This window comes from Aotus nancymaae, unplaced genomic scaffold (assembly GCF_030222135.1).
Source record: "Aotus nancymaae isolate 86718 unplaced genomic scaffold, 86718_ANA_hifiasm-v0.15.2.pri h1tg000032l_0, whole genome shotgun sequence".
Taxonomy (NCBI): Eukaryota; Metazoa; Chordata; class Mammalia; order Primates; family Aotidae; genus Aotus; species Aotus nancymaae.
In genome coordinates this window covers 272,201-835,985 of record NW_026988445.1, presented here as the reverse complement: position 1 = coordinate 835,985, position 563,785 = coordinate 272,201, and the positions used below count along the sequence as shown (strand labels likewise).

The 563,785-nt window shown below is 41.2% G+C and overlaps 5 protein-coding genes, 1 non-coding gene and 2 pseudogenes across 12 annotated transcripts; 5 read left to right on the top strand and 3 right to left on the bottom strand.

The window, feature by feature from the left end:
• Positions 1 to 91,308: 91,308 nt before the first annotated feature.
• DTL (denticleless E3 ubiquitin protein ligase homolog) lies at positions 91,309 to 331,964 on the bottom strand. 4 transcript variants are annotated; one of them, XM_012459605.3, is made up of 19 exons: positions 331,029 to 331,963; positions 249,973 to 250,099; positions 227,667 to 227,709; positions 227,491 to 227,563; positions 164,108 to 164,199; positions 144,363 to 144,488; positions 142,999 to 143,097; positions 140,497 to 140,558; positions 140,291 to 140,411; positions 129,830 to 129,895; positions 127,859 to 127,971; positions 126,168 to 126,241; positions 124,395 to 124,498; positions 124,015 to 124,119; positions 120,788 to 120,900; positions 115,173 to 115,262; positions 112,653 to 112,788; positions 95,384 to 96,216; positions 91,309 to 93,291 (listed from the first exon to the last, which is right to left on the bottom strand). In XM_012459605.3, exons 7-19 carry the CDS (start codon positions 143,087 to 143,089, stop codon positions 93,193 to 93,195), a joined length of 2,007 nt encoding a protein of 668 aa, XP_012315028.1. In that variant the 5' UTR covers positions 143,090 to 143,097; positions 144,363 to 144,488; positions 164,108 to 164,199; positions 227,491 to 227,563; positions 227,667 to 227,709; positions 249,973 to 250,099; positions 331,029 to 331,963; the 3' UTR covers positions 91,309 to 93,192. The 4 variants fall into 4 exon arrangements, with proteins under 4 accessions (XP_012315028.1, XP_012315025.1, XP_012315026.1 ...); XM_012459602.3 differs by lacking the exon at positions 164,108 to 164,199 and having other exon boundaries at positions 227,491 to 228,997; positions 331,029 to 331,964; XM_012459603.2 differs by lacking the exons at positions 164,108 to 164,199; positions 227,491 to 227,563; positions 227,667 to 227,709; positions 249,973 to 250,099; positions 331,029 to 331,963 and adding an exon at positions 151,272 to 151,445.
• Positions 151,675 to 238,819, top strand: INTS7 (integrator complex subunit 7). Its single transcript, XM_064383482.1, has 20 exons — positions 151,675 to 151,874; positions 163,619 to 163,748; positions 164,547 to 164,693; positions 167,701 to 167,838; positions 172,798 to 172,844; positions 176,863 to 177,062; positions 177,797 to 177,919; positions 192,633 to 192,750; positions 197,832 to 197,966; positions 199,458 to 199,555; positions 202,449 to 202,688; positions 204,268 to 204,405; positions 205,564 to 205,770; positions 212,591 to 212,785; positions 213,341 to 213,445; positions 214,776 to 214,843; positions 227,836 to 227,968; positions 232,821 to 232,919; positions 234,558 to 234,743; positions 237,402 to 238,819. The coding sequence occupies exons 1-20, from the start codon at positions 151,781 to 151,783 to the stop codon at positions 237,687 to 237,689; spliced, it is 2,889 nt and encodes a 962-aa protein (XP_064239552.1). The 5' UTR covers positions 151,675 to 151,780; the 3' UTR covers positions 237,690 to 238,819.
• LOC105722232 (peptidyl-prolyl cis-trans isomerase A-like) lies at positions 159,181 to 159,761 on the bottom strand. The gene has a single exon (XM_012459607.3). The coding sequence runs from the start codon at positions 159,759 to 159,761 to the stop codon at positions 159,267 to 159,269; it is 495 nt and encodes a 164-aa protein (XP_012315030.3). The 3' UTR covers positions 159,181 to 159,266.
• An 11,154-nt stretch (positions 331,965 to 343,118) lies between the features above and the next one.
• LPGAT1 (lysophosphatidylglycerol acyltransferase 1) lies at positions 343,119 to 429,994 on the top strand. 2 transcript variants are annotated; one of them, XM_064383484.1, is made up of 8 exons: positions 343,119 to 343,190; positions 344,057 to 344,321; positions 381,898 to 382,016; positions 387,056 to 387,151; positions 390,943 to 391,216; positions 394,890 to 395,016; positions 422,411 to 422,517; positions 423,432 to 429,994. In XM_064383484.1, the coding sequence occupies exons 1-8, from the start codon at positions 343,119 to 343,121 to the stop codon at positions 423,581 to 423,583; spliced, it is 1,212 nt and encodes a 403-aa protein (XP_064239554.1). In that variant the 3' UTR covers positions 423,584 to 429,994. The 2 variants fall into 2 exon arrangements, with proteins under 2 accessions (XP_064239554.1, XP_012315023.1); XM_012459600.3 differs by lacking the exon at positions 343,119 to 343,190 and having other exon boundaries at positions 343,946 to 344,321; positions 423,432 to 423,543; positions 429,647 to 429,994.
• An 18,289-nt stretch (positions 429,995 to 448,283) lies between these two features.
• Positions 448,284 to 448,388, top strand: LOC135277642 (U6 spliceosomal RNA). The gene has a single exon (XR_010345251.1). It is a non-coding gene; the product is annotated as a U6 spliceosomal RNA (small nuclear RNA).
• Positions 448,389 to 488,461: 40,073 nt separating this feature from the next.
• On the top strand, positions 488,462 to 502,131 carry NEK2 (NIMA related kinase 2). 3 transcript variants are annotated; one of them, XM_012459596.3, is made up of 8 exons: positions 488,462 to 488,714; positions 489,567 to 489,784; positions 490,361 to 490,601; positions 492,792 to 492,874; positions 493,665 to 493,791; positions 494,720 to 494,939; positions 496,832 to 496,957; positions 498,631 to 499,324. In XM_012459596.3, the coding sequence occupies exons 1-8, from the start codon at positions 488,619 to 488,621 to the stop codon at positions 498,732 to 498,734; spliced, it is 1,215 nt and encodes a 404-aa protein (XP_012315019.1). In that variant the 5' UTR covers positions 488,462 to 488,618; the 3' UTR covers positions 498,735 to 499,324. The 3 variants fall into 3 exon arrangements, with proteins under 3 accessions (XP_012315019.1, XP_012315018.1, XP_012315020.1); XM_012459595.3 differs by lacking the exon at positions 498,631 to 499,324 and adding an exon at positions 501,017 to 502,131 and having other exon boundaries at positions 488,463 to 488,714; XM_012459597.2 differs by lacking the exons at positions 488,462 to 488,714; positions 498,631 to 499,324 and adding exons at positions 489,344 to 489,424; positions 501,017 to 502,131.
• Positions 502,132 to 503,617: 1,486 nt separating this feature from the next.
• On the top strand, positions 503,618 to 504,692 carry LOC105722228 (farnesyl pyrophosphate synthase-like; annotated as a pseudogene).
• A 14,912-nt stretch (positions 504,693 to 519,604) lies between these two features.
• LOC105721941 (heterogeneous nuclear ribonucleoprotein A1-like) lies at positions 519,605 to 521,215 on the bottom strand (annotated as a pseudogene).
• Positions 521,216 to 563,785: the final 42,570 nt, after the last annotated feature.

The following is a 563,785-nucleotide window of genomic DNA, read 5'->3' as shown; positions in this document are numbered from 1 at the left end:
GCACATAGTGCTTTTATACTTGCATATGTCAGTGATTTTTATCGTCTTTTGGAAAATAAGATAAATAAGATAAAATACAATTATTTTTATGCGCATGTGCAATTCTTATACGTATTTGCAATTCCTTCATGAAAAATTTTTAACATCCAGGTAGAATATTCTTAATAAAAATTCAATGGGATGACTGGTTGGAAAAAAGAAATAGTAGTATAGAACTGCTTCTTTTTCTTTGTGATTAAACTATATAAAACTTGCAGCAAAAAAATAGGTAAATGTAACCCACGCAATGAAAGTAAATAGCTAACGGATTGTAAAGCACTGAAAGAAGTCTTTTTGCAGGGAAAATAGCAATTTGGATGTAAGCTACTGGTTTTGCATATTAAACACAAGTCTTTGTCTCTGTCACCTCAGTAGTGGAAGAAAGCAAAATCTGATTTGATGGGGGGAAAGGAAAGACCATAAATAAAGGGTGTGTTGTTTCCTGGGGGACAACCTTCCTAATGGCATTCTGCCCAGACGCCCTTTCTTCTTGGCTAAATCCCTTGGCCAGGATAAGTTGAGTAATCAGATGAATGGTTGAGACCCCACAAGCTCAAGAGAGACCAGAAAGTTGATCAGTGCCTTCAGGGTCCAGACTTGAGCCAGTTCTGACTCTGTGGCCACAATGGCCAGTGCTGCTGTTGAAAAAACACAGTTATGGAAGACCCACATGTGATCTCTTTCTGGAGAAACTCAAGGTTAATGATGGGAGACCATCGCCAGCAGGAGTTAGCTAGTCATGAGTACCCCAGAAGTGTCTGAAGATGGGATCACCGCCAAAAACTATTCCCAAACATCTCCTGCCATGAGGAAAGTCTAACCTTGGGTGCAAAGAGTAACTCCTTTTGTTTTTCTCAGGCACATTGCGCATCAGTCATGACTTCTACACTTAGGAAGCGAATGCCCCAAAAGGCAAAAAGACAGATCTGTTTCTCATCCACAGAAATAAAGAAAGGTAAATGCTGGAGGTTGCCTTGGTGATTTAAGGAGTGATTGCAAAATGGCAAAAACCAATCCAACCAACTGAAGTTCAGGAGATGGTGAAAATCAACAATAAAATAGCTTGGGAGATACAGATTTTCCCAACATGCTATGTTCATTTTCCTCCTCTACTTATATATAGTCTCTCTAGCAGTGGGACCTTAATTATCTCCATTTCTTAACAATCTACCCATCTTTCAGGATCCATTGGGAATCCTACTTCTCCCACCAAGCTTCCTATAACCTTCCAACTCACAGGATTTCTGCTTACTTGCTGATATATTTTAAATGTGAATTTGAAGGCCGGGCGCGGTGGCTCACGCCTGTAATCCCAGCACTTTGGGAGGCCGAGGTGGGTGGATCACGAGGTCAAGAGATCGAGACCATCCTGGTCAACATGGTGAAACCCCGTCTCTACTAAAAATACAAAAAATTAGCTGGGCATGGTGGCGCGTGCCTGTAATTCCAGCTACTCAGGAGGCTGAGGCAGGAGAATTGCCTGAACCCAGGAGGCGGAGGTTGCGGTGAGCCGAGATCGCGCCATTGCACTCCAGCCTGGGTAACAAGAGCGAAACTCCGTCTTAAAAAAAAAAAAAAAAAAAAGTGAATTTGAACTGCTTTTTAATATATTTATATACGTACCTTACCTTCTCAACTAGACTGTAGGCACTTCGCAGGCAGAGCGGAGTCACAATGACTAGCTAGCTGAACACAAGAGCTTTCAAGAGGAGCCTGGAATAGCAGGCTCTCTAGCAGCCATGGTCCCTAGGCCTCTCCATTTCTGTTTCCCAGCATGCCCTGGGCCCCTCTGCTTCCCTCCCAGGATGCCGTGGGCCTCTCTGCTTCCCTTCCTAGCATGCCCTACGCCCTCTCCATGTTGGCAAGTGCTTTTTTGGTTCCTTCTTAGCCAGAGAACAACAGCCTTTCTCTGTGCAACTTCTTTCCTTACCAGAAGGCAAAGATAACCAAAGAGATGTTTATCTTTTTATACAAAAGATAAGGTATCACAGGAACAATGCATTGTCAGATGTGCAGGGAGGTTTAGACAGCAATTATCATTATTCAGATTATAGAAATTTTCTTAGAAAACTAAACCTTTTCCTGAACAGAGCTGAGCCATTAAAAAAAAAAAAAAAAAGCAAGACAACAAAATGTTCCATAGCTTTCCTTTGGGTGTGGTTACCAGGCATCTGATAACTTAAAAAAAAAAAAAAAAAAGACTAGGCACAGTGGCTCACGCCTGTAATCCCAGCACTTTGGGAGGCCACAGCGGGTGGATCACCAGAGGTCAGGAGTTCGAGACTAGCCTGAACAATATGGTGAAACTCCATCTCTACTGTAATTCCAACTCCTCAGGAGGCTGAGGCAGAAGAATCACTTGAACTTGGGAAGGGGAGGTTGCAGTGAGCCAAGATCACACCATTGCACTACAGCCTGGGTGACAGACTCCATCTCAAAAAAAAAAAAAAAAAAAAGGGATGTATATATGTTGTGTTTACATAGTCCACAAGTAAAATGTAGGTGGGCCCATAAAACAAGCATTAAAAATAAAAATACAGTCTGTACTGAATTGTACACTAAAAAATGGTTATGACAGTAAATTTATGGTATATGTATTAGATGAGGAATAAAATGACCATTAAAATTAACCATGGAGTAAAGGTAGGCATTTGTTAAGATATCAAAATTGAACTTGGAACTCAAATGAAATTGAATGTATAACTGAGTGCTGTATTTACTAGATGTCTGCTTTTATTTACATATTCTGTGCATCAGGAAAAGAATACGAGGTGGCACTGAAAACAATATTATATAGTTGAATGTGTAACTTCATCTTTTTTCCCTAAGTCAAAATCGGAACGTGCCAAGTACATAATATTCTAGCCAGACTAATGAGGTAATGAACAAAGGAAGGAAATGGCCAGCTCTGGCTAGGTGTCTTTGATGGGCACATCTGCAGAGAAAGTAAAACACTAGAGGCAGACCTTCCCTACTCAAACCCTTTTTCAAAACTTCCCCATTGTTTGTTGCAGCATTTCTCAGGCATATCTGACTTCATAACACTTTTTGTATACATAAAAAAATACTAGTAGGAGCTCATGAACTACATCATAGCAATGATAATAGCTAGCATTCACTGACTGATATTTACATGCCAACACTGTTCTAAGCACTAAATTTATAGACATTGCTGCATTTAATCCTTAAAGCAACCTGAAAGGTGGGCATTGTTAATATCCCTCATTTTACAGATGAGGAAATGGAAGCACAGACAGACACAAAGTAAATTGTTCAAAGTCGCAAAACTAGTAAGGGGTAAAGTCAGGATTTCAATCAAGGTAATTCAGCTCCAAAGCCTGCGGGTCTTCTCTATTGTTATGGACTTAATGTTTGTTCTCAAATATAGATTTTGTTTTCAAAATTTGTATGTTGAAGCCCGAACCCCCATGTGACGTTATTTGGAGATGGGACCTTTGGGAGGTAATTAGGGTTAGATGAGGTCATTAGGCTGGGGCCCTCATAATGGGATTATAAGAAAAGACACCTAAGAGTTCTCCTCAAACCCTGCATGTGCACTTAAAGAAAAGGTCATATGAGCACAGTGGGATGGCAGCCAAGAGAAGAGGACTCAGAATGAAACCTACCTTGCCAGCACCATCATATCAGTCTTCCTAGATATGAGAAATAATTTCTGTTTAAGCCACTAGCCTATGGTATTTTGCTATGGCAGCCAAATGGACTCGGATAACCACTATCCCACAACCTCCTTCTACTCACCATGGAATTTCAGGGAATGAGTATGTAAATATTTAGGCTACAACAAACACTGACTAACAATACATGCTGAAATCACACAACATAATGTGATTGACAAATACTACCCAGTCAGGTGATCATGGAGAAATGATCACTGATTCGTAAGTGTTGCCCCTTCCCTTAAAGCTCCCACTATGCACAGGCATGGATATGTCACCCACCACGCTTATGTGGACACATTTTTTTTTTAAGATGGGAGTCTCTGTCACCCAGGCTGGAGTGCAATGGTACCATCTTGGCTCACTGCAACCTCTGCCTTGTGGATTCAAATGATTCTCCTGCCTTTGCCTCCCAAGTAGCTGGGATTACAGGCACCCACCATCAGGACCAGCTAATTTTTTTATTTTTGTAGAGATGGAGTTTCACCATGTTGGTCAGGCTGGTCTTGAACTCTTGACCTCAGGTGATCCTCCCACCTTGGCCTCCCAAAGTGCTGGGATTACAGGTGTGAGTCATCACACTCAGCCTTGGACATATCATTTCTAAATATAGGCGGATACTATAGGGTAAAAAACACTTAAGTGTGTGCAATATCTTATTAAAAAATAGACATCGCCGGGTGTGGTGGCTCATGCCTGTAATCCCAGCACTTTGGGAGGCTGAGGCGGGTGGATCACAAGGTCAAGAGATCGAGACCATCCTGGTCAACATGGTAAAACCCCATCTCTACTAAAAATACAAAAAATTAGCTGGGCATGGTGGCACATGCCTGTAATCCCAGCTACTCAGGAGGCTGAGGCAGGAGAATTGCCTGAACCCAGGAGGCGGAGGTTGCGGTGAGCCGAGATCATGCCATTGCACTCCAGCCTGGGTAACAAGAGCGAAACTCCGTGTCAAAAAAAAAAAAAAAAAAAAAAGGCATCATTTTTTAAGAATTTTATTTACAGAAAAATTGCAAAGATAGTATAGAGAGTTCCCACATATCCACACTTTCTACTATTCTTTTTTTTTTTTGAGATGGAGTCTAACTCTGTCACCCAGGCTGGAGTACAGCGGGGCAATCTTGGCTCACTGCAACCTCCACCTCCCAGGTTCAAGCAATTCTCCTGCCTCAGCCTCCCAAGTAGCTGGGACTACAGGCATCCGCCACCACGCCCAGCTAATTTTTGTATTTTTAGTAGAGACAGGGGTTTCACCATATTGGCCAGACTGGCCTTGAACTCCTGACTTGTGATCTGCTCGCCTCAGCCTCCCAAAGTGCTGGGATTACAGGCGTGAGCAGTAGTGCCTGGCCATTTCCCCTATTTTTAATGTGTTACAACAGTATCATACATTTGTTACAATTAAGGACCCAACATTGATACACTGTTATTAACTAACATCCATACTTGATTTGTATTTTCTTAGGTTTTATCTGATGTCCATTTTCTGTTGCAGGACTCATCAAGGATGCCACAAAACATTAGGTGGTGTGTCTTTTTAGGCCCCTTTTGACCATAATGGTTTCTCAGACTTTTTTTGTTATTTTTTGTTTGTTTTGTTTTGGGACTTTTTTTTTTTTTTTTTTTTTTTTTTTGAGATAAGGTCTTGCTCTGTCTCCTAGTCTGAGGTACAGTGGTGCAGTCACAGCTCACTGCAGCCACATCCTCCCAGACTCAGGTGATCCTCCCGCCTCAGCCTCTCAGCTATTTTTTTAAAAAACTTTGTATGGGGTCTCACTATGTTTTTGATGACCTTGACAGTTTTGAGGAGTTCTGGGCAGGTATTTTGTAGAATGTCTCTCCGTTGGGATTTGTCTGATGTTTTACTTTTCTCTTTTTTTGAGATAGAGTTTCACTTTTGTCACCCAGGCTGGAGTGTAATGGTTCAAGCTAAGCTCACTGTGACTTCTGCCTCCTGAATTCAAGCAAATCTCTTGCCTCAGTCTCCCAAGTAGCTGGGATTACAGGCTTGCACCACCATGCCTGGCTAATCTTTGTATTTTTAGTAGAGATAGGGTTTTACCATGTTGGCCAGGCTGGTCTCAAATTCCTGACCTCAAGTGATCTGCCCACCTCGGCCTCCCAAAGTGCTGGGATTACAGGCGTGAGTTACCACGCCTGGCAAAATTAAATTTCCAAGTGAATCCCTCCCTAGCACTTCCAGTAAATGCCATTGAAGGACAAGCTAGGGTCCCCCGGAGGTAGAGGCCACTTGAAACTTTCATTCATCTGCTCACTCATTCATACGGTAAATGTGAACTGCACCTCTGTGCCAGGCCAGCTGTTGCATTAAACACTTTATCTGCATCATTAAGTCATTAAATTTAAAAAAAATTATTTTTTATTTATTTATTTTATTGAGATGGAGTCTTGCTCTGTTGCCAGGCTGGAGTGCAGTGGTGCCATCTCAGCTCACTGCAACCTCCGACTCCCTGGTTCAAGTGATTCTCCTGCCTCAGCCTCCCAAGTAGCTTGGATTACAGGCATGTGCCACCACACCCAGATAATTTTTGTATTTTCAGTAGAGACAGGTTTTTACCATGTTGGCCAGGCTGGTCTTTGAACTGCTGACCTCAGGAGATCTGCCCGCCTCAGCCTCCCAAAGCGCTGGGACTACAGGCATGAGCCACCATGCCAGGACTTTTTTGTTTGTTTGTTTGTTTTGGAGACAGAGCCTCTTTCTGTTGCCCAGGCTGGAGTGCAGTGGCTCAATCTCAGCTCACTGCAACCTCCACTTCTTGGGTTCAAGCAATTCTCCTGTCTCAGCCTCCAGAGTAGCTGGGATTACAGGTGCCATGCCACCGCGCCCAGCTAATTTTTGTATGTTTAGTAGAGACAGGGTTTCACCATGTTGGCCAGGCTGGTCTCGAACTCCTGAGCTCAGGCAATCCACTCACCTTGGCCTCCCAAAGTGCTTGGAGGACAAGTGTGAGCCACTGTGCCCAGCCTGTCTGATTTTTTTTGTGTGACTGAGATTATGCGTTTTTTAAGAGGAAGATCACAGAGATAAGGTGCTATTTTCATCACATCATATCAAGGGTATATACTATCAACACAATTTATCACTGTGATTTTGACCCTGATCACCTGATCGAGGTATTATTTTTGTCAAGTTTCTCCACGGTAAAGTTACTCCATCTCCTGCTTTCCACACTGTATTCTTTGGAAGGAAGTCAATACAGTTGGCCCTACAACAATGCAGGTTGGAACTGCACAGGTCCACTTACACACAGATTTTTTTCAGTAAATATATACAGCCCTCTGTATTCGCAAGTTCCACATTTGCAACCAAATGTGGATGGAAAATACAGTATTGGAGAAATTTGAAACCAGCAGATAGGGAGGGCTGACTTTTTGTATGGCTGAGTTCTTCCAGGCCCACTTGAGGACTTGGTTATGTGTGGATTTTGATATCCGTGGGTATATTAGGCTATCTTGTGTTGCTATAAATAAATACTAGAGACTGGGTAGTTTTTAAAGAAAAGAGGTTTAATTAGCTCACAGTTCTGTATGTTGTACAGTCATGGCACTGACATCCCTCAGCTTCTGGAGAGGCCTCAGGTAGCTTTTACTCATGGTGAGAGGCAAAGCAGAAGCAGGGAAATCACATGGTGAAAGAAGGAGCAAGGGAGAGAAAGAGTTGGGGGTGGTGGTGGGGAGGTACCACACACTTCTAAATGACCAGATCTCATGAGAACTTACTATCACAAAGACAACACCAAGCCATGAGGGATCCACCCTCATGATCCAGACACCTCCCACCAGGCCCCACCTCCAACATTGAGCATTACAATTCAACATGAGATTTGGACAGGAAAAAACATCCAAACCATATCATTCTGCCCCAGCCTCTCCCAGGTGACATGTCCTCAGATTGCAAAACATAATCGTGCCTTCCCAACAGTCCCCCCAAATCTTAACTCATTCCAGCATCAACTCAGAAGTCCCAAGTTAAGTTCAAAGTGTCATCTAGAGATGAGTTCCTTCACTTATGAGCCTATAAAATAAAAAAATTATTTACTCCCATGATACAATGGGAATATAGGCATTGGATAAACATTCTCATTCCAAAAGGGAGAAATCAGCCAAAGGAACGGGGCTACAGGCCCCTTTCAAAGCCCAACAGTTCAAAACCAAGCAGGGTAGTCATTAACACTTAAAGCTCCAAAATAATCTCCTTTGAATCCGTGTCCTACACCCAGGCACAGTGGCGTAAGGGGTGGGCTCCCAAGGCCAGAGCAGCTCCGCCTCTGTGGCTTTGCAGGGTTCAGCCCCCACGGCTGCTCCCATGGGTTGGAGTTGAATGCCTGCAGCTTTTCCAGGTGCAGGGTGAAAGCTGCCAGTGGATTTACCATTCTGGGGTCTTCCAGGTCATCACCCTCAAGTTCAAGCTTCCACAGATCTCCAAGGGCATAGACATGATACAGCCAAATTCTTTGCTAAAGTATAACAAGGGTGATCTTTGCTCCAGTTCCCAATAAGTTCCTCGTCTCCATCTGAGACCTCATCAGCCTGGCCTTTGTCCATATCACTATTAGCATTTTGGTCACAACCATTTAACAAGTCTCTAAGAAGTTCCAAACTTTCCCTCATCTTCTTGTCTTTTTCTGAGCCCTCCAATGTCTTCTATTTTCTGCCTGTTCCTCAGTTCCAAAGCTGCTTCCACGTTTTCAGGTATCTTTAAAGCAATGCCCCATTTCTGGTACCAGTTTTCTATATTATTCCATTCTTGGATTGCTATAAAGAAATACCTGAGACTGGGTAATTTATAAGAAAAGAAATTTAATTGACTCATGGTTCTGTAGGCTATACAGGAAGCATAGCACCAGCATCTGCTTCTGGAGAGGCCTCAGGAAGCTTCTACTCTCAGCAAAAAGTGAAGCAGGAGCAGGCACATCACATGGCCAGAGCAGGGGCAATAGAGAGTTGGGTGGGGAGAGGGGCCACACACTTTTAAATGACCAGATCTTGTGAGAACTCACTCACTATTACAAAGATAGCACCAAGCCATGAGAGATCCACCTCATGACCCAAACACTTTCCACTAGGATCCACCTCCAGCATTGGGGATTACAATTCAACACAAGATTTGGGCAGGGACAAGTATCCAAACTATATCAGTATGGGTCCTGGAATAAGTCCCTCTAAGATATCAAGGGATGGGATGACTGTATATACAGTCACACTTAAGAAGTGGGGATTTATGCTCCCCATCCTTTGAGGTGGAGTTAACTACATACATTATTTGAAATTCTCCTGCAGGGGAGAGTTATCTGTTATCCTCCATTTACTTATTCACAAGATCTTTTGGTCTTAAGTAGATTTTATTTATTTATTTTTTGAGACAGAGTCTCACTCTGTTGCCAGGCGCCAGGCTGGAGTGCAGTGGCGCGATCTCGGCTCACTGCAACCTCCGCCTTCCGAGTTCAAGCAATTCTCCTGCCTCAGCCTCCTGAGTAGCTGGGACTACAGGCGCATGCCACCACGCCCAGCTAATTTTTGTATTTTTAGTAGAAACAGGGTTTCACCATGTTGGTCAGATTGGTCTCAATCACTTGACCTCGTGATCTGCCCGCCTCGGCTTCCCAAAGTGCTGGGATTACAGGCGTCAGCCACCGCACCTGGCCGATTTTATTTTTTAGAGCAGTTTTAGATTCACAGTAAAACTGAGCAAAAAGTACAGTTACCAAAGCAAAAACTAAACACACACGCATACACACATAAATAACCCAACCAAAAGATGGGCAAGGGGCCTGAATAGACATTTCTCAAAAGAAGATATACAAATGGCCAGCAGGTTTATGAAAAGATGCTCAACATCACTATCAGAGAAATGCAAATCACAACCAACCACAATGAGATATCACCTCATACCTGTTAGAATGGTTATTATAAAGAAAACAAAAGATAACAAGTGTTGGTAAGGATGTGGAGAAAAAGTAACCCTGGACACTGTTGGGAATGAAAATTGGTACAGCCATTATGGAAAACAGTATGGAGGTTTCTCGAAAAGTTAAAAATAGAACTACCATATGATCCAGCAATCCAATTTCTGGGTATATATCCAAAGGAAATGAAATCAGTGTCTCAAAAAGATATTTGCACTTTCATGTTCATTACAGCATTATTTACAATAACCAAGATATGGAAACAGGCTAAAGTGTTTGTAGATAAATAGATGAATGACTGGATAAGGAAAATGTGTGTGTTTGTGTGTGTGTGTGTGTGGGTGGGTGTATACACAATGTATACAATATAATGGAATATTTTTCAGCCTGCCATTTACCACAACATGGATAAAGCTGAAGGACATTATGCCAAGTGAAATAAGTCAGACACAGAAAGACAAATATTGCATGACTTTACTTATATGTGGAACCTAACAAAGTTGAATGCATAAAGGCAGAGTACAACGGTAGTTGCTAGGGGCTGAGGGGCTTGGGGAAAATGGGGAGATGTTGGCCAAAGGGTACAAAGTTTCAGTTATGCAAGATGATACGTTTTTCAAATCTATTGCACAGCATGATGACTATAGTTAAAAATACTGTACTGTGGCTGGGCCCAGTGTCTCACACCTGTAATCCAGCACTTTGGGAGGCCAAGACAGATGGATCACCTGAGTTCAGGAGTTCTAGACTAGCCTGGCCAACATGGTGAAACCCATCTCTACTAAAAATTACCAAAAAAAAAAAAAAAAAAAAATCAGCCGGACATGGTGGCAGGTGTCTGTAATCCCAGCTACTTGGGAGGCTGAGGCTGGAGAATCTCTTGAACCTGAGAGGCAGAGGTTGCAGTGAGCCTAGAATGTACCATTGTACTCCAGCCTGGGTAGATGAGTGAGATTCTGTCTCAAAAAAATAAGGTATTGTATATTTGAAATTTGCTAAGAAAGTCCATCTTAAATGGTTTTCACCACACAAAAGGTAACTATGTGAGATACACATATGCTGATTAGCTTGTGGTAGTCATTTCACAATATATAGGTATCTCAAAACATCACATTGTATACAATAGGTATACACAATTGTTTTCAAGTGTACTTTAATTAAGCTGGGAAAAAAAAATACACAGTTCTCATACACTTCTGTCCTTTTTCCGCCAACATACAGCATTCTCCACTGTCAACATCCCACCCCCAAGTAATACACTGACACGATGCCATTACATTGACACCATCGTTACCATCCAAAGCTCATAGTTTACACTAGGTTCACTACTGTTGGTATTAAACCATACATGCTTCATGTTTGGACAAATATATAATGACATACATCCACCATTACAGGATCATATAGAATAGTTTTACTGCCCTAAAAATCCTGTGCTCCATCATCACTTTCTCTCCCTTCCTCCCTGACAATTACTTAGTTTTTTAGAGCCTCCATTGTTTTGCCTCTTCCATTATGTCATGTAGTTGAGATCATATGGTGTCTAACCTTTTAAGATTGGCTCTTTCACTTAGCAATATGCATTTAGGTTCTTATCTGCTCATAGTTTGATAGCTCATTTCTTTTCATCACTGAATAATATTTCATTGTCTGGACTGTTTATCCATTCACCTACTGAAGATGTCTTGATTACTTTCAAATTTGGACAATTATGAATAAAACTGCTTTAGACATACTTGTGCAAATTTTTGTGTACACATAAATTGTTGGTTCATTTGGATAATACCAAGGTCTTTAGTTGCTGAATTGTATGGTAAAAGTATGTTTAATCTTTAAGAAACCTCCAAACTGTCTTCTAAAGTAGCTGTACCATTTTCTATTTCCACCAGTAACGAATATGATTTTCTATTACTACGCATCCTTGCAAGTATTTGGTGTTCATTGTTTTGAATTTGGCCATTCTAATACGTGTATAGTGGTGTCTCATTATTGTTCAAATTTGCAATTCCCTAATGATGTATGTTGAATATCTTTTCATATCCTTATTTTCCATCTGTGTCTCTTTTTTGGTGAGGTGTCTGTTCGGGTCTTTTGTTCATTTTTAATCGGGTTGTCTTTTTATTATTAAGAATTATTTAATATTTTGGATAACAGTCCTTTATCAGATGTCTCTTTTCAAATATTTTCTCCTAGTCAATAGCTTATATTCGTATTCTTTTGACAATGTCTTTTGCAGAGGAGAGGTTTTTAATTTTATTGAAGTCTAGCTTATCAACTATTTCTTTCATGGATGTGCCCTTGGTATTATACCTAAATTGTCGTGTAGATTTTTATCTTATGTTATCTTCTAGGAGTTTTATAGTTTCAGGTTTTACATTTAGGTCTATGATCCATTTCGAATTAATTTTCGGGAAGAGTATAAAGTAGGTGTCTAGATTTTTTTTCTCCCACATATGGACATTCAGTAGTTCCACTTAACATTTTTTTTTTTTACATATATGTTTAAATAGATTTTAGAAAAAATTTTTGGCAATATTCTAGTAAATTCTTTTGGCACCAAGATGACTGCAGAGCAGTTTGGGAAGTGCTGATCTCCTAAATAAAGACCCTCCATGGCTTGGTCCCTCCCACCTGCAGCCTTGGCCCTCAGCCCTCCCTCTACACATTCAGTCCTCCAACCAGCCTGAGCTACCGGCTGTCCTTCCCACCGTTTTTCCTATTGAAATGGCCACTTTCTAAAAAACCCCTTCATTCAGCTTTTGCTGTGGAAACTTCCCTGCTGAGGTAATCTCTGTCTCCTCTGGGCTAACGCATATTCTACTTATGCCTCTGTTGTAGCACTTTTCAAATTGCATAATGATTGGTTCTTAATTTGTTTTTGTTCTCCCTTCTAGAATCTATATTTTCCTTTGTAATACCCCTTTTCAAGTTATGAAGTATATGTTCTTGTTTTTATTACAAATTTGGTAGGTGGGCTGTAGATAAACCCATCTGTCTTCCACAGTCCCGCCCTGCCTAGGAACCAGTTAATATGAGGAACGATCATTTGGGTCTCCTCAAATTTGTATACTTTGGGTTCAACGAAAACACTTGGAAGGTGTAGGAAAGAGCAGAAATGGAGTCACATGTACCATATGTCTAGATATTTCCAAGTCATAAATCAAGAGAACAAGCTGTTAAATAAAATATGTTTTATTCTCCTAGCTTGAAAATATACCTTATTTATTTATTTATTTATTTATGAGATGGAGTCTCACTTTGTTACCCAGGCTGGAGTGTAGTGGTGCGATCTCAGCTAATTGCAACCTCTGCCTCCTGGGTTCAAGCGATTCTGCTGCCTCAGCCTCTCGAGTACAGGCATATGCCACCATGCCCAACTAATTTTTGTATTTTTAATAGAAACTGGGCTTCACCATGTTGGTCGGGCTGGTCTCAAACTCCTGACCTCAGATGATCCGCCCGCCTTGTCCTCCCAGACTGCTAGGATTACTGACCTGAGCCAGCGCACCTAGCTGACAAATATACCTTTAGAATGACCTGGAAGAACAATTTCAAATGCAGATTCCTGAATTCCTTGGAGTCCTGCCCTGAAATGTGGTAGCACAGGACACAATGACTTCCTTCCTCTGCTTCCCTTCCTGCTTCTGGCTTTGTCCAAGGGACCTCACGTACAAGCCTGTGGATACTACAGAATGTGGTCCAACCTCTGTCTGCATGTCCTGCCAACAGCTGCCCCCAGGCCACCTCTGAGGCCCAGAGATCTCATGGTGGCAATGAGGCCATCCCTGAGGGGATCGGCCACAAAGCCTTGGGGGCAGGGTCAGAGAGGGCCAATTGTCCAGAGGATTCTGGTGTCCCAGCTACCTAGAGCATTATCTAGAAGGGAAGGTGGGCACTGTGTGGCCAAGTCTCCTTGGCCCTGAGGACCCTGCATCCAAGGAGGAGAGACACAGCTGGAGGAAGCACAGTTCTCTGACTGTAATGTATATATGAATCACGTGGGATCTTATTAAGTAGGTATGGGGTGGGGCCTGATATTCTGCATTTCTCCCAAGCTTCTAGGTGCTGTCAGTGCTGCTGGTACAAGGGCCACACTTTGAATAATTAAGGTCTAAAGCCTAGGCCCAAGGCAGGGGTCCCTTTCGCCTAGGCTGAGCAATACCATTAGCAAAAAAGGATGTGTTTGATAATGCAATCACTCCCATGGATAAATTACCAATAGAATTTAGTAAGCTCTTAAGTTACACAAAAGCAATATATGCACAACACAAACTTCAGTGTAGCACCAATGCCTACTGGAGAATTCCTTAGCACAACCAGGTGAGTCTGACAGTCTTCAGCCCTGTAAGTGATCACGTTCTTCCCCTTCTTGTTCTGACCCCTTCGTGTATGTGGTTCACCCTGCATGACTCACTGACCAGGTACTGACATTTCTAGTAGTCTTCATTTTTCCTTCTACAGATCCTTACAAACGCATTTCTTACCGTTTTTTTTTTTTTTTTTTTTTTTTAAGGTGGAGTCTTGCTCTGTCTCCCGTGCTGGCTTGCAGTGGTACAATCTCAGCTCACTGCAACCTCTGCCTCCCAAGTTTAAGAAATTCTCCTGCCTCAGCCTCCAGAGTAGTTGGGATTACAGGCATGCGCCACCATGCCCAGCTAATTTTTGCATTTTTAATAAAGACAGAGTTCCACCAGGTTGGCCAGTCTGGTCTCAAACTCCTGACCTCGTTATCCACCTGCCTCTGCCTCCCAAAGTGCTAGGCTTACAAGCGTGAGCCACCGCCACCCGGCCACATTTCTTACACTTATTCATTATTTGCGATGCTCTTTTCTCTCATATGCTTCATTGCATACACAGCACATTACTCCCGGCACATTCTGCAGCAGACTTGCTACTTTTCCAGACCCTTTTGCCCTCAGCCCTCAAGCCCACTGTGCCCGCTGGTTCTGGTGCTGCTTCTCCAGCAGCTGCTGCCTCCTGTCTCTCAGCTCCCTGATACTGGAAAGAACCCTCCCGAGGCTTCCTTCTGGCATGTGGAGGCATCTTCAGCCAATTCCATGTGGCAAGAGAATCTATTTATGTCTTTTGGAAACCTCATCATTTGGGCAGGAAGTGACCAACTTCCTGGCAAAGAACTCCCAAGAACATCTTCCCAAAGGGAAAACGGAGAAAACATATCTCTGACGTACATGTATGGTTTCCTCACTTTTAGCCGGTCCTGCCCCAGCCCAGCGGTGTGGCTCAAGGGTGAAGAGCCTCTGCTAGGGACAGAAGCCCACCCTGGCTCAAGGACTTGGACGCGGCACGTGTTGAGTCAGCTTCAACTAAATTGAGTTGAATTTCCTGCAGCTGGAAAACTGTTTCCTATTTACTTTCTGCTCCTGCCCATCCTTTCACAGAGCACTATCAAATATTGGTTAATGCATAAAGATCACTTTTTGAGGGCCAGGCACGGTGGCTCATTCCCATAATTCCAACACTTTAGGAGGCCGAGGTGGGCGGATTAACCTGAGGTGAGGAGTTTGAGACCAGCCTGGCCAACATGGTGAAACTCCATCTCTACTAAAAATACAAAAATTAGCTGGGCTTGGTGGCAAGCACCTGTAATCCCAGCTACTTGGGAGGCTGAGGCAAGAGAATCACTTGAACCTGGGAGGCAGAGGCTGCAGTGAGCCAAGATTGTGCCATTGCACTACAGCCTGAGCAACAAGAGCGAGACTTCATCTCAAAAAAAAAAAAAAGTCACTTTTTGCTACCACTGAGGATTCAGTGTATGTCAGAATGCTGACTGCTGACTCAAGGGGCTCATGTTATGGGTACAGAGAGGGATGCAAACTTTCTTCTAGAAAGAGGAGGGAATAATATGACATGGAGTTGGCACCCACCACCCCCACCCTAAACAAACTAACAAAAACCTCCTGTGTTGACTGGAACACACGAGAACTTTGTCTCTAGAGTATGTAAGAGATGACTTTAGGGATCAATAAACAGTCTGTTTCTACATGGTGATGTATGACAGAAGGACTGAAAACTAGTGCAGCCTCTGACTGCTGTCAGTGCTGTGAGAACTGATAGGCAATAACTGCGGGTGAAATTACTGCTTACACTGGTGTCCTTTTGAGTTTTAGAATATACATTTTTTTCTTTCTTTTTTTTTTTTTGAGACAGAGTTTTGCTCTTGTTACCCAGGCTGGAGTGCAATGGCGCGATCTCGGCTCACTGCAACCTCCGCCTCCGGGGTTCAGGCAATTCTCCTGCCTCAGCCTCCTGAGTAGCTGGGATTACAGGCGCGCGCCACCATGCCCAACTAATCTTTTGTATTTTTAGTAGAGACGGGATTTCACCATGTTGACCAGGATGGTCTCGACCTCTTGACCTCGTGATCCACCCGCCTCGGCCTCCCAAAGTGCTGGGATTACAGGCGTGAGCCACCGCGCCCGGCTGAATATACATTGTTTTCAAATCTGCCACACCAAATTCTAATAGTCAAAGATGTGCCTCCAACTCAAAAAGAAAAAAAAAAAAAAGATTAAGAACCACCAAGCTAGAAATACCATTTGACCCAGCAATCCCAGCACTTTGGGACACAGAAAGCACTTCACTGTCTGCCTGATTTGCCCCCTGTCATTCTCAGGATGGAAGATCTCTCTAGCCAATGGGGAGATGGCAAGATGTGTGAATCTAGCCCTGGGAGCAAAATCATGGAGGCTGTGTAATCCTCTCTACACGTAGGGGCTCAGTGTGGGTATCTCTGGCCAGTGTGGATGTTGAGCACATTGTTTTGTAACCCAGCCTCACTGGCTCCCCTCCCCCCTGCCTCCAGAACTGCCTATATAACTCATCTGTGGTGATGGAATGCTATTTCTTTCACATTACCCTAAATTAAGTATCATTAGAAAGGTAACTGCTGTGCTTAAAACAAATAAATCACCTAACACATTCCAGAGATGAATTCAAAGGATTTTTAGATAATCTGTCTTTTTGGATTGTCCAAAAAACTGCTGCTTCCCCTTGCAGGAATAATTGAGAACTGAGACAAAAAGAAACTTAACCAAAATTTAAGCCAGTTTGCAGACCAGCTATAATGCTTACTGTGGAAGAAAATATATAGTGATGGCATTTGGGAGTATGTGTCATCCCTAGGAACATGGTGGTGGTAATTTCAGCATTTGCAAAGCTGTGACTCATAGCAAACCATGCTGTGCTATGGGGATAGACCCAGCTCTGGATTGGACAGTTTCTGAGGCACAGTCACCCAACAGGCCCGGGAAGCTCATTAATCCTCATCAGGGTGTGATTACTGTTGCCAACCCAAGCCAGCAGTGAACACAAATGCCCTGTTGAGATTCCCAGGCTGGGATGTGTCGGGGCAAGACTTGTCCAGAAAGGGATATAGAAGAGTCTCTATACTATACTATACTACACTACACTACAGACACCCCTCTCAGGCTCACAGAATAGAAACAACCTAGTCCAGGGTAGAGCGAGCCCCAGGCTAGGATGGTGGTATGGGGGACGGGGATCAGAGGCAGGACGGATGGCTTGGCCTCAGCCTTAGAGTAGTCATGCCTGCCATTCCTCAGCACCACCAAAGTGGGGTAAAGCAGCTATGCCTGTACCTGCAGAACTGTTGGCAAAACTAGGAGGACCCTTGAGGGTGATTGGAGCTAGAAAATTCTGCTCCCCTCATCAACAACACTGAACACTGATTTTGGAGATCCTTGTGTCAGTTGTGGAGGCAACCAGGCAGAAGTACAAAGGAAAAGCTCCTACCTGCTAGGAACTGCTGCTGCTGTAATGTGAGGGGAATTCTGGGTCAAATACCAAAGCCCCAGAGGTGTTTGGGAACAGGCTGTGGAGGTGCTCCATGAACTAAAGGGCTCTTAAGTTCCTCCCATTCCTAACATTCTGTGATTCTAATTTAATGGAGGAGACTGGATAAACATATGCCGAAAATACACAAATGCTAAGCAGCAAGAAATGTAGCGACAGAGTGAAGCCTTGACTTCCTGCTTTGAGCATAATCTGAATAGGTTGTGGTCCTCAGCCAGGGCCCAGACCTCCAACAGCAAGGCTGAAGACGGGAAGACAGTGAGGCTGGACACGGGACGAAGGGCTGAGTGTGAGAAAAAACAGGTGGGTCTAGCTGAAAGTTCAGAGAGCTGTTGTAAAAGAGATTGGAAAGAGAAAACTCCAAAAGATGACTTTTTTTAAAAACTCTGAGGCTGAAAATCTCTTTTCTCCTGGAGAAGAGAAACTCAGCTGTTGTTTCATTCAAGATATGAAGCTCTTCCAGGCTAAGATGATTCCACTCTTCCCTCTGAAAAGGGTTTTTGGTGAGAGGGAGGTGGGTGGAGAAGATTTGGGGCTTCTTTGGGGGTTGTCTGCAGTGACTGAGGCATCCCAGGACCCTGCCTCCTGTGGGCCAAAAAACCTGAGATGGGTTCCTCTCCTGCAAACACATAAGCAGTTGTCATGTGGATGGACTGAAGATACTTTTGTGATTGCTCAGCAAATGTCTCAAGGGAAAATCATTTGGAGATTAAGCTAGGAAAGAGGAGAGGTAACTAGAGTGTTCTAAAGCTAAGCAGATGCCAGCAAGCAGGAAGGTTTTCTAGAAAGGGGGAGTTCAAATCTGCTTGACTGGTGAAGGCGAGCTGTTTTCTGTCTCACGCATGACCTGCAAATTCATCTCCATGTGTACTAACCTGATCTGCTGTGGTGGTAGGGCTCTTCAACATCCAAGTTGGACAAATCTCCTTTGACGGATTAGAGCAAGCTGAGGATGTTTATCAAGCACCTCCTGCCTGAGGAAGCTGTGCAGTACCTTGGAAAGTGCCTGAGTTCTATGGCCAAAAAGATCCGGGTACAAGTCCTGCCCGGGCCACTTATTAGTCACGTCTCCTTGAATAAGACGCTTGATCTCTCTGATCCTGCAGGATCCTTAGTTATGAAATGGGGACAGTCACTCACTTCACAGGGTTGGACTGAGAATGATATCTGACTAAGGCCCAGAGGTAGTGCCTCGGCCCTGACTGTTGTGTGTCTCCTTGGCATTCATGATAAGAGCTAAGAAGTGAAATTTCAAAAGGAGGAACAGTAGCTAAGATCACATGAATAAAACTTCCAGTAGATAGGCAGATTTTCATTTTTCTTTTCACATTTCTGTATTATTTGTAAGTGTTCTCGTATGAGAATGTGTTGGTCAGGGCTTAAATGTGTCAAATAAGAAAGAATCAGAGGAACCAGAAGTCTGAGTTTTTGCCCCGGCTGCTATTAAGTGAGAGAGACCTTGGGCAAAACCTTTGATCTTGTTGAGCCTTGATGATCTCATCTGTAAAATGGGAAGACTGGGGCCTCTCTCAAAGGGTTGTGGTTAGGATCAAATAAAATCATAAATGTAAAAGCCCTTGATGAACTGGGGGGGAAAGTGACACAAATGAAAGCTTTTTTTTTTTTATGTCAAATGCTCATTGATCATCTGCTTGAAGCACACATATTTGCTGGGCTGACTTCCAAGGCAGTCTAATCTGTATTTTGGCAGACATATGCACCTGCTTTTTCTCTTTTTTTTGAGGCAGAGTCTCCTCCCTTTGTCACCCAGGCTGGAGGGCGGTGGTGTGATCTCGGCTCACTGCAACCTCCGCCTCCTGGGTTCAAGTGATTCTCCTGCCTCAGCCTCCCAAGTAGCTGGGACTACAGGCATGCGCCACCATGCCCAGCTAATACTTGTATTTTTAAGCAAGATGAGGTTTCACCATGTTGGTCAGGCTGGTCTTGAACTCCTGACCTCAGATGATCTGCCCACCTCGGCCTCCCAAAGTGCTGGGATTACAGGTGTGAGCCTCAGAGCCCAGCCCGCCTGCTGCTTTTTCTTTGATCGTTCAATACCTACCTCAGTCTCACCCCTCCACCAGGTTAAAGGGACTGAGACACTGTTAACCTTATTTTGCCTGGGGCAGGACGGATGTTCCTGAATGGTCCTTAAGGACTCTTAGAACCATGAGGATGATCACCACTTGCTAGTGAAAGGGGCTTTTTCTGCTTGCCTGGCAAACTCTCTAAGGGCTCATGTTGCTGTAGCACAACACTCCTTTGCTGTTCCCTGCCTTTTCTTCATCAAGCATTATTTTAGGATAACCAAGGAAAGAAAAGATTCACAGGATGCAGGTAATAGGATGCAACCACTGTGGCCTCCAAGTTGCTCCACCCACAAACTTTGCCTAAAACACTTGAATACAACAACGACAAAATGGCAGTGTCATTCTCCAATTCTCTTTGCTTTTTTCCCTACGCACCCCCCTAACAAAAACTGCAGAGGCTGTAGAGAAGAAGGCTATAGCCAACCAGCATGAAAACAAAAGGGGAGTGCAATTCCCAATCATTCTGTGTAAATGTGATTTTACTGTCACTTGCGTGTCTTGCTTTGAGCATAAACTACCTTGTCCTATCAATTTATTTGCATTAAAAATTAAAACCTTTTTTGGCCAGGCACGGTGGCTCATGCCTGTAATCCCAGCAGTTTGGGAGGCTGAGGCAGGTGGATCACCTGAGGTCAGGAGTTCAAGACCAGCCTGGCCAACATGGCAAAACCCCGTCTCTACTAAAAATACAAAAATTATCTGGGCCATGGTGGCAGGCACCTGTAATTCCAGCTGCATGGGAGGCTGAGGCAGGAGAACCATTTGAACCCAGGAAATGGAGGTTGCAGTGAGCTGAGATTGCACCACTGCTCTCCAGCCTGGGTGACAGAGCAAGATTCCATCTCAAAAAAAAAAAAAAAAAACTTTTCTAATGATAAAATTATACATACTTGTAGGAAATTTAGAAAATAAAGAAAATGATAAGGAAGAAAAGAAGAACTACTTATAATTCCACCACTGAGAATGTCTAGGGGTTTGCAGTCATAAAATGTAGAAAATCTGTTCATAGCTTTCTGCACTTTTTCACTCAGTTTTATGACATGAAAAATTTCCCATAATGCTAAAATTCTCAGAAAAACATGGATTTTAATGGCTATATAATGTCCATCTTACTGATGAATCATAAGTTATTTACCAATTCTCTATTGTTCAACATTTTGACTATTTTTATTTTTTTCTCCATTAACACTGCTATTAATATCCTTGTACATAAGTGTCTATGTCTCTGATTATTTCCTTAATATAAATTATTAGAATAGAACTACTGGGTCAGAGTTGGAACATTTCTGAAAGTCTTGATATATGATGCCAATTTGCCCTTAAGGAAATATGTACCAATTTACCCTCCCACTAATAGTGTATAAAAGTACTCATTTCAGCGTCCCCCGCTAAGAAGGCTGCATATTATCTCTATTTTAGTATTTTCTATTTTGATGAGTGAAACTGATTTGCTTTGTTTTATGTGGCCACGCTGCCCTGTCACTCCAGTTATGGTACTTGTTTCTTTGTTACCTGTTTAAGTGTGTATGCCCTGTCTACTTCCAAACAGAATCTGAAGTGGTTCTGACTAAATAATAACCCCTTAAAGCCAGCAATTTCCCCTCTCTTTAAAGTTTCTGTGACTGGCACAGTGGGGTCTACATGTTCAATATTTGATATGTTTGGAGGTTATTTGTGAACTCTATAGAAATATCCACTAACAGAATATTCTCTCTTTCATGGATGCATATGGCTCTATTATATCCCCATCTCTCAACTCTCATCAGCCTTACAGGTATATTATGTAATTTAATGTTTCATTTCATAGGTGTATGATTATGCAGTAGTTTGTTGGGAGGAAAAAAAAGCAAACAACAACCCAAAAAACCCTGTCTCCCTAGCTGGGTTATCAGTTACTTGAGGTCAGGGAATATGTTATTTATTTCTCTTAGAAAAAATTAGCACAGGCTGGGCGCGGTGGCTCACACCTGTAATCCCAGCACTTTAGGAGGCTGAGGTGGGTGGATCACAAGATCAGGAGTTCGAGACCAGCCTGGCCAAGATGGTGAAACCCTGTCTCTACTAAAAATACAAAAAAATTAGCTGGGCATGGTGATGGGCACCTGTAATCCCATCTATTTGGGAGGCTGAGGCAGAGACTTGCTTGAACCTGGAAGGTGGAGGTTGCAGTGACACGAGATCGTGCCACTGCACTTCAGCCTGGGTGACAGAGTAAGACTTCATCTCAAAAAAAAAAAAAAAAAAAGTGAGCACAGTATTGAGCACATGCAAACACTTTGTGTATGTGAGTTATTTGATTTTTTTTTTCTTTTTTTTTTTTGAGACAGAGTCTCACTCTGTTGCCCAGGCTAGAGTGCAGTGGCGTGATCTCAGCTCACTGCAATCTCTGCCTTCTGGGTTCAAGCGATTCTCCTGCCTCAGCCTCTTGAGTAGCTGGGATTACAGGCATGCATTACCACACCCTACTAATTTTTTGTATTTTTAGTAGAGAGGGGGTTTCACCTTGTTGGCCAGGCTGGTTTTCAACTCTTGACCTCAAGTGATCTGCCTGCCTCAGTCTCCCAAAGTGCTGGGATTATAGGCGTGAGCCACCTCGCCCAGCCTAATGTTTATTAAGGCATGACTTATCAGTAAAAACTTTCCCACATTTATTACACTCATAAGGTTTCTCTCCTATATGGGTTCTCTGGCAAACACTTTTTAAAAATCCATTCATTCATCATTTAACAAACATGATTGTTTGTTATGTGTCAAGCACTGCACTCAAGTACTGAGGAAACTAGTGCACAGTCTGATGGAAGGAATGGCAGGTGGGGACACAAGGAATGTGATGAGAGCTTTGGGAGATACCTGAAACCCCAACTGGAGGAATCAAGGAGGACTTCCTGAAGTAGGTAGTGACTCACAAGAGCTAGTCAATAAATAATGCAGCTGAGGGATTGAGTTTTTCAGGAAGATAGAATAGCATATGCAAAGTTGCCGTAGACAAAAAAAGTATGGTGCCTGGAGGAATTTATTACTGGCTCAACATATTCAGAACAGAGAAAACTGCAGGAGTAGGACTGGAGAGGCGAGCAGGCTCCATTATGTGCACAGTGAGAATGGAAGCCACTGATTTTGGCCTTTATCAGTGTGTATTGTGGGGATCCCATTAGTGTCAATACCCAGCTCTCACAAACTCTTGAGTCTCACTGGCTTAATTAAAAGAAGTCAAGATCCAGGCAGGAAATCAAAGTGATTTTCAGGGTCTTTGCTACCAAATACTTAGGGGACTCTTTGGGGAGTACTTTATGTTTCATGAACCCATCTAGATCACCACTTGCTACCATGTCTATCCACACAGCAATTCTGCAGTTCCAAGGCTTATTGATTCAACAGGGTACCAACACAAGGATGGAACATTTTTTCTATTACTGGCATGAATACCTAGACAACTAGGTTCATCATGTTGAAACTGGAGCATCACTGCTGCATCTGAAAACCAGACTTTATTGCTACTGCTCTAGTTAAATGTGAAGGAAAATGCTCTGATTGGCTACAGGTCAACTAAGGGTTCCATGGCAAGCCTGCTTGGCTCCAAAGTAACAGCTCTTTAAACCTCCACACAAGCCCCTGCAATGGTTGGAATGTTTGTGTCTTTCCAAAATCCAAGTTGAAATTTAATCCTCAATGCAAGAGTATTAAGAGGTGAGGCCTTTGGGGAAGTGATTAAGTTATGGGGGCTTGCCCTTGTGAGTGGCAGTAATGTCCTTTTAAGAGAGATTTCAAGCCAGGAGAGGTGGCTCATGCCTGTAATTCCAGCAGTTTGGAAGGCCAAGGCAGGTGGATCACCTGAGGTCAGGAGTTTGAGACCAGCCTGGCTAACATGGTGAAACCCCGTCTCTACTAAAGTTACAAAAATTAGCTGGGTATGGTGGTGGGTGGCTGTAATCCCAGCTATTTGGGAGGCTAAGGCACAAGAATCTCTTGAACCTGGAAGACGGAGGTTGTAGTGAGCCAAACGGTGCCACAGCACTCCAGCCTGGGTGACAGAGTGAGACTGTCTCTAAAATAAATAAATAAAATAAAATAGGCTTCAGAGAGCTACGTGGCCCTTTTTGCCTCTCCATTATGTGACAACACAGCATTTTTACATCTTGGAAGCAGAAAGCAAGCTCTGTAAATCTGCTGGCATCTTGTCCTTGGACTTCCTAGTCTCTAGTCTGTAAGAAATAAATTTCTATTGCTTATAAATTACCCAGTCTATGGCATTTTGTTATAGCAGCAGCCCAAACACACTAAGACACCCATTTGCTTTCTGGACCCACACAACGTGCCAAAGCAGCTAGGTGAGACAAGTTCTAATACTGGCTTCCTCAGTGAACCCAGAACAACATTGCTGTTGGACATTCTGGCTGAAACACTCGGTTGGATCCAAGGGGCCAGATCCCTTTTGCTCTATGATGATCTACTTTTCAACACCCCCCTCACACCACCACCACTTTAATTATGCCTCCCTCAGGGCCACCCCAGCCCATCAGATGACTGAAATCCAACCAAGAACAAGGTTCAGACCTTTTCCTCAAACACTACGCTGTTTAATCGCTGTGTAAATCAATGTATGTAAATGGATACATGGAGAGAAAGGAGTTGAGTTCCCTAACTGTCCCTATCAAAGGCATCTGAACACCATCTCCTGCCCAGACAATATTCTTTACTTTGTTAAAAAACTTGGACTTTATTCTGTAGGCAAAGAACAGCCAATATATATATATTTTTTTGAGATGGAGTCTTGCTCTGTCACCTAGGCTGGAGTACAGTGGCATGATCTTGGCTCACTGCAACCTCCACCTCCTGGGTTCAAGCAGTTATCCTGCCTCAGCCTCCCATGTAGCTGGGACTATAGCTGTGTGCCACCATGCCTAGCTAATTTTTTGTATTTTTAGTAGAGACTGGGTTTCCCCATGTTAGTCAGGACTGTCTCGATCTCCTAACCTCGTGATCCATCCGCCTCAGCCTCTCAAAGTGCTAGGATTACAGGCATGAGCCACTGAGCCTGGCCTGCCAATAAAGTTTTTATGTCGTATACTAGTATGCTAATTGTACTATATTAATTGATGATTAATATTCATAATATACAAAAACTCTCAGAAATTGATTAGAAAAGACAAACTTAGTAGAAATAGATGATATGAATGAAATGTAATTCACAGAAGAGAAAATCTAAGTGTCCAATATTTATTTATTCATTTGAGACTAGGTATCACTCTGTTACCCAGACTGGAGTGCAGTGGCATGATCATGGCTCACTGTAGCCTCACTTCCCTGGACTCCAGTGATCCTCCCACCTCAGCCTCCCAAGTAGTTGGGATCACAGGCATGGGCCCCCATGCCCAGCTAATTTTTATACTTTTGGTGGAGACGGGGTTTCACCATGTTGCCTAGACTGGTCTTGAACTCCTGAGCTCAAGTGATCCACCTTCCCTGGCCTCCCAAAGTGTTAGGATTACAGGCATGAGCCACCCTGCCTAGTCAATAAATATATTTAATAGATGCTCAATATGACTATCAATCAGGGAAATGAAAATTCAGGTAATAACATAATATCACTTTTTACCCTTCAGACTGGTAAACATTAAGAGTGAAAACACCTACTATTGGTAAGAATGAGGAGGAAATAGGTACTGATACATTGCTGGGTGCAATATGAATTGCTACAAACCTTTTGGCAATCAGGCAAATACTATAAAATTTTAATACATTTGCCCTTCAACCTAGCAATCCTACTGCTGGGAATCTACTCTATAGAAATAAAAGCACCAACAGAGTCCGGAGATTCCCGGGCAGAAAAGCACCATCAATCTTAACACCGCTGTTTTGGCCGGCTCAGTGGATTGCTCAGATTTTGGCGCTGGGAATCAACAAGTTGGACGTCTGCTCAGAGACCTAGTTAGAAAGTCGGTAATTACAAAGACAACAGACGGATAAATATATAATGAAGGGAAGAAATCAGCGTAAAAAGGCAGAGAATACTCAAAATCAGAATGCCTCTCCCTCTACAGGGGATCGCAATTCCTCATCAGTAACGGAACAAGGCTTAATAGATTACGAGTGTGTTCCAATAACAGAAGCAGGCTTCAAAACGTGGGTGATAAGAAACTTCTGTGAATTAAAAGAACTTGTTCTAACCCAATGCAAAGAAACTAAGAACCTTGAAAAAAGGTTTGACGAAATGTTAACGAGAATCGACAATTTAGAGAGGAATATAAGTGAATTGATGGAGCTGAAAAACACAACACGAGAACTTCGCGAAGCATGCACAAGTTTAAACAGTCGAATTGATCAAGTAGAAGAAAGGATATCAGAAGTCGAGAACCAGCTCAGTGAAATGAAACGAGAAGACAAGATTGGAGAAAAAAGGATGAAAAGGAATGAGCAAAGTCTCCAGGAAATATGGGACTATGTGAAAAGACCTAATTAACGTTTGATAGGTGTACCTGAATGTGATGAAGAGAATGAATCCAAGTTGGAAAATACTCTTCAGGATATCATTCAGGAAAATGTTCCCAACCTGGCAAGGAAGGGTAATATTCAACTCCAGGTAATACAGAGAACACCACAAAGATATTCTTCAAGAAGACCAACCCCAAGGCACATAATTGCCAGATTTATTAGGGTTGAAATGAAGGAGAAAATACTAAGGGCAGCCAGAGAGAAAGGTCAGGTTACCCATAAAGGGAAACCTATCAGACTTACAGCAGATCTCTCAGCAGAAACCCTACAAGCCAGAAAAGAGTGGGGACCAATATTTAACATCCTTAAAGAAAAGAACTTTCAACCCAGAATTTCCTATCCAGCCAAACTAAGCTTTACAATTGAAGGAAAAATTAAATCCTTTGCGAACAAACAAGTACTTAGAGAGTTCACCACCACCAGGCCTGCTTTACAAGAGCTTCTGAAAGAAGCACTATACATCTAAAGGAACAACCAATATCAGCCTTTCCAAAAATATATCAAAAAGAAAAGAACATTAACACAACGAAAAATTTACACTAACTAATGGGCAAAACAGCCAGCTAGCATCAAATGCCAGTATTAAAGTTATATATATTCTAATTGGATAAAAAGCCAAAACCCATTGCTATGCTGCATCCAGACCCATCTCACATGCAACGATACACAAAGACTCAAAACAAAGAGAAGGAGGAAGATTTATCAACCAATCAGAGAGTCAAAATAAACAAATAAAAAGCAGGAGATGCAATTCTCGCCTCTGATAAAGTAGACTTTAAAGTAACAGAGCAAAAAAGGCAAAGAAGGACATTACATAATGGCAAAAGGATCAATGTAACAAGAAGAGCTAACGATTTTATAGATCAACGAGACAGAAAATTAACAAGGACATCCAGGACTTGAACTCAGACCCAGAACAAGTAAACTTAATAAACATTTATAGAACTCTCCACTTCAAATACATAAAACATACATTACCACCTCACACCTATTCCATAAGTGACTACATAATTGGAAGTAAATCACTCCTCAGTAATCGCATAGCACTTCATAGGTTTAAATGAAATATTGGTTGGCTGCTTGTTTGTTATTTTCTTCCCTTATTCCTTCCTGTTTACATCAAGTATAATTATTGGTATAAAAGAGGTTTTCAATACCCATTACTAAACTGCATTCTAGCCTGGGCAAGAAAGCAATACTCCTATTCTCTCTCTCTCTTTCTCTTCCTTTTTCCTCCTCTTCTTTATTCTTTTTCTTTCTTTCAAAAAAAAAAAAAAGAAATAAAAGCACCAAGACAAAAAATACATGTAATAGGTGTTTATTGCTGCATTGTTTGTGGTTGGCAAAACACTGAAAATCAAGTGAAGCCCATCATTAGGGGAATGAATGAATAAATTATAGTATGCTTATACATGGGGAATTGTGTAGCCACTTAAATAAATGTTAGATCTATATTAGTGGACTTGGAGGGATTTCCATGAAATGTGATTAAGTGGGGAAAGCTACATGCAAAGGTATAGATGTACTCTGAACCAGTTTTCAGAAAATGATGACATCTACCAATAGCAACAAAAACCCTAAAACCGTTTGCGTGTGTGTGTGTGTGTGTGTGTGTGTGTGTGTGTGTGTTTAGGTACAGCCTGCTAGCTGCCTACCTAAATCTATTATTTCTTTCTTCCTTACTAAGAGAACCTCCATCATTAGGGGTAGCAACGTGCTCAGACGTGTCTCTTCTTGCAGATAGGAATGACCAATGAAATTTAAGTGCAAGTTTTGGATGAAGTTTTGATGAAGCTCTTTTTTGCCCCTGGTCTTCCCTGTTTCTTACCTGAAAAGGATGTATGGCTGGTACCTTTACAGTCATTGTATTGACTTTGAAAATATGACAATGTGAAAGATGGCCAGGCATACAATTTGAAGGAAGCTGGCTCCCTGATAACTTTGTGGAGTCACCATAGCAGCCCTGGATGCCTACATACAAGAATAAACTCTAAAGTGATTAAGCCTGTGTTGAGTCACTATTATGGGGAGCCAAATGAAACAAATGATTATATGTACATGAAGAAAAGGCATGAAGGTACCCATACCAAGTTATTAGCACTGGTTACCTGGGGTGCAGGTGAAGGTGCAAGGAGTAGAAAAAGAGAGATGAGGAAAGTAAACAAAAAAGATTACTTAAATAGAATGCTCTTGTAGCAGATTATGCACAGTAAAAAAATATTAAAAAATAAAATGTGCTCCTCTTTAAAAACAAAACAGCATTATGATTGGAGTAGTGTATTTTCTGTTGCTTAAAACAGAATACCTGAAACTGGATAATTTATAAAAAAAAAAAAAAAAAAAAGGAGTTTATATCTTACAGTTATGGAGGCTGAGAAATCCAGAGTCAAGGAGCCACATCTGGAGAGGGTCTTCTTGCTTGTGGGGACTCTACAGAGTCCTAAGGTGGTATAGGGTATCACATTGCAAGGGGGCTTAGCATGCTAAGATGCTAGCTCAGGTCTCTTTCCCCCTCCTTTTTTTTTTTTTTGAGACAGAGTCTTGTTCTGTCGCCAGACGCCAGGCTGGAGTACAGTGGCACAATCTTGGCTCATTGCAACCTCTGCCTCCCAGGGTCAAGCAATTCTCCTGCCTCAGCTTCCCGAGTAGCTGGGACTACAGACGTGTGCCACCACACCCAGCTAATTTTTGTATTTTTTAGTAGAGATGGGGTTTCACCATGTTGACCAGGATGGTCTCGATCTCTTGACCTCGTGATCCACCCGCCTCAGCTTCCCAAAGTGCTGGGATTACAGGCATGAGCCACTGCACCTGGCCTCTTTTCCCCTTCTTATAAAGCCACCAGTTCCCCTTCCATGATAACCCATTAATCCACTAGGCCATTAATCCATTCATCCATGAATAATGGCTCTTCCCTCATGATCCATTCATTCTCTTAAGGGCCAAACCTCTCAATACTGCCACATTGGGGATAGTTCCCAACACATGAAATCTGGGGACACATCCAAACCAGAGCCATTAAATTATGCCATTTGTTTACAATTATATATAGCCTCTTTCTAGGCCTTCTTTGTCCCTAATTAAAATTGTTCCTCTTTCAAGGTCACTCTCTGACATCTGAATCCCAATGAAGATCAAAGTTTAGACCCTTTTCACATGTGACTGATCAACATGAAGAGGTACATGAAAGGATAATCACCAAAAAATTAATGGAAGAATGAGGGTATCTCAGGGTGGTGGGATTTCAGGTGATCATTTCTTTCTCCCTCTTATTTTTATGATTATTTTAGTTTTTATATTGACCTTGTCATATTTACATTATCAGAAAAAAACAATAAAGCTATTTTCAATGTAGAACAACAACAACCTAAGGATTGGAGTGAGGCAAGATTGGAGGCAGGATCAATTACAAGGACATTTAGTAATTCCCACCGATGATGGGCTGAATGCAGGTAATGACAATGGAGATAGAGAGATGTAGAAACATTTAAAAATAAGGCAGTAGAATCAACAGGACACAGTGACTGATGGGAAGGGGGAAGAAGGCAAGCTTTCTAACTTAAGTGAGTGGAGATGAATGCTATTCTCTGACATAGGGAACACAGGGAGAAAGGCAACTACTGAGTGAAGGACGTGAAGCATGTTCAAAATATTGAGGCCCAGTCCGCACTCTGAATACTTTAGGCAGTTATTTCTAGTGATTCCTTGGCACAGCCAGGGCTGAAAAACGCTGGTGAAAACCCCAACATGGGGCTCTCAGGGGGTCCCACACTTGAAGTGTAGACTGAGGATCAGGAACTTGGAGGCTAAGAAAACATGGCCAAGGAAAGAAAGGGAAACCAAAGAAAAGCATGTCCTAGCAATGGACAGAGGAGGAAGTTTCTGATGGTGCTCAATAAATATTGACTAAATGACAGAAGAAAGGAGAGTACAATGGTGTCAAATAATCTTGAGGAGTTGAGAAAGATAAGGGTTATAATGTATCCAATAGAGTTAGCCTCGAAGAGGTCACCTTATGACCCTTCTGGGATCTGTTTCTGTTGTCGAGTGGTGAGGAGTGAGGGCAAAAATCAATGGTTTGACAACTGAATGGAAGAGGACAAGTGATCCTATTGAAAAGTATGATAATACCTTAGAAATTACATTTACAAGCCAGGTGCAGTGGCTCACACGTGTAATCCCAGCACTTTGGGAGGCCAAGGCAGGCGGATCACCTGAAGTTGGGAGTTGAAGACCAGCCTGACCAACATGGAGAAACCCCATGTCTACTAAAAATACAAAATTAGACAGGCATGGTGGCACACGCCTGTAGTCCCAGCTACTCCAGAGGCTGAGGCAGAAGCATCGCTTGAACTCGGGAGGCAGAGGTTGCAGTGAGCTGATATTGCGCCATTGCACTCCAGCCTGGGCAACAAGAGTGAAACTCTGTCTCAAAAAAAAAAAAAAAAGAAATTACATTTACAAAACATAATTTGATATTGAAAAATACTCACAATATAACATTAAGTGAAAAGCAGGATATAAAACATTACTTATATGATTCCAATTCTGGTATAAATTAGAGGCATAAGGAGCAGGGTTAAGATCTCACCCTCTGGAGCCAGACTCCCTGGGATCAAATCCAGACTAGGCCACTGAGTGGATGTGCAGCCATGGTAAAGTCTCTCACTGGGTGGTGGTTAGCCTGGCACACAGAAAGTGCTCAGTAAAATGTTAGCTATTAAATGCTGAGCATAGATATATACACATAGGAACAAGATATCCTCAGGTGGAAAGATTACAAAATGAAGAACAGGGTTACAAAGTTTTTTTTTTTTTTTTCTGTACAGTTTTGTTTTCTAAATATTCTGTAATGAACATGTACTACATTTATAATTAGAGAAAAATATAAAACAGTATTTAACAAAAAATAAGCTTTTCTGTTAAAGGAAAGAGAAAGAAAGGGATTTTTGTCTGTTTTGTGCGGCTATAACAAGATATCACAGACTGGGTAGTTTATAAAGAAAGAAAATTTATTTCCCACAGTTCTAGAGGCTGGGAAGTCCAAAATCCAGGCGCTGGCTCCTGATGAGGGCCTTCTTGCTGCATCTCACATGGAAAGCAGAAGGGCAAGAGAGAACCAATTTCCTCCCCAAATCCTTTTATTAGGATACCTAATCCCATTCATGAGGAGGAGCCCTCATGGCATAATAACCTCTTAAAGGCCCTGCCTCTTAATTCTATCACATTGATAACATCTGATTTTTGGAGGGGACCCAATTAAACCACAGAATTAGGAAATAGCTTCAGGGTATAGGATTAATGTTTCATGTGCTCATGATGAGACTTCCTATTCATAGTTTTTGGGAAAGATCCTGAAAGGAGTTGAGGGTGACAACTGATGTAATGATGTTTTTGTGAGGAAAAAGGAAGACAGCATGAGTGTGGTAGGGGGAATTTGTCTTTTTTTTTTTTTTTTTTTTGAGACAAAGTCTCACTCTGTCATCCAGTCTGGAGTGCAGTGGTGCGATCTCAGCTCACTGCAACGTCCACCTCCCGAGTTCAAGCCATTCTCCTGCCTCAGCCTCCCGAGTAGCTAGGATTACAGGCGCCCACCACCACGCCTGGCTAATCTTTGTATTTTTAGTAGAGATGGGGTTTCGCCATGTTGACCAGGCTGGTCTCAAACTCCTGACCTCAGGTGACCCACCCACCTTGGCTTCCCAAAGTGTTGGGATTACAAGCGAGAGCCACTGCACCTGGCTGGAATTAGTCTTTAACAGGACATCTCTTTCTGTAATTGGGGAAGAAAGAAATTGTGAGTAGGTATAAATACAGTAATTTGTAGGTGCAGAAACAGGAGGCTGAGGAAGTTCATGACTGATAGTCTTGATGTGAATCACAGAAGCCAGCAAGGCTATCCGCTGAGAGGGCGGAATCTGAATAGCCACAGAGAGGATGAAGGGGAAAATGACATATAGCTGCATTGCCAAACAGCACTGAGAGCCCGGGGCCCTGGAGACATGACTCTCCTTTGGCCCTGACTTAGGTCACCCCCATACAGCAGATGCAGCTATGGTTCTGTCACACCATTCTCATGTGCTTGTGGCTTGCTCTAGATCCTTAATTGAGTTACTTCCCATGTGAATTCCACTCCTTCTCCCTCTCACATACAGAAATCCTACTCAGTCTGCAAGGCTAGCTCAGGTTTGTTTATTCAACTGTTCAGATATTAATTCGTCCAGTTTTCAGTTGGTCTCCCAGAACCCCATGGCTTCTGGGTTCAGGAACTTGCAAAAGCTCCATCTCTGTCTTTTCTCTTTGATACCTGTGCTATCTGATCATAAAAGAGTCATTTCAGGACAGAGGGCTTGCCTTGAAGTCTGACTTCCTGATGATTTTTGATTGGGGGCCAGAATTATATTCAGTCTGTGTGTGAGTGTACATGTGCTTCCTTTACTTCTGCTATTAGGGGTTTAATTTACTGGAGGGGAAGCACCTGTAATCCCTGTTTGGAAAAATGTCTGCTTAATGGCAATTCTCCCGGATGTGACCCACTTGATAATTAAAGTTCCAGTAGAATCGGGTCTCTCTGTAGCCCAGTTCATGTGAAGATATAATCAGACATTTGGCCAGCTATTTGGAAGTGGCTGCGTCCTCCAGATAGCTTAATCCTAATCATACCTATTCTTCGATTTTATCAAGATCTCCAGCATTTCCAGCCCTCCATTTTCTACCAATTCAGTGCATCTCCTGGCACTTTTTTCTTGTGCAACCTGCCTGAAACCCATGGCATCTTTTCTGGCATTCTCAGTATGCAAGCTCCCTCATCTTCCTGTCACAGCTACTTTACAGATTATCAGCTGTGAATCAATCCCGACATTCCTCCTGCTTCTTCACCAAGGCTACTGGGCCATTCCTCAGGATCTAGGCTTTGGCTCTAGCATGGCCAGTGGCAATTAGTGAGGGAAGAATTTAGTCCTGATGTCACTGGTGGGAAACAGTGGGGCAGCAAAACCAAAGACTGGCTCCAGAGTGGCCAGGATATTGGTTACAGGTTACATACAGGAAGACTAAGCAAATACGTTAATGTACGGACAATAATGAAAACTGATTCTCTCACCGTGAATGAAGAGAGTTACAAATATGGAAAGGGTCCTGCTGAGGAGCACCAAAAGAAATAAAAGTTAAAATTAAAAAGACAAAAATGGAAAGGTAAGGCTAAAATAAACCCTGCGATGTTGGATTGGAATTGGAGGCACTGGTGAGAGCTCATGGTTTTTAATAGATAGTTACAGAAATAGATACAGGTGTACGTGTGTAAATATATGTAAGTATATAGATATGTACATTTCCTAGCTCTGTTCACTGAGAGGACAGGGGGCTAGAAGTAAGGAATGATACTCTAGTAGCAATAAACACACTAGTACCTATATCTTGCTTTGTGAATATCACTTTCCGCAAAAAGAATCAAGTCTCCTTGGAGAAATGGCTGATTTCAGGAGAAGATCAGAGGAGTACAAAATGATTCTGGAACCTCTGCCTCCTGGGTTCAAGCGATTCTCCTGCTTCAGCCACCTAAGCAGCTGGGCTTACAGGCATGTGTCACCACGCCCAGCTAATTTTTGTATTTTTAGTAGAGATGGGGTTTCACCATGTTGGTCAGGCTGATCTCAAACTCCTGACTTTGTGATCTGCCTGCCTCGGCCTCCCAAAGTGCTCAGATGACAGGTGTGAGCCACCACACCCGGCCAGTTTGGAGGTTTCTTAAACATTAAACATACTTTTACCATACAATTTAGCAACTAAAGTTTTATGTTTCTTACCTTATATATGAAATAGTATAATCTTACTTCAAGATATACCTGTGATAAGTGATGGATGCATATTATAACTTCCAAAGCAACCACTTAAACAAACAAAAACCATGTGAACTAGCTCAAGAGTCAATAGAGGAGAAAAAAAGAAACTTGAAAATGTTCTTCTTGCTTTATATAAAAGAAAGTAGGAAAAGAGGCAAAAAGAACAGAGAACAGATAGGTTGAATTGAAAATAAATAGCAAGATAGTGGACATCAACTGCATCAATAATTACATTAAATATAAATTGTCTTAATACTACAATTAAAAGGCAGGCTGGATAAATAGGATGGTCTAGGAAAGCCTCACTAGAATGTGACAATTTAAAAAATTCTGTAAGAAGAAGAATCAAGGATGCAGATGGCAAGAATAAGAGTGTTCTAGACAGGTAAACACGTACAAGATCCTGAGGTGGGTGCATTCCTGGTATGACAGAAGAACAATGAGTAGGCCAGTGTGGTAAAGCTAAGTGAGTGAAAAGGAACGTACTAGGAGGTGAGGTCAGACAGCTAATGGGGTAATAGATTAAACAGGACCTTGAGGGCCACTGTAAGAACTTTTGAATTATATTCTGAATGAAATGGGAAATCATTTTTTATGGTTTTGATCCAATAAATAACATAATCTGATTACATTTTTAATTCTATTGCAATACAATTTTTTTTGAGACAGGGTCTTGCTCTGTTGCCCAGGCTGGAGTGCAATGGCACAACCATGTCTCATTGCAGCCTTGACCTCCCAGGCCCAAGCAATCCTCCCACCTCATTCCCCCTAAGTAAATGGGACTATAGGCACACACCACCATGTCCAGCTAATTTTTTATTTTTTTATTTCTTGTAGAGATAGGGTCTCACTATATTGTCCGGCTGGCCTCAAACTCCTGGGCTCAAGCAATCCTTCCACCTTGGCTTTCCAAAGTGAAGGGATTGCCACAGTAACCTTTCAACTCATCTCTCTGCTTCCATCTTTTACTCTTTCTCAGCACAGGATCCAAAGTAGGGTGATGGAAATGTTCTATATGACTATTGTGGGGTGGTGGTTACATGACTCCATACATCTGTCAAAACTCATCAAATTATACTCTTAAAATTGGCAAATTTCATTATATGCAAATTATATTGCAAGGCCAGTCTCTACTAAAAATATGAAAAATTAGCCAGGCATGGTGGCACGCACCAGTGGTCCCAGCTACTTGGGAGGTTGAGGCAGGAGAATTGCTTGAACCAGGAAGGAGGAAGCTGCAGTGAGCTGAGATCGTGCCACTGCACTCCAGCCTGGGCAAAAGAGGGAGGCTCTGTCTCAAAAAAAAAAAAAAGTTCTTGTTCTTTCTTACGTGAAGCACAAACATGCCTCACTGTTGTTACAACTTTTTCTGCGTCTGAGAGACCCCGATGAATGCCTTACTACATTTAGTGAATGAGACTCAAAGTGCAAGAGCTTCAATGTGACCCTAAGTTTCACTTTCATGGGGCCTGTCAAATGGTTTAGGTTTCAAAACTTAAGCCCTTGGCCTTCACTAAACCTTCCAATATCTTCTGTCAAGAGGCTTCCTGGACTTTTGAAGAGAAAGTAAACCAAATGAGTGTTTGTTTCTCATCAGTGAAAGCAACGTGCTTGCAGAGGCCAGCTGCTCTATTTTTGTCTGTGGGTGGTGGATGGTTGCCAGGATCGAGCAGAGGTGTTTGCCTGGGTAAAGACCAGAGATGGGGGTTGGTGGAGATGGTTCTTAATGCAGAAGGAAGATTCATGAACAGAATTCTGAACCTGGGAGCCTGTTGAGACGGTTCTAGGTCTATCTTCAAGCTCAGACCCCTCATTCGCCATGTCACTTGCATCCATTTTTCTTGTGCTCAGGACTGCTAAGACACTCATTCTTCCACTAATGGGCAGTTGCTGTGAGGCTTTTAATTGGGCCAGGTCTTGCAGGACGCTCATCCTTCTGTATGATGATCTCATTGCCGGTACCCTAGATCCAAGTGTCCCCTACCCATCCTCACTAACAGGGCCTGGCACTGCTTGTTTGGATGTAAATGTCTGGGGTGGGAGGATATAACCACCTATAGTGGCACAAAATGCCCAGGAGTCAAGTTAAGGATTTGGGAACTAACTCAGATTCGATGTCTGAGAAACGCCTGGTCCACAGGCCCAAAGAATGTCTGGGGTTTTAGAGCCATGGATTTGAGACCCAGTAGAGCTGGGATTAAATGAAAGCAGTTTGGGAACAAGCCAATGTAGGGTCCTGGGTTATTTTAGCATCTGCACTTTCTTTAAAGGCCCACGTGTATGTGGGATATTCACAAGTGTGAATTCAGGGTGGTTTTTTTTAAATCGAGATTTTTAAATATAGATAAAAATATGGATTTCTGGGCCTTGTCCTTAGAAATTCTGATTCAGTGAGTCTGAGGGGGGACTCAGAAAGCTGTCTTTTGAAAACTTTCCCAGTTTACTCGGATGTGTGTTTGGGAATCATCAGCTTAATGAATTAGAGGTGGGGCAGACACTTGTCTGTCAACATCCACATTTCCTGTCCTCAGCCTTGGTGGTGCGCTTGCCTTCCTGTTTCTTTTGCCTACCTGGATGACTCCAGCAACTCAATTACCTCCCTGCCCAGTCTTAACAATTCCACAGGGCTGCTGTGAGGCTTAAGTGAGCTAATGTGTAAAGAGTGCTTAGCATAGGGCCAGTACTTAGCAATCACTCAATAAAAGCAAGTTGTTATTCTTATTATCTGTGGTTAAAATGATATGACATGCCTGAGCTGTATGACTCACTGGACCAGGCAGTAATATCCCTTGAACACAGTGGAATTAGGTCAACCTCCTACCACCACTAATCCTGGCATCTCTCCTCCCCCAGCGAGCTTCCTGTTTGGCCCTGTTGGGTTCTGATTTTCTTGGGTTTGCTTTCTATTCTTTTGGCAGGACCCGGAGCAGGTGCAGTCCTCTTTGTGTTTGTTTAGAGGCTGCTCCTCAGCGGTTGAGAGGAGCTGGGCCTTGCATTCACAGGGTTTCGGTGGTTTGCTTCCATTCCTCCTTTGTGGTTGTGTTGATGACTGTGGAACAACTACTTGGAACTGATATGTAGTTTCTTTGGAGACAAGGGTATTCTGTAGACACAGTGAAATTCCTTGGACCTGGAGGGTCTCCAGAATGCAATACAATATCTCTACTGGCTCTAGAACTATCCCGAGTGAATAGGATTCTATTGTTACAACTAGAACCACGGTGAATGAATGCAGGATTTTTCATTTACTCATCCATTCAGCCAATGTGTGTGAGCACTTCTAATGTGCCAGGCTCTATGCTAATACTGGGAAGAATAAAACAACTCTGACCATTCCAGCCGAGATTTTCTCTGCTCCCTCTCCAGTCCATCAAGCACAATGCTGCCAGGTTAACCACACTCACACTCACAGGTATTCACACTTACTGTATGTTAGTCTAAAAAGTTGGTAGGGTATATAGTCCCTGTCTCTCAGGAGTGCATGATTTGCTGCTTTAGCAAGCTCAGAAATACAAAATTATCCTATTTTAAGGCCTGCTTGGAATGAGTGAAATATATTTATTCTACCAAGGGCTTGGGACTAGAATGGAGTTATAATAGAACTGCATGGAGAGTATAGGTGCATGAGAACTAACTCTATTTCAAAGGAGTCATTTGCTGAATGTCTACTATATGCCCAGTGACAGAGAAAAACAGCTTCAGCTTCAGAGCTGAGATATGTGGACTTTTGAGTAAAAGAAACCTGAGTTTGTAACCTGGATCTACCACTTAACAGCTGTGTGACCTTGGGTGAGTTATTTATCCTCTCTGAGCCTCACATTTCTCATCTATGAGGAAGAAATAATATCTACCACATAGTATTATTGGAAAGGATAGAGAGACTTTTTTTAAAAAGCATTCAGTCTGGTAGCCTTTTGTCCTACTCCAGCTGCCATACATGAGTTCATCTTTTGGTGCCTGACTGTTGCCCTAGACCATGAGCTTCCCAAGAGTGGCCATTGTCCTATTCAGTTTCATATCCACCGTGACTGTTGCTTGTTGAAGTGACCATTTCCAGCTCGCCTACCAGAGACCCTCACAGCCGTTGCTCATGCTCCCATGCTGCAGCCCAGGAGCCACTGGCTAGGCTGAGCCGATTCTCACTGCAGAGGACGATATCAACACTGGGTCACGGTGCAGGAAGCTGCGTCTGGTTGAGTGGCTCCTCCTCTCCTGCAGGTTTCTGATGTGCCCCTTCCATTTCAACTTCCACCCACACCAGGTTCTTGGACCCACTTGGCCCCAACCCTTCTCTTGGTGCCCATGTGGGCACTGCCTTGTCTGCCTGCTGCTAACTTCCTGCCCGGCCTGATTCACCAACTCCAAGGTCATCTGGCTCTCTGGCGGTCTGACTGACGGCACTGCGTGCTTCAGAAGTTTACGGTCACACAGGAGCCACCCCAACTGGGCTCTGGATCTCTCACCCTGACCCAATGACCTACTGGTCACTTTGTTATCACTTGGTTGCCCCAGTTGACTCTGGTTCCACCCTGACCCACTCAACATCCATGCAGTGAGTTCTGAAAGTGTACCAGGCCCTGTGATAGGGAACACACAGATGAATGACATGGATCTTGCCCTGAATGACACCTGTAACTGTCCCTATTTTCAACATCCTCAGGCTAAAAACGATATTGTTAGAAAAAGAGTCTGCAGCTGGTGAGAGAGAGGACTGGTTGGGGAAAACACCCTTTTCACAGCCACAATGAGGTTTCCTTGCCTGCTTTGATGAGTGGACAGCAGTGTGCTGTCTGGCAGAGACCTAGGGTGGGATTCTTTATCTGACCTGAAAGCAGGTATAATAGAAGTGAAATATAGGCTGGGTGTGGTGGCTCACACCTATAATGCTGGCACTTTGGGAGGCCAAGGTGGGCAGATCACTTGAGGTCAGGAGTTCGAGACCAGCCTGGCCAACATGGTGAAACCCCATCTCTACTAAAAATACAAAAGTTAGTATTTTTGTATTGCACATGTAATCCCAGCTACTTGGGAGGCTGAGGCAGGAGAATCGCTTGAACCTGGAGGTGGAGGTTGCAGTGAGCCAAGATCCCGCCACTGCACTCCAGCCTAGGTGACAAAGTGAGACTCTGTCTCAAAAAAAAAAAGAAAAAGAAGTGAGATATAAATTCTGCCGTCACAGAGTTTGGTGTCTGTGGTAAGCAGAATAACGGCTCCCGGAGATGTACATGTTCTTATCCTCAGATGCTATGAATATGCTATGCTACATGGCAAGGGGGAACTTAGATTATTGATAGAATTAAGACTGCTAATTAACTGACTTTGAAATAGGGAGATTGGCTGAGCGCAGTGGCTCACACCTGTAATCACAGCATTTTGGGAGGCTGAGGTGGGAGGATCCCTTGAGGTCAGACGTTCAAGACCAGCTGGGCAACATAGTGAGACTTCATTTCCACAAAATTTTTTAAATAAATTAACCAGGCATGGTAGCACGTGCCTGTAGTCCCAATTATTTGAGAGGCTGAGATGGGAGGTTTGCTTGAGCTCCGGAGGTCAAGGCTGCGGTGAGCTGTAATTGTGCCACAGCACTCCAGCCTGGGCAATAGAGTGAGACCCTACCTCAAAAAAAAAAAAAAAAAAAAAAAAAAAGGGAAAAAAAAAGAAAAAAAATCAGGAGATTATCCTGGATTACACAGGTGGGCCCAGTGGAATCACAGGGTCCTTAAATAAGGAAGCTCACTATCAAAGTGATGTGAATGAGAAAGACTTGGTCAGCCACTGACCGCTTTGAAGATGGCTGGGGAACTTAGGAACACGGGCAGTCTCTAGAGGCCGGAAAAGGCAAGAAACAATTTCACCCTTAGAGTCTCCAGGAGGAACACAGCCCTACTGACACCGTGATTTTATCCCAGTGAGAAGCATTTCAGACTTCTGGCCTCTAGAACTATAGAACAGTAAATGTATACTGTTCTAAGCCACTAAGTTTGTGGCAACTTCTTACAGCAGCAATAGGAAATAGAGTCCAGCTGGAAAGATGGGAATTAAAGAAGGGATTACAGTTCCAAGTGATGTGTGCAGGGACACAAGAAGTAGGGAATGCTGTGGGGATCCCCAGAAGGTCCTGCCCCCAGTCTTAGTGGGCACGGTGGTAGAGGAGTCAGCCAATGAGTTCTGGAGGAAGAGGGCTTAGTACCCTTAGGAGGAAGAAAGGAGTCAGGCAGGAATCTACTAGAACTGTGTGAGGAGGGCAATGACCTGATCCGTCCAAAGTCCAAAGAGCTGTGGGAGGACCTGGGCTCTGAGTGAGGAGGCATACAGAGCTACCTGGGTTGGCTCCTCTGCCTGGAGTTCCTCCCTTGTGAAGAGGAGTTTGGCTAGAGTTCAAAATGTCAAAGGTGGATGAATAAATTGGCATATTCATACAATGGAATGCAGTAAGTTTTTACAGCTTCCCCCGTAGGTTCTTGGAAACTGAGACTTTAAGCGAAAAAGGGTATAACGAAACCAATTTTACCATAGGCTAACGGGTATAAACAAGAGTTAAATTCCTTTGGCATATTTCTGGTTGCAGAAACAGCTTCTAAATAAAGACCCAAACGCTTCAATTATGAAGTGTTTAAATAAATGTGAGCTATACATACATTTAAGGAAGATTAATAAAATCAAATAAGATCACTATTTACCTGCTTATTCCAGTTCAGGATCTCTGGCTGCTAGAGCCCATCTCCACAGCTCAAGGTGCAAGGCGGGAACCCACCCTGGCCAGGACACCATCCCATCACAGGACACACTCACATACACCCCCACTGTCATTCAGACTGGGACCACTGAGGCACGTCAATGAGCCTAACGGGTGCAGCTTCGGGATGTGGGAGGAAGCCGGAGTACCAGGAGAAAACCACACAGACACAGAGGGGAACGTGCAAACTCCACACAGACAGCAGCCCTAGCAGGGAATCCATCTTTTTCTTATCAATGTTATAATGAAACAACATTGCTTGAAGATCTGCCATATTACACCTCAATTAAAAAGTAAATAAAAATATTATCTGGTGGCTCATGCTTGTAATCACAGCACTTTGGGAGGCCAAGGTGGATGGATCACTTGAGGTCAGGAGTTCGAGACCTGCCTGGTCAACATGGTGAAACCCATTTCTACTAAAAATTAAAAAAAAAATGAGCAAGGCATGGTGGTACATCCCAACTACTCAAGAGGCTGAGGCAGGAGAATCACTTGAACCCAGGAGGCAAAGGTTGTAGTGAGCCAAGACTGTGCCACTGCACTCCAGCCTGGGCAACAGAATGACACTCCATCTCTGAATAAATATATAAATCAAAAAATATTATTTTACAGAAAAATGTAAAAGGCACAAACTCTTTGACCCAGCAATTTTCACTGCTAGGATTTACCTTCCACATGTGCTCTCACAGTGGTTCAAAGGAATGAAGAAGGAGGCTACCTGCTGAATTGTTTGTAATAGTTAAAAACTAAGGGCCAAGCATGGGGTGGCTCATGCCTGTAATCCTAGCACTATGGGAGGTTGAGGTGGGCAGATTGCTTGAGCCCAAGAGTTCTTGACTAGCCTGGCCAACATGGCAAAACCCCATCTCTACTAAAAATACAAAAAGTTAGCCAGGCGTGGTAGCTCACGCCTGTAATCTCAGCACTTTGGGAGGCTGAGGCAGGTGGATCGCTTGAGCCCAAGAGTTTGAGACCAGCCTGGGCAACATGGCAAAATCCCATCTCTACTAAAAATACAAAAATTAGCCGGGCATGGTGGTGGGTGCCTGTAATTCCAGCTACTCTAGAGGCTGAGGCACAAGAATCACTTGAAACTGGGAGGCAGAGGTTCTAGAGATCACACCACTGCACTCCAACCTGGGAGAGACAGCAAGACTCCATTAAAAAAAAAAACTAGGAATAACAACTACCCATAAATAGATGATTAGTTACAGTTGAGGCATCTGGATGTGACATTCCATGAAACTTACTAAAAGCAAAAAGGCAGGTTCATGTTGCCTGATAAGTAGAGGAATGACTATGAGATTTATCTAAACCAGGATTCTTTTGAGAGTGGGAAGAGATTCTATTGTTAATTATACTGGGACAAAAGCTGTAAACCAGGACTGGCCCAGGCAAACTGGGACATATGTTCATACTACTGATAAAGAGTGATCACCAAAGAAAATTTTTAGGGAAAAAGAGCAAGATGTATAACAATACGTATAGCATAATTCTGTGTGTTGTGTGTTTTTTTTTTTTACAGAAAAGATACATTTTTATATATGCATACATATATTTTTTTCTTTTTTGAGACAGAGTCTCGCTGTGTCGCCAGGCTGGAGTGCAGTGGCACAATCTCCTGACCTCTGACTTGCAAGAGGGTCAGCCTTTTTCTTCTATTCAGGCCTTTCATTAATTAAACAAGGCCACCTGCATGAGAAGGGCAGCCTACTTGACTCAGTCTACTGACTCAAATGCTACATCCAGAAACACCTTCATGAACAAACCCAGAATAATGTTCAACCAAATATCTGGGCACTCCATGGCCCATTCAAGTTGACCCATAAAATTAACCATCACAACACAAAAATTTGAACAGGTGCATATATTATTTTCAGGGTTTTTAATTTTTTTTTAAGACTGAGTCTTGCTCTGTTGCCCAGGCTGGAGAGCAGTGCTATAATCTCAGCTACTGCAACCTCCACCTCCTGAGTTCAAGTGATTCTTATGCCTCAGCCTCCTAAGTAGCTGGGATTACAGGCATGTACCACCTCACCTGGCTAATTTTTGTATTTTTAGTAGAGATGAGCTTTCACCATGATGACCAGGCTGGCCTGTAACTCTTGACCTCAAGTGATTCACCCACCTTGGCCTCCCAAACTGCTGGGATTATAGAGGTGAGCCACCCTGCCTGGCCATATATATTATTTTCATAATTAAAACAATGCAAATTTAAATAAAGTAATGGAAAGCCAAATACACTTTCATTTAGCAGTGTGCCCCAATCTTTCTCTATTTCATAGGTTGGCTCCCTTGCCAATCTTTACCCTCTTAATCCCAGCCTCATCTCCTCACACACCACCCAATATGAATTGCAGCAGTTGCAACAGGAGATGATGGGAAAAATATAGCAAATAAATAAGCAGCTCAACCTCACCGATGATAAAAATCTCCCTAGGTTTCCAACTGGAACAATTTAAAAAGTAGAGGCTAAAATGTTCAGGGAAAGGTATCTTTAAAGCTACAGACTCGGCCGGGCGCGGTGGCTCACGCCTGTAATCCCAGCACTTTGGGAGGCCAAGGCGGGTGGATCACGAGGTCAAGAGATCGAGACCATCCTGGTCAACATGGTGAAACTCCGTCTCTACTAAAAATACAAAAAATTAGCTGGGCATGGTGGCGCGTGTCTGTAATCCCAGCTACTCAGGAGGCTGAGGCAGGAGAATTGCCTGAACCCAGGAGGCGGAGGTTGCAGTGAGCTGAGATCGCGCCATTGCACTCCAGCCTGGGTAACAAGAGCGAAATTCCGTCTCAAAAAAAAAAAAAAAAAAAAAGCTACAGACTCTTCACTCAGGTTATCCATTTTTAGAAAATATTTTTCCTCTATATTCTAAAAACTACTGCAGGACAGTAAATTCTTCCTCCCACTCGTTTTTTCCTTCTGCACTGAAAAGGGAGCACATTTTAAAGTTTTTCTCCTTTAGATGATAAGTTCCTTCCAAGAAGGGAAGGGTTGAATTTTAGGTCATGTGTCCACCTACTTCCTGAAAGGAGGTCACTTCCTTAGTCCTTATTATGTCCCTGCCTGAGAGCAAAGGGAGGGACTGTTTCTTGGTTTGGTGGTTTGGTGAAACTGCCTTAGAGGGGTCAAATTTGTCTGAAGACCTAGGCTGGAGTGCAGTGGCAGGATCTCAGCTCAGATTTTTTTTTTTTTTAACCTTGAAACCTCTCTCAAGGAAAAGGAGGGGCTAGAAACACCCATTTCAAAGGATGGAGAGGGTGGAGGTAGTTTGACTATTTCCCTGAATAACTTTTTAATAGGAAGAATCCCTGTCAGACTCATTCTGTTTCTGGCTTTTCCTTACTCCTCATGATCACTTAACTTTTCTGGCCTCAAAGATCTTTCCCTCACAATGAGGGGCAGGAGTTGGAGGATGGGGGTAATAGCACCAGTGAGTGGCTGAGCTAGGGCTTGACCAAGTCTGTCTTCCTCAAAAGCTTGAGAGATCTCCACACATCTGGCCCATACCTAGTTCATTCTCTCTTTTCCTTCCCCCCCGACCCCTTTTTTTAAAGACAGGGTCTGTCTGTTGCCCAGGCTGGTGTGCAGTGATGCCATCATGGCTAACTGCAGCCTAGAACTCCTGGGCTCAAGCGGTCCTCTCATCTCAGCCTCTTGAATAGCTAAGACTATAGGAGTGTGCTGCCACACCCAGTTAATTTTTATTTTTTAGAGACAAGGTCTTGCTATGCAGACCAGGCTGGTCTCAAACTCCAGCCTCAAGTGATCCTCCTGCCTCGGCCTCCCAAAATGATGGGATTACAGGCATGAGCCATTGCACCTAGCCCCCTCTTCTTCTCATGAGGATTCAGTGTTCCTCCCTTCAGGGCTTTCCTCAGCTCCTGAGTGTCCTGCACCTGCTGCCCTCCACACCCCATTCTCATGCTCCCACCCCAACTTCCTTCCAAATACCATCCATTTTTCAGGGTAAATAAGTTCTGTCTTCTCTTCTTTCATGAAGGTTTCCCTGAGAATTGATGTTATTCTAAAAAGAGAGATTTTAAAAACTACTTTAAAAAATGTGCAAAAGACATTTATGTTATAATTGATAACAATAAATGATAACATCGGCAGGCAGCCTGTTGTAGAAGCATTGGCTTCTCCAAGCTATTTTTCCAAACTGTGACCTAGAACAGCAGTAGGCAGGGGCCGCACAGCCTGATGGACCAAGGAGCTCTCCATTCAGGGTGAAAGCCAAGCCAGTCATAACTGGCCTGGATAGCAAAAAGTAAGGGGAGAGAACAGGCTGCAGTTTGCACATCAAATCCCAAGCTGTTTTGCAACAAATACAAAGGAGTCATTTTCTAAGAGGAAGTCAGCTCTTCCTGCTGCTTACCTGGTGCTACCAAAACAACTGTTGGTTGATTTATCAGAGCACAGGGAATGGTGTGGTCTCAGAACAGAACCTGGACACTCATCCAGCCTGCTTCTCTAATTAGAGCATTCTGGCCTTAACCACCCAAACCCTTGGGTTCCCATTTCCAGCTTTGTTAGTGGAAAAAGAGTAAGAGCTTGAGTCAGATCATAAAATATTAAGAAACAGAAGAAAATCAACAGGCATATTTGTCAGTCTTCCAAAATATGAAAATAAGAACAAAGTAGTCTCCTTTTATTTTTAGAATAAACTGAATAAAATAAACAGAATTTATTTAATTTAAAAGATGAGCTCTTAATTCTGATATCATGGTCTTCCTTGTTCTTAATAAAAAATGCCATTTCTTTTGTGAAATGATGTTGATCATAGATGGTAGCTGATTTTTAAAGCTCTTTTTTTTGAGATGGAGTTTCACTCTTGTCTCCTAGGCTGGAGAGAAGTGATGTGATCTTGGCTCACTGCAACTTCCACCTCCCTGGTTCAAACAATTCTCTTGCCTCAGCCTCCTGAGTAGATGGGATTACAGGCACCCACCACCACACCCAGCTAATTTTTGTATTTTTAGTAGAGATAGGGTTTCACCATGTTGGCCAGGCTGGTGGCGAACTCCTGACCTCAGTTGATCCACCCTCCTCAGCCTCCCAAAGTGTTGAGATTACAGGTGTGAGCCACCATGCCCAGCCTAAAGCTCTTTTTTTTTTTTTTTTTTTTTTTTAAAGTAATGACTAAACCCCCTCTCTACTAAAAATTAAAAAATCAGCCAGGCATGCTGGCCTGTACCTGTAGTCCCAGGTACTAGGGAGGCTGAGGCAGGAGAATCACTTGAGCCTGGAAGGCCAAGGTTGCAGGGAGCAGGCTGCAGTGAGCCCAGATGGCACCACTGTACTCTACCCTGGGTGACAGAGCAAGACTCTGTCTCAAAAAAAAAAAAAAAAAAAGTAATGACTATACTTGAAATCACAAAGTTTGGGTACTATAGGGTTAGGTAACTCACTAAAGACCATATATGTCTAGTCAGGAACAAAGCTAGATTTAGATTCCTGTTACTAGTTGTGTTCTTCTAAGCCACAGAAATACTGAATGTATGATTGGGGTGATTTTATATCCTGAGCTTCATATTTTGCTTCCAATAAGGGATAATGAAATCTGCCCTGTGTAACCAAGTAATCACGAGGCTAAAATGAGATAATGGAGATGAAAGAGTTACAGTAGTAGCCAAGCAGACACGAGCAGGGCAGGAGAACACAGTCCGCCACCCCCACCAGGAATGCCAGATCATCAGGTGATGGTCAGGCAGGTGTTAAGCTGTCTCTCTAAAATGATAATTGGTCACAGCCGGCACCAGTGAAAGGTATTCTCCCAATAGATAGAAAAACCTGAAACTGATGATCAGCAGCTTTCCGATAAGATCTCAGGAGTTGGGTGAGTGAGCTCAAGCATGCGCACTGAGAGGCAAACTGACGTTTTATTTTTTTTTGAAATGGAGTCTCTGTCACCAGGCTGGAGCACAGTGGTATAATCTGGGCTCACAGCAACCTCTGCCTCCCAGGTTCAAGTGATTCTCCTGCCTCAGCCTCCTGAGTAGCTGGGACTACAGGCACCTACCACCATACCTGGCTAATTTTTGTATTTTTAGTAAACATGGGGTTTTGCCATGTTGGCCAGGCTGGTCTTGAACTCCTGACCTCAGGTGATCCGCCTGCCTGAGCCTCCCAAAGTGCTGGGATTATAGGTGTGAGCCACTGCGCCAGGCCAAAAGAACGAAGTTTAACTGGCATATGATCTTTCTCTGGGAACACTTGACTGGTAAGGGAAGAATGCTCAAATGAGCATGTGTACAGCTCCAGTAAACACACTACACATTTGGCCCTCCCAAATGCTAGCAGGCCACTACACATGCAGACAGCACCCTCCCCCACAAAGGAGAATCAGGGGAGAAGTTCCCTGGAAGCATGCCAAGGTATAAAATCCCAAGTAAAATGTCAAACCATGCACTTGGATCTCTCAAGTCACCTGCTTGGCCCTCTTCCAAGTGTACTTTACTTCCTTTTGTTCCTGCTCCGAAACTTTTAAAATAAACTTTCACTCCTACTCTAAAACTTGCCTCAGTTTCTCCCTCTGCCTTATGCCCTTTGGTGGAATTCTTTCTTCGGAGGAGGCAAGACTTGAGGTTGCTGCAGACCTGTATGGATTAGCCGTCACTAACAAAAGGACTTTGAGAACTAAAGTTTTTATATTGTACAAGAGCTTGATGTGATTATTATGTGTCCATCAATCCATTTTTGAGGCTCCAGCTGTGTGCAGATTATTTGCTTTGAAGACTGTATTAGTTTCCTAGGTTTCTCCAAACAAAGTACCACGAAGCAGATGACTTAAAGCAGAGACGTATTCTCTGAGTTCTGGAGACTAGAAGGTGTTGGCAGGACCACACACCCTTAGAAGAATCTAGTGGGAAATACTTCCTTTGCCTCTTCCTAGCTTCTGGTGGCCTCAGGCATGGCTTGCCTCCAGTCTCTGCCTATGTCTTCAGGGGTCGCCTTCTCCCTGTGTGTCTGCCTGTTCTTTTCATAAGGACGCTGGTTGTACTGGATTAGGGGGCTCACCCTACTCCAGTATGTCCTCATCTTAACTTGAATTCATCTGCAATGGCCCTGTTTCCAGATAAGATTACATTCTCAGGTACTAGAGGTTAAGCCTCCAACATATCTTTTGTTGCTGGGACACATTTTAACCCATAACAAAGACGACGTAAATTTTAAGTTGCATTTTAATTAACACCATCTGCTCTGACTTTAAGGAAAACAAATTTCTCCCTACCCTTGTAAGAAGAAACACTGTGAGGCAGAAATAGAGGGAACTGGGGCTGGGGGGTTGAGTTTTAGAGGAAAATTGAAGCAGCTGGTTAATGAACAAACAAAATCCTTGGCTTCTGAGAGAGGAAGTGTTTAGAGACATAGTGGCAAATCAGTAGTGACCAAAGCTTGAAAGCAAACTCCAGGCAGCACTTACCCCGTGGAGAGCTCTCAGCTGGACATGGCTCCTCCCGATTAATCTGCACTGCCAGGAAGGGTGAAGGAACCACCGCTTCTTAAGTCAACACACTTGGGCCCGAAGCAATATTTGTTCAGGAGAATCTGAGTTGGGTTCTGCTTTGCCCAGAACTGGGCTGTGCAGTCCCACCTCGCCAGGCCCTAGGGCCAGTTGAATTGACACCAGCACTCTTCTTTCCTACATGCAGGCCTCCACTTCCTTCGCAGAGAGCTGTTTTGTTTTTCATCCTGACTCAAAGGATAAAGGCAGCTGTGTTCAGTTCTCCAAAGGACTGGGCCAAGGGAGGACATGGGCAAAGCAGAGATTCTGAGACCTTGAAGAAAAAAAAAAAATCCCCTTTCCAGGAAGTTTGTGGACCCTGAAACCTGTTACTTAAGGAAGAGAGGGCTGCATTATGACTTCTGCTAGCCCTCGGCACGTTTGCCTTTTATGTCCTTCCTCCATAAGAAAATATTAAATTATGGCCAGGTGTAGTGGCTCAGGCCTGTAATCCCAGCACTTTGGGAGGCCAAGGCGGGCAGATCACGAGGTCAGAAGTCTGAGACGAGCCTGACCAACATGGTAAAACCCTGTCTCTACTAAAAATACAAAAATTAGCCAGGAGTGGTGGCATGTGCCTGTAGTCCCAGGTACTCAGGAGGCTGAGGCAGGAGAATTGCTTAACCCCGGGAGGCAGTTGCAGCGAGCTGAGATCGTGCCACTGCACTCTAGCCTGGGCAAGAAGAGCAAAACTCCCTCTCGAAATAAATAAATAAATAAATATAAAATTATATTTTGTATAACTGGCATAAAGATGACTATAATCCAAGCTGGATTCATTATTATCTATTATGATTATGTCCTTTGTATTTTCCTGGTTTGAAATCAAAATTAAAAAACTTTTCTTGGCCCCTGAAATATTTTCCACACTGCCCACTGTGCCTATGGATAGGTCAGCCCTGGAGAGAGGCTATGCTATTTTTAAGTATGTGGGTATGGGGTACAGTAGGAGGAGTGTGTGTGTGTTTGTTAGATCTGGGAGATGATTTGAAATCAATCCAGTCTAGGCCAGGTACAGTGACTCACACCTGTAATTCCAGCACTTTGGGAGGCTGAGGCAGGCGGATTACTTGAGATTAGATCCAGAGTTCGAGACTAGCCAACATGGAGAAAAGAAACCCCATCTCTACTTAAAATACAAAACTTAACCAGGTGTAATGGCAGGTGCCTGTAATCCCTGCTACTCAGGAGGCTGAGGCAGGAGAATTGCTTGAACCTGGGAGGCGAAGGTTACAGTGAGATGAGATCGCGTCACTGCACTCCAGCATGGGCAACAAAGTGAGACTCCATGTTAAAAAAAAAAAGAAATTAAAAAAAAATCAGTTCAGTCTAGTTAGAGGGGAATGATCAAAATGACCATGTAAGCTGAAGGAATAGGGTTGAAGGTATGAAACTGTTTCTCTTCATAGTTAGATGCTCGCATTTCTTCCTATGGACCCAGATGTATGTACAAATGGAAAGTGCATCTACATTGTCAGCGGTTCCCTGTTATCCAACTGCAATATCTGGAAACCTTGCTCCATATCAGGACAAAAGTGTGGATGGGATTGTGCAAACAGGATGATGAATAGGGAGAAAGTTGAGAGGAAATACCTGGACCACTGATCTAAACAGGGGCCCAGGACCTGACATTATTGCATATCAATGCAAATTTTTCCTTGCTGGGGGTCCCAAAAAACATTTTTTTCATTAGGACTAGAACCATTCACAGTTTTGAGCACAAAGCATTTTATTTTCCATCTAACTTTGTACTGACCTCCCTTCTCCTCCATCGAGGAAAATTGTGTCAACTCTGCTGAGTCTAAGAAGCACAGATTGAGTCATTTTAGACTAACCTGGAGGTTGGGAAACTTTTTCTGTAAAGGGCCAGACAGCATATATTTTAGACTTCTCCGGCCTGATGATCTTTGTTGTAACTACTTAACTCTGCTGTTAGGTTGGACAAGCAGCCATAGAAAATATGCAAATAAATGGGCATGGCTGTGCTCCAATAAAACTTTATTTAAAAAAACAGATGGAGGGGCCAGGCGTGGTGGCTCATGCCTGTAATCCCAGCACTTTGGGAGGCTGAGGTGGGTGGATCACTTGAGGTCAGATGTTCAAGATCAGCCTGGACAACATGGTGAAACCCTGTCTCTACTAAAAATACAAAAATTAGCTGGGTATGATAGCACACACCTGTAATCCCAGCTACTCGGGAGGCTGAGACATGAGAACTGCTTGAACCCGGGAGGCGGAGGTTGCGGTGAGCCGAGATCGCGCCATTGCACTCCAGCCTGGGTGACAGGGCGAGACTCTGTCTCAAAAAACAAAGAACAGATGGAGGGCCAGATTTGGCCTGTGGTTTATTGTTTGCTGAACCCTGAAGTAACCTTTCACTTCCTGACCACATTATGTTCCTTCTTTCCAGAATATTTTTTGAGTGTCTTTTATGTGCCATGCACTATGCTAAGTACATTATGAGGCATACACACACACACACACATATATATATATATATATATATATATATTTTTTTTTTTTTTTTGAGACAGTCTCACTCTGGCTCACTGCAACCTCCACCTCCCAGGTTTAAGCGATTCTCCTGTCACAGCCTCCCAAGTAGCTGGGATTATAGGCATATGCCACCATACCTGGGTAATTGTTGTATTTTTAGTAGAGACAGGGTTTCACCAGCCAGGCTGGCCACAAACTCCTGACCTCAGGTGATCCGCCCGCGTTGGCCTCCCAAAGTGCTGAGATTATAGGCATGAGCCACCGCACCCAGCAAAGGCCTTGTAATATTTTAAGTTTTCCTGTCCTTTTTCTGGTTTCTTCAATAACCTTGATGGCCTTGTTTTCTTCCATATCCACCCTGAGGCCTAATACAGTGCTGAGCTGAGCATACTCGTTTCTTAGGATATTTGCGTACATTCTTCTAGTCTCCAAATCAGTGGGGAAGGCATTAAATTCACCAAAATCCACCTATTGGTTCTTGGGGTTCAACTACCTTTCCTCTCAGACCTCTGATTTCCTCATAGAGGAACCTCCGTTCTTGCCTACAAGGCTCATCCTACAGAGCTTTGCTGTCTGTTAACTATTTGCCATTCATTTATTTAGTCAACAAATATTGATTGAGTGCCTACCAGTATCCTCTGGACAATGTTAGTAAATATGAACATTTCCAAAATAGAAGATGCAATCTCTACCCAAAGTGTTTATAAACTGTGGTCAACATTGATGGCCCCAGCAAACCACATCTTCTACTAGTCATATCCTTTTGAAGACCGCATTGACTTGGGGGTTTGTTGTGTGACTTCTTTGGCTAGTGAGATACTAACAAACATGAAACAAGTAGTAAGTTCTTGCATATGGGATCTTGAAATACTCTCTTCTGGAATTCAGCTGCCATGCTGCAAAAAAGTCCAGGCTACCCTACTGGAGACAGAGGCTTCTGTAGAGAGTCCCTGGAGGATGAGACCCCACGTGGAGAGAAGGGACAGTCAACCCCTCCCTGTTCTAACCTCCTCAGCTGAGGTGTCAGACACGTGAATGAAGCCCTGTGGGTTCCTCCCATCCCTACTGAGCCTCCACATGACTGAAGCTGCATGAGAAACATCAAGCCAACTAGCAGAAGAACCAACCAACTGATCCCAGCCTAGTCAGGAGCAAATGAATAGTTGTTACTAAGTTTGAGGTGGTTTTTCATGCAACAGTAGATAATTGATAGACCAGTCAGGAAGAGAGGGGACACACGCACACAGAATCCAGCCAAGAAGCCACACAAGGCCATAGCTGATAGATCAAATACATGTACCAGCAATACAGAGCCCAAAGAATAGGGCAACAGAGGAGAGTAGGCTGGAACAAAACCATTGAAGAAGTGCGCCTGGCCCTGACTGACAGCTAGGATTTGAATATATGGAAAAGAACAACCTAAGCAGGGGACAGTTAGGGCAAAGGCTCATTGTCCCTGGATTATGTGCCTTTCAATGGAGATTCTGGGGGCTAAATGAGTCCCTAAGGACTGATTCTAATAATGGACTTTCAGGAATGGTGATGTGAGGAGGCATTTTTGTATGTGGCCGAGGCACCTCCCCGTTTCTCTCAAAACACACACATAAGTGGCAACCTACTCCACTTACTCATAAAGTCAGCCCTGATAAAAATAATGTAATATCATTAGAAACCTCCTAGAGCTAAATTCCCAGGACCCTAATAGAGGTTTCTATTAGGGGAAATAGAAACAGCTAGGTTTATACCTTCTACTGTATAAAATTGCCAAAGGCCAGGTCTTAGGGTCCCATTTTTCTCTCTCCTGGTCCATCTTATAATATGCTTTGGTTTCATGCTGTTAATCTCCTCTGTGAAGGCTAAATGCCTCTCTAACCCCTGACTGTTTGGTTTCTTGATGGCAACACCATCAACTGAGATGCAGAGTTGGACAATTACCACATTATATTGTAGTTGACTGTCCGCTTCTCTGCATCCTTATCAGAACACAAGATCCTTAAAGGCAAAGATGTCTTATTTCCTACTTTGTGTCTCTAATACTTATATAGTGGCCAGCACATAGTAAGTGTTCAATAAATGTGTAATAAATGACTGAATTAATGAGAAACCCAGAATACAACCACCACAAAACCAGGCAAATTAGGGTGGAAACATCACCAGGCACAAATATCACTAACATTGATTGGCACAACTTTGTTCCAGACTCTGTGCTAAGCAGTTTATGAACCTTTTGTTCTCTCTCTGTTTGTTGAGTGGGGTTTTAGTTCCATTTGGAGAGGTTAAATTATTTATCTGCTGAGCTGGAATTCAACTAAGTCCTTCTGTTCCCAAGTTCATGCTAGGTTTTCTTGCCCTCCTGGATACTGAATACTGCCCAACTGTTCCTATGTGAGGGGTCACCAAATAGGGGCAGGAGACAGAGGGGAGATTCATAAGGAAATCTGAGAGAATTTTTGCTTAGGCCTCAAGAAAGAACTTAATTAACCCTGAGTGCATGCTGAGGAGGACCAGGATGCAGACAGGAGAGGCCCTGAGAGTCTTTGCAGACCTTTGCATTGGCACAAGGAGAGAGGCCTTGGCACCCAGCCTCAGTGGGAATAATAAGGATGACTTCTTCCCAAGCTGCTCTTTTCTTTCTCAAGAACGAGTACATGCTCTCTGCAAGGACCAACAGGCAGGAGACGCCAGCCAGATCTGCCTATTCATAGGGTGGGGTGTTACCACTTAACCCTATTTCCTCAAAGGTTCATGATTAAGACCTGGAGCTAGAGGTGGGGCAGCAGCTTGGCACTGGGGATGGGGTAGACAAGGCACATTTGGGCTCATGAAGGGCAGGGCAGAGCTGGGCTGACTCAGTGGGGCTGCCTTCGGCAGGCAGAGGCAGATCTGAGGAAAATGTCTAACTGCACATTTGTGCCTGTAACTTTGCAGGTACCATTTGACAGCTGCAGGGCACTAAGGTCACCTGTGGCTTGATCTGTGACATCCTAGACTCAAATTTTAGCATGGCCATTTACTATCTTTGGCTCTTAACTTTTCCAAGCTCCCATTCCCCTTTTATAACATGGGACCAAAAAGCTGGGTCGGGGTGACAAATAAATGGGAAAACACACTGAGTATCAGTTTCCCTCCGTCTCCCTGTCCTGACCGGCTCCTGCTTGATATTAGCCAGAACCTTAAAGGAGAGCTGAGTCAGAGCCACATTGTCATTTTTATGGATCCCTTTCGCCTTCCTGGTTGCTTTCTCTATTAAAAAAAATTATATATGAATGCATTGGTATAAAGATGATTATAATCCAAACCGGATTTATTTATTAGAGACGGATTCTCGCTCTCTTGCCGAGGCTGGAGTGCAGTGGCACGATCTCGGCTTGCTGCAACCTCTGCCTCCCGGGTTCAAGCGATTCTCCTGCCTCAGCCTCCTGAGTAGCTGGGACTACAGGCGTGTGCCACTACACCCGGGTAATTTTTTGTATTTTTAGTAGACCGGGTTTCACCGTGTTAGCCAGGATGTTCTCAATTATTATGCTCATTTTTCTTCTGATTCTAAAGGAAACTGAAATATTTTTGTGGGCCCTTAAAAGTGTCAGGAGCCCTTGCTGCTAAGTTTCCTGTGCCTAATGGACAAAACGGCTCTGGTGTCATCAGGCCACAGGTTGCTCCTGCAGGCTCAGGTCTTTTCTTTCTTCCTACATCTTTGAGTCCCATTGCAATCCAAGTGGTTTAGGACGGTGAATTCACAAGTGAGGAGGCCTTTTTCCCCTCAGGTCAGTGAGTGTGTTGTTTCCCATGGCTGGCTGGCCGTGCTATGCTTCTTTTTCTATCTATGGTGGTTTTGGTGCAACTGCATTTCAGGAGGTAGCTGTTTTAGAGTGGAGTGGGATAGTGTGAATCCCTAAAGTCCCTGAAACTTTACCTGTTCATTCAACAAATTCTTTTGCATATCTACTACATGCCAAGCACTGTTATAGGAACTGAAGATATCCTGCAATAAACAAAAAGACAAAGTCCCTGTCCTCATGTAGGTTATATTCTAGCGGAGGCAGATAGATAGTAAACAAAAATTGACGGCAGGTGGTAGGTGCTAAAACAGGGCAAAGGGGAGTAGGGGGTGTGGGTGATAAGATGGGAGTAGTGGGCTGGGCGCGGTGGCTCATGCCTGTAATCCCAGCATTTTGGGAGGCCAAGGTGGGTGGATCACCTGAGGTTGGGAGTTCAAGACCAGCCTGGTCAACATGGTGAAACTCTGTCTCTACTAAAAAATACAAAAATTAGCTAGGCCATGCTAGTGCATGCTTGTAGTCCCAGCTGCTTGAGAGGCTGAGGCATGAGAATCACCTGAACCCGGGAGGTGGAGGTTGCAGTGAACTGAAATTGTACCACTGCACTCCAGCCTGGGTGACAGAGCAAGACCCTGTTTCAAAAAAAAAAAAAAAGATGTGAGTAGAGTTTGTTGTGACTTATGAGATGGTCTGGAAACATCTCTGTGTCAAAGTGATATGTGAGCAAAGTCCCAAAGAAAGTGAGGGAGGGAGCCATGTGGCTATCTGGGAGAAAAGCTTTCCAGGCAGAAGGAAAGACAAGTATATGGGGTCTGCGGCAGGAGCGTCCTTGGTGTGCCTAAGGAGCAGCATGGAGGCCAGAGGCTGGAACAAGGCCGGGGGAAGAGTGGCAGGGGAGGAGGTCAGACAGGTGGCCCGGCTCCAGGACACAGAGGGCTTTGGAGGCTCTCGTAAAAACTTTAGATTGTAGTCTGAGTGTGATGAGAAGCCACTGAAGGAATTTGTTAGAAAAGTGACATGAGCAGACTTAGCTCTTAACAGGATCACTTTGGCTGCTTGCTTGAAATAGATGGGGTGGGGCAAGTGCAGAAGCAGGGAGGCCAGATGGGAGGCTATAGTGTGTTCCAAGCGAGAGTTTATAGGGATTTGGACCAGAGGGTTAGCAGTCGATGTGCTGAGAGGTGGTCAAATTGTGGAGATGAAAGTAGAGCCAACAGGATTTGCTGGCATATTAGATGTGGGAGGCAGAGAAAGAGAAAAGTCAAGAAAGACTGCAAAGTTTAAAACTGAACAAGAAGCCTGTAATCCCAGCACTTTGGGAGGCCGAGGCGGGTGGATCACGAGGTCAAGAGATCGAGACCATCCTGGTCAACATTGTGAAACCCCGTCTCTACTAATACAAAAAAATTAGCTGGGCATGGTGGCGCGTGCCTGTAATCCCAGCTACTCAGGAGGCTGAGGCAGGAGAATTGCCTGAACCCAGGAGGCGGAGGTTGCGGTGAGCCGAGATCGCGCCATTGCACTCCAGCCTGGGTAACAAGAGTGAAACTCTGTCTCAAAAAAAAAAAAAAACAAAAAAAACAAAAAAAAACTGAACAAGAAAAATGGAATTGGCATGTACTGAAATGGGTTTAGGTTTAGAAAGAGAGACTCTAAGAGTTTGGCAGTGAACTTTGAGATGCTTTTTAGACAGAAGTGCCACAGTTGGAGGCACTGGGCAAGGCTTTGTAACCCCCTATGGACCAGTCTTTAAATGTGGGCTGCCCGCAGTGAGGGGGTGTAGCATTCAGCCAAGGAAGCTCCCTTCAGCTGCCAGCATTTGTCTAGAGAGGAACATAGCTGTGAGCCATAAAGAGTAAACATTCTTGGATGCTGAGGAGAGGAATGTCTTAGTTCTCAAGGAGGAATCTGGATGTTTTATCACAGAGTCCACTACGAACCACAAACCACTCCTTTCACCATTCAAATCCATTCTCTTCTTATAATAAATTCACTCTTTGGCCAGGCGCGGTGGCTCATGCCTGTAATCCCGGCACTTTGGGAGGCCAAGAGTTCGAGACCAGCCTGGCCAACATGGTGAAACCCCATCTCTACTAAAAATAAAAAATTAGCTGGGTGTGATGGCACGTGCCTGTAGTCCCAGCTACTGGGGAGGCTGAGGCAGGAGAATCGCTTGAACCCGGGAGATGGAGGTTGAAGTGAGCTGAGATTACGCCACTGCACTCCAGCCTGAGCAACAGAGTGAGACTCTGTCGCAAAAAAAAATAGGCCAGGCACAGTGGCTCATGCCTGTAATCCCAGCACTTTGGGAGGCCGAGGCAGGCGGATCACGAGGTCAAGAGATCGAGACTATCCTGGCCAACATAGTGAAACCCTGTCTCTACTAAGATACAAAAATTAGCTGGGCGTGGTAGCACACACCTGTAGTCCCAGCTACTCAGGAGGCTGAGACAGTAAAATTGCTGGAACCCTAGTTACTCAGGAGGCTGAGGCAGGAGAATTGCTTGAACCTGGGAGGCAGAGGTTGCAGTGAGCCGAGGTTGTGCCACTGCACTCCAGCCTGGTGCCTGGCAACAGAGCGAGACTCTGTCTCAAAAATAAATAAATAAAAATAAAAATAAATTCACTCCATCTGAGAATAACTTCTCTAGGATTCTGGTTACTTTATTTCCTTGGGAAACTTAAAGGTTGGCGGGATAAACTAGCCACCCCTCCCTCCATCCCCTCTACTGCAGCTTATCTTGAGGCCACATCAACATTCATTATCTCCCTCTTCTACTACCCATTCTAGAGTCCCCTCACCCTTCGCTAGTACCTCTGCTGTTCCAAGGGGCTTACCTTGTGGTGTGACCCATACCTTCACCGCTAAGAAGCCTGGGCCATGGGTCACCTTGCTTTTCTCAGATCAAGGCTGCACTTCTCCTCTTATCTCTATAATTAGGAAAGGGACCGGTCAGGAGATACCTCAGTGGATTACAGGAATCTGAAATTCTTCTCTGCCCTCACAGCATAACACAGCCTTATTGCCTTATGATCAGGGTCAATTACATCAGCCTGTGTGGTCACTCCCTTCCTTGTGTGCTGGTCTCTTGACATGAGGAGCTTTACTGAAACTACTAAACCTCCTCCTGGTGGAAGCATTCTCCCTTTGGGAAGTAGGACTTCCAGAGCCACAGAAGTCAAAGTTGCAGAGAAAGGACAAATTCCTCCAGGAGGTCACTGGAGTGATGGTAAGTGGGTCTACGCCTTGGTTCCTGGACCTATGTATTCTGCCCACTGGGGACACAGTGTCATATAAAGGTTGTTGATTTAGGATGATGCCCTGGAGGATGACACCTCAACTTTGTGGGATATCAACTCCAAGTTGGCACCTCAGCCGCATCTTTTTTTTAAATTGTTTTTTAATTTTTAATTTGTATGGACACATAGTAGGTATATATATTTATGGGGCACATGAGATATTTTGATACAAGCATACAACGTGTAATATTCACATCAGGATAAATGGGTTATCTATCTCAGCACCAGAGGAAAGGTTTTAAAAAATGGGGTATCTGGCACTTCAAGCATTCACCATTTCTTTGTGTTATGAACATTTCAATTGTACTCAGTTAATCTAAAATGTACAACAAATTATTGCTGACTGTAGTCACCTTGTGCTGTCAAATACTAGATCTTATTCATTGTATCTAATCATATTTTTGTACCCATTAACAATCGTTTCCCTCTCCCCGTCCTGCCACGACTTTCCCCACTACCTTTCCCAGCCTCTGGTAATTACCATTCTATTCTCCATCTCCATGGGTTCAATTGTTTTAACTTTTAGCCCCCACAAATCAGTGAGAACATGTGAAGTTTGTCTTTCTCTGCCTGGCTTACTTCACTTAACATAATGTCCTCCAGTTCATCCATCTTGTTGCAAATGACAGGATACCTCATTCTTTTTTATGGTAGAATAGTACTCCATTATCTATATGTACCACATTTACTGTATCCATTAATCTGTTGATGGACACTTAGATTGATTCCAAAACTTGACTATTATGAATAGTGCTGCAATAAACTTGGGAGTGCAGATAGCTCTTTGATATACTGATTCCCTTTCTATTGGGTATATACTTAGCAGTGGGATTGCTGGATCATATGGCAGCTCTATTGTTAACTTTTTGAGGAAATTCCAAACTGGTCTCCATAGTGGTTGTACTAGTTTACGTTGCCACCAACAGTGTATGAGGGTTCCCTTTTCTCCACATCTTTGCCAGTATTTCCTATTGCATCTTTTGGATAAAAGCCATTTTAATTGGGATGAAATGATATCTCCTTGTAGTTTTTATTTGCATTTTTCTGATAATGATGTTGAGGACCTTTTCATATACCTGTTTGCCATTTGTATGTTTCTTTTAAGAAATGTCTATTTAGATCTTTTTCTTATTTTTAAATCAGATTATTAGATTTTTCCCTATTGAGTTGTTTGAGCTCCTTATATATTCTTGTTATTAATCCCTTGGCAGATGGATAGTTTACAAATATTTTTTCCCATTCTGTGAACTGTCTCTTCACTTCATTTATTGTTTCCCTTGCCATGCAGAAGTGGTTTTTTGTTTGTTTTTTGTTTTTTAGAGATGGGGTCTCATTATGTTGACTAGGCTGGTCTTGAACTTCTGACCTCAAGCAATCCTTCCATCTTGGCCTCCCAAAGTGCTGAGATTACAGGCATGAGCCACTACACTCAGCCCTGCACAGTTTTTAACTTGAGGCGATCCCATTTGTCCAGTTTTGCTTTGGTTGCCTGTACTTTTGGAGTATTACTTAAGAAGTCTTTTCTCAGACTACTGTCCTGGAGAGTTTCCCCAATGTTTTCTTTTAGTAATTTCGTAGTTTGAGGTTATTAGATTTAAGTCTTTAAGTAATTTGATTTGATTTTTGTATATGGTGAGAGATAGGTATAGTTTCATCCTGCATATGGATATCCAATTTCCCCAGCACCATTTATTGAAGATATTGTCCTTTCCCCCATGTATGTTCTTGGCACCTTTGTCAAAACTGAGTTCACTGTAGATGTATGCATTTATTTCTGGGTTCTTTACTGTGTTCCATTGGTCTATGTGTCTGTTTTTATGCCAGTACTGTGCTGTTTTGGTTATAATAGTTCTCTAGTGTAATTTGAAGTTGGGTAATGTGATTCCTTCCACTTTGTTCTTTTTACTCAGGATGGCTTTGGCTATTCAGGGTCTTTTGTGGTTCCATATAAATTTTAGGATTGATTTTTCTCTTTTTGTGAAGAATGTCATTGATATTTTGATGGAAATACAGATAATTAATTAATTAATTCTCTTTCTGTGAAGACTGTCATTGATATTTTGATGGAGATATAAATGTTTCATTAATTAGTTAATTAATTCTGTAGATTGCTTTGGGTAGTAGGAACGTTTTAACAATATTAATTCTTCCAGTCCATGAACATTGAATATCTTTCCTTTTCTTGTGGCCTCTTCAATTTCTTGCATCAGTGTCTTATAATTTGCATTGTACAGATCTTTTGCTTCTTTGGTTAAGTTTATTCCTAGGTATTTTATTTTATTTGCAGCTATTGCAAATGGGATTACTTTCTTTTTTCTTTTTTTTTTTTTTAGAGACGGGGTCTCTCTATGTTGCCCAGGCTAGAGTGCAGTGGCTATTCACAGGTGCGATCCCACTACCGATCAGCACGGGAGTTTTGACCTGCTCCGTTTCTGACCTGGGCTGGTTCACCCCTCCTTAGGCAAACTGGTGGTCCCCCGCTCCCAGGAAGTCACCATACGGATGCTGAACTTAGTGCGGACCAATCAGCATAGTGCGCTACAGCCCAGAACTCCTGGGCTCAAGCAATCCTCCCACCTCAGCCTCCCGAGTAGCTGGGACTACAGGCATGTGCCACCGCGCCCGGTGGGATTACTTTCTTGATTTCCTTTTCAGATTGTTCATTGTTGGAATATAGAAATGCTACTGATTTTTGCAGGCTCATTTTCTATCTTCCAACTTCACAGAATTTATCAGTTCTAATAGTTTTTTTTTTTTTCCCAGCTGCATTTTTAAGCAGCCACTCCATCACTTTATCAGGCCAGCAGCTTTGGGGTATGAGATAGAACTAGTGCATACCATTGTCATGTGCCCACTTCCACACACCTTTTGCTGAAAAGTAAGGGCCTTGGTCCAAGCCAAGGTTATATTCAATTTCATGGCAGTGGAGCAAATGTTTTCTTTAAACCCCTGGATACTGGTGTCGGCTAAGGCTCTACTGGTAAGAAAGGCAAATTCAAATTTGGAAGATCAATGTGGAATATGTTGTTTTAAAATTAAACTTTTATTTTTGAGATAATTGTAAATGCACATGCAGTTGTAAGAAATAATATACACAGATCTCATGTACGCTTTATCCAGTTTCCCCCAATGGTAACATCTTGTAAAACTGCAGTACAATATCACAACCAGGATATGGGCATTGATACAACTACCCAAATTTATTCAGATTTCCCCAGTTGTACTTGCATTTGTGCATGTGTGTATATGTTTAGTTCTATCAAATTTTATCAAATGGTAGGCTTGTATATCCACCACCACAGTCAAGGTACAGAACAGTTCCCTTCCCGCAAGGATTACTGTGTTTACCTTTTATAACCACACTCACCTCTCCCTCCCTTTCCCTGTCCCTAACCCTTAACAACTACTAATCTGTTCTCCATTTCTAAAATTTTGTCATTTCAACAGTATTTTAGAAAACATTGTTATTTTTAGTTGAGGGGTACATGTACAGGTTTATTATATAGGTAAACTCATGTCACAAAGGTTTATTGCACAGATTATTTTGTCACCCAGATATTAAGCCTAGTACCTGTTAGTTATTTTTCCTGATCCTCTCCCTCCTCTCACCCTCCACCCTCAGGTAGGCCTCAGTGTCTTTTGTTCCCCTGGTTGTGTCCATGAGTTCTCATCATTTAGCTCTCACTAATCAGCAAGAATATGTGGTATTTGGTTTTCTCTTCCTACATTAGTTTGCTAAGGATAATGGCTTCCAGCTACATCCACATTCCTGCAAAGGACATGATCTCATTCTTTTTTGTGGCTACATAGTATTCCATGGTGTATATGTATCACATTTTCTTTCTTTTTTTTTTTTTTTTTGAGACAGAGTCTCACTCTATCGCCCAGGCTGGAGTGTAGTGGTGCAATCTCGGCTCACTGCAACCTCTGCCACCCAGGTTCAAGCAATTCTCCTGCCTCAGCCTCCTGAGTAGCTGGGATTACAGGCGCCTGCCACTGTGCCTGGCTAATTTTTATCTTTTTAATAGAGACAGGGTTTCACCATCTTGGCCAGGCTTGTCTTGAACTTCTGACCTCGTGATCCACCCGCCTTGGCCTCCCAAAGTGCTAGGATTACAGGCATGAACCACCGTGCCCGGCCTATGTACCACATTTTCTTTATCCAGTCTAGAATTGATGGACATTTGGGTTGATTCCATGTCTTTGTTATTGTGAATAGTGCTGCAATGAACATACATGTGCATGTAAGAATGCTTTATTTTCCTTTGGGTATATACCGAGTAACAGGATTCCTGGGTTAAATAGTAGTTCTGTTTTTAGCTCCTTGAGAAATCACCACACTGCTTTCCACAATGGTTGAACTAATTTACACTCCCATCAACAGTGTATAAGTGTTCATCCCTTTTTCTCTGCAATCTTGCTAGCATCTGTTATTTTTTGACTTTTTAATAGCCATTCTGACTGGTATGAGATGGTATTTCATTGTGATTTTGATTTACATTTCTCTAATGATAAGTGATGTTGAGCTCTTTAAAAAACATTTTTATGAAATGTTGAAACTATATAGTACAGAACTGACTTTTTTCATTCAGCGTAATTGCCTGAAGATTCATCCAAGTTGTTGCATTCATCAATAGTTCATTCCTTTTTGTTGCTGAACATCCCATGGTATGAATGTACCAGTTTGTTTAACCACTCGCCCACTGAAGGACATCTGGGCCGTCTCCAGTTTTTTTGGCTGTTATGAATAAAGCTTCTATGAACATTTGTATACAGGTTTTTTTGTGAACATAAGTCTTCATGTCTCTGGGATAAATGCCCAACCTAGGTCATATGGTAATTGCACGTTTGGTTTTATTAAAAACTGCTGAACTGTTTTCCAGAGTAGCTGTACCATTTTACATTCCCACCAGCAATGTATGACTGATCCAGTTTCTCCAAATCCTTGTCAGCCTTTGATGCTGTCATTATTTTTTTTTATTTTGTGTGTAGTGATACATCATTATGGCTTTAATTTGTATTTCTTTAATGGCTAATGAAACTGAACATCTCTCTTCATGTGCTTATTTGCTGTCTATATATCCTCTTCAGTATTTTGTCTGTAGATATCTTTTGCTTTTGCCCATTTTCTTTTTCCTTTTCTTTTTTCTTTTTATTTTTTGAGATGGAGTCTCACTCTGTTGCCCAGGCTGGAGTGCAGTGGTGCCATCTTGGTTCACTGCAACCTCTGCCTCCCAGGTTCAAGCACCACCACGCCCAGCTAATTTTTGTATTTTTAGTAGAGACAGGGTTTCACCATGTTGGTCAGGCTGGTCTCAAACTTGTGACCTTGTGATCCACCAGCCTCGGCTTCCCAAAGTGCTGGGATTACAGGCGTGAGCCACTGTGCCCAGCCTTCTTTTGCACATTTTCTAATTCAATTTTTTTAAACTGTTGAGTTTTAAGAGTTCTTCATGTATTTTTAGACAATAGTCTTTCATTGGATATGTGCTTTGCAAATATTTTCTTCCAGTTGTAGTTTTTCTTTTCATCCTTTCCACAGGGTCTTTCACAGAGCAAGTTTTTAATTTTGATGAGGACAAATTTATCAAATTTTCCCTTTATGGATTATGCTTTTAGCATCAAGTCTAAGAACTCTTTTACTAACTCTTGACAGAGACCAAAGATATTCTCCTCTGTTTTTTCTTTTCTTTTTTTTTCAGACGGAGTCTTGCTCTGTTGCCCAGGCTGGAGTGCAATGGCATGATCTTGGCTCACTGCAACTTCCACCTTCCGGGTTCAAGTGATTCTCCTACCCCAGCTACCCAAGTAGCTGGGATTATAGGCACGCACCACAACAGCCAGCTAAGTTTTGTATTTTTAAAATAGAGACAGGGTTTCCCCATGTTGGTCAGGCTGGTCTCGGACTCCCAACCTCAGATGATCTACCCGCCTTGGCCTCCCAGAGTGCTGGGATTATAGGCGTGAGCCACTGTGCCTGGCAGTCTCCTCTGCTTTTTTTTTTCTAAAAGTTTTATAACTTTACATTTTACCTGTATATCTGTGATTCATTTTGAGTTCATGGAATATGTTTGAATCCCTAGTTAAGGCAAACTCTTATCTCTTCTAGAGTGGAGAAGGCCTCAACTTGCCTCCGAATGACTGGATCATCTCCTCAAAGGATGGTGCTGTATTGAGACTAAGTAACAGTTTCTGTTTCTGGCATGTTGGGCTTTTGCAGCAGCAATAGCTAGACCAGTCTTCGAGAGTGGCACTAATGAGGCCCATGACAGAGGCTATCTGACATCAGCTGGCTGAGTCATTCTGCCTGCTTGGCTGATGCTTTCATGTGGGAATTAACTTGTGGTACAAAGATCTTCACACTTTTTTTTATTTTTTTAAAGATGGGGTTTCGCCATGTTGGTCAGGCTAGCTTGAACTCCCAACCTCAGGTGATCTGCCCGCCTTGGCCTCCAAAGTGCTTGGATTACAGGCGTGAGCCACCACGCCTGGCCCAATCTTCACACTTTGTCACTGTGTCTTCACACATACACCTCTCTCAGACCTCCTTGCCTCTGCCTGATCCAATCTTTTACCTTTCAGGACCCTGACCAATACAGTCAAGATATTCACCACGACCTATGAATCTCTCTGTACTTTTTACCTCATGCAACTTCTTTCCTCATCAATGAATGACAGATGCACAGGAGCGCTATCTACAGGGCAGATTTCTCCTCACCACTATCTTTCAGAGCTTCCCTGAAATGGGCTGAGATGCAGCACCATTTGCAGCTTGACCCATCTGTGAACCAAGGCTGGCACTTTTTCCTCCTCTATCAGCTGATCATAAGGGACCACCTAGGTGGTCACAAGTACGGGCTGCGGGAGAGGTGGTAGATGACATGGGTGTCTGGAAGCTACACTGCCTTTCCAACCTAGGCTCAAAGTCAACACAGCTTCATTACCATTTTCAATTGGCAGAAACAGTCATAAATCTTCCCAGATTAAAGGAGAATATTCATTGCAGCACTATTCACATCCACCTCTGGATGGGAATAGCAAGGCTGCAAGATTGTAACTATTGGTCCGTCTTTGGAAAATACACTCTGTGACAAGGTTTCTCTAGTAAGAACTTGAATGATTCAAGCCCTAATGAGTTCTGAGAATGTCGGGCTTACACCTCCTCAGTCATTGTTCTTTCCCCATCAGTCATTCTTTGGCCTGGCCTTGTGGAATGCCACCCTATGCATGCACTACTGGTATTCAGCTAGAGCCTCAATGTTTTATATGGAGCTCTTTGTGTAGCTCCCTCTTCACTGGTATTTTATCTAGCAAATTCTAGCTGATTTGGCTTCCCCATACTCCAGTCTCTGACTACTCAACTCAGGAAGACTATGGGGCTCTATGTTCTCCTTTCCTGTACTGAAATCTGGAAATGACCTCCACAACTGTGGGCTCACCTCATTTGTTACCTTCCCTGAGTGGTCACAGTCCTGTACTGCCTTTTGTCCATGTCTGGAAATAGCTGTTTTGTGTATTTGATCCAGTTTCTCAGTTGTTTAGCAGGAGAAAGTACTCCTGTTTCAGTTATTCCTCCATGGGTGGAAGCAGAGTCTGAATATATTGTGAAAATAAAGCCAATAGGGCTGGGTGTGGTGGCTCATGCCTGTTATCTCAACACTTTGGGAAGACAAGGAATGTGGATCACCTGGGGTCAGGAGTTTGAGACCAGTCTGGTTAACATGGTGAAACCTCGTCTCTACAAAAAATACAAAAATTAGTCGGGCGTGGTGGTGCACACCTGTAGTCTCAGCAATTTGGGAGGCTGAGGTGGGAGAATTGCTTGAACCTGGGAGGTGGAGGTTGCTGTGAGCCGAGATGGCCTCACTGCACTCCAGCCTGGGTGACAGAGCAAGACTGTCTCAATAAATAAATAAATAAATAAATAAATAAATAATAGGATTTGATTATGAGTTGGATATAGGTTGTGAGAAAAAGATAGTAAGGATGACTTCAAGCTTTTGGCCTGAAACTGGGAGAGAGGCATTGCCATTACCTGAGGTTAGATCAGATTTGGAATTGTGAGGGTGGGTAAAATTAGGAACTCAGTTTTAAAACATGTTAAATTTGAGATGCCTGTTAAACATCCCAGTGGGGATGTCTGCTTTGCAGTTGGATATACAGGCCAGGCATTTAGGCTAGAGGTCAGGCATTCAGGCTAGAGGCCAAGCTAGAAACATAAAATCGGGAATTGTCTGTGTACAGCTGGTATTTAAGGATGAGTCTGGATGAAATCAATAAGGAAGTAAGTGTAGAGAAAAAAAATAGAAAAGATAAAGCTGGGTGGCCCGGTGGCTCATGCCTGTAAATCTCAGCACTTTGGGAGGCCAAGGTAGGCAGATCATGAGGTCAGGAGTTCGAGACCAGCTTGGCCAATATGGAGAAACCCTGTCTCTAGTAAAAATACAAAAATTAGCCAGGCGTAGTGGTGTGCGCCTGTAGTCCCAGCTACTGGGAGGCTGAGGCAGAAGAATCGCTTGAACCCAGAAATGGAGGTTGCAGTGAGCCAGGATTGCGCCACTGCACTCCAGCCTGGGTGACAGAGCTAGACTCTGCCTGAAAAAAATAAAGAAAGAAAAAGAAAAGATAAAGCCAAGCACTGAGCCCTGAGTACTCTAATATGAAATTATTTGGAGAGATGAAGAACTCTTGATCTGTTTGTGCCAACTCTCCCCACCCATTGTCTCTTATACCCATGGCTCTTCCCATCCTGTTGGCTCGGTCAGCCTTCTCTTGCCACCTTTCTGGCACTGACTTCTGCTGACCTGCTTTGTTCTGTGGCCATTCAGCTCCAGGGCCAGTTCTGGGCCTTGGAAGTGGACTCCATCAGGACTGGTTTTCTGCCACAGTTACAGGCTGGGAATAAGGCAAATGGCCTGTGACTTCCAGAGTGAGCACTGCCTTGGCCGGAAGCCCTTGCCAGTCCATGGTGATGTCTCTCACGTTGAGCGCTCCAAAGCACAGGAAAAGGCAGATATATCACCCTAGACAGAGCAAGTAGTTTTTTTCTGCCTCAGCTTCTGTCCTGGACAATGTTGTGCTGTGATTGCTTAGTAGTTGCACTCCATGTTATTGACCTCAAAAGATTAAGTGTACATTCAAACATCCCCAGTTTCCCCATAGTAATTCATTACTGACTGGATAGTAGTAATATTAGCATCATTCATCCTGTCACATCACATGTAAAAAGAGCCAGATGAGGACGTCCGTTGTAGTGCTATTTATAAAGGTAAAAATATTAGAAACTACCTAAATAGCCAACAATGGGGACTAAGTAAATAAGTTATGACAAATCCACAGTATACACTTAGTAAAATAACTTTTCAGATATAGGAGATGTTTGTAATATGTTGCAGATTTAAACTTTTTTTTTTTAAGCGATGGGGTCTTACTCTGTTACTCAGGCTGGAGTACAGTGGCATAATCATAGCTCACTGCAGCCTCAAACTGGGCTAAAGTGATCCTACCACCTCAGCCTTCTGAGTAGCTGGGACTATAGGTGTGTGCCACCATGCCTGGCTAATTAAAATTATTTCTTTTTGTAGAGACAGGGTCTCACTATATTGCCCAGTTTGGTCTCAAACTTCCGGCCTCAAACGATCCTCCTATCTCAGCCTCCCCAACTGTTGGGATTACAGGCATGAGCCACCATACTCAGCAGATTTAAACGTTTTAATGGGGCAGTACAGTGTTTAAGAGCACTTTAGCATAAACAGACTTGAGAATGCCATGACTTGAACTCTAACAATTAATGACTAGATAGAGAAAAATGAACCTGCAAATGAGACTGAGCACGAGTGGTCAAAGACATAGGAATTAAGCAGGAAGAGTGTTTCATCATAGAAGACAAGGGAAAGTTTTTGTTTCTTTTTTTTAATAAGAAAGACAAAATGGTCAATCATTCAACAGTGTCAAATGCTGAAGAGCCAATATGAGTCCTGAAAGGTGACCATTGTATGAAACTACATGAACGTCACTATAACCATTGCAAGAGCTGTTCTAGGAGAAGAGTGAAAGCAAAAGTCAGATTGGACCGAGTTGAGGGGTAAATAGAAGGCGAGAAATGGAACTAGAGTGCAGAACTATTTTGAGGAATTAGAGTGCATAGGGACAGAGGATTTGTTTCATTTTTTATTACAGGGATATCAGCTTCTTTAACCATGAGATGGATCCAATAGAGGGCAGAGAGGAACTGGGTAATTTAGAGAGAAGGTTGATGAAAAGGTGGGAGAAGATGGGATCTAAACACCGTGGTGGAGCTGCTCTTGATTAGACAGTCAGAAGAGAAACTCTTCAATTGCAACAGGAGGCATGAAGTGGTGGGGGGTGCAGGTGTGGGTAGGTTTAAGCATTTGGTAACACAAGGAAGAACTCAAAGATGATGACATCTGTGGAGAGTCGGGGGTAGGGGGAGTGTCAGAGGTATCAGGAGAGTGCAGAAGGTTTGAAATAGTTGATTATAGTAGGAGTATGAGCTATAGTACTACATTTTCAGAGCACAGTAGTCATATTTTTGAGCATCCTTTGGTCCCATGTAGAATTGGTGATTTTAAATTATAGAGAAACCCATCTGCTTGATGGTGACTTTCTCTGGTAGTATTTGGTTGCCTTAAGCCAGGCATGGTGGTTCGTGTCTGTAATCCCAGCACTTTGGGAGGCCAAGGCAGGTGGATCATGGGTGGATCACTTGAGGTCAGGAGTTCAAGACCAGCCTGGCCAACATGATGAAACCCTGTCTCTATTAAAAATACAAAAATCAGCCGGGTGTGGGTGGTGCATGCCTGTAATCCCAGCTACTCAGCAGGCTGAGGGAGGAGAATTGCTTGAACCGGAGAGGCAGAGGTTGCAGTGAGTTGAGGTCATGCCACTGCACTCCAGCCTGGATAACAGAGCAAGACTCGTCTGAAAAAAAAAAAAAAGTATTTGGTTGCAGGAAAGAAGGAAGAAAATTGTTTCATTCATCTGGGGGTGGGATTTAGCCAGAGAGGAGAGAGAATTTCCCGCACTGCTTGGAGGCCTGGGTAGATGGAGAGAGCCAGCCGCTCAGCTCTTCTGTGGAAGCAGCCAGAGGAAAGTGGGAGAGGGTGGTTCTTCATCCCCATAAAAGGAGGTTCCCTGCAGTTCACCTTCTAAACTTCCTGTCCCTGGGAGAGCCCGCCCTTTGTTAAGCCTGACAGATTCCCCATGTGGAGCTCAGTTCCCCATACACTGTCTGCTAGTTTTGCAGGTTTGTCAGGAACAACCCTTTTTGGCCTTCAGAAAGGTCTTTCTTTGTGATCCACACTGTGCTTGGGAATGCACAGGAAGGCCAGAGGTGACCCCCTAAGGAAGGTCACTTATGTCTAATGAGGACAAAAGAGCCTTCTTTAATGCTTCTAGCTCACATGATACTCCAACACCACCCATAAGAAGCAACAGGACTTCTCTTTCCTATGGTCCTTTGCTTCTTGGGAAGCAAGAGAGAATGGAGACACTTGTTTTCCTCAGCTCTGGACTTCTTACCCAAAGAGACACACGGCAGCCAAGTTAGAATTTGGGAATGTGTGATGTTCCTAACCTGGTCTCTGGGCCAGAGCTGGTGCTGGGAAGGAAAAGGCTTGGGGAGGAGGATGGAAGGAGTGGTAGCATCATGTTCCAGCTCAGCCACAGGCTCCAGCCATGTTTCTACTGCTCAGGAGACAGAGGAGGGAGGATGAACATGGTGGGGAGCTACCGATGGCTCTGCTGAAAGGTGGACACTGTCCTCCAAGCAGGCTGGCCTTGGGGAAGAAGCCAGTCATGGACATACATACCCCAACGAGGGAAAGGCTGCCCTGGGTATCCTGCATGCCTCTGTTACCTCTGATCAGGGGCAACCCCATTTAATGAGAAGTCACTGGCCAACTGACAAGGATGGGGACCTGTCACCTCTGGGCCTGTTCCTTGTTTACAACCTGAAAGTTGAACAGGTTAATTTCTAAGGCTCCTTCACTTCTGGCTATTAGTCTCTGGTTGCACTGAAATGACACTGGATTGAAATTATTTTACAGTTTTTGGATATCAAAGTCTTCACATGATTCAACTGATAAGCAGAGAGTTTGGGCAATGATCCCAGGGCTGTGGGGAAGAGAATGATTTGGGAGGGCTCTGCCTTGAAGAAAGGCCCCGACTCTACTTTGTAGGCCTCAGTTTCCACAACTGTAAAATGAGACTCTGAAGTCTAGAAGATCTTTGAGGTCCAGTTGTGATTCTCTATGCTGAGTCTCTGTCTTCAGGCAATTTCCTGAGCTATTTGCTTGGCATGTGTGCAGTACTATAGTGGAACATGGTCCCTATCCTCAAGGAGCTCACAATATATTTAAAAAAATAATAAACCACATACATAGGAAACACTAGTATAATCCACATCCAGATGAATAATACAGACACCAGAGGATAGCTGTCCCTGGGCATATTGCAGGCTGGAGGAAAGCAGGCAGAGGCCATGACCAGAGCTTGCTCACCCCATGACTTCCTGCTAACTCGGCTCTCAGAGGGGCATGGTGGAGCCAGACTGTCTAGGTCTAGTCCTGTCTTCACCACTTGCAAGCTTTAGGGAAGTTACTCAACCTCTCAAAGACTCAGTTTCCTGATCTTTAGAATGGGCATAATAAAAGTATCGCCTTGCAGCATTGTTGTAAAGATAAAGTGAAATTATCCATGTAAAGTATTTAGCATAGTGCCTAACACAGAGTTAGTGCTCTATAATCATCCCTTCCCACTCTGACCCCTAAGGAAGCCCAGCTGTGGGAATGACCCCAGATTAGGGAGGGTTCAGTACAGCTGGCCAAGTCTGATATGACCCTGGCTTAGTGCCAGATCACTCAATTCAAAGCCTTAGTCCATGTCTAGGCAGGATGCCCAGCCACAGGGGTAGGAGGAGGATATCATTGTCCTCCTGCTTTTCCAGGAGAAACTCTAGGTGCAAATGTAATTCGCTTTTCCAGGAGAAAAATCTAGGTACGGATGGAGTCAAGGCAGGATGATAAGGACTATGTGTAAATCAAGGAGTGTCAGGGGCTGGGCGAGGTGGCTCATGCCTGTAATTGAGGTACTTTGGGAAGTGGATGTATTCATCAGGGTTCTATACAGAGACAGAACTAATAGGATAGAGAGTTATATGAACGGGAGTTTATTAAGTATTAACTCACACGATCACAAGGTCTCACAATAGGCTGTCTGCAAGCTAAGGAGCAAGGAGAGTCAGTCTGAGTCCTAAAACTGAACTTGGAGACCAATGTTCGAGGGCAGGAAGGATCCAGCACGGGAGAAAGATGTAGGCTGGGAGGCTAGGCGAAGTATAGTCTTCTCACGTTTTTCTTCCTGCTTTATACACCAGCCACGCTGGCAGCTGCTGATTAGATGATGTCCACCCAGATTAAGGGGGATATGCCTTTCCCAGCCCACTGATTCAAATGTTAATCTCCTTTGGCAACACCCTCACAGACAGACCCAGGATCAATACTTTGCATCCTTTAATCCAGTCAAGTTGACACTCAGTATTAACCATCCCACTGAAGGTGAGAGGGTCACTTGAGGCCAGGAGTTTGAGACTAGCCTGGGCAACATAATGAGCCCCTGAAACCTTGTCTCTGCAATAAAAAAAATTACCTGGCCATGGTGGCCTGAGGAACATAGCAAGACCCTACATCTATAAAAAAAAAAAGAAAAAGAAAAAGAAAAAATAATAATAATTAGCTGGGTGCACTGGCATGTGTCTGTAGTTCTATTCTTCTTTTTTTTCTTTGAGACAGAGTTTCACTGTCACCCAGGCTGAAGTGGTACAGTGGTGTGATCTTGTTTCCCTGCAACCTCTGCCTCCTGGGCTCAAGCAATCTTCCTACCTCAGCCTCCCAAGTAGCTAGGATTACAGGTGTGCATCACCACCCCTGGATAATTTTTTTTGTTTTTGTGTTTTTTTGAGACAGAGTCTTACTCTATTGCCCAGGCTGGAGTGCAGTGGCATGATCTCGGCTCACACAACCTCCACCTCCCAGGTTCAAGCGATGTTCCTGCCTCAGCCTTCTGCGTAGCCAGGATTACAGGCATCTACCACTATGCCTGGCTAATTTTTGTAGTTTTCGTAGAGACAGGGTTTTGCCCTGCTGGCCAGGCTGGTCTCGAACTTCTAGCCTCAAGTGATCTGCCTGCCTCAGCCTCCCAAAGTGCTGGGATTATAGGCAGGAGCCACTGCGCTTGGCCTTTTTTGTATTTTTAGTAGAGATGGGGTTTCACCATGTTGGCCAGGCTCGTCTCAAACTCCTGACCTCAAGTGATCTACCCGCCTTGGCCTCCCAAAGTGCTGGGATTACAGGTGTGAGCCACTGCACCTGGCCTGTAGAGCTCCTGTGTGCAAAGTTAGTTCAATTACTGGGGAGGCTGAGGTGGGAGGATAGCTTGAACCCAGGAGTTTGGGGTTGCAGTGAGCTATGAATGCAGTACCATACCACCACACCACCCACTGGGTGACAGAGTGAGACTGTCTCAAAAACAGACCAACAAACAAAAACAATGTCAGATATTGAGGAAAAGCGGCAGCAAGATAATGGGGTACACAGAGTAGAATCAGAACAGGGCCTGGAGCTTGCTTAGGTACCTAAAATAGTTGTCTGCATGTAGTGTGGAATCCTGGCTCCCTTGTTGAGTTCTAGTATTTCCTCAAACTTTTAGAGTTGCCCTATTCCAGGGTGACATGCCCATCAAAGATGTGTCTGCAATTGAAGTGGCCATAGATGATAGAGGACCTTAAAATTGTCTCCCTCCAACTTGATTTTTGACATGAAGAGATCTTGATGCTGTGGCCAGTGGGATCACTGAGTGTAAACAGCATCTGAATCTATATCTAGGCAGAATGAGGTAAATATATTGGCATAGAAGAAGATGCTGGCATCAAATTGCATCTGTATGTGTTTGTTTTTGTAACTTCTTTTTTCCTTTGTTGAGAAAAAAAAAAATCCCAGCACTTTGGGAAGCTGAGGCAGGCAGATCATTTGAGGTCAGGAGTTCAAGATCAGCCTGGATTTTTCTGTCACCCAGGCTGAAGTGCAGTGGTGCGATCTCGGCTCACCACAATCTCTGCCTCCTGGGTTCAAGTGAGTCTCCTGCCTCAGCCTCCTTAGTAGCTGGGATAACAGGTGTGAGCCACTGCGCCCAGCTAATTTTTGAATTTTTTTTTAAGTAGAGACAGGGTTTCACCATGTTGGCCAGGCTGGTCTTGAACTCCTGACTTCAGGTAATCTGCCTGCCTCGGCCTCCTAAAGTGCTGGGATTATAGGCGTGAGCCACTGTGCCCGGCCAGTGTTTGTTACTAACTTCTTAAGGAAGGTTTGAGCCTTATGGTAAATAGTATTTAGCACAGTGCTTGGTGCATAGTGCACATTAAATATATATTTTTTTGATAAATGAATAAATGAGCAAGTGGCTGCCTATCTTGGTTCATATCTTTAAAAATGGAGATATTATAATCGTGTGCTTTCTTCCATATATAAAGTTGATATTCCTGATTCACCATTAAAAGAACATTTACTTTGAATGTGTGGCATGACATAGGCTCTAGTCCTAACCCTGCCAGTAATTATCCCTATGACCTCAAGTAAATGACTAATATTCTCCGTGCTTTTCTTCCCCCCATTTAATCTATAAAAGGAGGTTGTTGAGCACATGTTAAACCTCCTTCTAGGTCTGAACTTTTGAGATTATTCTGTGGTTCTAAGATAAGAGCTCCCGTGTGCAGTTAGCTCAAACACATAGGGACCAAACCTACCAATCTTGTTCCATCAGCATTGTTCTTGAGGTTGAACTGGCTTAGAGTAGTTTAAGGCATATTTAAACAGAGATCTACAAATCTCCCAGACTCCATCAATGGGCTTTATAGGGTTTACAAGCTTGCAGCCCCTCCTCACACTCTTATAAGCAACATTTTGTATATAAATAAGCATTTTGTGAATTTTTCTGGGGTATGTGTCCTTAGATTTCAAAGCTTCTGAAAAATGTGGACAACCTCTAAAGGTTAAGAAATCCTTGAGCTGCTCTGTCACCCAGGCTGGAGTGCAGTGGTGCGATCCTGGCTCACTATAACCTCTGCCTCCCAGGTTCAAGTGATTCTCCTGCTTCAGCCTCCCAAGTAGCTGGGACTACAGGTGCGTGCCACCACGCCCAGCTAATTTTTGTATTTTTAGCAGAGACGTGGTTTCATCATTGTTGGCCAAGCTGGTCTTGAACTCCTGACTTCAAGTGATGTACCTGCCTCAGCCTTCCAAAGTGCTGGGATTACAGGTGTGAGCTATTGCACCAGGCCTATTTCCAACACTATTGCATTTAATCTGATAAATGAGTAAGTCCCAGTTGTAGCCACAGAAAAACTAATGGAATTCAGAACACAGATCTCTCACCATTTCTATGCTTTTGACATTCTGCCTACAGGTGAGCCTGAAACCCTCTTGATTAATCAATGACAGAGAAAAACACAGAATGTTCTGACTGCAGGACAATTATCTCTGGGCACAATAGAAATCCACCCAGTTGGGCTTATCATAGAAAGAAATCTGTCAGAAAGTTCCCTCAATGTAGTGATGACCATTACCCAATGCATGTCCAGACTGTCACATAGAAGGGGCCCATGCCTGTGATCATAAATGATTTGGGTCTTAGACTGGCACAAACCAGAGGTCAGCAGGTGGGGGGTGGGCCAACTGACAGAGGTAGAGATTAGGGCTCTAATCACTGCTATGCTATACATTTTTTATGACTATTCAGTGTAAACCACTCAATCTCATTGGATTCCCTTTTTCTCTCTCTCTCTCTCTCTCTCTCTCTCTCTTTCTTTTAGACGGAGTTTCACTTTTGTTGCCCAGGCTGGGGTGCAATGGTGCGATCTCGGCTTACTGCAACCTCCGTCTCTCAAGTTCAAGTGATTCTCCTGCCTCAGCCTCACGGGTAGCTGGGATTACAGGCATGCGCCACCATACCCGGCTAATTTTGTATTTTTAGTAGAGACGGGGTTTCTCCATGTTGGTCAGGCTGGTCTTGAACTCTCGACCTCAGGTGATCCACAAACTTCAGCCTCCCAAAGTGCTGGGATTACAGGTGTGAGCCACCACACCCAGCCCCAATTCCTTTATTTCATAATGATATTTAATATGAGAGAAATTGAATTCCTAAGAAAAAATCCCAAGGAATTAATAGGATATACTTTTAAAGAAAAAGATGGGTCGGTATATAGGAAATTAAGATATTAATAGGGACTCACCTAGAGTCCAGATTTGGGGGATCTGGGTGGGTCTAAGGAAGACTGGAGATTTAAGGGAACCAGATCTACTATGCAAGAGCCATGAGTATCCCCAGGGCTGAGTCTTTGGTTCTATCTGGTTAGCAGAAATTAACCCAAAGGCTTGTCTCCAAGGTTCACAGGGCCAGTTAGCTCAAGTTTCCAAAGCACTGTGCTCAAATGGTCACAAGTTTGTCCTTTGTATATATGCGACAACTAATGTCACTCTGTTTTCACATTAGACTGAGCCCTAGCTGTAGCCAGGAGCATCACTGGGGACACATGGAGGACTGGCTGAGAGAGTGTGGGTGGCATCCCTGCCTTTGGAAACCAGCTCTAAGTACACTCTAGCTCAAACTGCACACCTTGACACCTCAAGTTTGTATTGGTTCTGCATGTCATCATTTTAGATAATTTTCAAAGAACAAGTGAGCAGGGAAAGAAAACAAGTAGCACTCCTAAGGGACTTCTGGGTGAGGCACCAGCCCAGTTGAGATGACCAATGGGACTGATTCCTTCAAGAAGTATGGACTCCATTAAGTAGTAAGGACTTGGCCAGGTACAGTGGCTCACATCTGTAATCCCAGCACTTTGGGAGGCCAAGGCGGGCAGATCATGAGGTCAGCAGTTCGAGACCAGCCTGACCAACATGGTGAAACCCTGTCCCTATTAAAAATACAAAAATTAGCTGAGTGTGGTGGTGTATGAGTGTAATCCCAGCTACTCAGAAGCCTGAGGCAGGAGAATCGTTTGAACCCAGGAGGTGGAGGTTGCAGTGAGCCGATATTGCACCACTGCACTCCAGCCTGGGTGACAGAGTGAGACTCTGTCTAAAAAAAAAAGTAAGGATTCAATTCTCCATCTTTGGTGAAGCCACATAACTTGTCTTTCTCACAGGGCCTGTCACTTGGCACCTCAGCCAATGTCTGCAGGGCTGGTTATCCAAGCTCGCACCAAGAGCTGTCGCTGAGTGTCAGGCACACAGAACCAGAGGGCTGGGCCGACAGGAGCAGCTCCCAAAATAAGGTGCCAGGCTCTGCTTCTCACTTTCCCCTTGTGCCCTGTGAGCTGCTGGAATTGCCTTTGGAGCCATTAAGCAGCAGGCTGAATGTAGCAGAAATAGGACATTGTACTGACTCAGGAGCCCCGATCCTTTCTCGGGCTGAGTCCTGCAAGCCTGTCCCCCACACTGCAGTGGGGGGCCCTCTCAGGGCTATGTGGGGACATAACCTGGTCTCTCACTCTCACTTCCTGGCAAGGCAGTAATGCAGGACAGTGCTTTGCTGCTAACTATCCCTGGGCTTTTGCAGGTGTCTCTGTGCCCCTGGGCTGTACGGAACCAGCTATCTGCTGAACACCCTTTCCTTACCTCCTCCATTCTTTTCACACACACTCCTTCTCCCTTCTCATTCTAAATGAAAACCTGACCTGCCTCCAGTCCCCACCTCTCTTCCCTGAGGTCAGAACAGGCTGACATTCTCCAACCTCCTAACCTCAGCTTCTCCAGACCCGTTTCCAGACCCATCTTGGGCACATCATCCTGTTTTACTGCTGGCTCAGTCCATTCAGCTGGTCTCTGGTGTCCAGCACATTCTCTTGCCCTCCTCAGTGGCTTAACACCTGCTTCGAAGCTTTCATGGCAACTTCTTCTTCTGTCACCTGTTTTGTTACCCTTCTGGTATCCTTCTGGGATAATCAATGGGACTGACTCCTTCAAGAAGTCAGGGGGAAGGAGTGTGTGTGAAAAGAATGGAGGAGGTAAGGAAAGGGTGTTCACCGGATAGCTGGTGCCGTACAGCCCAGAGGCAGAGACACCTGCAAAAGCCCAGGGATAGTTAGCAGCGAAGTATTGTCCTGGATTACTATTGTAATTCATTATTGTTTTCTAAAAACTGCAAATACATTAAATTCTGCCCAACCTGTCATTCACTCTAACAAATATACTTTGGACATGGGCATCAGAATGGCCCATATGAAACCAAATTCTTACAACCCTACTCTGACCACAAACATCTTAGCTTCTTTCTACCTGTCTGCTTCAGGTCATTCTTCCTGACCTGCTCACCCTTTCCAGAATCTCTTGCATCCTCCACATCCAGCCTGCACCCCTTTGCCTGCTGTTTCCGGGGTACCCATGGGCCCCCCGCTGCTGACTTCCTACCTTGGGTAATCTCTATCTCAGTTTTCTTTGGCTCTGCTCCCAGACTGCTGAGTGCAGCTGAAAAAGTATAAGCTCTCTGTGGTGCTGGAGCCTTCAACACACGTTCCATTAAGACCATGTATGTCTGACTGTCTTCCCCACTATTTGCACTTTAAGGTAGGGACTTTAGCACCCCCAGGATAATCATAAAATGTTAAAACGTAGTACATGCCTAGCACTTTCCTAGGCACCTTACATACAGTAACTCATTTAATCCTCCAAAGACAACAGAGGAAGTACTGTTATTACCTTTCCTGTTTTTCAGTGAGGACACTGGAGCTCAGAGTAATGAAGTAACTTGCATAGGGTCACAGGATCAGTAAATGGCAGAGTCAAGATTACGGGATCTGGGTGAGACATTTATACTGTTCTCCTCATAAGAGCTCTGTGGAAAGTTTACTGACTTTCATCAGAGCTCTTGCTGCAGCTAGCAATCTTTTAGATCATCCCCTATTCACTTTTTTTTTTTTTTTGAGACGGAGTCTGCCCTGTTGCCCAGGTTGGAGTGCAGTGGCGCTGTCTCAGCTCACTACAATCTCTGCCACCCGGGTTCAAGCAATTCTCCTGCCTCAGCCTCCCGAGTAGGTGGGATTACATACACCTGCCACCATGCCCGGCTAATTTTTGTATTTTTAGTAGAGATGAGGTTTCGCCATGTTGGCCAGGTGGGTCTCAAACTCCTGACCTCAGGCGATCTACCTGCCTCGGCCTCCCAAAGTGCTGGGATTACAGGCGTAAGCCACTGCGCCCAGCCCCGCTTTCACTCTTAATTGGATGTATGTATATTTCAATTCTGACTCTTTAATATTTTGGGTCAATTTAGACCAGAGAGCATTGCTTGAGAAGTCCCAGTGGGCATCTAGACTCTCAGGGCATCCTTCCATTCTCTCCTTCCTTGTGTTTGATTGAATCAGCTACCTGATGAGTTTTCCTCAGGGCTCCAGGTACCACAACCCCAGATGCCTCCACTGTTTAGCTGTGCTGTGCTGCCCTGGTTCCCATTCTCTAGGGAGAGAAGACATTACAATTGTCATGATGGTTATTTAAAGTCATTTCCATGTCAACAGGCTTTGGAGGCTGGGACTTAAATACCCTCTCTGCTACTTTCTACCTTCCATGGGCAAATCACTTAAACTCAAAGTGATTTAGTTTCTTTCTTTTTTCCTGTTTTGAGATGAAGTCTTGCTCTGCTGCCCAGGCTAGAGTGAAGGGGCATGATCTTGGCTCACTGCAACCCCTCCCTCCAGGGTCCAAGCAATCCTCCCGCCTCAGCCTCCTGAGTAGCTGGGATTACAGGTACGTGCTACCATGGCTGGAGAATTTTTGTATTTTTAGTAGAGACAGGGTTTCGCCAAGTTGGCCTGGCTGGTCTCGAGCTCCTGACCTCAAGTGATCCAGCCCCTTGGCCTCCCAAAGTGCTGGGATTACAGGCATGAGCCACCATGCCTGGCCTAGATTTAGTTTTTTTATCTACAAAATGAGACCAATAATGATACTCTTAGTAAGGTTATATTTCTTTTTTTTAATATATAAATTTTATTGCACTTTAGGTTCTGGAGTACATGTGCAGAACATGCAGGATTGTTGCATAGGTACTTACATGGTGTAAGGTTATATTCTTAAAGAGCCTTGCACAGAGCCTGGCTCACATTAGGCACTGCAAATATTAGTTCTTTTTCTTTTTCTTGCCCCAGCACCCCTCTGTCTCTTCATTCTCTGTAGATGACCTTCTTTTATGGTGAATTCTCTCAATTCACTTTTATTTCTATCAAAAATTTCTCATTTATATTACAACTTTCTGAAAACTGAGTTCGCACTGTCAAGGCAATTAATTACCTTTATCACACCCTTTGTCATAGTAGTTCCACTTCTAGGAATCTATTATGAAGAAGTAGTCAGAAATGTGTATATTCTATGTATAATATTCTATAACATAGTTATACCACCTTATATAATCTGTAATATTTAAATGTTTTTCATAAGACTATATTCTGTGTGGTTTTTTTTTTTTTTTGGAGACAGAGTCTCACGCTGTTGCCCAGGCTGGAGTGCAGTGGTGTGATCTTGGCTCACTGCATCCTCTACCTCCTGGGTTCAAGCGATTCTTGTGGCTCAGCCTCCTGAGTAGCTGGGATTATAGGCATGCACCACCATGCCCAGCTAATTTGTGTGTGTGTGTGTGTGTGTATATATATATATATATATATTTTAGTAGAGGCAGGGTTTTGCCATGTTGGCCAGACTGGTCTTGAACTCTTGGCCTCAAGTGATCTGCCCACCTTGGCCTCCCCAAGTGCTGGATTACAGGCATGGGTCACTGCGCCTGGTCTATATTCTGTGTTTTTATACACACAAAGATGTTTGTTGTGAAATTCCTTATCTTGGAAAAAATACAAAGCCTCTTTGTATCTCTGCTCATTATTTCTTCATTTTCTCCTGCTTCTGAGAAATAAGTAACCTCTTTCCTCCCTAGTTTCAACTAAACCTTATTTTGTAAAACAACTTTTAAATTTTATTTATTTATCCATTTTTGAGACAGCGTCTCATTGTTACCCAGGCTGGAGTGCAGTGGTACAATCATGGCTCACTGTAGCTTCAACCTCCTGGGATCAACTGATCCTCCCACCTCAGCCTCCCAACTAGCTAGAATAACAGGCGCGTGTCACCACACCCAGCTAATTTTTATATTTTTGGTAGAGACAAGATCTCAACTATGTTGCCCAGCTGGTCTCAAACTCCTGGGGTCAAGTGATCCTCCTGCTTCAGCCTCCCAAAGTGCTAGGATTATAGGTGTGTGCCACTATGCCTGGCTTAAAATAACTTTTTAAAATTACAATATTAACATATGCTTCTTGTAGAAAATCTGGAAAATACAGACAAGTAAAAGAAAAAAATCACTTGTGGGCCCGGCCTATAAAAGAAAAAAATCACATGTGGCTCATGCCTATAATCCCAGCACTTTGGAAGGCTGAGGCCAGTGGATCAAGAGGTCAGGAGTTCGAGTCCAGCTGACCAACATGGTGAAATGAAACCCTGTCTCTACTAAAAACGCAAAAATTAGCTGGGTGTGGTGGTGCATGCCTGTAATCCCAGCTACTCAGGAGGCTGAGGCAAGAGAATCACTTGAACCCGGGAGGTGGAGGTTGTGGTGAGCTGAGATCATGTCACTACACTCCAGCCTGGGCAACAGAACGAGACTGTCTCAAAAAGAAAAAAAGAAAAGAAAAAAAGAAAAAAATCACTTGTGGTTTCTACTGACTATGATTATAGAATATTTCAATGTATATGTCTACATATAATTTATACCAAGCTTGTCCAACCTGTGGCCTGTGGGCCACATGCAACCCAGGATAGCTTAGAATGTGGCCCAACACAACTTTGTAAACTTTCTTAAAACATTATTATTTTTTTTAGCACATTAGCTATTGTTAGTGTTAATGTATTTTATGTGTGGCCCAAGACAATCTTTCTTCTAATGTGGCCTAGGGAAGCCAAAAGATTGGACACCTCTGATTTATACTATTTATTTATTCATTCATTCACTCACTCATTCATTCATTTGTTTAGAGACGAAGTCTCACTCTATTGCCCAGGCTGGAGTGCAGTGGCGTGATCTCTGCTCACTGCAACCTCCGCCTCCCAGGTTCAAGCAATTTTCCTACCTCAGCCTCCCGAGTAGCTGAGATTACAGGTGCCTGCCATCATGCCTGGCTAATTTTTGTACTTTTTTAATAGAGATGAGGTTTCACCATATTGGCCAGAATGGTCTAAAACTCCTGACCTCAAGTGATCTGCCTGCCTCAGCCTCCCAAAGTGCTGAAATTACAGGCATGAGCCACTGTGCCTGGTCGATTTACACCTTTTATAATAAAATAACTTATGTCCTATTTTAAAGAAATCATTGTAGTATCATTTCTAATAGCCACATTTTAATTAACATTCCCTAAGAATGTTTGGCCTGGCGAGGTGGCTCACGCCTGTCAGCGCTTTGGGAAGCTGAGGTGGGCAGATCATGAGGTCAGGTGTTCAAAACCAGCCTGGCCAACACGGTGAAACCCCATCTCTACTAAAAATACAAAAATTAGCCGGATGTCATGGCACACGCCTGTAATCCCAGCTGTTCAGGAGGCTGAGGCAGGAGAATCACTTGAATGGAAGTGGAAGTTGCAGTGAGTTGAGATTGTGCCACTGCATTCCAGTCTGGGTGACAGAGTGAGACTCTGTCTCAAAAAAAAAAAAAAAAAAAAAAAGTTGGAACCGTGTTACCCAGTGTAATACCTACATGAAATAGGAGATTTTCTACTCCAATACCTAAGATCAAAATTCCTCCTCATGACCAAATTGGCTAAGACTGATGGGATCAAAGATGGCACTCACTAGACCTCTGAAGTACCTCTAAGTTCATTATAATCTAATTTCCATAGTAAATGACACTCCCACAGCGCCATGACAGTTGACAATCACAATGACAAAGACCAGAACCCATACAAGGACAAAAAGGAAGGCAGCACTTCTTTTTCGAGGAGTTCTCCATCCATTCCCAGAAAAGACATAAATATTCCTCCCCTGGCTTTTAATGCCCAAACCTTTCATTAAAGATACCCTGTATCTATGACTTCCCAGCTCTCACAAGGTGAGAAATTGGTTTCTGAGTCAAACATCCACTTCTCAATTCCGTGGCCATCGAATAAAGCCTGCACTGCTAGACACTCACTTTTGGTTTTGTGTATTGGCTTTGTAGCATTGAACAGAAAAAGATCCTATTTTTGGGGCACCAGCTTCGTTGGTAACAGAAACATTTAAGCTGTTTCTATTTTTCCAAGATTATACATAACAGCTGTGATAACTGCAGCTGCATTTCTGGGCACTTTCTAAATTATTTCTTTGGTCTTCTCTGTTCCTGATGCCATCCCCCTTAAACCTCCATTTCTGGGACCCTGAACCACTGCTTCACCTCTCCTATAGCATGGGCCCTGCCTCTGGCTGGCTCCTTCACTTCTGCCTACAAACATCACAAACTTGCTGTGGGGTATCTATTCTTCCAAACCCTCCCAGATTCTTCTGGCCTTTCTGGGCATCCTCACTACCCCTTTGGCCTCACAGCAGGGGCTCCTCCTCCTGCTTAAGGCAAAGTCCCTTTCCTTCCTATTTCCCTTATTAACCCTCCATTGTTACCTGGATCTCTAAAACCTTCCTTTCTTGCATGCTTTCTTCTAGCCCATGAACTGATCTAACCTTTCCCATCCCCAAGTCTTTTCTTGACCATGACCCTCTCTATACCCTCAGTGTCTGTTCTTCTCACTTCTCTTCTTAACCAAATTCTCTGAAAGTGTAAACTGCACTTGCTATTTCCCATTCCCTGATACTGCCACTTGGCTCCAATCTTACCTTCCAGATTGTCAAATGCAATTGACATTATTTGTTCTTCATCCTGCTTGACTTTATTGTTTTAATCCCTGAAACTCTGTTCTGGAATCTTTCTTCCTAAAATAGCTTCTCAGTCACCTCTGTCAGCTCTTCTTTCTCTAGTCACCCCTAATTGCTGGCCTTTCTCCACACTAAAGGTTCCCAAGTATGGTCCCCAGATCTGGAGCATCAGCATGCTTGAGAACTTGTTAGAAATGCACATTTTCAGGTCCCAGCACAGACTTCCAGAAAAAAAAAAAAAAAAAAGGTGGGGTGTTTGCTCAAGTTTGAGAGCTACTGTGTTACAATCTCCCTGGACAATTTTCTCTATAAACTCCACTTTATTCTTTTCACACCTAATACTCCTAAAAATTCTTCCCACCCCAGACTACTCTCCTGAGTTCCAGTCCTATACATACGACTACCTAAAGGGCATCTCCACTGGCTATCCCAAGTGTCTACAAGGGAATAATTTCCTCCCATAATTTGGTCATTTCTACTATTAATATACCCCATTCCTCCAAATGACACCATCTACCCACTAACTGGTGCCAGGATCCTGGGACTCATTCCAGGTTCCTCTCTCATTTACTCACCTAAGAAAACTCTAGTTTGCCATTTCAGGAGCATCTCTCAAATCAGTAACATCCTCTCATGTGCACCATTATTTTGTTTCAGGCCCACCTTCCTTACTGCCTGGATTACGACAATCACCTCCTGAAATGGTTTGGCTGTGTCCCCACCCAAATCTCATCTTGAATTGTAGCTTCCATAATTCCCACATGTTGTGGGAGGGACCCATTGGGAGGTAAGTGAATCATGGGGGTAGGTTTTCCCATGCTATTCTTGTGATAGTGTATAAGTCTCACAAGATACAATGGTTTTATAAAGGGGAGTTCCCCTGCTCTCTTGCCTGCCATCATGTAAGACGGGACCTTGTGCCTCATTTGCCTTCCGCCATTATTGTGAGGCCTCCCCAGCCATGTGGAACTGTGAGTCAATTAAATTCTTTCCTTTATAAAAATTACCCAGTTTTGGGTATGTCTTTATTAGCAGTGTGAAAACAGACTAATACAACCTCCTAACTTGATTGCCTGCCTAATGTCTGGTTTCTTTACAATCTACCATTCACATTACTACATAACCACTTTTCTAAAATAAAAATCTGATTGTGCTTGTACCCTGATTGGTCAATCACTAGTTGTCTAGTGTCTCAAGATAAAGCCCAAACTCAGTATGGTAGCAATGCCAGGTCTTTGTGCCCTACCCTTGCTTGCCTCTAGTCTCATCTCCTGCTGTACTGAGTTCTCCAGACAGGCCATTCTTTCTCATGTCCTCAAACCTTTGTTCATGCTATTGTATTGTGCTATTTCCTTTGCTAGGATAATCCTTCACTTAAACATCTGGAAAATTTGTTCTTCTCGAGTTAAGCTCAGAGTTGGCTTCTGTATGCAAACGTCCCAGGATGCCCAGCCTCATTTTAATGTGCTCCAGCAGCCCCCAGATCATGTCTTCAGAGCCCTTATCATTGTGCTCTTGTGTTTGTCTGCCCTGTGAGTCCAGGAGCAAGTTGAGGATGGGCCTATGCGTTGTATTTGTTTAATGCAATGCCTGACACATAACAGATGTTCAGCAAATAGCTGTTTAACAAGAGAAAGACTCCTTCTCTTGTCTTGAAAGGTATTTACATTTACTGCTCATTTCCTAGCCACCCTGTATTTTTTTCATTCCCAGCCATCTTTCATATTATCATCCTATTGAAGTAGCTCTTGCGAAGGACAAAGATGTGCTTAATTTAGCCTTATTTAAGTTATCTTCATCAAGTTCTCTGCAGCAGTGAACCACCCACTTCTCAAAAACTTTTTTCCTGGGCTCCTGAGCTGACACTATTTGAATTCTCTTTCCTTTTGATTTGTACTTTCACTGGTTGCCTTTCTTCTTCATGCATCTTACAACTACTATGCCAAGCACTACAGCAAGTCCAGGAGTAGGCAGGTGGTGGTGGGTTATCTGCAGTGATGTGCTGGTAAGCTAGCTCTCCAGAAAAAAAAAATACCCTGATTTGCACTTTCTGCCTATTCCCATAGTGTAAATATTCTTGCCATGACTGAGTATTTCCTACTGAGTATCAGGCTACTAAAATTTTAACAGCTCACAAAATCTCTGAATATTTAATAACTGGCTGTCATGAGTATAAGCCAGTTCCAGCACAATACTGGGTCTAGAGAAATGAGTAAGACCAGTTGCCTATAGAGGAGACTAGTCTAGTGGAAAAAATATAGAAATAATTCCAAGACAAATCTCCTAAGCTCTATTATAGTGTTGAAACCAGACACTATGGGGCTGAGTGGAAGGAAGTTATATTAGGAAAATCTGTGAAGAGTTCCTACAGGAAGTGGTGGAGGGATTGAACTGGTTCTTTAAAAAAAGGGGCTTAAAGGTTGCTATAAGGTGGGAAAACTATTCCAGGCAGAGGAAACACTTTGAATAGCAAAGTATTCAATTATTCAAAATATTCAAAATACCAGCACAGCAAAGTATTGAGCATAATGGTTAACAGATCAAGAAGACTGGGTGCAAAAACTGTAGGATACCAGAATAGATTCTGCCACTATCTATTCCCCATTTCTGCATTGACTTCTATGCCCCATTTCTGCATTGATTTGATGGTTGATCTTGAGAAGAGAAAGAAAACACAAGACTGGGGAAGAGAAAAGAAGAAATGCATATGATGTGGAGCTTTAACAGGCTGCCAAATGCTGCAGTGCTGGCAACGCCGCAGGACCAGATCCCTCTGTTGGCCACCCCTTGCTGACTTCTGAGCTGAGAGATAGCTATGAAAATCCCAAACCCCCAGCCACAGCACTATTTGCTGAAGGCACAATTCTTTTCTTTTAAACTGAATGAATATACTGAATCCTGACAGTACATGGAGAGGCAACTTAGTTTATCCTTACAGAGGATTCTCCTGTTTTCCTTAGAAAGTATCAAGAAGACCCACGGTCTCACTCTGGTATTTCCCTTTGAAGAACTGTTAACAAGTCTATCTAGAACTCCCCAATGCCCACCTCTTATCTATCTTCTCTTGAGAACACTCTGATCTTCATTCCTTTTTTTTTTTTTTTTTTTTTTGAGATGGAGTCTCGCTCTGTCGCCCAGGCTGGAGTGCAGTGGTGTGATCTCAGCTCACTGCAACCTCCACCTCTTGGGTTCAAGTGATTCTCCTGCTTCAGCCTCCTGAGTAGTTGGGATTACAGGCACGTGCCACCATACCCAGCTAACTTTTTGTATTTTTAGCAGAGATGGGGTTTCACCATGTTAGCCAGGATGGTCTCGATCTTCTAACCTCATGATCTGCCCACCTCGGCCTCCCAAAGTGTTGGGATTATACGTATGAGCCACTGCACCCGGCCTGATCTTCATTCCTTTTTAAAAAACCTTTAAAAACATCATGAATCATAAAACATATATAGAAAAATGTATAAAACATAAGTGCAAGATATAATTATAGAGCAAACACCCATATAATCACTAGCCAGGGCAAGAGACAGAACTTTGCCATAACCTAAAAAGTCCTTCATGTTACTTCCCAAGCACAACCCTCCAGAGGGAACTACTGTTTTTATAATCAAATCATGATTTTGTTTTGCTGTTTACCACCCATATACATATCTGATGCTAGTTAGTATTTCCTGTCTTCTAACACTTGATCTGAATGCAGTCATACTGTGTACGTTACTATTTCTTGCTTCTTTTGCTCAATGTTCTAACCATTCATTGACACCGTCCTGTAGCTAGTTTATCCTTTTCCATCTCATTGTTATATACTGTTGTTATGAGTATTTCATAGTTTATCCATTCTACTGTGGACAGACATTTGGATTATTTCCAGCCTTTCACTAGCATAAACAATGCTGCCACAAACATCTTTATACGTGTCCCAGTGCACGTTGAGCTCCTCTCGGGTAGAAGGGTGGAACTGTTGGGTCACAGGGCACGTGTATCTTTATCTTCATTCTCTGCTGTCATATTTGGGGGCAAGCCTTTCTTCACTTTTTCTAATTTTAACTTCTGTGCTTTTGTTCCTGTTTTCCTATCACTGTGTTCATCAGTCTTCTTCCTGTCCTCCTATAACACACTGTCAGTACTGATTCTAGCTTCTAGTCCTGCACATATTCTTCCTTCTACAGTTCAGAATGGCTTCTTCTCCTAAGGAATAATATTTTTTCATATATTACTCTGGTAGAAAATGTATTTTAAGAGTTGTTCTCTCTTGAAGGTACTGACAGTGGAAAGCATGTATTTGATTGATAGGGAGGGCCAGGGGACACACACTCTAGGGTGGGAATTAAGACTGTGGGCTTTGAGTCAGACCAAATCCACAAGCTGCCACTTGCTACATATCCTTGGGCAAGTTATTTAACTTGTATTTTAGTTCCCTTATCTGAAAAAAAAATATGGGGATAATACTTATACTCATTTATAGAGTTGTAAGTGTGTATAGGAGTGTGCATTAAATGAAATAATCTGTAACTTTGATTATAAGAGGTTTATACATTTGGTCTTCAGACAGGAAGAGGAAAGACAGGCAGCATTCAGAATGCTTTCAGGTTGTGTAGTGAGGATACATACTATGAGTTTGTATCTAGCATTTATACTGAGTCTAAACTCTATCCACCCCTCCTGGTGGAGTGACTGGCTAGGGCAGGCATGTAAGACGCTGCCTATGGCCGCAGAATACACAGAATGAAATGAATTGGTCCATTTGGGAGTGAAACCCACAACCCTGGCTTCATGCACTACTCAACTGAGTCCAGTGGCCAAAATGACATAAAAAGGGAGAATATAAATGGGATTAGAAATGCTGTCAATGTAAACAGGAGGGCAAGAGGACACCACAGGATAACTCAAATTAGCAAGCTGCTCTAAACAGCATTCTCTCTTTGTGCAATTGATCGTGTAAGAGAATTGGCTCGAATAGAAACTATTCCTAATCATTCTAATTTTTCTTATCCTGTAGGCTGTCTGTGTATAACTTCAGACTTTGTCACATTTCTTGGTTTTAGGAGAGTTTTCCAAAGCCAGATACTTAATTACACGTGTAGCACTCCAAGGCCAATACCTCATAATCTAATTAGGGAGTTGGGAAGTGTTTATCATAACCACACTCAAAATATTAATGCTCGTTTTAACTTGTCTTCTAGTAAACCTCTTTGTGGAGACATTGATTTTTGGACTCTGAGTCTCTTACTCCCATAAAAAACTCTCTAAATCCAAGAGGGCTTTTGAGGAAGCAGCATTTCCAACTTGACATGAATGGTTGGGCTGAATGTTGCCTATTAAAGAGGCAACAATGCCCACTGGATTTTAATTTCTCAGTTCCTAAGCCACGAGTAAGTAAGTTATTTCACAGTTACATTTAATAAATCCCCCTCTTATGCTTCTTTTCAAATAATTCTTGGAAAACTGCGTTTGAACTTATTGCATGGGATGGGGGAAAGGTGGAAAAGAAATTAAGTCATGCCGAATGATTATCAAGTGACATGGTACAACAATATTTGCTAACTCCATGTCAACATAGCAAGGCCAGATGGTTTACTTAGTTTTGTTTCAGTAACATATATCATCTGATAATATATTGATAGAGGAAAGGGGTGATTTGTATAATTACTTTTAGACCTTGACTTCAGAAGTAAGTAAGGCTGTTATCAATCAAAAAAACAACCCAGCTCTAAACATCTTCATTTAAATTGATAACTGGCACAAAGGAGCAGATGCCAGCTTCTAATAAAGGCATGCCACATTCCGTAAGTTCCTGTAAATCGGAAACTAGGGTTCCTAATAGCATTAGTGGCAGCATAAATCTGATGCTCAGATGACAGCTGAAACCCCAATGCTGGATTTATCCACCAAAACATCAAGCAAACTTTCAGGGCTATTTTCACACTGATGTGACAATGGCAACAAGTATTATAGGTATCAAAAATAGGAGCCTGGGGAAGAATCTCATCAAATGAGAGCAAAGAATCTAGAGCCTTCATTATATTCCTCAATGAAATGTTTGAATTTTCTTTTGTATCCTACTACTAACAGATGCAACATGGCTTGTTTTGAGCTTTACCTATTTTGTCCACAGTAGCTTAACAAGTGAGCAAGAGTTGGCTCTTGGCTCTTAAGACCAGCAGCTGCAGCTTCCTCTCTAAAGGTACTCACATCTTAAACAATGCAGCAGAGCTGGGGGCAGCAGTCAGGAAATGGGAGGGTGGGCTTTGTGTGAGCAAAGGCTTTGGTTTGTTTAAGAGTTCAGGATACGGATTAGCAGATTATAGTCTCTTTGAACAGTGGCTACAGGCCACATATGAAATAGTCTCCATAATTTTCATGTACCAGGTGGTAGGACAGTCATGAATTTCAAACCTGAGATTTTCCCACAGACCCATGTGCTGCTTTTGAAAAGTGCTGGGACTGGGAGGCCCAGGCAACGTTTATGCTTTTGTTGCCTTCCACACTTGATAAGATTAACGGCTAACAGCAACTGTTTAATAAATATTAGGTATTATGTGCCAGGCACTGTCCTAAGAGCTTTACATGTAATAACCACATAATCCCATTTTAAGGTAGGAAACTGATTCACAGAAGGGTTGAATAACTTGCCCATGGTCAGTCACACAGCTAGAGCTTGGACTCAAAGCTAGAAGTTTGGCACTAGAGATCTTGTTTTCAATCGTTATTTGTAAACTTATAAGGAATATAATGAAAATATGCATCCAAAAACTATTTTACTTTGAGAAGTTAAAAGTTCTAAGCACAGCTGAATTAAGTTTCTGGAGGAAAAAGTAGGCTTCTAGATAGTACTGGCTACATAATAGCTGACTACAAACAACTTTATTCAAAGGACTTGAAATCTGATCTTTGCCATTTCTCTCAAATGCTGACTTTAGCCTACTGAGGTATTTTAAAGTGACTCCTTTGACAACTGGAAATAAAGAAAGGAACTCTTTGCAGACCAGGTGCCTCACACACAGGGCTTGGCACCCAGGTGATATGTAAATGTTGGCTGACTTAAATGCCTTCCAATCAAAGGCATTTTGAAACACGCTATTCATATTTCACAACATGGCTTGAATATAAATTATTCAGAATGTCAAAACAAAGGGGCATGTGGCAAGTTAAGGAAATTAAAGAGAAATGGAGTATAAATGGAATATGAAACCTTTTAAATTCAAAATAAAGAACGCGGTTACATACCCTAGAAATCCTCTTTCCTGGCTTAGCAAGGGATGAACTTCGGGGATCAAACAAGCCTATTCTTTAATAACATAATATCTCTCATTTGTGATGTATATACTTGCTGCAGGCATACCAATATATAAACAAGCTGCTTAATACGCTCAGGTGATTTCTTTTTTAAAGGCTGAATTTATCTTACATCATTTCTTAAGAAACCTTACACTTTTTAGCATGTATTCAAACACAGCTCAGAAATAAAACAGGTTTTGCTACCACTTTAGGGAACAAAATGGTTACCTTGTAACAAGCCAGGTTTGTATTCCTGACATCAAAGCATTAACTCAAGTCCAACAAAATGTGTTCAGCCTGCCTATAACTTCCAACTAATATCTTAAGAACTGACACATAATGCATTTTTTTTTCCCTAATCCCTAAGAATTTTCTGAGTAATGGGTTAATTGGTAATGTGGTATGATCCATACCTAGGGCTGGCAAAGAATTCCCCACGAAGACCTGTGTGAGAAGCAATGAGATCTGCTGATAAGAGCTCAACTGGGCCTACATATAGCCCTTTATGGAATTATGAAGCAAAAACCACTTGTGTTGAATTGTCATAGGGAGGAAATTAACTCAGTTCTTCTAGTATAATGTTTTCACTCAGTCTGTCTTCTGACACACATTTGTAAAATGTTGCCCACACTACCTAGTTGTGGAATTGATTTTTCTCTGTAAGACTACTTGGCCTTTGCTTTAAGAGCAATGTGAAAGGAAGTCTGGCTCTCTTGGGACTAAGAAAAGCAGAAAAACAGACTTAAGAGCAGTCGTGTATTGGCTATGACAGGCTCTCAAAAAGCATTTGTTGAACCCACACACGACGTATATTACGAACATGGCCATAGTCTAATTTCAAGCTAAGAGTTAAAACTGTTTTTTAAACTATTAAGGCTGGGGATGGGGATAATCGGCTGACCCCCAACACAAGGGTAGCTATGCATGGTCTTGATTCATCATCAGTTAAAATGAGCAGTCCAGATGATGAGACATTTGAAGGGACTAATCAGTCATCCTCACAAAAGTAAATTAAGGGCCTGTGTTAAAATAGCCAAAAGCAAACTCTAATAAAGCATCCTAGCAATAGTGCTTGAAATGTATTCACATGGAAAAGTTTGTGCTGGAAATACTTGTTTAGAAAAAGAACTACATCACTCCATCCTCCTTTATGAAGAAATCCAAGCCATCTTAAACGCTAAAGGTCTGACCCAAGCAAGATGTTTTTTATTAAAAGCTTTTTCAGCTTGAAATAGATTATAACTTTGGGAATAAACATTTTATTTAATGAACAAGTAGAAGGGATTCTTGACTACTATAGTTCTTTTGTGTAGACTGCTTCTAGGTAATGCAAAAAGCTCAGAGAAGGATATCAGATAAGGTAAAAGGCTTTATTATTCAGGATCAGCTCAAAGTCTGACACTGACACAGGCAGGGATAATTATCTCATTACAGTTGACCTTTGGCACCCATTTAAAGTACTAGTTTTCCATGTGGGACATGTTATGCCCAGTAGACTCTCAGTATAGTTTCTGACAGCCAAATTGATCCCAATTTCACTCAGTAGTGGTGCCAGGAGATGTGCAGGGATACAAATAAAATCATCTGCTTTATCAATCTTTTTCTTTTTCATGGATTTTTTTCCCCAATTGGTTTTCAAAGCAAGTGAAATAAACAGCATTACTGGCAGATATTGGTCGTAAATAACATCTTCCCAAAGCCCAACAGTCAAAAAACAAACACCAAATATAAGCAGATTTCCTAAATATTCAGTTAAGCCTATGGTGTGTTTGGTTTTGACCAGAGCAATTCTATGGCTTCCCTTTACTTATTTTTCTCCCTGGATAAAACTATGCTTACTTGACCCATGCAATTTCAGTTGTTACAGCTTTAACTTATAAGATCAAAGGAATTAAAAAGTTGTCAGTAAGAATTGATTTTCACCATAAAGTCTACACGGTCCTCAAAACAAATGAAGTTTCATGATTGGAAGGAGGCTCCCTTCCAATCATCTCCCTCAGTATCTCCCTTCTAGATACGAAGTACATAGTATCTAGAAGGTACATAAAGCCTCTTTTCATGAGGTTACAAAGGTGAAAAATATAAAACAATGGTTCACGATCACTGATACATAATTGTTGATTAAGGGGAGGGATGTTTAAGATATTTTGCACATTATTAACTTAGAGTCAGTCTATACACTCTCTGTATTAAATATCTAGAGAAAATTCTATTACTTTTTGGCTCAGGGTTATCTATACTAGAAGGCTATTGCTTTTTATGTACATGAAGATAACCTCAAGATTCATGTTTCTGGTTCTGGATTTTCAGTTAAGAGCTATATTCTTTTATAAAAATATCAATAAGAAATCATCGCTTTTTTCTTAAAATCTGATGACTTATTTTTTTAAAACACTGCAGCTCCTAGAGAACTGATGGCTGCACCTGAATTCAAACCCCAAATTGATTTTATAAAACATCTTCCTCTAGTAAATGGCAAAAATAATAACCTCCTGTAGAAAGTGATGTTGGGCTGGCTGACATAGTAGATTGCTTGGTGAAAACATGGGGACCTGAAATCTCATGTGGGAGATATACTGGAGAGAAAAAAGACACAGCTTTCTGTTGTTGCTCTCCTAGTTTCTCCAAAGAGCTGACATTTATCACTGCATTTAAAATAAAGATGACTTTAACTCAAGAAACTGCATTTTAACACTGAACTGATATAAATGTACTTATCTGAACATCACATTTTTACACATACTTAAAAAAACCCCACAAAAGCATGGTGAAAAGATTATGTATTTCAAATAAAATTATACATGTTGGCGGCAGAACAGAACCAGGGGTCTTCAGCAGAGGATTTCTTCAGCAGTCAGCCTCCATAGGCCTCATGCTGCGGCTGGCAGATACCTTCCACTGAGCATAGAAAGTTTAAGAATAATAAGAAACTTGTTTTTTGCCTCCTGTGAGCTGGATGTCATTATTGTAGAGAAGATGCATAATTTAAAAAGTGAAGACTATTCATTCAAAATGCTAAAGTGACAAATTAACTTTATGAAATTTAAACACAGCATTCATCCTGGGGAAGTTGCATATACATTATGGTAGTAGAACCAGATTAGGTATATTTCAGCATTGAAAATATTTTGTCTAAAAATGAAAAGGTAGCTTTCTTAAAGACCAGAGTTATAGAGTCACTCTTTTATTTTTCATCTTGTTTTAGTGGACCAAAGCTCAGTAACTCACTCAGATTTGAATCTATAATTCTGTTGAGTGTTCAGGACTACAGAAGTCCTCTTGGGACTTTCTATGGAAGTATGTGCAGATTTTCCTCATGGAGCTGGGAGTAATGGTGACCTAGAAGAAGAAAGTTTAGATTTCAGAGATTTGCTTAAAGTTCAACTGTTACCTCACCAAGTTACTAAGGAGTACCTTAAATTAGACTGTCTAGAAATTTGAGTGTTAGTCAGTTTGCTTTCAGCTCCAAATCCTTTTTTTTGAGGCGGAGTTTTGCTCTTGTCCCCCAGGCTGGAGTGCAATAGCGTGATCTCGGCTTACTGCAATCTCTGCCTCCCAGGTTCAAGGGATTCTCCTGCTTCAGCCGAAGTAGCTGGGATTATAGGCATGCACCACCACACTGGGGTAATTTTGTATTTTTAGTAGAGACAGGGTTTCTCCATCTTGGTCACGCTGGTCTTGAACTCACCTCAGGTGATCCGCCTGCCTCAGCCTCCCAAAGTGCTGGGATTACAGGCGTGAGCCACAGCACCTGGCCTCAGCTCCAAACTTTGAATTGCAATGTCTCTTTTGGCTGACTTGTACTGATTATAGTAAAAGCTTAACAGATGCTATGTAGGAAAAGAAGGCATAAACTTTTTATGTGGATAGGAAACATTTATTAGCTAAGTCTCCTAATAAGAAACAAAGAGGTTACAATTACTGTCCTTTTTGAAATAAATTAATAAATCAGCCCCCTGCAGTTTACAAACAAGATAGGTATTCAAATGGGAGCTGTTTACTCTCTTTTGAAGGTTGACATTATCATCATATAGACAAAGGTAAAAAATTTTTAAGAACTGTTAGCGTCAAAGAAATTACAAGACCAGTACACTATTTCTACTTTTTAAAGATTTTAAGATTTATATATTAGTAAAAATAGTTTTTCATTGAAATTACTTTTCTGCTAACACATAGCTGAGACCAGCTCCCTTGAAAAAAAATAGAAATTTTGGCTAGGGATAAAGAGCAGTCATAATTTTGAGAGAAGGAAAGATTCCTTTTAACTGTCTTTCCCCCTCACTTTCTATAGCAAGGTCTTGATTGCAGTTTGTATACTAAGTAGTCTTTAAAATATATCAGTTTATTTTTTCTAAAATTATGGGATACACCTTCATGAGAGCAGGTGGGGGATATGAACACTTTTTTAGTTTAATAAAAGTGTTCATATCCCCCACCTGCTCTCATGAAGGCCTAATGTTATCTAACTTCTGCCCTTTAAAATGGCAGATTATGCTGATGATTCTGGATTCTATTTCAATCATCTTGACACCACTTCCATAACTCATAACAAGAGCTACTGTGAAGTACAGTGCAAAGTTCCTTAACCTATCTCCCCTTAACATGCAAACAATAGAATCTTTCTATTCCCTCTGACTGGTGCCCACAGCTCACCCAATGATCTCAGCTACTTCTGTCTCCGCCACTGTAATGAATCTTGTTTTTCAAGGTTCACAAACCTATTTCTGGCAGCAATCTCTGATACTGATATTGTCTAATTTAAATATTAAATCAGTCAATGAAGTCCTAAAAAGATAAGGGACACTACACTGAATGTTAAAAAGAATAGATATAGGTGTCAAAAGTATTATTGTGGTGTGGCAAGATGATTATAAAAGATTGGGGAGAAATCATAAAAATCTAGAAAGATTCTGCACTGAAATTGTTTTGTAAGTATCTAAGTTTCAATGTATTTTAAATAATTATAAAATGTAATTACAAACTGGAAATCTACTTATGGATGTTGGCAACTTTCCCATGAACAACAGCTTTATCTATAAAAAGAGGATGGCATACTGTCTAACAGGAGAGAGGGGAGATATTTTTGAATTGATATCCTGGAGCATGATGAAGGCTTTAGTGAATCAGGCAACAGGGCTGAGAAGTACAGACCCTGCCTGACAGGAGGGATTTTAATGGGAGTAAACAGAATTGCCAGATAAAATACAGCATATCCAGTTACATTTGAATTTCAGACAAACAGAAATCATTTCTCAGCACAAAAAATTTTTAGTAAAAGTATGTCCCATGCAAAATTTGTTTTATATTTATGTGCTAAATTTGGCAGAACTAGGAATAAATAGATTTTTTTTAAAAAGCATTCTGATGAGAGATCTAGGTGTCTGGCCCCCTTTAAGTTAGGAAATGTATCTTCCCACTACTGCTGACTTACCGGGCCTGGTGATGTCTTTCCACTCTGTCTCCTGGAATTGGGTGTCTGAGATGATGGACTTCGTGGAGATGGATTCTCAGCCTTCCGTTTGGCTGCCATGGCCAACAACCAGTTTTTATTCTCTGGGGAACTGTTCTCTTTGCCTACCATTTCAGACCCTTCTCCACAGGGTCTCAAAGGAAGAGGTAGCGTTCCACAGCTTTCTGAAGCATACGGACTGACAGGAGAAGGAGGCTCTGAGATACTTGTACCAGCTCCTTCAATTTTGCTTGATTTGGTAGGACCTAGAGAGTCCTTACTAAGGTCTTCCTGGTTACCAGCAAGGCAGCACAGATCCAGATGAAGATTTTCAACTTGGCCATCAAGCTCAGTAACACAGTTACAACTCTTCACACACTTTTGTTTCACACTCTCCAGACAGCTTGAGTCTAGCCTCCTCTTTACTCTATTTCTAGACTCAGAGCAAGCCTCTGCTTGGGATGACTTCTGGCTCACGGGAATGAGGGCTTTTCTCGGAGACATGATCTTGGTCTCGGAAGCAGGTGGAGTGATAGGTGGTGATGAGGAGGGTGTTCGGGTCACCCAGTTTCTAATTGACATCTTGAAAGATGAAGGTGGCTTGGGAGAGACAGAGGAGACAGAACCTCTTCTGTTGATGGGAGATCGAGCCTTGGCAGGAGAGGTTTTAATAGAGAACGTAGGAGTATTTGAAGGAAGAGGGAGGTCTCCAGCACAGCTTGGAGCACAAGCTGCGGATGATGGGGAAGAAATGGATGGATTGCACTTCACCCTGGGGGCTTTGGCAGGAGTACTCTGGCTACTCGTTACTGTTACTGAAAAAGAGGAGAGGATCATGAAAATCAGAAATGAAAGCCATACAAAGTCCCTAAATTCTCATCAAGAAAAATCAGTTAACGTAATCATCCAAGGGTCAATTTGCTGGTAAGCAGGTTATATACATCGTTTGATTCCTACTATACCCCTTTATCATTTTCCTTTCTCTTTTCTAACTTGCCAACCTCCCAAGTATCCCAGTGTAAAACATATACTTGTAAAAATCAACAAAACACCAAAAAAATAAAGATAACAATTTTAAAGCACCTAGGTAAACCATGTTTAGCATATGTTCTATATTTGTGCATGTGATATATACTATATATCTCAACCTTTTTCTATACAAAAATGAGACTGATGTAAGGGGAAAGTGGCAGGTAGGAGGCAGGACTAACTTGCCATTCAGACAGACGGAACAGCATGTGGAGACTCACATCATGCACTTTGGCTCCAAGAACTACTGCAGGAACGTACCAGAAAAAAACAAAAGAATTCACGGATCCTTTTAAAGAAGCAGATTGCTGCTGCAAAATCTGTAAGACAGCAGAAAAACTGAGTGCCAAGAAGTGCGAGAGGGCTCCTGAAGCTGCGTGCTTGGTTGAAGAGGATGACCATCCCCGATAGAGGACCAGTCTTTGGTCAAGGGTATATGAATAGCTCCACTCCCCTCCTAGAACCTCCAAACGAGCTCTCAAGGTCCAAAGTGTGAGAGGGTGGCTGGTAGTGGTGGCTCACACCTGTAATCCCAGCACTATGGCAGGCTGAGATGGGTGGATCACTTAAGGTCAGGAGTTCAAGACCATCCTGGCCAACATGGTAAAACCCTGTTTCTACTAAAAGAAAAAAACTTAGCCAGGCATGGTAGTGTGCACCTGTAGTCCCAGCTACTTGGGAAGTTGAGGCAGGAGAATCACTTGAACCCGGGAGGTGGAGGTTGCAGTGAGCCAAGATCGTGCCACTGCTCCAGCCTGGCTGACAGAATGAGACTCCATCTCAAAACAAACAAACAAAAAACAGTGTGAGAAGGGGAAGTCCACCTCTGCACACATTCTCACTGGGGACCCTGAAAATCCAGATCATAGGAGGAGAACTGAAATGAATTTAGAGTGCCAAGCAAAATATAAAAGTAGAAAAAGCAGCAGGAAGAGCCCTATAGGCACTCCCAGTCCCCAGGGAAGCCATTTCTGACTTTATCTCACAGGGGTCTTTGGAGAGGGCAGCCAGTGAAACTGGAGAAGGATCACAGGGAGAAGAATACTTTCAGCTGAACTTTGTAATAATTTCAAATGAGCATGAATTTTCCTGGGCAGAATCTGTGGGGGGAAGGGACAAATGGGAAGTGTAGATATGAGCACAGAAGCTGTGGCAGGCAGATGGACAGGGCCTGAAAGCCCCGCTTGCTTTCTCAGTGGGGAGGCAGGCTTAGAGTCTGGGGCAATATCTCAGCCCTGTGCACTGGAGGCATGGATATAAATCTGCTTTCATTGGCTGTTGGGGGAGCATGGCAGGGGTGAGTCTGGCCTTGCTGGCTGTGGCCTGTCACTGCCGGTTTTCCCCTATTTCCCTGGTGATGTGTATGAAACAGCAAAGGAAGCCATAATCCCCCTTAGAACATAACACCATTGGCCTGTGAACTACCACTCCCATCACCCACAGCAGTCCCAGCAAGCCCTGCCCAAGGAGAGTCTGAGCTCAGACACACTAACCCTGCCCCCATCAGATGGTCTTTCTCTAACGGCCCTGGTAGCTGTAAACAAAAGACATAAACTCATGGGAGCTCTATGGCCCTGCTCATTGCCTGAGAAACCTGAATACTTACCCAGGAAACCTTAGGGCAAGCTTATATCCCCCCTATACTACCAGTTGATTCTCTCTTGAAAGCACCACCTCCTTGAACCAACCAGTTCAAGCCATTACAGCAACTCAACAGAACAACCATGCTCCAAGAAAGGAGAAAACAACTGCTAATTACACTGCCTGTAACATCCTGGACAACAAAATGTCCTGAGTCTGTCCATGTGATAACTTCAGTGCTAGTGTAACTTGCCTTCTAGGAAACCAGTGCACTAAACAAAATTACAACCAAGTACTCTAACACAGTCCACTTCACTCTCCTATTAATACCTCCATCAGATCAAGTGCTGCTATCTATGGCATACAGACCTAGAGACAGATCATATCACAGGACTCTTTGCAGACACTCTCCGGTACCACCAGCCTAGAGCCCAGTAGCTCTGCTGAATGGCTCAACTCAGAAGAACATTAACAATTACTGTAGTCTGGCTCTCAGGAAGCCCTGTCCCTAGGGAAGGGGAAGAGTACCACATCAAGGGATCATCCTACGGGACAAAAGAATTTAAACAGCAGCCCTTGAGTCTCAGATCTTTCTTCTGACATAGTCTACCCAAATGAGAAGGAACCAGAAAAACAATTCTGGTAATATGACAAAACAAGGTTCTATACACCCCTAAAAGATCACACTAGCTCGCCAGCAATGGATCTAAAACAAGAATAAATCTTTGAATTGCCAGAAAAGAATTTGGAAGGTCAATTATTAAGCTACTCAAGGAGGCATCAGAGAAAAATGAAAACCAACTTAAATTAAAAAACAAACAGAATACAGATAAAAATCTCCAGAGAAATAGATATCATAAATAAAAAACAATCACAACTTCTGGAAATGAAAGACACATTTAGAGAAACGCAAAATACACTGGAAAGTTTCAACAACAGAATTCAAACAGGTAGAAGAAAAAATTTCAGAGCTCAAAGACAAGGCTCTTGAATTAACCCAATCCAACAAAGACAAAGACAAAAGAATGAAAACTTCTCTGGCCTTGCCAGAGATCTAGACATCCAAATACAAGAGGCTCAAAGAACACCCAGGAAATTTGTTACAAAAAGATCATCACCTAGGCACATAGTCATCAGGTATCTAAAGTCAAGATGAAGGAAAAAAATCTTATGAGCTGTGAGGTAACCTATAAAGGAAAAGCCTATCAGATTAGTAACAGCAGATACCCTATAAGCTAGAAGGGATTAAGGTCCTATTTTTAAGCCTCATTAAAGAATTATTAGCTGACAAAATAATTATCAGCCAAAAATTTTATACCCAGCAAAACTAAGCTTCATAAATGAAAAGACAAAGTCTTTTTCATGCGTTGAGAGAATTTGCCTTGCCACTACCAAGCCAGCACAGTTTACAAAAACTGCTAAAAGGAGTTCTAAATCTTGAAGCAAAATCTCAAAATACACCAAAATAGAACCTCATCTCATAGTGGGGGACTTCAATACAGAAAGTCAACATAGAAACAATGGACTTAAACTATGCCCTAGAACAAATGGACTTAACAGGTATTTACAGAACATTCTACCCAACAACTGCAGAATATACATTCTATTCATCAGAACATTCATGGAATATTCTCCAAGATAGAGACTATGTGATAGGCCACAAAACAAGTCTCAATAAACTTAAGAAAATCAAAATTATATAAAATACTCTCTCAGACCACAGTGGAATAAAACTGGAAATCAACTCCAAAGGGAATTCTTAAAATCATGCAAATACATGGAAATTAAATAATCCGCTCCTCAACGTCTCTGGGCCAACGATGAAATCAAGACAGAAATTAAAAAATTCTTTGAACTGAATGAAAAAAGTGACACAACCTAACAAAACCTCTGAGATACAGCAAAAGCAGTGCTAAGAGGAAAGTTCACAGCATTAAGTGCCTACATCAAAAAGTTTGAAAGAGCACAAATTAACAATCTAAGGTCACAACTCAAGAACCAGAGAAACAAGAACAAACCAAACCCAAACCTGGGAGAAGGTAAGATATAACAAAGATCAGAGCAGAACTAAATGAAACTGAAACAACAACAAAATACAAAAGATAAATGAAACAAAAAGCTGGTTCTTTGAAGAGGTAAACAAAATTGATAGCCCATTAGTGAGATTAACCAAGAAAAGAGAGAAGATACAAATAAGTTCAATTAGAAATGAAACAGGAAATGTTAACAACCAATACCACAGAAATATGAAACATCATTCAAGGCCATTATAAACACATTTATGCTCACAAACTAGAAAACACAGAGGAGATGGATAAATTCCAGGAAATATACAACCCTCCTAGATTAAACCAGGAAGAAATATAAAATCTGAACAGATCAATAACCAGTACTGAGATTGAAACGGTAATTTAAAAAACTGTCAACAAGAAAAAGTCCAGGACCAGACGGATTCACTGCTGAATTCTATCAGACATTCAAAGAACTGTTACCAATCCTACTGAAACTATTCCAAAAGACAGAGAAAGAGGGAATCCTCCCTAAATCATCCTGTGAAGCCAGTATCACTTTAATACCAAAACCAGGAAACGACATGACAAAAAAAAGAAAACTACAGATCAATATCCCTGTTGAACATAAGATGCAAAAATCCTCAACAAAGTACTAGCTAACCAGATCCAACAGTATATCAAAAAGATAATCTACCATGATCAAGTGGATTTCAAACCAGGAATGCAGGGATGGTTTAACACACACAAGTCAAAACATGTGATATACCACATAAACAGAATTAAAAACAAAAATCAGGCTGGGTGCAGTGGCTCATGCCTGTAATCCTAGCACTCTGGGAGGCCAAGGCTGGCAGATCACTCAACATCAGGAGTTTGAGACCAGCTTGGTCAACATGGTGAAGCCTGTCTAAAAATACAAAAATTAGCTGAGCGTGGTGTCAGGCACCTATAATCTCAGCTACTTAGGAGGCTGAGGCAGGAGAATCCCTTGAACCTGGGAGGCAGAGGTAAGCTGAGATCGCACCATTGCTCTCCAGCCTGGGCAACAAGAGCAAGCCTCTGTCTAAGAGAAAAACAAACAAAAACACATGATCACACAGAAAACATTTGACAAAATCCAGCATCCCTTTTATGATGAAAACCTTCAGCAAAATCAGCATAGAAGGAATATACTTTAAGGTAATAAAAGCCATCTATGACAAACCCACAGCCAGCATTATACTGAATGGGGAAAAGTTGAAAGCATTCTCCATGAGAACTGGAAAAAGACAAGGATGCCCATTTTCACCAGTTCTATTTAACATATTAGTGGAAGTTCGAGCCAGTCACTGCCAGTCAGAGAAGAGAACTAAAAGGCATCCAAATTGGTAAACAGGAAGTCAAACTGTTGCTGTTAGTCAATGATATGATTGTATACCTAGAAAATCCTCAAGACTCATCCAAAAAGCTCCTAGATGTGATAAATGAATTCAGTAAAGTTTCAGGATACAAAATCAATGTACACTAATCAGTAGTACTGCTATACAGCAATAGTGAACAAACTGAGAATCAAATCAAGAACTCAACCCCTTCTACAATACTTGCAAAAACAAAACCAAACCTAGGAATATACCTAAGGAAGTAAAAGACTTCTATGAGGAAAACTAGAAAACACTGCTGAAAGAAATCAGATGACACAAACAAACGGAAAAACGCATCCTATGCTCATGGATGGGCAGAAATCAATGCTGTGAAAATGACCATACTGCCAAAAGCAATCTACAAATTCAATGCAATTCCCATCAAAATACCATCATCATTCTTCACATAACTGGAAAAAAAAAATCCTAAAAGTCATATGGAACCAAAAACACAAAAAATCCACATAGCCAAAGCAAGACTAAGCCAAAAAAACACATCTGGAGGCATCACATTACCTGACTTCAAACTATACTACAAGGTTATAGTCACTCAAATAGCATGGTACTGGTATAAAAATAGGCACATAGACTGATGGAATAGAATAGAGAACCCAGAAATAAAACTAAATACAGCCAACTAATCTTTGACAAAGCAAACAAAAAAAGTGGGGAAAGGACACCCTATTCAACACATGATGCTGGGATAATTGGAAAGCCACATGTAGGAGAATGAAACTGGATCGTCATCTCTCACCTCATCTCTCAAAAATCAACTCAAGATGGATCAAAGACTTACATCTAAGACCTGAAACTGTGAAAATTCTAGAAGATAACATTATAAAGACTCTTCTAGACACTGGCCTTACCAACACTTGTTAACATTTGTCTTTTTGATAAAAGCTATTCTAACAGGTGTGAGGGGATAGATATCTCATTGTGGTTTTGGTTTACCTTTCCCTGATGATTGGTGATGTTGAGCAGTTTTTCATACACCTGTTGGGCATTTGTATGTCTTCTTTTGAGAAATGTCTATTCAGGCATTTTGCCCATTTTAAAATCAGGAATAACCTGCTTCTAATATATCATGAATATTTTCCACATTAACACAGATTTACCTTACCATTTTTAATAGCTACAAAGTATTCTAAGGTATAGGTTATTCTACAACATATTTAACACTGCTATTAGCATTCTTATAAATACTCTTGAACAATGCTAGGGCAGAAAGGCACTACACAGGGGCTCTCAAACAGGAATGCACAGGTCTAAAACCTGGCACAATCACTTACTCTGTGACTTAGGCATAACCCTTTATCTCCTTCAACTCAGATTCCATATCTATTAAACGGAGATAGTTTTTCTTTTCACAAGAAGCAATTCAATCAATTACTTGTAAAGGTTATCAGGCCTCACATAGCTTCCCACTTTATTTTACAAATGAATGCTATTTTCCAGAAGAGAAAGAACATTCAGAATCTCAGTGTTTGCTCTCTGTAAATAAAACATAGTAGATAGGACTTCTCTTTGTGTACCTGTCCCTTTGTTTTTACATACAATGGCAAGTACTTCAGGCAAATTTTTATAAACTTCATGCTTCTTCCCTCTCAAGTCCTACCACAGACAACACTTTCTCAATTTCATTCTGAGCTTTCTAGATTTCTGAAATAGCATTCTTGTCTTCAAATAACAAGAAAGGGTGTTTATTTATTTCTCAGTTATAAAGCCTTTGAATTGTATCTGTGATTTTCAATTCAGTTTAATTACCAAATTGCATTTATATCCAGCTGAATTTAGGATGTGCTGATATAAAAATGCAATCTCTCTTTTAGCAGAAATAAAGATTTGCAAGAACTCACTTTATTCAGTTAATTATCCTGTCCTTTTTTACGTTGTGCTTTTCACTCCTAAAGTAATCTTGCCTTGAGAGAAATTCTACAAATTGACTTTTGCCTAAACTTTTCTCATCAACCATATGTTTACAACCAGCCAAAACGATATTGCTCTTTCAGTAAGGATCATTATTGAAAAACTCCATTTTGGTATAAGGTGCTATGGAAAGGACTTAATAACAGTGACCTGTTCATAAAGTCTCTGGTTATGGTTCTCACACTAATGCTCTAGAGCTTGGTAACAGCTATTTTTTCAGAAGAAAAGGAAGTTTTCGTTTGCTGCACTCCTCAGTGCAGATCAATAATCACTGCACAGCTGCCACAGTCATCTGTTCCATTTAGGTGGGTCAAAGTGTACATTTAGGGCAGAAAGTCCTAAAATTGTATGAATCTTATAATATGCCGATTAATAAGGCAGACTGGGGAAGAAGGAAGAGCTGGGACAGGGACAAACCAGGTATCTAGGTTTCTGATACTTGCATGGCGCACACTGGAAGTATTTACTGATAAGGTTGGTAGGAAATTGATGTTTGGGAAGTTGGGGCAATTCCTCTTCCTTCAGGATGTCATGATTAAGGAGGAAGGGGACCATGGGGGTCAAAGAAATTCTGTTAGCTTTGAAGGTTAGCAAACTCTGAGTCAAATTTAAGAGTGTGTGTATGTGTGTTTTTTAAATAGTAACTAGATTTTAACAGTATAAAAGTTAATGGTAAAAAAATTCAAGCAGTACAGAGGGGAAGAGGGTAGAAACATGAACCTCTTTTCAATTTTTTCATTTCACTTTTATGTTCTTGTGTATTCCACAATTGTCTCTGTGCCTATTTAGCACATTCAAAGTTACATATGTATCATACCTTTAAAACCCCGTAATACTAATGGATTATACTATATATATGTACACGTTCTGCAACTTGCTCTTTTTATATCTCTTCATGTAAGTACACATAAATGCACTGCATTATTTTTAACAGCTGCAGAGCATGCCATTATATGGGCCTACACATTTAAATATGACATGCCATTTTCTTTAGCACTTCATCTACTTAAGTGGACCAACTCCTTATTAACCTTAAGCAATATATGAGATCTGATGACATGGTAGCATAGACTAAGTTATTGCCCTACATGCTTCCTGAAAGTCAGTTCCTTTAAAGAATTATACAAAATATACTAATAGTTTGCAGCTTCTTTCTTTTCTTTTTTTTGAGACAGTCTTGCTCTTCTTGCCCAGGCTAGAGTGCAGAGGTGCAATCTCGGCTCACTGCAACCTCCACCTCCTGGGTTCAAGCGATTCTCCTGCCTTAACATCCCGAGTAGCTGAGATCACAGGTGAGTGCCACCACACCTGGCTAATTTTGTATTTTTAGTAGAGACGGGCTTTCGCCATGTTGGCCAGACTGGTCTTGAACTACTAACCTTCGCTGATCCACCCACCTCGGCCTCCCAAAGTGCTGGGATTACAGGCGTGAGCCACTGTGCCTCATCAGCTTCTTTCTATATGAGAGTCTGCCATCTGGCCTCAGCCTACCTTTTCAGTCTTATCATGTACTTGGCTATTCTAGGATGATGTTACAGGACACTACTAGTTGTTTCCTGAACAAGCTGTGCACTGTCACATTTCTTTGTTCATGTGGTTTTCTTGCCAATTCAGCTCCTTCTTTGCCAGGCAGAAATTCTTCTCATGTTTCAAGGCTCTGATGACAACGTTAACTCCATTGTGAAGAATTCACAACTTCTTTCCTCTTCTCCCACAAAGCTCTCCTCTCACAGAGGAAGTAGGTTCTCAGAGCCCTTTGTTTACACAGCTAAAGGCTATGTGCTAGTTTGTGAATCTGCCTCCTAGACTAGACTGTGAGCCTATAGGGTAGCTAATAATGGTTTATTCATCTTTAGGCCCAGTGCCCCTATAGTGCCTAGCAAGGAATTATTAAACAATGTTAAGTTTCATTATTGCTGACAAGGATACAGGTGAGGTTCTAGGCAACAGAAAACTTTCTCTATAATTATCCTGCTGACTTGTGAGACTGCAGTAAGCAACTGAGACAGAATAGGTAAAGTTTCCTTCTCTTTAAGATAAGGATAATCAACTTTCTCACTTAATAATGCCTAAACCAGAGGTTCTCAATCCTGGCTACATAACAGGCCTACATGGAGCTTTGTTAAAATATAGGTAGTTGGACTCCACACCAGTCCTATAATCAATCACTGGGGATATATAGACTTGAAAAGCTCCCCAAGTAGTTCTGATCATAGTGAGAACTATTGATTTCAATGGTGCTATAAAATCTCTGCCTAAAACACAGTGGAAAGAATGGTAAGCAACAGAGCAGGTGCTGGGTGGGAAAAGTAAGGCAGAGGGAAAAGAGGCTATGTCTTGGCACTTAACCCCTTCCAGTTAATGTGTTAACTGGGGAGTTTACACAGTCAAACCAGGGCCAGAAGAGAAGATATGCAACCCAGGACAGCAATGAAAGGTTGGCGTGGCAATTAGAAGCTTGGGAAAACAGGGGAACATGATTTTCAAGATGTCAGTGTGATTAGAAACAGCCAGTCTGTGGCTGGAAGCTGGCTTAGAGAGTCGAATGGCCAGTGTGCCAGCCTTTGGCACCCATGTCAGGTTGTTGTTCTGTAGTGCTCTTCAGAGTAACCCTAACATCACCCAGAAATAATCTAGGCATAACTCTTACTCTGATCTTAACCTGAACTTTTGCCTTGCTTTGTTAGGTTTTAAAGGAGGCAGTGCTACACAGTGGTTCTGAGCATGTGTTCTAGAATCAGACTGCAAGGGTTCATAGTTATGAGATCTTAAGCAAGTCTAACTTCCTTGATCTCCAGTTTCAGTTGTTTTCATAAATAAATGACATAATCCAAGTAGGTCCTTAGAACAATTATGCTAGGAGTCAGTAATGGCTAAACGTTGTTATTATTACAACTCAAATTTGGTCAAAATGTAACTTTTTTGGTGACTTGGCTTCTAATACTAAAAATTAATGGCATACTAAAAGTACACAATTAAAAGCAAGATATCTTTCATCACAAATTTTAAAAAATGGTATAGTCATTAAATAAGAATCCTACCTTTGGGAATCATTTTAATGGGAAGGGGGACGCTAAATTCAGGGAGGAAAAAACCCCAACTTTTAAAATATTGGAAACAAAATGTTTAACTACAATAGAACTGCTAGGTAGATTATGGAACATTTACTCAAGTGTCATATTTTAAACAGTGTTGCCAAAAAGATAACATAGAAAGTACCTAAGGCTGGGTGCAGTGGCTCATGTCTGTAATCCCAGCATTTTGAGAGAACAAGGTGGGTGGATTGCTTGAGCTCACAAGTTAAGTCCAGCCTGGACAACATGGTGAAACCCCATTTCTACAAAAAATACAAAAATTATCCAGGCGTGGTAATGCACACCTGTAGTCCCAGCTATTGGGAGGCTGACGTGGTAGGATGGCTTAAGAGAAATCAAATGCATATACACTATAACTATGGTTCTGTTAAAAAGAATCTCTACATATAAAGGGAAAAACCTCAAAAAATAACTGGAAATGTTTCTGATGACATTTTGGTCAGTATTCTCTAATGGCCTCATATGATACTTCTCTTTTATATTTTCTAAAATGAGAAAGAAAATGAGAGAAAGAAAAGTACATTTAAGGCAATAGAAAGACACCCAAGTTCATGGACCAGAAGACTTAACATTATTAAGATGTCAATACTCCCAAAACTGATCTACAGAGTCACTACAATTCCTATCAAAATCCTAGCTGGCGGCTGGGTGTGGTGGCTCACACCTGTAATCCCAGCACTTTGGGAGGCCGAGGCAGGTGGATCATGAGGTCAGGAGTTTAAGACCAGCCTGGCCAATATGGTGAAACTCCGTCTTTACTAAAAATAAAAAAATTATCTGGGTGTGGTGGCACATGCCTGTAGTCCCAGCTACTGGGGAGGCTAAGGCAGGAGAATCGGTTGAACCAGGGAGGTGGACGTGGCAGTAAGCTGAGATTGTGCCACTGCACTCCAGCCTGGGTAACAGAGTGAGGCTCTGTATAAATCATAATAAATCCTAGCTGGCTTTTTTGCAGACATTGACAAGCTGAACCTAAAATTTGTATAAAAGAGACCCAGAATAGTCAAGACAATCTTGAAATAAAAGAAGAAAACAGAAGAAGGATTTTTAAACCTACTACAAAGCTACAGTAGTGAAGACAATGCAAAACCAAAGTAAGAACAGACACATAGGTGAATGGAATAGATTTGAAAAGTCAGAAATAAACCGTCACATTTATGGTCAATTGATTTTTAGCAGACTTTTACCAAGGGTGCCATGACAATTCAATGGGATAAAGAATAGTCTTTTTAACAAGTGATGGTGAGAAAGCTATATATCCATATGTAAAAAATTAATTTGAATCTCTAAATCATATCATAACACAAAAATAAACTTGAAATGAATCACAGGCCTAAAACTAAAAAACTCCTAGAAGAAAGTATTAGAGTAAATCTTTGTTACCTCGGAACAGGTAATGGTTTCTTTGATTTAACAACAAAAGCACAACAACTGACAAAAGAAAAAAACAGATAAATCGAACTTCATCAAAATTATAAAGTTATGTGTATCATCAAGAGACACCATCAAGAAAGTAAAAACACAATCCACAGAATAAATCATTGCAAATCATTACATGACAAGGGACTTCATTTCAAATATATAAATGGCCAAAGCACATGAAAAGATGTTCAACATCACCGGCCATCAGGAAAAGATAAATCAAAACCACAATGGGATACTAAGTCACAGCTGCTAGGATGGGTATAATGAAAAAGATGGACAATAACAAATGTTGACAAGAACACAGAGAAATTGGAACCCTCATTTTAGGTGTTGAAAATATTCTAGAATTAAATTGTGTTAATGACTACACAACTCTAAATATAGTTGACTCTCTATGTCTTGAGTTCTGTATACTGGATTCCACAGTCATGGATTCAGTTAACCACAAATTGAAAATATTAATACAAAAACATGAAAAAAGATGGTTGTGTCTATACTAAACATGTACAGACTTTTCTTTCTTGTCATTATTCCCTAAATGATAACAGTACAACAACTATTAATATAGCATTTACAATGTACCAGGTATTTTAAGTAATCTAGAGATGCTAGAAGTATATGGGAGGATGTACATAAGTTATAAGCAAATACTACACCATATATAAGGAATCTGAGCCTCTGTGGACTTTGGTATCTACTGGGGGTTCCTGGAACCAATGCCCCATGGATTTGGAGGGACAATTGCATAATTAAAAGCACTAAACTGTATCGATTGAACTTAAATCATGACTCTGTATTAGGAGAATGAGGAGCATGAAGGTTTGGTAGTGGTGGGACACAGTAAAAGGAGTTAAATCCTTATGTTACAAAAATAGGAAGTTAATAAAGCTGAAAATTGTAAAAAAATAAATAGAACTGCACAAAATAATTTAGAAGTCTAGACATACATATCAAAGAATCAGGAAAAAGATTTGAAAGAGGCTGCCTCCGGGAAAGGGAAACTATGAGGCAGAGGGTCTGACTGCTATTTATATTATTCACTCTTATAGAACTAGTTCACTTATTAAACTGTAATACCAAAGCTGGGCATGGTGGCTCACACCTGTAATCCTAGCACTTTGGGAGGCCGAGGCGGGGATCACCTGAGGTCAGGAGTTCCGAGACCAGCCTGGCCAACACGGTGAAACCCTGTCTACTAAAAATACAAAAATTAGCCAGGCATGGTGGTAGGCGCCTGTAATCCCAGCTACTCGGGAGGCTGAGGCAGGAATCGCCTGAATCTGGGAGGCAGAGGTTGTAGTGAGCCCAGATCACGCCACTGCACTCCAGGCTGGGCGATAAAGGGAGACTTCATCTCAAAACCAAAACCAAAAACAAACAACAAATAAAAGAAAGCTAAAAGCAAAGGTAGCACCATCAAAGACTACAGAACCCAGACTTAGAACTAGACTCCTTTGAAGTCTAGTTCTGCAACTTATAAGCAACTAAATAAGTCATTAGAAAAATGAGTCTGTACATTTCCCTTTCTCACCTTACAGTAAACTTACCCCTTGATGGCTGAAGTAAAATGAATCTTTAAGCTTATTAAACCTCAAGCTTAAAAGTAAGAAAGTCTGAAATACTCAGTGAGAGAACATAAGAGTAAATGGACAGGGAAATATGATTTTGGCCAGCAAGAGACAACAACTTGAGGTTAGCAGTAATTAACTGAAAGTGAACACTCTACATGGTTGTGTGTTTAACATGCAAGTACAGGTATACAGCACATCTACTGATACCCTGAGGATCCACTTTGGCTGGCTCATTGCTTTAAGATTTTTGCTCTTGGTTCATTGTTACTCTCTTCAATGTTATCTGTCAATCTGTAGTGATTACAAAATCCATGTACATGATCTTTCCAATACCTTGGTTTCTCAGTTTCCTGACCTCTTTCTATAAAAATCATATCCTTTCACTCTCCTAAGCCACTTATTCTTGATCTTATCATTACCAGTATCTGGAAATCTTCCATTATCTTAATTTCAATCATCCCACTCATCACTACTTATTTTCCCAGCTCCCTTTAGTATTTCAATTCCAATAATCTTTTATCCTCAATCCATTGATACTACCACATGTACACTATCCCTCAGCCCCATTATGTCCTCCCTTCCCTCCTGATATGGTTTGGCTGTGTCCTCACCTGAATCTCATCTTGAATTCCCATGTGTTGTGGGACGTACCTGGTGGGAGGTAACTGAATAATGGGGGCAGGTCTTCCCCATGCTGTTCTTGTGATAGCCAGTTAAGTCTTATGAGATCTGACAGTATTATAAGGGAGAGTTTCTCTGCCTAATCTCTCTCTTTGCCTGCTGCCATCCATATAAGACGTGACTTGTTCCTCCTTGCCTTCTGCCATGATTGTGAGGCCTTCCCAGTCATATGGAACTGTAAGTCATTAAACCTCTTTCTTTTGTAAATTGCCCAGTCTCAGGTATGTCTTTATCAGCAGTGTGAAAACAACTAATACCCCTTTTTAGTAAGGTTAAATCCTATAGTCATAATCATCCTCTTTGTATCCACCCTCAACTTCCTTCTTCACTTGCATTGCTAAACCATACTCCTGGTTAAATCCAGCCCTCTACCTACAGTATACCTGCACTTGCATAGCAAACACATAACCATGTGGAGTGCTCACTTTCAATTAATTACTGCCAGTCTCAAGTTGACTCTTAAAGCCTAACAATCATATTTTCCTGTCCATTTATCCTTCTATTCTCTCAGTGACTATTTCAGACTTTATCTCTTCTAAAACCTCTAGTCCCTTTTTCCCTTATCCCTATTCATAGTTAATGACCCTGATTCATGTTTTGATATCAGAACAGAAGGAAACTTCCATGAGTTATGGCCATCTCATCTTTCCCCACCATCTCTCAGTAGCCTACCTGCACCATGCTTATATATTACACCTTTTTTCCAATTACTATGGATCAACTATTCACATTCCTGGCAAAGGCCTACCCTCCTACTTGTGTATCAGATAGTATCCCCTTCATGCTTACTTGACGACACTGCTCTAGCAAATTTCCCTGCCACAATTTCCCCCTCTCTACAGGATCCTGCCAATCACTATGAAACATTATATTCCTATTTAAAAAAACAACCACCAAACTTCAACCCTGCTTCTTTCTCTAGCTACCACTTCACTTCTCTTTTTTCCTTTATAACAAAGCTCTATACTTGTAGTCCCCAACTCATACCCATGAATGACACCAGTCAGGTCACCATCATACCACCAAAATGACACTCATTAAGGTCACCAAATAACCCCTACAATTGCCTAATTCATTGGTCAGTTTTTAGGCCTAATCTTATTTGGTATGCCAGAAATATCAAATCAAATTCACCCCTCTTATTTACTTGGCTTCCAGAATATAATATTCTCCTAGTTTTTGTCTTACTTCTCTGGTTGTGCCTGCTCAGTAGGCTTTAATGGTATTTGTCACCTCCTCATCCTCTAAACACCGGGGTACCCCAAGAACCCAGGCCTATTTTTTTCTATCTATAGCTATCTTCACCTGTGTGATAATGACCCTCACATCTACAACCTCAACCCTGAACTGCAGAATTAAACATCTAAATGCCTCCCTGACATATCCATTTGGGTGTTTAATAATTATATCAAACAACAGGTCTGAATGGAACTCCAGCTGTTCCCTCCCAAACCTGCTCTTCCTGCAGGGATATTTATCTAGGTTAATGAAACTACATCCTTTTAGCTTCTTAAGCAAAACCTCTGAAGTCATCCTTGATAACTCTCCCATATATCACCACATCTGATCCCTTAACATATTCTGTTGGTTCTGTCTTGTAAATATATCCAAAATTGAATGACTTATCATCATAGTTTCTGCTACTACTCTGGTCAAAGTCACCATCATCACTTCCTGAATTATTTCAATGGCTTTTTAGAAGCAGCTTTTTGTTTTTACTCTGATCCCCTTACAATTTATCCTCAACACAGGAGCAAGAATAATCAAGTTAAAAGTCAGATTATGACACTCTTCTGCTCCAAACCCTCTGGAGGATTTTTGTCTATCAAAATAAAAGCCAAAGTCCCATAAGAATCTCATTTTCTATTACTATTCTTCTCCTTTTCCTTTGCCTACTCCAGCCCTAGGGGCCAGCCATGCTAACCTTTCTGAGGAAGAGAAAATATGTCAAGCATGCGCCTGCTTTAGGGCCTCTGTACTTTTATCTGCCTGGAATATTCTTCTTTAAAATACCTATATGGCTTACTACTTCACTTTCTTTGCTAAAATGCCATATTTTCATTGAGTCTTCCCTGGCCACCTAATATAAAGTTTTAATAGCATACTTCACCACCCTTGCCCTTCACCCTTTCCTATTTCCTTTATTCCTAAGCCTTTTTTGTTATTTGACACAGTATATATTTTACTTTTTTATCTTGTTTATTGCCTCTCATATTAATATGTTAGCTATATTTACATGTTCAGGATTTTTTATTCTTTTGTTCACTGCTGAGTCCCTAGCAACTAAGAACGGGGCCTAGCACATACTGGGTGTTCAAGAAATACTTGTTGAATAAACCTACCACTGCAGTACATTGTGTAAATGATAAACATAGTAGTACTCGGGAGGTACTTATCAAAAAGAATGGCAAGAAGATAGTGCTTTTCTTTAAAAACATACCAATGCAAGATCAAATCTAGCTTATTACTCTGTACTGAAGGACTAAACCACTCAAACCACAAAAAACTTGGAAAGTAGATGATATTCTTACCTAGACCAGCTCTTGACTCTTTTTTCTTCTGAGAGGCCCAACCCACTGTGGAAAGTTTATCTCCTCCTGGTTTCTCCTCTAAGCCTCTATTCAAGCGCCAAATTTTTAGTGTATTGTCATCAGAACAGGTAGCAATCTAACAGGGAGAACAAAGAAGGGTGTTAAGTTTCAATCAAATATTTACAATACAGTAAAAAATTGATTGTCTTAAATGCTTGTGACTGGAGAATTATTTTGTCTAATAAATAGGATATAGAAAATAGTATCTGAAAGATCATATACATTAATTTCTTGCTTTCAGGAATCATTCCAGATTTCCAACAAAGCTGAGTTTCTAGTTTCTACTTCATATACCTTCTACTAGTATGTCTTTCGTTACTGGTCATTTCTTATCTAAATTTCTGATATAAAACCTGGCTCTTTATCATCTTCTGTATAAACACAAAATATGTAATTAAGACACCCTTTTTACTCTTCTTTTAAATGATCAATCAGTATATGTTACCAACATTCAATTTCTACAATTTTCTTCTGAATTCTGCATGTTGTGCCACATTACTAAAGTAAAGGCAACATTTGCAAGATCATACTTGGCCCATGACTCTAGTAGGCCAAGCAGAATGTGCATCTGTGACAAGTAGAATGAAACCATTCCTTTTGAGATTCTTTTTCAGATAGGTAAAGGAGCAATCTGGGAAAACAACAAGTTCACTAGGCTGAAAGAAGTTAAAAAATAACCTTTGCCCCTTTAAAAATATCTGACCATTCTCGATCTTGGTCCCAAGCCTTTTATGGCAGAGAAAGTCCAGCTTGAAGAGCTTGTGGCAAATGGCCACTGGTACCAGAGCTGTTCCCTAGCATTTGTTTATATAATTTCTCTATTTCAGTTACTAAAGAGAAAGAAAAAAAGAATACACGTTCTCTGAAGTCTTGGCCCCCAAGAGACTGGCAACTTTTTCCTTTCCTTACTGGGAGGCCAAAAGAAGATACACATATTTGACTGCTCAATATGAAATGTTTGACATCTCACAGTTCCTCTATAGTTTATTAACAATAGTTATTTACAGAGCACCTACTATGTGTCTGGTAGTTTACATTCTTTATCTTATTTAATTCTCACACTCTAAAGGCCTTGTACTCAAACAATCTCCTATGCAAAAGGGAATAAAGTTATTTGCCCAAAGTAACCACAATCAAATGGAAGAGCTAGGATTTAAACTCAGCTTTCTCCTATTCCAAAAGTTAGACATTAAAAAAATTAAAAGAACACAAACCATATTCTACTTTCCTAATTCTAGGCTTGAGATGAAATTATTTTTAAAAGACTTAAAAAAGTAGTCAATAAATTAGTATAGGTAAACAGCCCTGCTATTTCCTTTGAGCACAGGAAATAAGGATAATTAATATATGATGTTTAAGATGCACAGAGATAACGGTAATATATGATGGTTGAAAAAAGATAACAAAATTAACTAATTAAAAAATCATTCATCTTAGTAAGTTCTATGAAGATGCAACACTACATGTTAAAAGCAGGTATTTCACTAGAAATTATATGAAATCTCCAAGGAAAAAATATCATTAGCAAGTAATTTCAGGTGATTAAAGTAATGACTTAAACAAAAAAAGGTCTGCCATAAAGTTGAGCAAAGAAATGGTAACAAGGACAAGGAGAAACCCACAACAGTACTGGAAGCTAGCAGGGATGCCACAAATAGACCAGATCATGAGAAGCTACTGGAAGATAAAAAACAGATGGGAACAATAGGCAACAAAACCTCAAAATGTCATATGTGAAAGGGGAGACCTCTACAGAAATAAGATTTCCTGTGGAACCTAGAATAACTCAAAGACCAGAAGCAATGGGGGTTGGGAGAATGACTGGAACTTGAGCTGCCAATCTATGAAATTCCAATATATACATAGTTTTTAATGTTTCTGGCCTATCTACATTTTAGGGTTTTTTTTGTTTCTTAATGTGTCACTTTAAAAAAATTAAAAGGTGGGCATATTTTCTTCTTTCTAGAGTATCTAAAACATTTCAGACCTACTTACATAGTTTAGCAACAGATAACCTAACATGTTAAAACTTCACAGTAACCATTTTGTTAGCCATATGTGAAAACCCAAATTGGGCTGTTAAGATGTTACCTTTAATAAACTACATTGATAGTATCTAAAAAGTAAAAAAGATTAGTTCTCACCTTAGATTGTATTTTTACCTTAGATTTTAATATAAAATTTTAATTAAGTTAAAAACTTAATTCTACATTTAGGAAAGAAATAACTCTAGGGAACCAGAAATCTATCCTTATTTCACAGGGCATAATACCATTATAGTATGGGTAAAGAAAAGCAGAATATGTCTGAGTAATGTAGATATGGATCCTGGATGGCCTCTAGATCTTTAAAATCTCAACTTAAACATAAAAATCTGTATCAGTCTCAAAACAAACCTTGGAAAAACCTATAAACCTGTGATCTACATTTTAAACCAACTGTAAAAATTCATTTACAAACCTTTGTGAAGTCAGATGGACACCAGCACACAGAAGTGACCTCTTGAGAATGACCCAGGAGCACAGTAGGAGGTTGCCAGGGTGTGGAAACCTAGTCCAATCAAAAAGAAACAAGTCAGCAAGCAATGTTGGATCTCCCAGATAGAGGCTTTGAATTCAGAAATGTCTCTTAGAGAGCTTTAGGATTGTTACCAAAGGCCGCTAGACCTGCATAGTTATAGTTTGGGAAGAAAAAAAAGATTTCCAATGGGTATCAAAGTATTTCTGTCAATGATCTGAGAAAACACAATGAAAACAGCCAAAATAAGTAAACAATAAGAGCTTACATACAAGGATAGCTCTTATTTCATATCAGGACAACCTAGCCATACCTACTTTGCCTAAAATTCAAGACTGTCATTGTCCCTCATTCCTTAGGTGGTAAACTTTCTGGAAGAATGTTATTCATCCTTAAGTAGTCAACTTGACAACTTAGTCCTGTTTTTACAAAGCATAGACATTTTCAGGTCTGTAGTCAGCTACTTCTAGAAACACTAAATTAATTGTGAAACCTGAAGATTTCTGAAGCATGCTACTAGCTTTCTTGGGACAAGAGGACGGTCTTCCTTCCAAAAGACGACTCACTTTTACCAAAACCCAAATTTATACTCCTTCATTTTGAGTTGGATAACCTTCATTCTGAAGGGGTATAAACTATATTTTACATGGCACTTTGGTATCCTTTCTAGAAAATTTTTTTTCCTCTATAATTTTATTTCAGTTAATTTGCTGAGAGAAGTTTTGAATTTTCAAGTGTCATTCACATTTTAATATTTTAACGCAGAAAGAAGGGTCACATTATACTGTCCTGTACATGTGACTAAGAATCATATTTTTCCAACATCAGATGCACAGTTATGTGCATTTGACAGCATCGTACAGCTGACTCATTCAAGAGATGTCAATCTCTTTCATAGGCCATGGGAATTAATCAGCACAATAAGGAGTACAAACTCACATAACTATTATTAGTATGTGTGTTTCAAATGAGCAAGAAGGTTCAGGCTGAGAGAAGTTATTCTCCTTTCATTTTCCTGAGGCTCTGAATCATGGCTCATTTGTATGAAGAAAGTGGAGGTGACTCTGGAATGATTAAGTAAACTTAATAGGTTCCCCAAATTATAGTTAAGAGATTTGACACACTGATTTGTAAAGTTAACTCAATCATTAATACTCCTCTCTTGGCTCAAATGGTACATATACAGTAATTCAAAAAGCAGAAGAAGACAAAGAGCAAAGTCTAACTTGTCTTGCTGAGTTAATTAAAATTTAACAGAAGCAAGCTTTTTCTACATCTACAGGAATCTCACTTACTGCCTACTCCTACAATGCCACAGAGATAATTCATTCTTTCCCAAGGTAACATATTTTAGAAAAGACGTTTTAAGATTGTAAGTATCCCAGTAGTCACAGAAATTTTCCTTCCTCCTCCATTTGTGATGGTCCCAGTCTATTAAATTTCTCTTCACCCAAGGTCCAAACAGGTCTGGTAGCAGCAAATTAAAAGGGAAAGGAAATCCTCAAGTCCTACTGAGCATCCTGGTAGAAACACATTATTCTCTTCCATTGGTTCACCTTGCTTATTGCCTCTAGCTTTTATTTTCATGATACTGGTCCTTTCTCAGTTTCTGTATAATACCTAGAAGAACCTAAATGTGTACACAGAGGATTAAAATAAGTTTCAAAAACCCCCCTAAATAGCCGCCAATAGAATATATGCACATTTTTATCTATCGTGTTTCAGAGAAAAAAGAAAACATTTTAGAATATGATTAAAAGGTATAAATAATGCAAATAAAAGTCTAAGCCAGGTACTTTACATAGCATTAAAAGTGAGGGAAAGGTTCCTCAAAAAGTTAAACAATTATATGACCCAGCAATTCTATTCTTAGGCATAGAATTTTGTTCCTACACTCCCAGGAGAGTTAAAAACCTATATTAAAGAAGAACTTATACACAAATGTTCATAGCAGCTTTATTCATAATGTCAAAAAGCGGAAGCAACTCAAATGTCCATCAACTGATGAATGAATAAACAAAATGTGGTCTATCTGTACAATGGAATATTATTCAGTCATAAAAAAATGAAGTACTGACACATGCTATAACATGAATGAACCTAGACAATATTATGCTAAGACATCAGGGACAGAATGCTGATTTTGTACAACTCCACTTATACAAAATGTCTAGAATAGCAAATCCAGAGACATAATGTAGTTTAGCAGGTGCTGGGGAGGAACAGGGGATTGGAGAGTGACTGTTAAAGGACATAGGTTTTTTTACTGGTGTGATGATGTTTGGGAATTAGTGGTGATATTTGTACAACACCGTGATTACACTAGTAACTACTCAACTGTAAACTTAAAAATGGTGAATTTTATGTTACATGAATTCTATCTCAATAAGGAAAAGTCAGGGGAAGGGCGTGTTGTGGGTTAAAATGAGAAACTAATGTCTAACAAGTTTTCATGAACTTTTATGCTTTGATAGTTTAGGACTATCCTAGGGTACAGTATGACTACTTCAAGAAAGATTCATTTCTTCTAATGAGATTCAGGTGGTTTTTAAATCCTTCATTTTTATTCAAATAAATTTTTATTTATTGTCCATTATTATAAAAACATTATAATGATATAATCTCATTTTTTTAAGGCTTCCTTTCCCTTTTAAGTAGGAAAGAGACTATTAAGTCTAAGAGACATTTATATACATGCATTTTGGAGATGCTCAGACACAGAAGACTGTCCTCTCTTACATATTCTACTTTTTATAAAATAAAGACTTCAATTCAAGGCACAAGAAATCCTAAAGTTAAATCTCTTACAACTATGAAGGTATCTCTAGAAGTAAATGGCTCTAATCTACAGATCTCATAAAGTTATTTTGTATACTTAAACATACAAAAAATATCAGCACTTTTCCTCACAAAATCTCTTCTCTGCCCAGTTGGAAACCAAGTCTAATCTTTATTTCTGCCATGAGATCATTTACACTTCCTAAAGTGTCAGGCTTAACGTTTTGCCAGTCAGTGGTAGAATGACTATGCCAAATCAGTTTATTTATAACCACTTCGATGCTATTCAGTGGCTATATCAGAAACAAACCAGAGAAAAGGGGATGGTGTGGGGGTGGAACAACGTGTAGGTTAAAAAGAAAAGGTATAATATTAAATCTTTTTAAAAGTCTTGGGTTTCAATATCAGTCCAAATATATTATATTTCCCCTTTGCTGGGCAGTAGTGAGGATTAAAAAGCCATTCTCTTCTGTCTCAAGATACAAAACCTCCTTCTATTTTGTTTTCTTGTGCCCATGGGCTTTTGGCTTTTTAACATAGAAAAAATTCATACTTAAGAGAATTCTGACTTTTTGAACGTGTAGAAGAGAGTTAGAAGACAACCCAACAGTCTGGATACTCAGCTTGAATGGAATTGCTCTTAAAAATACCACTCCTCCTTTTCTTAATCATGGAAAAGAGAAACTGAGCCACCTCACTAGGCAAATTCAATTTTAGGATGTGCAAGCTTGCCAGGATCTCAAATATCAGAGTCTGTACACTGAGTTATGTGTGGACAGGCAGAAGAACATCACGTCTGAACCACGTCATTCAACACTGACATGTGACCCAGCCTAGGAAATAAAAAAGGGTAACCCATGTATTTGGTAGCTACCGATTGGTTGTCTGAAAATGGCTTAGAAACAATGGCCAACTATATTTAGTGTATATCTTTAAAGGGAGGAAGTATTCCCTCAACCTTCATTCTCTGAAACAAAATTTTAAAAAGGCCTTGCGCTAGAGAAGAGGAACTTTAAAAATTGTCAAGAAAACTTTACACACATAATATACAGTTGTACACATAATTATGTATATATATAAAATTTAAAAATTTATTAAGAATAATTTCAAAACTATAAAGAAAACCACACACACAATATATAATTGTATACATAATTATGTATATAGAATTTAAAATCTTATTAAGAATAATTTTAAAAGAATAATCAATACATGTTTTTTGAATTATTCTTTACATGCTTTTAGATATGTTTGAATTTTTTTTTTTAAGAAGAAACAAAGTTTAAAAGATACAGACCTGTAGTAGGAATAAAATCCTCTAGTTAAGTTGGGAGCCAAAGTAGAGAAAGAAACATAGGTAAGACAGTGAACAAAGAAGAAAAGAAAAATAAAGATAGCAAAATAAAAAGCATTAAGACCAAATTTGAAACTCAAAATTTAAAATATAAGACAGAAGCATTAATGCTAGTGATGTAACATTAAATCTCAAGTAAGAAGAATATTATAAAGAGGAAACTCCATCTTGTGATGGAGTCTCAAGTATATACTTTATAGGCAAATTTTCATTTAAAAACATAACAAAAGAAACATGCTTGTAGAAAAAGGCAAGCCCAACATAGAAGCAACTTGGATAGAGCAATATCTCCACCTTGTGACTATTTAGGATATTGTTACTAAAATTTTAATAAATTAGTGTTGCATTTTTGCAACTCTTGTTATATAGAAATCACTTTTTTGTACTGCCCTCAGGACTGGAAGAAATTAAGCTGAAGAATATGCTTCATATTGAACAGGTTTTACCTCTTTCCTAAAAAAAAATTGCAATATTACTTTCTAGAGCTTGGCAGGACAAAGAATGATATAACTTTCTTTTGAGAAGGGATTTGATACTATCAAAACTATGGCTCTATGAAGTTTTAGATGTTATGACTTTAAAACCCAAAATACGTGAATTCTGATTATTCAATTCACCAATGTCAAAGACATTTATGAACTTACAGAGAAATCTAGAAGATAACTAATTCTTAGTCATGGGTAAACAATGCCTTAATGATCGTTCTCTGAATTCCCAGAATACTTCCATAACTATTCCTTCGAGAGACATTTTTTCAGTGACAAGCAAGTGCTACCTGTTGTGCAATATTTTTATTTTCTCTACTAGACTTCAAATGGACAGCTTTAAATTTTTTAACTTATAGTGGACACTTTAGAATTACTGTTATTAAAAAAGTTAATTGAAAGATTATTAAATAATGCTATTAAATATATAAAAATTTGATAAAGCAGCCACTTCTACTTTAATGGCCTGAAGATCAGCTACTTGTAAGGAAAGAATAAAGAATAAATTAATCATACAAATATTTTTGAGTTTCTGTTTTGTACAAGGCTCCATGGGTGATTCGAGCACAGGATCCTAGGGATCAAAATACTGTATTCTGAATGAGAATTTGAAACCAGAGGGCAGAAAGTCAGTACAGCATGTTTTTCAGGATGCAGGACAAAGTAGCTAAGGTTCTTACTACTCTCTGAATTTCCTAATAATTTGTGAAACAGGATATGAATTATCAATTTCTGACAAGCTGTGGCCCTGAAAGTTTCATACATTCTGTAACAGAGTAAGGTCTCAGCTATATTAAGAGCCAAGAAGCAACCTTTACTAACTATCTGATGCAGGAACAGTATAGTTTATGTGGTTACATTAAACTTACCTCGCACTGGACAGAACAAATATTTGCAAGTATACTTCAGCCTAACATTTGTGGAGAAGTTTAGCAACTTACCTTCCATATATAAGCGGCTTCGTCACTTGAGCCACTGACTAAAAACTGGTCATCTGGACTAAGGCTGGATTTTACATAAAAGGTAGAGTTCTGGTGTCCATTGAAGATAGCCACTGCCAGAGGAAAAAAAACCAAATTACTTGGCTCTTGTTATTTCCAGTGGTTAAGTGGATATAGACAGGATATATATATTCTAACAAGTTTTATCACTATATTGCCTATTGAAGCAGATGGTCTAGCTTTATTCATCAAATAAAAGAAACTGGATATTGGCAGAAAAATGAAACCCTAAAAGGAGGCTTTATGTTAGATCCAATCTCATGAACTCAGTCTGAATACTTGGTATTAAAATGGCGATATCAAGAGGAAAAAATGTGATTTAAAACATTCCTTAAAAAAAAAAAAAAGAATGCAGCCAATGTCCAACTTGCAGAAAAATGCCTTTATAATACCCTCTCTCTCCAGCCCAGGGTAGGATTTTTCCATTGCATAATATATTCGTCTAATTTCCCCTTAGACTTCAAGCCTCTTGAGGATAAATTTCATATCTTACTTTTTCCTCTCTAGATTTACAGTGTTTTGAACAGAGTAGATCCTCAAACATTTGTTCCATGAATAGGAAAACAAAAATCAGTGAAAAGTATCATTTGAGTTCTGGTTAAAACTTACTAATAGCTTATCTAGGACGTGGGAATCATTTTAATCCAGCACTTTAAGTAAGCTGAATGGTGGAAGTTGCTACTGGGGTAAACTATGTTCATACATAAGGCACTAGGTTAGGTTTAGCCTTCTGTCAATGGCAAAAGGGCAATTAACCAAATCTAGCATAATATGTTCTTGACAGGTTCTTCTATCCTAAGAAGGTCAAATCCTGAGGCTTCTGACATCAGAACACTACGAGGAAATACAGGAGAAAAATCTCAATTATTGGAGAATTTAAGGATACCTTTAGGCAGGAAAAAACAATCACACTCCATCTTTTAACAAACAGAGAAAAGGATTAGTAGGGGCCTTAACAGGTTTCCATAAGTGCTCACAGGAATCTCTTCCATTTTCTAGAATAAAGCTGGAAAAGAACTTTGTATTTATAGCTTTTATGGAAAAAGCTATGCAGGCAGAGCAAATATTCCTGATATCAGACATTTTTACTGTGAAAATGAGGCAGGATATGAATCAATTTGGATACATCTATTATCACTGCAAAACAAAAAACTCCTTTATTCTGAACACTGTTCTAAAACTGTAATTTTTAATCTTCCTCAACTCTAAACTATGAATGGAAATCTCTGGCCAGAATTTCCCACAACACCTATAAGTATTTATTGCCCTCTGCTGGTCTAAGAAAGGCTGGTATGAAGCACACTGTAAATGTTTAAACCTTGCTAAAAACTCCTAAAACGTATGTTAGCTTTAATTAGTTCAGTTTAATCTTACTTTCGTAATCATCTGGGCTCTTAAAGTACTTCACAGTCAACCTTGTGAACATCACTTAATATAACACCATGAATATAAAGTATGGTAGATCAAGTATCAAATCCAAGATCCTTTCAGAAGTTTTGAAAAGAACAAGTAATTACAAGACGTTACACACTGCCCCCCTGACACACACACCCCCTGCCCCCCACCCCCCCACACGGTTGTCAAGTCTTATTCTGCCACCCAGGTTGGAGTGCAGTGGCAAGATCATGGCTCACTGAAGCCTGAAATTTCCCAGGCTCAAGCAATTCTCCTACCTCAGCCTTCCAAGTACCTGGGACTTCAGGTGCATTCCACCACATCTGTCTAATTTTTTGCATCTTTTTATTGAGATGGGGTTTCGACATGTTGCCGAGGCTGGTCTTGAACTCCTGAGCTCAAGCAATCTGCCAGCCTCAGCCTCCTAAAGTGCTGGGTTTATAGGTGTGAGCCACCATGACCGGCCATGATTCAATTTTTAAAGAATTAATCAATCTACTCATCTATCTACCTATCTGAGCAAATGAAATTAAATAGAAGCATAGAAAAGGTTTACTAAATTATTAGCAAAGTGTTTGATGGAAGAAAGACACTAAACTCAAGGCTCTTTTCAGTGCCACATTATAGCAAAAATTATATAGAAAGAGCTCTTGTACGTCCTTATAATATAATCAGGATTAGGCTTTATCTTTCAAGGAAACGATTTTGAAAAGTCTATTTTATTTGACTGACTAAATCAGCAGTTCTCCAAGCTCTGATTCCATTAAGGAATATAGCAAAAGAAACACCTCTTTTCTTTTCTAAATGCTATTGCTCTTGTTTAGAGAAAACCAGACCCAGTGCAAAGCAGCAGAAATGCAGACCATGATGCTGTTGCAGATACTAAAGTCCTAATAAGATTGCTTAGGGTGATCTTTGGAGACTTCTGTAAGATCTCATCTAAAATGACAAGTTCTGTACTTGAGATTTCTTGTTTATCAGCACATTTCACTGTAGTGGAAACTGGGTAACTCTGAAGATTGGTTATAGAATTCAAAGTGTTTTTGAAAGATCTACAGATGAGGAATAACCAGGCTACTAAGATGTTGCTTGCTTAAGAAATTGATAATGTTCTTTAAAATAACACAACCCAAATAACTCTCTTAAAGCATGCCTGAGGCCAGTGATTTGGAAGAAGGAGGGGAGAGGATTTAAAAAAAGAGGAAAATATACTTGAAAAACTTGGTTTTCTTTTTAAAACTATCTTTATATATTAGTTTTAAGTATCAGATTCTATTTTTATAGTGTTGAGGTAAAAAAAAGGGTGAGGCTGGGGAAAACACCTAAAGAGATAAAATGGCCTCTAACATTAAGGAGAAGGCTGAGGTAGGCTGAAATTATTTTGGGGTCTGAGAAATTCAGCCACCTCCAATTTTAACCAGCAGCCCCTAAAGAGGACAAAAGCTGAGCAGAAGCACTTTTTCTACTTCAGAGTTTATTAAATCAAAAATTGAGAGAATTCTAAATATAGGCCAAAAGGCTTAATTTAAAGAGATACCCTCTATTAAAATAAAATTAAGTCACCATGTAAAGCACGATTCAGCTTACTTGTGAAATCATCACAAGGAAATAGTTTCCTTCACTTATGAAAATATCACTGGAACTAATCAAAGATGCCAAAATTCTCATATGGCTTAGAAAGTTCAGTTTAGAAGAAAACCCATTAAACTATCATTACCAAAATAGCCCATATTAGCTTCCTGGTAAGAGAATTTGAATGACTAATATCTTACCTGGAGAAGTCTTCAAGCCAGTCATATTGAACATGTAGATGTTATCATCTGTGCAATTAGCAAACAAAGTAGAGCCAGTGGAATCCAAAATCAGACTTGAATATCCTGGAAAAAGGAAACTTAAGTTTAGCATGTCCTGATGATGGTGAGGTTAAAATGTAGAGGCAAAACCAGATCATTCCATAAGAAGAATCATCCAAATTCTTTGTCCCTAAAATATACACAAACCAAAAATAGTCTTCTGAGTTTTTATCTTTTGAACTTCATATATTAGAATTTTTCAAATCAATGTTACTGAAAACTAGCCTAATTTTTTTTTTTTTTTTTTTTTTTTAACAAAAATTCATTATCTCCCCCAAAAGACCTATATAAAGGCTTACCAAGTTTTCGTGTGCTGCTACCTGGGTACAGGAAAGACTTGGATGCTATGGGTTCTTGTCGATAAGCAGTATAATTCTTACGTAAATCCCATACTTTGATTATCCTAAAAACCAAGGCAAATAAATATTTTGTAGACCTTCTTCCAATTCCCAACAACTTCAATTACATTCAATGTGAAATGATTTTTAATCTAACTCCTCTGGCACATTAACTAGGTACAGTGAGTGAGGATACTTCATTGGGAAACGAATTAAATTATCTTATACTGTTGTCTCCAATATCAGGCTTATAATTCTGACAGAACGGAAACAGATGTGACTTGACCCAGTGTTGGGTTACTGGAGTTTACTCTAAGGGAACGGAAAAGGAAGATGAAGGTTGACTGCTGATAGTAACTGTTCCATTGTTTTTAGAAAAAATACTTCCTAAGCCTTTAATAATTCTGCATATATCCTTTGGTATCTTAAGTAGCAATTTCTGTCCCTGTGGTTGTATTTCCATACGTAACTCCTTAATTAATCTAGTCTAAACAAATTGTTCTGTGAAATAAAGTATTTTTTCATTTCATCTATTGAGATAATTGTCTCAATCCTCTACTTCCAGCATGAAGGCAACTTGAAAACACAAACCTGATTTGAAATGACAGTATCCTTGGAAACAAACAGAGCAAGGTTTCAGTCATTCACAAGCAGAACTAATAACCTTTAGATAATCCTTCATTCCTGCCTGAGAATTTGGTTCACATAGGGTTTTAGTGCCCAGAGGACACAATAGAAATCCTAGCTCGGTAAGCCATCATCTTTTAAATTAAAAATTTTAATGGAAGGATACCTTGAGAGATATAACAGGAAGAAGCTTAAAAAGAGTCTCCAGGGCCGGGCGTGGTGGCTCAAGCCTGTAATCCCAGCACTTTGGGAGGCCGAGGCGGGTGGATCACGAGGTCAAGAGATCGAGACCATCCTGGTCAACATGGTGAAACCCCGTCTCTACTAATACAAAAAATTAGCTGGGCATGGTGGCACGTGCCTGTAATCCCAGCTACTCAGGAGGCTGAGGCAGGAGAATTGCCTGAACCCAGGAGGCGGAGGTTGCGGTGAGCCGAGATCACGCCATTGCACTCCAGCCTGGGTAACGAGCGAAACTCCGTCTCAAAAAAAAAAAAAAAAAAAAGGAAAAAAAAAAAGTCTCCACACGCAAAGAATTTATATTCTACAAAGCAAGCAACCAACAAGTATCACACAGCAGACTTATTTGGAACTCAAGAATTCAGACTAATCATGGATGATAGGTATGTGAAAGTCATTAGACCTCACTATCATCAATCTAGTTAGACTACTCCCAGAAATGTCAACTACATCCCCAGAATCAGATTTCTTCCTTTAGGATATTCTTAAATCTGAAAAAGATAAAACCCAATGTCATAGAAATTTTACTCCTCAAAATAAGAATTAGTGACTAAGTTATATTGCATAAGGCAAGCAAGCAAGCTACCCATCCAGCTTCTTTTCAAAGATAGCAACAGCAGCTACCACTGCTCTTCTGTGCTAGACAATGTGCTAAACATCATACATATATTCTTTCATTTAATTATTTCAGCAAGAGTCCTTAAACTAGATACTTTCCAGTGTGATCTGTAGTCCCTTTTCTCATTGGGGTACTTGCTATGTTGACAGTTAAAACCACATACATTCAGTTATAATGGGACTATGTGACTTCCCTATTACAGCTCATAAAAACTATCTCATCGGAAGAACCAAGAAATAGACTCTTACCCATCCACCGCTCCTGCTGAGACTAACGTATTCTCATCTTGAAAGAGGACCACAGTAACACTTTGCTGGAAATCCTGATAGCACAAGAAAAGAAAAAGAAGAAAATTTTATCTTGGCCATCATAATCTTTACCATCAAGAGAATAAGGTGCTAAAAAAGGACTTTTCTCCCCAGACTCTAACTTAGATGAAATCTTCTCTAATAATCTCAATTGGATATATATGCTGACCAAAAGGTAATTTTAGTAAGAATCATTAAGTTTCAGTATATAGTATATAAAGTATACAGTGTTAATACTTTAACTTGTACTCAAAAAACAAACTGGTGACCAAAAGATTTTGCCTGTCAGAGCCTATGCATCTACTTAGACTCAGCCCTACTAATATGCTGTGTATCCTTAGAAAACTTATTTAACTTTCCTGTGCCGGTTTAATCTCTAAAATGTTGCTGTCTACCTAGATTATCACATAGGAGTATTGAAAGAATTATGGATAATAGATTATTACATGCTCTGAGAGAAAAAAAAAAAAAAAAACGCCCAGTGGAGCCTTACCTCCTAATTGCTATTACTTAACAAGATTAAATGTCTGAAATGTTACTCATTTTAACTTAATATGGCCTCCACAATCTGTTTCCATTCATGCTTGCGTCCTGTTCATGGCATATAGTTTTAAGTCTTAATGTCTTAGCAGTCATATTTCCCCCAAAATATTAACTTGTATCCTATACACCAGAAATATTTTTGAAAAAATATATTAAAGAGAGAAAAGGGCAATTTTTTTTTAAAGTAAAAGGATATATTACGGGCATTGAGCTCTGATTGCAAGTTAATATGAGTGGTACTATGTTCTACCCATGATCTCAGTATATTTAATAATATTTTGTCAAATGCTTAAAAATAAACAAAAAAACCTATCTTTCTGTAGTTTGTATTATGAAAACAACAGGGATTCTTTCCCCATAGAAAAGCACATCGCAGTACTTAATATGCTTCTTCAAACTACTCCTTCCCTACTTTTCCTTACGAATTCCACTATACCATAGGAGTGTGTATGTATAGAGAGAGAGACAAAGATTTCTAGGGATGAGACTTGGTAAGCTGAAATTTTAACATATGCCTCAGGCAACTCTGATGCACACAGTATTTGAGGTAATGGCTATCTCAATTACCCTGATTCGATCATTATACACAGTATACATGTATCAAGCTGTGTACATGTACCCCGCCAAAATATGTACAATCATGTCATCAATTTTACTTAAAAATTAATAAATTAATTAAAAGTAAACGGAGATAATCATCACTTTCTACTTAATGGCATCATGAGACAAGATGACCTTATGTTTAATGCAATCTAATTCTTCAAAACCAAAGTAAGTTTAAAGTAAAATAAAAGATATTCATCGATGAGGCCACTGTATAATATTTTTAATTCCATCAATAATATAAGTAAATGGCAGTAATATAAAATATAAGTAAATGGCATCAATAATATAAGTAAATATAAGTTCTTCTTATAATTCAGAAGAACTAAAAGAATTTGAGAACCACAATGTAGGTACTGAATAAGCAATAAACCACTGATATCAAATGAGAATCATGAAGATTCTCATTCACTTAATCAATAGTTCCCATTTATTCTATCCTACTGATAAGATCTCCACAAATGTATACGTCTGTAAAATCTTACCACAGAAGGAGCAAGTCCCTTTGAATTCTGTTTCTTCTTGGGTTTTGAAGGGGTTTGCTTGTCTGAGGTATTGTGAGCTCCACTGATTTGATTCACTTGCCTATAAAATCCATCTGAAAGATATTCCAAGGAAATTTAGGTTTCAGCATTCTTACATGCTGAATGTAACATGTGTACGTAAAACTTCAATATTAAGTTATTTTTGACCAAATTGGTGAAATTAGAAGCCAGCAGAACTACATTTCCCGTGAGACTATAATGTATAAAAAGGAACAGATGTTTTTAACAGCTTTAATAATTGTCAAAACTTGGAAACAACCAAGATGTCCTTCAGTAGGTGAATGGATAAACTGTGGTCCATTCAAACAATGGAATATTATTCAGTGCTAAAAAGAAATGAGCTTAATAAAGCCATAAAAAGACATGGAGGGAATGTAACTGGTTGTACTGGGCTTAGATTAGTTGTTGCCAGGGCTTAGAGGGAGGTAGCGTTGAATAAGTAGAGGACAGAGGATTTCTAGAGTAGTGAAACTATTTTGTATGATACTACTATGGTGGACATATGTCATTACACATTTGTCAATGTAACACTAATTATAAACTCTGAGTGACAGCCTGTGTTGAAATAGGTTCACTGATTATAACAAAAGTACCACTCAGGCATAGGTTGGATGTCAGTGGGGTAGGCTGTGTGTGGGTGGGGCAGGGGCTATATGGGAACTCTCTGTACTTTCTGCTCAATTTTGCTGTGAACATAAAACTGCTGTGCAAAATAAGGTTTATTAAAATTTTTCTAAATAATTTATTATATATTTCAAAATAGCTAGAAGAATGGGAGGCCCAGGTGGGCAGATCGCCTGAGGTCAGGAATTCCAGACTAGCCTGGCCAACATGGCGAAACCCCGTCTATACTAAAAATATAAAAATTAGCTGGGCATGGTGGTGCACGCCTGTAATTCCAGCTACTTGGGAGGCTGAGGTAAGAGAATCACTTAAGCCTGGGAGGTAGAGGTTGCAGTGAGGTGAGATCATGCCACTGCACTCCAGCCTGGGCAATCGACTGAGACCCCGTCTCAAAAAAAAAAAAAAAAAAAAAAGCTAGAGGAATTGTAATGTTCCCAACACAAAGAAAAGATAAATGTTTGAGATGCTGGATATCCCAATCACCCTGATTTGATCATTACATGTTCTATATGTATCAAGATATCACATATACCCCCAAAATATGTAGAACTATGTTATCAATTTTTAAAAATTCAGATACTAAAAAAACTTTTAAGTGAACAGTGAAATAATCACCACTATATGCTTAATGGCATCATGAGACAACCATGAGCTTATTATTTACTTCAAATTAACTTTAAAATCAGGCCAGGAATGGTGGCTCACGCCTGTAATCCCAGCACTTTGGAAGGCAAAGGCGGGCAGATCACTTGAGGTCAGGAATTCAAGACCAGCCTGGCAAACATGGTGAAACCCCGTCTCTACTAAAAAAATACAAAAATTAGCCAGGTGTGGTGGTGGGTGCCTGTAATCCCAGCGACTCAGCAGGCTGAGATAGGGGAATTGCTTGAACCCAGGTAATAGAGATTGCAGTGAGCTGAGTTTGTGTCACTGTACTCCATCCTGGGTGACAGAGACTCCATCTCAAAAAAATAAAAATAAAAATTCTTAAAAACTGAAATAAATTTAAATTAAAAGATATTTACCAGTGAGGCTGTGTAATGGTATTTTTAAATCCATCAAAAATGTGGGTAAATGGCATTATAATTCAAAGACAATACAAGATAAATACATGAATGTAATACTTGCAACAATCACTAAGATCTTGAGAACTGGAACAGTGAGCAGAAATGGGGAATTATGAGTACATGCTCCTGGTGGTGATCAGATGAAATCACTAACTCTTTCACTCAAAATTAAGTATAGGGTGATCCCAAATCTCTCAAAATTAAAATAGAACTAGACAACCTTTTTTGTTGCACCTGGTATCCCAGACCATAATGTTGCCATCTCTTCCACCTGTACAGAATACAGCTGTGGGGAAATAAACAGATTATTAAGAGGTTAACAAAACCAGTCAATGACACAAATTTCAATTTCAATTTCCTTATCTATTATGTGCTAGGTACTGTATCTGGCACAGGAGATCAAAAATGTAAAAATATATGGCTCAACAACAAATAGGAGAAAGGATTACAAAAAGCTTGAGATGCTAATGTTGAACAAAACTTTATAGAATCACCCCTCTGTAAATTTTTTAAAACCCATACAAAATACTTTATATAGCACAGTTATAGTAAGAATGACAAGCAAGAGCCAAAATACAGAGTGTTTGCTATTTTAAATGTTAATTACTATCCTACATGACTTATACAAATTATCTCAATCCTTGCTATCGACCTTATTAGGTAGGTAGCAAGAGAGGCACAGAGAGGATAAATAACTTGTAAAGGTACTCTTGGCAGTATGAATCTAGAGCTTATACTCCAAACCTCTAAACTGTATTGGCTCAATATAAAAATATGAAATTTGTCAGATTCATATGAAATTTGTCAAAGAGGTTGGCTCTGGGGTGCAATGGTATTGGAGAAGGCACTATAGGAGAACTTCAATTTATCTGTAATGTTTTATTCTTTAAAATTAAGCCAAAAAACCCCTGCTTCCTGTGTGAAAGAGTGAGCACTTAAACTAATCCACTTGTATAGGCTGTAAGTGGGATAAAATACAAAAACAGCTACCTGAGGACTCTGTGGAACTGGAACTAAAACATGCAATTTTTCTTACTGATAAACAATATTTTACATATTCATAGGGTATATGTGCTATTTTGATGCCTACACAGAATGTATTATGATCAAGTCAGGGTATCTGGGCTATCCATCACCTTGAGTATTTATCATTTCTATATGCTGGGAACATTTCAAGTTTTCTAGCTACTTGAAATATACAGTATTTTGTAAGGTGACAATTGTCAGATATTAAACAATGGAACTTATTCCATCTAACTTTATGTTTGTATCCATCAAGCAAACTTTCTTCATTCTCCCTTCATACCCACACACTTTCCAGCCTCTGGTTATCTATCATTCTACTCTCTACTTTCATAAGATTCACTGCTGTAGCACCCACATGTAAGTGAGAACATGTGAAATTTATCTTTTGCACCTGGCTTAACATAATATTGATGCAAATGACATAACTTAATTCCTTCTTATGGCCAAACAGTATTCAACTGTATATATGCTACATATTTAGAAACTCTATTTGTCCATTAACAGACAGGTTGATTCTGTATCTTGGCTATTGTGAATAGTGCTACAATAGTGTGACTGCAGTTATTCCTTTGATACACTGATTTCTTTTCCTTTGGATAAATACCCAATGAGACTGCTGGATCATATGGTAACTCTATTTTTAGTTTGAAAAATCTTACAGTTTTCCATAGTGGCTATACTTATTTACATTCCCACCAACAATGTACAAGAGTTCTCTTTCTCCACATCCTTGCCAGCATCTGTTGTTTAATACTAGCCATTCTAACTAGGCTAGGATGATATCTCACTGTGGTTATTAGTCATATGGAGCAGTTTTTCACATACCTGGGAAGTTTTCACCTGTTACTTTGTTTTTTTATATTTGCCTTCTGGGACACTGAAAATTCATATATTTGGCCATTTGATAGTGTCCCACATTGCCATGAAAGCTTTAGTCATTCATATTATTTTTTGTCTATTTTTGTCTGACTAGGTTATTTCAAAAGATGTCTTCAAGTTCTAAGATTCTTCTGCTTGATCTATTGCTGAAGCTTTCAAATGTATTTCGTAGTTCCAGAATTTCATTCTATTGTATGATACCCATCTCTCTGGTAAATTCCTCATTCATATCCTTAATTATTTTTCTGTTTCTTTGTACTGTCCTTCAGAATTCTCTTGTATCTCACTGAGCTTCTTTAGTATCAGTATTTTGGATCATTTTTCCAGGATTTTGTGTTATTTCTTTTTGATTGGGATTTGTTGCTGGAGAATTACTGTGTTCCTCTGGATGTGTCACATATCCTTGGTTTTTGACGTTCCCTGTGTTTGTATGTTATTTGTGCACCTGGTTTAACAGCTGCTTCTTCCAATTTTTTCAATTTGGTTTGTAATGGAGAACATTTTCCTGAAGATGTATCTATGGTGATGCTTGGAAAGGACACTTGGCTTTCATTCTGGATGCAAGTAGTGTAGTCTCTATCATTCCTTTTGACTGTAAATAGAGTCAGTGGTATCCGTGGTTTTGTTGGTAGATCAGTGTGGTTGTTAGTGTAGACTAGTTAAGTCTTGCCAGAAACTGAAATATCAAGTGGGCCAGTCTTCAGGCCCCAGTGATGGCAGCAGTGGTCTGAGCCTGCCTGTCCTTCGGCCCCAAGGCATAATACAATAGCACTGGTGTTAATGGGTCCAGGCAGGTAGATTCTTGAGCATTCAGATGGCTTCCTCAGGTACTGGAAATGGCAACAGTGGGCCAGGTGGGTGGGCAAGTTCTTGAGCCCCTGGGCAGCAGGTGTGGAGTGGTATGGGTGATGATAGTAGCAGTGATGGAAAAATCCCTTGGAACCCAAGTATTCTCTACTAGTGTTGGTGGTGTCTGTGATACGCTGGGCAGGCCAGTCTCCAGACCTGCAGGTTGCATGTACAGCTGTGGTAGTAGCAGGTTGAGTAGGCCCAACTTCAGACTCTAGAAGGAGTGCTCAGGTACCACTGCTGACGAACTGAACTGGGTGATCCTTAGGCCACCCAGATTGTGCTTGGGTGGTGGCGGCTATGAAGACAGGCTGGGTGGAACTGCCCTCAGGGACTCTGGTGGTGCACGCAGGTGCTGGCTATGGAAGGCAGGGGTGGGGTGATCCCCAGGCTTCTGGTGGAATGCTCAGGTAGGGGGAGCAGAAGCTATGCTGCAGTACTGCTATGGAGAGTGGGGTTGCTTTCCCTGGGAGCAGCCATAGGCAGGTAGTTAGGGGATTGAGCTTTGCTCATACCTCTGCCCCGCAGCAGCCCCTCTGCTCAGAGGAATGGGGTCACTGGCTCCCAATTCAATCTGAGTGGCAGGGCAGGACGTAGTCTGGTGGGGGCTGGGCTCTGAAAATCATGCTGTGTTGCAGCTGCTTAGGACTTAGGGGTGTTGTGTGGGATCCAGTATGATATCTCTCTGGAGCAAATTCTCCAGGCAGCTCCCTACGTTAGTCTCAGGGCCTGTGAGCATCAAGGGGGTCCCTCATGGGTAATGCTATTAGAGTTCACAGTGGGTATTTGGGCTGCTGAGGGTCCCACTTACTCTTCCCTTGCATAGGAAGCCTCTCCAGATTCCTAGCTGATCCCAAACAGGCTGCCTTACTTTTCTCTCCTTCCTTGCTTTTGGAGTTTCTTATCACTTCTCAGTTGAATTCCAGTGTTCTCTCTTAGATGATCTATTTGAAGTGTGATTACATACTGTCTCACTATCACTATAATTATCTCACTATTTTGGTTCCACTCTGTGGAAGAGGTAAGTACAAGAAGCATCTGGTCAGTCATGTTCAAACCCCTCCTTTAATTCAGCACTTTTAAAGTGTCAGGAACTATTCATTCCTTTTAACAGCTTTGATTGTACAGACTCTCACTCAGGTTCATTTTCCCCCTCTTTTGTTGGAATTCACTCTGCCTAAAATAGAAATTGTTTGGGGGTAAAATTTACTCCTCTCTTTAAGTTACCACTTTCCTCTTTGAGACAAGAGTCTCTCTCTGTCGCCCAGGCTGGAGTGCAGTGGCATGATCTTGGTTCACTGCAACCTCCGCCTCCTGGGTTCAACCGATTCTCCTGCCTCATCCTCCCGAGTAGGTGGGATTACAGTCATGTGCCATCACAACTGATTAATTTTTTATATTTTTGGTAGAGACTGGGTTTCGTCATCTTGGACAGGCTGGTCTCAAACTCCTTGACCTCAGGTGATTTGTCCGCTTTGGCCTCCCAAAGTGCTGGGATTACAAGCATGAGCCACTGCACCTGGCCCGCTTTCCTCTTAAACATTCGATGCTTGGAGGGGAGTCAACATTTTTAGCAAATGATTGGAGTGAAATTAAGTTACTGGGTGTTTTTTTGTTTTTTGTCTTTTTTGGTGGTTTTACCTTGAGGGCAGCCATAGTTGCAGCATTAATACCAGGCAGCAAAAATGTAAATTAAAAAATCTGCCATCTTTCAAGACAGACGAACCATGAAAAGGAAACTGGGAGCAATAAGAACAATCAGAGAGTGAGGGGATGGGGAAACCCTGGAGACGGCTAGAGAAAGGGAACCCATAATTCCATGTTTAAACTCAGTCCAAGTCTCTGGCTGACCCCTGTACCATATGGGCAAGAGAAAACTGAAAGCAGTTTGCAACTGAGGCTTAAACTAAAGAAAATAATTGAGGTAAGATCCACTGCCCTCTTGCAGGTGTGACAGTCTGCAATTTGGATCTAAACAAGTGAATTGTCTGTTAAAAAAGGAACACCAACTCTTTTCTAAGCAATATAACAGAATCTAGAATCCAACATACCATTTGCAATGTCCAGAATATAATCTTAAATTACTTGACTTAAAAAGAGCCAGGAAAATGAATTGTTCTCAAGGGAAAATAAATCAATGGAAGCCAAATCCCAAGATAATCCAGCTGTTATCAGATTAAGGTTGTAAAGGATATATAACCATGTTAGATGAGTTAAAGAAACATATACTTAGCCTGGGCAACATGGTGAAACCACATCTCTACAAAAAATACAAAAATTAGCTGGGTGTGGTGGTATGCACCTATAGTCTCAGCTACTTGGGAGGCTGAGGTTGGAGGACCGCTTGAGACTGGGAGCAGATTTTTGCCACCTCCAGCCTGGGTGACAGAATGAGACTCTGTCTCAAAAAAGAAAGAAAAGAAAAGAAAAAAACATATACACTTGCAATCAACCAAAAGATGATAAATCTCAGCAGGAAAACAAATACACAAACAAATGAAGGTCAGGCATCGTGGCTCATGCCTGTAATCCCAGTATTTTGGGAGGCTGAGGTGGGCAGATCCCTTGAGCCCAGAAGTTCAAGACAAGCCTGGGCAACATGGCAAAACCCCATCTCTACAAAAAATACAAAAAGAAATTAGCCAGGAATGGTGGCATTCGCCTATGGTTCCAGCTACTCTGGCGGCTGAGATAGGAGGACTGCTTGAGCCCAGGAGGTTAAAGCTGCAGTGAGCTGTGATCATGCTACTGCCCTCTAACCTGGGTAAAAGAGCGAGACTCTGCCTTAAAAAAATAAAAAATTTTAGAACTGAAAACCAGTATTTGAAATGAAAAAAATTCACTGGATGGGCATAAGAAGACTGGAGAAAACAGAGAAAGTAAACTTTAGGACAACTGAAATCATTCAATTTGAAGAAGAGAGAGAAAAACAGAACTGAACGTTATGCTAAATGAAAGAAGCCAGTCACAGAAGACCACATATTGTATCATTCCATTTGTATGCATGTGTATAATTGGCAGATCTAGAGAGAAAGAAATTACTATAGTGGTTGTATGGGGTTGAAAGGAATAGGTGAAAGTATTGCTAACGTGTTCAAGTTTCTTTTCAGCTGATGAAAAGGTTTTAAGTTTATATTGTGGTGACAGCTGCACAACTCTGTGAATAAACTAAAACATGTACTTTAAATGGATGAATTTTATGGCTTGTTTATTATATCTTAAATTTAGGATAACCGAAAAAAAAAAAAAAAAAAAAAGAAAAAGAAAACCTTAAGGACGCATGTGATAATTTAGAAAAGTCAAATATATGAGCAATTGAAAAAAAATATATATGAGTAATTAAGGTATCAGAAGAAGCAGGGAGGACAAAGATTATGAATAAATTAGGCAGAAAATATATTTCTTTCTTTTTTTTTTTTTTTTTTTTTTTTGAGACAGAGTCTCTGTCACCCAGCTGGAGTGTGGAGGGCAGTAGTGTGATCTCGGCCAACTGCAACCTCCGCCTCCCAAGTTCAAGTGATTCTTCTGCCTCAGCCCCAAGTAGCTGGGATTACAGACTCCCATCACAACGCCCAGCTAATTTTTGTATTTTTAGTAGAGACAGGCTTTCACCGTGTTGGCCAGACTGATCTTGAACGCCTGACCTCAAGTGACCTACCCACCTCAGCCTCCCAAAGTGCTGGGATTACAGGCCTGAGCAACCATGCCTGGACAGAAAAAAATATTTCAAGAAATAATAGCAGTAAATTTCCCTATTCAGTAAAAAGGAATTTACAAATTCAAAAAGCTCAGCAAGCCTCAAACAGGATAACTATGAAGGGAATCATGACTAGATGAACCACAATTAAACTGCTAGAAACCAAAGACAGAATATCCTGAAAGTACTCAGGAAAAACAGCATATTGTATGCAGGGAAATGATTTTAACAACCACAGAGTTCTCAATGAAACCACAGATGATAGTAGAACATCTTCAGGCAATGAAAAGAAAAAAAAAGCTGTTGACCCAAAATTTCATATCCAACAAAAATGTCCTTCAAGAATGACAATGAAATAAGGACATTTTCAGATAAAAGAAAACAAAGGTAATTTATTACCACCAGACTCGTACTATAAGAAATGTTAAGGGAAATTCTTTAAGGAAATGATACCAAAGAGGAAAAAGGTGGCATCACCAGGGAGAAATCATGAGTTCAGGGAGGAAGTTGTGGGTTCAGTTTTTGGCATGTTGAATCTGAAGTACTTGCAGAGAGGTTAAGGCTAGGAATACAGATCTGGGTCAACACAAGTAGAGTGAAAAACAAAACAAAACTAGTACAGATGAAACTGTCCAAGAAGGTATAGGTTGAAAGCAAAATAAAGGACCAAACACCAAATCCTGGGCCTTGATAACACTTCAAGCTAGGTAAAAGCAACTATGAAAGAATAAAGAGAAAGACAAAAGAAGAACCAAAACGGAGTGGTCTATCATAGATTCTAAGGAAAGAATTCTATTGAAATTTTATCAATGGCCTAAAGTGTAACATATTATACAAGCAGAAGAAAAGATCTGGAAAGTTTCAGGGTTTCTGATAATTAGATATGTTAATAACTTTAGCAAGAGTGATTTCATGAAGAGGGCTACTTTGAAAAGTAGATTAAACCAAATTAGAGGAGATAGAAAATATGAAACAGTAACAACTAAAAGAGAACACGGGGTTAAGATATTTGGGAAAATAGGTCACAGACATTCTTGAGTCTTTCCTGAGAAGAATTGGCCAATAGAGAAGGGGAGCTTGAAGATACAGGAGCCATGGGGATACATGTAATGGCAGAAGGTCTTGGAGAGGATCAAGAATGTTTCTCAATTTTAGCTGCACATTGGAATCCCTTGAGGAACTTAAAAAAAAATGCCTGGCCCACTTCCAAGACATTCTCATTTAATTAAAACTTGAGAATGAAGAATGAGAAAGAAGGTGAAAATTTAGGTAAGTTTATAGGAGAGGAAATAGAAATACATTTATAATCAATTTTAATTATCTCCCAAAAGTTCTAATACCTGCCCTTTTGCCACACAAAGCACTTATCTAGTTCATTTTCTTTGCTTTTAGGTGGCAGATATTTAGGGAAGGTGAATTCCATTAGTATTACTATGTCCAGTTAGGATTATTTACATCCTGCCCATGTAGGGTGGAAAGAACTGGACCAATGATCTTTTCTACCAAGCTATCTACGAAAAAAACCCAGAAAACACTAAGCATTTATATGGTTCTCTGACTGATTGATTATAGACTAATCGATTGACTTAATTTATTTTGAGATTGGGTCTAACTCTTTGGCCCAGGCTAGAGTGCAGTGGCACAATCGTAACTCAATACAGCCTCGATCTCCTGGGCTCAAACGATCTTCCCACCTCAGACTCAGAAGTAGCTGGGACTACAGGTGCATATTTACCACTGTACTAAGCTAATTTTTTATTTTCTTAGATATAGGGTCTCACTGTGTTACCCAGGCTAGTCTCAAACACCTGGCCTCAAGCAATCTTCCTACCTCAGCCTCTCAAGTTGCTGGTATTATAGGCATGAGCCACTATAATGAGCTCAGATTAAAAAAAAAAGCATTCCTATTTCACCTCATTTTTATGTCTACAATATTTTTGTGACCTAAATAGAATTGGTATGTATCTCATTAAATTAGGAAAAGAAGGCCCAAGAAGGTGAAATCACTTTGCCCAAGAGTCCAGAATGAAACAAAGGGTTTCCACACTTAGTTGCAAAGGTTTGCCCTGCAAAAGGGCTTATGGCTGATGGAGTGAGTGGAGCTAATATCTATTCCGTTTACCAAAAACAAACCACAGTGCTTGGGAATAGTATCCGATCAGACTAATTCACACTAGAGCACCTATGGCCTACTGAAAGCCATGAAAAAAGCCACCTGCCCCAATTTCTAACTCAGTGCCTTTCCTTCTAGATCTCATTGTCATAGACTGATTCACATGCAGAGTTGTAAAAATTAAGCAAAAGGACCAAAAGATATGATGTTTTCCATTACTCTTTAGTTAGGTAAATTTTCATTATCTTAAATTATTTTTACAAACTAAGAGTGAACTCTGACACAGGAGTGTCACATTTCCCCTTCAAGGTTCTAGTTTCAACTGCAACCACAGTAGATTAAAACTGACTTTCTTAAAAGTCCAAGCCAGGCTGGGCATGGTGGCTCATGCCTATAATCACAGTACTTTGGGAAGTTATGGTGGGAGATTACTTGATGTTAGGAGTTTGAGACCAACCTGGCCAAGGTGGTGAAACACTGTCTCTACTAAAAAATACAAAAATTTGCTGGGCATGGTGGTGTGTGCCTATAATCCCAGTTACTTGGGTGGCTGAGGCATGAGAATTGCTTGAACCTGGGAGGTGTAGGTTGCAGTGAGCTGTCACACCACTGCATTCCAGCCTGGGCAACAGAGTGAGACTTTGTCTCAAAAAAAAAAAAAAAAAAAAAATCCAAACCAGCTTAACCTTCTGAATGAGGTGAATAAATGAAAATACTGCTTTTTAAAATAGAGTGATAACAGAGATATTCAGTGATAAAGGAGATTATAATGTCTGTCACTATTATTCAGAGATTACAGTCAGATTAATTCAGACTCCTTTGCGATAAATGTTTGTTGGTTCATTTTAAAAAACTTATTTAGTGAGAAACAAATGGAAGGAGAAAAAAGAAAAATAGAAATGAAGAGCTCATTCAGATAACACTGATACATTTTTCCCTAGCTGCTACATTATTATTCTATTATATCACTCTAAAATCTTTCTTGTCTATTATAACAGTAAAATAAAAACAGGAAAATCAATTTTAAGTAATAGTTGAAAACATACTAGAAAATTCGGGCATTTAAACCAAATACATAAGTTTTTAGGCAGAAAATCACGTTCAGTCTATCAGCCTTATAGCTCATTTAGATTTTACGAGTAGAGTTAAAGTAACTCTGGGCTGGGCGCAGTGGCTCATGCCTGTAATCTCAGCACTTTGGGAGGCTGAGGCGGGCGGATCACGAGGTCAAGAGATCAAGACCATCCTGAGCAACACGGTGAAACCCCGTCTCTATTAAAAATACAAAAAAATTTGGTAGGTGTGGTGGCATGCGCCTGTAGTCCCAGCTACCTGGGAGGCTGCGGCAGAATTGCTTGAACCCGGGAGGTGGAGGGTGCAGTGAGACGAGCTCGCGCCACTGCACTCCAGCCTGGCACCTGGCAATGAAGTGAGACTCTATCTCAAAAAAAAAAAGTAACTCTGTTTTAGAAATAGAGTTAATGAGTGCCAAGTGCAAGGTTTTAACCTCAATGAACAATCAAACTAACAATGGTATTGTAGCTATTTATAAATTTTTACCTTATGTGCAAAATTATAGAAGAACTTACTGAAGACTCTTGACTTTTAGGGACAAGCTAGAGATAATGTCCAGAGAGTGAGCCTAAAACCAATCTAATTTTACTAAGGTTTTCAGTCATATTAGAATCTTAATCATCTGGCTGGGTGCAGTGGCTCATGCCTATAATCCTAGCACTATAGGGGGCTGAGGTAGGTGGTTGGCTGAGCTCAGGAGTTCTAGACCAGCCTGGCCAATATGGTGAAACTCTTTCTCTACCAAAAATAAAAAAAATTAGCTGAGCATGGTGGTACGTGCTTGTAGTTCCAGCTACTCTGGAGGCTGAGGCAGGAGAATCACTTGAACCCTGGAGGCAGTGGAGGTAGCAGTGGGCCGAGATCGCACCACTGCACTCCAGCCAGGGAAACAAAACGAAAACTGTCTCCAAAAAAAGAATCTTAATCATTTATGAAGGTAAAGTAGTAACTTTGATAGGGGAAAGTGTAGAAACAATTACAGCTTCTTATCTCCCCACTGTAAAGAAGGTCAAGGAGATGAAAGAGGATTAGCACAAACTTACCTTTCTCAAACTTAGAAAAGGCAACTGACTTGAGACTGCACTGATGACCTTTGCACGTTCCAATCAGCTCACCAGCTTTTACGTCCCAAAATTTGGCTGTTTGATCACCTGCTGCTGTAACCTTTCAAAAATAAGGTAAGCACAACTTAATAAAGCAATCCCTTATCAGTATTTATCCAGATCCTAATGAAATAAAAGTCACTTACAAGTTTAAGTTCACCAGGGACCCAGGCCAGGTCAAAGACAGCATTCCAGTGAGCCATCCACTCTAAACAAAGAAAACGGTAAATGTGAAATGTCTAAATTGTAATTTTTGGCTGCCATATCAATAGTAGTTTAAATACCTAGAAAGATGTAGTAGTAAAAAGATCAGTAGTCAATCATTTGAAAAATGCAAATCAAAACCACAATGAGATACCATCTCACGCCAGTCAGAATGGCGATTATTAAAAAGTCAAGAAACAACAGATGCAGGCAAGGCTGCATAGAGATAGGAACACTTTTACACTGTTGTTGGGAATGTAAATTTATTCAACCACGTGGAAGACAGTTTGGTGATTCTTCAAAGACCTAGAACCAGAAATACCATTTGACCAAGTAATCCCATTACTGAGTATATACCCCCCAAAATAGAAATCATTATATTATAAAGGTACATGCATGCATATGTTCACTGCAGCACTATTCACAATGGTAAAGACATGGAATCAACCCAAATGCCCATCAATGACAGACTGGATAAAGGAAATGCGGTACATATACACCATGGAATACAATGCAGCCATAAAAAAGAGGTATCAGAGATCATGTCCTTTTCAGGGACATGGATGGAGCTGGAAGTCACTATCCTCAGCAAACTCACGCACAAACAGAAAACCAAACACTGCATGTTCTCACTCATAAGTGGGAGCTGAACAACGAGAGCAGGTGGACACAGGGAGGGGAACAACACATATTGGGGCCTGTTGAAGGGGAACAGAGGGAGGGAGAACATCAGAAAAAATAGCTAATGCATGCTGGACTTAATACCTAGGTGATGGGTTGATATGTGCAGCAAACCACCATGGCACACGTTTACCTATGTAACAAACCCGCACATTCTGCACATGTACCCTGGAACTTAAAATAATAAAAATAAATAAAGATGCTCACATAAAAAATCAGTAGTCAGCACCCTAGGGTGCATGAGCCAAAGAGAATTTGTGGACTCAGACATTACACATTCCCTTAATTACCACATGAGAACTACTACTATCTGATGTCAAATTCCTTTCCATAAGTTCATTAGTATATATTCTCTAAAATAGAATCTATCTGAAACACATTCCAGTTCAAAAATCTTCATGATGCTGGCTGGGCAAAGTGGCTCACACCTGTAATCCCAGCACTTTGGGATGCCGAGGCAGGCAGATCACTTGAGGCCAGGGGTTCGAAACCAGTCTGGCCACATGGTGAAACCCCTCTCTACCAAAAATACAAAAACAAAAACAAACAAAAAACAAAAAGAACTTCATGAAGCTCTCTGAATGGAATATAAAATACTTCAGTTTGACATTCAAATTTCTGCATGCTTTAGCCTTTATCTTGGTTGCAAGCCTCATCTCTCACTGTTCTAGATATATCTTATTCCAATCAAATTGGTCACTTCCTATTTTATTATATCCTATGCCTTTTCTATCTCTAGATCTTGCTAATGCTTTTTCCTCCACCTGGAGTGCCCTCTTCCATTTCCACTGGTCTAAATACCATAGTCCAACTCAAATGGGGAATTTGAGTTGCTTGAGTTGGACTATGGTATTTAGACCAGTGGAATTTTATAATATATAAATTTTCCTAGCCTTCTTTATTATATGAGAGCTTTCTCTTTGACATCCATGTTTTCTTTTTACTTCTACATCATTTAGTCTTTATTTTAGTTATTTCAACACTTGACTTACGGGTTCCAAATTATCAGCTTCTTAAGGTTAGTAGAACTTTGCTTTATACATGTAAAATGCTTGATCAATATAAATACTTTAAAGCAACACTTCTCAAATCACATTAAGTGCTAAAGATTCAACTTTTTGAAGAAACTGTTTTTAATCCTAAAATGTATTTTTCTTAACTTTGAGTAAAGGCATTGTCACAGTTAACAGTTATTGACAGATAGGAAGTCTACCATTTACATCTAACCTGGTCCCTAAAAAGACTTAATCAGAAGTTAACATCATTGGGAATGTGTTATACTTTAGATGTTTGTCACCTCCAAATCTCATGTTACAATTTAATCCCCAAAGTTGGAGGTGGGACCTAATGGTTGGAGGCATTTGGGTCATGGAGGTGGATCCCTCATGAACAGATTAATGCCCTCCCTAAGAGGTGGGCAGATGAGTGAGTTCTCACTCTATTAGTTCCCTGGAGAGGTGGTTGTTAAAATAGGGCTTGGCACCACCTCCCTTCTCTTGCCATGTGACCTCTGTATTCATGGGCTCCTCTTTGGCTTCTGCCATGAGTGAGGACAGGCTGACACCTTCACCAGATGTCTAATCTTCTAGCCAGCAGACTCATGCACCAAATAAAAGTATTCTTCTATTTAATCTACCTAGTCTCAGTTATTCCTTTATAGCAACACAAGACAGACTAAAACAGATTGTGTTCAAATAATAATTCACTTGAGGATTTATAAATTGTTTTAAATGTTAAAACAAAAATTGTAGACCTAGACTTACCTTTGAAGCACTTCTTTCTGAAAGTTTGTGATTCAGTGTTATACAATCGAACAAAGCCTTCTTCATTGGCAACTGCTAGGATATGTTCCATATTGGGAGCTAAATCAGAAATAAAGAATAAAATATATAGAGTAATACAAATATTTTAAAGTTTACTCCAAAACCGCCAAAATTATCTTCAAATAATCTCTTATTTAGAGAAGGGCTAAATCGAGGGTACTACTTAAAACAAGAGTGGTACCGGCCAATGGTAAACAAAGGCATATGATGATGTAGGCCGCCAGCAGGCTGAGTCTATTAGTTTTATTTTTTATTATGTTTTTATTAATTTTTACCACAATCATGACTACATAAGAGTCTATTAGATTTGTTTGTTTTTGAGACAGTCTCGCTCTGTCACCTAGGCTGGAATGCAGTGGCATGATATTGGCTCACTGCAACCTCCACCTCCCAGGTACAAGTGATTCTCTTGCCTTAGCCTCCCCAGTAGCTGGGACTACAGGCATGCACCACTATGCCCGGCTAATTTTTGTAAGCAGTCTGTTAGCTTGAAATTTCCTTTTCACAACTTTTTCTTTCTTCTCAAACTATTATGGGTGAAGACAAATACTTCTATTTCTTTCTTTCTTTTTTTTTTTGGAGATGACGTCTCGCTCTGTCACCCAGGCTACAGTGCAATGGCATAATCTTGGCTCACTGTATTCAAGCAATTCTCCTGTCTCAGCCTCCCAGATTTCAAACAATTTTCTTGTCTTAGTCTCCTGAGTAGCTGGGATTATAGGTGTGCACCACCACACCCAGCTAATTTTTTGTAATTTTATTAGAGACAGGCTTTCACCACGTTGATCAGGCTGGCCTCGAACTCCTGACATCAAGTGCTCCACCTGCCTTGGCCTCCCAAAGTACTGGGATTACAAGTGTAAGTCACTGTGCCTGGACCTGCCTTGGCCTCCCAAAGTGCTGGGATTACAGGTGTGAGCCACTGTGCCCATCTGAAGTACTTCCATTTCTGTTCACATATTCCCCAATGAGTCACAGAAAGATACATTCAACCAGATCAAAGGGTATGTATCTACTTGGTAAAACAATTTCATAGTAGCTGCACCTTTGCAACCTTTTCCTTAGTATCACTTTTTAAAAAATGCTGCTATAAGAGTCTATGCTTTAGAGGAAATATACAGTTATGCTAATGATGCATAGAGATTAAGTCTATTTTATAAATCAGAAGATAATAGTCTAAAAAAAAACTCTAACATTCACCTAATTTACTTTTCTTTGAAAGGGAAATACTACAGCATATTTTCCCTGTAAGTGTGAAATAGATGATTTCTGTCCAAGCCTTGCCTAGATAGTAATTCTCTTACCAGAAGAGAAGGTACATCCAAAAGGAGGAACTGGGACTCCTGTTTCTCCATAAGAAGTGTGTTCATCATTACCACTGCACTGATAACCAGCCAGAAGAGATTGTAGAGGGTATTGTGAAGACCATCCTAAAACAAGACAATTCCTTATAGAATTCCAATAGAGCATTACATTTCAGCATTTTTAACAAATGCAGAGGTAAATACTTGTTCTTAAGAAACTTTTAGATATTAACACAGATCCACTTACTATTAATATCTATGGAAGAATCAGTTTCTGGTATTTTCTTAAGGAATCCTAAGGAAGAAATGAAAGAACACTTCCAACTTCTGGGGAGGTATAGCTTTGGGTTTACTATCTTAAATGGAAACTCTCGCTAGTTCATTGAGATAAGAAGAAACAAGAGGCCTTTGCATATTAAGAAAGATCTTCTCCATTCTCGTAAGAGACTACCACAAAAGCATTCTATTAAAATTGCTATTCCCTTCCATTAAATCCTTACTATGTTTTTGGAGTCACTAAATCAACAACATTACTATAAACTCTCAAGTTACTTGGAACATCATACAAAATCCAGTGGTCAAAAAGCCAAAGAAAATAATACGTCAATGCACCTACTACAGCCAGTAACATATTCACTCATACTAAGGTTAGTTCCTTTTTCCTTTAGTGCTGTAATTGTAGGAATCTAAAATGTTAATAGCAACAATCATAGTATCTTAGTACTGACCCCTAGAAAACATTTAGCTAGCCTGGCTAGCGGTAGTGGGTCAGGGAAGCCTTTACAGGAGGTCTTGAATGATGGGTAAATTTTCACTGAAGTTAGAACATAGAACAGGAAATTCAGGATGGAAGAAAAGTTTATTCTGCTTGGGTCAGAGACCTAATGTGCATTATGGTCCCACATAGTAAGACATCTTCAGAGATTTGTTTGTATCATACTGATTTGTGGTTAACACATTTTAAATATATAAAAGAAACATTCATTAAACAAGTAATTACTGAAAATCAAATGTTCATTAAGCATTGGCGGAAACACTGAGTTTACAATATATTAAAAGCATCTTAAATCATCTTAAATAATTAACAAACTGAATTTTGGGGTACTTTGAATCTCACTTTTCTTCAAAAGTACTATTTGGAGAATACATCTTAACCTGACTTAATTTCAAACAAATCTACATTTGGATGTTCACCCAGACATAACCTGAAAGAATCAGTAGAAGGGCAGCAAAGAAATTTAATCTAAATTTAATAATTAGTTCTGAAGGCATTATGTCATAATTTCAATATCAGATATCATTGTAAAAGAGCTGTAAAGACAACTAAAAGAATGCAATGATTAGTCATGTTGCGTTCACCCAAGTATCCACCTAGAGAATAAGTGTGAAAAAACAAAAGCCTCTGTTCAAAGGTTATGTAAATACACACTTGTGTTTCGGAATTTTAAAAAAAATCAACTGTAAAATACAAACTCAAAAGGGACTTTTGAACAACTTGGTTGAAATGAAGATGATACACTCTGAAAAACCTATAATTTTTTTATAATTAAACAATGACTCTTTAACTCTGGCTTATTGACTACAATTAACAACCCAATTGTTAATGGTGATGTGATTGGTCCTTGCCTACCCCTCCACTTCTGCAATCCCCGCAATACATATTTCACTAATGAACCACCCTAAGCTATTTCTGGATTCTTACTGTGTTATGAACATGAAAGCATAATGCTTTCTTCCACAACACATTTGGAAAAGGCTATTATTTCCTTATTGTACAACTTAAGCCCCTGGAAAGACATGCAGATATTCCAAGTAGTATACAATAACATGAGAGTTTTCAGAGTCTCAGTTTCCAGATACAGTAGTCACCCCTTATCCATGGTTTCGCTTTCCGTGGTCTCAGTTACAACGATAGTCTGAAACTATTAAATTGAAAATTCCAGAAATTAAACAATTCATAAGTTTTAAATTGTGTGCCATTTTGAGTAGCAAGAAAATCCCACACTGTCCTATCCTGACCTGTCCAGGATATGAATCATACCTATGTCCAGAGCGTCTATGCCACATACATTACCTGCTCTTGAGTCATTTAGCTGCTTTGTATGCCACATAGTTGGAAGGTTGGCAATAGCCTAATGTTATATCACAGTCCCTCCCTACATCATTCACCTCACTTCATCTCATCATGCAGGTATTATGTCATCTCACATCATCACAAGGGTAAGTATAGTATAGTGAGATATTCCAAGAGTCCACCTTCACATAACTTCACAAGTAAGTATAGTACAATGAGATATTCCAAGAGGCCACCTTCACATAACTTATTATAGAATATTGTTAAAATTGTTCTACTTTATTCTTATTGTTAATCTCTTACTGTGCCTAATTAAACTTAATCATAGGTAAATGTCTGTATAGCAAAAAACACAGCATACATAGGGTTGGGTCTTGGAACATATCCTTCAAAGATAAGGAGGTACCACTGTACTCAACTTCAATATACAGTAATATACCATGTAATGGCATTTTGGCCAAAGACAGACCGCATACACAATAGCAGTCTTACAAGATTGTAATGGAGCTTAAAAATTCCTATCGTGTCTTAGTTTTTAACAAAAGGTTCAAAAAGTTAAGAAAAATGAAAAAAACTAAAAATAAAAAAGCTTATAGAGTAAGAAAATAAAGAAATAAAGTATTTTGTACAATTATACAACGTGTCTGTGCTTTATGCTACCTGTTACCACAAGGGCGAAAAAGTTAAAAAATTTAAAATGTTTGTAAATTTAAAAGTTATAGGAGGCTAAGGTTAATTTATTATTGAAGAAAATATTTTTAATCAATTTAATGCAGCCTAAGTGTAGATTGTTTATAACGTCTACAGTAGTGTAACATCCCAGGTTTTCATGTTGACTGACCACTCACTCACTGATTGATCCAGAGCAACCTCCAGTCCTGCGAGCTCCCATTCACCATTCATAGTAAGCACTTTCCACAGGTGTACCATTTTTTTTTATCTTTTATATCTTATCTTTACTGCACCTTTTCTATGTTTAGATACACAAATACCATTGTGTTACAGTTGCCTACAGTATTTGATACAGTAATATGCTGTGCAGGTTTATAGCCTAAGAAAAACAGGCTATATATATAGCTTAGGTGTACAGTAGGTTACATTTTCTAGCTTTGTGTTAAGTACACTCTGTGACGTTTGTACAATGATAAAATCACCTAATGATGCATTTCTCAGAATGTATCTCCATTTATAAGCAATTGGATGACTACATACACATTTCCAAAACTCACCTGTCTGAAAAACCTGATGTCTTTGAGGAGATTGAGGTACCACTTTTTTCTTTCCCCTTCATTACTTCCTTTCTTCCACTTTACAAAAGAAAGACATTCCCATGCCCCAATCTTAAAAACCTTGCATTGATCCAAAGTATAAAAACTTTTCAGTGTCAAAATATTTTTAATTAAAAATATTTTATTTAAATAATATATTAAATAATGTTTTAAATACACTTCTGGAACCTTAACTAAGAGATAATAATTCCTTCAATAAAGGAACCATAAACACCCAAATTCATCTCTGTAAAAGATGTACTTCCAATAAAGGTTTACTTTTGGTTAATAATAATCGAAATTGGTAATCTATATTGCTTCAACCATTCATACAGTACTAATAATTATATTGAAAATTCAATCCATAAAGAAGTTTTAACACTTGGAGGCTTATGATGACAGGAAACAGCAATTTAAATACATTTTTTGACACAGAGGGGTATGATAGAGTGATTAGTAAAAGAGCTTTTCAAGCATAAAATTAAATTATATTAGGAGAAATTCTGTGGGAGAAATGAAATGGAAATAAATTCAAGAGGAAAAAGCAGCTACCTGGAATGTCTAGCAGTTAAAGAGGAGATTTATTTTTCTAAAAAATGGATGATGTGATTATCAAATCACTATAGTATTTACGTTATATTAGATACACTTAAAAGAGTGATATAGTATTTTTATTTTAAAATGTCAATATTCCCAATATGATCAGAAATCACATTCTTTGCATTTTAAAAAATTTATGATAAAAGCTTTTAGATATCAATTTAAAAATACACAGAAGAGTAATCAGATTTCCATTTTAGAAGAATCATTAGCAGCAATATGGAGAATAAACTGAAGAGAGAGAAACTAAGAGGCCATTTGGGAGACTTCTTACAAACCAGACAAGAAAGTATTAGGGCCTAACCGAGGGGAATGGAATAGTAAAAATAGAACATATCCAAGACACAGTAAAGATGCAGAATCAGAACAGATAGGAGAGGATGGACTCCAGGGATTTTAAGGAAATGTTCTCAATGTGTATCTATGAGGAAGATGAAGAGGTTTTTAACTGACTCAGGTTTCTGGCTGGGAAAACTGGTTTAAATAATGAAGCCACTCCCTAAAATCGTAATATACCAGGTTTAGGGAAAAAGTGAGTTCAGTTTTGGGCATTTGAGTTTGAGATGCTTGCGGGACTGACCATCTGGGTGAAAATCAACCCTCTCAGATTTTATAGAAATGAATCTCAAGCACACGAAGTCTTCCAATAACATCATTTTTTACAATATCATTTCCTCATACTGTTCATGAGAAAAATATCAATTCCTGTTTGAGGCCACTGGCTATATGAAGTTTGCACATGTTCTCCCCATGTTCATAGGGGTTTTCTCCAGGTACTCTGGTTTCCTCCCACATGACAGAGATGTGTATATTAGGTTCAATGGCATGTCTACGTGGTCCCAGTAGATATGGATGTGTGTAAGTGCTTCTTGTGATGAAATAGCGGCTGGTCCAGAGCTGGTTTCCACCTTGCACCATGAGCTGCCAGGATAGGCTTTAGGCACCCACAGGCCTGAAGTGGAATTAAGTGTGTCAGAAAATGAATGAATACAAATAATTGTAAAGTAAAAATTTGTAAACTCTACGATAATCATAGTAATGAATGATAGTATGAATGAATGATAGTAATGAATGCTAATAAACAATTTGGTATGACAGGGCTCAGTGAGCTGCCATATTTGTGACTGTTTTTGAACTGGGTGGTGGTAGGAGGTACTCCTTCCAATTTTCACTTTTCAAATATTTATTCCTTGATTTAGCCCACCACCACTATGACCGAGGTCATTCACTGATCCACCAAAACTTGGGTAAATAATAATCTCACTTGTTTTTATTAATCTTTCTCAAATGTATGTATAGCATAATTATTTCAATATTTAATATTACAGGTGTTTTGGGTCTTTAGGAGTTTGGTGGTGTTTGTGTGACCTATGTTATGTCACTGCAACTTAATTCTTGCTTTTATCAAGTAGCCTATGGTATAGTTGGTTTAGTTATACATTGTTTTCCTTAAAGTCACAGTTTCCAAGACCCTATCTAGATATTAAGTGAGGACTTACTGTATAAGAAATAGAAGGCTGTATGTAGAAGTGGAAGAAGCCCTGGTTATGGCTGTGACCATCCATACAAGTAGGTAGAAGAAAAGGGGCCAAGGATGAAACACCAACACTGAAGAGGAAAGGAGATGACTGTATAGATTTCAGTTGGCAACATATTATAATGAATGAATTTCAGTATGGAAAGAGAGAAGAGAAAGGTAAATACATGAAGAATTAGGAGAAAATCTGTCACAAAATAGAGGATGAACAGCTCCCCTAGGACACACATATAGCAAAGTGAGGAAGTATAATAAAACCCAGGCAGTTTAACTCCAAAGACAGAGCTCTTAACCACTTGCGTAGTCACTCTTAAAAAGAGGATAGAGAAGTTACTCAAACAAGGTCCCAAGAGAGACAGAAAGAGGAGCATTTAGAGTATAATTACAAAGATTATCTAAGAAGGAAATAAATAAGGATGGTATAAAGTTTTAGACTGGTAGCAGGAAGTTGAGGGACTACTTCTCAGTCTCCTTCTCAATATCATTTTCCTAGACATCCCTGAATGTAAAAATTGCCTTCTCGGATTCGTTTCACATGGTTTCAAGGGCAAAAAGAACTTCTGAGTATAGTCGACCTTTACATGAGTGAGATTTTATTTCTGTCCAAGGTTAGTTAGTCTGGGTAGTTAAATCTCTTATCAGAAGCTTATCAAAAAGTTTAGGTTGATGACACCCAAACCTGACCTCAAATCTCTTATTGCCAATGCTTTAGTGTAAGAACCTAACGAACTGTAGAAAATAAGTTAGATTTCTACATACAAACACGGGAATATATTCAACTTACAGCATTAAGGTGAAAAACATGACATTTTGATTCTATTTCTGAAAATAATGGATATTACGTCTAGCATGGAAAACATCTGGAATAATATACTTCAATCTATTAACGGGGTCATCTCTGGGGGATGTGGTTACAGGCATCTTTCACGCTATAATTTAAATTTTTATGACCATGTAGTAAACGTGGAAAAAAAGATTTTGATCCTGTTAGATAGAAGGAGATATCCTCTGCTTGACTGAGTTTCTTAAGAGCGCGTCATATTCACTGATACATATCCATAGCAAATAGCTGGGCTCACTAAGGTTCTACAAATGAATTAATCAATGAGTATCAGTTTTGACCATCTCAAATAATTGTTGAGAGAAACATATACACACAAACGCATGCATTTTCCAGTTAACGCTCAATGTAGGTATCCGCTGCAAAGGGCCTCGGAAGGCAGTTATTTCAACGTCCCTACTTACGTTTCGATTTTAAAACCTCGATTATGATTAAAAGTGCACAGCTTTCCTCAGTAGCCCCCGTTAACATTAATTTACCCTTGCCACGAGAGAACTCAGAAGCTGAGTTGGAGTCGGCCCTGGTAGGAGGTGGCGTGTGGGAGATGAATTCCGCCAGCCGCGAGCAGCGGTTGGGACCGTTAACTCACCATTTCTCAGGACGCCAAGCTGGGGTTGGCGGAGCACAGAATTGAAGAGCATCAGGGCCGGAGGAAAAGGCTCAGCTGAGAGAAAAGTCGCAGAAATGCCTCCAAGTCCAGCAGAAATCGTAGCTTTCGCCTCTCAAAACACGACTCGTTATCGCCTCCAACTCCCGCCACTGTAAGAAGCCCCGGCCGCCAAACTCCGCGCCAAACTGACGTCACGCTCTTTGATTGGCTTCCGAGCGGCGTCGGGGCGCCTTAGAGTCACTTCCCCCTTCGGATCCCCGCCTCCTTTTCTCCCAGCCGCGGGAACCTGGAGTCCAGGAGCTCCGTGAGCGCCTGCGCAGGGGGCAGCAGAGGCGCCGGCGAACCGCGGGGTGACCAGGGCGCATGCGTAACAGGGCTTGACAGCGCGCGGAGGCAAAAACCAGCAAGAAGGCGGCGGGAGAAGATGGCGGTCCTGGGGCTGAATTTGCAATCTTTCTGACTAGGCTAGTCGAGTAACTGTTCGGGTCATGGCATCAAACTCAACTAAGTCTTTCCTGGCAGATGCCGGCTATGGCGAACAGGAACTGGATGCCAACTCTGCCCTTATGGAATTGGACAAAGGTATTTGAAAGAGCGGGCTGAGTGGTGAAACGGCATGGGGGAAAGTGGCGCCACCAGGTGGTAGCAGCCTTGGGAGAGGCCGGGAAAGCGCATGCGCACTTCTTCGCTGGGCGGGGAGTGCTTTTGCTGGGGCGTGGCCTTTGACCCCTTCGGGATGTTGCAGGAAATTTGCAGGATTGTCTGATTGGCCTTACACCGGCTAACCTAGTAGCGAACTCTAGTGAGGGGCCCGTTTTGACCACTTGAGAGAACAGTCCTCGATTTTCTTTTCTTTTTTTCTTATTTGAGTTGGAGTCTCGCTCTGTAGCCCAGGCTGGAGTGCAGTGGCGCGATCTCGGCTCACTGCAACCTCCTCCCTGGTCCCGGTTCAAGCAGTTCTCCTATCAGCCTCCCAAGTAGCTGGGATTACAGGCACGAGCCACCATGCCTAGCTAATTTTTGTATTTTTTAGTAGAGATGAGGTTTCACCATGTTGGCTAGTCTGGTCTTGAACTCCTGACCTCGTGATCCGCCCTCCTCGGCCTTCCAAAGTCCTCCGATTTTCTAAGTAGTGACAGTGGCTAGGGTCTAAGAAACACTACAAAGAAATTGTGAAGTTGGTTTTCAGTCTGTTCAGTTGACCAGGTCTTTATCAAATGTGCTGAATAGTAATCTTGCACCGACTTTACAGCTATTCATTTGATTGCCGTAGTCCTGGTACCTGCGGTTTACAAGGCAGACTAAATATGGCCAAGTTCGTACAGAAAGTAAGGGCCGTGCTCATTCTCTGCAGACAAGTTCCAGGGGTTCAGTTTCCTTACAGGGAGCAGCTTGGTGTAGAAGGAGCTTTCGGGTTACACTGAGTTAAATTTCAGTGCCGCTAATTTTATGATTAACTTCCTGTGGCCTCGGTTTATCGTCTTCAAAGTGGGTACAGTACCATTGAGCTGGCAGAATTGTTGTATTAAGTGACTTAATGGTATGCCAAAGAAGCATTTAGTAAATGCGGAAGAGATATACCTTCCTTCTTTGATATGGATATGGGAGGCAAGGTCGGAAATTTGTCAGTGAAGAACTCGAGGAGTAGTATGAAACCTTTGTTTCCTATTAAGCATTTTTATTGCACGCGAGCCATTTTGGCAGCTGGTATACGATTAAATATGATTAACTGTAACCAGTGTATCATGTCGGAGAACTGTACTAGAACTCAGAAGGATGTGTCTTTAAGTCCCCTTTGAGCCACTTTCCAGTTTTCTGAGTTGGACATGTCTATTAACTTTTTGAGACTCTTTTTCTGTTTGTTTTATTTTTTAAACTGTAAACATTTTTAGTGGGTTAGTTTAAATAAGAATTTCTTAGGCTCTTAAAAAAGCTTTTACCTCCTTTTGATAAACACAAATATGTCACAACGCCCTAATGGGATATTCTCTTGGTTGAGTCTCCGTATCTTTACTGCAACCTCATCAACCAAGAAAATGATATTGAGCTTTTCTTCCTCTTACCAAATCTATAGGGTTTTTCTCCTCTGAAAAATAAAATTGTAATATTAAATGTGTTTTTCAAACACTTCATTCTGATACATTTCTTTCTTATTCCTCAGTGAAAATTACAGGTCAGGATAACATCTAATATCCCTACCAGTTCTAAGAACATTTTCTGCCATTCTGGTCCAGCTGAGTTTATCCCATGCTGACAGTACTATAGTGGTTGTGGAACAGGGATCAGATAGGGGACTGAAGAGGAGTCTAGAATTGTTTAATCTCTAGAATTTTGCAGTTGTAAGAAAAAGACCACAATTTTTCCTTTTAAAAGAAAAGTTGAAATGAAAATATTTTATATCTGTAAGAAAGATATCAGGTGTCAATCCTAGACACAAAGTAAGTGATCATTTTCACTCCTCCCAGCAATGTACTGCTTGAGTATTTTACAAATGAATCTCAGGCTCAGAAAGATAACTTGTTCTTTTTCACCTCGTGATACAGTACCTTTTAAAGCTGTTACGAAATTAAGTTATAGCCAGTTTCATTTAGAATATAGTCAAGTATTTTAAATATTGAGTCATTTCATCTTTTTCCTGTTAAAGTATTTGTTTTGTGAGCTAAAGGTCAGAAGGCTCCAAGTTCCAACTCTCTTTTCATTCCCAAACTCCAAGGAATACTGTTTCTGAAATATCTCCCTTACCTCTGCACACACACTCAGATACATGGCTTTGTACTAGGAACATGGTAGTTAATGAAACAAAACAAAGCTTCTGCCCTTATAGAGCTTACATTCTAGACAGCAGGCGCAGACCCTCAGCAAATACAGCAAACATATGACAGTTAGTGATACATATTATAATGGGAAATGAAGCAGTGAAGGGCACTGGAGAAAAGTGATCTGGGGCTGGAGTTGATTTCTTATGTTATGAAGGATAGTCAAGAAAGGCCTTCTCAATCAAGTGGAGGAACAGCAAATGCAAAGGCCCTGAGGTGGAAACCTGCTTTGCATGCTGTTATCTGGAGCAAAGTAATAGGCAATGAGTATAGAAAGATAACCAGAGTCCAGTTCAGGTAGGGCCATACAAACCATCAAAAAGACCGACTTTCATTCTGAGTGAGATAGGAGACCATGTAGGATTTTCAGCAGGTGTGTGAGATGATCTGACTCCTTTGAAAAGGATCAGTCTGGCTACTGTGTTGAGAATAGACTGAAGTGGGGAGGGCCTGGTACCGAAGTAGGGAGGCCAATGAGAATGCAACTATAACAATCCAGGGAAAAGAAAATAGCGACTTCGACCAGGGTGGTGACACTGAAAATGTGTGAAGTGCTGAGATTCTTGATACATTTTCAAGGTAGAGCCAACAAGATTTGCTAATGAATTAGATGAGGATATAAGAATAAGTGGTCAAGAAAACTTAAGAGGTTTTTGGTCTGAGCTACTGGGAGGGTGTATGTATTGCTGTTTACTGAAATCAAATCAGTTTGGACATGTTAAATTTGAGATGTCTCTTAGACATCCAAATGGAGATGCGTAGGCAGTTATGCATAAGATGTAACCTTCAAACTCTATTTTAAAGAAATATTTTGTGGCACTGGTGTCCTTAGAAACACACTCGGAAAATGCTGCCATCCATAACCTGTTATATATTTATAACCTATTGTACTTCATTCTGAGTCTGTTGAGCAAGCACTGGAAGTAAGTTGATTGTTTCTAATCTCTAGGAATAAGTGAACACTATTTTGAAGCTGACTCAATTCTATTACTTCTGGATGTAGTTAGTAACAGGAGAAGAATCATTTATATGATAACCATTCATTTACTCAACAAATATTTACTGACCACCTGCATTGTGTTAGGCTCTGTTCTCAGACTAGGGGCTATATTGGCAAACAAGACATGTTTAAGGAGCTTGCATACAAATGTAAGGAGACAGACTATGCTAGATCAAATGTGGCGCTGTTAGTCAGGACAAGAAGTTGAATTTTATGCAGAGTGCAATGGGAAGACATTGAAAGTTGTAGGCTGATGGCCATGCTAACTGAGCTTCTGTAAGGCTGAGCATACATAAGCAGAGTTAAGTCATAATCAGATACATTACAGCTTAGGTTTATCTGACACATCTCATGGTATAATCATTACACACAATTGGCAATATAAAGGATGCATCTCACAAAAATTAGTATAACTTTTTCACCAATATAACTTCTTAGTCTTAACATATTTAGATCAGCTGATGGGAGGTTATCCTGATGATTTGGGAAAACTTACGCAAGATCTCCTTCCCCCCTGGGAAAAGAGGAGTCTCTAAATGACATTGTTTAGCCTATCTGCTTTCTGCAGTGTTGACCTTGGAAAGGATAAGGTAAAAGCAGTGGGGAAGAGAGAAGTGACTCTCATACCCTTTCTTGAAGCTGGTGCAATGGGAAGGGAGGAAATGTAGAGGGTAGAGTTGCTACTAGAGATGCTGGTGAATGTAATGCTATGTGAAAAGCTTGATGGTGTGCTTAATGAACAATTTAGTTATGAAATAGAGAAACAATGTAAATGGGGACAACTATCTCTACACTCGAATTTTCCCCTTAGACAGTATCACCTCACCTGTATTCCAAAATACCCGAATTCTCAGACCATCAAAAAAGATTGTCAAAAAAGACCACAGATTGCTTTTACATTATTGATATGGCTCAGATGTTGTTGGTGTTGCAGTAAACAAATATGAGGCCTTTGGGGAAGTATCTTCATAGCCCCTCCTCAAGAGAAAGGCCTAAGCAGCCTGATTTGTTCCAGGTTACTAATTCCATGCCATAACTGACTGATTCAGAAGTAGTCATGTGACTCACACTGACTCAAATTATTTCTCCTGAGAATCTCTGCTGCCAGAGCACACTTAGTCTGAGAGTGTTGAGAAGTGGACCTAAATCATGTAGAATTAGGCTGGGCCTGGTGGCTCACACCTAGCACTTTGGGAGGCTGAGGCAGGCGGATCACCCAAGGTTAGGATTTCAAGACCAGCCTGGCCAACATGGTGAAACCCCATCTCTACTAAAAATACAAAAATTAGCCGAGTGTGGTGGCAGGCACTTGTAATCCTAGCTACTTGGGAGGCTGAGACAGGAGAGTCAGTTGAACCCTGGAAGCAGAGGTTGCAGTGAGCCTAGATAGCACCATTGCACTCCAACCTGGGCGTCAAAGAGTGAAACTGCGTCTCAAAAAAAAAAGTCATGTAGAATTCAGGCTAAAGTGAGACTCTGGGCAACTTAATGCCACGCTAAAAACTAGCAGCCTGGTTGGTAATTCCCTGATGGGCTATGAACTAATCCAAAAATTCAAGGGCCTTCTTCAATTTTTACTGAAACCCACAGACTCATTCTTTATGTAACTAAGATCTGTCTTGGAATTTGCAAAGTAGTTATTAAATATTCCTAAAAGTTGGTATTCATAAACTCAAATTTGTTTAGGATTATAAATTAGTATTTCACGTGTACAGGCTGGATAACATTGCATATATCTCACCCTGTGCAATTATAGACATTTTCTGAAATTTGGTGAATGGATGCTGCCTTATTAATGCATCATTAGTTTTTACTGTCATTTTACTTGTTTCTATTTCTGCTTTTTAAATATAAATCAAGGCTTTGCCATCATCAGTTTTTTAAGCCGTGGGTTGCATGCTTGTGTTCATATTTCTACCCATCTTCCCCCCGCCCACACATTTTGTTAATGTGTAGACTTTAAGATATGTATGTGTTATGGTTCAATTTTGAATCATCTTCATCTCTTAGCTAAAACAAATGTATCTCACAAATTCTCCTAAATTGTGTTAGTTTGGTAATGCTTTATTTGTGGTGGTCTTTGTAGCGGACGTTAGTTATGTTGATGGTTGCTTAATATCTTTTGAACACTCTTTTTGTGCTTAAGGAATGTCCCAACATCATGAACTCTGTCAAGGTAGAAGCAGAAACTCATTTCCTAGTTTCCCTTGCAAGAGTACAGGATCTGACTTAGGCTCTGCCAGTCAGGCACACCTCCTTCACACTGTGATTTAGAAGTTAGAGATACAAGAAAGAAGAGTTGAAGTGTCCACTGACAGTTTTGCCCTGGCAGCAGAGGTATTTCTAGTGTACAGTAGCAACAACAATGGCTACAATATTCCTGGATGACAACAGAGCTAATTGTTGCATCTGGTGTTTCTTATCAAAGGCAGGATTCCTCCATCCAATTGGTTTGGTAGTGTGATATTAGGTGTTCCTAGAAATTTAGCCTTAAAATGTTTCTTAGGCTTTTAATAAATGCATTTTCTGCCTAATAAGCCAGAGTTAGCTTCTGTGGCTTGCAGCTAAGAACTGCTGATAGATACTACTTGGAGATTTGTGCTGTTTTGAAAACTTGATTAATATATATCCCAAACCCCAAGTGTACCATAATTTATGGCATTCCTCTTTAATTCCCTCGAATTTGTCACCTCAGAATTCCACCATTTAATCACTAATTTAAATGCCTCATTCTTGAATCTTTCTCTTTCTTTCTAGTTGCTTGCTAGAGATGCATTTTAGCATAATTGTTAGCACTATAGCTTCTGGAGCCACACTGCTAGAAATTGAATCCGAACTTTGCCATTTATTAGCATTGTTGTTTCTTAGGCAAATTGCTTAACTGGTCTGTGTCTGTTTCCTCACCTTTCAAATGGGGAAAATAATGGTATCTAATTTATGTGATTTTTAGTGAGACTTTAATACATGTAAAGTGCTTAGTAGAGTGACTGGCACAGAATAAGCACTTCATCTGTATCGTCATTATCATTATGATTAACTGCTATTTTGGCTAGTCTTTATTTTCATTCAGACCTTAATATATCACCGCTCTACTTTTCTATACCTGTTTTACTTCTTTATTTAGCTTAGATTTCTTGGTCTCTTATTTTATTAACTTCATTTACTTTCTTACCAGTACTTTAAATTCTCATCCAGGGTTCCATTCTACTCATGTATTCCCAAAGGCAGTCAAAAATTGCTGCTGAAAGTAATACAGTGGAATACATGGCTATCATCATAAATGATGGCCAAACCTACACTGATCTTCAACACAGACCTGCAGTACTGTAATGTTTCTGCAGTACTACTATGTTTCTTTGATCAGGCACTGCTACATTCTTCGGTAACATTTCAGATCCTTTACTTTTCTAAAACAAGAGATCCTGGGGTTTTATGTGAAGTATGATTTGTAAAACTTGACAGTGTGTTCCAAATCTTTGAAAACATTGTGCCTTTCAGATAAAAGCATTCTGAGGACCAAATTCAGCAGCCTAGTAGTCTTCTAACTCCAGTATAATCAGTGTGGGCAGGCTAGTGAAATAAGTTATCAAGTGGCAGAAGTTAACTTGAGAATCTAGGTGCTGGCCGGTGCAGTGGCTCACACCTGTAGTCCTAGCAGTTTGGGAGGCTGAGGCGGGAGGATCACCTGAGGTTGGGAGTTTGAGACCAGCCTGGCAAACATGGTGAAATCCTGTCTCTACTAAAAATGCAAAAATTAGCCGGGTGTGGTGCTGCACGCCTATAATCCCAGTTACTCAGCAGGCTGATTCACAAGAATCTCTTGAACCGGGAGGTGGAGGTTGCAGTGAGCTGACGTCGCACCATTGCACTCCAGCCTGGGCAACAGAGTGAGACTCTGTCTCAAAAAAAAAAAGTAGGTTCCAACCTTTTCTTTTTTTTTTTTTTTTTGTTATTTAGTCTTTATTTCACAATCATAAACTTAACTCAACTCTGCAATCCAGCTAGGCGTGGAAGGGAACAAGGAAAACATGGAACCCAAAGGGAACTGCAGCGAGAGCACAGATTTTAGGATACTGCGAGCAAATGCGGTGGAGGGGTGCTCTCCTGAGCTACAGAAGGAATGGTCTGGTGGTGAAGACAAAACACAAGTCAAACTTACTAAAGTTGTCCACAGTCAGCAATGGTGATCTTCTTGCTGGTCTTGCCATTCCTGGACCCAAAGCGCTCCATGGCCTCCACAATATTCATGCCTTCTTTCACCTTGCCAAAGACCACATGCTTGCCATCCAACCACTCAGTCTTGACAGTGCAGATGAAAAACTGGGAACCGTTTGTGTTGGGTCCAGCATTTGCCATGGACAAGATACCGGGACCTGTATGCTTTAGGATGAAGTTCTCATCAGCAAATTTCTCCCCGTAGATGGACTTGCCACCAGTGCCATTATGGCATGTGAAGTCACCACCCTGACACATAAACCCTGGAATAATTCTGTGAAAGCAGGAACCCTTATAACCAAATCCTTTCTCTCCAGTGCTCAGAGCACGAAAGTTTTCTGCTGTCTTTGGAACCTTGTCTGCAAACAGCTCGAAGGAGACACAGCCCAAGGGCTCACCATCGACGGCAGTGTCGAAGAACACGGTAGGATTGACCATGGCTGATGCTACAAGGTCCCAGGCGGCGGCGTCTGCAAAGCCGGTTCCAACCTTTTCAAAGCAGTTAAACATGCCTGGGCTTCTGCCCCGTGTATTTAGTAGGTTTGGAGTAGAACCCCTAGTATAGATATTTTTGAAAAACTTAACAGATGTTTCTGATGCAGAACCAAGCTGAAAACCAGTAGCCTAGTAAAATGCTCTGCACATTTTAAGTGCAAAATAAGATTAGAATAATGAATGCTTTATTGCTGCCAAATGAATTTTGAATGAATAAATGATTTACGGCCTATTTTAGTTCCCCTGGTCTACATGCATGTTGCAACTGAGTTAAGCACTGTTTAGGCACAGAAAAGAAAGAGAGATCTGTCTTTTTTTTTTTTTTTTGGTGGAAGAATAAAAATTATAGATATGGCAATCGCATTCCTCCTTCTTAATCTTGTCTCTGGGCTTACAGTAGTATTCTTATGATTAGTGGTCTTATGATTAGGGCATTCTTCCTGTAGCAAGCAACAGAAATAAAATGTCTAACCTCTCTTAGACTAGAACCAGAATGTGCTGAGCTTCTATTTTCCTGTGCTTACAAAATTGGCCTAGAGCAAGGAAGATGAGTACCATACTACCCCAACCCAGGGTTGTCGCTAAATAATAGGCCTTTAAAACACTTCTTCCTTCTTTTTACCTTAGCTCCTATCCTTCAGAGCCAGCCTGACTTCTCACTTCCTCTTTCCTAAGGAGAGCTACCCAAAGTGATCTACAGAGTGCTATTACTATCAAACTACCAACATCATTTTTCACAGAATTGGAAAAAAAAAAACTCTTCTAAAATTCATATGGAACCAAAAAGGAGCCTAAATAGCCAAACCAATCCTAAGCAAAATAACAAAACTGAAGGCATCACATTACCCAATTTCAAACAATTGTATTTTTGGCCGCAGTAACCAAAGCAGCATGGAACTGGTAGACACACAGACACATAGACCAGCAGCATAGAGAACCCAGAGATAAAGCTGCACACCTACAGCCATCTGATCTTCAACAAAGTGCATAAAAATAAGCAATGGGAAGAGGACTCCCTGTACAATAAATGGTGTGGGGATAGCTGGCTAGCCCTATGCAGAAGAATGAAACTGGACCCCTAGCTTTCAACCTTTATAAAAACTAACTCAAGGTAGATTAAATATTCAAATGTAAGACCTCAAACTATAAGAATCCTAGAAGAGAACCTAGGAAGCACCATTCTTGACATAAGCCTTGGGAAAGAATTTATGACTAAGTCCTCAAAAGCAATTACAACAAAACCAAAAATTGACAAGTGGGACCTAATTAAACAAGAGCATCTGCGCAGCGGAAGAAACTATCAACACAGTAAGCAGACAGCCTACAGAATGGAAGAAAATATTTGCAAACTCTGCATCTGACAAAGGTGTAATATCTAGACTCTATAAGGACCATAAACAATTCAACAAGCAAAAAAAAAAAAAAAAACCCTATTAAAAAGTGAGCAAAGGACATGAACAGACATTCTCAAAAGAAGATATACAAGCAACAAATACGAAAAAGATATACAAGCAGCCAACAAACGTGAAAAAATGGTCAGCATCAGTAATCATCAGAGAAATGCAAATTAAAACTATAGTGAGATACCATCTCATACCAGTCAAAATGGCCATTATTGAAAAGTCAAAAAATAACATGTTGGTGAGGCTGTGAAGCAAAGGGGATGCTTATATATACACTGTTGGTGGGAATATAAATTAGTTCAGCCAGTGTGGAAAGCAGTTTGGAGATTTCTTAAAGAACTTAGAACTGCCATTTGACCCAGTAATCCCATTATTGGATATGTACCCAAGGGAAACTAAATCATTCTACCAAAAAGACACATGGGCCCATGTTTATCTCAGCACTGTTCACAATAGCAAAGATGTGGAATCAACCTAGATGCCTGTCAATGATGGATTGGATAAAGAAAATATGGTACATATGCACCGTGGAATACCATGCAGTCATAAAATATGAAAACACGTCTTTTGCAGCAACATGGATGCAGCTGGAGGCCATTACCCTAAGCAGATTAATGTAGGAACAGAAAACCAAATACTGCATGTTCTCACAAGTGGGACCAAAGCATTGGGTACACATGGACATAAAGAGGGGAACAATAGACTCTGGGGACTCTCAAAGTGGGAAGGAAGGGAGAAGGGAAGAGTTGAAAAACTACCAATTGCGTACTATGCTCACTACCTGGGTAATGGGATCATTTGTACCCCAGACTTCAGTGTCTCACAGTATAGCCATTAGCAAACTTGCACATGTACCCGCTGAAACTAAAATAAAAGAAAAATGAAAAAGGAAAGGGCCAGAGTGTTGTCAAAAGAGCTGTACAGTTTTACATTCCCACTACCAATGTATGAGAGTTATAGTTACCCCATATCCTTATTAGCACTTGACATCATCAGTCTTTTTAAAGTTTTTGCCATTCTAGTGAATGTGTAGTCGTATCTTACTGGAGTTTTAAATCTTCATTTCCCTGATGACACTGCTGAGCATCTGTTCATATGCTTATATTTGCCATCTATATTTCTTCCTCAATGAAATTTCTCAATTCTTGTTCATTTAAAAAATTGGTTTGTCTTACTGAGTTGCAACAACTGTGGATGAAGTCCTTTATCACATATGTGTTTTGTAAATATTTTCTTTCAGTATGTGGGTTGTCTTTTCTTCTTAATAGTGTCTTTTGAAGACCAGAAGTTTTTAATTTTGATGGAATTTAACTTACTACTTTTAATTTTATGGTTTATGCCTTTTTTTAATTTAAGAATTCTTTGCCTAACCCAAGTTCATAAAGTTTTTCTTTATGTCTTCTTCTACATAGTTTATAATTTTAGCTCTTACATTTAGGTCTGTGGTTCATTTTGAGTTAATTTTTGTGTATGATACAAGTTAAGGGTGGAGGTTGATTATTTCTGCCTATGCTCATCTAGTTTTTCCAGAATCAAATGTTTAAAAGATTATCCTTCCCGCATTGAATTATGTTGGTATCTTTGTTGGATCATTGATTTGAGAACTTTTTTCTTTCTTAATATAAGCCTTCAATGTTATCAATGTTCCTGAAGCACTACTCTAGTTGCATCCCATAGATTGTGCTTTTATTTTCATTCAATTCAAAATATTTTTCTAATTTCTTCAACTGTGGGTTATTTGTTATTTAAAAAAATTTTTTTGAGGTAGGGTCTTGCACTGCTGCCCAGGCTGGAGTACAGTGACACAATCACAGTTCACTGTGGCTTCTACCTCCCAGGCTCAAGTGATCCATCCACCTCAGCCTCCCCAGTAGCTGGGTCCACAGGTGTACACCACCACACTTGAATTTTTTTTTATTTTTATTTTTGTAGAGGTGAGGTCTTACTATGTTGCTCAGGCTGGTCATAAACTCCCGAGCTCAAGCAGTCCTGTCTCAGCCTTCCAAAATGTTGAAATTACAGGCATGAGCCGCCATGTCCAACCACCTATGGGTTATTTAAACTTGCATTTTTTTCCCCCAATTTTTAATTTAATTAGGAAAACATAAATTGTATGATTTCAGTCCTTTTAAATTTGTTGAGGTTTGTTTTATGGCTTTGAATATTCTTAACTCTTATCTTTAAAACATTTTTTTTTTCATTATTATGTATCTAAAAGTAGTGATTTCCAGATTACTATTTCATATACCATTTTTACTTTTAAAAGGGTAATGAATATAGTTTACCTGTTTCTTAAGAATGATTATTTCTTTATTATGTAGTAAATTAATATTTGCTTATTTTTGCTTTGTAGCCACAAATATGCAAACTGTTCTTCCCTCTCTGTGCTTTTCACAGGCCTAAGATCTGGCAAACTTGGTGAACAGTGTGAAGCAGTTGTTCGCTTTCCCAGACTTTTTCAGAAGTATCCATTCCCTATTCTTATCAATTCTGCATTTCTAAAGTTAGCTGATGTTTTCAGAGTTGGGTAAGTCTTTTTAAAGCCTCAATATCCTAAAATACTTTGTTCATATTTCTTGTTTTATATTGTGGTCTTTTTCTTTTTGCCTGTTAGGACTTCCACCTTGTTAGTTACCATTAGTGGACACACATGACTGTGCGAGATTTAATGACATTTAAAGCAAAAATGAGTATAATTTTGAGAATATTTATTTGGGGAACAGAATAAAATTAAGATAACCTTAATATTTTACTGTATAATTCAGGAAAATCTGTGGCTTTGTACAGATTGTTTTTGAGAACTTTTGATTTAATTTAATGATTTATTATATAGCATGAGATGCATGTCTGTGAAGTACCTGAAACATGTAAGCACTGAATACATACCTGTTTGCTTTTTCTCCCCCTACTGTTCCCTCTTCTGCTGCTTTCTGCCATTCTCTGTGCACTCATGTGCTCATATGTACACAGTACCACACCTGAAGGAGAAAAGAAGTTGTGGAATAAGCCCAAGAGAAGAGAAAGACCATCTGACTTCCTGGCCTTGGTTATAATTTGAGGAGATTTAGTTCTGCTCTAGAGCTTCTCTTTGTGTCACTGCCATTTTGGTGTCTTGCAGCAAGATTATAGCTAACTGATTGCTTATGCTTGGTGTCTACCTAAAGTACAAACTTTAGGTAACTCTTTTAGTAGCGAGACAAATAATGATAAAATTGAAAAATATTCGCATGTTGCTAAAATTGAATATCACTAGTGTTGCTTTAGTCCCTAATTAAATATTACTTTCTAAAGTGACCTAATTTATTTTATTTCTGTTTTTTTCTAGAAATAATTTCCTGAGGCTGTGTGTTCTTAAAGTTACCCAACAAAGTGAGAAACATTTGGAGAAGATTCTAAATGTGGATGAATTTGTGAAGAGAATTTTTTCTGTGATTCATAGTAATGATCCCGTGGCAAGAGCCATCACACTCCGGTATATCATATTATAATAATCCACTGTAAGATTATGTGAACTGTAATTATGTACAAAAAAAGCAACATATTTACATTTTTCATTTTGAATATTAGAAGTTGGTTTTGGTTTTTTGACTAAGAGTCAATGCAAAAACGTGATAACCATCCTGATATGTAAATGCTTTTTAGTTAACACATATATTACCGTTTTGTTTATAAATTGTTGCCTAACTTGTGTTTGAAATGCATCTCTATGTAGGTAGATGTTCTGGTCAAATAACTTGGTGGATCTTAATATAGCTTAGCCTCAGCTCATTTTGAACTTTGCCTTCCTGACCTTGTACTTACTGTTTTCTGTTAGTTTTCTATAGTTTTTCTTGATTATGTGATCATTTTTAATGTGATAAATCATATTTGATCTCATTGGAGGACATCAGATAAAACCACTATAGTTTCTTTAGCTTTTTCTTTTCTTTCTTGGCATATTTAAAAAAATGTATTTTTTAGAATTTCATTTTGTAAGCTTTATATCCAGCTTGAACCATATTATCTTTTTAGCTCTGCTGTTTATAGAGTTGTAACTATAACTTTTTATATTTTTTGCAATTCACTTTCCTAAATTATAGGGTTCATTTCTGACCTACCCTGCCCAGACAATCTTTTTAACTAGGAAGTTTGGGATGTCACATCGTCCCTGAGTGTCCTTTTTTCCACACCAGGAATCAGTTCTTCCTTCTTGTTCAGAATTTAGTGCTTTTGTCATTTCTTTGCCTTTTGAGTGATTAAACTGTGAGTAGTCTGTGATATTTTTAATTGATTTTTATCTTTTGAAAACTATATTCAATAGAATCAATCGATCGATCGATAGATTCTCACTCTGTCACCCAGGCTGGAGTGCAGTGGCATGATCTCAGCTTATTGCAACCTCTGCCTCCTATGGTCAAAGCAGTTCTCCTGTCTCAGGCTCCCGAGTAACTGAGATTATAGGTACCCACCACCACACCTGGCTGATTTTTGTAGTTTTAGTAGAGATGGGGTTTCACCATGTTGGGCAGGCTGGTCTCAAACTCCTGACCTGAGGTGCTCTCCCAAAGTGTTGGGATTACAGGCGTGAGCCACTGCACCTGGCCCAGAATTTAAATTTAAGATATTTTTACCCTTTACTTCAGCTAATAAGCCTATAGGAATTTTTAAAAGAAATAATTTTTTTAAGTTGGTGAATATGTGTATATAGATGATTATAGTATCATTTTTGTAGAGTGAAAAACTGAGGAAAAATCAACATGGTAATAGTTATTTGTGGACTCCTGTATAACTTTTAAAGAATAAAGTGAGTTGTGAGTGTACATATACTAAGGTAGAAAGATATTAAGTTTTAAAAAGTAGTCAAATAATATCCATTTTGTCAGTTAATACTAATATATATGTTTAGACTCAGAAAAAAATCTAGAGGAATACATACTGTTAACAGTGATTATCTTTGGTAGAGTCATTTGGTTATAGATTACAAGAGACTTTTCCGTTTTTTTGTAATGTTTGAATTGTTTTTCACAAATGTGTTTTTTTTTTAATATCAAAAGATAATAGAGAAGAATAGAATTTAACTGGTGGAATGAAATTCATAAATAATTTAGAGCTAGCCTGAATATTTTGATAAGAATGTAGATTAATATTTGGTTGTTACTCATTTTGCATGTTTTCCCTTCTTTAAGTTATGACAATTGAGTCTCGCCTCAATTCTTTTTTTAAGCATTGTGGTTATCCGTAAAACCAGCAATCTTTAGAAAGCTTCCAAAAAGAAGGATCACTTTAAAGGAAAAAAAAATAAGATTGAAATCAGATTTTTCGACAGAAACACTTGATGCAAAAAGTATTAATGGAAAATTGAGCTAAGAATTTTATATCTAATCCAGTTTTCATTTAAAAGAGTAGTAAAATAAAAAGACTCTCAGGCATACAAGGCCTTAGGAAGTTTACCATATAGGACCTGTTTTGTAAACATTCTTGGAGGAGGTACTCATTAGGAAGAGAAAAATTAAGCTGGAAGCAGTGGGAATACGCTGTTAATTGTGTCAGTATTACCATGGTCTAGTCTTTTCTGGTATAACAGATTAATAGTAATTTGTTTTCTTTTGAAAAATGTATAATTTCAAAACTTTTCAAATTAAATATAAATTACATATTTAGTTTTTAGTATCTTGCTTATAGGAACAGTACTACTTATTTTTAATTGAGTATAGTTCCAAGAAATAATTAGGTGATTACATGTCATGTTGGAAGGTTATTTAGGATGTTGACTTTGAAGGAGGTTGTCGTTGTAGGAAGATTGTAGGTTTTATTTACTGCAGTGTTTTGCAGATTGCTAAAATTTATGCCTTTCTGCTGAAAGGATTTTTCAAACTATTTTCTGTGGTTTATATTACAAACAATAGATTTGTTTCCCTTCTAAATGTATAATTTTATTATAATGTGGGCTGTGTTTTCCAAGCTTTACCTTCCACACCTTTGTGGATTCTAGTGTGATCCTCAGGGGTGTCCTCAATCTCTGTTTTCCGGATCTTGAGGGCATTTGAAAATCGTCATACCACTATTTACTGATGTGGAAAAAAAAAGATTGGGAGGTCTTACTTTTTTACTTTGTATATCTGCTTAATAGCAAAAATGCTGTCTTCTTAATGTTTTGCTGAAATAGACTTCTTTATGCAACATTGGAAAATTGATATTTTGATGCTTAAATAATTCAGAAGTTTCCTTTCTGGGCTCTTTGGTACCTGGGATGTACTTCAAGATGATTGTTAAGAACTTTGCTTTTTAGACAAGCCATTTTAATTTTTCTGAAATATTGAAGTATGTAAAAGTGTTTAAAATTTGAGTCACTGATTCCTAAAGTTATGCTTTATTAACTGGAGTTACATGGAATTACCTATAAACTTTAGTTTCGATAATCAGGCTTTGCCTTGCCTCTTCCGTTTCTGACCTTGACTTTATTGTATATCTGATCTTCTTGCGTTTCTCTCTTTCTGTAGGATGTTGGGAAGTCTGGCATCAATAATTCCAGAGAGGAAGAATGCTCATCATAGTATTCGTCAGAGTTTAGATTCACATGATAATGTAGAAGTTGAAGCCGCTGTTTTTGCTGCCGCAAACTTCTCTGCACAGTCAAAGTAAGCATATGCCTTTTAATAATTTGGCTTCCCAAGAAAAGTTTTTGAAGGAATAACTGATCAATGTATATAAACTCTAAGAGATACAGGAAAGTGTAAATGTATATTTACCTAGAAGATTTACCTTATGTTGGGGAAACAAGACTTAAATACTTAAAATAGAAAATGTAAGTACAAATGTTGGCATTAATTGTAAATGAAATGAGTTTCCAGAAGGACGAGATCAGCATAGATTAGCTGGGGAAGGCTTCGATGGGTAGCAGAAGCTTTGGTCACTGAGGAGCTTCTCCCAGACATATACATCTGTAATACTAAATTACATACTTACTGTCTTCTAACATTGATTTGTTTTGCATTAGAGCTGTACACAGTTTGGCAAAGACAATAAGTTGAATTAAAACCAATATTAACCTATTCAGAGTGTTGTGTCTTACACTGTTGTTTTACAGAATATTTGGCGGGAGGATTAAATGTTGACCATTGTTTTATTACCATGTTTGATTGGCTTGTTTATCCTCTGTAAAAGAAAATATAATATCCCCCCGACTGATAGGAAAAGTAGCATTGCCTTCTGGAGTGCGTTTTGGTAATATTTGACCCAGGAAATTCACTTCCAGAATTTATTCTAAGATGTCAGCAATATGTACTGATAATTATTTATATGGATGCTAGGTGTAGTGTTAACTTGTAACAACAAAAGAAGCAACCTAAATTTCTGCCATTGAGCTTAGATAAATTATGATATGATCATACAATAGAATACAGTAACAGCTTAAAACGAATGTTTTTAGAAACATATTTGGAAGCAGGTGTAATATAACAGGTTTGTTTAAAAAAAAATCCCTGACTGGGCACGGTGGCTCACGCCTGTAATCCCAGCACTTTGGGAGGCCGAGGTGGGTGGTTCACGAGGTCAAGAGATCGAGACCATCCTGGCCAACATGGTGAAACCCTGTCTCTTCTAAAAATACAAAAATTAGCTGGGCGTGGTGGTGTGTGCCCTGTAGTCCCAGCTACTTAGGAGGCTGAGGAAGGAGAATTGCTTGAACCCGGGAGGCAGAGGTTGCAGTGAGCCGAGATCGTGCCACTGCACTCTAGCCTGATGAGGGAGCAAGACTCTGTCTCAAAAAAAAAACACCAAAAAACAAAAAACCCTAATAGCTTATGTAATATAACAGATTTGTTAAAAAAAAAAAATGCCCTAATTGTATTTATGCAATAGAAAAAAAGACGAGAAGGGTATATATCAAAATCTTGTCTCTGGGTGGTAAGATGGTATACAATTGTTATTGTTATTTTCTTTTTGTTAACATCCTACGCCATGAACAAGTTCCAGTTTTATAACCAAGTGAATAATAAATTTTTTTTTAACATAAAAAAGTACTATTTGTGGACAGGCACAGTGGCTTATGCCTGTAATCCCAGCACTCTGGGAGGCTGAGGTGGGTGGATCACGAGGTCAGGAGATCAAGACCATCTTGGCCAACATGGTGAAACCCTGTCTCTACTAAAAATACAAAAAATTAGCTGGCACTTTGGGAGGCCGAGGTAGGCAGATCACAAGGTCAAGAGATCGAGACCATCCTGGCCAACATGGTGAAACCCCGTCTCTACTAAAAATATAAAAATTAGCTGGGTGGGCGTGGTGGCGCACACCTGTAGTCCCAGCTACTCAGGAGGCTGAGGCAGGAGAACTGCTTGAACCCGGGAGGTGGAGGTTGCAGTGAGCTGAGATCGCGCCACTGCACTCCAGCCTGGTGCCTGGCAACAAAACAAGACTCTGTCTCAAAAAAAAAAAAAAAATTAGCTGGGCATGGTGGCAGGTGCCTGTAGTCCCAGCTACTCAGGAGGCTGAGACAGGGGAATCGCTTGAGCCCGGGCAGCGGAGGTTGCAGTGAGCTGAGATTGTGCCACTGCACTCCAGCTGGGCGACAGATCAAAACTCCATCTAAAAAAAAAAAAAAGGTATCTTCAGCTATTTTTTTTTTTTTTTGAGATGGAGTTTCAATCTTGTTGCCCAGGCTGGAGTACAATGGTGCAGTCTTGGCTCACTGCAACCTCCACCTCCAGGTTCAAGCGATCCTTCTGCCTCAGCCTCTTGAGTAGCTGGGATTACAGGCACCTGCCACCATGCCTAGCTAATTTTTGTATTTTTAGTAGGGACAGGGTTTCAGTACGTTGACCAGGCTGGTCTTGAACTCCTGCCCTCAGGTGATCTACCACCTCGGCCTCCCAAAGCACTGGAATTATAGGCGTGAGCCACCATGCCCAACCCCTTCAGCTATTCTTAAGAAACCTCCAGAATTCCAGGAATTCTTATTGAAATAGTAGATAATGCAAAGCATATAATTTTTAATTTCACAGATCAAAATTAATAGATGTAGTAGTAATTGATGATCAGAAATATCTGAATAAGTACAGTTTCTATTCGTGCCTTTGAAAATAAGCATTTTGTTTTTCTTATTGGGAGAGAGTCATTGGTATTGAGAGGACTTTAAAAAATTTCAGTAACATGTCTCTTAACTATTAGGGTTCATTCTGAGAAATGCATTGTTAGGCAGTTTCATCATTGTGCAAACATCATAGAGGACACAAATCTAGATGGTATAGCCTATTACACACCTAGGTTATATGGTATAACGTATTGCCCTTAGGTTGTAAACCTGTTTCTGTGATGAATAACATAGGCAATTGGAGCACAGTGGTATTTGTATATCTAAACATAGAAAAGGTTCAGAAAAAATATGGCATAGAAGATCAAAATCGTATGCCTTTATAGGACACTTACCATTAATGGAGCTTGCAGGACTGGAATTTGCTCTGGGTGATCAGTGAGTGAGTGGTAAATGAATGTGAAAGCCTAGGACATTACTGTATACTACTGTAGACTTCCTAAACACAGTACACTTAGGTTTCACTATATTTTTAAAGTTTTTCTTTATTCAATAATAAATTAACTTTACCTTACTATAACTTTTAATTTTTGACTCTTTTATAATAACACTTAGTCTAAAATACAAACATATTGTATAGCTGTATAAACATAATTTCTTCATATCCTTATTCTATAAGCTGTTTTTGTTAAAATGGTGTTAAAATTAAAAGACAGCTGGGCACAATGTCTCACACCTATAATTCCAGCTACTTAGGAGGCTGAGGTGGGTGGGGGGGTTTGCTTGAGCTCAGGAGTTCAAGACCAACGTAGGCAACATAGTGAGACCCCTCAAAAAAGAAAAGACAGACATACATACATTAACCTAGGCCTGTACAGGGTCAGAAATCAAGACATCTCTGGCCAATATGGATTTTTCATCTCTGCTGTAATCTCGAGGCCGCTGTCATATATGTGGTTTGTTGTTGACCAAAATGTCGTTATGCCACACATGACTACTTTTATTGATTAGGAGTTGTACCTAGTGAATAAATATCATCTGATTACCACTGTCAAGGTGTCAGTGCTTCATAAGCTGTCAGATTAAATATGTACTTCCAGTGGTTCCAAAAATAGTTTTCTAAATGTAGTTTCTAAATTTGGATGATAAATTTGTAATTTAGTGATAAAATTTTATATATGAGAATCATTTTTAGTTCAGTTTTTTTCTTGTGTTATTATGAGAAGCTAATTTTATTTTAGCTGTGTAATTATTGGTCTTGGAAAATGATTAAGACCAACTAGCAGAAGCAGCAAGATTCTTCACCTTTGGAATTTATGATTATAAACATCTAAATTAGCAGTTGATGTAGAAACAGTTTTTAATATACATGCTTCAATATGATATGCTTGTAATTTATTATATTGAATAATACCAAATGAGTCTCTGTCACCTAGGCTGGAATGCATTGGCGCAGTCATGGCTCACTGTAGCCTAAAACTACTGGACTCAAGTGATCCTCTCACTTCAGCCTCCCAAATTGCTGGGATTACAGGTGTGAGCTACTGTGACCAGCTGACAAGATTTATATTTTTGAGATCAGTGTTCATGTCCTCTCCCAGAAATAATGACCTGGCTTGAGATCACATATCTCGGTCAGTACTGATAGATTTTTTTGTCTAGTATCTGTATTGATCAGTTTTGGATATTAAATCAGAGTAGCCAAATAAGACCTTTAGAATTTATTTAATCTTGTTCTTCCCCTGTCTCCTACCATAAACCACATCTGCCTTATTCTAAACCAGATACTTTTAAATTGCTAGTTCTTGGGTTGCAAAGCAAGAGTTACAAGATCAGATGCTTTCGGGGGCCAGGTGAACATTGTCAGTGAGAGCAGTGTCCCCTAGTGGCAACTGTGGTGAACTGAAGCATGTCCACACCATCTAAAGGAATGGATGCCCAGTACTCAGGTCTCAGTTTTTGACAAAGGAGAGCGGATCATCTGAGAAACCAGATTATTCTGTTTGGTCTCACTGTATTTAAATGTTGACGTTAAGAATTGTTTAAATGTTATTTTAAAAAGAATTTTTAAAATATTATTACACACAAAAAACCTGCAGTCTTCTAGTTTGCAGTTTTGTAACAGATTTTTAAATTTTAAGTTTTTATAAGAAGTCTTTATATGGTTATTAAATAAATATTTATTGAATATCCACCGTGTTCAGACACTTTTCTAAGTGCCAGGAATATAGGGGTGAAAAAAGGTCAGACCTGATTGTTATGTAAACCCAAAATAATTTCAGATGCTTGTTAGTGTTATGAAAAAATAACACTGTATTGCGATAATGGCCTAAGTGAGCTGCTTTAGAGCAGTGTTGGCAAAGCCCATTTGGTTGCTGGAGTTTTTGTTTTAGTTGTGTTTCTTACCACCTACCCTAACCCCAGCACCTGACCTTGGAATATTAGTTGCAGTTTGGAGTATTGCATTTTTTCTGTGCTAACGTTCTGTTTCTTTTAAGTACTTAGAAAACATAAGCAGGTTTAATTTTTTGGTTTTAAAGTTTTTTTCTGATCTTTTTTCCCAAAGGGATTTTGCTGTAGGAATCTGTAACAAAATCAGTGAAATGATTCAAGGTATGTATTCTTCAGTTAGTATATGAAGTGACTTCATGAGATTTATGATAGTTGCTAATACTAATTAAGTACTTACTATTTGCTAGTCACCATACATTCAAATAATATTTATTAAGTGTCTTCTGTGTGCCGAAACTGTTCTAAATGCTGAGGATACAGGAGTGAGCAAAACAAAGTCCTTGCCCCCATCTGACCTACATTCTAGTCTGGGGTGGGGTGGGTGAGGATAGACAAATGTGCATATGGCATATCTGGTGCTATGGTGAAAAAGTGAGAGAAGGAGAGTCTCAAAAGTAAGTCGATAGTGGGGTGAGAGAAGGGACTTTTCTATTTTGTATATATTGATCAGAGAAGGTCTCTAATGAAGTGATACTTGAGTGAGACATGAAGGAGGGAAAGGAGTGAGCTATGCAGATATAGTCCTGCATTGCTTAGCAATGGGATCCTTTGTGAGAAATGTATCCTTAGGCAATTTTGTTATATAAGAGTGTACTTACATAAACCTAAATGATATAGCTTACTATACACTTAGGCTGTATGGTATAGCCTCTTGCACCTAGGCTCTAAGCCTGTACAGCGTGTAACTGTGTTGAATACCATAGGCAACTGTAACAAAATGATAAGTATTTATATATCTGAGGTAGAAAAGGTAATATATTGCACGGTGGTGTTACAATGACTATAGGGTCTATGAGTTACTAGGAATTTTTCAGCTCCATTATAATCATATGGGACCACCGCCTATCATGTGGTCCGTCCTTCATCAAGGCATAGTTATGGGGTGCATGATGGTTTAGGGAAGACTATTCTGAGAAAGAGTAATGCTATTAGGAGCTCTGGGACTCTCTGCTAATGTCCCTCCAGTGTCTTCCAGTTGCAGTTAGAATCAAATCCAGATTCCTTACCTTACACTACAAACCTGGTTTTCCAGTCTCTTTTATACCATGAGTCATGTGTATTAACCCTATTTATCTTTTAACAGTCATTATGGGAGCCCAAGAGCTCCCATAAGGTTAATAAGTGTGTCATATCCCTATTTATCCTTATAACAGTCATAAAAGGGAGCTCTTGGGCTACAATATTGCATGACTCTAGAGAACACCACTTTGTTTATATTCTTATAAAGAACATTCCTTTGGAGTGTGCAACTTGGCAGCCTTGGATAGGTAATACTATAATGTTCATTTTACGGGAAAGGAAGTGGAGCCACATTAAAGCTGAATAATTGGTTCATAGTTATACACCTAATAACTTGCAGTTTGGCTTTGAGGCCCATGCTTTTAACCACTATGCTATCATGCCTTTCTAGGGCATGAATTTCTCAGTGTAGTTATATTTTGCATGCATTTAAATTGTCTTTCATATTAAAATTAAAGAGAACTTGCTCACTTGCATAAATAATAAAAATTACTTAAAGACTAAGATATAGAGAATTAACTATGTTGTGTTCCCTTTTATCCCTTTGCCTTTTTTCTTCCACCATTAGCAAAAGGGCTTTCTTGCAGAAAGGTATCCTTGTGACATTAGAAGGAAGCATCACTTATTCACTGAGCAGGATTTTATCAATTGCCTGCTGTATCAGACAAGATTTCAGCTGGAAACAGATGGCACATTTGAATTAAGATAACTCAAGGAAGATATAATAAAAAAACCATTCACAAAGGCATGGTCAGGGGGTACTATAGGGGATAATGTAGTTCTTGAGCCCGTAATAACTTTTACCACACCTCTTGGAGTCATGTCAGAAGGGCCACTTTGAGAAACTAACCTTCAGGAGCATGATGTAACCCTGCAGTGAGAGAAGCAGGGAATAAGTACTGTGACCTCATTCTTCTCTGCAACTCCTGCTGGACGCTCCATTGGTTCAACCCAAAAAGAGGGCAGATAGCAAGGGAGTTGATGAAAACTGTACAAGTGAGCCTTCTAGGATGGTGGCGTATTCTATGTGTCTGATGGTAGTTATATGGGAACATACATACGTAGAAATTCATTAATCTTTACACTTAAGATTCATTGTTTTTTTATTTTATTTTTATTTTTATTTTTTTGAGACAGTGTCTCACCCTGTTGCCCAGGCTGGAGTGCAATGGTGCAATCTCGGCTCACTGCAACCTCCACCTCCCGGGGTTCAAGTGATTCTCCTGCCTCAGCCTCTGGAGTAGCTGGGATTACAGGTGCATGCCTCTTCGCCCAGCTAATTTTTTGTATCTTTAGTAGAGATGAGGTTTCACCATGTTGGCCAGGCTGATCTCTAACTCCTGACCTTGTGATCTACCTCTCTCTGCCTCCCAAAGTGCTAGGACTACAGACGTGAGCCACTGTGCCCAGCCGATTCATTACTTTATTTTTCCTTAAATTTTATCTTAAAAAATCTAAAAGAACAGGAATTAGGAAAAGAGAGAAGCAGAGGAAAACACAGGAGTGTGGGTGGAAGAAAAGTAGAGGAAAATTGGAACCCAAGATATGCAAATGGAAGAGGAGTTTTAGGAACAGAGTATCCTGACTTTTAGTTTTAAGTCACTTGTGTTTCTGCAAAGTAAAATCTCCAAGTTTCCCTAAATCTTTAGTAAAGATGCCTGTAAACATAAAGATTCCTCTGAGTACTGGGTTGAGAATAAACTTGCAGTGGAAGAAAGAGGGATATGAGACTAGAGTCTGCCATGGGGAAAGGCCTAAGTAGGGAGAATACTTAGGAGACTTGCAATAATTTAGTCAGGATTTGATAGTGGAAATGGATCAGTTTGGTAACAATGGAGGCAGAAAGATAGAGTCAGTTTTGGGTTTTATTTTAAAGATAAAACCAGTAAGATTTGCTAATACATTTGGAAATGGGATGTGAGAGAATTCTTTCACTAATCAAGAAAGACTTTGAGGTCTGAGGAGCCATAATGATGGCATTTACTGGGACAGAAATATTTTTGGAGGGGCAGTTTCAACGTGAAGATCAGTTTTCTTTGGGCCCTATTAATGCGAAATGTTTCTGAGACCTCCTAGTGCAGATGACCAGAAGGTAATGAGATACATGTATCTGATGTCCGCAGCAGGAGGACGGGTGGGTGGAAGTCTTTCACATTTAGCTGGTAATGGAAACCATGGGATTATATCAGCTCACTCAGGGAAAGCACATAGAATGAGAAGGAAATTTAGTACCAACCCACGGGGATATCAGAAATTAAAGCGTATACAGATGTATTGGGGTTAGTCTTCATGGATCCAGTTGTGTGTGCAATAAAGAAAGGCATAGGGTCAGGCATGGTGGCTCATGCCCGTAATCCCAGCACTTTGGGAGGCTGAGGTGGGTGGATCACAAGGTCAGGAGTTTGAGACCAACCTGGCCAATATGGTGAAACCCCATCTCTACTAAAAATACAGAAAAATTAGCCAGGCGTGGTGGCTTATGCCTGTAATTCCAGGTACTTGGGAGGCTGAGCCAGGAGAATCACTTGAACCTGGGAGGTGGAGGTTGCAGTGAGACAAGATTGCACCACTGCACTCCAGCGTGGACAACAGAGCCAGACTCCGTCTCAAAAAAAAAAAAAAATTTACTACACAAAGTTCAGAGGACTTCCAAAGTATTCTATACACAGTTTATTCACATCCTGATTCTGATTTAGTTGTTGAAGGAAATAATTAAAATGATAAGTATAGTTGGACTATAGGCATCAAGTGTGTGTGTTTGTGTATATACATGTATAAGTGTATGTATAATTTTTTTACTATGATAATGAGAGGAAATTGGCAGCAAATATGACTTTGCTTTCTACTGTGCTTTTTAAAGGCAGTTTTCACTATCAGTATGTAGTTTTATAATCATTGAAAAGTTAATATCAAGATAAATACTTTGGAAAAAATATTGAATTTATTGATTAGTTCTAATATAATCTTTAATGTTATAAATAAAATATTAGTATACTGTATTTTTAAAGTGCTGTTTTGCTAATTGAGTCAGAGTTTTTAAATCTGAAATATTATTAAGGATGATGATCACAAATACCTTGAGAATTCTTTTTGTGTCTAGGTTTAGCGACACCAGTAGACTTGAAGCTAAAATTGATACCCATCCTACAGCACATGCACCATGATGCAATCCTGGCTTCCAGTGCTCGTCAGCTTTTACAACAACTGGTCACATCCTATCCATCCACCAAAATGGTGATTGTTTCTTTGCACACTTTCACTCTGCTTGCAGCTTCATCTTTGGTTGACACACCTAAGCAGGTAATTTCAGTTTTCTTTAAACTGCCGATTACTTGGTAAACTTACATATTAAATATGTGATTAGAAATAAGAAAGTGGCATGTAAGTCTTGAGAACATTAAGGTTCTTTTCTCTAATAAAGGTCAAATTAATTTCCTTTTGCTTGCTTTTTTTTTTTTTAATAAGACGGAGTCTCACTCTGTCACCTAGGCTGGAGTGCAGTGGCATGATCTTGGTTCACTGCAACCTCTGCCTCCCGGGTTCAAGCAATTCTGCCTCAGCATCCTGAGTAGCTGGATTACAGGTATGCACTACCATGCCTGAATAATTTTTTTGTATTTTTAGTAGAGTTGGGGTTTCACCGTATTGGCCAGGCTGGTCTCGAACTCCTGACCTTGTGATCCTCCTGCCTTTGCCTCCCAAAGTGCTGGGATTACAGGCATAAGCCTGTATTCACTATGTTCACAGTACTGATTGTTGGGAGCCCTTGAGGAAAATGAGATGTGGGGTGCATGGCTGGGTGTGAAGTTGGCAGTATAATAAAAAAAAATGCCAGGTCCTGTGCTAAAACCTTAAATGGTAGTATTTTACAAACATGGAGAAAGAGGCCCAAATGTGGGCATGTAGCTAATTAATGACAGGACTCTGATTTGAAGTGAGTCCTGTCCCTTTGTAAGTTTCACTAAACTACACTGCGTTTCTCATGATAATTTCAGTTACAGTGTTGTTCATGGAGTGACTTATTTTCTTTATAGATTCAGCTTCTGTTGCAGTATTTGAAGAATGATCCCAGGAAAGCAGTAAAGAGACTTGCTATTCAAGATTTGAAATTACTTGCTAATAAAACACCACATACTTGGAGTAAGGAGAACATTCAGGTATGTAGAACTTGTAACCTTAATATTTTATATAGAAAAAATAATATAACATTATAATGTAAAATGTTTTGCATTTTTATTGTGTCCTTTGTCATCTTCTAAGTGGTCGAATATGAAAAATGTCTAAAAGTATTGATGTTTGTAGCAGAAGTTATTTTATAAGTTGCATAATAAATACATAAAACTTCTATACTTCAGTGTTTGTTCTTGTCAATGAAACTTGCCACTCAGTTGCTTGTTCATTTCCCATAGCAGCACTAAGGCTAATTGAGAAGCCCAATTACATTGTTTTTTTTATTCTTGTATTTTTCAGTCAATTTGGGGAGAAAAATTTAGGGGCTGACTGTTATGTATAATGGAGAAGGGCTGGGTAGGCAACTTGGGAAGTGTATTTCTCTATTCATAGAGAGCAGAAGACATTCTTAAGTCTTCTTTTGTAAACAGAAGAGCAGATCTCACTCTTTAGACTTGATGTGACAACTTTGACATTATCTGTTAGGTTAAATTAATATTTTATATTTTTTCTCAAAATAGAACCCTGTTTGTTTACTCATTACCAGTAGAGATACACCATTTTGCAAATAATGCTATTTAAAATAGAATGGAAGTTTTTATCTCTTAGCATCATCATGATTCCAGTGGATCAAAAATCTTTGAATTTCAGATTATTGAAACTAAACTGCTGTGTTTGTTTTTCTGTTTGTTTGCAGTTTTCTGAACGTCTTTTAATTTACTATATTATGATTTGGTAGTCACAGATATCCCAAGATAAGGGCAATTGTTAAATCTGCATTTAATAGATATGCAGTTAGGGTTCAGAAAGACTTATTAGGCTTAAGAGAGTGTCTTAAGAGAAGTAAATTAATAGTTTAAGAGCGCTTCTGTCCTCTCATCCCTAGTCCTAGTGCTTTTTCTACTGAATAATGCTATTTTTCCAAGAAGAGAATATGCCCAGCCACTTTAGTCATTTAGAGAATTTGTGCGAAGAACCAAACCCAGTTATTTAAAAAGATCAGTAAGAAGCACTGTATTATTCTTTCTCATATTTTTTCTTATTGTGAGATAGATCGCACATACAGAAAAGTATGTGAAATGTATAAATAGTTTAAATACTTTTAAGTGAAAACCCATCCAGTTACCATCCAACTAGAAATAGAACATTACAGGATCACAGAACCCTGCGTCCTTCCCTTTCATGGTCCTTCCTGATTGGAACTTTGCACCTACCAAAAGGAAACCACTATTTTGACTTTGGTGATAATTTCTTTGCTCTTCTTTATAGTTGTGCCTTCTTCACATGTCTTTCTAAAGAATACTGTTAAGCTTTGCTTTTGTTTCTTTTGCTCAGCATTACACTTGTGAGACTCATCCATGTCTTTTCCCTTTAATTGTAATATAGCATTCCATTGTATGAATATATCTTGTAGAGATTTGCATTGGCTTCTGCAAGGCAGAGATGTCCGATTAGTGCTAAATGCTGCCAAGAAACATTAAGTCAGGAAGAAGATTAGTGAATATGGAAGATGGAGGTTGCAGTTTTAAGTAAGCTGGTTATAGAAACCCTCTCTGAGAAGTTGACATTTGTGCAAGGACCTAAGGACGGGAATGTCAATTTTGTGGGCCCCTGAAGGAAGGATATCATCAGCAAGAGAACAGCAAAAAGGCCCCGAAGTAAGAGCATTCGAGTGTGAGGTCAGTGTGACTGTTAATAGGGGATATTAGTAGGAGGTGATGTTAGGTGATGATAAGGAAGAATAATTTTTTAGGGCTTTTGAGTCCTTCCTAAGGACTTTAGCTTTTAAGTCTACATGAGATAGATTGCCTCTGGAAGATTTTGAGCAGAGGACATTATCTAACTGAAGTTCTAAAAGATTATCTCTGGCTTAGCTATATTGAGACTAGATTGAAGGGGCCTAAAGGCAGAAGTGGGGAGAACATTCAAGAGGCAGTTATAAATAATCCAGTGGGAAAATATTATGGTTACCTGAACCAAGGTAGTTGGGGTGGTGGTGAGAAGTGGTAGTAGTCTGGATATATTTTAAGGTTAGAGATGATGGATTTCCTGGCATATTGTAGAGAAAGAAAGGTGGCTTTAAGTGTTTTGCCATCAGCAAATAGAATTGCCATTTGCTTGAAATGGGCAAGACTCTGGGAGACTCATTTCTTGAAGGGAAGATGAAGAGTTCACTTCTGAGTATATAAAGTGTAAGATGTCAGACATCCAGGTGGAGGTATCAAGGACATATGTACTTGGAGTTCAGTGGACAGATCCAGTTGTGGTTATAAATATGAGAGTTATTAGTTTTATAGATGGTAATTGAAGCCATGAGACTAGATGACTCAACTAGGGAGAGAATATGGCTAGAGAAGATTTAGAGAATGATGAAATGAGAAACAACCAGCAAAGGAGCCTGAAAAGGAGTGGCCAGTGATAAATAAGTCAGAATAGTATTTTATAGGGAGAAGACTAAGGTCTTCTTAGTGTACTGCAGCCATATTCACCAAGATAAGTACTACTACAGAGCTACTGCAGCCATATTCACCAAGATAAGGACTGATTGTTCACCTTTGCATTTGGCAACATGAAGTCATTGATAACATCAAGAGAGCAATTTTGCTGCAGCATTGTGGGTAAAAGACTGATCAGAGTGGATTCTGCAGGAAAACGGGAGAGAGATTTAAGGCAGTGAATGTACATTTGTCCCTCAGTATCCACTGGAGATTGGTTCCAGGACCGACCCTTCTCTAGATTACTTATACTACCCAGTACAATGTAATTTTAAGTAAATAGTTGTATTATGTTGCTTTTTATTTGTATTATTCTTTTTTGTTACTAATATTTCGAATACTTTTGATCTGGAGTTGGTTGAATTAGTGGATGTGGAAGCCATGAATATTGAATGCCTACTGTAGAAAACTTTCTGAAAGGAATTCTCTCAAGGGAACAGAGAAATGATATGGTATTGCTAAAGGGTATGGTGTTTGTTTTTATCCTGGGAGGAGTACACTTGTTTTTTATTGATGGAAATGATTTGGTAGAGGGGAAAAATTACAAGAGCAATATCCTTGAGTAGGTGAGACTGGAAGGGACTCAGTGTAGAAGTAAATAGGCATTTTCTAGTTCACATAGAACAGGAAGGTGACATTAAGAAGCCCAATGTAGTTGAGTGAGTAGGTATTATGGTAAAAAGTTACAGAAAATCTCTTGTGATGGATTTTTGTTTTGTTTTGTTTTGTTAGTTAGGAAACATGGTCATTAGGTATGGGTAATAATGAGGGAGGCAAAGAGAAAGGTTTTAAGGAAACATAGAAATTCAAATAAACTAGGGAAATAGAGGATTGCCAGGTAAGATATTTGAGTAAAGCAATATATAATGTGGTGTCTGGCACATACAAATAAATGCTTTTTTAAGGGTAGCTGTAAGTTATCTTAAAGGTAAGTTTATTCTTTAGTTTTCCTTTTTAAATACTTTGACAGATTGTAGGGTTGGGGTTGTACTGTCTTAATAAAATGAACTGGGAAGTTTCTCTTAAGAACTATAACAGAATTTTCTGTTTCTGCAGGTATAACTTTAAAATTGCCACAAATTTATCTGAATCTAGAAGTATTTGCAGCAATAGTTCCGTTGAGAACATTTCCAATCACTACATGTTATGGTCCTATCAGTGTTCTACCTCTCTGATATCAGTTTTGGTCATTTTTCATTTAATTTACTTCTCAAATTCATTAGTATCAGCACAAAGAGTCTTTATAACTTCTAATATCTTTCTATTTGATTAAAAAATTTTTTAATCTTGCACATTTGTGTTTATATCCCTTTTTCTTGATTAGAATTGCCAGAAGTTTTGCTTTCTTATCTTTTCAAGTGCTTTGTACATTTATTTTTGCTTTTCTTGTTTAATAATGAAAGCAGTTAAGACTGCTAATTTGCTTCTTGGTACAGATTGACCAAATTTCATAAATTATGTCCTATATTGTTCTCATTGCCATTAGTTTGAAATGCATTTTTTAAAAAGCCAGATTTATTGTGGTATAATTTATTTACAGAAACTTTTCCATGTATATAACTGGATGAGTTTTTACAAGTGTACAAAACCACCACCACAGTTGAGATACAGAACATTTCAGTTACCCCCAAAAGTTTCTGCAGGCCCCTCTGTAGTCAGTTCTTTCCCCAACCCCTGGCAACTACAAATCTGATTTCTGTTGCTGTGATTATTTATATCCACGATATAAATAATCATATGGTATATGACCTTTTGAATATCCCTTCTTTCACTTATCATAATGCTTTTAATAATTATCCATGTTGTTACATGTAGCAGTAGTTCATTCCTTCTTATTGCTGAGCAGTATTTAAATATGTGAGCATACAACAATTTGTTTGTCTGTTCATAAGTTGATGGACATTTGGATTGTTTCTGGGGTTTTGGCCATTATGAATAAAGCTTCAATCTTACGTGTCTTTGTGTGACATCTCTTGGGTGTGACACCTAGAAGTGGAATTGCTAGGTTGTGTGGTAAACACTTACCCTGTTTAACTTTGTAAGAAACTGCCAAACTGTTTTTCAAAATTCCAATACCATTTTATTTACCCACCAGCCATATGTGAGTTCTAGTTCTGTATCCTTGCCGGCACTTTGTATTGTATGGTTTTGTAATAGGTGTGTAGTGATATTTCATCATGGTTTTATTTTGCATTTTCCTAATGACTAATGATATTGATCATCTTACAGGCTTATTTGTCATCTGTATCTTCAGTGAAGTGCCTGTTCTAATCTTTTATTCACTTTTTATTAGGTTTGTCTTTTCGTTATCGAGTTATTTATATATTCTTGATACTAATCCTTTATCAGATACATGTTTTACAAATATTTCTTCTCAGTATATATCTTTAGTACATGTCTTTTGAAAGTAGAAGTTTTAAGTTGATAAAATCTATGTAGTTTATTAATTGTTTTTCTTTTATTATCTGAGAAGTCTGCCTAATCCAAAAACACAAAAGTTTTATCTAAAAGTTTTATAGTTTAAGTTTTGTGTATAGCCCTGTGTGATCCATTTTGAGTTGACTTTTGTGTATAGTACAAAATAAACATCAAGGTGCATTTGGATAGCCAGTTGTGGCACCATTTAGTGGGGAAAACTTTTCTTTCCCCATTGAATTACTTTAGCATCTTTGTTGAAAATCAGTTGACCATATCTGTGTGGATTTATTTCTAAATTCTATTCTGTTCCATTAGTCTGTATATCTGTCATTAAGCGAACAGTACAGTGTCTTGATTACTCTAGCTTTTTGGCAACTCTTGGAATCAGATAGTATGAGTCCTCTGCCTTTGTATTTGTTTTTCAAAATTGTTTGGCTAGGTGGGGTGTAGTGGCTTGTGCCTATAATTTCAGCACTTTAAGAGGCCAAGGTGAGGAGTTTAAGATCAGCCTGAGCAATATAGTGAGACCCTGTCTCTACAAAAAAAAAAAAAAAAAAAATCAGCTAGACGTGATAGCATACACTTACAGTCCTAGCAACTTGGGAGAGTGAGCTGGCAGGATTGCTTGAGCCCAGAAGTTCAAATTTGGCTATTCTAGGTCTACCGCCTTTTCATGTAAAATTTAGAATCAGTTTGTTAATTTCTACCAAGAAAACCCTGTTGGGATTTTTATTGGACTTTACATCTAAAGATTAATTTGGAACAAATGGACATCTTAATAGTATTGTGGTTTTTTTTTTTTTTTTTTAGATAGAGTCTTGCTCTGTCTCCAGGGTTGGAGTGCAGTGGCACTATCTCAGCTCACTGCAACCTCTGCCTCCCAGGTTCAAGCTGTTCTCCTGCCTCAGCCTCCAAAGTAGCTGGGATTATAGGTGTGCAGCACTACCCCCAGCTAATTTTTGTGTTTTTAGTAGAGATGAGGTTTCACCATGTTGGCCAGACTAGTCTCAGACTCCTGACCTCAGATGATTTACCCATCTCAGCTTCCCAAAGTGCTGGGACTACAGGCGAGAGCCACTGTCTCTGGGCAATAGTATCATGTTTTTTGATCCATGAACATGGTACATCTCTCCATCCTTTTTTTTTTTTTTTTCTCTTCCTATTTGGAGATAGGTTTCACTCTGTTGCCCAGACTGGAGTGCAGTGGTGCAATCATAGTTTACTGCAGCCTCAGGTGAGCCTCTTATTTCAGCCTCTCGAGTATCTGGAGCTACAGGTGCACACCACCATGCCTGGCTAATTTTTGTGTTGATGGTATTTTGCCACATTGCCCAGGCTGGTCTCAGACTCCTGGTCTCAAATGATACCCCCACCTTAGCCTCTCAGAAGTGCTGGGATTCCAGGCATGAACCACTACACCTGGCCTATCTCTCCTTTCTTTTTTTTAAGCTCTTCAGTTTCTCATCAGAGGTATTTTTTGTTTTGTTTTGTTTTTTTCATCGGTTTTTGGGAAACAGGTGGTGTTTGGTTCCATGAGTAAGTTCTTTGGTGGTGATTTGTGAAATTTTGGTGCACCCATGACCCAAGCAGTATACACTGTTTGCAATTTGTATTCTTTTATCCCTTATCTCAATCAGTGATTTTTATTTTTATTTATTTAGTTTTTGAGACAAGGTCTCACTCCAGTGCACAGGCTGAAGTGCAGTGATGTGATCATGGCTCTTTGCAGTCTTGACCTCCTGGGCTTAAGCAGTCCTCCCACTTCAGCCTCCCAGGGAGCTGAAACCACAGGTGCTCACCAATGCCAATTTTTGTATTTTTTTTTTGTAGAGACAGGATCTCACTATTTTGTCCAGGCTGGTCTCAAACTCCTGGGCTCAAGCAATCTGCCTGCCTCGGCCTCCCAGAGTGCTGGGGTTATAGGTGTGTACTACCATGCTGGGCTACATCAGTGGTGTTTAGTTCAGCATACAAATCTTACATATATTTTGCTAGATACTTTCCTAAGTATTTCATGGTTTTAATGCTACTGTAAATAATTTTTTTTAATATCCATGAGAGCAATTTATATTTCTTCTTTGACCATGGCATTAGCTTAATGTTTTCTGCTTTTGAAGCAATTAATTTTCTATATTTGTTGGTAGAATTTTTGTTGTTGCTAACCTTTTGTTATTAATTCTTTTTTTTTTTTTTTTTTTTTTGAGACGGAGTTTCGCTTTTGTTACCCAGGCTGGAGTGCAATGGCGCGATCTCGGCTCACCGCAACCTCCGCCTCCTGGGTTCAGGCAATTGTCCTGCCTCAGCCTCCTGAGTAGCTGGGATTACAGGCACGCGCCACCATGCCCAGCTAATTTTTTGTATTTTTAGTAGAGACAGGGTTTCACCATGTTGACCAGGATGGTCTCGATCTCTTGACCTCGTGATCCACCCGCCTTGGCCTCCCAAAGTGCTGGGATTACAGGCGTGAGCCACCGCGCCCGGCCCTGTTATTAATTCTTAAAGTTTATTTGTGGCCCATGGTAGGATCACTTTTTGTAAACAGTTCAGGGATTTGAAAAGAAGACATATTTTCTTTTTTTTTGAGATGGAGTTTCACTCTTGTTGCCCAGGCTGGAGGGCAATGGCGCAATCTCAGCTTACCACAACCTCTGCCTCCTGGGTTCAAGCAAGTCTTCTGCCTCAGCCTCCCGTATAGCTGGGATTACAAGCATGTGCCACCACGCCCAGCTAATTTTGTATTTTTAATAGAGATGAGGTTTCTCCATGTTGATCATGCTGGTCTTGAACTCCTGACCTCAGGTGATCTGCCTGCCTTGGCCTCCCAAAGTGCTGGGATTACAGGCGTGAGTCACTGCACCTGGCCTGAAGTTTCTTTTTTGTAATAATTTTTAAAAATAATATTTGCATTGAGCTTTACAATCACATTAACAATCAGTTAAATGTAATTGTTTTGTCGATTTCATAGCTTACTATTATTTCTTCATTATACCCTATCTTCCCTTCCCTGGAATTTTTATTCTGATTTATGTTTCTTATGGCTTTTTGTGGGGGGTTATTTTTTTATTGAACATATATATATTTTTAATGTTTGTTTCTTCTATGAAGAATTTTTTTTCCATCGTGGCTGAAACCTAAGCATGTTGATTTTAATTAAATGGATGTTGTCAAATAATTATTCATTTTTATAGCCTAGATATGTTTTTGAAAATACTGAAATACAGCAGGGGAAAACAGTTCTAATGATTTAACCTTTTATAAAGTAATAAGGTGTTGATTTTTAATTTGAATTTTACTCACAATTACCAAGAGTAATTGTATAACAGGTTTTTTACTTATTTCTTCATCACTATTTTACAATTACCAAGAGTAATCGTAGGGCTTCCCTCCTTCCTTCTCTCTTTTTGTCTTTTCTTCTTTTGTTACTTCCTGCCTTCCTCTCAGCCAGTCTTACCATTGCTTGTTGGTTTTTGAGTTTTAGTATTTTAAGCTCACATTGTGTCCATTTCCATTCTACTTTTTCTGGTTTATTGGTTAGTATTATAATTTTCACATGGAATCAGATATTTCAGGTTTAAATAAATGGCTTTCATTCTGTATGCCTTTAAAAACCTGAAAGAAGGAAGGGCCTAAGTAAAGGTCCAAATATATTATTATTATTAAGGTTGTCAAAAACAGCAGTTTCATATGAAAATATTTTTAGTATGTTTGTATAGTTTTTTAGATTTTTTGATGCCTTGCTAGGATAAATGTCCTTCTTAGTTGGTGTTAATCTGTATTAACGGTTTACAATATCTGATGCTGTAGTCTTTTTTTTTTTTGAGATAGAGTCTCGCTTTGTTGCCCAGGCTCAAGTGCAGTGGCACTATCTTGGCTCATTGCAGCCTCTGCCTCCTGGGTTCAAGTAATTCTGCCTCAGCCTTCCGTGTAGCTGGAATTACAGGTGCCTGCCACCACGCCCAGCTAATTTTTGTATTAGCAGAGATGGGTTTCCCTATGTTGGCCAGGCTGGTCTTGAACTCCTGACCTCAGGTGACCCACCCACCTCGGCCTCCGAAAGTGCTGGGATTACAGGCATGAGCCACCGCGCCCGGCCTGTAGTCTTATTGGAAGAGAATATTTGATTTATGCAGCCTCTCTGTTACAGAGCAAAATATTATTTGTTCGAGATAGTCTCAAAGACGTAAATTTTATTTTTAGCATTATCTCTTCTGAGAGCTTTTGATTTCTATCTTACCTGTTACTAGGAGGAGTGACAAGTTCAGCCTGAGAATTAGTTCTTTTAATAATCTTTTTCTTTGCAGTTAGTACAATGGAGACATAGAAAATTTTGAGGTGTTATGTCTCTGACAGAATATTTTCATACATAACAGTTTTCTTTAAAGATTATAAACTTCTTTTTACTATACTTTTCTGGAACACATCCCTGGTGGCCAGTCCTATTCCAGGGAATAGGAGAAGCCCCTATTTAGGGATTGACCCAGAAAACAGTAATTCAGGCCAGGGCCTCTAGTTGAGCAGTGAGTTAAGCCAGTAGAGAGGGAGATTTAGATCAAATAGTGAAGAAAGCAGTGGTAATGAATGAGACAGAGGACTCTGTTTGAAAAGACAGTTTTTCCTTTTTGTTGATATGAATAATGGTTCTGGTAAGAATTTTGTAATTCTTAAGAGTTTTGTCCTTGAACTAGATTTTTATATTGAAATGTCAGGTACCATTTCTGGGGAACTTCATTATTTGCTCTGTTAAGCTTACCGATTTGGATTAATGAACTTTTAAATCAGTATTTTTAATTTTATTTATTATTATTTTAAAGACAGGGTCTTACTCTACTGCCCAGACTGGAGTGCCACAGCACAATAGTAGCTCATTGCAACCTCAAATTCCTGGGCTCAAGTGATTCTCCCACTTTAGCCTCCCAAGTAGCTAGGACTACAGATGTGCCCCACCACACCTAGCTAATTTTTAAACATTTTTTAGCAGAGATGGGACTTCACTGTGTGCCCAGGCTTAAACCAGTATTTATTTACTGAGACTGCTTTAGATTCCCAATAATGTGCTAGATGACAGAAACAGAATATAACTTTGTAAATAATTTTATCACAAGATTATCTAATACTCAGTTTTTTTAATCGTAAAATTCTTCTGATTTGGAATTATTAATATTATCGTTTTATATAAAATGTTTCACTTGCCTAGTTTATTATCACAGAAGGCTAAATATTATACATAGAGCAATCTAAGGCATAATGTGGAATACATATAAATATAGAACATAGTTCCTAACTTCTGGGGCTATTTGGTTTAGGATATTAGTTCTAATCACAAGCTAATTAACAGTACAAGACAGGCCAATTTAGGTAACAAAAAGTGAACAAACAGAAATGGCCTAAGTGCTTGAATAAATAAATATAAATTATAGTATTAAATAATAATCACTTTAAAAAAATGTGTTCTTTTGAACTTCAAAAATAGCATCTATATCTGCTTCATTTCCTCATCCCCTGCTCTTTCTTTTATACACTTGCATTTTGATCTGTTTTCCTGTCACTTTACATTTGGGACTATGGACCTACCCCTTCTCTTGGCGTCTTTGGCACTTAAGTGTTCTCACTCATTCGTTACACTACCTAACCTGTGCCTTCTCCGTATTCACTGCCCTTTTTCCTCCAAGTTGAGTCCATGGCTCTCTTGCTTTCTACCATTTATTCTCTGTCATTCTTATGGCCTTTCTTAATGCCAGTTTGCAGGGCCTCCGACAATCTAGTCCTTTTACCTGAGCTTCTGCATTGCCCTCTAGCATAGTAGCCTGTATGGGTTGCAAAGTGCTTTGACTTTCAGTGGCTTTGTAATCTTACAGACAATAGATGTCACCTGACTTACATTTGATTTTTAATTTTAATTCAGTTTTTTAAAATGCCAATGCATTCATGTGGTCAGAATTCTAAAACTACAAAAGGATATATAGAGACTGTTTCCCACCTACTGTTCTCTTATCTACACAGCTCCTTTGCCCAGTGGCAACCAATATCCATTTTCTTGTATATTTTTCTAGAGGTGTTTTTTATGAAAATCACCTTTGTGAACAAATCAGCAATTCTTTATAAATATTTACCCTCATTTTACAGACAAAATCAACAGTTCTTTATAAAGATTTACCCCTATTTTATAGACAAAGAAGTTGAGAATCAGATTACAGAGATGGTAGGTGGCAGAGCCAGAATTCTGATGTGAGTTTTCCAGTTGAAAATTTGCTATGTCTTAGATTCCAAATGCCTGGTGGATATATCTTCTTGGACTTCACATCTCATCCTGTTTTCTGTTCTTTTTCTAAAATTGGTTTATCCCCTATAAATTTCAGTCTTTGTAAATGGAATCTGGTTACTAGGTTTAAAAGTTTGCAATAATTATTAAATCCTTCTTGTTCATTCCTTGATACGTAGTCTCTTTTAAAATGTCTGTCATCCTCATTCACTAGTCTCCATTCCTGCCACCAAGTTGTAGTTCAGGCCATCATCACCAGTTGCCTGGATTACTGCATTCTTAACTCTCAGTTCTCTTTCTTAACTTGTTTTGTTTACCATTGCCAGAATAATCTTCCCTAACACTTTAGATGCCATTATTCCTCTCCTCTGGCTTCTTTTTTTCCTTTTTCATCAGGTTTTAATGACTCTGCTTAACTTTTAAGGCCCTATACCATCTGACCTCATTCCCCACCTTTCTTAGCCTCCATCCTTTTGAGCATATTTCCTTGTAGGCCAAAAGTAAACACCCCATATTCTAGCCTAATTGCCAGAGTATGTGTATGCATTACCTAGACTGTCTTCCCTTCCATTACCAGAAATGTACTGTATCTTTCAGGTCTATTTCCATTCCTTTCATGATAATTTTTGCTGCTGCTGCTGTTTTTTAGGTTTTTCTTTCAGTCAAAAAGTATTCATGCACATGACAAAAAATTTTTAGAGTTCAAAGGTATACAGTTAGTGAAATATAAGTCATCACTTCTCATAGGCCTCCTCAGCAGAGGTGGTCACTGTTAATATAAATTTTTTATATCTCCTTCCTAAACTTTTACACCAATATGCAAACATGTATATGCCCCATCTTTTTTCTTTACAAATGAAAATATACTATATGCATGTTCTAAACCTTTTATTAATATGGGGAACATCTTATATTAGCAGCTAGATCTACTGCATTTTTAAAATCAGCTGTGTGGTACTTCCTTTATATTTATTCCCAGTTCCCCATTGATAGACATTAGGGTTGTTTCTGATACTTTGACTGTTACTGTTGACATTTCTACAGTGAATAGTTTGTTGAAAATCACCTTTGTGAACATAAATTTTCAGAAAAGAAATTTCTGGGTATAATGATGGATATTTTTAAATTTTTGAGAGTTAATACCAATGACTAACCAAAGAAATTTATACCATTTTACTCTGCTAACAACAATGTGTGAGAGCCCCTATTTCCCCATATTCTTCAGTGTTTTGTATTATCAAACTTTAACCTTAGTGTGATAGGTAAAAAGTGACACATTTTAATTTAAAAATTTCAAAGTATGAATGAGGTTAGACTTTTTATTTAAAAGGCATTTGTGTAAATTCTTTCTGCAAAATACCAAATTTTTATTGAGTTTTTGTCTATTTATTAGTAAGAACTTTTTTTTTTTGAGACAAGAGTCTTGCTCTGTTGCCCAGGCTGGAGTGCAGTGGCACGATCTTGGCTCACTGCAACCTCTGTCTCCTGTGTTCAAGTGATTCTTCTGCCTTAGCCTCCCAAGTAGCTGGGACTACAGGCACGCATTACCACACCCAGCTAATTTTTGTATTTTTTAGTAGAGATGGGGGTTTCACCGTGTTGGCCATGCTAGTCTTGAACTCCTGACCTCAGGCAATCTGCCCACCCCAGCCTCCCAAAATGCTAGGATTATAGGCGTGAGCCACTGTGACCGGCCAGAAATTTTTATATATTAAGGGTCTTGGTCCTTTATTGATGTTATGTGATGTGAATATTTTTTTCTAGTTTTGCCAGTTATCTTTTTACTTTGTATTATTCCATGTTACCTCATAGTACTTTTTACAGTTTTGATTTTTTATTTGCTATGAGAAAAGAAACAGGGATCTAGTTTTGTTTTACCAGATGACTGGTCAATTGTCTTAGTAGTTTTTATTAACTGGTATCTTTAATTTAAAATGCTATTATCATATGTTAAATTCTAGTATATATTGGAATCTGTTCCTTGCCAGTTTTTCTGGATGTTTTCTAATTTTTATTTTTCCATGTGATCTATAAAATCAGATAATCTAAATTATCTTGCAATTTTATTGCCTTTTTTTTTTTAAACAGAATCTTGCGGTGTCGCCCAGGCTGGAGTGCAGTGGTGTGGTATTGGCTCACTGAAACCTCCACCTCCCGGGTTCAAGCAGTTCCCTGCCTCAGCCTCCCAAGTAGCTGGGATAACAGGCGCCTACCACCACGCCTGGATAATTTTTGTATTTTTAGTAGAGATGGAGTTTCACCATATTGGCCAGGCTGGTCTTGAACTCCTGACCTCGTGATCCACCCACCTTGACCTCCCAAAGTTCTGGGATTACAGACTTGAGCCACCACACACAGCCATTTTGTTGACATTTTTACTGAGGGTCATATTAAATTTATTTTAATCCTTTCTGAAATTTTATTTTTAACTTTTTCCCTGGACTTTAAGTTTTGCTTATTTTCGGAACCTTTGTCTTTGTGGGAGAATGGAAGTCAGTTTAACAAAAGAGTTATTTTGACTTGTTATATTACATGCAGTCATATGATAGAGTCATGTGATAAAGGATAAGGCAAGAGTCACTGTATTGTGATCATATATTCATAGTTCACTGCATTGAAAGAAAAACTAGCATCTTTATTTTTGGTAATACTTTAGACTACCTGGTCAAGAGTAGAGTAAATGACCAGAAATGGGAGGAATATAGCTCTATTCACTTAGAAACTAGATAGAATGCCATACTCTCCATTATTTTTTAAAATTACACATATATGAACCAATATTCATATCTCTCTTAGGTAAGCAAAATATGGTGGAGGTTTCAGAATAGTTTTACAGAAAAGTTGGGAAGATAATACACAGGGTTCCCACATTCCCCCACCATTTTTCCTTTTATTGACAGGTTACAGTAATATAGTACTTTTGTTATAAATGAACCAATATTGATACGTTGTTATTATTAACCAAAGTTCATTCTTTATTCATAATTCTTCAGTCTTAACCTAGTGTCCTTTTTATGTATCAGGATACTTTATATTTAGTTATCCTGCCTCCTGAGGCTCCCCTAAGGAGTTTGGCATTTTAACCTAGTGCTTTTTTTGTTTTTGTTTTTGAGACAGAGTCTTGCTCTGTCTCTCAGACTGGAGTGCAGTGGTGTGAACATGGCTTACATCAACCGCAACTTCCTGGGCTCAGGCGATCCTTTTGCCTCAGCCTCCCAAATATTTGGAACCACAGGCATGTACCACCACACCCAGCTAATTTTTTGAATTTTTGTAGAGACGAGGTCTCACTTTGAGCCCAGGCTGGTCTCAAACTCCTTAGCTAGAGTGACCCTCCCACCTCAGCCTCCCAAACTGCTGGGATTACAGGCATGACCCACTACACCTGGCCTCAACTTAAGTTTTTTAACATGAAAAGAAGTCCATAATATATAATTGTTCTAAAAGCCAGAAGATGTAAATGGAGTAGATGATTTAGAAGTATATTGATGTTTTAACTTCTATATTGATTTCTCTTCTACATTCCAGGCACTTTGTGAGTGTGCCCTCCAGACTCCTTATGACAGCTTAAAACTAGGGATGTTGTCTGTCCTTTCCACACTATCAGGGACCATCGCCATCAAACATTACTTCAGTATAGTTCCAGGTAAGGAAAAGAAAGGAGATACTATATAAATAACGTGCTAGTTCCTTTATCCATATTTATGTTTCAGGTTGTTTCTTCTGTAAAGCTTTAACATCAGGGAAAGTTTCAGAGTCCCCTGCTTTATTACATGCTAGTGATGTATTTGAACATGATTTCCTAACTAATGCCTATGATAACAACCTCTCATATTCTTGATCTTAACTCAAGAATATATTTTTCTAGGTTTGTACTTTTTTTGAATTATATGTGGGTGAAAATATTTTTGAGGATGCTTAAAATAGTTGGTTTGCTTTTGTGTATCTCTGACTCAAAGTGCCCTTTGAATTTAAGTACATTTCAAAGGTCAAGTGGTGGTGAGTTTTAAGAGCAAATGTCATATGCTTCCTTTTAGGTGCTTATTATTTCTCTGGAAAACAATAAAATAAAACCTTACTGCAGCTCAATAATGCTTTCCTACTTACCTATTCAAGACGATTAACTCTAAAATGCTTTCATTAATGCCCAGGAAGGAGCTTGCTTACCTAACAGACTTAAGGCTAAACTTTTTTGTTGTTTTGGGGTTTTTTGTTATTGTTGTTTTGTTTTGAGATAGAGTCTCACTCTGTCGCCAAGGCTGGAGTGCAGTACGGGGATCTCGGCTCACTGAAGTCTCCACCTCCTGGGTTCAAGCAATTTTCCTGCTTCAGCCTCCCGAGTAGCTGGGACTACAGGTGCCCGCCACCATGCCTGGCTAATTTTTGTATTTGTTGTAGAGATGGGGTTTCACCGTGTAGCCCAGGCTGGTCTCAAACTCCTGGCCTCAAGTGATCCACCCACCTTGACCTTCCAGAGGGAAGGTCATGAGCCATGAGCCACTGCTTCTGGGCTGGTTGTTTTGTTTTAATGCAAGTTTGGTGAAACTTCTGTTGCTTCCTCTTGTAGTCAGTTAATTTGAATTACAGAACTGTAATGTACATTTGTTTGTTGCTTTTATGGCTGCATAGTATATGAACTTACTTTCTAGGTGAAGGGAATTCCCTGCCATTTAAGTCTTAATAGGAAGCTAAAAAGACCTGATACTCTATTGTTACACCTCCCTTCCAGCTAGTGGGCACACATGTGGCCTGGACTCAACTAATCATTTCCATGCCACAGACAGAATTTGGAGCCAGTAACAACAAGGAAGTGGAGATATAGGAGAATGGGGGTATGGGGATATGGTGATATAGCAATGACAGAGCAACGTTCGTTTCCAGAATACATTCTAGCAGTGTGTGTTTGCTATGTCTGGTACCCAGTGACAGAAGTTAAGCTGTGACATCAAATAATCAGTAACAAAGGCTGACATGTCTTCACTGGACTAATTCCATGCATGGTCTTTTGGGCTGTGGTCTTGGTTGGTCTCTGGCTTTTTTCTTTTTTTTTTTTCTGACCCTGTTTTCCTATTAATTTTGCAGACTTTCCAATGATTCTGTGAAGTACATTATCAATTATCTATTGCTACATAACAAAATCACCCCAAACCGAGTGGCTTAAAACCATGACCTTTTTATTTGCTCTAATTCTGCCAATCAGCAATTTTGACTGTGCTCAGCTGGGCAGTCCTATTGGCCTCACCCAAGGGTGACAGTCATGTAAAGCTTTGACCAGGACTGGATGGTCAAAGATGGCCTCATTCACATGCTAGAATTTGAAAGGCTTTCTGCTGAGGCACCTTAGTTTTTATCCATGTGACTCCTGGTGGGCTAGCTTGGGCTTGTTTTCAGGATGTTGGCTGGATCCAAAAGAAAGCAAGCCACCAACACACAAGCACTTGTCAACCTTTCGCTTGCAGCATGTTTTCCAGTGCCTTATTGGCCAAAGCAAGTCACATGGAATTGGAAAATCACATCGTAAAGGAACATGTCCACAAGGGATGTGAGAGATTATCACAGCCTTCTTTATAAACAACCTACCATATACCTAGTGTGTTTCAATTCTTTTTCTGCCTAAGTCAGCCAATCTGTTTCTTAGCTTGCAGTTAACATCCTTGACCAATATTGCACTTTGAAAGAGCCGTGGTGGGCAAAGTCTTAATCATATATAGATGAGAGCTTTCCCATACAAGTAGCCTTTCAAGTGAGGCATATGCAAAGGAGTTTGTAAGTATTGAAACTGAGGCTCACAGATGTGTGACAGTATGTCCAAAGTTCACATACTTGTGAAGTGTCTGAGCCTATGCCTGAATTCAGTGGTCTGACTCAGAATTCTTTTTTTTTTTTGTACCAAACTGACCTATATGCACAATAACTTTCTTTTTCTTTATTTTTTAATTCCAAAGATATATATTAGTATTATGCTGGGTTATAATATTCAGATACTTTTCAATCCAGGTATTTGTCCTTTTATTGAAGTTTGTTAATTTTGGCTTATATATGGAATTAAGCAAAGGCTTAAATAAATGGACAATATGTATAAAAAATAAAAGTCAAGGATTTTCCAAAGTTAGATTATTTCCATAATTAATAGTAAATCTTTAAGTTTATTTTGGTTGATTAGGTTTTTTCAGTGTAGCCAAAAGTAGTTTAAAAAGCAAACTTAAATTTAGTATGTCTAAATCATCACTAACAAATGGCTCAAATATCTAAGATGTTCAGTATCAGACATATTTAAGAAAATGCACATTAAAACAATACTGAAATAATTTTAATCCATCAGATTGGCAAGGATGTAGAAGTTTGATAAACATGCTGTGTTGACAAGGGTGTGGGTAAGCAGTCATTGCTACTACTAATATAAATTATTAAACTTGTACCTGGGTGATTTAGAAATACTCATTAAATTACAGATAACCCAGAAATTCCACTTCTAGGAATTTATCTTATCTATATAGTCACACACTGAGAAATGGCATATATACAAGATAATTCTTAGTACCAGTTTATATAATAGCAAAATATTATCCATCATTAGAGGATATAATAGCATTAAAAAGTCCATCAAAGAGGACTCAAAGAAATTATGACACATCACTGCAATAAAAATCAATGCAATTTACTAAAAAGAAAATATGGCATGGAACAATCTCCATGATATAATATTTAAAGAGAAATAACACAAGGTGCAAAATAGTATATGAGAAAGAAAAAGGAACAAATGTGCTTGTAAATTTGTAGACTCTCTGAAATAATACACAAGAAGCTTATAACACTGGGTGGGTGAGGAAAACTTTTCTCTCATAGCTTTTTACCATTTTCTACTCTTTGTTGTACCTTATGAGCCACGTGAGTTTATCTTAGAAAATCATTACTAAATAATTAAAAATTAAATTAATTTTATTCCTAGAAAACATAGAAAAATGCTAAAAAAATTACATTTTAAAAGCAGGATATTGCAGTATCTACAGATCCTGATTATGTGTGAGTTTTTAAATTGTATTGTACATAGGGAGAGAAAGATTTAAAAAAAATATTTCAGAAAGTTAACAATAAGGTCATGCTGGTTTGTGAGATTTGGTGTGATTTTTGTGTTGTTCTTTGGATTTTTCTGTTTTTTTTTTTTCCTAAGTTTTCTATGGTGAGCGTTGATAGGAATAAAACAAAGAAAAAACCATTTATAAAACATGTTTGTAAATTTATAGATGACCTGCATTGTCCACATCACATGGACAAAAAGAATAGAGGAAATACAATTTCCACAGGTTTGAAAAAATAAAGATATAGTTTCAGCTTTCTAATGTTTTGCCTAACTTAAAAACGCTTGAAGGGGCCAAGCATGGTGGCTCATACCTGTAATCCCAACACTTTGGGAGGCTAAGATGGGAGGATCTTTTGAAGCCAGGAGTTTGAGACCAGCCTGAGCAACAAAGCAAAACTTTGTCTCTACAAAAAACAAAAAAATTAACTGGGAATGATGGCATGCACCTGTATTCTCAGCTACTCGGAAGCTAAGGTAGGAGAATTGCTGGAGCCTCAGAGTTTGAGACTGTTGTGAGCTGTAATCTGTAGTAAGCCATGGTCACACTACTACACTCCAGCCTGAGTAACAGAGTGAGACTCCATCTCAATAAAACAAAACAAAACAAATAAAAAAACAAAAAACACTGAGGCTGTCTCTTAAGCTTGTATTATATTAAACCAGATACTAATAAAGTGACCATATGTCCCACACTGCCTTGGATATTTATGGTTTATGCCTATTGCAATTCTTAATAGTGTCCCTTTCAGCCTCAAAAAATACAGTCACCTTAGGTATAAGAGACGAAGTTGACAGGAATCATGGAAAAATAAGCAGAGGAAAGGAAGACAGGAATGGGAGACTCTTTTAAGTAGCTGAACAAGCTCTAATCTTATTTTCTTGAAGCTTATTCAGTTACAACTGAGATCTTCTCTACTGTAAATTAAAATAGTTATAACATGAACCTTGCATTCCAGAATTTCAAATTTGAATTTTAAAAATTGCTGCAATCTTTAGCATAGAACTTAAGGTATAAAGTGCAAGAGTAGAATAACAGGGGCATTAGTACACGACTAATAAGTTGTATGACCTTGATGGCAAGATTCTTAAAACTTTTGGGCTTTGGGCTTTGATTTCATCTGTAAAAATAAGATGTGTTAAATCAGATGATACCAAAATTCTTTCCAACTCTAAAATCATGAATTCTTATGTAAGCCTTTTGAGGTATAAATGTATGCTAGCAATCTGAGATTGGGGGAAAAAAGCAAACTTAAAAATTTTTCTCTTTTCTGTCCTATCTTAAAGGTATGGTTTTGTCTGACAAGCGGCCTATAATGTTATCTGTTTTAATCAGAATTCATTTGAACTCTTAGGATAGTTGTTTTGGCTTTTGTACTGTTAGTCAATTTTTATTAGTATTTTTTAAAGAAATTCTATGTTGTTTTTAGATTTTAGTCATTACAAAACTGTTGACACATACCTATTTTAAGTACTTTAATGGGGGAGAGACATGCTGATATATATTGATAGTGGGATTGTGGTAGGAAATTTCACTGAAGTTTATTGTTAGAGATTTTTCTCAAAAATTAGGAAAATTGAACATATAAGCTGAACTCCTTTTGAACTGTTTGAATTACAGTCTCTACTACTTTTCTCTTCTTTTTTAGGAAATGTGAGTTCTTCTCCCAGATCTTCTGATTTAGTCAAATTAGCCCAAGAGTGCTGTTACCATAATAACAGGGGCATTGCAGCTCATGGAGTTAGAGTCCTAACTAATATAACTGTTTCTTGTCAAGAAAAAGGTAAGTTTGATCAGGACTGATATTATATATAAACTTTGGTTTAGAGCTTGGACAGAATTCTGTTTTTTTTAATCCTCTGTTTTTTGCCTGTGTACCTTGATCTACAAATTGACTCTTTTCAAAGTGTTGTTAGAGCATATGTTCTCAAGACTACTCTATCCTTGTGGAAAATAATAAAGGGATGAAGACCTTGGGAGTGCAATTGAAAGGTTTTATGGAGGATTGCCCATTTCCTCCCACTGCTTACCTTTGCATATATGGTGCTGGTGGATAGAGATTGCTTAGGACTCTACCTCTTTTGTATAAGGTATTGTGTTCGCTTATACAGAAACCTAGAAAATTTACTTAGATTCTCAAGGGACTTAAATAACAAATAGTTTCACCTAGAGGCAAGTGAATTCACAGACCAATGTGAATTAAATTTTCACAGAATTTAGAGATATATGGCATTAAACTGACTTGCATAATCAAGGAGGACATGCAAGGAAAATAATGCACATATTTTGTTGTCTACCTAACATCTTTTGACCTAAGCACTTGAAAAATTTCATGCTTGTGTTCAAGAACAAGAAATGCATTTTAGATATTCCATCTGTTTCAGTGCTGATTTTGATCTTTATTAAGGATTACAAGCTCAGTGGTTCCCTTTATCCCCACTAGCCTTTAGCACTGCTTGTTCCTAGTACCTGTTTTTTTCTAGCAACCTGACCTTCACTAGCCTTTACTCTTTTTGCCAAGCTCCTACACTAAGGAAACATTTCTTAAAGTTGAATGTTGATTCTGATTTGGATAATTAAGCCTGTTTTATATTTGGCATAGCAAAGAGTATTTTCTCTCATGTAACACAGAAAACTGCTATATGTTCTCAACACTGAAATATATTAACCTAAAGGTGACTAATATATTCAGAACTTTCTAAAAACCTTTGAGAAATTTTAGCCCTATGGTAGTGAAAAGATGTTGTAGTACTGCTATTTCATGAGACATCTAAGAGGTTCATTCTTCATGGACAGACTTAAAACATTAATAAGGTGGAGTTTTTATTATTTCCTAAAAGTGGTTCAATTTTCATTAGAACCTGAAAACTGTTAAATCTTGGGTAAAAATGGACCTGTATAATTTATTTCTGATTAGAGAGATTACCACATCCTGCATAGTTTGCTGTTCTTAGTATTTTCCTTAGCTAAGCTGGTGACACTATTTCAGTTTTGGTTTATTTATAGCTTTGTGGCTTTAGCTTTGGATTTAATGTGTATATTTTTATAATCTTCAATAAAGTGGTAGAAATAAAGTCCGAAGATAGACTTTACATTCCAGAAGTAATGCCACATGTACTTTTTCAAGGAAGGTTAACTTTATACATTTAATAATTTCCTGTATCTTAAACTTCTTAATGTTTTTTCTGAGAGTATGTGTGTATGTGTATATATGTATGTGTGTGTTTATACACACATCACTTGACCATCATAAAGCTGAGTGTTTTTCTTCTAGATCTTTTGGCACTGGAACAAGATGCTGTCTTTGGCCTGGAATCCCTATTGGTACTTTGCAGTCAAGATGATAGTCCAGGTGCTCAGGCCACTTTAAAGGTGAAAACTTCTATTTATTAGGTTGTAATAGGTATATATGATGGTCTTAGACAATAGAAAGCAAAGTTAAGCAGACAGAGCTCCTGTACTCTTAGAAGTTTTAATCTAAGTGATTAAATCTGATAAAACAACAACAAAAAACTGATTAAATGACTGCATTGGAACTCGTAAATGTTCATTAATTTAACATAAATGTTCATTAATTTCCTAATGGTATAAGCCCTAGTTTATAAGCCAAGGGAAGGATATTTTAAAAGAATTTTCACCTTCACTTAGTTACAGAAATCATCTTAGAGATATGTAAGATTTTTAAAATTTGAAATGAGGCCAGGCACAGTATCTCATGCCTGTAATCCCAGCATTTTGGGGAGGTCCAGGTGGAAGGATTGAGTGAGCCTAGGAGTTCAAGACCAGCCTGGGCAACATAGTGAAACCCCATCTCTAGAAAAATTTAAAAAAATTTAGCAGGGCATGATGGGACACACCTATAGTCCTAGCTATTCATGAGGCTGAGATGAGAGGATCACTCAAGCCCCAGAGGTTGAGACCGCAGTGAGCCATTATTGCACCACTGTTCTCCAGCCTATGTGACAAAGTGAGACCCTGTCTCAAAAAAAAAAAAAAAATTTAAAATGTGAAATGAGACTACTCTTTTTGGAGTGAAACATGAAATACAACTTGTGATGGTCCAAAAATTAATAACAAAGGAAATTAATTTGTTTAAAATTACAAATTAAGACTGCATGTCAACCCACTCATTTCAATCTAAGACTATTAAAATACTTTTAAGAAAGCTGGAAATCATAAGGAAGAATGCTGAAGAGGCAAATATAGGCCAAATGTCACCAACACTGTACTATCATAACTTTTCAGGAACTGCTTCTGAAGTGTGGCTTGTAAACTATACCAGCATCTTCCAGAATGAAAATAAAGATTTAGATTCCTGGGCCCTACCCTAATGAATTAATGTACGTGTGTGTGTGTGTGTGTGTGTGTGTGTGTGTGTATGTATGTGTGTATGTGTGCATGTTGGAGCTACTGAGGGTTCACAGTTTTAAAAAGATTACCTGGATGACTCTAAGTACATTAAAGTGGGAAAGAGGTTCCTAATTTTCTCTTATTTCTCAACTAAAATCTAAAAACCAATTTGGCTACAGAATTTCTCTTACTAAGGCCTTGTTAAGGGCATCACTAATATCCAGCCAAAAAACTAGAAACTTAGAAATAGTCCCACTTTTACATAGATAAGATTCTTCTGTCAAGTCTCTAATATCCACTGTTAACGCCTTTCCATTCTCTCTGCCACATCATAAATCTCTCCCTAATTCCAATTTCTTGAAAAGATGGGCCCATCAATCCATCCTTCACAATGCAGCCATGTAGCCATCAGTGGGGTGTTAGGCACACACATAAACTTTAGAGTCTGATAAATCCAAGGGCTGACGATCAGCTTGCCCCTTATTAGGTGGCTTTGAACAAGGTACTTCATCTCTCTCAGCTTAAGTTTCTGATGTGTATAAGAGGGGAACACATTTCATTATAGGGTTATTGAGGGACTGAAAGAAATGTATATATAAGTCTTCAACAAAGTTTGGTGCATAATAGACATTCAAATGACAATAATAATTACAACAAATGTTACTATTACTTTAAAATCCTATTATCGCCTCATTACCTATAGAATCAAGGCCATAATAGCATGCTATTTGATATCCTCTATGATTGAACTACTTTTCAAATCTCATATCATTTCACCCAGCCACAGTGGGCTATTCACCATTTTTCTACCACAACAGGTAAATTCTTACTTTCAAGTCTTTTGTAACAGTGGTCATTGGGCTCAAACAATCTTTCCTTATTACTGTAATTTGATGCCATCTTTCAAGACTCAACTCATGACATTTATGTGAAGTCTTCCCTAATATCCTTGGTTAAAGTTAATCACTCCTGACTCTGACTTTTATGTACTTTTTTGGTGTACTGTCAGAGAATGTATTGTGTTCTGCTTGATATTATAGGCCCCTTTATAAACATCAGTAGCTTATTCTAGATGGGAAGCTCCTCTAATACAGGAATCTTTTTTGGTCATCTACGTATGTCCCACTGTGCTGAGTCCAGCATTTTACTGACACCCACAATTGCTGAAAAATGATTTGCTTAAAAAAAAGTTTTAAATGTATTGTGGTTCCAATGTTGCTACTTCCCTTCTCCAATTCTCTTTTTTTTTTTTTTTTTTGAGACTGTCTTGCTCTACCACCAGACTGGAGTGCAGTGGTGCAATCTTGGCTCACTGCAACCTCTGCCTCCTGGGTTTGAACAATTCCCCTGCCTCAGCCTCCTGAGTAGCTGGGACTACAGGCACGTGCCATCACGTCCGGCTAGTTTTTGTATTTTTGTAGAGGAGATGAGGTTTCACCATGTTGGCCAGAATGGTCTCACTCTCTTGACCTCATGATCCACCCGCCTCAGCCTCCCAAAGTGGTGGAATTACAGGAGTGAGCCACCACGTCTGGCCCCCTTCTCCACTTCTTAATAACTTTCACTTAATGATATTACTATCTTTATTGTTTATCACTATGACCACATCACTACTTTCCTTAACATGCTAAAATGAGCCATGACTTCCTTGAAACCATACCTATGACAAGCTAATGCTCTTACATGCGCCAATGTTTATCTAACAGTTTCTTACTTGTATTAACTATGCTTTTCCTTTTGCACTTCACAAACCCTAATGTGGGATTCAGTACTTCGTGTATCTTATGGAAAAAAATGTACAGCTACAAGAAACCTCGCCCTTGATTTTCCCCAGTAACCTGTACAAAGCCCTTCTCTTCAAAGCTTCATTTATATCTTCCAAGTGTAACTAGTTCATTTTCTTTTTGGCATGCAGATTGCTCTAAACTGTATGGTGAAGTTGGCCAAGGGCAGGCCCCATCTTAGTCAGTCAGTGGTGGAGACCTTGTTGACTCAGTTACACAGTGCTCAGGATGCTGCCCGGATTTTGATGTGCCATTGTCTGGCAGCCATTGCCATGCAGCTGCCGGTGCTGGGTGATGGGATGCTTGGTGACCTCATGGAGCTATACAAGGTGATTGGACGATCAGCCACAGACAAGCAACAAGAACTTCTGGTAAAAAGCCCCATTTTGAATCTCCTTTGAATGACTAGGCTCTGGTCTAGTGGGAATTACTTTTAAGTCAACATTACTGTTTGGCTTTACTTAAAAAGCAAAACAAACAATAGGTTAAATTCATTATCTAAGACTAAAGAGTGTGTCGATGTCAAAATAGAATTGGCTCTATGAGCTTTTCACTTTTTTCACTTTTGATTTAGAAAGCCATTTTTGTTCACCTCTAAAACTGCTTTCTTCCTAAGCCTTGTCAAATCAGCTTAGTGTAGCCAAAGCCTTCAATCTCATATTTTTATTTTATTACAAAGGACAAAATGAAAATGAAACTTTTTTCTTTCTTATACAAAGCAAATAATGAACTAAACCCTGTTTTATACTTCAGAAAATAGAAGTTAAAAATCTAATGATAATAAGAAGGAAAGGGCCTGATTAGCCCAAATTTATGTTTTTCATTCCAGGACCTCTTTAGCTATTTAGGATCCCGTTTAGCCTTCTGTAGACCCTTGGGATTAGAAAAGGTAGATGCTTAGAAAGAAACAGAAACTATGGAAGTTGTAAAATGTTTAGTTGAAAAGTTCTGCAGGACTGAGAGTAGGGTACATTCTAAATAGTTGTAAATGAAATGAAAGTTTTAAGGTCGCCATTCCGTGTTGTTCTGTTCATCTGAATTTAGAATGTGAGAAAAAACATAATGAAATGACTTATTCAAGCCTGTTTTAATCCTCGAGAGGGAATTGTATAAAAGATTGACCCCATCTTATCATTTGCTGCCAGAAAAGGTTACCTTGATGACCAGGTGGCTGTGGTCAAGGGGATGACATCATATAGTTATTAAAATATGTATGAATCTTTATATGAATCAGCTTTGAAATATTAACAGGCAGTTAGCTAAGTTTATTTTTTATTGAAGTTGTATTTTGAACTAACGGCCTTATAGCCTTTTTGTGAGTACTGCTTTAAGATAAAAAAATCTAAGGAATAATACAATGAAAACTCTTGCATTCATTATCTAGCTTAAGAAAAAGATATTACCTGTTTAGTTGAAGCCCCCTGTGTACCTTGCTGATAGCATCTCCTCCCTTCTCTCAGAGGTAACCACTATCCTGAATTTGGTATTTCTCATTCTCATGCCTGTTATTCTTTTACTACCAAAGTATATATCACTAAATAATGTGCAGTATTATTTTGCATATTTTAAATTGTATATAAACATTATCATACTACTTGTAATCTTTTGCATTTTGCATATTCTTGCCTATTTTGCTTGTCATCTATATTGGTAAATATATCTCTAGTTTATCCATTTTACTTATGTATCTCATTGTGGATTATAAGTTATTTAATGTATGTATCCACATTATGGACATTGCTTCTAGTTATTTGCTGTTATAAAGAGTGCTCTGAGTGAACAGAATAAATTACTTAATGACTTCAAAATAAAAAAATTAAATATCAATGGAAAACAAATTTTGTTCTTTTGCAGTGGACTCTAATTAGTTTTCCTCCCTTTGGTGTAGGTTATGTATGACACTGGATAAAATTAAATGGTTTTCTTGGTTTTCTTCTTGCCTGATGTTAGGTGAGTTTGGCTACTGTGATTTTTGTAGCAAGTCAGAAGGCATTATCTGTGGAAGTAAAGGCAGTGATTAAGCAGCAGCTTGAAAGTGTCTCCAATGGATGGACTGTATACCGTATTGCCAGACAGGCTTCCAGAATGGTATGTGTTACCCTTCTGAGTGAATTGGGTTGGTGGAAATGTCAGGTCATGTACCTTCAATTGTCAAACTAAAAATAAAGATGGAAGTACCTTTTAGTTATGGGTTCTGAAGATGAGGAAGGAAAGGGCCTGATTTTTAACTTTTATCATAAATTAATGGTATATATATTGTTGTTATTAGTAATGAGGAAGTTAAAATCTGGGCCCTTTCTGGCTGTAGGTTGTTAGTGCCACTTTCATTTTGCTCTGTGTTGTCCTAACCAAGGCCACCTACCACCTGCTGTTTCTGTCTTTCTCAGTATACCACATCTTTGTTCCTCTCCCCAACCTTGTCATTCTTAAGTAGAAATGGGAGAGCTTAGTATGCTGTACTCTTCTCAGCCATATGGAAAGTCTAACAAGTTTTATTAATCTTGTTTGAGAGGAAATAGAAACCTTAGCCAGCGGTGGGGTGGCTCACGCCTGTAATCCCAACACTTTGGGAGGCCAAGGCGGGAAAATCTCTTGAGGCCAGGAGTTTGAGACCAGCGTGGCTGACATAGCAAAACCCTGTCTCTACTAAAATACAAAAAAAAAAAAAAAAAACCCTTTTGGGATAAGTCCAGAGACCAAAGTTTGAGAAAGCATTACTCTAGGTGATTGAAGTGCATGTTCTTAATTTTGCGTTGCTTCTCAAATGGGGGAGGAACACATATTCTTGGCAGGACAGTTCTTCATTATACTGATCTGTCTCCAGCATTGCAGGACATTGAGCATCCCTGGCCCCAGGCATTAACTGGTATTCACATTTCTCCCAACAACTATTCCTTCTCCCCTGGGGTTTCTCTCACCCACTAAATAGTTCATCCAGAATAACATTTATACTTTCTGTATTTTGGGCTAAAGTTCTAGACTTGGTTTATAGTTAATTCCATTCATTTTCTCTTTGGAACTGCTTTAGTAAAGAATTTCAAGCATTATGTTACATAAAAGCAACTCAGCATATTTTCTCTGAGGAAATATTTAGACAGAGTCTCAGAGAATTATATAATATGAGAAATGATTCTTCAGACTTATGCAAGGTTTGGGTTTCTCTTTTAGCTGCTGCATCAATTCTTTCAAATATGAGAACCTCACCATGTGCTCCTGTTTTTTTTTCTTTATGTTTTTTGTTTTTAGGGTAATCATGACATGGCCAAAGAGCTTTATCAGAGTTTGCTGACTCAGGTTGCCTCAGAACACTTCTACTTCTGGCTAAATAGTCTGAAGGAGTTCTCACATGCAGAGCAGTGTCTCACTGGGTTGCAAGAGGAAAACTATAGTTCAGCACTTTCTTGCATTGCTGAGTCTTTAAAATTCTATCACAAAGGGATTGCTTCCTTAACAGTAAGTTCTCTTAATTCTCCTTTGGTGATGATGACTTGTGTGAGAATTCTCTCCCTTCTCTTTTTCAATTGTCCTATTTCAGCTAACTTGAGAAACCTGCTGATGTGTATTTGGCAATATCAACGTAAGAAATAGGTCATGGAAATAAACTCTTAACCTTTTCCCATTTTTAACATTCTTAGATTGATAAAAGTTTATCATTTTCTTGTTATAAAGAACGGGGTACCACGTGTGAAGAGGATTGCTGAATCCATGTAGAAGGATTAAGTGATGTGGAGATAGGATCCTCCCTGTATAGACTCTTATTAGTAAGATTCCAGCCTGCATCTTGGCTTGGGAAGTTTCGTCATTTTTGCATGCTTGGTTATTTTATTTTATTTTTTTCTGAGATGGAGTCTTTTTCTGTTACCCAGGCTGGAGTGCAGTGGCACAATCTCGGTTCACTGCAGCCTCCACCTCCTGGGTTCAAGCAGTTCTCCTGCCTCAGCCTCCCAAGTAGCTGGGCTTATAACTGTGCACCACCATGCCTAGCTAATTTTTTTGTATTTTTGGTAGAGACCAGGTTTCACCGTGTTGGCCAGACTGGTCTCGAACTCTTGACCTCATGATCTGCCCACCTGGGCCTCCCAAAGTGCTGGGATTATAGGCGTGAGGCACCACTCCTGGCTGCTTGGTTATTTTTTATTGAGTTTTGGACAGTGTGTTTGAAAATTGATAGGTATTACATTATCAGAGCCTTAACTTATTTTTCTTTGCTTTTGACAGGCACTTAGGCTAAGGACAGATCACCTTAATTTAGCCAAGGATTGAACTGACTGAAAGCTAGGCTTCGGTCTTTGTGAGGGCCAGCATATATTTGGGTTTTCCTGATTCCTAGGATATAGTTCTTTGAGGTTACAGCAGAAAGCCTGAAGTATTTTCCGTAGTCCTTTCTAGTTTTAGGGGACTGACTGCTGAAAGCTCTGCTCAGCTTTTCAGTTGCAGTTTTCAAATTAGTGCATGTTGGTGTTATCTTTTTGGGTTTCCCTTCTCTTCATGATTTTGGCTCCACAGTTCCTTAGTTCCTTAGTGGTTCTTCAATGCTTTCACATAGATACTTTTAATACTTTGTTCTACTTTCCCAGTTGGTCTTAGCAGGAGGGCTGGTTTAATCTAGTTTACCCTAGCTTTAGGCTTGGCTTATTCTTTTAAAAACTGACGTTATGCTAAGTGAAATAAGTCAGTCACAGAAGACATATACTATATGATTCGACTTATGTGATATCTAAAGTAGTCAAATTCATAAAAACAGAAAGTAGAATAGTGGTAGCCAGGGGCTTGAGGCAAGGGGAAAGGGGGAGTTTGTTGTTTAATGAGCATAAAGTTTCAGTTCTGCAAGATGAAAAAAGTTCTGGAGGCTTCTTTCACAATAACACAATGAGCTTATCAGGTAGCTTTTTTCCAGCTATATTGATTTCTTTAGCTAGTCTGCTTAGAAAACAATATATGTAATACAAATCAGAAATTCAGTGAAATAGTAATATGCGTGTTTAACACAAATTTGACTATATATGTTTAGAGAAAAAAAAAATTTTTTTGCATAGTGGAGACAATTCTGCCAGCCATTCTTCTCAATTAGCTTGTACCCCAGAATGAGCATTAGAAAAGAATTCTGAGTTGGTTGTTTCTTCATCTGGCTATGTTGAAATAACTGGAAATAACTCATTCCTGAGGAATTTTCAGGGGTAATTTTGATTGTCTCCTGATGTTAGAACCCAACCTCTGTTAAAGCTTTAGCCCCAGTGGAAAGAAAGGGAAATGAGATCTCTTTATTTTTCATTGGCATTATTCATACTTCTGTAGTCTAAATTTTATTTCTTAAACATCTCTCATTGTTATTGGATTATATTACCTTTTAAGTAAAAGTCTTTGACCTTTATTACAAATCTGTCTCTTTCTGTGTTCTTTTTGAATACATGTACTGTATGTAACACCGCTTTCCTTCGGTATAGCATGGTCTAGGATGGCACAATCACATTTAAGGTTATCATCAATCAAATATTTCTTGTTAGAGGTAAATCCAGAGTAGCAGCAGATCTCCTTCACTACAACATCTTACTTCTCTTTTCAGTTTTATAATGTGTGTTAGAACAATATTGCCAGTATTTTTTGTCTGTTAAGATGGTCAGTAGTATTTCTATAACAGTATCACGTAAACCTACTTGTACCCCTGTCCCTTCTGAAGTTGCTGAGAAATATAAATTTAAAACAGCAAATAGCAGCGTAAGAGGCAGAGGAGGTGGGGGGATTTATCTTCCTATAACAGCAAATCAGATCTTATCTAAGAAATTAAAAACAATTGAAGTAGTCACTTTAATGTCCTAATCTGTGCTGTTCATGATTACAACAAAATATTCTGAACGTGGAAAACCACAGAATTAAATATATTGAGTATAGTTATTACCTCTACCTTACATAAAATGTTTCATCAAGGGCCTTTGCAGTTTGAGAGGAATACTATAGCAAGCATACATTCTTTAAAAGGATGTGGTGAGTGGTTTACTAAATTTGTGGAGTAAAATGTGAATGCTACCAAATAATAAAACAGATCATTTGACACTTAATAGTAGAGACGGCTATACTAAGGTCAATATGAGGTAAAATTGGCCATATAGATAATATTTGTAACTGACTTCTAGAAACCCAAAACCATGTCTGGCTCTTTTGCTAAAGGACTAATGTGAGATAGTATTTAAGAAACAGCATCAAGAGAGATCCAAGATGGCTGATTAGAAGCAGCTCAGGATTGCAGCTCCCAGTGAAAGCATAGAGAGTGAGTGGATGCCACACTCCCAGACGAATTTTTGTTGCCCACGGACCAGGAGATTCCCAGCAGAGGAGCCCTACGGGTCGCCAGCACGACTCTTTTGGCTGGCATGGCTGTTTTGCTGGCACTCCGGTGCAGCGGTTCTCAGTGCAGAGTATACGGGACTGGTGCCCTTTTAGTTGGCATTTGGAGCTCCAGGAAGGCAGAGTTGCCCATTTAGCTGATTGAAAAGGGGACTGAAACAGGGAGCCAGACCAGGAGATTCCCGGGCAAAAAAGCGCCATGAATCTCAACACCGCTGTTTCAGCCGGCGCAGTGGGTTGCCGCAAGGGAAATTACACAGATTCTGGCGCCCTTTCAACAGGCGACTGGAACACCTGGGAGAGAATCGACCGTTGAACTAAAAAAAAAAAAGGCTCTGAGACAGGGAGCTAGGTGATCAGGCTCAGCTGGTCCCACCCCCACAAAAAACAGCAATTGGAAACGCTGAGGATTGAGAGTTTCACAGCAAGCACAGCTGAACCCGGGAAGGTCCAGCTCTGTAGGGGAGGGGCGTCCACCAAAGGAAAACTAAGAAACAGAAAAAACTTCATCACCAACAAGCTGGACGTCCACTCAGAGACCCAATCTGAAAGTCAGCAATTACAAAGACGACAGGTGGATAAATCCACAAAGATGGGAAGAAACCAGCGCAAAAAGACTGAAAACACCCGAAATCAGAATGCCTCTCCTCCTACAGGGGATCACAGCTCCTCATCAGCAAGGGAATAAGGCCTGATGGAGAATGAGTGTGATGAATTGACAGAATCAGGCTTCAGAAGGTGGATAATAAGAAACTTCTGTGAGCTAAAAGAACATGTTCTAACCCAATGCAAAGAAACTAAGAACCTTGAAAAAAGGTTTGACGACATACTAACGAGAATAGACAATTTAGAGAGGAATATAAGTGAATTAATGGAGCTGAAAAATACAATACGAGAACTTTGCGAAGTATGCACAAGTTTTAACAGTCGAATTGATCAAGCAGAAGAAAGGATATCAGAGGTCGAAGACCAACTCAATGAAATAAAATGAGACGACAAGATTAGAGAAAAAAGGGTAAAAAGGAATGAGCAAAGTCTCCAAGAAATATGGGACTATGTGAAAAGACCCAATCTACGTTTGATAGGTGTACCTGAATGTGATGAAGAGAATGAATCCAAGCTGGAAAATATTCTTCAGGATATTATCCAGGAAAACTTTCCCAACCTAGCAAGACAGGACAATAATCAACTCCAGGTAATACAGAGAACACCACAAAGATATTCCTCAAGAAGAGCAAACCCAAGGCACATAATCATTAGATTCACCAGGGCTGAAATGAAGGAGAAAATACTAAGGGCAGCCAGAGAGAAAGGTCAGGTTACCCACAAAGGGAAGCCTATCAGACTCACAGCAGATCTCTCAGCAGAAACCCTACAAGCCAGAAGAGAGTGGGGGCCAATATTCAACATCCTTAAAGAAAAGAATTTTCAACCCAGAATTTCTTATCCAGCCAAACTAGGCTTCATAAGTGAAGGAAAAATAAAATTTTTCGTGAACAAGCAGTTACTCAGAGATTTCATCACCACCAGGCCTGCTTTACAAGAGCTTCTGAAAGAAGCACTATGCATAGAAAGGAACAACCAGTATCAACCATTCCAAAAACATGCCAAAAGGTAAAGAGCATCACCATAATGAAGAATCTACATTAATTAATGGGCAAAACAGCCAGCTAGCATTAAATGGCAGTATTAAACTCACATATATCAATATTAATCCTAAATTTAAATGGACTAAATGCCCCAATCAAAAGACACAGACAGGCAAATTGGATAAAAAGCCAAAACCCATCGGTATGCTGCATCCAGACCCATCTCACATGCAAGGATACATAAAGACTCAAAATAAAGGAATGGAGGAAGATTCACCAACTAAATGGAGGGAGAAAACAAAAAGCGGGAGTTGCAATTCTCGTCTCTGATAAAATAGACTTTAAAGCAACAAAGACCAAAAGAGACAGAGAAGGACATTACATAATGGTAAAAGGATCAATGTAACAAGAAGAGCTAACGATCTTAAATATATATGCACCCAATACAGGAGCACCCAGATACGTAAGCCAAGTTCTTAATGACTTACAAAGAGACTTAGACTCCCACACAATAATAGTGGGAGACTTTTTAACACCACATTGTCAATATTAGACAGATCAATGAGATAGAAAATTAACAAGGATATCCAGGACTTGAACTCAGACCTGGAACAAGTAAATTTAATAAACATTTACAGAACTCTCCACCCCAAATCCACAAAACATACATTCTTCTCAGTATCACATCACACCTATTCTAAAAGTGACCACATAATTGGAAGTAAATCACTCCTCAGCAATTGCATAGCATTTCACAGGTTTAAATGAAATATTGGTTGGCTGCTTGTTTGTTATTTTCCTCCCTTATTCCTTCCTGTCTCCATTGTTAAGCACAATTATTGGCATAAAAGAGGTTTTTAATACCTATTTTTAGACTGCATTCTAGCCTGGGTAATAGAGCAAGATTCCCGTTCTCTTTCCCTCTTTCTTTCTCTCTTTCATTCTTTTTTTCTTTCTTTCTCTCTTTAAAAAAAAAAACAGCATCAGCATGTTTTAAGTGAGTCATGTAATAGAGGAAGATTTTCACTATGCCTTCGTTTATTGTTAAATTAGTACATTTTTAGTGTATGCCTTTTGTTAAAAACACAGTGCTAGGATCTCGACTAGGACAGTTGCTAAATAGTTGAAGGTTTTCTTAGTTCTCTGCCCACCCTGGCTTGCCTTACCATTTTTTACCTTTTCTACCTAGCTAATGCTACCCAAGACTTACCCAGACACCTCTCCATCCTCATCGAAACTTATTTGTGTGTTATAACCTCTTCTTCCTTGGTGGCCTCTCTGTGCTTTCTGAAGTGTCTAGTCAGAAATTTTTTTTTCTTTTTGAGATGGAGTCTCACTCTGTCACCCAGGCTGGAGTGTACTGGCACAATCTCGATTCACTGCAACTTCTGCCTTCTGGGTTCAAGCGATTCTCCTGCCTCAGCCTCCTGAGTAGCTGGGATTACAGGTGTGCGCTGCCATGCCCAGCTAATTTTTGTATTTTTAGTAGAGACGGGGTTTCACCATGTTGGTCAGGCTGGTCTCGAACTCCTGACCTCATGATCCGCCCACCTTGGCCTCCCAAAGTGGCAGGATTACAGGCGTGAGCCACCACACCTGGCCCAGAAATTATTTTAAAAATTAATCTGGGCTACAGGAGTTTGAGGCCAGCCTGGGCAACATAGTCAGACCCCGTCTCTACAAAAAAATTAGCTGGGCGTGGTGGTGCGCACCCTTAGTCCCAGCTACTCAGGAAACTCAGGTAGGAGGATCATTTGAGCCCAGGAAGTTGAGACTGCAGTGAGACATGATTGCGCCACTGCACTCCAGCTTGGGTGATAGAACGATACCCTGTCTCAAAAAAAAAAAGAAATTTGGGCTAGCAGTGGAAGAAGGTAACTTTGAGGCAGTGTTCCTTTTTTTAAAAAACAGCAACTGTCTAGAAACATATTTTTCCTGCCCTTATCATTCTTTTTCTTTCTGCCCCCAACTTTTCAAGGTTCCAGTGATGGGAATTTCAGATTGGAAAGGTAGCAAGGTAATAGGGGATTTTGGGGGATGGTAATGTCCTTGAAGCATCCTTTATGTGATTATCTTCTTGATGATGTTCTTGACAACCCACATACCGTGAATGTAGGAAGTAAGGAACCTATGAATAGTGATCGTACATACAGTTTTTCAGAGCTGGTGTTTAATAACAATGTTTTTCATTCTAATATTACATTATTCTTTTTATCATTTAGGTCTTTATCCATCAGTGTTGTTAGAGAACTATTGCACTTGACCACAAACTTATAAATACTTGGTACTGCCCCATCTCACTGTTATGTTTACTTTGTCTTAAATATCTTTTTTTTTTTCAGGCAGCTAGTACACCACTGAATCCTTTAAGTTTTCAATGTGAATTTGTAAAACTCAGGATTGACCTTCTACAAGCCTTCTCTCAACTTATCTGTACTTGTAACAGCCTAAAGACAAGCCCCCCACCTGCAATTGCCACAACAATTGCCATGACCCTAGGAAATGACCTTCAGAGGTGTGGTCGAATCTCCAATCAGGCAGGTCTTAACTTTCAGTGCACTTTTTATTTACACTTTAGAGGTTTTTGAAGAGGTTTTTGAAGTTAGTTATAAGATAAAAAGTTGTGAAATTTAAAATCAGTGGTTTAACGCAGACATTATCATAAATGTTTATTAACTCGGCTGTCTGGCCAAAAATAGACTGATGTGTTATTAGAATAATAAAGTGATTGATGGTATCTCAATGAGTGCTGGATATTTATATAAAGAGAAAGGACATAGAATTTTTTTAAAAACTTCAGAATGTTTATAACTAAATTATTTTAGTGGAACTTGAAGAATCTAAAATACAAATGTTTTTGTTTCTATATGTCATGTAATAATCTCATGAACATGTATAGTTTCATTTGCCATTTGCCATTTTTGTTTTTATTTAACAAAGTTTATGAAAATGAATGGAATGACAATGAAAATATTGCAGTTTTTTTTTGAATTGTTATTGTTTGAAGGTGCTTTTTTATGTTTTGATTTTTGTGTTGTTTATATAATAATGATAGCATGTTTGTTTGTCATAACTGATATATTTTTTAATAGATGAAACAGTCCATGGAAGAATTTCGGAGCCTTGCTTCTCGATATGGGGATCTTTACCAGGCCTCTTTTGATGCTGATTCAGCAACTTTGAGGAATGTCGAACTATATCCCAAGCTTGACCCAGTATTTCTTGTTTTTTTTTTTTTTTGAAGTTTTCTTTTAAATATAGACTAACTACGTCAGCTGTGCTTACCTACAAAATACATATTAGATAAGCCTACAAATTTATTATATAGTTTCCCCTTCGAAATCTATGAGCAGAATTATCTTACTTTTTAACTTTACCCAGGATTTTAACAAAAAATGGTAACTCAAAGGTGTCTTTTCTTCTATTCAGGAAGCGCATCCAAAGCAGCATCCAAAGCCAGTGTTGCTTACCTGTGCTCACTTGAGCTACAACAGACAACTCAACACATTTTCCTACCAAAAAATGTGTGTTTCATCTCCTTTATTAATGATCTCTTCAGTAGCATTAGTTGTCACTTTTTTTTTTTGAGATGCAGTCTCATTCTGTTGCCTAGGCTGGAGTGATCTTGGCTCACTGCAACCTCAGCCTCCTGGGTTCAACTGATTCTCCTGCCTCAGCCTCCCTAGTAGCTGGATTACAGGCACATGCAACCATAACCTGGCTTTTTGTATTTTTAGTAGAAACAGGGTTTCACCATGTTGGCTGGGCTGGTCTCAAACTCTTGGCCTCAAGTGATCAGCCTGCCTCAGCCTACAAAGTGCTGGGATTATAGGAGTGAGCCACTGCACCCAGCCTATTTGTCACTTTTAAACCCTTCCTAAGTTCTCTGTATTTTCTTATTAGTAACTTCAAATCACTTTTGAAAGGAAGGAATCGAAATTCTTTTTTTAAGTTGTAGGACTTAACCAGTCAGTAGTTCTTGACATTTAGTTTACTGATTGAAACCCAGTGAATGCTATGGGCTCTCTGCCGTACAAAATGTATATGTGCACACACAACCAAAATGTGCATATAAGTTCAAGGGTGTTGCCAGACCCCTTGAGCTCTAGATTAGGAACTTCTGGGATAAAGACTCCTTAGACCACTCTGTTTTTGGTTTTGTTTTTTAACTTTTATTGGTGAAACCTTTATTTGCTTCTTTGTCTCAAACTCTTATGAAAAACCCCTATATCTAAAAACAGAGTTGCTGTAATTGAATCACAGGGCCTGTCACTTAGTTTTCCCTTCCCACAGTAGTAGCCTCTGAAGTACCCTTCTTGGAACAGAGTTTGAGAATCACTGTTAGAGACAATGTATATCCCTTACACATTGATATAAAAGGTACAGCCCCAGACCATTCGAGTTGCTAACATTATGATTACCTTCACTAGGCAATCATTAAATCTTAACCCATTTAATATTCAGATAATAGAAACCTATAGGGGGTTTCTTCTCTATTTTTGTGTATAACCTTAACATCAATCCAGACAGCAGCAGAGCTGTTTACTGATATCTCATGCAATAGAAGCCCTGATTTTGGATCCAGAATCAGCAAGGTAAATCTAATATTAATAATAATTGATGTTACAGAACACTTTCTATACATTGTCTTATGTAATCATCAGAAGAGTATTTTGGGACAAGAATTATGGTAGTAAAAACAAAGATGAAGAATTCTTCCAGCATTTTCTCTGGGTCATATAACTAGTGACAAAACAGATTTTCTGACTCTACTTACCTCCTGCCTGTTTTCAAAAAAATTAATGTGGAAAGATAACTGGGAAGAAATTCTTTTTTTTTTCTTTTTTTGAGACTGAGTCTCACTCTGTCACCCACGCTAGAGTGCAGTGGCTTGATCTCAGCTCACTGCAGCCTCCGCCTCCCTGGTTCAAGTGATTCTCCTGCCTCAGCTTCCCGAGTTGCTGGGACTAAGGCATGTGCTACCACACCTGGCTAATTTTTTATTTTAGTGGAGATGGGGTTTCACCATGTTGGCCAGGCTGGTCTTGAACTCCTGACCTCAGGTGATCCACCTGCCTTGGCCTCTCAAAGTGAGAAATTCTTTAAATATGAACAATTTCTTCTTGTATATTATAATTAAACTGTTTATTAAAAATTGTGATACAATTAAACTCAAACTTGAGATTTTTTTTCCTTTGGTTTATTTCCTAAACCAAAATATCCCTGGTTTTGCTCTTTTAAATTTTTTCTCCTCTCCCCTAATAACTAATTAATTATTCAAAAAATATATATATTTTTTTTTTTTGAGACAGAGTCTTGCTCCATCGCCAGGCGCCAGACTGGAGTGCAGTGGCGCAATCTCGGCTCACTGCAACCTCCACCTCCCGGGTTCAAGCAATTCTCCTGCCTCAGCCTCCTGAGTAGCTGGGACTACAGGCGTGTGCCACCACGCCCAGCTAATTTTTGTATTTTTAGTAGAGACGGGGTTTCACCATGTTGGCCAGGATGGTCTCGATCTCTTGACCTCGTGATCTGCCCGCCTCGGCCTCCCAAAGTGTTGGGATTACCAGGCGTGAGCCACCGCGCCTGGCTGATTATTTTCATTAAAGAATGAATCCTTGTTCTTCCTATTACAGTATTCTATTTTAGAATATTCATTTTCTTTCTTTTTTAACTTTTAAGTTCAGGGTTACTTGTGCAGGTTTGTTATATAGGTAAACTCTTGTCACTGGGGTTTGTTGTACAAATGATTTCATTGCCCAGATTTTAAGCCTAGTACCCAATAGTTAATTTTCCTTGTCCTCTTTTTCCTCCCACCTTCCACCCTCAGGTAGGCCCCACTGTGTGGTGTTCCCCTCTATGTTTCCATATGCTCTCATCATTTATCTCCCACTGCTAAGGGAGAACATGTGGTATTTGGTTTTCTGTTCCTGCGTTAGTTTGCTGTGGATAATGGCCTCCAGCTCCATTCATCTTCCTGTCAAGGACATGATCTTGTTCTTTTTTATGGCTGGGTAGTATTTCATGGTGCATATGTACCACATTTTCATTATCTGGTCTGCCATTGATGGACATTTAGGTTAAATTCAGACGTGAATAGTGTTGCAGTGAACATATGTGTGCATGTGTCTTTATGATAGAATGATTTCTATTCCTTTGGGTATATACACAGTTACAGGATTGCTGAGTTGAATGTTAGTTCTGTTTTTAGCTTTTTGAGGAATCAACACAGTGCTTTCCCCAGTAGTTGAACTAATTTACACTCCCACCAACAGTGTATAAGGGTTCCTTTTTCTCTGCAATGTCACCAGCATCTGTTATATTTTGATGATTTAGTAATAGCCATTCTGACTGGTATGAGATGATACCTCATTATGGTTTTGATTTGCATTTCTCTGATGATCAGTGATGTTGAGCTTTGTTTTCATATGCTTGTTGACCATGTGTATGTCTTCTTTTGAAAAGTGTTTATGTCCTTTGCCCACTTTTTAATGGGCTTGTTTTTTTCTTGTAAATAATGTAAGTTCCTTATAGATGCTTGCTATTAAACGTTTGTCAGATGCTTAGTTAGCAAAAATTTTCTCCCATTCTGTAGGTTGTTTGTTTAATCTGTGGAGAGTTTCTTATGTTATATGGAAGCTCTTTAGTTTTATTAGATCCCATTTGTCAATTTTTGCTTTTGTTGCAATTGCTTTTGTCATCTTTGTCGTGAAATCTTTGCCCATGCCTATGTCCTGAATGATACTGCCAAGGTTGTCTTCCAGGGTTCTATCATTTTGGGTTTTACATATAAATCTTTAATCCATCTTGAGTTGATTTTTGTCTGTGGTGTAAGGAAGGGGTCCAGTTTCCATCTTCTGCATATGACATGCAGTTATCCCAGCACCATTTATTGAATAGGAAGTCCTTTCCCCATTGCTTGTTTCTTTCAGCTTTGTCAAAAATCAGATGGTTGTAGGTGTGTGTGGCCTTGTTTCTGGGCTCTCTATTCTGTTCCATTGGTCTGTGTGTATGTTTGTATACCAGTACCATAAAGTTACTGTAGCCTTGTAGTATGGTTTGAAGTTGGTAGCCTGATGCCTCCAGCTTTGCTCTTTTTGCTTAGGTTGTCTAGGCTCTTTTTGGTTCTGTATGAATTTTAAAATAGTTTCTTCTGCTTCCATGAAGAATGTCATTGGCAGTTTGATAGGAATAACATTGAATCTATACATTGCTTTGAGCATTATGGCCATTTTAACAATATTGATTTCTCCTATTCATGAGCATGGAATGTTTTTCCATTTGTTTGTGTCACCTCTGATTTCACTGAGCAGTAGTTTGTAGTTTTCCTTAGATCTTTCACCTCCCTGGTTAGCTGTATACCTAGGTATTTTATTCTTTTTGTGACAGTTGTGAATGGGAATGCATTTCTGATTTGGCTTTCAGCTTGACTGTTGTTGGTGTATAGCAATACTAGTGCTTTTTAATGTAGATTTTGTATCCTGGATCTTTGCTGAAGTTGTTTATCAGCTTAAGGAGCTTGTGGGCCAAGACTGTGGGGTTTTCTAGATATTATATTATGTTGTCTACAAACAGGGATAGTTGGACTTCCTCTCTTCTTATTTGGATGCCCTTTATTTCTTTCTCTCGCCTGATCGCTCTGATTTGATTGTAACTTCCAATACTATGTTGAATAGGAGTGGTAGGAGAGGGCATCCTTGTCTTACGCAAGTTTTCAGGGGGCATGCTTCTAGCTTTTGCCCATTCACTATGGGCAAAAGTGGGTTTGTCCTAGGTGACTGTTACTATTTTAAGGTATGTTTTTTCAATTTCTAGTTTATTCAAAGTTTTTTTTTAATATGATGGGATATGGAATTTTATCAAAAGCCTTTTCTTCATTGAATAAGATGATCATATGGTTTTTGTCTTTAGTACCATTTATGTGATGAATCACATTTATTGATTTGTATGTGTTGAACCAACCTTGCAACCCAGGGATAAAGCCTACTTGATCATGGTGGATAAGTTTCTGATTTCCTGCTGGACTCAGTTTGCCAGTATTTTTTGAGGATTTTTGCATCAATGTTCATCAACAATATTGGTCTGAGGTTTTTGTTGTTATTGTTGTTGTGTCTCCATCAGGTTTTGGTATCAGGATGACGCTGGCCTCAGAATGTGTTAGGAAGGAGTCCCTCCTCTTCATTTTTTTGGAATAGCTTCAGTAGGAATGGAGCCAGCTCTTCTATGTATACCTGGTAGAGTTTGGCTGTGAATCCATCTGGTCTTGGCTGTTTTTTGTTTGTTTGTTTTGTTAGTAGGCTATTTATTACTGATTCAATTTCAGAGCTCATTATTGGTCTGGTCAGGGATTCAATTTCTTCCTGGTTCAGTCTTGGGAGAGTGTATATGTCCAGGGATTTATCCATTCCAGCTAGATGTTCTAGTTTGTGTCCATAGAGGTATTCATATTTCTGTGGTGTCAGTGATATCTTCTTTGTTGTTTCTAATTGTGTTTACTTGGATCTTCTTTTTTATTAGTCTAGCCAGCTGTCTATTAAATAGATACTAATTTTTTTTTCAAAACACCAACTCCTGGATTTATTGATCTTTTGAATGGTTTTTTTGTGTCTCAGTCTCCAGTTCAGGTCTGATTTTGGTTATTTCTTGTCTTCTGCTAGCTTTAGAGTTGATTTGCTCTTCATTCTCTAGTTCTTTTAGTTGTGATGTACTTTGTAAATTGAGGTTTTTCTAAGTTTTTGATGTAGGTGTTTAGTGCTGTAAATTTCCCTCTTAACACTAGCTATGTCCCAGAGAGTCTGGTATGTTGTCTCTTTGTTCTCATTAGTTTCAAAGAACTTCTTGATTTTTGCCTTAATTTCAATATTTGCTGAAAAGTCATTCAGGAGCAGGTTATTTAATTTCCATGTAATCGTATGGTTTTGAGCTATTTTCTTGGTCTTGATTTCTAATTTTATTGCACTGTGGTCCAAGAAAGTAGTTATTATTTTAGTTCTTTTGCATTTGCTGAAGATTGTTTTGTGTCCAATTGTGTGGTTGATTTTAGAGTGTATGCCATGAGGTGATGAGAAGAATGTATATTCTGTTGTTTTTAGGTGGAGAGTTCTGTAGATGTCTATCAAGTCCATTTGGTTCAGTGCTGAGATTAGGTCCTGAATATCTTTGTTAATTTTCTGCCTCAATGATCTAATACTGTCATGGGGTGTTGCATTCTCCCACTGTTATTGTGTGGGAGTCTAAGTCTCTTTGAAGGTCTCTGAGCTCTTGCTTGGTGAATCTGGGTGCTCCTGTGTTGGGTGCATATATATTTAGGATAGTTAGGTCTTCTTATTGAATTGAACCATTTACCATTATATAATGCCCTTGTCTTTTTGTTTTTAAATCTTTATTGGCTTAAAGTCTGTTTTGTCTGATTTAGGATTGCAACCCCTCTTTTTTTGTGTTTTTCATTTGCTTGGTAGGTTTTTCTCTATCCCTTTATTTTGAGCCTATGGATGTAATTGCATGTGAGATGAGTCTGTTGGTATACCATCGAGTCTTGGTTCTTTATCCACCTTGTCAATCTGTGCCTTGTAATCAGGACATTTAGCCAATTTACATTAAAGGTTAGTATTGATGTGTGGATTTGATCCTGTCATTATGATAGCAGCTGGTTATCATGCAGGCTTCTTTGTGTGGTTACTTTATAGTGTCTCACTGCTCTGTGTACTTAAGTATGTTTTTGTAGTGGCTGGTAATGGTCTTTCCATATTTAGTGTTTCCTTCAGGAGCTCTTGTAAGGCAGATCTGATGGTAACAGATTTCCTCAGCATTTGCTTGTCTGAAAAAGATCTTATTTTTCCTTCACTTATGAAGCTTAGTTTGGCCGGATAGGAATTTCTTTTCTTTAAGAATGTTGAGGCCGGGCAAAGTGGCTCACACCTGTACTCCCAGCACTTTGGGAAGCTGAGGTGGGTGGATCACTTGAGGTCAAGACAAAATCAGCCTGCCCAACATGGTGAAACCCCGTCTCTACTAAAAATATTTAAAAGGTTAGCCTGGCGTGATGGCACGTCCCTGTAATCACAGCCACTTGGGAGGCTGAGGCAGGAGAATCTCTTAAACCTGGGAGGTGGAAGTTGCAGTGAGCTGAGATCGTGCCATCGCACTCCAGCCTGGGCAACAGAACGAGACTCCGTCTCAGAAAAAAAAAGAGTTGAGTATTGGCCCCCAATCTCTTCTGGCTTATAGAGTTTCTGCTTAAAGGTCTGCTGTTAAGTGTGATGCACTTCCCCTTTGTAGGTGGCCTGACCTTTCTAGCTGCCTTTTTTTTTTTTTCGTTTCAACCTCGGAGAATCTGATGATTGCATGTCTTGAGGATGATCTTGTGAAGTATCTTATTGGGTTTCTCTGCAGTTCCTAAATTTGAATGTTGGTCTCTTTTTCTAGGTTGGGGAAGTTCTCGTGGATGATATCTTAAAATATGTCTTCCAAGTTGCTTCCATTCTCCCCATCTCTTTCAGGGACACCAGTGAGTTGTAGATTTGGTTTCTTTACATAATCCCCTATTTCTCGGGGGTTTTGTTCATTCCTTTTTATTCTTTCTTCTCTATTCTTTTTTTCTTTTTTCTGAGACAGAGTCTCACTATCGCCCAGGCTGGAGCGCAGTGGCACAATCTCAGTTTACTGCAACCTCTGCCTCCCAGGTTCAAGCAATTTTCCTGCCTCAGCCTTCCGAGTAGCTAGGATTACAGGGATGCGCCACCACACCTGGCTAAGTTTTTTTTGTATTTTTAGTAGAGATAGGATTTCACCATGTTGGCCAGCCTTGTCTCAAACTCCTAATCTCAAGCAATCCACCCATCTCAGCCTCCCAAGGTGGTTTTTCTCTATTCTTGTCTTACTCAGAAAGCCTGTCTTCGAGCTCTGTGATTCTTTCCATAGGGTCTACTTTGCTATTAATTCTAAGAATTGCATTGTGAAATTATTGCAGTATGTTTTTCTATTCTATCAAGTTGGTTACTCTCTTTTTTATACTGGCTATTTTTGTCTGTCAGCTCCTGTATCATTTTATTGTGCTTCTTAGCTTCCTTAGATTGGGTTTCAGTGTATTCCTGCTTCTCGATGATCTTCATTCCTATCCATATTCTGATTTCTATTTCTGTCATTTCAGCCATTTCAGCTCAGTTCAGAACCCTTGCTGGAGAGTTACTGCAGTCATTCAGCAGAAAGAAGGCATTCTGGCTTTTTGAGTTGTCAAAGTTGTTGCGCTGGTTCTTTCTCGTCTTTGTGGGCTGATGATCCTTCCACCTTTGAAGTTGCTGTTCTTTGCATGTTTTTTTTTTTTTTTCTTTTCTCCTGTGCGATGACCCTGAGAGTTTGATTGTCATATACGGTAGATTTAGTCAACTGGCTTCATTTCTGGAAGATTTTAGGGAGCCGAGGCTCAGCTCATAACTCCTGGACTGCCTGCTCTTGGGAGCTGGTATCAGCCCCGACTTTGTTCTCTGGCTCCTTGAGGTTAGAAACTGACTGCACTGGGTAAGGGGCCAAGGTGCTCCAGGGCCACTGGCTATGACACTCCAATGGGTGGTGCTAGTCAAAGCGTTTTATAGGGTGATGGCGGCAGGATCCATCCTCAGTTTCACATGCCAGCAGCAGCAGCAGCAGCATAGCAGGATGCACACTTGCCCACTGTAGCAGGATGCTAGCTGGTCTGGGATGCCAGCCTTTGGGCCTTCACAGCAGCAGCAGAGGCAGCACAGCTTCCTGGGGGAGGGGTATAGGGGAGCCCTGCTGGTGACTGTGTGTGCCATGGCACTGGTAGGTAGTATAAGCATAGGGACTTGGCGCTGGCGGATACAGGACTGTGTGTGCCCTCTTAGCAGGTGGAGGTGGCTGCTTAGGACAGGGGAAGGTCCACTGTTCTTCATGCCTAGTATCACTCCCAGGGCATTGTTGGCACAGGAGCTCTCCGTGCCAACTCACAGTGGTTGAGCAATCTCTTCCTGTGGAATTCCAGAGGCCCATGGCAGTAGCTGGTTGTTTTATGCCAGTTCAACTCACTGTTCCCCCGGTGTAATATCTAATATCCCCATGCAGGGGTCCCAGCCTCCTCCCCTTTAGCCCAGCTTCTGTGCTTTTCCTCTGTCCACTCTTAGTGCCTTCCCTCTAAAGATCTAAAGATCTGTTAGGAGAGCACCAATTGTCCTGGTCCCTTGGTGGCAGCTGTTCCACCTGACTGTGTCTAGTCAGCCATCTTGCCCAGCTCTTGAATTTACACTGTCTATAATTTCAATCTAGTAAGTCCTGAGTTTCCAATGTCAGTTCCCTCAAAGAGAATATAATCAACAAAGCAGTTTAAATTTCTCTACCCAGATTGGAACAGAGGAAAAAAAAGGCTGAAAAAATGAAGAGTCTGGCTCAAGCCTGTAATCCCAGCACTTTGGGAGGCCGAGGCAGGTGGATCACGAGGTCGAGAGATCGAGACCATCCTGGTCAACATTGTGAAACCCCGTCTCTACTAATACAAAAAAATTAGCTGGGCACGGTGGTGTGTGCCTGTAATCCCAGCTACTCAGGAGGCTGAGGCAGGAGAATTGCCTGAACCCAGGAGGCGGAGGTTGCGGTGAGCCGAGATCGCGCCATTGCACTCCAGCCTGAGTAACAAGAGCAAGACTCCGTCTCAAAAAAAAAAAAAAAAAAAAAAAGAAGAGTCAAAGTTGGCCTGTGGGATAATGTCATTTAGACTTATGCATGTAACTGGAATCCTAGAAAGAGGGAAAGGGGAAACAGAAACATTTAAATGGCTACAAGTCTTTTGTATTTAATTAGCATGTAAACCCACAGAGTCAAGAAGTTTAATGAATCTCTAGCAGGGAAAACATAAACTCAGAGCAAGGTACACGGAATAATCAAATTGCTGGAAACCAATGATAAAGAGAACAATTTTTTTAAGAGAAAGAAGACATTATTTAGAAGGGAAAAAAGATCAGAATGTCTATTGATTTCTCATCAGAAATACTGCAAGCCAAAAGACAATTGGAACAGTATCTTCAAAGTCCTGGAAGAAAAAAAAATGTTAACTTATTCTATATTTAGGAAAAATATTCTTCAATAAATTAAGGTTAAATAAAGACATTTTCAGACAAAATCTGATAAATTTTGCCATCAGCAGATCTGTACTACAAGATATGATAAAGGAAGTTCTTTAGGCTGAAGGAAAATTATTTCAGATATAAACTCAGACCTACAAAACTGAATAAGGAGCATTACAAATGGCAAATGTTTTATTTTTAATTTTTAAAAAATAATTGGCCATTTATAGAAAAATGTTTAGGAGTTTATAACATATAGAAGTAAAATATATGAAATAAGACAAGGGGAGGATATAGTAGTAAGAATCTTATATTTATTAGTATATCATTTGACAGTAACTTTTGATAAACTGAGGGTATTTTAAACTCTAGAGCAGCCACCAAGAAATAAAACAAGCCAGTAGAGGCATAAAGTGGATTACTAAAATACTCAGTTAATCCAAAAGAGGCCAGAGAAAGAGGAAAAGAGGAACAGAGAACAGATAGAAAAAGTAGAAAACAAAAGATGGTACACTTAAACCTACTCATACCAGTAATTACAATAAATGTGTATGGTCTTACTCTAAATAAAGCCAGAGATAGGCTGGATTTAAAAAGAAAATTGCAACTATATGCTTACTACAGGAAATCCATTTTGAATATAAAGACATAGGTTAAAAGTAAATAAAAGGATGGAAAAGGATATAATATGCAAACCCTCCTAAGAAAGCTGTAGTGGCCATATGAATATTATACAAAGTAGACTTCAAGATAGGGGCTGTCAGTAGTGAGAAAGAGGTATACTTCATCATGATGAAAGATCAGTTCATCCAGAAGACATAATCTTCAGTATTACAGGCCTACTAACTGGTCTTCCAAATATATAAGCAAAAACTGACAGAGTTGAAGGAGAAATGCACAAATCTAGAGTTGCAGTTGGAGATTTCACCACTTCCTTCTGGTTGATAGTAACTTGAACGATACTATCAACCAACCTTACCTAGTTGACATTTATACGTCATCTGCAGCAGCACACATCTTTTCAAGTGCATTTGGAACATTTACCAAGATAAACCATATATTGGGCCATAAAACAAGTTTTAATAAATGCAAAAGCATTGAAATCAAATATGTTATTTGACATAATTAAATTAGAAAAGAAGAAAGATTTCTGAAAAATTTCCAAGTATTTAGAAATTAAACATTTCTAAATCCAGTAGGCCAAGAAATTACAAAGGAAATTAGAAAACATGTTAAACTGAATGAAAATGAGAACATGCCACAAAACTTGCGGGATGCAGCTAATTTGTGGGATAAGTAGAACTTAAAGAGAAATTTATAGATTTAAATGCTTAAATATATAAAAGAAAGTTTAAGATCAATAATCACAGTTTCTACTTTATGAAATTAGGAAAAGAAAGCAAATTAAACCCAAAGTAATTAAAAGGATGCAAATAGTAAAGACTGCTATCAGTGAATTCGAAACAAACAACTAGATACCTATATTGGGGCAAAAAAATGTAACCTTACCTCATAGCATACACAAAAGTTAATTCCAAATGAATCACAGACCAAAATATAAAACTCCAAATTTTCTAGAAGATGACATTGGAAAACCTCTTCATGATCTTGAGGTTGGTTATGATTTTGATTTCATAGGACACAAATAGCAGTTACCATAAGAGAAAAATTTTCTGAATTAGATTTAAACTTTTAAATCTGCTTTTGTTAAGATGTCATTTAAAAAGTGAAAAAGGTTACAAACAGCAAGAAAATATTCTCAAAACATTCTGTCAAAAGACTTTTATTGAAACATTGTTTTATTAAGAACACCAACTCGACAATCCAATTTTTTTTTTTTTTGAGACACAGTCTCAATCTGTCACCCAGGCTGGAGTGCAGTGGCACAATCTTGGCTCACTGCAGCCTCCACCTCCTGGGTTCAGGCAATTCTCCTTCCTCAGTCTCCCAAGTAGCTGGGATTACAGATGTGCGTCACCACGCCCAGCTAATTTTTGTATTTTTAGTAGTAGAGATGGGGTTTCACCATGTTAGCCAGGCTAGTCTCGAACTCCTGACCTCAGGTGATCCACCCACCTCGGCTTCCTGAAGTGCTGGGATTACAGGCGTGAACCACCACGCCTGGCCGACAATCCAATTTTTAAAAATTGGTAGGAGTTTTAGACACTTCAGAAAAGAAGATGTATTAATATACAGTAGGCACGTGAAAAGATGCTTAACATCAGTCATTAGAGAAATTAAAATCACAATGAGATACTACTCACACTAGAACAGCTAAGACCAAAAAGACCTTCAGTATACAATGTTAGTGAAGATGTGGAGTAGCTTGAATTCATAGTAATATATTGTTGGGAATACAAAATGATACAGCCACTTTGGAAAACTGTTTAACAGTGTCATATAAAGTTAAACATACATTTATCATATGACCACCAATTCTACTCCTACTATATGTTACCCAAGAGAAATGAAAACATATTTCCACACAGACATATACACAAATGTTCACAGCAGCTTTATTCATAATAACAAAACTGGAAAAACCCAAGTGTCTCTCAGTAGGCTAATGGATAAACAAATTGTAGTATATCCACAATTAGAATGCTGAGTATACTCAGTAATAAAGATGAATGACCTGTTGATCATTCAGTAGGTCACATAGAAACCATGAGTGCCCTCAAAAACATGCTGTGAAAGCAGCCAGTAGAGAAAATCAGTGAAACCAGAAGCTGGTTCTTTGAAAAGATTAATAAAATTGATAAAACTAACTGGTGTGAGCAAGAAAAATAAATAAATCACTAATATTAGAAATAAAATAGTAGCATCAATACAAATTTTAAAGATATTAAAAGCATAAGGGAAGAATAGCTTTGTGCCAAGAAATTTCCTTAGGTGAATAGGACAAATTTAAATATTCTTTATTAGCATAGACAAAAAATTTTAACAAAACATGAACAAATTCAGTCCAACAATATATATCAATATAATACATTAAGACTAACTAGGGTTTATCCCAGGAATGCAAGGTTGGGTTAACATTAGAACATCAATTCATGTGCTTTACCATATTGCAAAATAAATGAGAAAAACTAAAGTGGGAAGACTTAATTACTGATTTCAAGACTTAGTTTAAACCTATAGTAATTAAGACAATGGGATGATGGCTTAAGGGTAAGGTGGAGTGTCTGGAAATGGGTATGTAATAACTTGATTTTTGTCAAAGATGCCAAGATAATTAAATGGGAAAAGAATAGTCTTCAACAGATTGTGCTAGAACAACTAAATATATAAAAGGGAAAAAATAAATCTTCCTTACTCCATACCATACACAAAAGAGTATGTATTGTATGGCTCTATTTATATGAACTATTAGAAAACAAATCTCATTTACAGAGATAAAAAGCAAATCTGTGGTTGCCTACACCTAGAAATGAATGGTTTTGTTAGCAAGTCTTTTATGTAATTTAGTTGTCCTTAAAGTCCATCACAAAAATGAGCTTCAGTTCTTGTCTTAATGGAACTTAAAATATAGTACAGAGCAGGAAACAGAGCTTTGGAGCCCAGCAGATACGAACATGAATCCCTCACCAGTCACTCCTAGCTCTGTGAATGTATATATCATCTCAGTGAGCCACATATGCATAAACTACAGGTAGATAATGATGCCTGTTTCCCAGAGTATTTGTGAAGATTAAATGAACTGATACATATAAAATACCTGGTTGAAATGCCTTATGCATAGTAGGCATTAAAATGATAGTAGGGAATAATAAGAGTAGTGTTATGCCCAGCATATTTGCTTACATTGTATTTTCAAAAGTTTAGTTAGAAATGCCTTTTTTCACTTAGAAATATTTTCAGAAGTGTGCAGGGGTTTGAAGCAGTAAAGGAAAAAGGAAGAAACTGAGGTTAATTAAACTTATCCCAACTTGCTGTGTATACAGACTGTCTTCTGAACATGCCTGTGTTTCATCTCCATGCTTTAGATTCATTCCATTTCCCTAGCCATGAATGTTCTGTACTTTCCATCTCTTCAAAGTTTACCTGTCTTACTTACCTACTTATATGTTCAAGACCATTTTCTTCTGTGACATTCCTCCATGTTCCTACCTGTTAATTTATGTATCTAACCTGTTAGTATATATCTTTATTGATAATTTGGTACTTACTTGCTGGCTTTATTGATAGTCCCCTTTTCAGATGTCTTATGTCTCTTTCATCTATGGCAGTAACACTTATTTCCTGGCAACCAAAGAGATTAAGAATTACATAATTTGAAGTCATATCTGGGTTTGAATTCTGGCTCGCCATTTACTAGCTACATGACTGTAGGCAAACTACTTACCCTCTCCTAGCCTTAATTCCTCTCTTAGCCTCAGTTTTCTCACCTATAAATGGAAATAATTTCGTTATTTTAAAAATTAAATGAAAATATGTTGAAAGTACCTGATACATGTAGGCATTAAATAGCCATGCTATTTTGATGGATTAATGAATATTGACCTTTACTTCAGTTTCCAGGAATATGGATCTACTGGAACAGCCCATGCTGATAGTGAATATGAAAGAAGAATGATGTCTGTATATAATCATGTCTTGGAGGAGGTAGAATCACTCAATCGGAAATATACCCCTGTTTCTTATATGGCAAGTGGCATTTGTTTTATTGAGCTTTTATTGTATGGAAGTAGGTTTTTCATACATCTCTGGTACTTACCGTATGAGTTCAACAAATTAACCTTACTGTGCCTGTTTTCCTTATCTATAAAACAGGGTTAATACCTACCTCACAGCATTGTAGTGGGGAGTAAATTAGATAATGCATGAAAGCACTTAGCACATCTCTAGCTGCTACATAGCTACATTAATATATAAAATCTGCTCTACCAGAATGCAAATAAAGCTGCTTTTTCTTTTTTTAACAACTTAACTGAAGTTGCAGTAATTCTCAACCCAGGCTACAATTAGAATTACTTTGAGGGCTTTTTAAAAACTACAGGCTGGGCACAGTGGCTCACGCCTGTAATCCCAGCACTTTGGGAGGCCGAGGTGGGCAGATCACAAGGTCAGGAGGTCGAGACCATCCTGGCCAACATGGTGAAACCCCGTCTCTTTTAAACATTTAAAAATACAAAAACAAAAACAAAAAAACTACATTAATATACAGGCCTTATCCCTGACCATTTCTGGAATTGGGGCCCAGGCATTAGTAGTTTTATATACTCTCATGCTGACATGGTTGGGAGAACCACTGGCCAATTGAAACAGAAAGAACTGGCTTGTTGTCTGATTGGCAATGAATCATTTCCTACCAGGAGATGACATTAATGCCTGTTAGTACACTCTTCAGCTTTTAGCTTGCTGAATCCCTGCTGCCTTTGGCAGTTCCTAAGAACTTCTCAGAGCGCTCACCCTTTATTAAATCTTCTCTCCTGATTTACCAGTCACAGGACAGGCTGACATACTCTCACTCAATTTCTCCTCCCTGTCTGACCATTTCCCAGCGTCTCTGCTCAGGTTTTATAACAAAATGCCATAGACTTGGTGCCTTACACAACAGACATTTATTTCTCACAGTTCTGGAGGCAGGGAAGTCCAGGATCAAGGTGCCAGTAGATTCAGTTCCTGGTGAGGGCTTTCTTCCTGGCCCTTGTGATAGCCACCTTCTCACTGTGTCTTCACGCGGTAGGGAGAGATTGAGAGCTCTGGTCACTCTTCCTCTTCTTTAAGAACACTCATCCCATCATGGGGGCCCACCTCCAAATGCCATTACTTTGGGGGTTAGGGCTTCCACATACGAATTTGGGGGAACACAAACATTCAATCTACAATCCCCAGTCTTTGAACTTTACCTCTTGGAGAGTTTATCTTCTCCTGCTGCTGCTCTTCTCATTCTGTACTTTTGTGCTTTAACCAGTGTTTTAGAATAAATAGAATGTGTCATTAAAGAGTTAGGTTAGATCTAAAGATGGACAGTTCTCTTGACATACTGCTTTCCATGTAAAATTGTCAATAGTATTTACTGAATCAAATTGACAGCTGTTTGACAGTGACATTGTTTGCTAAGGGAGAGTGAAAGACAGTCTTTGAAGGAAATATATCTGTGTGAGACAGTTGTTATTTTCACATTCCTCTAAGCTTCATCCTAAAAAATGAAATAGATGCTAAACAGAAACTTCATTTTGATGGAATTGAATCACACCATATATAATGGAATGGGAATTTTCTTCCCAGGAGAAAATACAGTACAGAAAAAAGGATCCTAGGCTGATTCAGAACTAGGTACAAATTCTGGCATTACCACTGAGCAGCTCTGCGACTTTGGGCACATTACTCAACATCCTTATATATGAAGAGGAAAAGATGCCTGCCTCATAGGATTACTGTAAGGTTTAAATGAAATAATGCTTATTGCCTAGTACAGTGCTCTCATATAAAGAGTGGTAAATAAAAGTTATTTCCCAGCCTGGTGCAGTGGCTCATGCCTGTAATCCCAGCACTTTGGGAGGCTGAGGCAGGCGGATCATCTGAGGTCAGGAGTTCGAGACCAACCTGGCCAACATGGTAAAACCCTGTCTCTACCAAAACCACAAAACTTAGCCAGGCGTGATGGTGAGCCCTGTAATCCCAGCTACTCAAGAGGATGAGGCAGGAGAATCACTTGAACCCAGAAGGCAGAGGTTGCAGTGAGCCGAGATTGTGCCATTGTACTCCAGCCTGGGCAACAAGAATAAAACTTCGTCTCAAAAAAAAAATTAATAAATAAAAATAAAAGTTATTTCCCTTTTTCTCCATTTCCAACTTGTATTTTATAGATTTGATACTTTTTGAGCCTCCAAATTCAGTTCAACAAGTATTTATGGGATCGTAGGAATAGAAAAATGACAAAGACACAGGATCTTCCCTCAGATTGTCCACAGTCTAAGAAAGAAAGATTTTATAAACAAATACAATACAATACATGTGCATTAATAGAATTCTGCACAAAGTAGTGATGTAATACAAAAAAGAGAGTAATTCACATCGAAAGATAGGAAAAATGGATTGGTGGTGCAGTTGAGAGAGAAGATATCTTTGTATATGAGTTTTCCAGACAGATAAGAAGGGTTCAGGAATCTCAGGCAGAGAACATGTTCAAAAGCAGAGGCATGAAATAGCATGGTGTCTTCTAGGAACAGTTTGTTATTGTTGCAGTGTAACGTACAGGCTAGGGACTAGAGAGATGAAATCAGAGAGGTAGCCAGCGGCCAGGTGACAAAAGGCGTTGAACACAGTATTAAGGAGTTTGGACTTTGTTCTTGGGCATTGGGGGGCTTCTTAGAAATTTTAAATGGTTGGGAGAGAGAAGTGCTTTTGTATATTATTGTTACATAGAAGCAAAGCAGGAAATGCTGTTAGGGTGTGAAATTAGAGGAAAGAATGACTACAAGGTTTTTTTCAGTCATCCAAAGTAAGGAATAAATTACTAAAATGGCAGTAGAATGAGAAAAACAGATAGAGATGAGAGGTATTTAGTGAAAATATTTTCAAGGCTGAATTTTCTCTTTTTTTAACTAGACATGAGACGATGGAGACATGCCTTCCAGGTTTCCAACTTGAATGACTAGTTACACAACTGATTGATCCTTTACTGAGAGAATATAGAGAGATGATAGAAGATGAAGTTTTTATTTTCAGACATGTTGCCGTTTTTAGGCAGTTGGATAATAAATAGGTTGGAGTTGGAAGAAAGATGGACTGGGATGCATATAAGGTGATCTGCACATAGAAGTTCTTAAAGTCATAGGAGTGGGGAGAATTGCCTATGAAAAATACTTGAATTGAGAAGAGAAGATGACTAGGAGAGCGTCAACTTTAAGGGACACATAAGAGGCTCTTCAGAAAGAAGATGGTGAAAGGAAGAATCAGAAATAAGTAAGGATAGTGACTATTAGGTGGAATTTCATGGAAGGAAAAGCATTATCAGGTGCCACAGAAATGTCAGAAAATAGAAAGACTAAAGTGTCCATTGGATTGACAGTTAAGAGAGCGTTAACATCATCCTTCTGCTGGTTTACTGATCCTGAGGCTGTTGACCTCAGAGGTACTCCACATTTTTCCAAGGAGGTATTGCAAAACCTGCACCATTCTTTTAAAAGGCAAAATGGTGGCTTTCTGCCTGAAAACAGCCTGAAGTCACTTGTCCTCTGAGTCTACCCTTCAAGATGTTTCTCTCCTTAAACACTATTGTGGCATCAGAGGTCCACCAAAGGTGGATGTTCCTGCATATACTTTATAGATTACTTGTTGGAGGAAATCTGAAGAAATAGAACCAATGTCTTTAAATCTTTGTTGTGATTATCTCAGGTAATAGACCTGGCATTTGTACTGAGTCTATTGGGCACAAAATGTTCCACTGCCTGAACCCAGTAAGGAACGGAATTTTCTGACTTTTAGCCTTAACACCCAACTCAAAGATGTTTACAGCATGAGCAACTAGGTGACACTCTGCTTGAAAGCAAGAGCTTAGAGGGACAGGCAGCATACCACATGGTGCATGCAGCAGGTTTTAACCTGTGGTGCCTTAGGAGGCCACCAAGTCGGGAGTAGACTGAGGAGGGGATAGTAGACCAAGCAGGAGTTGAAAGTGTTCTGATGATGCTTTCAGTTTTCTTTTAAGTTTGCAAATCATCGGTGATATGGAAGAAAATCACTGAAGAGTCAGGTAACCTAGATTCTAGTCCCGGCTTGTTCTATTACCTATCTGTGTGACCTGTGTCATCAGCAATATTGATGATTAAACTGGTTAATCTTTAAAGTATCTTTGAACTCTTAAATTCTGATTCTATGATTAAGGCTCAGAATATTCTCTGCAGTGTTTCTGTACCTCTGCAGTCATGCTGGGATTTTCAAAACTCAGTTAAATGTGTGAAACAGATTTGAGAAATAAGGTATTTTATTAAAGTGTCAGGATTCCCTGATGATATAGTCCTCTTTCATATGAATTCTACTGTTTCTACCATTGCTTACTCTGTGAGGACCAATGGCCATAGAGACAAAGAAGCCACCTAGTGGAGATGGGATGAAAGAATGAGCCAGCTCAAAGCTAAGTCCTACAAAATGCTCAAGCTTCTTTACCGTACTATTTATCATACTCTGCCATGTGATAGTTACTCTGTATTTTAGTATCTACTACAATTGTTTAATACGTCTAATGGTTCTAAGCGCTGTAGAAATGTGAAATTTGCCTATTGCTTGATCTTGAGGACTGGCTTTTCTCATTTCTGTCATTTATATTTTATTGAATATACTTCACAATAAAGTATAAATCTGTAATTGTGATTCTTGACATGAATGATTTAGTATGTATACACAGTTCCTGGATGTTGTGCCTATTTCTTGATTGGTATGTACATTTATAATAATCTGCATGAGCATTTGTAGTTTTATACTGAATGTATCACTTGATGAAATTTGAAAATTTATTTTTATTTGATTTAGTTTCTTTTTTTTCCCCCAGCATACAGCATGCCTCTGCAATGCCATCATTGCTTTGCTGAAAGTTCCCCTTTCTTTCCAGAGATATTTTTTCCAGAAACTACAGTCTACTAGCATCAAGGTAATATTCAGAGAATACTAAGGTTAATATAGGTTTTAAAACCAGGTGTCTTCTGAGGATTATGTAGGATGTAGCTACACTTTAGTGTGTTACCTTTGGTTTGTTGTGTGTTTTGGTTTTTTTTTTCTTTTCTTTTTTTTTTTTTTGAGACAGAATCTCACTCTGTCGCCCAGGCTGGAGTATAGTGGTGTGATCTTGGCTCACTGCGACCTCTGGGTTCAATCGATTATCCTGCCTCAGCCTCCTGAGTAACTGGGATTATAGGCACCTGCCACCATGCCCAGCTAATTTTTGTATTTTTAGTAGAGATGGAGTTTCACCATGTTGGCCAGGCTAGTCAGGAACTCCTGACCTCAAGTGATCCACCCGCCTCTGCTTCCCAAGGTGTTGGGACACAGGTGTGAGCCACAGTACCTGGCCTATCTTTGGTTTTGATAAAACCTGGTTGTAAGCCATTTCTCTCCTTTATCAAGTGGTTTGGTGAAAGGAATGGATTTGAGAGTTAAACTCTCTCCCTTTTTAATTGTTGGTGCCAAATGCTAAAAGATAGGCATTTGGGTAACTGGAGCGCTGTTGTTTGTCTCTTACCTCCAGGAATAAATTAGTGATTTATCACAGTCGCCTGCAAGGATCTTGAGCTGTCTATTCAGACCCAACTTAGAATGAATCAGGTCTAGTAAACTGTCACCAGTTCTACTTCCAAAGTACTTTTGCCTTTGAGTAACATGTTTTGAGAGACTTACCAGTGAGTAGCATTAGTAATTTGAAATATTTAAGCCACTCACAATTCAAAAGCTATTTTTGATTCAGAAAATGAAATTGTTGGAAAAGGAAGAAAATTGTCATTTCTGAGAGATTTCCTGAATTGTCCGTGTCAGTTAATGTCTTCAGTGAACTTCTGCATCCATGCAAATGCTTTTGATTACAAATATTAGAGCATTCCATTTCAAAATGACCAGAATAATGAGGAAGATTGATTATCTAGGTAAGACCTAAAGTAGGATGTCTCCAGGGTTGATAAGTTTAGTAGTTCAACAACATTATCAAAAAGACTCAAATTTCTTCCATGTTTTCATTTAGCAAGACTTGAGCTTTCTGTAATTGATGTGTATTTGGGATTTTTAATACATTTTTAAAGAAAAACTGAGAGGTTAAAAATGTCATTTGATTCATTTGTGGATATTGACTTTTTTATAGCACAGCGACTTCATCATGTAGGTAATCCTGGAACTTCAAGTTCATTTACATTTGAATTTCTTTTATCTAAAATTACCTAAGACCAAAGAGAGAGCAGCTCTTAGGTAATGAAAATTTACATAATGCATTTCCCTACTAGAAGTGGTTCATTGGCAAAGAAATGCCTCACCACAGAAATCGGGAGAACAGTGCCTTTGCTTTTCTCTAATTCTCTATTACCCTCAAATAGAACTGAGGTTTGGAATGAAAACCACAGTGATACTTAGAAGGAAGCACTTTAAAGGTGCATCTGTCTTGTCCCAGCACAGTCAGGTCGTGTTGGGGTCGGGGAGTGAACACACAAATGTGTTAACCTGTAACTAGTGATTCGCACAGACATGTTTTTGTTGGAAGGAAGCTTGCTCTTGGTTGTTGGCATTTATTTGAGTGTTGGCATTTCAGCTTGCTCTGTCACCATCGCCCCGGAACCCTGCAGAGCCCATTGCTGTCCAGAATAACCAGCAGCTGGCGCTAAAGGTAGAGGGAGTGGTTCAGCACGGATCTAAACCAGGACTCTTTCGCAAAATTCAGTCTGTCTGTCTGAATGTTTCTTCCACCCTGCAGAGTAAATCCGGACAAGACTACAAGGTAATTTAGAAAAGAGGCAGAATTGTGATAGGAGACTATGAGCTCATTCTTGGAAGTTTTCCAGTGTTTTTCATGGTGAAGCAGATTGCAGTTACACCTCCAAAGGGATCAGATGGTCATAAATTAAAGGTCTACACTGGGGCTTGAAGGGGCTGATAAACAACACTTCTCTTTTCTCTCCCTGAACCAGTTAATAGAGACAAAGCATCCAGACAGAGATCAAAGTATGAGTTTTATTTCTGTTAGAGCTGTGGGAAAACCTAAGTCTGATGCCTGGCAGCAAGGACTTTCTAACTTGAGACCCCTGAATTGGATTTTCCCACCTAGCCTCAGCCAGTACATATGAGAGCCTGTCCCCATAAAATGTATGGCAGGGCACGAGGAGTTGGGTGCCCAAAATAGAAGAGAAAGAGCAAGTGCTTACCTTCCCATCATGTCTGGTTCCTGCCCAGAAACTCACCCATCAGCAAGACTCAGCTCCTCCTTGCTAGGCCAGTAATATTAATCTAATGAAAGGTCCCTCCCACATCAGGAGGTCCCTTCAAACGCTGGAAGTTGGAAAATAAGTGTCTCCCTAACTCACCCAATCCCGCTCCACAAAAAATACACATCTATTTAGTTTTCTCCATTTTAAGTAAATTTTAGCATTAAAAAAAAGTATATAGCATTTATATAAAATGATCAGATAAAGTAAAATCTTTTAAGAGTATAACTCTAGGGATTTGCTGCTTTGTGAAGTCAAGATATAGATAAGTATTAACCTGAATTAGGCTTACATTGTTAGTCAGAGCTAAGATGCTGAATCTGTGCCCATGAAATGCCAGTGTTCCAAATGAAAAATGTTCCTTGCTTTAGACATTTATTTCTAATTCCTTGGTGGTTTATCCACAGTAAATGAAGTAAGGGATCAAGTCTACAGTTGTAGCAGCAAAGTTGTTCAGATGCCCAGATTGGCTGTGTCCAGGTTTATTGTGGCATAGCATGGAAGGGGTGGGGGTATCAGTGAAGGTATAAAATTATCCTCGGAGGTTTTAGGTTGAAAAGCCAAGGGATGGTCTGGTTCTAAACTATTACTACTTTCTTAAACCGTTATTACTTTCTTAACTATGGTAAGTTCCTTTCACTCTGGCACTTTTTGTCCACTCTAACATGGTTTAGCCTTCATTCTCCTCTTTTCCTGTTTTAACTTCTATGCCATAAAGCATGGTGCCTTATGTAGCCACTCAATAATTTGTGAATGATGAAAAAATTATTTACTATATTTAGAGTACAACTGTTAAAATCGGGTATCTGCTATCACAGAAGGTTGTAATGAGAATTTACATAATTTATCCCTGTCTGCAGCTCTCTCTTCACTTTGAATCTGAAACAGTAGTAACCGTGATTTTCTTTGTTCCTTGCATATAATTTCTACTGTGAAGAAACTACATTTAAACCTAGTAGAAGGTATGGTCTTCTGCTTGTTGACTTACCTCTCAAGAGGCATTGATTAAAGTCAGGAAGCTGATATAATAAGCGATGTAATAACATGATTACTGCAATGTTATTCACAGTGAGTTCTCAGCTTAAAATACAGCCATCCATTCAGGGTGATCAGGTTGCCTTGGCCTATTTCTGGTCCTTTTAAGGAAGTTCTTTGGTAGGCTTATTCTTTAGGGAAATAAAAACTGTACAAAGGATAAATGTGAAAAAATACCTATACTATAAATAATTCTAAGATCTTGAATTGGTTGGTAATGTCAGTTCAATAATGTTACAGATAAATATCTATGGAAAAATGACATGGTAACTGCTCCTTGAGACACAGAGCTGCAGGGCACATTTATATAATTAATTACACCACAGAAACATGCACATAAACCTAGAGCAATTTGGTTAAATACACATTAAGATCACCTTTATGTGCATTCTCAGAATAAGTCTATCTCTTGACACATTTCATCTTGGGTACAGGTAAGAGTACATCAGCAGATTTTATTCTGGTCTTTGAAGAACAGAGGCATGAAAGTCTGGCAGAATAAATGAATGAGCCTGTAAATCTGTGTTTTATAACATACTGTACTTCCAGTCTGAACAAGACACTGATTATTAAATGAGCAGTGTACAAATTGTTAATTCATTAAAGGAGTAAGGAATCACTACGTTGTTTAAGTAATAAAAATCAGACTAACTAGGGAGGAAACCTAACTTAATTTTGCTTAGTGTTTTGTTCTTTTTTAGTCTCTTAGATTTTAAACTCTCTGGAACAGGTGATTTCATCCTGTTTCTTCAGAATATCTCTTCACAGTCTAAAGAAAGACAGAGGTTTAGAGATGGGTTGACTAAGCAAGGAAGAAAGGCTAGCATGTGAAGGGACTGTAAACAGCTCTGGGAGCTCATTCTACCCAAGGACAGTGAGGAGCATCACTTAATAGTTCCGAGTGTAGGCTCTGGAGGTAGCCTGCCTGAGTTCAGATTCCTACTCAATTCACTAATCATGTGACTTCTGGAGAAATTACTTAACCTGTCTGCCTCAGACTCCTAATCTGTGAAGCAAGGATGATAGCAGTACCTACTTTTTGATTGCATGGTCTAAATGAGCTCTTAAAACAGAGCCTAACTCATAGTAAGCACTGAATAAATGTTAGCCATTGTTATTTAACAATTGTTTCATTCCAGATACCCATTGACAACATGACCAATGAGATGGAGCAAAGGGTTGAACCTCATAATGATTACTTCAGTACTCAATTTCTGTTGAACTTTGCTATCCTTGGAACACACAACATTACAGTAGAATCTTCAGTGAAAGATGCCAATGGTATAGTGTGGAAAACTGGTCCCAGAACTACCATATTTGTAAAATCCCTGGAAGACCCTTATTCCCAGCAAATTCGCTTACAACAGCAGCAAGCCCAGCAGCCATTACAGCAACAGCAGCAGCGCAATGCCTACACACGGTTTTAACCATGGGATGAATACACTGCAAACTTTGAAGCGATCAATCACATTGGCAGAAACAGTTTTTCATATGGCATAAGTATGAAGGTTATAATGTAGTTCATTTATTCATCGATTTTTGTAATATTCTGGAAAAATTTTGTTTGAAAAATAATTGAGCTCCTGGCCAGAAAGATTGTTTTTTCTTATTTTATTATTACTGCTTTTCTTTTGCCGGGCTTTTTCTTTTTCTTTCAAGAATAGTCACGTGTTGAGATCATTAAATTAGTAAATTTGACTGCTCCTCTTCCAAAATACATCATTTGCTGCCTAAGTTAGACCTAGAATTCTGAGATGTTCATTGGGAGTTCTGACCAGTCACTACAAGGTTTATCCATGGTAGCAGAACCTGAGTCCTCCTATAGATGCACTTGAAAAGTGTTCCCTGCAACATCCAGCCTTCTGGATTATGAAAGCCCACAGTCTAGTAGTATTGAAACATCCTGCTATATTATTTCAACCACATATCTATCTATCTCTTCCTGTGCTAAAGCAATCTTAATTTATTATTTTCATATTTAATTGACACAAAGAGCAGCTAGAAATTTCATATAAAATTAAAGATTAATAATTTGTTTTTTTCTAATATGTCTGCGACTGTATAATACAGACATTTCACATTGGTTCTAAAAGTGAAAAAAATCACTCCTTTAATATCTTAATGTTTTAAGTTAGAAGGGGTGGATCTTTTCCTTTGGTTGGTGATTGCTTTTGTTTCTGCTTGATGAGTTATGCTAGACTTGATTGTTTAGAGAGAGCAATCTCTTTATAACAGGGTCAGGTAGTTGGGATGCTCAGGGAACAGAGTTTTCTGGTTAGCCAGAAACTACCCCCTTTTTTCTTCTTTTTTTCTTATTTTAATATTGGTTAAAAACCATGATAAAATAGACTTTCTTAACACAGTGTACTAGATGTAACTTAACTGCTTCTTGATTGGGGATCATTTAGGGCTTCGGGATTATCATTTCTAAACATCAGGGATCATATGGTTGCAGATACTGATGCTATAAGTAATCTGGCTGGATGCAGCTCCTAAGGTAAAGCAGAGTACTTTCCCTGGAATTTCCCTTTTAAATAAACATCTCAGTTTCTTTGTTTGTGTTTTGCCTTTTTCTCTTGAAAATCAACATTAATTCAAAGGAGAATGGAATGTAAGTTAAAAAAGGAAAGGTGTTTTTTTTTTTCCTCTTGTCATGTGGCCTCTGGGACTGAGAAGTCATTAGCAATTTGGGTCTCTCCAAGATTGCTTGCCTTCATGAGCACAACCCATTGTACTGCTAACAGCCAGAACATTCTCATAAAATGTGTACAGAGCCACGGTGTCCACTGTGAATGACATCTCTTTAGATGCAGCTCAGTTGTACACAGTTCACACAACCTGCACAGTCATCTCAGCATCTGGGAACACCTGCCTTAGGAACAATTGCCAGAGCAGTGCAGAAGAAATGTGCAGAACCCCTTGTTCTTTTACCAGGTGTGGAAACAGCTGAATCAGAAAGCCTGGGTTCCACCCTTGGTTCTGATGACTTAGCTCTGTGACCAAGGCAAGTCACTTTACCTCTCTACATCTTAGGGTGGTTTTGTTTTGTTTTTTGTCTGTAAAGTGACTGAGTTAGACTGGATTTCTGGATTCCAGCCTAGAGTTTTATTATCAAGTGACTGAAAGACTAAAAACAAAAGTTTCTTAAATTGGGGAAGATCTTTTTTATTTGTAATTAAGTGGTTATTTATAGGATTAAAGTTTACAATGTGGATTTCAAGCTTCTGGTTCTATTCAAGGTAGACTTCGCCAAAAAAAGAAGCAAATCTTGTAATCCATCAGTTCCCTTTGAGAACTTCCCAAATTTTATGTTCTTAAAAGATAGGATTTTGATAGCTGTGTTTATGAACTTTTTAACCTGGTGTATTATGGGCTCCTGGCACAAACTCAGAAAGGATTTTTTTTTGAGATTTGCACTGCACTCCAGCCTGGGCAAAAGAATTCCAGTGATGAGTCAAAAATGTTTAAAGTAGGGGATTAGGGACAAATAAAATGGAGCTAAATTACACTAAGGAATTATGAGAAGATACCAGTGTCTAGCTCTCGTATTTCCCAAGATCATGGAAGGTGAAAATAGGCTGAGCTGCCTGGAGTTTCCCTCCACCCCCACTGGAAGTGGTGAAGCTAATGATGCTTTCTGTTTATGTCATCTCACCATGATGGCATGAAAGTGTAGTGAGGTGAGCAAAGTGATGATGAATTGTTAACACTTGCCCCTGCCGTGCTTTGCCTTCACATCCCACTCACTAGCAAAAGCGGACATCCTGTGATTAGGAGGGTCACAGGAGAAGCAGAAGTGAGGACTGATGTGAAAATGCAAATGGAGGAGGTGGACTTTCCCTGTGAGAGCACAACACGAGGCCAGTCTGGGCTGGCGGTGGGAGAGTCAAAAGGAAACTGACAGAGCCCCCAAGCAACTTGGAGTCTCATTGGACAGAATAAGGCCTATTTTTAGGAAATGTGGAGAGGGCTTAAAAAAAAGACAAAACACCAAACAGTGCCATTTCTGAAATTCTTGATAGTGTCCCCTTGTATGTAGCAGTCAGGAGACAACTTTTAAGTAATTTAAAAACTGGCCATCGTTTGGCATTTTCTTTTGCAGCATTTAGAACATATGTCCCTTCCTCCTCAGCCTCTTCTTGATGTAATTCAAACAACTGAGTACCTACTACTTGTTAGCTAGAAAGGGACAACAGAGCATTTCAAAAAAAAAAGGATATGCCCCTAAAGTATAAAGAAAATAGTTAACTTCAAGGAGATAGGAGTTTATACTTAAAAAAAAAAAATTAAATACCATCTCCTTACAGAAACTGCTGCTGCTTCTGGCCAGGCTGCTAGATGATTTGAACCCCTCCGTGTCACATTTCAAGGTATCGGAGCATTAGGGAGAAATAACTATAATCACAGAATCCCCTCAGCAACATCAGAGCTATCCTACTCAATGGTTACGATGTTCCCTGGGATGCTCAAAAGCATATTAGCCCTGACTAGAATTGTTCTGAGAGTGAGCACATCTGGAATCTCTCCTTCAGGGCCCTTGACACAGGAGAAGGCCTGAGAATCTGTCTGAAGTACTAATTGCCCCTGCCCCCCACTCCCAAGTAGCTGACCAGGAGTAGCTGATGGAAAGAAAGCACTCCTGAGCACCTAAGGTAACTCAGCTGACATCACAGAGCACTGCAGCTCAGTCAGCAACATTTGTCAGAGAAGGAATTTGAACACAGATTTCCTGGATTTATGCCAAAGGCAGGGCCAGCAAGGGCATAAACCGTTTTGAGAAGGTAACCTTTAATTTATGCATGAGGTGTTTGTCAAATACATACAGCATAGCAGGTGCTGGGAATACAGTGGTGGACAAGCTTCTGGGGTTCAGTGCCACGCCACTCCCTCTTTCCTGCAGAGACCATGGGAGGGAGGGTGCTGAGAAACCCATTCTGACCCTATGTAGGGTGAGCCTGAGCTTCTTCACATGGCTGGTCATGTTCTTCAGTGAAAGGAGAAACGAATGGGTTTGGACGGGACTCCCCAGGTCAGAGCCACTGCGGTTCCCCGTGCAGCCCTTCAGAAAGGCTCACTGGCTCTGTGTCTCCTTTGGTATTTAACCTTCCTCACAACCCACTGAGTTTTCCTTTACATCCAACCTAAACCACTCATTGCAATCTTTTAATTTTTACTTTTAAAAAATGAGATGGGTCTGTTACCCAGGCTGGATTGTAATGGTGCAATCATAGCTTGCTGCAGCCTCAACCTCGGTTCAAGCGATCCTCCCATCTCAGCCTCTCACTGCAATCTTAAACCTGCTTCAATTCTCTGCTACTGTGGAAGATGGGAAACTCCCATAAAATTTCGGTCAGAGGGAAATAGCTCCAGTCAGAATTCAGTCTCTCCTGACACCAACTATTCCACATTGAAAAACCCATCTGTCCCTCCAGACCCTGCAGAAACACCCTGGCCCTGATTGGTCTAACCAAGCATGATCCTTTCTATTTCTCTGTGACCAGTATTGTGTACATTCAGCTGCCTGAGCCTGGGGTTGGCTGAAATGTGGATAAATGGTGGCTAATGTTATCAGGTCCTGTATAATGGGAACAAATAGCTGTCTTCACTGCTCCACACCCCATATCAGCCACCTGGCTATTCTCCAAGTCTGTTTCTTCTCATCACATCTCTCTGAGCCTTGGCTTCTTCATCTGTGAAAGGGGGCTCATAGTTACCCTGTTGAAGACTTGTGAAGATTAAATGTGATAACATGCACAAAGCCTGGTGCCTGGCAGGTGCCCAGCAGATGTTGGTTGCCTTCCTCCTCAGTGGTGGATTGGCCAACCTGGCCCAGTGGCCCAGAGAGCAGCTGGGACAGGAACTTCAGCCCTACACAACAGTGATATTTCAGGTCATCTCTGCCTTAAAGAAGGATGATGTTCCAGGTCATACGAGGACCTAGAAGGGACTAAAAGCTCTTAGACTCAAGAGGAATGTATCCTTTTCTGTTGGGAGGAGGGTATTTCCATCTCAGCCTTCCCTGTCAGCAGAAGTCTTGGTTCCTGGGAAAGTGGGAGAGGGGCCAGGGGTGTGCCAGGAAGATACGGGAGAAGTATCACCAGTGCAGTGAGCTGACCCAGACATCCTGTCATTCTTTCTGAGACTTACTTGGTCAAGTGCAAAATAAATGGGCTTATATCCTAAGTTAGTTTGCACCATCAAATCTATTGGACATAAGACCCATGAACCATGGGTGCTTCATACCTAACTGATCAGAACTCTTTACCTACTGACAAGGTTTTGGAGGGTTTGCCACCCCCCAAAACCAAAGCAAGAAGCAAGGCAGCTTGCTTCATGTAAGTAAGAAGTTTAGGTTAGGTATAAGAAAAAACTTGGTGAACTCTGGAAACAATTACATACTGAAAAAAGAAGGCATTCAGGCTTCATGGGTGCTTCTGAAGGGCCTTAAGACAGGAAGCCTGCTCAATCACAGGAGTGCATTTGCCAAGAACCTCTCTGGAGACAGAGGAATGGACTCTATGACCTCTTGGCCCTATCTTTGTTTGTTTGGTTTTGAGACAGAGTCTCACTCTGTTGCCCAGGCTGGAGTGCAGTGGCACGGTCTCAGCTCACTGCAACCTCCACCTTCTGGGTTCAAGCAATTCTCCTGCCTCAGCCTCCCGAGTAGCTGGGGTTACAGGCACCAGCCACCATGTCCAGCTAATTTTTTTGTATTTTTAGTAGAGACGGGGTTTCACCATGTTGGCCAGGCTCGTCTCGAACTCCTGACCTCATGATCTGCCCGCCTTGGCTTCCCAAAGCACTGGGATTACAGGCACGAGCCACTGTGCCCGTCTTGGCCCTATTTCAGCAGCAAGATCTCATGGAGGCCACCGCTGCAGACTTCCCAGCAGGAGGGCTTTGCCTGGGAGATGGGGTGTGGCCCAGCTCCCCACCAAACACATGCCCTTGAGACTAAGGGCTCAGGGAGTGCAGCCACAGATATAAATAACCTTTGTGTGACTCTCTGTCCTTAGAGCGGGTGCCTCCAGCCATTGCCCAGAATGGGATGGAGGGAACAGGAGAAGGGTGCATGGAGAAGTGGTGGGTGTGGAGTGGGGGAGGGCTGGGGTTGACAGCTGGGAAGAGAGTGATGTGAAGAGGCTGTGTTTTCTCTCACCTCCTAAGTGTGTGTGTGCATGTTTCTGTGAGATAGGTGTTCAGGCAGGGAGAGGAGCTGTCCTACTTTTGGGGAAGGGGGTGCTGTTCTTCACAGTGTGCTTTATTTCTGTTCCCACTACCATCATCCTAGTTCACAACCTCATTATGTCTTCCTGGAATATTGCTTTCACTTCCTAATTTCTTTGCTGCTAGTTTTGATCTCCCCTGAGTGAATTTTTTCTTACCATTGCTTCCCAATTCACTCTTTTTTTTTTTTTTTTTTCTAATCTAGACAGAGTCTTACTCTGTTGCCCAGGCTGGAGTGCAGTGGCACGATCATAGCTCACTGCAGCTCTGACCTCCTGGGTTCAAGGATCCTCCCACCTCAGCTTCCTGAATAGCTGGGATTACAGGCATGTGCCACCACGTCTGGCTTATGTTTTGTATTTTTTTGTAGAGGCAGGGTTTCACCATGTTGCACAGGCTGGTCTCCAACTTTTGGGCTCAAGCAATCCACCCACCTTGGCCTCCCAAAGTGCTGGGATTACAGATGTGTGCCACCACGCCCAGCTGCAATTCACTCTTCTAGTTAAAACAAACAAACAAAACAAAACTTTATTCCCACTGGATTCCCAATACAGCACATTCTTCAGTTTATCATTGAAGATCCTCCATAATTAGACACAGACCTAGCAGCCAGGCCTCTCTTTTCTGCAGCCCTCTGTGTATATCCCAGCCAGCAGTAAAACTGGCACCCTGGGCATTCCATGAGCTCAGTTTGCACATTCTTACCCCTGTGGCTTTGCTCATATTTTCCCTCTGCCTGAACACTCTTCCCTCCATCCCTGAAAAACCTGTTAATCCTTCCCTGTTCTGATCGCCAGCCAGGCATAACACTCAGGATTCCTCCATAGCCCATTTCCCATTCCATCTGTGTGAAGCAGTCAAGCTGCATGGCCCTCAGGTTGGAGTCACTGTGGACAAATTGAGGCTAATGTTACCATGTCCTGTCAGGAGCAGCTAGCTCCCTCCACTGCCCCATGGCCTCCAGCCCTGCTTGTCACCCTGGTGTGAAGCAGTCCTGGCTGATCTGCCTGCTGGTCATCCCAGATGTTCACCTCGGAGAGAGCGAGGCAGAGAGGCAAGATGTCTGATCTCTGAGCAGTGGAGGGGTTGGAGCAGGGCCTGCTAGTATCACAGAGGCCCACTGTGGTTCTTGAGTGCAGCTGAGGCTCTGAACTGAGGGCTGAGGTAGGAGGGAGTGGGCAGTGACTAAAATTTGCAAGAAAGTTTTTTTTTTTTTAAGAGTACTTATCTATCTCTTTCCTCCTAGTTATTCTCACCCTCCTCCAGCAGCAGCCTCCTCTTGGTCAGAATTTAGAATATGTTGTTGCTTTGGATGTCTGGGGTTGTAGTTTCTAGCTAGGTTCTTTCCTGTTCATCCTTCCTCTCTCTTGGCCCTTCTTTTTCCTGGAATATCTACTATGTGCAAGGCATTATGTACATGTGTAGGAGGTACAGAGTCCCTGCCCCCAGGAAGCTTCCAGATGTTGTCACCTATGTTAGGGTACTCAGTGAGTGTCCATGGTGCCAAGATCTAGCTGAGGTGGCAAAGTGGCACTGAAGGAGACTTGAGCAGGGCACACATTATTTGCATTGACTAAGGAGGTATATGAAACCTGGAAGACCCTGTGGAATGTGGAGTGAGCAAGGAAGACATCAGGGAAAAGAAACACAAAGAGGCTGGGTGCGGTGGCTCACATCTATAATCTCAGCACTTTGGGAGGCAGGTGGATCATCTGAGGTCAGGAGTTTGAGACCATCCTGGCCAATATGGTGAGACCCAGTTTCTACTAAAAATACAAAAATTCATTGGGTGTGGTGGCGGATGCCTGTAATCCCAGCTACTTGGGAGGCTGAGGTAGGAGAATTGCTTGAACCCGGGAGGCAGAGGTTGCAGTGAGCTAAGATCTTGCCGCTGCACTCCAGCCTGGGCAACAGAGCAAGACTCCATCTCAAAAAAAAAAAAAAGGAAGCCAGAGGTGGCCTTCAGTTTCCCACCACTGCAGTCCAACCCAATTCCAGAGCCAGCTATGAAGCTCGCATCCGAGGCTTCTGCTCTTGCATGGGCCGTCTGTTAGCTTGTGTTTTCCCCTCACACCCCTAGCCCCCATGTCTTTTCATCTATGGATTCTGCAACAAGTTTTGGACCACAGGACCTCCCACTGGGTGGGAGGTAACCTTGGAAGCTTTCCAAGGCCATGTTTTCTGCTCTAAAGATGGTAAAAGAAGGCCCAGCTGGGTTCCTGCCCTAAATTCCCTGAACTGCCCTTGTGTCTTCATACTGCAGTGGGATATTCATCTTTGTGCTTTTTTTTCAGGAAATACATGATCTTCCCCCTCAGACGCACCCACAAGGCCCTGAGGAGAAATGGAAGGTTAAAGCAACAAGACAAAGACAGAACCAATGTTCAGCCTTTTCAACATCTGAAATAAAATATTGAGCATAGAAAGAGAGATTTTTGCTGTAACAATAGACAAGAGAAAGAACAGTGGGATGACCATGGCCACTTTGGACATGCTGACTTTCTCGTTGCTCCCTGAACCCCTGTACATTGCCTTTCTCTGTGCTTGGCTCTCAGCATGCAATGCACTTCTCCAGCTCTGCCCAGCAAACTCCAGCCTGTCTCCTAAGATTTACCCAAGTCAAAAGTCCTCCTCTCCAGGAAGCAGGAAGAATACCCTGAAGGTCCCGGGGCTGAGGACTACCCTTGCCTTCTGTTCTGGTCTCTAGTAAAGCACTTGGCTTCTTACAACTTTATAACTTTCTGCTTACATATCTGTCTCTTCTTCTAGACTGTAATATTTAAAGGGAGGGTTTGGGGGTTCGTCTTTGCTTTATTGGTGTTCAATATGGTGGCTAGCACATGGTAGGCAATCAAGAAAGTTTAACTATCGAATGCAAAATTTGGTTTCAAATGACCTAGCCTTCATGCAGTTTCTGGTCTGAGCCTTGTCACTGAGAACTGGTTGTAAACATAAGAGCTATTTACCAACCAATTCCTGGGTGTGGCTAGAAATGGCATAGGCTAGTTCTCAGTCCTCAACTCAACAGCAGGTGCCCCTAAGCCATACTGCAAAGGATCCAGCATTCCCTGCCATGCACTGAAGCAGACTTATAATTCTGCAATCACTGCTAGATAAGAAACGTAACCTGGGCACTGAAGCTTGGCTCCTTTGTGACCAAGGTGAAGCTTCATCATCCCTGTCTCTGGGCTTCATGTTCTCCATCTGTTGTGAGGTTGTAGGTTCTAATTAGAAAGCTCTTAGAGATTCCTGAAAGGACTGTTATTGTACTGCAGCACAAAGAGCATTATGTCAGGGTAGTATAAGAGCACAGCAAATAATGTGAACGAGGAAATAATAAGGGCACTTATTCCCAGAAGCATATTGATTTAAACCACAAAAGCTCCTTGGAACAGGGCTCAAGAATTATAAAAGCCTGAGCAATCAGCAACCCCTGTGGGAGGGGAGCCCATGCCAGGCAATTGCTGGAGAGTTCATTTGGTTGGTTTGGCAGGCCAGTTTTGTCCCTCAGGTGTTCTTGCTTTGGCGAAATTTCCCTGTTGTAATGAGCCCAGCCTACCTGCTGGGTTCTAGGGAGAAAGGACCATTATTTTCACATCCTTTGCATAAGAAGCAAAGAACTGGCCTTAGCACACAACTCAATTCACTTCTCATTCTCTGTGTGATGAAAACAGATCTCCAGATAATGGAAGCTGCATCATCACTTTTGCTTCTAAAATCTGCATAGCAGAAATGTCATCTGGGTCACACCCTGACCCAGCCATTGCTATCTCTGGACAGTAACTTGGGAAAACCAGTTGCTCTATGAATATGAAAAATAAAAAGTCATCTTAACAAATGCATCATCCTGTACTAGAAAAGCATGTTTAAAACTGCTTCGAACAGCACAAAGGGCAGAGCCTGTAAGAAAAAAAAGAGTGAAGGCACTAATTGCACAAAAATTTTAATTTAAAACTTGAAATGGGGGAGCACTGGCCCCATTTTTTTCTGGAGTTTGCACATCCCAGGGGAAAGAAATAAAACTTTAAATGGTAAAAAGCATGATAAGCCAAACTACAAGATAGAAAAATAATAGGGAATATATTTGCAGCATTCATAATATATGTCAGAGTAATAGCTTTAATATATAAAAGTATTTACAAATCATTAAGAAAAAGACCAGTAACCAGCACAGAAAATCAGACCAAGCACACAGAGAATCCACAAAAGAAAAAATACAAATGGCTAATGAACAGCTAAAAAAAAAAAAAAAGTAATAATGTAGTTATGTGCAGTGGGCCTGCCCATGGTCCCAGCTACTCAGGAGGCTGAGATGGGAGGAATTGCTTAAGCTCAGGTGTTAAAAGCTGTAATGCACAAAAATCACCTGTGAATAGCCACTGCACTACACAGGCAACAGAGCATGACCTTTTCTCAAAAAAAAAAAAAGTAATAATGAAATAAATATAATTTAAAGATGCAAATTTAAGCAATGAATTTAATTTTTACCTATTAGATTGGCAATTTTTTTTTTAGTGGTAAGTGGTGAGTTCATGTTGGAAATTACTTCTAAAGCGAACAATAATTATATTCTATAACTCTGCAATTCCATTCCTAGTTTCTCCTAGAGAAACCTTTGCATCTGGGCATAAGAAAACACATAAGAGAATGCTTAGAACACCCCTGTTTATAAGACTAAATGCTAGAAGAAACCCAAATATCCATTGATAGATAAATAGATATATAAATTACATATTTGTATAATAGAGCACTATACAGTGGTAAAAATGAGTGAATTGTATCTACGTGTAGCAAGAGGCATAAACATAAAGTTGAATATGTGAAGTCAGTCACCCTAATTCCATTTATACAAATTGTACGGTGTTAGAAGTCAGAATAGTGGTTCTTTTCAGAGACAGACAGTAACTTGGAGGGAGTCGAGGGTTTCTGGGGTGCTAGTAATGTTTTGAGTCTTGATCCAGGCGTGTGCTCACTTGGAAAATCCACCAAGGTTGAACACTTAAGATACATGCACTTCTCTGTATGTGTGACATACTTCATTTACAGTTTTTAAAAGCAAGTTATAAAAGAATACATATAAAATTTAATTTATATAAAGGAAAAATATGCAGAATAAAGGCACATATTGTTAAAGGATACAAGCATATGTGGCGAAACTAACTAAAAGCAAGGAATTGGTAGAGACACAGTTTAGGAACGTGGATTCTTCTTCTGGGGAGGAGGAGTGCAGGGATGGGGTCGGAGGGCACAGTGGAGCTTCTAGAAGACTAGTGATATTCTAGCTCTTAAGCTAGATGATGGGTTCACAGATGTTTGAGTATTCTTTATTAGAAATATTTTATGTATTTAATATTTAATAAAAACAAATTTTAAATTATTTTAAATAGGCTTTTATACCATTCCTGTTGGGGATGAGGTGAAGTATAAATTGGTAGAGTTTTTCTAGATGAAAGAGTGGCTATGAGTTAAAAATCATGTAAAGATTATACTTCTAAGAAATTTTCCTAAAACAGTGATCAGACAAGAAAACAGAAGTATTATAAAAATATATTTATTGACCAGGCATGGTGGCTCACGCCTGTAATCCCAGCACTTTGGGAGGCCAAGGCGGGCAAATCACGAAGTCAAGAGATCGAGACCAGCCTGGCCAACATGGTGAAATCCCATCTCTATTAAAAATATAAAAATTCGGCAAGGCAAGGTGGCTCATGCCTGTAATCCCAGCACTTTGGGAGGCCGAGGCAGGCAGATCAGGAGGTCAAGAGATCAAGACCATCCTGGCCAACGTGGTGAAACCCCATCTCTACTAAAAAAAATACAAAAATTAGCTGGGCATGGTGGCGCATGCCTGTAGTCCCAGCTACTCGGGAGGCTGAGGCAGGAGAATTGCTTGAACCCGGGAGGCAGAGGTTGCAGTGAGCCAGGATCACGCCATTGCACTCCAGCCTGGTGTCTGGTGACAGAGCAAGACTCTGCCTCAAAAAAAAAAAAAAAAAAAAAAAGTTAGCCAGGCCTGGTGGCACACTCCTGTAATCCCAGCTACTCGGGAGGCTGAAGCAGGAGAATCGCTTGAATCTGGGAGGTGGAGTTTGCAATGAGCTGAGACCGCGCCATTGCACTCCATCCTGGGCAACAACGCAAGATTCCGTCTCAAAAAATATATATATACATATCAAATGTGGTTTATTTAGACAAAAATTAGAAACAATCTAAAGTCTTACAATGAAAATTGACCAAATTATACTAACTCCATAAAATAGAAAACTATGTAATATTAAGATTGATGATGATGATGTACATCTGTTGACTGTTATTGAACTATATTCATGATATATTTTTGAGTAAAATAAAGTTTCAAAACATTATGGTTATGATATAATCTATTTTTTAAACTATATATTTTCATGTAAAGGCACATATGTAAGAATGTCTATAGAAATATCAATAGGGTTCTTCTTTCTAAATGGTACATGTATTACTTACGCCAAGAAAATAGGCCAGGTGCAGTGGTTCGTGCCTATAATCTCAGAACTTTGGGAGGCCAAGGAAGGGAGATCTCTTGAGCCTAGGAGTATGAGACCAGCCTGAGCAACATATTGAGGTCCCGTCTCTACAAAAAAAGAAAGAAAGAAAAAAAAAATTAGCCAGATGTGGTGGTGAACTCCTGTAATCCCAGATGCTCAGGAGGCTAAGGCGGGAGGATTGCTTGAGCCCAGGAGATCAAGGTTGCAGTGAGCTGAAATTGCACCACTGCACTCCAGCCTGGGTCAAAGAGCAAGACCTTGTCTCAAAAAAAAAAAAAAAATTAAACAAAAGAAAATAATCAAAAGATGTATTTCAATTATTTTTAATAGGTCTGCAGTATTAAAACACCTCAATTCCTTACTTTCCAAGATACATTATAGGCATGGGAAGAGAAGAGAATATAAGAATACATTTTCTTGTCACTAACATTCTGAAACGTGAATGGAAGCCCCTCAAAGTGCAAGGCCCCCTTCATTGTATACAATATTTAGTGTAGCATGTAAGCAAATACAGGTTTACAGATTTCTAAAAAATGTGTCTGGTAACATCTGCCTCTCCTTTGTCCAGTACTTTCTGAGCTGCCAGCAGGGAAGGCATTTGAATGTCCGTGGTCTTCAGCTGCATCCACAGCCACATCTCAGGCAATACCCCACAGCTGCCTTCTGGGGTAAGGCAGCCAGGAGGGCAGGACAGGAAGGAGCGGCTGGGTGACACCTGGTGCTGGAGTGACAGTCCTGACTGCTCTGAACATAAGACTGCTGCTCTTGACTCAGAACCTCTCCCCATCTCACCAAAATCATCACCCATACCTCTGGAATGTTTTTAGGTGGCAAATTCAGTGATCAGTAAATCACTATAAAAAGCCCCTTCCGGTTGGGTGTGGTGGCTCATGCCTTTAATCCCAGCACTTTGTGAGGCCAAGGCGCGTGGAACACTTAAGGTCAGGAGTTTGAGACCAGCCTGGCCAACATGGAGAAACCCCCTCTCCACTAAAAATACAAAAAATTAGCCGAGCGTTCTGGTGAGCACCTGTAGTCCCAGCTCCTGAGGAGGCTGAGGCAGGAGAATTGCTTGAACCCGGGAGGCAGGGGTTGCAGTGAGCTGAGATCACACCACTGCACTCCAGCCTGGCGCCTGGTGATGGAGCGAGACTCTGTCTCCAAAAAAAATTAAATTAAATTAAAAAAAATAAAAAGCCCTTCTGACAAGGAGGCTACTCAGCCCTAAACAATGGCCAAAGGACTCCTTAGGGTTGCTTGTTGTTCTCCAAGCTCACCATCTTGGGGACCGTCTTGGGGACCCGTTTCTGATGCCTGCTGGTTTGTGGCTCTTTCCTCAGCCATGTACTTTGGTTCTAAAGCTCAGAATGGCAGCTGGGCTCTGGTGAGAGTCTGCTCGGTGATGCTTCCAGAATGGCAGCGCCCAGTTTCCCTCTGTGCCCTGTCCTACCATAGTAAGACACAACTCATGTTGTCTGCCATGGGGCCCCAGACAGCACACAGCCCTGGAGTGGGGGACATGAGGTGGTGAGGGAGGCTAAGGGCAGAGAAAGGGCGCTAAAGAGAGGCAAGGGACAGGAGTTGGGACAAGGAAGAAATGGGAAATACACCAGAGGAACTTCCCTCTCATCTTTGTTTCCTCCCTTTTGTAAAAAGCACAGTCACTTATCTAATGGCTGCCTGGTTCCTAAATCATATCTGGATGTGAAGAAGGATAAATGATTAAATTTGAGTTTAATAGTTTTAATATTGTTTACCCTAGAAACATGCAAATTCATTATTTTTGTCCTAGTCAATCAAACTTAATTCAGCTACATTGGTGTCCATCAAATGCCCGTGGAGGTGAGGGGTGGGCTAGGCCAGTGAGATGTACAAAGGTGAAAAAGGCACATTCTTGCCCTCCATGGGTCCACTCATGGGTTTCTAGAAATGTTGGAAATATTAAGTAAAATACAAGCCATGAGGATACCACAGAAGTGCAGAGAGCAATGGAGAAAAAATATTTAACTGACGTCCAAATTCTATATCTTTATTCATGAGGACTAGCAAGCTTTCTGATTCCATCTGTGTGTGTGTGTGTGTGTGTGTGTGTGTGTGTGTGTTTTACTAGAGTCTATTTCCATGTTGTGTTTGTTTGTGTTGTGCCCAGAATGGGCAATTGCTGTTGCTGATCTTGGTCTGCAGCAGCAGGTGGTGGTGGGCTTCCCTCCAGAAGGCTACCATAATGAGCCTGCCTCCCCAGACAGCCCCCTTTCTTTGTGCCTCTGTGTCCAAAATTCCAAATTCCTGGGAGAGGAATCTGGGCAGGTCACAGCACAAACGATGACTGCCTGGAACTATCTAGGGGTGTGTGCATCAGAAGGGTGGGGGAGGTTGTACTGGCCCCAGAGAAGAGCAGCTGAGCAGATAACCCGCTGCAATTCTAAAGTATGTACTATCCTTTCTTGTAAGTGTATCTTTAAGTCACTAACGTGTGACAGGCAGAAGGCATGGAGGTGTGCGATGATTGCCCTCGTGTTTTACGTTGTGTGGCAGATCCATTTATTTTATCTCCTTCTGCAGCAAAAAGCATCATGTGATGACTCCCTGTTAAGTGACAGTATGGCTGACTGTCGAGTCACCTTTTCAGATGAGGTGTGTTCCCTTTAATTAGGTGCGATCAGGAGCAGTATTCAGATGCTCAGTCATTCACCTGGCAACCACTTACTGGGGAGCAACTACATGCTTGATATGTGATTGCTTTGCTTGAGGAACCCGCAGTCTAAGGTGGGAGTCCGTAATATATACAGTGGGAAAGTGACATGAGACATTAAAAATTAAAATCCATCTTCTCTTTTGACTACTTGCCTACATCAGAGATGAAACGCAAGTAATGCCTACTTCCAAACACACAGGCACAAGCCTTCTTAACTGGGACCAAACAGCTGGCCACTGCAGCAGCAGGCACAGTAACAAATATTCATCGCAAGTGTGCAGAGCCCTCATTAATCTTTTGGGGGTGTCAGAGAGAAAGAAGTCTATTTCCTACCCTTTGGAGGGAGTGGACAGTCTCATGGAAGAGATAGGCACAGATGCAGATGACCCCAGAATTTCCACCTAGGAAGGACACAGGGGCTTCATTTACTTAGGAACGGGCAGGCTTGGGGACCTGGATTGTTGTGTTTTCACAGGACTTTACCTGAACTAAGAAAACACCAGATGCTCATGACAAAGAAGGAGGGGTGTGTGTTGGGGGGCATGGGATGCTGACGGAGATTAAGAGGGGGTGGCTAAGGCCTCCAGCCCTCTTGAAAGCAGCACTAGCCATAGGTAAAAATACATCATATGTATATGAAAGAAACATTGAAACATATAAACGGGAGTCAGGGATATCGGCTTCAGGTACCAGCTTCGCCACAGACTGAAGCAAGTCATTTTTCTCTCTGGGCTGCAGTCAGGGCTCCTCTGGGCTGCCCCTGTGCTTCAGGAGGTTCTGAGGACAGATGTGAGAAAAGTGTGATATACAGCAGAACCAAGTAAACATTGTCAAACCAAATTCTGGTAAGGGCTGCTGCTCACTCAGCTTGCCTGGTCAAGGACACCTGGCCTTGATTTCCATGGCCTGGTAGAATCCACCCAGTCCAAATGAACAGAAGGGTTACACAATTGAGGAATGTATGTAGATAACAAAAGAAGGAGGTAAGAATAAATCTGCAGGACTAGAAGATAATTACATTGCTTAATCATAAATTTACCCAACTAAATATTGATGTATGATCTGATGTGATACATGATTTGATATGCGCTTTCAATTTCCTTCTTACCAAGAAACTGGTAAATACTTCACTATTCATGTCCCATGTCAACCTGGTAACAATGCCTTTTTAAGATTTAGGGTGTCTAATTCTACATGAAGGAAATTCTGCTGTTAGACACTTGTCCCAATTCTTGGACAGAGGCTGAGTCACCATACCCAGCATCTGCCTTCAGAGAGGAGACAATACTGTATGCCCACGGGGTCCCAGCTAAGTGGCGGGTCAAGTGAAGCCAGAGGGGTTGGATGGAGACACACAACAGCCAGCTTCCTTAATTAGGGATAACCTGGTAAGGTTGCTTCCAAACCTAAGATACAATGATTTTGATTTTTTTTTCTCTGTTTATTTCATTGATCCAGTTAGACAAGGCAAAGTCTAGAGAGGTCAGCTGACTCACATTGAGCAATGGCTGGGCCGGGATCAGAAGCTCTGGCCTTGAAGCCAACATCACAGAGTTGGAAGAGACCTTGAGCTCATCAAAAACAGAGCCAGCTCCCAGGGGAAATTTCAAATCCATGCATGCTACAAAAACAAAACAAAACACAACAACAAAAAAACCCACCATGTTCATTTTGAAAGCATTCCTGGATAATTTTCAACTCAAATAGTTTTTACTATGTAAATTCCTTTGATAAAATATTTATTTGGCATCTATTCCAGGCAACAAACACACAGTCCCCACTGAGTTATCTTTGAAGGTATTTGTTTTCTTCCCTAGTGACATTTTCTAACTGGAAATAATGAGTGGGAAGCTCTGGGCAGGGCATCTCGGCATTTGCCTTTGCTGGGTGCCAGCCCGTGTTAAATTTTCAGGCTGCCTGCCAGACACAGACTTGTGACTGGGAATGAGGGGCAGGAAATAGCGCAAAAGTGAACCAGACAGAGGTCAGAGAGAAGAGTGGCTTGGGACTGCAAATAGCACAGTGGTTAAAGGGACAAGGGGCTGCATCAGACCTTCCTGCTGACGCAGGGAGAGGATGAGGAAAGATGGCGATATGGTAACCGGAGAGGAGGGGTGGACGGAGAAATGGAGGCGGTGTGGGCAGGAAGCAAAGAACGGAAGCAGGAAGCTTTGGCCGGACACGGTTGTTCAGGCCTGTAATCCCAGCACTTTGGGAGGCCAAGGCAGGCAGATCACCTGAGTTGAGTTCGAGATCAGCATGGCTAACATGCATAGTGAAACCCCTTCTCTACTAAAAACACAAAAAAATTAGCCAAGCATGGTGACATACACCTGTAATCCTAGCTACTGGGGAGGCTGAGGCAGGAGAATCGCTTAAACCCAGGAGGTGGAAGTTGTAGTGAGCCAGATTGTGCTCACTCCAGCCTGGGTGACAAGACTGAAACTCTGACTAAAAAAAGGAGAAGAAGAAGGAAGTTTCTTTGTCAGGGCCCACCCAATACCCAATAGCATTTACATTTGTCAGGGCTGAACCACGGGAGCAGAACCACTGAGTATTATGGACTAAGGTATTTATTATAAAAATGAGATCTTACAAACACGGGGGGAGGGCAGGAAGTGGGGAAGTGAAGATCTGAAAAGGGGAGGTGAAGAATCACAGGAGAGTCACTGTTTGGCCTGGCATGGGTGAACAAGGTGCAGCTTGCAGAAAGCAAGACAAGTCTGGCTGCTGGCAAGGGCCAGGTGACAAGAGGACATAGAACCTCAAATTTGGGGCAAATTTTTTTTTTTAAAGTATAGCTGAGAGGAAAACTGTCAGAGTGTTTCTGTTCATCAAGACTGAGTTGCAAGTGGTAGAAATTCTAAAACAAACTGGCCTAAGTGAGAAAAAAAAGAGAGGGTGACTTTTTGGGAAAACCCTGGGGTAGCCTGAGGAATTAAAAGGATAATTGCCAGATGACGCCAGGAGAGTCAGACCTGGAACTCGACACCACAGACCCTTTCCTTGTTTCCATCTCTGTCTCTTGCTGCCTCATTTCTTCTTCCCTCTGGCTGGTGGCCTTGTCCTCCCAGCCTTCTCATGTGGCACATAGGGTCACATTGATAAAGCTCCTTGACCAGAAAGGAAAGATACTTTTCCTTATAAGCTTAATTTAGAAAAATTCCTGGTTTCCTTCCTTCCTTCTCTTTCTCTTTCTTTTCTCTCTCTCTCTCTCTCTCTCTCTCTCTTCGGATTGATCCTTGGATGAATTCCCAGATCAATCATTGTGGCCAGGTGAGTAGGTTGTTATTATGATTAAGTCAGGGTCACATGCCCACTCCTGTGGCCCAAGAGGAGGAGGCCAAGGTCCTTTAATCAGCAGCCGCCCACAACCATGTGGAAGAAGAAAGGACCTGTTCCCCTATGAAAGGAAGTTCTGTCCACTGAAGAGTGGAAGAGGTGCTGAGCAGACAAAAGTCACAGCTGTTCACTCTGATGTCCCATGGACTGAATGAAATGTTCCTTAAATTCACTGTTCTCATTCTTACCCATTTTCTTTAATGTTATGCCCACCAAAGCAACTTTCTGAGAACACTCAACTGGCATTTTAAAGAGAGCCGCCACAAAGAAGGAAATACTTTGTAATGGGTGATGCTCAGTGATCATAATCATCTTAGAGACCTAGAGAGATTAAGCAACTTGCTCAAGGCTACTCAATTATTAACAAGGAGAACTAGAACTCTCACAGAATATCCCCACGGAATAAATTAATAGTCTGGTTTACACAGCACTCTGGAGATTTGGGCTGCTATGAATCCATCATCCAAGGCCTGATCAGATTGTTTTCCTGGATAATAAAGAGCAGACCAGGGCCAGAGTGATTATTCAGAGGTTAAAGAATAAAAGACATTACTCAGAATCTGACTTCAGCATGCAAGCAGGCAGAGATAATTCATGAAGTGTGTGTGTATGTGTGTGTGTGTGTGTGTGTGTGTGAAATCTTCAGTGTGTGTTTAGATTGTTAGGTAAGAAAAGTAATGTAATTGAAGTCACATACATCTTTTCCAGGAAGAAAAAAGGGACTTGACATTAGGGTTTTGGGTACCTTGAAAAAGATAGGCGATTTAATTATTCTCTTAAGTTGGCCCTTAGTTATTCACACTAAAGAGAGCTTAAAATGTGCCTATGTCTTTAGCTCACAGAGTATTTTATTTCTCTTCTCCTGTTCGTCTTTTGTCCTTTGTCAATGGTTTCCACATTTGAATGTGCATCAAAATCACTGGTGGAACTTAAACCGAAGCATACAGTCATCAGCCCGCCCCCAACCCCTACACTCACATTTCAGGCTCTATGGAGGATTTCAGTACATAGCCAGGGCAGAAAACATCTCCTCATGCTGTAAAATGCTCTCCATCATGCAGAGAGACTCTGTGTGCTTTATCTTGCCTGATACCCCACAACTGTATCAGGCAAGATAAAGTATAGAGTATGATGGAGTATCCTAAATGGATGAAATGTTGATGTTGGCTGAGTTGGAAGGAGGAACCTGGAAGCTAAGAAAGGAATAGAAAGACACAAACCCCTAAGAATGGTGCCAGGAAGGTTAAAGTCACTACAGAGAGGGGCCTTGCAAATCGTGACCAGGGCAATAAAGTTCAGAAAAAGATGAACTAGTCCCACAGCTTGGGAAACAGCGAAGTGCTAACAAATCACAAAGAGAAAGAGGAGCCATTCAGCTCCTAAGCGCTTGTTCTTTTCCACTACTGGAGACACAGGCAAGTCTCTGAATATTCAGCTAAGCTCAGGACCTGGCACATAGTATGAGTATAATACATTTGCTCAATGAATGAAGAATGAATGGGAGGAGACTGAAGAGAAGAAGGCTCTTTAAGCTCAACAACGAGCCCAAGATGGTTGAAAGGGTCCTAAGAGCCATCTTTGCTGTCAGTTCAATCCAAGTCAGAAGCAAAAGGTCACTGTGTCAACAGTCATTGTGATAGTGCATTTCCTAGGAAGCTACTGAGATGGAGGTTGTGTGCAGGAAGCTTATTGTGGAGTGCCCTTGGGACCCACACCTATGAGGGAGTGAAGAGAGTGGAAAGGCAGAGGGATGGATTGAACTGTGGTGCAGATGCAACAGAGGTCTCAGGCCAACTCCATGGGACGACTCTTCAGAGCTGGCCCAAAGGACACAGGCTTCACCCCTAGAGGAAACCTGAGAACTGTCAGTAGCCAACCAACACTCCAACAGTTGAGGGAATGAGTGACTGGATCTTGAAGAAGGGATATGTGAGCTCACCACAGCACCATGGCATCCACCCATCCACTGCAATGATTAATCCAACCTACTCATTTTATAGATAAAAAAATGTCCAGAGATAAAATCATATAGCTGGTGAAGAGCAGAGCCAGGACATTTCTCAAACGGTCACCAGAGGATTCCCTTAGTGCACTTTGAATTTGGCACAGGATTTGATAAAGCCATTGATATGGATAAGAAGGAGAAATGGAGATTAGATCAATTGTTCCCAAACCTAGCTATCATCAGAATCACATGGAGGGAGGTTAGAATACAGATTCCGGGATCCATTTTCAGCAATGCTATCACTGGGGGGTCTGGGACAAGGCCTGTGAGTCTGTACTTTTTTTAATAAGTACCAGGTTATTCTTATGTGACCTGTCTCTCACACTGCACTTGGGAACAAATGGCTAAGATCATAGAACACTGGTCAGATACTAGATTTTTAAACAATCGGTATTTAAAGAGTATCACTGAATGATGTTGCTCTCAGTGATCTCAGGTGGGTATGCAGGAGCTCATTCCTGAGTTCTGTCTTATTCAAAAACTTTAACCCATCAAAAAAAGGCTAGGTATAGTGGCTCACTCCTGTAATTCCAGCACTTTGGGAGGCCGAGGCAGGTGCATCACCTGAAGTCAGGAGTCCAAGACCACCCTGACCAACATGGTGAAACCCCATCTCTACTAAAAATACAAAATTAGGTGGGCATGGTGGTACATGCCTGTAATCCCAGCTACTTGGGAGACTGAGGCAGGAGAATCACTTGAGCCCAGGAGGTGGAGGTTGCGGTGAGCCGAGATTGCACCATTGCACTCCAGGCAGGGCAACAAGAGTGAAATTTCATCTTGAAAAAAAAAAATTACCAACACTTAAAGATATTAACAGGCTGTAATCCACTGAACATAATCCCCAAACTAGAAGAAATTGCTAGTACTTTGGATGCTCAAATTAAGATTTCAACATGTACCATGAAGTATCACATTGTAGGTTAATATTTATTGACATTAAAGTTGTTCGTGTTATTTTAAATGAGAGGAAGCAGCAGAGAGACAGTGGGATATGATAGTTTTGAGCACAGATGGTTTGGAGCATGGATCCTAATGGACTGCCCAAGTTCAAATCCCAGCCCCATTGCTTGCTCACTCGCATCTCAGGTTCCTCATCTGTAAAGTGGGGATAATGATATATAATCATAGTACTTACTGCATCAGGTTAATATAAAGGCTATGTGAGTTAATATGTATTTTTAAATTATAGCTGCCTAGCACATAGTAAGCATGATATAATACTGTTTTTCTGTGCAGTTTTTTCAGTTATCAATTACTGTTTTAACAAACTACCCCCAAAATTTAGTGACTTAAAATGACAATTTACTACTTCCCATGATTCTGTGGATTTGTCTGTATCACTTGGTACTGACTGGGGCTCTGGGGCAGCTCACATTTGGTACTGGGACCACCTGGGAGCTCTGCTGGCGTTCTTGCCACAGGCTTCAGTTCTCTTCCCCTCTTCACGTGACTAGTGAGGCCTCCTCACATGGTGGCTGGGCTCCGAGAGGTGAAGGCAGAAGCTGCAGTCTCTCAAGGCCCAGCCTTGGAAGCTACCCAGTGTTACTTCCACTACATTCTATTGGTAAAGACCAGTCTCAGGCCCAGCCTGGATACACAGGGAGTGGAAACAGATCCCACCTTTCAGTGAGGGGAGCAGCAAAGGATTAGAAGTCATTTTTAATTTATCACAGATGTTTAATCCCACTTTTGTGTGTGTGTATGTGTATGTGTGTGTTCATGTGTGTGTGTGTGTGTGTGTGAGAGAGAGAGAGAGAGAGAGAGAGAGAGAGAGACAGAGAGAGAGAAAATGTGTGTATGCATAGTAAGTGCCTGGAAGAATATATACCAAATTGTAAACAATACTTATCTTGAAGAGATAAGGTTACAATATTGTTGTTCTTCTCTTCTTTATCTTTGCATGTTTTACTTTTTCTCCCCCTGAATTTTCCATAATGGAAAAAAAAATGAGGATTTTAAAACAATATGAACCAAAATTGAGATTGTTCTACCAAAAATAAAATAAAAAGCTAGCTCAAATTTACGCAGCATTACTAAAAACACAGTAGCTACCTCTAGAACAAAGAAGGTCCTACTCCCACCCCCACATCCCCATCAGAGCATGCTGGAGTGTGTGTGCAGTGCTAAATTCTGAGCTCTAAGATTCACAAAGGCAAACATAACATGTCAAAGTGTGAAAGGGGAGACAAAGGTCTGTAAACTGTCTTGTGGAGAAGGACTTAAGGACAACTAGGAGGAATAGAAGGAGACTTAGAGGGGACATGATATCATGAACACACCCTCACTCTGTGTGGGGGAACAGCTGCCACGGGGAAGAGGCAGTAGTTCTGGTCCTACAGAATTAGGAACATTGAATGCCAATGACACAGAGGCAGAGTTGGTATCTCTTTCATACGAAGAAGAACATGCCATATTGTAAAAGAACAGGCCGGGCATGGTGGCTCATGCCTATAATCCCAGCACTTTGGGAGGCCAAGATGGGTGGATCACCTGAGGTCGGGAGTTTGAGACTAGCCTGGGCAACATGGTGAAACCCTGTCTCTACTAAAAATACAAAAATTTGCCGGGTGTGGTGGCGCATGCCTGTAATCCCAGCTACTTGGGAGGCTGAGGCAGGAGAATCGCTTGAACCCGGGAGGCAGAGGTTGCAGTGAGCTGAGATTGCGCCATTGCACTCCAGCCAGGGTGGCAAGAGTGAAACTCTGTCTCAAAACAAAAAAAAAGAACAAAGATGGAATGGACTACCCAGTAAAGCCACAACTCCCTGTTCTTCTGCAGACCAGATGCCCATGTTGTAGGGGGTGTGGATAGCAGAATCCCACTCTGGGAGGTACCTGGCCCAGAAGACCTTCCAAGTCCCTTTCCGATCTCAGATTGTATGACCATAGGCTTATGGGGGAGTACAAATAAAATGCACGGTCATTTATTTAGGAAGCTGAAATCTTATCCTGGCTAAAGGCAGTGACACTAAATAAATGAGTTTCTAAGATTCCTTTTATGAGGCTATAAATGGAAATTGCTCTTCCTGTGAAAACATGATGAATCAACAAATATGACCAGGTAAACATGAGATGTGTGGCAATGTCCCGGATGTTCAGAAAGGTCTCTCAGTTCACAGTCTTAGACTTTGAGAGGAAAGACATCTAATCACCATATAATACTATTCCTAAATATAGTCATTACAGATGAGTACCTATGGGGGTAGCAAGGGCTGAAAGAGTACATGATTGATTTGTAATAGCAAAGAAAGCTTGGGGCATGAGGAGGCAGGAGTTTTAAGTCGTAACCAAGAGATGAGAGGGGTGGGGACTGAGAAGAAGAGAGGCCCTGCTGCGCATCTGTGTGTTAATGTGAACAGCTTTGGTGGAGGAAAGAAGGCACATGCCAGTCTCCTGAGCTGGGCTTTCCTAAACAGATCACAGACACCTTTATTAACTACTATAATAAGTACAATCACTTCCATTTACTGAGGGCCCACTGGGTAGCAGTTGTTTTACATACATTATCTCATCAAATCAGTTCGATAGCCAAGTAAAGCAGTAATCATTATCTACAAGGACCAGGGGCCAGAGATATGAAGAACTATGGCTGATGGCTTTTGGGGTGTCTGCCTAACTCACAAGAGCCCTCTTCACTGCCCCTTGCTCATAGTGGTTGCTCCTAGCACCCTCCATTCGGTGTGAACCTTGCTGTCTGTCCTTGGCTGAGTCAGAGCCCCTCCCCCCGAGAAGGCACACATCTGGAATTGTGTCCCAAGAGAGATCTAGGCATGCCTTGGGATGGGAGCTATAATTTGAAGCAAGGGCACTGGATGATCATATTCTGCTATGCTGAGACAGAGGAAGATGGGAGGAGAGAGAGAGAGGGAGAGAGAGAGAGGAAGCAGATGTACAGAGAGATACAGAGACAGAGAGAGGCACCACTTGCTGCCCTGTGGGTGGCTGCCCACTTCCTGTTTCTGGTTCTTCCTGGGATCTGGGGCCTTCCTGCCCTCCAGTGAAGAGACAGCCCTATATCTTTATAATAAACTGATTCTTTTTTTTTTTTTTCCAGATGTAAAGTTTGAGCTGTTTATTTACCTTAAATGCTCCAACTAGGATACAGAGTTGGTTGGGTACCTACTGAGCCTTTTCCCTGCACTCTTTTTTCCTAAATGAAAGCATGAAATACCCTTCTCTGTGGTGTAAACCTGCCATTTCTCCTACCCCTCCTTTTGGAGGGTGCTGAAGTGGCGCTTTTCAGGGCTACCTGTTTGATTTCTTTTTTTTTAAATTGCATTTTAGGTTTTGCGGTACATGTGAAGAACATGTAAGATTGTTGCATAGGTACACACATGGCAGTGTGGTTTGCTGCCTTCCTCCCCAGCACCTATATCTGGCATTTCTCCCCATGTTATCCCTCCCCAACTCCCCACCCACCGCTGTCCCTCCCTAAATTGCTTCTTATTACGTCTGTCAGCTTGAGTGTCTATGACTTGCAACCAATAAACTCTTATTAATACAAGTCCTTTGTCCATCTGTTAAATAAGGAGCCAGTATTCCAACACAAGTTTGTACCTATGCAGAGTCCATGAGGAGCTCCTGTCTCTTTTCTGACTGCTCCATGGAGTTTTAAAGTTACATTTCCTAGAAGGAGGTCTCATGGGACAGTGCTCTCTCTGCTTCATTGAGGTGGCCCCTATGCTGATTAGGTGTTGCCAGCTCAAGAACCAGCTGCTCTGATGAGCACAGGGACTGGCCAGCAGCAATGAAACTAGTTCCCAGAGTTGACTGGTCACACACCTATCTATCTCCAACATCACGTTCTCCCTAGAACAGTGGGCATCTGTCCTGCAACACTGTTGCTTCCCGCATTTTAATAGCATGCAGCAGGAGCAATTCCTTTAGGAGCTTGGCTTCCTAAGCCTCTGGCAGCTCCCAGCACTAGCTCCCACCTTCACCTCCCACCACCCCAGACCTGCACCTGCTCGCCACACATCTGCCTGTCAGAACTGCCACCACTGCCACTTCTCACAAGCTTCCTCCTGGCCTCTGCCCACAGAATCCTGCCTGGTTGGCTTTACCCTGAACCTTGTCCCCACATCTATGATAGCCCTGATGACACATTCCTGCTTCTACTTGTGCAGTCACCCATCTCTCACTTCTACTCTGGGGCCCCTGAAGGGCAAGGTCTGTGCCCAGTTGGTGACATGTCTCTAGACCCTATCAGAGTGGATGGCACATACTTGGTACTTAATAAATCTCTGTAGAGTGAATGATTGAAAGAATAAATGAATGATTAAACAAACTCATTTTTTCCCAGATTCATTTCATTCACTGTCTCTTCCCTCTGACATATGGAACATGCTATGCTTTACTTCACTAACATTTCTTTTAGGATAACTTTGTCTTCCCTGTTTCTTGGTGCAACTGAAGGACTGTAGAACAAGGGCTTCCTTTACTTGCCTTTTCATACCTAGCATGAGGCTTCACATACAGCTGGTGTCAACCTGTGTGTGTGTGTGTGTGTGTGTGTGTGTTTTCTGCGTGTTTTGTTTTAGAGTTCAACATAATAATCTTCATGCTTATTCTTTCCCAGGGAGCTTCCCAAATAGCAATGTCCTTGCTGCTCTGTCCTTTACTTTCTCTCCTTATGGCTGCTCACATCTTGACAGTGGACATACTTCAACATGAGGCTTTAGACTCAACAGGAGTGACCTTTGGCTTAGGCAACCCAGGCAGGAATTTACTCAAACATCCAGAAATAAAGACATCTATTTAATCATCCTGATTGAGCTTAGGAAAATCTCTCACATCACATTCCTCCACTTTCTGACCTGCCTGAACGGAGTAAACAAGAAGTGAAGTGCCTCCTGGGAGATCACCCCTGTCCCCACCAGTCAGGCAGCAGGTGCACACGTGCCATGGGTGAGCTCCTGGGGTGGGGGCTACATAACATCTGCCCTCCCTACTGCTGTAGCCCTTATAGGCTGTTACCTTCCCACAACAAGCCAGTGATGGTGGCCTTGAGGCTATATGATGAGGCTTTTAGAGGAGAGAGGGGTGAGAAGAGGAGAGCCAGCTGGGAGACACCTTTATGAGTGAGGAGAAGGCTGTGCGTGGGTTATGCAGGTCGCCACCACCTCTTGGTGTTCAGGGTGCTGCTCCCCAGTAGTGGCACTTGCCATTTTACCAGGCAACTCTTGACATTACATTGCTGCCACCAACTTTGCTCTGGGCTCTCTGGGCAGCAGCAGCTCCCTCTGCCATCCTGGATTACATCACCTGCTCTTAGGTAAGCCAGGTCAGCCCCAGGAGAGGAATAAACATGCTGAAAGGGAATTCACAGGGAGGGGAACTGACATTTAAGTGACTACTTTATGCCAGGCACTGTGCTGGGCTTTCCTTTCTCCTTCTCCTTCTCCTTCTTCTTCTACGGAGTCTCACTTGCCCAGGCTGGAGTGCAGTGGCACGATTTCAGCTCGCTGCAACTTCCACCTCGCGGGTTCAAGCAATTTTTCTGCCTCAGCCTCCCAAGTAACTGGGATTACAGGTGCACACCACCACGCCCGGCTAATTTTTGTATTTTTAGTAGAGATGGGGTTTCACCATATTGGCCAGGCTGGTCTCAAACTCCTGACCTTGTGATCCACCTGCCTTGGCCTCCCAAAGTGCTGGGATTATAGATGTGAGCCACTGCACCTGGCCTCTTCTTTTTATTAAAGAGCATAAACATGAAATTTTATATACTTTAAATTCGTTATTAGAGGTCCCACACAATTAATTTCTTTTCCCCATGTCTGGTTTGCTAAAAATTGTTTAAGATCTCAATTACCCACTGTTTCAGCAAGATATAGTAAAATTGATAAATTTTTTTTTAGACTTTAAAAAGAAGGAAATCCTGCCATTTGCAAAAACATGTATGAAACTTGAGGATATTATGCTAAATGAAGTAAGCCAGACACAGGAAGACCAATACTGACTGCATGGTTGCACTTACATGTGAAATCTAAAAAATGTTGAACTCATATTAACAGAGAGTGGAGGGGTGGTTATAGAAGTTAGAGTGTGAGAGAAATGGGGAAGTGTCAAAGGGAACTAATTTGTAGTTGTAAGATGAGTAAGTTCTGGAGACCTAATGTACAACATGGTGACTATAGTTAATAATAGATTATATACTTGAAATGTGTTAGGAAAGTAGCTTTTTTTTTTTTTTGACAGGGTCTTGCTCCGTCGCCCAGGCTGAGTGCAGTGACATGATCTTGGCTTACTGCAGCCTCCACCTCCCAGGTTCAAACAATTTTCATGCCTCAGCCTCCCGAGTAGCTGGACTGACAGTGTGTACCACCATACCCAGCTAATTTTTGTATTTTTTAGTAGAGATGGGGTTTCACCATGATGGCTTGGATGGTCTTGAACTCCTGACCTCAAGTGATCTGCCTGACTTGACTTCCCAAAGTGCTAGGATTACAGGCGTGAGTCACCATCTGAAAGTAGGTCTTAAGTATCACCACATATACAGACATGCACAAAGGTAACGATGTGAGGTGATGTATACCTTACTTAACCTAGACGTGGTAATCATTTTACAATATATACATATATCAAAACATCATGTTGTACAACTTGAATATATGCAATTCCTATTTGTCAATTCTACCTCAATAATGCTGTAAAAAAAAAAAACGAAGTTAAAATCAAAATCCCCCTTTTCACATTGAATCAACGGATAATGAACACATAGCCAACATGGGAAATTTTAAAAGAAAAGTAAATATATTACTTTAGTCATTAAAAAAGATGTGATGGCCAGGCACAGTGGCTCACACCTGTAATCCCAGCACTTTGGGAGGCCAAGGCGGATGGGTTACAAGGTCAGGAGTCGGAGACCAGCTTGGCTAATATGGTGAAACCCCATCTTTAGTAAAAATACAAAAATTAGCCGGGCGTGGTGGTGGGCACTTGCAGTTCCAGCTACTTGGGAGGCTAAGGCAGGAGAATCACTTGAACTGGGAGGCAGAGTTTGCAGTGAGCTGAGATTATGGCCCTGCAATCCTGCCTGGGCAACAGAGCAAGACTCCGTCTCAAAAAAAAAAATAAAAAAAGATGTGAAATTGCTTGACTTTTTGTAGATGATATACATGACAGGAGAGCTGTCTCTTATATTTCTGGTCTTCTATGTAGCTCTGACTTTATGGTCAATATTCTGAGTCTCATTCTATCCTCAAAGCAGCAAAGTAACTTAAAGGCTTGAGATTGAACATTTTTGGGTAATATAGCTCTAACTGCTCACCAAAACCTGTTCTCCTCTTCATCCCAGTCACATGTCCTAGCCTTCCTTATAGTTAGATATGGCCAAGTGCATAAATGTCCTCCAAAGGAATGTGAGCATAAGTGCTGTGTGCCACTTTCAGGACTATGCCTGAATGTGTTTCCTCCTCAGTCTCTTCCCCATTTCCACACACTGAGACTGAGACACAGCAATGATTCAACCAGGACTATGTAGACAACAGCAAGGCCTAGGGAATACAGGAGCAACAAGATGGAAAAAACTTAGATCCCTGAATGATTAGGTAGAACAGAGCCACCCACTGCTTAGAATGCTCACCTTGAACTGTTATGTGAGAAAGAACTAAACTTTTATCTTTTTTTTTTGAGACAGGGTCTCATTTTGTCACCCAGGCTGGACTGCAGTGGTGCCATTTTGGCTCACTGTAGCCTTGACCTAGTAGGTTCAAGCCATCCTCCTATGTCAGCCGCCCAAATAGCTGGGACTATAGGCGCACACCACCACACTCAGCTAATTTTTGTATTTTTAGTAGAGACAAGGTTTTGCCATGTTGCCCAGGCTGCTCTTGAACTCCTGGCCTCAAGTGATCTGCCAGCCTCAGCCTCCCAAAGTGCTGGGATTACAGGTATGAGCCACTGTGCCCAGCCTCTTTTATTTCTTCAAGGTACGAAATGATTGGTGGGTCTCTTTGTTAGAGAAACCGAACATTATGCTAACTAATATAGAAATTAATATAGAAAATATAGCATTGCTATTACCAAAATCTGAAATGTGTGGCATTATCTCAGCAGTTGAGAAATAAGAAAATTGATATTGTGTACTTGTCCTTTTTATGTTGAGGCAAAAAAAGTTTGGCAATAAATTGAAGGGAAGGACGAGCACTTGTCTACTAAGCCTTTAGCTTTAGAGTAAGCAGTTGCATAAAACCACATGGTTGGTATGTGCAGCTTAGGGCCTCCTTCCTGCTTTTTAGCAAGGTATTACACCAAAGAGTGCAGGCAAAAATTGGTCAGATAGAAGAAATTGTCCAAAAATAGGGTAATGTAGATCTTTACAGAGTTTAAAAAGTCAATTGCTTATGTAGCCCAAATAAGAAGATATTAACTATAGTTGCTCAAAGCATTTTTCAAAGGCCCATTAAAACATCTCAGTCAAACTAAGAGCACCATGTGGGGCAAAGATGAGACTAAGCTAAGGATCTGCATTGAAGCCAATTATTTCAGACAGACTCAAGGTAGCCACCATTAAAATGAGAGAGAGAATCAATCACTGGTTTATCAAGAAAACAAAGAAATAAAGCAGCTATGAGAACTATAACCAGGCACTTGAGTCCAAGAGTTCAAGGCTGCCATGAGCTATGTATGATTGCGTAATTGCACAGTAGCCTGGGTGGCAGAATGAGACCCCATCTCTGATAATAATAATGAAGAAGAGGAAGAGGAAGAGAAAGAAGAAGAAGAAGAAGAAGAACAACAACAACAACAACTATACCCAGGAAAGAACCTGGGGAGTGGTGACTGGTCCATGGAACTGACTGAAACTTTCTCAGTTTTTGAGGGAACTGACTTTCTCAGTTTTTGAGGGAACTGATTGTCAAATAAATTGCAAGCCTCATCAATGAAAAAGTCTTTAAGTATTTAAGCCTTAAAAAGCACCTGGGCAGCTGGGCGTGGTGGCTCACGCCTGTAATCCCAGCACTTTGGGAGGCTGAGGCAGGCGGATCATGAGGTCAAGAGATCGAGACCATCCTGGCCAACACAGTGAAACCCCATCTCTACTAAAATACAAAAATTAGCTGGGCATGGTGGCGCGCGCCTGTAGTCTCAGCTACTCAGGAGGCTGAGGCAGGAGAATTGCTTGAAGCCGGGAGGCAGAGGTTGCAGTGAGCTGAGATCGCGCCATTTCCCTCCTGCCTGGCGCCTGGCAAAAGAGCGAGACTCTGTGCCAAAAAAAAAAAGCACTTGGCCCACCATGTCTGCATTAGCAAGACCAAGCTGTGAAATCTGCATAGCTCCTAAGAGGGCTTAATCCAATACTCACTTTGTATGTTCCAAGAGGGGATAATAAATGAAGAACCTCTCAGAAGTGAAGCCATCAGTCAAGAGGGACCATGGACATACTATTCCATACTCTTACCACTTCCTGCCCACTGGGATTAACCATGTTGTTGCATGTAGCTACTGCTCATTTATTTTCATAGTATTCCATTGTAAGAGTATAACATAGTTATTTATCTGTTCTTCATTGACAGATGTTTAGGTTGTTTCTAGGTTTTCTCTGGCCAAAATGTATGTGAACATTCTTGTACGTACTTCTGGTTGCACCTGTGCACAGATTTCTCTACGATATATTCTCAGGAGTACAATTGATGAGTTTTAGAGAGTACTTTACTATAAATGCCAAACTCAAAGTTTGTCATTTGTAAACTTTTGGAGAGTACTTCAAAACTTCAAAACTTTTAGAGAGAGCTCTTGGGTTATCTAACCTTTTAATGTTAATTTGTAGGAATTCTTTTATGTAATAATTGATCTTTTACATAATGTTGCAAATATGTTCTCTCACTTTGTGGCTTGTCTTTTTACTATCTATCTGGTGTTTTGATTAACAGAGTGGTTATATTTAATATGGTTGAACTTACAATCTTTTTATCCCTCAATCTGTATCTCTTCCTATCTATGGCTCACATTCAGAATCTTTGAAAACTTGTCTAATTGGTTGACCAGGCATAGTACAGGGAAATGTGATGTGGTTGATACTCTCATATCAGACCATTTCCTAGGACTTGGGGCACCTATGAATGTCCATCTTGGGGTCAAGGCCAATCTCTGGTTCTAGTAGCTAGGGTCTAAGATGGAGAGTACCACTTAATTTTTATTTATTTATTTGGTGTTTTTGAGACAGGGCTTGCTCTGTTGGGGCTGGAGTGCAGTGGCCTAACCTTGGTTCACTGCAACATCCCACTCCTGGGTTCAAGAGATTCTCCTGCCTCAGCCTCCCAAGTTGCTAGGATTACAGATGCCCACCACCATGCCTGGCTAATTTTTGTATTTTTGGTAGGTGGGGTTTTAACCATGTAGGCCAGGCTGGTCATGAACTCCTGGCCTCCTGTGATCTGTCCACCTCAGCCTCCCAAAATGCTGGGATTACAGGTGTGAGACACCACACGTGGCCTAGTATACCATTTAAAGCAATAAATAGGCCAGGCATGGTGGTTCATTCCTGTAATCTCAGTACTTTGGGAGACTGAGGCAGGTGGATCACATGAGGCCAGGAGATCATGACCAGCCTGGCCCACATGGTGAAACCCATCTCTTCTAAAAATATAAAAATTAGCCAGGTGTGGTGGGGGGGGGGCCTGTAATCCCAGCTACTTGGGAGGCTGAGGCAGGAGCATTGCTTGAAACCAGGAGGTGGAGGTTGCACTGAGCCGAGATCACCTCATGGCACTCTAGCCTGGGCAACAGAGCAAGACTCCATCACAAAATAATAATAATAATAAAATTAAAATAAATGAATGAATGAATGAATAATGGGGCAGGAGGAAATTAGCCAAAGAATAAGATAGCCAAGTCTAGAAATATTATGCTTGGATCAAGAAAATGTGATCTACATACACAGTGGAATATTATTCAGCCTTTAAAAAGAAGGAAATATTGTCATCCGCAACATCATAGATGAACCCAGAGGAAATTATGTTAAGTGAAATAAACCAGGCACAGAAAGATAAATACCACATGATTTCACTTATACATGAAGTGTGGAAAAGTCAGACTCATGGAAACAGAGTTAAATGGTGGTTATTGGAGGCCAGGGGTAGGAGGATTGGGGAAATGTTGGCCAAAGGACACAGATTTAAGTTAGACAAGAGGAATAAGTCTAAGAGATCTATTGTATACCATGGGACTACAATTAATAACAATGTATTATATACTTGGAAATTGAAAGAAGAAGGAAAAAGAAACATTATTTACTGACAATAAAGCTCTTAATCCACATCCAGAGATAAAGAAAATAATTAGCAGGAGACTTCTTAGAAGTTATATAATTTCATAGTATGGAACTTCAAAACAAAAGTATTTGGTAATTGAATACCTAATAACAATAACTCATCCAAAAGGTGATTAGTACACAGTTTATTGATTAAATTAGGTTGATTCCAAAGTTATCACCAGGAAGTCATAAGTTGAAAACTTCATGAGAGTCTGTTGAAATGATAACTACAATTGCAATTTAACAGGTGGCAGTTCAAAGTCTAGAGAGAGCAGAGCCAGTGAGTTAAGATTTGCCAGGGTTCATCAGGAATTTCCAAGAGAGCTGGATTGGATAGACAACACTCCTATCACTTCAGGAAGCTCAGTTTCAGTTTTTGAAAATAAGAACATCCTCCTACCAGAAGCCACAAGCTCAAATGAGGAGGGGAACTTCTGGGAACTTCCATAGGGCTGACTGCTAACAGGAAAACTCTGCAGGGAAGATCCAGAGAACCAGGAAAAAACTGTATCAGAATCACTGGCTCATGCAACCCTATAAGCATTTATCAAATGCCTGCCATGTGACAGATACTGTGGTGGATACAAAGTTGAAGATAAGCTTCCTGTATCCATTAAAACTCTTCATGTTGTAAGCTAGAAAGAACTTGGCTCCAACTTGATAGCAATTCTTTTGGCTCATGTAAAAGGAAGTTCAAGGGTAGGACAGGCTTCAGGGTTAGAGTCATTCAGTAGCTTTTGGGTTATCTCCCATGTACTGATCTCATCTTCAGACTGGCTTCCCTCATTGTGCCAAATTGGCTCTTTTAAACCCCAAGATTTATGAAAGAGAGGAAAGGTTTTTATGGAGGTTAGAACTTTCCCAGAAACACCTTTTCCAGAAACACCTAGCAAAGATTGCCTTGTTATTCATTGGTTCACACTGGATCACATGATCCTTCCAAAATTAATTCCTGTATCCAGAGAAATGCCATGCATTGTATGGTTTAGAAACCCAAACATATACCAATTGGCTTGGCAAACAGCATGGGATTGATTACCTCTAGATAATAAAAACTCATCTCCGGAGCTAGGGGCTGGAACCATCTTCCCTCTAAAACCAATAGGCCAAAAAGTGAATACTGAGTGAAATTTGGGATACTATCAGAAAGTGGCAGAAAGTATGCTGTGTCATCTTCCAATAAATATCCATTACAGTTTCAATTTGCAAGAAGTTTACAACTTAGAGGGGAAGACAGGGCTGTAATTTACTCATAATGAAAAAGTGATGTGAGATACACAAAGTACTTTAAGAAACTAGAAGAGAAGGCTGTTTATAGCATCTGAGGGATCAAGGAGCTGAGCTGTGACAGATACATTTTTGAAAGATACAAAAATAGAAATACAGTTGTTACAGGATCCTTGGGGTGTTGCTTTTTTTTTTGCCAGAAACCTCTGTGGCTGTTGGTGCTTTTGCTTGAGTTTTGTTCAGGTCTGCTGGGCTCATTCCATCCACTCAGCCTGGCAGGCTGCACTCAGTTCATACTACTGGCCTGGATCCCACACTTGCCAAGGGCAAGCCAGGCATGCGGTAGTGAGGGGTGTGTGGGCAAGTGTGTATGGGGTCCGGCCACTGTGCACAGACAGTCAGGCCCAGTGGCTGCTGCAGTGGGGTGGGAAGCTCCAGGTGCCAGCATGGACACCAGCTCTCTGCAAGGCTGTGGCTGGGACAGGTGCATTGCACACAGCTTCCACAACTGCCACTGGGGAACACAGTGGCACCTGGAAGCTTGGAGACTCCAGGAACCACAGGGCACCAAAGAGGGAGTCACAGCCCTGGCTCAGGGAGCTCCTAAGTCTGGGCTCCCCAAAGGACTACAGCTCTTCTCTCCTTCTCTTCACCTGCAACATAGCAAGGAAGGGGAATGTTTCAGCCCTGTTTGTGTCATAGTTCTTTCAGCCCTGCCATTTAGCAGCTTGCGAGTTCTTGTCCTGCATCCAAGAGAAATGAGGTATGTGGACAAATGGAGGGTGAGTATGGAGAAGAGAAGCTTTATTGAGTGACAGCTCAGAGGAGGCCCTGGAGTGGGCAGCCCCTCCCTGCAGGTAGGTCATCACGTTGAATGTTCAGCTCTCAGCAGAGAGAAGGCCCTAGAGTAGGTAGCTCCTCTCTGCAGCTGGTTGTCCTGATGTCTGTGGCTCTTAGACAGGAGAGTGGGTAGCTTCTCTCTGCAGCTTGTCATCCTGATGTCTACTGCTCTCAGCAGAAAGAAGGCCCTGGAGTGGTCAGGGTAGCTCCTTTCTGCAGCTGGTTGTCCCAACATCAGCAACTCTCAGCAGAGAGGAGGCCCTGGTATGGGTAGCTCTGCTCTGCGACTAGTCATCATGACGTCTGCTGCTCTCAGTAGAGAGGAGGCCCTGGAGCTCTGGCTGAACTGGGAGCTTTTATGAGCTTCAGATGGGAGGACATGAGCATCAGTTGGTCCATGGGTGGCCATGAATGGGCTCAGAAAATGCACCACAAGTTCCCACTCCAGTTTGTGGGGACTGGCAGCCTGGCCCTCAGCCTTCAGGCCCTCCCTTGGTGGAGCTTCACCAGGGACCCACCCTCTTCCACCCAGGAGCCTGTTTGCCTCTCACTGCCATTCATGATGCCCAAGCTGTTCGTGCCAAGGGGCACCTGTAGGCCAATGCTGAGCTGCCCTCAGCCCTGCCTAGCCTTCCCTCCCATACTTGTCAGTGCCCAAAGTCCAGAAGGGGCCAAGCTGGTGGGCGGTCATCATGTCAGCACTGCTCCAAGTGTGTGCACACCCAGCTAGGCATGACAGCACCTGGGCTTGGCCCCAACCTTGCTCCAAAATCAGAGCAGGTGCCAGGAGTGGGAGAGGCCAGGTAGCAGGAGGAGACACCTCTGAGCCTGAAGGGGTGGGGTCCTTCCCAGGCCCCCAAGAGTACAGAGTTACAGCTTGGGTGGCTATAGCTGCACCCAGGAAAGCAGGGTTCCCGCCTGCTCTGTGGAATGGGAGACATGGGTCCACAGCTGTGATTTGGGTAACTGTAGCTGTGCCCAGAGGGCAGGGATTCTGCCTGCTCCCAGCACCCCTAAGAGCACAGGGAGGCCCAGGTCTGCAGCCATGACTTGGGTGGCTGAAGCTGTGCCTTGCAGGGTGGGGCTCCTGCTTGCTCCCAGCCCACCCAAGAACACAGGGAGGCAAAGGTCTGCAGCCTCTACTTAGGCAGCTGTAGCTGCACCTGGGGAGCTCCCGCCCCACCAACTCAGAAGGGGCAGGGCTCCCACCAGGTCTGTGAAGTGTGTAGCCCCAGAACCCCTCCCCACTGCAGCTGGCATGATGGCAGCAGCCACTCCAAATGGGTCGCCACTGCCATCACACTCTAGGCTAAGGGAAGAACATGAACATTCACTGGGATCCAGAGCACAGGGTGAGGGAAGTAGTAATCTAGGGGAATCAGGGAATGACTTAAATTTGTAGTAATATTGAAATATCCAAGTGAAAATATCTGGAGAAAATTTGGGAGCAGACAGACCTTGAGCAGTAGTGTTGGAAGCCTTTAACATAAGAGAAATAAACTATCATATACTAAATACTACATAGATGTCAGACTTGTTCTAAGCATTTTATTTGTATTATTTCTTTTAACTCTCATAATGAAGTACAGGGACTCCTGTCTTAATTTTACTTAAAAGGAATCTGGCACTTGAAAAGGTAACTTACCAAGGCCATTCAGCTGGACGATGGGTGAGTAGGATTCAAACCCAGATATTCCAGAGTCTGGGTGCTGAAGGTATGAATATGGCTAAGGTTACTTAGGGATAGAAGAAAGAAAACATTTCCCAGTCTTTATCTCCAAAATGCAGCAATCCCCAACCCAAATGAATGTTTTGACTTTTTATTAATATATTTGTTCAAAATTCTTTTGTTGTCCATAGCTGTTTCTTCCCCGTAATAGCTGGGATCTTTTTGGCTACAAGTAACTGGAAACACTGACTCAGCAAGCCAAAGCAATAAGGAAAAAGTATCACTTCATATAACAAGAAGTCCCAGCTGGGCCTAGAGTGGCTCACACCTATAATCCCGGCACTTTGGGAGGCTAAAGCAGGTGGATCACTTGAGGCCAGGAGTTCATGACCAGCCTGGCCAACATGGTGAAACCCCATTTCTACTAAAAATACAAAACTTAGCTGAGCATGGTGGCAGGTGTCTGTGAGCCCAGCTACTCAGGAGGCTGAGGCAGGAGAATTGCTTGAACCCAAGAGGTGGAGGTTGCAGTGAGCCAAGATCAGGCCCCTGCATTCCAGCCTGGGTGACAGAGTGAGACTCCATCTCAAAAAAAAACAAAAACAAACAAAACAGAACAAAAAAACAAGAAGCCCCAATGTGGGCAGTTCCAGGGTTGATTAATTCAGTGAGTCAGTGACTCAGCATCATGAAGAACTCTGATTATTTCCCATTTTGCATCTTCAGTATGTCAGGCCCTTAAGCAAACTCTCTTGATAGACAAAAGATAGCAACCAGAGTTCAAGTCAACACATCAAGACCTGACAACATCCGTGGGGAAAAGGTAGGCCACCTCTTCAAGTTTGACCTTTTTTTTTTTTTTGAGATGGGGTCTTGCTCTTGGCTCACTGCAGCCTCGACCTCCCTGGCTCAAGGGATCCTCCCACCTCAGCTTTCCAAGTAGCTGGGACTATAGGTGGGCACCATCATGCCCAGTTTATTTATTTAATTTTTTAATTGTTTGTAGAGACAAGGTTTTGCCATGTTGCACAGGCTAGTCTTGACCTCCTAAGCTCAAACGATTCCCCCACCTCAGCCTCCCGAAGTGCTGGGATTATAGTTGTGAGCTACCGAGTCCACCCCCCACCAACCCCACCTTTTTTTCATATAAAAAAATGGCTAATCTGCCCTCATATTCTGTTGCCTAGAATTGTGTTATACACCTATTCTTAATCAATCATTAGCAAAGAAAATGGGATATTGCTTAATTGATTTAGCAAAGTGCATGACCATGTGGAAGACAACAGATTCACAACACAATAAATTAGGGGCCAGTGTGGTGGCTCATGTCTGTAATTCCAGCACTTTGGGAGGCTGAGGTGGGTGGATCACCTGAGGTCAGGGGTTAGAAACCAGCCTAGCCAACATGGTGAAACCCCATCTCTACTGAAAATACAAAAATTAGCTGGGTGTGGCGGTGGGTGCCTGTAATCCCAGTTACTTGGGAAGCTGAGGCATCTTGAGATTGGAAAGCAGCGGCTGCAGTGAGCTGAGATCAAGCCACTGCACTCCAGCCTGGGCAACAGAGTGAGACTCTGCCTCAAAAACAAAACAAAACAAAACAATAAATTAGGGTTCTCTTAGAAAGGAGAAAGTAGAGGACTGGGGGTGGGGCTAGGGTAGGGTAGGAGGTGGGAGATGAGAGGTTTGAGGAGGCAATCAACATGTCTACTAAATTTCCATCTACATCATATAGTCTCAATGGCAGTGATATTCCCCCAGGAGGGCAAATAAATGGTTCAATGAGGATTTTACTCTTTTTATGTGTAAAACAGAAACAGAGAGTACATTAACAGATATATCATATGTCTATTATATTAAAATTTCATAAGAAAGATGATTAGGGGAAAAAATGCCTAAAACAGCTTCCTAGAGAGGGTGATCATGAAGAAAAGGTTAAGAAACACTGGTCAACATCAATATGTCTTTATCCAGAAATGGGAATTCCTAGAGAAAATGAGCTGTGCTGAACAGAGTACTGTGTGGTACTCAAGGCAGCACTTGAAGGACACCTGCATAGAGGAGTAGCTGTGAGGCAGCTGCTGGTGGCAGTGGTGATGATTATAACAACACCAGCACTCTCTGACCACTTAGTGTATTCTATGACCATCTGGTTCAGATCTGTACATATTATAGCAGCCAACATTCATTACATGTTTTAGTTATACCTCTCACTCTGGTGAGTACTTGGCAAGAATTAACTTGTTAAATCTTCACAACAACCAACTGAAAAGGGTATAATTATTATCTTCATTTGACAGATGAGAAAACGGAGGCATAGAAGGTTAAATGACTCATAAGAAAGTGGTTGAATGGGGATTTGAAAAAAAAATGTAGTATTGAAATTTCAAATATTGGTAGTCCTCACTTTCCACAGTAGTGCAAGACCATGAAAACAGCCATGCAAACAATCTGTAATAATCAATGGAGAAAATTATAATTGTTTCATGACCTTTAAAAATGTTTGTCAAAGCATTAAAAATGCTCTTACTTTCAGTTGTAAATGTATAGGGAAATGAAAAAGTATTTTAAAAACTCAATATTTATTTAGTACACTGTAATTTTTAAAATTAGAAACATTGAAAATAGGTGTTTTATTTCTTTGTAAAAAATGTATCCAGAGTAATCTGAACAGTGCTTGCCTTCTCATTATTTAATGTACAATATGGAGTGAGCATTTTTTTTAATGTCTTAGCTTATTGTCACACTCCTGAGTTTGGATTAGCTTCCAACATTTTATCTTTTGCACTTTCAATGATGTAAAACATCTCCACGTGTGCCCATTTATGCCTGCCATTCCATTATTGGAATGCTAAGCATGTGGGAGTTATTTTATATATCCTACTGCTCAAGGTCGTCGCCAAGGTCTGATTTTCAAAATTCAAAAAATTGCATCCTCAGGCATAAATGAGTTAATGAGAATTTTTATTCCCTCAGTGTCACTTCCTCTGGAACATCTTCATCCTCTTCACTTTCCCCATTTATGTTGATGTCACTAGCTCCCCTGGAGTCATACACAGAGTCTTGAACGGTAGCAGTGTTGACATTCCCACAGTTCAGAATTTTCTCCTATAATTCTATTTGTGTTGTCTCAAATTTCACTGCTATTGTTATCACTTTTCATTTGTTTGGTGCATTTTCTTTCCTTCCTTCCTTCCTTCCTTCTTTCCTTCCTTCCTTTCCTTCCTTCCTTCTTTCTCTTTCTTTTTTTCTTTCTTTCTTTCATCTTTTTGGCCAGTTTCCTCTTTTAACTATCCATTTTTTTGGAAAATGTCATATGGGTTTATCATTAGTAGACAAAGAAGCAACACAAAACATGCTCCTGCCTGTGTGTGAACTGAACAACAGATGGGCAGTGACCAATCATCAACAGACAGACTTTGAAAGAAATAATGTGACTGACCACTGATCACGATGTGCATCTGTTATTTATGCAGTAATTTGGGGACTGAAGCGCCAGCAGCCAAGTCTGTACTTTATGCAATTACACACATTAATATACCGTGGAAACTGAAATCTGAACTGTGCTGTGTGGTGACTGACGTTATTTAACTAAACCATGGCAACTGAAATCCATGCAGATTGGAGCCATGCAAATTGAGGACTGCCTGTATGGTCATCCCTCAGTATCCTTTGGGGATTGGTTCCAGAACCCCAGCAGAGACCAAAATCCACAGATGATCAAGTCCCTGATATAAAATGGCTAGTATTTGCATACAATATATGCACATCCTCTTTAAATCATCTCTAGATTACTTGTAATACCTGATATTATTACAAGTAAATAATATCAGGTATTATTTACTGATATAATACCTGATATTATATCAGTATAATATCCTATGTAAATAGTTGTTACAATATATATCCACATATATGTGTATATATGTATATGTATGTATACATATGTGTATATATATGTATATGTATGTATACATATGTGTATATATGTATATATATATGCGTGTGTATATACATGTATATTTTGAGCCAGAGTCTCGCTCTGTCACCCCGGATGGAGTGTAGTGGTGTGATCTCGGCTCACTGCAACCTCCGCCTTCCGGGTTCAAGTGATTCTTCTGCCTCAGCCTCCTGAGTAGCTTGGACTAAAGGTATGCACCATCACACCCAGCTAATTTTTGTATTTTAAGTAGAGACGGGGTTTCACCATGTTGGCCAGGATGGTCTCAATCTCTGGCCTTGTGATCCGCCCTCCTCAGCTTCCCAAAGTGTTGGGATTATAGGTGTGGGCCACTGTGCCTGGCCTTAATATAATTGTTTAGGGAATAATGACAAGGAAAACAGTCGTCTGCAAGCCATGGGCCTGTAGTCCTAGCTACGTGGGAGGCTGAGGTGGGAGGATTATTTAAGCCCATAAGTTTGAGTCCAGCCTGGGCAGCACAGAGATACCTCCATCTTTAAAAACAATAAATAAAATAAAATAAGTCTGTACATGTTCAGCAGAGATGCAATTTTTTTCCAATATTTTTGATTCTCAGTTGAATCCATGGATGCAGAATCCAAGGATATGGAACCCACAGATTTGAAGAGCCCACTGTATATACAAAGAGGCAGATTAATATAACAAACCCTAATGTATCCAACACCTAGCTTCAACCATTATCAACTAATGGCCAATCTTGTTTTTGCAATACCCCCATTCATTTTGAAGCAAATCCCTGACATCTCATCATTTCATTCATATATAGTTCTATATGCAATTAAAACTGGGGGTTTGGATCTAACTCTATTGCATTCCAGGACATGAGCTTGTAAAAATGACACTGGGGAGGGCAGTAGACCCAGAGAAATGGAATGGCATACTAACAGGTATTTGCTCCTTTCATCCTGACTGCAACCCTGTGAAGTCTTATTGTCCTCATTTTTTCAGATGAGGAAACTGAGGCATGGAGGGGCTAAGTGACTTGTCCAAGGTCACACAATGAGTGAGTAGTTGAGTCAGGCATTACATTCAGATCTGATTCCACATCTCATTCTCTTCCTATACATAACAACTGCATAGAAGGGGGTCCCTAACTGTCGCTGACTTTCTCCTGTATCCAACCTCCTGTCCCAGTTAGCCCCCAGCTATGGCTAAGCACTTAGGAACCATATATTCTTTCCTTCTCTGCACCCCTGGTCTTCTTGGAATATACTCTCAATGTAGGGGAGGGGAAAACAAAGACTCAGCACAGATCTTTGCTGAGGTGTTGACTTCTCCCAGTCCTGAGGGAGATGGCTTCTGCTGGTACTGAATCCATTGTCAGGGCCACACATGTGGCATGCTGAGGATGGCGCAGAAGAATCCTAGTCTATCAACAACCCCATTCCCCAAAGGTGTCCTCTGCCACTGACTCACAGAAAAACCTAATGGAACAGGTTACTGGATTGAAACCTGCAATGCCCCCAGCTGTGCCTTATCTGGGCCTGAGTTCAATGACTCTTCCGTTTAGTGTTCAAACACCTCAGCCCTGGACTGTGGCCTTTTAGGGCTGAAGCTCTGGCAGGGGAAGGAACTTTCCTGGAGGGATCTGATACTGTGAAAACAGCAGAGGAGAGAAAGAGGGGAGGGGAGAGATGAAGAGGAGGAGGAACTGGGGAGAGGGAGAGGAAGGGGAAGAGAAGAAGGAGCCGGAAGAGGGAAGAGAAAGAAAAGAAATCCTGCCTGTCATTCTGTTGGCATCACTCTGAACACTGCCACAGATTCTAATTGGACTTGCTGTGCCCCAGCCCATAATCCCTCAAGTGTTAAGAGAATAAGCCTCATAGTGGCTTCTCAGGCTCTTTTTTTTTCTTTTCACCTACAGCTTTCCGATTTCCATGTGAGGCTTCCTTCCAGAACTAAGGCACATTTTTCCCTTGCTCCTAGAGGGTGTGCAGAGGGACAGGGTCTTTTCGGTCCCCTTTGGCTGGAGTTGCCCAACAGTCTCAGAAATGACTTTGGGTGTGGCTGGGATGAAGATATTTAAGGAAGGAGGTAGGAGGCACTAAGAACAGAGGGACTGGGGGCTGATGAAAGAAGGAAGAAACAAGTGGCCCAGTTTATGTCTATTTAGATCCCAGGCACTATAGCTTTACATATGGCATCCAATCAATTGAAATAGGATGTGGCTATTTTGTCTGCCCAAATCTACTCCCGCTTCCCAATCCTTATTTTTTGGTAACATTTACACATACCCTATCCTCTGGGAAACTTTCTCTCCCCATTCTCAATGATTCTGATGGGACTGCCAATCACAAAACCCTTTTTGCCTCACAGAGGTAGGCATGCAACCCAGATCTGGCCAATCAGATCCTTCCTTGGGCTTATATATATGGATATTGGGAAAGAGAAGCCCTTCTTCCTTCTGGAGTTGCTAAGAAGAAATTAAATAAAACTAGAGTGGCATAAACCTGTAGTCTCACCTACTCCAAAAACTGAGGCAGGAGGATTGCTTGAGGTTAGGAGTTCGAGGTAGCAGTGCGTTGTGATTGCGCAACACTCCAGTCTGGGCAAAAGATTGAGATCTTATCTCTATTTTTAAAAACACTGAAACTAGGGTGGGTGCAGTGGCTCATTCCTGTAACCCCAGCACTTTGGGAGGCTGAGATGAGAGGATTGCTTGAGGCTGGGAGTTTGAGATCAGCCTGATCCACATAGTGAGACCCCATCTCAAAATTAAAAAAAAAAAAAAAAAAAAACTGAAACTATTTGCAACCATTCCCACCCTTTGTGTGGAGGAAGCTCATTTGTAGTGGAGAAAATAAGGGCAACACACAGAAAGAAGTGTGTGTGTGTCTGTGTGTGTGTGGAGAAAGAAATTGAGATTCATGTTTCTGTCTATTTATGTATCTATTTATCCAACCATCCCTGACAACTCTATTTTAGTCTCTAAATTATGTTGTAATGTAAACTAGCAATACCTCTGTGAATCAATGTGTATGTGTGTAAGCTGGTTTGAGTTGGACTTTTAATACTTAAACACAGACAGTCCTAATAAATTCCTTTCATGCTTGCAGCAATCCTATGAAGTAGTCAAGGCTCAGAGAAGTACATTGTCCAAAAGTCACGTAGGCAGCACCACAGAGTCAAGATTCATACCTGGTCTCTCTGATCCTCCAGCTCCGAAGCTGGTACTTGCCAGCTCCTGAAAATGGGTTAAACCTGATTCTGGCCCAAAGTAACAAAGCCCGTAGGGAGAGTTAGACCTTTATACAACTATAAAGCAAGACGGAACATAATGCTATAATATAATAAAGATACAAATATAATTCACTGGGATACACAGGGGAGAAAGTATTTAAGGCCAAACTGTGCCTAAGACATCCCAGGCCCAGTTTGGGGTTGGGGGAGATTCCTGCATACTTGGATGCCCAAAGAAACTTCAACATGACCAGTCTTCCCAAGCTGTTTCAGGCTTTTGTGGACCCTGACATTTATGGATGTATGACCAGCAGCTTGTACAACCCTGAACAGAAACTTATTGCTGCGAGCCGTTGCCACTGTTTGCAGAGCATGGCGCTGTTTGTGCAGCTGCCCTAAAACCTTTGTCCCAAGAAGTCCCACCTCCCCCTGCCATTCCCCATCACAGCTCTGCTGCCTAAACAGTTGGCCTCCATTACTTCTGCTACAATCACCGTGAGCCTGCGGCTGGTAGGGGCTAGCAAAAGGTTCAACATGGATATTTATTTCCCATGCATCTACCAAGGGAAATGAATTTGCATGTGTCATTTACAAGCTATTTGCAAAGTGTGCAGTACATTCTGTTTTTTTAATAGAGTCTAAAAGACGGTTTTCAATCTTTTCTTTTTCCTATTCTAGACCACTTTAAGCTGGGCAGAATAATCCATAGTCGATTTACTCCATCTTTTCTCACATACAAGTGGAAAAATAATGCAAGCATACTTTTAAGGCGTCAATGTCAAGTATCTTGGGGGGTGTATATGTGCTTTCGCAACCAAGGCATAAATGATTCATATTCAAATTGCAATGCATAATTGTCTTTAGGTACCAGAAAACTAAAGGCCAAAAATACAATTAAAACAAAGATGTATCACTGGTCACCTTAAGGGTCAAACAAATCCCAACTAACTTGATAATGATGAAGCTAAATTAACAATAAATTATAATTAGAAGCAAGAATGGCAGCAAATGGAGACCTTGACCCACACACGACCAATAGCACTGATGGGAGACTGATGATAAAGCACCTATCCACACAATGCAGGATGGGCCAGGCTCCAACAGTGCCGGGCCACACTTTCTCTAGAGGCCAAACTTCTCAGGGGAATACAAAATCAGAAACCTCAACAAAATTTGGTAGCACACTGATTTTTGTTTATAAATTCCAATCTGGGTTAACATGTTGTCATTCACTTAGCAAGCTTTTAGTAAGTAGGTCTTAAATGTACATAAAAATGAGTGTGGAAGAATTTTTAAACTGTGCTTCCCAAAGTTAATTATTTACAGTAGTTCATCCTAAAGGGATGACTTGCTTTCTTGGGTCAGTTTGAGGCCCATCAGGTGGGTCTTGGGTAGCATTTAAGAATCACTGGTTGGAGCTGGGCACGGTGGCTCACGCCTGTAATCCCTGCATTTTGGGAGGCAGAGGCAGGGGGATTTCCTGAGCCCAGGAATTCATACCAGCCTGGCTAACATGGCAAAACCCCGTCTCTACAAAAACATATGAAAAAATTAGCTGGGTGTGGTGGTTTGCACACCAGCTACTTGGGATGCCAAGGTAGGAGGATCTCTTGAGCTTAGGAGGTCAAGGCTGCAGCGATCCATGATCATACCACACTCCAGCCTGGGCAACACAGCAAGACCCTGTCTCAAAAAAAAAAGTCACTGGTTAAAAGGCATTGGTATGCAACTAAATTGTTTGTTACATGCAGGCGTCTTGGACTATGAGATGTGAGAATCAGAAACAATTGTTCCAACTCTCTTGCTTTCTACTATAAGAGTTATGCTAGGACCTTGAGCTAAAGCTAAGCAAGCATTCCAGCCTGATACCACCAGTTAGGTTAGCAAGGAGGTTAATGTGAGTTGGAAGACTTCATACTTGCTAATTTAAAAGAAGCAACTTCTTCAAAGCAACAGAGATGAATGTCAGCAATTCAAGGAAGTGTTAAGATATTTTACTTGTGGCTTAAAAATTAGGCAAAAGAAAGACTCGAAAGCAGTCTGCCAGAAAACCTAGCAGCGCCCATCTCCAAAGGGTGCAATACCCAGGTAACTCTATCTTAGAAAATAACACTTTACAACTGTGTAACACTTTAACCTCTCCAAACACATTTGCATGCATTACCATCATCTCCAGAAAGAAGAGTGAGTTTCTGAGGTGTCCTGGCTCCCTGACCTCTTTTTTCTTTCCTCAGCTCTCTTCTTCCTTCTCTTTGGGTCCAAATGCCTTTGGATTTGTTCCTTTCTTTCTTGTTCTTTCAGTTCCTCAGTTCCTGCCTCAGTAGCTTGGTCAGGCCTTGCTTATCCTTAAGATGCTGTAGGACTTTTCAGGGTTACTCAGAGTTCAAAAGGAATCAAAATCTAATTCAACCTAGATTTGTTGAGTCCTTTTTAAAGAATAAAACTTTTTGGCTTTTGGCTGGGCATAGTAGCTCACAGCTGTAATCCCAGCACTTTGGGAGGCTGAGGCAGGAGGATGGTTTAAGGCCAGGAGTTAGAGACTGATTTGGGCAACACAGCAAAATCCCTTCTCTACAAAAAATACAAAAATTAGCCAGGTGTCATGGCACATGCCTATAGTCCTGTATTTGCTACTCTGGAGGTGAACATGGAAGGATCACTTGAGTCCAGGAGTTCGAGAGTAAGCTATGATTGCACCACTGCACTCTAGGCTGAGCAACTGAATGCGGCCCTGCCTCTAAGAATTAAAATGTTTAAAAAAAAAGATGTGGCTTTCCAAATGAGTAAGATGGGGCCCTTTATGTAAAGCCCTCATTCCTGGATAAATAATTGAAGGTAAGCAGGTTTGGGAATTGTCAGTCCCTCATGTGTAGCATAGACTATCGCAGTCCTCTAGCCTCACTGAGTCAGCCAGCAAGCACTGTGAACCCTAAAGTTCAAAGTCATTTGGGAAGTATTATGGGTTGAGTGTTTCTCCTTCCCCTCAAGTTCATAAGTTGAAGTCCTCCTAACCCTCTGTACCTCAGACTGTGACCTTATTTGAACACAGAGTCTTTATAGAGGTATCAAGTTAAAATGAGGTCACTGGAGTAGGCCTTAATCCAATGAGATACCAGCATGACTCGTATCTTACGAGAAGGGAAAATTTGGATGCAGAAACAGACAGTGGACAATAATGTAAAGACACAGGAGGAGACAGCCAGCTACAAGCCAAGGTGAGAGGTCTGGAACAGATCTTTCCTTCATGGCCCTCAGAAGGAACCCATCCACATTTTTTTTTTTTGAGATGGAGTTTTGCTCCTTGCCCAGGCTGGAGGGCAGTGGTGCGATCTTGGCTCACTGCAACCTCTGTCTCCCAAGTTCAAGCAATTCTCGTGCCTCAGTCTCCCAGGTAGCTGGGATTACAGGTGCTGCCACCATGCCCAGCTAATTTTCGTATTTTTAGTAGAGACGCGGTTTCACTGTGTTGGCCAGGCTGGTCTCGAACTCCTGACTTCAGGTGATCTGCCCGCTTCAGCCCCCCAAAGTGCTGGGATTACAGGCGTGAATCACTGCACCTAGCCCCCCACCCATCACATTCTGATCTTGGACTTCTGGCCTCCATAACTGAGAAAACAGATTTCTGTTGATTAAGCCATCCAGTTTGTGGTACTTTGTTACAGCAGTCCTAGCAGGCTCATCTAGAGAGCAACAGAACCCAGGAGACTAATTTTTTCCACCTCCTCACAAGATGGTTTTAATAACAAAATGAGCTAATAGAACTAAAGCACCTTGTAAACAGTTAAAGCTACAATGAAGATGAAAGGAATTCATATTAATATGATAGCAGTCCCTGGCTACCATATTTAAAACTACTGGATTTTAAAAATTAACCCTCTTCTATGCATACAACTGAATCCTTTCCCTGCATACACTTTTCTCTAGAGAACACATACCACCTTTAACATACTATGTTTTCCTTATTTATTTTGCTTATTCTCTATCTCTTCCCACTAGTAGTAAAGTTCCATGAAGGCAGGGACTTTCTGTTTTGTTCACTGCTACCTATCCAGCACTTAGAACTTTTCCTGGCTCATGCCAAGTCCTCAGCATGCACTTATCATTCATGCATGTTAGATGAATGATAAATGCACATTTGCATCCTCATCTTCATCAGGCTATTGCCTACTGATCCTTTAAGGCCTAAGTCAGTCATCCTCCTTCTTAGGAAGCCGCCCCACACTACTTTCTTCTTTCCTGCTTTGGAGCTCCCCCTCCATTCTCTTACATGGATGTTTCCAACACTGCAGTGACCACATTGTGTTTGTTTCCATGACTCCCTCACTGTGGGCTTTGAAAGTGGGGAAGACCCAGGTCTATATACCCTGTAGTTGAAGGAGGTGGCTCTGTGCCTGGCCCTTGATGATCACTCTGTGCTTCTCTGTTGAGTGAGGCAGTAGCTGGAGAGCAAGGGAAGGGCATGGGCAGATGGTGGATCAGAGGTGGCCCAAAAGGGGTACTAACCTTGTAGCCTAGGCTGTGCCCTTGAGCTCGAATAGTCAACAATGCTGAACACTGAAAAGGAAGCCCACAACCACAGGCTGCTGAAACCACAGAGCAAACCAAAGTGGAGAAGAGTGAGGCCAGCTGGGAAGGTGACCTCAGGGTTTAGAATAGAAGTAAAATAAAAATTGATAAATCAGAGCAGAGATATGCAAAGCACTTTAAAGAGAAAAAATTGAAAGTTGCCTGGAAATACAAAATAGGAGTTTCACTTGATTAATATGTTAACATAACTGAACATAGAATGAGTCACCTGGGGCTGAGATGGGGCATGGGGTTGTCAAGAAATTTTGGTTAGAGGTTGGGCACAGTGGCTCATGCCTTTAATCCCAACACTCTGGGAGGCTGAGGCGGGTGGATCACTTGAGGCCAGGAATTCAAGACCAGCCTGGCCAACATGGCAAAACCCCGTCTCTACTAAAAATACAAATATTATCTGGGTGTGGTGGTGGGCACCTGAAATCCCAGTCACTCAGGTGGCTGAGGCACAAGACTCACTTGAACCTGGGAGGTAGAGTTTGTAATGAGCCGAGATTGAGCCACTGCACTCCAGCCTGGGTGACAGAGAAGACTCTGTCTCAAAAAAAAAAAAAAAAAATTTTTTTTTTTTGTTAGAAAAGGGAGAACTGGCCAGGCACCATGCTCATGTTGTAATCACAGCAATTTGGGAAGCCAACGTGGGAGGATTGCTTGAACACAGGAGTTCGAGATCAACCTGGGCAAGATGGTGAGACCCCCACCTCGATTAAAAAAAAGAGAGTGTGAGAAAAGGAAGAACTAAGAGACCTTTGTCAGCTGAGCTGCTGGGTAGAGAGTGCCTGGACTGGGGATGAAGATATCAGATCTAGCTGGGAAGTCTTTGATGGAAACTAAATTTCAGAGGTGAGGCAGGGTCGGTCTGGGAAGGGGAAGGCAGTGTGAATAGCAAGTAGTTGGAGGTGGGGCTCAAATATAATAGAATAATTCATGGTAAGAATTCTCTGCCCCATGTAGAACATGGTGGTGGTATCTGCATTTACAAAGGAAAAAGTATAAGCCAGGGCAATGGCTCATGCCCATAAACCCAGCACTTTGAGAGACCAAGGCAGAAAGACCACTTAAGCCCAAGAGTTCAAGACTAGCCTGGACAATGTAACAAGACACTTTCTCTACAAAAAACTGCATACCTGTAGTCCAAGCGACTCAGGAGACTGAGGCAGGAGGGTCACTTGAACATAGGAGTTTGGGGATACAGTGAACTAGGATCAAACCACTGCACTCCATCCTGGGCAACAGAGTGAGACCCTATCTCCAAAACAAAAATAAAGAAAAGAGAAATAAAAAGTACAGGAAAAAACATCTGTAAAGGTCACTGTGCTCTGAGGGAAGAACTAAGGATCTCAGCTCATGTTTCTTGTCTACAAAGAATGAGGAAAATTATCACTGGCTTGCCAGGCTGAACTGCCTTTGGGGGTTTCACAGTCTTGAGGGAAAGATTGTCATACTTTTGACTGTTCATTCACTCACTCATCAAACATTTTTCAGCCAGATACTGTGCTAAATCCTGGGGATACAAGAATAAATGTTAACAACCAGTTCAGCTAAGAACCTTGACTTCCTGGATTTGTGTAATCTATAATCCAGTTCAAACAAGCATCCTCTAACATCCCCCTGTGTTGTGGGGAGGAAGGTTAACTTTAGGAAGGACAGCTCAAGCACCAAGGGCAGCAAGGCTAATCAAGCAAAACAGAAGGTCAAAGTCCTTGAAGAGGAGTAAAATGCCAATACACCAGGGGAGTCTGGAACCAAGGCATTGCAACGTCTCCCTGGGAATGTTGACTGGGACCCATGAAAGCAGAAACACAGAGCCAATTAGGTTACAGGCACTGTCACTAAAATTCATTGAGCCAAAATTATCATTGAACTGAACAAGGAAAGAATTTAGTTAAGCAGATCTTTTGAGAATGCCTGCAGAGTCACTGGAATGAGTTGTTGACATTCTTCATCAACAGAGAAAATGTTGCCAGGGTGCCTGCAACAAAACAGATTTATATGATGCTACTCCTGACTCTCCAGAGACCTGCCCACCTGAAGCAGAAAGATTAAAGTCAGCCTGGGACACACTTCCTGATCTTAAAAATAAACATTCTCCAGGTTTTGAAAGGTGAATTTCTCCAGGAAACACTTTGCACAAGTCATACCCTAGAGTGTCCATATTTTGTATTTTCTGTACTCTGTGAATATCTCGCTTATTACAGATAGGAAGCTATTCAGTGTTGACTTGGGATATAAAGGGAGTACATCCTTGAGAAGGAGAGTAGAAAGTCCTTGTCCAGTCTTTTTGCTCAAGTCATCATCTGTTTTCTCTTCATTAGACATTAGTAGAGGGTCGTCTCTGTTCAGCACTGTGCTGGGTACCAGGGTGATACAGCAGGAGGGCAGGAAGAGGTAGATAATAAAGGACATGACAGGTATTCCTTTATACGCTTCCAGCCTAGTGGGAGTGGTGTAGGTTGGGTTCCCTGGTCAGTTCCCTGAGATAGAGAACTGGGGGCAAGAAGTTTATTGGGGCTTGGCCGGGTGTGGTGACTCATGTCTGTAATCCCAGCACTTTGGGAGGCTGAGGTGGGTGAATCACAAGGTTAAGAGATCGAGACCATCCTGACCAACATGGTGAAACCCCATCTCTACTAAAAATACAAAAATTAGCTGGACATGGTGGTGCACATCTGTAGTCTCAGCTACTCGGGAGGCTGAAACAGGAGAATTGCTTGAACCTGCGAGGCGGAGGTTGTAGTGAGCTAAGATTGCACCACCGCACTCCAGCCTGTCGACAGAGCAACACTCTGTCTCAAAAAAAAAAAAAGAAGTTTATTGGGGCGTATACCCCAAAACAACATCTGCGTGACTGAAGGAAGCACGCAGAGGTAGGAAGTTGAACTATAATGCAACATAAGCCTGAGCAGGCTCCATGGGACACTCGGAAGCTGAGATGCCCTTCAGAGATGTCTCAAGTTGAGGCCAGGGAAAAGTGTCTGTGCCCTTTACTGAATGTCATAGGGTGTGGGCCTCCCCCAGAGAGGGGGAGCAGCCTTACAAAAGACAGCTCCCTTCCGCATAGGGACATTTCTGAGAAGGAACTAAGCCTGGAGCTTTCAGCAAAGCAACACTCCTAGAAGTTGGGAAAATGTGAACCTTAGGCTTGAATGTGGGGATCTTGGCAGCACACCACAGCATCCACTACAAGGGAGCATAACACAGTAGCACAAAGGGTGGTGTGACATTATGGTGCTGTTTAGAAGGTACAGATGGCGCAGAAAGAGCATTCAGAAGGTGGAGGGACTGCATCTGATAGGGAGCAAGGAAAGCCTCCTGTGGAGGTTGAGGCCCCTGAATATGCACAAGCCTTCCACCCCCACCCCCAAGAAGAGCTAAGGTAATTAAATCACACATTCCCAGCTGATGGGGAAGGCGGATGGAGCAGGTGGGAGGAAATGAGATCTCTGCAATTATCTCCTTCCCCAGCACTTCCAGAGTCACAGCCCCAGCTGGCAATCACTTCTGACTGCCACAGTTAAAGGTCTTCTTAGGTCAGGAACCCCTTATACTATGGGTAGAGCAATGGCCACAATGGGCCTTCAGATGTGTCCACTGACTGCCCAGCTAACTGACTGGCTTACCTGATGGAACAAGCCCTGTTTGGTCCAGGAACAAACCAACCCAAGGTCATCCCAGAATCTACAATGCCTCCCATTTTCAAAATTATTTCTTCCTATCAAGCCAAGTTATTCACCCCTTTTTCAAGTATGGCTGTCGAGACTTGTAAAACTAGAGTCACCTTTCTGGGATCAGGGTGGATGGAAGCTCAGGATGTGAGGAAGTGCACGAGGCTCCACTCTCTAGCAAAGCAAAAAGAATTTTTAGAATGTTTTAAGATTTATACTTCTGTTTGGGATGCCTCCGGGCTAAAGGAAACAAATATTCCATGGATTTACTCCAAAAGAGTAACACGTCCCCTGTCCTAGTTTATATTTCTGCTCAAAAAGCTGCTGTTTAACAGCTGAATACTGGTTTCCCTTCTTAGTGCTCTGTATACACTTGCATGCTGCAACATACAGGTTTCTATGCCAAGGTTCAAAAGCATTTCTTTAAGTAAATGAAATTAAACAAAGCAAAGCACTTTGGCCCTATTTAGATAAAGCCTCATTTTCCTACATGTGAAACAGAGACTGGTCCTACTCAACAATCTTTGATTGCCAGGCCCTTCTATGCTAGGAGTTACACAATTACATTGATCTGAAACAACTAAATTGGAACCCACTGGAAGGTATAATAGTTACATATTGCTGCATAATAAATTATCCCTACATTTAGTAGCTTAAAACAACCAAGATGTGGCCGGGCGCAGTGGCTCATGCCTACAATCCCAGCACTTTGGGAGGCGGTGGTTGATGCATCACTTGAGGCCAGGAGTTCAAGATCAGTCCGGTCAATATGGCAAAACCCCGTCTCCACTAAAAATGCAAAAATTAGGGGTGTGGTAGTGCATGTCTGTAATCTCAGCTGCTCAGGTGGCTGAGGCACGAAAATCCCCTGAATCCAAGAGGTGGAGATTGTAGTGAGCCGAGATCACACCACTGCACTCCAGCCTGGATAATAGAGCGAGACTCAAAAAAACCCAAAACAAACACAACAACCAACATGCATATGTCACAGTTTCTTTAAGTCAGAAGTGAGAGCAGCTCTACTGGGTGGCTCTGCTTGAAGTCTCTCAAGAAGTTGCAGTCAGGATGTTGACCGGGGCTGCAAACATTTTAAGGCTTTGCTGGGGTTTGCAGATCCACTTCTAAGATGCTTCAACTTGCACGGCTGTTGGAAGGATGCCTCGGTTCTATGCCACATGGACTTTTCTTTGTGATATGGCAGGTGGCTACCAATGGAGCAAGTGACTCAAGAAAGAGTGGCCACGATGGAAGCCATAACACCTTTTATGGCTTAGTCTCAGAAGTAACACAGAATAAGTCTCTGTCATATTCTGTCTATTAGAAGCAAGTCACCAAGTCCAGCCCATAATAAAGGGGAGGCAGATCACAGAATTAGACATATTTCAAAGCCACCATAGAAGGGAAGGTCAGGGAGTATTACATAGAGCTATAGAGTGATCCCTAAGCAAAGATGTGCTTTGCAGTCTTATCTTGGTACCAGTGCCACCCCAGTACCCTCCCATATCCTCACCCCACTTCATTGGCTCAGCTTCTTAGATGTGTTCTCACCTCTCATCAATCCATTCAAGCCTTTTTATCCCTCCCAAAGTTCTCTGTGCCCCAAGATGATCAAAACAGCTGATGCACTAATCCCCTCCCAGGTAACCAGCATTTCATTAGAGAAACCTGCCTCTGTTGGTGAAAATGAGAGTTCTCTTGGAGGAAGAATTAATCTAGAGGGAAGTTCCTTGGAGAATATTGTGGGGTGGCTGCTCAATGTACTCACAATATAGTGCCTCTTCCAAGGAGCTTGCATGCATCAAAGGAACAAAAGTCAATGTCCTGACCAGACACTTCTCAAAAGAAGACATACAAATGCGAACAAACTTATGTAAAAATGCAAATGGTCAACATCAGTAATCATCAATGAAATGAAAATCAAAATCACAATGAGTTACCATCTCACACCAATTAGAATGGCTTTTGTTAAAAAGTCAAGAAATAACAGATGCTGGTGAGGCCATGGAGAAAAGAAGATGTAATACTGTAATGGTAAAGTAAATTAGTCCAACCACTCTGGAGAGCAGTTGGGAGATTTCTCAAAGAACTACAAGTTGAATTATCATTCAATCAAGCAATCCCATTACTGGGTATATACTCAACAGAAATTAAATCATTCTCCTGAAAAGACACATGCACTCATATGTTCATCATAGTGCTATTCAAAATAGCAAAAACATGGACTCAACCCAGGTGACTAACAATGGTGGATTGGATTTTTAAAAATGTGGTACATATATACCATAGAATACTATGCAGCCATAAAAAAAGAACAAAATTATGTCCTTTATAGCACCATAAATGCAGTTGGAGTAGGCCATTGTCCTAAGCTAACTAACACAGAAATAGGAAACCAATACAGCATATGCTCACATATAAGTAGTTGCTAAACATAGGAACACATGGGCATAAAGATGGAAACAACAGACATTGGGGACCACTAGAGTGGGGAGAGAGGGATGGGGGCAAGAGCTAAAAAAACTATTTATATCTCGGATACTATGCTCACTACCAGCGTGACAGGTTCCGTCATACCCTGAACCTCAGCATCACGCAATATACCTCTGTAACAATCCTGCACGTGTACCCCCAATTGTAAAATAAAAGTTGAAAAAGAAAAGAATTGGAAGTCCTAACCAGAGCAATCTGGCATGAGAAAGAAAAGGCATCCAAATAGTAAGAGAGAAAGTCAAACTATCTCTGTTTGCGGATGATAAGATTCTATACCTAGAAAACCTACATCTGATAAACAACTTCAGCAGAGTTTTGGGACGCAAAGTCAAGGTACAAAAATCAGTAGCATTTCTTTACACAAACAGCATCCAAGCTGATAGCCAAATCAAAAATGCAGTCTCATTCACAACAGGCACAAAATGAATAAAACACCTAGGAATACAGCTAACCAGGGAGGTGAAAGAGCCCTACAAGGAGAATTACAAAACACTGCTCAAAGAAATCAGAGATGACACAAACAAAAGGAAAAACATTTCATGCTCATGGATAGGAATTATGAATATTGTTAAAATGGCCATACTGCCAAAAGCAATTTACAGAGTCAATGCTATTCCTATCAAACTACCAATGACATTCTTCAGAGAACTAGAAAAAAAGTATTTTAAATCTCATATGGAACCAAAAAAGAGCCCGGATAGCCAAGACAATTCGAAGCAAAAGGAACAAAGCTGAAGGCATCATGTTACCCAACTTCAAACTATACTATGAGGCTACAGTAACCAAAACAGCATGATACTGGTACAAAAACAGACACATAGACCAATAGAATAGAATAAAGAGCCTAGAAATAAATCTACACACTTACAACCACCTGATCTTTCACAAAGTTGACAAAAACAAGCAGTGGGGAAAGGACTTTCTAGTTAATAAATGGTGCTGGGATAATTGGTAGCTATATCCAGAACACTTCGAAGCTGGACCTCTTCCTTTCACCATATACAAAAATCAACTCAAGATGTATTAAATAGTTAAGTGTACAACCTAAAACTATAAAATCTGGATGATAGCCTGGCAAAGATTTCATGATGAAGACACCAAAAACAATAGCAACAAAAGCAAAAGTTGACAGATGGGACCTAATTAAATTAAAGAACTCTGCACAGCAAAAGAAACTATTAAGAGAATAAACAGACAACCTACAGAATAGGAGAAAATATGTGCAAACTATGCCTCCAACAAAGGTCTAATGTCCAGAATCTGTAAGTAACTTAAATTTATAAGCAAAACCCAAACAACCTCATTAAAGAGTGGGTAAAGGACATGAACAGAAACTTTTCAAAAGAAGGCATACACATGGCCAACAAGCATATGAAAAAATGGTCAACATCACTAGTCATTGGAGAAATCCAAATCAAAACCACAATAAGATACCATCTCACACCAGTCAGATTGGCTATTATTTAAAAGTCTAAAAAACAGATGCTGATGAGGTTGAGGAGAAAAGAGAATGCTCATACATGGCTGGTAGGAATGTAAATTATTTCAGCCATTGTGGAAGGCAGTGTGGTAATTTCTCAAGGAACTTAAAAGAGAAGTACCATTCAACCCAGTAATTCATTATTGGGTATATACCCCAAGTAATATAAATTGTTCTATCATAAAGACACATGCACACATATGTTAATTGCAGCACTATTCACAGTAGCAAAGACATGGAATCAACCTAAATGCCCATCAACAGTAGACTGGATAAAGGAAATGTGCACATACACCATGGAATACTATGAGCCATTAAAACAATGAGATCATGTCCTTTGCAGCAACATGGATGTAGCTGGAGGGCATTATCCTAAATGAACTAATATAGGAATGGAAAAACAAATACTGCATGTTTTCACTTATAAGTAGGAACTAAACACTGAGTACACATAAACACAAAGAAAGGAACAACAGATATCGGGGTCTACTTGAAGGTGGAGGGTGGGAGAAGAGAGAGGATCAAAAACTGCCCATCAGGTATTATACTTATTATCCAGGTGAAAAAGTAATCTGTACAACAAACCTTTGTTACATACAATTTACATATATAATAAACCTGCACATGCATACCTGAACCTAAAATAAAAGTTGAAAAATAAGGCCGGGCACAGTGGCTCACGCCTTTAATCCCAGCACTTTGGGAGGCCAAGGTGGGTGGATCATGACGTCAACAGATCGAGACCATCCTGGTCAACATGGTGAAACTCCGTCTCTACTAAAAATACAAAAAATTAGCTGGGCATGGTGACATGTGCCTGTAATCCCAGCTACTCAGGAAGCTGAGGCAGGAGAATTGCCTGAACCCAGGAGGCGGAGGTTGCGGTGAGCCGAGATCGCGCCATTGCACTCCAGCCTGGGTAACAAGAGCAAAACTCCATCTCAAAAAAAAAAAAAAAAAAAAAAGTTGAAAATAAAATAAAATTCAAAAACAAAATCAATACAAAAAAGAGAAAAAAAGAAAAAGCATTTAATGCTATATAAAAAAAATAAAATAAATATCCAATATGCTGCATTTCTCCAAGGCTGTTCTGCTCCCTACTAACCTCTGTGATAGGATAAGTACGAAGCCTGGTGATGGTTCACCCCAGAGAAGTCCTTCCTATCTGCCTCTGCATTGGGACCACAAACCCAAGAGAGATTGAGTTCCTACTGAGCGAGCACAGTTTTGCTCCCTGAGCTCCTGTCTCTTCTCCCGTGTTTCATCTTTTGAGCTGAGCCACCTCCCATCCCAGAGTGGAAAGCAAACTCAAACCCATTTCTTGGAGTCCTTCTGGGCTGGATTTTAGAGGCTGCTCCTTCTAGGCCACCATTAATAACTATATTCTCTGGAGACCTACAGAATCCAGCAGGAGCAGGCCTGAATCCAGCAGGAACATGGACAGTTGGACCTGTAGCTGATCGGCAGTTTGCAGATTGAGCGTCAGTGATTGGTTCCAAATATCAAAAGATAGGAAAAGCCCTGCTGATGTTTTTAGGTACCCAAAGAGTTCTCTCTCTTCAACTTCACCCTTCCAATCAACCTTCTTATTTGTGTTAAGGCCCAGCTGAGAGCTTCTCTCAGTTTGCCCTCTCACTTTCAGGGCCAATCTAGCATCTAGGCTTAGTAACTTGAGGGCTAAGGGCTGGATCTCTTTCTCCATCTTTTACTTCCCTGCCTGGCCCTTACCATACACATATTTGGGCTCTAATGTTCTCTAATTAGACAATTGCAAGGGCCTTTCTACCACCTTCCAGGTTCCGCTTGGTGCACTTCCAACTATACATTCTGCTGGCATACCCCCTCCAGTCATGTGCCCCAACGACTTTCAGTGGCTCTTTAATGTGTCTCTCAAATGAAGGATGCATTCTACTCCCTAGGTCTTCCAGTCTCATTCCTACCACTTGACTTCCTCCCTAGATGGGGTTCTCCAGACAAATTAAACTACAGGTGGGTTTCCAAACAGATTCTGACATTTTCCCACCTTTGCTCATGTTGTTCTCTCACCTGTAATATTTCCTTTCTTACTCTACTTCCATTTCTTTTTTTGAGACAGTCTCGCTCTGTCAACCCAGGCTGGAGTGCAATGGCGTCATCTTGGCTCACTGTAACCTCCACCTCCGAGGCTGAAGAAATTCTCCTGCCCTAGCCTCCCAAGTAGCTGAGATTATAAGCATGCACCACCACACACAGCTAATTTTTTTGTATTTTTAGTAGAGATGGGGTTTCACCATGTTGGCCAGGTTGGTCTCAAACTCCTGACCTCAAATGATCTGCCCACCTTGGCCTCCCAAAGTGCTGGGATTCCAGGTGTGAGCCACCACGCCCAGTCTCTACTTCCATTTCTTTGTCCTTCAAATTTCACATCACTTTCACTTCGAGCCATGTCCCTCATGAGCACATATAAATAATTCTGTCCAAAATTTTAACAAATCAAAATTTGCTAAAAGGACCACATATCATAGTCAAACAGGGTTTATCCCAGAATGTAAGGTTGGTTTACCATTAAGAAATCAATCAATGTAATTCATTGTATTCATTTTTGTTTTTTTTTGAGATGGAGTCTCACTCTGTCACCCAGGCTGGAGTGCAGTAGCACAATCTCGGCTCACTGCAACCTTCACCTCGTTCAAGCAGTTCTCCTGCCTCAGCCTCCCTAGTAGCTGGGATTACAGGTAAGCACCACCACGCCTAATTAATTTTTTGTATTTTTAGTAGAGATGGGGTTTCACCATGTTGACTAGGCTGGTCTTGAACTCCTGACCTCAAGTGATCCACTCGCCTCAGCCTCCCAAAGTGCTGGGATTCCAGGAGTCAGCCACTGCGCCGGCCCATTGTGTTCATTTTCTATTGCTGTGTAAGAAATTGCCATGAATTTAGCAGTTCAGAATGACTCAAATTTGTTTTAAGTTTCTGTAGATCAGAAGTCAAGGCCAAATCCTCTGCTCAGCATCTTAACAGGCTGAAATCAGAGTTGGCCATAGCTGTGGTTCTCATGTGGGGCTCAAGTTTCCTGCTCAAGTTTGGAATTTCCATAGCCTTTTATTAAACCTCTTTCTATAGCCTGTTTCATTTCATAAATGCTTGTGTCTTTGTCTTATCCCCACCATGTCCTCTATGCTGAAGGCTGAAACTGTCCTCTTCATTCTCAGTTTTGTGGACCTGAACTAAGAAGTTCAAGTGCAGTGGTGCTTTCCTTTTTTGCTTGAGCATTTTATAACAGTGAATAAAGAGTCATCTTCAGTTATATATTTCTACCATTTTGCCACAGTCCTTGTCTGCATTCTTCTCATTTGGTATCACTTTCCCCAGTCTGATAGTCAGCATTTCTGACAGCTGTTTGGTATGGCTTTCAATTAGAGACAGCCATCTATAAAAGGTACATTGCCATACAGCCCATTATGGCTCTGGAGCAACAATTACAATTATTTATAATCTAGTGGGCCAAAGTACTTTTTTTTTAGAGCTCTTACCTGAACATGGCTCTGCCATTTCTGGATAAAACTTTCATTTTAAGAAATTGCATCCAGTAAATTGAACTAGACAATGACATATCTGAGAAACTGGAACAAATACCCACATCCCCAACTAGGGGGTCATCCTCTGGCACACAGGTACAAGTAGTGCTATACTTCTCTCCCCATTTCAGCTCTACCTACTTCTTTTTACTTTCCAGGAATGGGTGCAGGCAGAGAATTGCACTCTGGGAGTCGGCAGAGATTCTACCTCCCTCTCCCACTGAGATCTCTAACAGGATGAAGTGAGCCAGTCAAGGAGGGGCAGATACACCATACTAGTTAACAGCTCAGGCTTTGGAGCCCAACTGCCTGGGTTTGAATCCCAGGGCACATTTCTTAATATTTTGTACCTCAGTTTACTTACGTGTAAAATGGGGACAATAATACCTATCTGAGGCCGGGTGTAGTGGCTCATGCCTGTAATCCCAAGACTTGAGGTCAGGAGTTCAAGATCAGCCTGGCCAATGTGGTGAAACACTGTCTGTAACTAAAAATATAGAAATTAGCTGGGCATGGTGGTACGTGCCTGAAATCGCAGCTACTTGGGAGGCTGAGGTGGGAGAATCACTTTAACACAGGAGGCAGAGGTTGCAGTGAGCTGAGATCATGCCATTTCACTCCAGCCTGGGTGACAGAGCAAGACTCCGACTCAAAAAAAAAAAAAAACCACGAAAACAAAAACAAACCTTATCTGATAAGCTTATTCCAAAGACTAAATGAGTTAATTAATTTAAAACAATGACTGGCACCTAGTAAGTACTCAGTAGTAAAGGTTAACTACTGTTATTATCTGTAGAACTCTTGTTCTCAACCTGGGTTGTATGTTCAAATTAATTGATTTGAAAGATTCTGAAAAATGTTGAGGCTCAGAACCCCATCCTAGATCAGGGCTTCTCAGCCTTGGTACCACTGACATTTTGAGCAGGGAATTCTTTGTTGTGGAGGACTTTCCTGTGCACCGTGAGATGTTTAGCAGCATTACTGGTCTTTACCAATTAGATGTCAATAACAAGCCCTCCAACACCATTTATTAAACAGAGAATCCTTTCCCCATTGCTTGTTTAATAAATGGTGCTGGGAAAACTGGCTAGCCATGTGCATAAAGCAGAAACTGGACCCCTTCCTGCCACCTTACACTAAAATTAACTCCAGATGGATTAAAGACTTAAACATAAGACCTAACACCATAAAAACCCTAGAAGAAAATCTAGGCAAAACCATTCAGGACATAGGCACAGGCAAGGACTTCATGACCAAAATGCCAAAAGCATTGGCAACAAAAGCCAAAATAGACAAATGGGACCTAATCAAACTCCACAGCTTCTGCACGGCAAAAGAAACAGTCATTAGAGTGAATTGGCAACCAACAGAATGGGAAAAATTTTTTGCAGTTTACCCATCTGACAAAGGGCTAATATCCAGAATTTACAAAGAACTAAAACAGATTTACAAGAAAAAAACAAACAAGCCCATTCAAAAGTGGGCGAAGGATATGAACAGACACTTTACAAAAGAAGACATACATGAGGCCAACAAACATATGAAGAAATGCTCATCGTCACTGGTCATTAGAGAAATGCAAATCAAAACTACATTGAGATACCATCTCATGCCAGTTAGAACGGCGATCATTAAAAAATCTGGAGACGGGCCGGGCGCGGTGGCTCAAGCCTGTAATCCCAGCACTTTGGGAGGCCGAGGCGGGTGGATCGCGAGGTCAAGAGATTGAGACCATCCTGGTCAACATGGTGAAACCCCGTCTCTACTAATACAAAAAATTAGCTGGGCACGGTGGCGCGTGCCTGTAATCCCAGCTACTCAGGAGGCTGAGGCAGGAGAATTGCCTGAACCCAGGAGGCGGAGATTGCAGTGAGCCGAGATCGCGCCATTGCGCTCCAGCCTGGGTATCAAGAGCGAAACTCCGTCTCAAAAAAAAAAAAAAAAAAAAAATCTGGAGACAACAGATGCTGGAGAGGATGTGGAGAAATAGGAACACTTTTACACTGTTGGTGGGAGTGTAAATTAGTTCAACCACTGTGGAAGATAGTGTGGTGATTCCTCAAGGACCTAGAAACAGAAATTCCATTTGACCCAGCAATCCCATTACTGGGTATATATCCAAAGGATTATAAATCGTTCTACTATAAGGACACATGCACAGGAATGTTCATTGCAGCACAGTTTACAATAGCAAAGACCTGGAACCAACCCAAATGCCCATCGATGATAGACTGGACAGGGAAAATGTGGCACATATACACCATGGAATATTATGCAGCCATCAAAAACGATGAGTTTGTGTCCTTTGTAGGGACATGGATAAACCTGGAAACCATCATTCTCAGCAAACTGACACAAGAACACAAAATCAAACACCGCATGTTCTCACTCACAGGCGGGTGTTGAACAATGAGAACACATGGACACAGGGAGGGAAGCATCACACACTGGGGTCTGTTGGGGGGAAATAGGGGAGGGACAGCGGGGGTGGGGAGTTGGGGAGAGATAGCATGGGGAGAAATGCCAGATATAGGTGAAGGGGAGGAAGGCAGCAAATCACACTGCCATGTGTGTACCTATGCAACAATCTTGCATGTTCTTCACATGTACCCCAAAACCTAAAAGGCAATTAAAAAGAAAAAAAAAAGAAGAGTTAAAAACAAAGAAAAAAATAAATAAATAAATAACAAGCCCTCACCCCCCAAGCTTTGATAATGAAAAAAGTTTCCAGACATTGTTAAATATTCATCCCCTGGTGGAGGTAACTGGGAGATCCATCCCCTGAATGGATCTCAGGTAGGTTTACTCAGCTGAGATCCACTGGCCTATATCAATTAAATCATCATCTCTGGAGATGGGGGCTTGGGCATGGGTCTTCCCAAGGGGAGATCCAGGTTTTGTGGGGCTTAATGCTTATAAAATTTTGGGATCTTTCTGTAAAAAAAATAACACAAATTATAAATACAAATTTACATATGGAAGTGAATAGAATATTAGAATATTTAGAATGAGTAAAAAAAGACAATAATTATTATTTATATGGAGATTTATATCCCTTTTATTTGAGATCACTGCAGGCAAATTACCAGCAGAAATTCTTCTTGATCACAACCTGGCTTTCTCTCCCCACCTAGGATACTGTACCAGTTTCAGCACTCACAGGGGCCTGTGTGATTGAGGTACCCTGAAGTCTAAATGTTCTGAGCAAGCTTCATGGTGAATTTACCTCTGGGCATTCTCCTGCTGCAGTGCACTAGCTCTGGATGGAATCCCAGCCCAGCAGAACAGGCACAAGGCCCACAAGGCCCTATCCATCTTAATCACAATTTCAGAAAACTTGGCATTGGAAGGTAGGTTGGAGGTGGGCAGCGAGCACAGCAAGAGGGAATTGAGATTGCAGCCAAAAGGAGTTTGGTCGCCCCAGACTAGAAAAAAGCCGCTCCAGCCACTCTGCTGAGCTTTGATTTTCAGCATCAGCCCTGACATCCTCGGCAGGGTAAGTGGGAGAAATTTAGGACTCGGGTGGTGAAAGCCAGGCAACAAGGAGAGGTATACCTCATAAGTCAACATGATCACCCTCCATATTCCTCAGGAACATTAAGTCCTAGGTTGGTCCAAGAAACCAAATGAACCAAGCAACCAAGAGACAGGCCACACAGGCCACACAGGCACCCAGCAGGCATAACTAGGGAGTCAGACTTCAGGTCTTAGAGAGTAGACTTACTTCTCAGCTCCAGGAGATGAGGTTGTCGGGGAGACCAAGCCTGTGATATACTCATCTAGTCAGAATGGGATCAATAACTATGAGAGGAGAAGTGGCTAAGACTATGTGTAGAGGTCCATAGTGAATGCAACTGGGAATTAAAGAGGATGAGAGAATGAGGCCAGAGCTGACCCAGGGTAATAACCACAAAACAGAGGCTCTCTTGACCCTGTGGATAGAGCATGGAGCTGGTAGTCCCTCCAAGCTCTTCAAAACACCAGGGGTTGCCCATGGAAGCATCATGGAACTTGCTAAGATAAAGGGTTGAGGGATTTTTAGACCCTTGAAATCAAGAGTTAGGCCCTACCACTACCAATCCAGTCACCCCACCACCATCTGGATTGGCCAGATATTCATTTATCAGAACTGGAGATGAGAACCATTTGACTGTGAGCTTTGCTCCTCAAGGTTAGATGGGCACACCAAGGATTATGTAGGCTATTTCTGCTAATTCCCATCTTTAGCACAGTTTAAATAGAGTATCTGTGTTATCAACATTATTACTGCTGTTGTGTCAGGAACCTGACAAGTACTGCATCTTCATTCTAACAAGAAGACTCCTTTTCTTCTGGAATTCCCCACAGAGTAGACTGTTGGGTAAGGTTTTTGGGGAGATTGATTATAGCACATGGAATGGAATCCGGCAGAAGGTAAAGAGAGAGTTTTCTGGTCTCCTTCCCTGGGTAACTGTACTCCTCCCCTCATCCCACCTGTGTTGCTGTTATCCCTGGGTATGATTGCATGTGCTCTAATCTTTATATTATAAACCTTTAGGGAAGAGGCAAACTGCAAATTAAGAAGGTATGTGTAGTTGATACCCTAGTCAAGCAAGTCATGCCAATGAACCAACAGAATCTCCATGGTGGCTCCAAGTGTTCTTTCAGTCATGGGTATTTGAATCACTCAGCTAACTAGAAAATTAATTTTAACCAGCTATTTCATCCACTTTGCCATCCTTTTATCAAATATTTCTTCAAAAAATTTTTAAAGGGCCAGGCCTGGTGGCTCATACCTGTAATCCCAGCACATTGGGAGACCGAGGCGGGTGGATCACCTGAGGTCAGCCATTTGAGACCATGGTGCCTGGCCAACATGGTGAAACCCTGTCTTCACTAAAAATACAAAAATTAGCTGGGTGTAGTGGTGCATGCCTGTAATCCCAGCTATTAGGGAGGCTGAGGCAGGAGAATTGCTTGAATCTGGGAGGCTGAGTTGCCATGAGCCAAGATTGCACCACTGCACTCCAGCCTGGGTGACAGAGTGAGATTCTCTCTCTCAAAAAAAAAAATTTCTTTATGGACATGAGTTCATCTTCTTTTCCTTTCCTTGCCCACCCAATGGTAATCCTGAAAATAGTTAATAAAGTGGTCCAAAGAAGGCAATGGTAGAAAGAAAAGCAACAAGTTTGAATAGTTTTCAAACTAGAACTTCAAACCACACCTTAAGCAATGAGGACAAGTTGCATAACATTAGCAGAATGTTTTTCCTCCCCAAATAACCAAAGTTTTCCCTGTCATATTCCTAATTATAGAGACTCATGTTTCCTATAGAAAGTTGCTGTCTTATTCTTCCAGGTTTTCAGGTTTGTTATTTGCAAAGCATAGCATTCAGAGGCCGGGTGCAGTGGTTCATGCCTGTAATCCCAGTACTTTGCAAGGCGAGGTGGGTGGATCTCCTGAAGTCAGGAGTTTGAGACCAGCCTGGCCAACATGGTGAAACCGCATCTGTACTAAAAATACAAAAATTAGCCGGATTTGGTGATGCGTACCTGTAATCCCAGCTACTCGGGAGTCCGAGGCAGAATTGCTTGAACCCTGGAGGCGGAGGTTGCAGTGAGTCAGTATTGCACCACTGCACTCCAGCCTGGGCGACAGAGCAAGCCTCCATCTCAAAAAAGAATAGTGTTCAGATCTTTCTTTGAATTATGTTTATTCTCTAACCCTACCTCTTTCTATGATTTTGCTTTTAACCTTTCCAATACATTTTAGAGATCTAAGGTTTCACCCTACTCCCCAACAAACAAGCTGCTATATCCACAGCATACTAGATGAAAGTTACAAAGGAGTTAGAGAATTGTGCCCCCATGGGATCTTTTCCATTACTATTTTTCCAACTGTATTGGAGTTGGATCCCAAGTCTGTCAGAGCTAGGCCTGTCTGGCTTTGACATCTACACTCTATCCACTCTCTCCCACTGCCCATTTTCAAAGAAGGAGCAAGAGGAGAAACAAATGCTAATGATGATTTGCTTTTGAGGAAATTCGGTATTGGCTTTTCATACTTTTGAATGTAACCCTATATCAAGATATTATTAATAGTTAATAAAGTAATGTCCTATAAATGTCTGTAATAGCTATCTCCCTGGGTTGCTATTACAGACATTTATAGGACATTACTTTATTAATGTCCTATAAATAGCTACCTCCCCAAGTTGCTATTACAGACATTAAATATCACTGATGCGTCAGGCACTTTATGTACAATATGGTGATAAATAACCATAATGTATATAAAGTACCTGACGCATCAGTGATATTTATTAAATAGTAATTACTATTGATACTATAAATTTGCTCCAACTCTGGAGATGACTGGATTTGAGTCCTAGCCCTGGTTGTGTGATATTGAGGAACTTATTGAAAGTCACAAAGCCTCAGTTTCCTCATCTATAGATGGCAGAAAATAGTGCCTACTTCATAGTATTGTGAAGATTAAAAATGATAATGCTATTATAAGGTAATTAACATTGTGCCTATCACACAGTAAATTATAAATAAACATTAATTATATTAATGTTATTATGAGGTACTTTTCATTCTGTTTTTTCTGGTTTGTCCTTGATGTCATCATACATGCTACTTCCTTGTAAATGACTCCACCTGCCTTTTTTTTTTTCCAATTGACATATCCATCCTTTTCAAATTCTGAAAATTTCAAATTCTGAAATCTGATTGGAAGATTTTCAATCTTCCTTCCTTTTGATCTTTATTGTTATAAGGAAGGCATAGTACTTGTCAGGAATATTGGTTACTGAAACAACAGAAGCAATAATGTTGATAATATAGACACTGTCTATTAAGCATGCTAAAGATGGTAATTAGCAGAAAGAGCCTACGTGATCTTTGGTGCACCATCTAAACCTGAGGAGCAAAATTCATAGTCGAGTAGTCCTCATCTCCAGTTCTGATAAAATGAGTGTCTGCCCAACCCAATTGTGGCGAGGTGACTATAGAATCCAACTCTTTATTTCATGGGTCTAAACCCCTCATTTCAAACCTTTATCTTGTATAACTAAGACCAAATGAGAATTAAAAGAGAGTATAATATGTAATATCTATCTGCTTAGATATGAGAGAATTTCAAAACTTGGATTGGGCAAGAATAGTGAGCACATTTGTAAAAAAAAAAAAAAAAAAAACTATTTTAGAAGCACATTTGTAAAAAAAAAAAAAAAACTATTTTAAAAACTTGTTCTCACTAATTGTAATTGCAGCATTAGCATTAGTATTAGTATTCTGATACTGTGTATTCAATGTAGAATAAAGTAATAAATAATTATGAAGTTTTACAATTTTCTTTTCTTTCTTTCTTTTTTTTTTTTTAGACAGAGTCTTGCGCTGGCATGATCTCAGCTCACTGCAACCTCCACCTCCACCAAGCCCAGCTAATTTTTGTGTTTTTAGTAGAGACAGGGTTTTAAAAATATATATATTTTATTGCACTTTAGGTTCTGGGGTACATGCGAAGAACATGCAGGATTGTTGCATAGGTACATACATGGCAATGTGGTTTGCTGCCTCCATTCCCATCACCTATATCTGGCATTTCTCCCCATGTTATCCCTCCCCAACTCCCTACCCCCTGCTGTCCCTCCCCTAGTACCCCCCAACAGACCCCAGTGTGTGATGCTCCCCTCCCTGTGTCCATGTGCTCTCATTGTTCGAGAGACAGGGTTTTACCATGTTGGCTGGGATGGCCTCGAACTCCTGACCTCAAGTGCTCTGCCCATCTTGGCCTCCCAAAGTGCTGGGATTACAGGTGTGAGCCACCGTGCCCAGCCAAAGTTTTCTAATTCTATCATCCCACGTGCCCTTAGGAACTGAGATTCTTGGTATGGAATAAAGAAAATATAAATATAATAAAGAAGTAATGTAAAAAATGTTATTAAAAAAAAAAGAGAAACAAACTAAACAACAACAACCCTATATCCGTGAATTTGAATGAAAGTATCATAAGGCCTAGAACCCTAGAAACAATTACCAACCCAGTAATAATGAGCACTTCTAGCACCCAGAATACAGTCTTAAAACACAATTTCACTAAAAGAAACAAGGCTTTTTGAGGGAAATGACTGATTCTAGGTGTAAGGCAGGAGAGTTACAAAGTGAGCCTGGATAGCCAGAAGCTATTAAAGATTATTAGAGTCATGTCAAAAGGACCTGTGAGCTGACTTGAAGAGGTTCTCTCTCAGTGGCTAAAGACAGGATGCTTGGAGCTTCAAAAAAGATCATATGGTAACTTCTCGTTTTCAGTTTGGTATGTAAGGAGCTAAAAAGTCGTTACCTTGTCCTAACAACGAGTCAAAAGCTTAAAAAATTGAAAAACCAGCCACTCTTCTTAGATCCATCAGAGAAGTGAGCTTAGAGGGCAAACCACCGCCCCTAAGATTGGAGAGAATGACAGGCAGATACAGAAAGTCACAACCGGCCAGAGACTCATGAGCAGAAAATGTTATGGGAACCAGTGGTTGGGTAGGGAAATCTGAACTGTAATTGATAAATTGCTGGAAACTCAGTATGGATAAGCCTGAGAGATAAAAATTCCAAGGGGATCCAATAATGCAGAGGTTGGGAGTTGGGGGTAGAAACAATATTGTGAGATTTACCTCCTGGAGTTCTACTAAATTCTCACAGTGAATATCTCAGAAAAATTCCCCTGGGCTTCTGGCAGGGAAAGGGGAGAAGGAACCACTATAAAATATGCCAGAAGATTCTGTTTCTCTTAACAAAGTCTGCCCTCAGGAGAAACTATTTTACCAGAGTCTAACCTGCTGGAGTTTTACCAGTGCTGAACCCATCTGGAGGAAAGGAAATAGCCACTGCCAGCTCTCTCTAGCCTTCCCAGTGGTGGAAGAGAAATACCCAACTCCCATCCCCTCTAGCAATCCAGTCCCATCTAAGGAGGAAAAAAGCAAAACAAAACTGAGGAGCCCAGGGGCACAGGATCACCAAAGACTGAGACCTAATCATAGGGCTGCAGGACACTTTCCCTCCTCCCACACCTTACTATTACCTTACTAAAGGCCTATATATCACGGTTCCTTTTACTCAGTACCCTTCAACAACAACAAAAAAAACCCAAGCATACTAAACAGCAAAAAACACAGTCTGAAGAGACTGAACAAGTATCAGTCAGATGTGGCAGAATGTTGGAATTATCGGACTAGGATTTATTTTACAACTGTGTTTAATATGCTAAGGGCTCATGCCTATAATCCCAGCACTTTGGGAGGCTGAGGCAGGTAGATCACAAGGTCAGGAGTTTGTCACCAGCCTGGCCAAGATGGTGAAACCCCATCTCTACTGAAAATACAAAAATTAGCTGGGCACGGTGGTGGGCACCTGTGGTCCCAACTACTTGGGAGGCTGAGGCAGGAGAATCACTTGAACCTGGGAGGCGGAGGTTGCAGTGAGCTGAGATCAAACCACTGCACGCTAGCCTGGGTGACAGAGCAATACTCCATCTCAAAAAAAAAAAAAAAAAAAAAAACACAAAATGATAAAAAAAAGAAAGATGGATAATGTAAGCAAGAGAGATTGAAAGTCTAAGAAAAAAACAAAGTCTAAGAAAAAATAACAAAAATTATAGAGATAAAAAACACTGCAACATAAATGAAGAATGTCTTTGATGGGCTTATTAGTAGATTGGACACAGCCAAGGAAAGAATCACTGAGCTTAAATGTATTATAATAGAAACTTCTAAAACTGAAAAACAAAGAGAAAAAAGGACTAAAAAAACCAAAAAGACAGACTATCTAAAAAGCATGGTACAGGTACACAGGGTGTGACATACATTTAATGGGAATATCAGAAGGAGTAAGAAAAGACAGAAAGGGACAGAAGTAATATTTGAAGCATTAATAACAGAATTTTCCCCAAATTAATGTCACACAACAAACCAAAGATTTAGGAAGTTCAGAGAACACCAAGCAGAATAAATGTTAAAAGAAAAAAAAACAACCCCACTATATCTAGGCATATCATAGTCAAACTTCAGAAATCCAAAAATAAAGAAAAAAATAAAGAACTTCTCAGACAAAAAAAAAAAAAAAAAAAAAAAAAATTGAGGGAATTTGCTGCTAGTAGACCTGCCTTGTAAGAAATGTTACAAGAAGTTCTTCAGACAGAAGGAAAATGATACAGGTCAGAAATAGATTTACATAAAGAAAGGAAGAATGTCAGAGAATAAATAAAAAGTACAGTAAAAACCTTTATTTTTCTTATTTTTAACTGATCTGACAGATAAGATTATTCAAAATAATAACAGCAACAATTTTGGGGGGTTTTTGGTATTTGAATATATAGACATATCCTTACATATAAGTGAAATGAATGACAGCAATGATGCAAAGGTGGACAGGAGGAATTAGGATTATTTGATATTACTTATACTACCCACAAAGTGGTATATTGTTATTTGAAAGTGAACTTGGGCTACGTGTGGTGGTTCATGCCTGCAATTCCAGCACTTTGGGAGACCAAGGTGGGAGGATCACTTGAGGCCAGGAGTTTGAGACCAGACCGGGCAACACAGTGAGACTCCCATCTCTACAAAAACACTAAAAATATTAGCCAGGTTTGGTGATGTGCACCTGTGGTCCTAGCTACTCAGAAGGCTGAGGTGGGAAGATCACTGGGCCCAGTAGGTCAAGACTGCAGTGTGCAGTGAGCCATAATTGTGCCACTACAATCCAGAGTCGGAGAAAGATACAATGTTAACATCAACTAATAGAAAGTGGGACTAGCTATACTAATTTCAGGCAGAGTAGATGTCAGAGCAAAGGAAATGATCAGAAATAATATGCAGTATTACAAAATGATAAAGGGGTCAATACTCCAAGATGACATAATAATCCTTAATGGGGATGTACCTAACAACTGAGTGTCAAAATATGTGAGGCAAAAACTAATAGAACTGCATTGAAAAATAGACAAATCTACCATTATAGGTGAAAACTTTAACATCTCTCTCTATTAGAAGTAGATAGATCTAGAAAGCAGAAGTCAGTAAGGACAAAGTTGGACTCAACAGCATCATCAGTCAACTGGATATAACTGACATCTCTGAACTACTTCATCCAAAAACAGCAATTACATATTCTTCTTAAGCTAACCTAGAATGTTCACTACGACAGACCACATTCTGGGCCACAAATGCATTTTAACAAATTTACAAGAATAGAAATCATACAATGTTAGCTCTTAAACTACAATGGAATTAAATTAGATATCAGTAACAGAAAAATCAGTGAAAAATCCAAAAATAATTGGAGATTAAGCAATAGACTTCCAAATAATACATGGCTCAAGGAAGAAATATCAAAAAATTTAAAAAATATTTAAATCAATTGAAAATAAAAATACAACTTACCAACATTTGTGACATGCAGGTAAAACAGTGCTTATAGCATTGAATACATATATTAGGAAAAAAGATTAAAAATCAATAATCTAAGCTAAAAGATTATTTCCAGAAGTAAACCAGAAAAAGAAGAGCAAATCATATCCAAATAAACAGCAAAGAAATAATAAAAATTGCCTGGGCACAGTTGCTCATGCCTGTAATCCCAGCTACTTGAAAGGCTGAGGTGGGAGAATTGCTTGAGGCCAGGAGTTTGAAACCAGCCTGGGTGACATAGCAAGGTCCCATCTTTAAAAAAGAAAAAGAGAAGGAGATCCAAGATGGCTGATCACTAGCAGCTCGGGCTCGTAGTTCCCAATGAAAGCGCAGAGAACGAGAAGACGCCACACTTTTAGACAAATATTTGTTGCTCACGGACCAGGAGATTCCCAGCAGAGGAGCCCCACGGGTCGCCAGGGCGACTCTTGTGTCTGGCGTGGCAGTTTTGCTGGTGCCTTAGCGCGCCAGTTCTTGGTGCAGAGTCCGGAGATTCCCGGGCAGAAAAGCACCATCAATCTTAACACTGCTGTTTTGGCCGGCGCAGTGGATTGCTCAGATTTCGGTGCTGGGAATCAACAAGTTGGACGTCAGCTCAGAGACCTAGTTAGAAAGTCGGTAATTACAACAATTAGAAAATGTGAGAGATCCAAGATGGCTGATCACTAGCAGCTCGGGCTCCTAGCTCCCAGTGAAAGCGCAGAGAACGAGAGGACGCCACACTTTCAGACGAATATTAGTTGCTCACGGACCAGGAGATTCCCAGCAGAGGAGCCCCACGTGTCGCCAGGGCGATTCTTGTGGCTGGCGCGGCGGTTTTGCTGGTGCCTTAGTGTGCCAGTTTTTGGTGCAGAGTCCGGAGATTCCCGGGCAGAAAAGCACCATCAATCTTAACACCGCTGTTTTGGCCAGCGCAGTGGACTGCTCAGATTTTGGCGCTGGGAATCAACAAGTTGGACGTCTGCTCAGAGACCTAGTTAGAAAGTCGGTAATTGGCCGGGCGCGGTGGCTCAAGCCTGTAATCCCAGCACTTTGGGAGGCTGAGGCGGGTGGATCACGAGGTCAAGAGATCGAGACCATCCTGGTCAACATGGTGAAACCCCGTCTCTACTAAAAATACAAAAATTAGCTGGGCATGGTGGCGCGTGCCTGTAATCCCAGCTACTTGGGAGGCTGAGGCAGGAGAATTGCCTGAACCCAGGAGGCGGAGGTTGCAGTGAGCCGAGATCGCGCCATTGCACTCCAGCCTGGGTAACAAGAGCGAAACTCCATCTCAAAAAAAAAAAAAAAAAAAAAAAAAGAAAGTCGGTAATTACAAAGACAACAGACGGATAAATATATAATGAAGGTAAGAAACCAGAGTAAAAAGGCAGAGAATACTCAAAATCAGAATGCCTCTCCCTCTACAGGGGATCGCAATTCCTCATCAGTAACGGAACAAGGCTTAATAGATTACGAGTGTGTTCCAATAACAGAAGCAGGCTTCAAAACGTGGGTGATAAGAAACTTCTGTGAATTAAAGGAACTTGTTCTAACCCAATGCAAAGAAACTAAGAACCTTGAAAAAAGGTTTGACGAAATGTTAACGAGAATCGACAATTTAGAGAGGAATATAAGTGAATTGATGGAACTGAAAAACACAACACGAGAACTTCACGAAGCATGCACAAGTTTAAACAGTCGAATTGATCAAGTAGAAGAAAGGACATCAGAAGTCGAGAACCAGCTCAGTGAAATGAAACGAGAAGACAAGATTGGAGAAAAAAGGATGAAAAGGAATGAGCAAAGTCTCCAGGAAATATGGGACTATGTGAAAAGACCTAATCTACGTTTGATAGGTGTACCTGAATGTGATGAAGAGAATGAATCCAAGTTGGAAAATACTCTTCAGGATATCATTCAGGAAAACTTTCCCAACCTGGCAAGGCAGGGTAATATTCAACTCCAGGTAATACAGAGAACACCACAAAGATATTCTTCAAGAAGACCAACCCCAAGGCACATAATTGCCAGATTTATTAGGGTTGAAATGAAGGAGAAAATACTAAGGGCAGCCAGAGAGAAAGGTCAGGTTACCCATAAAGGGAAACCTATCAGACTTACAGCAGATCTCTCAGCAGAAACCCTACAAGCCAGAAAAGAGTGGGGACCAATATTTAACATCCTTAAAGAAAAAACTTTCAACCTAGAATTTCACATCCAGCCAAACTAAGCTTTATAATCGAAGGAAAAATTAAATCTTTTGCGAACAAACAAGTACTTAGAGAGTTCACCACCACCAGGCCTGCTTTACAAGAGCGTCTGAAAGAAGCACTATACATCTAAAGGAACAACCAATATCAGCCTTTCCAAAAATATATCAAAAAGAAAAGAACATTAACACAACGAAAAATTTACACTAACTAATGGGCAAAACAGCCAGCTAGCATCAAATGCTAGTATTAAACTTATATATATTCTAATTGGATAAAAAGCCAAAACCCATTGGTATGCTGCATCCAGACCCATCTCACATGCAACGATACACAAAGACTCAAAACAAAGAGAAGGAGGAAGATTTATCAACCAATCAGAGAGTCAAAATAAACAAATAAAAAGCAGGAGATGCAATTCTCGCCTCTGATAAAGTAGACTTTAAAGCAATAAAGAGCAAAAGAGGCAAAGAAGGACATTACATAATGGCAAAAGGATCAATGTAACAAGAAGAGCTAACGATTTTATAGATCAACGAGACAGAAAATTAACAAGGACATCCAGGACTTGAACTCAGACCCAGAACAAGTAAACTTAATAAACATTTATAGAACTCTCCACTTCAAATACATAAAACATACATTACCACCTCACACCTATTCCATAAGTGACTACATAATTGGAAGTAAATCACTCCTCAGTAATTGCATAGCATTTCTTAGGTTTAAATGAAATATTGGTTGGCTGCTCGTTTGTTATTTTCTTCCCTTATTCCTTCCTGTTTACATCAAGTATAATTATTGGTATAAAAGAGGTTTTCAATACCCATTACTAAACTGCATTCTAGCCTGGGCAAGAAAGCAATACTCCCACTCTCTCTCTCTTTCTCTTCCTTTGTCCTCCTCTTCTTTATTCTTTTTCTTTCTTTCTTTCAAAAAAAAAAAGAAAATGTTTGTAATGCTTTCATCTCCTCCTCTCTAAAAATGTCTACCAAGCTTCTCATCATTGGAAATTATCCAAGTCTGAAATTATCAAGGCACCGTATGAAAAGCCAGTGAAGTGCACTGATTGAAAAGCACAGTTTAACAATGGCCACACATGGATTTGAGCCCCTTCTGTACCCTTTCCAGCTCTGTGATGGGTAGTTATACAATCTAAGCCTCCATTTCTTCATCTACAATATGGGGAGGTTATCATAGTATATATCTTACAATATTATTTTGAGGACTCGATGAGATAAAGTAGCATAACACCTAGTTAGAAATCATGTTAGCTAGTCATTAAAAAAAAAAAAAAAAAGAAAAAAAAAAAGAAAGTTGGTAATTACAAAGACAACAGACGGATAAATATATAATGAAGGGAAGAAACCAGAGTAAAAAGGCAGAGAATACTCAAAATCAGAATGCCTCTCCCTCTACAGGGGATCGCAATTCCTCATCAGTAACGGAACAAGGCTTAATAGATTATGAGTGTGTTCCAATAACAGAAGCAGGTTTCAAAACGTGGGTGATAAGAAACTTCTGTGAATTAAAAGAACTTGTTCTAACCCAATGCAAAGAAACTAAGAACCTTGAAAAAAGGTTTGACGAAATGTTAACGAGAATCGACAATTTAGAGAGGAATATAAGTGAATTGATGGAGCTGAAAAACACAACACGAGAACTTCGCGAAGCATGCACAAGTTTAAACAGTCGAATTGATCAAGTAGAAAAAAGGATATCAGAGGTCGAGACCCAGCTCAGTGAAATGAAACGAGAAGACAAGATTGGAGAAAAAAGGATGAAAAGGAATGAGCAAAGTCTCCAGGAAATATGGGACTATGTGAAAAGACCTAATCTACGTTTGATAGGTGTACCTGAATGTGATGAAGAGAATGAATCCAAGTTGGAAAATACTCTTCAGGATATCATTCAGGAAAACTTTCCCAACCTGGCAAGGCAGGGTAATATTCAACTCCAGGTAATACAGAGAACACCACAAAGATATTCTTCAAGAAGACCAACCCCAAGGCACATAATTGCCAGATTTATTAGGGTTGAAATGAAGGAGAAAATACTAAGGGCAGCCAGAGAGAAAGGTCAGGTTACCCATAAAGGGAAACCTATCAGACTTACAGCAGATCTCTCAGCAGAAACCCTACAAGCCAGAAAAGAGTGGGGACCAATATTTAACATCCTTAAAGAAAAGAACTTTCAACCCAGAATTTCACATCCAGCCAAACTAAGCTTTATAATCGAAGGAAAAATTAAATCTTTTGCGAACAAACAAGTACTTAGAGAGTTCACCACCACCAGGCCTGCTTTACAAGAGCTTCTGAAAGAAGCACTATACATATAAAGGAACAACCAATATCAGCCTTTCTAAAAATATATCAAAAAGAAAAGAGCATTAACACAATGAAAAATTTACACTAACTAATGGGCAAAACAACCAGCTAGCATCAAATGCCAGTATTAAACTTATATATATTCTAATTGGATAAAAAGCCAAAACCCATTGGTATGCTGCATCCAGACCCATCTCACATGCAACGATACACAAAGACTCAAAACAAAGAGAAGGAGGAAGATTTATCAACCAATCAGAGAGTCAAAATAAACAAATAAACAAAAAGCAGGAGATGCAATTCTCGCCTCTGATAAAGTAGACTTTAAAGCAATAAAGAGCAAAAGAGGCAAAGAAGGACATTACATAATGGCAAAAGGATCAATGTAACAAGAAGAGCTAACGATTTTATAGATCAACGAGACAGAAAATTAACAAGGACATCCAGGACTTGAACTCAGACCCGGAACAAGTAAACTTAATAAACATTTATAGAACTCTCCACTTCAAATACACAAAACATGCATTACCACCTCACACCTATTCCAAAAGTGACTACATAATTGGAAGTAAATCACTCCTCAGTAATCGCATAGCATTTCATAGGTTTAAATGAAATATTGGTTGGCTGCTTGTTTGTTATTTTATTCCCTTATTCCTTCCTGTCTACATCAAGTATAATTGTTGGTATAAAAGAGGTTTTCAATACCCATTACTGAACTGCATTCTAGCCTGGGCAAGAAAGCAATACTCCCATTCTCTCTCTCTCTTTCTCTTCCTTTTTCTTCCTCTTCTTCATTCTTTTTCTTTCTTTCAAAAAATAAAAAATAAAAATAAAATAAAATAGAAAAGAAAAAGAAAAGAAATAATAAAAATTAAAACAGAAATCAATGAAATTGAAAACAAAATTAATGGAGAAAAATCAACAAAACCAGGGGCTGTTTGTTTGAAAAGATCAATAAAATCAATAAGTCTCTAGCCAAGAGCAAAAGGGAGAAGACACAAATTACTTACGTCAGAAGTGAAAGGAGGGACATTACTAAAGATCCCATGGACATTCAAAGGATAATAAAGGAATACTGTGAATGACTCTGCCCCATAAATTTGATAACCTAGATGAAATGGACCAGATCCTTGAAAGTCATAATCTGCTAAAACTTACACAAGAAAAAATAGACAATCTGAATTGCCTGTATCTATTACATAAATTAAACCAAAAATTAATAACTTTTCAACACAAAGTACCAGGCCCAGATGAGTTCATTAGTGAATTCTACCAAACATTTAAGGAAAAAAAATTATACAAATTGTTTACAATCTCTTTCAAAAAAATAAAAGCGGGAATACTTCCTAACGCACACTATGAGGTCAGCATTACATTAACACCAAAATCAAACAAAGATAATACAAGAAAAGAATACTACAGACCAACCTGTCATTAATATAAATGTAAAAATCTTCAACAAAATATTAGCAAATCAAATTGAACAATGTGTAAAATGAACCATAAACCAAGACCAAATGGGAAGTATCACATGTGTGCAAACTTAATTCAACTTTTGGAAAGCATTTAAAGAAAATCACATGGCTGTGTGTGGTGGCTCATGCCTATAATCCCAACACTTTGGGAGGTAAAGGTGGGCAGATCACTTGAGGTCAGGAGTTCAAGACCAGACTGGCCAACATGATAAAACCCCGTCTCTACTAAAAATACAAAAAAATTAGTTGGGTTTGATGGTGCACACCTGTAATCCCAGCTACTTGGGTGGCTGAGATGAGAGAATCACTTGAACCCAAGAGGCAGAGGCTGCAGTGAGCTGAGATCATGAAACTGCACTCCAGTCTGGGTTATGAAGCAAGACTCTGTCTCAAAAAAAAAAAAAAAAGAAAAGAGAGAAAGAAAAAGAAAATCACATGACCGTATCAATAGATGCAGAAAAAGCATTTAACAAAATCCAACACCCACTCATGCTAAAAACTCATAAAAGTAAGGATAGAAGAAAACTTCCTCAATTTGATAAAGAACATCTACAAAAATATATAGCTTACATCATGTTTAATGGCAAGAAACTCAAAGCTTTCCTGCTAAGATCAGGAATAAGGTAAGGATAAGAATGTCCCCTCTCACAACTGCTTTTCTTTTTTCTTTTCTTTTCCTTTCTTTCTTTCCTCTTCTATTCTCTTTTTTCTTCTTTTCTTTTTCTTTTGAGATGGAGTCTCACTCTGTTGCCCAGTCTGGAGTGCAGTGGCTTGATCTTGGCTATTTGCAACCACTGCTTCCCATGTTCACGTGATTCTCCTGCTTCAGCCTCCCAAACAGCTGGGGCTACTTGAACTCCTGACCTTAAGTGATCCACCTGCCTCGGCCTCCCAAAGTGTTGGGATTATAGGTGTGAGCCACTGCACCCAGCACAACTGCTTTTCAATACCATACTGGAATTCCTAGCTAATGTAATAAGAAAAGGAAATAAAAGGTATATGGATAGAGAAGAAAGAAGTAAAACTGTCTTTGTTTGCAAATGACATGATCATCTATGTAGAAAATCAAAATAATTGACAAAAAAAAACCCCTCTTGGATCTAATAAATAATTATAGCAAGGTTGCAGGATACAAGGCAAATACACAAAAGTGAATCAGTTTTTTGTTTTATTTGTTCTTTCGTTTTCTGTTTTTTGAGATAGAGTCTTGCTTTGTTGCCCAGGCTGGATTGCAATGGCATGATCTTGGCTCACTGCAATCTCCGCCTTCTGGGTTCAAGCAATTCTCCTGCCTCAGCCTCCCAAATAGTTGGGATTACAGGTGCATGCCACTGTGCCTGGCTAATTTTTATATTTTTAGTAGAGATGGGGTTTTGCCATGTTGGCCAGGCTGGTTTTGAGCTCCTGACCTCAGCTGATCCACCTGCCTTGGCCTCCCAAAGTGCTGGGATTATAGGCCGGAGCTACTGTGCCCAGCATCAGTTTTCTATATGCCATCAATAAACAATGGAATTTGAAATTAAAAACACATAATTATATTAGCACCCCAAAAATGAAATAATTAGGTATAAATCTAGCAAAATATGTACAAAATCTATATGAGGAAAACTACAAAACTCTTATTAAAGAGGTCAAAAAAGAACTAAATAAATGGCGACATATTCCATATTCCTGGTTGGAAAGACCCAATATTGTTAAAATGTCAGTTCTTCCCAACTTGATCTATAGATTCAGAACAATCCCAAGCAAAATCCCAGAAGTTATCTTGTGGGTATCTCTTACAGAAAGAGATAAAAGACTCAGAATAGTCAACACAATATTGAGGGAGAAGAACAAAGTTGGAGGACTGACACTACCCAACTTCAGGACTTACTGTAATGCTATAGTAATCAAGACAGTGTGGTATTGGCAAAGGAATAGATAAATAAATCAATAGAACAGAATAGAGAGCCTAGAAATATACTCACTTAACAACAGTCAAAGACAAAGCAGCAAAGGCAACATAATGGAGCGAAGACAGTATTTTCTACAAATGCTTCTGGAACAACTAGACAACCACATGCCAAAAAAGAAAAAGAAAAAACCTAGACATAGACTTACATCTTTCACAAAAATTAACTCAAAATTGACCAGAGATCTAAATGCAAAACTACAAAACTCCTAGAAGATGACATAGGAGAAAATCTAGGTGACCTTGGGTTTGGCAATGACTTTTTAGATACAATACCAAAGGTACAATACTTAAAAGGAATAATTGATAAGCTGGGCCTTATTAAAATTAAAAGATTCTGTTTTGCTAAAGATATATCCAAAGGAACAAGAAGACAAGCCACAGACTGGGAGAATTTGCAAGAGACACATCTGATAAAAGTATTCTTTGTATATTTTAAGTAAATACTTACTTAAATATTTTTTATCTTACTCAAATATTTTTATCTTACTTAAATTTTTTAATATTTTTAAATACTTACTTAAATATTTACTTAAAATAGGCAGGATGCAGTGGCTCATGCCTGTAATCCCAGCACTTTGGGAGGCCAAGGCAGGTGGATCTCTTGAGGTCAAGAGTTCGAGACCAGCCTGGCCAACATGGTAAAACCTAATTTCTACTAAAAATACAAAAATTAGCCAGGTGTGGTGGTGTGCACCTGTAGTACCAGCTACTCAGAAGGCTGAAACAGGAGAATTGCTTGAACCCAGGAGGTGGAGGTTGCAGTGAGCTGAGATTGCACCACTGCACTCCAGCCTAGGTGACAGACCAAGATTTCATCTCAAAAAAGAAAAAAAACAAAAACAAAAACAAACATTTACTATTTACTTAAAATATACAAAGAACTCTTAAAATTTAACAATAAGAAAACAACCTCATTTAAAAAATGGGCGAAAGATCTGAACTGACACCTTATTAAAGAAGATATACAGATGGTAAGTAATCATGTGAAAAGGTGTTCAACATCATATGTCATTAGGGAACTGCAAATTAAAACAACACATCATTAAAATGGCCAAAATCCCAAACACTGACAACACCGAATGCTGGTAAGAATGTGGAACAGGAACTCTCATTCATTGCTGGTAGGAATGCAAAGTGGTACAGTCACTTCAAAAGACAGTTTGTCAATTTCTTACAAAATGAAGCATACTTTTATCATATATTCAATTGATCATGCTCCTTAGTATTTATCCAAATGAACTGAAAACTTATGCCTATACAAAAACTTGCATACAGATGTTAATAGCAGGTTTATTTATAATTTCCAAAGCTCAAAAGCAACCAACATGTCTTTTGGTAGGTGAATGGATAAGCTATGGTACATCCAGATAATAAAATACTACTCAGTACTAAAAAGATATGAGCTATCAAATCCAGAAAAGACAGGGAGGAAACATAAATGCATATTAGTACATAAAAAAAGCCAGTGTGAAAAGTTTACATACTATACCAACTACTATCATGCATTAATGACAGGGCCACATTCTCAGAAATACTTCATTAGGAGATTTCATTATTGTGCAAACATCATAGGTTGTACTTATACAAACCTATGTATTGGTATAAGTATTGGTATAGCCAATTGCTCCTAGGCTACCAACCTGTACATCACGTTACTGTACTGAATACTACAGACAGTTGTAACACAATAGTAAGTATGTATGACTAGAATGTCACTAATGCAGCCCATGACTGTATATGACATTTCTCAAAAGCCAAAACCATGGAGACAGTGAAAAGATGAGTAGTTACCAAGTGATAAGGGAAAGGGAGGGATAAACAGGTGGAGCATGGAGGATTTTGAAGGCAGTGAAATTACTCTATATGATACTATAATGGTGGATACATGTCATTATACATTTGTTCAAACCCATAGAATACATACGAAGAATGAACCTTCATGTAAATTATAGATTTTGAGTGATGATAATGTGTCTATGCAGATTCATTGTAACAAATGTACTGCTTTGGTGTGGGATGTTTATAGTGGGGGAATTTGTGAATATTTGGGGACAGGGGATATATGCGAACTCTCTGTACCTCCTGCTCAATTTGATGTGCCCTAAAACTGCTCTAAAAACTAAAATGTATTAAATAAATAAGGGTGTTATGTACATATGAGAGTACATATAACATTTTCTCATTCTTTCTCCCCATTTGCTTCCTCACTTTTCCCTCCTGGCCTTGCCTCTCTTCCCCTGGTCACACTCCTCACTTCTCACTGCCTTTCCATCCTTTCTCCTGCTTTTCTGTTTCTCCTCCCACCTGCTCCCTCCCTTCATCCTCCTGGTCCCTACCACTCACTTCTCTCCCACCTCCATCCTCTCTTTTGCTACCTCCCCTTCTACTTGCCCCCTTGCTTCTCCCCTCCTACCCCTACCCACCTGCTTCTCACCCCCTCCATTCTCTTTAGTCTCCCCCTCACCCCCCAACAAAAGCCTCCTTCCTTCTTCCCCTGGCCCTACCCCTCACTTTTGCAAGGCCTGCCATCATTTCTACCTATCCTTGCCCCCTCGCTGCTGTTTGGCAAGGTCTCCACCCTTTATTTCCCTCAGTCTCAAATTCTTCAATCCTATCTTGTTAAAAAAAAAAGAGAGAGAGAGAATACACATAACATGAATTAGTCTTTAATATACCATCTGCTTTGAAATAGTCTCTTCTTCCTAATACAGAGTTAGTGTTGAAATATTAGAACATTAAAAAATAGAGAAATAGAATCTAATTTTGAGGCCCCTTTTGAGATCTTAAGGCTCAAACCAAAGGTCTTGAAACTGACCCAATAGTCTCATAGACAGTTTTCTAAAAAATATAAACATGGAAATTGACCCTTCTGGTCTTAAAGCTGAAACTTTACATTCTTTTATCTGAGTTCCTTCCTCAGGAAAAGACCCTCCAGGCCTCTCAAAATGTACTGAAGAACTGAAACTCACCAGATCATCTCATCCTGACAATAAGATGCCAGGTCCCTCATACATCATGAATGCTTCCTTACCCTCCCCTTTTCCTACACATAGTTACATTTCTTCCCTGCTATATAAACCCCTAATTTTAGTTGGCTGGGGAGATGGATTTGAGACTGATTTCCCATCTGCTCAGCTGCAGCACCAATTAAAGCCTTATTCTTTGGCAATAATTGTTTGGCAATAATTATTGTCTCAGTGACTGGCTTTCTGTGTGGTGCACAGCAGGACCTAGATAGAACCCCTGGTGTGTTGGTAACAGTCTTCTGAACACGAAATGCAAACTCCAAGCCTCCTTTACCCTGTTTGGCTATTGGGAGTTTATTAATAATGCTAATTACAAAAGTTGAAAGTGTTTTCCAATCAATTCTAGCTTTTCTAAGAACACATTATAAATCTAAATATTTTTCATTCTGGGAAAAGATAAATAAACAGACGGAATTTATACCACTTGGTATATTCTTACTATATAGTCAGGAAAATGAAAATAAATATATTAGAAATGTGTATTTAGACACTATGTATTAGATAAGTGTATTGAAATGCTAGATCTTGAAAATGTAAGGGTTAGTGACAATATCAAGCTGTCCAGTATTACGTATAGCATATTATTTTTACATTTATTGGTATTTTTAATAGCATTATTTATGCAAAGTATAAAAACACAACAGGAACTCATGGGGAAGGAAGAAGGAGAGTAGGTGGAATGCAAGAGGAAACATAAGGATTTCAACCTTATTTTCAAGGTTTCCAAAAGAATCTGCTATGAAATTTCTTCTGATTTTCTCAAAGGGTCCTAAAGGGTAAAAGTTCCTTACCACTTCCGACCATTTAGTAAGGTAATATTTTCATCTGACTTTAGGTTGCGCTTCTATTTCATCTGACTTTAGATTGCATGTCTTAATTCTGGAATTCCAAAATTTGCGAATTTAATTTTTTCACTCTATCCTTACCATTGTGATTTTATAGGAGGTAGCCAGAAAGAGTTTAATCAGAGTTCATCAGACCTAGGGTTAAATCCTAGTTGTATCACTTGTTAGTAGTTTGGTGTTAAGCAAATTATTTAATTCTGTTCTTTTGTCTGCAAAATGGTGGTAGCAAAAACATTCCTCTCTGGTTGGTGTGAGGTAATATGTAACAGAGATATGCAAGTGCTGGGAAGGGAAGAGCATGGTCCCCTTAAATGATAAGGAAGTGGGGGGAAGGGAAGTGCTGGGTAGAGGAGGGCGTGGTCCCTGGCTATGGCTCCACCCCCATGGACCTGGGCGAGGACAGGCATTTCTGAACAAATGTTGCGTTTCCCAAGACCACCCTGGCCTGCCACAACCGCATCCTATGCCTTATTAAAAAAACTCCAAGACCCTAACAGGCAGACACAGGCGGCAGGATGTCAAGAGAAGCACATCAGCGGAAGAAGACACTAGTGGCTGGATGGTGAGAAGATGTCGAGGGGAGCACGCTGGCAAAAGAGTACATCAACAAATGCTGACATGCCAACAGGCCATCCACTGGCAGGACGAGGCAGCGTTTGCCCCGGGGCAGTTGGAGGAGAGCTGGGGATGCCAAGCGCCGGACACCAGGGGAAAACCATCGCCCTTCTGGCTGCCCCATCAGCTGAGAGCTACCTCCATTCAATAAAACCTTGCACTCATTCTCCAAGCCCACATATGATCCGATTCTTCCAGTACACCAAGGCAAGAACCCAGGATACAGAAAGCCCTCTGTCCTTGAGACAAGTCAGAGGGTCTAATTGAGCTGGTTAACACAAGCCGTCTATAGGCGGCAAAACTAAAAGAGCACCCTGTAACACATGCTCATTGGGGCTTCAGCTGTAAACATTCACCCCTAAACACTGCTGTGGGGTCGGATCCCCACAGCCTGCCCCTGTGTATGCTCCTCTAGAGGTTTGAGCAGCAGTGGGGCACTGAAGAAGCAAGCCACGCTCCCATCGCACGCCCTGCAAGGGGGATAAGGGAACCTTTCCCGTTTCAACAGCAGCTGGCATAAAGCTAGTACTCAGTAAATGCTAGCTTTTTTAAGACTTAAATCATATTCTTCTTCATTCTTTGAGTTTCTTTTCTTCAGTCTTTGAGTTTGCAGAAAAATGAATGACTGAATTCCAAGAGAAATATCTAGTCTGCAATGTAGTAGGTACACTGAGGCAGATGGCTAAAAATTTTACAGGGAAATATAAGTGATACGATAAAATATAAATTATAGTTCATGGATGTTTATTTTAGGGATTAAACAAAAAGTAAGTGAATATTTTCAAACACACCATTGAAGAGGAAGCTTATACATTGTAAAATGTATGATGTAAGGAATTGAGTGATTTCTACTAGCTTCAAAATACCATCAACAGCATTAACTGATTTAGTTATGTTATGTGATACATCACATAGATTACCTGTATTAACTATAAAATAAATGTTATGATCCAGAGTTACTAAGAATGAAATGGGTAGTGGGTAAACTGCCTAAGTGATTAATAAATGTGAAGGTATGTTGTAGTTTTGAATGTAATAGCAGCTATGGTTAATATGTGACCATATTCTAAAGTAATTAGACAATAGTTAATAAACCCTTTAATGAATCACTATCAGTCAGAACATTCAGAATAGAAGTCTTGTGTTTTTTTGATTACTTTAGATTCTGAGGCCTCCTTAAACAAAAAGTGGCTAGTCAAATATCTTTCAAAGTAGTCAAATATTTCTTAAGTGTGGTTCGTCTCTCCAAGAAGCAGCAAGTGGATATCATGTGTCTACAGAGACAGCACTCTGAAAAGAATATATCATTTATGTTCAATTCCAGTCAAAAATGCATAACCTGAATCTAATCCAACAGACAACATCAGCCAAACCCACAATAAGAGATGGTGTATAAAAGAACTGGCTTTTATTCTTTAAAATATGTCAATGTCATAAAGAACAAATATAGGCTGAGGCACTGTTCCAGACTGAAGGAGAAAAAAGGAATGTTATTCTAAATATAAGATGTGATCCTGGATTGAATCCTGTAGGGGGGAAAGGTATTATTGAGACAATCGATAAAATTGGAATATGTGTTACATATTAGATAAAAGTATTTTATCAATGTTAAATTCACTAAATTTAATAACTGAACAGTGGTTATGTAAAGAGAATATTCTTAGTCTTAGAAAATATACACTTAAGTTTTAAAGGCTATAGAGACCTGATATGCAACCTACTCTCAAATAATGTAGGAAAAATTTTATAGAGACAGAGAAAAAAGACTGATAAAGTAAGTTTGCAAAATATTTAAAATTGATGAATCTTGGTAAAGCATATGTGAAAAATTTGGGGTTATTTTTCCAACTATTCTGTAAGTTGTAAGATTATATCAAAATTAAAAGTTAATTTTAACAAGTATCCATGAATCACCTGAATCAGAGTACTGCAGTATTTGCTACAGACGCAGATTCATGAGACCTGCCACTGACTACTGAATTAGAAATTCAGGCAGTGTGGACAGGAGAGGTGACAGCCTGGCAATTTTCATTTACAAAACATTCTTGGTGACTGTTATTTACACTAAAGTTTGAAAACCATTGGGGGTGTACTTCAACTAAAAATCAGTTATGGCCAGGCACAGTGGCTCACACCTGTAATCTTAGCACTTTGGGAGGCTGAGGTGGGCAGATCACCTGAGGTCAGGAGTTCGAGACCAGCCTAGCCAACATGGTGAAACCCCATTTCTACTAAAAATACAGAAATTAGCTGGGTGTGGTGATGCACACCTGTACTCCCAGCTACTCAGGAGGCTAAGACAGGAGAATTGCTTGAACCCGGGAGGAAGAGGCTTCAGTGAGCTGAGATCGCGCCACTGCACTTCAGCTTGGGTGACAGAGTGAGATCCTGTCTCAAAAAAAAATCAGTTATAATGTGGCTGGGTACAGTGGTTCACACCTGTAAAACCAGCACTTTGGGAAGGCGAGGCAGGAGGATCCCTTGAGCCCAGGAGTTCAAGACTGGCCTGGGCAACACAAAGAGACCCTGTCTCAAAAACAAACAAAAAATATCGTAATTATAATGCTTTCATTGGCCAATGTATTTTATTTTCTTTTTTTTAAAAAAAAACTTTTAAAACTCAAAACCTTTTTGACTTTCTTCCATTTCTTACTTTTTAATTTTTTTACCTTAAAAAGAAAAAAATTAAATTTTCTAATTGTCCAGCTACCCTCCTTCAAGCCAGTGCATTTTTTAGCTTAACTAAATGCCTTAAAGAATACTACTGCTAGCTAAAATGGTTCATGTGTTTATCATGAGGTAAGTACGATACATATTCTATTCAATTCTCACAATAATTTCTATGAATTGCTATAATTATACTCCTTGTAGATAAGGAAATAGGGGCACAGAGAGGTTACACAAATTGCCAAGATCATATAGCTATTAAGGGATAAAGCCAGGATTGGAACCAAGGAAAATCTGACTCTAGGGCCATACTTTTGCCACTCTGCTTTTGAGCCTTGCTAGGAAACCACATGGTAAGGTTATTGGCTTTGGCTGTCATAAAATTGACATGTTATTTATCTCTTATAAAGTCAGCCTTTAATTGTATATTAAAGAAGGAAGCAGTGGTGCAGCTAATACAATGAACATTATGATAAGGCATGGAATTCCCCCTGCTACTCTTCCATCCTGGTGACAAAGCCTTGGCTCTGTGCCTAAAATAAGGCTACAGCTTGTTGTTTCTTCCTGAGCACTACTGTGATTTTCCCATCACAGATCCTTAGATACTCTTCAGCCTGCAGGTACCAGGCTGGGTGAGATCTGGGTATACCTTCTTCAGAAATCCACCCTTAGCATTGGTGGATTTCTTCAATGAGGTGGAATGTCATCACAGTTTTAAACTAGGAAAGGAATTGTTCCTGATGAAACCCAGGAAGTGACTTGACTAAAACAAAAAGTAAGCATTGCCCCAGGGTACAGCCCAGCCTCTTCTGGTATCTCCATTCTTCTGAGGCCCAGTTCTCTGCAGAAACAGTCATTCCACAGAGAAGAGCCTGAGAGGTAGCTTCCTGGACTCTCAACAATAAACCTGTGAATTGAGTTAGGTGTGCATTAGTCTCACTGATAGTATGGATAGAGCTGTACTGAAAACCAGCCTTCCAATTCCAGAGGCCAAGCTCTTCCATAAACTACACTGCCTCCTGAATAAAAGAGATCAATACTGAAAGTTTGTTGGAATCATGGCCTCATATGTTTGTGCAGATTGATAAGTGCAACCCTTGTGGTAAAAAGTAAAAATCTGTTTTTTCAGCTGTAGCCAGCTGGAATGTAATACCTAAAGAGTTAGTAATAATTTTTGTTGACAGATTCATCTTTTCTAATGAGAAAAATAGAAAGCTTTCAGCAAAAAACATCACTATTTTGAAAAGATTGATGAAGCATCCTCAGCTCAGCCCAACCACAGCGCAGTTGTAATCCTCCGTAAGAAACTTCAGGTTGCAGATGACATAATCTTATCTAAAAAATCTTAAGAAATCCACTTAAAAACCATAAGAACTAATACATGAGTTCAGCAAAGTTGAAGGATACAAGATTAATATACAGAAATCAATTATATTTCTATATGCCTGCTATGAAAACTGTGAAAATTAAATTAGGAAATCAATTCTATATACAACAGCACCAAGAAGAATAAAATACTTAGGAATAAATTTAATAAAAGATGTATAAAATCTCTACTCTGAAAACTACAAAATATTGTTAAAAGACATTAAAGAAGACTAAAAAAAAATGTATAGACCTAATATTGTTAAGATGGCAATACTCCCCAGGGCATTATAGATACAACACAATCCTTATCATAATTCCATCTGGCTTCTTTACAGAAATCAATAAGCTGATCCTAAAATTCTTATGGTAATTCAAGAGACCCAGAATAGCCAAACAATCTTGAAGAAGAATAAAGTTGGAGGACTCACACATCTTGATTTAAAAACTTACTACAAAGCTACAGTAATCAAAACAGTATGGTACCGGCATAAGTAATCAAAGTAGTGTGGTACTGGCGAAACAATATGAGACAGTCATACAGATTGATAGAATTGAGAGACCAGAAATAAACCCTCACATTTATGGTCAATGAATTCTGACAAGAGTTTTAAAACCCTCCAATGGAGAAAGGATAGTCTTTTTAACAAGTGGTACTGGGAAAACTAAATAGCCATATGCAAAGAATAAAGCTGGATCCCTCCTTACCTTGTACCATATATAAAAATCTATTCAAAATGTAGGATTAAAACTTAAGTCTTAAGTCTTAGAAAATGTAGCTGTAAAATTTTGTGATCTTAAGCAATGGTTTCCTAGCTATGGCATCAAATGCACAAACAACAACAAAATATAAATTGGACATTATTAAAATTAGAAGTTTTGTGCTTTACCCTCAAAAAAGTAAAAAGAAGCCAGGAGTGGTGGCTCATGCCTGTAATCCCAGCACTTTGGGAGGCCAAAGTGAGAGGATCACTTGAGTCCAGAAGTTCAAAACCAGCCTGAGTAACATAGCAAGACTTCATCTCTCAAAAAAAAAGAAAAAGTAGCCAGGTGTGGTGGTGTGCACTTGTGGTCCTAGCTACTCAGGAATCTGAGGTGGGAGGATAGCTTGAACCCAGGAGGTTGAGATTGCAGTGAGCCATGATTGTGCCACTGCACTCCAGCCTGGGTGACAGAGGAAGACACTGTTTCAAAAAAAGAAAGAAATAATGAAAGAAAAGAATAATTGAAAAGAAAATCTACAGAATGGAAGATAATATTTGCCATATATACCTCATAAAGAAGTTGCATTTAGAATATACATTACAACTTAACAATAAAAAGACAATCCAATTAAAACAAAGCATCTCAATAGAGATTTTTCCAAATATATACAAGGCAGGGTGCAGTGGCTCATGCCTGTAATCCCAGCAGTTTAGGAGGCCAAGATGGGCATATCACCACAAGATCAGCCTGGCCAACATGGCGAAACGCTGTCTCTATCAAAAATATAAAAATTAGCTGGGCATGGTGGTAAGCGCCTGCTATCCCAGCTGCCTGTGGGGCTGAGGCAGGGGAATAGCTTGAGCCCAGGAGGTGGAGGTTGCAGTGAGTCAAGATTGCACCATTGCACTGCAGCCTGGGTGACAAAGCAAGGCTGTCTAAAAACAAAAACAAATACATATATATATACACAATAACCAATAGGCACATGAAAAGATACTTTACATCATTAGTCATCAAATCAAAACCACAATGAGCTACCACTTCACATCCACTAGAACGGTTATAATCAAAAAGAGGGAAAATAAGTGTTGGCAAGAATGTGGGAAAATTGGAACCCTCCTACATTGCTGGTGGGAATGTAAAATGTATCACTGTTTTGGAAAAGTCAAGCAGTTCCTTGAAAGGTTAGATGTAGAGTTACCATATTACCCAGTAATTCCAATTCTGGGTACACATCCAAGAGAACTGAAAACCTATGTCCACACAAGAACTTGAACCTGAATGTTTACAGCAGCATTATTCATAATAGCCAAAAAGCAGAAACAATCCAAATGTCCATCAGCTGATGAACTAATAAATAAAATGTGTTATATTCAGATGATGGAATATGATTTGGCTGTGAAAAAAAGTGAAGTCCCAATACATTCTATAACTTGGATGAACCTTGAAAACATCATGCTAAGTGAAAGAAGCCAAACACAAAAGGCTACATATTGTGTTATTTCATTGATATGAAATGTCTACAAGAGGCAAATCCATAGAAATGAAAAACAGAATAGCCGTTTCCCAGGGCTATTGGTACTGGGAAATTTGGGGGAAAAGAAACGACTGCTAGTGGGATATGAGGTTTTTGGGGTTGATGAAAATGTTCTAAAAATGATTTTAGTGATAGTTGCACAACTCTGTGAATACACTAAAAACCATTATGTTGCATACTTTAAATGGGTGAATTGTGTAGGAAATGTGAATTATATCTCAATATATCTGATATATCTGTTACATATATTACTATATATTTATATATGCTTCTTCACATATATAACCATATATATTTTAATATTTGTCCATATATGCTTATGTATATCACCATATATGTATTCATTTATACATCTATAATTATATATAGATGTATATGTCTATATTTATATATTTATGATGATATACAAATGAATAAACATATAGTGGTATAAATATATATCTTTATATATTTAAAGAACCCTCAAGTTGCTCAATAGGTTCTTTACCGCTCAGAAGTTTGATGGATTCTAAATAGTAATGGCCAGGCACAGTGGCTCACGCCTGTAATCTCAGAACTTTGGGAGGCCGAGGCGGGTGGATCATAAGGTCAGGAGTTTGAGGCCAGCCTGGCCAAAATAGTGAAACCCTGTCTCTATTAAAAATACAAAACTTAGCCGGGCATGGTGGTGCACACCTGTGGTCCCAGTTACTCAGGAGGCTGAGGCAGGAGAATCTCATGAACCCAGGAGGTGGAGGCTGTGAAAATTGATATAGATGGTCTGCCACTGTGGGCTTTATCTTCAACATCGTCTCAATCCTTCTTATTAATAACATGAGTTATCCATTTGTAAACTGCTGATTTCTTTGGGGCATTGTCACCATAAACTTTTGATAAGGTATCAATGATTTCAACATTCTTCCACCCATCTATATCAATTTTCAAGGAAAAAATAAATTTTGTTCATGCTGTAATTGAAAAGGACCGATGATTAACAGCACAAACAATAGCCAGCACCATAGACATCACAATTGGTTTGGCTTACATAATTTTGACTGAAAAATTAAAGTTGAGCAAACTTTCCACTTGATAAGTGCCAAAACTGTTGTGCTCAGATCAGCTGCAGGCAAGAGCAGCACTTTCGATGGAAATTTTAAACAAGTGGGATCAATATCCTGAAGGATTTCTTTGAAGAATTGTAACTGGAGATGAAACATGGCTTTTCTAGTATGACCTTGAAGACAAAGCACAATCAAAGCAATGGCTGCTAAGAGGTCGAAGTGGTCCAGTCAAGGCAAGAGCAGACTGGTCAACAGTAAAGGTCATGGTAGCAGTTTCCTGGGATCCTCAATGGATTTTGCTTGTTGACTTCTGGCGGGGGATGGAGGGGGCAAAAGAATAACAACATTTATTTATTATGAGAATGTTTAGAGCTAACTAAAGCTTTAGTAGAAAAATGCCTGGGAAAGCTTCACCAGAGAGTACTTCTACACAACAATGCTTCCACTCATTCCTCTCATCAAACATGGGCAATTTTGCAAGAGTTTTGATGGGAAATCTTTAGGCATCCACCTTATAGTCCTGATTTGGCTCCTTCTGACTTGTTTTTTGTTTCCTAATCTTTAAAAATCTTAGGGCACTCATTTTCTTCAGTTAATAATGTAAAAAGACCCCATTGACATGGTTAAGTTCCCAGGACCCTCAGTTCCTTAGAGACTGAGGCTAATATCATCACTGATAAAAGTGTCTTGAATGTGATGGAGTTTATGTTGAGAAATAAAGTTTATAATTTTTATTTTTATCTTTTAATTCCATTTTTCTATGAACTTTTTGCTGTCCCCTCATACACAGTTTGTTATACCTATTAAAAAGGTGAAATATCTTCAAAGAATGTTAAAGTTATTACAAAGCCACAATGACAACTATAATTTCCTTCACTATGTTTAGTGCATGAGTTTAGAAATCTGAAAGAAGCAAATGAATATTTGCAAGTATGGCCAGAAGCACAGTTCTTATACCAATAAAACCAAGATAAGTAGCTCATGGAAATGACTGAAACACTTACTAGCAGGAGGAAAAAACATTTTAGAGTATATCCAGGTGTAAGTTTTTTTTGGCTTCATTTATAACCAATCTGTGTGGGGTTAGATGTGATTGTTAGGCTATAAAGAAGATCATTGCCGGGCGCGGTGGCTCAAGCCTGTAATCCCAGCACTTTGGGAGGCCGAGGCGGGTGGATCACGAGGTCAAGAGATCGAGACCATCCTGGTCAACATGGTGAAACCCCGTCTCTACTAATACAAAAAATTAGCTGGGCACGGTGGCGCGTGCCTGTAATCCCAGCTACTCAGGAGGCTGAGGCAGGAGAATTGCCTGAACCCAGGAGGCGGAGATTGCGGTGAGCCGAGATCGCGCCATTGCGCTCCAGCCTGGGTATCAAGAGCGAAACTCCGTCTCAAAAAAAAAAAAAAAAAAAAAAAAAAAAGAAGATCATTTTCCTCGAGGAACACGTTGATCTGAGGTGGTTGAAATGCCTAAAGGCAGCAAGTTAAGAGCCATAACTTTTCTTTATGGCCTCTGATTTCTGAAACTAAGGCTCAGACCAGATAGTTTATTTGAGCATACCTCGTTTTATTGCACTTCACTTTATTGTGCTTTGCAGATATCGTGCTTTTTACAAATTTAAGGTTTGTGGCAACGCTGTATTAAGCAAGTCTAACGGTGCCATTTTTCCAATAGCATGTTCTCACTTCTTGTCTCTGTGTCGCAATATTTTCAACTTTTATTATTATTATTATATCTGTAATGGTAATCTGTAATCAGTGATCTTTGATGTTACTATTGTAATTGTTTTGGGGTTCCAAGAGCCTTGCCCATAGAAGACGGTGAACTTAATTGATAAATGTGTATGTTCTGTTTGTTCCACCAACTGGCCATTCCCATCTTTCTCCCTCCCTTTGAACCTCCCTATTCCCTGAGGCACAATAATATTGGAATTTGGCAAATTAACAACCCTACAATGGCCTCTAAGTGTTCAAGTGAAAGGAAGAGTTGCATTTTTCACTTTAAATCAAAAGCTAGAAATGATGAAGCTTAGAAATGAGGAAGGTATTTTGAAAGCCACAACAGGCCAAAAACTAGGTCTTCTGCACACCAGTTACCCAGGTTGTGACTGCGAAAAAAACATTATTGAAGGAAATTAAAAGTGCTACTAGTGAACACATGAATAAGAAAGCGAAACAGCCTTACTGCAGATAGGGAGAAAGTTGTAGTGGTCTAGACAGATCAAATCAGCCACAACATTTACTTAAGCTAAAGTCTAATCCGGAGCAAGGCCCCAACTCTTTAATTCGATGAAGCCTGAGACAGGTGAGGAAGCTGCAAAAGAAAAGCTGGAAGCTAGCAGAGGTTTGTTCATGAGGTTTAAGGAAAGAAGCCATTTCCATAAAATAAAGCGCAAAGCGAAGCAGCAAGTGCTAATGTAGAAACTGCAGCAAGTTATCCAGAAGATCTAGCTAAGATGATTGATGAAGGGGGCTATACTACACCCTAGATTTTCAATGTAGACAGAATAGTTTTATATTGGGAGGAGATGCATCTAGGACTTTCATAGGTAGTAGGAAGTGAATGCCTGACTTCAAAGCTTCAAAGAATGGCTAAGGCTCTTGTTAGGGGCTAATGTAACTGATGACTGAATGGAAGCCAATGCTTATTTACCATTCTGAAAATTCTAGCCCTTAATAATTATGCCAAATTGACTATTTCTGTGATCTATCAATGGGACAACAAAGCGTGGATGACAGCGCATTTATTTATAACGCGGCTTACTAAATATTTTAAGCCCACTGTTGAGACTTACTATTCAGAAAAAAAAATTCATTTCAAAATATTATTGTTCATTGACAATGTACCTTGTCATCTGAGAACTCTGATGGAGAGGTCCAAGAAGATTAATGTTGTTTTCTTGCCTGCTAACGAAGTATCCATTCTGCAGCCCATGGATCAAGGAGTAATTTTGACTTTCAGATCCTATTATTGAAGAGAAATATATTTCATAAGGCTACATCTAACATGGATAGTGATTCTTCTGATGGATTAGGGCAAACTAAATTGAAAATCTAGGAAGGATTCTACGTGCCATTAAGAATGTGATTCATGGGAGGAGGTCAAAATATTCACAATAGCAGGAGTTTGCAAGAAGTTGATTCCAACCCTCATGGATGACTTTGAGGGATTTAAGTCTTCAGTGAAGGAAGTCACTGCAGATATGGTAGAAATAGCAAGAGAAATAGAATGAAAAGTGGAGCCTGAAGATATGAATGAATTGCTACAATCTCATGATCAAATTTGAATGGATGAGGAGTTGCTTCTAAGGATGAGCAAAGAAAGTAATTGCTTGAGATGAAACCTTCTCCTCCTGGTGAAGATGCTGTAAACATTGTCAAGATGACAACAAAGGATTTAGAATATTACATAAACTCAGTTGATAAAGCAGTGTCAGGGTTTGAGAGGACTGACTTCAATTTTTAAAGAAGGTCCACTGTGAATAAAATGCTATCTAACAGCATAGCATACTACAGGGAAATCTTTCATGAAAGAAGAGTCAATCAATGCTGCAAAATTCATAGTTGTCTTATTTTAAGAAATTGCCACAGCATCTCAACCTCCAGCAACTACCACTGTGATTAACCAGCAGCCATCAACATGGAGGCAAGACCCTTCACCAGCAAAAAATTACTTTGCTGAAGACTCATAATCGTTAGCATTTTTCAATAATAAAGCATTTTAAAATTAAGGTTTATACTTTTTTTTAGACATAATGGCACTTCACACTTAATAGACTATAGCATAATGTAAACATCACTTTTTTTTTTTTTTTTTTTGAGACAGAGTCTTGCTCTTGTCTCCAGGCTGGAGTGCAGTGGCGCAATCTCGGCTCACTGCAACCTCCGCCTCCCGGGTGCAAGCAATTCTTCCGCCTCAGCCTCCCGAGTAGCTGGGACTACAGGCGCGTGCCACCATACCCGGCTAAATTTTTTTGTATTTTTAGTAGAGACGGGGTTTCATCATGGTGAGGATGGTCTCGATCTCTTGACCTCGTGATCCACCCGCCTCGGCCTCCCAAAGTGCTGGGATTACAGGCGTGAGCCACCGTGCCCGGCCAAACATAACTTTTATATGCACTGGAAACAAAAAAATTTTATCACTCACTTTATTGTAGTGGTTTGGAAACAAAATTGCAGTATCTCAGAGGTATGCGTGTACTTTGGATAAGGCAAAATCCTTTTGTATAGACCCCACTGTTTTAGTGCTCAAGAGTATATAATTAGAGTAGTCCTATATAGGATTTGAATCCAGATTTCACTCTTATACTTGAGTTAATCTGTGTAGTCTCAGAAGTAGCATTTCTATCTCTCACCATGTCCTGCCAATTTTACCCCTAAATTTCTCTCAAACTCATCCTCTTTTCCTCAACTCCACTGTCATCACCCTAGCCCAAGCTACCATCTTCTCTTGTCTGGATACTGCAATAACCTCCTAACTGTCTTGTCAATTGCACTTCTTCCTGCCTACAGTTAGTTTTCTATAAAACCACCAAAATGTAAACTTTAGGAAAAAATCAGATCATATAACTATGAGGGTGACCAACCTTTTGGTTTGTCTGGGGCTGTTCCAATTTTTTTTTTTTTTTTTTTTTTGAGATGTAGTCTTGCTCTTGTCACCCAGGCTGGAGTGCAAATGGCACGATCTTGGCTAACTGCAACCTCCGCCTCCTGAGTTCAAGCGATTCTCCTGCCTCAGCCTCCCAAGTATCTGGGATTACAGGTGCCCACTATCACGCCTGGCTAATTTTTGTATTTTTAGTAGAGATGGTGGTTTGGCATGTTGGCTAGGCTGGTCTCAAATTCCTGACCTCGTGATTCGCCCACTTCGGCCTCCCAAAGTGCTGAGATTACAGGCATGAACCACTGCACCCTGCCAGCTGTTCCAATTTTAGCACTGACAGTCTCACATCCCTCAATCCTAGGCAAACTGGGATGGTAGGGCACCCTTGGATTCTGCTCAAAACCTGCCAGCACTTTCCAATCATCCTTGTAATAAAACCCTTTATGATGGTCTGCAAGACCCCATAGGGTGTTTCTCTTGCCTATCTGTCCAGCTCATCTTAGACTAGGCTCCCCTTGGACTCACCACTGTGGGTGCACTAGTTTTATCTTTATTTCAAGAACTCATTGTGACCTTTTTCACCACATGGACCTTCCCCTTCATTTACCTTCAGAGGATGTACTTTCTGCCTCTCTTAGTTAACCCAGGTTCGTTCCTCATATCCCAGCTTAATTGAGCTTCACTACATTCAGTTCCTCTAATACAAGCTCTCGGAACATTCTGTTCCTTTCCCTCAGGTCATGTACCTCAGTTTGTCATTATATAATTATCCATTAGTAGTTTTATGTCTGACTCCCATACTAGCCTGTAAACTCTTTAAGTGTAAAAACCACGTGTGTTTTTGTTTATCACTGTGGATTTGGCTCCTAGAATATGCCTAGGACATATAAAAAGGGGTTCAATAAATATCCACTTCAGTTCCACTGCTAATGCCACAGGCCAGACTTGAGATCTCTGAAGCCTTTCCCTGCTTCTTTCTTCCAAATCATAATGCCAACTAGTGTCATGCTAATCTTCCAGATGTGGATGTCCTGTAAATTTCCACAGACATCACTGTGTCCTGTATTGGTTTGCTGATCTGCCCATGTATATAATTAGAAAAGGTACACTTATTAAGAGTATACTATGCACCAGCACTGTGCTAAATACTTTATATATTTAATATAATTTGCTCCTCACAATCACCCTTGAGGAATGTTCTTCCTATTTTACATGTGAGGAGACAAAGGCTTAGAGAGATTAGGTTACTAATCTACTACTGCATAGAATTTGTAAGAGATGCACCCAGAATGGTACCTGATGCATAAACCCTTGCATTTCTGTCTTTCAATTGCATGTTTTATTAGTTAAAATTAGGCTTGGCTGTACATGACAAGAAAATCCAAAGCACAACAATAGTGGCTTAAACAAGATAGAAATTTATGTCTCTCTCATGGTTTCCCTCTGGTCTCTCCTATTAAAGAGACCAGAGGAAAGCAGTCCAGGGTTAGGATGACCTAATTATCAGGGATCCACACGTGTTGTCTGCTCTCCTTAGCTTTTGACTTCCACCTTCAGGTCCAAAATGGCTACCTGAGCTCCAGTTTCCTCATCCCTATTTAGTTAACAGGAAAAAGGAAGATGTGTCTTTCATCCTTTAAGGATACCTTAGAGAAGTCACAGCTGATACTTCTGTTTATATTTCATTGGCCAGATTATAGACCTTACTGCAAAGGGTGCTAGGAAATGTAGTCCATGCTTTTGTTGTCCATAGGCTGAACTTAAAAAAATTCTCCTCCAATAAGGAAGAAAGAATGAATGGATATTGGGGAAAATAACAGCATCTGCAAAACACACGATAGAGCATGTTCTCCTTATGACTTTCAAAATTATCTACAATTTAGTTTCATCCGACATAATGTTCTAGTTTTCTACCTCTCACTTTAAACCATTGCCACAATGGGCCACTCACCGCTCTGTTTCCCAGACATATGAAACTCATTTTCAATTTTACTCTCCCTGCTTTTTCTCCTACTTAGGAGGGCTTCCTGTCAACCTACATAAATTCTACCCACACTTTACTGATTAGCTCATCTTCCTCCTTCACCATGGGTGTTCCTCTGACTATTCTAGATATTCATTACCCCTTTACTCAAACTCCAATTGCAAACACCTAGTGCCCACATAGCATAGGGATATTTCATTATCCTCTAAAAGTTTCCTCTATATTAGCTTTCTCTCCCCCAAATAGAATGGAAGAAGCAAAGTTCTAGGTACATAGCAAACACCTAATAAATACTTACTGATTAATATATAAAATAGTCTTACTTAACTCCTTTAACTCTTATGTGGACCTCAGCTTTATTCAGGATTTTTCGGTGTTAGTTTACACCAGGGGACTTCTATAGTCCCTCTCCCCATCTCTTGTGAAAATAAATCCACCTAATGAATATTTATTAAGTACATGTTTGGTTTTATTTTATTTTTTTTGGAGACAGGGTCTCTCTCCGTCACCCAGGCTGGAGTGCAGTGGTGCAATCACGGCTCACTGCAATCTCGAACTCCTAGGTTCAAACAATCCTCCTGCTTCAGCCTCCCCAGTACCTGGGACTACAGGTGCATGTCACCATGCCCAGCTAATATTTTTGTAGAGACAGGATTTTGCTATATTGCTCAGGCTGTTCTCAAACTCCTGGCCTTAAGCGATCTTCCTATCTTGACTTCCCAAAGTGCTAGGATTACATGTGTGAGCCACCACACTGCCCATTAAGTACATGTTGAAAGTCCCCATTGCTTCACGTTATCCACTCAGAGCTCTCACTTGGTTTCAATTTCTGGATTGGTGTGGTGGTATTCACCGTATTGTAGGGCACTGCTTCTTACACTTTATGTACATACAGATTACCTAGGAATCTTATTACAATGCAGATTCTGATTCAGGAGATCCAGGGTGGAGCCTGAGATTCTGTATTTCTAAAATATCCAATCCCAGCACTTTGGGAGGCCAAGGCAGGAAGATGGCTTGAGGCCGGGAGTTTGAGATCAGCTTGGGCAACATAGCAAAACCCTGCCTCTACAAAAATACAAAAAGCCAGGCATAGTGGTGTGTGTGTCTGTCTGTTGTCCCAGATACTTGGGATGCTGAAGTAGGAGGATCACATGAGCCCAGGCAGCTGAGATCACACAACTGTACTTCAGCCTAGGCAACAGAGTAAAACCCTGTCTCAATAAATAAATAAACACAAATAAGTCAAAAATAAGTAAAATATCCAAGGTGATGCCAATGTTGGCAGATGTAAATAGCAAGGCTGTAGAGATCCTCAGATCATCTGCCTCAGATCACATGAAAATGCTTCTTAAAGCCAAAGATCCCTGGGTCCCACTCTAGACCTATGGGATCAGAATCTCTGGGATAGGACCCCAGAATCTGCATTTTAACAAGCTCTCTAGCAGATCTGCATATATACTGATATCCGAGTTTAAAAAGAACCCTAAGTGATTCTTATGACTAGGTCTGTTTATGAGTAGGCAGCTTTTTGAAATAATGTCATTCAGTTCAGCATAACATGGAGTAACTGAAGCTACCAAAACTTTAGAAATTAAACAATATATTAATATAACTTAAATGGTTCTATATTTTAAAAATCCCACACATAGAGCCGCAGCATTTTAGCATCACTCTTCTGCCCATAGCTTTGTTTGATTCATAGCACTCAGAACAGAAGAACATCCCCCAGCCTCACTTTGGGATTTCTCATGGCTGTAGGCTTGCCAGCAGCTGGTTTCAAATAATTCAGATCTCTACTTCAGTATATGATTTGAAGATAAAATCTAAGAGAAACAAAAGATTTTAAATTGTGTTTCATAAAATATTTCTTGAAGACATTTCAAGAGAAAATCTTTCCTTAACTTTCTTCTCATTTCTTTCAACCAGTAAGTACCTGCCTACTTAAGGGGGCTATTGATAGCGTCTAACAAGATTGTGTGTGTCTGTGTGTGCACACACGTGTGTGTCAAATAACTCTGTCAACTGAAAATCGCTGGAGAAATGCAAGGTGGCATAACTTTCATTACAACAGAGTATTAGTCAATAGGCTCAGCTCCAAAATGATAAATTAATCTTAAACATACAGTTGGAGTAGGAACAGAGTGAAAAGTTCTTCTCAAATCCCTTATGATTTAAGCTGATGTGATGCAAAGCATGGAAAGAGCCAAGCTACACTACAGAAGGCTTGGGTAAGAGAGGGAAATTTAACCCAGGTAAGGACAACTAATATGCTTTAGAGGAAACATTAAATACCACTATCAACCCTGAATGTCTTGTTAACTTCTGATGTATCAGATCATCAGGGAGTAAGTATAGCAGATTAAAAAGTGGGGAGGGAGGGGAGCAGGGAGGCTGGATCTCTGTAACCTAAGGGACTGTATGGGGACCCAGGAATCAGGAGACCACATACAGAGCTACCAACCATTTGCCAGGACTGAAGAATTTCCTAGGATGCAGGACTTTCAATACTAAACTACAGAAAAAGTCCTGGGTAAGCCAGGCTGATCTGGTCACCTTGATACCACACCAACTCGATTTCTGATCTACTCTATGATGAACAAGTTGCATAATTTATCCACACTTGATTTTCCTCATTCATAAGCGGAATTATTCTGTGTTCCTTCCTTCCTTTCTCTCTCTCTCTTTCCTTCCTTTTTTCCTTCCTTCCATCCATCCATCCATCTGTCAGTCCATCTTTCATTTTTGACAGAGTCTTGCTTTGTCACCCAGGCTGGAGTACAATGGCACAATCTTGGCTCGCTGTAACCTTTGCCTCCCAGGTTCAAGCAATTCTCATGCCTCGGCCTTCTGAGTAGCTGGGATTACAAGCATGTGCGACCACATCTGGCTAGTTTTTTTAATTTTTAGTAGATACAGGTTCACCATGTTGCCCAAGCTGGTCTTGAACTCCTGGTCTCAAGTGATCTGCCCACCTCAGCCTTTGAAAGTGCTGGGATTATAGGCATGAGCCACCACATCCCACCCTTGTCTTCCTTTTCTACAGAAAAATTCTTTTCTCTTGTCAAATATCACTAAATTACACCATCTCAACACTAGAACAAAGACGTTCCAATTTTTTTTTTTTAAATTTGTTGGGGGAACCCAGAAACTTAGGTATTTAGGAGATAAAAGGTTCCAGAAGAGATTAGGAGCTTGCTGTCAATGATAGGTCTTAAAGTTATAATATGAAAGAAAGCTTGAGATGTGAGATTCAGTGGTCTCCTGGAGATGGAGGTGAGGACAGAGGAAAAAGGGTAGAAATCAGGACAAATCACTTAACCTCCCCATTTGTACAATGTGGGTAACAATATGGTCCTTTTAAGGTTGTTGTGGGCTAGGCGCAGTGGCTCATGCCTGTAATCCCAGAACTTTGGGAGAACAAGGCAGGTGGATCGCCTGAATTAGGTGTTCAAGACCAGCCTGGGCAACATGGCAAAACCAGCCTGTTTCTACAAAAAATAATAAAAAAATTAGCTGGCTGTGGTGACGTCCGTCTGTAGTCCCAGCTACTTGGGAGGCTGAGGTGGAAGGATTGCTTGAGCCTGGGAGGTGGAGGTTGCAGTGAGGCAGAGACCAGGCCAGGACACTCCAGTATGGGAGACAGAGTGAGACCCTGTCTCAAAAAAAAAAAAAAAAAGTCACTGTGAAGATTAAATGAATTAATGTATGTAAAGCACCAAGAATGTGGCCTGGATTGTTGAAAGTGATCAATAATTGCCAGTGATTATTATTATTTTAACATAATCAGCAATAACGTGTCATTATTTTGAATCTTACGTTACAAAAATACAAGTTTAAATCTGAACTTGTCTTATTCATAGGTGTACTATGTGATTTTGTAGGTTCTGTGAATAAAGGAACTTGCCAAAATATCCTTCTCCAAAACATCTTACAAATATATTCATCCATTACAATACCTGAGAATCTGCCAGCAGAAATAGTTAAGGCTTTGGGGATTTTAGGAGTTTCTTTATAAAATACTAATGCTTTAGGCAGAGAGTTCTCTCTTCCATTTTTTACCCATAAGAACCTTGTCATGGATTAGTTGACCACACCAGGCATGGGAGATAAGGACTGAGCCAAGAAAACACAACATTGGACAGGTGAGAAAGAAGCTTCTAGCTTAGAGTATTATCTCTTTGGGGAGCAGAGGGAGGTCTTCAGGGACCTTTGGAAACTAGGGATGATTTTAGTCTTAAGAAGGGAAAAGAGAAGCTAGCTGAACAGGAGAGGAGCCTGGAGGAGACACAGTTGTTTACTTCACAGTATTGTTTAGGGCCAATTGTGTTAATAAAAAGTTGCTGAAATGGCTTAAAGAGAGTTGCAGTCAAGTCTGGATGATTTGTTTCTTTGTTTTCTTTGAAACAGAGTCATGCTCTGTCACTCAGGCTGAAATGCAGTGGCACGATCTAGGCTCACTGCAACCTCCGCCTCCCAGGATCAAGTGATTCTCCTGCCTCAACCTCTCAAGTAGCTGAGACTACAGGTGGGTGCCACCACACCCAGCTAATTTTTGTATTTTTAGTAGAGACAGGGTTTCACCATGTTGGCCAGGTTGGTCTTGAACTCCAGACCTCAAGTGATCTGCCTGTCTCAGTCCCCGAAAGTGCTGGGATTACAGGTGTGAGTCACCACACCTGGCCAAGTCTGGATGATTTGGCTCACCCTGTCTAAAAAATTTTAAGGTTATAAGCCCTAGAACATTTTACATAAAATAATTACTGACATGAATATAGAAGAGAACACCCATATATAGTTCCATTTTTTGTTTGAAGTTAAAGCTGACAGCAGTCAGAATGCATGACTCTCTTGGGCTCCTGATTTCAAGCTTGCAACTGTTTCCTAGTAATGTGTGTGTCGGGGGGAGGGGGTGCTGTGCCAAGTCATTGAAGGCTATTGCTGGTAGGGTTTCTCCCTAGAGAGGAAATAGTTCATTGGAGCTTTAGTGCAGAAACCAACACAGGTAGGCAAAATGTTTTTATAATTGCCACTAGGAAAAAAAGAGGGCCCAGGGGGTACTCTTCTGCTCAAGGGAACCTCTCCCTGGTTATAACCTAATTTGTTGTGTGTATGTGGACCAGATGGGTGGAATTAATCCTCTCAAGTTTATATGGTTAGATTGTTTTCAAATGAGTGGAGATTCCAAGAAATGTAAGAAATCCTCTTTCTCTTTCAAAGGACCATTCTCTTGTAGTTCAAATGCGGGTTTTTAAAACAGAAACAATAACATCTGGGTGGAGTCTGTTTGTTTCCCTCTTTTCTCTGTAGGGGTGTTGAAATTGTTGGCTTCATGTTTGTGTTTTGATAAAGATGGCTCTAAGGTAGCAAGATAGGGGACTAGAAGCTAACTAGTCATTGAAGAAGTTCCTTGTTTTCTACAGATCGGTCTACCCTGGATAACTGGCTGTTCCAACCTTCCTGTTAAAGTCATTCAGAGCATTCATACGTCTGTCTGTCCATGGTGCAGTAAATTAAGCTATGGAAAAATCTCAGGAGGCTTCCTAAGTGGTTAAAAGGAGGCAGGGCAAAAAAGTTGTAGTATAGGCAAGAGGAAGGTACAACTAACTAAAATGAACTTTGAAATGCAAGAAATAAACGTTAAGTGTCATCTGAAATTGTTCCCTGAAGAAGTCAGCCCAAACAGTTTCTTATCTATTATAGGAGCTGAATTATCTTGAAACTGAATGTGATAATTCGGTCAGAAAGTTAAGAAGATTACCACTCTCCTACACCCTTGGCACAAAACCAGGGGTATTATACCTGGAACATAATGTGTTGTACTGTTTGTTGAGCTTCAAGAAAAGTCTAATGAGGCTGTAGGCAATTAATAGGAGGACATCTGAAAGATTGAGGAGATTAGGTTCTCCCTACTCCTTCCTTGAGGAGATAACCGAAATGGCAGAACTTTGCAGTGAACACCAAATGGGAGGTGGTGATCAGCAAGCCAAGGAGATAGGCCTCAGAAGAAACCAGACCTGCCCACACTTCGCTCTCTGACTTTGGCCTCTAGAACTTTAAGAAAATAAGTTGCTGTTGTTTAAGCCACCCAGTTTACAAGTACTTTGTTATGGCAGCCCTGACTAACACACATGAGAACAGATATGATCAAATAATTTAAAATTATGAAGGGACTGGAAAAGAATGTGATCATCTCAGAATACCTCTAGGTCAGGTTTTCTTAAAGCAAGGTCTGCATACTACCTGCATCAGAATCACCTATGATACTTTTTAAAAAGCAGGTTCCCAGGTCCACTGGACCTAGAGTATTAAAATGTTCTAGTATGGTGCCTAAGAATCTGTTTCTTTGGTAGACCCCACAAGTGCTGTTTTTGTACACTAAAGAGCCAGACGTCTTGCCTAAACTCTGGCTCTTTTCTGAGTCTGAAAATGAATTCTGGGCCTGGTACTAAATTACATTTCATCAGGTGCTGCTGTGTCTGGTCCTCTGGCAGATGGTCCCTGATCCAGGAATCATGTGTAAATTCCATTGTAGGTTATCTCTCTCCAGGTGTCAGCCAACGTTTACTGAGGATGTGAGAAAGCTGAATGGAATGGACCAAATGGAATCCTTAGAGTTTATTCTCGATTCTGGAAATAAGTATGTGCCTCACCTATCTTACTTAAGAATATAATTACGTATTTTGAACAATATTCTAAAGTACATATATTATCACTCTCATGAGATTTATTTAAAGATCTTACTACCCTTGTCAATTAAGAGAGAATGCAAGGAATAGAATGGGGCATATCTTTCTTTCACCTGTGGACCTAAGAGGAACTGAAATTAGAGAAAGCTGAGAGTTCAGAGCAAACTCTGTGATGGATATTTTCAAAGTAGGCAGAATAGGTGGCATTCTGATTCAAATATGCCAGTTCCCTAGGGAGTGTAAAATCTGCCGTACCCCATCCCCTCCATTTACAAATGAGATTAAGTGACATAAGGTTTTATATACAGGGTTTCTAAAAACTAAAATTTAGGTAGATCATTTAAGAACGTTCAAGTCGGTAGGTCAATGGACTATTTCTCTATTTTCCTTCAGGTGGTCCAGACTTTGAGTCAGAATGCAGTGACAGGGACCTGTCTAGGAGTTCTCATGGCCACTGTTTTTTTTTATTTTTTATTTTTTTGGGGGTGGGGGGTGAATATTTACTTAATGCCAGGCACTTGGCTATTTTTTCCTTCTTGACTAACCAGATTTCAGTTTCTCTGTGTAGACCATTCATTCCCACTGGATTTCTTGGACGGGTGGTGGGGGGAGGGGGCGATGAATGGGAAAGTGGAATTGCCATTAATGTTCCAACTGCTTTCCTGAAACAAGACTTTTGACACTAAAAAGAATGAATTTAAAATACTAGACAATAATACTCTACAGAGGTTAAGAAGAAAAGCCATTAGTGCAACTGTGTTTCATTAAGAATGAAAAGAGGACATTTAGTCTTCCAGGAGACAGGTTCCTAGTTTAGGCAGAGCAGAGAGCCCTAACAATGAGAGGCGGCCGTGTTGGCTGAAAAGGGGCTCGCAACTGCACCAAAGCACTCCTGGGGTGTGAGGGTGGGTGTTCAATCCTAGACCTTTCCGAGCGGCCCTTTCCCTCGGTAGGTTCTGTACTCACCGAGGTCCTGGCCGAGCGTCCAGTTAGCCCCGAGGGGCCCGACTCGCAGGCGAAGGGGTCTGAGGCAAGGGCCAGGCGGGGCGAGCGGGCCTGGCGGCAGCGACCACGCTTTCCTTAGAGGGCGCTGTGGGGGCGGCTCCGCCGCAGTCCCGACTCCCGCCGCTTCCTCCCGCCGCCCCTCCCCGCCAGCCCGGGCGAACGCGGCCGGGCCCTTGGGGACCGAGTCTCTGCGCCGCTGAGGACCAGGCGCGAGCCGTGCCACAGCCGGAGCGGGGCTAGGGCCCCGCCGCCACCTTATTCCGCCGGCCTCGCCGCCGGCCATGCATTCTTCCGGCTCCTCAGGCTCCCAAAGCCCGGGCCGGGGCCCGGCCAGCCCGAGGTAACCCCCGGCTCAGCGGTTGCAGGCCCGGGAGCGCAGCGGAACCGGGCCTGGGGAGGCGCTGGGGGCGGGGAAGGGGTGTCGTCGTCGCGTGGCCCGGGGAGGCGGCGGCTGCCTGAGGGACGAGGGCGCGGTAGGCCCCGGGGAGGAGGTGGGGGCGCGGGGCATCCGCCCGCCTCCCCGGGACCCGCCCCGGTGACAGGTCCGGCCTCTGAGTCCCCGCCGTCCCTCTGTCCGCAGGCAGCCGCGAGGGGAGTAGGGCGCCCGCGCGCCCGCTCGCGCCGCGCCTCGGGCCGCCTGGGCCGCCGCCGCGTCCATGACCGCGACCCCTCGGCGGGGGACACCCGCCCCGGCGTTCCGCAGCCGCCCGCCGTCCGCGCCCGCCGAGGTGAGCCCGGCGCGCGGGCCGCGCCCGCCGCCACGACCCCTCCACCTCCGCGGAAACCGCTGCTGGCTCCACCGGTCCCCCGCGCTGCGGTCGCCTCCTCTTCTCTGCTGCTTTTATCATCCCCCGCTTCCCTGCCCTCTGGTCGGAGATCTCATTCTTTTCATCCCCGGTTCCTTGGCTTTTACCTCTTTTTGCCTTTTGCTCCCCTCCCCCTTCTCCTGTCCTTCCTCTTTTTCGCTTTATAACCCCCTACTTTCTTCCTGTCACCTTTTAAGCTTTTTTTCTGGGCCCCCTATTTTTTTTCTTAAAAAAAAAAAAAGGAAAACAAAAACCCTACTGCTGCAAATGAGAATTTTGAGGGTAACTCTTCGGTAGCGCCAGAGACCTTTTAAAGGAATGCATCAGTTTGCAGGAATGGTGGCGGTGAGGGGACCGAGGTCCTCAGTATCTGGGAAATCTGATCGAGAGGACCCTGTTTCGGTTGTGTCACTCGTGTCTTCAGTTTGGAGATCCTGAGGGTGTCTGAAGCGAGTGGATCTATTTTTCTAAGTCCACATAGACGACTGCAGTGAGACGCGGTGCGGGGACGGCCGCCGGTTACTGAATGGGAATTGTGTTATCATTTGCTAAATATATTGTGACATAACAGTGCCTTGGTTAACAGCTTCCTTGACCTTGTGAGGCTCCTCCTCCCTTGCTCTCTGTCCCCTCTCTGGAATTTCCCCCCAGAGATCACCGAGGTACTACAACACCAAGAAGCTTCGACCCTCGCTTTGTATTTTGTGCTAGGGGCAATTTCCTGTTGGTGACTGTTTAGATGTATTTAATCCATTTTCCTTTTTAAGTGAATTTTTCTTTTACCCCAGAAAGACAAGACGGACTCCAATGTGAGAATGGCTATGACTTTGGAAGAAGCTCCATGGCTGGGCTGGCTCTTGGTGAAAGCACTGATGAGGTTTGCCTTCATGGTCGCCAACAACCTGGTTGCTATTCCATCCTATATCTGCTATGTAATTATACTTCAGCCCCTTCGCGTGCTGGACAGTAAGCGGTTCTGGTATATCGAAGGAATCATGTATAAATGGCTTTTAGGAATGGTGGCTTCCTGGGGATGGTATGCTGGATATACAGGTAAGAGTGAGAACACTTTTGTTTAATGCATAAGACAAAATTTATCAGGAGCCGTGATTAAATATATATTACACTTTGGGTTGAGGATGTTTTCATGTCTTCACTATTAAAAAAAATAAAAAGAAAACAATTCTATTGGGTTTCTCTTCAGAATCTCAGAAAGACTGATGTTTTCAGAAGTATAATATAATTATATATTGATAAATTTCTTAGATAATGTTTTTATTGTGGATTGAGATACATTTATTAAAACTGGCAGCTCTGGTAGAGGAAAAGGAGTGCGTTGTATAGGACTCAAGAGCTTATAAAGTGAAGATGTAAGATATTTCATCTATTTCATGGAAAATGCCCGTAAACACTGGAAATTTAGAAAAATGATGCAGCCATATTTGTGCTAAGATAGTTTAATAAGTTTCTTCATTTCATGTGCTATTGCACCGTTAGCAATTTGAAAAGAAAGCAAAAATGGCTTTATTTTATGTATGTTTCTTTTGTTTACTAGAATCTATATTTTATCTCATAAATCTGAGAGTATTAAATATAAAAAATTAAGTTAACTTTGTTAAGCTAATTGATCTTCTGAGTGTCTTTAAATAGATTGTGATTTCCACCTTTAAATTTCATTGGGAAGCAAGAGTAACACTATTCTGTAGTGGACTTTTATAGAACTAAATGAGAAGTGGTGTTTATTTTCTGAGCTAGACCTTATATGCTTTTAGAACTTACGCCCTTGCTGTGAAAATTATGTATCACTTATTGTATTTATTTGATTTTTTTTCTCCTAAGAATTAAGATAATTAAAAAAATCATGGAGGTTTTTAGCACTTGTCAGATGTGGAGGCTTTTAGCACAGAAATTTCTACCTGATAGGCAGACTCCTTAGAGATAATGCAGATGCTGTGGTCAGTAGAGGTGTAGTTCATAGCTTGGCAGAATGAGGAGGGGTACTGTCAGGGTCAGGCAGTATGGCAGTTCTCCATTTGAAATTCTGTCTCCCTCTTTCCCGCCCAGGCTGCATCTGCAGATTTTATCCACACACACAAAAGAAGGACTGACAGTATACAGCTTTTATGGAGTCTGACAGACTCTTGCTATGTCTGAGTGCTCTCAGTTGCACCAGATGAAGCCTTTTCTCCTTTCAGGCAGTGCCATTTATTATTATTCAAGAGCTGAAGCCCTTAGGATAGTGTTTGCATTGCTTCCTTGTCAACTATCTTGTTGAGATTCCAGTGCTCTTTGGATATAGTAGGTGAGCTTCTGGCCCTTTTTTAGGACTAGGTGGTAGCCATAGCACTGGTAGAGAAAAAAATGAAGTTCCAGTCTATGGTGCTGAATTCTTACCTGAATTGCACTGCTGTCTTAGAATTGCTTGGCTTGGTATAGTTTGAGTGTTCTCAAATATATGCTATATGGTACTAGTGGCTTTATTCTTGTACAGTATACTTAAGTTTGCTTGTTTTAAATTAGCTTATAGTATTTTCAGAAACCCGTTCTAGAAGTTCATTCTGCTTAACAATGAAATTACTGAAATGTTTGTGCTTGTGTATGGTATATTTAAGCGTTAGCATGCTGGGAAGGTAAAATTAATTTGGTATTGACCTTGAGATTAGAAGGAGTGCAGTGGTGCTGCTTGATGTCAACATTAGTTATCCTATGGCCATAGCATAACTGCAATGTATTTTTAAGCATATTTTCTTGGGGTGTCTCTTCCTTGCTGACTATAAAACTGTAATTTCTTTTGCCACCTGCTTGGAATGTGGTCTTGGCATGATCTGCATATTTTAGTCTCTGAAGCATCTGCTTTTCTTCAGGCTACTGCACTTTGACAATTTGATCAGTTTGTCTCATTTAAATATAGACTGTTTTAATGTATATATTTTAAAAGGTTTTCCTATAGGTAGAATACTTGATTTCTGAGGGCCTGGTCATAGTCTGGTCATAACAGAAAATAGTCAAGAAGTCAAACAAATATAGGAGTGAATTTGGTTGAAAGCCTCAGCTGAGTTTAAAGAAGTACATCTAAGCAGAGGTTGATGAACGGGTGTACCCATAAAATAATCTCAGCAGTTATATTAGCCTTTCTTTAGATTATATTTCACTTCTTCCCTTTACATCAATAGGAGGGTGGGCTTGTGAAGAATTTTTTTTCCCCTATGCCCAAGTTTCACAGATGGAAAATTGAATATTGCCAAAGGAATTCTGCTCAGCAGATTAAGTATGTTCATGTTTTAGAATAAAAATTGCCAAAATTTGTTGAAAAACCACTTATGAGGAAATCTTAAATACTAATTAGGAAGCTAAAAATTGAATATGGGTATATTGGTATAATATGTATATATATTCCAAATTATGACATTCATTGTAATATGAGTGAATTATTCAGCTCTGCTGATGAGGACTTATGTTGATTATCCTACACGGCCCCATATAGTAGCCACTAGGCACGTGTCACTATTTAATTAAAATGAAATAAAATTTATCTCCTCAGTCACACCAACCACATTTCAAGTGCTCAGTACTAGGTTGATAGTGGCTACTGTATGGACAATGCAGATACAGAACACTTCTGTCATCACATCAAGTGCTATTGGACAAAGCTGATGTAGTAAGCATGGTTTTTCTTTTCTTAGGAAAACTAAATTTTATCTTTATTAAAAAAATATTTCTCTCAAGCCTGTAATCCCAGCACTTTGGGAGGCTGAGGCGGGTGGATCGCGAGGTCAAGAGATCGAGACCATCCTGGTCAACATGGTGAAACCCCGTCTCTACTAAAAATACAAAAAATTAGCTGGGCATCATGGCGCGTGCCTGTAGTCCCAGCTACTCAGGAGGCTGAGGCAGGATAATTGCCTGAACCCAGGAGGCGGAGGTTGCAGTGAGCCGAGATCGCGCCATTGCACTCCAGCCTGGGTAACAAGAGCGAAACTCTGTCTCAAAAAAAAAAAAAAAAAAAAAAATTTCTCTAGTTCTAAACAAATTTCTTTTGTGAAAGACAGGAAGATTATTAAAGTTTTATTAAACTGTCTCTTAACTTGAGGGAAACATCACAAAAATGAGCCCTTTAAATTCACACATGCTTCTTGGATGGGGAATGGTGAGGCCAGTAACCCAATAACTTAAATGAACATTCTTGTACTTTAGTTTGCAGTCTCAGAGCTGGGGAACTGGCTGTAGACACAGAAGATGGAAAAGGGATTTTCTGGTCTATTTCTGACTTTAAGTTACACATTTTTAAAAGTACTCTGAAGACATTGGGGTTTGTACACCCACAGCTTGCTACTAAAGTAGTAATAGTAATGATTGTTGTTTTCACATTTTCTTGTTTCTTTTTTTTTTTTTTTGAAATGGAGTCTCAGTCCATTGTCCAGGCTGGAGTGCAGTGGTGCAGACTCTGCTCAGTGCAACCTACGCCTCCAGGGTTCGAGTGATTCTCCTGCCTCAGCCTCTCAAGTAGCTGGGACTACAGGCTCATGCCACCACATCCAGCTAATTTTTGTATTTTTAGTAGAGATGGGGGTTTCACTATGTTGGCCAGGCTGGTCTCGAACTCCTGACCTTGTGATCCGCCCGCCTCGGCCTTTCAAAGTGCTGGGATTACAGGCATGAACCACTGCACCCAGTCTGTTTTTACATTTTCTTTAATGGGAAGTGCTGTACAGATATGTTGAGAAACCATTTTATATTGCCTTTGTCTTCATATTTCAAGGGCAAACCGAAAGAGAAAAGAGATACCAGCTTAACTAATGATCCACTTCTGCATGCTTTATTTGGATCTAGGATAAATCAGTATCCCCCCACCCCCACAGTTTAAGTGACGATTGGCAAATTTTAGAGAGAGGTTTCATATCAAACAAAATGTATTCTATTTATTTAAAATAGTTTATTTTTATTTTAATTTACTTATTTTAATAAAGTAATGTTATCCAAATACATTTAATTAAAGTGTCAGCCAGGCACAGTGGCTTATGCTTGTAATCTCTTGGGAAGCTGAGGTGGGAGAATCACATAAGCTCAGGAGTTCGAGGTTACAGTGAGCTGTGATCATGCCACTGCACTCCAGTCTGGGTGACAGAGACCCTGTCTGTTAAAAAAAAAAAAAAAAAAAAAAGACTGTGCATGAATACTTAAAAAATATTTATTGTTAATAGAAACTCCAGAAATTTTATATAGGATGAGAGTCACAGGTCAAAGTCTGACCGGAAGGGAGCTGGGTGCCAGGGGACTTGCTGCCAAGCTGTTTTTGTATAGCAAACACTATTTTCCTTAAATTGGGCATGATCTGGGGAGGCTTTAGGGAAAGCTGATGGAGATTAGGTATAGTTACCTCCTACTCTCCAACTGACAGCTGCCATGTCTTTCTGGGTTATTTGATTATTTGATAGCGTTCTGCTTTTGGGGAGGGATACTAATTCACTGTGTGAAAAAAATTAATTTTTAGGAATTACTTCTGACTTTGAAATTCTACAGAAAGTTTCAAAAATGTATTTCAAGAGCAATATCTTTTAACCTTTGAGTCATAAAACCAATTTAGTATGTGAAGATGAACATTTTAAGAATGTGAAATAAAATAGAATTAAATAGAATATGTCGGAAATGCATGGGTTTATACTGAATGGTGCTGCACAGTTTATTTTTTACTATGAGTGCAGCCAACATTTGAAAGGCATTGTTCTAGTGGAAAGAGCACTGGGATTTTGGAAAACTCTGGGAGTCAGTGGCTTTAACTTTAAATCTGTTCTCACTGGTAGGGGTGAGATCCTTACCTACTCTGTGCCCACTGGATGGATCTTTATAACCCTAGGGCCTAATTTGTTATCTGATGCTCACAGAATATTCAGTAAGTGTCTAGTTCTTTAATGATCCTTTTTTATTTTTATTTTCTTGAGACAGTCTCACTCTATTGCCCAGCCTGGAGTGCAGTGGTGCGCTCTCTGCTCATGGCAACCTCTCTCTCTCAGGTTCATGTGATTTTCATGCCTCAGCCTCCTGAGAAGCTGGTATTACAGGTATCCACCACTGTGCCTGGCTAATTTTGTATTTTTAGTAGAGACAGTTTCACCTTGCTGGACAGGCTGGTCTTGAACTTCTGATCTCAAGTGATCTACCTGCCTCGTCTCCCAAAGTGTTGGGATTACAGGCGTGAGCCACTGCACTGGGCTGAATGTTCTCTTTTTCCTTTCCTGTTTCTGAGATTCCCTAGCTGCCTACCTTCCTGAAAGGTTTATTATCAAGGTCATTGTAATCCACAAAATATGAAACCTTGAATCACATCATGTTTAATGTAAGATTTGTAAAATTACAAATCTCTTACCACATTCATTGATTATTTTTTGAGAGACAGATTCTCACCCTGTTGCCCAGGCTAGAGTGTGGTGGCGGGATCATAGCTCACTGCAGCCTTGAACTCCTGGACTCAAAAGCAGTCCTCCCGCCTCAGCCTTCCAAGTAGCTGGGACTACAAGTGTGCACCACCTGCCTGGCTAATTTAAAAAAAAAGTTTTTTGTAGGAGTGAGATCTTGCTGTTGCCCAGGCTGGTTCTGAACTCCTGGCTTCAAGGGCTTCTCTTTCCCTGACCTCCAAAAATGCTGGGATTATAGGAATGAGTCACTGTGCCTGGCCACATTTGCTAATTTAACACACCTTTATTGAACTTCGATTATATGTGGGAACAGGTACCCTGGACGTACCTAATAGACCCAAGATGTAATCACTGACTTTTAGGACCTCACAGCAGCCTTGGTGGGGAGACTGCACCAACAATGAGAATATACAGGTGTACAAAAGGAGGTAAGAGGAGGGACTCCTGATCTAGCATCAGTGGTAGATAGTGACAGGGAGCGAATAGGGTGTTTCAAAGTCCTCCTTCAAAGGACTTTGAATTCTTCAGTAATTATAATATATTTAAAAGATGCAGTTTGTGGCCGGGCAAGGTGGCTCACACCTGTAATCCCAGCCACTCAGGAGGCTGAGGCAGAAGAATTGCTTGAACCTGGGGGGCTGAGGTTGCAGTGAGCCGAGATTGTGCCACTGCACTCCAGCCTGATGACAGTGTGAGACTCTGTCTCAAAAAAAGAAAGAAAAAATGCAATTTGTATCTTTGTGGTGATGATATTAGCTAAGATTTATTGAAAAATAAACCAGGCAGTGACCAAAGTGCTTCAGTCACTTAATGCTCACAATAATTTTATCGGGGTAGTACTGTTATTCCTTCTCCTTTTGTTTTTGATGTTGAAATTGAAAGAGGTTTCACAGTTACTTTCCCTGAAGCATTAATGGGATTGATGTTGCCACAAGTTTATTTTTGTATTTAAAGAGCTAATATTGACCTTTAGATAATGTTCCTAGATATGTGGATATTAAAAGGGCATTTTACTACCCATATGACCTTTTGCTTTTGAGGCATAAAATCTCTTTCTGAAGATACAACTCTTTAACTTCGGAAAGCAATATCATAGCTATAGATTTCTTCAAGAGGTTAAAAACTTGGTGCTTCAGTGGAAATATAGTATAATTGAAATTTCATAAAATTCAACTTCCTTAAGCCTCTCTACTCATATGGAGAATAAGAACTCCACTGGAATTTTTGGTTTTGGGTGCTTGAAAGTAGATTGTCATCAGAGTGAGGAGTTACTGCATGATGTTAGGTTGACAACTGATTTTTTTTTTTTTTGAGAGACAAAGTCTTGCTCTGTCGCCTAGGCTAGAGTGCAATGGCACGATCTTGGCTCACTGCAATCTCTGCCTCCTGGGTTTAAGCGATTCTCTTGTCTGAGCCTCCCAAGTAGCTGGGATTACAGGCGTGCACCACCACACCCGGCTAATTTTTTGTGTTTTTAGATGGGGTTTCACCATGTTGGCCAGCCTGGTCTCAAACTCCTGACAAGTGATCCACCCACCTTGGCCTCCCAAAGTGCTGGGATTATAGGCATGAGCCACTGCGCCCAGCTGACAACTGATCTTGACATAAATCCAGGAGAAGAGTTTTCAGTGCAGTGTTTTGATTTTTATATGGAAAATATATCATGAAAAGAATTTTTTTTTCTTCTCCATCCCTGTGGTAGTAATTAAAGGTAAATATTACTAAATGCTTTAAATTCAGCAATCTGGTGGTACTACAGATTTGATATCTGGTCTTATTTCAAAGATAGTTTCTAATTGAATAATTTATTTTAGATACTTATATTAAAATATATATAATCATGCGTGCACACACCCCTACACATTACAGAAGCTCAGGAGACAGTATTTGTAGTGTTTGTAGTAAAACTTCAGGTTCTGGAGTCAGAAAGAGCTGGGTAAAATAATTTTTGGTTTATTTTTGTTTACATTTTCCCTGTATATCTTTGCCAGTCCTTTTGTTTCTAAACTCAAACTCTTATAATTTGCTTTGATTTAGATGTGTCTCTAGTACATAACATGGAGTTAGGTTTTGCTTTATGAGTGAATTTGAAAATCTCTTTCTGTTAATATGAGTTGAATTCATATTTATATTTATTCATATGTCAAAAATTTGTTGTGGTTCTGTCATTGTATTTTATGTTTTCTGTTTTTATATACATAAATGTTAAGTCTTTCACTGTGTAGTATCTTTTCTTTGCTTTTCAGTTGTTCTGATTTTTAGGAAGGTTTGTATTTCAGTCTTATTACTTTAATATTCTTAGTTGTCTATTGATAGTAACCATTCATTCTCTTCTATGACCAAAGGTAAAACTCTTTTTAATCCTTCTCTCTTCCCTTTTCTCTTCTCCTTCACCCAATCTTAGTCAGTAATATTTATTTAAAATAGCATATACATTTTTGCTATTATGTATGCTTATACTTCTACTACTTGAGCTTTGAGACTATACACTGACTCCCAGCTATTACATCAAGGTAATTAGTAAGCTTATTATACTTCTCCCTGCTTTCTCCCTTCGTTCAATTTATGTTATTTGAATTTGTACCGTGTTATAGCCTATAATATTTATATTCTATTTTATTAACTTCATTTCCATTTGTTTTTGTCTTAATTCTTCAGTTAAATGTATATAATGTTGACCCAGGTACTTTTGCAGAGTCATTCTTTGGTTGACTGAAGTTTATCATCTAGCAGTGTCTCAATAAGGCTCATGGGAACAAGATGGGGATATTATTCTTACAGCATTTTCAGAATTTGCTTTTTGTTGCTTTACACTTTTTTTTTTTTTGAGACGGAGTCTCACTCTGTTGCCCAGGCTGGAGTGCAGTGGCACGTTCTCAGCTCACTGTAGCCTCGGCCTCCTGGGTTGAAGCAGTTCTCCTGCCTCAGCCTCCCGAGTAGCTGAGATCACAGGTATGGACCACCATGCCCAGCTAATTTTTATATTTTTAGTAAGATGGGGTTTTGCTATGTTGACCAGGCTTGTCTTAAACCCCTGGCCTCAGGTGATCCTCCTGCCCCAGCCTCCCAAAGTGCTAGGATTACAGACGTGAGCCACTGTGCCTGGTCTGTTGCTTTATCCTGAAGGATAACTTAGCAGGTTATAAAATCCTTGGCTCATACTTTCTTTTTTTGAGTATCTTGCAGGTATTATACAAATATCTTCTGGCATTAAATATTATATGAAGCCAGATTTAATTTTTTCCCATTGTTACTGACTTGGTCTTTTTGCCTGTCTGCCCAAAGGGATTCTCCCTTTATCTCTCATATCTAGTAACTTTATTAGGATATAGTGTATAGTGGTGTTGACTGTTTAGCTCAATTTTTACTGATACGTATGTGACTTTTTAATATTTAGATTCAAATGTATTTTAATTTCGGGAAAGTTTTCTTTAATCGTATCTTTAAATATTTACTTTGTCTTGTTGTTTGGTTTTTGTTTTTGGAGACCTTAGTTGTGTGTATGCTGAATCTCCCTTTGTATGTCTTTTACATCTGTTATTTTACCTTTAATCCTTTTAAATACTTTTTCACTTAAACATTTGTTTCTTTCCTGTCTGTTACTATGTTTTTTGTAATATCTCTTTGTTCACCTATCAGTTTCTTCTTCATTGCTGTGATGGCTTTTTTTATTCTTCCATTTTTTTTGTTTAGTTCTGCCAATTAATGCTTCTCTGTTCCTGTTATCTAGATATTTCTCCCTTGAGTTCTTGTATTCCTTATTTGTGGTCTTGCTCATAGTAATGATGGCTTCCCTATAGTTTTTGTCTTCTCCACTGTAATAGTTTTCTGGGTGAGGGCACTTTGACAGTTGGTACATTATCTATCATTTTTCTTATAGTATCTCACAGTCAGTGCCATGCCAGTTACCTTTTTTCCTTGTGATTTACTTTGTTATTTGTAGGAGGTTTGGGTGGGGCCAGGGTAGATTTCCAGATTTCTGCCTCAGAGGTAGTTGTTTTCACATATGACACCTGGGTGTGTTTCTTTTCTGCCTCTCAAACCAGAACAAGTCTAGAAGACCTTTTTCCGTTAATTCTGGACCTCCCACTCCTTCCTTTGTAGCTGTGATTGGAGGGACATGGCTCTAGCATGCCGGTGTAAACCACCCCCCTCAACTTTTTTTTTTTTTTTGAGATGGAGTCTTGATCTGTTGCCCAGGCTGGAGCACAGTGGCATGATCTTGGCTCACTGCAACCTCTGCCTCCTGGGTTCAAGCGATTCTCCTGCATCAGCCTCCCAAGTAGCTGGGAGTACAGGCATCTGCCACCATGCCTGACTGATTTTTGTATTTTTAGAAGAGTCGGGGTTTCACCATATTGGCCAGGTTGGTCTCCATGAACTCCTGACCTCAGGCGATCTGCCTACCTCCACCTCCCAAAGTGCTGGGATTATAGGTGTGAGCCACCATGCCTGGCAACCCTTTTTTTAAAGAAATGTATTGTTGCTATTGCTGTCTGAGATCTGCCACTGTCAGGCTGCCCTTATCACATGCCATACTGTCTGTCCCTATAGCTGCTCTCCACCCCAGCATAGATTGCCTTGCTTTCACTTTGGTGGTTTTGTTTTTTAGATTTTTTTTTTTTGGAGACAGGGTCTTGGGGTCTTTTTCTGTCACCCAGGCCAGAATACCATGGTACATTCCAACTCTCTGTAGCCAGAAACTTCTGGGCTCAAGTGATCCTTCTCATCTCAGCACAAGTAGCTGGTCTGCCTTGAGAATTTTAAAGGTCACTAGTGCCACCCAAAATTTGACTAGTAGCTAGAACTACAGGCATGTGCCACTATGCCTGGGTAATTATTTTTATTTTTTTTTTTAGGGATGGGATCTTGCTAAGTTGCTCAGATTGGTCTCAAACTCCTGGCCTCAGGCAGTCCTTCCACCTGGCCTCCCAAAGTACTGTGATTACAAGCATGAGCCATCGCACCTGGCCTGGGATTTTTAAAAATATTTTTGTTTTCCTCCTTGGTTTTCTGAAAAAGGAGTTTTGTGCAGTGTTTTCTCCTTGTTGCTAATTGTATTTTCCCATAAGATTCATGCCTATAACGCTATTATGTCTATACCAAAAAGTACAACACAAGATTTTTGTTTATGTAATTATAGTTCAAATAGCACTGTCACCATCCTATTGTACGTTGGTTGATTATTGTAAAATGGAGAGCAATTTTACCATCTAATTAATTTTCTTTGAGGTCTGTTCAAAAGCTTAAAGTAGCCTCCAAAATTTATTTCTTTTGTATCCCAGTGGTTTCCAAACTGTTTTGATTCTTAGATTGCTTACCAGTGGTATATAGTTAAGACACGTACTCTATTTCCATTTGGCTACTGTAAGAAAATGTCATCAAAATGAATGGAAGGAGTGAGTTACCTTTGGTCCTTTAGTAAGGAATATGAAATAATGTGACATTAATACAATAAAGCTCTAGGGTCTGGTCTGCCTTGAGAACTTTAAAGATCACTAGTGCCACCCAAAGTTTGGCAAATATTGTTACCAAAGAGTTTATCATTCCTAATCTAAAGTTAGGGTTTACTTTATAGGCTTTATTTTAGGGGTTAATTTTCAGAGTTTGTAAATTAGTGGCTATATTCAGAAGCTGATGTATTTTATTCGGCCTTAGCACCATTTAAACTTAAAAAAAATTAGTTGTCAACATTTCAAATTAGGGAAATTTCACAAAACATGAAAACAAATTCCACATTTCCAGCTACTCTTGAGAAACTAGAGATCTGGTGGTCATGCTGATCCCTCATTCCTGCCTAGTAATGATTTGCTGGAGCTGCATGATGACCACCCCTTTACTGTCCAGTTTATCCAAGAACTTGTTTCTTCTTGTCTTATTTTGGGCCTACTTCACTAATTAAGAATACCTGCTTGGATCCCAGAGACTTGAGTGATGTTCATATTAAAACATTTAAATTATAATTACTAGGCTATTTCTGTTAAGCATAGTTTTGCATTTATATGCCCTAGTAGTGCCTAAGATTAGTGAACTCTACCATTAAGAACTGAAAGTTGACCAGGTGCAGTGGCTCATGCCTGTAACCCCAGCACTTTGGGAGGCTGAGGCAGGTGGATCGCTTGTGGTCAGGAGTTTGAGAACAGCCTAGCCAACATGGTGAAATGCCATCTCTACTAAAAATACAAAAATTAGCCTGATGTGGTGGCGTACACCTGTAGTCCCAGCTACTCGGGAGGCTGAGGCAGAAGAATTGCTTGAACCTGGGAGGCAGAAGTTGCAGTAAGCTGAGATTGCACCACTGCACTCCAGCCTGTCTCTGGACAGAGTGAGACTCTGTCTCAAAACAAACAAACAAAAAACTGAAAGTTTGGTAGTAACCTCAACTACTGAGTTCATGAAGCAGAGGGATGTAATAGGAAAATGAAGTGCCATTACCAAAAGCTGTGGTCACAAGGTTTTTCAAGTTTCATGTATCCTATTACTGACATGGTAAAATGTTGCCAGCTGTTTATACACTTGTTAGTAGAATGTCTTATTTCTTCATAAGAATATAGTTATCTAAAATCTAGATTATTAAAAAAAATTTTTTTTCTGTTTTTTGAGATGGAGCCTCATTAAAAAAATTTTTTTTTCTGTTTTTTGAGATGGAGCCTCACTCTGTCTCCCAGGCTGGAGTGTAGTGGCTTGATCTCGGATCACTGCAACCTCGCCCTCCCGGGTTCAAGCGGTTCTCCTGTCTCAGCCTCCCAAGTAGCTGGGACTACAGGTGCCCACCACCACACCCAGCTAATTTTTGTATTTGTAGTAGAGACAGTGTTTCGCCATGTTGGCCAGGCTGGTCTTGAACTCCTGACCTCAGGTGATCCACCTACCTTGGCCTCCCAAAATGCTGGGATTATAGGTGTGAGCCACCACACCTAGCTAAAAATTATTTCTATTTGCTGTTTTATATTTTAAAATATGAAAAACAAAGCAAACCAGGTTGATTTCTATTTCTTATTTTAAATTATAGTACAAATAACTAAAAATAATATAGATAGTATTATAGAAAGAATAGTTATGATGTTATACTTTTTCTCTGTTTTTTAAAAGTTATTTAATCACATTTTATTTTCTTGGTTATACTTTTCACTTTGTTACATAGGCCTTGCCTTTCAAATGCCTGGAATTAGATTCAGTTTCCCAGTTCTATCCATGTGTGACTATATGTATTTAGATTTAAATGAATTAAAATTATATAAAATATAAATTTCAGTATCCTAGTCACATTAGCTACATTTCAAGCACTCAATAGCCACATGTGGCTAGTGACCACTGGTTATACTCTTTCTTAAGGTTTAATAGATTTCATCAGCCAGGTGCGGTGGCTCAGGCCTGTAATCCCAGTACTTTGGGAGGCTAAGGTGGGCAGATCACAAGGTGAGGAGTTGGAGACCAACCTGGCCAACATGATGAAACTCCATCTCTACTAAAAATACAAAAATTAGCCTGGTGTGGTGGCATACGCCTGTAATCCTAGCTACTCAGGAAGCTGAGGCAGGAGAATCCCTTGAACCCAGGAGGTGGAGGTTGCAGTGAGCTGAGATCACACCACTGCACTCCAGCCTCGACGACAGAGTGAGACTCTGTCTCGGGGAAAAAAAAAAAGATTTGGTCAAATTTTACTAGGAAGAAACTTTCCCCAAACTTATTTTCTTCATTAAACATTAAGAAAACATATGAGGCTGGGTACAGTGGCTCACACCTATAATCCCAATACTTTGGGAGGCTGAATCAGGAGGATGGCTTGTGGCCAGGAGGTCCAGACCAGCCTGGGCAAAATAGCAAGATCCCATCTCTACAAAAAATTAAAAAATTAGGTGGGCGTGGTGGTACATCCCTATAGTCTTAGCTATTCGGGAGGCTGAGGCAGAAGGATTGCCTCAGCCCAGGAGTTTAAGGTTGCAGCGAGCTGTGGTCATGCCACTCCATTCCAGCCTGGAGGAGAGAGTGACATCATATCTCTAAAAAACAAGATAGAAAAGAAACCATTTGAATCATATATCTAATGCACATTTTGCATGTGCTTTTAATTAGAAATTTGTATTATTTGACACTAAAGGAAAAAAATTATAAATTTAAATACATCAAGAGTTTCTGAATCATCAAAAGACAAAATTATGTTCAGTATAGCTTTACTGTTAAATGCATATATATATGTCTTTTTTTTTAGTTGTGATATAATTCACCTACCCTAAATTAATCATTTTGAAATATATAATTCAGTGGCTTTGTGTATATCCATACAAGTATGCATCCATCACCACTATCTAATTCCACGACATTTCATCACCCTCAAAAGAAACCTCAAATGCATTAGTTGTCACTCCACATTCTGTCCTGCTTTTAGTTCTTGGCCACCACTAATATATGTTCTGTCTCTATGCTTTTGCCTGTTCTGGACATTTCATATAAAGAGAATTATATACAATATGTCTTTTGTGTCTGGCTCTTTAAACTTAGCATTATTATTATTATTATTATTATTATTATTATTATTTTGTTTGAGATGGAGTCTTGCTCTGTCACCTAGGCTGGAGTGCAATGACGTGATCTTGGCTCACTACAACCTCTGCCTCTTGGGTTCAAGCCATTCTCCTGCCTCAGCCTCCCAAGTAGATGGGACTACAGGCACCCACCACCATGCCTGGCTAATTTTTTGTATTTTTAGTAGACACGGGGTTTCACCGTGTTAGCCTGGATGGTCTCAATCTCCTGACCTCGTGATCCACCTGCCTTGGCCTCCCAGAGTGCTGGGATTACAGATATGAGCTGCTGTGCCCGGCCCAGCATTATGTTTTTAACATTCATCTATGTTATATCATGTGTCAGCATTTATTCCTTTGTGTGGCTGAGTAATACTCCATTGTGTGGATAAGACCCACATTTTATTTATATATTCATCAGTTGAACAGTTGGGTTGTTTCCACTTTTTGGTTACTATAATAATGTGGTTATGAGCATTCATGTAGAAGTTTTTGTGTGAATATATGTTTTTAGTTTTCTTGGACTAGGAGTTAAATTGCTGGGTCATATGATAATTCTGTGTTTAACTTTTGAGGAACTGCTAGACTGTTTTCCATAGCAGCTACACTATCGTACATTCCCACCAGCAATGTAGGAGAGTTGTAATTTCTTGACATCCTCACTAATAGTTATTTTCTGTTTTTTTTTTTTAATACTAGCCATCCTAAGTGGGTGTAAAGTGGTAGTTCTTGTGGTTTAGATTTGCATTTCTTTAATGACTGTAATAGTCTTTTTTTTTTTTTTTGAGACAGAGTGTTGCTCTGTTACCCAGGCTGGAGTGCAGTGGCATGATCTCAGCTCACTGCAGTCTCCGCGTCCCAGGTTCAAGGAATTCTCCTGTCTCAGCCTCCTGAGTAGCTGGGATTATAGTCACATGCCACCATGTCCAGCTAATTTTTGTACTTTTGGTAGAGACTGGGTTTCACCATGTTGTTCAGGCTGGTCTCAAACTCCCGACCTCCTGATCTGCCCACCTCAGCCTCTCAAAGTGCTGCGATTACAGGCGTGAGCCATGGAGCCTGGCTGGACTATAATAATCTTTTAATGTGTTTGTTGACTATTTGTATATCTTCATTGGAAAAATGTCTATCAAGTCCTTTGCACATTTTTAAATTGGATTTTTTTAAATTGTTGAGTTGTAAGAATTCTTTCTGTATTCTGTATACTAGACCCTATTTATTTATTTATTTTTTGAGACCAAGTCTCACTCTGTTGCCCAGGCTGGAGTGCAGTGGCACGATCTTGGCTTACTGCAACCTCCGCCTTCTGGGTTCAAGCAATTCTCCTGCCTCAGCCTCCTGAGTAGCTGGGATTACAGGCATGTGCTACCACATCCAGATAATTTTTTATTTTTAGTAGAGATGGGGTTTCACCATGTTGGCCAGGTTGGTCTTGAACTCCTGACCTCAGGTGATCTCCTCGGCCTCCCAAAGTGCTGGGATTACAGGTGTGAGCCACTGTGCCTGGCCCCTATTTATATTTTCATTGGTTACTTATGCTTTTAGTGTCCTCTCTAAGAAACCATTGCTTAATCCATTGCTTAATCTAACGAAGATTTATATCTATGCTTTCTGTTGAGATTTTAGCGTGTTTTTTTGGTTTGTTTGTTTTTTGTTTTTGTTTTTTTCTATTGTGACAGAGTCTCGCTCTGTTGCCCAGGCTGAAGTGATTCTCTTGCTTCAGCCTCCCAAGTAGCTGGGATTATAGGCGCCCACCACCACCACACCTGGCTAATTTTTGTGTTTTTAGTAGAGACCGGGTTTCACCAAGTTGGCCAGACTGGTCTTGAACTCCTGGCCTCGAGTGATCCACCCACCACAACCTCCCAAAGTTCTGGGATTACAGGCGTGTGCAACGTCACTCAGTCGAGTTTGGCTTTTCTATTTAAATCTTTGATCCATTTTGAGATAAATTTTCATGTAGTATGAGCTAAGGGGTCCAAACTTCATTCTTTTACATGTACATATCCAGTTGTCCTGGAATCATTTGTTGAAAATGATTTTCCACATTGAGTAATCTTGGTACCCTTGTTACAAATCAATTGACCATAGAGGTATGGCTTCACTTCTTGACTCAATTCTGTTCCATTGCTCTGTATGTCTATCCTTGTACCAGTACCACTCTATCTTAATTAGTTAGTGTAGCTTTGTAGTAAGTTTTGAGTGTTAAATAATTTTGTTCTATTTTAATTTTTAAAAAAATTCATGATCCTGGCCAGGCACAGTGGCTCAAACCTGTAACCTCAACACTTTGGGAAGCTGAGGCTAGGAGTTTGAGACCAGTGTAGGCAACATAGCAAGTCTTTGTCTCTATAAAAATTTAAAAATTGGCCAGGTGTGGTAGCCTGCACCGGTAGTCCTAGCTACTTGGGAAGCTGAGGTAGGAGGATTGCTTGAACCCAGGAGTTCGAGGTCATAGTGAACTATGATTGTACCAGTGCACACTCTAGCCTGGGTAAGAGAGTGAGACCCTGTCTCTAAAAAAAACCCGATCCTTTTTATTATGTATTATAACTTTAATAATGAGGCTAGTTCACGACACAGAAATACTAATTTAAAACTGTTTTGGATTTAAAAGTGTTTACTGAGTTAGAATAATGTTTTTCATGTATTAATATGTATAATTTGGGTTAAATGATCTTTATCTCCATGTTGAGGAAAATGTTTACTAAATATGTATTTCATTATTAGGAATAAGAATAGTTCCTGTTTACTCTCTTAAAAAAGCTGGACATCCGTTGTAGAACTGTGTTTATTGTGTGATTGATCAATCAAATTTTTATTGACTGCCTACTACCAGTTAGCCAAGTTATTGATTTATAAATACTGGGCTAGAGTATTCCTACCAAAAGGACTTTGGGCATAGTCTTTATTCTGGTTGGTTTTGATGAATTTTTTTTTTTGAGATGGAGTTTCACTCTTGTTGCCTAGACTAGAGTGCAATGGTGTGATCTTGGCTCACTGCAACTGCTGCCTCCTGAGTTCAAGTGATTCTCGTGCCTCAGCCTCCCAAGTAGCTGGGATTACAGGCATGTGCCATCACGCCTGGCGAATTTTGTATTTTTAGTAGAAACGGGATTTCACCATGTTGATCAGGCTGGTCTCAAACTCCTGACCTTAGATGCTCTGCCCACTTCTGCGGCCCAAATTGCTAGGATTACAGGCATAGGCCACTGTGCCTAGCGTTGGATGATTTTAAGAATAATTGAGTTTATTATGAACTGTATATTCAAAATACATTTGTGACAAGTTTTCTGAAAAGCAGAGATCAATATACACATTTCCCCCTAATATGGTGTTCCATTTGTTAAAGTTAACTGAGGTTCTTGAAGAGAAGAAAATTAAGGCTAAATTTATTTTGTGAAATAACGTATAGGTTACATAGATAAGGAACAAGGATATCATTTAGAATAATTGATGCAGGCTGTTTTGTATGGTTGGGATAGAATTTTTGTATATGAGAGACTGAATTAGGCAGCCATTTTAAAGCATAAATAATCATTCTAAGCTGCATTAAGCCTCAGATACCTGTATATAGATGTATTTTCAACAAATAATAGATACTGCAAAATAAGTATGATGTTAGAGATAGCATGATGTATTGGGAAAAAACATTGACTTTTGAGTTAGTATGAGGTTGGATCCTGTTTCTCCCACTTGCTAGTTATATGTTTGAGCTAACTGCTTAATTTCTCTGAGCTTCAGTTTCATCATCAGTAAAAATGGAGATTATGAAGCTTGAAGGTAAAGTGAAGCATGGTGTTTGGCACTCTATAAATGATTATTTCATCATTACTATTATGATCATTATTATATTAATGCCTAGGAAAAGAATTATGTTAACCTTTTGGGAAAAGGCATATGTAAATGAATAAAAGCTAACTTATGAGGTAGTTTTATAAATATATCTGAGGCTACTCAGGCTTAGCTAATAGTGTAGCTCAATAGAGTTCTTGCTGTAATAAATCAATAAAAATAATTTAGGCCATAGTCTAAACAAAATATTAACTAATTAGATTTTATGTTTGTAAATTTTGCAATACTTCAAAGCAATTTATTAATTCAGTCACTTATTCTAATGCAAAAATTTGAGTACCTTCTCTGTGTCAGATACTGTGTTGGTGGCTGGGAGTACAGTGGCAAACAAAACAACATAGTTCCTGTTGTTCTTTTTTTTTTTTTGAGACAATATCGTTCTTTTGGCCCAGGCTGAAGTGCAACGGCAGGATCTCGGCTCACTGCAACCTCCGCCTCCTGAGTTCAAGTGATTCTCCTGCCTCAGCCTCCTGAGTAGCTGGGATTACAGGCATGCGCCATCACACCCAGCTAATTTTGTATTTTCAGTAGAGACGGGTTTCTCCATGTTGGTCAGGCTGGTCTCGAACTCCCGACCTCAGGTAATCCGCCCACCTCGGTCTCCCAAAGTGCTGGGATTACAAGCCTGAACCACTATACTTGGCCTAGTTCCTGTTCTTAAGGAGTTTACATGTTAGTGTGGGAGACAGACAACAGGAATCACATCGTAACCATGGAATCAAATATTTGAAAAGGGCTATGAAAGGATGAGACAGAGGACTTGATCTTGAGACTAGTGGTGTCAGGGAGGGATGGCCCCCTTGAGAAAGGGACACTGAAACTGAGACCTGAGGAATCAGTAGGAGTTGGCCAGGTGAAGCTAGGAGGAGGGACAGCATGCACAAAAGCAGACAAGGGTTTGTCATGTTTGAGGAACAAAGGGAAGGCCAGTGGCTACAGCAGGGAGCGAGTGACGGGGAGAGGAGCTGGGTGGTTGAGGGAAGCTGGTAAGGCCAAATCCTTTAATGCCTTGTAGTACATATTAAGGATTTTGAAATTTATTTTAAGAGGAAACCGTTGAAGCATTTTAAGTAAGGGAATGATGAAATCAGATTCTTACTTGTAATTCTACTCTGCATGCTTTGTAGAAGTGGACTCAAGATAAGCAAATGTGTGTGGCCGGTCAACCCTGTGGAATAGTCTCACCTTATCAGGTGAGGGTGATACTTGGTTGGTCTACTGATGATGGCAATGGAGATGGAAAGTGAACTAATTGGAGAGCTTTATAGCAGGGAAAATTGTCAGGACTTGCTGAGAGATTAGACTTGGAGGATGAGGTAGAGGGAGAGGTGACAGGGATGCCCCTGAGGTTTATGGTGTGAGCTGCTGGGTGGATGGGGAAGCTCCGAGAGGAGGCAACATTGAGAGGAAAGATTTTAAAAATTTAAAAATTTAGCATATGGTAGATGAAAAACATCCAAGTGGAGCTATGAAATTGACATGGATGTGCAGTCTGGAACTTGTAAGGAAAACTTGAGCTAGAAAGAGAAATTGGGAAATTATCCATTGTATTTAAAACTGAGATCACCTACTGATATCTCAGTATAAAATGATGAGAGGCCCGGGATTCACTTGTGAGGGAGTGCCACCATTTGGAGGTTAAGAGAGTAAGATAGTGCAGACTTAGGAGGAGCGGCTAGAGAAGTAGAGGGAATGCCAGCCTTAAGAGTGTGGGGTCACAGAATTCGACAGTGTTTCAAGGCAGGTGCCTGCTGAATGCAGCTGAGCATTTATTTACATTTTCCAAGATGAGAGCTGACATATCTTTTATTGTATATAGCAAGACCAGCTTCATTGAGGTGGTAGAAGTGGAACTAGATTGGAGTGGGTTGGAGATGAATGATGAATGGGAGAGGACAAAATGGAAATAAGAACGTATGACTTTCCAGAAGTTGGGCTGTGAAGGAATAGAGGGTGATCATTGGAGGGAGTGATAAAGGTTCAAGGGAAGACTTTTTACATTTTTTAATTTTTTAATGTGGAAAAGTAGATCCTGACCCACTTAGGGTTTTACCTCATGAAATCGGGATCATTTACTTTCACACCTAGTGTATTAGGAAACTGTTCTTGGTGAGGATTGAATGAAATAATGCATATCAGCACTCCATACATGGAAAGCACTTAAATGTTGGCTCTGTTGGCAGAATCAGGCTGAGAGGTCCAGAGGCCCCATGGATCTGGTCCTGTTCCAAGCTCTTTATTTAGTAAGGCTGCTCTCCTGCCTGCTCTCCTGCAGCCCCTCTGCATTTTCTCAGTTTCATTCTTCCTCTCCCTAAAATCTGTTCTTTCATTTCTTTGAAAATTTCTACTTGCCTGTCTAACCCTGTGACACCCTTCCACAGTGGTCCAGTTTCCACTCTTTTCCTCCTTCTGAACCTCTTTGGCATCAGCTCTGTAATTGTGGTTCCTAACTACTGGACTGAGATTTCCTGCAGTGCTTCAGAGTTATCTCAGGGGGTCAGGAATCCATAGGCTTATTAAGTACCATCTGTGGATGAATAAATAATGTTTTGTAAATATGTGCTAATGTTTTTCAAATATATTTGACTGCTATTTTGATTAATAAATCCTTTAAAAGCATTTAACTTTGTTGTTACTTTTGTTATGGGCATTTTCACTCAATTCTAAAATAACTGATCTATTAAGGCTGGCCACATTTTTTGACCTTAAAAAAGAATATTCATACTTGACAAGGTTAGGAATCATTGCTCTACAACATTCAGAATTCTGCTTCATGTTCTTTTTTTTTTTTTATTTTATTTTTTTATTGCATTTTAGGTTTTGGGGTACATGTGAATAACATGCAAGGTTGTTGCACAGGTGCACACGTGGCAGTATGATTTGCTGCCTCCCTCCCCTTCACCTATATCTGGCATTTCTCCCCATGCTATCCCTCCCCAACTCCCCACCCCCCCATCCCCCCTCCCCCGCAACAGACCCCCGTGTATAGTGCTCCCCTCCCTGTGTCCATGTGTTCTCATGTTTTTGACTATTATCTTTTCTTTTCCTGTCTCTTTAACAGACTTGTAAATTGCTTAAGGGCAGGGGTTGTGGTTCTTTCTTCTTCCTTGTACCTTACTGTAGAGGTTGGCAAGCTACATCCCTTGGGCAAAATCCAGCTTACTGCCTGTTTCATAACTCCCCTCCAGCTAAGAAGCTTTTACAGATGAACATTTGCAATCAACCTGATGCTAAGAGAACACTAAATTTGAACTCCAATTAAACAAAATGTTCTCTCCCAAGAAATAATTCCATTCTTATCATTAGTAGACCTGTATTACATAAATTGCATTCAGTTATTATTTTTTATTTTGAATTTTGTCAATAAAATTCTCATAGAAATTTGTTAGAAAACAAATTTGTTATATAAGCACATACATAATACCCTTATTTGCCTCTTGGCCTGCATATCTGAAAATTTTGCTGTCTGATCCTTTATAGAAAGTTTGAGGACCCCTGCTTTATAGTCATAGTTCCTAACCTTGTCTATACATCTGAATTATTTGAGAAGCTTTAAGTAAGAAAGCATATATATTTATAAGCATAAATGTATGTATTCCTCTACCCTGGAGATTCTGAATCAGTACATCAGGGGTGGAGCCTGGGAACTTATATTTTTAACAAGTTACTGAATTTTTTGGGAATCATTTCCTTTTAATGCATTCACAGAGTTGAACCCCAAGAGATAATGAAATGAATATTAAGTTATGTGTCAGAGGATGAATTCTTACTTTAGCATTTAGTAGCTATGAGACCTTATCCAAGTAACTACTTGTTTTGCTGGTTTAAAAATTTTTTAGTCCTTTTATTTATAGACAGTTTTGCTTACTTTCTACAGTGGTACTTCTTTTACCTTTGGAGGTTTATTAGAACCTCTTTCAGTATCTGATGAAAGTAAATAGCCCCTCCCTCTAGAAGGGTACACCTGTGTTAGTTTCCTGTGGCTACCAAAACAAATTACTACAGAAGTGCTTAAAGCAACATAACATTTATTCTGTCATTGTTCTGGAAGCCCGACATTCAAATCAAGGTGTCAGCAGGGCCGAGATCGTTCCAGAGGCTCTAGGGAAGATCCTTCACCTCTTCCAGGTGAAGATCTGAGCTGTGTTCCTGGGCTTGTGGCTGCATCACTCACCCTCAGCCACCAGGGTCATATTGCTCCCTCTTCTTCTCCATTTATTTCTTACACAAGGACTCTTGTCATTGGATTTAAGGTCCATCTGGATAATCCAGGATAAGTACTTCCTCTAAAGATTCTTAATCACACTTTTTATCATATAAAGTAACATTCACAGGTTCCAGGGATTTGACATAGATTCTTTGGGGTTGTGAGGGGCGGGGGTGCATTTTTCAGCTTTCCATAGAACCCTTGCACATGGTCACAATTTTATAGTTCAAGGAGTCACAACTCTGAAGTCCATTTATGGATCCTATGGACTTTAGGTTTGGGCTCCTTGCTCAGTAAGAACCTTATACCTGTAGTGTGTTCTAGTTAATCTTTTTATTCTTTCCTGTCTCTGTGTCATATTCTTAAATTCATCATCCTATTAATACCATTCTTGAAATGATGTTTTTTTCTTAATAACCTTAGATTTTTCCATGTATAGTTTGCTGTTTGGTTTAATTTCTCTGATTCTCTTAGAAACTGTTTATCCTTTGATAAGACTTCTTGTTAAAAAGAAAGCTCGCCCAAGCCTTTTTACTTCATTCTGCAGTAGGGAGACTAACTTCTGTGCCAACACAGATAACCAGTAATGCTTCTAGTGAGAAGAAACACCTTGATTGAGTATCTGCTGTGCCAGGCCTTTTAACAAGTGCTTGCACGTGACTTCTTATTTAATGTTGAAAACAATCCTGTCGAGGGAAGGTAGTATCAGTGAGCAAATGAAGGCCTGTGGTAACGTGCACAATGTGAGTGAAAGAGCTGACAAGAGCTGAGCTGATCTTTGAGTGAAGATCTCCTCTAAAGCCCGAAAACACAGCACACTTCACTTTTAGTTAAATGATTAGTAATCTCATTAGACAGAGGCTACCTATGTTTTGGTTTCACTGGATTCTAGTCAGATTTACAGTGCTTACTTACAGTATTACCTTGCACAAGTATCTTCTCTGATCCTTAGCTTTAAATAAGTTTAATACCTGGCTGGTATATCTTTCAGGGTTTTGTAGAAATTGAGAAAATATAGATTGAAAGCCCTTTCAAATAGAAAAATTTTTCTAATATGTAGTATAAATGCAATTAATTGGTTTCTCATTTCAGTATATTCTTAATACTTTATTCTTTTCCTTTTCTAGATTTCAAGATTTGGAAATGTGGCCAAACCTCAAGCCAGAGGATATATTAACCTCAACTATGAATTTCTTTGCTTAAAACTTCTTTGATATTTGGCTGGTGTGAATTCTTACATGCTACTTTCTGCTCTTTTATTTTAAGGGGCATCCTCAACTTTGTATAGTCCAGTTTCACTTAGGATATCTACATTTGCAGTAACTTTCTGAGCAGTTCTCTTTCCTAGGTCAGTTTTTAACTCCTCTCATTACGTCTTTGCCATGGGTTTACCTAGTAGCTTGGAACTGTGCTCTGGAGACTTCTTCATTTTTCTTGTCTCCCTCCCCTAATTTATTCACACCTTATTTATCTATAGATAGACTCTTCTGCAGGGTTAATATCCCACCTTGCTTGCTTCATCTCACTAATACTATCTCCTTCTATCTTTGCTCTTATCCTCCAGGATATAAAGATACTCTCATCTTTTTTGTTTTTTAGGCAGAGTCTCACTCTGTCACCCAGGCTGGAGTGCAGTGATGGGATCTCGGCTCACTGCAACCCCCGCCTCCCAGGTTCAAGTGATTCTCGTGCCTCAGCCTCCTGAGCAGCTGGGACTACAGGTGTGCACAACCACCATGCCTGGCTAATTTTTGGATTTTTTCGTAGTGACAGGGTTTCATCATGTTGGCCAGGCTTGTCTCAAACTCCTGGCCTCAAGTGATTCACCCACCTTGGCCTCCCAAAGTATTGGGTTACAGGCATGAGCCACCACGCCCAGCCAAGATCCTCCTATCTTTCAAAAAATCCCCATTTAGCAAACTAGCCTCTCTCATTCCCAACAGCTCATCATTCCTTCCTTCTGACCCACATGTTATCAGTTCCTTTTACCTACTGGCTTTCTGTTGTTTATAACATAATGTTAAGGATTCTGATGCTGTAATAACCTGGCCCAAGCCTGCTTTATCTTTTGGGTGCTCCCTCCCTTTATTCTTTCTGCTGCAGTGTAGAATGTCCCTCCTATCAAGACCCAGTTCTTCTGTTTGGATTTCATTTCTCCCTGCTTGTTCAGACACCTTCCTTCATTGTTAATGTCCTCTTTCTTTAACTTTCATAAAAAACTCTTGATTTTCCAATTACTTTTAAAGAATTGGAGGATATGGTAGCCTGGGTCCATGTTTCCAAATATCAGCAAGAGACTAGAGCTGAATAGTGGCTCCCCAATTTGGGTGGTGAATGTTCTCTTTATTTAAACACAGTCCCACTGTTCCCTTTGTCATGTAGGAAGTCTGCTTCCCTTTGATGTCACCTGTGTGGTGATAAAACAGGAATTTTGTATTCCCTGGCCTAAAGTCTAGTATCTGACTTTTAAAAGTAATCCTGTAATCTGAATTTGTATTTAAAGATATAATCTTATTTCCTCTTATTCTCAGTACCAGCTATCTCCCCTTTCTACCTGGGCATGTTCCCTCTGTCTTTGGTATCTCTTCCCTTCATATTTCAGCTGACAATGACTTCTTTTCCTAGATTCTGTGGTACATATTTTCATGTGTATTGTATTATTTCACAGTTTGTTTTTTATTCCCAATAAGTGAGCAAACTTCTTGAAGACAGGGATTGTATTACCTCAGTTTAAAAATTGACTTAAGTTTTATATGGAAGAAAACATATATTAAAAAAAAAAAAAGGCACACAGCTAAGTGAGATGCTGGCATGATGGGCATGAGAGCTGAAAATGACAGGGAACAGCATATTCAAGATTCTAGTCTCATGTGTACTCCAGGGTATACATCTGTTGACTAGAAAGGCAGGCAAATTGTGTATACTATTTAAAATGTTTATCTATTTTTACCTTTTTTTTTTTTGCCACCCTCTATCTTCCCTCATGTTCTACTTTCTCTTGAATTACATTAGTTAATTACTTCATGATAGAATTCTAATATACTTTTATATCTTCTGCAGTGGTGGACTCCTGTGTCTCTGAAGAAAATAAAACTAGTTGAATGAATGAATACATCAATAAGTGCTTTGAGGGATAGTGAACAGGAGGTGGTATAAATTAATTATATTTACCACCTTTGTTTTTCTTTGCAACTAATTCAGTCAGGCAGGAGGAACCATAGAGTTATGTTTCTTCTACTTGATTTAAAATATCTCAGAATTCCTTTCTGACTCTAAATTTCTTTAAGATCAAAACCCTTGCTGTATATAATAGTTCAGTTCTAAAGCTTTTTAGAGCTCTGTGAGCAAAGCAGAGAGGTATCCATGTTGTATACTTATTCCTGGCAATTTGGTGTAATCCTTTACCCTTAGGAGAGGTTAGAATATCCTTTTTTCTATTTACTCATGTTAGGAATTGTATTAATACATACCCAAGACTGGTTAATCTATAAAGGAAAGAGGTTTGATTGACTCACAGTTCCATGTGGCTGGGGAGGCCTGCCTCACAATCATGGTAGAAAGCAAATGAAGAGCAAAGTCATGTCTTACATGGCAGCAGGCAAGAGAGAGCTTGTGTAAGGGAACTTCTCTTTATAAAACCATCAGATCTTGTAAGACTTATTCACTATCATGAGAGCAGCATGGGAAAGACCCGCCCCTCATGATTCAATTACCTCCCACTCAGTCCCTCCCACCACACATGGGAATTATGGGAGCTACAATTCAAGATGAGATTTGGGCAGGGAGACAGCCAAACCATATGAAGAATCTAAAGCAGATACTACTAAATTCCATTACTTTTAAAGTTTTCCCAATGTTATAAAATTAAAAGACCTTTGATTTACATTTGAATCTCTGAATTCAGTGTAGTGTTCTGTTGCTCAACTTATACATAAATGAAAGGAGCTATTTAAAAGGATGAGACAAGAAACCTTTGAGCAAGTTGGGGATTTTGTACAAGTGGAAGTACTGTTATTGAGGACATACTGTAGAAAGAAACTTAAGATGCAAAGTCTTAGCTACCTCAACTCTCAGTGGCTTAACACAATTATTTGAACCAGGCTACTTTAGGGGAGAGGTTGTGAGACAGTAAATGGAAGAAAAGAAACACTTAAGAAACAAAAAGAGTGTGGTCCATTTAGTAATGTCCCCCATCATTACTTTGATCTGGAGGAAAAAGATATTTACAATTTGGCCCATTACAGAAAAAGTTTTCTGAGTCCTACTCCAGGGTAAATACCCAGAAGTGGGTTTGCTGAGTCAGGTTGTGAATGTATGTTTAATTTCATGAGAAACTGCCAAACTATTTTCTAGAGTGGCTATATCATCTTGCATTCCATCAGCAATGTTCTAGTTGTTCTGCACCCTCACTAGCTCTTGGTATTGCCAATATTTTAAAATTTTACTCATTTTAGTAAATGTATAAAGGTAGCTTGTCATAGTTTTAATTTTTATTTCCCTAGTGGCTAAAAAGTTTGCTGAGTCTTGCTGCAGGGTAAATACCAGTGTTTTCTTACACCTGGATAGTGAGATTTGGGGTAATTTTCTGCCTTGCGTTTTTTAGTATTCTGATTTACTACAATGAATATATGTTATTTTAATATTCAGAAGGCCATATCTTTTTTGAAACCTATTTAAAATAACATTTTTAAAATAAATTTTTGTTGGGCATGGTGGCTCACACATGTAATCCCAACACTTTGGGAGCCCAAGGTGGGAGAATTGCTTGAGCCCAGGAGTCTGAGACCAGCGTGGGCAACAAAGCAAGACCTTGTCTCTACAAAAAGTAAAAAAAATTAGCAGGGCATGGTTGCGTACACCTGTAATTCTAGCTACTCAGGAGTCTGAGGCAGGAGGATCACTTGAGCCTAGAAGGTTGAGACTGCAGTGAGCTATAATTGCGCCACTATACTCCAATTTGGGTGGCAGAGCAAGATCCTACCTCAAAAAATAAAAATAAAAATAGACCAATTTTGAGGGTGGGTACGGTGGCTCATGCCTGTAATCCCAGTCTTTTGGGAGGCTGAGGTGGGCAGATCGCCTGAGGTCAGGAGTTTGAGACCAACGTGGCCAACATAGCAAAACCCTGTCTCTACTAAAAATACAAAAATTAGCTGTATGTGGTGGTGCATGCCGATAGTCCCAGCTCCTTGAGACTAGGGTAGAAGAATTGTTTGAACCTGGGAGATGGAGGTCACAGTGAGTCAGGATTGCACCACTACACTCCAGTCTGGGTGACAGAGCAAGGCTGTCTAAGAAAAAAAAAAAAAAAAGACTGAAAAATAAGCACATTTTCTAGTTTGTATTTGAATTTTATTGTAATTTTGGTGATATCAGTATTTGGAGTTTTTCTTTATTATGAATATGTAAATCTACTTAGAGCTGAGCTATGTATGAAACTGTTTACTTTTACTTTCCTGCACAGAGTTTTCCCTAGATTTAATAATTTTTGTTTCTTCTTTTGCTTGCTTTGGTATGAAATGATCACTAATTCACCCCCAACTCCTTTTCAGTTTTTGATCTAAAGTCATTCAGATGCTGCTCTGCCAATTTCATCTTTTTTGGAAAGTCTGTCTGGGAAATGCCTAACTTGCTCCAATTTGGACTGGTTATCCACTAAGCCTGGTATACAGCCAACATCTTAATTATCTTCCTTCCCTATCATCCCGGAAATCCTTGTTGCATTCCCAATTTCTTTTGTCACATGTCTTTCTCTTTCTTGGTTTATTTCTCATTTTGGTGAAGCAAATCATCCAATAGCTTCATGAGAGCAAGAGGTTCATACATTTGAAAATATTTTTCTGTGCTTGCACCTGATTATTCTAGGTTGAGAGTAGTTTTCCTTTGGGATTTATTTTTATCTTTTTTTTTTTCCCCAAGTCAAGTGCAATAGTGAGGAGTGAAGCATTAAAACAAGTTTAGTCTTTGTGAACAATCAGTTGGAATAACTCATTACCTTTGGACCAGACTTTCTTCAGGACTTTGTCGATCAGTATTATTTTAATAATAATCTCCACAATACTTTTTGCTTTCAGTAGCTATTGAGAAATTCAAAGTTAATCTGAATCCTTATCCTTACATGTGTCCTTTTTTCCCTTTCTTACAGTTTGTTGGATCTTCTCTGATTTATTGTTTTGAAATTTCATGGGGATGTATGTCTTGGTATAGGTCTGTTTTTATCCACTGTGCTAGCTATTTGATGTCCCATGTCAGTCTGGAAATCCACATACTCAAATGCTCTTTAACTATACCTTTGATTTCTTTTTCTCTGTTCTTTTTTCTGAAACTCTTGTTATTTGAAGGCTGGATTTTGTGGAATTGTCTTCTAATGTTCAAGTCTTTTCTCTCTTGTTTTTCATCTTGTTTTTAAATCTCCTGTTTGGAAGATTATCTCAACTTTATCACTCAGTTTTTCTATTGATACTTTTATTTTTGCAATTATGTTAATTTCCAACAGGTCCTTTTTTTTCTTGTTCTAGTCTCATGGTTATTATCATCTCTTCTCTTACCTCATTATAGATATTAATGCTGGTCTCTTTTGAAGTTTTCTCTTTTGTGTAATGCCTCTGTTTTCTTAGATTCTTTATTTTTCTGTTTGCTTTGCTCTGTCTTCCACATTAAGAGCCTTTTTTAGGTCTCTGGCAATATGTGACTATGTAGGGGAGGAAAAACTTTTCCTCTGCCCTCAGGTTTCGTAGGTATGGCCCGTGAATTGGCAGGAGAAAAGCATATACATCTTATTCGATGTTAGCATTTTTTATGTAGCATAGGGGGCTTCATAGAAAAGAAATGAAAACTCTAAAGAAGCATTTAGATTCAGGATTTTATATACCTTTTTCTTTTCTTTTTTTGAGACAGAGTTTCACTCTGTTACTCAGGCTGGAGTGCAGTGGTGCGATCTCAGCTCACTGCAACCTCCACCTCTCAGGTTCAAGCAATCCTTCTGCCTTAGCCTCCCAAGTAGCTGGGACTACAGTTGTCTGCCACCAGGACTGGCTAATTTTTTTTGTATTTGTTTTTTTTTTTTTTTTTAGTAGAGATGAGGTTTTACCATGTTGGTTAGAATGATCTTGAACTACTGACTTCAAGTGGTCTGCCCTCCTCTGCCTCCCAAAGTCCTGGGATTACAGGTGTAGCCACTGTGCCTGACCTTTCTTTTTTCTTTTTAAGAGACAAGGTCTCACTCTGTCTGCCAGGCTGGAGTGCAGTGGTGTGATCATAGCTCACTGTAGCCTTGAACTCTTGGGCATGAGTGATCCTCCCATCTCAGCCTCCTAAGTAGCTAGGACTAAAGGCATGCATTAGCATGCCCAGTTAATTTGTTTATTTTTAATCTTTTTGTAGAGATGAGGTCTTGCTTTGTTGCCCATGCTGATCTTGAACTCCTAGGCTCAAGCAATCCTCCCATCTCAGTCTTAGCGCTGGGATTACAGGTGTGAGTCACCAAGCCTGGCTTTATATACCATTTTAATGAAGGATAATAAATTGAAGAGAAGTGACTAGATGAAGGAAAGGGGTTTGAGCTTTTAAGGGTGGCAAATTGTAGGAAAGTGACTAGGAACTACATGGGAGAAACTAATGGAAGGAAAGGATTATTTTAGTATGGTTTGTTGTGCAGACTCATCTCTGTGTTGACTCCCCATTCCTGGTGTAAGAATGTTTTCTTCCTAGTATCTTGGGATTAACTTATTCATGGGAGTTTATGCCTTGTTTCAAGCCAGAAGTGGGGACAACAGAGAGCCCTTCACACATCTGCTTTTCTCATCCCCTTCAGCTGTCTGTTCTTGTTTTAAGAGTAAGGGATTAAAATAAAACCTCTACGAGCTAGTAGCTGTGGCTTATCAACATTGAGCCTCATTGTAGGTTGATCTTACTGGAATATTTCATTGGGGAACCCCACATCTCAGTATTTTTAGGTCTTTCTTCTTGAGGTAGTCAGATTTCCTAGAGGAGATTGTTCCAAACTCTTGGCTGTCATATTCTGGGAGCTTAGTGGTTGAAGGGGAGGGAATCATAGAGATGGATCTTTGTTTGCAATATGTGTTTATTTAGTCCTAATATTGTTAGGATGATTTTCACTTATTATTTAACCTCACCTTGATTTTGCCGCAGGCTTAAATTCATTTTGACGCTTTAACTTAGTGGTTCTCAAAGGAGATTGGGGTGGAGTCAGGATGTTTAGAATTACCTTTTGGGTTGTTACAGGCTGTTGGGCAGGCAAGCTAAAAGTTTTGCAATACTAATGAGCTGTAGGAGAAAGAATTGCTTCACCCAAAATGCCACTAGCTCCCCTTTTGAAAACAGTACAAGTTTAACTTAAAGCAAATCTTAATGCCAGTTAGTTAATTTCCAGTTATTATCTTTGACTTTCCTGCTCTTTCCTAATTCATGCTTGCCAGGGGTGTTTCTGAATTTAATGATATTTGAAATTGGAATTCTAAAGATTTTTTTTTACATAAGTAGGCGGAGTTAGGAAGTCATTGCAGAAGTCCAGGCAAGAGTTATTGGTGGCTTGTATTAGAATGGTGGTAGTAGAGAAGGCCAGGTGTGGCCTGTAATCCTGGAACTTTGGAGGCCAAGGTGGGCAGATCACCTGAAATCAGGAGTTCAAGACCAGCCTGGCCAACATGGTGAAACCTCATCTCTACTAAAATAAATTTAAAAAAATTAGCCAGGTGTGGTGGCACATGCCTATAGTTCCAGCTACTCAGGAGGCTGAGGCAGGAGAATCATTTAAACCTGGGAGGAGAGGTTGCAGATAGCTGAGATTGCACCACTGCACTCCAGCCTGGACAACAGAGTGAGACTCTTGTCTCAATAAGAAAAAAGAATGGTAGTAGTAGAGAAGAAGAAAAATAGAGGATGCTGAATATGTTTTGAAGGTAGTCCACTGGACTTAGAGATGGATTGAATGTGGAAGATTAAGGAAAGGGAGTAGTGAAAAATAGTCTTAGGTTTCGTCTTCAGATGACTGGGTGAACAGCAGTGTTCTTTGCTAAGATGGGGAAGACTAGAGAAAAGAGCCATTCTGTATTAAGCTTATTATATTTAAGATGTCTCATCTGGACCCAAAGAGTATGTCGATTTTTTTTTCATGGACACCCATTGCCCCTTTAGACTTGGTTATTATTCAACTGTCATTGAAAAAAATACTTGATTATTTGGCTATATGCCTCTCTACCCCTCCTTATTGCTGCCATCCAGCATCCTTATTTGTTGAAGACTTTGGGACTTGGCTTGTCCACCCTATTCCCTGGCATAATCATGGGCAACTTTAGGGGCTGCAAGGGCAATTTATCCAAGTTCCTGTCCTTAAGGTTCTTTGACCTGAAGCATGCCAGCAGTGACAATATGATACTGTGCTTTTGAATCCGAGTTCCCCTCCTTCCTAACTATGTAAGTTTGAAAACAGTGCTTAACCTTTTATGTCTCATTTTCATCATTTGCACATTGGGGATGATAGTATCTGTACAGTTGGAATTTTGTGAAGATTAAATACTAATTACTAGTGCATGGCACATAATAAACATTCCATAAATGTTAGCTATTAAGATTATTACTTAAATGTTTATTTAATAATATCTGCTACTATTATTATTTTAGTTATGTAACCCCTCCAAAAACTACCTCTTGAGCCTTGCCTTCTCATATTTTAGCCTCTTAAAATTTAAGTGCCAAAGGGACACTGACCATGATTTCCTAGTGTGTACAATGTACTTGCTTTAAAAAAAATAAAATTAAACTTATCAGCACTTCAATTCCAGTGGTTCTTATTTAGAAGTATGTATCAGGAGGGTTTTCAAAAGTCTGGGTCTTCCCTTGGGAAGTTTTACTAGAATGTTGTGGAGATGGGAGTGGCATCAGCATCTCTATGTATGATTGCCCTCCCTCCCTTTCTTTTCTAGGTAGTCTGCCATTTGTTTGCAAGGCTTCTTTTCCTCACCAGTCTCTCCTCCATTAATCAGTACCTTACGCCACTTTCACATGGCTTAACACCTTAACTCTTTGTTAACACCCTCCCTCAGATGAATCCAATCCTGTCTGCCTCAAACCTAGACTGCTTAAAACCATAGTTCTTCAGCTATGTCAAATTCACTTATGGATTATTTTGGCTCTCTAATTTTTTTTTTTTAAGAGAGAGTATCTATATGTGTCACCCAGACTGGAGTGTAGTGGCATGATCACAGTTCACAACAGCCTTGAGCTTCTGAGCACAAGAGATCCTCTGCCTCTGTCTCTAGAGTAGCTAAGACTACAGGTGTGTGCCACCACACCCGGCTACTTTTAAAAATTTTTATAGAGACAGATTCTCAGCTTTGTTACCCAGACTGGTCTTGAGCTCCTGGCCTCAAGGGGTCTTCCTGCCTTAGCCTCCCAGAGTGCTGGAATTGTAGGTGTGAGGCACTGTGCCCAGCTGGCTCTTTACTTTTTACTGTTAGACTGATTTTCATATGACACAGTAGGCATAGGGCTCTTTTAGTTACTAGTGATTCCCAAAGTGACTTTACTATCATATAATCCCATTACCATTACCCAGGATCTCTATGATACTATCAATTATATCTCTTTCATTTTTGCAACATGTTTAAATGGCATTAATTTTATTATTGTTTTATAAGTGAGCAAATGAAGGCACAGAATGATAAAATAGTTTGTTGCATCGGCTTGCAGGCATAATAAGCCTTTTTTCTCTACATTAATTCTGTTTCATAGGTCAGTATAATGGCTTTAGTGTCACTGTCTTTAAGGAGTTTTTGATGGGTTGTTTCTGTTTTCTTTTTGAGATGTGAGCTGTCCAGATTAATTCTAATCTATAACTTTTGTGGAAAGTGTATTGATATACATGGTAGAGAGTGTGTGTGTGTGTGTGTGTGTGTGTGTGTGTGTTATGTGTTATGTGTATGTAGTAGATGATAACCTTTAGCTTTGGTTTTTCAATAAGAATTTTAAAATGTATTGTAATTGGAAAATTTTTTTCCAGTTTTTATTCAGTTGTCCTTTTTTCCTTTGGAAATAGTGGACCTGACCCAATTCTTTTTTGAGAATTCATTTCATAGAACAATGTGTTAGAATATTTTTGTTCTTCTAATCAAGTGCAGTGTAAGAACTAGCAGGCATCCATAGCTTCTTTTCTATCCCTTGGTTAGGATATTAGCTTTATTACTGTATTTACGGGTCCTGGGATAGTAGGGCATGATCTGAGGAGCATAGCTACTTCATCTGTGTAATAAATTGCCTTTTTGCTACAAACATTTTAATCTTGATTTTGTTAGTCATTTAACTTTCTAACAGTAGTCCTTAAATTATAGTCTAAAAGAAGAATACCATATATATTAGAAATATTTGTTGTTGAATAAAATTAGGATTATTATAAAATTCAACATGACCTTATTGCTACCTCAGGATAATTTCTTGGTAAAAAGTTGATCCAAACTGAGTATGGTGGCTCATGCCTATCATCCCAGCACTTTGGGAGGCTGAGACAGGAGGAGCACTTGAGCCCAGGAGTCCAAGACCAGATTGGGCAACATAGTGAGACCCTAACTCAAAAAAAGAAAAGAAAAGACAAGTTGATCCAGGTACCTTCCCTTTTTTTCTTTTCTTTTCTTTTCTTTTTTTTTTTTTGAGACATTGTCTTGCTCTGTTGCCCAGGCTGGAGTGCAGTGGCACAATCTTGGCTCACTGCAATCTTTGCTTCCTAGGTTCAAGTAATTCTTTTGCCTTAGCCTCCCATGTAGCTGAGATTACAGATGTATGCCACCATACCTGCTAATATTTGTATTTTTAATAGAGATGAGGTTTCACCATGTTGGCCAGGCTGGTCAACATGTGATCTGCCTGCCTCGGCCTCCCAAAGTGCTGGGATTACAGGTGTAAGCCACCACACCCAACCGTCTTCACTTTTTTATTTAACATCCTATGTGAGTCTTCGTAAATTAACATTTAGTCTGAAAATAAATTTTGGCTAAGTTCTGGTTGAGAGATAAAACATGTAGTGGATTAACTCTTAATAATTATACTTTAAAGTATGATTTCTGAAAGTATTTAGAAGTGAACATTGAAAACCATTTATAATATATAATGTTAGATTATGTATAATGTTCTGAATATTAAAAGTATAATGCAATTCTTTTTCTATACTTGATAAGAAAAGAAAGACTATAATTTTGGGGGAAATAGAATGGAAAGGGGAGAGAGAGGTTGGGGAAAATTGAGGGAGGGATTATATTAATTCCTTAGGGCTGCTGTAACAAGTTAACACAAACTGGGTGGCTTACAGCAGATATTTATTGTTTCTCAGTTCTAGAAGTTAGAAGTCTTGAAATCGAGGTGTCAGCAGGGCCTTCCTCTCTCGAAAGACTCTTGGGGGGCTCTTCCTTTGCCTCTTCAGCTTCTGGTGGCTGTCCACCATCCTTGGTGGCCCTTGGCTTGTCACTTCAGTCTCTTCCTCTGTTGTCACATGGTGATCTCTCTATGTGTCTCTGACCATATTTTCCTCCTCTTATAAGGACTCCAATCATATTGAATTTAGGTTTAGGGCCCGCCCTAATTCAGTATGACCTCATCTTGATTCACAGATTCTGGGTGGACATGAATTTTTGGAGTATACTGTTCAACCCATTACAGAGGTATCCAAATTCAATTCATATTTTCATATTTAAACCAGTCATACTTACTAGATTTATCTGATTTATATAAAGCAAACAGGTAAGATACATTTTATATAAAAAATTTATTTTTATTTGCAGTTATATTGACATATCTGCTTTCCCACTGCATGGGCCTAGGTGTCTAGTTTTTTCCATTCATGTAGCACAGATTGCATTAAAGGACTGTTTGGCTGTGAAACATCTATTAGTACAGATGGAGAGCCAGAAAACTTTCCATATTACCTCTTAATAGCCCACTATTTATAGAAGCAAGCTAGACTTTTCTTGAGTTTTAACTGCTGTTCACCTCAGAAAAATACTTGAAATGTCTTATTTATTTTATATCCACAACATCTAACTGTGCCTGATGCTGATTTATTGAATGAAGAATGAATTAATGAAATATGTGTGTGTGTGTTTGTATGTCTGTGTGTCTCCATTAGAGGGTTGTCAACAGGGGCATATGGGGAGTTTTCATTTGGTTAGTATATTCTCTGTCCTTTTTAAAAACACAACTAGTGGCATCTCTCCTCTATTCTAAACTTTGCTTTTATTACTTAAAGTATATCATTCCATATTAGTACATAAGTGCTATGTTTACATAATATTTCATTGCATACATATATCATAATTTATTTAGCTGGTGTTCCTTAAAATATTTTTAATTGTGGTAAAATACACTAACATAAAATACACCATCTTAATTTTTTAAGTGTACAGGCCAGTTTTGTTAAGTATATTCACATTGTTGTGAACCCAATATCTAAAACTTTTCCATCTTGTAAAACTGAAACACTGTACTCATTAAACAACAATTTCCCCCTCCCCCAGCAACCACCATTCTACTGTTTCTATGAATTTGAGCTGATCTCCCTTTCTAGTTTTCATCTTTGCCTTTATAATCAAAGCTGTGATAAGTAGCCTTGTGTACATGTCATTTTGCACATAAATGAGTATATCTGTAGGGTAAATTTCTAGAAGTAGAATTGCTAGGTAAAAAAGTTTGTGCAAAATTAAATTTAATAATTTTGAAATATAGTGCAAAATTGACTTCCAAATAGGTCTCCCCATCCCTATTTCATCCAGAGCTTTTACATAGAGGTGGCTTGACTTCTTTCCTTGCAGCAGTGAGTGAGATAAGGATAGGGTAAAAGAGAATACTAACGTAGAATCAGCCTTTGGTAATTCATATCAAAATATGCTAGAAGCTTCTTTGTGAAATTCTGATGTTTGAAAACTGATGCTTGAAGTAAATTTACTATAAAATGAGGTGGCCCAGTGTGGTGGCTCATGCCTGTAATCTCAATACCTTGAGAGGCTGAGGCTTGTGGATTGCTTGAGCCCAGGAGTTTGAGACCAGCTTGGGCAACATGGCAAAACCCTGTCTCTACAAAAAAAAAATTATGGCTGGGTGCCGTGGGCACACCTGTAATCCCAGCACTTTGGGAAGCCAAAGAGGGAAGATCACCTGAGATCAAGAGTTTGAGACTAGCCTGGGCAACATGGTGAAACCCCGTCTCTACTAAAAATACAAAATTAGTCGGGTGTGGTGGTGCACACCTGTGATTCCAGCTACTGGTGAGACTAAGGCAGGAAAATCTCTTGAACCCGGGAGTTGGAGGTTGTGGTGAGCTGAGATTGTGCCATTGCACTCCAGCTTGGGCAACCAGAGCAAAATTTTGTCTCAAAAAAAAAAAAATTAGCTGGGCATGGTGACACATACCTGTAGTCCTGGCTGCTTGGGAGGCTGAGGTAGGAGGATCACTGAGCCCAGAGAGCTTGAAGCTGCAGTGAGCCATGATTGCACCATTGCACTCCAGCCAAGGTAATAGAGCAAGATCCTGTCTGAAAAAAAATTAAAAATAAATAAATGAAATTTGGCATAACTACATAGAAATAGCACTGTTTCCCTTAGAGTATACATATAGGTTTTGGTGCAGTGACTTTTCATTTGATAACTTCAAATCAATTGACATTTTTATTAGTTTTCTTACTTTGAAATGAAAGTATGTATTATGTCTGAATATTTTCTTATTAAAGTAGAATTTGGAGGGTTGGGAGCCACCTCTCATCAACGGTTAGTATTAACAGTTTGAAATTTATTTTTCCAGACTTTTTTCAGTGCATTGAACAACACATAAATTGTATTCCTGCTTTAAAAGATGAGATCATGCTATATTTACTGTTTTGTGATTTGCTTTGTTTAGTTCATAATATGTCTTTTTTGAGTTAGTGAATAGAGATTTCCTCTATTCTTTTAGTAGATTTATACTCTCCTATTACATCATAATTTTCTAGTCCATACCCTCATTGGTGAACGTTTAAATTGTGATAAACATTCTTTATACATATATCTTTGCTTATATGAACAAAAGTTTCTATAGGATAAATTCTAGGAAATAGAACTTCTAGATCAAAGATAGGACCATGGCTGGGCATGGTGGCTCATGCTTGTAATCCTAGCACTTTGGGAGGCTGAGGCAGTTGGATCACTTGAGGTCAGGAGTTCAAGACCAGCCTGACCAACACGGTAAAACCCCGTCTCTACTAAAAATACAAAAATTAGCTGGGCGTGGTGATGTGCACCTGTAATCCCAGCTACTTGGAAGGCTGAGGCAGGAGAATTGCTTGAACCCAGGAGGTAGAGGTTACAGTGAGCCGAGATTGCACCACTACACTCCAGCCTGGGTGACAGAGTTAGACTCCATCTCAAAAAAAAAAGTATGACTATTTTATATTTTAATATCTATTTGGGGGCTCTATAAAAGTTGTATTAACATTCTGATTTAAGTGTATAGGAAATACACTTAGTTCTTAACTTTCAGACATTTTAGCTAGGTGATGTATCATCATTAATGTACATCAGTTTTTTCTAATATAAGGTTTCTGATAATATAAAAATCTTTAAAATGACAGCTTTGAAACTTTTTATTCTTACAGTGATGGAATGGGGAGAAGATATTAAAGCAGTTTCAAAAGATGAAGCAGTGATGTTGGTGAATCATCAGGCAACAGGAGATGTGTGCACACTGATGATGTGCCTCCAGGACAAAGGACTGGTAAGCTACTCTGAAGGCAGTAGGTAGAAATCCAGAGAGGAAGGTAAAAAATAATTCATTCAGCCGTGGTGGCTCACACCTGTAATCCCAGCACTTTGGGAGGCTGAGGCAGGCAGATCACAAGGTCAAGAGATAGAGACCATCCTGGCCAACATGTTGAAACTCTGTCTCTACTAAAAATACAAAAATTAGCTGTTCATGGTGGCATGCACCTGTAGTCCCAGCTACTCGGGAGGCTGAGGCAGGAGAATCACTTGAACCTGGGGGAGCGGAGGTTGCAATGAGCCAAGATCGGGCCACTGCATTCCAGCCTGGCAACAGAACAAGACTCTGTCTCAAAAAAAAAGGAATCTGTTCAAATATCTTACTATTCTTTGGAATATAGACATAGACTTTAATATGTATACTTCAAAAATTTAGAAAATATTAAAAGGAAAAATATATCATTCTAAGTCACCCAGAAGGGGGATTTAGAGACTTTTTAAAAAAACTGGGACAATGTGAATTATGTTTCAATAAGACTTTTTAAAAATAGTAACTGGATGAAAGCAGGTTAATATAGTTCAAGTTGAGGGCTATCTGGAGGGGAAGAAGTGAATTGCCAATTTGAAAACTACAAACACAAAAAGCAGCTTTGACCTACAAAGTGGTGCCTCTTGTCATCTCAGCTAATTGGGAGGCTGAGGCAGGAGGATCGCTTGAGCCCAGGAGTTTGGGCTGTAGTTCTCTATGGTGATAAGGTGTCTGCACTAAGTTGAGCATAAATATGATGACCTCCTGGGAACAGGGAACAACTAGCTTGCCCAAGGAGGGTGAACCAGCTCAGGCTGGAAATGAAGCAGGCCAAAACTCCTGTGTTGATCAGTAGTGGGATCATGCCTGTGATCCACTGCACTCCAGCCTGGGAAACACAGCAAGACCCCATCTCTAAAACAAAAGGTGGAGAGAATGCTTATGATGGAATAAATATTTATAAACCGAGTAGATTTATTTATTTATTTATTTATTTATTTTTTTAAAGATGGGGTTTCACCATGATGGCCAGGCTGGTCTTGAACTCCTGACCTCAGGTGATCCACCCACCTCGTCCTCCCAAAGTACTGGGATTACAGGCGTGAGCCACCGCGCCCGGCAACCGAGTGGATTTAAAAAAATAAATTCAGCTTTTAGGCTTAAGAGAATTGTCACCTTAGAAGTTAAAGAGGTGATGTTCATAGAAAACTAAATAAATATAAAGTATATAAATTAATGGAGTTAATGTGTGACCTAACAGTAAATAATCAAATCGATGGAAGTTCATTAAGGGCTTAATAATTATGATCAGTGACTATAAGATGTATAAACACCATCCTATAAGATACCATTCTTCTCATCAAGTTGCCAATACCTTAGTGGCAGGTGGAAAAGGGTATCAGAAACAATGCTTTTTTTTTTTTTTTTTTTTTTTTGACACAGTCTTGCGCTGTTGCCCAGGCTAGAGTGTAGTGGTGCAATCTTGGCTTGCTGCAACCTCCGCCTCCCCGGTTCAAGCAATTCTCATGCCTCAGCCTCCCAAGCAGCTGGGACTAGGGACATAGATACCATGCCCGGATAATTTTTGTATTTTTAGTAGAGATGGGTTTTGCCATGTTGGCCAGGCTGCTTATCTCGAACTCCTGACCTCAGGTGATCTGCTCACCTCGGCCTCTCATAGTGCTGGGATTACAGGCATGAGCCATAAACAATACTTAATTGCAAAGTGAGGTGGCTTCAGTGGAGGATAAGTTCACTGTGTACCTGATGGACACAGAAAACTTTATGAAGGAGAGAGAACATAAACTTGTCCTTTAAGGACGAGTAGAATTTAGTTAGGTAGAGTGGTAAAGCAAGGACTTCTTTGTTAATGAAACAATCTTGACAAAAACATTTAAGTGAGAACAAGCTCTGGTGTGTTTAGGTTCCAGAGATTTTGATTGACTAGGTTAGGGTAGGGTCAGAAAATGAGAGGAGATTGAAAAAAAATATGTTTGATTATTGTACTATCTGTTTTTCTTATGTATCTGAAAAGCAGTGGCATAATCTTGCTGAAATGTGGAATAAATTAAGTCCTTTCTTATATTATGGATCTTGAATTGTTAAAAAAGTATCACTGTATAGATATATTTGCACTTATAATGAGATTTTTTGCCTCTCATCTAAGTTCATAATGTTAAAATTTTGCACAACTAGTTGATTTGTCTTTGTATAAAAGAGAATCTTCAATTAGTTAACATTGTTATTCTTACAGATGGGATCATTACATTTATAGTGATTATCCTTAGGGCCTACAATGTCCTTAAGCATTTTTTGAATCTAAAAGGATGATTAAAATGGTCAATATAAATAGGTCTAACTGTATTCTAACACCAGTTTGGCATGGATGATAACTGTATTAACCAGAGTATTAGGTAATTTGAAATTCCCCAGTCATGTGGACAAAAGAAAGTTTGGTTGATTTGTTTGCCTTTATAAAAATATTTGAATTAGTTTGCTAGGTTCATTTTTCTGTCCCAAGTAATTTTCCATTTTCAGATTAGTTAATACTGAGCATTCTAAATAATACTCTGATAATATTGAATAATTTGAAAGCTAGAAGGATTTTTAACTTTTTTCATAAAGGAGTAACTGAGAAATATAGGAGTGGAAGCATTATAATTTTTCCCTGCTGCCTAATAATTACAGAGCAATATTAATTTGTATTTACTAATAGGAGTGTTTACTTGATTTATTTTATATGTTATGGATACATTCAAAGAAGGAAGGCTGTTGTGGGCCCATTAAAAAATATTACTTTGATAGTAATGTAATTGTAACATAGCTTTTGAATTCGAGAGACTTCTTGAAGCCCCCATCAGTTTCTCAGTGGGAGTACTGTTGGCATTTTATTAGGACAACAAACACTGTTGTTCAGAACTGTCCCTGGGCATTGCCAGATATTTTGTTTACCCAATTGCTACATACTAAATTCTAGTAGCACTCCTTAGTCATTGTGACAAGCGAAATTATCCTGCAGTTTCCATACTCACCCAATGGAAAACCATTGACCCTATTGTAATTTCAAAAGGACAAAGAGAGTGCAGTCATTTATTTACCTCTCTAGACGATGTTTTGATATGTAGAAAATCCGTGCATCCAGATAAAGAATAATTGATATAGATTGATTTTGTCTCTTAGAAATAATGGAAAAGCGCTGAGTGACAGACCTATCAAACATTGACAGAGTTGATTTAGGCAGCTTATGTTTACTGATCCTATTTTTGAAAAATATGAAACAAAGGATTAATTGTATTTTCTGAAAGTGTTAGTAGCTTTTTAATGTGTCTATGAATTGTCTTGGCCCATGATAAAGCTAAGCATTTTTATTTCTGTCAAAAGAACTTTATTAAATGTTTTATAAACATTTATTGACTTATAACACTTCCCCTAAAATAAGTTGGAACAGAGCTATTCATACAAATCCAGAAGGTAGCTTGGCTATCTTTACTGAATTTATGTGTTTTAAGTGACCCTTCTAACTGAAGAGATAAATCCACCATGAATGAAAGGTTAAATATAAAAGCTACTTATTTGGCATTTAAAACCCAGAAGTCAGTAAATTACAGCTACACTTCATAATGTGTCTAAAGCTAAAATGCTTTATAGGTTGAATCCACTGCTTTTTCTTTGTTCGGGGGACACTTTTCAACAAATTTTATTTAGTCCAAATGTCAGTTTATTTAAACAAAGTACTGTAATCATCATTGCAAAGCAAAACAAGATGGGATGCTGGTGATTATCTTACTCTGTATTAGTTGCTTGAGGAATCAGTTCTTTCTTTACTAGGCACATATCTTCATTTTTTAAAAAAGTGATTTAATATAGTAAAGCTGATGGAGTAGGAGTTGTGTAGCTGGAAAACTAAGGCAGAAGCTGTAATATTATATCATCTGTGGGCTTTTACAATGCTTTTATAAAAGCAGCACATGGATATCAGTGTTTTAGTTTTTTCCATATGTGCAAGTTCACATAATTTGGTTCTTAGGGATGATGTTTACATCTATTGTTCCCATGGGAAACCAAAGTAGAACTCATTGCATTCTTGATTGAGTTTATAGCTTTCACTTTAGTTAAGGCTTATAACAAGAAATGCTATTTCCTCAGCAGGAAAGAACAATTCTCCTGCCTCAACCTACTGAGTAGCTGAGATTGCAGACATGCACCACCATGACCGACTAATTTTTGCATTTTAGTAGAGATGGGGTTTCACATGTTGACCAGGCTGGTCTCAAACTCCTGACCTCAAATGATCCACCTGCCTTGGCCTCCCAAAGTGTTGGGATTACAAGTGTGAGCCACTGTGCCTGGCCTGTACTTTTAATTTTTAAATTTGCATGAAAGTCTTCTGCTCTTGATATAGGTATTAAATCTTATCAGCAGTGGATAATATTTTTGGGTTTAAGGACTGAGACACTACAAATATTTTTATCCTGGCAAAGAGCATGACTTTGCATAAATTAACAAATATTCTTCATAATAGAGTATGTAAATCATTCTATTATATTAATTTTTAAATGTTTTATTTCAGACACTAACTTTTTATGTTTTAGCTATGAAGCTACACTCAGATTTTAAAAAGTCACAAGTGAATATTCATTACATGTATAGTCTTGTTTGATAACCACTTTATTGTATTGTTTCAAAATAATTTTACAAGTTATATAAGAATTACCAGAGTCTTTGTTTAGGGTAGAACACAGTTGAAATCATTAAGTCCAAATTTAAGAAGTTGATTCAGTTTCATTTTTTATACAGTGATTTATGTACCTGTGACTTAGGATTTGAAGACTTGGAATCAAGACCTGTAATTTTTCATGTAGACTCTGTTACTAACTGTGCTTTATTTGTAGAAATAGAGTTAGATTTAAGATATTTTGGTTAATTAAAAGTATGCTTGGATGATTATACTTAAAGCTTGGAGACTTGGCTAGACTATAGTCAGGTTTCTTCTATCCAGTATTATTTCTTGCTTTTAAATATTTTAGGTTGTCGCTCAAATGATGTGGTTGATGGATCATATTTTTAAGTACACAAACTTTGGAATTGTTTCTCTAGTTCATGGAGACTTCTTTATAAGACAGGTAAGTAATGAGCATTTTTTTCCCATAGTGATAGCCTGGTCAGTTTGATTCTTTATTATAAAAAGAGGTATAACAAAATCAATTATAATAGGTAGGGCTAGTTCTAACTGATCTCAGGGAGCTCTTTTTGAGACAGAGTGTCGCTCTGTTGCCCAGGCTAGAGTGCAGTAGCACCATCTTGACTCACTGTAACCTCCACTTCCTGGGTTCAAGTGATTCTCATGCCGCAGCCTCTGGAGTAACTGGGACTATAGGTATGCCACTATGCCCAGCTAATTTTTGTATTTTTAGTAGAGATGGGGTTTCACCACGTTGGCTAGGCTGGTCTCGAACTCCTGGCCTCAAGTGATCCACCTGCCATGGCCTCCCAAAGTGCTCGGATTACAAGTGTGAGCCACTGTGCCCGCCTCAGGGAACTCTTTCTCTGAATCTTTGTTCTCTAACCACTTTTTTCAATCTAAATTTAAGCATGCATAAGTATTAAAATGCTTAAAATGCAAATATTCCTATCTCTTCTCCCATTTAGAAGGTATAATTTAGTTGATTAAGCATTCCCCACCATTCAGTTCTTAGCTATGTGAATTGGGCAAATTATTTAAACACTCAAGTTTTTTCATTTTCCAAATTTGGATAATATGTAGTATCCCCCCCAATGGTTGTTGTGGGGATTAAGTGAAGTAATACCTATAAAGTACTCAAAACACCGTCGGCTACCTTCATCATCATTTTTATCTTGATTACTACTATTGTATCACTATTATTTTTATTTACTAGGCACTGTTGTATAATATAGAAGATATCTAAATTACTAGTAGGCAGATTATTAAATAAATTAACAAATAAATAATGTAATAATAATAATAGGAGATGTTTTGGGAGTTCATAGTGGGAAAAGTAAGTATATCAGATTTATGTGAATCCAGAAAAACTTTAGAGAAGAAGATGATATTTGGCACAAGTTTTAAAGAATACGTATGAATTTGATGGAGGAAAGTGAATTGAGAAGTCCCAAGCATTAGAAATAGTTTAGGGTAGAAAGAAGAATCATAGTCTTTTATCAGCACTACATTATTTTCTTGATTTGTTACTAGTATTACAGGCTTTATTTTCACCAAAATGGATAACTGAAATATGGTATGTAAGAGCTTTTGTGTATGATAATACCACACTCATTTGGTGTTTACATATTTAACAACCTGGATTGTATGGTGCTTCGCACATAATGATTACTTCATGAATAACTGGGGTGAATCTAATTAAGCCTTTTCCAAGAACCACAAATTCAGAAATAAACTGGAAGTGAGCAGAAAAACTTCTAAGTTCAATGAAAATAGGTGTCACAGAACACATATACTTGACTCCAGATAGTTTTATGTACTGGACATTATATCATTTCTTTCTGGAAACACCCTTTATTCTTCTGAGCAGAGAAACAAATATAAGCATAGCCTGGAACCACAAGAAGTGGCAATGGGGATGGGACACAAGGTCAAGACAAAATAAACTGATCAGGACAACCTAACAAAGATCCTAGCCTAATATTTCAGAGAAGGCAGCAGAACCAACAATTAGAAAGCTTAGCAGTCTCAGGGATCCAGTGGAAAAGCTAGTTCAGCACCTTACCTCATTTCCACCCTTAGGAAATGGTTGAATTTATAGTATAGTGTAACAGTTGACCCTAATCATGATCCTCAGGCATCAAGAAGAGAGGCTGGGCATGGTGGCTCATGCCTGTAATCTCAGCACATTGGGAGGCCGAGATGGGCAGATCGCTTGAGGCCAGGAGTTCGAGACCAGTCTGGCCAACATGGTGAAACCCCATCTCTACTAAAAATACAAAAATTAGCAGGGCATGGTGGCATACACCTGTAGTCCCAGCTACTTGGGAAGCTGAGACAGGAGTATCACTTGAGCCTGGGAGGTGGAGATTGCAGTGAGCCAAGATTGCGTCACTGCACTCCAGCCTGGGCAACACAGTGAGATTCCATCTCAAAAAAAAAAGAAAAAAAGAAAAAAAAGAAAGGCTAAATTATACTAAATTATCAGTGGACTTTTAGATAAAAGTCAAAAATTAGGTACTTCAAAATATTTTTTTGTGATTACTATGTGAAGTTTTGTTTACATAAAGATTACATTTCAAAGTATCTGGAAAGTTTGCAAATTTATGTCTAAAGAGCAACATTTTTTTCCCCTGATAGATTAGTAATAAAAATTATAACATGAGGGGAAGAAAGGGAAAAAGTATTAATGTTTAAAAGAAAAATTCTCTTAAGACTTTGCTACTAGACCATTTTGACAAGCTTTTCCAAGAATAGTAAAAATATTTTACATATCATCTTGAGAACTTAATAACTATTTTAATCATAATCAATTCACCTCAGTAAACTGACTAAGAAAATGTCTTACTTGTTTTCCATTTGGGATACATTTGGAATGTAAAGACTGAAAGCATACTAATTATTTTGAGGAGCTTCTGTAGTTTTATTGGCTGGAATATTATTGGCAAACTGATCACACTGAAAGAAACAATCTTTGATATTTAGTTGTAAGCTTTGGGCCTTCCTGCAAGTTTTTCTGGATTCTTCTTTTTAGACTTCAGATCATTTTCTTTTCTCTCTTTCCCTCTCAATTAAGATACAGTCCATTAGAATGTCTTTTTAGCCTTACTTTCACATTTTTTCCCAAATGTAACTACTTATCGTCAATAGGGTATGATTGAATCTCATCAAATTCCCTTGTGTGGCATACTGCAAGTCTTCTGACTTAGCTCCTGTAGTCTTTTGGTCACAGGAGCCAGCCAGCAGATTTTCTTTTTTTTTGAGACAGGGTCTCACACTGTCACCCAGGCTGGAGTGCAGTGGTGCCATCAGGGCTCACTGTAGCCTCGAACTTGTGGGCAAGGGTGATCCTCCCACCTCAGCCTCCTGAGTAGCTGGAACCACTGACATGTGCCACTGCACCTGGCTAATTTTTGTATTTTTTCTGTAGACGGGGTTTCACCATTTGCCCAGGCTGGTCAGATATTTTAAACATGAATAAGATTATAACACTTCCTTGTGCAAAACCATCCAAAGATGTCCCTTCCAAAATGACTTACCATGCATAAGGCTCTTCTCATTTGGTCTCCACCTCACTCTACAGTTTCATCTCTTACCACTGACTTTGTTGTTTATCACACTTCAGCCCCTCTAGCCTTGGTGCTGTTCTTTGAACATGCCAAACTCGTTCCCACCAAATGACCTTTGTCCTTTTCATTCTTGTCACCTGAAATATTCTGCCTTGCATCTTCACATGACTTATTCCTTCACGTTATCAACTCTGCTCAAATGTCACCTCATAGGAGCTTTCTCTGACCCTCTTGACCTTTTCTATCCGTTTACTCTTTTCTTCCTAACACATATTACTAGTTGAATTTGCATCCCACATTTACCAACTTCCAAATCTAGAGTGTAAGCGCCATGAAGTTATCTTATTTCCTCCTCTATGTCTAGTGCCTAGGACAGTGCATGGCATATATCAGGCACTCAGTAAGCAGTCAATGAATTGATGAATGACTGAACTTTCAAGGGCAATCAGAACAATTTCCTTTTCCTTCAGAAAGAATGATTTATTTATATAAGTGCTAATAACTTCTTTTTACCACTGTGGTCAAAAAGGGAAGTAAGGGAGGTGAGAGTCACTATTTTATTGTATGATTGGATTTTAATTTAGAAGCTGTAATTTCTATTTAATTTTATGGCATTTTAATTTTGGATATACCTGTACTTATTATATGTGTGTGTACTTTCTAGGGAAGATCTTACCGTGACCAACAGCTGCTGCTTCTAAAGAAGCACTTAGAAAATAATTACAGGAGCAGAGGTCGAAAATGGATTGTTTTGTTTCCAGAAGGGGGCTTCCTCAGGAAGAGGCGAGAAACAAGTCAGGCATTTGCCAAGAAAAATAACTTGCCATTTCTTACACATGTTACTCTGCCAAGGTCTGGGGCAACAAAAATTATTTTGAATGCCCTTGTAGCACAACAGGAAAATGGAAGTCCAGCAGGAGGAGATGCTAAAGAATTAGGTATGATGGTTTTTAGCATTTTTTACCTTGTTGGAATTAAAGGATTTTCTGGAGTTACAGAAGATGATCATTGTTTTTTTGTATTTGTAATTTTTGTTAAATAAAAATAATACTCAAGGAGAAGATGAAACTGTAATTTAAAAGTTTCTATTTACAAAAGTAGTCCATGCTTATAATAATCTTCTCAAATAATACAGAAATGCATAAAGTCAAAGATGTCTTTCTCCTGTCCTACTTGTATGGAGCCATTCCCATGGCTGCAGTAAATATTCTTATAAATATCTTTACATATTGGTGAAACTATTTCTGTAGTACAGATTCCTAGAAGTGGAATTGCTAGGTTAAAAGATTTAACTATAGAAATGACATGTTTGAAAAACTAATCTTTTCATTTATCAAATAATACATATTTTCATTTATTAAATTGAGAAAGCTTTTTGGTTTTCTGTTTTTTGTTTGTTTGTTTGTTTGTTTTGTTCTGGGATTTCTTGGGAAGCAGTCTTGCTGTATTATCCAGGCTGGAGTGTAGTGGTACGATCATAGCTCCCTGTAGCCTTGAATTCCTGGGCTCAAGTGATCTTCCCCCCTCAACCTTCTGAGTAGCTAGGGTTATAGGCACATGCCACCATGCCCGGCTAATTTTTTAGTTTTTTTGTAGAGATGGGATCTTGCTATGTTGACCAGACTAGTGTCAAACCCCTAACCTGAAGTGATACTCCTGCGTCGGCCTCCCACAGTGCTGGGAGTATAGGTGTAAGCCACCATGTCCAGCCTTGTTTGTTTTAAATACAGAGAACTAATTTAATGCAATTTGACAGTATTAAGAGCATTAAGTGTTAATAAATGACTCTGTTATTATACTGCAAATAATATTTATCAAAAGGAAATAATCTGAAATGCAGGCAAAGAAGTTTATTACAGATAATAGCCAAAAAACTGGAATTAGCCAGAAGCAATAATGGATTAGTAATTATCAAATATCCATACAATGGAATACAACACAGCTGTTACAAATGATGTTTATGGAGTATTTGTATTGGCTTGGAAAAATGTTTATGCTCTAATGATAATAGGGTGGGGAAACATACAACTCTGGTGAAAACAATTTGAATTCAAATATGTAAACAACAAGGCAGTAGGAAATGCGTGAAAGGAAAGACACCAAAATGTTAGCAGTGATTGCTTTTCTGAGTTGTAACATTATGGATTATTTTGCTCTATTTATTTTGCTTTTCTGAATTTTCTGTTTTTAAAAATAATGTGTATGTATTACCTTCTTACCAGGAAAAAGCAAATCATAGTCAAAGATGCAACTACCCTGGAGATAGCCTGGTAAATTACAAGTTTTGCAGAAGATATTTATGTCCATAGCGTGAAGACTGTTTTGAACAAGTTTAAGATACTACCGTGAAAGTTCGGTTATAAATTAAAAAGCTGAAAGGCATTCATTAGGCCTGTTTCCTTTGTAGTGTTTTGCTGTTTCTTTTCATATTCTTTAGATGAGAATTGAAATGATTGGCCTTCAGAAATAGTGTGTTTTTAAATGGCAATAAGGACCAGACATAGAAATAATGCCTGTGAGATTTAACTGAGTTTTCCTTTTATTTGTTTTTCCCAAGCAGCTGCTTGGCAGTCAGCTCTTTTAATCTTTCATCATCTATTAAAAAGACAAATTGAAAGAGTCTTTTAATAGAAAAGGAAAGTTCAGAATAGCTTCACTACTGTAGAGACATTGGCAATGGCAGCCAAGCCAAAGCTTGAAGGCAAATGCCTTCCAAACAGGATTAGTTGCACTAATAAAGACTTCTGTTTTAAAATAGTTTCACCCAGTCAATACCCTGTGGTGTTCTAGATCTCAAAGGTAGGGGCAATTGTTATACTGATTGCATAATAATGAAAAAAAATGGTTTGTTCTTTTAGAGAGAACTAGTTTATGTTTATAACTAAAGCAATCTATTTTTTAATCCTACCTTAAAATTTTTCATTCTTCCTGTTTAGAAAAAAATCATAAGTATATCTGAAAACTAGTTTTACCTATATTCTATTATTTTCTTTTCTATATTTTGTTATTTTGCATTTTATTTTCTTTTGTGTCCATATTCACTAGCATTTTATTCCATGTATACACAAACTATGCCTTTATGTTTGTTTTAATATGTGATCCATACATACATACCAAAGTTAAGTTCTGTCTGATTAACTTTAAAAGGATTAGTGTTTTTGTTATCACATGATTTAATAGATACTAAACTGAATTTTGGTGTTTCTTTCTCACCATTTCATTATAAAAATTTTCAAACATACAGCAGGTATATCATTGGTAGCTTGTTAAAATGTGTTGTTTTACATAAACCCTGTTCATGTAGCAATATGTTATTTAAAAATTAATTTTTTTACTTGTTTTACAAGTATATTTTTCTCCTTCACAATGTTGTTCTAAAATCTTTACAGAATTTAAGGCCAGGTTTCAAATTATTTGACATACAAAAGTAGTATGTCATTGATTCCTTATGCACATTTGGACTTACACTTGAAAATGAGTTTTCTTTTTTTAGGGATCTCTTACATACATCAAATAAATAATGGACCATTATACTCTAAACTCTGGCCATCAGTATCCTCTGTGAGGATTCCCTTCTCAGTTCTCTCTCACCTTTGTACCCCATGCTGGGATAAAAACAGTGTGCAAAGGATCAAACTTAGCAGAACTTACCATCCCCTCTTTACAACAGTAGTCACCAGTTGTACCTTCCAAAGGACAGGAAGCTTTATTGCTTTATGTATAAATAACTCTTGCTAAAATTAGGGGAGATATTTTACTTTATTTTATTTACTTATTCATTTATTTATTATTATTTTTTGAGACAGAGCCTCTCTCTGTCACCCAGACCTGAGTGCAGTGGCGCGATCTTGGCTCACTGCAACCTTCACCTTCTGGGTTCAAGCGATTTTCCTGCCTCAGCCTCCCAAACAGCTGGGACTACAGGCATGCGCTACCATATCTGGCTAATTTTTTGTATTTTTAGTAGAGATGGGGTTTCACCATGTTAGCTGGGCCAGTCTTGAATTCCTGACCTCAGGTAATCCGCCCACCTCTGCCTCCCAAAGTGGTGGGATTACAGGCATAAGCCACTGCACCTGGACTGCTTTGTTTTAAATAAGAGCAGCAACAGACAAAGTGTATCCATAAAGAATGCTTAATTTTGTGCCCATGTTCCAATATTTATTAATGTCCGTCCTAGTATGAAAAATCTTGGTGTTTGTATTATATTATATTATGTTTACTGAATGATTTTTTTTGTTTTGAAGTCTGGTTTTTGTTTTTATGATGTGAATGTAGTTTCTGACCTTTTCATAGGTCAGTTTTTTTTATAGGAGTATTAAATATAAATTAGACCTTCATAGTGCATAATTGTATCAGATACTTGAATGGTTCATGTTCAGTAGATAATGGTGTTCTTTGTTTTGAGGTTCATCCACTTTATAACATATTAGGCAATGCTTAGTTTCTTCTGAAGAGCATTATAGAACAACAGCACCAAAGTTCATCCTTAGAATTTTTCTTAAAGCAAAAGGTGTATTGACATACCTTACACTGGTCAAGTACTATGTCATTTGCTGCAGATTATATAAAAGTTGATTTAATTTTAAGTCTTTTTTTCTTTGTTCTCAGACAGCAAATCAGAAGGCCTCCAGTGGATAATAGATACAACGATAGCTTATCCCAAAGCTGAACCTATAGATATACAAACCTGGATCCTTGGATACAGGAAACCAACAGTCACACATGTACATTACAGGTAAGAATTCTATATTAGTACTCAGAATATATTCAACAATACTATCTTAGGACAGTGGGAATGTTTTAATATTTAGTTTTTAATCTTTACCAGTAGAAATAGTTGGCTCAAGTTCATTTTTATGCTGCATTTTTAATATTAAAATATCATTTGAAGTAGCTATTTCACTCAGTGATAGAGACCTCTAAAAATTGTATTCTAAAGGCACTATGATTATTTGGTTGCCTGACACTTTTCAGTAAAATTAACTGAAAGGGCAAACATCAAGGATAAATATATACTCACTTGGTTAAGAAGGTATGTATTAATAGAGAAGCTACAGAAAAGGGGATCCGATCCAGACCCCACGAGAAGTTCTTGGATCTTGTGCAAGAAAGAATTCAGGGTGAGTCCATAAAGTGGAAGCAAGTTTATTAGGAAAGTAAAGGAATAAAAGAATGGCCACTCCATAGACAGAGCAGCCCTCAGGGGTTGCCCATTTTTATGGTTATTTCTTGATGATATGCTAAATAAGGGGTGGATTATTCATGCATTCCCTTTTTAGACCATATAGGATAACTTCCTGACATTGCCATGGCATTTGTAAACTGTGATGGCGCTGGTGGGAGCATAGCAGTGAGGATGACCAAAGGTCACTCTTGGTGGCCATCTTGGTTTTGGTGGGTTTTAGTGGCTTCTTTACTGCAACCTGTATTATTAGCAAGATCTTTATGACCTGTACTTTGTGCTGGTCTCCTGTCTCATCCTGTGACTTAGAATAACTTAACTGTCTGGGAATGCAGCCTAGTAGGTCTCAGCCTCATTTTACCCAGCTCCTATTCAAGATAAGAGTTGCTATGGTTCACACACCTCTAACAGAAATTAAATTTGTTTTTAAATCATTAATCCACATAAGATTTTCTGAATGATTAAGTTGGTAATTTAGCTATGACTTACACTTTTAAATTTTGAATATTTTAATATGTCTGTCATTTGTATAAACAGTAGCAAAAACATTTATTGAAATCTGTGCTAGCTTTTTTTAAATGTAGTTTTTTTAAAAGGCATTTATATAAATAAGATAAGTATTTATATGAAGCACAGGCTGATAAGGCCTGTTTGGTTTTGATCACTTTATAGGCCTTTTAGCCTTACTGTGTTTCCATGTGGAAGACCTCAACCCATGGCGACTACCTTACAAAGATGAGGAATTGGTCCTAAGCAAGATCACAATTGCTACAAAATCCCTCAATTCTAGAGGAAAACAATTCAAATTATATATCCATTGATAGTATATAGGTAGCATATTTTTATATGTGTAAACCATCAGAGTTTTATTAATACAAATATAAGTACAGAGTTGGAAGAATTTGAATGAAACTTAAATTCTGATATTTAAAATTACATAGTTATAGTTGGGGTTTTTGATGTGTGAGGGATGACTATAAAATTTCAGTTGATTCTGGTGTGTGGCTTACATTGAGTAAGGTAGGAGTGTAATTCTTCATGTCTGTTTTCTCAGTCCTTTCCACAGGTTGTCCCTTTTACTTAAGTTATTGAGGACTTACTATATATAAGGCAATGTGCTAGGCCCTGGAAGAAATTGCTCTAGGAACAGTTTTATTTCCACATATGTGAAACATAGCAAACCTTCAGTAAGTTTTTAAGTTGTAATCTATAAATGAAGGACAATGTTAATGCCCAAGCTAGGAATATGGCTGTTGGATGTATGACTGTATGTGCACTTGTTATACTTGCATTGGATATATGTAGATCTTCCTAGCAAATCACACCCAAAAAAGAACAGATGAGGGAGAAAACATTCTGTTGTATAGGCAGTCTAGTATAGGTGACCCTGCTTTTCTCTTTTAGTCAATAACTAGAGGAAATTTTAGTTTATAGATAATCAGGAAAAAATGAATCATAAAGGATCATGGAAATGGAAGAAATGGCCCAGTTATAGCAAGATTACTTTAACAGGCTCTTAAATTCACTTGAGGCTGGGCGCGGTGGCTCACGCATATAATCCCAGCACTTTGGGAGTCCAAGGTGGGCGGATCACAAGGTCAGGAGTTCGAGACCAGCCTGGCCAACATAGTGAAACTCCATCTCTACTGAAAATACAAATATTAGCTGGGTGTGGTGGCACACGCCCATAGTCCCAGCTACTTGGGAGGCTGAGGCAGGAGAATCGCTTGAACCTGGGAGGTGTGGAGGTTGCAGTGAGCCGTTACTGTGTCATTGTACTCCATCGTGGGTGACAGAATGAGACTCTGTCTCAAAAAAAAAAAAAAACTCACTTGAAACAGAGGTTCTTATGCTGGGGCTCATGGATAGGCCTCAGATAATTTTTTAAATGAATATATGAAATTTTGAGAATGTGTATACTTTTCTACAGAGAAAGTTCATGGCTTTCACTCTATTCTCAAAATTATATATGACCTCAATAAATTAAGGGCCCCTGACTTAGAGATGAAAACCCCGTAACAGATAGAAGATGAGGAATGGTCAGTTTGATATGGAAAAATACTTCTAATAAAGAAAATTCAATGTGTTAGACTAGTACAGATTAAATCATATGATAATCATACTCAAAGATAGTAAAGTGCAAATTATGCCTGATTATTTATGAATATACACATACATACAAGCCCTAGGAGCCTTGAGACAGGTGAGGAGAATACGTTTCTTCCCAGGAACTGATATTATTGTCTAACCAATGTTAAGGGAGAGGAAGGACCTGTGTTCAGAAATGGAGAACAAATGAAAAGGGCAAGAAAGAACAGAGGTGTCTTGGTGTCAGGATAGTACCGTGGTTTTGCAAGAAGCTTGTGAGAGAGGATGTGGGCCATGTCTTTAGCAGCTTCTAGGAATAGTCTCTATCAACCATAGAGTGACTTCTCATGTATTGTTCTTGGCCATCAGGACACCATGGGGCATAGGGAAAGAAAGAGTGGTTTTAATTCAGACTCTTCATTCATTGGGTTATATTTTTAAAATTTTAAACAACGAAAAGATGTTTCCAATTAGAATAAAAGTTTTTAAATGCAGCATTAGAAATCACATTATATATAAAAATGTGAATAATATAAATAATTGGGGTTAGATCCCTTTCTCTTTTAATGTGAGGAGGTTGGCAAGAAAAACTGGATAGTATCAACTGCTTAAAGTGGGGAATGGGTACCCAAAACATAAGAAAAGATTTTCTGGAAACTATAAAGTTCACTAAAAAACAGTAGTTTTGTTTAGTGTTGGCTTGCTTATCTTCACCTATAGGCAGATTTGAAAAACTATTAATGAAGGTTTTTTTTTTCCTGCAGTTAAGTATAATTTCTCCAGAACTCTAGAACTATTAACCCATATGGTGCCAGCCAATTTTGTTTCCCGTGATGTAGAAAGGATTTGTTTTTGTCTTAGCAGACTTAAGATAAATAAATAAAGCAGCCCTCTTTCTTGAGAATTTAATTGAAGTGATCACTTAGTGAGTATGGTATATAGCTGGGCAAGTTAGTACTATTGCTAGTTTTTTTGTGTGTTTTTGTTTTTGTTTTTTATTGTTGTTTTTTTATTTTGAGACACAGTTTCATTCTGTTGCCCAGGCTAGAGTGTAGTGGCACAATCTTGGCTTACTGCAACCTCTACCTCCTTGGTTCAAGCAGTTCTCCTGCGTCCCCCTCCCAAGTATCTGGGATTACAGGTACCTGCCACTATGCCTGGCTAATTTTTGTATTATTACTAGAGATGGGGTTTCACCATGTTGGCCAGGCTGGTGTCAAACTCCTGAGCTCCAGTGATCTGCCTGCCTCAGCCTTTCAAAATGCTTGAGACACCAAGCCTGGCCTGTTGCTAGTTTTTTAGTGTAATCTTGAGGAATATGACATATGACAGTCAGAAAGTAATTATCCCATCCTGCTCAGCATTTATTAGATCCCACTTAAGTTATTTCATGTATTTTAATTTCTCCATTTTAAAAGAAATAGTGTAGTTGGTAAAATGTAATCAATAGAGCTGACAAGCAAGCACCAGAAGCCTAGAGAGTTCTGTAATTTAAAAAAAAAGAGCTAACATAGATAAATCCTAAAACACTAGTACCACATAAAAGGCAGTTATTATGGATCAAATCAAAACAAATTCATAGGTAGTAGTAATTAAATGAAACACAATTCTAAGAAACTCCAAGTTGAAAGTTCAGATTAAGAGAAAGTTTAATAATTCATAAATACTTAATCTATAATAAATTTCTATATATTTGAGATACTTTTATCATATTTTAGGTAGATTTCATAGAGGGCAATAACTGTGCTCTCACATGCAGTACCTCTTGGTGACTGCTGAGAGCCACAAAATGTGGCTCTGGGTGGCTGGGGTATTATATTGTTATGCAATAGCATTCCTTACCATCAGAATTCACTTGAGAAACAATATAGTTGGCATAATTTATTTAACATTAATCAGTAGTTTGTCTATTTTATATATTTATTTATTTTGAGACAATCTCGCTGCAACACCGAGGCTGGAATGCAGTGGCAATCTCGGCTCACTGCAACCTCTGCCTCCTGGGTTCAAGCGATTCTCCTGCCTCAGTCTCCCGAGGAGCTGGGTTTATAGGCACCTGCCACCACACCTGGCTAGATTACATATTTCCATAATACATTTATTTTCACTTCTTATAAATTATAGTTCAATATGCCAAATAAATTCCACTACCTGTTCTGTACCTCACTGGAACATAATGTGGCAAGCAAGTGTATAGAGATCACTGAGCAAAAATGGCATTTTCCCACAGAATAACTCCCTTCGTACTATGTTAATAAGTTCTTTAAAAAAAAAAATTCTTTATTTAAATAGAAAAAGAATATCTAGATTGCCAGAACGTGCAGCAGAATGTTTTTCTTGATTCGAAATTTCTGTACTGATACTTAGGAAAAAGCATAAGAATGTAATAATTTATTTTAAATACTCTGAAATAAACTGTTTATTTCTTCCAATAATAGCAGTTTTCCAAATTAATTTACTGCTCAGGCTTGTGTTGGTTTTTGGGATTTCTAGAAGAGATGACATGTTATATATAAAACACCATAAAATACATGTTATTTTTATATAAAATACTACTTAAGTACTTAAAATACCACATACATAAGAAAGTAAACATTTGTAGCAGAGTTATATACAAGTAGGTAGTATTGCTGTGTTTCAGAAGTTGAACTTTTAGGGCATGCATTTAGAGTGTATTTCTCAGAAAACTTGTGGCAAATGATGATTAAGTGCCCAGGCAACTTTGCTAATGCTGGGACTCTGGTGGCCAGAAGTTACCCTGACTTCGGCAGATGCATTGTTATGAATTGCAAATAATATACAGGTAAAAGAGTCTTTTAGGCTGTGCACGGTGGCTCGTACCTGTAATCCCAGCACTTTGGGAGGCCGAGGTGGGCAGATCACTTGAGGCTAGGAGTTCGAGATCAGTCTGGCCGACATGGTAAAACCCCGTCTCTACCAAAAAAAAAAATTAGCCAGGCTTAGTAGCATGTGCCTGTAGTCCCAGCTACTCAGGAGGCTGAGGCAGGAGAATCACTTGAACCTAGGAGATGCAGGTTGCAGTGAGCCGAGATCGCACCACTGCACTCCAGCCTGAGCAACAGAGCAAGACTCTGTCTCAAAAAAAAAAAAAAAGACTTTAAAAAAACACAAAGCACCTTGTAAATATAAAGCACCATTATTAAGATATAGAAAGAATGCTAGATTATTGATAAAACCGGTATTTATAAATCACCATTCTCCATATATTGGATCTCAGTCAATATATGGAGAATATTTTATCTCATCTTTAAGAGAAAAGATGCTTTTTTAAAAATTCATTTCTTACCAATGTTATTGATTGTTTAGGGAAATATTTTTTATTAGTATGCATACAACTACATTATTGAACTTTTTCAAAAGTAATGCTTGTTTTAAAAGAACTAAGACTTACCTAAGGGAAATATCTGAAAGTAAAGAACTTTCTCCTCCTCCTCTCCTCTTTATATTTCTATAAAACTGGAAGACAACTTGTTCCTACTAAGCAAGTAGTAGGCACAATGCACTGCTGTTCAGTGGTTAATAGGAAAATTAAACATGATTAGATTTAATTACGGGGAGAGTATTTATAGGGGTAAAGGCAAAAGTAACATCTGTCCTTAATATAAATGTCTGTTTCACTTCAATTAGGACAATGAGTTAGAGGAAATGATCCTTGTGCAGAAGTAGCTTATCTTTTTATGTTTAAAATCTTGAGAAACGATATAACCATAAGTGTAGTGGCATAGATAGATTACTAAAAGCAGAGGTGTTGTTTTCATGTCTAAATTGATGAGGACTTTGGTTACTTGGGAGAAGGTATTCAACCATGAACTTTGGGAAATAACTTATTTTCAATTTGGGGAGGGGGGAATTAATTTAGAAAAGAAATATTTAATATTTTTTAAAGATACATATGCTCTCTAGCAAGAGTAGACAAACATTAACATTTTGACATATTTGCTTTAGGGTATTTGTAGTTGATAAAAGAAATGATATACCATTCAAGCCAGTCAGATATGGAAAAATCAAAGATAGTGACTTTGACACTGATATGGGAAAAGGTGACCTCCTATATACTGCTAATGAGATTATTATCTACTGTGACCACTTTGAGAACTAGTTGACTATACCTGTGATCTAGCAATTTCTATGACTGGGCACATACATAGCCTACATTAGTTTGGAAAGTATTATTAATTACATCTACACAGTGAGAATTATTGTCAAAGAGATAAGGGAAAGGTTATTTGTGAGAAAAATTACCAACACTTAAAAACAGAGAATAATATTTAGCAATTTTATGCCTAAACCTTTATGTATTTTTGATCAATGTATCATTTTGATCTTTCCTTCTGTTTTACCCTTACTCCCTAAGACAACGAAACAAAAACTTCATGCATTTTCATAAGTTTTAGGGGCCATAATTTCAGAAATAGTTATTCCCTCAAAATATTTTTATTATGGAAACTTCCAGACCTGTAAATGAAATCTCATGTACACATCATACTCCTTCGACAATTACCAACTTAGGGTCAATGTTATTTCCTCTACATTATTTTCAGACCCCAGTGGATTATTTTGAAGCAAGTCTCAGATATATGTAATGTCATTTGTTCATTATGTATCTCTAAAATGTAAAAACATGAAAGACCAGAGTATATAGAAAGAGAATACATGTGTTCATAGAGGGGAAGATTCAATATTATAAAGATGACAGTTCTTCCAAATTAACCTATAAATTTAATATAATTCCAAACAGAATTCAGGATGGTTTTTCAAGACACTTGTCAAAATTTTGGCTCTAAAATTCATTTAAGAGAGTAAATATAAATGAATAGCTAAGATAGTTTTGAAGATGAACAAAACAAAGGAGTTTTGTTCCTAACACATGTCAAGTTTAGTTAAACTAATGTAATTAAAACAGCGTAGTTATAGGAGGAAGTCTAGATCAACAGAGAGATTAAAAAATTCAGGTCTAGATTTATTTGTGAACTTACGTATGATTGAGTAGCCGTCTCCTATCAATGGAGAAAGGACAAACTATCCAATAAATGGCTTTGGGACTGTTAATTCACAATATGGGAGAAAAGTTAGAATTTTACTCCATACTATATACCAAAATAAATTCCGGGTGGATTTTATCTCAACAACAATAATGAGACCCTAAAGTATTTGGGTGGGTGCAATGGGTGAGCTTTTAGGGAAATGAACACACACAAATCGATGCAGTCAATCTGAAGAGCAGTTTAGCAATATTTTAAATTATCTATGAAAAAACAATTTTACTTGGGGCTATATATCCTAGAGAAGGACAGTGGTATTACCGCAAGGTATTTTGTAAGAGTAACAAATTAAAAATAATCTAAATGTCCATTATTAGAGGGATGGCTAAATAAAATATTATGTATTATTTTTTGTTGGAAGTTGCTGAGTTAGAGATGAGTAAATGTGAAAGCAGAAAGCATTAAAATATCATATATTCTTCAAAGGAATATACTAAACAGATTTTTATTTCTGAGTGCTTAACTCTGCCACTAGTATGTCTAATAGTCCTCTTGTCAGAGGTGTTTGAACAAGAGCAACTCCATCTTGAGTAGGGGCTGCATAAAATAAGGCTGAGACCTACTGGGCTGCATTCCCAAATGATTAAAGCATTCTAAGTCACAGATTGAGATACGAGGTCGGCACAAGATACAAGTTATAAAGACCTTCCTGATAAAAACAGGTTGCAGTAAAGAAGTTGGCTAAAACACACCAAAATCAAGATGGCAACAAGAGTGACCTCTGATTGTCTTCACTGCTACACTTTCAGTTTACAAATTTCATGGCAACGTCAGGAAGTTACCTTATATGGTCTAAAAGAGGAGGCATGAATTATCTACCCCTTGTTTAGCATATAATCAAGAAATAAACATAAAAATGGGCAACCAGCAGCTGTCAAGGCTGCTTTATCTATGGAGTAGCCATTCTTTTATTCCTCTACTTTCTTTTTTATTTTTTTTTGAGACTGAGTCTCACTCTGTCACCAGGCTGGAGTGCTGTGGCATGATCTCAGCTCACTGCAACCTCTGACTCCCTGGTTCAAGCAGTTCTCCTGCCTCAGCCTCCCGGGTAGCTGGGATTACAGGCATGAACCACCACATCCATCTAATTTTTGTATTTTTAGTAGAGATGGGGTTTCACCATGTTGGGCAGGATCGTCTTGATCTCCTGACCTCGTGATCCACCCACCTTGGCCTCCCAAAGTGCTGGGATTACAGGTGTGAGCCACCGCGCCTGGTCTTATTCCTGTATTTTCTTTTTTCTTTTCCTTTTTTCTTTTTATTTTTTTTGCTCTGCTGCCCAGGCTGGAGTGCAGTGGCATGATCTCAGTTCACTGCAACCTCTACCTCCTGGGTTCAAGCCTCTCAAGTAGCTGGGATTACAGGCGCGCACAACTATGCCCAGCTAATTTTTGTATTTTTAGTAGAGATGGGGTTTCACCATGTTGGTCAGGCTGGTCTTGAACTTCTGACCTCGTGATCCACCCGCCTCAGCCTCCCAAAGTGCTCAGATTACAGGTATAAGCCACCAAGCCCGGCCTTATTCCTCTACTTTCTTAATAGGATTGCTTTCACTTTTAGTCTATGGACTTACCCTGAATTCTTTCTTGGTGCAAGATCCAAAAACCCTCTCTTGGGGGATGAATCGGGACCCCTTTCCTGTAACAGTCTCAAACTGAACTGTGGATTTTCCTAAAAATATATACTTCTTCATAGCCTTTACCATCTCATTATTGATAGCAGCCTCCATCCTTCCCGTCACTCAGATCAGAAGCCTTGGGGTCGTCCGTGGCTCTTCTTTTTCCACACCCACTCAGTCAGGAAATCTTTTTGCGTCTAAATTTAAATACATATCTCCTGACTACTTCTTTTCACCCTGGTCCTAGCCACTATCACCTCAACCCTACTCCTGGATTACTACATAACCTCCTAATGTGTCATCCTATTTTTACCTTTGTCCCCTGGAGAATTCCAACATAGCATCCAGAGTGCTTCTTTTTTTTGTTTGTTTCAGACATAGACTCTGTAGCCCAGGCTGGAGTGCAGTTGCGTGATCTCGGCTCACTGCAACCTCCACCTCCTGGGTCCCAGTTCAAGTGCTGCTTCTGCCTCAGCCTCCAGAGTAGCTGGGATTACAGGCACACGCCTCTGTGCCCATCTAATTTTTGTATTTTTAGTAGAGACGGGGTTTCACCATGTTGGTCAGGCTGCTCTTGAACTCCTGACCTTGTGATCTGCCCACCTCGGCCTCCCAAAGTGCTAGGATTACAGGCATGAGCCACCACGCCCAGCTGAGTGCTCTTTTTAAAAGTCAAGTCGTGTCAGTGCTAGGCTCAGAATTCCATCATGGTTTCCCATCTAAAAACCCCAGAAGTCTTAACAATGGTATCTAAGGCCCTATTTGACCTCTTCCTTCTACTTCTTAGTCATTCCCCTGTGTCTGTACTGGCTTTCTTGCTGTTACTGAACATCCCAAACATATTCCTACTCCATGTTCCTACTGAATGTTTCCTCTTTCCACGAAGAGTCTTCCCTTGGAAATCTGTGTGAGGATCACCCTCACTCCCTTCAGGCCTGCTCAGATGTCTCCCTTCTACCCTGTTCCTCTCAGTCTAATATGCATAAGTGGATTTGGGATGATTTTTCTGATGATATTTCTTGTATTTGAGAGTTACAAAAATGGTATTTAAAGCCCATTCCACAGAGATAATGTCACACCATAGATACCAGAATTAAGCTCTGAAAGCCACACAGTAGAGCTGTGTATTTTGTTGCATATTAACATCTCTGAAATTGGGAGATATCTTAAAATCAGTGTAATAATGCATTAGTTATAATTTACTTGGACATTTGACAGGCAGCACTTTAAACAAACAAGTCTAAACGATAAATGCTGTTCCTTTCCCTGCCCCACAAAAAAGGCCAGGCAGCATAGTGGCTGCCATGTGGTTAGAGTTCAACTGTTGACAGTGGATGCCTCTACGGAGGGACTCGTATTTTGCATTGTACTATTTGAGTGTTTTTTAAACAATGTACATGTATTCTTCAATTAAAAATAATTAATTGAAAAAAGAAATTGCCCACAGAATTTAGGATTTTGGTTTAATGACTGTTCGAATAATTGCAACAAAAGCATTTTCATCTGGTAGGTATAAAAATTTAATAAGCTCACATTTAAAATGCATACTATTTAATAAGATACTAAATAGATTTTTCCCTTTTAAATCAAGGATATTGAAATACTCAAATTACATAGTCTAGATTTTCATATTCTAGTGTTTTATCCATAATTTAAAACTGAGCTTTAAGACATTTTAATTTACATAATTCTTTTTTGACATAAAAGTTAGAACAAAGTAAAATAAAATTAATATAGTAAAAATCAGTTAATCAGCATATTGGGGACCAAGTTTTAGGTCAACTTTTTGTAATAACTGTGAGTAACTCTAAGGTAAACATCCTTGGGTACAATAATGATATATATTCAGGGCTTTGTCACCCTTAGCCCAGCCCCAGATTTACTCATCTAATGATAATATTGCCTTTAGGGATTTTTGAGCTAATAGTTGCATTTTTTCCTCTAGCAGAAGGAAACAGAATCCTATCTTTAGTTTTTCTTATGCTAGGACTTTTCTTTCTCATTTCTTATAATTATTGATAATTTCATCCTTCACTGTCTAATAATTTTTTTCTTCTTGTCTACTTTTCTTATCATTGCTTGTTTTCTATTGCTTTGCATCCATATCCTGCTTTTCCCTAGAAAAGTCTATGTTTTTTGCCATCAGTCACTGTTCAGAGCTTCCAGTTGGAAAAATGGAAAATTACATATTAAAATTTAATCAACTTTTTAGTTCTGCTTTGCTGTTGTTATTAATGTTGACCACCTAAAAGTTTGTATTTTCTATACCAGCAGGTTTCCCCCTTTTCCTTTAAAAAAAATTTTAATAAAACTTTTCTGGCTGGGTATGGTGACTCATGCCTGTAATCCCATCACCTTGGGAGGCCAAGGTGGGAGGATCACTTGAGGTCAGGAGTTCGAGATCAGTCTGGCCAACATGGCGAAACCCCATCTCTACTGAAAAAAAAAAAAAAAATTAGCCGAACATGGTGGTGTGAGCCTCTAATCCCAGCTACTTGGGAGGCTGAGGCAAGAGAATCACTTGAACCCAGGAGGCAGAGGTTGCAGAGTTGCAGTGAGCCAAGATCGTGCCACTGCACTCCAACCTGGGTGACAGTCTCAACTGTTCTCAAAAAAAAAAAAAAGTTTGATGCCATTCAGGTTGGAGACATGAAATAAGTGGTCATAATGAGGTTTGGCTATATTGTAAATCAAATTTTGTATCTCCGTAATGATGTTGAAGAATCAGGTGAAATCATCATTATGAATAAGGTAAAAATTTCATTCTCTAATTAGAAGATATGGCTAATTTAAGATATTTATAAAAACTATACATGAAAGAAATTTAAATTTTTTATGTTGCCATAATAAGTCAGGATTCTCCAGAGAAATAGAATTAATAGAACATATAGATGGTCCCTGACTTACGATGGTTCAACTTTATGATTTTTTTTACTTTATGATGGTATGAAAGCAATAGACATTCAGTAGATACCACAATTTGAATCTTGAATTTTGATCTTTTCCCAGGCTATTGATATGTGGTACAATGCTCTCTTGAGACACTGGGCAGTAGCAGTAAGCTGCAGCTCCCAGTCAGCCACACGATCATGAGGGTAAACAACCAATACTCCACAGTGTACCAGTGCTTTCTGGATATTGTGTTTTGTGTTTTCACGTCCCATCATCTCTACAAAATGCCCATCTTTGTGCAGTGTTAAACGCTTTATTATAGAATAGGCTTTGTGTTAGATGATTGCCCAACTGTAGGCTAATGTAAATGGTCTCAGCACATTTAAGTTATGCTAGGCTAAGCTATGATGTTCAGTAGGTTAGGTGTATTAAATGCATTTTCAACTTACAATGGGTTTATCGCACTGTAACCCCATTGTAAGTCAAGGATCATCTGTATAAAGATATATAGAAAGAGATTTATCCTGAGAAATTGGGTCATGTGATTATGGATGCTGAGAAGTCCCACGGTCTGCTGTCTGTAAGCTGGAGGCCTGGAAAAGCCAGCAGTGTCGTTCCAGTCCAAGCCTTGAAGGCCTGAAAACCAAGGGAGCCAATGTTGTCAGTTCTAGTCTGAGTCTGAAAGCCAAAACTGGGGAGCTGATGGTGTAAGTCCTGGTCCAAGTTGAAAGGAGAATTGGGGTACTGTGTAAGTCCTAGTCTCAGTCCGAAAGCCCTTGAGAATTGGGGTACTGTGTAAGTCCCAGTCTCAGTCTGAAAGCCCGCGAACCAGGAGCACTGATACTGAAGGGGAGGAGCAGATGGATGGCCCAGCTCAAGTAGAAAGAGTAAATTTGCCCTTCCTCCACCTTTTTGTTCTCTTTGGGCCCTGAATGGATTAAATGATGCCTTGCCACATGGGGGTAGGCAGCATCCACTTTATTCAGTTCATCAATTCAAATGCTAATCTCTTCCAAAAACACCCATACAGACACACTCAGAAATAACATTTTACCAGCTATGTGGGCATCCCTTAGCCCAGTCAAGTCTTAACCCAGATGTCAAAAATTAACCTATACACACATAACTAAAATAGTAACAGATAAAGCTAATTTACTGGGATATTATCAATAGATGAATGTGGACATAATATGATTTTGAAAATGTTATAATTTGGTAAGTAACTGGAAATAAGCATTGGAAATAAAGAATTCTCTCTCCACCTCCTTGACTCTTTGGGGGTTGACCATGTCTTTTTCACTTTCAGTTCTCCTTAAAACCTAGCAAAGTGCCATTGTTATTCCAGAAATACCTCTTACTTTCTAATTTAGTTTTGTTGGAAATATTGTGCCCCCAAATACAAAAATTCCTAGGCATTTAATTTTAATTGAATAATGTTTAAACATAATTCTCACTGATAATTGCTGTTTATCTTTTACTTAGTCATTGAATCTGAGAAATGGAAGGACTACCTAGATCTTTTTGTTTAGCCTTTTCATTTAACTTATTCTCAAAATTTGAGGGTAAAAAAATGATAGAAAAAATTAGATATGGATAGAGAGAATGATAAAGCAAATGTGAGAAATATTTATATTTGGGGAATCTGGGTGAAGCATATGAGAATTTTTATACTATTTTTACAACTTTTGAGTCAAATTATTTCACAATAATAAGTTTACAAATGTCATTAGACATATGGAAAGTATAATAGTGATTCTCTTAAGCAGATAAACCAATGTCATATTTTGCTTACTGGAGAGTTCACTTCTGCTCACTCAGCAAGCATTTGTTAAGCATCTTACTGTGTGTCTCAAAGGATATAAAATGAATAAAGATATAATAAATTCCAGTTCTAAAAATGCCATTTCATTGTTTATATCTCCAAGTGGCATTTTGAATACTTTTAATTCTTGCAAGGAATAAGGCTCAAGAGTAGGGCTCAGTTATCCTTGACTGAGAAGGGGAAGCAGTGGCCTGGGTGGTACTTGCCATCTTCCTATCTACACAAACTTTGAAGTCACTCAAAAGTATCTGCTGGTATATCCCTAGGTTTGCTAACCTGTCGAGTCTTTGGAAATATCTGCCTTGGTTTATCTCCTGTATTAAAGTAGGTAAAAGTTTATATCTGAGTTTCTGAAATTTATTTTCAGATAACTGAGTGGTTTCTTTTTTAAACCGTTCTAATAGTTCCAGGGGGAAGCTATAAATATTACATTTTAGCGTGTTGTTAGGCCTAAGAAGCTTAGTTCAGGATAATGGCTCAAAGTAAAACTTCTGGGAATTGAATGCTAGAAGATATTCTGATATGTTAAATTTGACAGTTTCTGTTTTTGTCCATAAATCTGTTTTTTGTAATAAGTAGTTTCTGGATTTCTGAGTTATTCTTGCCACACTAACCCTGGTAGTATCAGTGAACATTGATGATTGTCTACAGATGATACCACATAAAGTTTTGTGCTCACAAATTACCGTAATGTAATTCTGTTCAGCAAACCTGAGTCCCTATTAAGGACTAGGCACTGATTTATTTTATTTTATTTTTTTTATTGTTTTTGAGACAGAGTCTCACTCTGTCACCCAGGCTGGAGTGTAGTGGTGTGATCTTGGCTCACTGCAACCTCCGCCTCCCTGGTTCAAGCCATTCTGCCTCAGCCTCCCGAGTAGCTGGGACTACAGGCTCGTGCCACCATGCCAGGCTAATTGTTTTATATTTTTAGTAGAGGAGGGGTTTCACCATTTGGCCAGGCTAATCTAGAACTCCTGACTTGTGGTCCGCCCACCTCAGCCTCCTGAAGTGCTGGGATTACAGGTGTGAGCCACTGCACCTGGGCTTAGGCATTGATTTATACACTGGGTATGCAAAGCTGAGAATAGCACAGTCTGTTAGATGAAACAGGCACATAAGAAATAGAACACAAACTAATAGGTATAATCATAGACATAGTTACAAAAGAAAGAGTTGGCACTGAGAAGGAATTTGGTTTGTTTTTTTGGCGACAGAATCTATCTCTAGTTGCCTAGGCTGCAGTCCAGTGTCACAATCTCGGCTTGCTGCAACCTCTGCCTCCTGGGTTCAAGCGATTCTCCTGCCTAGCCTGCAGAGTAGCTGGAATTATAGGCACATGCCACCTCACCCAACTAATTTTTGTATTTCTAGTAGAGATGGGGTTTCACCATGTTGGCCAGGCTGGTCTCAAAACTTCTGACCTCAGGTGATCGATCGGCCTGCCTCGGCCTCCCAAAGTGCTGGGATTACAAGCGTGAGCCAGGGCGCCTGGCCTGAGAAGGAATTTTTCATTATCTAGGAGAGGAGAAGGAGGAAGCTGAAGGAGAAGAGGACAATGGTTTAAGATAGTCAAATCCTTACCTGCTATAATAAGAAGCCAACAAATAAATTTTAAATAGGATAATCTAGAAATGGTGCTATTAAAACATTTATAATCTATATGGAAGTAAATAGCAAAAGAAACGGAAGGGGTTGTATCTGAGAAATAGGCATCTGAGGAAGGAAAGTATAGGGCCATTATTTTTTGTTGTCTACCCTGTGGTATGCTTTGACTTTTAGAAATTATATGCATATGTTACTTAACAAAGTAAAAAAAAAAAAAATCTTATATCTAAGTTCATTTTCTGTTGCTATAATAAGTTATCTGAGACTGTGTAATTTATAAAGAATGTAAGTTTCTTTCTCATAGTTCTGGAGACTGGGAAGTCCAAGATCAGGTGACTGCATCTGGTTGGCTTCTGGTGAGACCCTTATGCTCATTACATGGCAGAGGTATCACAGGGTGAGAGGAGTGCACTGAGCACCAAAGTGGCTTTTAGAATAGACTCACTCTTGTGAGAACTAACCTACTCCTGCAATAACCCATTAATCCATGAATGGATTAATCTGTTCATGAAAGCAGAGCCCTCATGACCAAGTCCCCTCTTAAAAGCCCCATGTTTTAATACTGACATTGGCGACTAAGTTTGAACATGAGTTTCAGAGACAAACACATTCAAACCATAGCATTCTTCTTACTCTTTTAGGCCACATCAAGTGATATCTCTTTCATATGTCCTGTGCCATAAGTAAATACACACATTGCCTCATTTAAACTCATGCAGTAGTTCTCTAAAATCCTCATGCAACATTTATCATATTCTGGTTGTTACTTTTCTTTTCCCCCTGCTAGATGATTAGCTGTTTGAAAGCAGGAACTATTTATTTCAGAATCTTCAGTGCTTAGTACCTTACACAGTCGTGACATAATTGAATTGAGGGTTTAGTCATGTTGTTTGTTAGCTCACATTTTGGAGTCTTGGTATAAAAATTCAAACGCTTCAATTCTAATATAGGGGTACCAGCTGCTAAGTATTACTTTACATTTTTTTTGAAAGTGTAATTTCATCTAGTGCTTTTAAATCTGACTGGATTTTGGTAGTATATTCTCTATTTAAGAGTACATTCTGAATTGTTGATAATAAGAATGTTCATTTCTTGAAAATTAGGACCTAGTTTTTCATTGGGGTAGCTATTGGTATTATAAAGGTTTATTTCTGGTGTGTACGTATTTACTTATGTAAATCCCACAAGCACTCCTGTTATTTGATTTCAAGAGGACTGGTATTCAGTGTATTTAATCCTTTGCCATATTAGGGGATTAGTCGTTTTAATATTTTAATCCTATGGTGACCAATCAGAGTAATAGTAGATTGCTCTTGAGGGAGCATTTGGTCTGCCCTCCTGGCTGTCTCCTAAGGGAAGAGAACATCCCAGCTATTCTGGGCAGACGGTAGAGTAGATTCTCTGTCAACACATATCCCTGCCCCTATATTCAACCCTGTTGAAGCAATAGATACTTCACCAGCATTCCTTCATGAATTCAATTAGTAAACCCAAACTTCCTCTGTTTAATTCAGCCTTATTTTTAATGTTCCTCTGTTTAATTCAGCTTCTTTTTAATGTCAATTTTCTCCTTATAAAGACATTTTAGGTACTATTTCAAGATCTCTTTTAGCCCTGTAGCCCTTGCTAAGTTATCCTTAAGTTGCTTAGATCTGATTTTATGTTAACAGAAGCTAAATTAATCTTATAAAGTAATTATATACTGCAAGTATTATCTGATGTGATTCAACAAGTTTTTATCTGTCTTACAAAGAGTACCTATTCTGTGCTAACCACTGAGCTTATGCCTTCTTAGACCAGAGGAAACTTTATGGAGGATTTATTTATATTAGGCTTTAGAAGATGGTGGATAAAATCTAGGTAGGTAGAGATGGGAAGGGTAGATGGGTGGGCATATTGTGCAGTAGTAACTATGAACAAACACAAAGAACTATGGAAGTATAGCACATGTGTTGGAAACAATAAGTAGTCTGTAATATGCATGCATAAATCGAAGTTGTAGGAAAGATTATTCGAAAATGGAGTTCAGATTTTGGTATACCTTAAAAGCCAAGCTAACCATTTGTATCTCTAAGTAGCTCCAATTCAAACAGACTTTAAAAATAATAGAATTTATTAGCTCACATAACTGGACATCGAAAATAGGACAGGATGATATACTTAATCTCAATGTGACTCAAGCTGTTTCTCCCAGTTCTGCTTTCCTCTCTGAGTTGGTTTCATCCTCAGCTAGTAACTGTGAGGAGTGTAAGACCTCACACTTCCATGAAGATAAAGACAAAAGAAAAAATAGATTTTATTTTTCTTGTAATCTCTCTTAAACTTTTCCCTAAAGCCCCTACAGAACTTTCATTATCATCTCCTTGGCCCTAATTTGTTATGAGCCCATTCCTAAACCCCAATACTTGTCATGAAGAGAATGATATATGATGACAAGTCTGACATGAGTTCTTAATGAGAAGGGTGCCAAGACTACCAGAATTGGCTGAGTGATAACAGATTGGCAGACATGTGCTTTGGATAATTTATTTTGTTTTTTAATGAAGAGCTAGAGAATCCTTTCCCTTGATGAGAGGATTCCTGCAAGTGGTGGCATACATAAGCCTTTTAAGCAATAAGTGTCAATAAGGCAGAAATAGAATAGTTTTAGGAGTCAAAAAGTAAGGTAAATATTTGGCTGCTACTCAGGATAGTAGAGGTGAATAGTTAAAAAGTACAACATAGGCTGCAAAGTGTGTTAAGACCATATTATCTAAAAGTGAAAACACAGTAATTTATAATATCTTTCACTTAAAAAAAAATCTGATTTTTAAATTTTAAGACATGTCTCTAATATCAAGGTGAAGTGAACTGACCTTCCTAAACATCCAGACATTTAAGGACATTTAAATTGGAGGAAAGAGAAAGAAACAATTAGATTTCCTGAATAGTTAACATTTCCTGCGTAGCTACGCACCCTTGTGTCTAGAACCTAATGTGTTAGCTAAGAATTGTGGAGCTTTATTCTGCTCGGAGTCTGCCCCATGCATACATAGTTCAGAGGTCATCAATTTTAAGAGGCAAGAAAATAGAGTTTGCTTTCAAGTATGCACCCGTTTACTTTTCTGGACCTTACTTTTTAAAGTAGTACTGATTTATAACAAAATTATTAAAAATATGGGCACCAAAATCTCATGGTAGTACTTAATTACAGATACTTATCTTTATGATTCAGAATGTTTTTATTAATGAAGATTAATGTTGAAATTAAAACACAAGATAGCTGTATTCTTAAAACGACTTCATGGATGGATTTCCAAGAGTCTGTCCCCAGTCAGGCATAGCCCAGTTGAGAAAACTACAAGCTATCCTCTATACCTAAGTGAGAGCCTTCTGACTTTGTAGTTCTCCAATTTGAAAATCTTTCCATAAGAGTCAGTCTCAGAAATTGCTAATGGAAATATAAATTGGTACAATGTTCATTAAGATAATGTAGCAGTATCTTTCAAAATTACTACTGCATTTAACTTTTGACATAGCAATTTCAGTTCCGGAAATGTATCCTATAAACTTACATATGAATGGACATTTGTATAATGCTGTTTGTTGCCACATTGTTTCTAATAACAAAAGATGAGAATCTCCTTATCAGTAGAGAATAAGAGGAATTTAATGTTTACTATGTATTAAGAGATTACAATGAAATTCAGAAATAGTGTTAACAGAATGATAATGAAAATATTATCTATCTAAAGTTGTGAGATATAGCTTAATCTATGTATAGGAAGGATTTATAGCCTTAGAATGCTAATATTATTATAGAAAGTAACTAAAAATCAGTAATCTAAATATTTATTACAATAAATAAGAAAAAGAAAAGCAAATTAAATCCCATGACAGTAGAAAGCAGGAAAAACAAAGGATAATTTATTGAAATAGGAAACACGGAAGAAATAACGCCAAAAAATTGTCTCTTTGAAAACACTATAAACTACATTACCAATATCAAGAATGAAAAGGGGGATATCGCTACAAATCTTATAGTTATTAAAAAGAGGAGCTGGGTATGGTTTGTGTGCACCTGTATTCCCAGCTATTCAGTAGGCTGTGGCAGGAGAATCCTTTGAAGCCAGCCTGGGTAACATAGCAAGACCCCATCTCTAAAAAACAAAATAGTAAAAGGACATTAAGCACAACTCTTTCAGAGCATAGAAGAAGAAGGGTTAAGCTAAGCTTATTTTATTGGGCTAGCATAACATTGATACCAAAACCTGAACTAAAGATATTATCAGAAAGGAAAATTTACAGGCAAACCTCTCACATGGTTATAGATGCAAGATAAACCCACCAATATATATTAAAATATGTAATGTTATATAGTGAAAGCATACATCCCAGGATTGAAAGTTTGGTTTAAAATTCAAATCAATCAAAGTAGTTCATCACATTAACAGAATATAGGGAAAAATTACACAAGCATTTCAATAGAAGAAAAAAATTTTGATAAAATGCACCTCTCATTCATGATAAAAAAAGAAAACACTCTTAGGAAATTGGAAATAGAAGAGAATTTCTTTAAGGTTAATCTGATTAACAGTATCTATTTAAAAAAAATACAGCAAGTAATATACTTAATTGTGTTAAATATTTATCCCTGAAAGATTAAGAATGAAAGAGAAGGATGCTTATTATCACTACTTCTATTTAACATTGTACTAGAGGCTCTAACCAGAGCAATATGACAAGGAAAATAAAAGTGTAAACATAGGAAAGGTAAAAACAAAATTGTCATTATTTGCATTAATTTGTCTTTTACCTGCAAATTAAAATTGTAAGGTTCCTTGGTAGGTACAGACATTTAATCATTCACTGACTCAAATTGAGCCTAACCCTTATATGTAAATGGCTATTTCATATATCCAGATACCTAGAAACTTCTTAGAAAAGAAGTTAGGAAAGGCACTTTATGAAAGTGACTATTTTTAGTCATCTTTTCAAATCCACTTCAAATGGAGATGATGGCTTGAGACAGGAGTTTGGCCTTTTGCAATCAAGGAACCAAGATATAGCAGGGTGAGGAGATGTGAACCTAGCATGGTGAACACAGAACATTTTTCAATGGAAACATGTTTGCCTGGTAACTGAATTCTGTAGAATTTCATATACACTGCAAGCAAAGTAGCCTATTAAAGCAAACTTAAGATTTTGTGTATCCTATATAACTTCCCCCCCATAGGAATTTTTAGTTAAAATGTAGGGGGGACAAAGAAGAGACAATAAAGTTCTTGGGACATCTTTTCTAACATGAGCATTTCTTACGATTCAAAAGATAGAAGTTACCCTTTGTAAAGATGGAATGATAAACCTGTTTAATTAGACAGAGACTCTTCATTGAAATTTTATCTCCTGGTTGCGGTTACTCTGATTATATCAATATTGATATTAAAAGTGTCTTTAGAATCTCTGTCATGAATTCATCTTTTAAATTATTGGTATTGACTTTATTATCTGACTTATATGAAAATAGTCATGGAATGCCAAATCCATGACACCTATGTAGTCACTACAACTGTTGCTGAACCCAAAGAACCTGGAAGCACAATAATGCTGGCCTTAAATGATCTGGCACTTAATCATCACAACCAATACTAGCATTTGTATGAGTGCTTACCATATGCCAAGTATATGTATATATGTAAGCACTTTACATATATACCAACTTTGTAAGGTAAGTAATATGATTAGCCCCATCTTATAGACAAAGGAACTAAGTCATACAGAGGTTAAACAGTTTTCCGAAGGTCACACAGGTGGCAAATGGTGGAGTCAGGATTCAACCCCAGGCAGTCTGCCCAATAACTTGTATTCTTTTTTTTTTTTTTTCCCCTGGAAATGGAGTTTTGCTCTTGTTGCTCAGGCTGGAGTGCGGTGGCATGATCTGGCTCACTGCAACTTCCACCTTACAGTTTCAAGCGATTCTCCTGCCTCAGCCTCCCGAGTAGTTGGGATTACAGATGCCCACCACCACACTTGACTAATTTTTGTATTTTTAGTAGAGACGGGGTTCACCATGTTGGCCAGGCGGGTCTCGAACTCCTTACCTCGGGATCTGCCTGCCTCAGCCTCCCAAAGTATTGGGATTACAGGTGTGAGCCACTGTGCCTGGCCTGATAGCTTATATTCTAAATCACTAGCCCATCACTAGCCCACACTGTCTTCTGGAATTATTTTAATTGTGCCTAAAAAGCAAAGACTCTCCATGTGTAAAAAAAGACAAAAAAAGACCAAAGCAAACACTATTTGTAGAAGGGAATCTCAGCAAGGGAGTCCCACTCACTCACTCAGTGAGACATATAAGAACCTGAGCTGGACAATGCAGAGGAAAAATGTTTCATTTGAAAGAGATCTTTCAATTAGGAGTAAAGGTCTTAAAAGGGCTATAAATACTAACCTGTAGGATGATTTTATGTACCATAAGCATTTTTAATATTTTTTTCTCTTTTTAAAAATTGACGGCACAGTGGCTCATGCCTGTAATTCCACTTTTGGAGGCTGAAGAGGGTGTATCTCGAGCCTAGGAGTTTGAAACCAGTCTGGGCAATATGGGGAAACCCTGTCTCTACAAAAAACACAGAAAAATTAGCTGAGTATGATGGTACACACCTGTGGTCCCAGCTACTCATGCTGAAATAGGAGGTTCACCTGAGCCTAGGAGGTCAAGGCTGCGATGAGCTGTGATCATGCTGCTATACTCCAGCCTGAGTGAAAGACACTCTTTAATTCATCTTTCTGTTGTTAGCTTATTCAGCGCAATGGGAAATTCAAGTTGTGATAATAAGGGATGATAGGGGATTTTTTTTGTTTTGAAAGGGAGTTGCTCTCTATTGCCCAGGCTAGAGTGCAGTGGCGCTATCTCGGCTCACTGCAACCTCTGACTCCCAGGTTCAGGCGATTCTCCTGCCTCAGCCTCCTGAGTAACTGGGACTACAGGCGCACACCACACCACCCAGCTAGTTTTTGTGTTTTTAGTAGCGATAGGGTTTCACCATATTGGCCAAGCTGGTCTTGAACTCCTGACCTCATGATCTGCCCGCCTTGGCCTCCCAAAGTGCTGGGATTACAGGCTTGAGCCAGATGATAGGGGATTTTATAGCAGCAAGCTGAAAATTGAAGTTTCTGGACCTCAGGATCTCCTACTCCATTAAGATATTTCATCAACCAAAATGCTTTTATATTACCGCTGTAGAGTAATGTAGTCTTGTATTTGGGGAGATAGAAGATTATTAAGAATGGGAGAGTTATTTTCTGTGTAAATAAAACTATTTTGGTTATCTTTCATCCTTTCAAATTTTTGAAAGTAAAATTTTAGTCAAAACTGTGAGTTCTTTTTTTTTTTTTTTTGCTTTTTTGAGATGGAGTCTTGCACCTTAGCCTCCCATAGTACTTGAGATTACAGGTGTGAGCCACCACCCAGCCCTGTGTATGTTTTTGAAATTGATTTTTAATAGATTTTTCATACCACATTCCTTTCTTCTTTCCTCTGTTCTTTTTTCTTTCTACTCATGCTTAAATTTGGGTTTAAAATACCCTCCAATTTGATATTTAAATGTTTAAAATTAACAAGAGGAAGAGGTATTATGATGTAATTTATAAGTAACATTCTTTTCTAATTTTTTTTTTCAGTATTTTCTGGTCTAAATATTGTGTTCTACTGACTATACTAAAGAATGTTTTTAATTTTTTTTCTTTTTTTGAGAAGGAATCTTGTTCTGTCACCCAGGCTGGAGTGCAGTGGCACGATCTCAGCTCACTACAACCTCTGCCTCCTGGGTTCAAGCAGTTCTCTGCCTCAGCCTCCCTGGGGTTACAGGGACCCACCACCATGCCTGGCCAGTTTTTGTATTTTTAGTAGAGATGGGCTTTCACCATCTTAGCCAGGCTGGTCTTGAAGTCCTGACCTTGTGATCCACTCGCCTTGGCCTCCCAAAGTGCTAGGATTATAGGTGTGAGCCACTGCACCTGGCCTAAAATATTTTTATAATGATACATATCATTCTAATTTTCAAATCCCTAGTAAGTAACCAACACTCACTTTGCCTAAACCCACAATAGCAACGGCGGCCCCTTTAAGAATGACAAGTGGTAGGCTGTGGCCAAAGATAGCAAATCGTCTTAGACCTTTCATAAATAACAGGTGAACTTTTCAAAAGACATAGTAGATTGAACTCAGGTCTACTTCTTGCTCTCCTAAAACCCCCATAAAATAACACTAAATGGGTTTTCAAAAGATGTATACCCACAAGGATGAGGAGAACAGCCTGAAAGACAATGGCAATAAAAGTTGGGAAGTTGGAAAAAGGAGCAGTAAATAACAGAACCCCAAGCCAGCTACGGGAAAGTCAGGAGCCAACCTTATACCACAGAACTTCCCAAAGTCTGGCAGCATCAGTACCTGTGGAAATGAGGTTGAAAGCATTACCAAACTTGGGAAGGCTGGTTGAAATCTGTTTAAGAAGAACACAGATCCTCCAACACAGATTACCCTATATCCCACAGCTGGGTAATTGTTTTTTCCGTACCCTGGCAAACACTGGAGGCTTACTCTGGAGAGGAAAATAGGGGATCTGTGGGCTGAGGAACAACAGATACAACTGAGGCATAGGTCCCATAATGAAAACAGCATGGTGAAGTGATGTCAGTTTACTGAGTGCTAAGATTCCCAGCCCTCTTATATCACAGGCTACCAGAAAGCTAGCAATTGGGCATTCACTCTGTAAGCAGGAAAGCAGAGTATCTTTCTCTGGGAAAGGGGGTGAGTTTAAGAGAAGAGACCAATTTAAATGGCTGAGCCAAGATAATCCTCAGTGAGGGTAACAGGCAACAGACTCCACTTGTAAGCTGAGAGCTTTCAGTCAGCCGTTCGGTCCCACATCTGTAAATGTGATGGAACAACAAAGAGTGTCAGATAACTAAGTAATCTAACGGACCCGAACTCTGAAAGATAAAGACTAAAGCAAACATAAGAAGGTGACATAGAGGACCAGACTGTACAAGGCAAGGATTGCTTCTAGGATTCCTAATAGTACATGGAAGTTCATTAACTTTTTTCTCTCCTCTTGTGAATGTTTAAAAACTTCCATTATAATTTTTAAAACTTATTATAAACATAAAATACTGTAGCAATAAACAATAGCATACCATAAAAAAGAAACACTCAGAACAATAAGCTCTTAAAAATTAAAAATACCTGAGTATGAGCAATTTATTCATTTATAAAAAGAAAAAATACAATAAAGGAAATTAAAACTCCATAAAACATTTAGAAGTAAGAAATCCTCAGAAAGGAGATCAGAAAGATAAGAGATGGAAGAAAATTGTTTTTAACCTTGAATCCTATATCTAGCCAAATTATCAACCACATTTGAGAACAGAAAAAAGACTTTGGCAGACATCCAAGATTTCAAGTACTCTTTCTCAAGAAACTGCTAAAGGATATCCTCATCAAAAGTAATCAGTGAAAGAAAAAGATATGAAGTATAGAGGTAACATTCTATTCTATTTAGGAGTACAGGGAGGGAATCACCAGGATAATGGTGAAGGGACCTGCTAATGTGAGACTACAGGCAGCATCTGGGTGAAAATTTCTTTAGGAAGGTGAAATTGAAAGAATGTCCGATACACAGCTATTGTGTATTATTTATACATTGTCTCTGGCTGCTTTTATACTACAAAGGCAGAATTAAGTAATTGTGAGACAGAGATCGTATAGCCTGTGTCAACTTTAAATAACATGATTCAGGAAATATGTCAAATGTAGAGATTATTAGAGCACAAAGCTTGAGGACAGCCACCCAGGAAGCACAGATTCCAAAGATTAGAAGTCAGTATTCCAAAGTATAGAACCTTGGGGTCGCTTAGGAGAAAGATTTAGACCACAGGTGGCTGCCCACTGCCTGTTTTTTAAATAAAATTTTATTTGAACACAGCTATTGTATATTATTTATACATTGTCTCTGGCTGCTTTTGTACTACAAAGGCAGAATTAAGTAGTTGTGACAGAGATCATATAGCCTGTGTCAACTTTAAATAACAAGATTCAGGAAATATGTCAAATGTAGAGATTATTAGAGCACAAAGCTGGAGGACAGCCACCCAGGAAGCACAGATTTCAAAGATTAGAAGTCAGTATTCCAAAGTATAGAAGCTTGGGGTCGTTTATCTAGACACAGTTTAGGGAAGGTTAACAAAATTTCAGTACCTTTCTACATAAGGCTTAATGCATAGTTACAATGATCTGATTGAGCAAGGTGGTCTTTTTCTTTCCAGAAAGGTATATTTAGCATTCCACACCGAAGATGTAACAGTCGTGGGTTCTTTTGCACCATCTGGTCTGAGTTAGGTACAGGACAATAACGGAGGTAGTTATTCTCTAACAAAGGTTGGAGATTAGAAGGGGAGGAGGTCTGGTCTCTGGTGTCTCCTAGTCATTTACAGAACAAGAACAATAGGGAGGAGAATTAATCTATAAGAAGCAGAAGTTGCAACTACATGCTATGTGACTCAGATCAAAGTCATATCTCTCTCAAGATTTAAAGTGTTTTTGGGATTTCAATAGCTTTTAAATTTTATTTTCACACCTGCAAAGGGTAGAATGTTTTCTGTCTGGCCCTTTAAGAAAAAGCTTGCAGACCTGATTTAGAGCATTGATTATGGACAATTGACTGAGAGCTTGGGGTTGAATTCATTACATGTACTACATGGATATTTAAGCAAATGAAAAATGATAAGTCATTGCTCAATCCAGGGAAAGTAAAAATTGGCCAAGAAAGGAAAAGTAGCCATGATTTACTTCATGACTTAGCAATGAATATATGTACATGATCATAGTAATATAAATGTCTAATATTGAACTAACTGAAATTACTATACAACTGTATTGGGAAGGTGGAAGGAATGTGCGTATGCTCTGGGACTAGGACGAGGAAAGAATTTCATCCTCATCTTCCATAGTGAGAAGTCAATAGAGAAGGCCTAAAACTGAAAAAACATGATGATAAATACCAAGATAATCAACTAAAAGGGTGAAAATCAATTCTTCTAGGGAGGGCAGAAATGAAGGGGAGAGGGACAGGACTCCCACTTTTCATACAAATACATTTTTGCTGACTTTTTAAACTATGTGCCTTTATACCATTGATAAAGGGAACAAAATTCCTCCACTAAATTGGCAAACAAAACAGAAAACTCTTTTTCAAGGTCAGCAAATACATAGTCCTCATGCTGCATGTCTCCTCTCAATTCATAGGTATCACTAATCACAGTCATATTTCCTGGTGAGTCAGGACATGGTCTCAGATCTTAAGAATAGTGTTCCAGTAGCCACTCCCAACCAGTAAAAGTTACCCCTATTCATGAAAGAAACCAATTTGGGCAGATTTTCTGTGGTTCTCAGACTTTACCACCAAAAGAACATTGCCTGACATTTAACTAATTAAACATCCTGATTTAGCTGCATTTTAAAATTTCACCTGTTCTAAATACCATTTCTGCTTAAACCCACAAACATGGGAAGATATAGTTATTCTCTGTAGTTATTAATGATATAAGGTAATTTAATAGTATGTTTTTAGCATCTAACACTGGACTTAACATGGTAGGCTAGTAAATGTTTGAATGAATCCATAAATGAACTCTGTTGTATAATTAATAATTTTTAAAAACCAAGATAACTGAAAAGCTGAAGAAACCAACCCTTGTTAAAGCAAAAGGTGAAAGAAAACACAATTTTATTCAGCTTTTCATCATAAGTTGTGGTTCTAAATGATTTTGGTTTCTGAATTAAAGTAGTTTTTGTCCTTTTCTTCTAACCCTTAATAGGATCTTTCCAATTAAAGATGTACCCCTGGAGACTGATGACCTTAACAATTGGCTCTATCAACGGTTTATTGAAAAAGAGGACCTCTTATCACATTTTTATGAAACAGGTACACAGTATCCTTTAAATAGTTGCTAAATTATAGCAACAATAATGGAAACCTCTTTTAAATAAAACTGTTTGTATATGAGATCTTGAAACTTGAAAATGCACTCTGTAAATTGCTTGTGAGAAGCAAATCCCCTTATGAATCAGCTTACCCAGGGGATTATCAGCAAGGACAAAGACTATTTGAAATACTAAAGAGTGTTATCAAGATGACCTTAGGTAATATTGCTCTCTGAAGTGATCTAGCATTCCTTTCCAGAAATGAATTTAAAGATATCTGTTTACTTTGTATTTATTTTTATTATTAAGATATATTTCATAAAGCATATTGCCTTTTGAAAATAATGTGAGTGTTATACAACTACTTATTTGATGAAAAACAATTTGTAAATAGAGGGAATTAGCATAAAGTATGCTATTTCAGAAATTATTTCATGTCAGTCTCACACATCCTGGGTCCTGACTACTGTGGGAATCTATAGGGATTCAGCGGAGACAAGGCAGCTAGAGTGCCTGCTCTCAGACAGATTATATTCCAGTGGGAGACATGGCAAACAAGTCTGCAGAAAGAAAGAGAATCGGGATTATGACCAATTGGGAAAAGTTCCAGGAAGGAAATAAACAGAGATGGGAGGGGGAGTATTTTTTCTGATATGGAAAGGATGTACATGGGCCAGCTATTCACTAAGTAGAGGAGGAGAGCATTGCAGGCAGAGAAAAGGCAAAGAGGCAAGAAGGGGTTAAGTAGTATGGAGATTGTATTTCAAATGAAATCTCTCCTCTGGGGCACTGGAAAGTCACCGAAGATCCTTTAACATAGACGGGTACAACTCTAGTTAAGCTAATATTCAACTTTTATTCCTGGAGACCTACCACTACAGTAAAGCAAACTAATATTTCTATTTTGTCTTTTAGGAGCTTTTCCACCTTCCAAGGGCCATAAGGAAGCTGTTTCCAGGGAGATGACCCTCAGCAATATGTGGATATTTCTCATACAGTCTTTTGCATTTTTGTCAGGCTATATGTGGTACAACATCATTCAGTATTTTTACCATTGCCTATTTTAGGAATTGACTTGGACTTGTCAAGGTCACCGTAGGAATTCAGACTTTCTTTCATAAGTGTGCATTATTTTACATGTACAAATCAGAATATATTTAAAAAAAAGCAAAAGAAATTCAATGGATGGATTAATATTTATCCCCCTTTGGGATATTTTAGAACTGTACTAAAATGAGGATTAGTAATATAATGACCTGCTAATATATTTTAAGAACATGTTTTAAAAAGATACCCTCTATCACATATTTAAGCAAACATCACATTTGGAGAAGATGAAATTATAAAATCATCCTAGAAGACTATCTGAAAGAAATTCTGTTGCCACCAGTTATACTTGACAATTTAGTTCAAGCTCAGAAAGTTATATTCATCCCTTTTAGCTGTAGTTTATATTAGGGCAGTACTCTAGAACGCCCACATTTCCACCAACTCAGTAACCTTGAGGGGAGCTGGTTGGCACCTTGTGAAGAACTCTTTCCCTGTCGTTTGCAGTAACAAGCTCTAGTCTTCAACAGCTAACCGAGGTACATTATTGGCATTCTCTGTGTGGGAAAAGCAGTGTCCACTGGACCCCTTCTGGTACTGGATGTGTTCTTTACAAAGGCTAGCTCGGTCCAACACTGTGTTTACATGCACTCGTGCTTTTCCTTATATGATTTCTCATTTTGTATTGAAGGCATATCATAAATTGATAATTTTATAAAATGCACTTTTATCAGATGCAGATATAGCAAAGGATTAATAATATAGCCTGAAAACAAATGGGAGCATAGCATTGTGTGAGGTTCTCAAGAGCTGTCTTGTCTGTGTGTGTTTAATTGCCTGCCAGTGCTCTCCAGTGCCATCCTACATTAGGCACCACCCTGATGTGATGCCTCTATTGTGGCTCAGAGGCTTTATTTTTTCCATTTTGGCATTGGCACTAAAGCATTTGGGGATAGTTGAAACAAATTAATATAGGATATTTAAATGACTAATTTAAGGGGAAATAAGAAAAATAAAAGCTAATGGCCTGTAATGGTAACAAGTTCTCATGTGGCATCCCTAGGACCTGTACAGACAGTAGTGTGTTGAATCATCACATCAAGTAGCTGCCCCTGTCAGGGTTAGTGGAATTAGGAAAGAGACCAGCACAAAAGGCTCCCCAATCTCTTCCAGTTGCTTTTTTTTTTTTTTTTTTTTTTTTTTGAGACAGACGCTTACTCTGTTGCCCAGAACATGATCTCAGCTCACTGCAATCTCTGCCTCCTGGATTCAAGCAATTCTCCTGCCTCAGCCTCCTGAGGAGCTGGGACTACAAGTGCCCACCACCATCCCCTGCTAATTTTTGTATTTTTAGTAGAGACGGGGTTTCACCATGTTGGCCAGGCTGGCCTTGAACTCCTGACCTCAGGTGATCCACCTGCCTCTCCCTCCCAGAGTGCCGGGATTACAGGCGTGAGCCATTGCACCCATCCTCCAGTTGCTTTTGAAGAGGGTAAAGTCAAGTTTCTATTTCTAGAAAACATTTTTAAGGAAATATGTTGCTATGTTTATGCAGTTTACCTCATAAGAGAACCATACCCTTCTCCAAAAGTGCTGGTACTATATCAGTGAGATGAGTGGGTTTTTTGTTTGGGATTGTAAGACTGTTAGGATCCTAGTAAATCAGTGGTAGTTTACTGTGATATGAGCATTGTAGATTCCCCTGTTGTCACTAATCACACAAATAACAATTTTGAGAAGTAGGCTATAAAACAAAAATAAAGGTTAATGTTTTCTATTTTTAAATAAACCAAAAAAAAACAAAACAAAACAGAAAAGATGTGAATTTTCCCCAGTTATGTGGGAAAGGTAAAGCAACACCAAATAAAAGCCCACAGCAGCTTCATCTTTAGGATAACTCAGTGCATATGTGAAGGAGAAAGATGCATTAACTGAAATACCTCATTGAATATTATTATACTACTGGTAAAATGCAGAAGACAGTGTTAATGTGTTTGGTTTGGGGACTGGTTGTTATAACATGCAGTGTTTTTGAAATCTAAGCATTTCATTGCGTGTTCTACAGTGACAGTGAATAAGTGAAACCAATCTCAATTTGGAGGTATGGATGATGACAGAAAGCCAAATAGAAGCATAATGATGCTTCTCTTTGAGGCCCAGCAAGCACCACTAAATTACTGGGTGAAATGAAATTGTTCATTTGAGAGATCAGTCAGCCATCTGGGAGAGAATTTACTCACTGTCAAATACAGCATGCACAGTCCTAGCTGATAGACCTTTTCCTCATTGCTACAGCAAGCCACAGGGTAGAGTGACCAGTTCTCCTCTCCAAAAATAAATGCATACGTGCATACATAAATGTGGCTGAGGGCCACTTTTGCCATCACTGTGCTCCAAAGGAACATGATATTGTTAAATATTCTGTACACATTAAACTATCCTGTAAGATGCTTTACTTTTCAAGTGCAGTGTCATTTTCACAGTCTCCAGGGTGACAAATACCAATAGATATGTGAGTTAATTTTTGAAATATTTCTGTGAGTTGTAAATAGATGTGTGTTTGATCTGCCCTATCCCTCTTTGATTCTGTATTAACATGTTCTCTCTTCTGTTTGCAAAATCTGTTTATTTGATAGCATTGGTAGTGGTTTCTTTATCAGTAACTGGAGTTCTCCTGCTTGCACTAGAGAAGGTAAAGAGAGAATCAGTGTTCTTATATGGCAATCTGAGAAAGCAGCAATATGCCACTGTACAAAACTGAAGAAAATTTGTAATTTGTACTTTGTGAAGGGAGATGAAATAACATTTAAACTATATATATTTTGTCAAGAGGAAAGAAAATAAAACTGTGCCAGTTTTATACCAGTACCTTGTAGAAGCTCAGCTCTTCTTGGTCTTGGCTAGATTGCCTAGATTCCCACAGCAGACAAGGTTGAGAATCCATTGCTGAAATCCTGGTATTGATGAATTACAGTGATGGAGCATCTGCTTGGCCACAGGCAGGTCCAGTCACTACAAAAGTGACCAAGCCAGCAGGTCACCCTTGACTTCAGAAGCAATTATTGGCGTTGAACTATACATAAAGTGCAGGGAAACCTTTAAGCAATGGAAGGTAAAGAAATATCACAGAACAGAAAATAATGTTTTGGATAAGCAAACAAATTCATTGAGAATTCCAAAAGTATATTTAAAAAGAAGATAGCTATGAGTTCAGATCTGTTATATTAGTTTTTAATATTCCAAGCAATCCTTAACTCTCCACTGTAAAGGAAGTATTACTAGATTAATTTCTGGATAGTTAATCTGGTAATAAATGATAGGTAAATCAAAAATTGCTTTTATTTAGGAGTTTGAATTCTTATTCTCATCAGACTTATTTTTCTTCTAGAGGTGCTTACTAATTAAGTGATTTCAGTTGTTAGGGGTTTTTTGCCTATATATTTATGACTGTGTTAATGAGTAGTGAAATGATATGGAAAGACAGACAGCTATCAGGAAGAGAAAATACAGAAGTCTGAATAATCTATGGGTTAGAAAAAGCATCCCTGAATAATCAAGAGTTGGCAGTATGGCATTGTTCTCAAGCCTTTTTATGAAAATGAAATCTGAAATCACCAAATGTAAACCTGGAAACATTCTAGTGTTACTATCTTGCATTCATGTTAAGAATTCCTCTTTATTCTTTGCTCATGTCACCCACTTCTTGTGGATTTATCTGAGTAATGTTTTTTTGACAATCACTTCCCTAAAGTCTCTTCTGAACTAGTTGGACCTGGTTATGATCATAGAGAGCAGTCTTTAATCATAGGTAGTCTTCTTGGATTATTTTTATATTTGAAAAGAAAAATGTTTTATTTGCACTACTGAATACGAAGAGTTAATTGTTTTCTTTGTTCTTTTTTTGAAGTCATTATACAGGACTTCACTCCAGAGTTACCATTATGATTGTGTTCAGCTCTGGTCCACAGAGGATGGATAAAATATGGTTTGTTATGTTTTTTGCTCTGCAGTGCTATGAGCCTTACATCTGTTACATGAAGGACAAAGTCAAAAGCAGCAGTGGGCAGCAGGAGGGGTAGAGACTAATACATTTGGGACCAAAACCATCTAAGTTAGAGATTTCCAGATCACAGAGGGGCTGGGTATTCTCTGGAGCCGTCATTGGTTGGTGCTATATTGTAATCATTTTGCACCAATCCCCAACAATTAGGAACTGGACCCTGGGAATAAGCTGAGGGTGCTGAACTGTTGGGGGAGGGTGACTGTAGCCATATGGAAGTTAAAATATGGGTTTTTCTGCAAAATTTCCATCTGAGGGTTTTTACGTTTAATATATTTTTAAGACAGTTTAAAGAGCAAAAATTTTTTTAAGTGTATTCTAGTTGCAAAGTATGCACACATATCTTGAATGGCTTTATTTTTATTGTGTAAAACTGTTGAACACTTGACTGTGATGCACAAATTCTTTACATGTAAGGAGTCTATGCATTTTACAGTAACTTATTTTATGACTGGGTAATGAGACAGTTATACATTCAACTGCCATTATTTTTATTAAGTGCTTTCATTTTCTTTACAGTTATTACAAAATTATATTTATTTTATACAGATGGGTTTTCATTTTCCTGATGCTGTAATGTTTACTTCAGCTTTTTGACCTTTGTGTTATCTGCATGTTGTAACATGTGATAAGAATGAATGTAAAGGCTGTGGCAACTGTAATTAATTTTTGTAAAGGGCTGGTCACATGTGGATCTGGTTTATGAATGCATTTGGGATGATTTTAGTAACCAGATCACCTTTTCAGAAATTTAGATGTGAACACCAAAAGAAGCATTTTCTCAACAGAAATTAATAGCTGGTTCTATTTTTTTTAACCTAGAAAAAATAAAGTTGATTTTTTTCAAGTAAAGTGCTTTTAATTATTAGTAGTGGGGATGGGACATATGTGTTTTACCAGAGCTATTGAGCATTAACATCTGCAGGCATGTACTTAAAGCACACTGTGGCAGTTGGATGCTGAAAGCAAACTGAAAAACCAAATGAAAAAACATTAGACTTCCTTCTTTGGTTTAAAAATATTTCCCTCTTTCTCCCCATTCTCCCAATCCAGTGGTGTGCTGGTAAATGTTTAGCATTCCATTCTCCTGGGATAAAATAATGTATTCATGTATTCAACTATACATGTTTGTTATAAATTTTGCTGATAGCAAGAACATATAATACAATTAACAAATAAGATATAAGTAGTTTATTATAAATCCCATATAGCCAGTGGATTCTCACAGGATACCTAGTTGCTCAGAAAAGAACTAAAATGCTTTTTTAAAAGGATGCTTAATTGTTTTTTGCTGAGCTCTTACAGTCAGCCTATGATTGTATTTCAACCATGATTTGAAAAAACGGCAGATCATCCTAATCTAACTCATTTCCCAATAAATTTATTGTCATTCAATCTGATACGTGATTTACTGTTTAAACTGTTTCTTACCATGATACATATTAGACTCATTAAGCTGAAATCACTTTTAGCTTTAACATTAATTGTAAATTTATGATTCAATTTTAATAATGAATGCTTAACAACTGCAGGCAAACTTCTAAAATGTAACCATTGGCTCTTGGGAGCCAATTGGAGCAGTATCCAGCACACCACTGCCCCATCGTTTTTTTCTTAACTGTTAGTGTTAAATAAACTTCTCATAGTTAATCAACTCACTGAACTCAGGAAATTCCTATCATTGAGCCTGGCAAGGGCTTTAAAGGGTTGGAAAAGCATTAATGTCAGTCCTACACAGTGAGCTTTTGATTTTGAAGAATGTGACAGAAAGAAAACTTTTATTGAAATAAATGGGAAGCTTGCATATTTCTAAAGTTGGTTTATACTTTCATTTCTCAAAGCTAAGTAAACTGTGGTATAGGCATCTGTAAGATGTTAGCATTTAAAACATCAGTTGTTTAGGTATTTGTAGAATGTGTTGATCCCACTGAAAAATTTAAAAATTAAAATATTTTGCGCAGTCAACCAAATGAGTTAAATTGTTACAGTTGTGTCTACCTCTTATTTTTCTATCTGTATTTAGGCTGCTGTTTTGGTGAGATTCTAATTTCTTTTTTCCCTGGAAGTACTTTCTGTGGAAGACAAGGAACAGACTGAGGACAGAGGCCTGAAAACAAATTGGAAGCACTCAGAGATCTATTGCTGAACAGCCCTATTCCTCATGAGTTGGTGGCGGGGAAAGACATTGTTTTAAATTTTCACTTAATTCAAAAATGCTTGTTTTTAAAATGTGTTTTCCTGCTGAACAAATGTATTTTTAAAAGGAAAAAAAATTCTCTTTTGGCCCTTAAGAAGTCAGCTGTATGAGCAGGCGTGACCATATCATAACATGCTGATATGATAGAAATCAATAAATTTTTACCTCTCAGGATCCGGGTAACCTTGTTCTTAACTCTTAGAGGCTTGAGAAACATAAACCAAGTCTCAGCAGCTCAGATCACATAGAAACAGACACATAAATGGAATGTGGGAAGAGGGTTGGCTAACCACTGGAAATGAGATAGGCCCCTTTCGTAATCGGAAAAGCACTCTCTAGTAGGTACAAAGGAAGAAACTGGAACAATGTTTACTAGTGAGCAGGGAGCATATCACAGAGCTTATTTCTGAGTTTTCCTCTGGAAAGATTTTAGTGCCCCCCCTTTGGAATACTTTGTGCCTTTTTGGTGTGGGAGCACTGGAGATGGATATGGTAAAGTTCTCACTGTTCACTTACCTGAGGTGAGAGAACAGTCAGCCATTCTTTGATTGCAGCAGCTGCCCGTGTGGTTGAAAAAAACCTGGCTCTGGGATACTTCCCTTAAAATATCGTTGGTTGCATCTTTATTCCTTTGTTTCATTTTTGATGGGAAAAACTCCCTGAAAGGGATCTTGGTTTCTTACCAATGGACACTGCATCAGGACAAGCTGATGGATAATTGAGGGAAAAGCAAATAGGTACCTAGAAGTGGAGAGATCAGAAGACCTTGGAGTGCTAGGAAGAGGAAGCCAGGACTGTTGGAAGACAAAAGGAAGACCAGAGGCTGCTGTCCATAAACAGGTACACACATCCCTGATAAATGGAGACTTCCAAGGAAGGAAATCAACTTCCATGAGAACTCACCTAAGAGTTCCTTCCCTGGGGACTCAGCTGTAAAGGATCCCAACTCCCATTTCATATAACTGCCCACTTCACTGAGGAAAGGCATACCTCAGCCAGTAGGGATGCCCCTTCAGGGTGACAGACAAAGGGACAATTCAAAATATTGATGACACAAGCTTCTTTCAGTCAAGGCATCTTAGCCCACAATCAGGCTTTTTGTCTTTCTCTGATTTACACACATTTCAGTAAGGACAAAAGATGGCATTAGAAATGGTGCATTTGGGCCTGTATTGGCTATATTGAATTCTGACATATTTAGTGTGGGACAGTGAGCAATGGCAGCTCAGGGCTCACAAAAGTAGAAGGTATCAAGACTCCTTATGGCATAGGTTCAAGACTGGCACAGAGTAACTTTTGCTGCCACATTCCTTTAATTAACATGTTACAGAGCTGGTCCAGATTCAATGTGGGAAGGTCTATAAATGGATAGAATACTGTTGAATACTGAGAGGCATGCTTCATTGAGAGCTGTCTTTGAAGATCGCTACCACAGTTAAAAAAAAAAAAAAATTCCTAAGCTATTTGAATAAAGAACACAAAATGGATCTAAAAGAGTTCTTGCACTTTGGAAGGCTTGCCCATAATTTCCATTAGTTAGAAATATTTTGAGTTCCCAAATACTTTAAGAGGATTAGATTTGCTGATCTATCCCTCATCTCATTCATATAAGTCACATTAATCAAATGGACACCTAGCTAAAAGAATAGAGGTTTTATTTGGACATAATCTTCATCTTATTTTTGTCACCAATTGATGCATGACTCATTGGCCCTTAGAATTTCAGAGCTAGTAATCACCTTGTTTGGAGATGGCAGATTTCATTCTGGTACAATTTTGGTGCATCGCTGGTAGCATCAAATGGCTGCTTGGTAGAATTGTGGGGACTAGAACCAGCTTTCTTTTATTTGCATTCATATAGTTTCCCCAAAACAGCAGATTGCTTTGGTTCAGATTTATGTATTTAGTAAATAAGAGTTAAATCTAAAGGAACAAGTATACTTATTTAAAGCGTGATGGATCTAGAAGCTGAAGCTTCCATAACATCCTTATCCTTGATTTTAATAATCCCAAAACCCCAGAAGATAATTTTTTTATTAATGTTCCTCTCAGCTGCTGCAGAAATAGAATTAAGTAGAAAAAGGGCCTGAAATTCACGATTTTTATTTTTTTGGATATGGAAGTGAAGTGCACTTCCACATTTAAAAAATTTGCTCTACATAGTAGAAGATAAAGAGAACATTTTTATGTTAGACTGAAGGGAATACAGATTTCAATCTCAATAGTTCCTTTCTTTTCTGAATTCTAGATGTGAAACTAGAGTGGGTAATAAATTCTAGGCCACGATTGCCACTAGTGCCCAAATGTCCCTTTGTCATGCCGCCATCAAGTTTTAGGGGCTTGTCAGGAGCCCAAGAGCAGCAGAACCAGGGACCTGAGTTTGACATTGGCCTTTTGGCAAGTTTCTTATCCTCTCAACCTCACTCTATTACATGTTAAAAGGGAAATGCTCAAAGACTTCTTTTCAGTATTAAGTGAGATTATATACAGGAAGCACATAAGACATTGAATCGCACATATTACCAAATGTGCAGTAAGGAGGCTGTTTTTATCCCACCCCAACTGGGTCTAATAGAGGATGTACATTATTCTTATATTGAGATGTACCTAAACTCTTAAGTGATTGATGTGTTCCATGCATAAAAGTGGTTTTACTGACCCAATGCAGTGGCTCACGCCTGTAACCCCAGCACTTTGGGAGGCCAAGGTGAGAGGATCTGTGGAGCCCAGGAGTTTGACACCAGACTGACGAGATCAGCCTGGCCAACGTGGTGAAACCCCTGAAATCTCTACTTAAAAAGTCTCTCCTTAAAAAAATAAAAATTAGCCAAGCATGGTGGTACATACCTGCGGTCCCAGCTACTCAAGAAGCTGAAGTAGGAGGATCACTTGAGCCTGGGGGAATTGAGGCTGCATGAGCTGTTATCGTGCCCTGGGTTCCTTGGGTTTCTAAGTTAGACAAATGCAATCAGCATAGCTAAATCCCTAACCCCACACAGTCAGACTAATATATCTAAGGCTCCAGTTAGCAGCGAGAAAAAGCTTTGAAGTTGGAGAGCCAAATAGGAAGGTGAGGAGACTAGGGCATAAGGAGGAAATCAGATCTGCTAGACAAGATGTTACATAGGCTTAATAGGGACCTATTTTTGCTTCTGAGACATGATGTCACTTGTGGTGAAGACCTTGAACTAATTATCAAAAGGGAGGGAAATATAATTTCTAGTATTTGGAAGCTGTCCACCAGCCATGGTTCTCTGTATAATTCATATGATTCTAAATATAAAACTACATTGAAAGTAGCTTAATGCATTAGGAAATTGAAAGTAATTTTGAAAACCTTTCTCCTTTCTAGTTGCAGAAGTCTCAGAAGTTTATATCTTGAGAACTGTCACTTTACCTTCCAGTGGTAAGTTCTGGGTGCTCAGTTCTTAGTGGGTACCAGAAGGAAGTGGAGAGATTAGAATCAAATATTGCTTATGGCTATTGAGGTGATCATGGTAGAGCACAAAGAAACGAGGCAAAGCTGGGTCAGCAGATGTGTGTTTGAAGCCCTGCGCTGCTGCGGGTGGGGGTGAGGAGATGAGAAGCAGGTGATTTTTCAAAGCCTCATCTGGCCCTAAGAACCTTTGACTCCCCAACCAAACATCCAACAGGCTTTCCACCCCACCATTCACAGAACTTCAGAGCCACATCAGAAAGTGGGAATTTCAGGAGAGAGAGGCTGCAGGGAAGCTTGGTGTAAACAACAACTCATGGATATGGAGATGGCTGCTCAGGCATTATGATATTCAGAGTGGTCCTTGGCTGGCTTATTATAAGGAAGACCTGTCCTTGTTTTCCCAAAGGATGGCTAGAAAAAGCAAGGGAATGAATGAGTTAATGAATGTGGAATTTAAAAAGCATTTTTTCCTGGAGGCAGAGAAATGGAATAGTTGACTGCTGAAAATCAGCCTTCAGAATCTGTGCCACGTTAGATCAGGAATAATAATTGAAATAGTCATTGGAGTGATGTCTGAGGGATGTGGAAACATGGTGTCACAGGGAGCATTGCCTCAGACTCTGTCTTCCTCTTTATTAGGCCTTGAAGAGGAAGGAGAGGAAGGACAGCAGGGTTACCTCACCAGCTCCCACCCCCACCCACCAGGTACCTGTCCGACTGCAGGGGGAGATTCTAGCACCAAGGGGGCTGGCAAGCAGGGGTGCCCAAAGGGTTTCTCATTTGAAAGGTATTTACTGTTAGGAGAGAGTGGGAGGAGAGGAGAGGCAGGCACGGGTGAGCAGAGCACAGGTACTAGGAACCTGCAAACCACAGACAAGAAGGAAGTGAAAGACCTGAGGGTTTGCTGTAAGGTTCTTTAGCAGGAGGAGCACTGGGCCTGTGGGAGAAAACACACGTCTCCTTCCAGGGGCTCCTGCCACAGCCTCAGCCCCAGACATCTGGAGGTTCAGTGTGTCTGTCTGTCTGCCAATGCAGCCCAGTGGGGGCCCATGGTGAGACTTCCTCCGTCTGGGCTACTCCTGGAGTGGGTTCCAGCTTTTCCCCTCATCCCTGCACACCACTGGGAAAACACGAGCCAAAACTGGTGAGGACCTCCACTCTGGGTATCTTCCCTGCTCATCCCTTCTGGGAGCCATTTTCCTAACTGAGGGGTATTGGTGAAGTGCTCAGGATGTTCTTGGTGGGTGTATTTCCTCTAGGTGAGGGTGGCGTAAAAGCCACAGACTTCGAGAAGCCTCTGTTTCTTTCCTTGACTAGCACTTTAAAAGGTGTGCGCTCTACCCTCATCAGTAGGGAAGGGAGGCTCTGTGACCCTCCTTTATTCTCCCATCTTTCTACGGGGCTCTAATAGATTTAAAACAAACCTATGGAAAGGCTGCCAATCTCATGCCATTTTCTGACTATTATTCAAAGTGAAGGACATCTGAAAAAATACATTACATTACCTATAGCCCAGGAGGTGGGGAGTAATTTAGTACAAGGAATTAGGAGGCATTTCTTCTCTTTTGACAGGCTGAAAGGCTTCCTAGGTGAGAAGAGATTTCCACTGCTGGTTGAAGGAAGGGAGAAGGCTGAGTGGGAGGTGCAAGGGCTGCTAATCTGAAAATTAATGCAATTTCCTCAATTTCCACTCTTTAGAAAATGCCTGCCTTGCAAGGAGAGGGTGGTGAGAATCCAGTGAGATAATCCTTGTGGAAGGGTTTGGAGAACCTTAGAACACTTCACCAGAGTGAGGGGCAATGAACAATTTGAGTCCATAATGAAAAAGGCCTTTTCTTGTCACTAGAAGAATTCACAAAGAGGCTGGGTGAGCCTGTGCCAGGGTGCTGAGTAGGAGAACCCACTCTGGGTGGGGGGTGGACCAGCTGGCCCCTAAGGTCTCTCTCCCCCCAGCCCCCAACTTCCATGCACCCTTGTCATAGAGACCCTGATAAAAGCTCCCACTGTGCCTGGGTTTTCTGTTGTGCTCAGAGGAGGGAAGAAACAATGAGCTCAGCTTGGCCAGAGGACAGGACTCATTTTACTCTTGTCACTTGCAGAGGCCTCTCCCCAAGCAACAAACCACCAGGCAGGACCAGCTACATCATCTGTGTGACCCAGTACAAAATGAAAATTTGACTCCCTATTCAAAAAACATTAACGAATTTCAAGTCAGCAACAGAAGAGCAGTAAAACACAGGCAGCTCATGAAGTCTGCTCTGTCATGAGGACCACAAAGGAGGAAATGAGGAATGGGAAGGAGCCAGGCCCTTGGGGGTCATCCATGTTCCCTCACTGTCCCACCTACCAAGGCACTGCACAAGATGCTCTTAGGAGGAGATGAGAGTAGCAAACTGTAGGCTGTGGAAGCTTAGCCCACCAAGGCCTTCCAGAACTGTGCCCTGAAGGCCAGGAGACCAGGCATCCACCGACTATCCCCCAGTGGTTAAGGGCTGCCTCTGCAGTGGGTGGAAAAGGCTTCCATGGCGCCAGAGAAGCCTCAAGGCCAAAGTTGAAAGGCTCAATGTGAAAGATGTTGCCAGGGTGAGCGTGAGTCCTGTGGAGGAGGAGCCACCCGCCATAGGGCAGCTAAACACTGAGCCAAGGGAACATGGCCAGGGGCACCTAAGACATCTGCACAGGGACCACCAGACTTCTCTAGGAACCAGCCTCCCAGTGCAGCATGGGGTGGGGGTCTGCAAGATCTGTGGACAAAATAACATTTACGTCGCTCTGTGAATTGATGTGCCCTTCCTCTCCTCACTGATTGCAGTTCTCCATTATTTGAGCTGCCTACTTTCCTATCAGCTGTGCAGTCACACCAAGAACCAACACCACGTTGCACAGGAGAGGGGGACAATGGGGTGGGATGAGTCAGCTGGTGTTTACAGAGTGTGTCTACGAGTGGACTGGAAAGGAGGCTGGGGACGGGATACAAGCTCTGCCGCCATTACAGTCACATGTTGACATGTGCAGGTGGCATCACAGAGATTAGCTGTGGTGGTGCTGCCTAGAGAGGGAGGCGCAAAGCGCAGGAAAGGGTTCAGAGCACATTTCGCTGCTGGCAGGAGGACACTGGAGACACGTGCTGCCTCCGTCCTCAGTCGCCCAGGCAGCAGCTCACCTCCAGGCTCCACCTGGCTGCATGCCTTACACTGCCCTGGGTCCAGCAGGCCAGCTCGGATCTCTTTGCCAAGTCCTTTCCTCCCCAAGGCCCTCTTTCTTGGCCACATTTCCTCAAAACCACTTTCTAGGCCCTTGTTGCCTCCCACATTGTTCTGAGAAATGGGTTGGTAAATTGCCCAGGCCAGAACCCCTGAGCCTTCGAGCAGAGAAGCAAGTTGATCATTGTTATTAATCAATCTTTAAGATGGAAGGATCCAGGCACAGGAAACTGGAATCTTAGGCAATGACCCCAGCTTAGCTCCTTTCTTGCCAAGATAGGTCACATTTCCTCAGTTTCCACATCTTGAGATGATAATCAGCTGCCATGAGATCAAATGGAATTGCACCTGAGAATGGAGTTTTCTAACTAATGGAGCTTTATGTAAACATGACATTTAATAACCACCATTTGCTGCTGTTGTGCCTTCTTCCTGTGCTCTCCCACAGCACACACAGTGGGCTTTGTTATGTGGAACTTGTTAGCTTGGCAAACTCCCATTAGTTTGGAGTCTAAACTGGACACTCAAACAGGCTGATCATGGGTTGTCTCAGGCTTGCAGGGGCACTTGATCCTGGTTCAGAGCCAGGAATGCGCAGATCTAGCTCTTCAGAGTTCCGTGGCCTTGGGCAAACTCCTTGATTTTCTATCGCCTCTCATGACTCATCTCGTGACTCATCTGACAAAGGAGGTTATTATGCCTGCCCTGTCTGCCTCCCGGGTTCCCATTAGGGTCACACTAGATGTGAATGTTTCCTCACAGGGGCATGCTAGATGGTCAAGCACTGCAGAGATGCAGGGGGTGATAATTGGAGGGGGGAAAAGCTTTCTATCCTGATGCCACAGCACACATCCTCCCATTAGGCCTAATGTGGATGGGGAGGCAGAGACAAGATCCTAAAACATTTTCAGGAACATCTGAGAGTCAGGGCACAAAAACAAATACCTTCTTCCTAGGCAGGGGTATGTTAGTCCTTATCATTATGGTGGTGGTGGTTGTATTAAGGTTGTTATGGATCAGAATAAAGAAAAGGGGAGGGGATAGAGTGGAATTTGAGTTCCAGGAAAGGAAGAAGAAAATGACAAGAAGTCTTGGGAGACCTGGCAGGAACCCAAAGGGAGGAGCCAGACAGCAGAGGACCAGACAGCAGGGGAGTGGGGAGGTGGCCAGATGAAAGAGGTGGCATGTTCATTCCTGTACCACCCAGGAATCTCCTAGAGGGAAGGAGGGAAAGCTAAGAAAGCAGAAAGCTAAGGTGGGCAGTTTTTCCCAAGCGTGGGGCCACTGACTCCCTGGCACATGCAGGCACATGTGGATGGGCAGTAGAGAGACAAAGGAAGGAGGGAAGACATAGGTTTCCTGGAAGGAGCCAAAGAACCATGGTGGTGGTTTGGAAGGGAATATAACTGCGTGAAGGGACAAGGAGGGCAGTGACCCTGTGGTCTCTCTGGGAGCAGGAGCTTCCTGCACAGGCATCGCCAACAATAGGGAGTGAAAGGAAGCCTGGACTTTATTCTTTCGTTCTTCCTTCCCTCCTTCCTCTCAGTCAATATGTACTAAGTGCTTATACTGGGTGCTAGGCACTGGGCATATGGCAGGAAGCAAAACAGACAAGGTCTTCTAGAGCGTGTATTCTACTCAGGAGAGATGGAAAACAACTGAATAAAATACAGTTGATCCCTCTTCTTCGTAGATTCCATATTTGCAAATATGCCTACTCAATGAAACTTACCTGGGACACCAAAATCAATATTCACAGACCTTTGGATTCATTCGCAGAAGTGCAAAGCAGCAGCAATTTTGAGTCGCCTGATGCACCTGATCTCATAAGATAAGCTCGAACATTCTTCTTGTTTCTGCTCTCATAAACAAGCATCCTTTTCACAATCTGTTTAATGCTGCAGTTTTTTTTTTTTGCATTGTTGTGTTTTTATTTGGTGAGTTTGCTATTTAAAAAGGCCCTCAAGCATAGTGCTGAAGTGTTGTCTTGTGTTTCTGAATGCAAGGAAGCAGTGACAGGCCTGACGGATAAAATATGTATGTTAGATAAGCTTTGTTCAGGTGTAAGTTAGTGCTGTTGGCCGTGAGTTCACTGCTAATGAATCAGCGGTATACACAGTTGTCTCTTGAACAACATAAGCTTGAACAGCATAGGCCCATTTATATGCAAACTGTTTTCAATAAAAGTTACACCAAGTGTGCCTGCCTCGCCTGCCGCCCCTTCCGCCACCTCTACCTCTTCCACTTCCACCACCACTGAGGCAGCAAGACCAATCCCTCCTCTTCTCCTCCTCCTCAGCCTATCAAGGTGAAGACAAGGATGAAGGCTGTTAGGATGATCGCTTCTACTTAATGAATAGTAAATATGTTTTATGATATTCTTAATATAATATTTTCTTTCCTCTAGCTTATTTTATTGTAATAAGAATACAGTATATATAATTCACATACAAAAACGTGTTAATCAACTGTTTATGTTATCACTAAGGCTTCCAACTAACAGTTGGCTATTAGTAATTTAAGTTTTGGGGAGTCAAAAATTCTACATGGATTTTGAACTAAACAGCGAGGGTTAGTATCCAAAACTCTCTCATTGTTCATGGGTCAACTGTATTAATTAAGGTGTCTTTAAGCAGAAACACACATAAAAAAAGGTTATATATTGAAGGATGGATGGAAATGTTGTAGCCAGAGGCTTGCAAAAACCTAACCCTGCATTTCCTCAGTAGTTCAGTATTCACTAGCTCAGTGTTCATGGTGACTTTATAGAGCATATCGACCCCAAATAATGAGGAAGGACAGTAATTTTATTTTTAAGTGCCATAAAGAAGACCAAATGGGGATAGAGTATGATTGGAAGGGGGCTGGTAATCCAGGAGGCCCTCAGGGAGGTGACAATTGAGCCAAGACTGGGATGACAAGAAGCAGGCAGCCACATGAGGAACTTTGCAGAAAATTCCAGGGGATGAGGACAGCAGGGGCATCAGCCCCAGGGTGGGAAAGCTGTGGTGGGCATTGCTGGGGCAGACTGAGAGCCTGGCTGGACAGTGGAGCAACCGGGAGAGGAAAGCATGACACAAGAAGAAGCAGAGAGCCCAGCACCTGGAAGGCCGAGGTGGGTGGATCACCTGAGGTCAGGAGTTTGAGACCAACCTGGTCAACATGGTGAAACCCCCATCTCTACTAAAAAATAAAGAAAAAAATTAACCAGACGTGGTGGTGCATGTCTGTAATCCCAGCTACTTGGGAGGGAGGCAGGAGAATCAGTTGAACCCAGGAGGTGGAGGTTGTAATAAGCTGAGATTGCACCACTGGGCTTCAGCCTGGGCAACAGAGTAAGAGTCCATCTCAAAAGAATAAAAAAAATAAATAAAAGAGGAGGTAGAGAGAAGGCCCCTCAGGGCCACAGAAGGACTTTAGCTTTGATTCTTAGCTCCACGAAAGCCACTGGAAGGTTTTCAGTGGAACAACGGAACTGATCTGTGGTGTTCACAGATGCCCAGCTGCTGTGTGGGGAACGAGCCAAAGAGACCAGGCTGGAAGTGGGGGTCCCATTGGGAGGTGACTGCAGCATCCAGGCTTGAGATGGCATAGCTTCCATCAAGGTCGTGGCACTGGAGACAGATTCAAGTCTATTCTGGATGAAGAGTTAAGCTTGATTTGCTGATGAATTAAATGTAGAAAGTGAAAGAGAGAGGAGGAATGAAGATGACTGCTGGGTTTTGAGCTGAAACAACGATGGATTGTGTGGCCATTTGCTGAGATGGGGATGACTAGGGCAGGACAATTATGAACATGTTAAGTTTCAGACACTTGCTAAATATCTAAGGACATGTGAGTGATTGAAATGAATCAAGCTCAGAGGTGTGTCAGAATTGGAGAGAGAAATTCAGAAGCAATGAAACTGGGTGAGGTCACTGAAGGTTGGTGGGCAGTTGGGAACCCCTGCAGGACTCAGACAGAAGTGGGTTGTGGCAAGAGAGCTGGGTGTGCAGACAGGGTCCACAGAGGTGGGAGTACAGGCTGAGAGGCAGCTGATGTTTCTGGCTGTGGAGGTGGTAAAACGGGATCTGAGAAATGTGGAATCTCAGGGTTTAGAAACCGAGGAGGCACCCCCTGCAGCCCTGCTCTGCAGAAGCTGGCAGGAACACAGCCTTCCCGTGAGTAACAGGATCTACCACCCAGCCGGGGGCCCATCCACAGCTCCTCCAGGCCCTCGTTCTGTCCCACCTGACACTAAGCACCTGAGCTGGATTATAGCTGGCTCGTATTTCTAACCAGCTCATTTCCCTATGTAAAAGATTTTTTGCTACTGGGCTAGACATCCAGGAAGAGGAATGGAGTAATTACCCTTAGGTAATGGGGAAAGAGACAGAGGGAGGAAGGACTAGCTGGCAGCCCAGGGCTCTGGCAGTAGCTGTGTTGTGCCCAATGAATCGGGAAGGGATGATTCACTGCCTTGAGGCAGCATGGCGAGGTGGTCAGTGCACAAGTTCTGGAGCCTGACCACTTGGATTCAACTCTTAGTTCAACCATTTACTAATTGTTGTGCCTCTTCTGTCTGCAGAAGAGTGCCAAGCACATAGTGTGCTCATGGAGTGCCTAGAACAATGGCATATAGCAAACACTCAGTAAACATAATCTTGAGCTGGTGCTGAGTCCATTTCACATCTGTCTCTGACCTTCCAAGCTGCCAGTCACTCCTGCACAAATGAAAGGTGGCTGCTGACTGGATTAAGGTGTGGCAACAACGTGATAGACACACACCTGAGCTCTGAATCAGGCACAATAACGGTGAGTTTCATAGAGCCTGTGTAATCACTATGCTTGCTATAATGACATCCTTGATCCCATGACACTGTGCATTTTTCACACTTTTCATTCTATCTTATGTATTAAGCTCTCTCCTAGGTCTGCATGATGAGGAGTGCAGGGTTTGTGAATGACCACAAACCTGGTGGCTTCAAACAATAATCTTTTTTTTTTTTTCCCCATAGGTCAGGAGACCTGAAGTCCAAAATCAAGGTAGCAGCAAGATTGGACTCTTCTGAGGGCTGCTGAGGAGAAACCATCCAGCCTCTCCTGGCTTCCGGTGCCTGCCAGCAATCCTTGACTTTCCCCAGCTGGTGACACATCACTTCAATCTCTGCCTTCATCTGCCCATCGCCCTTTTCTCTGAGTCTTTCTGTACCCGTTCTTTTTCTTCTAAGAACACCAGTCATTCCATTCTGGGCCCACCCTAAAACCAGGATGATTCCCTCTTAGGATCTGAAATTAATTATATCTGCAAATAATCCAAATAAGGTCACATTTTGAGGTGTAAACATGAATTTTAGGGGGACACTATTCAACCCACTTTATCTTTTCCGTGGCCCACTGGAGCAAGAAAGACAAGTATTATTACTGCCTATGTACAAGCTGGAAAGCCAGGGTCTAGAGATGAGAAGTTAACTGGTTTATGGTTATATATTTAGTTGGTGGGAATAGATCCCAGATTTAAATTCCTCCTCCAGGACTGTTTTCCCACCCAAGTTTTTGTTTGTTTTTTGATTTTTTGTGAGACAAAGTTTCTCTCTGTCACTTCGGCTGGAGTACAGTGTCACTATCACAGCCTACTGCAGCTCCTGGGCTCAAGTGATGCTCCTGGGCTCAAGTGATGCTCCCGCCTCAGCCTCCCAAGTAGCTGTGACTATAGTTGTGAACCATGGTGCCCAGCCCCCACCCAAGTTTTACACACATACATACACCTTGTATGTATTTTATGTGCAAGGAAGACAGACAGACAGTGAGGCAGGAAAGAGCTGCTGGTCTTGTCTGTCCAACTCTCCTCTCTCGTCTTCTGGCAAATCAGCTTTGGCCTTTTCCAATCACGTGGCTCCATGGAGGCAACCAAGCTCTGGGAGGGTCTTCTTCCTGGCACAGGGGCTCCCTGGGGCCCAACACTTGACACCCTTGAGTGCATTCGACTGATCCAGAGATGGGTGTGTGATTCAAGCTGAGGAAAACAGAGCCAATTAGCAATTTAGACCTCAGGGCCTGACTGGGTGAGTCTCAGTCTTGTCCTAATGGCAAAGCTGGGAGATCAAGCTGCTGGTGGCCCTGAGGACAAGGCCCGCAGAGAGAAGAGCAGATGCAGGGCATACAGAGGGAGGCCTGGTGGACCTGGAGATGTTAGTTGCAGCTGTCCCAAGGCCCTTCCTATGCCTTGGTTACTTGAGCCAACATATTTCCCCCTTTCCCCGTTTTGCCTAAACAGGTTCACATTTGTTTTCTGTCACTGGCAACCATAGCAGTCTGAATTATCATCTCAGTGCAAAAATAAATGTTAGCTCATGTTGGTAATAAAGAGGTCAGTAAAAAAAGAAAGAAAGAAATCAAGCTGGGCAATGTTAGAAATCAAGCTGAGCATGGTGGCTCACACCTGTAACCCCAGCTACTCAAGAGGCTGAGGCAGGAGGATTGCTTGAGCCCAGTAGGTCAGGGTTGCAATGAGCTATGGTTGCGCCACTCCACTCCAGCCTGGGTGACAGAGCAAGAGACCTATCTCTAAAAAAATTAAAAACAAGGAAATCATGTTTGATTTTCAATTTAATACTTGAGAATGAAGTATTTAAGTAAATTAGTGTGTTTTAATCAGGGGGTTAACAAAAAAGTATTGTTTATTCATTATAAAAGAGCAAAGGTTACATGTTTAAATAGTCTCTCTCTCTTTTTTTTTTTTAGACGGAGTCTCGCTCTGTTGCCCAGGCTGGAGTACAGTGGCCCAATCTCTGCTCACTGCAACCTCCACCTCCCAGGTTCAAGTGATTCTTCTGCCTCAGCCTCCTGAGTATCTGGGACCACAGGTGCTCATCATCACACCTGGCTAATTTTTTGTATTTTTAGTAGAGATGGGGTTTCACCATGTTGGCCAGGCTGGTCTTGAACTCCAGACTTCGTGATCTGCCCACCTCAGCCTCCCAAAATGCTGGGATTACCTTCGTGAGCCACTGCATTCGACCATAGTCTCATTTTTTTAATGGCTTCATCTTGTAGTAGACAGACTTATAAAATGGTTCCCAGTGATCCCCATATCTCAATACTCTTATCCTGTGTAATTCCCTTTTCAGGATAAGAGGAGAGGAGAGGAGAGGGTGAGTTGAATCTGGTAACTTGCTTCTGACAAGTAGAATACAGCAAAGGTGATGGAATATCATGTCTGTGATTAGGTCACAAGAGATTGTGATGCAGGCTCTCTCTCTTGCTGGTTTTGATGAAGTGAGCTGCCATGTTAGAGAGGCCCACATGGCCAGGAACTGAGGGTGGCCTCCGCCAACAGTCAGCCAGGAACTGAGGCCCTCGGTCCAGCAGCCTCTAAGAAACTGAATCCTGCCACCAACTGCTTAGAAGCAGATCAGTGCCCAGCTGAACCTTGATTGCAGTTGGGTCAGACTCCCAGCGAAGCTATGCCCAGATTCCTGACACACAGAAACTAGGAGATAATAACACATGTCTGGTTTGAAGCCACTAAATGTTGGGGTAATCTGTTACAAAGCAATAGATAATGAATTCAACCCTAGTAATGAAAGTCCCATTATATAAAAAGCAGGCAGATTTTTTTTTTTTTTTGAGATGGAGTTTTGCTCTTGTTGCCCAGGCTGGAGTGCAATGACGCTATCTCAGCTCACTGCAACCTCCGCCTCCGTTTCAAGCGATTCGCCTGCCTCAGCCTCCCAAGTAGCTGGGATTACAGGCATGCACCACCACGTCCAGCTAATTTTGTATTTTTAGTAGAGATGGCGTTTCTCCATGTTGATCATACTGGTCTTGAACTCCCAACCTCAGGTAATCTGCCTGCCTCAGCCTCCCAAAGTGCTGGGATTACAGGTGTGAGCCACCACGCCCAAACAAGCAGACAGAATTTTTTTAAAAAAATCAACAGAATAAACAAATAGAAGTGAAGTCAAGGAACTGCTCTGTGTACTCAAAGTACTTAAGTATGAAAATTCCTTACTTTAAAAAAACTGATATATATTCAACGTTATTCCTATCATTTATTTTCATGTGGTTACCTCTGAAAAACAGCTGGAATGTGTTAGATGCATTTGTGCTGAGCCCATGGATGTTTTCAGTCCCATGAGCTGCAAAGAGATGATTCTGAGAATATCTTTCCTATGGCACAATATTCAGTTCAGAGGATTCAACTTAGAAAAGTTTTCTTAGAAAAATACTTAAAGGACTTTGCATCAATACCTGTAACATGTACAACAAGGATAGAGTAGGTGACTATGAGTGTGTGTGTGTGTGTGTGTGTGTGTGTGTATACTTAGCTTAAGGAATGTTTTTCATACAGCTATGTTAGGAATACAGAACCTGTAGGGGTATAACTCCACCAAGGGCCACTGTAATATGAAAATTAAAACTCAAACGCACAATTCAGAAAAATTATGTGACTACTCACATTTTCAAATTAAAACAGGTAACATAAAGCATTTCATGTACACACACACATGCATACACACACACTGCAGATTTCAGTTCTATATCATGCATAGTTGGACAAGGTAGAGAGTTACAGAAAGAGAGGAGATAGAAGGATAGACAAAAGGAACATGGGCCAGGCACAGTGGCTTACACCTGTAATCCCAGCACTTTGGGAGGCTGAGGCAGGGGATAGAGACCAGCGTGGCCAACATGGTGAAACCCCATTTCTACTAAAGATACAAAAATTAGCTGGGTATGGCAGCACATGCCTGTAATCCCAGCTATTGGGAGGCTGAGGCAAGAGAAACGCTTGAACCTGGGAGGTAGAGGTTGCAGCGAGCCAAGATTATGCCACTGCACTCCAGCCTGGGCAACAGAGCGAGACTCCGTCTCAAGAAAAAAAAAAATGAGCATTGGGAGTTGATGAGGAAAAACTTTTGTTTCAGAGTGGTTCACTAAGTAAGGCCTTAGAACTTTTTTTTTTTTTTTAGCTATAGGGTGCTTTTATTTGCCAATCTTATTGAAGGGCTGGGGTTGTTTTCATCATGTATCCAGTGTCTATAGTGCGCTGGGTGCCATCCTTGCAGCTGGGCTAAGCAGTGAAAAACAGAGCTCCTGCCCCTGAAGCATCCTTAGAGCATATGCACACACAGCACGCAGAGCCAGACGGTAAAGGGCTAGGAGGCAGGGTGATGACTGCTAGGAGAGGGAGGTGGACTACCGTGTTAGTCTGTTTGCATTGCTAAAAAGAAATACCTGAGACTGGGTATTTTATAAAGAAAAGAGTTTATTTTGGCTCATAGGTCTGCAGGCTGTCCAGGAAGTGTGGCGCCAGCATCTACTTCTGGTGAGACCTCTGGAAGCCTACAATCATGGCAGAAGGCGAAGGGGGAGAGGGCAAGAGAGAGAAGGGAAGAGGTACCAGGCTCTTTAAACAACCAGCTCTCTTGTGAACTAATAGAATGAGAACTCAGTACTGCGAGGTGGACACTAAGACATTCATGAGGGATCCACCCCCGTGACCCTAACACCTCCAACCAGGCCCTACCTCCAACACTGGAGATTACATTTCAACATGATATTTTTTGGAAGGGACAGATATCCAACCATATTAGCTACTAAAGCAGAGAGAACCAGGTCTGACCCAGGTTAGGCTGGGGAACAGGAAATTCCCTGAAAGAGCAGATGCCTTGATACAGGTTAGGAGGGCCCATGATAGTAGTCCTGGCAAGAACAGTTACAGGCCTGAACAGACACAGGCAATGCCACAGAATAAAATGGAATGGCTTCTTGAGAGGGACCCCAAGATTCCCGCAGTTTGCAGTTCATGACGTTGCAGGGATGGAGGATACCATTAACTGAAATAAGGAAAGAGAATAACGAAAGAGAATAGATCTATGGGCAAAAGGATTTTTCCCCAAATAATATAATCTGATCATATAAATATCTGATATAACCAAAGATTCTCTATAGCTTTCAGGGTTACATTCAAACTGTATTGTTTCGCATATATGGCTCTCTACATTCATTCTTCTTTAGTTTATTTCTTGTCACTCACCCAAGTTCATCCTTAGATCCAGCAACATAAAACTACCAGTAGTTCTCAGCCACGTTCACTGGCTGTTGAATGGTATTGCATGTGTGATTCTCTCTGCCTAGAAAGCTCTCTGTTATGAACATCTGTTGCTTTACTGTTCTCAGCATCCACCCTTTGGTTACCACCTGCCTCATTCCATGTGGTCCTAATGGAACTGCCAACCACAGTATCCTGTACCCTGGCCCCAGTGCTGGGTAGCAGATCCAGGCCCCTTCAATCACATCCCCTGACCACAGTGATTGACCTGGGATTGGCCCATGTCCCAAGCTGGGCCCATCAGAGCCCTACCCTGGGATTTTATATATGGGTGCTGGGACAGTTCTCTCTTTTTTCTGGAGCCATAAAAACCTGGTGGTGGGCCGGGCGCGGTGGCTCACGCCTGTAATCCCAGCTCTTTGGGAGGCCGAGGCGGGTGGATCACGAGGTCAAGAGATCAAGACCATCCTGGTCAACAAGGTGAAACCCTGTCTCTACTAAAAAATACAAAAATTAGCTGGGCATGGCGCACGCCTGTAGTCCCAGCTACTCGGGAGGCTGAGGCAGGAGAATTGCCTGAACCCAGGAGGCGGAGGTTGCGGTGAACCGAGATCGCGCCATTGCACTCCAGCCTGGGTAACAAGAGCGAAACTCTGTCTCAGAAAACAAAAACAAAAACAAAAAAACCTGGTGGCTGTAAGCCTGGAACTGCCTGTGGCCAGGGCCCTCCTGCCCCTGCAACCTGGAGGAAGCTAATCTGATTAGGAGAGAATGAGTCCAATACAGAGGAAGCAGCAGCAGAGATGAGTGTGAGGCTCAGCAAACCTGAATGCCTGTGTGTCCGAGGCCAGCTTCAGACAGTCGTGCCAGTTATACAGTTCCCTGGTTTGCTTCATCTGGCCTGAGTAAGGTTTCTGTCATTTGAAATTGAAACCATTCCACAGCCAAAATCCCAGTTTCTTCGTCTCACTTTCTACACATTCTTCAAACCTCAGTTCCAGTCCTGTCCCTCCAGAAAGCCTTCTCTGAAGGACCAGTTGCTCTTTCCCTCCCAGTACAATGCTCTTCCCTGGGTCCCCATAACATCTGTGCATATATCATTTGTATCCCTTAGCAACCAGACTGGTAATAGGCAGTTCACATCTCTGTTTCCCATCAAGTCATAAGTTTCTTGAACCTCATTGTATTGACTTCATAGTTAAATATCTGGTGCAGAGGAGGTGTTCAATCAGCTTTTGATGAAAATCAAGTTGGTAGTTTTCTGTGGAACACTCAGGTGTCTGTGATGTATTTGAGTATTTAAATCACAGAGGAGGGCCGGGTGCAGTGGCTCAGGCCTGTAATTCCACCACTTTGGGAGGCCGAGGTGGTCAGATCACCTGAGGTCAGGAGTTTGAGACCAGCATGGCCAACATAGTGAAACCCCATCTCTACTAAAAATACAAAATTAGATGGGTGTGGTGGCGCACACTAGTAGTTCCAGCTCCTTGAAAGGCTGAGGCAGGAAAATCACTTGAACCCAGGATGTAAAGTCTGCAGGGGGCCGAGATTGCTCCACTGCACTCCAGCCTGGGCAACAGAGCGAGACCATCTCAAAAAAAAGAAATAAATCACAGTGAGGCTCCACTTCTGTGGACCAGGAGGAGGAAACCAGGGGGCAGTGGGCAGTGGGAGGAGAGCAAGTGGGTACAGCCCTCAGTCACTTTCCAGTGGCTTATCCAGGAAGGGAAGGACAGAGGTAGAGTAGCAACTGGAAGGACAAAAGGGACTTTAAGATTCCAAAGACTGCTCACTTCGGCAGCACATATACTAAAATTGGAACAATACAGAAAAGATTAGCACGGCCTCTGCACAAGGACGACAGCAAATTTGTGACTGTTCCATATTAAAAAAAAAATAAAAAGAAGAAGATTCCAAAGACCTGGAGTATTTATATGTTGATGGGATGGAGACAGAGGAGAGAAAAGATGAGGAGGGAGTAGAAGCAAGACCATGGGACAAGGGGAGGGGCTGGGCCCAGAGCACAGATGGCAGGAAAAGGAACAAGAGTGACCAACAGACACTCCAGTTTAGACAATGCCTTAGATGGTGAGAGCAACCTCACTCAGCCTCCCCCAGGCCACAAGGTAGGGAAAAACAGAGCCTCCATATTTTTTCCTAAGGCTTCCAAAGCATTCGGCTTTCTTTTTCTCAGTTACCCTTTACCTCCTAGCAAGTGGAGGCCCATTACCGAGCTTAAGGGGCCCTTCTGGGTCACTGGCCTCCACTAGGTCCAGGTCTCCCCTGGTGCTGGCCAGAGTTCAAGGTAATCCTTTGGATTGTTCCCCTTGTTGTTGTCACCAGACCTGGCAGATTCGGTTACCCCAGGATAATGTTCACTGACTTTGTCCAGGGCCCTGTGATCCTATAAAGGGAGGAGCATGGATGTAAATTATTAAGGAAATCTCAGGTTCTCAACAAGTCCCTAGAGATTCAAATATGCCAAGAAACCTGAGAGAGCTGAGCCCTTGGGGTGCTGCAGCTGGGATTGAGCTGGCATCACTTCCCAGGCCTGCAGGCCTCCGAGCCTGCCAATGATTAAACCCCAAAGTCTGATGGCTCACTAGGGCCCCATGTGAAAAGCCCTCTGCAGCCAGGATTTCTCAAAAGATCTATAGGATTGAGACAGCAACAGCCCATTAACAGAAACCCAACTCAGAAACCACGCTTATTTGGGGCCCTCAGCAAGTGTGAAGACAAGGTAAAAGCACTGCTTTTTTCTGGCCAGGCATGGTGACTCACACCTGTAATCCCAGCACTTTGGGAGGCCAAGGCCGGAGGATCACTTGAGGTCAGGAGTTCAAGACCAGCCTGGCCAACATGGTTAAACCACATCTCTACCAAAATAATACAGAAATTAGCCAGGCATGGTGGTGTACACTTATAGTCCCAGCTACTCAGAAGGCTGAAGCATAAGAATCACTTGAACTCAGGAGGTGGAGGTTGCAGTGAGCTGAGGTCGTACCACTGCATTCCAGCTTAGGTCACAGAGTAAGACTGTCTCAAAAACAAACAAACAAAAAAACAATACTTTTTTTTCCCACTGGAGGATCCCAGTCCATGGTCTTCTCTAAAGAAATGCTCAGCTTAACTGTGGGAGGCATGATCCTTGCTCTTAGGAAGCTCCTGGTCAGATAGAGGACATGGACACACACACACACACACACACACACACACACGCACGCACACCACCATGATTGCAATTGATAGCAGCTAGAACAAGTTACAGGCAAAGTATAAGCACCGAACAGGAGGCCAGAACTAACCCCACTGCAGTAGGGGCATGGCCCAAAGGCGAAGGTCAGCATGGAAGCTGCCCACCTCCCTGAGGCCTCCCTACCATCTAGTGCAGAGCTGAGCCAGTTCAAGATCTGAACTGGCTTGCTGCTTTCTGGGCATCCTCAAAGCATGCTGTGGTCCTTATAGGAGTCAGTAGCTGCAAGGATCTCGCCTGCCTATTGCCTGAAGTCCTACTTTCTGGAAAAGAGAAAGAATAGTTCAACGTTCAGCTTCTACAACTTTCTTTGACTTTGGTGATCAAGAGAGAGCTCAGATGTTTGCTTTGAGTTCTCACATGTCTGCCTCTTAACACCTGTTATCACACTCAGCTTTGTTTCTTGGGCTGCAAAGATTGCTGAACGTGTGTGTGTTCATGGGCACTTTACAAGTATTTCTGTGCGGCTGGCCATCCAAGTGTATGTTTGCAGATATCCATGTGGCTGTGATCATGTGTGACAATTTCTGTTTTTGCTTAAGCTGTCCCTGTGCATACATGAGTGTGTATAGTTGTGTGCACTCTGGACCCTCTTTTGCAAACACACTGAGCGTTCATGTATCAGGTTTTAATGTCCAGCAGCATGATGACATCAACGCAGCAGGCTGGACATTGAACGGAGCCTCACCACTTCCCTAGCTTTACCCAGAGATGACACATGCACATGTACTCTAATGTCCCAAACGTTCTTCCTCCCTTGTCAGTCTGCCATGAGTTCCTGAAAATTATTGTATGCTACACGCAAGACTTTCCCAGAAGGGCTGAGAACGCCTGCTCTTTTGTGTTTCCACTGGATGTCGGCTCACTTGTTCATTCATTCAATCCCAAAACTACCACTGAGCTTCTTCCAGGCCAGGTGCTGTGTTAAGAAACAGAAATACAGAAATGAGTAAGACATGGCTCCTGTTTTTAAGAAATACATGCTCTAGTCGAGAAGAAAAGCCTGGACACAGCTAATCAAGTTCAAAGACAGGCTCTGATCAACCATGAAGCACAGAGAAAATTCTAATGCCCCCTGAGGAAGTTAGGAAGACTTCATTGAGTTCACATTCAGCCAGGCCATGGAAGTTGAATTGAATTTTGACAAGTAAATGAGCAGAACAGCATTCCAAGCAGGGAAATGGTGTGATCAAAGATTTAGAAATGACAAAGCCATGAAGCTTCTACTTGCAGACACTCCCTTACAACTCCAAGGGACACCTCAGGGTGTCCCCTGAGCTTGTGCAATGCTGTGGTCCTGCCCTTCAGCTGTGTTCTTATCAGTCTGTGCACACAGTCTTACTCATGTTGCATTCAACCAATTCCAAATGGGAGGAAATGAACTAAAGTGGGGTTTGAAGAACAAGGGGCGGGGGAGCAGCTGCACCTGCAGTGGGAGAGGCTGAGGGCAGTCCTGTGGAAATCCAGCACAATCTATGAGGGCAGTTACAATCACAATGGGTTGTTGAGAATGATTTCACTTATTTCATTCAATCATTTACCCAACAAACATTCATCTGATGCAATCTCTGGAGCTCTCAGGGAAAAGGGAAGAAAAGAATAATGTCATATTTGTTCATGGCTTAGTGTTCCTTCAAGTATCTTCCTCAGAATAATAAATAATCCAGAGAAGTTCTGAGAGCAAGTAAGAGTTAATGGGATCAAATACATTTAGGAAACATGTCAACAAAGCAAACAGGTTTCAGTACTACCATTGAGATGTGGCCAACAATATTTCCCAAAGTTATTTGAACTGTAAATCACATATGTTTCATAGGACTGATAGAGTTGATTAAAACTTTCCTGGAGAAACCCAAGATTCGGGAGAGGAGTTCTAAGGAGTTCTCTGTGATAATGGAAAACAAAGGAGAGAGGATTCGCAAACTCCTGGGCTGATAATGTGGCAAGAAGTGTCATCTTTCTCCATCCAGGAAGACTTCCTGGAGGATGTCTTACCTCAGAAGCCACTTGGTGGAAGAAAGAGCAAACTGAAGGGACCAAAGCTTAATTTGTGTCACACAAAAGCAAAGATGAACTTGGGTGAGAATAGCCACTCCGTAAAATGCTATGATGTTAAATATCTGTTGGAATGGGCTTGTTTTGCATGTTTTAAGGGAAGGATGAGGAGGAAGGAAGAGGCTTAGATCTTGCCTGCTCTCAAGTGGCACCTAGTCTGATTTAAAAAAAAAAAAAAAAAAAGCATAGCCCCTGCCTTCTAAGAGCTCCTAGCCCAATGGCGGGATATAGGCAACAAAAGACAGTGATACCTGAGAGATGGGAAACAAACTAGGCAAGCCTTAACAATGCTCTGTTTGCTGCCTTGGGAGAGAAATGTGCAGGGAAGAGACACCAAAGTGGAGCCCAGCAGATTTTGTAAGTGAAGAGGACCTGGGAGTCTGGGGAGGTCGAGGCAGCTGCAGCACACAGAACAGAGTACCCAAGAGGAGAGGGTCACACAGAAGAAAACCCCAGAAATCTGCAAAGCCTTCTCTTCAAGTACTGAGCAGAGCACTGACCAGCATGTGTGCAAGGAAAGAACCATCCAAAAGGATAAGAGAGCCAGAGCACACATAGGCCGGGGACTACTTTCCAGCCCCACCAGTCAGCCTGGAAAAACTCGTCGTCAATGGAGCACTGGAAAGAGTACTCAGGAGGATTTTGCTTCAGCAGTGGAAAAGAATTAGCTCCAGGCTAAATACTGTTTTCATCCCACTTAACAAATCTTAAAGACCTGAAATATAAAACTGCTTTAAGTTATTTAATTTAACTGCATCCCAGAACAAAATTCCAATTCCAGAATATTTATAGGAATACAAAAAATATCCAGGCTGGGTGCGGTGGCTCAAGCCTATAATCCCAACACTTTGGGAGGCCAAGGCAGGTAGATCACTTGAGGTCAGGAGTTCAAGATCAGCCTGGCCAACATGGTGAAACCCCATCTCTACTAAAAATACAAAAATTAGCCAGGCATGGTGGGGTGCGCCTGTGGTCCCAGCTATTTGGGAGGCTGAAGCATGAGAATTGCTTGAACCCAGGAGGTGGAGATTGCAATGAGCCAAGATTGCGCCACTGTACTCCAGCCTGTGTGACAGAGTGAGATTCTGTTTCAAAAAAAAAAAAAAAAATCCAGCATCCAAAAAGTAAAATTTACAATGTCTAGTATTCAATGAAAAACTTACCAGGCGTGCAAAGAAACTGAAAAATGCAACCCATAATGAGGAGGAAAATTAATCCTTGAAATAGACCCAGAACCTGCAAGCAAAGAGACCAGCTGTCCTGGTTTGCTCAGGGCTATCCTAATTTTAGCAGTGAAAGTTGTGCATCCCTGGAAACCCTTCAGTCCCAGGAAAACCAAGCTCACTGGTCACCCTACCTACAACTAATATCAGACTTAATGGTGAAAGACTGAATGCCTCCCTCCTAAGATCATGAGCCCATCAGAATGTCTGCTCTCACCACTTGTGTTAACATTTTGCTAGAGACGTCAACCAATGCATAAGTAAAGGAAGAAAAGAAATACAGATTAGAAAGAAAGAAGTTAAACTGTCTTTATTCTCAGATGATGTAATCATCAAGGAAGAAAATCTGATTGACTCTACAAAGAAGCCACTGGAGCTAATAAGTGAGTTTAGCAAAACTGCAAGCTTCAGGTGGGTATCCACACATCAATTGTATTTGTATATGCTAACAATTAATTGAAATTAAAATAATGGTATTATATTAGTTCCTTTTCATGCTGCTGATAAAGATAATATCTGAGACTGGGTAATTTATAAAGGAAAAGAGGTTTAATGGATTCACAGTTCCACATGGCTGGAGAGGCCTCACAATCATGGTGGAAGCTGAAAGCCATGTCTTACATGGTGGTAGGCAAGAGAGAGAATAAGAACCAAGTGAAAGGAGTTTCCCCTTATACAACCATCAGATTTCATGAGACTTATTCACTACCATGAGAACAGTATGGGGGAAGGCACCCCAAGGATTCAATTCAGTCCTTCCCACAACACATGAGAATTATGGGAGCTACAATTCAAGATGAGGTTTGGGTGGGGACACAGTCAAACCATATCAGGTATCTTTTTCAAGCACATAAAAAATATGAAATAGGTTCAGAAGGTAGAGGCGGGAGGATTGCTTGAGGCCTGGAGTTCAAGGCCAAAGTGAGCTACAATTGCACCACTGCACTCCAGCCTGAGTGACAGGCTGGAAACCCTGTCTCTAAAATAAGTAATTAAATAAATAAAAGGTTTGATTTTTTTTTTAGGGATAAATCTGATAATAGATGTGAAAGACCTGTACACCAAAAACTATAAAATATTGCTGAGATAAATTTTGAAAGATCTGAATAAATGGAGAGACATGTCTTGTGTTGGGCATGGTGGCTCACGCCTGTAATCCCAGCACTTTGGGAGGCCGAGGCGGGCGGATCACGTGGTCAAGAGATCGAGACCATCCTGGCCAACATGGTGAAACTCTGTCTCTACTAAAAAATACAAAAATTAGCTGGGCGTGGTGGTGCACACCTGTAGTCCCAGCTACTCGGGAGGCTGAGGCAGGAGAATTGCTTGAACCCAGGAGGTGGAGATTGCAGTGAGCTGAGAATGCGCCACTGCACTCTAGCCTGGTGCCTGGTGACAGAGCAAGACTCTGTCTAAAACAAAACAAAACAAAACAAAACAGACATATCTTGTTTACAGTTTATACAAAGTCAATGTAATATTGCCAAAAAAGATTAATGGAACAAAAAAAGAGAATCCAGAAATAGACCTGCACATAAATGTGTGAAGTGGATTGACTTGTGTCCCACCCAAAAAAATGTGTTCACTGGGACTTGTGAATATGACCTTATTTGGAAAAAGGATCTTTTCAGATGTGATTAAAGATCTTGAGATTATCCCGCGTTTAGAATATGCCCTAAATCCAATGACAGGTATTCTTATAAGAAGAGGGCAACACTGAGAACCACTTGGCTGGAAGGCCTTGTAAAAATGGAGGCTACTACAAGCCAAGGAATGTCGGGAGCCACCAGAAGCTTGAGGAGGCCAGGAAGGGTTCTTCCCTAGAGCCTCCAGAGGGAGGATGGCCCTGTGCCACATTGATTTCAGACTCTGGCCTCCAGAACTGAGAGAGAATACATTTCTGTTGTTTTAAGCCACCAAGTTTGTAGTAATTTGCTATGTAACCCTAGGAAACAAATACAATACATAACTGATTTTGACAAAAATGCAAAGGCAATTCTATGAAGAAAAAAGTATTTCCAACAAATGATGATCAACAATTGGATATGCAAATGCAAACAAATAAATACACTTTTATTCATACCTTTTACTATATACAGTAGGCACCCCCCTTATCCAAAGGGGATACATTACAAAACTCCTAGTGAATGCCTGAATAGGGACAGTAGTGGGCCTTATAGTGTATACACCATGTTTTTTTCCTGTACATATATACTGCATAGCATGGATACACTGGACAAAGGGTTCATTCACACCTACAGTGAGATGGAGCAGGACAGCATGCACATTAAAACTTATAAATTGTTCATTTCTGGAATTTACTATTTAATACTTTCAGATCATGGGTAATTGAAACTGTGGAAAGTAACACTTTAGATAAGGAGGGACTACTATATAAAAATTAACTCAAAGTGGATCAGTGTAAAACCAAAGCTATAAAACCTCTGGAGGAACTCATAAGAAAAAACTTTCGTGAAAGAACTTGTCATTAAGCAAAGATTTCTTACACATGACACCAAAATATGGTCCATAAAATTTTTAAATAGATGAGTTGGACTTTTAAAAATAAATCTTCTGTTCTTCATAAGACACTATTAAGAAAATGAAAAGACAAATTTAATTGATTCACAGTTCCACATGGCTGAGGAGACCTCAGGAAACTTACAATCATGGTGGAAGGGGAAGAAAACATGTCTTTCTTCACAAGGCAGCAGGAAGGAGAAGTGCAGAGCAAAGAAGGGAAAAGTCCCTTATAAAATTATCAGATCTCGTGAGAACTCAGTCATTATCATAAGAACAGCATGGGGGAACTAGCCCCATGATCTAGTCACCTTCCATGAGGTCCTTCCCCCAGCATGTGGAGATTACAATTCGGATTACAATTCAAGATGAGATTTGAGTGGGGACACAGAGCCAGATCCTATCATCTCCACATTGGAAACAACCCAAATGGCCATCAGCAGTTGAATGTATAAACCAATTATGGTATATGAATACAAAGGAATACAACTCAGCTATTAAAGGAATGAACAATTGATATGTGCAACAATGGATGGATCTCAAAATAATTATGCTGAGTGAAAAACCCTGGACTGAAAAAAGTACATAATGTGCTGTTCCATATATATAAGATTCTATAAAAGAAAATCAGCCTATAATTTGAAAGCAGATCAATGGTTACTTCAGAGTAGGGGGATGGGACTGGGATACAGAGGGGAGGAAAGGATTACAAGAAGCTGGAGGGAACATTCAGGGAAGATGTATATGCTCACTATCTGGTAGTGATGGTTTCATGGGTATATACATATGTCAAAACTTATCAAAGTGTATACTTTGAATATATCCAGTTTATTGTATATCAATTATACCTCAGTAAAGCTATAAACCAAAAGATAAAAGCCAATGTTGGCCAGGTGCAGTGGCTCAAGCCTGTAATCCTAGCACTTTGGGAGGCCAATGTGGGCAGATCATCTGAGGCCAGGAGTTTGAGACAGCCTGGCCAACATGATGAAATCCTGTCTCTACTAAAAATACACAAATTAGCTGGGCATGGTGGTGCCTGCCTGTACTCCCAGCTACTCATGAGGCTGAGGCAGGAGAATTGGTTGAACCTGGGAGGCAGAGGTTGCAGTGAGCCAAAATCACATCACTGCACTCCAGCCTGGGTGACAGAGCAAGACTCTGTCTCAAAAAAAAAAAAAAAAAAAAAAAAGAGATAGTAAATGTTATGTGTATTTTACCAAAATTAACCATTAATTTTTTTTAAATAATGAATTAAGAAAAAAATTATGTGAATATCTGTTTAACTAGAAGGTGAGATGACTTGCAACTGTATTCCTAGAAACTCCTGCCGAAGGTCTGGGAGGCAGTTTAAGAAATTTAGAAATCTCAGGCCTCCAGTGGCTCATGCCTGTAATTTCAGCTCTTTGGGAGGCTGAGGCAAGCAGATCACCTGAGCTCAGGAGTTTGACACCAGCCTGAACAACATGGTGAAACCTCATTTCTACCAAAAATGCAAAAAAAAAAAAAAAAAAGTAGCCAGGTGTGGCAGTGTGCACTTGTAGTCTCAGCTAGTGGGGAGGCTGAGGTGGGAGGATTGCTTGAGCCCAAAAGGTGGAGGTTGCAGTGAGCCAAGATTGCCACTGTACTCCAGCCTGGGTGACAGAGTGAGACCCTGTCTCAAAAAAAGAAAAAAGAAAAATTTAGAAATCTTTTCTGCACTCAACCTAGTGTGTGTCTATTACGTGTCAAAAATGAGGTCAGCCTCACTCTTGCCTGGTAAAAGACTCAGAAACATCTGCCTTCTTTTTATAAATGATCACAAATTCAAAATTATCAGAGTCTGCATAATTAGGAAGATTCAGCAGTTCTCCTGGGATCCAGATGTTCAAATAAGCGTTGATGAACTCCTCTGTCTTGCAGTGTTGATTCCCAAGGACTCAGAATGGACTTCCTTCCCACAACACCACCCTCATCCCCTTCCTCAGAAAAGTCCATCGTCTAATACCACCTGCTTCCTGCCCTTCTCAAAATGAAATAATCGCCAACACAAGGGCAATTAGATGGCTAGGCACCAAGAAAAATGATTACCCGAGCCAATCCTCACCACAACCCTAGGAGGTAGACATTCTCATTATCCTCAATTTACAGATGAAGAAATAGAGGCAAAAAGAAATGAGGTGGCCAGGTGCACTGGCTCATGCTTGTAATACCAGCACTTTGGGAGGATGAGGCAGGTAGTTCACTTGAGGCCAGGAGTTTGAGACCAGCCTTCACAACATGGTGAAACCTCCTCTCTACTAAAACTACAAAAATTAGCCAGGCATAGTGGTACACACCTGTAGTCCTAGCTACTTGGGAGGTTGAGGTAAGAGGATCACTTGAGTCTAGGAAGCAGAGGTTGCGTTGAGCTGTGATCATGCCACTACATTCCAGCCTGGGTGACAGAGCGAGACCCTGTCTCAAAAAAAAAAAAAAAAACAACATGTAGGGGTACAGAGTTTTAGGGCATTCTCATTGCCATTTTGGTTTTTGTAGGTTTTGGCCGGCTCCTTTACTGCAACCCATTTTACCAGCAAGGTCTTTATGACTTATGTTTTGTACTGACCTCCTAGCTCGTCCTGAGACTTAGAATGCCGTAATGGTCTGGGAATGCAGCCCAGTAGGTTTCAGCCTCATTTTACCCAGCTCCTATTTAAGATGGAGTTGCTCTGGTTCACACGCCTCTGACACTTGGACTTCCCAGCCTGTAGAACTGTAAGAGCTCTGTTCTGTTCTTTATAAAGTACCCAGTCTCAGGTATTCTGTGAGAGCAGCTCAACACAGACTAAGACAGTCCCCAAACTGGCCTGTGTCTCCTCCTTTGGAACAGGACGAACCTGGGAACCTGATATGATGGCCCAACAACTTGACCATTTCCCAGGAAATTCTGAGGAAAACCCATTTCTGTCTTCTCTGACAAGGCTGCACCCGGGACCCCAAGTGGGGGAAGCAGGTGTGTCTGTGACTCAGTTGCACCATGCAACCAGCCCTGAAAGTCAAAAGTCTTTTAGACAGTCTCGCTCTGTCACACAGATTGGAGTGCAGTAGCGTAATCTCAGCTCACTGCCTCCACCTCCCGGGTTCAAGCATTTCTCCTGCCTCAGCCTACCGAGTAGCTGGGATCACAAATGTGCACTACCACGCCCAGCTAATTTTTGTATTTTTAGTAGAGACGGGATTTCACCATGTTGCCCAGGCTAGTCTCAACCTCCTGACCTCATGTGATCTGCCCGCCTTGGCCTCCCAAAGTACTAGGATTATAGGCATGAGCCACCAAGCCCTGCAGGCCCTGGAAGTCTTAAAGACACAGGAGGCCTCCTCCAGCATTACTCAGTGAAAACTTCGGTGCACAGGAATGGGGCGGGCAGAATGTGCATGTTCTGGAAATTAGCTCAGTGCATTTGCAAACCTCCCTTGGCCTTTCTGACCTGCCCCTGCAGCTGTCCCCTGCAGTTGCACAGCTGAGAGCTTTATTACAGCTTAGAGCAACCTCCTATTTGGGTAAACAAATAGGGGTGCTTGAAGGGACAAACTAATCAAGAAGTCAAAGAGGCAAGACAAACTCGGCTCTTCCTGGCACATGAATCCCTGGAGTGCTGGAGCTCTTCTGTGGAAAACTCTATGCCACTCTGCCCTTCACACACACCTATTTAGCACATCAACCTCCCATGCCCTCTTCTCCCCACAAAGCCAACACCCTTGTTTAGATCATGCATGAGGCACTGATTTTGCACTGTCTGGTGTTGTGATGACAGTTTGCAAATGTAACCTGATCATAGGCTGCAGTTCCTGGAGCAAGTTGAGGCCCAGATTCCTGACAACCCTTGTCCTATAAGCCCTCGGGCTAAGGAGGTACTGAGCCAGGAAGCACCTCTGGCCTCACCAGTTCTGTTCGCTGGGCAGCGAGCACAGAGCCAGGCAGGCAGCCAGCTCAAGAAAGGGCTCCAGTTACACTGATGTTTGCTTGATAACCTCCTAATGCTCCAGTGTTTGGGCTAAGTAGGCCTGTTCTCCATAAGCACATAGGAGAATAATCATTCTAATAAAATAATAACTAGGTAATGGTTAGCTAATCATTCTAATAAAATAATAACTAGCTAATGTTTATAGGTCCCAGGCACTGGACATGAATTACCTAATGAAATCTTTGCAATTTTGGAAGTCCGTACTAGAAGTTAGGTGCTATTTTTATCTCATTATTAAAGATAAGAGAAATGGGCCCGGAGCAGTGGCTCATGCCTATAAGCCCAGCACTTTGGGAGGCCCATGTGGGTGGATCATTTGAGGTCAGGAGTTCGAGACCAACTTGGCCAACATAATGAAACCCCATGTCTACTAAAAATACAAAAATCAGCTGGGCATGGTAGCACACCTGTGATCCCCACTACTCAGGAGGCTGAGGCAGGAGAATTGCTTGAGTCCAGGAGGCAGAGGTTGCAGTGAGCCGAGATCATGCGACTACACTCCAGCCTGGGTGACTGGGCAGCACAGAGAGATGCCGTCTCAAAAAAAAAAAAAAGGATAAGAGAACTAAGCCTCAGTAAGTGGGAGGCCAGTTCTTAAGCTGGAGTCCACTTGTCCCCAGAGCCATGTTTATACCCTGTCTCAGGTTTCTCAACTTCCAGGAGCATCTACATCCTGCCTCAGTGACCCCCGAGGGCATGACAAAGCCACCTGCTGGGCCCTCCCAGTTCCTAATTCACTAGGTCTGCACAGGGCCTGGATTCGCCTTTCTCAAAAGCTCAGGCAGTTCTGCTGGTCTGGCACCCACCCTTTGAGAGCAGTGCCCTGCACTACACCTGGGGTCCCAAGCTTCCTGCAGAGACCACCTGGGACTTTTACAACCCTCTAGTGTTATCACTGCTTGGTCGGTATCCAGGAAATCCACTCCCTAAAGGGTGTCATGCATCCCTGCCACTTCAGCCAGAGCGTCCCTCAGTCCTCTGCCAAAAACAATGTGCTGTGACAAACTAATGCACACATCTGTGCTCAAGATGCATGTTCTGCAACTGGCAAAACACTTGACAGCACAATGAGGCTCTTCCACACCCGAGTGGGCTTTGTCCTCACGTGGAAGAACAGGCTTAACAAACAGGCCAGGGACAACCTCAGGGTTAGCTGGGGGATGAAGACGCCAGCTAATCGCTCTTGCACCCACTTGCTGTCATGGGCAGTACTTATCACCATTGTCATGTTACACTGATGTCAGTATTGTTTAATCAGCGACCTTTCCTCCCACTGTAATGAAAATTCCGCAAGGACATGGATCTTGTCTGTCTTGTTCCTGCTGTGTGCCCAGCAACCGGATCAGCGGCTGGCATACAGGTGTGGGCAAGAAAATGTGTTAGATGAACAAAAAAACAAACGCACAGGTGGACAAAGAAACGTGAATCAGTGAGTAACAAGTGCAGAGAGGGCCATGGGCAGACCGTGGAGTAGGGACGTGTGTGACTTGCTGGGAGAAGCTGCAAACCTTGGCTGGACAGAGAAACCAGAGGGGAAACTGAGTTTCCCAGCTGAAAGAGGCCCCCTTTCCACAGGCGTGAAAGGTGTGGTGCTCGTCTTTCCCACACAGTAATCTGGACAGAGGTGCATTCATTTGCTGGGATGGCAGTAACATAGTAGCACACAATGGGAAGTTTACACAACAGACCTTTATTGTCTCACAGTCCAAGAGGCTGGAAGTCTGAGACCAAGGTGTCAGCAGCTTTACCTGGCCCCTCAGGTCCTCAGTCCTTATCTACCTGTCCCAGGGAACAGTTGCAGCTGTGTAAAAATTCCTGGGTGTGCACCATTGCACTCCAGCCTGGGGGAAAGAGCAAGACTCCGTCTCAAAAAAAAAAAAAAAAAAATTCCCGGGTGGGTTTCCTCTGCAGGCTGTGAGGGAGAATCTGCTCCAGTCCTCTCCCCTAGTTTCTGGTGGTTTGCAGGCAATCTTTGGAGTTTCTTGGCTTGGAGATGAATCATCTCAATCTGTCTTCATCTTCACATGGGGCTCTGTGTGTGTGTGTGTGTGTGTGTGTGTGTGTGTGTGTAGCCAAATTTTCCCTTTTTATAGGGACACCAGTCATATTGGATTATGGGCCTATCCTGTTCCAATATGATCTCATCTTAACTAAATACATCTGCAAAGACTCTACTTCCAAATAAAAGTCATATTCAGAAGTACTGGGGGCTAAGATTCCAACATATCTTTTCTGAGGGACAAAATTCAACCCATAACAGAGGTGTAATTAGTAATTGTGCTTCTAGGTACAATTTGCAAACACAGGTTTTTTTCCTTCGTTTCCGGAGGCTTTCTGTTGAATGCCTTTTCGTCTGTTAGGAAGCTGTGTTGGAAGCAGTGGGATGCTGTGACTTGTGAGACCTGCTGAGAAGGTGGTCGGAGGCTCCTGTTCTCTGCAGCTCTTCGCCTTCAGGCTGTGTGAGCAGGGACTGTGTCCCAGGCAGCGAATTTACTGCACACACCCGGGAATTTTTTTTTTTTTTTTTGAGATGGAATCTTGCTCTGTCGCCCAGGCTGGACTGCAGTGGCACACACCAGGAATTTTTACGCAGCTGTGGCTGTTCCCTGGGACAGGTAGATAAGGACTGAGGACCTGAGGGGCCAGGTAAAGGCTGCTGGCCCAGGTGCTGCAGGTCCTGGACACAGCTGTCCTCTGGGGAGGCTGCCTCAGTGAGCCTTGCTCGCTGCACTCACGGCAAGAGCAAAAGTGACCAGAGGAATGGCTCCTCCTTGAATTTTGGACTTCCCTTTCTGGGACTGTCCCATCGTGGGTACAAATTACAACATCCACCGCCCCCACCACCCCGCTCCCTGTTGCCACCTCTTTCATTTGGCACAGGAAGAAAGGAAGGTCATCTCTGGGGAATGGACCGGCCAGGCCAGGCTGAGCTGCTGCTGTCTGGAGCCTGAACTTCGCATGCCCTAAGGGTCTATTTCAGCCCCCTTTCACCACCCCATCTCCTCCTTCCAAGAATCACAGTGGGCAGTGTTTATACTTGCACAGGATTGGGGGGTGGAGAGGAGAACATCTCTAATTTACTCCTCTATTCTAACTTTCTTTCTCATTCAATTAGGCTAAAAAAACTTCTAACACTCTTAGCAACAGCTCCTAATGAAAGCAGCAGCCAGTAATTACATAAATCATTTATTGGAGAGCTATTTTAGATTCCTCATTTAATGAATGTTGCAGAATTTAGTTGGTTTCAGATTCATCAGAATAGGAGCTTGGCAAAGTCATGAAGACAGAGACCCCCTTCCCTCACATTCTGTTTTGCTGGTGACTGTCGGCCTGTGACCCTCTGCTCACCTCACTCTACCCTGCAGCCTCTCCTCCACCTGCCCCTGTAGACACCTCCTCCACACCCACCTCTGTGGCTTCCACTGCCATTACCTATTGGTGACCCCAGATCTCTAATATTGCCTTCCCAGATCATCTATCCACTGCCTATAGGAATTTCCAGTTGGAAGGCTGCAGGAATGACGTCCTCCTCCCCAGATCTGCTCCTCCTTCCTCCTTATGGCAAGTGACACTATTTACTCGCCTGGTTGCTTGTCCAAACAACTGAAGCTCAGAGAGGTTAAAACACTTGCCCAGAGGCACACAGCTAGTGAGTTATGGTAAAGCAGATATTTGGACCCAAGTGTGACTGTTCTCAAAGCCCATGCTGTTCTACCAGCATGCTGTGTCATTTTAGTGATGAGGTGAGCACATGAGCTCCCTTCCACACCTCATGCTGATCCAAGCACTGGTTCTATACGATGTAATCGAACTGACAAACCAAAACTACCCATCTGTGATGTGCCAGGCTGTGTTCTAGGTGTTGGGATCCCAAGTTGCCTAAGACACAGTCTTGCTCTCTAAGACTCAAAGAAAAAAAAATCGATTATGGCCGTTTAGTGTCTTCTGTGCTTTGACAGAGGTAAGTACATGTGCTTGTGCTCACATGTAAGAGCACCACCTACCTCCCACCTTGGGGATCAGGGAAGGATGCCCAGGTGGTGAGCCTTGAGTTGGGTTTTGAAAGTCAAGTAGGAGTTAGCCAAAAAACAAGGTCTTGGATAGATGAGAAAAACACAGTTTCTTTACCCTCACACAACATTTCTGACACCAGAGGTGTGGGTTATTTCCCCCAGTGACCAATTCTCCAACACCAGCTGGGTGTCCTACAATTTAATTCTGACACTATCAAGCTGCAGATCCCGTCAGATCCCACACGTTAAGGGCCCAGTCCCACCAGACTGTCCCCATTGCAGATGCCAATAACAAGTCTGGGCCTCAAGTACTTCTGACCAACCAGTTATAAGTTAACTGTTCCCATGGCTCCCTCCTTGGGTTTAATAATCTGCTAGAATGGCCCACAGATTCAATAACCCATGAATCTCAGAGAAACACTACTACATTTACCAGCTTATTATAAAGGACACAACTCAGGAACTGTCAGATGGGAGACGAATAGGGCAAGGTAGGGGTGGGGGAGGTGGTGGGACTTCCATGTCCTCTCCAGGCACCCACCCTCCAGCACCTCCACGTGTTCCGCAATCTAGAAGCTCATCGGATCCCACTGTTCAAGAGTTTTCACAGACCTTAAAACCCAACACCCAACTCCCATTCCCAGAGGCTGAAGGGTGGGTGGGTTAGGTGGGGTTGGGTTTGAAATCATATGTATTGATGATGCTGCGGCAGTTTTAAATAAAATCTTGAGCCATTTATGTCCAGAATTTTTGACAAACAAAGCAAGACAAAACAACCAATCCCACAAAAAAAAAGCAAAACAAAACAAAACAAAAATCAACCAGCCAAACAACCAAACCAAACAAGCCCTAGGCTTCATTGTTTTGGGATGCACTGAGTCACACTGAGTCATGCCTGTGCCTGATGTTCTAGAAGGGTTCAGTTTCCTCTCAAGGCAATCAGTTATGTGATAAAGAGGTGTTGAATACTTGGCGATGATTTAAAATCCAATCTCAATTTGGTCCCACCTTGAGATCTGTTCATTTGTTTGTTTGTTTGTTTTGAGACAGGGTCTCCATCTCCCAGGCTGGAGTGCAGTGCAGTGGCGCAATCTTGGTTCACTGCAGCCTGGACCTCCTGGGCTCAAGAGATCCTCCTTCCTCAACTCCTGCGAGTAGCTGGAATCACAGGTGTGTGTCACCCGGTCCAGCTAATTTTAAACTTTTTTGTAGAGACAGGGTGTCACTATGTCGCCCAGACTGGTCTCAGACTCCTGGGATCAAGCAATCCTCCCGCCTGGGCCTCCCAAAATGCTGGGGAGATCTGTTCATTCTTAATGGAAAAATGCCTGGTGCTTTATATGCCAAATGGTGACACAATTGGCCCTATTTTAGTCCAACAGAGAAAAAGACAAAAATTATACATTTCAGCAGACCTGGTACATTTGATAGCTTAAACTGACATAAAAATTGTCTTCTAAAACTAAGAAAAAAGAAAATGGGGATAGTGGTATTTCCTCATGGAGTTGTGGGAAGGTGTGGAGTGAGATTCATGTGCAAAGAGTTTGCACCGTGCCAGGCACATCCAGGACATTGATGGGTGAGAGTCCCTAGTGTTGGGACTACTGCTGGGGTGGGAGTGGCCTGTGCCTCCAGCAGGGAAGGAAGGCAGATGAGCCTTCCAGAATGTACTCTTCAGAACCTGGATCCTAAGTCTGTTTGCACGCATGTGCCCTGTGTGTGTTCTCTGCCGGGGCATTGGCAGACAGGGACCCTTGTCCACATGAAGCACTCAGGGAATCATGGCTGGCTAAAGGCAGAGCACAAGGCGGAGATCATCTGCACCACCCACACCGCATAGAAAGGAGAGCTGAGGCTCCGAGAAGGGGAGGGACGGTCCACAGCCGCAGGGTCACAACTTCCTAGGAAGTTGGGGCTGGAGTCAGGCCCCTGACCTGCCCTCTGTGTTGCTGTGGCCCGCGCTGTGCCGCCCAGGCAGCTCCCCAGCCGTAGCGCCTTCAGTCCCATTTGGCCTAAAAGGAAGGGGGTGCGGGGTCGCCCAGCCCCTGGAAGCTCACCTCTAAAGGCCCAAGGGCACCATAGAGGCGGGGGTGGGGGGTGGGGGTGGGGCGGCGGCTGTGTCCACAAAGGCTTCTTGGAGGAGGTTTCATGACACTTCATGCGAAAAAGTCCCACAGCCCTGGACTAAGCCTTCACCTCACCTGGGCTCATCTCAAAGTCACAGCAGGCGGGCTGGGGGGCGGGGGCCGAAACTGACGTGCAGAGTGAAGGGCTCCGAGCAAACACTCCCAGGCTTGGGCCAACAGGAACATCTCTGTCCATGAAAAGCTGCGGTCTGCTGTTACTGCTTTAGTAACGGGGCCAATATTTCTATATTCAGACACTGCGCAGTCTTTAGGTCTCCCAAGGGTTTGCATTCTCCGGAGTCCAGGCTCATAATCCACACCTCCCCCGCCCTGCAAAAAGGGAGTGCGGGCCCAGGTAGGTGAGCGGCGGGGCTGTCCCTGGTCTCCTTCAGCGCCAGGAGGGAGAGTGCGCTCTCACCTGGCAACAGGATGGCCGCAAGAGGCCAGGGCTGAAAGAGAGCAGGAGCCTCTCCTGGTGGTCTTGTCCCTGGGTGCCCCTCAGAACCACCCGGGACATCCCCAAATTACAGAAACCTGGACCCTCACCACAGACCCTGAATCAGGAAGTACGAGGTGTGCCGCAGGCATTAAAAAAACAAAAAACAAGCACTATAGGGCTTCTGATCAACACCCAAGTTGAGAACTGCAGGGTGTTAAGATCAGAAATGAGATGTCACAAATGGCTTCTAGCTAATAATAGTTCAGGTGCCAACACCTGTGAATCATTTGTCATTATATGTAAATTAGGGGCCTGTGGCAGTGGCTCATGCTGTAATCACAGCACTCTGGGAGGCTGAGGCAGGAGGATCACTTGAGCTTGGGAGCTTGAGACCAGTCTGGGCAACATGGTGAGACCCTGTCTCTACTAAAAATAAAAGCAAATTAGTCAGGCCTGGCAATAAGCACCTATAGTCCCAGCTACTGAAGAGGCTGAGGTGAGAGGACTGCTTGAGCCTGGAGGTCAAAGCTGCAGTGAGCTGTGATTGCTCCACAGCACTCCAGCCTAGGCAAAATTGAGATCTTGTCTCAAACACACACACACACACACACACACACACACACACACACACACACACACACACACACGGATGTATCATTAGAGCAGATATGAGGCCATTCCTCTAACTCTCTCTTTCCCTTGCATTCTTGGAGAGTAAAGTCCAGTGTGGGGGCCCTGCCGGCGCCCTACAAGCCTGCAGCCCTCCTGAGCCTTGCTGGAGACTGTCACTGACCTCTGCCCCCAGTTAGGATGGTTTCAAATTGGTCTAGTCTAGTGCTTTATTGGCTTCCCAAAAGCTTTGGACTAAGTTCAAGTGGGGGGCTCCCCTGGAAGTATGCCTCAAAAACAGATGCTGTCCACACTGTGTTTCTCAGCAGGAAGGCGCCCCCCACAGCACAGCTGTTCTCCACTGTGACAAGCACAGGAGCCCTGGGAGACTGTGCTGAAAAGCAGATTCTGATGAGCAGGGCCAGGTGGGGCCTGAGAGTCTGCATCTCTAACAAGCTCCCAGGAGACACCTTGCTGCTGCCCAAGGCCCACATGTGAGGGTCTACACCACTTACTGACAACTCTGCTCTAGCTATGACCGGCTGTAAGGGCTTCCGAAGAGGAGCTCCATAACTAAGCTGATCAACCCTCCTGGTTTGCCTGGGACTGAGGGGTTTGCCCAGACTTGAAACCTGGGATGGTCCCAGGGAAACTAGAATTCTTGGTTACCCTGTGCAAAGACATTGGCCGATACAGTTAGTTTAGGTAAAGCCTTGACATAGACATCTGAGAAAGGCTCAAGAATGCTTATGAAGGAACAAACAAGGTGTTACAATCTAGTGTAGAAAAAATACTCTTAAAGTACAGAGGGGGCAGGGCGTGGTGGCTCATGCCTGTAATCCCAGCATTTTGGGAGGCTGAGACAGGCAGATCACCTGAGGTCAGGAGTTCAGGACCAGCCTGGCCAACATGGTGAAAACCCATCTATCTCTACTAAAAATACAAAAAAATTAGTTGGGCATGGTGGTGGGTGCCTGTAATCCCAGCTACTTGGGAGGCTGAGGCAGGAGAATTGTTTGAACCTGGGAGGTAGAGATTGCAGTGAGCCGAGATTGAGCCACTGTACTCCTGCCTAGGCAACAGGAGCAAAAACCCCGTCTCAAGGCAAAAATAAAAAAGCACCTTGGGAAGGCAGATTGAATTCAAGGTCATTGTGAAACTGAGCTTCTTGAGAACTGAGCTCTGAGTGGGATGGGAAAGAAAAGGGATTAGGGAATGATCTAGGCTGGGATGAAGGAAAGGGCTCTCATTGCTATACATGCCAGCTTCGTTTAGCACTGATTTCCTGAAAAGCCAAGTTCATCTGGGTTGTCAGAACCTACCAGACCATTAAAATCATATTCAAGTGTGTGCTGCTGTATTTGTATTAAATTCCTGTATCTAGGTATTGGAGGCCACTTTCTCTCCCCAAATGCCATGGCAGTTAACCTGGCCCTAAACCTCAGTTGCCCTGGCCTCCATGCCCAGGTGGCTTCTAGAGAATGTCACATAATGCAGTGGCTTAATGGCCTTCTCTGGTGACCACAGCCCTGGTCTGGACGTGGTCCTGTCTCTGCCCTGCCGTGTGCCATGTGACCTAAGTAGGAAGGGAGTCGGCGTCTACCTGTCCCCCTTCCTCTACGGAAATGGCTGAGGCAGGAGGGCTCTGAAAGCCCTGGAGACACACAGAACCTTGCCAATATATGAGTCTGGAAAAACCTCTTGGCCACCCTGAGAAAGCATTTCACAACAAAGACTGCACACAGTACTTTTTGGAGGGCAGCCATACTCTGGCCTATGGGTTTGGTTCCTATAACTCAAAGTATGTGGATTTCCTGAGTATGTAAAAAAAAGAAGCCTCCCTATACCTCACCCCCAAAGGTATGGTTTATTACCACCGTAATAAACCTGAGTTTTGAGGTTTTGCTCTTGTTGCCCAGGCTGGAGTGCAATGGTGGGGTCTCAGCTCACTGCAACCTCCACCTCCCAGGTTCAAACAATTCTCCTGCCTCAGCCTCCCAAATAGCTGGGATGATGCGCATGCCACCACTCCTGGCTATTGTATTTTTAGTACAGAGGGGGTTTCTCCATGTTGGCCAGTCCTGGTCTCAAACAACTGACCTCAGGTGATCCACCTGTCTCAGCCTCCCAAAGTGCTGGGATTACAGGCATGAGCCACCATGCTCTGCCTAAGGGAGGCTTCTTAATTATAAAATATATAAGGCTGGGCATGGTGGCTCACACCTGTAATCCCAGTACTCTGGGAGGACAAGGCAGGAGGATTGCTTGAGCACTGGAGTTTGAGACCAGCCTGGGCAACATAACAAGAGCCTGTTTCTACTAAAATAAAATAAAATAAAAACTTTGCTGGGCATGGGGTTGTGTGCCTGTGATCACAGCTACTCAGGAGGCGGAAGTGGGGGGATTGCTTGAGCCCAGGAGTTGGAGGCTGCAGTGAGCTATGATTGCACCATTGCATTCCAGCCTGGGCAACAGAGTGAGACCCTGTCTCAATTAAAAAAAAAAAATATATATATATATATATATATATGCATATATGTGTGTATATGTGTGCGTATGTGTATATGTGTGTATGTGTGTGGCGGGGGGAGCGTGTGCATGCAGCTTTATTTCTTTGGCCGTGGTTAAGATTTGAACTTTGGAATCAGGTAGATCTGACTGCAGGTCCAGCTCTGGCATTTTCTCCCCCTCTAGAGCCTGGGTTTCCTCATCTGTAAACTAGAGATAGTAACAATGCATCCTCTGTGGGGTCGCTGGGCCTTGGCGGGCACACAGTCAATGCTCCCTCAACAGCAGCTCCTTATCTCACAGACTGCTGGAGGACGGTCGCCTGGCGGGGCAGGCATTCTGCGGGGCCTCCTTTAAGGGCAGTTGTCATTAGCACACTGTCAGCAACAGGAAACTCCAAGATGCTGCCAAACCACTTGAAAAGATGTGTTAGAAATCCCCATTTGGTAGATAACAAAATTCTCAGTTCACAGAGCTTAAAGATGAGTCAATGCTTTTGTTGTTAATAAATCCTTTATTTTTGAAGAGTTTTAGATGTATAGAAAAGCTGTAAAGATAGTACAGAGAGTTCCCATTTCTCACAGGGAGTCCTGCATCGGCTCCCTGCTGGGGTGGGCTTGCTATGGTCCAGTGGTTCAGTTTTTGTCTGGCTTCCTTTTCTCTATGGTGAGGGTCTAGCCCACAAGCTGAGTTATGGAGATGCAGCTTTTCTGTTTGTGAAAATGACCTCAATCCCCACCTGCACCTTCTCCTCTGTGTATACAGGCCCACCCACAGCATGCGGCCATCCAGTGAGCTAGGCCAGGTGACCTCTGACTGCTACCCCCTGCAGGCCCAAGGTCGATCAGAACCCCTGCAGAGGAGGCACTGTTACCATCTCTTGGCTTCCGGATGGTCCAGAGGGGGCTTTCTCAGAGATAAGTGAGCCAGACCTCTAAGAATCTGTAGGGTGGATGGGCATATTTGGTGTTCTCTTTTTCAGATGAGAAGTATTCATGGTGGCCTGAGGCTTGAGGCTTAACCACTATGAGCCTCAGTTTCCTTTTTCAGAAAATGGGAATAAACCAATGCTTCAGTCCTGGGAATGTGGTGAGGAGTGAAGGAGAAGTGTGAGTAGCACTGGGCCTGGCACAGGATGAGGGTGGTGCTTTTACCATTCCCAGCTGTGTGGGCCATACCAGCCATGCCAGGAGTACATGTGGCCTCAGCTCACCAGATTCTCCCACCCTCTGCCGCTCCCCAGGGTGGAGGGGAGTGAAGAAGGCGGTGCCATATCCCAGCACAGGCTTGAATCATTGTATGCTTGACAGGCTCCAAGGCCTCCCCAAGTTAGGTCTTCTCTCTGTATACCATGACATTCCTCTAGAAAGACAAAAGTGCAAAGAACATCTTCTAATTTAAAACATGTTTAATAACCAGACTCAGTGGCTCACATTTGTAATCCCGGCACTTGGGGAGGCTGAGGGGGATGGATCACTTGCGGTCAGGAGTTTGAGATCAACCTGGTCAACATGTGAACCATGCCGCTACTAAAAATTAAAAAAAAATTAGCTGGGCATGGTGGCGGGCACCTGTAATTCCAGCTACTCAGGAGGCTGAGGCAGGAGAATCCTTGAACCCAGAAGGTGGGGGTTGCAGTGAGCTGAGATGGTGCCACTGAACTCCAGCTTTGGCGAGAGAGTGAGACTCTCTCTCTCAAAAAAAGTATGTTTTACCGGCACTCAGGAAGACTAGTATTTAATGTAATCAGTAGCAAATACTTTTACAAAGTGATGAAGTCTTTGCGTCACAAATAACTCCCTTCCCCAAATTACTCTGTGGTTAGTTCTGATTTCACTGTACTTTGGGTTCAAGCTATGTATCTGGGAGAAAGACATACATGTCATTTCTCATAATATTCATCAAATGAAGAACTTTGGAAGGATATGCAGGAATCTAAAATTCACTTGAGGCCATGTGGCAGATCTCCCACAAGGGGTTTCCAGATGTTTCCTGAAAAAGACGAGAAGAGAGACAGAGGTCTCTGCATCGTGTCTCAGATCTGAGTGAGGCCAGTTCTGGAACTTGTGGCCTGTTAGGAAAGAAATTAGGTCTGGAGGGCCATGGACCAAGGCCCGCCTCTCCTCAGCTGCCCCTCGACTGCCTCTCTGCCCTAAATGGGTAGCTGAAGGAGGAAGAGGAAGAAGAGACAGAAAAAGAAAGAGAGAGAGAGAAGGCAGGAGCAGCAGGAGGGTGTGGGTGCTTGGGAGCAGCTCACACCTGCTTCTTGATTAGGGAGTGTATTGAAAACCACCCTGTTCAGAAAGCTCATGCCTTGGCCTCACTCCCCTTGTCTTGGCTGACAGGACAGCTACACACTCAAATGCCCCTAAATGCAGGTTTGAGGACCCTCCTAGGGCAGGATGACACATGGGGACAGGCAGAGCAGAAGTAGGGCAACAGAGCCAGGCCAGCAGGGGAAGTGTGCACCCTCAGAAACGCTGGCCGGGCGGCCCTGCTGCAGGCTGTGTAAAATGCCCATCATGGTGCCTCAACAGTCAGCAGAAAGCTTGGGGTGTTATGTTTCCTCCATGACTTCATCCCTCCCCCAAAATAATTATACTAACAACCCTAATAGCTGTCGTGTCTGGGCCATCTAAGCAGGTCAGACACTACATACCTTATTTCACTTACCCTTCATTGAAACCCTGTGAGGCAGGGGTTTATTTCCCTCATTTTACAGGGAGGTACTGGATCTCAGGGGGGTGTGGGCAACTGCCAGGGGTCTCGCCCTGATTGTAGGTGCAGGGCTGGGTGTTAGCCTCAGGTCCATGTGACTCAGGTCAGGAGGTCTGAGCCCCTGCGCTGCCACACAGCCCTCAGCGTGTTGCACTGTTGCCATGGGCAAGCTCTTCAGGGTTTGGCAAGGATGGTGAAGTCCAGTCAGAGGGCAGATGCCAGGTCTCACGGCACAGCTGTTACAACAGAACCTGAACTGGAAATTGGGTTGCTGCTGTTGTTTTTTAAAAAATCCCCTGCATCTTAAACTAAGCTAGGTAAGCCGCATAAACTAGCTTTCAAGATGTTGGATCTCCAGCAGATCCCAGCTGGTCTTCAGTTTGTATCTGCCACTCACTGCCCTGAGTCAAATACTCAAGGTCTTTGTGCCTCAAGTTTCTCATTGGTAAATTCCCTGAAGGCTGCTGTAAAACAGAATGAGATGATGCTTACCCAGTGCCTGGCCTGAGAGCTCAGTAACCAACCGTTCTAAGAACTGGAGGAACAGGCTATAGCTTTAGGCTTTCCTTTCTGCTCTGGGATGTTCTTCCTGGCAAAACAACAGCACGGAGGCTGCTCTCCTGGTGGGTTCCATCAAAGCATTAAAACTGAACGGCAACGAAAAACGGCGTGGAGCTCTTCCTTCTGGACCTAATGCACTTTCAAGTTTGTTGCAAGAACCTGAGAGCTCATTACCTGCCTTAGCTGTGGAACAGGCCCATGCCAGTGCTTACGTCTTTCTGTTCTATCCCCTGAAAGTCAAAACAAAAGTTTCTCCTCTTGAGATAGGAGGTGGGCCTCGGCTCTGGAGGTGGGGCTTGGACACCAGACTAGATTGAGGACTAATTAAAACAGAGCTGGGGTGAAAGCAGCTTTGAATCAAACATGTTCACCAGTGAGACACATCAATTTACTGTAGCCATGGCAACACCTGGGCATTACAACCCCTTTCCATGGTAATGACCCAATGACCCAGAAGTGCCTACCCCTCCCCTAGAAATTTCTGCATAAACTGCCCCTAAATCTGCATGCAGTTAAAAGTGGGTAAAGTTGCCTTGCACCTGTAATCCCAGCACTTTGGGAGGCTGAGACAGGCGGATCACCTGAGGTCAGGAGTCTGAGACCAGCCTGGCCAACATGGTGAAACCCCATCTCCACTAAAAATACAAAAATTAGCTGAGCGTGGTGGTGGGTGCCTGTAATCCCAGCTGCTTGGGAGGCTGAGGCAGGAGAATCACTTGAACCCGGGAGGCAGAGGTTGCAGTGAGCTGAGACATTGCACTCCAGCCTGGGCAACAGAGCAAGACTCTATCTCAAAAAAAAAAAAAAAGTGGGTATAAATATGACTACAAAACTGCCCTGAGCCACCACTCCCTGCCTAGGATAGCCCTCCTCCGCAGGAGCAGTCATGGAGTTTAACACTGCCTCTTCAATAAAGCTTTCTTCTACCTCTGGCTTGCCCTTAAAGTTTTTCCTGGGCAAAGCCAGGAACCCAGCAGGCTAAGCTGCACTTTCGGGCTTGCCCGCCCTGTATCACTGACTTCCTTCTGAACCCTCCTCACACTAAGCAAATGCCTTTTCCCCACTCCCTTAGCCCTTTCCAAGGTCTGGGCTGGGTTGCATTCAGCCAGTGTGGTCACCACCTTCACACTGGCACAGCTTGCTTGGGGAACTCACTGATGGCTGATAAGGGGAAGGCATGGGTTGTGACATGTCCTGTGAAGTGCTATCATGAACATGTAATATGAAATCAGCTGCAGGCTGATGCCATGTGGGTAGTGCCCTCTCATGTGAGGGTGGGAGGCCTCCTGGGCAGGATCCTTATTCTCCTGGGGCACAGGAACAAGGTGCAAACAGGCAGAAGGCCAGGTCCGACGGCTGCTCTGGAAGGCTGACCAGGCATCGACCCTCCCTCACCATCTGGTCTCACTGTAACTTCTGCCGGTGGGCTTCAGCCCCACTCCACTTGCAAATGCTCTTAGGGAGGTCGCTATACTCTCCAAATGACCGAATCCGGTGTTTACAACTCTGCCCTTGCCTGATTTGCTCTTTCTGCAACATCTGGCGTCATGGACCCTTCCGCATTCTGGAAACCATTTCTTCTAGGGAATCTGTGTGACAATTTTTTCCCCATATTCTCTCCTACTCCTCTGGATGCTTTCCTTGGTCTCCTTCACTGAGTTTTCTTCCTCCTCCTGCACAGAATAACCTCCAGGGTTCCTTTCCGTCTCCCTTCCTGCTCTGCCACTCTTGGGGCATATTCATTCCCAAACCTGGCTTCTGTTATCACCTCCCAGGTCTCTGTTTCTGGCCTAGACCACTCTGTTGAGACCTTGTATCCAACTGCCTATTAACCAGCTAGCTCCTTATAGGCCTTTGGGGCTCAACACGAACTCAGTATCCCCAAGCTGTTACTCCCCCAGCATTTCCTCCTGTGGTGAACTATGCTACCATCCATCTGGTCACTCGAGCTAGGAATTTCCCTCCCTGTTTACCTTATGTACAGCTGATCACCATGTCTCATCTAATCCACCTCCCAGGCATTTCTGGACTCCTCCCTCTTCATTCCCACAGCCATTGCCTCAGTTTAGTCAGTGTCATTTCCCCGGGTTGCTGCCATAGCCTCCCATGCCGTATTCCTATGCCCCACATTCATTCTTTACCAGAGAAGTCTTTCTTTTCTTTTCTTTTCTTTTGTCAACCCAGCTGGAGTGCAGTGGTGTGATCTCAGCTCACTGCAGCCTCTGCCTCCCAGGTTCAAGCAATTTTCTGCCTCAGCCTCCTGAGTAGCTGGGATTACAGGCACCCACCACCATGCCCAGCTAATTTTTGTATTTTTAGTGGAGACGGGGTTTCACCATCTTGGCCAGGCTGGTCTTGAACTCCTGACCTCGTGATGCACCCGCATCAGCCTCCCAAAGTGCTGGGATTACAGGCGTGAGCCACCGTGCCCTGCGCCGGGCTACCAGGGAAGTTTTTCTAGAGCATACATCTAGTGGTGCTTATCTACTCAAAGCTTCCACTGGGAGTCCATCACCTTCAGAAGACTGCCTCAATTCTTGGGTCTTCCTGTTTGCTTGTCTGTTCACTTGTCTTACAGGTAATGAACCACAGGTACCCTTTGGTCCATCAGCCCAACCTGCAGGCCACAGCAGGCCTCAGTGATTTTCCCTACAGTTTCCCTTCTCCTAATTCCAACTGCTCCTTTAGATGGGAATCAAGTGTCACCTCCCCAGGAACATCTGCCCTGACCTCCATGCCCTGCCATCTTTATCAGAATCTGGACCCTCCCCTTTGCATTATAGGCAAAGCTCTTTCAGAGCAATTATCACACTACATAGAGAGAGTTGATTTATACCAGCTCGTGATCCAGGGATCAAGGGCTGGTATTGCATCCTTCTATCTCTAGCACCTGTCACTGTGCCTGTCACATAATAAATGTTGCAGGTGGGGGGAGATCCAAGATGGCCGCTTAGGAGGAACTCGGGAATGCAGCTCCGAGAGAAAGCACAGAGGGTGAGTGGACGCCGTATTTCCAGACTGATTTTTACTGCCCACAGACCAGGAGATTCACACGCAGAGAAGCCACACGGGTCGCCAGCGCCGCTGGCGCCGCTGGCTTGAACGGCGCAGCCGCTGGGCCGGCACCCTGAGGCAACGGCTCACTGTACAAAGTGAGAGAGTCTGAGTCCCCTATAAGCCAGCAAGGGGAGCTGAAACGGAGAGCCAGGCCAGCACCACGAATCTCAGAGCCGCGGCTTTAGCCAACGCAGCGGCTCCGGAGGCAGATCAGATGAGACGGTGTCCCCTCTTACCCAGCAAGAAGACCTGAAACACAACTGAAACCGGGACGGTCCAGCTCTGTGGAGGAGGGGCGTTCTCCATAGGCACCCTGCTGTTCCCAGGGCAATATACCAAGGCAATCCGCCACTACAGAGACTCCGTCACTACAGAGGCGGGCCAACATAGCGGAAGCAGTTCTAACTACACCCAGAAGTTCACACGGAAGCTGGGTGGAGCCCACAGCAGCTTAGCGAAGCCTCTGCAACCTGAGTGTGACTAGGCTGCCACCTTGTGGGCAGGGAAAACAGCAACCGCACAGGGGAACATCATAAAACCGTAAATCCCTGGGACAGAACACCTGGGGGGAAGAGCAGGGGGTTTATGAGTTCTGCCACAGCAGACTTAAAATTACCAAAATCAGAAAGACAACAACTACAAAGTCAACAGGTGGATAAATCCACAAAGATGGGAAGAAACCAGCGCAAAAAGGATGAAAACACCCAAAACCAGAACACTTCTCCTCCTACAAGGGATCACAACTCCTCACCAGCAAGGGAACAAGACTGGATGGAGAATGAGTGTGATGAAATGACAGAATCAGCTTTCAGAAAGTGGATAATAAGAAACTTCCGTGAGCTAAAAGAACATGTTCTAACCCAATGCAAAGAAACTAAGAACCTTGAAAAAAGACTTGACGAAATGCTAACAAGAATGGACAACTTAGAGAGGAATATGAGCGAATTGATGGAGCTGAAAAACACAACACGAGAACTTCGTGAAGCATGCACAAGTTTCAATAGCCGAATTGACCAAGCAGAAGAAAGGATATCAGAGGTCGAAGATCAACTCAATGAAATAAAACGAGAAGGCAAGATTAGAGAAAACAGGGTAAAAAGGAATGAACAAAGTCAACAAGAAATATGGGACTATGTGAAAAGACCTAATCTACGTTTGATAGGTGTACCTGAATGTGACGAAGAGAATGCATCCAAGCTGGAAAATACTCTTCAGGATATTATCCAGGAAAACTTCCCCAACCTAACAAGACAGGCCAAGATTCAAGTCCAGGAAATACAGAGAACACCACAAAGATACTCCTCTAGAAGAGCAACCCCAAGACACATAATCATCAGATTCACCAGGGTTGAAATGAAGGAGAAAATACTAAGGGCAGCCAGAGAGAAAGGTCGGGTTACCCACAAAGGGAAGCCCATCAGACTCACAGCAGATCTCTCAGCAGAAACCCTACAGGCCAGAAGAGAGTGGGGGCCGATATTCAACATACTTAAGGAAAAGAACTTTCAACCCAGAATTTCGTATCCAGCCAAACTAAGCTTCATAAGTGAAGGAAAAATAAAATCCTTTGTGAACAAGCAAGAACTCAGAGAGTTCATCACCACCAGACCAGCTCTACAAGAGCTCTTGAAGGAGGCACTACACATAGAAAAGAACAACCAGTACCAGCCACTCCAAAAACACACGAAAAGGTAAAGAGCATCAACACAATGAAGAATCTGCATCAACCAAAGGGCAAAACAGCCACCTAGCACCAAAATGACAGGATCCAATTCACACATAACAATATTAACCCTAAATGTAAACGGACTAAATGCCCCAATCAAAAGACACAGACTGGCAAATTGGATAAAAAGCCAAAACCCATCAGTGTGCTGTATCCAGGAAACCCATCTCGCATGCAAGGATACACAAAGGCTCAAAATAAAGGGATGGAGGAAGATTTACCAAGCAAATGGAGAGCAAAAAAAAGCAGGAGTTGCAATTCTCATCTCTGATAAAATAGACTTTAAAGCAACAAAGATCAAAAGAGACAAAGAAGGACATTACATAATGGTAAAAGGATCAATGCAGCAAGAAGAGCTAACGATCCTAAATATATATGCACCTAATACAGGAGCACCCAGATACATAAGGCAAGTTCTTAAAGACTTACAAAGAGACTTAGACTCCCACACAATAATAGTGGGAGACTTCAACACACCATTGTCAATATTAGACAGATCAACGAGACAGAAAATTAACAAGGATATCCAGGACTTGAACTCAGACCTGGAACAAGCAAACCTAATAGACATTTACAGAACTCTCCACCCCAAATCCACAGAATATACATTCTTCTCAGCACCACATCACACCTACTCTAAAATTGACCACATAATTGGAAGTAAATCACTCCTCAGCAAATGCAAAAGAACGGAAACCATAACAAACAGTCTCTCAGACCACAGTGCAATCAAGTTAGAACTCAGAATTCAGAAACTAACCCAGAACCGCACAGCCTCATGGAAAATGAACAACTTTCTCCTGAATGTTGACTGGATAAACAATGAAATGAAGGCAGAAATAAAGACGTTCTTCGAAACCAACGAGAATGAAGACACCACATACCAGAATCTCTGGGACACATTTAAAGCAGTCTCTAGAGGAAAATATATAGCAATAAGTGCCCACATGAGAAGAAAGGAGAGATCTAAAATTGACACCCTATCGTCAAAATTGAAAGAGCTAGAGGAGCAAGATCAAAAAAACTCAAAACCTAGCAGAAGACAAGAAATAACTAAGATCAAAGCAGAATTGAAGGAGATAGAGACACGAAAAACCCTTCAAAAAATCAATAAATCCAGGAGCTGGTTTTTTGAAAAGATCAACAAAATAGACAGACCACTAGCCAGACTAATAAAAAAGAAAAGAGAGAATAATCAAATAGATGCAATAAAAAATGACAAAGGGGATATCACCACAGATTCCACAGAAATTCAAACCATCATCAGAGATTATTACAAACAACTCTATGCACATAAATTAGAAAACCTGGAGGAAATGGATAAATTCCTGGACAGCTGCCTCCTCCCAAGCCTAAACCAGGAAGAAGCTGAAACCCTGAATAGACCAATAACAAGGTCTGAAGTCGAGGCAGCAATTAAGAGCCTACCACCCAAAAAAAGCCCAGGTCCAGATGGGTTCACAGCCGAATTCTACCAGACATACAAAGAGGAACTGATACCATTCCTACTGAAACTATTCCAAATAATCCAAAAAGAGGGAATCCTTCCCAAATCATTTTATGAGACCAACATCATCCTAATACCAAAACCTGGCAGAGACTCAACAAGAAAAGAAAACTACAGGCCAATATCCATGATGAACATAGATGCAAAAATCTTCAATAAAATAATGGCAAGCCGATTACAACAGCACATCAAAAAGCTTATCCACCATGATCAAGTAGGATTCATCCCGGGGATGCAAGGCTGGTTCAATATACGCAAGTTTATAAATGTAATTCACCACATAAACAGAACCAAAGACAAAAACCACATGATTATCTCAATCGATGCAGAGAAGGCCTTCGACAAAATTCAACAGCCCTTTATGCTAAAAACCCTCAATAAACTAGGTATCGATGGAACGTATCTCAAAATAATAAAAGCTATTTACGACAAACCGGCAGCCAATATCATACTGAACGGGCAAAAACTGGAAGCATTCCCTTTGAAATCTGGCACTAGACAAGGATGCCCTCTCTCACCACTCCTATTCAATATAGTACTGGAAGTTCTAGCCAGAGCAATCAGGCAAGAAAAAGAAATAAAGGGTATTCAATTAGGAAAGGAGGAACTCAAATTGTCTCTATTTGCAGATGACATGATTGTATATCTAGAAGACCCCCTCATCTCAGCCCAAAAGCTCCTGAAACTGATAAGCAACTTCAGCAAAGTCTCAGGATACAAAATCAATGTGCAAAAATCACAAGCATTCCTATACACCAATAATAGACTTAAAGAGAGCCAAATCAAGAACGAACTGCCATTCACAATTGCTACAAAGAGAATAAAATACCTAGGAATACAACTAACAAGGAATGTAAAGGACCTCTTCAAGGAGAACTACAAATCACTGCTCAACGAAATAAGAGAGGACACAAACAGATGGAGAAACATTCCATGTTCATGGTTAGGAAGAATTAATATCGTGAAAATGGCCATACTGCCCAAAGTAATATACAGATTCAATGCTATCCCCATCAAGCTACCAATGACCTTCTTCACAGAACTGGAAAAAACCACCTTAAACTTCATATGGAACCAAAAGAGAGCCCGCATAGCCAAGTCAATTCTAAGCAAAAAGAACAAAGTGGGAGGCATCACACTACCAGACATCAAACTCTACTACAAGGCTACAGTAATCAAAACAGCATGGTACTGGTACCAAAACAGAGATATAGACCAATGGAACAGAACAGAGGCGTCGGAGGCAACACAACATATCTACAACCACCCGATCTTTGACAAACCTGATAAAAACAAGCAATGGGGAAAGGATTCCCTGTTCAATAAGTGGTGTTGGGAAAACTGGCTAGCCATATGCAGAAAGCAGAAACTGGACCCCTTCCTGACACCTTACACTAAAATTGACTCCAGATGGATTAAAGACTTAAACATAAGACCTAACACCATAAAATCACTAGAAGGAAACCTAGGCAAAACCATTCAGGACATAGGCGTAGGCAAGGACTTCATGACCAAAACGCCAAAAGCATTGGCAACAAAAGCCAAAATAGACAAATGGGACCTAATCAAACTCCACAGCTTCTGCACAGCAAAAGAAACAGTCAATAGAGTGAATCGGCAACCAACAGAATGGGAAAAAATTTTTGCAGCCTACCCATCTGACAAAGGGCTGATATCCAGAATTTACAATGAGCTAAAAAAGATTTACAAGAAAAAAACAAACAAGCCCATTCAAAAGTGGGCGAAGGAAATGAACAGATACTTTACAAAAGAAGACATACATGAGGCCAACAAACATATGAAAAAATGCTCATCATCACTGGCCATTAGAGAAATGCAAATCAAAACTACATTGAGATACCATCTCACACCAGTTAGAATGGCAATCATTAAAAAATCTGGAGACAACAGATGCTGGAGAGGATGTGGAGAAATAGGAACACTTTTACACTGTTGGTGGGAGTGTAAATTAGTTCAACCATTGTGGAAAACAGTGTGGCGATTCCTCAAGGACCTAGAAATAGAAATTCCATTTGACCCAGCAATCCCATTACTGGGCATATATCCAAAGGATTATAAATCGTTCTACTATAAGGACACATGCACACGAATGTTCATAGCAGCACAGTTTACAATAGCAAAGACCTGGAACCAACCCAAATGCCCATCGATGATAGACTGGACAGGAAAAATGTGGCACATATACACCATGGAATATTATGCAGCCATTAAAAACGAGGAGTTCGCGTCCTTTGTAGGGACATGGATGAACCTGGAAACCATCATTCTCAGCAAACTGACACAAGAACACAAAATCAAACACCACATGTTCTCACTCATAGGCGGGTGTTGAACAAGGAGAACACATGGACACAGGGAGGGGAGCACTATACATGGGGGTCTGTTGTGGGGGAGTGGGGGGGACAGCGGGGGGGTGGGGAGTTGGGGAGGGATAGCATGGGGAGAAATGCCAGATATGGGTGAAGGGGAGGAAGGCAGCAAATCACACTGCCACGTATGCACCTATGCAACAACCTTGCATGTTTTTCACATGTACCCCAAAACCTAAAATGCAATAAAAAAAAAAAATAAATAAAAAAAAAAAATAAATAAATGTTGCAGGTAAAAGTAAAGAATGGCCAGGTGCAGTGGCTCCTGCCTATAATCCTAGCACTTTGGGAGGCCAAGGCAGGAGGATCGTTGGAGCCCAGGAGTTTGAGACCAGCCTGGGCAATATAGCGAGATCTCACCTCTGTAAAAAATTTAAAAAATCAGTGGAGCATGGCAGTACCTGTAGTCCCAGCTACTCTGGAGGTTGAGGTGGGAGGATCGCTTGAGCCCAAGAGGCGTAGTTGTTGCAGTGAGCTGAGATTGCACCACTGCACTTCAGCCCGGGTAACACAGCAAGACCTTACCTCAAAAAAAAAAAAAAAAAAAAAAGTAAAGAATGAAGAGAAGGGATGCTGAAAAGCTAATGCAGACATAGCTACTTAATAGAAACTGTCATTCAGGGTCAGACCAATGACTAAACAGTCTAATGTTCCAGTCCTGACAACAGTTCCAATGAAGTTTTGGTGAGAGGGGATAGAATCGCAACATTTAGAGCAGGAAGTGTTTAACATCCTCATTTTATATAGCCCAGAGAGGTGAAATGGATTCCCTTGATCACATAACTCATTAAGACAACTAGGCCAGACACGGTGACTCATGCCTGTAATCCCAGCACTTTGGGAGTCCAAGGCAGGAGGATCACCTAAGGTCAGGAGTTCAAGGCCAATATGATTACACCCTGCCTCTACCAAAAATACAAAAATTAGCCGAGCATGGTGGCAGGCGTCTGTAATCCCAGCTACTCGGGAGGCTGAAGCAGGAGAATTGCTTGAACCCAGAAGATGAAAGCTGCAGTGAGCCGAGATGCCACCACTGCACTCTAGCCACCTGGGTGACAGAGCAAGACTCTGTCTCAAAAAAAAAAGACAGAACTAGAAGAGCCTGGGAACCTGGCTACCATCGGCATTGTGCTGCCCCTGATGGAAAATAGGTGTGTTCTGTAAAAGCTCCTAACTCCCTTAGAAACACATTATGGTCCTATGCAAGGTGGTTCAGGCTGCTGTAACAAAATACTTTAGACTGCATAGTTTATGAACAACAGAAGCTTACTGCTTACTGTTCTGGAGGCTGGAAAGTTCAAGATCAAGGCGCCAGCAGATTCAGTGTCTGATGAGGGCCTGTTTCTCATAGATGGCATCATCTACGTGTCCTCTCATGGTAGTAGGGCAAACATATGGCAAACAAGCTCCCTGGGGCCTTTTTTATTAATATAAGGGCACTGATCACTCCCCAAAGGCTTCACCTCTTAATACCATGACCTTGGTGGTTAGGTTTCAACATACGAATTTAGGGAGGACACAAACATTCAGACTATAGCAGGCCTCACAGTCCATAATTAGTTTTAACATTTGTCTTATCACATTTAGGTGATGAATATTCTTAGAAATAGCAAATGTCCTGAATTAACAAATAACAGGAAAAATTCATAGAAAATTATGAATGGCTCTCTTTGTCTAAAAGTTTATCCTTGTATTGAACACCCTAATTTGTACCCTTGGGTGTAAATTTAAAAGTATTCCCTTTTAAAATGTGGCGGAGCTCTTAATCAAACACTGCTTGGTTTCAAAGATAACTTTCTTCTCATCATGTTCTTCCATAGCTGCCTGCCATTAAACTGAGCTGTCTCTTAGTCTGCATCTTGTCCTGTTTATCTCAAGTGGTATGTGGCTATTAAGGACAGTCTGCCTAACACCACATTCTTTCTTCTAGAACATGGTTATTTGTTGAGCATGTAGTATGTCATGCATCTTTTTTAAAAACCTCAGTACTGCCGGGTGCGGTGGCTCACGCCTGTAATCCCAGCACTTTGGGAGGCCGAGGTGGGTGGATCACGAGGTCAAGAGATCGAGACCATCCTGGTCAACATGGTGAAACCCCGTCTCTACAAAAAATACAAAAAATTAGCTGGGCATAGTGGCGCGTGCCTGTAATCTCAGCTACTCAGGAGGCTGAGGCAGGAGAATTGCCTGAACCCAGGAGGCGGAGGCTGCGGTGAGCCGAGATCGCGCCATTGCACTCCAGCCTGGGTAACAAGAGCGAAACTCCGTCTCAAAAAAAAAAACAAAAAAACCCTCAGTTCTTTTTTAAAAAAGCTCAGTTCTTAGCTTCTGATTGTTATAAACAAAGAATCTCTCCTTTTTCCTTTCTAGAAATATTATTATCACTCTAAAGAATTTACATAATCCCTGACTTCAAATTGCTCCAAGTAATTGTGGAGATGAGACTTATATATAAATGTCTTGTGTAATTTTAAATCCTCACACATGCAAATCTTGGGGTTTCCTGTAGGGACAGGCTTCTGCAGGTGGAGTAGTGCATCCTTGCTGGTGTCAGCTCCTCGTTTATTATGCAGTGATGTACAGCCCTCTAGTGGGTCTTTAATGCAACATAAAAAAAAAAAAAAAAGAAGTGGAGGGCAATGAAGTATAATTTCATTCATTCACCCATTCATTTGATGTACAAATGCGAAGTGCCTGCTTTGTTCCAGGCATGTTTTAGGTGCTGGGAATACAGCAGTAAATCAAACAAATAACAACAAAATCAGATGCATTAGTTACTGCAGACAAAGAAGATGGAGAAGAGAACAAATTTGGGATAAAGATCAGGAACTGGATTTTTGCCATGTTAAGTTTGGGATACTCATTAATCTTCCAAGTAGCTTCTTTTAAAAATTAATTACGTGCTGAACACAGTGGCTCACACCTGTAAATCCCAGCATTTTGGGAGGTGGAGGCGGGTAGATCACTTGAGGTCAGGAGTTCAAGACCAGCCTGACCAACATGGTGAAACCATGTCTCTACTAAAAATACAAAAATTAGCCAGGTGTGGTGGCACACATCTGTAGTCCCAGCTACTCAGGAGGCTGAGGCAGGAGAATCTCTTGAACCTGGGAGGTGGAGGTTGCAGTGAGCCAAGATTGAGCCACTGTACACTAGTCTGGGTGATAGCGAGACTACATCTCAAAAAAAAAAAAAAAATTAAAATTAAAATTAATCAGGCCAGACCTGGTGCTCATGCCTGAAATCTCAGCATTTTGGGAGGTGGAGGGGCTTGAGCCTGGGAGTTCAAGATCAGCCTGGGCAACTTAGTAAGACCTTATCTCTACAAAAAGTTAAAAAAAATTAGCTGGGCATGGTGGTAGGCACCAGTGGTCACAGCTATTCGGGAGGCTAAGGTGGGAGGATTGCTTTGAACCCAGGAGGCTGAGACTGCAGTGAGCTGTGATCGGGCCACTGCACTCCAGCCTGGGCTACAGAGTGATACCCTGCCTCAAAAAATAACAATAATAGTAATCAGTGTGTCTATGGCCACATATAGAGTGCCTGTGGGAGAAAACACAAGTGCAAATACGCTCTTATTTGAGATTTCACCAAATTTAAATGAAAACTGGCAACATGAGCACAGTTAGCAAGAAAAGTGTGCAGACAGTGAATTAGACCATGGGTGTGGGGAGAGTGATGATAGAGAAGTTCAAGGGTTGGTCTACTCTTATGGAGCTGCTCATATTAGTTCTCTGTTTAAATGTAATCATCTCAGTTCTTCGTTTGTTTTCTTCTTAACTCTTACCACCATTTGTCACAGTTGAGTTTCTCTGTGTACTTAGGTTACATCCCTCTCTTCCACCTACAGGACTATATGTCTGTCCTATTCACTGTGGTGCCCTCAGCATCTGGCACCTGGCTGAGCCTCAATTTATACTTGTTGGAGGATGAATTTTCTATTTAATAAGGCAGATAACATGAGAAGCTAGTAATATCGTCTAGTATAATACTAAATGAGTAAAAACACAGTTGATTATTCTTAAGAGTAATTAGAAGATCATAGTGGGTTAAAGTCAATCAGGAAAAATTTCAGGGAAGAAACTGGGAATGAGCTGAGACTTAAAGAAGTGGTGCGATCTCAGCTCACTGAAACCTCCACCTCCTGGGTTTTAAGCAATTCTCCTGCCTCAGCCTCCTGAGTAGCTTGGATTACAGGTACCCGCCACAACGCCCAGCAAATTTTTGTATTTTTAGTAGAGATGGGGTTTCCCCATATTGGTCAGGATGGTCTTGAACTCCTAACCTCAAGTGATCCACCTGCCTCAGCCTCCAAAAGTGCTGGGATTACAGGCGTGAGCCACCACGCCCAGGCCAGTGTCTCTGTATATTCTTGTGTCTAGTGGTCTCTGCTGGGCTGCCCTGCCCTCATTCACGATGTGGGCTAACTCTGGCCAACCATTAGGATTTGTCATGTGGTTCCTATGCTACTCTTTTTGTTTGTTTGTTTTTGTTTTGAGACAGAGTCTTGCTCTGTTGCACAGGCTGGAGTGCAGTGGTGAGACCTCAGCTCGATGCAACCTCAGCCTCCTGAGTTTAAGTGATTCTCCTGCCTCAGCCTCCCGAGTACCTGAGACTACAGGTGCACTAGCATGTCCAGCTAATTTTTGTACTTTATGGTAGAGATGGGGTTTCACCACATTGGCCACACTGGTCTTGAACTCCTGACCTCAGGTGATCTGCCTGCCTTGGCCTCCCAAAGTACTGGGATTACAGGCATGAGACACCATGCCTGGCCTCCTATGCTACTCTTTATCATTGTCTTTGTGGCTCTGCTGTCTTTTTTTAAATGAAAACCCAGCATGTCAATGCCTATCATTATACCAGGCCCATAGAAAATGCTCAGTAAATACTTGTTGAATGAGCATGTGTGCCTAGGAGCCACATTCCATACTTCTGGGATGGCTCCTTCCCAGGTATTTAGTCTCTGCCTAGACCTGGGGCATTTGAAAATTGAGTACTTGAGGGCCCAGTCAAAATCCTTGCATAATTATTAATAAGGGGCTTTCTCAGATTTTTGTTTAACAAAGCTTTATTGCATCCCTTCTCTATTACAGGACTTATGCTGGCTATAAGCGGTTTGGAGTTCAGCTACTGTGAGACCCATGTAAACAAATAATAAGTTTGCTTTATGTATAAAGTGGTCTATGAACACTGTAGAGGATTGACTGTTCAAGTATCCCAGAGAGGCTTCTCAGATTAGAGGAGAGAAATCTTGGAATTGAATCTTGAAGGACATGTTGCGTCCTCTGGACAGACATGTCTGGAGTGGATAAGGGAGTGAGTTAGACAGTATTCTAGACAAATGCAATAACAGGTGCAAAGATGGTGGTGGTGGTGAGGAACTGAGAAAGTGAGCATTTAAAGCAAAAGCACAAGTGGCCAGAGAGAAGGTGCAGGACTGGATTTGGGGCGGGATTACCAAAGGGCTCTGTCATACTCAGTTTTGTGTTGCTGTAACAGGATACCACAGACTGAGCAATTTATAAACAACAGTTTATTTGGCTCATGGTTCTGGAAGTTAGGAAGTCTAGGATCAAGGAGTAGCATCTGACAGTGGCCTTTTTTCTGGGTCATAACATAGCAGAAGGCATCACATGGTAAGACAAACAGCAAGGAAAAGCCAAACTCATTTTTATAACCAGCCGATTCTCAAGATAACCCACTCCTGTGATTACATTAATCCATTCATGAGGGCATAGCCCTCATAACCTAGTCAATTTAAAGGTCTCACCTCTTAACACTGTTGCATTAAGGATAAAGTTTTCAACACATGAAATTTGGGGGATACGTTCAAACCACAGCAAACTCTATAGATACCAGTCTGTAAGAGGCACAAAAATAAAAAATGATGCTAATTAACACAGCCACTTGCAGTGCCTTACATAACTTTTGAAACCTAAATTGGTCCTATTCCCTTGAGGTAAGACAGTGCCCTTGAATGTTAATTTAAAATTTCTCCTGGCTGGCAATTCCAATTATCTTATGTTATATTCAGTGCACGTAATAAGTCCCTTATTTTTAACATAAAGAGCTTTTTAATTCTTATTAATAGAAAATCAGGTTTCTTTCAATCCTATGATGAACAGATATTTAAAGAAAACTGGCAGTTTACACATTGCCAAATTATTAGCTTTCTGGTAATGTACATATTTCCCCAATAAGCCCTGGATGGAGGCCTCTAGGTGCTCCCTCCCTGGTAAACATGGGGCTGTTCATTTGGCTAGGTAAGCTGAGAACGCTGGTTTGTTTGGGTGCCTAAAAGAGAGTCTGTGTTCAATGAAGTATTGTCAACAGGGTTAATTATGTGTTTGGCACACATAAACGGGACAAGACGTGTAAAGTGCTTGGTCGGAGACTGACTGCATTTCTTTTTTTTTTGGAGACTGGGTCCTTGCTCTGTGGCCCAGGCTGGAGTGCAGTGGCACAATCTCGGCTCACTGCAACCTCCGCCTCCCGGGTTCAAGCAATTCCTCATGCCTCAGCCTCCCAAGTAGCCGGGATTACAGGCATGCACCACCATGTTGGTTTTTCTTTTTTTGGCGGGGGTGCATTTTTAGTAGCGACAGGGTTTCGCCATGTCGACCCGGGTGGTCTTGAACTCCTGTCCTTAAGCAATCCACCCGCCTCAGCCTCCCAAAGTGCTAGGATTACAGGTGTGAGCCACAGCGCCTGGCCTAATTTTCGTATTTTTAGTATAGCCGAGGTTTGCGATGTTGGCCAGGCTGGTCTGGAACTCCTGGGCACAAGCAATCCACCCGCCTAGGCTTCCCAACGTGCGTGAGCCACCGCGCCCGGCTGGGAGACTGTATTTCTAATTTGTGTTCAGCATGTCCTCAACGTGACCCCACCTCAGGTTCAGGGTGCTGGAACCTGACCAAGAAGGGCGTTGTGCCGGGGAGAGTAGATAATGTGAGGAGTCAGAGTGCAAAGGTCAGAAGGCAGTTGGTTGAAGCGGTGTGCACAGGAGTCTGAGGGGAGGTCCTTAGATCTTGCTTACCTTGGCTTTCTCCACCACAGGGTTAGAGTTGCCGAGAGGCTGCAGCTACCATTTCCTTTCTCCAGCCTTCCCTTTGGTTTAGCTCCTCCCCTTTCTCCCTAGAGGTTAAAAGCCGACGCCGACGCGGTTGCCTAGCGACACTTTTCCCAAGATGCCTAGGATAGTGTTGTGTTCTTCTTAGCCAATCAGAGAGGCGAAGCGGGCTCAACGCCTGCCAATAGCCTGCGAGGCCATGGCCCGCGACGGTTAAACGGGGCCAAAGGTAGGGGCAGCGGGTTAGTGCTGTTCTGGGGTTTCTCCGTCCGGGTGGTTGGAGCTCCTGGTCCTTGGAGCTCCGCACTTGGGGACGCAACTGCGTGAGGCAGCGCGACTCTGGCGACTGGCCCGGCCATGCCGTCCCGGGTTGAGGACTATGAAGTGCTGTACACGATTGGCACAGGCTCCTATGGCCGCTGCCAGAAGATCCGGAGGAAGAGTGACGGCAAAGTGAGCGTGGGCCCTTCCCTGTGCCCGCCCCTGCTTAGGTTTCATCGCCCTGGGGCGACCACCCTGCGCCGCCGAAGGGAACCGAGAGGGCTGGGGAAGTGGGTTCCCGGAAGACTCAGCTGTCTTTCCTGGGTCGCTTAAAGGATGGGAGACTGCGTCTTTTGATATACATATATACATACATATATATATATATAGCCATCTTTTCCCGTTTGTCTCCCAATTTCTCTCTTTCTCCTGCTTTGACTTGCTAAGGGCCTTCCATTGGTGACACGTAGCTAACTCCTGAGGTGTTTTTAGAGCTCTAAGAGTGGCCTCTGAGACACAAGAAAGGGGCAGGAGCACCAGAACCCGAAGCTTTGTATCTGCAGTCAGATTCACTCAAAATACCCGTTATTCGGATTATTGGATTCATATTTCCCAATGTATATAGGTAGACGTTTTACGGAAAGTAACATTGGACAGGAAACTGCCTGGCTGCTGATGGAGGAATCTTTACCAAGGTGTCTCTTCCTGGGTGGAATGGGGCAGGGACTTTGACCACCTCCAACCCCATTTTGACTCAAGTACCTTTTTGCCAACTTCCCACTAACAAACTGAGGATAGGGGTTGAGAAAGGCCTCATGTGCCTCATTCTCCTCTTATTTCCCCACAGCATCATTTATTGCTTAAAAATTGGAGGAAGATTATGGAAATAAACTCAGAGCTCCGTAAGTTTATTGAACTAAATTAGATAATGACCTTGATTGTAGGATATAGTTAAAAGGGAGGTAATTTTTTAAGTCTTGGAACTTTCATTCTTTGTTTTTGAGCATAATGAGTTCATTCATACCTTGGAAATTCTTTTTTCAGATATTAGTTTGGAAAGAACTTGACTATGGCTCCATGACAGAAACTGAGAAACAGATGCTTGTTTCTGAAGTTAATTTGCTTCGTGAACTGAAACATCCAAACATCGTTCGTTACTATGATCGGATTATTGACCGGACCAACACAACACTGTACATTGTAATGGAATATTGTGAAGGAGGGGATCTGGCTAGTGTAATTACAAAGGGAACCAAGGAAAGGTAAACACATTCTTTTAAAAATGTAAGCTGAAAATGAGTCTAGTTTCATTTCTTTTAAACATCTTGTTTTAGGATTAGTAATGTGGAAGAGTGGACTTGTATTTGTTTGGTAGGTCCATAGTATTTTAGAAAATTCCCAGGGAATCAACACCAATATTTTATATCAAAATAACAATTTATAGGCTGAATGTGGTAGCTCACACCTGTAATCCTAACACTTTGGGAGGCTGACGCAGGAGGATTATTTGAACCCAGGATTTCAAAACCAGCCTGGGCAACATAGTGGGAAGCTGTTTCTACAAAAATTAGCCAGGTGTGGTGACACGTGCCTGTAGTCCCAGCTACCTGGGAGGCTGAGGCAAGAGGATTGCTTGAGCCTGGGAGGTCGAGGCTGCAGTGAGCCATGAATGTGTCACTGTACTCCAGCCTGGGTGACAGAGAAAGACCTTGTCTCAAAAAAAAATCAATCAATCAATAATTTATTTCTCTATTTGTATACTAGATAATTTACATCATCTTATCTTTGCAGTGATTTTTTTTTAGAAGTTATGTACTGTATGACTGCTTTGCTTTCAGGCAATACTTAGATGAAGAGTTTGTTCTACGAGTGATGACTCAGTTGACTCTGGCTCTGAAGGAATGCCACCGACGAAGTGATGGTGGTCATACTGTATTGCATCGGGATCTGAAACCAGCCAATGTTTTCCTGGATGGCAAGCAAAACGTCAAGCTTGGAGACTTTGGGCTAGCTAGAATATTAAATCATGACACAAGTTTTGCAAAAACATTTGTTGGCACACCTTATTATATGTCTCCTGTAAGTATATCAGAATTTAGATACTTTTCAAACATCTTTTATTTATTTATTTTTAATTTTTAATTTTTTGGAGATGGAGTCTCGCTCTGTTGCTCAGGCTAGAGTGAAGTGGCGATCTCAGCTCACTGCAACCTCCATCTCCCGGATTGAAACGATTCGATTCTCCTGCCTCAGCCTCCTGAATAGAGTAGCTAGGACTGCAGGTGCATGCCACTATGCCCGGCTAATTTTTGTATTTTTAGTAGAGATGTGGTTTCACCAGGTTGGCCAGGCTGGTCTCGAACTCCTGACCTCGAGTGCTCCGCCCACCTCAGCCTCCCAAAGTGCTGGGATTACAGGCATGAGCCACCACACCTGGCCAAAACATCTTTTAATGTTAAGCATTGTGAAGCAGGGAAATTGAGTTTTCTGTTTGTTTAGTAATATCTAGAAGCCAAGAATTAATAATACTGTTATATTTTTCCACATGGGCCGCCAGACCAATAAAGTCTCTATCAGTTTTTGTTTGCTGTATGAGTTATGTGCATTAATGTAAATATGATGAAGACAAATTCCTAGTCTAAGGTTTACACTGTTTGTCATCTATCACTGCGTTCAATTTTTTGAGCATCCATGCAAATTAAAGCATATTCAGTTCAAGCTTTATGGAATGACTACCATGCATTAAACTCAAGGATTACAAAAATGAAATGGATTTTGTCCCTGCCCTCAAGAGCTGTTTCCCAATGTGTAGATCCTGGTGATCTGCATCAGACTGACTTAGAGTGTTTGTTTAAAATGCAGAGTTCTGGGTCCCAAGCCCAAACCCAGATCCATCCAGTGAATTTTGATCTCTGGGTAGGTTCTTGAACTCTGATTTTTGTTTTGGTTTTAATATTATACTTTTGATTTTGGACTTTGTGTTTTAACAGACTCTGTAAATGATTCTTGTGCATGCAGATTCAGAGCTCAGAAAGTTTGCTCACTTCAGATAACATGTTTTTACAATGTTAACTTTTTGTACATGTTATTTTTTGTTGTCTTTTCCTGAAATATCTTGCTGAGTCCACTCACCCATTACCTATATTGCTGGATATTTTGTTTCCAAAATATTTCATCATTTGCATGAATTATTCTTTCTTTCTTTTTGGTTATTTCCTTGGAGTGTCATAAAATTCAATTGCTGGGGTAAAAGGTATAAACAGTTTATGGCTGTTGTTAGATATTGCCTGATGGCTTTTAAATGTTTAAGTCAATTGGGATAGCACTAATATGTTACTGTATGACATCTGAACAGATAAAGATGAAGAAATATTAGCATTTTAGTAGTTCACCTTTCTAAGATTTTCCAAATCTTTAGAAATTATGTTAACAGATCTGACTATAGTATAAACCTTTGTAAATTAATGATTTTGGTTTTGACTAAGATTAGAATGGCCAGAACAGTACCATTTTCTCACTGTATCAAATTACAAATAGAACACTTTTAACATAAAAGACAATTACCCAGAAGTGGTTCTTGGAAAATTTGAAACCCATTCTTTTGTTCCTTTTCCCTCCTGCCCTTGTAATTAGAGTGGTTCAGCTTCCCTAAGGCCCTGATTGTCAAAAGGTGGCATCAGATTCACCAGTTGGACTTGAAAACACTGATCAGCCTCCTAGAGATTTGGGTGGTGTTTGCTTCTGTTCCCTCTATTGAGAATAAGAGCTCTGGTAGACTGTTGTTACTGTAGATGTGGAAGAAGGTCAAACAATAAAATAGGTAATGATAATATTAGTTACTTCTATGATTTGTGCAGTGGACTAAGAAAAAATATAAATGGATAATTCAATTAGCTATATGTATATCTATTGAAATGTGGACTAGATACGTATTTTGATTATTCTTAAATTTTCTCTAGTTCTTTTAAAATGTTGTTTCTTAATTTGCCTTGAGAGTAGAAGTCTCATATTCACCTCTGAACTGTCAGTGCTTAGTCTATACTAAGCACTTTTATTTGTGAATGAAAAATGAGTGAATGAATTATATATGACAGAGTGTATTGGGACAAGATCAATGCCTTTTTTCCATTATAAATTTGAAGATAAAGTATAGGCTAAAAACTTTGAGGTTCTGTTTTTATCTCAGGAGTAATTTAATATGTTTCATAAGTTTCAAAACAAGATAAACTCTTAACACCTTCCACTTTCTTGCCCTTTTTTCCTGTATAGGAACAAATGAATCGCATGTCCTACGATGAGAAATCAGATATCTGGTCTTTGGGCTGTTTGCTGTATGAGTTATGTGCATTAATGTAAGTATGCTGAAGACAAATTCCTAGTCTAAGGTTTGTACCATTTGTCACTTTTCACTGGGTTCAGTTTTTTGAACATGCATGCTAATGAAAGCATATTCAAGTCAAAGAATTGTACGTTGGGTAAAATTAAGGTAGATGAACAGGTTAAAAGAAACTCTTCATAAATTAAAACTATTACCCATGAGGCTGGGTCCTGACTGTTGAAGTGTCTTGGCTGGTTAGGTGCTTCCCAGTTAGACTGACACTTAGCTCAAGGGAGAGCACATAGGTCAGGCAGGTAAGGTGAAGCCACTGTAAGGATATGGAAGAAATGATATAAGCCTAGGGTAGAGGCTGGGGGATCTGTAGAGCAGGGAAGAGCTCCAATTATTTCCCTTTGTTCTTCTTTTCATTTTTTTCCCTTTGAAACTATTCTGTAGAGCAGTGGTTCTCAACCAGGGATGAGGGAAGCAGATTTGCTTTTCATGGGGCATTTGACAATGTTTGGATACATTTTTAGTTATCACAACTGGTGAATGCCCCTGGCATCTAGAGGGTAGAGGGCAGGGAGGCTACAAAATACCCTACACTGCACAGGACAGCCCCTCATGACAAAGAATTATAGGACCTCAAATGTCAATAGTGCCAAGGTTGGGAAACTTACTTACAGAAGAAAATCCCAGAAGTAGAAACTTAAATACAAACTAGAGCTGAAACTGTGCTTTAGATTTTGTTCCTGTTGTATATTTTCATTTTTACAATTTGAAAATGTCTTCGTCATCTTTTTCTTCTTCTTTTTTAATCCTAGGCCTCCATTTACAGCTTTTAACCAGAAAGAACTTGCTGGGAAAATCAGAGAAGGCAAATTCAGGAGAATTCCATACCGTTACTCTGATGAATTGAACGACATTATTACGAGGATGTTAAACTTAAAGGTAAAGATTATAAGATGATATATTATCTGTTTCTAGCTGTCAGTTAAGTGTTGGAGCATACATTCTCTGTTGTAGACCAGTGGAGACTGAAGAAACATTAAATATACTTTCTTAGCTAAATATACTGTGTTAACACAAGTGAAAACATATGTAAATTTGGTAAATTGTACATCCTTGCTGGCCCACCTTCTGCGCTTTATTTCTCCTCCCACTCTGCCATACTAACAGATGGTAGCAAGCAAAGATTGCAAAAAGAATTCAAATCCTCATTCCCCTTGTCTTTGTCTACCTCATAGTGGCAGGTGGTGAGGGAAGGGGCCAGAAATAAGACTCTGCCTCTAGCTCTAATTGAGAGATTAGAGACCAGAAGAAAGGGAGGGGTGATGGAGGGTGGAGAGAGGACAGCTAAAAAGAGTAGAGGAAAAATCAATAAAGAGATTACATGGAAAAACTCTGGCCATAGATGGGGAGGGAGATGTTCTGGGGATCAGGCTGACAGAAGAAGGAAAATGCTGTAGGATCACAGATAAGGATACAGATGAAGTGACAGGATTGAGAGTGAGAGAGTATCTTGCTAAATGTAGTTTCGAGATGCAAGGGCAGTACTTCCCCTAAAACAGACCCTAGCAATGCTATCAAGCACCAGCACAAGATGTGCCAAAGTACTTCAGGGACTGAACCTTCTTAGAAAGGTGAAAAAGGGAAAGGGGAGAAAGGTAAGTTAATATCTGCATTACCTTGTGGACCCAGAACCTCATGAGTTAAAACCATCAGTAAACTTATTTTTTCAAGAGTGTAAGACCTATCCATAAAAGAGTCCTTTCTTTTGTCTTGGAAATACATATATGTCCTTTCATTGTAACTGCTGTCTTAGGATGACTATTCTGTTATGCAATCTGACTATAACACTGAGTATTTTTTTCCCCAGGATTACCATCGACCTTCTGTTGAAGAAATTCTCAAGAACCCTTTAATAGCAGATTTGGTTGCAGAAGAGCAAAGAAGAAATCTTGAGAGAAGAGGGAGACAATTAGGAGAGCCAGAAAAATTGCAGGATTCCAGCCCTGTATTGAGTGAGCTGAAATTAAAGGAAGTTCAGTTACAGGAGCGAGAGCGAGCTCTTAGAGCAAGAGAAGAAAGATTGGAGCGTAAGTCTGAATGGGGGTCAAAGCAAAGCGGAACTATCAAGTGGGTTATTTTGATGTGTGTGAATATCTCTTTGAGCGGAATATTTTATACATACAGATTGTATTAGAAACTTTATGAATACTTGAGAAACCAAAATATGTATTATAGACTTTAAATAATCAAGCTTGCTGGCACTTTCATGTTGGACGTCTTTCTCTGAGATCAGTTGCTACATATATATTATTGGGCCTTAACTGTGATAGCCCTAACATGATAGCCTTATACTTTACTGTAAAGTTACTTTTTAATTTTTTGTCTCTACCATAAACACCCTAAGATTATCCCCCTATAAAGGAAGGTCTTAGAATTTGCTGCCTTCTTTACTAAAAACCATGACTTTTGTCTTCTGAAATGGCCACTCCAGCAGAATTTCAGGTCTAAAATCCTACAGTATATAGATAAGATATGTTCAGGCAATTTTATTTTTTTTAAACTATATTTGAAAATGAAATAGGGTCTCACTGTATTGCCCAGGCTGGTCTTGAACTCCTAACTAAGCTCAAGCGATCCTCTCACCTCACCTCCCAAAGTGCTGGGATTACAGGTGTGAGCCACCACAGGCAATTCTGTGGTCTGTTCAGGCAATTCAATAGAGAATCTAGGTACAAGATATTTTAAGTCTATAAATAATACTCTGGTGGGTATTAATGTTGACTTAATGGGTATTAACTGATTAGGTGCTAATTTAGTTTTGATGTTGAAAGTGTGTCTATTCCACCAAGACGAGAGCTGCTAGTAAGCATTTAGGGTTATGCAAGGTAGCTACAGCAGTGAGGCTCTTCATTTTAACATTAGGAGACGAGAGATGGGGTCAGATCTGTTACCTGTCACCCACATGACTCACCTGATTTCACTTCTGCAGCTTTATGCCCAATGCAGACTTTATGTAATGAAATATTGTATAGTCCTGTGAAATATGTTTACTGTATAGGTACAATCTTTTCTTACTTGGAAACATCTGTAAAAAGTAAGAAAACTTTTTCTTATAACTTTCCCCAGTGTTTCATAATTTCTTTCTTTCTTTCTTTCTTTTTTTTGAGACAGACTTTTACTCTTGTTGCTCAGGCTGGAGTGCAATGGCACCATCTTGGCTCACTGCAGCCTCCACCACCCGGGTTCAAGCAGTTCTCCTGCCTCAGCCTTCTGAGTAGCTGGGATTACAAGGGCCCACCACCATGCCCAGCCAATTCTTATATTTTTAGTAGAGACGAGGTTTTGCCATGTTGACCAGGCTGATCTTGAACTCCTGGCCTCAGGTGATCTGCCTGCCTCAGCCTCCCAAAGTTCTGGGATTACAGGCATGAACCACCACGCCCAGCCATAATTTTGTATAGCAACTGAAATCTGAATACTTTCTGAATTTGGGGTCACGAATAAATAGTGGCCTTTGTTATTAATACTAATCTTACAAACTACCGCCTAACTGAATTTTTTTTTCCTTTTATTTGGGTGTGGTCATTTAACCAGAAGAAGGAGATTTTGTACTGTGAGGCCAGATCATGCCCTAAAAATTAACTGTTGCCTATCTTCAGTGAAGAGCAGAGATGGCTTTAGTTTTTTGTTTTCCCAAAGGAGTTACTCCTACAAAAGATGACCAAAGGTTGAAGCTAACTTTGTATTTGTTTAAAAAGTCCTTTGAAGAAAATCTAAAATAACATACAGCCTACTAAAACGCTCAGTTAAAAACTAGCACAATCAGGTTGACTGAGGCTTAGTTAGAATCCTTTCCCAAAACATTGCTTATCAGTATCAGGCATGCTAGTCTTAGTGATAAGATAGCCAAATGTAAATTGTTTTATAGTTAAGGTCACTCGTTAATTTTTTTCTTTCTTTGTCCATTCTCTTTTTAAAGAGAAGGAACAGGAGCTTTGTGTTCGTGAGAGACTAGTAGAGGACAAACTGGCTAGAGCAGAAAATCTGCTGAAGAATTACAGCTTGCTAAAGGAAGAGAAGTTCCTGTTTCTGGCAAGTAGTCCAGGTATGAGAAGCAACTCGGTAAACAGAAACTGGTGCTTCAAATGAAGAAACGTGCACCAGTGTTGCTCCCAAAGTGGCTTAGGTAGCCCTTTTCACTTACAAAGTCTCACATTTTAAGACAGATTTCATTGAATATATGCATTTCAATGGAAACAAAATTCTGTTATAGCAATGATTTACTAGGTTCATAGACCTGAGGCACTGAGTCATATAATTTCATGTTTGATTTTCTTTACCTTACCAAACTACATGTTTAGCATTTGATACTTATTTTTAAAAATTAGAGGATTTATAAAACTATTGTGTTCAGATTTCAGAGACATGAACTACATTTCAAATATAAATCAACATTTTAATACTGGCAGGCTTCATCTTTCATAGAAATCATGACTTAGAAGGCATGATAAGCCACCTGCAGGATAGGCTGTCACTTTTGGATTTTTGCTAACACCCTTTCAAGTTGAAACACATATTTGTCAAAATTTGATTGTTTAATGTCTACATATGTTCTCTGCATTTTCTTCTGATATTTAGCTTTCTCAGGGCCCTGCCTTTGTGTGGCGTTGTCCCTTCACTCTGCCGCACCGAGATGTGGTTATTGTATATACCAGTGAACCATTGTCTAACATTCTTTCTCCATTTCATGGAAAACCTCAATCTAATTTAATCGACTCTATGCAAAATGCAAACTGTGAAACATCGTTTTGCTTGATTTCTTTATGACACAAACTAACTGCTGAAAGTTGTTTGTTGGTTTCAAAAACTAAGCATCTGAATTCTCAATATAATTTAGAGTTTTTATAACTCTCTTATTCCATGTAGGACAGCATATATGAAAACTATTATTTTCATCTTTAATAAATTGAGTTGTAATCTGATCAATTTAGTGAGCATTGGCAGCATTTTGTAAATGGAACAGACAAAGAAACCCTACTTAAGTTAGATTGATGATCACAATTACTTTGTAGTGAATAAGTGATGGAAAGAAATGAAACTACTGAAAGAAGTAAATGAAACAAGGGCCGGGCACGGTGGCTCAAGCCTGTAATCCCAGCACTTTGGGAGGCCGAGGCGGGTGGATCCCGAGGTCAAGAGATCGAGACCATCCTGGTCAACATGGTGAAACCCCGTCTCTACTAATACAAAAAATTAGCTGGGCATGGTGGCGCGTGCCTGTAATCCCAGCTACTCAGGAGGCTGAGGCAGGAGAATTGCCTGAACCCAGGAGGCGGAGGTTGCGGTGAGCCGAGATCGCGCCATTGCACTCCAGCCTGGGTAACAAGAGCGAAACTCCGTCTCAAAAAAAAAAAAAAAAAAGAAGTAAATGAAACAAGGATTATAGGAAACTTTGGCTTCATCTCTGTTCAAGTATCTTCTTTTTTCCTCAATATTGCCATCTACCATTTCAACATTATAAAATTATTTATTTAGGCTTTTCATATATTTCACACTGTAATCTATAAAGACAAAATAGACTTAAATAATGATTAGGGTGATAAAATGAAGCGAAAATTTTACTTGGGTAAATTTCATGCATCAAACCCATTGCAGAGAATTACTTAAGATCCTGTTGGGATGGTACTTCAGTTAAAGAGTTTATTTACATTTTGCCCTGATAGTCTTTGAGCAAAGAATGAACATAGCTAAGTAAAGATGATGTGTTTTACTTTATAGGATACACAGATGAGTATGGGAATCTACTTATATGTGAATCATGGCAAATAGGAGCCATAGGAATCGAATATCCACTGGGGCAAGGAGACATTTTAGAGTATTGAGTGCTGAAAGTAGTGAATACATCAGAGCTATAAGATAAGCATCATAGGCTGAGTGTGGTGGCTCATGCCTGTAATCCCAGCACTTTGGGAGGCCGAGGCAGGTGGATCAGTTGAGGTCGAGCGATTGAGACCATCCTGCCCAATGTGGTGAAACCCCGTCTCTCCTAAAAATACAAAAATTATCTGGGCGTGGTGGCACGCACCTGTAGTCCCAGCTACTCAGGATGCTGAGGCAGGACAATTGTTTGAACCCGGAGGTGGAGGTTGCAGTGAGCCGAGATCGCGCCACTGTGAATCATGCCATTGCACTCCAGCCTGGCGACAGAGCAAGACTCCATCTCAAAAAAAAAAAAAGATAAGCATCAAAGCAGTAGGTTGCGGGTGCCATTCTGAACTCAGGACAGTTGGAAATATCCTCTCCTCCTTGGGCTACAAAATCCACACATGAGGAAGCCATCACAAGTATATTGAGATCATCACAGCAGGCAGCAGTATCTTTTTTTAAAGCTGTTCTTTTTCTATTTGATGAAACATTCATTCTTTTTCTTCTATTTAATGGAAGAATTTAAAAAACCCTTTCTGGCCGGGCGCGGTGTCTCAAGCCTGTAATCCCAGCACTTTGGGAGGCCGAGGCGGGTGGATCACGAGGTCGAGAGATCGAGACCATCCTGGTCAACATTGTGAAACCCCGTCTCTATTAATACAAAAAAATTAGCTGGGCACGGTGGCGCGTGCCTGTAATCCCAGCTACTCAGGAGGCTGAGGCAGGAGAATTGCCTGAACCCAGGAGGCGGAGGTTGCGGTGAGCCTAGATCGCGCCATTGCACTCCAGCCTGGGTAACAAGAGCGAGACTCCGTCTCAAAAAAAAAAAAAAAAAAAAAAAAACCCTTTCTTTCTTATAAAACTATCCCATGAAGAACCAGGCGTGGCGGTGCACCTATAGTCCCAGCTACTCTGGGGGGCTCAGGCAGAAAGATCACTTTAACCCAGGCAGGCATTTGAGGCTGTAGTGCACTACAGTTGCACTGTGAATAGCCACTGCACTCCAGCCTGGACAACATGGCAAGACCCCATCTCAAACAAAAACAAAAACAAAACTATCCCATTAGTAAGACAATGTTGGCTTACAAATGTATAGGTATCTGTGGTAATAAGAAGGTGGATAGATTTGAAACAATGGAGATAAGGTCTAAAGGCAATCCAGTTTGCTTTGAAGCAGAAGCGATGTATGAAGCAGGAAGTCACAGGACCCTTGGAAGGCAGTGTGCCTGTGTGCCACCCTTTTCCATTTCTTCTGCCTGGAGCACTCTTCATCCAGATAGCCCTGTAGTTTCTTACTTCAGAAATGACCGTATGAGGCTTTCTATCACTACACCCACCACCCAGTACATCCGTCTCCCTTTCCCAGGGTTATTTTTCCTAATAGCACATATTACCATCAAATATTCCCCACCAGTCCTTGTTTATTTGTTTTTGGTTTATCTCCTCCGACTAGAATAGGGCCTTTGTTTGGTTCGCAGTGGCTCATCTTATAAGCTCAGTAAATATTTGAACATATTTCCTTCAACACAAAGAAAAAATAAAAAGATTCTGGCATCTGTAAGCCTCCAGCCCCCAGTAATTCTGTCAGCAGTTAATAGTGTTGCCACTATTAACTATATAATAATAAATAAGATTATTATTTTTTATTTTTTCCATGTAAAAATTAGTTTACATTTTTTACTACTCATACTTGGTTTATCTTTTCCACACAGTGTTTGTTTAGGTACTTCTGGAAACAAATTTCTGGCCCATTAAGATGCTTTGAGCTAAGTGTTCTTGAACATTTAACCAAAACTGTAGGTGTTCTCTATTAAAAAATAAAACAAAAAAAGTAAAAATAAAAAAACCCCTCTGCTTCTACACTTTTCTGGAGGTAAGCTATTCTGCATAGAATATCACTTGTTTTCAAGGATAAATAACATTGATTTCCAAAAGTTTTATATTGCCCATAATCCTCAGTGTGTTTAACCTTAAGAGTAAAATTGATTGTTGATTGTTAAGAGAATAAAACTTAAGCTCCTTGATTTTGGGCACATTCCAATATTATTTTTCTCAGTGCTGTGGATTAAAAGGCTGATTTCTGCCAGTCCTACACCCCTAACTTCCTATCCTGAGAAAATAAAACGGGTACCTAGATTTCAAATGTGAGCCATAAGAGCAAATACTTTTTGATAAGTAAGTATAAGGAGTTGAATTCTGTTCAGGTAACTCAAAGACCTTTTTCTTTTTCTTTCTAAAGAACTTAATCTTCCATCCTCAGTAATTAAGAAGAAAGTTCATTTCAGTGGGGAAAGTAAAGAGAACGTCATGAAGAGTGAGAATTCTGAGAGTCAGCTCACGTCTAAGTCCAAGTGCAAGGACCTGAAGAAAAGGCTTCATGCTGCCCAGCTGCGGGCTCAAGCCCTGTCAGATATTGAAAAAAATTATCAACTAAAAAGCAGACAGATCCTGGGCATGCGCTAGCCGGGTAGAGAGACATAGAGCTGTGTACAGGATGTAATATTACCAACCTGTAAAGACTGATACTCAAATGCCGTAGCGTTATATACTTGGTTCCATGAGCCATGCCTTTTTGTATAGTACGCATGATATTTCGTAATTGCTTTCGCTGTTCTTCAGCAACTGTTGAACAAAATGTTCACATTTAATTTTTCTTTCTTCTTTTAAGGACACATTATAAAAAGAATACTTTTTTGGTTGGTTGGGCTTTTAATCCTGTGTGTGATTACTAGTAGGAACATGAGATGTGACATTCTAAATCTTGGGAGAAAAAGATAATATTAGGAAAAAAATATTTACCCAGGAGTAGCACTCACTGAAAAGTTTTAAATGACTGAGTGGTATGCTTAAGATTGTCATGTCTAGGGCCGGGCGTGGTGGCTCACGCCTGTAATCCAAGCACTTTGGAGGCCAAGGCGGGTGGATCACCTGAGGTCGGGAGTTCTAGACCAGCCTGACCAATATGATGAAACCCCCGTCTTAAAAAAAAAAAAAAAGAAAAAAAAAGAAAAAAAAAAAAAAGATTGTCATGTCTAAAAAAGGTAAACACAAAAAAGAAAAAAGAAGAAGAAGAAAAAAAGATTGTCATGTCTAGATTTAAATTTTAAGTCTGAGGTTTTAAATGTTTTTGAGCTTAGAAAACCTAGTTGGATGCAATTTGGTCATTAATACCATGACATTTTGCTTATAAATATTCCATTGCTGTATAGTTCAAATCTATTAGCTTTGTGAAAATTCATCACTGTGATGCCTGTATTCTTTTTCTCCTTTTTATTCTGTTTAACAGAATATGAACTGGCTGTCATTTACCCACCTCTTTCCCACTAAATAAAAGAATTCTTCAGTTTCCCTGTATTTATGTGTCTTGCATTTGTTGGTCTCTGAGTTGATGGGAGTTGTGTTTATGATTTGTAGGCCTTCACTGTAGGGTAGGGAAGGAAACGTGGATCTGATGCTCAGGAGAGTGGTATTCCAGTCCTAAACAGTATGGCGCTTTACCTCCCTTCTCATTAATCCATGTAAGCCACTGGTTCTTAACAGGGGATTTTGCTCCGTGAGGGACGTTTGGCAATGTCTGGAGATGTTTTTCTGATTGTCATGATTGGGGGTAGGGTGCTACTGGCTGCTAGTGTGTAGAGGCCAGGGACACTATAAACATTTTACAATGCACAGGACAGCCTCTGGCAACAAAATGTCAGTGGGTTTGGATCATAATCCTGAATGACACAATCTCAAATGCTAAAATCCTGAAAGACCAAAATCCCTAATGTCTTAAATCCCAAAAGATCTAACGTGTGAACTTCCAAAAATTACAATCCTGAAAGATTAAAATCCCAGATGTAAAAGTCCTGAAAGTCAAATTCTAAGTCAGGGATCAGCAGTTTCAGTTGTATACAGGATAATTGCATCATGTTAGGCAGAACTGTTACTTTGTTACTGGTCTTCATTTGGAAATGAAGTATGGTTTAAGAGATGTGGATGTTTATCGAGTTAATAAGGGGTGAACTTGTTGATTTATGTGTCAACTTGACTGGATTGAGGAATCCCTAGAAATCTGGTAAAGCATTATTTTAGGTGTGTCTGTTGAGGGTGTTTCCAGAGGAGATTAATATGTGAGCCTCAGACTAGGTGGGGAATATCTTTCCTCAATGTTTACTGTTTTGAAGATCATAAAAGTGACTTTTCAGGTGAAAAGTACTAGAAATCTCTCCTGCCGAATTATTCAGTTAGGTACTACTTCTGCCCCTTCATGCGGAGTGCCATGCTTGCTTTCAGAAAACACCCTTTGTCAGAGAATAAAATTTGACAAGCTGAGGAACCTTTTGAGCCAAGACACTTGCTGACATTGAGGTTCCTCCAGTGTTACAAAACTCATTAACCCAACTGTTCTTGGTTAGGAATTTGACAGTCGAAGACAGACTGCTTATATTTACCACTAAATTGAACAGAAAAACTAGCATATCCTTCACTTCAGCTAGTGGATGGGACTTTTGAAATTGTCCCCACTGGTTTTTATCAAGTATACATGATTCATGCCCATTTTGGATCTGAAGATTCTAGAACTTGTCTAGTCATTTAAACACTTATTTGAAGATTTGCTGCACTTTACAGAAAAAAAATAGGTTTCGATGGAATCTCCAAACCATAACAACAGATTTGGAATTAGGTGTGATCAAAGCTTCTAAAAGTGAATTTCAAAGTGTTACCAATAAAGTTTGTTTTTTTTTTTCATTCAGCCCAATGCATTTGACAGAAAATTAGATGAGTAGATAGGCCATGAGATACAGCAATGACAAAAACTTCAGTTTAGAAACAGGAACCTGCATCCAGGAATAGAGCCCTTTGTTCCTCTCTCAGAATGAATGGAGACCAGAAATCAGATGCTTATGCCCAAGAAAAGCAGGATTTCATTCAGCACTTCTCCCAGATTGTTAGGGTGCTGACTGAGGATGAGATGGGGCACCCAGAGACAGGAGATGTTATCACCCGGCTCAAGGAGATCCTGGAGTACAATGCCATTGGAGGCAAGTTATCACGGGTTTGATGGTATTTAGCAGTCCAGGAGCTGGTGGAGCCGAGGAAGCAGGATGCTGAGAGTCTCCAGGGGGACCTGACTGTGGGCTGGTGTGTGGAACTGCTGCAAGCTTTCTTCCTGGTGTCAGATGACATCACTGATTCATCCCTCACCCACCAGGGACAGATCTGCTGGTATCAGAAGCCAGGCGTGGGTTTGGATGCTGTCAATGATGCAATGCTTCTAGAAGCACATGTATCTACTGCCTGCTGAAGCTCTATTGCTGGGAGCAGCACTATTACCTGAACCTGACTGAGCTCTTCCTGCAGAGTTCCCATCAGACAGACTGGGCAGACCCTGGAGCTCATCACAGACTCCCAGAGCAATGCGGATCTTGGCAGATTCACGGAAAAAAGGTACAAATCTATTGTCAAGTACAAGACAGCTTTCTACTCCTTCTGTCTTCCTGTAGCTGCAGCCATGCATATGGCAGGCATTGATGGTGAGAAGGCACACACCAATGCCAAGATCCTGCTGGAGATGGGAGAGTTCCTTCAGATTCAGGATGATCACCTTGACCTCTTTGGGGACCCCAGTGTGACCAGCAAAGTTGGCACTGACGTCCAGGGCAACAAATGCAGCTGGCTGGTGGTTCAGTGTCTGCAACGGGCCACTGCGGAACAGCACCAGGTCCTGAAGGAGAATTATGGGCAAAAGGAGGCCGAGAAGGTGGCCCGGGTGAAGGCACTATACAGGGAGCTGGATCTGCTAGCCGTGTTCTTGTGGTATGCGGAAGACAGTTAACAGCCACATTATGGGTCTCATTGAACAGTACGTGGAGCCCCTGCCCCTAGCCATCTTTTTGGGGCTGGCGTGCAAAATCTGCAAGCGGAAAAAGTGACCTAGAGACTGAAACGGCGGAGAGAGGAGGCTCTTAGTAAATTATTGTGTAACCTTAAAAACAAAACAAAAAACTTCAGTTTAAAGCTGCACTTTGTGGCTGGGTGTGGTGGCCAAGGAGGGAGGATCACTTATGCCTAGGAATTCCAGATCAGCCTGGGCAATGTAGTGAGACACTGTCTCTAGAAATGATTTTTTAAAAGTTCCAGCTACTCAGGAGGCTGAGGCAGGAGGATGGTCTGAGCCTGGGAGGTGGAGGCTGCAGTTAGCTGTGATCAAGTCACTGTACTCCAACCTCGGAGACAGACAGAGGCCCTGTGTCTTAAAAATTAAAAAAAAAAAAAAGGGGGTTTCCTTGTGTGCAGTATGTATTAAGAGATGGGAAAAAATGTGTCATTTGCCTGCATTGGCATTCCTTCTAGCTGAAGACATTCTAGAAGCTTTTAATAAATTAAAACCACATTTGCCTGAAGACACCAGCAAAGTTACTGACTGGTTGAAAGTAAGTATGTACCTGGTAGGATAAGAAAATACACAATTGGTGATGAAATTGCTGTTTCATCACCAATACTGTTTCTGTCAAATTTGTGGTCTAATGAGTGAATGCAGAATGGATTTCTGAGTACCCAAAACAACGCAGAAGCATGACACAGAAAACAGGGAAATTTAGAAGGGAATGCTCATGCCAGTGTATATGAAATCATAGAATAATGTCAGGAAATAGAGCACCATGTAGAAAATGAATGTGAACATATTCTCCAAGTAGAGCCATGCCCTAGAAGAGAAAAAGCAGCTACTCCTTACGATACAAGACTTCAAAATATAGTTAATGATTGTGGAGGTTGGCCAGCTCTTATGGGCTATCTCTATATAATTGCCTATAATCCATTCCTATAATACACTTATGCATATGTCAAATTTTCTTGTTTTTTTCTTTTTTATGTTTTTTTTTTCACTATTTAAAATTGTCAGCATTCTTTTTTTTACAGTTTGCTCTGCTGTATAATTCATCTTCAAATCACTTCTGATACTGAAGGTATAAATTGTGTAGAGACTTTTAGAAAGTTCAATTTTTTTGAAAGGGACTCCATGAAAGTACATTATCACAACATTGACTGTGTGTAAGCATTGTTCCTGTACATAAAAACATTGAGACGTCCTCAGTAAGTGAAGAGGTGTCCTTTTTGTACATCTGCATTTGTGAAAGATAAAATTTTTGAACTTCTTGGCTCTTTAGGTAGTCATATATGCAGTAGTGACCCATCCTGTTTTTGGCAGATCTCATCAAAAGAATCTTAGGTTGTTTGTTACAGTATTTCAGATGATAGAAGGTATAAAACTTAGTGCACACATTTACCAACCGCATTTACACATTTCCCTTTTTGACCTATTTTTTTCTTTCCTTCTTTTTTTTTTTTTTTTTGAGACAGTCTCACTTTGTTGCCCAGGCTAGAGTGCAGTGGGGCGATCACAGCGCAGTGCAGCCTTGGCCTTGTGGGCTTAAGTGATCCTTTCACCTCAGTCTCCTGTGATGGAGTCTCACTGTGTTGCCCAGGCTGGTCTTGAACTCATGGACTCAAGCAATCCTCCCATCTTGGCTGGGATTACAGGCATGAACCATTGCACCCAACCCCTTTATGATCTATTTCTTTATAAATATGGCTTGTCTGTTCGTAACTGATATAATTATGCAACTTTCATTATTATATATGAATGTTTATGCTTGCACAAAAATGTATGTTACTATTGCCTATTTTATTGCATAAAGTGACCTATGAAGTGTTCTGTGTGTGTGGTTTTTTTTTTTTGAGATGGAGTTTCACTCTTGTTGCCCAGGCTGGAGTGCAATGGCACGATCTTGGCTCACTGCAACCCCTGCCTCCTGGGTTCAAGCGATTCCCCTGTCCCAACCTCCAGAGTAGCTGGAATTACAGGCATGCACCACCATGCCCAGCTAATTTTGTATTTTTAGTAGAGACAGGGTTTCTCCATGTTGGTCAGGCTGGTCTCAAATTCCTGACTTCAGGTGACCCACCCGCCTCTGCCTCCCAAAGTGCTGGGATTACAGGCGGGAGCCCCATGCCCAGCATGTATTTTGTGTTTTTATATGTTTCTCAAATTCCCTTTTAATAATGTAAATAAATGTAAATGCAAAAAAAGGTAAATAAATATCTTTGAAATAATTTTTAAATTATTTTTTTCAGAGTTACATTTTTAGACTTCTGCTCTTTCAGGATTTAGACTTTAAGGATTTTGACCTTTTGGGACTTCAGGATTATGACATTGGAGATTGTGGCATTTGACATTGTATCTCTCAGGACTATGATTGGCTCCCAATGTCAATAGTGCCACTTTTGAGAAAACTGATCTAAGCTCACACTTGTTGGGATAGATCTCAGCCTTGAAGGAAAGCTATTTTGGATTTTGATGGAGATACATATATCTATGTGTCTGTGTGTGTGTGTGTGTGTGTGTGTATCTCATATATATATATCATATATATATCTGACTTTTAGTATATATATATGACATATATGTATATATCTTATATATATATGTCTGACTTTTAGTATAAATTAGCAGTCTCTGCTGTGCCTTTTCCTTTATCAGATATTCCTGGCAATGCTAGTGCTTTTAGCTTAATGAAATAAGACCAAGTTATGAAGGGTTAATAATCAATGAGAGGAAATAGCTCTTTCATATATATAGGATTATGACTCAACTGGTAATCTAGCTCCATCAAGTACAAATGATACTATCCAAACACAATCAGAAACTGACTACCAGGCCTTTAATCCTAATAGAATCAGCTTGACATAAATATTGAGTGAGTATAACTCCTGGCCAGCTATATAATTTGCAAGACCCAGTGCAAAATGAAAATGTAGGACTCTTGTTCAAAAAGCAGGAAACAAGTACCCTGAAAGGTACCTAGATAGCGTTTCCCGTTCTTCCAAGGTTTCTCTCTCTCTCTGCTTACTGCGATGCTATTTAATATTCTAAGTAAAGAAAAATTAAAATTTTAAATAATTAGCATGAATTTTACCGTTTCTATTGTGCAATGCCGATTTGAAATGTAAATAGCAGAGCATTCAGCTCAGATAGGGAATGAATTCTACAACTCATATTTTGTGGCTCTTCTCTGAGGGTGCCTGAAGTTGACCAGAGGAGACAGACAGACATACAAGACCTTCAGGCACCTGGGAACCCCTGACTCTGACACCTGCTCGGTTCCCCCTTCCTCCAGTCACCAGACCTCTGCAATGCCAGGCCCGGAGGAGCAGAGGCAGGCGTCTTCCTTTCACACAGGCCAACTGGCCCAGGCCATAGCAGATGGGCCACCTCCAAGGAGGATCTTTAAACCTCCAAGCTGGAACTTTATACTTGGAACAGGGTACTTGGATGGCCCTTGCCAAGACATGGCCTCCAGCTGGCTGCCCACCAGACATGCCATGAGGGAGAAGGGAAATGGGTTCAGGACAGCTGCTGCCACGCCCTGCCTGGGGATGCACTGGAGACTGAATACTCAACACTGACCCTCCCCTTGCCTATGCCTAGGCCCCTTCTGGTTATGAGACGGGGAGGTTGGGTGGGGCCCAGTGCACTAGAGGTTAGGGAGGGGTCTGAGAGCTATCCTGGGAGTCTATGGGGCTGATGGGAGGTGGGAACATGCTTCAGCAGAGGCCCTGAGCCCCCACGCAGGCTCCATTGTACCATCAAACTCCATTTACAGAAGACAAATTCGAGGACACAAGTATTAGCTGGTGCGGTGGCTCCCACCTGTAATCCCAGCACTTTGGGAAGCTGAGCAGGGTGCATCGCCTGAGGTCAGGAGATTGAGACCAGCTTGGCCAATATGGTGAAACTCCATCTCTACTAAACATACAAAAATCAACTGGGCATGGTGGTGGGCACCTGCAGTCCCAGCTACTCAAGAGTGAGGAAGGAGAATCTCTTGAACCCAGGAGGCGGAGGCTGCAGTGAGCCGAGATCATGCCACTGCACCCCAGCCTAGGAGACAGGGTGAGACTCCATCTCAAAAACAAACAAACAAACAAACAAACAAACAAACACAAAGATACAAGTATTAAGAATTTCAAGACTTCAACCTTGCAACACTAGACTCCAGGTGCCAAGCCCTTCCGAATACTAGGTTTTTCTGCATGTGGGGTCCTGTGTGGCTGTGCAGGTTACTCAGCTGTAAAACCATCCCTTTCTCTAGGAAACGCCTTTCTACCTTAGAAAAGAATATGTTTTCTTCTCATTTTGAAACCTGAGGCATGCTGGACAGCTTCTCTAATTGTCCCCATTCCAGATTTCACCTTTATTTTCATTTGTTGCTTAATGCAACCAAGAAGCAGCTATTGAGCACCCACTATGAGCCAGGCACTGTTTAAGGTGCTGAAGATACAGCCATGAAGAAACAATGAAATCCCTGCCCTTACTGACCCCTTCAAATGGGGCAAGACAGTCAGAAACTAATCATCCATAAAGCATGTTAGCGACAGTGTTAAGGAGCAGAACAAAGCGGGAGAGAGAAGCAGGAGTTGGGAGCTTGCAATTTCAGAAGAGGTGGTGACTGGGGTGCAGGAGGAAGAGGAGGAGACTAACCACAGCAGGTTAGAGTGGAGGGCGGGGTGGACGGAAAAGCAAAGGGAATGAGAGACCTGAGGGGGTCGGAGGAGAGAGCAGGGAAGACAACAGACCAGTGGTGGGCTGGGGGCAGGACTGGGGAGGGGAGCGGGGATTTGAGCAAAACTGGGAGAAACACCAGGGCAGGACTTGAAAGGGGGCAGAGGCTTGGAAACTGAGGACATTTTAAATCTAATCGTGAATCCCCTCTCCTTGGTCTTAAGTCAACAAAACCTTGTTTACTGTTCCCCGCTGAAGGTGGGAATGCCTGGGGTATTTGGGCAGTGATGATAGATTAGAAGGGGGTTCCTTCACCTCTTCAAGGAGAACTACAAACCACTGCTCAAGGAAATAAGAGAGGATATAAACAAATGGAAAAACATTCCATGCTCATGGGTAGGAAGAATCAATATTGTGAAAATGGCCATTATACCCAAAGTAATTTATAGATACAATGCTCTCCCCATCAAGCTACCATTGATTTTCCTCACAGAATTAGAAAAAACTACTTTAAATTTCATATGGAACCCAAAAAGAGCCTGTATAGCCAAGACAATCCTAAGCAAAAAGACCAACGCTGGAGGCATCACGTTACCTGACTTCAAACTATATCACAAGGCAATAGTAACAAAAACAGCATGGTACTGGTACCAAAACAGATACATAAACCAATGGAACAGAACAGAGGCCTCAGAAATAATGCCACACAACTACAACCATCTGATCTTTGACAAGTCTGACAAAAACTAGCAACGGGGAAAGGATTCCCTATTTAATAAATGGTGTTGGGAAAACTGGCTAGCCGTATGCAGAAAGCTGAAACTGGACCCCTTCCTTATACCTTATACAAAAATTAACTCAAGATGGATTAAAGACTTAAATGTAAAACCTAAAACCATAAAATCCTAGAAGAAAACTTAGGCAATACCATTCAGGACATAGGCATTGGCAAAGACTTCATGACTAAAACACCAAAAGCAATGACAGTAAAAGCCAAAATTGACAAATGGGGTCTAATTAAACTAAAGAGCTTCTGCACAGCAAAAGAAACTATCATCAGAGTGAATAGGCAACCCACAGAATGGGAGAAAATTTTTGCAATCTGTTCATTTGATAAAGGGCTAATATCCAGAATCTACAAGGAACTTAAACAAATTTACAAGAAAAAAAATCCCATCAAAAAGTGGTCAAAGGATATGAACAGACACTTCTCAAAAGATGACATTTATGCCGCCAACAAATATATGAACAAAAGCTCATCATAACTGGTCATTAGACAAATGGAAATCAAAACCACAATGAGATAACATCTCACACCAGTTAGAATGGTGATCATTAAAAAAATCAGGAAACAACAGATGCTTGAGAGGATGTGGAGAAATAGGAAGGCTTTTACACTGTTAGAGGGAGTATAAATTAGTTCAACCATCGTGGAAGACAGTGTGGCGATTCCTCAAGGATCTAGAACCAGAAATACCATTTGATCCAGCAATCCCATTATTGGGTATATACCCAAAGGATTATAAATCATTCTACTATAAAGACACATGCACATGTATATTTATTGTAGCACTATTCACAATAGCAAAACTTGGAACCAACCCAAATGCCCATCAATGAGACTGGATAAAGAAAATGTAGCACATATACACCATGAAACACTATGCAGCCATAAAAAAGGATGAGATCATGTCCTTTGCAGGGACATAGATGAAACTGGAAACCATTATTCTCAGCAAAGTAACACAGGAACAGAATCAAATACCGGATGTTCTCACTCATAAGTGAGAGTTGAACAATCAGAACAAGTGGATGCAGGGAGGGGAACATCACACACCAGGGCCCGTTGGGGGTGAGGGGCTAGGGGAGGGATAGCATTAGGAGAAATACCTAATGTAGATGATGGGCTGATGGGTGCAGCAAACCACCATGGTACGTGTATACCTATGTAACAAACCTGCACATTCTGCACGTGTACCCCAGAACTTAAAGTATAATAATATTTAAAGAAGCAGCGGCAGCAGTGGGACCCTCTGATGGGGCCATGGGGAGCAGGTTCCTCCCAAATGGTGTTTCTCCAGCATCACAAAGATCTTAAGATCTCTGCTAAGATGCTCTGCTAGACACTAGCAATGTACTTACCATTGAGTTTACATGTTTAAATAATAATAAGTTCAACCCAGCACAGCCTACTCACAGGCGCTTGAAAAAGGGTCACTGGATTTGAATCTGATTAACCAGCTGTCCTGGCTGACAAAACCGCAAGGTGGCGCCATGGATCTGCTAGAGCCGCAGTCCCACCCTCCCTGACTAGTCTGAGAAACGAGTTACTGCCAGAGTCCATACCTGGCATTGGATAGATAGATGCCTTCTCCCCATTATTTCCTTCAATCCTCACAATACCCCTGTGAAGTAGGGGTATCGAGTCACATTTTACACGGGGAAACCGAGATTCAGAGATCACAGCTCCAGAGCTCAGGCTTTTGGCAATAACCCTCCACTGCCTCCCCAAGACAGCAAAAGGTTAGCTTTGTTCCCCAAGCCGTCCAGTTTCCCACAGGGATGGGTTAAGCATCATAACCCATGGCTTTACCCAAGACATTTGAATTGAAGAGGAAGGTGGATGCAGAGCCAGCATGGTTAGGGCCAGTGGCCTTTCTGGACTTGTGTGCCAGGAGAGATGAGTTAGTGTGGGGGAGGCCGGAGAGGGGGTTTTCAGATGACCCCAGTAGGACCCCACGCCTCCCTCCCACCTCTGCTCAGCATCCTCTACAACATGGCTTTGCATTTCCTCAAAAGCCTGGGCCAGCTGCCCAGTGCCCTCGGGCAGTCCAGTGTCCCCCACTCCCTAGGGCCACCTCATTCAGGACTGCCCTCCCCTGAAGCCTTTTATGTTTCCAGAAGACCTTCCTCCTTCCAGGGCAACACACTTTCAGTTAGGCAAGCTAGTTCCCTCAGTGACTAAAGATAAGGCTGTCCTTCTCGGCTGGACTGGGGCTGAATGTGAAAGGTGATACAGGGCAGCTGTTTAAAAAAGAATGAAGTGAATTTGTATGCACCAGCAAGAAGAGATTATTGCTCATTGTGACTTGGTGGCTGGGAAAATAGGGATCCCTGTTAGATTGATGGATGTCACACCATGGGGGAGGATGGAACCAGCCCAGGCTGTGCTTACGTGTGGCTTACTTTACCCCTCACTCAGCCCCAGCCTCAGCCTTCCTCCCTCTACACAAGGAGGACAGAGGTCAGCTGCTGAGGAGCCTCCTCCATGTGAAAGGTTGCATTCCACCCCGCATTCAGAGGGACACCCTTGCTAACCTCTACGGAGGCACCTTACTTACATTTCTGACACCACAGCCACAGCCACAGCTCCGGGGCCCCACGGCTTCCCTCGAGCTGCTGAAATCCCAGACAACCAAGGCTGCTCATCCCTAGATGCCCTACGACCACCCAGCCAGGAAACAAATCCCCCCTTCTCCTGCTGCCCAGACTCTCTCTGAGACAATCTCTGGCAATCTTGATGCAACAGTGTTCCACAATTGTAATCACACGTTCATAGAAAGCGTTAACAGATGATTCACTCCATTAAAACAAAAACAAATAAACAAAAAAATAGGCTGGGCACAGTGGCTCACATCTGTAATCCCAGCACTTCTGGAAGCTGAGATGGGTAGATCACTTGAGTTCAGGAGTTCAAGACCAGCCTGGCCAATATGGTGAAACCCTGTCTCCACTTTAAAAAATACAAAAATTAGGCCGGGTGCAGTGGCTCATGCCTGTAATCCCAGCACTTCAGGAGGCTGAGGCAGGTGGATCACGAGGTCAAGAGATCGGAACCATCCTGGCCAACATGGCGAAACCCCATCTCTACTAAAAATATAAAAATTAGCTGGGCATGGTGGTGCACAGTTGTGGTTCCAGCTACTTGGGATGCTGAGGCAGGAGAATTGCTTGAACCCAGGAGGCATAGGTTGCAGTGAGCTGAGATCATGCCATTGCACTCCAGCCTGGGTGACAGAGAGAGACTCTCTCAAAACCAAAAAAAATAAAAACAAACAAGAAAAAAAAAACAGTTAATTATGAAGTGACAGCATCATTGTAAAACATTCGAATATGGAAAGTATATCTAGTGAAAATTTAAAGGTAAACATTCCTTACCCATTACCCTAGTTTTTATCTCTCTTTTCAGAAGTAGCTATTAACAATTTGGTGTTTGGTGGTCCTTTCCAGACCGTGTGTGTGTGTGTGTGTGTGTGTGTGTGTGTGTGGTGTGTGTGTGGTGTGTGTGTGGTGTGTGTGTGTGTTATGGGATAGGAATGGAGTGTCTCTGTGTATGGGAGTCTGTGCGTGTGTGTCTGCATGGATGTATCTGAGTATGTGTATTTAAAACACACTCAGGCCAGGTGTAATGGCTTGTGCCTGTAATCCCAGCACTTTGGGAGGCTGAAGTGGGCAGATCACTGGAGCTCAGGAGTTCCAGACTAGACTGGGCAACATGGGGAAGCCGAAAAATATAAAAAATTAGCTGGACCTGGTGGTGCAGGTCTGTGGTCCCAGCTACTCAGGAAGCTGAAGTGGAAGGATTGCTTGAACCTGGGAGGTGGAGGCTGCAGTGAGCTATGATTGTGCCACTGCACTCCAGCCTAGTGACAGAGTGAGACCTCATCTCAACAACAACACCAACACACTGGGAAAAATGGGATCTGAATACATGTACTATTCTTTACTTTTTTTTCAATTAAAAAGACTCCTTTCTTGGCCAGACACGGTGGCTCACGCCTGTAATCTCAGTGCTTCGGGAGGCCGAAGCAGGCAGATCATGAGGTCAGGAGTTCAAGACCAGCCTGACCAACATGGTGAAACCCCGTCTCTACTAAAATTACAAAAAATTAGCCGGGCCTGGTGGCAGGCGCTTCTAATCCCAGCTACTTAGGAGGCTGAGGCAGGAGAATCTCTTGAACCTGGGAGGTGGAGGTTGTAGTGAGCTGAGACTGTGCCATAGCACTCCAGCTGGGGCAACAGAGCGAGACCGTATCTCAAAAACAAAACAAAACAAAAAAAAACAAAAAAAACACAATCTTTTCTGGTTGGTTTTATAAATAAACCTTTCTTTTTCAGACAGCTGCCTTGTGTAATCATTTACCTTCATCCCAAGTACCTCGAGTCTTTAGGGAACTAGCCTGCCTAGATCAGCCAGCAAGGTGGAGAGTCAGCTCCTGCCTCAAGAACTCATGGCCTTGCAGCTGAGGTGGGCACACGTCTTTGAAGCGCTTCCCTGTTCCCACAAAGCAGTTCACTGGCTCCAGTCACAGAATCACTGGTCCCAGCACTATCCTTAAGAACCTCGTGCTCTTAAGGCCAGGCTTGGTGGCTCACACCTGTAACCCCAGCACTTTGGGAGGCCGAGAAGGGCGGATCATGGTGAAACCCTGTCTCTACTAAAAATACAAAAATTAGCTGGGCGTGGTGGCATGCATCTGTAGTCCCAACTACTTGGGAGGTTGAGGCAGGAGAATCGCTTGAACCTGGGAGGTGGAGGGTGCAGTAAGCCAAGATCACACACCGCACTCCAGCCTGGCGCTGAAGTGAGACTATCAAAAAAAAAAAAGAGCCTTGTGGTTGATGAACTGGGGGAGTGGTCATAACATAAGGAAGACCCCCCCCCATTAGGGTGTGGCCCCAAAGCACATGCTGGGCAGAACCCACAGCGGTTCACTGACAGCCTCAGGGCTTGCCAGAAATCTGACCCACCCCTCCCCTCAGCTCCGTCTCAGCACCATGTCGGCCTGCCTGCTGCCAAGACAGGATCCAGGTGGTCTGCTGGGGCCCAAACTCTGAACACAGAGAGCTGAGATGCTCACATTGCGCTGAGCCTGGCTTGCTGGGTTCACCTCTCTGAGCTTCGGTGTCCTCATCTGTGCAATGGGGACAGTAACACTGGCGAAGATCAAGAGGGAATAAGCCATAGCCAAGGACCTGACACAGTACCTGCATATAAGGTTATTCCACTTGGCTTCGGGAAAGATTCCAAGTGGCTTGTACGAATATATGGCTATAATAAAATGCATATATTAAAAGTAAGGAGGAAGAAGACAACCTAGGGTGAGGCCAGGAATCAGTCCAGCTTGAGAAGTAGATGTGATTATACACTTAGCATTATTGGACCACAGATTTGGCTCTGAACTTCCTAGTGGCCAAAGCAAAAAAGGGCAAATGGTTAGTTATCCCCTAGAGGCCTGTTAAAATGGCAGTTCACTTGCTTGGGAAATATGAACCACTCTGGATGCTAAGGTGAGGGTTTTCTCTTTTGCGTCCTTAAACAGGGGATGGTGTGGTAGAAGGAGCATCCTCTTCTGTGACATCTGTGAAGTGTGTGCCACCCCTTCTCACCTCTACACTCCATGTAGCCTGCTGGCATCACCCCAAGCCCAAGTCAGCAAAAGCAATCGTTGCTGGGAAAGTAGTTTTGGAGTATGTTCACGTGTTTCTCTCTTTCTCAGTTCTGTATATTTGCCTCTCCCCCCAGCGCCATTTTCAAGAAGAATGACCTGAGGAGGATTGGGATTGTCACAGCAAGAATGTCAAGAGAAGGAAAAGTCCTTATGCAGCCGGTGACATCCAAGGCACAGAGGCAGGATAGTGGAGTTTGCAGCATCTAGAAGTCAAGCTTTGACAAGAGAAAGGTCTGTTGCCCAGGCTAGAGTGCAGTGGCGCGGTCTCGACTCTCTGCAACCTCTGCCTTCCAGGTTCAAGCAATTCTCCTGCCTCAGCCTCCAAGTAGCTGGGTCTACAGGTGCCTGCCACCACGCCTGACTAATTTTTTGTACTTTTAGTAGAAATGGCGTTTCACCATGTTGGCCAGGCTAGTCTCGAACTCCTGACTTCAAGTAATCTGCCTGCCTTGGCCTCCCAAAGTGTGGAATTACAGGAGTGAGCCATCGTGCCTGGCCTAATTATTAATTTTTATAATAACCCAGAAAGGTATCTGTGAACCATGAGCCCCAACACTTCTTTTCCAATATCCAGCCACTTAATCATGGTTTTAGCTAGGTCAGCGTAACAGTCCCATAAGCTCAGAAGTGGAGAGCAGTGAAGGCCTTTATCAGCCATTCCTGGGGGCGAAGGCCAAGTTCTATGCAAGCAGCTGGTGGTGTGAGAACCAATAATATTCTCTAAGAATCTCAGAGGCCTTTGCTGCATATCAGAGCTGGGCCTCATGCTATGCCCTTTCCTGGCATGAGTCATTTTTTACCTTTGTTTTGTTTAGCTGCAGTCTTCAAAGCTCTTTCGCAAGACAGGATACCAGATTCCCAAACAACACTATAACTAGACTGGGTAGATATTGTTCTCATGGAGAAAATAATGATTCAGAGAGGGAGGTGACCTATCCAAGGTCACACAGACACAAGGACGTCTGTCCTCTGAACGTGACCCCATCCCTGGGCACCTCCCAGCTGGAGGAATCCCTGGAGGAATATTAATTTAACCCAGGATCCGTGGGTGTGTTTGGGGGCTGTCCATACATCCTCTGAAAGTGCCAACAGCATTTGGGGCATTTATCTGAGAGTCCATAGAGCTCATCAGATTCTTTTTGCTTCCAAACAGTAAGAACAGCAGCTTTCAAATAAGTGGTCCAAAGTCCCACTGTGCAGCAGTCACCCACAGCTGTGCCCACCTAATGAGGCCTCCTTTCTTTGGGTTCTGGGGTTTGCAGGGCATAGTCATGACCCAGAGCTTGATCAGGCCAGGGAGGTTGCTGCCCTCAAATGTTTGGCTGCCATTGAATCTGGAACTGTCCAGGCAGCAGACACCATGCCAGGAGAGCTGGGTCTGACCAGGCACTACCTTTGGAGGGCACGGGCAGCTTCCTTCCAAGAGGGCGGATATGACCGAGGCAGGTTCAGACACAGCCACGCCTCTGGATAGCTCTGACCTCAACTAGAGTCTCACATGGCACTGCGCCTTTAAGTTCTACTTCTTCTGTAAATCAGAAATAGTAGTACCCATTTCATAGCTCTCCTGTACACTAGTGTGAACTGGCCAGAAAATATAACACAAAAAATTCCCACTTACAATAGCAAAGCCAAGGAATGAAGTGTACAGAAACTGTGCAATACTTGTAATAAAAAATCTGCTGAATGACACTGAGGGACATTAAATAAAAGGCAAAAACACCACACCGACAACTCAACATTGTAAAATGCCATTTGCCCAAATGTATGAGTCTTATGCAATTCTAATAAAAAATATCTAAGGTTTATTTTTAATGTGACAAAATGAATTCACCTGGAAATAAATTTATGTGTGAATAGAATCATAAAATTTCTGGGAAAAAGGGATGGGGTGGTTCTGCATTCTCAGACAGTAAAATACATTTTAAAGCTTCAGTGATAAACAAAAAACAAAAACAGTGTGAAATGGAAACAGGACAGGCAACTCAATGGAAAAGAAGAGAAGGCCCAGGAGCAGATCCTATGTATAACAAGAAATTGGTAGTGTATGTTGAATGGGATGTTCAAATCAGTAATGGAAAGATTTATTATTTAATAAATGATGTTAAAATAATATGAAAAAACAAAGCTACTAGCCTGGGCAACATGGCAAAATCCCATCTCTACAAAACACACACACACAGAAGAAACATTAGCTGGGCATGGGGGGCGGTGCCCGTGGTTCCAGCTCCTTGGGAGGATCACCTGAGCCCAGGGAGGTCAAGATTGCAGTGAGCTGAGATCTTGCCACTGCACTCCAGCCTAGGTGACAGAGTGAGACCCTGTCTTTAAAAAAAAAATAAGAAAGAAAGAAAAGAAAAATAAAGCTAGATTCCTACTTCATCCCAAGTTAAACTCACAATCGTAGTTTCTTCCTAAGTAAGAGGTGACAAAAATGGTTCCCTTATCATAATTGTAGGGGTGAAGTGAGATGATGCATGAGAATTTCTTAGCCCAATGTCCAGCTCATAGTGTCCACTCAATTAGTATTACCTCATATTATTATTAGTGTTATGATTAGTCCAGATGAATTATAATCTGAACATCTAATGACAAAATCGTAACATTACTGAAAGTTTCAGCAAATACTTCCCTGATCTCAAGGTGGGAATGGTTTTCATTGAAGCAAAGGAAGAAACCACCCAAGCAGGGTGTACCAACAACCTTAAAATGTCTTTATCCTTTGACCCAGCAATTCCATTTTTATGAAGTTTATCCTAAGTATGTTCTCAGATAAATGTGCAAAGATGTTTCTGCAAAAGTGGCTATTGAATGTTTTTTATAAGAGCAAAAAATAGGAACCGCTTGAGTGTCAAAAAAGGAATGGTTAAAAAACTTTTAGGCTGGCCAGAGTGGCTCATGCCTGTGATCCCAGTACTTTGGGAGACTGAGGAGGGCAGATTGCTTGAGGTCAGGAGTTCAAGACCAGCCTGGCCAACATGGTGAAACCCTATCTCCACTGAAAATACAAAAACTAGCTGGGCATGGTGGTGGGCACCTGTAATCCCAGCTACTCAGGAGGCTGAGGTGGGAGAATCACTGGAACCCAGGAAGCAGAGGTTATAGTGAGCTGAGATCACGCCAGTGCACTCCAGCCTGGATGACAGATAGAGATTCTGTCTCAGAATACAAACAAACAAAACTTTTGTTCAACCACGCAATGGACTATGCTGCCACTAAAAATTAAAAATAATCTTACCAGTTGGGTATGGTGGCTCACACCTATAATCCCAGCACTTTGGAAGGCCAAGACAGATGGATCATTTGATGCCAGGAGTTCAAGAGCAGCATCGGCAACATAGTAAAACTCCATCTCTACTAAAAATACAAAAATTAGTTGGGCATGGCGGCACACACCTGTAGTCCCAGCTACTTAGGAAGCTGAGGCATGAGAATCGCTTGAGCCTGGGAGGTGGAGGTTGCAGTGAGCCAAGACTGCACCACTGCACTCCAGCCTAGGAGACAGAGCGAGACTCTATCTCAAAAAAATAAAAATAAAAAACCTTACTGAACATTAATTGATTGATTGGGAAGAAATACTTAGATAAGAGTACTAACCATGACACAAAATAGTATATATTGCATGATATCTTTTTTAAAAAAAAAGACATTTATTCAGCGTCACAATCAGACTATTACATTTAGCAATCAACAGCATGGGTGCAAAAAAGAAAAAAGAAAAAGAAAAAGAAAAAAAATCTACATTGAAACCCTTTGTTGGAATGCTTTACACTTTCCACAGAACAGAAACTAAAATAACCTTTTATACAATTAGTCACAAATGCAGTCCTCGAGTTTTTTGCCCATACACATGAGTATTTGTCTAAATCATGTCTTCTTTGTAGCAGCTAGGCCCTGCCACCACTGTGCTTGGCTGAGTTCACAAATCTGTTGTAACCCGTAGCTTCCCTATCACTTCTCTGGCTCTCCTCTCCTGCTAAGCTTTGTTTCCTAATTAAAATCTTCTGCCATGCCATAGCTACTGCTGCTACTGGAACCACCATAGCCACCTTGGTTTCGTGGTTTGGCAAAGTATTGGCCACCACCACCATAGGGGCCAGAGCCTCTGCCTCCAAAGTTTCCTCCCTTCATGGGTCCAAAATTTGAAGACTGATTGTTGTAACCGCCAAAATCATTGTAGCTTCCAACACCTCCAAAATTGCCTCCATCATTACCGAATCCATTATAGCCATCCCCACTGCCACCATATCCACCACCACCACGGCTGCCACCAAAGCCACCATGACCACTGAAGTTTCCTCCACGACCAAAGTTGTCATTCCCACCGAAACCACCTCCACGACCACCACCAAAGTTTCCAGAACCACTTCGACCTCTTTGGCTGGATGAAGTACTAGCCATCTCTTGCTCTGACAGGGCTTTCCTAACTTCACAGTTGTGGCCATTCACAGTATGGTATTTCTGAATGACAATCTTATCCACGGAGTCATGGTCGTCAAAGGTTACAATGGCAAAGCTCCTTTTCTTGCCACTGCCTTTGTCAGTGATGATTTCAATCACTTCAGTTTTTCCATACTGTTCAAAATAATCTCTTAGGTGATGTTCTTCAGTGTCTTCTTTAATGCCACCAACGAATATTTTTTTCACAGTTAAGTGGGCACCTGGTCTTTGAGAATCTTCTCTTGAGACAGCTCTCTTTGGTTCCGCAACTCTTCCATCCACTGTGTGGCCTTGCATTCATAGCTGCATCCACCTCCCCCACAGTGGCAGACATGAGGAACCCAAAGCCCCTGGAGCGCTTGGTGTTTGGATCTCTCATTACCACACAGTCTGTGAGCCTTCCCCGTTGCTCAAAATGGCTCCTCAGGCTCTCATCGGTTGTTTCAAAGCTCAACCCTCCAATGAAGAGCTTCCTCAGCTGTTCCGGCTCTTTAGGAGACTCTGACTTAGACATGATCTCAGGGAGAAGAGAGACTTTAACGATGCTTCTTTGACGGTGTCCACGGGCAGAAAGCTGCGTGATATCTTAAATATACCAAAATATACACCAAAATGGTTACTTCTGTGTGGGGGAGTAACTTAGTTCTTTTTCTTATTCTTTCCAAACTCACTATAATAAATCTGCTTATATTACATTTCTACCAAATTTAATAGTGATTTTTTTTTTCTCTGAGACATGGTCTTACCTTGTTGCCCAGGCTGGAGTGTAGTGGCATGATCTTGGCTCACTGCAGCCTCAACTTCCCAGGTTGAATCAAACCTCCCACCTCAGCCTCTCGAGTGGTTGAGACTACAGGCACATGGCACTACACCAGGCTAATTGTTGTTGCTGTTGTTGTTTTGTAAAGACAGGGTTTCACCATGTTGCCCAGGCTGGTCACAAACTCCTGGGCTCAAGTGATCTGCCTGTCTCGGTCTTACAAAGTGCTGGGATTACAAGTATGAGTCAGCTACCACACCCAGCCTTCGTAGGGATTTTAAAAGTTTATTTTGCAATTTGAAAAAAATTGAGGTCTGGGCTTGGTGGCTCATGCCTGTAATCTCAGGGGTTTGGAAGGTTTGGAAGGCTGAGGTGGAAAGATTGCTTAAGGCCAGAAGTTTGAGGCCAAAGTGAGCTATGATCTTGCCACTGCACTCCAGCCTGAGCAACAGAGCAAGATCTTGTCTCTCTAAAAAAAAAGTAAATATTGGTGTATTTCCAGATAATTTGTGCATTTAAAAGTCAATTATTAAGCAGAGGTTTTATAAAAGATACTCTTTTTTTTTTTTTTTTTTGTCAGAGTCTTGCTGGAGTGCAGTGGCACAATCTTAGCTCACTGTAACCTCCGCCTCCTGGGTTCAAGCAATTCCACCCTGCCTCGGCCTCCCGAGTAGCTGGGACTACAGGCACAGGCTACCATGCCTGGTTAATTTTTTTCTTCTTTTTCAGTAGAGATGGGGTTTCACCACGTTGGCCAGGCTGGTCTTGAACTCCCAACCTCAGGTGATCCACCCACCTAGGCCTCCCAAAGTGCTAGGATTACAGACGTGAGCCACCACACCCGACCTGCAAAAGATACGTCTCATCCTTGTTTCTCAAACTGGGGTAAATCTGTGGCTTCTCCTAATAGGTCATCACCAGAACATGTGCACAATTGACTAATCTTCCCCTCGACATTACTTTTATATGAAAACATATCTAAATGAATTATAAGAGAAATTTGAAATGCTTATGATTTCTTTTTTCAGATACAGCAAGAGACCAGGCAGCCATCAACCCCCAGATGGCGGCTGCTTCAGGCAGATCCCTGTCCACGAGCTCTGCCTTAGCTGCTTTGGAGAGGAGGAGGAGGGGCCTGCCTGCTGCAAGCCCATGGCACTGCAGCGACATTTGTCCCCACACCTGGGGAAGCGGCCAGTGGAGTCTTACGTTTTCTTGAAAGTTCAAAGTCTCAGGTGTCACAAGTCCCCAGAACCAAAGATTCCCTCTGGTGGAGCCTTGCTTCCCAGAAGCCTCCAAAACAAACAGCAATAAGTAAATGAGACGCGAGAAGCTGGCAGGTAGCCCGCTTGGGGCAGGATACAGGGCTCGAGGTGGCGGGAGAGCAGAAGAGGCTGAGGGCTCCCAGCACAGCAGCCTGCTGGGGCAGCTCCTTTCCAAGGACCTCACGCTCCCCTCAGCAGTCAGTGCCTCTGGGCAGGACAAGGTGCACAAAATGGGAATGCAGTCTGCCTGGGTGAAATTGGCAGGGTCTGGGAGCAGGCTGGGCTGGCAGGGATGCCGTGAGGCTGGCAAATTCTGTGCAGGGAGAGGCGGAGCTCACACCAGCAGCCCGCAAAATGCCAAGGCCTAGGGTGCTGACCATGGGGTATCTCACCAGGGCAACCTGTGTCCCAGGCTGCTCAGGGGTGCCAGGAAACAGACGTCCAGGGGCCGAGCCTTGGCATGTCTCACACTTTCTGGGCCTCTGAGTCCATAGATGTTAGCCCACACCCAGGAAAGAGGCTCACCGTTCAGGGGCGTGGGAGGGGCTGCGGCAAGGAACTTCCCACAAGCTCTCCCTGCTCTCACCATGGGCTGCAGCCTTGACCTTGGCTTTGCTTATGAGGGAGACAGTGAGGAAAGCCTTCCAGCAGAGTGGACGCGTGGGGGAGGCCATAGGACAGCCAGCATTCATGGAGCTTTTACTCCAGGGCAGACCCCGTAATAGCTGCAGACATGCATTTTCTCACATTTCTCTTCACAATTGCTGGATTATCTCCATTTCACAGGTGAGGAAACTGAGGCTTGGAGATAGAGGATGGTCACACAGCTAGTGAATTGCTAGCTGGGGGTGGACGGATACACACCCACATCCACCAGACTCCTGAGCCAGGCACCTCTGCAGCCCCAACTCTGAGTCATTATGGAGCCTACCCCTAGGCCCAGCCACTGCAACCCTCCAGGCCCTTCTCAGCCCAAAGGCCCCTTGTGCTCCCCTGCCTTGCATCCTTGATCAGGTCCCAGGGATCTGCCCAGTTTCCTCTCCTTGAGAAAGCTGTCACTCCCCTCTCTGGCTAGGATGTGGCTGAAGGTGAAATGCTGACCTCCCCTCTTCTGCCTCCAACACAGGCTCAGGGCTTCTCCTCCCTGCTTCCCTGGGTTGGTTTTCCTCTGGAAAATCAGGTAAGTGATCACCAAAACAGCAAGCATGAGTTTACCAAAGTTCTAGAACCACGCTGAGTTCCCATACCTGCTCCCTGGTTGGTGGTTCCTGACCGCCACTGAGAAGGCCATTGGAAACTCCGGGGAATCTGAAGTCTACATTTATTTCTGAGAGTTAAGTTTATTAAGACCACTGCTTTTACCCCCACCCGATTCTTTCCTTCTCCTAGTCCCTTTATCTGATCTACTCTAGTGGTCAGAGGTGGTGAAGGCAGGAGGGCTCACCCTTTCTTGGGTGGGCTGTTTGCTTCTCTGTGATTTTCCATTCCATCCCATCCCAGCCTCCACCTGTTCCCAAGGAAGCCAAAAATGGGGCATTTGATTTGCGTGTTTCAGAGTCTCTTACCTTCGCATGAGCAATGCCCAGACCCTAACTGACCCTAGAGATGAAAGCTGTCTCAGGATCCATCCAGGAGACCATACCTTAAAAATGTGGAAAATTGGAGCCTACTGTTTTTGTTTTCTAAGCTAAGTCAAGGGTTCAAAACAATAAATCTTTCTTTATGCAGGAGAAGCAGTGCATGTGGCTATTAGCCCACAGCTGCTGAGTCACTGCATTTCACCCACAGCTGTGTGTGGGTCAGCAAGGTGGCAGCTTACAGATGCAAAAGTGGGGAAGGATCTGGGTGTGGTGGCTCACGTCTGTCATCCCAGCACTGTGGGAGGCCAAGGCGGGAGGATCACTTGAGCCCAGAAGTTCGAGACCAGCCTGAGCAATATGGTGAGACCCCCCATCTCTTCAATTTTTTTTTTTAAACTAAAATACAAGTGTAAAGGGAAACTCCATTTCACAGAGTTCTTGAGTGAATTAACTAGACAACACCTATGCTATTCCTGGTACATAGAAAACACCGAATACATGTTAGCTGTGATGATGCTGTGGAATCATGACACTTTGGGGCTTCTGACATTCACCGAACGACATATCAATGTTCACCAGATGGAGAAGCTCCATGGACGAGGCCTGGTGCAGGGCACCAAGGGGCCAGTGGTGGCAAGATGTTGCCCTGACTTAGGGAGTCCAGCGTGGAGACAGACTTACAAGTAACTGCACATGGTAGGCACTCAATAAATATTTACTGCAATATATAAATACAAAATACATGTATGATGAGTTTTTGATGGGAATATGCTGTTAAATCAAGTTTAGCCTAAAGCTGCCTCTTTACATATTTAAGTTCGGCCTAACAGTTTCTCTGTACAACGTGAACTCTAATAAGTGGAGGTGTAAACTGACTGTCGCCCGCACCTGTGCCAGTCACTGAGTTTTGGCCAATCAAATGTAGCCAACTGTTCGAATCGTGTTCAAATAAGGCAAACGCCAAGCTGTAACCAGTCCGGCTGTTTCTGTACCTCACTTCCATTTTCTGTATGTCACTTTCCTCTTTCTGTCCATAAATTTTCTTCCACCACGTGGCTGCACTGGAGTCTCTGAATCTGCTGTGATTTGGGGGCTGCCCAATTGGCGAATCGTTCATTGCTCAATTAAACTCCTTTAAATTTAATTTGGCTGAAGTTTTTCTTTTGACAATGCAAAGTGCTGTGTGGGTGAACTTGGGGATGGAATCCATCCCGGGCCTCCCTGGGGAGGTGATGCTGAAGGAGAGTCTCAGGATGAGAACGATTTAGCCAGGGGCTTCGCAGCAACTTTGGCCATTTTCCAAGAGCTCAGTTGGTCTAAAGGGTTGGTCTTGGTTAGGAAGGTAGACTGTTCAAATGTACCTCAATGGACATATGGATTTTAAAAATGTGGTATATACATACAATGCAGTATTATTCAGCCTTAAAAAATCCTGACGTTTATGGCAACATGGATGAACCTGGAGGACTTTATGTTAAGTGAAATAAGCCAGATACAGAAAAACAAATACCATATGATCTCACTTATATGTGGAATCTAAAAAAGTCGAACTCATAGAAGCAGAGAGTAGAATTGTTGTTGCCAGGGGCTGAGGGGAGGGAAAATGGGGACATGTTGGTTGAAGGGTTCAAAGTTTCAGTTACACAATATGAATAAGTTGTGGGGATGTACTGTATAGCGTGGAGACTATAGTTAACAATTCTGTATTGTATATGGAAAATTTGCTAAGAGGATTTTTTTTTTGGGATGGAGTCTCACTCTGTTGCCCAGGCTGGCATGCAGTGGCATGATCTTCGCTCACTGCAACCTCCACCTCCTGGGTTCAAATGATTCTCCTGCCTCAGCCTCCTAAGTAGCTGGGACTACAGGCACATGCCACCACGCCTGGCTAAATTTTGTATTTTTCGTAGAGATGGGGTTTCACTGTTTTGGTCAGGCTGGTCTCAAACTCCTGACCTCGTGATCCACCTGCCTCGGCCTCCTAAAGTGCTGGGATTACAGGCGTGAGCCATTGCGCCTGGCCCAGGAGGATAGATCTTATGTGTTCTCATCTCTCTCACACACACAAAGAAGAAAATGGTGATTGTGTGAAGTGATGGATATGTTAATTAGCTTGATGGCAGTGATCATGTCATAATGTTTACATATATCAAAGCATCAAGTCTTACACCTTAAATATACACAATTTTTATTTGTCAATTTTATCCCAATAAAGCTGTTTTTGTTTTTTAAAAAAGAGTTAGAAGTTCTAATACCTAAATTACTTTTCCCGGCCTGGTTAATTCTCATTCTTTTGCCAGTAACTTTTAGTAGAAGGAAAGACAGTCTTCCCGCCCCCTTCCTAATCCTCCCCTCCACCCTAGCCCCATCCCAGTACAGCGGCTTTGATGAGTTCTGCTCTGAAGCACCCAGTGGTCAACAAGCACCAAGAATCCTGACACAGCCAGGCATTATCTCCCAGCAGGCTTGCTTTTCACCAAGGCCTCCTGGCCCTCACAAGTTCAAGTTATTTTATCTTGTCTTCAAAGCTTGTAGTGATCAGAGGTATTAAACTCTGGAGCCAACAGCTAACATTTGTTGAGCAAGATCTCATGCAATGTTTGTAGCAGCCCTGTGAGAGAGGTTCCCCTATTATCAGCCTGATTTACAAAACAGAAAAGTCACTTGCCTGAGATTACACAGCCAGCCGAGAGGCTAAGATTCAGATTCACACATCTGATTCCCAAGTGCTTGGGTTTAACCCCCGAGCTGCCTGTCTCTTGGCAAACCCAGTGGATCAATCTGCTAAAGTTGACCTGAGGAATTCCCTCCTTCACCTCTGAGCTTATATCCAATCATCGCCCTTCAAGTTTTCATCACTCCTGAGATATTTCCCTTTAAAGACAACTGACTCACAGACCCATGGAGTCAGAAGTTCATGTCATACTGACAGATCAGTAAGTCCCCAAGAGAGGATGTAGAGTCCTGTCTTGCAGGAAACCCCAAGAACCAGCAGGTCTCTCTGCTCCAGTGCCCCAGGGCCCCTTGTCAGCCATGACCAGGGCTGAGGCAGGCAGAAATCAGCCTGAAAAAAGCATGGAAAACAGTGTTCAGAGCCATGATCGGGGTGGGTCCAGCGAGCTGCTTCCTGGCATGCTGATCTATACCGGGGCTCAAACATCACTGGAGCGAGTGTGGAACCAGATAACTCAGTTTCTATGCACGTCTCTTCTCAACTGTGTTGTGAAACTTGGTGTAGTTTCTGCCAAAGAAAACACAGCCATTGAGTAGGAATAAAATATATATTTGTCCCTGGTTCACTCAATGCTGTTGAAAATGTTCTCACAGGCTGCCTGGTACAACTTTTCCTGAAGTGGCCCATTCCATGACAGGAGCTGTTTCCAGGAAATAAATGGTTTAATAGCTGAATTTAAAACACTTTGATGGATTGGGTGCGGTAGTTAATGCCTGCAATCCCCACACTTTGGGATGCCAAGGTGGGAGAATTGCTTGAGGCCATTTTGAGACCAACCTGGGCAACTAGGGAGACCTCCTGTGGTGTTATTAAATAGATTGGTTTTCATCAGCTACCATAGCCCTGGCTTATAGCTCCCATAGCCCTTGTTTCAGTCTTTTGTTAGAATATTGGGTGCATTAGGGCTCAACCTCTGACCTTCTCCCACCCTCTTTTCACTCTAATATTTCCTCGCCTTTCTGACTGTGAATTTTTTTTTTTTAAGACAGAGTCTTACACTGTCCCCTAGGTTGGAGTGCAGTGGAGCAATCTCAGCTCAGTGCAACCTCCGCCTCCCGGGTTCAAACTATTCTCCTGCCTCAGCCTCCTGAGTAGCTGGGATTACAGGCACCCGCCACCACGTCTGGCTAATTTTTGTATTTTTAGTAGAGATGGAGTTTTACCATGTTAGTCAGGCTGGACTCAAACTCCTGACCTTGTGATCCACCTGCCTCCCAAAATGCTCAGAGTACAGGCGTAAGCCACCGCACCTGGCCTGATTGTGAATTTTAAGAATCTCCCATGAGAGGGTCTCACCCTGTGCCCTGGGGGAATGAATGCTGATGTAATGAAGCTTCCACGAAAGCCCAAGAGGACAGGGTTCAGGGAGCTTCCATCCAGATAGTTGAACACAGGGAGGTTCCTGGAGCGCAGCACCCAGGGAGGGCATGGCAGCTCTGCACCCCTTCCCTGACACCTTGCCCTATGCACCTCTTCATCGGTATGCTTTGCAATATCCTTTGTAATAAACCAGTTTCCCTAAGTTCTGTGAGCCGCTCCAGAAAATTAATCAAACCCAATGTGGGAGCTGTGGAAACCCCAACTCGAAGCTCTGGAGACCAGTCTTGTGACTGGTGTGGGTGGCAGGGCAAAGGGGCAGTCTTGGGGGTCTGAGCCTTCAACCTGTAGACCTGACACTGTCTCCGGACAGATAGTGTTGGACTGAATTAGATGACACCCAGCTGGTGTCCGCCGCTTGGTGTCTGGGGAAGAAAATACCACACATTTGATTATAGAAGTCTTCTTTTGTGTTGATGATTGTTGTGGTGTGACAGTTGACAAAAAACAGAGACAGTTTTCCCTACTCACTGTCTCTACAAAAAATAAAAAAATATTAGCGGGGCATGATGACATGCACCTGTACTTCCAGCTCTTCAAGAGGGTGAGACAGGAGGATCGCTCGAGTCCAGGAATTGGAGGCTGCCCTGAGCTATGATTGCGCCATTGGTGATGTCTGGGTGACAGAGTGAGACTCTGTCTTTAAACAAAAAAAATTGCTGGGTGTGGTGGCTCGCGCCTGTAATCTCAGCACTTTGGGAGGCTGACGCAGGTGTATCACCTGAGGTCGGGAGTTCGAGACCAGCCTGACCAACCATGGAGAAACCATGCCTCTACTAAAAATACAAAATTAGCAGGGCGTAGTGGTGCATGCCTGTAATCCCAGCTACTCGGGAGGCTGAGGCAGGAGAATCACTTAAACCCGGGAGGAGGAGGTTGCAGCTAGCCAAGATCCTGCCACTGCACTCTAGCCTGGGCAACAAGAGCAAAACTCCATCTCAAAAAAAAAATTAAGGCCAGGCACAGTGACCCATGTCTGTAATCCCACCACTTTGGGAGGCCAAGCCAGGTGGATCACCTGAGGTTAGAAGTTGGAAACCAGCCTGGCCAGCATAGCATGGTAAAACCTCATCTCTACTAAAAATATAAAAATTAGCCAGATGCCGTGGTGTATCCCTGTAATCCCAGCTACTGAGGAGGCTGAGGCTGGAGAATCACTTGAACCCAAGAGGCGGAGGTTGCAGTGAGCAGAAATCATGCCACTGCACTCCAGCCTGGGCAACAGAGCAAGACTCCATCTCAAAAAAAAAAAAAAAAAATTAAAACTTAAAAGAGGGCCGGGGACAGTGGCTCACACCTATAATCCTAGCAGTTTGGGAGGCCGAGGTGGGTGGATCACCTTAGGTCAGGAGTTCAAAACCAGCTTGGTCATCAGGGTGAAACCCCATCTTTTTAAAAAAAACTTAAAAGAAAACAAAACCACTTCAATGTATCTCCTGCTGTGAGCAGTGTTGGTTGTGTACTGCATTAGCCAAGGGAGAGCTAGGCTGCAGTCATGAAGAGATGCAATACTGATATAAGGCAGGGACCAGCAAACTTTCTGTAAAGGGCCAGAGAGTAAACAGTTTAGTTTCGCAGGCCTTATGTTCTCTGCTGCAACTGCTCCACTCGGTCTTTGTAGAGTGAGAGCAGTCATAAACGATATGTAGATGAATAATTGCAGATGTGTTCCAATAAAATACTATTTACAAAAATAGGCACTGTGAGTGTTTGCCCAACCCTGCTGCAGCTTAAAGATGGCAATTTGTCTTCTATGTAACAATGGTGAAGTGAGTGGCCCTAGTTTTGGGGGCAGTTGTTTAGGGCCCAGGTCCCTTTCATTGCAAAGGAGGCTGGGAGATATGGTCTGGTTGTGTGTCCAGGAAGAGAGAACAACAGATGTTGGCAGATGGTCCACAGTCTCTGCTTCCCTGCCAGCTTCCATCGTCCCTGCCCCTTCTCACTGCCTCCATTTTTTGTACAGGTGTCCAACCTGCCCCGCTCCCTGACCCCTATGCTCCTCTGCCTCCCCCAGAGCCCCTGTCCCGATGGTGCAGGGGAGGTTGTCTCTACTCCTTCAGTGGGGTTGGCCTGATGGGTCTAAAGGTCATCGCAGGCCTTTAGTCACAGTGATTGGGGCAGGCACCTGGAACTGAGCCCAGCAGTGCAGAGCATGCTTCCTGGACAAATGAATGATTCAGGAGTGAGAGATATGACCCTAATGAGAGGGTTGTTTGTTAGTGGTATCTGGGAAAGAAGTGTCCTCTCCCTTAAAAGAGAGTCTTTCTCTTCAGTGGGATGTGGTGGCAATTCTGGGGCTACTATAGCCATTTTTTTTAAAAAACATAAACATAACATTTATCATTTAACCACCTTTTTTTTTTTTTTTGAGATGGGAGCTCATCATGTTGCCCAGGCTGGTCTTGAACTTCTGGCACAAGCGATTCTCCTGCCTCAGCCTCTGGAGCAGCAGGGACTGCAGGCGCACACCACCACACCCGGCCGTATACATCACATGTTGTTTATCCATTTATCCACTGATGGACATAGGCATTACCTCCACCTTTTTGGACTGCAGCTTAAATTCTTTTAAATTCTGCTTTTAATTTTAACTTTGCTCCTCTGAGATAAGCCAGCCTGTGCATGAAGCAAGGCTTGAAGGAAAACACTGCTGCATGGATTGCTGGGCCACTGGACTGAACTTCTTTGAAGCTGGCCCTCCCAGATCCTCTGGATTTGTGGATCTGTGAAGCAATGAGTTACTTCATTGTTGAATTGAGGTTTAGGTTTCTTAGAGCTATGAGCCGCCTAATTGATGCATCTTCCGAGAAGTTGCCCAGTTTAAAAAACTACAGAAGAAAACAAAAATGAACAGAACCACAGAAAAGTGGGAATTATTTTGCTGATGTGAATGCTGCTGGAAAAAAAAATTTAACTATGTTTTGTAGCAATTTTAAAGCAAGACTTTGTAACTCTACCTACCTGAGTTACTTCTTTCCTGATTTGTGTGTGACTAAGCTTATGAATGGTGGAAAAACAGAAAAGAAAGACAAATTTGATTAGGCTAGAATGTTTTGTTATATCCAATATATGTCATAAACCCCTTATTTCCACCTTTAAAGAAAGACTTTTATTGACTGGGTGCTATGGCTCACGCCTGTAATCCCAACACTTTGGGAGGCCGAGGCAGGCAGATCACAAGGTCAGGAGATAGAGACCATCCTGGCCAATGTGGTGAAACCCCGTCTCTACTAAAAATACAAAAATTAAAAAAATACTTTTTTTTTTTTTTTTAAACGGAGTATCTCTCTGTTGCCCAGGCTGGAGTGCTGTGGCACAATCTCGGCTCACTACAACCTCTACCTCCCGGATTCAAATGATTCTCCTGCCTCAGCCTCCCGAGTAGCTGTAACTATAGGGGCGCACCACTACCCCCAGCTAATTTTTGTATTTTTAGTAGAGACATGGTTTCACCATGTTGGCCGGGATGATCTCAATCTCCTGACACCATGATCTGCTCACCTTGGCCTCCCAAAGAGCTGGGATTACAGATGTGAGCCACCACACCAGGCCTAGAAAGGCTTTTATTGAAAGGAAAAACTGGGTTTCCATATACTGACTCTGAATAAATGCTGTGTGGATATGCGGAGATGGAGAACCAAATTATAAGCCTTCCCAGGGCTGTCGCATGTCCCCATCTGCCTCAACTGATGGATGAGCTAGAGGTTGGTATGTGGAAGTCCTCCTCTGAGCTACGGCACCGTTTGGTAGAAAATGTCCTGAACTGAACGGCAACTCTTGGATTTTCCCCGGCTGAGCGACCCTGGGACTATCTAACTGCTCGGGGCCTCTATTTCCTCATCTGTGTAATGGGCTTCTTAATAACTGCCCTATCTACTCTGCAGTGTTTGTAGTGAATGAGAAAAGACTGAAACTGAAAAGGGCTCTGCAGACTTAAGGTTCCTGGGGGCAAAATATTAAGCCGTTTCTTAATGCAAGTTCAGCAGCCTGGAGGAGGGTGGTAATCACTCTCACAAAAAGCTAGGCTAGCCTTCTTGTAGTTATTATTTATTTTGAGACAGTCTTACTCTGTCACTCAGGCCAGAGTGCAGTGGTGTGGTGCCATCCTAGCTCACTGCAGTCTCGACCTCCTGGGCTCAAGTGACCCTCCCAGCTCAGCCTCCCTGCTCCTAAAATTGGGACCACAGGCATGTGAACTCACCCGGGTAATTTTTAAATTTTTTGTAAGGATGGGGTCTCACTATGTTGCCCAGGCTGGTCTTGAACTCTTGAGGCCAGCCCTATTGACTATAGTATGGAAGCTCACGCTGCTGGACCTGGCAGTGGTCAAGCACCCTGGAAATCGGCTCCTGAATGCCTGTGGCAGCAGCCAATCTTGCATGTGTCTTCAGGGAGGAAGGTATGAATTCTTTCCCTTGATTCAGCTTGTAAAGAGCTGGATCCTGATGCTGGGGCTTGCACGCTCACAGACATTTCAGCTCCTACAGCTACCATGGGAGATGCTATCCTCGTCTGACAGTGAAGTAACTGAGGCTCAGAGAGTATACACACTCAGGGTCACACAGCTTGTCAGTGGCAGAGCCCAGATTTCAACCAAGAACCCTTGTCTTGGTCTCCAGAGTTCTCCCCAGTCTTCCACACTGCCTTTGTCTCCAAGCTTTGGGCTCTTTCTCCTGCCATGTTCCTAGATCTCTGAGGGTTTCCTCCCTCTGCTCTCCAGTCTGTGGCCCTGGGCATTTTGGGGTGGGAGTTGGGTATCTAGGAGAGCAGCAGATCCTTATGAGTAGAGACAAGGCCCTCCAGGGACAAGTGTTAGCAGCCCTGGGGGCCACGGCTGCCTGTGCTCTAGTCCCTCACTCTTGCTCTGCCATGGGAGCTGCCCATGGAATAAACATTGACGCTGGAGAGGTTGAGGTCATGACAGTTTTTGAGTGAAATAGTTTTCCATGTATTGATCCCAAAGGAATAGTCTCCCTGGGAGATATGCGTGTAGGTGGGAAAAGGACCCGGAAGTAAGAGCTGCCCATCTTCTATGGGTCCAGTGGATCATGGAGCCCTTGGCTGCAAGGGCAGGGGCACTACCTCATTCACTCAAGTGTCCAGAGCCTGCCAGATGGCCTGCTGCACAGCTGGCACTCAATACATATGCATTAAACGAGTGAAGGATCGTCCCTGACCTCCTGTGCACTCTGCACCTCCCAGCTCTCACGTGGTCCTGCTGATGGTTTCTCCTACATCTCCTGGGTCTAGTCTCCCACCCACTGACCTCCCGACCTGTCTGAGTTCATCTCTTCGTCTCCCTCCTCCTGCCCCACCCTATGGGCTGCTAAGGCACTAGGGCTGCTTGATAGGCATTGATAGTTAATCCTTGCAGGCTGACATACCCCAATCCACAGTTGATAAAGCTGAGACTTGGTGAGGCCAGGTGGCTCACCCAAGGTCACATGGAGGAAGTGGCTGGGCTGAGACACCAGCTCTCAATGGCTGAGTTCCTCACCTCCCAAACCCGAATCCAACTGCACAGCCCTTCCCCCAGAGACAGCTTCCCCTGGAAGCTTCCCAAGATAGAGGTGAGGGAACGGCCCGAGCTTCTCAAGCATGCTGCCAGCACTGAGCGTTCTCCAGCCAGGCACAGGCCTGTGGCCTTGGCTGCATTCCCTATGTGGGGAGAGAGGCGCTGCGGGGCCGAATGAGCTGCCAGCAGAGACCTTCTCTCCTGCCCAACCCCACGAGGGCTGCCCCTCACTGTCTTCCTCAGGGACCTGGCCACATGGCTCCCTCTGGGTGGGGTGGGAGAGAGGGTTTTCAGAGAAACTCCTCTGACCCATGACTCTGCAGTGGGACGGGGGAAGAAATCCCAGGCCTGTAACAGAGCGTGGTTTCCTAGGGAAAACCACAGAAAACTCACAGCTTGGAATGGTGAACCCACAATCCCCACTGCGCAGGGTGTGACCGAAGGGTGCCTTGGCTGCCAGCACCTTTCTTGGCACAAGACTCCACTGGCAGCACCTTCTGCTAGCAGCCATTAGCGCTTTTGTCTGGCAGTGCGCCCTGCACGGGATGGCTGTGCTGTTGGTGGCCCTTGCCAAGGGGAACTCCATGACAAGAGGAACAGGAAGGCGATGTGGGGTAGCCTCCTTTAGCCTCTACTGACCAGTGGCCGGGTCAGGGAGGAGGAGGCTATGGTGGCTTTGATACCACCGCAGCCTGGAGCAGCTCCTCCAACCTCAGCTCCTGGCTCACCCCTACTCACAGCCTTCCTACCCCAGCCTGGTGGGCGCCCTGTCCCTTCCAGGCCTCTGCAGCCACAAGCCTGGCTGCAGGTGGCGGAGCGGCCACCATGAATTTCCAAGCCATGAAAATACACTGGGCTTAGATGCATTGCTTGGCAGTGGCCTTCCTGAGTAAGGCCCTGGGGGACCGTGTGGAGCCTGGGAGAGAGTGTGGTTGTAGAGCTGTGCATCGGGCACTATCGGTGGTTTCTGTGGTGGGCTCAGACAGAAACCTCTGTTGTGCTCTCCCCCTGAAGCCAACGATGTGCCCCAGCTATTAGCTCACTGGACAGTCTCCAAGAACTGGGCCCAATGCTGCTTCCTCCCATAAAACAGAACTATAAACTGTTGTTCCTGTCCTCCTCTGTCCACAGGCCCCACGGCCCCCAGCAGGCATGCCTGCCAAGGCCAAGGTCAAAATTTGCCAATGAATTCAGCAGCGGAGCCTCAGTAAGCTGCACTGTCACCTCCTCTCTCCCCATCAGAGCACTGGAGGTTTGGAGGTCATTCCTCTCATTTTATTTTTTTTTTGAGATGGAGTCTTGTTCTGTCTCGCAAGGCTGGAGTGCATTGCAACCTCCGCCTCCTGGGTTCAAGCAATTCTCCTGCCTCAGCCTCCTGAGTAGCTGGGATGATAGGCATGCGCCACTACACCCAGCTAATTTTGTATTTTTAGTAGAGACGGGATTTCACCATGTTGGTCAAGCTGGTCATGAACTCCTGACCTCAGATGATCCACCCACATTGGCCTCCCAAAGTGCTGGGATTACAGGCATGAGCCACTGCAGCCAGCCTCCTCTCATTTTCAAATGGGGAGACTGAGGCTAGGCAGTGGGATGACTTTCAGAAGCCTTGCACTGGGTGCTGAATTATATACACTAGCTCCTGTGATCCTTACCCCCATCTCTAAAGCACATGTATCATCATGTTGCCTTTATAAGTGAGGAAACTGAGGCTCAGAGGGTCAGTTGATTTTCTAGAGTCACGCAGGGTGAAGGGGTAGCGTGGATTCCACCTCTGGCCAGTGGCATCCCTCTCCCTTCTCTGTCCCCTCCCGTTGGGTCCATCATCTGAGTGCTCTGAGAATGAACCTGGACCTTCACCACAGATACCCTTCATTGAGTGTTGCAATCCCCAGAAGGGGTTGCAGTAGAGACGCTAGGAGGGTAACCCGGAGCCAGTCAGCGAGGCAGAGGGACTTTGGGTGAGTTATTTACTTCCTTAAGCCCCACCCTCTTCATTGTTAAAGTAGGTCTAATAATCACACTCATGGCATAGGACCGTTGTAAAGATTAATGAGATCGTACAGGGAAAGGGTCGGTGCCTGGCATGGGTTTCTTGGGCCTCAACATGGGTACTGCTATTGTTATTGTTATTGTTATCCCAAGACCTGAGGCTAGGCACCCTCCCTCTTGTCTTTCTTTCCTTCTTTCTTTCCTTGTTTCTTTCTTTCTTTCTCTTTCCTTCTTTCTTTCTTTCTCTTTCCTTCCTTCCTTTCTTCCTTCCTTCCTTCTTTCTTTCTTTTCTTTCTTTCTTTCTTTCTTAGACAGGGTCTTGCTCCATCACCCAGGCTGGAGTGTAGTGGCGCGATCTTGGCTCACTGTAGCCTCAACTTCAGGGGCTCAAGCAATCCTCCCACTTCAGCCTCCCAAGTGGCTGGGACTACAGGCATGCACCACCATGCACAGCTAATTTTCATAGACATGAGGTTTCTCTATGTTGCCCAGACTGGTCTTGAGCTCCTAGATTCAAGTGATCCTTCTCTCTTGGCCTCCCAAAAATCCAACCTGTAATACTGGGATTACAGGTGCGAGACACAATGCCTAGCCCCTCCCTCTCTTAATCTTCCCTTTCCCTTGCCCAGTGGTGACATCTCAGTTGCAAGGAGGCTTGGCTGTGAGAGATTGACCAAAAGTCAAGGGTTTGATGCTGACTTCCATTTTATGTGTGTGTGTCTTCCCAGGGCTTTCTGGCTGAGCCTTCCTGGCCTCTGCCTCGACCTCCCAACCCGGGAGCAAGTACGATCACTAAGGTTTCGGGACAAGGGTCTGCCTGCTGTCTCTGCTTAGCCTCCTCTGCTTCTCTTCTCGGCATTGGCTCTCTGTCTGGGGTTAGAAGAGGATGAGAGGATGCAGAGGATGAGGCTGGGGTTCACGCTCATGGGCGAGAGTTGCCTCCTCTGATTTGGACTCACAGGCAGTAGCCACGACCCAGCCAGCCCTATCCCAAGGAAGATCAAGAAAAAGCACAAAAGGCTTAGCTCACAGCTCCCTTTCCTGATGGGGCCAGAGAACCTACCTCCTGCCTCTGGATCCTCCAGCGAGTGCTTAGGACAGTGCAGATAACTTCCTCTCTTGCCACCCCTATCCCTGCACCCCGAAGGTCTCCTCAACTGTAGTGGAGGAAACGGTATGAAAGAAGCTGGGTTGACCGGGCCTAGAAATACAGATCTGGGAGCGTGACAGGCTGGCCTGAGAGAAGAGGTGCTTCTTTCCCTCTTCCCACTCTTTCAACAGCCTGCCTCTAGTGGCAACATGTATCAGGAAATTACTATTATTATTTCCATTCGGGATATAATTATAGTAGCTCCAAGAGCAAAGCCTCACACCCTTGGCACTGCTGGGGAACTTTGGCATGTAATTACATCACACGGCCATCTTATCTCACCCCCTCCACTCTCCTCTCCTTGCCCTCCAGCCATGCTCCACCCACACAGACATTTATGAGACTTCTCTGGCTCTGGGCCAGGAAGATCATTTTGACTCCCTCCCCACTCCCCAATGCCTCTGGAGGGCCCCCCTTTTAGCTACATCCTTCACTGGGTCCAAACCCAGCAATCCCTTGGTTGGAGCCCCGACAGCTGAGATCCCTGGTCTAGAAGGGCCTTGCTCTGGATTCTCAGCTGGGGTGGGGGTAGGGTACACAGAGCCCCAGCAGCCGAAGGACCAGGGTCAATGGCTGGGCAGGCTTGAGGAGGTATAGGAACCTGGGTGTGCAGGGGCTTTGGAGTCAGGTCTCTGACTAGGGTTGCTTCTGGAAACTCCCTCCAGCTCCACAGTAGCCCAGGTCTGAGGGGGCAACTCAGCGATGTTGACCAGGCACCGAGAGGGTCCTGGGGCCGGCCTCTGGCTAGGAAGCCTGGCTGCTGGCTCCTCTAGCAGCTGCCCCGTGCAGAGGTAAGGCGGTTTGGTCACACGCTGGCTTCTGGGCCATCAGTTGTGGCTGCAGGGTGTGGCTCCAGGGCTGTGGAGGTTAAGTTGACAGCCTCTCTGCCCCGGAGCCCCCTGCAGTTCTGGAGGCCGTGAACTCATGAGACAGGCAGCGTGAGGAGGGCGCCTGCAGCCCTCTCTCTGCAGGAACACATCCCAGTCTGGGTTCCTGTGAAACCCGTTGAGAAGGGTAGCCTGTGGCCACACGACTCCCTCTGGGATTCTGAAGATGTGAGAATGGGCACAGCCCGTGGTCTCCCCATCAGCTACTCCCCTACTTGCCAAATTCTCTTATGACAAAATCACTTGAGATTTATGTCCTTGGCCCTCCTTCTTCCTTCCATTGGGTGCATTTCTTTTTTTTTAATTTATATTTTATTATTTTTTTTTGAGAAAGGGTTGCCTGGCTGGAGTGCAGTGGACGATCTCGGCTCACTGCAGCCTCTGTCCCCCAGGTTCAGGTGATTCTCATGCCTCAGCCTCCTGTGTAGCTGGGACTACAGGAGTGTGCCACCATGCCCTGCTAAGGTTTGTATTTTTAGTAGAGATGGAGTTTTACCATGTTGGCCAGCCTGGTCTTGAATTGCTGACCTCAAGTGATCCGCCTGCCTCGGCCGCCCAAATTGCTGGGATTACAGGCATGAGCCAGCGTGCCAGGCCTAATTTTTGTTTTTCAACTTCTGTGGATACAGAGTTGGTATATATATATATATATATATATATATATTATGGGGTATATGATAACTTTTGATCCAGGCATACATGTGTAATAACACAGGGTAGATGGGACCCTCCCCCTCGAGTTTATTCTTTGTGTTACAAACAAGCCAGTTATACACTTTTAGTTATTTTAAAATGTACAATTAAGTTCTTATTGACTACAGTCACCCTGTTGTGCTATCAAATACTAAATTTTATTCATTCTTTCTACTATTTTGTGCCCATCGAGTGTATTCTGCTTAATCAAATCATTCAGGAGGTTCAGATCATCGTGGGGTAGAGAACGCTTATAGGTATGGGATGATATAACCTCGAATGATGGCCTGAGTTGCTAGGGAAGAAAGTTGCTGCTGATTTTTAGTAAGCCATCTTTTTCACCATTCAGAGAATCTACAAAGAATCATGTAAGGAGATCAAGTGCTAGTGGGACAACCCATCAGAAGCAGGACACGCCTACAAATTCTGACTTGCTCTCTTTATTCTCTCTGTATGTTTGACTTTTTCTTATCCCTTTTCTCAATACTCGCCCTTCTGTGTCCTGGGGGTGTTAAGCGACAGGTTTACCCATGGGCAGGAGACTCAGTGGGGGACACAGGAGGGAGATGGCCATCTATGTGTGATGACCGGGTACGAGGTGGACCACAGGCTAGAATGGTGAGTTCTGCCTGGGGTGGAGTGGTGTATTAGAGCAAAGAACGAGAAGCTCCCCCAGTGAACAAGCTGAAGAGGGTACTCTGGGCCCAGGCAGAGTTGCCAGAAGAAATACAGATCGTCCAATTAAATTTAAGCTTCAGAGGAACAGTAAAACAATTTTAGTACATGTTCCAAATATTGCATGAGACATGCTTATACTAAAAAGGTGTTCATTATTTATCTGAAATTTAAATTTAACTGGATATTCTGCATTTTGATTTGCTAAATCTGGCAATCCTAGATCCAGGAAACAGCAAGAGTGAAGACAGAAATGGCATTTGTGGGAAGGAGGAGTGGTTCCATGGGGCCTTGGGCCATTGGCAGCTGTGGTGGCTTTCATTGGGAGGTCCTGACTTAGCTCAGGATTACAGACCACCTGCCAGCAAGTGCCTACACCCATTGCTTTTAGCTACTGCTTCAGTTGTTTTTTTCAGGAGCTCCTTGTCACCAGCTGTAGAAATACAATTTCAAGTATTCATCATTTGTTCTCTTCTTCCTCAAGCTTCTGTGTCTTTCCTTGGGTCAGTATTCATTCAAGCTACCTAGCATACATTGAATGGCAGTCCTGTGCCAGGCAATGTGCTTAATATTGGGGATTCAGTGGCATACGGCACAGACATAGCCCTTGACCACACAGAATTTACAACATATACCTTTTAAAACCTCTTTTGACAGTATATGTGATGAGTGGGAGTAGACAGTAAAAAATGCACAAACACATATACAAACTAAATTTCTCTCATCCTTTTATTTTTTAAATAGCTATTTTAGAGAAAGGAAATTTCTGAGCCAGACATCTCTGTAATTCTTAACTCCTTCTGCATTTGCAGCAATGGAGCTGGAATAACTGAGTTCTCCAAGTTAGGTCTCATGCACTGGATGGAGAATCCCCTGGGAATAGAGCATGGTTAGAGGACACAGAGGAAGGAAGAAGTTGACCACCCTAACCCCCAAATATTAGTCTGGTGACAGACACAGAGTACACATTAAAAATAGAACATCACCTCCGCCAAACCACCTCTAGTACAAATATTAATATTTAGTTAGAAACACAAATCGGAAGCAACAGTACTGTTATGTCTGTCAAGACTAATGCTGGCCTCCAGGTGCTGGGGATGTTCTGAGTACTGAGCACTTTCTATGCCTTGTCCCCTTCAGCAGATGCCCCAGAACAATCCTGTGAGGTTGGTACTGTTATTAGCCAACAGTTGAAGAAATGACAGCTCAGAGAGAGTGGAGGATTTGCCCAGAGTCTGACAGCTGGCAAGTGGCAGGGCTGGGACTGAAATTTAGGGTTCGAGACTGCAGACCTCACATACTTAACCACAGTGCTAAAGACCTGGAGGGATTGTAGCTGAAGCGTGGAATTGCCATTGAGTAAATACAAATGTGTGTGCATTTTCACAAGTGTGTTTGTAGTCCACATCAAGGAACTGCCTTCAACCAACACTTTCACTGGCTAAGGGAAGTAATTAAGCCAAGAGACAGTAATTAAGTAAATTAGCTCAAGGATAGAAATACAAACCTCCCCTCATTGGTCTCTCCTGCCTTGAAGAATCATGGTCTGTTTGGAATTTCTAGAATGGCAGTTCTTAAGGTGCCGTCCCCAAACCACCAGCATCACCATCACCTGGAAACTTGTGAGAAATGTGCCATTTTCTGGCCCCACCTGTGATTTCTACTGAATCAGAAACTGAGAGTGGGAGGTGGGGTAGGGCCCAGCCGTCTGCGTTTAACAAGCCCAGGTGATTCCCATGTTCTGGAGGCAGCATCACTTTCCAGTTGCTACGATGTTTCTAGGGCCTTTGCTCTACCAATGAGGCAGAAGGCAGCCCTAAGGGGTTTGCGACTGGGACTAGGGCTCCCTCGGTCTAGTGCACCTGATAAGTGACAGATACTCAATACGAGTATTTTGGATAAATGAATAAATGTCGCCTAGTGTCCCAAATCTCTGTTATTATGACAGGAGCAGAAAGTAGGATGACACCTTGGCTCAATTGGCCATGCCAGAATTCTCAGAGGTTCAGGCTGACCAGAAGCACCCTGAAGAGCAGAAGGATGAAATTTTACATCCAGTGGAGTTTCAGGATGAACACAGACCACGAGAGGGACTCGCCATCCTTCCAATCTTTGGAGTTTTAAGCAGGAAGTATCACAACGATTAAGTTACCACAGGGATAACTGGCTTTTCTAGCGATGTGCTAAGAAACCAAGTCTCTGAATAGAAAGCCCTGACTTGTAGCATTTGCTGATTCCCTTGGTGTAAATACTTCCAGCATGGACCATGGATTCTCAAATCATGAGCTGATGGGAGCCCACTCCGGCATACAACCGGCCCTGGCAGCCTTTGTTAGCAACTTCTTTAAAACTAAAAGACTACTTATTTTAAAAGCACAAGTTATATATGTGGGAGAAAATCAAACAGCACAGAGGGCCTAAAATGAGAAATCTTCCCCTGGCACCCTGAGTCCCACCTCCAGAGGGAATCATCTTTTCTGGTTTTAGTTCCACTGAAGGTCCCTTCCATAGCTCCAAATGATGTGCCTAAAGCAGCTCATATTGGTCTGTCATCCACAGGGGCCACCAGTGCCATGGCTTGGAAGACTAGGAACCTAGCTCACCACCAGCACTCCCTACCACACTCCTCCACCCACCTGGCTATTTTGATGATATTTTGCCATTCTTCTATTGGTTACTTTTATGTCTGTAAGTAATAATAGCAGTCACTCATCTAGTGTTTGCTTTTAGAACAGAGGCTGTAAGACACTTAAGACATATTAATGATTGCCAGGCACAGTGGCTCACGCCTGTAGTCCCAGCTCTTTGGGAGGCTGAGGCGGGTGGATCATGAGGTCAGGAGTTCAAGACCAGCCTGGCCAAGATGGTGAAACACTGTCTCTACTAAAAATACAGAAATTAGCCAGGCGCAGTGGCAGGTGCCTGTAATCCCAGCTACTCAGTAGGCTGAGGCAGGAGAATCACTTGAACCTGGGTGACAGAGATTGCAGTGAGCCAAGATCGTGCCACTACACTCCAGCCTGGGTGACAGAGCAAGACTCCATCTCAAAAAAAAGAAAAAAAGAAAAAAGGCATATTAATGATTGAATCCTCACAGTGGCCCTCAGAGGTAGGTACTATTTTCATTCCCATTTTATAGATGAGAAAACTGAAGCACAGACAGGTTAAGTAATTTACCCAACCTAGTAAAAGGCAGAGACAGGAGTCATACCCAGACAGTGTGGCTTCAGAGTCCATGTTTTTAAACTCTCCAAAGAAGGTTATAGAAAGTTACTTAGTATGGCGGGGACAGTTGCAAGGGAAATGACAATAGGAATATAAATAGATGAGCAAGCTGCAGCCTATTTGCTTTTATTGCTGGGCTGGAGGTGTAGACTCTGAGTTCTGTGAAGTCATGGCCAGGAATCCAGAAGAGGAACTGGCTTCCTCCAGGATGTATGAAGAAGCTATCGGAACCTCCCCCGACCAGCTCCCTGGGGCAGCTCTTGGCAAGAACACAGTCAGGCAGGAACAATGGGAGGATGGGCCCAGACAAGGGAGATCTGAGGCTAGGGCTGTGTCCCTGTGAGCATCCAGGGACCACATAGAACACAGGGGTGCTGTCTGTAGGGCCACGGCTGCTGGGCCTGAGCACAGAAGAGCCTGAGCGAAGTGTGGCCTGGGCATGCCAGGATGGAATATTTGAGGAAATAAATGGTCTGGAGGGTAGATGCCAGGACCCGGAGGCCCAGCTGCCTAACAACCCGCCCAGGAGCACCTGCTGCTCCTGGTGCCAGAGCCCTCAACCTCACCCGAAGCTTACAACACTGTGCTCATGGGGGGCTCTGGGGAGGCCCCAGGAAGATGGGTAGGTAGGTTTCCTGTGTCAAACCCCTTGGGGGCTCAGGGTCTCTAGCTGATCAGGCTGGAAGAACTTCTGTGGGCTAATACTGGGGCGGGGGCAGGCCTGATCATACAGGGGACACAGGGATATGGCTCCCAGAGGCCTTGTGGGAAAGACAGAATTGTCTTCCAGAAAAGAGCAGCAACTTGAGAAGCTCTTTCCATTTATGCGCTTTTCATAAGCTCCTGAGAAGTCGTGTTTCCCCTTCCCCAGCACCGCCTCTCCCTCCCTAGCAATTCCACACCCTCACCAGAGGGGCCACTGCGGTGGTGTCCAGCCCTGCCCTGAGCCCCCAGGGGCAGGCGCAGCAGTGCAGGCCCAGGGCATCCTCGACAAAGTGGGAGAAAGGCAGCTGATGAGACCTTTCTGGGGGTGGCTCAGGCCAGCCCGCCAATGCTGGGCACCTCACTGCTGGTGCAGGGAAGCCCTCCTGGGTATTTCTCCACATCCCTTGTCTGGAACACCTCAGAGGATGGGAGGGGGCAGAGCCCTACTTCCTCCACGCTCGCAGAAACTATAAATGGACAAGGTCTTGTCTCGGCGCCACTCCTTGACTCAGACCTCTGCTGAGTCTGCGTGAGTGGCTGTGAATGTGTATGTGTGCCATGTGTGTGAGCCAGGGTGGGGGTGTGAATGTGTGTGCGTGGGGGTATGTGTGTGCATGTGAGTGTGTATGTGTGAATGTATGCATAAAAACACGTGTGAGCATGGGGCGTGTGTGAACATACATATGGGTGTCTGCAGTGTGTGCATGACCTATGTGCGGGAGTGTGTGGGAGGTGAGACTGTGTTGGTGAGTGTGGGTGGGCGTGGGTGGGCTTGCAGAAGGTGAGTGTGAGTGTGTGAGGAGGTTCCTCACCCTGCCTTGCGGTTGATCCTGGTGCTCTCCTGGAGCCATGGTTGGTGGGATTCAGAGATTGTTTCTGGCAGGTCCAGGATTCTGGAGCTCTTTCTCTAATTGCCTAGAGAGTGGATCTTTTGTGGCTAAAAGGGCTGATGGCTTCCTGCCTTTGCCTCCTGCCTTTGACTTCCATCCCATGAATGTGCATGTGCCTGCAAGTACACACAAGCACACCGTGCAATCACTGCCTGTCCGACCCTGTGGGACTCTGTGGAGCTGATCCCAGGCCCCAAGCCGCCAGTCTGAATGGTGCATGTGTCAGTGTGGCTGGCGAGGGCAGTTTTGGCCTCTCCAGATGTAGAAGACATTAGCCTTTGAGTTTTGTCACGACTTTGAGTCCCTGTCAGGCTCCAACAGGGACACTGGCCTGTGGGCAGGGGTTGCCTTGAAGCAGAGAGCACGGTGTGGCCCCCTCAGGAATCAAGCCCACTGCCCTGGCCACTGAGGCCTCTGCTTCCTCTCAGCCCCACATGGGGTATGTCTGGGCTCTGGGAGTGGGAAGTCCAGCCCACAGAACCCCCAGCAGCTTCTTCCTCCTCTTTGGTTTTCCAGCTAGAGGCTCCTGTACACCAATCTTCATGGGCCTAGGTGGGTCCAGAAGCCAGGCCTTTGGCAGGAGAACAGAATCCCTTTTGGGTTCAGGCAGGGTGACAGGATCCTGCTGGGGATGAGTGTGTCTTGGTAACAAAGCAGACTTTCAGCTGAGTAGGTTCCTGGGGCCTCAGCTCAACCTTCTGACCACACAGGGCAGAGGTGAAGGGCTCACCCTCTGGGATCACACAGATCAGAGTTCAAGTCCGGGCTTTACCACTCACTGTGCTGTGGGAAATTGGACAATTTACTTCATTGCTCTGAAGCTCAGTTTCTGCAACTGTACAATGGGTATGATACTATTTACGTCGTAGAAGTGTTATGAGGAGTAGCCTGTCTTTAGAAGCATCTAACATTTGGGACATGGAGACCAGTGACTTGTGAGAACTGTGGCAGGAGGAGCCTGGTGGGTAGACATGGATGCCTCCGTGTCTGGGAGGCTCTAGACACCAGGCAACTGCATTCCTCTTATTCTCCCCATGCCTCCAAATATACTGGCCTGGGGTGTCCAAGCTAGAAGGACCTTGGACAGTACCCCCAACTGAGAGAAGCGTCAAGCTACTTCTCAGACACAGGGCTGGGACTGGAGTCCTGCCTTCCAGACTTGGTGGAACTCTACAGTGATTAGGAGGAGACCTCCTGGAGTCCCTCAGATCCAGATTCAAATCCCAGGTCTCCCACATCACTTCACCTCTCTAATCCTATTCTCTGGTTCCTAAAATGAAAATAATACTAGATCACATCTTGGAGTCATGCTGGTCAATATGGTAGCCACTGGCTATGTGTGGCTATTTATTTATTTATTTACGAGATGGAGTTTCACTCCTGTCACCCAGACTAGAGTGCAGTGGTGTGATCTCAGCTCACTGCAACCTCCGCCTACTGGGTTCAAGTGATTCTCCTGCCTCAGTCTCCCGAGTAGCTGGGATTACAGGCGTCTATCACCATGCCTGGCTAATTTTTGTATTTTTAGTAGAGACAGGGTTTCACCACGTTGGCTAGGCTGGTCTTGAACTCCTGACCTCAGGTAATCTGCCTGCCTTTGCCTGCCAAAGTGCTGGGATTACAGGTATGAGCCTCTGTGCCCAGCCATGTGTAGCTTTGAAATTCAAGTAAAATTAAATAAAATTTAAAATGCATTTTCTTAGTTGCACTAGCCACATTTCAGATGCTCAACAGCCACACATAGCTAGCTACACTGTTTTGGGGCGGTATGGACAGAATATTTCCATTATTTCAGAAAGTTCTGTGGGCAAGTGTGGCCCCCTAAGGTTATTAGTGAAGACAAAATGAGACAATGCAGATCAAGCGCTAGGCTCAGACCCTGGCTCTGCATCAGTGATGCTGACTGTCACTGTTATTATCAGAGCCTCCTAAAGGGTCTTCCTCCCAGCTAAGGGTGGCCTAGAGATCAGAGCATTCCTTGGGACCACGGCCACGCACGGCGACACATCCCTTTGAGCACACTCTGAGGACGGAACACATTGTTCGAGCTCAGGATATTGAGGCCCAGAGAAGCAAAGTGACTTTCCCAAAGTCATATGAAAGAACAGAGGCCAGAATCCTGTTTGCTGACCCTCGCCCAGTGCCCCATCCTACTTTCCCTGTTCACAGGCACTCAGAGCTGGCGCACCAGGATTATCTTCTTTAAAAAATAGATTTTTAGGACCTGCCTGAGATAGAGTGAGCCAGAACTCACAAGGTATGGCCTGAGGGTTGATTTTTTGTTGTTGTTGTTTGTTTTTTTGAGACAAGGTCTTCCTCTGTCATCACCCAGGCCGGAGTGCAATGGTGCAAACACAGCTCACTGCAGCCTCAGCATCTGGGCTCAAGCAATCCTCCTGCCTCAGCCTCCCATGTAGCTAGGGCCACAGACACCACCATGCCTGGCTAATTTTTAAATTTTTTGTAGAGATAAGGTCTCACTTTGTCGCCTAGACTGGTCTTAAACTCCTGGGCTTGCGATCTTCCTGCCTTGCCTCCCAGTGTTGGGATTATAGGGTGTGGGCCCTTGCTCCTGGCCTGAGATCTGCTTTTTTACTAAGAGTTCCAGATGCTTTTGATCTTTAGCCAGGTTGGGGCACAGTTTGAGAGGAACTCTGTCTCCTCCATCCTCTGCCAGGACTTTGTAGGTCGCAACAGTGGGGGCTCATCACACGCACCAGCCTCCCAGCGTCTGACTGGTTCAGGCCCTTGGTGGGGCAAATAAGGAGGCAGAGGCCTTTCCCCATCCCCGAGGCTCCTGCAAGCTGGCTTCCCCAGCGTGCCCTTCTTCCTCCTCGCCACACACTCAGAAATCCTCGGGAGAGGCAAGTGCGCGGGGACCTTGGCCTGCTCCTACTGGGTGTGCCATGGTAGCTGCTTTTGCCAAGGTGGGTCAGGCTGGGGATGAGGAAGCCAAGAGAATGCCCAGGCCTCAGCACAGGACTCCCTCAGGGACTGTTTTTGGCCCAGACACCTTGATTTTTCCTCAAGCAGGTTAGCCCTCGATGAGAGAGCCAAGTCCCTCCAGCTCTGGCTGCCAAGGAGGCCCCACAAGATGGTCGCTGGCCAGCCCTTAGTGTTGTTTGGCTCGGGAGAACTGCTCTCTCCCACAGGAAGTCTTTAATCTCCACAACAGTGGTAATCACGAGTTCAGAGAGTCCAGCTTCCCATTCCAGGGAGCTCAGTGGGATTGGCAATCCTGCCCTTTGCAAGGAGAGCCCTTTCATCTGAACACACCAAGTGTCTTGTCATCCTGGGGCCTGGGAACAGAGACAACAGGGCTGGCGTCTGCCTCCTGTGTACGTGCAGCTTAGCTGTCGCTCTGAAAACTGGTGAATGAAGCAGGGCTGTAGGGGCTTAGGCTGGGTGGGCAGCTGAAGGACCCATAATCACTGAGGGTGGCCCTTTCCACAGTTTCCCTGGTCTCTACAACTGGCTGCAGACCTGCCCCGTTCCTGTCAGGAAACTCGCAAGAATGGGGATTCCCTTGGGACAGGGTGGGAATTGTGTCTCCTCCATCCTCTGCTCAGGGCTTGGTAGATCCCAACAGAAGGCTCATCACAAGCACCAGCCTCTCTCCCCTACCCCAGAGGGCAGAACCCAAGGAGATTCTCTTCTGGCTGATGCTGAGAGGGGATTGCAGGCTCAGGGGACTGTGGGTTCTGATACCCACTCCCCAGAGAAACTGACATGGAAGATATTTATAGAGGGTTAAATCACCCTTCAGGGTGCATCTACTCCTTCACTCATTCATTCAGCATGTCTCTACTGAAGGCTTCTTATGTTTATAGCCCCTGGGAAACTGCGGTAAATAAGAGACACAGTCCTTGTTCTTGTGAAACTTACATTCTTATAGGGGAGTGAGGAGATAGAAAATAAATAAATAAATAAATAAATAAATAAACAGGTATATATCTATACACATATATACATATATAATGCAACATGGGTTAGAGAAAAGGGCTATGAAAATAATTAAAGCAGACTACAGACGGGAAGGGGAAGGGCTATTGATCATTTTAATTTTTTTCCTATAGAGACAGGGTCTCACTATGTTGCTCAGGCTGGTGTCAAACTCCTGACCTCAAGCCTTCCGAAGTGCTGGGATTACAGATGTGAGCCACTGCACTCAACCAAATGGCTATTGTTAATTTCCCCAGCCAATGGCACTTGGGGAAACCAGCTGAAGAAGGACTCATCTCACCTTTTCAAGGATGTGTGAAAACACCCTTGACTCACCATTGTCTCCACCACTTGTAGCATCTTAGAAACCAAAAGTTATGCCTGGGCACAGTGGCTCATGCCTGTAATCCTGGCAATTTGGGAGGCCGAGGCAGGTGGATCACTTGAGGCCAGGAATTTGAGACCAGCCTGGCCAACATGGCAAAACCCTGTTTCTACTAAAAAAAAAAAAAAAAAAATTAGCCAGGCATGGTGGCAGGTGCCTGTAATCCTAGCTACTCGGGAGGCTGAGACACGAGAATTGCTTGAACCTGGAGGGTGGAGGTTGCAGTGAGCTGACATTGTGCCACCACACTCTAGCCTGGGAGACAGAGCGAGACATTTCAAAAACAAAACAAAACCAAAAGTTAAAACCATTGGAGACTCCTTTTTCATCTCCTCACAATTCCCTCTATATATTCCTTTCCTGGGAGTCGAATATTCCAGTATCTAAATTTACCAACCACAAACCACAGAACTTTTGTGATGTAATAGAAATTAGCAGGTAGATGTTACATCTGTTACCTTTAAGGCCACTTCAGTCAAACCTGGGGCTGACAGGAAGCTCTGCTCACATGGCCATGGGATTGATGGCAGGAAAGTGTCCCCATTAGGCTCTTTTAACTTCCACTCTCCTGACCTTGGAATCAGCTTGCCAGGCTCTCTCCTTTCTAAAGGATGGAGCTGCACTTGTCATGTATGAGATAGGAAGGTCTGACCTGAGGCCAGTCTGCTGGTTCTGATCATGACGGGTACCATAGACTGATAGGTGTTCAGTCAGGGCACACAAGGCCATCCTTCATCAGGAAGGCAGTAGGTGTGGTGGACTTAGAGGCAGCGATGCAGCTGAAATCCTGGCTGCCCTGTGGCCTGGAGGTGGCGTAGGCTTGGGAGGCAGGCATACCCAGGCACAGTGTGGCCACTTTCCAGGCTGCCCTGCCCCTCTGAGCCTCAGTTTCCTCATCTGTAAAAAGTGAGGACCTTTAACTTCCTTAAAGAAACTGTGAGGCCAGGAACAGTGGCTCATGCCTGTAATCCCAGCACTTTGGGAGGCTGAGGTGGGTGGATCACCTGAGGTCAGGAGTGCGACACCAGCCTGGCCAACATGGTGAAACCCCTTCTCTATTAAAAATACAAAAAATTAGCTGGATATGGTGGCAGGCACCTGTATTCCTGGCTACTCAGAAGGCTGAGGCAGGAGAATCACTTGAACCTGGGAGGTGGAGGTTGCAGTGAGCCGATATCATGCCATTGCACTCCAGCCTGGGCAACAGAGTGAGACTCTCTTTCACAAAAAAAAAAAAAGGAAAAACTGCACGCAAACCCCTAGCATCTGTTAGACACTCGATAAATGACAGTGGCTACAGCTCCTTGGACAAATAGCTTAATCACTTTCAGCTTTGATTCTTCATCTGTGAAAGTGAGATATCAATATATCCGTCTCCCAAGGTCATTATGGGGATGAGATAAAATGTGTGAAACCGCCTTTCACAGGGCCTGGCGCTCAACATGTGTTTATCTACACTGGGAGCTCGTCCTGGAGTGTCTCAGTGGCTGGGAAGGTGTGGAGGGGGCATTCCTAGTGGCTGAGCAGCCCTCCACGTTGCCAGGGATGGAGCCCTCTTCCCTGCGCCCAGCTTATTCAATGAAGAGGAAGTAAGAGAGGGGACGTGGGGGAAAGGATTTTCTGGATTTCTTTGCTGCTTTAAATTCTGGCTTCAAAATTAGCCGGGCATAGTGGCACATGCCTGTAGTGCCAGCTATTTGGGAGGCTGAGGTGGGAGGATTGCTTGAGCCCAGGAGGTCGATGCTGCAGTGAGCCAGGATTGCACCACTACATTCCAGCCTGGGCAACAGAGGGAAACGTGTCTCTTAAAAAAAAAAAAAGAATTCTGGCTTCAGAATTGGAATTTACAACACTGGTAATATAGCAGCTAAACAGATTATATACTTAGAAGAGGGTGGGGTGGCACAAGACCAGGGTTGCTCAAAAGTGCAGTCTCACAGCCTCCACTTCCCCTTCGAAGAGGCGGCTCTGCATCCCAAGCTCACCATCAGCCCTTCCATCTGCTGACTCATCCTCACACAGCCCAGCCCAGGACCGCTGAGTGCGTGCAGGGAGGCCTATTAATAGCCTCTTCCTGGGACACTCAGGGTGCCTTTCTCTAAGGCAGTTTGATGACAAGCCTGCCACCCTACCCCTCATTCTCACCCCCACACCACCAGCACTCTCCTCATAGACCCAGAAGTAACAGTGCTGGACACTGACTGGTGCCCAGAGAGGGCCAGAGCTTCCATTCTGTCACTTCTGGATGTCCACTCAGCTGCCAGATGAGAAGCTGTTGGTAGTGGTAAGGTTTTGGAATCCTCGAGGTGCCCAGCCTGCAGGGCAGGAGGCACCAGCACCAGCCACTGTGGCCAAGTGTGCATGGAACAGGCTTTGTCGGTCCTGGGCATTGCCCATCCCAGGGCACAAGCAGAACCCGGCCTGGCAAACAGGCCAAGAGCTGCAGAGAGCATCTGGGCTGTGTGTCATGGGGAGGGCCATGGCTGCCTCTCTGGGCATAGCCTCCACAGAATGACCCGCTCTGTGAGTGTCTTCCACTCCCACAGTGACTGAGTGAAGTAGAATCCGTGGCAGGACAAGTTGAGGCCCCCTGGGCAGGCTTGAAGAGGTAAGAAGCAGTCCAGGTTCTCAGTCACTGTGTTGGGAGACTGGCCTGCATGCTCTCCATGGGGATATCTTGCATATGTGGATGAATAAGCCCCATACAGTACAAAGAACACATTTTTCCATCTCAGCTTTATCGCTCATTAGCTGTGTGATCTTGGTCAAGATACACTCCTAGCTGGGCCTTAGTTTCCTCAACTATAAAAAGATAGTATTGAACCTGGGTAACGTAGTGAGACCCCATCTCTACAAAAAATTTAAAAATTAGCTGGGCATGGTGTCGTGTGCCTGTAGTTCCAGCCACTTGGGAGGTTGAGGAAGGAAGATCTCTTGAGTCCAGGAGTCCGAGGCTGCCATGAGCCATGATGGTGCCACTGGACTCCAGCCTGGGCAACAGAGTGAGACTCTATCTCAAAAAAAGAAAATAGTTTTGGACAGGGTGAGTGTAAGGTTTCTGCTCTTCCAGATCTGAGCTTCCTAGTTAATATCTTGTGCCTGTTCAGAAAATGTTGATCTGTCCAGGAAATGACAGAAGAGCAGCTAAGGAGGTCAGTAGACAAACAGGTGGAGGTAAGAGAATGGGGAAGAGTTGAGTTGGCAACTTTCTCCCTCTCTCCTTTGGAAGTCCTCCCCCAGCCCTTTCATTAGAAAAGATTTTCTGCGGGTTCCCCACACCCCATCTCCCTGTCAGGGCCACTGCTGCACAGAAAAACAGAGGCCATGGTGTGGCTTTTCCGGGCCTGAGACACGCCTTCCACCATTAGGCACTGTCAGCTGAATCTCTGCTTCCTCTTCCATCCCCCCTCTCACCCACAGTTCTTCCCTTTTCCCCCAACTCCTTTATGCTCAAGTCGGGATTCAGAAGGCTCCCAGGGCATGGGAGGGCTTTGCGAAGGAGGGAGAGTGAGGTGAGGGGGTCTCGGTGATAAACAGAAAGCCTGGCCTACAGGGAATGGGGTGCTGGGAAGAGAGGCAGAGAGAGGGAGAGAAAGCTTAGAGCAAGAAACCTGTTGGAGGAGGTAACCTCAGTGCTCCTTGTGACATCCATCCAGAACTGCGTGGCTCTAAATGAGTTGTCTGCCTTTACCTCTCCATCGTAAAGTGGGCAGATCTGCCCTTCTGCCTCAGTTGGAAGCATCCACAGCCCCTAAACAGCCAAACGGCCTGCTGATTTTCCAGCCTTGGCAGAGAGGTTGGGGAAAGGGAGGTGCAGCTGTCTCTGGCAGGGAGTGTCCTGGGGACCCAGTGCGACCAGGGTTAATTAATGGTTTGACGGCTTGGGTGGGACTAGCCCGGCCCCTAGCTCCGGGAAACCTCAACACCAGTCAAAGGGAATCCAAGCTAAGATGCCCCACCTCTGCCCCCGGAATTTGGCATGCAGGGAAGGTGAAAATGGCTGAAATGATTTGCTGGCTGGGGCTTCAGCCTGCACGCCTGTCTGGCAATTGCTTGTGCCTGTGGAAGCCACCTTGCACACGGCCTCTGGATCCACTTTCTGCAAAGCCGTGCCAGCAAAACATGGGAGAGGGGCGGAGCATCTGGCTGATGAGCTTGCTTCAAGCCAAGAGGGAGTTTTTGGTTCAAAAATGGATTGTCTTTTGCTCTGTTGATATTTCTCTGGCATCAGTTTCCTGACTGTGAAAGGGAGGCTTTTGGCCAAAAAGTAAGTGTTCATAGAACAAATTGGCCAGTGAGGACTAACCTGACATAATTCAACACGGTATTCACAATAACAATAAATATGTAGTCAGCACCAACTGCAGAAGGGGCAAAGTGCTAAAAGCACAGATTCTGGAATCAAACCGGTTGGGTGCAAATCACCAGCCCTCTGACTGGTTGTGAGTTGTGGCCTCAACTTCCTCATCTGTGAAGTGGGGATATCATAGGTGAGGCTTTCCACTCAGGTGTTTTTAATTGTTCTGTAAAGCAGTTACATGGTAAATGCTCAGTAACTATTATTTATTGTTATCATTTTATTAGAATTTAGTGCCTTCATCTCTATTGTTAAGAAATGTTGGCCGGGCGTGGTGGCTCACGCCTATAATCCAAGCACTTTGGAGGCCAAGGTGGGCAGATCACCTGAGGTCGGGAGTTCAAGACCAGCCTGACCAACATGGTGAAACTCCATCTTTATTAAAAAAAAAATTTTTTTTTTAAAAAAGAAATGTTATAATCTACTTGGGCTACTCTACGTGTGGGGTAGCCTGCTCTGTCTATGGAATAGCTGATAATAATAATGATTATCTAATTGAAGAGATAAGAAGCAAACATACAAAAATGTAGATAACAAACTTCTTTTTCTTTTGAGACGGAGTCTCACTCTGTCACCCAGGCTGCAGTGCAGTGGCATGATCTTGGCTCACTGCAACCTCTACCTCCTAGGTTCAAGCAATTCTCCTGCCTCAGCCTCCCTGGGATTACAGGCATATGTCTCCATGCCCAGCTAATTTTTGTATTTTTAGTAGAGACGGGGTTTCACCATGTTGGCTGAGCTGGTCTCAAACTCCTGACCTCAAATGATCCACTCATTTCGGCCTCCCAAAATGCTGGGATTACAAGTGTGAGCCATCACACCTGGCTGATAACAAATATTTAAATAATAAACATTTAAATAGCTCCATATAGCAGCACACAGTGGGGTGTGTGATTGACAGCCAAATGGGTGGGACAGCATTCTGAAAATGCAGGTGGTCTCGCTATGCCCACAGTCCATTTCTAGGTTGCCAGGCCTCCCCTCTCTCAACCTGTATATAAGGGGTACCCCAAAGGGGACTCCATAACCCATCACCTCTCCACAGGCGTTTGGAACAGGGGTGAACACTTGACCCGGTATCTGGCCAGCCATAGGCTAGGCAGGGACCCAGCATGGTCTAGTGTAAAAGGATTAGTGGTTCCCATTGGACTGGGTCCAGGAAGTCTAGTTTGGACCCAGGGAGAAAATGAGACAATCAGCTGAGGGAACAGGAGCTGGAAGGACATCCTGAGGTAGAAGTGGGGACTGTGCGAGGCACAAGTAACAGCCGTCACAAGGGAACAGCAATGGTGACGAAGAAGCTGCCTGTCCACAGAACTGGGATTAGAGCAGGCACACAGAGAGAGCAAAGAACAGCATGTGGGGGCCACCAGAAGGCCTTTGATGAAAGGCAGGAAGGAGCTTTCAAAGGCAGTGGGGAGCTGCCTTTGTTCCCACTGGGCTTCTGGTTTGTTTGTTTGAGACCTGTCGCCAGGCTGGAGTGCAGTGGCAGGATCTCAGCTCACTGCAACTGCCACCTCCTGGGTTCAAGCAATTCTTCTGCCTCAGCCTCCTGAATAGCTGGGATTACAGGTGCATGCCACCATGCCCAACTAATTTTTGTATTTTTAGTAGAGACAGGGTTTCACCATGTTGGCCAGGATGGTCTCGATCTCTTGACCTTGTGATCTGCCTGCCTTGGCCTCTCAAAGTGCTGGGATTACAGGCATGAGCCACCGCGCCTGGCCCCCACTGGCCTTCTGAAGGAACTTGGTGAGTTTTTGATCCCAGTGACCAAAGAAGCTGGACAGCTATGCAGAGAAGGCAGGGGCCATGGAGGGCTGCAGGAGCCGTGGGGGACTGCAGGGGCCATGGAGGGCTGCAGGAGCTGTGGAGGGCTGCAGGGGCCGTGGAGGGCTGCAGGAGCTGTGGAGGGCTGCAGGGGCTGTGGAAGGCTGCAGGGGCCGTGGAGGGCTGTAGCAGCCTACGGGGGCTGCCCCAGGAACAGGGAGAGGCTTCTGTCTGGAAAGCCAAGGGGATGCCAAACAGGCAGAGGGGATGAAGGAAGGAGCAGAAGAGAATGATGATGCAATGGAAAAGCATGATGAGGACCTGGGGAAAGGTGAGTAGACTGGTTTGACTGGAGCCAAGGGCTGGAAGGTCAGAATTTGGAAATATTCAGAAAAATACATTGTGAGGATGCTTTCACTTACCAGTAACAGGAAACCCAACCAAACCTGGGTCAAACTCTAACAGGAATGGACTGACTCACGTTTTGGAAAAGTAAGGAGGTGTGGCAGGCTTCAATCAAGGCCAATCCAGAGTTCAAAGCCACACCAAGGACTTTGCATTTGTGTCTTTCCTCTCTTCTTCTGAAGGCTTCGTCCTGACTCCACTTCCCCGGCTTGAAGCCAAATGACCAATTTGCCAAAAACATGATTTAAGGAATATACTTTTTAAAAACAGTCAATGAACATGCATATATATATATATATATATATATATATAGTTTGTTTGTTTGAGATGGAGTCTTGCTCTGTTACCCAAGCTGGAGTGCAGTGGTGCTAACTTGGCTCACTACAATCTCGACCTCCTGGGTTTAAGAGATTCTCCTGCCTCAGCCTCCTAAGTAGCTGAAATTACAGGCGCCCACCACCACACCTGGTTATTTTTTGTATTTTTAGTAGAGACAGTGTTTCACCATGTTGGCCAGGCTGGTCTCGAACTCCTGACCTCAAGTGATCCGCCCATCTCAGCCTCCCAAAGTGCTGGGATTACAGGCGTGAGCCATCGTGCCCAGCCTAAATGTGCTTATATTTTTAATTTGATTCAGAAATTGGCTTTTGATGAACTGGCTTTCAGAAAATTGTTTTCAGGCCAATCGCCCTGTTTACAGCTATTCTTGAGAACTACGACGGTTGGCAGCAACCCCTTGGACTGTAAGCTTCTTAATTCATGTCCAGGAGAAGAAAGAGCCTCTATGCCCAGCCTCACCAGCACAAGTCCTGAGGTTTGCTCTGGTGGGTCTGTGGGGCTCACACGCAGTCCCCCGAGCCAATGCCTGTGGCCTGGAGAACATGCTGGCTGGCTTGAATCTAGCTCAATGTCTTTTCTTGAGCCAGTAGCTAGGGTCAGGGTGATGGGGCTATGTTGGTGGGCTTAAGCCATTTGAGTCCCACTCCTAAGGCAGGGGGTGGGTGAAATCACACCCTGGGCACATGGCTGGGAAACTCCTGTCAGGAAAGGCCACAAAGACCTCAGATGTGGAGAACATAAGTAACAATGCCAGTGGCAGCTGGGGACGTTCCTGAATAGCCAGCCAAAGCGTTTGGACTTTGTTCTACAGCCAGGTGACATTGGAAAGTTTTTAGATCTGGGAAGAAAGCTCTTCCTGGTGGTATTTTAGGATGATTAGTCTGACTATAGATTGGATAAAAGTAGAAAAAAGACTGGCAAACCAGTGGGGTGATTAGAGAACCCAGGGGAGAGGCAATGAGGACTGAAACTAAGGAACTGGAGTGAGAAACCAAAGGAAGGGAGGACTATAAAGTATTTGGGAAGAAGTAGTAGGAGTTAGTGTCTTACTGGACATCAAGGAAGTGGGTGGATGGTGACAGAGGGAGGAGTCAAAAATGGCTCCAGGGTCTCTGACCTGAGTGAAATCACTGGGCTTCTGCCCGTACGCTTAATAACTCCTTTCTCTGAGAACTGTCCCCTCACTCACAGGGAAGGGCCTGTGTCCTGTTTGTACTAGGCCCCTATTGTTTTGGCAGCCTGGCACTCCCTCCCTTTCTGGGAATGGACTCTTCCCCCTTCCTGGGAAGCACCCTCTGCTCCGCTATCTCTCCACAGCTGTTGTGGAGGCCACTGTGTAAATGCACAGCCCTTGTTTAGGGACGCTGGACCCGAGATGGGTCAATCAGAACTCTTCCTCAGCTTGGGACTAAAGCAAAGAAAGAGCTCTCTCTCTCTCTTTCTCTCTCTCTCTCTCTCTCTCACTGGGAGATTGAAGATGTGATTGGCCCAGCTGGTGACCTGCTGCTGGCCTCATGCTTCCATATGAAGATATCAGGCTGCAAAACCGAGAAGAAAGCCCATGCAGAGATAACTTCGGAGAGAGAGCCTGGGAACAGTTGCCTGGGTGCCTGTAGGCTGTCAGATTTCTAGATACACTTCCTGTTCTTGGGTTCTGCAAGACACCCTCTGGCTCTTTCGCATACATTTAAGCAACTATTTCTGAAGTTGGGAAATCAGGAGTGGCTGCTGACTCTAAAGAGAAACTACATCAATGTGGAAGGTATTTGAATTATCAGTGAGTTTACTGGAGGTATTAAAGCTGGACCATCACTTGGAGATGTTGTAAGGAAATGTAAACATTTGGCGAACAGATCTTTAAATAAAGAAGGAAGCCATGGGAGTGGCTGAGATCTCCCTGAGAGAAAGTGGAGAGACGTTCAGAGGTGACTTTGTTTAGAAAAAATCATTAAAAAAAAAAACACATTTAGAAACTGGAAGGTGTCGGGGGACCCAGTAAAGGAGATAGAAAGGGATTTACCAGAAAAGTTGGAGGAGTACTATCCTAGTGTCAAAGAACCAAAGGGAGGAGCAAATGCAAAATCTCAACGAATAAGGAAGTGTAAGTGATGAAGGGCAGGCCTTGGGGTGGGTCGACTCAGCAGCTCCCCCATTTTCCTGAGAGCCCAGGTGCTTTCTCCCTCTCTGCTCTGCTGTACTTGGCGTTGGCTTCACCTGAGGGTTGAAGGTTCCTCCCGTGGATGAGAGACAACTGTGAGTAATTGGCACAGTGGAAGGGAGAGAAAGAACACTTTCCCAGTTATGGAATCTGAGCTTCTGTCTTCAGTCTGATTGGGCTGCTTTCGATCCTGTGCTCACCCCTAGCCCAAAAAGATTCCCCGGAGAAATGCCATTTGCTAATTCCCTTCGTCTATCAGGAGCCACCCCTGTGGAACCAGGAATAGGGTCTCTGTTCCTGAAGTGGGTGACAGTAGAGGATGGGAGGCTCCACCTGAACATGACCAGGGCTCTGCTGGGGAGGCAAGACAGAGAGTGAAAGCTGCAGAGGCAACGATCCCCCCACACCCCGCCCCCCGCCACTCCCTGCCCCAGCCCACATGCCCTATGAGGCCTGCATGGGATGACGTACGTAGAGCTGCTTTTAATGTATACTAAAAATCACTGGGCTGTGTTGCTAACTTCTGTTAGCAGAGAATGCTGAAAGGCCATGGGAGTCTTTCATTGTCAGTTTCATGTGACCCTTCCCTTATGATCAATGTCAGACCAGAGATTTAACTACAAGGCCCTGCCTCACCCAGCTTTTTGTCTCCGCTTTGCAAAGTTCCTAAAAGGTACCAGATTTCTCTCTTCTTCATGGTCTTCTCTGCTGATCCCTCTGTGGGGAACAGTTTCCGTATTTGTTGCCTTTTCTTACATATGTTTCACTTCATGTCGTTCCCTAAAGAGCACTTCCCTGTCCTCCGAAACTGAATTAGGTGCCCCCACCCTGGCTCGTGTCCCTATTGGAACCTAGTTCCAGATTGTAATTATGTTTCTATTATGTTCATGTGTAGCTCTGTAGGATGGGGACCACTTTTGTTTTGCTCACTCGTGAATCCTCAGAGCTTGGCACACAGCCGATGCGCAAGACATTTGATGAATGCATCCGCTATTTCACGCACTTCTCTGTCTAACTCACTCCTATTGTCTTTTTTAAGCATGTGAGACATCTTTGGAGGTTATTGAATGTGAAGATTTCTACAAAACAATATCCATTCCAAAAGAATAATGATGTTTAATGAACCTACATAGTAAGGAATGCTTGGAAAGCTCATAAAATAACAGCAATGGAACAGGGAGGTTTTTTTCGTTTTTTTGTTTTTTTATCATGTTTAAGTAATGTATTGCTTCGCATCGGTTACCCTTACATAGATAAAGACAAGCCTAGAGCAAATTGGTGAACTGGTTCGACACTGTCTTTGCTCCAGCCCCTCTCACTAGTTAATTACACTAGTAGACATTTATCAAATGCTCCCTCTGCACGGCCCATTGTGCTGGGCTGTGAGATTTGGCCCTGATTTCAGTCTGGATTCTAGTAGGGCTTCCAGCACCTTCTTCTCCCTTTGGGGCTTCCCTCAATTCCATTCAACAAATATTTACTGAACTCACAGTTGGGTGAAAGAAATGGTAAATGAGTAAATCCAGGCAATACTTCGTGTTAACGATTCTCGATGATGGCTGTGAGGTGCTACAAGATTTTGAATCATGCAAGTTTTCGTTACGGGCATTCTGTCTACTAAGGCAAGAACTGAACATATACATCTTAAGAATGGGTTTCTACTAGAAAGATTGCAACAGATAAGTTTTTCTGATCAGCCCTCAGATAATTCAATTAACTTCTATTACCAGAACATTCGAGTCTGCTTTGCTAGTCAGAATTTCTATACAGGAGGGGCCTAAGGGCTGGCAATCTGTTAGGAAGGCAGTGTGGAGTTTTGTCTTGAAGTCATGTTTACGCAGCAAGCATGCTGTTTCTGCTTGGATTGCATGGCTATTTGGCATAGCTAGAGGTGGCTATTGGAAATCGTGGGGAAATTAAATCTTTGCCCCCTCTCAATCATTTATTGGCGCTACCACTGATCCTAGCTAACTGAAGCATAATTACATTTTGTTTGTTTGTCAGACTTTCAGACTGCTCAGGCTTCAAAATCCACAAGATTTCAAAAAGAAAATTTCAAAGGGAGAAAGAAGCCATGCTCTGATAACTTGTCTGCTCTGATAAGTTGCTTATCAATATATTTTTCAATTTCTCTGTCCTCTTCTCTCAGAGGGAAACATGAGTGAGAACCTGACTCTCAAGCCCTATGAGATAGAGAAGAATCGCCTTTTTTTTTTTTGATTGATTGCTGGGATTGAAAAGAAAAAAAAAAAGACAGAAAATAAGAAAGGCTAGAGGTCGGGCATGGTAGCTTATGCCTATAATTCTAACACTTTGGGAGGCCAAGGCCGGCAGATCACTTGAGCCCAGGAGTTCAAGACCAGTCTTGGCAACATGGTGAAACTGCGTCTCTAAAAAAAAATACAAAAACTAACCAGGTGCAGTGGTGCATGCCTGTAGTACCAGCTACTTGGTAGGCTGAGGCAGGAGAATTGCTTGAGCCTGGGATATTGAGGCCTCAGTGAGCCATGATCGAGCCACTGTACTCTAGCCTGGGTGACAGAGCAAGAGCCTGTCTCCCAGGCAGAAAAAAAAAAGGCCAAGTTAAAAATCTGTAAACTGATAATATGGAAACATGTTTACCTACTTTACAGGAATGTCATGGCATCAAAACCAGAGGAATTTGCTGTGCAAATGCAAAGGAAGTAATTTAATAGTTTCCAAATGGTCTTTCTTGTTTTATTATCACCCATCCACTCCTTGCACATTTAAAAAAAATTTGACTAGTTTGTAATTACCCTTCTCACTTATGCTGAATGAACACGGTTTGCTCAAGGAAGGCAAAGCTAAACAGGTCTGGTTTAATTGCACAATCAGATATTAATATAGTGTTTTGAAGATAATTGCTTTATGACCTCATAATGAATCAGTTCTCAGGGCAAGGAGACATTTAATGCAGCAGGCAGTGTGCTTGCGTGCCCTGTATGTGGTGCAGTTGTAGTGCAGTGGTGCTCAGCTTCACGGGCACATCACGTGTGTATCACATACACAAGCTAGACTAGCAAGAATGTGTAAACTCGGACTTCATTCTCTCTCTTCCCTAGATTCTGCTCTGGAAGCTAGATTTTCTGATTAAGCAATCCTATTGGGTGAAAGCTCATAATAGTAATGGCATTCCTAATAATAGCTACCATTTATTGTGCATCTATTACAGTCAGGCTAAATGCAGGGCTCAGTGCTTTGTGTCCTCATCTTTGGAGCCCTCACAATATCATTATGAGATGTATTTTATTGTCTCCTCATTTTCTCATCTTGCAGATGAGGACACCAAGCCGAGAGCAGTTGAGTCACTTGCCCAAGGTCACATTGCTGGGATTTAAACCACAGTGTACCTGGCTCAGAGGGCATTTTCTGAGAGATGAATGAGCTGAGGTTTCAGGATCCTCCACTTACATGGCCCTTGGCAAGGCCCTGTGCCTAATTTTGTGTGTGTAATTTTTTAAATTCTTTTTTTTTTTTTGAGTTGGAGTTTCACTCTTGTTTCATTGCCCAGGCCGGAGTGCAATGGCATGATCTCGGCTCACCGCAACCTCCACCTCCCAGGTTCAAGCAAGTCTCCTGTCTCAGCCTCCTGAGTAGCTGAGATTACAGGCGTGCATCACCATGCCCACCTAATTTTGTATTTTTAGTAGAGATGTGGTTTCTCCATGTTGGTCAGGCTGGTCTCAAACTCCTGACCTCAGGTGATCCACCCGCCTTGGCCTCCCAAAGTGCTGGGATTATAGGCATCAGCCACCACGCCCAGCTTAAAATTCTTTTTCTTGAAGAGGCCTGTGCCAACTATGTTAGCTGAAGTCCCCATAAAACCTGAATCCAGCTTTGGCTTCCCTTCAGAGCTTTCATTCTTAATCTCCAAACTGTAATTTCTAACCAATTATAATAACATTAATGTCAAGGACTGACAGATCTCATCACATACTGAGTGATCTCTTCATAGTAGGTGCTCAATAAAAGTGGAATGAAAAAGCACACATGACTGAATAAATTTCCTATTTGAAAACCATACTGTGGATCAATGCCATGTATGCTGAAAACTAGGGTTAGATTAAAATGATGTGAGCCCTTAAAAGAAATTGGCTCTTTCCTGATTCGGGGCATGGAGTAGCAGCTAAGTTTTTGTCAGGATAAAAGAGCAGACAGTGTAGATTTTTCTCTGTATCCCTTTGCCATTAATAAGTCCTGGAGAACACCACATTGATGAATTTGCAGTGACTTCCTCTTTGCAGTCACTTCCATAAGAGGCACCTCATTTCACTTAGCTTATCCAATTAACGAAAGGAGAAAACAAATTAAAAGAAAGTCCCCAAGGTAGCCGAGACTCAGTGTGCTTAAGTGGATAAACAACATAATTGGAATTGCCTACCTTTATGAAAGCACCATACTCAGGGCTGGCTTTGAACAAGTAGTTCTAGTTTTGCAAGAGTTTGCTAGTGTCATTTCACAGAAAAGGCTAGGAGGAAATGTGTTTAAAATGCAACAAGAGAATTATTGGTTAGACACGCAGATGGTACAGACTGATAGATATTTGAAGTAGCTATTGAAAGACGTTGGTGAGAGTATGTTCCTCATCTACCAAAAATCTTATCTTGTCTCCAGGCAAGGACCCTGGGGAGTTCTCCACGATCCTTCAAGCCTAGAAATTCCAGTGTGCTCACGGGATGAGAAATCACTTGGTAGTACATAAATCAAAGCAAAAGATGCCTGTTCTTCTCTGTAACAGTGGAACGATTAGAAAAATCCCAAATTGTTCATCAGACATTGGGGTTGCTCATGGTTTAGTTTCAGGAATTTATCGTCTAGATGAATGGTATCAGGACTTTCTTTTTTTTTTTTTTTTTTGAGGCGAAGTTTCACTTTGTTGCCCAGGCTAGAGTGCAACGGCACGATCTCAGCTCACTACAACCTCCGCCTCCTGGGTTCAAGCAATTCTCCTGCCTCAGCCTCCTGAGTAGCTGGGATTACAGGCATGTGCCACCACGCCCGGCTAATTTTGTATTTTTAGTAGAGATGTGGTTTCTCCATGTTGGTCAGGCTGGTCTCAAACTCCTGACCAGTCTTGAGCCACCGTGCCTGGCGGTATCAGGACTTTAAAGTGGTGGCTCTCTACACAAATTAATCAATAAATTTAATGGGCCTGGCATGGTAGCTCACGCCTGTAATCTCAGCACTTTGGGAGGACAAGGTGGGCAGATAGCTTGAGCCTAGGAGTTCAAGACCAGCCTGGCCTACATGGTGAAACCCTGTCTCTACTAAAAATACAAAAAAATTACCCAGGCATGGTGGCACACACCTGTAGTCTCAGCTACCCAGAAGGCTGAGGTGAGAGGATCGCCTGAGGTTGAGGCTGCAGTAAACAGTGATTGCATCACTGCACTCCAGCCTGGTGAAAAAGTGAGACCCTGTCTCAAAAAAAATAAAATAAAAAATTAATGCAACTTCAGTTAATATCTTCAGTTAATATCTTCAGATAAAAAGGAGAAGGAGGAGAATAGGAAGAACAAGAAGACTAAAAAGGTAATGAGATAATCACTTCTCTGTCCGTGTATTAATATATATTATAAATATTCACATATGTGTGGTAAGTAAAAGTGTGACACTGCAAACCCACTCCTAGATATTTATTCAAGAGAAATGATGATCTGTGCTCACCCAAAAACCAAACGTTTATAGCAGCTTTATCCTTAGCATCCAAAAGCTGAAAACAACTCAAATATCCCTCAATTGGGAAATGAATAAACTGGTAGGTGTGATATGTGTGTGGGGCATGTGGTATGTGTGTGGGGCATGTGGTATGTGTGTGGGGCATGTGATATGTGTGTGGGGCATGTGATATGTGTGTGGGGCATGTGATATGTGTGTGGGGCATGTGATATGTGTGTGGGGCATGTGGTATGTGTGTGGGGCATGTGGTATGTGTGTGGGGCATGTGGTATGTGTGTGGGGCATGTGATATGTGTGTGGGGCATGTGGTATGTGTGTGGGGCATGTGATATGTGTGTGGGGCATGTGGTATGTGTGTGGGGCATGTGGTATGTCCACATCATGAAATGATACTCAGCAATAAAAAGGAAGACACTATTGATACATGCAGCAATACGAATGCATCTTAGGGTATTATGCTGAGTAAAAGAAGGCAGATTCAAAAGCCTGCACACTGTATGATTCCATTTCTGTGACATTCCGGAAAAGGTAAAAACAATAGTGATGGAAACAGATCAGTGTTGTCTGGGGTTAGAGAGTCGGGAGGTTTGAGAGTGAACCCTTCGAAGGGGCAGCATGAAGAAATTTGGAATGTAATGGAACTGCTGCATGGCTGTACAACTCGGTGCATTTGGCAAAACTCAGAACTGAATACCCCGAAAAGTGAACTTTATGTAAAGTAAAAAATAAAATAAACCTGTATTATGCCAGTACAGGTTTAAACAGGTCAATGAAGCATCACAGAGAGCTAGAAATGAAATCCAATAGAGTTAATTTGTTTTGCTAAAGATGGCATTTTTAAATCCGTGGGGACTCTCATTGACTCTCTGGCATTCTTTCTTTGGACTCTTCCATTGTCTGTTGAGTCCAAAAGGCTGCAGCCACCACCACTTAGGAGGCCTGAAACGAACAGTTTGCACTGGCTCTGCTCCTGGAAGTGACATAAATGTCCTATTCCCCTGGCTGTTTTTCTTAGCCCTCTTCTTGTCGCCCTAACTTTCTTCTCCACTGGACATAGTGAGATCCA

Bases quoted from the DNA above. Each gene is read 5' to 3' on its own strand.
- LOC105722232 (XM_012459607.3), bottom strand. From the start codon at position 159,761: ATGGTCAATCCTACCGTGTTCTTCGACACTGCCGTCGATGGTGAGCCC.
- NEK2 (XM_012459595.3), top strand. From the start codon at position 488,619: ATGCCGTCCCGGGTTGAGGACTATGAAGTGCTGTACACGATTGGCACA. The intron at 489,785-490,360 runs GTAAACACATTC...CTTTGCTTTCAG, and splicing joins ACAAAGGGAACCAAGGAAAG to GCAATACTTAGATGAAGAGT. The intron at 490,602-492,791 runs GTAAGTATATCA...TTTCCTGTATAG, and splicing joins CACCTTATTATATGTCTCCT to GAACAAATGAATCGCATGTC.
- DTL (XM_012459602.3), bottom strand. From the start codon at position 227,632: ATGGCGAGCCAGAATTCAAACCCAGATATGACTTCAAATTATGTAATT. The intron at 129,896-140,290 runs GTAAGTTTGTGC...ATTTCCCCACAG, and splicing joins CTTTTCTAAGTTTGAGAAAG to CTGTATTCTGTACAGGTGGA. The intron at 115,263-120,787 runs GTAAGTTGCTAA...TGATTGGACTAG, and splicing joins AAGCCGCTTATATATGGAAG to GTTTCCACACCCTGGCAACC.
- INTS7 (XM_064383482.1), top strand. From the start codon at position 151,781: ATGGCATCAAACTCAACTAAGTCTTTCCTGGCAGATGCCGGCTATGGC. The intron at 163,749-164,546 runs GTAAGTCTTTTT...GTTTTTTTCTAG, and splicing joins GCTGATGTTTTCAGAGTTGG to AAATAATTTCCTGAGGCTGT. The intron at 234,744-237,401 runs GTAATTTAGAAA...GTTTCATTCCAG, and splicing joins AATCCGGACAAGACTACAAG to ATACCCATTGACAACATGAC.
- LPGAT1 (XM_064383484.1), top strand. From the start codon at position 343,119: ATGACCGCGACCCCTCGGCGGGGGACACCCGCCCCGGCGTTCCGCAGC. The intron at 391,217-394,889 runs GTATGATGGTTT...CTTTGTTCTCAG, and splicing joins AGGAGATGCTAAAGAATTAG to ACAGCAAATCAGAAGGCCTC. The intron at 395,017-422,410 runs GTAAGAATTCTA...AACCCTTAATAG, and splicing joins GTCACACATGTACATTACAG to GATCTTTCCAATTAAAGATG.